General features: G+C 39.6%; 11 protein-coding genes and 1 non-coding gene across 47 annotated transcripts; 8 read left to right on the top strand and 4 right to left on the bottom strand.

The window, feature by feature from the left end:
• Window positions 1–16,485: 16,485 nt before the first annotated feature.
• Window positions 16,486–29,424, top strand: SDR16C5 (short chain dehydrogenase/reductase family 16C member 5). 4 transcript variants are annotated; one of them, XM_003205063.5, is made up of 7 exons: window positions 16,486–16,656; window positions 19,320–19,663; window positions 24,271–24,402; window positions 25,388–25,487; window positions 26,510–26,654; window positions 27,206–27,331; window positions 27,826–29,424. In XM_003205063.5, the coding sequence occupies exons 2-7, from the start codon at window positions 19,343–19,345 to the stop codon at window positions 27,917–27,919; spliced, it is 918 nt and encodes a 305-aa protein (XP_003205111.1). In that variant the 5' UTR covers window positions 16,486–16,656; window positions 19,320–19,342; the 3' UTR covers window positions 27,920–29,424. The 4 variants fall into 4 exon arrangements, with proteins under 4 accessions (XP_003205111.1, XP_085077272.1, XP_010707255.2 ...); XM_085221146.1 differs by lacking the exon at window positions 16,486–16,656 and adding an exon at window positions 16,783–16,967 and having other exon boundaries at window positions 27,804–29,424; XM_010708953.4 differs by lacking the exon at window positions 16,486–16,656 and adding an exon at window positions 16,798–16,967.
• Window positions 29,425–30,332: 908 nt separating this feature from the next.
• On the bottom strand, window positions 30,333–51,781 carry CHCHD7 (coiled-coil-helix-coiled-coil-helix domain containing 7). Of its 7 annotated transcripts, XR_014882514.1 has the most exons (9): window positions 51,521–51,781; window positions 49,221–49,294; window positions 48,565–48,663; window positions 47,518–47,727; window positions 43,674–43,744; window positions 38,633–38,786; window positions 33,518–33,625; window positions 31,767–31,932; window positions 30,333–31,314 (listed from the first exon to the last, which is right to left on the bottom strand). XR_014882514.1 is itself a non-coding variant. In XM_085221147.1 (4 exons), exons 2-4 carry the CDS (start codon window positions 49,272–49,274, stop codon window positions 47,626–47,628), a joined length of 255 nt encoding a protein of 84 aa, XP_085077273.1. In that variant the 5' UTR covers window positions 49,275–49,294; window positions 51,521–51,780; the 3' UTR covers window positions 47,498–47,625. The 7 variants fall into 7 exon arrangements, 1 of the variants encoding a protein (XP_085077273.1); XR_014882513.1 differs by lacking the exon at window positions 43,674–43,744; XR_014882515.1 differs by lacking the exons at window positions 38,633–38,786; window positions 43,674–43,744.
• Window positions 51,782–51,828: 47 nt separating this feature from the next.
• On the top strand, window positions 51,829–107,775 carry PLAG1 (PLAG1 zinc finger). 9 transcript variants are annotated; one of them, XR_014882511.1, is made up of 7 exons: window positions 51,829–52,071; window positions 78,348–78,527; window positions 80,594–80,816; window positions 92,401–92,500; window positions 96,240–96,598; window positions 97,175–101,356; window positions 103,708–107,775. XR_014882511.1 is itself a non-coding variant. In XM_085221141.1 (7 exons), exons 6-7 carry the CDS (start codon window positions 96,357–96,359, stop codon window positions 98,436–98,438), a joined length of 1,506 nt encoding a protein of 501 aa, XP_085077267.1. In that variant the 5' UTR covers window positions 51,829–52,071; window positions 78,348–78,527; window positions 80,594–80,816; window positions 91,907–92,014; window positions 92,401–92,500; window positions 96,240–96,356; the 3' UTR covers window positions 98,439–103,559. The 9 variants fall into 9 exon arrangements, 8 of the variants coding, with proteins under 8 accessions (XP_085077267.1, XP_085077266.1, XP_085077265.1 ...); XM_085221141.1 differs by lacking the exon at window positions 103,708–107,775 and adding an exon at window positions 91,907–92,014 and having other exon boundaries at window positions 97,175–103,559; XM_085221140.1 differs by lacking the exon at window positions 103,708–107,775 and adding an exon at window positions 82,704–82,768 and having other exon boundaries at window positions 97,175–103,559.
• A 4,504-nt stretch (window positions 107,776–112,279) lies between these two features.
• MOS (MOS proto-oncogene, serine/threonine kinase) lies at window positions 112,280–115,353 on the top strand. Its single transcript, XM_085219937.1, has one exon. The coding sequence runs from the start codon at window positions 112,674–112,676 to the stop codon at window positions 113,721–113,723; it is 1,050 nt and encodes a 349-aa protein (XP_085076063.1). The 5' UTR covers window positions 112,280–112,673; the 3' UTR covers window positions 113,724–115,353.
• Window positions 115,354–129,529: 14,176 nt separating this feature from the next.
• RPS20 (ribosomal protein S20) lies at window positions 129,530–132,507 on the top strand. The gene is made up of 4 exons (XM_085221137.1): window positions 129,530–129,687; window positions 131,345–131,444; window positions 131,971–132,044; window positions 132,283–132,507. The coding sequence occupies exons 1-4, from the start codon at window positions 129,685–129,687 to the stop codon at window positions 132,463–132,465; spliced, it is 360 nt and encodes a 119-aa protein (XP_085077263.1). The 5' UTR covers window positions 129,530–129,684; the 3' UTR covers window positions 132,466–132,507.
• LOC116216519 (small nucleolar RNA U54) lies at window positions 131,831–131,897 on the top strand. Its single transcript, XR_004159412.1, has one exon. It is a non-coding gene; the product is annotated as a small nucleolar RNA U54 (small nucleolar RNA).
• A 1,509-nt stretch (window positions 132,508–134,016) lies between the features above and the next one.
• LOC100550690 (kinesin-like protein KIF20A) lies at window positions 134,017–154,302 on the top strand. Of its 5 annotated transcripts, none has more exons than XM_085221131.1 (19): window positions 134,017–134,069; window positions 134,386–134,464; window positions 135,024–135,098; window positions 137,382–137,501; window positions 138,007–138,145; window positions 138,237–138,421; window positions 141,555–141,651; window positions 142,108–142,299; window positions 142,382–142,493; window positions 144,172–144,243; window positions 144,807–144,953; window positions 145,604–145,769; window positions 146,588–146,758; window positions 147,231–147,370; window positions 149,306–149,471; window positions 150,225–150,342; window positions 150,422–150,489; window positions 152,080–152,199; window positions 153,391–154,302. In XM_085221131.1, exons 1-19 carry the CDS (start codon window positions 134,017–134,019, stop codon window positions 153,661–153,663), a joined length of 2,493 nt encoding a protein of 830 aa, XP_085077257.1. In that variant the 3' UTR covers window positions 153,664–154,302. The 5 variants fall into 5 exon arrangements, with proteins under 5 accessions (XP_085077257.1, XP_085077258.1, XP_019469582.2 ...); XM_085221132.1 differs by having other exon boundaries at window positions 142,105–142,299; window positions 150,225–150,330; XM_019614037.3 differs by having other exon boundaries at window positions 142,105–142,299.
• A 1,308-nt stretch (window positions 154,303–155,610) lies between these two features.
• On the bottom strand, window positions 155,611–202,173 carry LYN (LYN proto-oncogene, Src family tyrosine kinase). Of its 2 annotated transcripts, none has more exons than XM_085221136.1 (13): window positions 201,769–202,173; window positions 182,668–182,741; window positions 181,363–181,411; window positions 181,163–181,268; window positions 180,757–180,855; window positions 180,556–180,659; window positions 178,787–178,936; window positions 177,591–177,743; window positions 171,572–171,754; window positions 170,581–170,657; window positions 162,488–162,641; window positions 161,415–161,546; window positions 155,611–157,189 (listed from the first exon to the last, which is right to left on the bottom strand). In XM_085221136.1, exons 2-13 carry the CDS (start codon window positions 182,734–182,736, stop codon window positions 156,987–156,989), a joined length of 1,479 nt encoding a protein of 492 aa, XP_085077262.1. In that variant the 5' UTR covers window positions 182,737–182,741; window positions 201,769–202,173; the 3' UTR covers window positions 155,611–156,986. The 2 variants fall into 2 exon arrangements, with proteins under 2 accessions (XP_085077262.1, XP_010707250.3); XM_010708948.4 differs by having other exon boundaries at window positions 182,605–182,741; window positions 201,769–202,172.
• Window positions 202,174–226,999: 24,826 nt separating this feature from the next.
• TGS1 (trimethylguanosine synthase 1) lies at window positions 227,000–253,076 on the bottom strand. 4 transcript variants are annotated; one of them, XM_085221129.1, is made up of 14 exons: window positions 252,868–253,076; window positions 252,694–252,758; window positions 251,381–251,553; window positions 248,434–249,301; window positions 246,985–247,108; window positions 245,727–245,813; window positions 244,893–245,064; window positions 243,475–243,823; window positions 242,441–242,614; window positions 241,402–241,545; window positions 239,737–239,983; window positions 238,523–238,586; window positions 229,403–229,555; window positions 227,000–228,823 (listed from the first exon to the last, which is right to left on the bottom strand). In XM_085221129.1, the coding sequence occupies exons 1-13, from the start codon at window positions 252,963–252,965 to the stop codon at window positions 229,439–229,441; spliced, it is 2,682 nt and encodes an 893-aa protein (XP_085077255.1). In that variant the 5' UTR covers window positions 252,966–253,076; the 3' UTR covers window positions 227,000–228,823; window positions 229,403–229,438. The 4 variants fall into 4 exon arrangements, with proteins under 4 accessions (XP_085077255.1, XP_085077254.1, XP_085077256.1 ...); XM_085221128.1 differs by having other exon boundaries at window positions 227,000–229,555; XM_085221130.1 differs by having other exon boundaries at window positions 227,000–229,555; window positions 239,754–239,983.
• Window positions 253,077–286,543: 33,467 nt separating this feature from the next.
• Window positions 286,544–305,368, top strand: LOC100549614 (DGAT1/2-independent enzyme synthesizing storage lipids-like). The gene is made up of 7 exons (XM_085221127.1): window positions 286,544–286,955; window positions 291,170–291,498; window positions 293,471–293,635; window positions 295,895–296,088; window positions 302,683–302,743; window positions 303,097–303,236; window positions 304,154–305,368. The coding sequence occupies exons 2-7, from the start codon at window positions 291,213–291,215 to the stop codon at window positions 304,256–304,258; spliced, it is 951 nt and encodes a 316-aa protein (XP_085077253.1). The 5' UTR covers window positions 286,544–286,955; window positions 291,170–291,212; the 3' UTR covers window positions 304,259–305,368.
• Window positions 305,369–308,097: 2,729 nt separating this feature from the next.
• On the top strand, window positions 308,098–351,124 carry LOC100550231 (DGAT1/2-independent enzyme synthesizing storage lipids). 10 transcript variants are annotated; one of them, XR_014882508.1, is made up of 9 exons: window positions 308,099–308,233; window positions 311,645–311,989; window positions 314,341–314,505; window positions 320,673–320,866; window positions 322,937–322,997; window positions 324,778–324,917; window positions 326,608–326,722; window positions 335,281–335,539; window positions 336,429–338,908. XR_014882508.1 is itself a non-coding variant. In XM_085221125.1 (8 exons), the coding sequence occupies exons 3-8, from the start codon at window positions 311,656–311,658 to the stop codon at window positions 326,710–326,712; spliced, it is 999 nt and encodes a 332-aa protein (XP_085077251.1). In that variant the 5' UTR covers window positions 308,098–308,233; window positions 310,497–310,569; window positions 311,645–311,655; the 3' UTR covers window positions 326,713–328,929. The 10 variants fall into 10 exon arrangements, 7 of the variants coding, with proteins under 7 accessions (XP_085077251.1, XP_085077249.1, XP_085077247.1 ...); XM_085221125.1 differs by lacking the exons at window positions 335,281–335,539; window positions 336,429–338,908 and adding an exon at window positions 310,497–310,569 and having other exon boundaries at window positions 308,098–308,233; window positions 326,608–328,929; XR_014882509.1 differs by lacking the exons at window positions 335,281–335,539; window positions 336,429–338,908 and adding an exon at window positions 325,822–325,917 and having other exon boundaries at window positions 326,608–328,929.
• XKR4 (XK related 4) lies at window positions 340,427–571,999 on the bottom strand. 2 transcript variants are annotated; one of them, XR_014882507.1, is made up of 4 exons: window positions 570,586–571,999; window positions 430,816–431,015; window positions 354,864–357,032; window positions 340,427–354,256 (listed from the first exon to the last, which is right to left on the bottom strand). XR_014882507.1 is itself a non-coding variant. In XM_085221118.1 (3 exons), exons 1-3 carry the CDS (start codon window positions 571,443–571,445, stop codon window positions 356,086–356,088), a joined length of 2,007 nt encoding a protein of 668 aa, XP_085077244.1. In that variant the 5' UTR covers window positions 571,446–571,999; the 3' UTR covers window positions 340,427–356,085. The 2 variants fall into 2 exon arrangements, 1 of the variants encoding a protein (XP_085077244.1); XM_085221118.1 differs by having other exon boundaries at window positions 340,427–357,032.
• Window positions 572,000–576,716: the final 4,717 nt, after the last annotated feature.

The following is a 576,716-nucleotide window of genomic DNA, read 5'->3' as shown; positions in this document are numbered from 1 at the left end:
AGTTCCATCCCCCTGCTGTGTTCAGGGCTGCCTCCAACCAGCTCAAGCTGCCCAGGGCCCCACCCAACCTGGCCTTGAGTGCCTCCAGGGATGGGCACCACAGCTTCTCTGTAACCTGTTCCAGTGCCTCATTGCACTCTGAGTAAAAACTTCTTCCTAACATCTAACCTAAATCTCCCTTCCTAGTTTAAAGCCATTCTCCTTTGTCCTATCACTAATAGATCATGTTAAAAGTCAGTCCCCGTCCTGTTTGTAAGGTCCCTTCAAGTACTGGAAGGCTGCAATTAAGTTTCCCCAGAGCTTTCTCTTTGCTACCTCTTGCTCTCCCATCACTTTCAGAGCTCAATTAACTTTTGGGATACAATCAGCTCTCACTTACGAACAAAGGTGTTACCTATACTTGCCATCCTATAAACACACTCCTTTCAATAAAGACAGGTAGGTTCTTTAGATATGAAAAGCGTAAAAAGCATTAACTGACTGAAGATATCAATAACTCTATTTCTTGTTCTTGCGGGAAACACATTTCTTTTTAATTTCTGAGATGGAGTACCAATAGCTGTGATTGCTAGCAAAACATTTTGCAGCTTTTTGTATTTTCCAATACATGTCCGAATTAAATGCAAATATTTAAGACAGTCAAAATCACGTATTATACCTATTATAACAAAATAGGAAATGGTGAGCTCCACCAATTAGTAAAGTCATTTCTATAACATTGTCTTGATGAGACTCCATATTAATTCTACCTTGTCATTCATCATACAAGAAATCCTGTAACATGAGATCAGCTGTCATTTTTACCGTGACCTTTTATACTGAAAGAAGTGCCGGTGTATCTGCGAAGCATAAGTGCCGATGAAGTATATTTGTCTACCACAGATGTCCCAAAAATCCACGACTCTGGTTTTTGAAGATAATTGATGTATAAACTCAGTCTTTGGCCATTGCCAGTAAGCTAATAAGACAGACAGTCTTATAGTTTCCGTACCATAATGAGGCCTGAAACCAATTTGGCTGGGATCAAGGAAATATGAAGCCTCCAAATATTTCTGGAATTGCCTCACTATAAACTTTTTCAAAAAGGCAGATTGAAATGTCTTATAATAGATCTGACTGTTTGCATCAAGAAGAAGATATTTTTAGCTTTAACAAGGGCTTCCTAAGGAGAATTTGGTGCCTAGTCTTATCACATCCTAACAATATTCTCAGCTAAGTTTGGGATCTTCGTTCGTTGCCCAACAATGTAGTCTCAGTACAGTCTTTACTTAATGCTTCATTTACATGGGGACACTAAGGAAAATGTCTAGTCAAGACAAATTAACTAGTCAATGTACATAAGTGAGGCTTTATTATATTCAGAAGAAAGGCAGTTTTATTGCACAGCAAGCTAAGACATAGTTACAATGTTACAGTGCATGAGAGCATCCATATAGAAGTTCAATGCAATCAAGCATATGTGCACTAGTTTATTTCATTTAACATTCCTAAGTATCTCACTGTAGGCAAGTCCTAAGAAAACAGCATTAGATGAAGTAAAAACTTGGGTTTGCATTTGTCCCCTCCATAGCCTGCTCTGCTACCATGGAGACAAACAGCTCTGACAGAATCTAGTAATCTCATCTTCAAAGAAATAAAAACATTCTTGGTGAAAGTGCCTGCAAAGCTCTGTTGGCCCTGAATGTGATCTTGTGCCTTTCATTGAAATCCCACTTTAGCATGAAAGGAAAAAAATTATTCCCTGCCATCCCCGTTTTCCTCCCTCCTCTTTCTGTGAATGGTAACGAGAGTTCCTAATGTATAAATTCTCCCACAGACAGCAGAACCAGTGGGTCCTGCACCATGCCCTATGCTTCCCTAGCAGCACCATCCTGTACCTTCTATCTGTCCTATGTCCCTTCTGTTCCGCCGTGCAACTCTCCCAACTCCTCCCTGCCAACACAGGGCCCTACAAGACCTTCACGGAATCACAGAATGGCCAGGGTTGGAAGGGACTGAAAGGATCATGAATCTCCAACCCCCTCACCACACATAGGGCCACCACCTCCCCACTTAATACCAGACCAGGCTGCCCAGGGCCCCATCCAATCTGGCCTTGAACACCTCCAGGGACAGGGCATCCACAACCTCTCTGGGCAGCCTGTTCCAGCACCTCACCACTCTCTCTGTAAAGAACTTCCCCCTGACATCCAACCTAAATCTTCCCTCCCTCAACTTAAAGCTATTTCTTCAGTCCACTGCTGCATTCCTAGCTCCGGCTGCTTAATTATTGCTTTTATTGTCTCCAGGTCTGTCTCCTCTCCATACCTCCTGCCTGGACCTAACAGCACCTGTCAGACAGTGCGGGAGGTCTGGCTGAGCCTCAGCTTCCCCTGGGAGCAGATAGTGACTCAATTCTTCCTTCATTTCCCTCTTCTCTTCTGCAAGCAACTACAAAAATATGGAAATGTAACCTCCATCTCTGCCAAATATTCCTGAGATCACCCAACAGATTATGGGCAGGGCAGCCAAAAAGATAGCCTGACTGGCAGTGTTTCACTGTGATCAGAAACCAGGCCTGTGAAACGACAGCCCTAGGGATCCAACTCAAACTGAGAACTGGCTTTCCCTGTGCTCCCCACAAAGCCATTTCATCTCACTCCCAGTTTCTTTGTCTACATAATAGAAATGTGAAATAACCTAACTAAAGCTCAGAAAGGTATTTGAGGTTTAAGACACTGGCTGCATAGTGGGAGACTGTTGTTCTTCAGCATTGAATAAAGAACAGGGTAGGTCTTTTAACTCAAGAACTATGCTATGAAGAAATTAAAACAACATTCAAGAGTTTAGGGATATTTTTTGGGTATATTCTGAATACTGAACATAATTTAGAAGAAACTCAAACTATTTTTAAGAAAAAAAAAAGTGACACATGGAAGTTATTTGCATGGTAGCTAGAGAGACATTAAGAGAAATGCAAATTTAACCCTCAGAATGGGAAGGACAAATCTAGAGCACATTCCACTTTCATGAGATTTAAAGAAGCCTCCTCCTTGCCACAGATGTGCAAACAGAGCTTTCATAAGCCATCACAGATCTCAGCTCTGTTCTTGCCAGAAGGTCATGACCTCCCCTCCCCTCCCTTCCCCTCCCTTCCCCTCCCTTCCCCTCCTCCCCTCTCCTCTCCTCCCTCTCCTCTCCTCTCCTCTCCTCTCCTCTCCTCTCCTCTCCTCTCCTCTCCTCTCCTCTCCTCGAGCACTTTAAAACCACATGGTTATAAATGATTTGGGTGACTATAGTGATTACAATCTCTTTGCTAACACACCTCTATCATACATAAATAAGTTGTCACTGGCCTGGGCTCATGTTCCACTCAATGCACGGATCTAACCTGACTGAGGAAGTGGTTTAACCACTGGAATGCAATCTCTGTTTCTTCATTCATATCTCAGTACAAATGCAATAGGCTTAACTCAAGAAGAATCTCATCCTTTACTATTCAAAGACAAACAAACAAGCTAATTACCCCTTCATAAAAATATGTGATCCTGAGGAATGCCTGAGGACAGCTGGGCCCAGATACAACCCATTGGTACTGCAGGTAGCCTGCAACTACTGAACTCAAAGCCAAACTGATATCAGTGGTATGTGTCCAGCAATAGAAGATGTGAGATGGAAAGCACCAGCTTTTACAGACTTAGAACTTCAATGCTTATTCAGTGGGAATTAATGTTAAATGGGTACAGTTTAATGGGAATTAAAGAGAGTGATTTGTGAACGCTACCACACATTGTGCACAATGTATCTTGGACAAACATGAGCACACAAGTGAAAAGGAGAGGGATATCCCCAGTATACTGTCAGGATTTGGCAGAAACAGATCAAGTTTTTTTTTATTTCTCTCACTGACCTAAAATATTATAGCTATTTCAAAGCATGACCATTGTCCCAGTTCCACTGTAGCAACACCAACAGAGAGGGGAAGGATCAGACCAGGATCGTTTACCAACTATACACTGTGCTCTGTGTCACTCACACTTCTGCAGTCAGGCAATATTTTGTTAAGATACACACTAAAATCACCTTAGCTCTGCTTTATTTTAGCATTGTACTTTAATTCACATAAGTATATTTTGACTTTAAAGATTATGCATACTGTTCTAAAATTACGTCTCTGAGTCTGATTCTATCTCATTTCTACATCTATACACATGTTTACATGAGAAATATCAAACCAAAGTGTCCCACACAGTTGTGTACTCAAACATTCAAGCTGGTGCTCAGAAGTAACCCTACCTCTACTAGATTTTACAACCAGATATTTTATTCTCAGCCACATTACTCTTACACAAAGCTATACTTTCACAGGCCCACCAGGAACCCCCACAACCCACTCTTCACTGTAGAACAGCAACTCCTACAAGATCACAGGAGTCCACAGACATACAGCATAATACTTGGCTGTGGCAATTCTGGATTCCTCAGGGAATCATCTCATTTCCCAATAACAGCTCTGTCAGGCTGCCTCAACTAATCCCTCAACCCCTCAAATTAGCATTACCTAACACAGGGGACACAGCTGGATACCAGCAGATAATTCCAAGTGATTATTACCAGTTTCAGGATGCAGAGCTAAGGTTGCATTAGAAAGTACCTTAATTCCTCCTCTCCGGTTCTCAGAGTGTTACTTAACTGCACATCCTGAAAGAGTATGAGACATTACAAAGCAATCTTGACAATGTGTTAACACATTTTTCTGCAGTGAAACCAGTAGGATTATAGAGCTAATGGTCAAGCTTTTCAAATCACAAGATCATCTGCTTCCTCTTCACCTTTCTGCAAGCAAGCCTCTCTTCCTTTGTGCAGCCATTACATTCAGAAAAAAATAAGACAATTTATCTCTCATAAGACTTTAATGCACTGCTGACCCTGTTTTTCTGGTTTAAGAGCATATGCACGGTATTCTTCTTTGCTATAAAGGTAGTATGCCTAACCAGTTTACATTTTCCCTATGTGAATTATTCTGAAGAGAGTAAAATATGTACGTTTCTCCCTATAGAAGCAAAATGAATGTATTAGAAATTGATGTGCAATATTGGAAAATAAACTCCTAGATAAACTTCAGGCACCTTCAGTTCTGACCTGCAACAATTCTAAGTACTATGAAATAGACAAAGTTAAACTTGAGCAGAAAGACATGCAGAAGTGGGAGAAGTTTTAATGGATACCTCTATTATTCATTTTGTGTAAAAGTACTTGTGCTCAGCACTTATACAAGGACCTTGAATCTTCACAAGGAACTCCTCGTAGTGCTTCTTTGTCCTTAACAAAGCACCTGTTCCACTTCACACACATTTACTCATGGTAATCCTGTTTGCTACCTGTCCTCAACAAATGAAAGAATGCATCATTACATCTATGCAGGAGGTGGCAGAGCACACAAGATGAAGTTTACAGGATACATCAATGAAGAAGAAAGAGGAGGAATCAAAGTAAGGAAAAAATTTCTACAAACAAGTACCAGTGATAAAATGTTGAGAACATATAAGCGACTAATGGCTCCACTGGAAAGACTAATTAACAGTCTGGACATTAGAACTGAAAAGTAGACAGCACGGGTTCAGTTGTTTATGATAGACAACTGCTGGCTCAGCTGCTGAGGTAGTACTATGCCCTTCACTGTGTCGGTTCTCTACATGTGATTTCACAGTCATAAGAGGTTTAATTATAATACTTAAAGTATGGAGGAAATTCATCTATGCTACTACAAATAAAACTTTAAAATTAGATTGTTTTGTGAATTACATTATGAAATTTGAAGCCTGTGTAATGCATTGAACTTCAACTGTTTCCAGGTTTAGACCTCTTATGGTCCATTCATACAACAAGGAAATAAGTCTAAATGTATAGACATGAGAAGAAAACTAGACTTTTCAACATAATCCCCATTCCCTGACTTTCACTGTTTGCTGAAGTATTGTTAATGTGCATGAAATGTGATTCATCTGCTGTTTTCTGTGCCTCCATCCAGCACGTGCTGTTGAAAGATAGTCATTTGTGATTTCCAGCAACACCTAATGACTATCACCTCTTCAAACAGCAACTACATCTGAATCACAGCACTCAGAAAGCTATGATTTCTTTTTTCCACTATAGTGCCATTAGGAAATAACATTCAGCATTATAAATGTCACTAGGGAATGTGCTAAAGGCTTCAGAGGAATGTTTAAAAAGACAAGAGCTGGTTTCAAAGTATTTACAGTTCAGTTTTCCACATAGAAAAGCAAGATTGCCAAACACACAGGCAGGTTTCAGGGAGGCAGATGAAATAAAACCTAATGGATTTCCTTTCCTATCACGCACGAACATCATGATGGCCCGAAAAATATGTGGCAGATGAAGAAACACAGATCTGTTTCTCTAAAAGCACAAAGCAAGAAAAGCACTGGGTGAATTGCTCTGCAGTACTTCACCTCCTACTACCCAAATGTCATTCATGGCTTTTTTACACACAGACACAATGCTATGGAAGTGAAATAGAACAGAAATAGAAATAGTGAAGATTTGGACAAAAACAACTAGCAAATTATGTGGAGACAGATTTCAATATTTGAATGTTTGGTAGGATGCATGGAGAGTAGTGTCAGTCCTTAATTGTACAGGTTTAGAAAGAATTCAGCCTGTGGGCAAGGTGCTCCCATAGTTTCTTGTTAGAGGAGCTTCACACTTAACAGTAATCTTTCAGCAAGTTACAGTAACTTAACTAAATGGCTGGCATCTTTCAGGCCCTTTTCCAGTTCTAGTGATAAGAAATCAAGGACTGGTGCCAGTAAAAAGTTGCTGCTACTGTTCTTCTCCTCCCCAGATCCTGTTCAGGCCCACACAGCAGAAAGTTCCCTTGTACTGCAGTCCTGACCTGCGTAATTCAGGTTGGCAAAGAGGGTTTCATTGTGCTTTGTTCTTCCTGCTTTAACTACTGCTGTTTCCCTTCCTTGCTGAGACTTGAAGGGGCTGCATGTGTTCACAGCAGAAGTCCTTCTGTCCGTTTTCCAGTTCTAACAAAAGGAACAAAGAAAGAAGCAGGCCCTGTGGATCGTTAACAAGAGACTCTGGCATATTTTATATCTCTGACACTTAAGAGGTTTTCTGGTTTTGCCCTACTGGAAACTGATCTGCCACCAGCCTTTTCTAATCTCCCACACATTTCCTTCACCTGATACTGAAGTGTCCGTGCAACCTTCTCTACAGAAAGTACTTCTTTAGATTTCTGAAGTTTCAGATGATATTCAGCAAAGCAACTGTCAAGGAAAGTATTGATTTTGAGATTTAAAAGAGGAGAAATCAAAAAGATGAAGAGAATAGTAAGAAATAGAAAAGCAACAGTGAAGTTAACTAACTAGAAAGCGCTGTTAAGCTCTAGGAATGCTAGCGGTGGTAATTCACAACGCGGGAATGGTCAGAAGAGCCGAGAATCTCATCTCCACCACTACGAGCTGCCTTTCCCTGCTCAGTTCAGCAGTTCCTCGCGAACAGGAGCGACACCCGAGGAGTAAACAAACGCGCGCCGTGAGCGCCGCCGGCCGCTCAGCAGGCACGTCCGCGCGCCCCGCGCGCACTGCATTTCCCAGCAGCGCCGGGGCTGAAAGGCGCCGTGTCCGCCGCGGAGGCCGCTGGGAGAGCCGTTAGCGGGGCGCGTCACGGCGGTCACCCGTGAGGGGGGAGGGTGCTTGCCGCTCTGCTGGCGGACTGTGCAGGGTGGGGTGTGCGTTGATGTGTTTTCTAGAGTGTGAAGGTTCTGATATACACCAGACAGAGGGAGGGGAGCGAGTTTTGTAAGGGTGTAACTCAAAAAAAAAAAAACAACAAAAAACACAAGAGTGCTTCTTCAGCCCCCATTCCCAATGAGGGCAGTGCCAAGCAGTAGCTCTGATGAGGAGATTCTCCACAGCTGGCTCCCAGCAGAGGAAGCTCTGGTACAAAAGAGAGAGATTTTTAGAATCATTTCTTAAACTTAGGATGTCTATGACCACCTCACATGCATTTGGGAGAGTAAGAGCTGCTAGAGAATTAGCGTGCCTTCATCCCATGTTTTTGGGCATTTGCTCACAGCAGCCTCAAAGTTGAGCCCCGAGGAGGCAGGCATCATGGCAGTGCACCATTCTCACCATAAATCCTTGTGCAAACCACCTCCTACATTACCTGAGATTTACAGAACATCACACGGCTTTTTATTTCTTGGGTCTCTTTGGTCTTCCATAGGTGAGGCACGGAATATGAGAGCGGTAGCTGGGCCATCTCTTTGACTGCATCTTGACTGCTGTTTTCTCACTCTACGTTGTGCCAAACAAAAAGGCAGGCCACCAAACCTCTATAAAAAGCAAAGCCACACCCAGAAGTACTTGGGAGTGCAAACAAACAAATGTACACAACATGAAAATAAGAACTGAATTTTCAGATCTCAGGTTTGGTTTTGGTTGCTTCTAACTGCAAAGCATTGGGACAAAACTGCACAAGCTGCCCTGTAGAATTTCTTCTCTCTAGATGACTGTTTTCCTTAAATGACCTCTTTATTTAAAAATAATGATAATAAAGATGCCTCTGCTAAATACAGTGGGAAGCTTTTTCCGCCTTCCTCACTGATCTTGCATTCTAAATGCATTTTTTTCCATCTCAGCTTCAGATACCTAGAAACCTTCCATTGAAGCTACATGTGCTACATTTGCTGCAGCAAATTTAAGTCCAGTGAGAAGAAGTTTCCTGTTTTAGTTACCTCTGTCGCACTTACACATAATCCACAGATTACATTATCTGTGGATCACAGTTTGAAATGCGACAAATAGGTTAATTTGAATTGCTTTCCACTTCAGTGGTAACTGCAACAATTAGTCATTTCCTTTGATTGCCACAGTATAAATATGGTGTCTCTATACTGTCATACCTTTAAAAGAGGTAAATAAGATAAACTCTGAGACTTATATGGACACACTTTACGTACAAAAGGTCTTTTTCTCTCCCTTCTCCCCCCCCCAGAAATTCGCACAGTTTATCCAGAACTCAAAAAGCAGAGAACCAGTGTTTCACTGATTATTCAGAAGGTGCTGTGATGTGTGAGCATGTCAGCTGACTTTTCTCCATTTAACCACTGGGACCAATAAGTACAAAACTATTTTCTGTGGTTTCTGAAGTCCCTGAACTGAATGAGTCTGTGTTTACTGAGGAAATATCCCTTATATGTTTTGCCTGTTTTTATACTATTTTTCTAAGTACATGCTGCAGATTACCCAAGAAGTGAAATACTAGGTTAATTAGATATTTGTCTAACACCGAATGGCTGTTCTTCCAAAAAGTATTTTGCAGACAGTACTGTAAAGAATCTGCCATGTCAGATCAACTGTTTTTGGAAGGACATACTTCTTTCTTTAAATGACTGCTTTGAAAAATAAGAATATTCTCCACAATCACTTTATAAAATGACAAATACTCATCCATCAAGTAGCCGATTGCTGAATTTCTGAAAAGAGGTTTCTAGGACTAACCTGCTAAGTGAAAGGGTGATTCCTTCACCTTTGTTTCATTTAAAATGTGAGGATGATGATCACTTATGAAGACTATGTATTTATTGTAATTCATGTCATCCATATCATTGGAGTTTTTATAATTTTCTATCACATTCATCACTTCTCAACTCTCTTTTGAGCTGTTAAAAAAGTCTCATAAGTAAAAAATATGGCATACTTTAACCATCCTTATCAGTCTTCTGTATACCTTTCAAGTTTTTACTAGGTCCTTCCCAAAATGCAGGGTTAGGATGCAGAGAAATTAGCATTTTCTTAGAGTTCAGGACATCCATGCACTATGAATTTAAGACATGGCCTACTTATTGTTTTCTGTTTTGTTACCCATTTCTTCCCTGAAAAACTGCTATTTTACTTCTCACGTTTTTCTTATATTCTTCACAGTGCTCCCAGAGCTATTTCCCTAATGCAGACACTGTTGCTTTGGGTTTCAAAAGTAAGCGATTATGTCAGCCTGACAGATTTTGAAACAAAGTCCAAAGATATGCTGTAAACCAGCAGCGCTATCCAAAATCCTTATATTTTAGCAGGGATCTATAAACAGTCAGTGATCGTGTTTTGTCCAACCACAGTTTTCAAGGAAAAGGAAGCAGGCTGAGGAAAATAACGTTAGTGGAACTATCCTTCAGCTACAGGAAGTTAAATGGGCAACAGTAAAGCTTTTTAAAAATCGTTTAGTTTGGCTTTGAGGAATGGAATTAACACATTATAGATTTCAACTCTAGTACAGAAAAATATTTCAGAAATTAAATGAGCAATATGGAATGTGGCCTTTTGAGAAAATGTAAGGAACACACTTCATATTTGGGTATATGAAAAATACTACAGTGTGTACTAAGATCATATCCTGAATTCAAAAGTAACCAAGAGGGCAAAAATTCCTGCCTCTACTATTGAGCTCATGTGGCAGGATTCTCTCTGGTTGATGTTTCACACTTAGACAAGTGATGTCTGGAAAACAGATCACAAAAATCAAAATCTCCCATGGCTATTCAAAACCAGCTGTGGAAAAATCGTTTCATTTAGCACTGTTTTTTAAGGTTTTCTAGTATAAAATACAATGCAAGAGAAAGGACTACCAAAGCAGCAATGAGTTATTTTCCTTAGGGTTAATGGGCAGTAAAGATCTCCTGGACAAGCTTCATTTCTTCACAGACTTCACTGGTGTAAATGTATTTTAAAATGTGAGATTCTGTATACTGTTGCTCTTTGTTGCTGTGATACCACATGCATCTTTGTCATCTAATGACATGACATTCAGTTGCAGGCATAAAAATTGGGTATAGGCAATAAAGCCAGAAATGAAGTATAAAAACATTGAATATTTTAAATATGAAACTTATATATAATACATGTGAATACACCAACTTAATGCAGGAAAAAATATACTAACAAATCAGTGGATGCATTTCAAACAAATGCAAGCAAACAGATGTAACAAAATAATGTGGAAATATTGTAATTAACATACACTGAAATGTAGTATAACTTATGAAAGGCTTGGGAAATGTGTCTAAAAGAGCTGTGTAGATTTTTTTTCCTGCTTTAATTTAATTTTGTCCTTATGATCAACATAACACTATATAGGTCAGTAGCTGTTAGAAGAGCATAAGTCTTGCATGCAAATCATCCTTTTGGTTTTCATCAGAATTTTACAACATAATAGCACTACTTGCACTGCACTGCACGTAGCATCATGTATACCACGTAGTGTGTGTACCTCCAAGGCACTTTCTGCGTGTGAAATCCACCTGGTGGAAATCAGGCCTGAATTCTTCAGGGTGACTGGACGAGGACAGGCTCTGCTCAGTGATGTGTTCTGATAGAAAGTTAGGGAGGTAGGGGCTGTGACAAGGAGCAGGACAAGAAGTAATGGGCTGAAACTCAAGCATGAGATGTTCCATACTGACATGCAGAAGAACTTCTTTATGGTAAGGGTGATGGAGCATTTGATCAGGCTGCCCAGAGAGGTTGTGGAATCTCCTTCTATGGAGATATTCAAGACTCATCTGGATGCCTACCTTCATGACCTGTGGAGGGGTGCCTGCTTTTGGAGCAGCGTTGGACTTCATGATCTCTTGAGGTCCCTTCCAACCCCTGCGATTCTGTGATTCTGTAACTGCTCCATTCAAATGAACTATTAAGAGGCTACAAAAATCTGAATCTGTAGAAGTGGGAAACTGACATTTGAATTTGAACAAAAACTGGCAAATGCAAGGGTGATTTAAACTCTGCTTCCTCAGAAAACAGGTTTGGTACTCTCCTGAAATAACCAGGGGTGCACTGTGAAACTTCATCTGAGGCAGAATACTCCTGTGAATGTTGTTCAATGTTTGTTGTAATCACTGTTAATGAATTGACATTTTCCCTGACACAGCTTCTACCTGTTGATTTTCTGTTCAGCTGAAGAGCTTAGCAATTACAAAGTGATGGAAAAAAAGAGAAGTTAAAATCCAAAAGCATGAATCCTGCATTTTTCTTCAATTTACAGGCCATCAATTAAGGCAGCGCCCTTTACTCCTCTCAAAACCTTTTGCAGTATTATCTCAACCTTTGGGATACATGCAATCCAAACTTGACCATCAAGATGCACAAGCATATTCTTATTTTCACAACATTTCTTTGAGAGAATGAGAGGGTGCTTTTTATTGAGAGGCAAAAAAACCCTTGATGCTTAGTAATCACCTCAGCTGGTATCTAAGAGATTACTGCATAGAAATTATTTCCTCAAGGCCAATAGAAAAAAAGGAATGGAAGAATGAGAGGAAGGGAAGAAAACGGGAGGGGAGGGGGGCAAAAGGGCAAGTTACCTTTTTAATAGTGGTTAATGGCACAAGTATGGAGTGAGACTGAACACTCAGAGAACTGTGCATATCCACCTGTTATAGAGTGCATTAGAATACGTTAAAAGTTCTGTTCCTCACTGCCTCCAGAACTTTGAAAATTTGGAAAAGCAGAGGAGTAAGGGCTAGGTTTGACACAGAATCATTATAACTTTCATCCTTCATGTTTTCTTCTCCCCTACCATTTGTGCCACACATAGCCCCTACCTCCCTGACTTTCTGAAAAAAAGCCCAGCTGAGGAACTCATCACAGCCTCACCTGGAGTTTTCCTTACAGTATGTGGAGTTTTAAATTAGTTCTTTGAGTGGTTGTAGCCTGCTGCTCCCATTCCAATTTCTCCATCAGTCCCTGCTTATTCCCTTATTAGAACACACTCTCCCACCCACTGCTTTTGTACATACTCAATTAATTAAAAACTTGCTAACTTTTCTTCTTGTTAGCTGGCCATCAACAGCGCTGCTTCATTTCCCAGCATCACTGCAGACCTGATCTCTTTTGCTAATTCTGCTTCCCTGCTGAGCCTCTTGTATTTTCATGTCAGAAACCTTGCATTACTCTTCATCAGGAAAAAACTTTTTCAAGTCTCAAATGGTGGAAAGATGCTTTATTCTATTATATTCTGTTAAACACTCAAAATTAGATTATTATGAATTACTTTTTTTTTTTTTTTTTTGGTCATCATCTCCCTTTAAATCCATTCTGACAGTCTATATTATAAATGATGTTTGGCCCAGACTCCCTAACTAACCACTCATGATCTTTTTTTTTTTTTTTGCAGGGATGAGAGAGGTAAGTCCCTTGTGAGATGCTTCCACTTGGAATGCAGGAAGGTTCTCTTAGAAGCAGAGGTACTATGAGGAACATACAGTGCAGACACATAGGAAAGTTTGAAAAAGCAGTGAGCAGGGGCTACATGGCAGCAATCTCTTTGCATCTGACTATGGCATGCTACTGATATCGCTGTTCTTTGTGTATCAACATTATAGCTTGCGTATTACCAAATAATATCCTAATGGATGGATCAGAAAACATGAAGGTGCTAAATGAGAGCCTGGTTTACAACACTTAGGCACGTACCCAATATTTGAGCTCATGCTTTAATACTTCTGTATCACACTAGAATTACTCACACCTTCTGTTTCTTTCATTTCACGGTTCTAGTGAAAGCGAACCAGCTCTGGAGGCAGAGGGAAGCTCAGCCAATGCTGCTTGCTTACTCAAAGGAGCCTTCAGCTGCCACTCCCAGCAATTGCGTGCAATAACCTCTTTGGCACCAATAATCTGAACACCTGAGTAGTCAGAGAGGACCACAGTGTGCCAATTCCATTGCCAGAGCAGTGAGTTAAATAAAGTACAGCAACCCTGGCTTCAAAGAAGTGACGCTACTGTCATTCATTTCTATAATGTGAAGTGAGGGTGGGCAGCAGCAGGGCTAGGTACATAAGGCAAGAGGAACCCTCTTGTCCCACATCATTCAGGGCTCTGCAGATTTGATAAAGGAATTTTAAAAGGTATTTGGAGCGTTCTCCTGAGAAGGTGGGAAGTGTGGTTTTAAGCCCTTTGCACCATCATTGTCATAACTCTGCATAACGGAGACTGGCACACTTTTCCGTGACTGAGAGACATACAGCACTTCTACCACTCACAAACATCAGCTACTCACAAGAGCTGATTTAGTCACCTACATCCACAGTGAGCAGCTGAACTTTGGCACTGCAGACATACACAGCAGGTATTCCTGTCTGGGTGAAGGTCATATTGCTAGCATATTCCACTACTTCACTTAAACAGCTGCAGTAGGTGGGGAATAATCAATGGTTTAACAGCAAACATTTAACACTTTTTGAGTGCTCTTATAAAAAAAAAAATTAAAAGAATAAGAAGAGTGCTTTTGAAAGAATATGGCTTGAGCAAGTCAGGTTGTTGTTCTGTGCTGAGGCAAGGCTGGGTGTCCTAGTCAGTGTGCAGTTGCATTTATCTAGCTTAGGCCAACCCTTATTCTGTTTACTTAATCCTCATTTATTGTGACATACTGATAATCAAAATTAAAAGGTGAAGTCAACATTAATGTAATAAAGACTACCATAGCTTTGCATGAGGCTTATAAAACAATTAATTGTGCACCTGATTATGTGGCTCCACTAGCAGCACCACTATCTACTCTATAGCAAACACCAAGAGCTTTATGGGAATTCATGTTGGCCAAAATAGAGACACCCTTGAAAACAATTAACAGTTGCAGGACACTTAAGTAGCATGAGTATAGACAAGGCAAACCTCTTACAAAGTCACTCCAACTTATTTCTGTGACCTTGGAATAAACTTGGGATCCTTTGAACACGCACAGAGTGGTGTAACACACCTTGCACCAACCACACCAGTCGAGTACGGCTCTGGAGTTTTGCCAGCATTTGCAATTTGGTCTAGAAATTATGTGTGGCATAAGGGAGGCATCTACATCTGACACAGATGAAAGCAGTTCAATTTCTGGACTTGAATCAAGATTGACAATTCTACTTGGGTCTGCTCCAACCCCAAACCATGGAAAATGGTAATTTGGCAGTCCTGAAAAAGGTAACTTCAAGGCTAAACTTTAACTCTTCATCATGTAGATAAGCAATCTGGAGACATTCAGACATTTCAGTGAGTTTTACTTCAGTGACTTTATTATTTACTTTACAAAACCTGGGAAAGGAGGCAAGAATCCATATTTCTAGCTTTCCACTCCTATCAGAAGGTCAGGCTCAATGTTAAATACTACTAATTTGCAAGCACTACTACAAAGCACATATTTTATTTAAACATTTTTGAAAATTAAATGAATGGTTTTCCACACTTCCTTGTTTCAAATGAACCACTGCAAACAATACAATCCACAAAGAAAGTCGCAGCCAAAACCAAATTTCATCAATGTTACTGTTTGGCTATCATCAGCCTCCTGGATTTACTTTATTATTACAATAAAACATTAACTCAGCAGAATATTCTAATTCAGCAAATACTTTCCCTTCTGTGAGCTGATCCCGGGGGTTCAGCACTGCCTATACCGTAAAAAGGCTGGACCCTGACCCAGCATTACATACCTGAAAGAAAAGAACTTTTGACCCCTTTCAACAGTCCTTCAAGTAGAGCAGGTTGTGAAAGCAGGAAAGGTATTTATTTAAACAGCACAGCAGCTTCCAAACCCCGGCTCTTTGTGACCACAGGGTGCCATTTGTTCCCAGGCGGGCAAGCAAAGCAACCTGTTCGTGCTAGTATGTACCACAGCACTCCCTCCATCCCCTCTTGAAAACAGTCCTTCAAACAGAGCTGTGAACATTTATTTGGAGAACATGGGTCACACCTCAGATTTTCTAAGTTGCCCTGAGACACGTTATTAATAGTAAATACAGCCCAGCAATTAGGCAGTATAACGAACCCAGCGCTTCATAAGGGAGCGACTACCTAACACAGCAGGCAGGAAGCGAAGGCTCAGAAAGCTGCGTGCTCTGCGATTCACAGGAGTGTAACAGCAGCGTAGACGTACCACTCGGGAAGGAGGGACACGAAGGATCCGAGTGCCCAGGAAATGCCTTCAGGGCTATTTTTTTCCGGCGGCACTAAGTACCCTATATTCACAGACCTTCTCTGAAGTTGCGAGCATTCAGAGTTCTCTTGTCTAAGGGCGAGCGCGAGGTGAAAACAAAAGCTGCTCCAAAGCGCTGCTGCTCTGAAGGAAGAGACCACCCAGAGTAAACACAGGGCACCGAGTCAGCAAACTCAGACCATCCTTAACGTTTTTATGAGACAACTACAGCGCGTTTGGGAAGCCCAGGCATCCTCCATTCACTGGAACCCGCCCGGGGAGCTCTCACCCCGGCGCAGCTCACTGATGGTGCCACCTCCTCACGCTCCCCCGTGCCGTCTCCGCGCACCAGCTACCGTCTCACAGAATGCCGCCCCTTCCTCACGCAAACTTCACCTGACGAGCTGCCCCAGATCCCACACAGCCCTACAGCTGTGCACAAGGCACGGAAGACCATCCCTGCCCGGCCTGCCACGGGCTCCGACCCGGCCGGACTCGCTCCCCCCGCCGCCGACCCGCGGCCCTTCCGGCCCGCCCCCCGGTATCCGGTCAGCCCCGCTCCGGGGCGGGCTGCGGTATAAAGGCCGGGCTCGGCCTATAGCCCCGTTCCCTATGTCGCACTTCCTTCGCTGTACGCGGCCTCTCTGGTCCCTCAGGCGGAGTTGCTTTCATTCTTCAGCCCGGCGAGCGGAGGTACCGGGGTTCTGCGGAGGGACGCTGGCGTGTTGCCCCATGGGTGCTGGGCTCCCGGGGGCTGGCGGTGCTCAGCGCTGGGAGGAGGCGGCGAGCCGCTCCCTGCTGCTCCGAGCCGTCTGTGGGCTGGATTCTGATGTTAGAGGGTGGGCTGGGGTGGACGGACGGGAGGGTCAGGGCAGTGCGGCATCTTCCAGGGAAGGCACTGCCTGCCAGTCTCCTCGTCTCGGCTCACGGCACCGCTGCGTGTGCCGGAGTTCGCTGCCCTCTGGATGTAGCGAGCGAATGCGTGCCTGCCGGCATCTGCTCAGGTGATTGTATCATCAGTTTTTTAACGCTTTCTCTATTAGCGGTGTATTAGAGCAACACAGAGTAAAGGCAGCTTTAAAAAAAAAAAAAAAAGAGGCTGATTTTTTTAATGCATTCTGATAGTGATAGGATGGGAGGAATGGCTTTTAATTACAAGAGGGGAAACTCAGGTTAGATAGTAGCAAGAAATCCTTTACACAGTGAGGCCCTGGCACAGCTGCCCTGAGAAGCTGTGGTGTCCCATCCCTGGAGGTACTCAAAGCCAGGTTGGACGGGTTCCTGGGTAGCTGAGCTGGTGGGGAGCAGCCCTGACCACGGCAGGACTGGATGGGCTTTAAGGTCCCTTCCAACTCAAGGTGCTCCATGATAGTAGTCTCAGTTCTGTCCTTGAAGCTTGTGGACACTAGAAGTCTGCAGGGGCTGCTCAGCTGACAGCATCAGAACCTGCATATACAAGTCTGTTTTGGAAACTCTCTGTGGCTGGAAAGCAATCTGACTGATAAGCTGTTGTGAAACCTCTTGAGACTTTGCTACTGCACAGAAGCCCTTCGTACTGATGTGAGAGGGAGGGGGAGAGGTATTAAAAGCAATGTGTGTCACCAGAATGACTGGTGAGGAAATGCAGGAATCTGCTTGTCCTATGTGTGCCAAAGGTATCTGTGGCTCATTCACGTGTAAATCTATTCCCACTCATGTGCTCCTAGTTACGGCTGTCAGGCTGCTGTCAGAGCAGCCCTGTGCTGTGAGTTGGCAGAACAGGGCTGTGGGCCAGGCACGGGTAGGCTAAGGGATGCACAGCAGAGGGAAGTGGTAAGCATCTCAGTGAGGGGTGTGGAGTTTGATAACCCCTATACCTAAACCAATTCTACTTCCCCAAGAGAAAATGAGTCCTCCTCTGAGCTCTAGCATGTCTCTGCCCTGTAAAAGCCTGATACCTGATTATATCACTTACTAAATTGCTGATACACTCGAAACTGGTTTTAGATGAAACAGAATATTATATTCAGAAGGCTGTTACCTCCCTTGTGTTTTCTGTAGGGATTAAGGACTGTTTTGCAGCTCTCTGTAACATTCGTATCTGCTCTGGAGATACCAATCTCCTTTCATGCCAGTAAAGTATGTTACCTTTCACCCTTCTAAATTAACTTAGTGAAGTTAAACTCTGTAGCTGCATCTGCTCTGAAGACTTCCTACTTCTGTTTTAGACACAGCAAATAAATTGTAACAAAAAAAATGTTGGTTTTGGTACATGTGAAGTTTAGTAACTTTAGTAACAATTCTCCCATCTAATTCTACCTTGGCTCAGATCTGTCATAGCTCTGCAGATGTGAGAGTCTACTGCAGGTAAAATCACTGCAGTATCTATGAAAATATTGCACTGTAAGAAATACTTAAATCAGTTTTACTGCCTTTTCTGTGCTAGAACTTCTGTGTATACTTTGCACCATTTGAAAGGGAATTAGGAAGAGAAAGAGGAACTTGTTTCCTGACCTACTTTGCTTTTTGACAAATGTTTTTCTGTTACCAGAATTGGTATGGAAACCAGTCCTAATGCTTGCACTGTAAAGCCTTCTGAACTAACTCGCTCTGATCTTGCAGTTGTCTGTTCCTTCCCAGGTATTGAGATGTTTGCCATGTACCAACATGTAAATTAAAATGCTACATTTTGCGAACTTTGCTCAGAGCTGCAGAGATATAAATAACTTATCTTTAAGCAATTGTCAAACATGAGTATGTACCTAGATACCAGTGTTAACGAAGATGTGATTGAATCAGGCACTTAGTGCTAAAAGCTGAGGTGTAAGCACTGGTAAGCTGTGCCTTTAGCTCAAAAGGAAAATATTAATCTTTTGCACCATAACTAAGTCAAAGATAAAAGCCCACCTTGCCCAAGGGCATGCTTCTTGTGTAGCATTCATATGCTGGGGAATGGACTTAGATGCCTGCTCTGAGTTACTGTGATGAGTATGAATTGTGTAGGTAAACACATACTTGTGACTCAAGCCTGCTGATTTGTAATTGCCATGCATTTTGGCTTCAGATGTTGGAAGGGCAACTGCTGCCTTTTTTAAGGTGTCTATATTCTGTTGGAGCGGAGGTGGAAAGCCATGATGTGAAGGGCGGAGAATTTCCAAAGCAACTATTTCTTCCCTCTCCCGAATGACAAATCTCTTGCATTTCTGGAAGAGAATAGGAACACCCTTGAGACAATATAGAAACAGAATAGGTGAGTCAAGACATGCAGATGTAAGCCCATGTACTCTCTAGGCTGCTTCTGAGTTCAAAATACTTAGAATAGATTGGAAAATGCTTTTCTGTTTGGAAATGTTGATGTTTGCATTCTCTTCAATCAGATATCAGAAAAAAAAGCCTCAAGATGAACTTCTTCCTGGAGCTGCTCAAAGTCATTGGACTTTCAACGTATTACATGTTGGAATCACTGGTGTTTTTGTTTGTGCCTAAACGTAAGAAGAATGTGAGTGGTGAAATAGTATTAATAACAGGAGCAGGAAGTGGAATTGGAAGACTCTTATCCTTAAAATTTGCCAAACTTGGAGCCACACTGGTTCTTTGGGACATTAATCAAGACGGACTCCAGGAGACGTGTAGACTGGCTGAAGAAAATGGAGCCGTAAGAATACATTCTTACATCTGTGACTGCAGCAAAAGGCAGGAAGTCTACAGAGTAGCAGATCAGGTAAAGTATCTCACTTGCAGCTCTGACACTATTCTGAGGTGTTGGTGATGTGTGATACGCTTTAGCCATGTGGAGTCAAGAAAATATTTCATTTGATTTATTGCATATACTACCAGTTTTAAGAATACCGATTTTTAGAGTTGATTTTTGTACCTTTGTCCTTTACAAATAAAAGGAGCTGGTTCTCTTTCAATGACAAATTTCAGCTGAGCGGCTTTGCATTTGTGCAGCACTTGCTGGTGAAGTACACGAAGACATCTTATTGAAATTAAAGCAGTATTTCAAGTTCTAGAAACATTTTACAAAAAGTAAACCCTGAAGATTGTACCTTGTGAAAAGGATTAATGACTTAGATCAATTTAGGTAGATCTCTAGCTGTGAATAGACTTTTGCAGGCGCACATGAATGGAATTAATAAATATAACTTGAAGGCTTCGTTAGTATGCTTTCTAAAGAGCTTTGTAAATACAGCTTGTGGTTAGGTATCTTGGGCAGGACTTGTAGAAGTGCCAAAAGCTAGAATTGCCTAACAGTTTCCATTATAACAACCTGCTCTCATTTGCTTAAAATGTTGCTAAACTTAAATGCAGTTCTAAGGACCTGAGGGCTGACGCTTCAGTACCATGGAGAAAAGCAGCAGAAGAACCTTTCTGGCCAAGCACAGAGGATATGGCTATGTGTGTAGTATAGACTAAGGATGATGAAAATGGGGAGATGGGAGCAAGAAGGTGGTAAAGGAGTCTTGTAACCACACAGTGCAGGATTCCTCACTTTACAATATTCTGTCAGAAGTTTACTAACAGCTGAACCACAGGGAAGAAAACAGACTACCACTACTGTTATGTTAGATATAGCATGTCCTTCTGGCAGCTGATGTAGAACCACACTGAAAGTGTACTTATTAGCAGCAAGACCTTAGTATTAATTGGTCTTGATGCTGCTATTTAGTACTGTGTAATAGATCCTGTCTCAGTGTGCTGCCTCAGTCTTTGCAAAGTGAGACAGAACTGTTCCAGAGTATTTTTTCTCCAGTGGTTCAGCTACACACAGATTAACTTGGAATGGTGCAAGATGATAGTGAACTAAATGCATGTAGGCAGTATGGAATGTTGTTTTGCATGGTCTATTTTCTGGAATCTCGATGTCAAAATGAAATGCAAGTGATCCTTAACTACCTGCTTTGGGTACTTCATCAGCCACACAGAAATCAGAAAACATTTCAGTAGGAAGAAAAACAAAGAGTGCTGGGTGTGTGGTATTCTTATGAATTTCCTATGCCAACAAAGACAGCTTTTGGTGCTGAAAGCTACGGCTTAAGATGTGTTCTAAGTGTCCCTGTTGCATCACCACCCCCGAAAGGAATGTGGCCTTCTCTGACTTAAATCCCTAGCTTAACATTAGGCATTTGGGGTTTTGAAAGAGGGAAGTAACTTTTATGGGTTTTTGATCTCCTATTTGGGAGGAAACAGCCCTTTCCTCATTATCAGATTATGAATTGCATATGGGCTCACACTTGCTTCAAGATCCTCTTGCATGTTACTGCTTTGCTTATGCTCTATTTTGATTTTTGTTGTTACTGATTGCTTGTCAACATGACAGTTTCTACTTTTGTATGAATCTTCTTTGCTTTTGCTCCCCTGCACAGCAGAAGCAAGTTTCTCAGTGATATTTTTGTGCTCACTAATACACATCCAGTGCCACTTTTCCCACCTCGTAGGAAGTTATGGGAGATGGTCTTTGCCCACGTAAGTCAGGCACTCTGGGATGCTCTCTGTGATTCACAGAACTACAGCCAAACTTCTATATGTAAAGTTATAAGTGAAATGCAGCAACAAACAGGAAAGGGTGCTCATGCTTGATAAAGGCGCTTAACCAGGTCAGCCGTTTGCATAATGCTCAGCTTACTTAGGCCTAAAACAAACACCTGGAGTATCCTTTCCTGCTCTGCTTAATGGAGAGGCTTATAATTCTGGAAAGATGACATTCCCTCCCCCATTAATTAGAATACCTCAGTAAAGGTGTTCTGTTCTGAGAGAAGAATATGGAAGCCTGGTCTGAGCGTGTTGGCTCTCTGTCTTACATGGGGTAGCTGTGAGGAGGGAACTAGAACAGCCAGTTGTGTGAGCAAGGAGCTGTCACATCTAGTTAGTAGTTGTTGAACAGCTGAAGTGTATGGGTTGCATCAAGGCACTCGAGTCTGCTTTGAATGCTATCTGAAGTGCGAATGTATTTTGCAAAGCTTGGTAGAGACAGGAATAAAGGAAGAGGTTGCTTAGGATTTTACCCCTAGTAAGAAATTGAATTATTGAGGCTCTGTTATTTGCTGCCTTCTCACAGTATTTTCATCTTCACCTTACGAGGAATGCCCCAGGTCCCACCTTATGAACATCCCCCAGCTCTGTCCATGCTTGTGCATGCGAAAGCAGCATGACTGCTCATTCAGGTATTTATTTGCCCCAAAGCAGGGCAGGCCTGGGGAGAGAGTCTGTGCTTCCAGGTTTGCAAAGATCATCAGATGTGAGGAAGTACTACTGCATCATTTGCCAATGATTCCAGGTTTCCCTGAGTTCCCACAGTTGTTAACATGTGATGGGGCTGTGTGCTCCTGTTAGTGACTGGACCAACTTGTCCAAGGCTGCATGCAGAGGTTATGTAGCACTGCTCCAGGAATACTGAATTATCTGATGGCCCTCTGGGAGGGGTATGACTGAGGTAGAAGGGGGGCTTTGGCTTATAGAGTGAAATAAAAGCTATTCCATATAATTCTAAGAAGACTGTTGCTTTTGTTTTTGTTTTTTAATCCATACCTTTTAACAAACATGGGGAATATTGAAATAAGTTCAGAGACAATGAGGTTGTTAAAGGGATAAGCATCATTTAAACCCTTACTCTTAGGCAAGCTATTCTGTGTGGTCTCCTCGTGCTCTGTTCAGTTGCTGTATTTGTACATAGGGCATAGGGCATCTCATTGAGAAATGAGTTTCCTATGATCTGGAACTTGATGGCCATGGGGCATAAGAAGAAGGTGCTTTTTCTAAGCTACTCACCAGCAGAGTTTTAGCACTTGATCTGGAAGCTACAAATTAAACAAAAATAGGGAACTTGTCTCCTGTTTCCTGGATAGCAGAGAATGAGCTATACTTGAAATACCTTACTAAATATTTTAATTCTCCTTCTATGAAAGCTAGTACAATATCTTGATGATATCAGCTTGCCTGTAGCTGTTCCGTCAGGTTAGTCTATTCTCATTCTGGAGCTGAAATGAGAACTATGCTTCCACTTACTGAGCTAAATTATTTTTTAGCCAACTAATTTTCTGGAGCCATTTCAAAAGGTTTCTGGCTCAGTGTTACAACCAAAGTAAATATTCTAGAAACAAACTGCTTGTCGTGTGCTGCCCCAGAAGGCTCTTGAAGTTTTTGCATTCTGTGAAAGCATGTGTTTTTCACTCTTCCACCTAAACTGTAGATACACAAATTTTAAAAAAACAAAACAAAAACAAACAAACAAAAAACCCCCTTCATTTGGTAAGAGAAACTGCTAAATTCCTGATCCTATGAAGTTGCTTGAAGCAGTCAAGATATTTGAATAAAGGAAAAGGCTGTAATATGGAAAATAATTTTATAAGCTGTCTTTCATGCAGTTTATGCACATGTGGAATACTTCTAATGAAAAATGACTGTTTGCCCATTCTAACCCTGATGTGCTGAGGGAGAGAACTCTGATCCTCAAGAAGGGTGCAAGGAGGCCTGGTTTAACAGGAAAGCTCTTGTGTACACATGAAGGTATGGCTAGTGGAGAAGATGCAATGTAATACTTGCAATTGCATAACGGTGGCAGTCAGAAGAAATGGAACCTGTGGAAAACAGCACAAAGAGCCTTATAATATCTGAAATACCATGATGCTATTAAGTAGCTGCTGTCCTCTATAATGGTAAAGATAAAATCCTAGATTGTTTGGACACAGGCAACTTACGTTACCAGCAGGTAACCCCCTTTTCCTTCTCTTCAGTAGAAGACCAGTGATGTGAAAGCTAGTTTCAGTTCTAAAGCCGTATGGCTTCTGAATACAACTAACTCTGGAATATGTAAGAGGATTTGAGTATAAAGGAAATCTCACAAGTGAGGTTAGTTTTAGCTATTAGTTTAGCTATTATGGCCCTCATGTAGAGTTTGGTGTACTGATTCTGTTTACTTGGCATGAGGATTTGTATACTGTGCCTTGCAACATGGCACAGAAATGGTTCCTAAATACAGAATTGCCTGTTGGTTTTGAGATGGGTCTAATGTAGGAAAGTACTTATATTAGTAAAGGCCTTTGCAGTAGGGATTTATCTGGAACAGTCGCAGTGAGAGCCATAGTTCTCTGAAAGCAGATACCTACTTGGGAGCTGTGAGCTGCTGGGCTCCAAAGTCCAGGAGTGAGCTCAGAACTAAATAGGCATCAAGTGGGAAAGTGTAAGAACCCACAGTATTTGGATCTGTAACGAGCACAATACATTCAGTTTGGTTGAGATGTCACTTCTATTTCTTAAATTCCTATGTATAAAATTTGGAAAGCGTGTTTCATATTTATTGCATAATAATCTCAAGACTTTTTGTTGTAGGTTAAAAAAGAAGTTGGTGATGTCAGCATCCTAGTCAACAATGCTGGCATTGTAACTGGAAGGAGCTTTATTGAATCTCCAGATTCACTTGTGGAAAAAACTATGGAAGTGAACACAATGGCACACTTTTGGGTAATGCTGTACTTGTACATACACACATAAACATCCTCCTAGCATGTTTTCAGAATTAATTTTGCCATTTGGAATTGAGTAAAGTATGCAGAAGTTGAGTCAGAAATGATACAAGAAATTATTTTCTATGCCTTGGAGTATGTGAAATAAAAAAGGGTGAAGAATGGATCCTTTAGGAACTTCTAGGTAGGTAAATGAGAGAAAAACTGCTTAGCATTTAGAAATGCTTTTAAGAACTGAAGTTTGTCATTCTGCTAAATTCTTAACCTAATCAGATACTATATCTCTCGATATTCGCTGATGTCAAACAGGTCCAGTTTAGAAGTTGCTGCTCTAGCAACAGAAGTGTTGAATTCTATTATTGTTCTAGTTACTTTGTGGTTATGATAGTGATAGTAAGGAATACCATATGTCCAGTCAGCGTTCTTATACCAAGTAAGTGGGGCTTTTGTCCAAAATGAGCAACTTAATGTGCTTTTCCTCCTTTCAAGGAAGAAGGGCCATCTATGCTGTGTTCTTACCACAAAGAATTGTAAATGAGACATTAAAACATGCTTCAGTTTCTTCATAAATAAATTTAACCACAAAGGTTAAGTAAACTTAGTTAGAAGGAAGATGTGAAATTCAAATTTTTGCCATTTTGCAAAATTTGTAGGGAGTCTTCAATTTTCATTTGAAACAACATAGTGCTGAGCTTTAAGGTAAAAGCAGGTTTACAGCTAGCTGAAGCTGGGTTTTTTTGCTTTCAGCAAGTTGGCATCTGTCTACAGTGTTGAGAAAATGGGACTGGTTGGACATGGAACATCCCAGCTTAGTTTAGTGTTCAAACAACAAATTCCTATTTTTTTCCCCTCTCTTGTATAATAGTTGGGAAGTTCTCACTGAAAACGCAGACAGAATTTCTCTACAAATAACACCTTTGGAATATTATAGCAAGTATTTCACTTACTAAAATGTTTCATTGCAACTCTGACTTACGTTGCAGACTTATAAAGCCTTCCTTCCAGCAATGATAGCCTCTAACCATGGACACTTGGTTAGCATTGCAAGCTCAGCAGGACTGATTGGAGTCAACCGTCTTGCAGGTAGGGTATTAAAGCTGATGTTTGTTTAGTTAAACCAATTAGTTTGATTTAAACCCAGCAATCTACACTCATGAAAAAAGTCCTAACTTTCAGTCTCTGGGTTGCTGTATATAAGTAAAGCAAATAGTGATATTTTCAAACCAGCTGACCTTAGACATTTTGTTGAAAAAGTTTTCCAGATGCTCAGCAGTGCTGTGAAACAGGCTTTTCTAGCAAGGCAGTAAGAGGATCCAGGAGCTTCATATGGAACTTTGAAAACTGAGAACTTGTGTGTTATTGAAGTTGACCTACAGACACTTGGTGACATACAGGCAACTTTCTTTGCAGATATGTTCTCAAGCTATGCAGTGTCCTGTATGGACTTCCCTAACTCAAACTGTTACTAAAATCCAATTTGGTACAGTGGTAGATGCACAGTATCTCATTTTGCATTCTCTGCCATTCATTGAGGAGAACCTACTTGGTGTTGAGATTGCAGGAATTCCTTCTGAGTTTGCTGTAAAGTGCATGCAAATGAGGAAGTGGTGTAACAGTAGAAGAAATCTAGCTTCAAAACAGTGATAATGAAAACAAATAGAGCTGCAAGCTGAAAGCACTTTAGAAAATCTTGAAATCCTAAGTTTGAGGCTGAAGAAACAGGTTTAATGAAATTATCTTTTCATGCCAGTCCTGTTAGCAGATTAGTGACTAGGAAGGTGATAGCAGAGATGTGATGAGAAACTCTCTTGCTGCCAGTCTATACCAACAGCTGATTTAGAAGAGGGAAAGTAAAAGAATGAGTCACATCAAAAGCAAGCTTTATTAGTAGCCTATGAAATTGCTTCTTACTCAGTTTTATTACGGGATAGTAATTTCCTGGAGGTAGTGCATGTATATCGTATCTATACCATCTGTAGTGCTGCTGTTTATTTACTGAAGCATAGCGTTGTCCCTTTTCTCTGAAAAAACTGGGACTCACTTTTTTAGTAAGGTTTGATAAATTAAAACGTTTAACTGCAATTACTGTTATATTTGTTTTACAGATTACTGCGCAAGTAAGTTTGCGGCCGTTGGTTTTGCAGAGTCCATTAGTTTAGAGATGAAAGTTCTGGGAAAGACTGGTGTTAAAACCACAACTGTGTGTCCTTACTTCATAAACACGGGGATGTTTGATGGCTGCAGTACCAAGTGAGTAAGCTTCTGTGGTGATGTTATGCAATTTGAACATGTGGTCTTGTTTCTTTTATGACACTTAGAAGCTAGACTTTGCCCTGCTTGTGTTGTTTTAGGGCCTCTCAAGGATGATATGCTATCTAGTGACTAGGCAATGTATGTGGCAAAGCTTTCAATACTTTAGTATTCATTTACGCTGAAACATGAAACGTAATTGATGCCCTTTCCCCTATTTCATTCCTTTGTGGAAGTCAAATGCTTCAGTTGTCCTGTCTGGTTTCCTTCATTCACCTCCTGAAGTCACTGGCATAGCTTTGCTCAGTGCACTTATAAAATTACAAAATTCAGAAGCCAAATAAAAGTCTAGAGTGTTTTAATACATGACTCTCTTGTGAGGGAGACAAAGGAAAAATAACAACAACCCCTCTCCCTCTTTAGGGTAACATAAAAAAGGTTTGCTGCTTCTTATGATATTTCTCTTTTAACTATCTGCAAAAATTGATACCTTCTTGAGTAAAATGTCAATCTAAAGAAATCTGTATTAAAATAAACATCTTCCCTTCTAGGTGGCCGCTTCTACTCCCCATTTTAGACCCAGACTACGTGGCTGAAAAAATAATGACTGCTATTCGACGAGACCAAGCAATTTTGGTACTACCACGCAGTTTGTATTTCTTCTTTGCTTTGAAAAAGTAAGTTGTGTTCTTCCTTCCTTACCTCACTCTTTTTTCTATCTAAGCTGAAAATGTTTTGACTAAAAACACAAACCAGACTATTCCTGTATAGTGTGAATGCTCATTCAGTTCTCCACATTTCTGGAGTTTACTTAGTTTCTAGGGGTTGGTTCTACACAAAACAATGTCAGAAATGTGTGACTGGCTTGCTGCCTCTGCTGGGGTGCAGTGTTACTGTGGGCTGTAGAAACTGGGCCTGCTCCTCAGGAAATGCATCACTGGAATCTTTGCCCCAGCATTAGGGCATGTCTGTCTCTTGCAAGCCAGCCTGATGAACTGATCTAAGGCAATGAGTAAGGCAGTAAAATGAGTGTAACCAGTATTTTGTGAGCACTGGTGGAACTATGTAAGAGATTATACTTTCTTTGCAAGTATTAGCCATGTGAAGTGACTTCTGTGATTTCTGTATAAACTACAAAAATCTTCTCAGGTCTGTTTCTTCTACCTTGCAGTATCCTGCCAGTGAAAGTAGGCGTTCTCCTTGCGGACTTTGCTGGAGCCCTCCATTTCATGGATAGCTTCAAAGGCCGCGCGAAGAAGGACTGAAAATTGCACAAAACTCAGCAACTGAAAAGCAGACCTTGTTAAAGGTAGTGCTGGGAAAAGCCTGCTTCTCTAGCAGCTGTGGACTTAAGGTGCCTCTCTTCTACTTAATAACATTTTTAAGGAAATTGATTTTTAATTAGCTCTTAATCAACAGCTTTCACGTGAGCTTTTTTAATCCAACAAACTGTTTTCTTTTTTCCTCATTATGAAAGTAGGAAAATTGAAATACGTTCCTTTGGTAGTATCTGTTATAATGCCTTAAATATCATTCTGCTTCACAAACCAATAATCAGCAGTTTGGGGGGAGATGATCTCAGGAATCACAGATGTGACTATGTGACTATGGATGTCTTGGGGAACAAAAGAATGTAAATGACATTTGTGCTGCTAATTGACTTCTTGTCTAATTTATTTTAAAAGCTAATACTATGCCTGCAACTTTGCAATGAAATCTTTATATCTTATGAGTGCAATATTTTAAGAACAATTTTAACTTTTCATCTCCTATGTAGAGCTTGTAGTTACAAAGCATAATACTACCAGTAGAGATGGGATGTCAAACATCTTGCCAAGCAAGACAACAGAAATACCTTTGCTACTAAAACCAAAGGTATTACATGGTGTAACTGGGGCTCCTCCTGGGACTGTTTCAGAAAGGAATGATGCTGTGTGACTAGTGAATAGGATCACTAGAACTATAGCTTTAGTAACAGCACAGTGTTTTGCTCCTGAATTGGGGAGCAGGCTGTCTTCTATCTACAGAGAATTGTTTTATTTACCTTTGCTCTTAGGACTACCCTCAGGTATGCTGTGGAGGAGGCCTTGTCCTTTTTAACAATGACCACTTACACCCCCTCCTCCCCCCACTTGACTTTCATTAAACCCAAAACATGAAAAGGGAAGATTATATATTATGCTATTTATATATATGCTGGTTAAACCAGTCTCATGTCACAGTATTCCACTGGCAATTGGCAATGCCTACAAACTAAGACTATAACATGCTTTAGCATGAAATTAATCGCAGACAGCACGGAGAAAAGGGTGATGGGGGTTGGACTCAATGATCTCTAAAGGTCCCTTCCAACCCCTACAATTCTGTGATTTAAAAAAAAAAAAAATAAAAAAAAAAAAAATAGAATTGCTTTTCCATGATAGCCTAGAAACTATTGTCATTTTCCTTGCCTATACAATTAATGACGTTTTCACTGATTGAGAAGAGTTTAAGTTAAACTATTTTGTTAATGATGAGCAAGAAACACAGGATCGAACAAGAATGTTAGAAGTAGCTTTACAGTTATGATGGATTGCTGAGAGGTAGAATTCAGACTGATGAAGAAAAAAATTTGTCTCAGTTGTTCTCTCAGATCTTCTTTTTCAGAAATTCTGCTCAGTTTGCAGCTCAATTCAGGAAGTTGAAATTATTAATTAGAAAATATATGCCTATAAATTCCGTCATGTGTACATAGCTCTGTTTGCTAGTAATAAAGTCAATCACCAATTCACCTGTGTGGTGTATGCATGTCTTGCAGGCTCCGTACCTCCTTATATTAACAGGGTCCGTTTTCGCTCTTAATGTGGAGGATCTTTCCTAAGAATGTGTTGGAGAAGAACATCTCCACAAGGACTTTACAGAATCACTGAGTTTGAAAGGTAGCTATACTTAAAGCAAGGTCAATCAGAGTGTTCCTCAGTACTGTCTCCATACTCCAATAGACTTTACAACCACTGTGGGATGGCCTGTTTCAGTATGTGTGACTACACACAGTTTTTTTTTTTAAAAAAAAAAAAAAAAAGCTTATGTGGAATGTGTGTTTTTTTTTTGTTTGTTTTTTTCTTCAGTTTTTGTCCATTACTTCTTGTCCTTTCACTGAATGCCATTAAGAAAAGTCTGGTATAGCTATTTAAAAATTCTGAAGGGAAGAGCCATCTGGAGTGGAGCTGAGGCGGTAGTAAAAATTGTATTGATCACATAAGCAAGATTCATGTCCAGAAATTGAAACTACTTCAGCTGCATGATAGTAATTAATGTTAATTTAGCTACCAAAAAAAATGCATTTTTGAGTGTTTCTTCTCTTTTTTCTGTTCTTGGTCTCTTTAACAAGCAATTTCTTTAAGCAGGATTATTCCTGAGAGCAAATAGACTGAGACAGCGTCCTTGATATGTAGATGTAGGTGTAAACTGCTTTCAAGCCATCTCATACTCTAGGTTCGCATTTTAGAGATGGGGTTCTGACAAATCAGTTCAGTCTGCTTGCTGACATAAAACTAAGTTCCTTATCTGTTTTAAAATAGAAAACGATGGCCCTATTACCTGTTTGTGCAGCTGGAAGAAATGAATGTTGTCATAGTGATCTAGGCAGCTGGAGTTCACCTGTTACATTTCTGAAAAGAGACTTTCATCATCATAGGCTTGAACAGTAGCAAGAAGTAAACAAGCTTTATTGCAAAACAACACAGGATCTTTATTGCTCAAGTGTTTAGAGTACTAGCACAGGTGTGATGGTTGCTTTGTGTGACTGGAAGATAACACCCTGTCCTGTTGGTGATTTGACCTCCATAAATACCAAGCACATCTAATAAAATAGCATGACAGGTATGTAAAGATGTGTCTTGGTGGTCAAGAGAGACTTTTTCCATGTTCAGGAGTAGGTATGAGGTATGTGCTTGGGTCTTCAGCTACCATATGAACTTAAGATCACAGATGGTTCTCTTCCAGCAAGTTCATGATGCCAAGAAGTGCTCTTTCCTCCTGCACCCAGCAAGGAAATTTCTCACAGAAAGATCTCTGTGAGACCCAAGCAAGAAGGTGGAACACAAAATGGAAAAGCATCTTAGTTGTGACAGTGTCATAGCTGACAACAGCATAGAGCTGCCTGTTGATCACCAGGCAACTTCCACAAAGAGTTCACTGTTTCTATGACTACTGTTTGAAACTCTTAATGCTGGAACCCAGTCACTGCATTAGAACAAAGTTGACTGGGATGGCATAGTTGGCTTGACAGTCATTGATATAATGACTCAAAGACAGTTCAGGATGTGGTGTTGTGTTGCCTGCTGTTACTTTCCCATGTGCAAGTTCATATTCCTGTGGTAGAAAAGATCCTACTATTCACTAATGCTCCAAAGCATGGAGAACACCATTTTCGTTGGTGCTGACTTGATCCTGTGAATGAGACTGAGGAGAAAATAAAACAAAAAGCTAACAGCTGAGAATATAGGCTGTGTTATTACTTATTTTGTAAATTTGGTAATCATTTCCAAGAGCAATACACAGCTGTTTGGAAGCTGGTCTTCACAGTCTGTTCTCATTTTAGGAAGGAACCAAGCAGGTACCTTTTTTCTGGTAGCTTCTGGCAGTTGATCTTTGGAAGACAGCCACGTCTATTGTCCTGCTGCAAGGTAGGACAGGAGACCACTGTCAGCAGATACAGCTAGCAGCAACAACCAAGGTTCTTGCAGAGCAAATTTTGTCTGTTGGCACTTTGTCAGCGCTGTTATATGGGTGGTGAAACCTTGGTGACGGTGCAACTCCATTAGGGTGAGTTTGCATTAAGTGCAAACTAAAAGAAGCTTGCTCAGAAATTAACATGGTGAGATGTGATAGCTGAGGCATCTGTTATGTGTCCAGTCTTCGAAGAGTACTGCCTGGAAGTGGGAAATCCTGGTGGAGAGCTAACAAGGTGGGTCTTCCCTAGATTAATTTTAACAAATACTCTTTGCATTACTTACTGATCTGTCTGTATATTTCTGGCATGTTAATGGTTGTCCCTGAGGCAATGCATCATGTACAGTTAAATTGCACATCTGATTCCAGTTATGCTACAGTTATTGTAAAACAGCATACCTGTGTTTTGGGAAGCTCCTAACTAGCAATTTGGGTGAGAGCCGACAGTTCCAAGTAAAGGCTGCGTATCCAGAAGGAACAAATCTCAGCAGAATTGCCAGGTGAGGTGCTTGAATTATTTCCTTCAGGATATAATGTGATTTCTCTGCTCTGGCATCGAGTCAGCCTGTAACAGGATGAGAGTAAGGCACCAAATTGAAATCTTCTGTGTTACAACTCCCTAAAAAATGAACGCCAAGTTAATTTCACACACACAAGAAATTATAAGTACTAAAAAAACACACTGAGCTTCAGGTAATGCACTGTTTTTCAGCCTGAAGTTTTTCTAAGCTGTACTTGTACTTCTTTGGTATAGATAACGCTGTACAGTTAAGGATTTGCTCCACGTATATGTGAATATGATTACACTTGAACTTAAGGCTAAGATTACCTGCATCTGATACAAGGTTATTCATGTGATTCTGTAGTGACAAGAATAGCATCTGCAAGTCGTGGGGAAAAAAAAGTTGGTTTGTATGATATGCTTGAGTGTTAATTCATACTCAGGTGTGATTTATCTGTAGATTTATTAGTAAATTCTTCCTTAAACAATTAAGATAAGCACTTGTTTGGAAAAAAAAAAAAGAGCAAGATTTACGTAGCTGACTGGAAATTGTGATGTCCTGTGTTTTTAGTATGGCTTACATCTCTGAAGATAGAGACAGTTGCCACATGAGTATGTTGTTCTGTAATACAGAGAGTGAATGTAGCACAAATATTACACACTGTAGTGCAAGTACATTGTAATACTTGTGGTGTGTAATACAAGTGGGAGTGTGAAACGAATACTTGAAGCAAGTAGAGCTTGTGTGTAGAAGCTGCACCATCTGCAGCAACAGTCCTGTCCCATGCTTTCTTGTATGCACACTTCTACTGTATTCCAGAAGATAAAATCACAAGCTTTACCATGAATATTTACACGTTCTCCACCTTAGATGGACCTCTGTATTTTCCTCCTTTTGATAGTGTTCTCTTAATACAAAAAGGAGCACTAGAATTACACGTAGATCAAGGGAACAAGCAAGGAGAGGTGTTCAGGAATCACACCATTCCTTGGCTGAGGATTTTGAAGGAGATGTAACAGAACAATGAGCCATGCTTTTATCAACCACATATGAGCTTTCTTCACAACTTTGAAGTATCTGATTCAGCCACTTTGAAATCCAGGAAATGATCCTGAAGAATCCCACACTTACATTCCCAAGTGTGAACCATTAGAGCTTCTGACTGGACTGACTGAAGAAGATCTGCAGCCACCAGGGCTTCATATACATGCTTTCCGTGTAATCTGCTTTATAAGTTACCCTTCACCACAGGACCAGTTTCTAGATGGTAAACATCTACAAATATTTTTAGATAACATTTTCACACCAATAAAACTACAATCACTAAATTGTAAAACAAATGTAACCTAAACCAATGACTTGAGGTGGCAAAGAGACTCAGAAGGGGCAGTACCTTAAATTATTCCTTGCAGAGACAATTTGAGGGCAGAGAACGCTGAAAGGTTAAGTTTGTTTGTAACCGTGGAATTAGCTGCCTTTCTTTCCCCCCTGGGTAGGAAAGCTTTTACTTCTGGTGGGATGCATTGATAACAACTGCTAATCAGAGGCAGAGTTATCCTCTTACTTTACCCCGCATCTAACTTTCTTTATCCTACATATAAGTTCCTTCAACCAACTGTTCATGGCACTGTGTCAGTAATGACTTACTAGCACTTCAAGATTTCTGGAAATTCCTTGGCTCTCCTCCTGTTACCACTCCCAAGTTGGAATACAAGGAAACTTGGCTGGAAAATATTAACAACCTTTGTGTTTTGTCTGCATAGAGAAAAGAATTGCTATAAATCGACTGCTGTTAGCTTAGATATTTTAAAGAAGATTAGCAAAATGAATTGATTTTTAAATTCCCATAAAGAATAAAATCGTTCCAGAAAATAAATTTTCTTAAAGGAAACAAAAACTTGTAAGTCTACATTCATGTATATTGTGCCTAATTTTAAGATGAAGTTAATAGAATGCTAAATGGTTAACTTCATCAGTCTGGAGACTTCTGGCACTCGTGACTGATGGTTTGAAAATGAATTTGAGGTAGAAATAATAATAAAAAAGGCAAATCATAGTCACAGTCAGTACAGTGTTGATAATACTTGTTTGGCTCTTACAATTTGTATCTGCTGTGATCCAATAAAGATCACAACTCAGCAGTGGCTTCCCACTGAGAGACTTCAAGTATACAGGATTATGTACCACTTAGAGACATACACTGTGCCCTTGCTTTTTTCTACATGTATCTGGATATCTGTGTTTTGCATGTGGTGACATTCTGAATATTACCTCTGCAGGTAAGAATTCCAAGAATCATCAAGTCCAATGTCTACTAAAGCAGACAAATACAGTTTAATGTTGAGGACGTGGGATGTTCAAGGAAAAATATGCGAAAGAATGTCTTTGAATAAATCTCAGATCTGTTCTGCAAACAACATGCTTATCAAAAGATGACTTTGAAGGCTTATGAGAGACAGCAAGCATGGTTAGATGAGCAAACCTGGCTTGGAATTGTGCCATGTCCTTGGACCTTCCTACACAAAAATGTTAATAACAATCACACTTCTTCTAAAAACAAGAACAGAGAGAATTGTGCACTTGTTTGTTTGGATTGATCCTGCCAGGTGAAGAACCTTTGCTGCAATAGCATCGCTACAATGAGAAGTTACACAGTCCCATAACTTTGAATAATCCTTTTTGGCATTGTTTTTCTCTGCCCTCCAGGACTGAGAGTTTAGCCAGCAAAGTGCAGCCAGGGGCTTGCTGGAGGATTTTGTCTCAGAAGACACCAGCAGTGAAGATGAGAAAAATCTATTGGGTAAGGGTGAAGAGAGGCTGAGATACTGCTGCTGCTACCCATGTGGGAGTGAGGAGAGCTGAAAATGGGCTTCGCTTGAGGATGGAGCCAGTCCCCCAGAATATACTAAACTATATAACAGAGGCCAAAGTAAACAACATCCAGCAAAAAGTATTTGCAAATGTAGATAAAGCTTAGCTTTTCCCTCTGCATGTAGTAGATTCTGTCCTCTTGAGAGCGATCCACTGAGGGTAATCGCGATGATATTTTCTTCAGGTAGTGAGGGAACCATCACTGGTTGGGCTAAGCAGTACAGATCTGCACCACAGCAGGTGGAGAAGGAAACACATACTGTATATTGTCAAAATTCACAACACTGACTCGGAGATGATCTTTTCTCAGTGTTTGCTTGCTTGTCAGCAGGGCAGCTGCTGATAATGCTGCTGAGAACAGGCTTACACTTTTCTTCTGGCATCTGGACAAAGAAGGTATCAACACTGAAAGGAAGAGTCTAAGAGGCACTTGGACTGCATTAGTTAAAACTACTGTGGTAAACTGGGGCTGGTTTGTATCTCTCAATCTCTCACAAAGTCTGTTTACAAAGGACACTAAGACTTGTCACATCACGGCAATGGGTTCTCTATGCTCTTTTTCTGACAGCTGATTGGACATGTGCAGTCCTTATGAGAAGCAGAGGTTGGTAAGGTTTTCCATATGGCTTGTAGTTGTTTTTCTCCTCTCTTTCTCTACTATCAGCAACCTGGAAAACAGCCATTTGAAACTTCAAGATTACAGAACACTCTTCTAGATGTGACCTCTTCTGGAAGACAGTCTCTCGGGTTAGAAATATTCTATTACTTTCCATGTTACCAACTGGAAAACAGTGAAACATCCTTGAGCAGTATTTTTCTAGACATGCCAGTGAGAAGTCCCCTGTATGGGCAACTTGGCACAAGGAACCATTTATTAAACAAGATCTCAAAACAGATGGTTGAAGTCACAGCAAAATCTGTGCAGATGAAAGCAGCAAGCCTGAATTGCAATGACTCTAAATAGGATGGGAGGGGAATTCTCCTAGCTGCAGAACATTTTCTTGCTGGTCAGCCTTGACAACTCACCATTGCTTGAAGAAGCAGAGCCAATCTATCACTTTTAGCACTTCAGCAGGTGATTAACCAGCAGCTGAGTCATCCCTGGCCAGGGCTAGCACATCCCAAACCAGGGGAGGGGTGGATTGCTGGGGAAAGGAAGCACAACAAATCTTCCTCTGCTAATTCATGCCATCTGGAAGTGACAGCCTGTGGGCCTGCAGCTTTATTTGCAAAATATTGTTTACAATTTTTATTACAAGGACTATAGGGAATAAGACTTAATTATATTTAACAGTTCATCATCATTACACAAACTGTTGTTCAGCATTCAGCTTCAGAAAACAGGAAGCAATACTCATAAGATTGGTTTCTCAGGTTTTTTTTTCTTTTTTTCCAGACTATTGTTGGTAAGATGTCAAACAATTAGATGGGAAAACTGGAATGGAACCCAGTGTCATGCAGTTGGAGTCTTTTGGTGTGAGAGGGCTTTTTGGTGAGCCACAAAGGATATGAGCTGTTGCAGTCTTGACTCATCAATTTTGCTGGTGATAATCCAAGCTTGTTTGGGAGGTCTCTTGGCGCAAGAGTTTGTAATAGAAGGGCAACAAACACAGATGATCCACTGCAAGCAGACACTGTGCGGTGCCTGCAGCTCACGTGTTCCAGCACTTGCACAATCACTTTAAGTGCAAAATTACATAAAACCAGCATTAACCCTACTAGAACTGGTCGTCTTAAGCTGCAGGGTTAGCCGTTCTAATCAAGTGAAGGAGCCCACAAGTGTGAGAAGCAGCATATGCCTGAAGGTGCGTCTATACAAAGGCAAAAGGATTGGTGAAGGGGGCAGGATCTCTACAATTTGGCAACAGGAAGCTGTTCAATAGCTCAGCTGTCTAATTTAGCTCTCAGTACAACACTTTGGTTCCAGATCTCAGCTGCAATTTTATATATATTTAAATGTATATATCATTATCAACTAATGTAAAAGTAAGTTCCTTTCCTTGCAGTACAACCAATAATCAAATACAAAATGCTGCAAGATGAATGTACATAGCGGATTATTCATTAACCCACAGTGCAAGAAAGCCAAATTCACAACGTAACACTTTAGAACACTTGGTTACAGTCAAAACATGTCTTGAAAAATCACTTTGATCTATTGTTTCCACTGTAAGGGACCATCCATTGCAGTTCCACCCTGACATGGGGCTGAGCTGAATTTCTGCCATAAGGACTGGGGTGAGCAAGTGGACAAGTTTCTTTTCTCAAAGGAAAGACAGACTGCAGTTCATCCTCAGAACAAGGGAATTGATGAGAATGAGGCTCCAGGGTTCTGTAAGGGTGCCTGAATGGAGGCAAGATAGTCCCACAGTCGTTCCTTTTTGCCTCTGCTTCCCTAGACAGGAGGAAGAGCTGGGAACTGAGTATGTGATGCAGGTTCTGGAGGAAGCTACATGAAAGCATATAAACATCAGGAGTGTGATATCAACAGGTGAATATAAGGATATGAGAGATCAAACAGCTGTGCATCTCCATACTACAACCACAGCCTGAGATACGCTAAGAGCCCAACACTCATAGGAAAGAAACAATTGCCTAAGAGCACAGCTTTCCATTCTGAGAACCTAATCTGAAGTGCAGCACGTGTGCCTGGAGCTACAAATTCAAAAATCAGTGGCAGCACTGGGGATGCTCCAGGCCTACAAAGAACAGGGCACAGCCTGCACCTTCCCTGTCCACATGCAACAGCTGTGACTGAGACACTGTGACAAGTCTCCATCTGCAGACTTGGGAGCTCTAATACCTTAAGAGCAAGAGAAGTTGTGTTATTCAAAAAAGTGAAGGAGCTTTGGCCTAGATATGCTTTTTTTTTTTTTTAAATAAACTAAAGAATTCTGATTTTAGAGTGGCAATAACATTGTTTTCTGGAAGATTTTTTTTTTTTAAGATAATATTTAATAAAAACAAAATTTTAAAATAAGATATACCATTGTAAAGTCTGCAAATACTCTCAAGCTATTCTATTTTTCCATTCAGTATCCTGTTGGCTTGAATTATCCTTATAAATGATACTAAGCTTAATAACCATCCAAATAGTTTAAACAGGTCTCAAAGAAGAGGGGAAAAAATGCTTCATCTTGAGAACTGAAATGTGATTGCCTTGACAGAGAGGAAACCAGCACACAATCATATGCATTCACTGAACACTGACAAATAAGCGTCTTGAGGGTCTGGTTTTTATAGTACCTGAGGAAGAAGAGTACCCATTATGTAAGCTGCCTGTCAGGAATAGAAAGTTACTACTTTGGTTTCCTATTAGTATCTCTTCTGAATCAAGAAGTACTGCAGCTGTGCTGGAGGGCCAGAGGTGGACGTTTTCACTTAATGGCAAAGCTGACCATTAGAGGCAGAATCATCAAGGCTGGAAAAGACCTCTAAAGATGATCTAGTCTGCTAGCACAATACATTAGAATAGATTACAAGAACAGAGATGCCTTCCAATAAATCCATTACAGATATGATGATTGAGATGTCTCTGTTGGGATACAATAGCGGTAATGCTGCTAGAAGAAATGAAAATTAAAATACAAACACAATTTAAAGAACAGTGAGGTAGCATTTTAATTTATTTTGAAATGCCCAATTCCACACAAAGCCCAGTGCAGGAAGCCTGGAGCCACCCCCCCATCCCTCCCCAACATATCCTCTCTGGGTGGGAAACCCCAAGGCCACAGCTCTGCTCCTGCCCCCAGCACACAGTGTGAACACAGGTCACTCAATAAGTAACCAATTGTACCACGCTAATAAAAATACACTTCTTGGCAAAGCATTTGATTTGGCTCCATCTCACTTGATGAAGAGTGCTTTATTAAATTAGGTCAATTCGCTTACCTGAAGTTTGCTGAAACTGTTCTTGCAATACCACATGTTGAGCATCCTTCTAAAGGCTCACAGAAGAACACCTGCAAGCTGCCTACGTCAGAAGCATCAATCCCTGACTGAACAGCAGGTTCTGTTCCTCTCTCCCAGCAATGTGAATGCTGAGCTGCAGATATATCACAAGGAAATACATATGCATAAAATTCTCCCTGCAAGTGAACACCTTATCTATACCTAATAGAGGATTGCAAAGAAAACCATAAATGAAGACATTGTAACATTTTCAGTTAGCAAATTACTCTGATTTTAGAAAGCAATGTCTGCTTGCCACCATATACATATGCCAAGTTCATAGAATCACAAGGTTGGAAAGGACCTACAAGACCATCTAGTCCAACTGTCCTCCCATTACCACTGCTACCACAAGCACTAAGCCATATCTCACAGCTCCACATCCAGGTGTCTCTTGAACACTGCCAGGGACAGCGACTCCACCACCTCCCTGGGCAGGCCATTCCAGTGCCTGACCACTCTCTGAGAGAAAAAGTTCTTCCTCACGTCTAACCTAAACCTCCTCTGGTACAACTTGTGGCCATTTCCTCAAGTCCTGTTCGTTGGCTGGGAGAAGAGGCCAAACCCCTCTTCATCACAACCTCCCTTCAGGAAGTTGTAGAGTGCAACGAGCCTCCTCTTCTCCAGACTGAACAATCCCAGCTCCCTCAGCCACTCCATATAAGACTAGCAGAAAGTGCCCTCACCAGCACATGGGAACAACCAGCCTGCATTTCCAGACCAGCACAAACCTGTACCATTTAGGTCAAAGAGAATTGCTGTGCCCAAAACAGGGATCACCTGCGGATACCCACAGCTGGCTTCACAACAGCTTGTCCAGGAGCCTGATCTCCTGTGGCTGCCAATTAGGGAAGACAGAGAGATACTGATGCCCCACTAGCTCCTGGCTGGGGATTTCCCCCCCACAACAGATCAAAGGAGCACATTGTGAACTCCTCGTCCCACAGAAGCCCTAAAAGAGCTGAGGTGTTAAGGTATTTATTAACATATTTGATTCTCAGGGTTTTGAGCATTAAAATTTAGGGGGCAGAAAGCTGAAAAATACTTCTAGTGTATGGGTAGATGAACAGCGACTAACTGACTGGCAGCAACGAGGGGTTGAGAGACAGCTGCTGAAGGCCATCACTGCAGATTCTGGCATCACCTAATACCCTGAAAGAAGGAAATTAATGTCCTCCCTCTCATTCCCACATCAGCAGACCTCATAGGCATTTCCCTGGACTGGACCAGCGACAAGCTTACTCTGTAAACACTCATCCCATTTGCACTGCCAGTATGAAAGGATGCAGTGCAACATCATCCTCTGGGCACTTCTGATGCTTCAGATATTAGGAAAAAATTCTCCTCAAATTCTCATCAAATGAGTGGTAAGGCACTGGAATGGGCTGCCCAAGGATGCAGGACGAGTCACTATTGCTGGAGGCTTTCAAGAAGTGCATAGATGTAACACTGAAGGATATGGTTAGTGGGCATGGTATCAGCAGTGAGTTGATGGTTGGACTAGATGACCTTGGATGTCTTTTCCAACCTTAATGATTATGATTCAAAGCATTGGGCACTCACAGGCTCCAGCTGTCTACAGATAACCAATAAGCATGCATGCCCTTAGGAATCTACAGTCTAAATTTAAAGAGTCAAAACACTTCCATTCTGCACAGGAGTAGCCAGCCCAGAATCGTACACTAACCATCATCTTGAATCTACCGAAGGAGCTGCTTTTGCCTATCAAGTAGAAGAGAACTAAAACACAGCATTTTTTGGAGCCAGTAGAGTCTGTTTGAACCCATCAGCCACCAGGAAACTTAGAGCTGAAGTACTGAAGGCTGACACAGCAGGAAATGGCAATTTCACAAAGCACACTACCTAAAGGTCTGCCCCTTTACCCCTTCACTACTTTCCATGCATTGAAGCAAACACTGTGTTACTAGAATACTCCAGTGCAGCAACTTGGTTCAATTCCACTCCACTGGCACAGGTTGCCCAGCGAGGCAGCAGAAGCCCCATCCCTGGGGACATGCAAGGTTAGGCTGGATTGGGATCTGAGCAACCTGATGCAGTGTAGGTGTCCCTACTCACTGCAAGGGAGTTGACCAGATGACCTTTAGAGATCCCTTCCAACTCAAACAATTGTATAATTCCATGATCTAAATCAGCAGAAGATAGCAGAGTTCCTGCCACCCAAGTTCTCATGTGCAGCCTTGTCCATCACTTAAGCAGTTACACACAGCCGAGAGCTGCTCAGTAGTCCACACTGCAAGGAATTCTTTCACAGGCTTATGATCATTCATAAGCTTGAGATATCGACCTATTTCTACTATTAGTCTAATATCATCTTACAAGTGTTATTTCCTTTCAGGACATTTAGTATTTCTTCTCTATCTTGAGCATAAGCTTTCTTGTTTGTCATTAAGGACCTGCTTATTTACTTTGAAATTATGATCTATTTTGGAACTCTGAAGCGTAATTATGTTTTCAATTTACATCTCACTGATGTAACATGGCTTACAGTTATCTGCACATGTAACACTGATATTTGATAGACAATAGTTCAATTTTAAGTATGTGCAACAAAAATCTGATCCTTGACCCACAAGGTTCTGAACTACATAGTTCGGAGGGCTTTCATTTCTTGAACATGAATGTTGGGTGATGTTTAACTGCTTCTACTGAAAAGCAGTTAAAATGTTTTTGTATTCTTCACTTCTAGTAAGAATAAATAGAGCATTGAATTTTGTTATTGATTGGTTGCCTACTTTCTAGTTTAAACTGCTGATCCATAGCATGCACAGAATTGTGTTTTGCAATAATTGAGAGCCATTAATCTTATTTTACAGGACAATGGATGACATCAATATTCCCTGGCACACGGAGCAAGATATTGTGCCAAGGAAGTGCTACACGAAGCATTAAGAAAATAGAATACCATCATCATCCTTGAAGGTACTGAAGTACAGGAATTTAACAGCACTCTCCAAAAATAAAGGTGGAATTGAAAAGTCTTCAAGAAAAAAAAAAATACGAAATATAGTGGAGAAGGTGTAAGTTAAAAATATTAAGTGTTGAGATACAAAACATAGGTAGTAAAAGATGCAGATATTTCTGTGCCACTGAGGCTGCTAGAAACAAGAGTCTCTTCACTAAAAGTTTTTTTTTTTACTGTGTAATGTCATTTCTTCTAAAAGAGAAGGAACTGTGGTAGTGCTCATAAAATGGTAAAAACATTTTACAGATAAAACACAAATTTGTCATCAACTGAAAGCATTTGTTTTAGTAGTAGCTTCAGGAGGTGGACCATAGCTTGTATGCATTGAACTAACTCAAATGAAATAAAAGGAGGCAACATGTTTTTCATACTGAAACCAAGACTAATTACTTGAAAAGTATCAAATATTGAGCAATTAGAGATTTTCATTCTTGTTTCAAGTCTGCAAGCTGCCAATGCACTTAACTGTCAGGAAATGTTTCCAGTGTACAGCTGCTTATCTAAGTAAGGAAAGCAGTAGTCCAAGGGTAGCAGCACTTCAATGTGCAAAGCAATGGCAAAATCTAATTCACCAAGTAGGTCTGAGTTTCAAGTAAATAGCAGATTGTAGAATTCCTGAAATAGATTAAATGGATTAGGATTGGGGCTTCAGATGGAATCTGCTCAAATTGTACACGACATACCTCACCCAGCCCTGAAATAGGCACTGCGAATACAAGTAATCTTTTACAGGCAGTAATGACCTAGCAGTAAATTGGAAGTCAACTTGGCAGAAGTGGAAAACTGTATATAAAGAAATAAAGAAAACAATTCTAAAAATTAATTTTTAAAAGGATGTTTTTAGAAAACAATAGCTGTATGCCTAACTCCAGTGACTACGAATATTTTATTCACTCTAAAAACCACGACCAAAAGAAACCCATCTTATTTATGGAAGACTCACGCTACTCCAACTTCTTTGGTTTTGTAAAATAATGTATAATAAATTGCAATGACTCCCACAGACAGCATAAGGAGAAAGTGTTCCGACTCTATGACCCTTGCGAGTCCCTCTCAGTTCAGGATAGTCTATGTTTCTATGACCGAATGACCTCACATCCCTTCAGAAGACATTTTCTAGGGAAGGAACTGTTAATAACAACTAGGTCAGCCACTGTGTTACTTCAGGATCTGAAAGACACAAGTATCTGTTGTGGTTCTCAGCCTCAGAAGTTTCAGTATTATTTGTTTCTGCAGTGCCACAGCTGCGTGCAGCATTCTACAGACTGCTGCAGAAGGAGCTGACAGCCCAAATTAAACAACGCACCACCATAAAACAAATTAGACTCAAAAAGCACTTGAAGAGCTACCAGAACTTCTAAAAAACCTGACATTTTCACTGCTAACTAAAAAGCTGTTCAGTTAGCATTTCATATAGATAGACATCCCATCTTGGAGTCTGCTGCTGGAGGAAGACTTTCTTTTTAATCCCTGGATGCAAGTTATGGAAGCATGTTTTGGGACTGAAGGGGAAGCTAGTTTTGTAAGAAACAGATAAGCAGGAAAGATGTTCCAGGCAGAGTTAACAGAAATCAGTTGTGAAAGCGAAGACTGGCAAAAGGCAGTCAAGGAAGAAACTGCCATAGAATGATACCTCCACAACAAACTCAACACCACGTACACAGATGTTGATCCTGAAGTTACAAGACAAGCTAAGCAGCAAATCAAGTAATAAAAAGCAAGAAAGCAAGATATAAGTTAGGAGATGAAATAATATTGTACCTGAGGAAAAATCCAAGAACTGAAGTCATAGAAAAATGGGAGTCTAAGGGCAGGATTTGCACTAGTGCAAGGAAAAAGGCTGACATTATTCAATGAGATGCTAAAGGGGAAGGCAGGCTAATTTTAAGAGTTTTAGGTTAGCTGCATTTAGTTCAGCATCAAGTATCAAGTGGGAAGTAATCGTGTGATTTAAAAAACTTAAAAAAAAAAAAAAAACAGGTGTTTTAAAGACTTCACCTGTATTGAAGGTGTTAGAACAGCAGTTGCTCACAAAAGGATTTGGACAAAGAAGGCACCAAGACAGAACCCTAAAGGATGGAGAGAGAATTTATTCAAAATCTGATGAGTCTTAGTTATCTATAGAGACAGATAAAAACATATTGAAGCTTTAACAGTCCATTGCATTTAGTGGATATAAATGTAGTACTTCTGCAGTTTTCTATCCAATAGGTAGCAATAACAATTAAAAAATATCTGAAGTAGTCAGATCTATTACTTTTCATACTTAACTAGTCAGAGAACACCACGAACACCCAGAGTTGCAGCACATGCAACAACCTGCCTATCAAAGCTTCACCTACTGAACCCAAAGAGGTTTTCAGGACTCTGGAGCTAAGTGACTAACACCTACAGGAGCACTAAGTCATACCCACCATGGGAGCAGAAAGCATACAGCAGTCTTGCACTGTAGGATTACAGGAACCACAAGATAGTAAAAGAAAGACACATCTGGACATTCACCTGGGCCTGGCAGAAAGCCCAGAGCTACTGCTGGTTCAGTGCTCAGCTCTGAGCAAGAGACCTCAGTGGAAAAAAGATACTCTGGAGGACCATACTTGAAGGCTTCTCAGGCTACACATAAGCTTCCTATCTCCAGCATTCGAGATTCTCACCTTCCTCTTCTCTTTATAGTATAGAGGCAACATCCAGCCTTCCCTTTTCCTGAATGAATTTCATGTTTTAAATCTGTGGAAGAGGCTTAAAACAAAAAAACCTAGGAAGACAGCAGTGGTTAGCAATGTTGTTTTCATGAAGTCTCTGTTGTACAACAGCACCATCCAGCTGTCAAACAAAAAAATGAAACAGTTCACCACCACAATCCAGATTTAGTTTTGTACCACAAAACACTAAGAGTTAAAACTAGTAAACGAAACCCATAAAAAGTCTTCTCCTTCCCAAATGAACTGCATTGGTCCTTTATGTTTTGTTCCTGTGTTAGTGCAGAAGATTGTGTGCTTGCTTTAGTGAAGCAAGGAGTCCAACCCAATTTATTTCTGCTCACTAAGCCTGGCAGTCTACAACTTACCTCAGTGCTTGATGTGCAGAGTATCCACTCTCAGACACAAAGAAAAGACCATTACCTTTGGCTCACAACCAAAGACAGTTAACCACACTACAAAAATTAACCAAAAAAATTGTTCCATAAATAACAGCTTATGTTTTTGCTGTCGTAATTTACTGCTCCACAGCTTCAGAAGTGAAACTAGGAACAATAACCTGAAGTGAATGGAAGAAAACAAAAGACTCAAACTTCAGTAATGGATTACATTATGACAGAACTTCTTGCTTCCCCAGATTTGTTCTAAAAAGAAGTTTAATAAAGCACATGCAATACACAACTGAATAAGCAACATCCCTCACAACAGATAACTGTTACCTGAATGAAATCTTAATGTCACTGCTTACATTGCTGCCACTTCTTCATCAAAAAAGGTCAGGCTTGCCATAAGGCCTGAAACGAACTTACCTTGTATGTCCACTGATGATCAGGAAGCCTAACACTAGAGAATTGCTCATGCATTACACATGCCTTAAGCTTGCCCCGCAATCCCGTATTTTTGCATTGTGAAATAGCTCCAGCAGGGAATACATCTCTTCCTCTAACTTTCTGAATTCAAGTCCTAGTTCTTTAGACACAGTATAGCTGCTACCTCGAACTGCCACATGTCAACCATCCTTTAAGCGAAGGAAAAGAGCAGAAATTTCCCCAGGAAACATTAGCAGGAAAAAAGTGGAAATGCAAAAACCCACTAGGAGTATGGCTATTCTTACACTCACATCTGAAAGAAAAATTCAGGGTAAGTGAGACAGCTTTAACTTGAAATCTGTTTTCTTTCATGAGTTAAGTGCAAGTCCAGAACCGGAGTGCAGCAAGAAGAAAACAGCAAGCACTAGAATAGTAACTAAAGCCATAGGAGCAAAGACACCATGCCTAAAGATGCAGCAAAGGCGCCAAATGACAAACTTGTGCCAAGTGGGAGAGAAGGTGAGCTCAGACAAGCAAAGCAGCAAGACTAGAAAAGTCTAGAGATGCAATAAAAGACGACAGCCAGCTAGCCAAAACTCAGAGAGCAGGATTAAATAAAGGCATGGCCACTGAGGAAGTAGCACCATTAAGCCTAACTAACAAAAGCAAGGAATTCTCCACTCAGATGGAGAACACAGGATCTTCAGGAAGAAGAGCTGTATCAGAAAGTCACTGCAGAACTAGATCATTAGAGCAGAGAAGAACAAAGTTACTAGAAAAATGTTGGAATTGGAACAGGCTAAAAATGTTCAAACTATTAAACAGAGGAATTTGTGCCAAACTGGAAAAACTCCTAAATAGGAGGGTATTGAAACAATTTAGAAGTGGTGGGCAAGGTAGAGCTTTCAAATCTAGTATGGAAGCTTCTCTTCTGCTCCAAATAAAAACACAATCACTGACAGCAAAGTTTGAATTTTAAGTAGAGACAAAATAATCCAAAATAAAGAATCTCATGATCTTCACTGAAGAAGGTCTACTTCCCTTGCCAGGAACACACAAGAGAACTTATGACATGGTTTGGAGGCCAGACAGCTATTCTCAGAGAACTGCGCACTCAAGAGGCATAGAGTTACACTCTTTCCAGTAACAAAAAGGGCACGATCAACCCGCTTCAAAAACTCAGGTATAAAAGGAGAGCAGCCAGAAAGACAGGAGGAAAAGTAGATCCCATTAGTTACTAGTCGGTCAAATGGCAAGGGGGAAGGTGAAAATAGCATAAAACTGCTGCTAACATGGAAATAGGCCTTGAGTGGAAAGCAATGAGACAAGCCAGACAGAGGGAAAAACAGGAAGCTATGAAGTCTTTCCAAAACAGTCTAAATAGAGAGACAACACTTTTACACCATCCTCCAAGAGGTCAGCCAGAGTTCTGCCAACTTAATCGCAGTATGTCTTAAAAGGTTTTCACATGGAACTTGAGCTCATGACAGTGGTTTTTCCATTTTACCACAGGGTGCGATTTTTTTTCTTTAAGCCAGGACATCAGAAAATACTGAAGGTAAAGAAAACAAGTGTTTCTAGACAGCAATCTGATTACACTTAGTAGTTGCCCAGTTTAGATAAGGAATCAGTCTTACTTAAGACTGGAGTAGCCTATTCAAACCGAGCTTTGTAGTCTTGTATGAGTAAGCATTTCCAAACCCCGGGCTTCAGCTGTCCAGAGTCTTAGATAGATGTACTATAGTTAAACCTGCTATGTCACTCCAAGTGCATGTTTACATGCCTACAAAGTCCCCAACCCCCTCCAACAGCCAAGTATCTATTTACTATCCACCAAAGGTACTATTCAGCTGAGACGAGTTCAGTTCCATCTTCACCAACCTCTCTAACCTTGTACCAAGCAAAGCCTGCACATCTGATTTATAGCAACCTTCTGCTCACACCAATGAAGAGCTGTAAGCTTACTGACGGCTTGTTGGATTTGGGATTTTAGTTCATGAATAGTGTTATTTAAAGAAGGGACACTGAAAACAACTCATGAAAACCGGACTACCCACGATAAGCTTAGAATATTAGTCAGAATGCTACATACAAGAGATTTTGCACATACTAGTCCTTTACTAGTTAGAACTTAGAATTGCAAATTTCAGGAGCCTTTAGCATTTTACAGCATTTAGCACTTCACAGCATGTTAGCTTCTACTTCCAAGGTGTCTGGACAAGCTGTGTTGGTACCCATGTCTTCTAGTGAGACACCAAACACCAGCGAGGAAGAGTACAAATAGAACTAGTCCTATCTTAGAAAGCTCACACACTTCAAAACTTAGGAGCTTACTTTAATCCAAGATATGGCAACAGTGAAGTCCAGTTTACAAGAGGGCAACCTGCTGCTGACAAGTCTTCGTATGTACAGTGAAAACAGTAAAACAATGCAAGTTTGTAGTCAGTATGGCTTCTCTACTGATTCCAAGATTTTCTTTCTCTCTTCTGCTGAGGGCATCTCCGGTTTCACACCATTTCTTTTCCTTTGCATCATAATGTCATGCTGAAAATAGAAGAAAGCAAGCATGAGAACACAGATTTCTCAAAAGTCTCTGCCCCTGACTCCCGCTGAATAAGATCCTTCAACAGAATTACACTTATATACAAGGAGCCAGACACTCTAGATCTGATTAGCTGACAACTAAACGTACTAGTATTTAACTGAAGCTATCTGACAGCTCACCTTGCAGCTTCATATTACAGCATTCCCATGACACAGACGACTATGCAACTGTCTGTAAACAGGTTTTTTTTTTTTTTTGAAGTTTATACAAGTATTTAAAGGCATAAACTGAAAGACTATTACAGTGGCATAAGGACCAAAGATAGCAGAGAACAGTTGAACTGCATGGGATCGTATCACCCATACCCATGTGCACAGAAGTGCCCAGTTCCTCAAGATCCTTTCCCACCACAATACAGGAAAAAAAATAAAAAATCACCACCAAACAGTGAACTCTTCCTGAGCGTTATCTTAGGTTGAAGCAAAGATGAGCCAAAGCAACAAAAACATATCAACTTGTCTTACCTCTTTCTTTACTTACTTTACTTGTCTTACTTTCTTTACGTGCATTTAAAACAACTTACTGACAAAAATGTCTGACTAACTTAGAGGGAAATACACTGCAAGAACATTGACTCTCAATTTCAGCAGGTAAGTTTAAGTCTTCCACCAGCACATACTAAGTATTTAGGAATCTAGCACCTTCATGTGAACATAAGAACAGCAGTAGCAAGCGCTACAGTCCAAAGAGTTCAGAAAACAGTCAGAAATACACTTAAAACAAGATAAGGAGTAAAAATTAGAAAAAATCTATGGTGCTTAAGGAAACCTGCTTACCCAAAATTTTCTGCAGTTTTTGTACTTCAAAAAATAATCAGTACACATATCCTTTTTATAGTTGTTGTCATCCATACATTTTCTAGAGGCATCTGTTTCCTTTAATAGGAAAAACAAGCTTCAGAGCTGAGAGAAGTTACTGTACTCAGTGTCTAAAAATTCTAACAAGCCTCAGAGTATCTACAAAGATAGGAGACAGCTTCTCAGATAAATGAACTATATCAAAGGGAACATCTACCAAAACAGATAATCAGTAATCCTCAAGCCATTACTTCATTTGGAGGTTGTAACAAACATAGTATTCCTTAAATAGTAAGAAGAAAGTCCACAAAATAGTTGTTTACAGAGATCCATGGTATAACCCATAGAAGATATTAAGATTATCCATCAAGCTTGTCTAACTGGGATTTCAGACTGGTTTTAAGGACAGAACAATAAAGCAGTAAGTTGTATTACTCCCATTTGTAAGTAACTACAGACTTATTTCATATGTACTTTACTATGCGTGTTTTTCAGCCCTTCCCACTTTCATGCTCTAAGAAATATTCAGTGCAAGCTACTGATGCAGCAGTGCTCCCAATAACGCAATTTCTAGAGGAATTATTTTTGCATTTTCACCTAGAAACATACAAACAGAAATCCCAATTTGATCTTACCGCTATGCAAGGATTTCTGTCATGATCTCTAAGCTGCTGTGCATACTTGGGCATTCTAGACACTCGTACCCTGGCTAGAAACAGAAAAGAAATGAGTTAAGTATCAGCTTTTAACAGTGATAGAGTAACTAAGTTTGAACTTCAGCATCTAAAAAAGGACTTCAGTAGTGCACACAAAGAGGTTTTGTGGGTTGGTTTCTTCTTACAGGTTTTTTTGTTTGTATTTTTAAGTAAGGTTCTTTTGTGAAATTCCAAAGCACCAACAAGATAGCTCAGGCAAGTTTAGCCTATCACCACGGCTGCTTGCACCTAGGTAAGTTCCATCAGAATGACTGAAGGGAGTCACTCTTCTACTAGACTACCACACTGAGAAAGCAAACCTCCGGGAGAAACAGTTTTGTGGTAACTCTTCAAACCAATACACTTTAAAAACCTCAGCAAATACAGCAGGGGAACAGACTTGTCCCTGCTCCTTAGCTGGATCATCACGCATACCCACATGCACAGAAGTGCCCAGCCTCCTGCTGCACCAGACAATTACCAAAGAAATTACTCCATTGTAAGGAAGACCAGATTTCCCTATGCCATACAGGTCAGCTTGAACCACATTTTTCAGCCATTCACTAGTTTGACACAGGCTCTAGGAACTGTAAGCTGAAGATATTTCAGTGCCAATAACCTACAGTAATCCAAGATGAGGACATCAAGAAGAGCAGCAGACCCTCACTTCCCTTACTGCTCCCTACACACTGCCTCCAGCACAAGTGTGGCTATGCAAGTATTTGTTCCAGATAGAACAGTTCTAAGCAGAAATACAAACTAACTTGATCAAATGCTTACTTGAGCCAGTGCAAGCAGAAATACAAAAGGAAAAAACAGGAAGAAACACCTTTGCAAAAAAACTGAGGTACAGATATCCTTATTCTACCTTATTTAGCCTAGAGACGCTACTGCAGTTCGAGCCTAAGCTTCTTTCTGTTCACATTGGTGACTGAGAAGCACAGGTCTACAGAGAAAATCCACTTCTGCTTGATATCAATTAAAAAAAAAAAACCACCACAAAACAAAACCAACAAACCAAACACTCTCATGAACTCATGTAGTATTTTAGATGAAAGTTCTTACTTGGTGAAGAAGGAAACTATTCCATGTGAGCAAGCCTTAGGTTTCCATCCCCTGTGAAACTATATTCACAAGGTACTTGAATTATTTCCTGTACTCCACATGGCAGTGTTGCTGTTTTAGAAAACAGCATCAGGAGCAGCTTCAGCTTTCCCTAAAGAACTGCCCAAGGTTTGAGGTGCCTTAACAAGCTAGGCAAACGCTAACTTTTGTGAATGCAAAAGGATTCGGGTGAGAAACTTCTGACTGAGATAGAACTGCACACATGTAGAACAGCAGCATCATCCCACTGTGAGCATTACCAAAGCAAGTACGTCCGAAAGTGTTTGGAGCCAGACTGACTTCAGCTTAGAATTCCTCTGAAGAGTAACTGTTAGCCCCAGACACATCAACATCACCGCTCGCTACCCAGACCGCTGTCACCACGTTCGATTTGACCACGCCGCAGGAGTTCATCCCCGCACGGGGCAGAGGAGCGCACCGTAACCCACTTCACAAGCACTCAGGTCGGGCTCCCCGCACGTACGCCTCTCCCCCTCTCCAAAGCGCTCTCAGCCGAGAAGGGCAGGCGGGTCACGCCGGAACGCCGCCTCTGCCCGAAGCGGCAGCCGGGCAGGAAGCCGCCCCACACCGCCATCCTCTGCTATACGCGGGCTGCGGCTCCGAGCACAGCCACCGCCAGCAGCTCCTGCGCCGGGCTCTTACGTTCTAGCACACCGGTAGTCACGAGCCACGGCAGGCAGAAAGCCACTTGTCGCCGGCGCTCCTCAACCCTGAGGGTGTCACAGCCCATAACCCACCGGCGTATTTCCCCACGGGCTCCGCGCTGTTTACTTAAACGCACGCAGAGCAGCTGTTAAGCCGCCAGCCGCGGAGCGAAGCTCGCACGCAAAGCCCGCAGCCCTTACCGCTGTAACAACGGGCGGGAGGCTACGGGGAGCCGCAGGGCCGAGGGCGCGGGCGGCGGCGGGGCCCGAACGGCGGCAGGGCTGCAGGGCCGCAGCGCGGCGCCCCGCTACCCCCGCCTCGCGGGCAGCCCCAGCCCCACCTGCCGCCGGAGCGCCGCGCCCGGCCCCGCCGCTGCCCGTCCGGCCCCGGCACCGCTCGGCCGTCGCCCGCGGAAACGAGCGAGCCCCCGAGGACGGGCGGCGGGCGCCCGGCCCGCCGGCGGCACTCACCTCCGTCCCCGGCCGCGTCCGCGGGAGCCCGAGGCGGGAGGGGGACAGCCCCGTCTCCAATTCGAAAGACGTCAGCGGCTCGGGCAGAGCGCTTAAGTACGGGCGCAGCCTACCCCGCTCCCGGCCTCGCGGCTCCCCCCGGCCCAGCGCCGCCGCCGCCCACGCCCCGGCGGCGCTGAGTGGCGGGGTCGAGCGGCCAATGGCGGCGGCGGCGGGCCCGCCCCGGTCTTGAGCGGCGCCTCCTTCCACCAACGGGGCGGGCGGCGCGGGCCGCAGGCGCCGGCGGCGGGGCGCGGCCGCGGCGCTGAGTGACGGGGGGAGGCGTCCAACCCGCGGTGCGTGTGGGCGGCGGGCGGTGTGGGCGCGGCGTGTGCGGCAGGCTGGGCTGCACCGCAGCGCATACACTACAATGGCTGCTGGAAGGACGGGAAAGCAAACAATTTCCAGGCCCGCCGCGTCCAGCCCGAAATATGGGGAAAAAATTACAGAAAAATCGGAGAACACTGTAAAGGGTGGAAACGGGGCGCAGAGGGGATGCTGAGGCTCCCGCGGTGAGTCTGCTGCGGGTTTGGGGGGCAGGCGCCGGGGTTTAGCAGGGAAATATCAGGGTTATTTAAATTATGAAGGGGGAGGAGGAGAAGGAGGGGGGAGAGGAGCGAGGAGAGGCGAGCGGCGAGGAAAAGTTGGTGTTAATCATCCCCGCGTCCATCCTTCTCCCCCCGCCGCCCTCAGCCCCCACCGCCCAGCGCCGGACCCCCCCCCCCCTCGCCCCGGAGGGGGAAAAAACAGGGGAGGGGAGGCGAGCGCTGCCCCCCGCCCTCCTCCCTCGGAGGGAGAAAGCGATGATTTTCGGCAAAACCTCTCTCAGGAGTTTCCTCCACTCCTCCCCTCCCTCCCCGCGGCGCTCTGGTGGTTCGCGAGAGAGCGGGCGAGGCAGCGCGCTGCCCGGGGCCGGCGGGAGGGAGGGAGGGAGGGCGCGGGGTGCCCGGCGCAGACCCCCGCCGGGGCCGGGGCCGGGGTAGGAGCGGGAGCCGCGCGGCCGCCCCCTCCCCTCCTCGCCAGAGCGAAGCCTGTGCTGCGAAGGCAGTGACAGCGGCGAGAGCGGCGAGAGGGAGCGGAAGACATTAGAGGCGGCGGTGCCGAAAAATGAGGGAAAAAATTAATATAAATTCGCCCCCCGCCTCAAAGCGGCCGAATTTCGCACAGAAATTTCCCCCGCGGACTCGGCTACCCGGAGGGGGTCCCCCGGCCCCGGCGGCCGCCGCTTTGGGGGGGATCCGGAGCGACTTTGGGGCGCTCGCCCCCCCTTCCCCTCGGCTTTTTGGACAAAAGTGGGGTTTTTTTCCGGGGTAAAGCAACGAATTTGCCCGCTCTCCCCCTCCGGGTGGCCCGGGAGCCTTCCCCTGCCCCATCGGCGTGTGTTGGGAGCACAGTGCGGAGCCGAGGAGCGCCGAGCCGGGCTGCGCTGGGGAGGGGGATCGCTAACTGAAAGCAGGAGAGATCCGGAGAGAGAGAGAGAGAGAGCAGGGACAGCTTGTTGTCAGTATCATAAACAACCAAAATGGAGGGAGAACTGAGGCATATAACAAAATAAAAATCAGAAAAAAATGCCAAAAAATACCTAAAAATCGGGGCTGCTCCTCCTTTTCCCCCTCGAGGTGACAGGATAGAACCCGGGGCTTCCCGAGGCCGTTTTCGGGTTTCAGGGAGCAAGGAGTTAATATTTATTATTTTTTTTTTGTTGATGAATTCTTTGGGAAGGCAAAAGCCTCCTCTAACTCGCCACCGACAATGGGGAAATGTGAAAATCCCTTTCGGGAGGCAGAGGTAGGGGGAGATGGGAGTGCAGAAAGTGCACAACTTTGGGGCAATGCGCAGCGATCCCAGATAAGATAAATGCTGCATGTGCTGCTGGATAACTTCCCTTTTTAATGTTTTTCGGGGGTTTGGGGGGGGGTTTGGAGGTGGGAGCACCTCTTCTTTTCTCTGCCTTCTTTTTCTGTCCTTTTTATATTTTTTTTTCGGACCGGAATGCAGTGCCTTTGTAGTGTCACTTTCCTGATCTAATTAGGATGTGTGAGGCAAAGTGTAAACCTTTCCGGTTTATGAAGTGCGTTTTCGTTGCCTTTCAATCTCGAGTTTTCCTGGTGGCTCCCTCCTCTCTTTAAACTGGATCCTGCGGAGCGGTGTGGGGCTGAGGTAATGCTCCACGGGGAAGGCTCCGTGCTCCAGGCAGGCACCCCTCCTGCTCTGCCTGCTGCCCTGCCTGCCACGTCCCTTCACCTGTCTGCGTCCCACCAGGCGGGCGTTCTGCGCTCCCCTCGTTGTGTTTATATGAAATGAGGATGCCTCATCTCGCCTCACGTTGAAGTTAATGCGAAAGTGCTGCTGATGTTGGTTCCACGTGGGATCAGGGCATTTTAAAGAGACAGCTTCTCTTTTCCTATGGTTCTCAGCGCCTCTGCCTATGGCAGACGGATGGTTCGTTGGTTGTTTTTTTTTTTAATGGAAAGGTATCAAATCAGCCCTGGTCTAAAAATTAACCATGGATAACAGGGCGAAATGCTCAGATTCGTTCGGTTCAAAGCGATTCTGTTGTGTGTCACGGGGCTTTTCTTGATGTGTTCATGAGAAGGCTGTGTTTTGGAGAGCTCTTTCTGGAGTGGGTGTTGCAGGAATGGAGTAGTCCAACGTTGTTACATTAAAACCTGACCTTGCTGTGCTACCTGCAAGCTCCCTGGGAGGAGACCCTATGTGCGCAGCGTGGTTTCGTGGCTCTTTTGTAGGAGTTGCAAAGTGCATTATTTTTACTGTAAATAAGTTCAATGTTACTGAGGACACCTGAGTTTGTTGAACAGCATTGCGGCCCTTGTTGTGCGCTTAAACCTTCTGAGCAGCTCCAAAAGGTTTTGAGAATGGTGCAAATAACTGTGGGTTTTAATTGGCCGAACGAGGGGCTTTTTTTACAAGTACACCTTGGCTGTGTAACAACATCACTTGGGAGAATCGCCTCTGGCTTTGTTTAAGAAAAGGAAAAGTCATCCTAACCGAGGTCTAGTTTCATGGTATATGTATGCATCTGTGTGTGCATGCGTACTTTTCGCATCCGTTCGGGCTGATACGGTTTTTCACTTGATTTTTAACTTGAAAATGTTGAACTGTCACGGTGTGAAACGCTCTGCTTCTTTGGATGATCTCCTATGGGTTGCGATTTTGAGGAAAGCAAGCTGTTTTAAGAAAATTAGCATCGCCTGTGAGCATGGCGATTCGATATCTTTGCGAGGAGTTACAGCGTTTCCTTTGCACGTGCTTTGTTTTTGTGGTCTGTGTTTGCTTCCAGGTTAGAAATGGAACGCAGGTATAGGGTTTTGGAGAGGGAAGATGGTGCACTCAGCTTGTAGGGAGGCTGCTGGAGCAAATGTTTGCTTTGAACCTCTGGAATTTGAATATCAGTTGTGGCAGTCCTTTGTGTTTGATAGCATGTGTTCGCAAATGGTCCGTACCTTCCCTGCAAGTGTGACCAAAGAGCTGTTGTACAGTGGCTGTTGACTGGGGCAGCCTTGTGGTCGGAGATTTTGGAAGAAAGCTCCAAGTTTTCCACTGAGTCACACTTGTGAAAATTAAATCACATCAGCTACTCCTAGGCTCTAAAAGGAGCTCATTAGGGAAGGAAGATTAATCAGTTTGTGTAAAGGAATGACACTGAACATATTTCCACAACTGTCTTTTGGGGGTGAGAGATCTTTTTTATTGTTAGCGAGAATTCGTGCTTCAAAATTCCTTCCCAAACTTTTTTTTTTTTTTTTTTTTTACACTGATCTCTTCTTTTTACAGACTACGAAGGTATTTTGTCCTGAAATTTGTAGAAAACTGATAAATTAATAGCACTACACTGCATGTGGGTGTTTGGTTATTTTTAATGTACCAGGGTAGGGAGCAGTGGCTGCACAGAACCAACTGCAGGGAACTAGTTGGTGGTGCTGAGAGCAGTATTTAAGAGCTCTTAAAACAGCACATCTGTGACAGTCAGTGCGAAGCATTAAATATGTTACAGCCCTTTCACCTCCTTCAGAGCTTCTGAATGATCAGTTTGGTGATGCTGAGGATAGGTAGAGGCGCCCATCCTAACAATGGGAAAGAAACACATGTTGTGGGGGATGGCTCTTGACCTACAGCTATGCATTACAAAGTAAATTCAGTGTATCCAACTATAGCAGAAAACTCAGGACATAGGGAGGAGGAAGGAGGAAGGGTGTTCTCACAAAATTTGATGCTCTTCTGAAATGGATTTCCTTTTAAGCTATAATCCAGATGATGGGGACAATAGAAGTAGATAAATGTTACTTAGGATTGTTTTTTACAAATAGAATTACTCTTTTTTTGTAGAAAACTGAATTCTTACAGGGATGATGCGGTGTGTAATAAAAACAGAAATAATTTTCCAAGCTTTCTTACTTCTAAGAGTTGAGCTAATCTTCTCTGTTACACGTTGCTTTGATTATATATGATTTTGCTACATTTTTTTCATGATTTTTTGAAATTAAAACACCCCAAGAAACCAATACTGTGGGGCAGTTCTTGGTAAAACTACTCGAGTTCCTGCTGGTAAAGTGGGGAGTTGGAAGTGTATTGAAGACCTACCGAGATATTTATCAATTCTATTCAGTAATGTTTAAAAGTTAATAACTTCAGTATTCTACAACAGTACAGCAAATACGGGAGTCTGAACTGACACATATTGAGCTTTTCTTGAGTGCTTGGTTCAAGTGTAATTCTTGATGTGTACATTTTACATAGTAATTATCCTTTTTCCAATATAAATGAGTTTTCCAATGTAGAACATTGAGATTTAAATTAAAAAACTTTGTAAGAGTGTGTGGAGTTCCAAAAGCCCCTATATCCCAGGTGCAGCCACTCCTAATGGTCGTCCGTCTGCACACATAGGCAGTCAAAATGGTGCCCTTCAGTCCCCTCCTTTCAGGGCAGTGCATGTGTTTTAAAAGTAAGGGGTTAAAGAGGGCACTACTCCTGCCCTAAATAAACCACTGTTTTTAACTGTTTCAGGTTGTTTTGTTAAAAGGGATGTTTTATTTTGGTCTAAAACAAAGTTTCTGCAATTCGTCAGTAACCTCTGGTGTATTTAAATCTGGTACCTGTGAGCAGGCAAATACCTCTAGGGAGGGTTCTTAAACAAGTTTATCTGTTTGCCTAGGGAAAATATTCTGGAAAATGTGAAGTATGTTGCAGCACTGAGCCCATTCTCAATGTAGTGTAGGGCTAAAAGGAGCTAGCAGCCACCTCCAGCACAGGGACAGAGTGCTTGCTTCAAGGAGGGGGACTCCAGCTACCTGCAACTAGCAAGGCTTTAGCTTGTATGGCACTTGAAGGAAAGGTGCAGGATCTGTCTGCTGAGCTGCTGAGCATCTTTATCCAATTACCAGATGTTTACGTAGCCTTAAAAAACTGTTTAAAAATAATTTGAATATGAGAGCGAGGTAACATTTTCTGTTGAAGAAATGTAAAATGTTTAAATTTCTGAAGTGTCAGGGATTTTTTTCTTGCATTCATCTGAGCATTTTGATGATAAGGAATTGTGTGTCTTTCCTGCGAATCAAAAAATCACATCTAGAATTTAATTAAATTTATATTGATTTTTCTAAATTGTGCAAACTTGTAACTCAAATGTAAAACATATTGATTAGCCCTCGACAGAATCATTTGTGTAGCTGCCTATATTTTATTTTTAATTTTCCAAGGAACATAGTAGCCCACTGCCTGCAATGGAGTAGGTGGCAATTACTAATGAATTTTAGGTGAACCGTTTTCCACCAAACATCAAATGTGAAAAATTCAAAGTGTATGTGGAGTTCTAAGAACCTAAGGGCTGAATACAACTGGTGACCATTATTGTGAGCTGAATTTGATTTAAACAGGCTTGCTGAAGTATTTCTTGTCTACTTCAGTGCCAGTGTTTCCTTGGTGTTGTCTTATAGGGATGAATTAGCCGAAATTAACAGAATTATATTTAAAAGATTTTTTTACAAGGGATAACATGCTTTAGGAGAAAAGTTGTAAGTTATAAGTGATGGGGCCTTCTCACAGAATATACTAAAATTGTTAGTATTAAAATGGACCGTGTGTGTCTTATAAATGGTTATTTTAGGGTCATGGCATTGCAGTATGTGTCAGTGAGTTGAGAGGACAGCATATGTACAGAGTTGAGAGTGAAGAGTGGGAAAGCTGAAATAGTTCTTCTTGTATTGAAGGAATAAATCCATTTATATGCTAGCCTTCTTTGTTGTAACTTCTGTTCCTTTTCTAACTCACTGACTGTTCAGGGTGTAGAGATACTTTGTGAAATACATCAAAAACTATGGCCAGACTGATGGACTCAGTTGCACATGCTCAGCCCTGGCAGCTTTGTAGGCTTGTAAGGGCCAGAAGAGAGCAGAATGTGTCCTGATGTGTAGAATTCCTCTTTCTTTCTTTGTTTAAAGGCAAGAAAATGGGAGAAATAAAATAAAATAAAATAATAAATAAATAAATAAATATATCCAGGACTGAACTAGTGTAAAACCAAAAAGTGAGATAGATAAAACAAATCAGCATAGACAAGTGTGGCTATAATCCACAGGGCAGTAACTCAAAGCTCTGAGTTAAAATAGCTCCAATCAGTTTTGAGGAGCCAAGTGGGAATCAGGAAAGTAAAACCTAAAATTGCAATCAAATGCAATTAAAAAATAATGGTGTAATGGAACTTGGAAAAATGCAAGAAGTGTCTGTTACAGTAAACTGAATTGTTATAATCTTCTTTTGCACTTAATGTGCTAAATTCCTCTCTCAGAGGAAAATATCCCTAGAAATCAGATTAGAAAGTGTTTAAAGGGAATTATTTGTCAAAGTGTTGTTTTTTTTTTTTAATTTACTTTTTTAACTGAAGTTAAGATAGCTAATAATAATCTCCTCCATGCCTCTCTAAAGAGTACTTTATTTCCTATCATTTCACCGTGTGTGTTGCACACAGACTGTATTTTTGCTACATACTGTACAGGTAATTTACCTGCCAGCCTGACACTGGCACTCATTTCACCCTGCAACCTTCTCTGTGGCTGCGGTCGCGTTACACTGCTGAGAGTGCCAAATCTGAAGTATTCCTCCAGAATCAAGGTGTAAGTGGTTGGTTTTGTCTCATGCGCGTATCAAACAGGAAGGAGAATGTCAGAAAGCTTATCTTCCCTCTTCACTCATTGAGTATGTATTTGTATACTACAGGATATCAGATTTACTAGTGCCTGAGTACTTGAAAAAGCCCTGCAAGTCATCTGATTCTGAATTAATGAGATCTCATTACACTAAATGTTTGAACAGCAGAAAAACCCTCTATGCAAATGAGATGTTCCTGGAGCAAGTGCTTGTCGCTTCCCATCAGCCTGTTGTGTGACGTTACATACGTATTTCATATACAGGCGCACATATTTGAAGGAAACATCTGGCTGGAAGTGAGGAATGTCATGTCTTTTGAATCAGTTGTAATGTAGGAATTTTTTATTGAAAAGAGACATTTTCTAAAAGAAACCAGTGATCTTATTACCAAAAAAAAAAAAAAAAAAAAAAAAGACCAGAAGGAAAGATTCTGGCAGCTTACTATTACATTTCAGTCAAGCCTGTATAGTTAGCAATAAAACGTTTACGAGTTTGTAAATGTTAATTTTCTTCAAACTCTTACTGTCATGTGTGGAATTTTCATTTATACTAATTGTCCATTTTGTACAGCTGCCTGCATTCACAGCTTCCCAGTCGGTCTGTATTTGTCACGTTGATGTACAGATGAAATATAAATAAGTAAAACTAGAAATTGCCTGCTATTTTGATGTTTTCATAAAATGATATACTGCAAAGGTGTACATTTCTGGTGTTAACTGTTATCAGTTGCTGGTGCTCTTGCCCTCACAATTATTGTAGCAGAATGAGTATTAAACTGAAATAAAACCAATATAAAATCCTTGTGGGGTTCTGTACTTTGCTTAAAAGCCAAATGTAGACATTGTTCAAGCTTATTTTATTCTCTGGAAGTTATTGTGGCCAATACAAGCATAATTTGTTTCATCTAGGATGCTAAGAAGCTGTGAGCCTCGTAGCTTAGGGAAGAGCCTGGGCATAGCTGATCACAATAGATGCCAGTTAATTTGAATCTAGATTTTTTTTTCCCCTCTGTTACTTGACAGTTTTCTTTGATTCTTCTGAATACTGGGATTGTGTTTAGTCTAAACCACTTCCAATTATACCCCAGCACAAACATATAGCTTATGGCTATATTTTAATCAGTTTCAGAAAAAGTAATAAAAATATTATTGCGTATGCCAAAGGATGGTGTTGCTACATGCTATTTTAAATGGTGTTTAAGTATGGTTATAAGCATACCAGTACAATGAAATCAGTTCCATTCCTAAATAACAAAGTTACATTATTTGTTACTTAAAAAGTTACTGAGAATCATAATAAATTAATTATCCCAATTATTCAGGCTGTTTTTAATATGTGTTGAAATAGCTTTAAAAAGTATATGTGAAATATTTATATCAAACTAGTTTAATTTCTCATTACTTGTAAAATGTATGTTTCCCAGTTGTAACTTTTTAAAGAGATTTTGTCTTACCTATGCAAGCATATCCTTTCCTTTTGGTTTCAAAATCCAGTTCTTTCATTTGTTTTAAACCCTTTCATCATTTTTACATACAAAAATAGTGTTGAGGAGGGCTGCGAAATTAACTTGTGCTGGTGATGCTGCAATTGTAAAAACTGAAGTGTAGACCGACGTGGAAAACTTAATCATAGTGGTATTTGAATGATGAGGGTAGCCTCAGACCAAATGAACGTTAAAGTGACCTGTGAGGAAGAGATGCCCAATTCTGCAGCCTCGTAGCACTAATCAAATTGGTGATGAACGGTATCATAAGAAATGCTCAAACACGCTCCTAGCGTGTTTGCTAGGAGGCGAACAGAAATCTAGATCAAGCTTTCAGAAATGGGAAGCTATGAAGTCAGTTTATTTGAAAAATACTATTTATAGAGGTATCCCCTGTAGTGTAATGTTATTTCACCTTTGAGAACTTGACCAGTTCAGAATATTTGAGGACAAGAAAGTTAAGTCTGCCTTGAGCAATTATTTCAGTTTTTCTAGTACAGTTTTTTATCTGTGCCTCATGTAAAACAAACTTCATATCTTTGCTGTCCTGAAATATTTGTACTGAAAGAAGTGCGTTTAAGAAGCTTTAACTGTGTTGATTAGTGGTTCATTTGTTTGGAGCAGAAGGGTGCTTTGGGTTGGGGAGGTTGAGCATGCATTGTTAATTTCAATTTTTCTGTAGTTGTTAGCCTAGTAAAGATGCTGAATATGAGGATCCTTCCTCAAGCCCCAAGTGAAAAGGGAGATGTAGTCAAGAAGGGGCTCTGATGGCTGGAATTACTGGCCCTCAGTCTCAATAAATATTTGAGTCCTATGAATTCATGGTTTCAGTGGTACAGTCAGGTTGCAGCCTTGAAACTCATAATATGTTTGGCTATCATGAGGTGAATTCCAGAGTTTGTTGTTAGACAGACCCGAAAGGTTTTGTCTCAGGAAGTGCTTCAGTAGTGTGCTGGTTTTACTTTTCCCAGTGTGTGTAAAGTTTTCATCAGGAATGAAGCCTTAGAAAGCCTCCTTTCTCAGAGCAAACTCTCAAAGACTTTGGAGATGTCATGAACCTCTCTTTGGGGCTATTCCTCATATAGTTTTAGTCGTTAAACCGTTCTTGAAGGTAAAATAATCTTTCCTTCTAGGCTTCCAGGCTTTATCAGAGAGGCAGCAGTTTGATATCCTGTGGTGGTTTTATCATAAAGGTTTTTGTAGATAGGTTAACAAAAGACCTTAAAGGTGGCAGAAATTAGCTATCAGTTTGCAAGTACTTTGAAACTGTTGTGTAGTGGTATTTAAATGATACTTGTTTCATTGAGATAGGAAGACTTGTAGTTTGGAGAAGATGGAGCTTAACTCATGCCTTAATTCTTCCCCAAATACAAATAAAAACTTGCCACCATTTTTGCTGCTAATGAAGGTATCTTTGGTACATGTAAAATGTACGTATCCAGCCTTTTTGTAACTTAGGCCTTTGTAAGAAATGTAAGAGGTCTCATGGATGGAGATGATGTTTGCATCCCTCTTATGGATGGTCTGCTGTTTAGGAACTCTGTAAATTTATTATAGGATTTCACGTTTGGGGGAATAGCTGAGAGAGTATGCAAATCCAGATGTAGAGCTTCAGCTGTTCTGCCTCCTTACGGTGGGTGTTCAGACTGGTTCTGTGGAGGCAAAAAATTGTTTTTTTTCTTCCCACCTGTTGCATTCTTCAGTTGTTTAAGAAGTCTGTTTCTTCATGTTTGGTGTTTTTTTTTTTTTGAGAAGTATATATTACAATGGTTACATTAAATGTTATTAAATGACAAATTCTGAACTACACAATTTGAAGATGGAAGAGAGAAACCTTTTTCCTTCTGATTCCGACCAGATTTATTTGCGTGGTTCCTTGGCCTCTTCAGCAGTACTTTGCTATAAATCAAAGTAAATGAAGTTGAACAAAAAGTCCATAAAAACTCATGTCCCAGATTCCTCTGGTGGAGCTTAAAACACAGTTGAATGCTGACAACTCTTCTTCACAGCAGTCTCCCAAGATATTCAACCTCTACTTCACTGTCTCCAAATATCTTGATTTCCATCTGTCTCATTCTAGCTGCATCATTGGTTAACATGCAGTAGAAACTGTACTGTCTGCATAAGCCTGTTTGAGCCCACTGCAGGACAAGAGATTTATGTTAAAGTTGACATGCTTCTCAGGGAGCTAATGGTGTTTTCCCATCATTTTTATTATTATTACAACATGAATTTGAGATTGTTTCAGGTGGCATTCGTGAAAAGGGGTGATCTTTCAGGATGCCAAGAATCAAGCTGTTCAGAATTTTATAGGTTAAAGTTAGTATTTATTTAAGCATCATTTGGAAACCGGTGGTCATTCAGGGTACATTATGGAACAGTAGAGTCATGTGCTTCTCAGCAGGGGATGCTGCTTAATGATGGCACTGCAATGTCCTGCATTTGGGAGGAGCGGACTTGCAATGAAGGAACAGTCTCTTTCTACAGTGTGAACAGGGAAATGCTTTACTCTGGCTTTTACAAATAAATGAATCTCTGGAATAAGATCCTTTGCTTGCTCACACTTTCCTTTTTTCCCCACAGTATCAGAACACTTCAGGATAATTTTTACAAATCTGCTGTCTTGAAAGAGCAAGTATGTGTAACCACATATGAAATTAGAGTGTGTGAAAAGGACAAAAACCCTTCCAATAAAAATCTTGGGAAAGTGTTAACTGTATTGAAAGCAAAGAAAAATAACTACTATAGTAATCTGATGGTATTTTTTAACCAAGGAGATAATGTACAGATGTCATTGGGTTTCATTCAGTGACAGTTTGAAACCCTCAGGAAGAGAATGTGTATTATAATGGTAGATTTATAAAAAATAATATATGACGTATGCATAGAGGAATATTGTTTTCTGTGACAAAACCATCAGAACTTGATAGGAAAAAAGATGTATCTGTATACATCCACAACATTTTTCCAATGTGGAGAGGTTAGACACTGAGATGCACAGGTCTTCAGAGCTCTGCCCTCGTTTGTGGGAGCTGTATAAACACACAGCTGCTCTACACTCAGCTAGCGTATGGTCCTGTGCTTTCTGAGATTCTTGAGTTTCTTGGCTCTAGGTCTTAGAGTACGGAATTAAACGTGAGATGTGACTATATGATACTGACTTCAGTAACACCTGGTATTTTAGTCCAGTGATGAGAGTGTATTTTTCAAAACACGAGCGTAAACGTTACATGGCTTTGGACTTCGCTTTCTAGTGCTGTGGAGTGTTCCTAAGAGTAAGAGCATTTTGTTTTGTCAGAATTACTGTTTCCCTCTGGTTTATTTGCTCGTAATCAAATTCTGCTCTGTAATTTTGTTATTATTATTTGCTCAGAATCGGGCTCATATTTTTCCTTCAAATGAACACATGTCGCCTTGTACTCCTGCTGAGATGATTATGCATAACACCTCTGACTCAGCAGATCAAAAGTTATGTTTGTTGAAAAACAGAATTAATATTTTATATTTTTTTAACAGCTTAAAAATAGCTGTGTCGAAAGAGATTATGCTTTTAACATGCTAATCCACTAAGCCATCATACATCATCCTGCAGGGAGTGTTTTTATGCCAGGCAGCTGTCTCTTACTAGAGTCCATCTGAAAGGTTTCAGGTTATCGCAGAAATACACCCGTAAACCCAAGAGAGGCTTCTTTAATGGAATGTGTGATGTGGGCATAATCGAATTGCAGTCTTTTTTCCAGGAATTGTTTGGCCTATTTTGAGGCGTTCTGGCTATTTTGAGACAAATTGATGTCTCAATTGCGGCACTTGCAAAAAGCTTTTCTCACAGAGGGGGTGTTAACAATTCCTAATTTGAATGTAGAATATTATGTTGTGATAGCCAAATATCTGAGTGGAATGCTTTCCTGATTACATGAAAGATAAAGAACGATGAAAATTTGTGCCAGATGGATTGGAGACTGGGAAATGCATCTGAATTTTGGTTGCTAATCTTGCCCACGTTCTTCTGACCCTTTGTTTTTCGAAGTTGCTTTTTCCTCATTCAATTTTTGTAATTCTATAGTGTCTCTGTGGAGAGAGGTGCACAAAGGTTGGAAACAGCAGTACTGACTTTGTAGAAACATTTGTAAAGCGCACAAAATACAACTGAAAAGTGAACTGTCTTATCTTTTGACTTTAGGAATCCTGGATGTTATACTTGTAAGAACAGTAGGTGGGTGTGTGAGATGGAAATTTGACTGTGGGTTTACTGCTGCTGCAGACACCAGTGACTTCTTTAGTTGTTAAATATTAAGGGAAGGAATTTGCTTCTAGTTAGATATCTAAAATTTGCTGAAACAGCTTAGCAGTGACAATTTCATTTTGCTTTACAAATGCTAAGTCAGAATGGTACAACATAAGATATCAAATAGTAACAACTAACCAAATGATCTGTTCTGGCTGGCTATAGAACTCTATTTGATGTTATCTGTCAGATTAGGGTGCTTGAAAATGTGTTGCTGCCTGACTGGTAAGCTGGGATGTTGCTATGATTTCCTATAGGCAAGTAATCTGTAAAGAGCATTTTCAGACAAGCTTGGCTGTACTTAAAACTAGTAGAGTTAGATAGGGCTTGACACGCTTCTTCCCTAAGCACACTGAAAAGCCTTCTGCAGTTTGGGCCAATATATTTTTAAGCTGGAGAAGTATGTAATGTTATGTAATGTAAAAGATTCCTCATTTCTGATGGGATTAGCTCTGTAACTTAAAGTATGGCTCTGTGGTTGTTGTTTTAGTTGTTGTTACACAAGTAGCCATAGTACAGTGCTCTGTGTTGTACAGCCATTGCAAAGAGCAGTGAGACAAGGAGATATTATTATATGCGAGACAGGATGAATAAGGTGAGACAGGGAGAATATGGGAAAGAAGGTAGCATGTGGTATAGGGTAAATGAGACATCGTAGGGCCTACACCGAGTATGCAGTGACAGCCCAAAGAACTAAGAAACTGGATTGCTGTAAGTCTGTCTACTGTTCGTGTGTGAAAATACTTCCTATAGAGTGTGTATAGTTTGTTGATGATTGTAATGCTTTCAACAAGGACTTTTGTGGTGCTGTACAGAAGGAACTATGCCAGTCTTTATGTAAAGTGTTTTTAAGTAGACTGTTGAAAAGATGATGTTCCAAACAGCCGCAGTTTGAAAACCTGATAAGGAAGGAATCATCGTGAATTGTTTTGTTCCAGAGCTGTATACTTAGTTGTCCTGGCAGATAGTTCTTACTCCTCTAGGGCTGTATTGTTGCAGAACAGTTAGATGCAGTTACCTATCTTTGAGCTGATTCCTGGAGTTAGCCTAAATCGAATGGCTGCAAAACAGGACGTAAATCACTTTGTGGATCTGGGTTGTTAACTGTACTAGTGAAAAACATTCTTTGGGTCACCAGTTTAAATGAAAACAAACAAACAAAACCCTGCCACCACCTAGATATTCTTGTGTGTGATTAGGATAGATATTACTCTGTTCATGCATACGGCCAGAAACGGAGAATGTCTCTAAATTCAGCAAGTGGTGTGTGTTGCTCTAAAGGCAGCAAGTGACTCATGTGACTGTCTTAGCAGCTGGGCTGCAAGATTAGAGAGCTACTATGTACACATTCCCTTAGGGGGGGGTCCAAGCTATTGCTAAATGAAATTGTGTTGCTGCCAACAACTGAATAACGGGCATAAGGAATAGTAAATAAATGTGTCATAAGGTTACCTCAGTGGTCGTTTCAGATGGTCTTTAGAGAGAAGAAAAATTTCTCAAGGTTTCTGTTTAAAAGACTTTTTGTCTTTTTTTTTTTTTTTTTTTCCTAACGTCAACTTCATACGTCATTACATATCTATTGTCCCTTTAAGTTTGCAGATATGTAAAAGTCATCTTGGAATGGCTGTTCCTGACACTGCAGGAAAAAATGAAAATGTTAGCGAGTGAAGAATCTTATTCCAAAGAAATCCTTTATTTGTAAAAGTACTAAAAATATGCTTGTATCTTGAAGTATTTTGATTTGAACTGAAATTGGCAAAGCGTGTACTTCTTGGTCACTTGCTAATTTGAAGACTTATTCATGATGTTATTCCTCATGTATTTCCTAATTGTAAGAATTTGTGAAGTTTGTTCCAAATTGTCTTTAAGTTTTCCTGGCATGCCAATATGGATTAGTGGAATATGTGTTCTTTTTATTTTTATTTTTTTTTCAGGTTTCCCTGATCAAATTCTTTCTTTTTTTTTTTTAAACTCAAATGCTTGCTTTTTGCAAGAAAGTTACAAAACATTTCTGAATGCTTTGTCTTTTATAGATACATATTTACAGTTACACATAGATCTTTAATATATTATTTATGGCTGTAAACTCAAAACTGTTGCCCTGTCAAATACCACTGTAGGACTAAACCTCCCAAGAACTCCTTTCAGTCTTGAGGACCGAAGGACGTGCACTTGATGGTTGCAATCAAGTAAATTGATACAGAAATCAAGAAGACGTGAATGTGAAGCTCCCTAGCACCATTTTTAGCATCAACATTCAGGCCATTATTATGTCTTACAGCTGAGAATTTATTTACCAAAGAGGAATTTCTGTGTTTGAAAAGACCAGGTGGACAAGAGGTCAAGCCCTTGATCAATTCATTATAGTAAAAGAGTACCAGACGTGTGTTCCTAGCTATCATCACTGCATCCTGCTGCCTCTAAAAACTACCAAATGATTGTTTCTTTGGTTTGCTTTGGATTTTCTGTTTTCCCTTTTCCTGCTTAGAAACAACTGGTTTCTTATTTGTTACTCTCTTTCATGTTCATTGCAAGTTCATGTGACTGTTCCTCAACAACAGTTTTGATTTATATCTCTAATAAAAATGTAGAGCATCATATAAAATTGCCTGAAGTTGTCAGTGCATCAGACAGCTACCTTCCCAAGGTGAACCATCCTTTTAATAACAGTGTACAACACCTTGTTGATCTGGTTTTTTTGTCTTTGCATGTGTTGATTTTTCTTTGTAATGAAGTCTCTTAGTGTTTTGAAATCTTTGATTTAGGCATTCTTTTTTGTTTGGTTGGTTGGTTGTTTTTTTGTTTTTTAATTGGTTTTGATGCACCCTCCTCTAAATCTTTGGTTAGTATTTTTTTCATGTACTATTTTCCTCTACCAAAATGCTGTCATCATTTTTTAGTCACACATTACTCATCAGTTGCAAAAGAAAAGTGTGTGTTCTTGTTTCTTTATTGCTTAGTTGGATGGTGCTCTGTGACACTGGAGCATGAGCAAACAGAGGGGTACCTGTCTGTCTGTAAGGAACTTACAGATACCATGCAAGCAGACTGTGGCTGAGGATATACCTGCAGAATACATCAGTCCTCTGAAAAGCAGTAGCTACTTGTATGTGTTCATGGATTCTTGTGTGTGCTTTTCTTGAGGTGAGCCACCAGAAACGTCCATCTTCCAGCAGAGTTTCAGGTTCTGAGCTCTGCTGTCCAGTGCTGCCTACAGTGCCAGTCCCCTGAGCTCTGACCTCTTTCGTGCCAAAGAACTGCTGCAGCACGCAGATTGCACAGGGCTGCTTCCCTGTCCTGCAGCATGCTATGTTTGCTTAGAACACCTTTTGCATCACTGGAAGAATCATGTAAACAGCTGTCCTGAGAGGATATTTGCCTGAACAAGACCTGGGTTGTTTGCTTCTTACACATAGGTGCACAAAATTTGCATGAGACAAATTTTTGCTGCCCCACTGAAACAGAAGGAAGTGCCCTCTCAGAAGGAGGAATTCTCTTAAGCTACTTCTAGCTAGAAATACAATATGTTTTTCATAAATTTTATTTTTAAATGGCCAAGGAGCAAAATCAGTCAAAAGTGTCTCATATCTGTGTTAGATCACCTTCTGTAAAAAGGCATATTTCAAGGAATGTGGGAGTAGGAAAGCATCTTGTTGATATTGTCCTTCTCCCCTCACGCCTTCCTGCCACTCCATGCTTAAGAGCAGAATCATTGTGGTGTTGGATTCTTGGGGCTGTGAGTAAATCGTGGATGCTCTGAAGGAAGTGGAGGTGCTGTTCCTGATGCTATTTCTGTCCTGTGGTGAGAATTTTGCAGTGTTACTGCGGTGGTGTGTGCCACCTACCCAGTATGCTTTCCTTTGACAGGAAGACCTACAACTAAAGAGAAAAAAAATGGTCTGGGGGAAGTTGGTAATGTTTTTTTTTTCTTTTTCTTTTTTTTCTCTCAGCCTGTGCTCAGCATTTCTTAGGGCTGGAGTTGCAGTCTCACACCTTTCGTTGCACCAGCGCAGGCCTGGCAGGTTGGCTGGGAGATTTAAATTGATCACAAGTGACTCCAGCTCTTTGGTTTCAGGTGTGATCTCGGTGATGGACTTTCTAGCGATGAAGAGAATCTCTGTCACTGCTTTCAAAAAGAGTGAAATCATGGCTCTGATACCCTCTGAATAAGGAAGCCTTCTGGGGCAAGCTCAAAAGTAAAGCATGGGAAGAAGAGGAGCTCAGATAGCTGAAACACTCTTCTCCAGTAACTATAGATACTGTGGTCTTTCACAGGAGAACTGTGGACAGGAAGAATGTTTGTTTCTAAGTGCTGATGACCGTGTTAGAATAAATAGAATTGAAGGAGGCTTTAGGAGTTCTGTTGCTTTGTTCATGTGTTTAAAAAAAATATATAGCATCCATTTTTAGGATTCAGTGTACTAGAGGCTGAAAAGAAAAACACAGCAGGAATCTCTCCCTCCCCTGTCAGGCTCAGAGAAGAGTGGAAGGGAAAGAAACAGTTAAAGCACTCACAGTTGTGTATATATGTATACTGTTTAAATTTGTCTGTCAATTTAGCTGACAGTAGGATTTTTAAATCAAATAGTAAAATTGGCTGTCCCCCATTTGCACATAGCAAAGATATACTGCCATGTGCACTCCTGGGCTCCGCTGCGTTTCAGGCCCTATATGTGAAGTCACATACCAGTGGGATGCTAGTTCTCGGAGCTGTATGGATCGCACAGATGGGAGTTCACAAGCCAGTTGGCTGGCTGGAAACTTATACATGGATCTTGACAATGGAACATATTTATACAGTGTTCTGGTATGCTCTCTAGCGCATTTGATGTTTTGCCTCAGGCTCTGGATGCTTTCAGAAATCCTGCCTGCAAGCCTCAGTCTGCACCCTTGCGAATCTGGCTCCTGTGATGCCCAGCCTAGACCATGGGTGTGGACTAGACTTGTAGACTTGTACGGTGGGCAGCTGAATGTCAAAACGAGTCAGCTTGCGATGCATGCCCAGTGTAAAATCCAGAGTGAAAATATAATAAATGGCTTCTGTCACTTTTCTAAGGGTTATTTAATAAGGATCAAGTTTTGTGGCATTTTTCAAGATAGCCCGTTTTGAGATGACTTGGGCTAGTTTTATCTTAATCTTAGTCTTAATCGTTTTAATCATCTCTTGAGAATGTGTCTTTCACTGCCTTCCACTGCAACTGCAGACATTAGGTATTTCTGCAAATCAGCCCTTGGACACACATGGCAGGGACCTGGAAAATTAGTGATTCCTTGTGTAGTGTTCAGTTTAAATGACAGAGATCTCTAGTAGATTCTGAGCTCTGTAGGATAGTGTTCAATTATCTGACTCAAAAGGATTGGTTTCTGAATGACTAAAGGGGTTGTGGAAAAAGTAATGAAGAAACTGGCCAAATTTGGGTAGAGTTCACAGGAACGACAGCTAGACCACTATTTCTGTCTAATTTCACGTCTCTATCCCAAAGGACATGGGTTCAAAACTGTAGGAAAAGGGTAAGTGGGAGAAGTCTGCCAGAACTTTATGATGAAGGAAAAACTTCTTTTCCTTACTTTTTTTAAATGGCTCTTCGGTTTTGAATGAAAAAAAAAAAATACTGAAGTAGACACTAACTTGTAAAATTTCAACCCAAACAATGGTAGTTTGGCAAAGTCGTCTGTTGTGTTATATAGAGAAGTCTGTCTTATAATGGCATGTGTTTGGCAGCATAGTGAAATGTGATACTATGAATTCTGCAATAGTGAAACATGTTGGATTTGAGTCAGCATTTGTACCTACTGACAGCAGTCAGTTCTTGTGTGAATTAACTGAATTGTCTTGCTTCAAATAAGGACGTGATAGATGACCATATCTCAGATCTTACCATCCCAATTAAGGCCCAAGATGAAAAATACAACGTGATAAAATGGCTATCAGATGTTGTTTAGTGAAGATGATTATACTTGTTTGCATATCAAGGCCCTGCATCTGACAGTGGTAAAACCAAATGTGAGGGACAGGCTTGGCAGGAGACATGTCGTGATAGCTCTTCCCATGTATATTAGTTGCCAACAATTCACTGATCACAGGCTTCCTGAGCCAGACATAGTGTTTTTATATTTACTAGACTTTTCCATGAACATTCTCCTGTGACCTCTTCAGCACCTTAAGTGTCTAAACACTCTGCAGAAGTAGTTCCACAGCAAAAACATGAAGAACATGTATGCTTCCTTCTTGAGCCCGTGTACTGGTGATTTCACTTCATGCCTCCAGCTCTTTCCTTGGAAAAGGCACTACCTACCAGCCTGTTCAGATTCCCCTGTCATTCTCTAGCCATTCTCTATCTTCAGTGCAGATATGCCTGTGTGCCATTTCAGTTGCATCTCTCTTACCTGTGTTTACTGATTCCACTTGCTTTGTGGAGCTTGGTTTTCTTGTCCTCCCAGACACTCATTGTTAGCTTAAGCTTCTGCTAGTTTGCTTAATTTAGGCCTTAAGCTTACCCTTCAGAATTATTTCAGTGAATGCTGGGAATTATTAAGAGTGGAATAAAACAGGTGGCAACCTGTGGTGTATTTGTCTTGAATACCAAACAAGAAGTATGTGTGAAAGGGAGAAAATGCAGAAGGTGGTAAATATGAACATAGCAGTGAAAAAGCTTCCACACAAAGAAGGCCTATGTTCTTAGGCCTTAGATTCTTCAACCTAGTAAGAGACTACAACAGAGAGAATGCAGCACAGGTCCCATATCAAAGACAGGGAATCATAAAGGTGTAATGAGTGACACAGAAGCCTAAAATGGCTTAGGTTGAAAGGGACCTTAAAGCCCCTCAGGTTTCAACCCCCTGCCATGGGCAGGGTGGCCTCCCAACAGATCAGGCTGCCCAGAGCCCCATCTGGCGTGCCTTGAACGCCTCCAGAGGTGGGGCATCCCCAGTGTTGATAAAGGATGAGCAAAGTTATTGAGAATTAAGAGAAATAATGGGAGGTTGGTTCAGAACTAGCTAAAAGAAAGCAATTGTTAATAAAAGATGAAATGAAGCTGTAGAAATCCTTGTCATGAGATTTTGAGAGTAAAGAAGTTTACATGGGCACAAAAAGGAACTCCTAACGTAGTGGACAAGTGCTTTGAGGGCTATTAAGTCCTTCCAAATCAGGAAATCCCTAAATCCCAAACAGTAATACTTTCCCCAGATACTCTGCACTTGCCCTTCCTGATAGGCTGTTGTTGGCTGATGCTAGGTGGGCTCTGAGTCTGAATGCTGGGACCACGATTGTGCTGTGCTGAGAGCTCAAGGGAAACTGTCCTACGAGTCATGGCTGGCTGGCTGTGACCCTGTGTAGATCCACTAGTTACATCATCTTTTGACACGTAAGTGGTCATTGTCCTTGGTTTAATTATTAAGACATGTTGTGATTTTGTTTTGGTCAGATATTTTGTTGTGCTACCCCAAACAGATTTTTGTGAATATGTATTACCAAATTTATACAGTGTTTCTAGCAAGAATTTGATTGTCCACTGCAATGGTATCTGTCTGTCTCTTTCTTCCCTGGAAGTAGAGATGCTTTTATGCATAATAGTAGTTTTTTTTCTTCTCCAACAGCTCTCTTTAGTGACTTTTAGTAGCTGCTTGTATGATGGTCATACACAGATGTTTTGCATCTCTGCTACTTCCAAGTAATGAATCACTAGCCTCTAAGTGCGATACTCTGTCCTTTGCTGTTACTTTTCATCCCATTTCTGTCGCAGCTGTCCTTAAGATTTGGCACAGCTTTTCTTGTGAATTGTTTCAGACTGCACAATACTTGTAGTACCTCTTAGGTTTGTATTTTACACAAGTTTTGGTAGTGCTCATATAAAGTTGTAACAAGAAATATAAAGGAAAATGTTGAATCAGGAAAGACAGACAAGCAGTCTTGGCAGAATTCCATGAATAACATCCTTCTACCTTTCAGAAAGAAAACTGTTTTCATCTCCTCTTGATCTTCTGCTTTCCTGCTTTGCAATTCTGGAACTAGCCCTTCTCCTCTCAGCTCAGCAAACTGCTTCTCAGGTGGTGGTATATCAGATATCTGACTGAGTTGGACTTGAGCTGTTGTGCTTCCTTTCTATAAAGAATATTTTGTCATGTTGAAGGAAAGTTGGATGTTTGACATGGTTTCAGCTTTTAAAAATCATGTTATATTTTATTGTTTTTTTTTCTCTTTACCTTCATGTTTTCATTCTTTCTTCCAAAATGTGATCCAAGAAAGAAGCTGTGCTATCATCAGATACAGTGTGGCCAGATAACTTTTTTCCACCTTTCCTCAGTGCTGAAATGAGACAGAAACTTTTTGGATTTAATGCTGTTCTGAGACTCTCCCATCTTATCACGTGGCAGTGTTGCTTCCAGTTAAATCAGATGATAGTCCTGAAATATTGGAGACAGTGCTCTGTTGGTATGCTAGATACTTTCACTTAATTCATCTTTCAGAAGGCCCTGTGCCCGTCTCTGAGGTTGGCATAACCTCTGGAGCGGAGGACTGTAAGTTTCTCTCTTGTTTTCTCTGTAGTGGGAGTAGCAATTTGAAATAGTTGCTGTTGCTTCTCCTTGGTGTTAGTAATGGCTGTGGATGTTTGGCAAGCTTAGTTCTAGCAAAGTTCATTCAGGGAGACGCCTGCAGTGTCAGGGATTTAGCCACTTAGTGCCACTTGTCATCCTTGCTGAGGCCAGGCACCTCACTTGGTCGTGGTGCCCTATCAGCCCTCTGTGCTCCATCTGCTGCCCAGGGGTCACGGCCTTCATGCCTGTGGGGTGGGGATGGTGCCAAAACTGCTCATTTGGCAGGTACTAAAACTTCTGTTGTTCCTGATGTTGAGCTGCTGCACAGAATCTGTAGGTGCAGTTTCGTGGTGATCCACAGCAAGAGCTGCAGGAATCCCAGTCAGAGATGGAATCCTTTACCTGAGAGGCTGTTCGCGTCTCTTCCCTCATACTGGCAGTAAGCCCCCTCCAAAGGCCAAATCTGTATGGAAATGAAATGTTTTTTTCTGCAATTCATTGGACTGCCTTAACTCTCTGTCCCAGTACTCTGAGTGGTCAGACAAGCACCACTTTGAGAAGGGAAGGGAGGTAGGAGGGAGCACCATTGATCTGTTTTGGTGTGCAGGCCTGTTCGAAATTGCAGAGATCTGTCAGCCTGTTCCACTCAGCGGGACAGCTGTACAGACATTTGTTGGCTATTGCTTTGGAAGCAGCACAGAAGCTGTTAGCCTTGTCTTAGGGCTGCTGGAGGTCCCCTGGGCTCAGTGCTGCTGGCTTGTGGTCTCAAGCCCATGGCTGACCTGCAGCATGCACTGGGCAACATGTCCTCTGCCCACAGCTGCCCCAGGGAGCAAGGTGCTCGTTTCCGTGCAGTCACCTAATTCTGCTGCTTGGCTGCTTGGCTTAGGAGACTGAGTCCAGAGAGGGGAAGGTAACTGCTGAGGCTGTTTGCCAAGCCAGATATCAAATCTGGTGAGGAATCAGGACTTGAGGTTAACTGCCAGCAATTATCTCTATCTGAGTGATTCTTCAGTGTCTTGTTTTCAATTGAAAAAAAAGAAAAAGTGAGGTTCACAGTGCTGGCTCCTATGGCCTTGCAATTCAAGGGAAGTAGCAGCTCTCGTCTTTACAAGTTCAGCCTCTTGGATACAAACCCCAAAGTTTTTGCGACAGCTGATGTAATGAGGAGGCTGAAATACAAACCTCTGGTGTTCTCAGCTCCCATTCGGGATGCAGATTCCTCTGAAAGCACTTCCTTGCTTTGATAAGGAAAGCATTTCAAAAAGGGATGTGCTTAAGTCATCAAACCCTTCTGCCTGTTTCTGTCAGCAGTGAGCTGTTCCTTACCTGCTCCTTCCTATAGCCCTTTCTGGCCACTTTGTATTCATCCTGCCAGCAGATGTTGTCCCCCAGCACCCGTCGCAGCCTGGCCAGGCAAGGAGAGCCATGTGCTTGGGATGAAGGAGGAAGATTTTCATCACCAGGGGTCAGAAATAAGCTTCTTGTGTGTGGTCGATAACATGTAGCACGCGTGGTTTAGTAAGATGAGCTTCCAGCTCTCTCTGCAGGAGAAAGGGATGCATACCTTTCATTAACTTCTGCAGATTTCTACGATCTGATAGGAGGCGGAAAAGAAATTTAATTTCTACAGCCAAGTCTCTGTGTGTTACTTTCTCATGTGTTGCTGATGACGGAAAGCTTGGGCGGGTGCCGTGCTGTCAGACTGGATTACCCAGCGCTCGCTGTCAGGAGTCCACACTCCATGCTCGCAAGCGCAGCGTTCCTTTTTCCTGAAGGACTGCAGGTTTGTGTGGACACAAACAGTGGTGGCACGGGCACAAGTCCTCTGGTATTCAGATTTGTGTATGCAGAGCACTGTGAAATTTGTAGTTGTAATGTTATCTGTTAAGAGTAGAGTAAATCCTACTAAAGCAAGTAGTGTAAATTACACCAGCTGTACTTCAGATAAGTCTCCCTACTGTTGTGTGCAATTAGATAGAGCTTTTTAAAGGATTAATAGTTATTATATTATAAGAGATTGGTCTGTGGTAGGAAATGAGGTTTCCACTGAATATTTTCTTTGAGCATCCAAATGCAAAGATCCCTTATTAAAATTTATCTAGCTGTTTAGCTTTTCTTAGCAGAAGGTTCATAGGTCATAGAAACAAGTGCTGTATGAAATTTCAAACGCAATGGTCACCTGCTTTTAAAGAAAAACAGTAGTATTAGCTCATTTCAGAAAGCAACACAGTTATTTAACTTCTGTGTTGTGCTGTCATTATATGACTCTGCTCATTTGCATCCATCTGTATGCTAAACTATTTGGATTATTCTTTTGTTAATTTTATTTTGAGCTGCAGAAGCCAGCATGGGCACCTGAGGATTCCATTGGCTTGCTTTCTGGACACTTTTTTTCTAAGAAAAGATGACCATATCAAGACTGTGAATAGCCCACTCTGTGTTCAGATCTGTCGGACAGTGAGCATTGCCTTGCATTTTAGCTTTGCTTCCTTGCCTCTGCCTCACTTCACTTTGCTTTTTAGGCTCCCCTTTCCTCTTCAGTTATTCACTGTTTGTTTTGTTTCATTTTTTTAACCAACTTGTCATCTGCCAAATAAAGGGTACGGAAGAGATTGTTTCCTTATAATTGTTCCTTATCCACCTATAATTTGCTTTCCCTTCCTTACACTATTTTGTGCCTATCTCCTGATCTTCTCACCTTCATCCCTATCCCTCCTCCCTTCCCAGTCTTTGATTTTGGAAGGAGCTGGGAGACGTGATTGTATGCCAGACAGGCTTGGTTATTACTTACATAGGGAAACTTCATCCTGTCCAACAAGTAAGCTATTCGTAGCCTTGAGGGATATATCTAAAGGGCACAGAGTTTCCACTCAAAATTTAAGTAGATTAGATTGTGTGTACATATTTGTTGTGACTTGGCAGGTATCCCAGCGCCCGAGGTCTTAGAACATATACTTTGCTATACTTGAGGCAAGCTCAACTGCATGTTTCAAGAGACGTTCTGGAGCAGTGGGAGGCTGCAAGGAGTTCACAACGGTGTTATCCTCTCTAGATCTTACGCAACAGGAATCCTGACTACTGTACTGTTTATCTTGGTATTAACTTCTATCAGACACTTCAAGGGGTGGCATAATTGTAAGACAGGGAGGATAAAATCCTCTTTTAACTCTCTGCTGTTTTGGATTCTATTCTGGAAAAAGAGGGCTGCTATTATTTTTTCTGAAGCCCTCTTAAAATCACGATACAATTCTGGATGATCGTATTAGAGATGAGTGTTGTCTGCATAATTGTATGCCACCTACTGGCACTGCATCTCACAGGCTAATTGCTCTTAAAAACAAAGTGCTTGTGCTTATTAGTTTGAAATTTGCTATGCTGTGGTGTTATTGAGTATCTCTCACTGTTGTAAGAACAGCTGAAACTGTGTCACCAAGTTAGTCTACTGCTAATTATTTTAATAGTACTCACTCGTGGTCTTGGTCTGTTGTTGTTGCTGCTGTTTATTTATTTGTTGTTGCTTTTGTTTTACTATTTAAGTGTAGTCCCGAAATTCAGGTGCTGCAGACGCGCTGGAGGGTACTGTGAAGTTAAAGCAGTTGTATTTTATGAAATTGTTTGATATGGCGCTTTTCCTTATAAGGTGCAATGACCAATTGTTTTGATTATTTAGAAGGGAAAAATTCCATGAGAACTATTACTGAAAATGACTGACTTGGCATTAGTAATCTGTCATTCTCTTACAGCATTTGATGCAACACTGAAGTTAATACAGATTGCTGAAATATCAGCAGCTGAAGCGCGAGTGGCTCAGATGTTTTCAAATTCATATTCATTTGTGAACTGCTTATTACATTTTCTTGTAAATCACTAATGTATGTGTAAATAAATACGGTTTTTGTTTGTAGTGGTGCGATCTCAACATCCAGGCCTTTGTAAATAAAGAGTAGCCTGGATATCTAAGAGAAAAGTCAAAACAGTTGTTTCATAGTGCAGGGTGACCTAAAGGCAGCTTGGAGCTGGAGAGGTTCCTAGGTTTTTCTGTTAGAGAGGTGAAATCTCTGCAGAATTATGGTAGCACTGTGCTGGAGAATCTGCAGGAGCCCAGTGGGATTGTCAGGTCAGGCTCCATGGGGAGGGGATCCTTAACAGAGAGGTGGAGTGGATTTATTTAAGTGGTTTTGTTTCTTTATTTAAGCAAGGGTTGGAAGCTAGTAAAAATGCACTAGCTGTTAGGCAGCACATATGGGCCCCTTTTGCTAGAAGTTACAGAGAAGTATGAGGGAGACGGTACTAGGATTTACCTGATTTGAAATGTGCGTCTACTTTACTTGTTCTTTGGGCATCTCAGTGCTTTGGGAAGAAATGCTTAAAAACAGCTGCCTAAACGCATTTCTGCTATCTGTTAGAGCATGCTCTTAGAGGATGAGGAATGATCTGCTTTTACCTTCTGTATGTTGAAATAAAGATTTACCCTAACAAGCAGAAAGTTGCATGAAAAAATTACTGCATTTCTTTTACTTCTGTTAGGCTTTTCTAAGTACAGAAACATAGGATTCACTCAAGCAAATAATGGGTAGAATTGTCCCTTTTGTAAACCTTATAACAGAGGTAGTGAGAAAGCTTTTGTGATCAGCAGTCTAGACACCCTATTTACTATGGTTTTGTCTACAGTAGGCTGCTACTTTGAACGTGTTAGTTCCTCTCAAGGCATCGTGTGTCCGTGCTGAACTGAATTCTGCAAGTTGTGTCAGAAAAGGGCTACTTGCTGCAGTAAGTGCAGTAAATGCACATTGCAGTGAGTTAGATTCCTCTCTAAGGTGTCTTTGAGTTACTGCCTTATAATATGCTAGTTTGTTCTCTGTAATGTATTGCTTCCCACCTGGCTCCCTACCCGTGTCCTTCTTTACTCCAGGACCATCCTGATTAGTGGTAAATGCTCTATATGTGTTGGCACTTATGATAAAGATTATGAAGAGGTTGGTTGTGGTGATCTATTAGTTTCGAAGGGTCTGCATTGTCTCTGGAATTGTGTGGCCTCTGGTTTGTTCATGTCTGACACTACTCAGATGAAAATTATTATGGGACGTACAGATACAGGCCAGTGCCCACAGAAATGAAAGCCAGAGGGCACACCTGGAGCTGGCCTCGGGGATGAATCAACAAAAAAGGCTGTAATGGATCTGTCAAATGACAAGGAAACATAATGAGATTCTTGCTCAGTGCCCTCAGAAATTCTTTGGGCTGGGGTTCTGCCCGTGACATTGCCACCAAATCCAGGAGTGACGTATTTATTTTTTTTCCCGGATGGTGCACAGTGCCACAGCAGAGGCCTGAGGCAGCCAGGTAAAAGCCCAGCAGTAAAGGTCAGTAGCCTCACCTATGCCATACTGTCCAGCCTGGCCTGGGCTTGCTGGAAGCACTGACTCATCAGATGCGAGCAATACCCAAGAAACAACCACAGGATCCTGCAGAGGCTGGAGGAGGAAGCCGATCCAGTAAGTACTGCATGCCCAATTGCACAATAATTTCACAGTAGGGTTTGAACTACTTTTTCTGGAGTGGAGAGCTCTGGCTCAGGTAGCGGCCTTCCATTTGCAGTTGCACTCGGCAGTTCTCAAATGCAGGTCAGGCATGTCTTTATTTATTAGCCGTGGGTTCCTCACCCACACATACGTGCCCTCGCTCACTGGCCCCCTCCAATTTTCTGTGCTCCAGCTGTGATTCCTACATGTCTTTGCTTCTCTTTCCCTCTCACCTGAACAGCTTTACTATTGGTACTCCTTTCCCATCTCAAATTATTTTATGTGAATCACAGTAAATTCCATGCAGCTCTCACTCAGCTCACCTTGCCTGATTACCAGCCCTGGTTTGCTGAAGTACTACTTGGAAACTTTACTGTCGGTTTCCTTGTACCTCCTTCTTCTCCTTCCCCTTGTTACCTTTGCTCCCTACCCTCTGTGTAACAGACCCACCCCATAATGAAGTTCTCTTTGCTGCCCAAGTCTCTGCAGCTCATCCCATAGTTTCCTGCCCTGTTTGGGAAGCCTAGAGAGCTCTAGAAGGACTGGAGAGGTGACCCTTGTCTTGATGCTGATCTCAGGAGCTCATGGCTCTCTCTCTGTTTGCGTAGGGGAGCCGGGATGCTGTGGGGAGGGTTCAGAGCTACATACAGCAAGGAGCAAATACTTCCCCACTGAGCTAGAGCCTTGGCATGGCTCTCCTTCGTGCTCCCTGGCATCTCAGCTCCTCGCCTGGGTGGAAGGAGAGAGGGTTCAGAGACTGGAGGGATGTTTGGGGGAGGCACAGATGCAGTGGATGGATAATGTTACGTGTGACTCTGTGTTTCCCCCTCCTGGCTGCACCCCTCACCTCGGTACTTCTCAGTGTCATCTGTGACAAATCTGCACTGTTGACATGGGATTTATTAGCGTTCTCTCTTTGGTACCAGACATCACAAATAGAAGAGTTCTTGATCACACTTTTTGATGCTTATGCATTTTTCACACTGTGTCGTTTTCTTTCTCTTGCCCCTTCTATCAACAGAAAGAGCATCCCCCTCTTAAATCCGTGTTTAAAGCAGCTCATTTCTTTGCTGTGCCAGGTCCCAGACGTGTGCTGCACTTTTCTGCCTCCTCTCTCAGCTGATCTGATCTCCTCTTGTTTCCTCCTCGCTAATCGCAGCCTTCCCCAGCTTTGGTTATGCTGCCCCCCTGCTCCAGACCTTAGTCATGCTCAGAGTGTTTATAAATCTGAATGCAGCCTCAAATATAAAGCCGTGCTGTCGCTGAACTTCGTTAGCGTGCTCAATCTCTGCTGAGGGCGGAGCACTCAAGGAATTTCAAACTGCTTTGCTTTCCTAAAACTTTATTTAGTGTAGTGGACTTGTGTATATGTAACTACTAGTACAGATATGTCTTAATTTTGCAGCGTGCTTTACAGTAACTTGTAGGAGCCACAATGAATGTGTGGAAGGGAGGTTTAATACAAATGTTGCAAGGTAAAGGAGTTCCTTTTTTTTTTCTTTTCTCCTTTTTTTTTTTTCTTACCCCCTTCCTTCTAGGATATGCACACCTAATAGTCCTGGATGAAGCTTTTTAATAGGCAGCCTTATAGTGTGTTATCTCAGCTTACCTATGTCTGTAGAAATGAAGCCCTTTCATCTCCAAGGGAGTAGTATCCTTCAGCATAAGGACAGCTAGTTGCTCATGTGTGCAATTACAAATGTAATGCCCGCTATTTTTTTTTCTTGTTTGTTTTAATACAACCAAAACCCTTTGTTTTCAAATGCCTATCCAGCAGTCTGATGACTTTGAGTTTGGAAACAGTAGTGACCAGCTTACTCCATCATGTATGTCCCAGAAAAACCTATAGCAGCACATATAGTATGTGGAAGCAATTTGGAAAGCATCTTACAGTTTTGAACAGAACATGGTGAAAAGAAATGCTGGGGGAAAAGAACTTGAATGTGGTTGAGGGAGGAAGCTAGTTAGCATTATTAAAGCAGTTTGTAATGAGTGGGGTGTGTAGTAACTTCTTTTATTTTTTTTCTGATTTCTCTTAGCACATAAAAAGCTGCAGCCCGTATGAAGAGGGGAATTATTAGCTAAAAGATAGCCGTCAGATTTCGGAAGATAAATGAAAGGTGGATCTGAACCTTGAAATTGTCAGCTCAGCAGGAGATTGCAAAGGCAGAGTGGTGAAAGGAGGGTCTCCTGCAGAACTCCCAAGAAGATTGAAATGGATTGTGCAATTCTGGAAGGGGACAAGAAACGGGCAATACAAAGGTGCTAAACATAAACAGTTATAACACAACACTGGTCATGTGCTTCACCTCTACCTCCAACACTCAGCAATACATAGAGATGTTCCATATTAAGACCACTTTGTTAGCTGGTTTAATTAGAAGTATTTTCTGACAGCATTTGGAATCTTGTGTGTGTCATCTAGAGGAACACTCCTTGCAGTACCTACTTTGTTTTTAAGGTCTTTTTTTTTTTTCTTTGAAAAAGCAGCATCATCTATATCAGTAAATAAATCCCTTTTCTGAGTACCTGTCTGAAACATGAACTGAATACATGACCAATGTAAAACGTATCCCTTCACATTTTAAAAATAAAATTAAACTAAAACCTTTTTGATTGCAAATTTTTCTCTAATCTACAGCTACTTTCCCACAGCAGGAAAGGAGCTCAAGCGTCTCGTTGGAGCACATTAAAGGAATGCACTCTCTGGGGCTCACGAAAGCATCTCCATGTTTCCATCTGCCCTCCAGGATTTTTTTCCCATAATGTGCATGAAATATTGCTGCATACCATACAGTCATGAGACTGTTTTTATTCCATCCTTTTTGTCACCATCTTCCTTCCACCTTTCTGGAAGCCTGCCCTGTTGGCAGACTGCAGCTGTTCAAGGCAAAGTCTTGCATATGTTTTTCTCCCATCACTTAATGTAGGTTTGGAAATCAGGGAGGCAGTGTCTAAACTGTGTTGCTTAAAGAAAAAAAACAACAAAAAAAACAAAACTCTGCACTGGTATCTTAGACTGTGGAGAACAAACGTGACACATCTTTCATCGTAGACCACTCAGTATTGATACTGGTGAATGCTTACTGTGATCAGCCATGTCTGGCAGAATGTGAAGGAATGTGCTTGTCTTAAGCCTGTGTGTTTTGAGAGGTGGAGGCAGAGCAGGGCAACAGGTATGTGTCTCACCACCTGCTTCTATGCCAATGAGGAACCCTGTCCCTGTACGTGACCTGCTGTGCATTGACATGACATGGAACAACCTCCTTGTGCTGCTGGGAGCCTTACTGGCTTGGCTGCCCTGCCAGTAATGAGCCAATTATCTAATGATTAATGGTAAAGGCTATGTGCTGATGGCATTTCATCAGGCTGATAGGAGCTCCCAGATTAGTTTGCTGTTGGTGCAGCTCCAGGGTAGACTTTATATGGTCTTGGGGAACTTCTGCCTTTGTTACTTGAAATTTGTAGCTGCTGCCAACCACTTCATTCTAAAAATCACTGTCCAAGCGACTACCCTGGGTACTAACCTGCTTGGCTTCATTTCCTCTCACTGCGTTCAGTGATCTGGGTCTAAGTTATGCTTTTTTTTTTTTTTTTTTTTAATTATTTACTAATCTGACATCAAATCTCAGAATTCTTATCAATTCACATGTGCCCCCAAAATATGCAGCATGACAAACTAAATGTGCTGCTCAGTGCACTGAATAGGAAACAGGAATAAATGCAGAGCTACATCCTTCTCTTATTAACAAGGATTCTCCCTTAACAAAACAGCAGGCAAACATTGAATTCTGCATAAGCAGAGTAAGCTGGTTGTGTATATGCTAGTGTTATTGCTTAGATGAAGCTGGTATGGAGGAACCAAATCAAACTTACCTTCAGTGCCTGAGCTGGACAGGTTCTGAAAGGCTCACTGATGGCAGGTTGCTGTAGGCAACTGAGCAATTTGGAGAGAGATCTGCTTTGTTGCTTCAGATTTTCCCTTGTTCTGTGTTGTCTTAAATCACTCACATGCACATGACAATTGAGTATCGCTTGAGACATAAAGCAGCAGAACTCATCGTATATCTCAGAACATGTTATTTTTACCCTAAGTATTTTGCATCTTCAGTTACTCTTCCTGAAGGCTTTTGTGTTTTATCTCATAAGGTTTTGTGATACGATCATCCAACATCAGAGCTATAGCAGTAATAGCAAGGCCATCTTGACTAAATGTAAGTGACGCTTCATTTAATGTAAAGTTACAGTAATCTATGAAGTTATTTTCTTTTCAGATAGAGCAGTGGTTCCTCGACTGTAAGGTATCTTGGAGGATTTGCTGCAGCTTGGAAATTGCACACTGTTTCTTAGTTTTCATCTTTCTTTGGGGCTGGGATAAAAGAAGCAGAGGAGTCAGGGCATACATGATCAAGGTTTTAATTGAAATAGCACCAATAAATAATACATCTAAGGTTATATTTAAAAAACAAAACAGCAGGAAAAAAAACGCTAACAAAGAAAACTGACAATGCTAAACCTTCTCACAGTTTTCAGCCCCGGGCAATGTTGTTCAGGACAGGGCTTCAGTGTTCTTTGGACTGCTGCATAGTTAACACGTGAATTCAAGATGTGACATAAGCACTAGGAAGACCACTTTTCCTCTCAGTTACTTTATTTATGTTTGTCATTTTGTCTATTTGTCCAAAGTGTAAATTTCCTAACCATCATCATAGGTCTTGAGCTATTGCAGCCACTTTATCGTTTATGTGGCACCAAGATTTTTCACACACTTTCTCCCACAGCTTTGCCCCTCTTATTTGAGCTTGTGTTGGAGAGATGGGTATTGCCTTTTTTCTCCTTCCCACCAGGCAAAAATTATGCCACAGTAGAGGATTTCTCCAAGCCTGAGGGATGAATCAATGATTGGATTATTGAAGTCCTATGTTTTCTTTCCATGATTTTTTTTATAGACTTTGCTATTTAAAACCTGCCCTTGCCTTCTAGCACCCTGTTAATATCTCCAGCGGGGCCAGCTCCTTTGTGCTGTCTGCCAAGCAGACCTTCAGGTGAAATTACTGAACTCTTCCATGAGTTTTACATTTTCAGCTTAAATGATGGGCACAGTACAAAGTAGTGTGAGTAGTAGCTGCTATTTTTCTGTGCTGTTCCAGTGCTGACTATCCCTCTCTGGCTGAACTGCCCAAGATTATGTTGTACAGTAATAAACATGAGTGGAGTTTATTTTCAGTTCACCAATATCCTTGTGAATTCCACCTTGCAGACCAAGCACCAGTAACTTTTTTACATAACAGATTACTGAAATTGTTAAAAATATCGTGTGTTATGTTTCAAGGTAGATGACTGTCTCAAGGAGTAAAGCTTTTAACTTTCTATCTTATCTAGTTGTGTTCTGCAGCTTAATTGTGATGTTGAAATTGCACATCCTGAAGTATGCAGGTTTAGAAAAAAGTTCTGGAATGTAAGTATGTAGAACACGGTTTTGGAGGTGGTCCAGGCAGACCTGCAGCAGGCAAATGTGAGATTTCCATCAGTTAATTTTGGTAAAAGCTGTAATTAAGCATAGAATTGATGGTCACCTGGTGACTGTGATTATCCTGGAAGAGTCAGAGTGATGTTTTCAAGAGGGAATGCCCATAGGTCTTTGCACAGATGAATGATAGATTAGAAGGTGAGATCAAAGGGTAGAAGTGAAAAGAAGATTCTCTATTAAAGGTGTTTCTCAGTTACGTTCCACAGAGGTCTGTGCTGTTCTTTACATTCACAAATGATATAAGTAAGGGATGAGCGAGTGGATTAGCCTGTTTGCTGTGAAGAAGGGAAGCATCTGTGAAGAACAGTAGAAGGAGATTGAAAGTTCTGAAGACTGAAACAAAATGAGAGATGAAATTCAATATAGATAAATGAGGAGCAGATACATGAGTTTGATCTCAGCATTACCACAGAGGTGTAAGACTTGGGGATGATTCTGAATCATTGACTCATTGATCACCAAAGCACAATTCGAATGATAGGAGATATTAAGAAAGAGAGAGTAAAAGGGAGAATGTCATTATGAGAGTGTATAAATTAGTGAGAGCTATTGGTAACAGGTGGATGGTTGGACTGGGTGATCGTGTGGGCTTTTTCCAACCTTAATGATTCTGTAATTCTATGAAATCCATGGTTCAATCGTATCCTGAATGCTGTGTCCACTTTTGCTACCCTCATCTCAGAATTTATTAGAACTGAGAGAGGCTCAGAGAAGGATAATAGGGATGATGAGATGCATGGGGTTGCTATCAAAGGAAGAATTCTTCTGGAAACTGGGTTTGTGGTTTGGGAAAGCAATGACTTGAGGACAACGTCATGAAAATTAGCAAAATCAGATACCTGCAGAGGAAGGAAGAGGACTGGCCACTACCTTTTAGAACAAGAACATACCAAGCTAAGAGAGAAGACAACTTCCAAGCCTTTGAAAATAAGAGGATCTCCATAAAATTGGTAGTGGAGAGACATGTGAGATGATATCTCTCTGTTTAACATCAGTGCAGTGGATATTAAAAATGGATATGGTTTCTAAGGGGAGACAAAGACTGAACTATTGCTTGGAAGGACAACATACTAAAAGTTGCTAAATTAACAGAAATCATGTAATGGTTCAGGAAGCTCTTGGCATCAAGGTAGCTGGAAGTCAGAGGAGTGCTGGTAGGAGATATCACACATTCATTACCTATTTTGGCTATTTCTAGAGACAGAATACTGGAGAAGATGTACCATTAATTTGTCTCACACGCTTACCTCACATGTTAAGAGGTTTGAGTGTCTTGTTTTACTCTTGAGACAAATTAAAATAGCTACTTGTGGATATAAATTAATTGTTAATTGTATTAGTGTAGGATCTCACAGATGTGCTTTGGATATGTGTTTGTGTTTACTTGTACATATACAGGATTTGCTTTTGATTAGAGTTTATTATTAGAATGGCATGGTCCTATATGGAGGCTGGTTACTACACGAAGTTTGCTTTCATCTGTTTAAGAATGAATACAGATTGTTCCTGGTAGGCTCTAGGGTTGTTTTTTTTTGTGTGTGTGTGTGCTTTTTTTTTTTTTTTTTTTTTTTTTAATTCTAAAATATATAGAGGCACTTTTACATGTTTTAAACACTCTAAAACTAATTATATCAACATTGTTTGCATCGCAGCCTTTCCAGAGCTTTTAGAAAAATGTCTGTGCAGTGTTATAGAAATTCTTAAAGCATATAAAAACCATGAGCATCAGATGGGTTATCTCTAGTCAGTTCTTGCTTTCCTTGATTTATTATATCAGCAGGAATCCTTTGGAATATTTAGTAACCAAAACTGAGCTCTCAAGATTTAAAGTGGACGTGAGTAATTTAAAATATGGAAGCCCACAGACAAATGCTGGGTAGTACTGTGATAGTTTTTTTGTTGTTGTTGTTTTGAAATTACAGACTATTAAGTCATGATAAAATAAACTTTGGTAAAATCATGTTTTGCTTTTCCAGAAACTCAAGGGAAAAAAAAAGGCAAACACAACAGGATTTTATGTAATACTCTTTCTAGTGTTGCATAGTATAAGAGTGAGTTATTTTCTAAAATTAAAAAGCTGGTTGTTTACATTTCATGACTGTGGCACAGCTTTTTAGAGTTGCAACTAGTTCTATAATCAAGGAAAAAACTGTTGTATGTAGTAGTCACATTGAGGTAAATACCCATCTTCCTGTAATTGCCATTATCCCAAGCAACTTAGAGAGTTTTTCTCTAGAAAGTTTGCTTTATTAAGTTTAAAACAATAATGCATATATTTCTTAAAAGTGCATCTATCAGATGTTTGCTGGTGAGATCTGTTTGATTACTACTAGAGAAAAAAATAGGCTGGGACATTTGTTCTCCTTGCTTATCCATCTTTCTCACTAATTTGAAAGGATGTGGATATTTTTCAGTGGTCAATTTTATGCAATTTCAGAAAGTTTCTCTGCTTTTTGAATGTGTTTCAAGGGGAAAAAATCTCAAAAAGAATTTGTTAAAGTTGTGAATTGATGAAATATCTAGTTTTTCTATTTTCCTGCCTTTTATGTCACATTCTGTAGCATAATCATTATTGCCTGTATTAGGCATATGTGATATTAGTGATAGGACAAGGGGGAATGGTTTTAAACTCAAGGATGGGAGATTTAGATTAGATTTCAGGGAAATTTTTCACTGAGAGGGTGGTGAGGCGCTGGCACAGCTGCCCAGAGAAGCTGTGATGCCCCATCCCTGGAGGCACTCAAGACCAGGTGGGATGGGTCCCTGGGCAGCCTGAGCTGGTGCTTGATCTAGCAGTTGGCAAAATTGCTTATGGTAGGGCTGTTAGAACTAAGTGATCTTTGAGGTCCCTTCCAACCCAAACCATTCTGTGATAGGCATCAGCAACGTGCTGTCACTGACGGTAGACTAAGGTGATTGTCTCATGTTGGTTTCAGTGCTTATGTTAATTTGTTATGTTTTAGCTGTTAGACTGTTTCCCCCAAGGGTGAAGTCCTGTGCATTATTACTTTAAGTCACTCTTCTGTTTATACCCAAGATCACTCGACAGATAGTTTCGTTGTTTTGCCCACATCATTCCATTCTCCTGCAGTAGCTTTTCTCCTGCTGCGTGCTTGGATTTTGTTTTGTCTTCCTGCAGCCTGCGTGTGCTCTTGCTGCCATGGTTGTTCAGCTATCCTGCACAGGGCAGACTAGAATGTGAATCCAAGCTAAAAGATTCTTCTGAAATTGGCTTCCTGATAATAAGGGAAAGCCCTGAATTTCATGATAAGACAAATACAGCCTTGTATTAAAAACAAAACAAAAACTCAAAACATCATTGTTTCTTTTGTGATTAGTTTGTGTATGTACACATGCTTCTCTTACATGAAATGCTTCTTTAAAGTTGGGCCAGTGTCTACATCTTTGAACATCTATTTACAATGTCTCTTATCCAAAACTGTAGAAGGCCAAGTGGCCACCCACCTCCCAGTGTCATCTCATCAGCCACTGGGACCTCCATGTGTGTTCCTTGGTATCTTTCTTCAGGCTTGTGAGAGAAGAGCAACTTAAAAAACCTTAGCCAGTTCTCTGCTAGTACAAGATAACATACCTGTTAGCTCTCTTCCTCTCACTGCCATCCTGCACAGTGGCCAAAGGCAGTGCTCTGGGCTTTGAAATCCGTCCATCCTGCCGTTTGGCAGTGCCGTGTTTATAGACAGTCGTGCCAGGTGTCTTCTTTGCTTAGGGGTGAAACGTGTGTGTACATGTTGTTTGCTGTTCAAATCTCTTCCAAATTACACAATAAAGCAGACAGAAAATTAAATGAAGTATAATCTTCTGGAACTGCAGACGCGAGCCCTTCTGGGTTAGGTAGGCACCAAGGTTAAACCAACTTCTGGTTATCAATCTCACAAGAACAAACTGAGGAGAATCAGCATCTTCCTACCCTTGTCCTTCTGAACACTGGCAGCAAAGGTGAGCAGGCTGTGCTGTTTCCTTTAAGAAGTGACATGCTGTACAAATGAGTGTGTATTAGATCACCTGCCAAGAAAAAATAGTGATGTAGACATCTGCATCTGTCAGAAGACTGATTTTAATTGAACACTGAGAAAGGTACCCCTGAAGTCATCAATACTTCAGCATCTTTGCCAGTTAAGCATGACAAGCTTTTATTGCAAGCTTGACCATTTTCATTGGTCAACTTTGCAGCTGAGATCTTCCCATAATGCAAGTTCACTGTCAGTAGGAGGTATCTCTGAAAGACCCAGGCTAGACCTTCTGCAGCTACTTTGAGATGTTTCTCCTGCTACAAAACTGCAGCATTTTTCTACAAAGTCAGAGAGACTGAAACCTACCATTTGTCCCGCAGTCAGTACAAGCCGGCAGTGGGCATGGTGGTCCTTGATGATCTGGGGGGATGCCTAAAGGCTGTAGATTCCAGCATGCTTTTGCCTGCCTCTTTCAGCAACTGTCCTATCAGAAGAGTTGGAAGGAAAAAGGTTTAAATCCACACCTCTGGAAACTGAACTGACTACTGACAGAGCAAAGAACATAGGAGCAGGCTAAGTGGTTCTCCTTCTTTGGTTGCCTTAACCCAGTGGTAGATGTGTTCATCTTCAGGAGTCCTGATGACATTTATGCAATTTGGATAGCCCTAGTTGACACACAGACCTGGTGAGGAGTTTTCTCGTTCAGTTCTGCTGCACTGAAGTGAAGGTGCTGCCTGTCTGCCATTTTAGCTCTTCGGTACCAAGGGATGTGGCTATACTGACTGTCTCTTGAGGCTTCCTCCAGATCTGCTGTCCTTGCTGTCACTGACTGGTGCTATCACCCTGGCAGCTCGGTGTGCCAGACTGGGTTTCCTCAGTATTTTTGCTTCTCTGTAGCTACTTATTAGTCCCCTGATATAAAAAAGACAAAAAATGGCTACTTACACTGCAGTAGTTGTGGTTCTTCCATACACTTTTTCCACAGGGACACCGAAAGTGATCTTTTGTCCTTTACTCTGAAAGAATCTTTACTCCTTGGTGGCAAATCTGAGAGAGGTTAGACAGGGCCGTCGTTGGTTTTCTTCATTACTACTGTTAGCAGCAGCAGCAGCTCTTGACTTCCTTGACTGCACATGTCCATCCCCCCCATCATCCCAAACTGAGCTGTCAGTCCATGTTTCAGCTCTCCTGTCCTCACACCATGCTCCCAGCGAGACCATCAACTTCTGCCCATGTACTTCTGTCTCACGCTAGGTGTAGTAGTGATGAGCACAGCACAGCTGTGGAGTTCTTTCCCTTATGCTACTCATGGTAACAGTCGTGAGGATTCACAGGCCCAGCCTGGAGAGATGTCAGTATCTTCAGAGAACTTGATCCTGTTCATGTGAGTACATGCTCACCTGGGATCTGTGTGAACAGCCCTTAAAGAATCACACTATTCACAGGGTAAATAACCCTTTTTTGTTTTGTTTATTTAAAGAAATATTTAAAACCCAAGATGATTCTGTAGTACCCTTAAATCTTTTATTCTGTCATTATCACAACTAATATTTTAGGACCCTTGTTCTGCTCCACAAATTAATTTCAACAATTGAGATTCTATGCACTTTTTGCATACAAGGCGCAATGACACTTCCTGACAGATACTGTGTTGTCAACACTGTGCTCACATTATAACCCTATTTTGAAAGAAAATAACCGTGACGCTGATGATTTCCTTTATTGTTCTTAGACACTCTCAATAAAATAAGAAATGCAAGCTAGGAAGAGGATTATTAGTTGTGTTTGTTTCATGTCTTCATTATCCTTTTAGTTTACACATTGAATTATTTTAAAACATTTCTAAGTGCACCTATTTCTTTGGATTCTGAAGGATGACTATGAATTTTGAAAAAAAAAGAATGACTTTTTATTATCAAAAGCAGGAATAAATTTAGCTTAGTCATGGGGGGCTTTTTTTTTTTCCTTTGACTCTTTAGATGCTGTTCATTCAAATATAGTCTAACTGGCAATGATCTGGATGCCTTTAAGGTTAGCAAAGTAAAGGCCTGACAGATAGCAGAAGATCTGGATAATTCTTAGAATTATAATCTGACAAATTATAGAAGTTCCCACATGGATTTCAGGCATGCACATACAACAGTGCACTTTGCGGTGTGGTGCTTCTCTGCCTCATGTGGACGATAATTTAAACTTTAGTATTGATTAAAAAATTGTTCTTATCTCATCTGATTGAAAGCTTAGTAACTATAGGCAGTTACAAGAAGAATGGTGCATCTTTGTCCAGTATTCTGTGTTGGAGATTTTCTAGCATCAGAAGATTTTGAGGAAGGTAGTCTAAAAATGAGCATTGTAGTGGACAACTTTGGCATTCCATGCATAAGAAAGTCTTTTAGCAGATTGACTGCTGTATAGAATTTAAATATATAGATATATTTTTTCATTTGTTCCTGTCAAATGTGACAGATGTTTTCACAGTTCGTACAATCTCTTCCTCTTTTGTATATATCTCTCTAAGCAATTTGACTAGGCATTGGTCTTGTAGAAACTGAGATCCCTAATTGTAGTAATTGTAGTAGGTACAGAATTGCCCACGTCTGGATTCACTGCATTGCACTTGTGCTTTATTTGTAAGATAATGAACAAGAGTACCTGACTTACCTCCTTCATTCAGTTCAGCATTTCAAGTACATCTGGCATTTACCTTCTTTACTTACTTATTCCAGTTGCTCCAGTTTCACATGCTTTGATAGTCTTCTCATGCCTCTGATGACCTGTCCCTGAAGCCATCTGCTTTTTGCTAGAGCTCCTTCAGATGTGAAAATTCGACACAATAATCGTTTAAGAGTTGAGGGGGCATTATATTGCTGTAGATAGAATTTTAAAAAAAACAAACTGGAAATAGTCTGTAAATACCAACATTGAATGGACTAAGTCCCTTTGGACATGGTTCATTAAATTTTTGTGTCTGTCTGAAATGCTGTCTGCTTATTACGAACTGCTGTAGTAGAAACTTTTGGATAATGAAGCTCTTCTGCTGTGCAGAGTGGGAGACATTGAGGTAGGCATCATAGGGTAACTAGCTTATAATGGTTTTGCTGAGAGAGAGCACAAGAAGTCATCAGCATTTTCTCTCCAGAACAAAGTGATTTTGGTGAGAGTTGTGTCCCTGCACTTTCTTGTTAGTCAAAACAAAGCTCTTTCCATTTGGGTTTGGGTACTGAACCTGTTTCTGTGCCCTACCTGCATGTAAAAAAGCCCCAGATAAACTCCCGTTTAGGCTGCTAGAAAGCCTTGGTGGGTTACTGAAAAGCACTTTCACCTTTGATAGGTTTTCAAGCACACTGGTTCTCTCACATCCACGGTTACCATCAGAGGAAGTTGAGGTGACGCAAAGCTGAACGTGGAACCCAAAAAGAAAACTGTAGTGAAGAGAATGGAAAATGGGACGGGAAAATTGTATACGAGGCAATGTTGCAAGTTGCCATAGCTCCTACCAGATACCTCCGGCCTGATATAACACTAAGTGTATGTGTGCTATATGGAGCTTTTCCCTTACATACCTAGATGAGTTGGAGGGGGTAAGCCTGTCCCTTAGAATGAGGTGCTGAGTGTGTTTCCAGTATATTCCTGTATCATCCAGGAGGCCTTCTAGCAGGAAAAGGGAGATGTACTGCAATTTCATTAAAGGGTAGTGGCAGGGAAAAGGGAGATGTAAGGGAAATTCCAGAAAGGCCCTCTGGATTTGCTCAGGCACACCTAGACTTGCCCTCTATTGGGATTTACCTGTAGCATGTACATCATTAAGATGCTTTATTATTTTTTAAAATTAATTTTATTTTCCTTTGCAGGTCACCTTTTAAGCTGCTATTTCCTGTATAATTAAGCAGAATGAAGGCATTAGGTTCTAGTAGAGTTGGGCCTAATCCAGAAATCTTCTCTTATTCAGTCTTTTCTAAGTAAGAAACTCAGTTCTGGGCCCAGTGTTTTACATGTTTTGCTGTTATTTCTAAATTATTTGTGGTCTGTGGATTTTTTGTTTTTAACTTTATTGGAAACTTCTTTGCTTTTGTCTTATTTTATTTCTTTGTATTAGTGTCCAGCATAGCGTTAGTTGAAATGATGTAAGTATTATGGAAATTGAAGTGCATAATTGCTACTGATAATGCAAGAGCAATTGATTCAGTTTATAATTAACAATACATAATGTTCAGTGCATGGATTGGCTCTATCCCTTTTAACTTTTCTTTCTGATTCTTTCCAACTCCCAGTCTTGTCACATTCCAGCCTTTTTGAATATCCTGGTTTAGCTTGAGTCTAGTCCATTCTTCCTTTTCTTTTTCAGACCAGTAAAAATGGGAAGTACTGGATTCTGGTTTCCTCCAAGAAGAGTCAGCGGAACTGGTTAAGACCAAAATCTGAGGACTTTAGTGGGCAAACATCAGGTGTGCATTGAACAGAAGCTACTTTATTTCTGCTTTAAGTATATGCTTCTTTAAAAATAGTATTACATATGAGCTTTCGTGTAATGTGTTTGTTATATTTGATACTGCATATAATCATTCATCCTGCAGTTGTGAAAGCACCAGTAAGAATGAGGATTTTAAGTGATAATTATGTTGAGACACAAACAGGCAGTATTACTCATAAAATTCTTTCAGCTGGTCTTTGGAAAGTGTAATATTTGAGGATCAGTGTTTTTTTAAGTTGTATCTCCATTGCTCAGTCTATATATCCACAAGAAAAAAAAAAAAAAAAGATGATTATTTACTATTCAGAAATCAATACTGAAGTTCTTGATTGCCTCATCTGTTGAGAAACAATACTGAGATAAAGAGTGCTTACATGTTTTTTGTTTTTTTTTTTAATAAAACACTGTCATTGCCAAAGATTGAATCCATACTATATTTGTTCTAATAATGCATTGTTAAGGACACTTAAACGCAGTTCAAAATCAGCTTAATTAGTTTTGATTATAGAGAAACAAAACTTGAATTCTTCATTCACACAAATGTGCTGAGTTACATCTGGTACAGCAACTACGTTACCCGAGGTTTTGGAGAAGATGGAAGTAACATAATATTGGCCTGAATATAGGATGGCCTCAAGCCTGGGTGTGATCCTTGCAGTTAGAACAGGAGTGAGAAGTTGTCAGCGCTGTTTACATTAAAAATTAAACTTCATGTGCTGTTCTACAACAAGCATGCTTTGCATCAGAATCAGACCCTGCACATCGCCCTTTGCATGACCTAATAATATCCTGAGTCTCTCCAGCTTGATGTGTTTTCAGCTCCCCCCCACTTGCCCCTCAGCATTATCAGATTATTCCATTGTCTTGTCCTTGGATGTTCCCACCCATATGCAGTGCTCCCCACAACTGTCAGTGCCCCATGCCTCAAAATTTTGTCCACTCTCTCCTCTTTTCACCCAGCAGCTAACCTTCCCTGCATCCCACCAGTCCTGCCTGCTTTTTCCCTTGTCACCTGTTGAGCACGGCGGCCACCTGCTGCTTTGTTTCAGCATGGTCAAATTAATCATGCTCCCCTACAGCAAGCAATAGAGGATGTTCCCTTTACTATTTGCACTAATGCTGCCTGCCCTTCTCAGGCTGGGTGAGGATTTTGCAAACGGCGGTGGCCCATATCAAGGCAGCAGATGCTTCAGGACACTCCTGGAGATGCTACTGTGCAGTGAAGCCATGTGGGTGCCCACAGGATGTGAAAACACTATATACAAGCATAGAGTGTGCTGGTATCTTTTTCTTCCACAGAACTTCATTTGCCAGGAGGACTAGGTGATCTCTAGAGGTCTCTTCCAGCCCCTACAATTCTGTGATTCTGTGAAAATGGCTAGAACAAGTTTCATTCTATCTTCAGGCCAATGTACATAGAAGACCAGTGTGTTTGTTTATGGGAAGGCACAATAAATTATGTTACCAGATCATGATTAAAGTGTATATTGAAAAATCTTTCAACCTACAAATTCATCACGTGAATGAGATTCTCTTCTTAATTACATTAGCAGCTCCACTGAAGTCTTTGGAATTGGTCTTCATTTACTCTTGATGCAGAAATACTTTGATCTCAAGTCTCCAAACAACTCTTCAATTTTTTTTCACTTATAAGCTAGAAAATCACTTATGAGACAGAAACTGAAATTAAGCTGATTCTTTGAAGACCTCTGCACATTCCCAGTCATGGAATTGTTGTCCCCAGGCTTCATCCCATGAGTGAGAATGAGTCAGAGGCAAATCTGGAATAAGGGTCCTTAAAGAAACACCTTTACTGTTGCTGGGTATCTTTAAAGAGGTTAGTGGTTCCATGTAAATCTGGGGGGAGGAAAGGTGATCTTAAAAAACTTCTTGCTTTAGGAGTGTGGTACAGCTTAATCTGCTGTTCAGACTATAGAATCGAAAGGTAGCAAATTTCCATCTTGGTCTGCCAGTATTTCTTTCCTTTTACAAAGACAAGGGAGAGGTAATGGGAAGGAGGGAGGAAGAGGCATAGACAAAGATGTTACTCTATATATGTGTTTCAAATGGAAATCTCAAATCTGAGGCATTCATAAAAATACACATGCAGATATTAAAAAGGCACATTCCCTTCTTCTCTACCTCCCTGCTGACACAGCCCTCCTGTCCTGTCACAGCCTGAGGAAAACACAGGCCTTCCTTCCTCCTCGCTTTCTTTCAGCACGGCACTGGGCTGTGGCAGGGGCTTTGGAGCTTACCAGGCCTCTCCTGCTGCTGGCTGGGATGAGTTTGCTTTGCTTATTGGGGAGGTGGCACGAGGCCGGAGCAGCTGCTGCCTGGTGCTCCCTGCCTGACTCCTGGCTGCTCTGCTCCACCTGTCCCAGCAGCTGCTCGCTTCCCTGGCCCTGCTGCAAGCAGGCATGGGGACAGCCGGCCACCAAGCCTCAGCCTCTGCCCACAGCCTTACTGCCGTCTGGCCCAGCCCAGCCTGTTCTTGCACAGCTGTGCTGGTGGAGGCCAGGCTGGATGGCAGCTGCAGGGCTGTGACAGCAGGGTGGGGGGAATTGCCAATGTTGTGGGAGAAAGGCCTAATGTGGGGCTTTTCAGCCCTGCCCACTGTTTGCATTGAGTGTAGCCCTCCTGCTGCCCTCCTCTCTGTCCACACTGCTGCAGACCTTGCATTTGGCCCTTCCCACCATGGATAGAGCTGGTTTGAGTATCTAAAGTAGCAGTTGTGCTCCGATGATTCTGTCAGTGACTTCTGACAGTGGAGGATTGTTGAGTGCCCTGTAGTCGCAGGCACCCAGTTGCTGCTATACATTACCAGATCGTGAATTTAAAATCATCCTTGCCAATAGATCAGATGTGAGCATCACACACCTCCTGTAGCCAAAGGCTGCTGGTTTCATTCACGGTTTGCAGTGCATCAGGAGGGGCTAGGTTCCTCCTGAAAGTCCGAGAGCCTTCATCCCAAGCTAACCTTAACCTCCGCATTATAACCCTTGTACCTTGCAGGGTATTTTGAGGAAAATGCAGGTTTCCCATGCTGGGCTGATAAAAAGCCTAATACATGAAGTTTCTGTTACTGAGACATCACAGCTCCGTTAGCAGAGGAGAATTTCACTTGGCATTGGAAATTATTGTAAATGTTTGCATTTTTCTAGAAAAGACATGCAAACAGTAACCAAAATTAGCTGGTATACCAGAGAGTGTGAGCTTTGCACCCCCCCTAAACTGCCAAAAAGCTCCTTTTCATGTAGATTTTCAAACTCCCAGCATTTCAAGTTGTACAGATTTTCATTTTGATAACCGTGTATGTGCATGTGTGCGTGCATGTGTGTGTATGTCTGTACAAACACCACAGGCACAACTTTAATTCCTTTGAAACCTGAAGCTGCCAAAAGCTTTCTTCATATGTTCTGAAGTGAGTTCTTTGTCTGATGCCTCCTGAAGCCTGACAAACTTTGCTGTTCTCCATCAATGCCTGAGGGGAAGGTTGTGAGGTGTAATTTCAGGGCATATGTGGATCTGTTCATCCTGAGCAATGCATTATAAGAGTTGCAGCAAATAGTGTAAAGAAACCTACAGGTATTACATTAGACCAGCTGAACCTAATTTTATTTTTAACTTTTATTCAGAAGCATCACATAGCAAGTAAACTTCAGAATTTAAGTTTAGTTACAAACTAGTTGTTTCTTATTTTTTTTTTCCAGTCCCCTTTTGCTTTCTTTTACGACCACATGAAACTTGAGAAGCCATCTAAAGCTAAATCATTTAGTGGAGTTGGGCAATTCCCAAGTGTCCAACAAGAAGGCCTGGTTTAGGCTGCGATGGCCACTGTCATTCCTGGTGATTTGTCAGAAGTAAGAGATACCCAGAAAGTCCCTTCAGGGAAACGTAAGCGTGGTGAAACCAAACCAAGAAAAAACTTTCCTTGCCAACTGTGTGACAAGGCCTTTAACAGTGTTGAGAAATTAAAGGTTCACTCATACTCTCACACAGGAGAGAGGCCCTACAAGTGCACACAACAAGACTGCACCAAGGCCTTTGTTTCTAAGTACAAATTACTAAGGTATTAAACTCTATTTATCTTTCAGATTATATTATCTATTTTATGTTGGCCGTGTTAAGCCGTGTAAAAGTATATATTTGTGTACGCCTTCAGCTGATTGCAGAGAGGATGTATTAATTAAAAGTAGCCATTGGATTGTTTCTAGAAATCTAAATTACATAAGTTTGCAAGCTATTGTCTTTGATTTTGTTTCTTAATTTGTTTTCTGTTTTTGTTTTCTGTTTGTTTGTTTTCTTAATGAGAATAGAATTTTCATTTGTATAAGGAATTGTCACAAGAAAAGAGTATGGACTGAAAATTTTTGGCTATGGACTTTGACACAAGTACTTTCATACTTGCCCATATACCCCTGTTACAGTAGCTAAAACCCACCAAAACTAAAGTGTCGATTTAAGAGAAATGGCTCGTGTTTTGCTATATTTTAATTTGTCAAACTGTCTTTGTAGTGTCATGCTTTCAGTTAAAAGGTTCTGTTGAAAAGCAACCTTAGTGTAGAATTTAGCTGCCATTAAAAAAAATGAGCACGTGTGTTTTTTGATCAAAATAATTACTTACAGAATATATCTGTGTTTAAAGGCATATGGCTACTCATTCTCCTGAGAAAACCCACAAGTGTAATTATTGTGAGAAAATGTTTCACCGAAAAGATCACCTAAAGAATCACCTACATACACACAATCCCAACAAAGAGGCCTTTAAGTGTGAAGAATGTGGAAAGAACTACAATACCAAGCTTGGGTTCAAACGTCACCTGGCTTTGCATGCTGCAACAAGCGGTGACCTCACCTGTAAGGTATGTTTGCAGACTTTTGAAAGCACAGGAGTGCTGCTGGAGCACCTAAAAACTCATGCAGGCAAGTCATCGGGTGGAGTGAAGGAGAAAAAACACCAGTGTGAACACTGTGATCGTCGGTTCTACACCCGAAAGGATGTCCGTAGACACATGGTAGTGCACACTGGAAGAAAGGACTTCCTCTGTCAGTACTGTGCACAGAGATTTGGGCGGAAGGATCACCTAACGCGCCACATGAAGAAAAGTCACAACCAAGAACTTTTGAAGGTCAAAACAGAGCCAATGGACCTTCTAGATCCCTTTACCTGCAACGTTTCTGTGCCTATCAAGGATGAGCTGCTTCCAGTGATGTCGTTACCTTCCAGTGAACTGACATCAAAGCCATTTACAAACACTTTGCAATTAAATCTCTACAATACTCAGATTCAGTCCATGCAGAGTTCCGCATCCGCACACCAAATGGTTGCCACATCATTACCATTGGGGATGCCTTGTCCAATAGATATGGAGTCTGTCCACCCTTCGCACCAGCTATCGTTGAAATATCCGCTCAGTTCTACCTCATATGCAGTTTCTATGCCTGAAAAAGAACAGCCTTTGAAAGGGGAAATCGAAAGTTACTTAATGGAGTTGCAAAGTGGTATGCCTTCTTCATCCCAGGATTCTCAAGCATCTTCATCAAAACTAGGGCTGGATCCACAAGTAGGGCCACTAGATGATGGGTCTGGGGAGGTTTCCCTTTCCAAGGGCTCCGTTCCTATTAGTGAACCTCTAAACACCCCATCATTGGACTTTTCTCAGCTGTTCAACTTCATACCCGTCAATGGCCCTCCCTATAATCCTTCTGTTTCAGTGGGAAACCTTGGAATGAGTTATACGCAGGAGGAGGCACATTCTTCTATGACTCAACTTCCACCACAGACACAGGATCCACAAGATCCTAGCAATAGTATAGGTCTTGGGTCTCTGCACTCATTGTCAGCAGCTTTCACGAGCAGTCTAAGCACAACCACCACCCTACCACGATTTCATCAAGCTTTCCAATAGGATGTACAAAGCTGGCTTGTTACTGTCTATTTGTAGAAATGCCTTAGGTGACCATTTTTAACTTAGTGCCTACTATAAGACATTATCAATTCTCTGCTTTTGTACAGTACCAATCTCATGAAGCCAGTAAGAAATTTAAATTAACTTTTTAAAAATGTTTTGAAAGTGTTTATTCTCAGCTGTGTTTACTTCATTGTTTTTGTTTTTTTTAAGGTCTCATTGTATTGTTTTCATTTTCACTGCCAATTGACACATTTAAAATGTCCACTAGAAAGTCATCCCAAGCAAACTTTCAACATGCATCCCTTTTAAAACCTTTTCAACCTTACAGCCACTCTGTCCTATTGATGTGGTGGAGCTATCATTTTTACCTTTTATATATTACAGCATTTGCAAAGGATCCATTTCAAACATGTATCACAAAGGCTCCTGAAGATTGGGGAAAAATTTTCTCCGGTCCCTTTCCAAAAAAAACCTCTTCCCAAATGGTGACATCTGATCTGTTCTATAATGACAAATTTTAATTTTTAAATAAAGATAGAATTCAGATTTTTCTGAAAATTTGGATGTGTATATATAGAAGTCCATATATACACATGTACATATATATAACATTTTGACTTATATTGAAGTCATTATAAAAGGTGTTAAGAATTTTGCCATTTTCTGGCTTAAATTTTTGTGGCTTGTTATAAATATTGGAAGAAAAAGAATACAGTTTAATTTTCTAAAATCGTGGCTGAACAGAACTTCAACAGAGAATCTCTGCTTGCCTAACTGACAAAAGTTTCAAGTTGAATTTGGAACTGTGTTGTGCTTTCATGACTCTGGTAGAGGAAAACAGGCAAATTTAATGGCTGATCTTGAAATATAAAAGTGTTGTAATTTAGTAATGCAGAATATTTTGTTGCAGTTTTTGTTTTAATTCTTAACTTGCTGTTTTTTTCTCTTTAGTAGCATAGAAAGAGTACTGCATAGGAATCTTCCAGTAGTGTACTGACGTATGTAGACATCAGTCTTCTCCCAGCTGCCACCACCAAAGGGTGGATCAAGTCCAGCCAGAAAGTGTGTATCTATTTTCAGTTCAATATTAGTGTGCAGTCAGAGAGTGAATGTAAATTTACAAATACCATTTTTGGGGTTTTTTTTTTTTTGTTTTTTTTTTTTATTGGAATGAACTTTTCAGTTGTGTTACATGGTGTGTTATGTCCTCCTAAGCAACAAGTTAGATGTTAATCATACTTTCTACACCTGGGTACTTGGTTAGGGACTTTTTGCCCACTGCCAAGATTTAAAGACAGGACTCTTAGGAGTGAAGTAAAAGCATATTGCTTACACCACTTTTGCCTAATGCAATATTTTCTATTCCCCAACCCCTAATAACCAAAAGAGGAAAAAAGAAAAAAAAAAAACAAAAACAAACCTGTGATGCATGAAAGCAAACTCGAGTTGCTGTAATTCAACAATAACACGTTTTCCTTGTCATTTTTGTACGAGGAATTAAAATAGAAATTGAGTACATTAGTATCTCTCAAACAATAATGAGGACTCATACAAGGTTTTAAGTGGTTAAACTAAATATACTTCACAGAAACAAAAGTTGCTCCCATTTAAGGAGCTCGTGCTCCAGATGTTTTATCAGTAGCTCCTACTTTTTTTTTTTTAATTCTAGGAGCAATATGCAGGTGTAGTTTTACTATTTTATACATATATGTATTTAAATTTTATTACTGAAAGATAACATTTTTATAAATGTGTTTGTGTTCCAAAGGCATTAAAATAAGGATGTATTAATAAGGAAAATACCTTTTGAAATTCTACAAATTGCTCCTAGATTTTGGGTTTAGGAGCTTGTTATCTCAAAGTGGGCTTTTAGCTCTGCTTCATGACTGCTTCCTCTGGTTTCTATGAAACAGATCGCTTGCTTACTTACATCTTTAGTTGAATGATTTGTTCAATATTGCTTTTTTTTTTTTTTTTTTTCTCATCACCTTTATAAAGGAAACAAAAACACAGGTGTACAGAGCACAAGGTGAACGCCACAGAATGTATTTCTGGTTAAAAATCAGCAACCACAATGCACATAGGGCCAACTTGGCTTTCTTCTGAGTCTTTTCAGACTATTTGGGATGAAGAGCAGCGGCCTCCCTTGCTCCTGTGAGCTCTGTTCCACGTGGAGCAGAGCCCAGCATCTCCCCATGAGCAGAGAGATGCCGTGACGCTCGGTTCTGGCAGCGGCTGTGGAGTGGATGGGCCGCACTCTTCTTCCTGATCACAGGCCTGGGAGCTGCAGCTCTGTGAGCAGTTTTTGGATGGCCTGGAGGGAGTTCTTTGGTTGAGGTCACAAATAAGTTCAGTCTCCTCTGCCGCTGCCAGATACTTGGCCAGACTGCTCGCTGAGGGGAATTGATGTGGCACATCTAACACTCAGCACGGGGCAGTGCCACCTGCTTATCAGTCCCAGCCGCTGATCAGACTCGATTAAAAAAACCCAACAAACACTTGGCCAACACCCAGTTCTTAGTACTTAGCCGGAGTCCTTACTACTTGGTTAGTGCCTTAGCTTCCTGAGAAGGGGTTGACATTTCACTTCAGAGGTAGACATACATTTCAGTGGAGGAGCAGGGACCTCAGACAAGGTATTGAACCTCATTCAGACAGGGCTGCAGCCAGCGGCTGCGCTCGGCCTGTGCCGCTGAGCTAGGATGCAGGACGGTGTGGAAGCAGATATGACACTGTAAGCAATATTAACACATTAGTGCTTTTGGATATTATTTAGGCAGAGTCAGTATTGGCCACTACTAAAATATCATTTTTTTAAACCCTGTTTTCTAGGTTTCAGATTGGTTCTTGGAGGGAGGGGGGAGGGCTGGCTGATCATGCACCACTCTTTGTGCAACTTCGAAACTTCTAGTGAGGTTTGTTGTTTTTTTTTTGTTTGTTTGTTTTGTTTGTTCTGTTTTTTTTTTTAATATATATATTTTTGTGTACTTGTTGCTTGTGCTTAATTTAGTAGTAAATTGTGGAATAGAGTGATTTATTGTTAATTTGGCAGTAGCGGTTTTTTAAAACCATATACTGACTGAAACATGAGCCAGAGCTGATTGCTTTATTAAGCTAATAATGAATGTTAAGAGTACATATTTTCAGGATCATTTGCCTAGTGAGCTAAACATGTATTATAGGCCAATATTTTTTAAAATAAAGCTTGGTCAACCTCTATGTTACACATATTACAAGATATAGCACTTTCAAAAGAAAACCTAAACCTTTTAAGAAAGTTTCTTACAGGTTATGCTTTTTATTATAAAACCTTTTATTATAATTTGTTTCAAGTGCCATTAGATTACATATATGTAGGCCTTTGGTATAATGCTTTGTGTACAAAATGGTAGACATTGTAATTTTAAACAGGTACATTTTTACAGTGTTTTCTTATCAATTTGCTATATTGCACAGAACCAGTGTGTCTTTCTTAAGGGTTTTACAATGGTTTTTACTAGGTTTACATGTTTCAAACTACACTGTCTTCTACTGCCATTTTGAATACCAGTCAAAAAAAAGAAAAAGAAAAGAAAAAGAAAGAGTTTGTCCTCACCAATTGTAAATTGTGTCCTCTGGAGTTCTGGGTGGTAACTATTGCAAAAATATTTAACACGCAGTATTTGATGCAGATTTTTTTATCATATGCTCTCAATGCTATGCTGCTGTCTGAAGTTAACTTAGGGCCTGATCCTGCATCCATAGACGTCAAGGGGAGCAGGGCTGCATCCTTCGTTATGTCTGTCTCATACACTGGTTTAGCAGCTCATCCTGTATTCTTCTCAGTCTATAGATAAGCCTCCGAAATAAATGTACTTACCTGGTATGTAGTAAACTGTATAGACTTAGCTGCCCATTCTGCATCTTCCCAGTGTACAATTAAAACCATAGGCATTAGCATTACACTCAGCGTACAAACAATGCCACAGTAGTTCAAAATGTGTTTGGATAGTCCCAAAGCTTTATGTAATAAGGGTGTCTTACTTTGTTGGAAGGCAGTGTCTTTTGATAACAGTTATCTAGCCCTGGAAGTGACACAGAACTATTGCTAATCATATGTAAACACTTTTCAGTATAAGCTTCAGTGGTACAGTTGAACCAGAGTGAATGTTTATCTCCTCAGAAACACTCCTGCAATATTGTTATATTGGATCATGCTGCTAATGTAACTTGGGATACAACTCCTCTCATGGTGCTACAAACCTCCCTGTCTCATTCAGATGTATTTTTACCCATAGAAAAAAGGACTATACTAGACCTATAGTTGTATGATATATTTTTATACTGTGACTTAATTTGTCATTAATGAACTTTGTACAACACCACAATGTATTCATATGCACTTGCAGAAGTAAAATTTTGGACATGCAAATTTAAACGCTGACAAGTCCAGCTGTTGTTCACAAAAATAGATGATTTAGTTAAAATTAAATGTGGGCTTTTTATATGGTGTGGAGTGAAGAACATACTATATATTACTAAAAGCTTCTGAATTTAGACAAAAACTGGGAAAGAGTATATTGGGGAATGATGACACACCCAAACCTGACTCGGATTGCTGAAATTCTATTTTTTAGCTAGTGGGAAAATTGTTTGGACTCGAATGCTAAAATGTTTTAATGATAAAATTTTTGAGTCAAAAATAGAGAAAAAAGAACACAGAAAACCCTGCATTCCAGACAGAATTTGTGTATGTTTCTTGCATTTAAAATTTGCTATCCTGTGATATGGGAAATTGAGTTGCTTATCATGTATATGTACTTTAAAATGTATTCACAAACTACTGTTGTATTTGTATAAAATATAGACAAAAAGATTGCGTATATATTTTTGTGTATAAGCTCTGTAAAATAGCAATCACATTATGAAGCTGCAGCAGAACTTCATTTTAAACATTCACATCCAAAGAAACAGACTATTTATTGTCCACATACCCTGATTATAAAATATACCTTGCTGCTATTAAACAATAGTGCTGCAGCTTCTTGTGGCCTACAGTGTTATGTTTGCTGTACAAAAATATGTGAACTCCACAAAATATATCAATAAAATTACAGAATGGTTTTAGTTAATGAATAACTTATGCCTGGCATTTCAATAGATAACCTCGGTCTGCATGCTTGGGATTACAATAAGTAATTTTACATGCATCCAGTTTTGCTGGGTGTAGTTATTCTGATTTTGCAAAGGTGTAAATATTTCTGACTGATGACTGGTAAAATGTCAGTTTTTCAGAAAATCTAACACGCATAAGTTTCTGCGTTTCATGATCTTACCAAGGAACAGATTGGATGATGCTACTGTGTCTGTGACAAGACAGATCCTAACTGAAGGAAGCAGTTGCATTTGCCATCAAACTGCCCTTTGAAATGCTGTGAGGAGCTGGAAGGTGAGTTTGGGGGTTTCATGTGGGAGAAATGGGCAAGTGATTCTCTCCAGCACTTCAGATGAATGCAAGTAATTTATCTTTATTTTTATAGTTTGTAGGATAAACTGTGAGACTGTGGCATGTGTTACAGGCACAGTATGTGGGTTGCCTCTCTGATACGCTTCCAGGAGAAACTTCATTGTTTTGATATCACACACCTGTCTGCCTGTGACGTTGCTGAGGAAGCCTTGCTGACAAATCTGACTAATGCACTGAGCGAAGAGGTACCACGAAACCAGCAGCCTACCCACAATTGCAGAAAGTTGCAGAAAGTGTTCTTTTTCCATATAGCCATTTCCCCAGAACGAATTGTTTTCCAGGAAAGTAAAAGACAGCATTTGCTATGAAACTGCTTCAAATTCACATTTCATTGTTCTTCAAAATATATATTACTAACACCCTGCTCTTCCAATTCTTTAATTTTTAGATTTTTTCCTGCTCACCAGTCTGAAAGAAAGGATCTTTCCAGAGTCATTGACTGTGTCATACAGACACTTTTGCTTTCTTGTGACTCCCAGCTGTTTCCTCTGAACTGACTTATCACTTCTGTGTCACAGGTTTCTAAATGAGAGTTGGCCGTGGTGTGGTAAGAATCAACAGCTCTCCAGATGGAGGAAGAGGCAGTTCCTGTCTTCAACTGCTTCTTGTGCAAATTTGCCTGAAAGGTATAGAAGGAAGGTGAAGACATAAACTGTAGTGCAGCACTGAACTATCTAAGATTCTGCGAAGCCCCCATCGCTCCCCTGAGAGAACTCCTCCCTGTCTCACTCTGGTAGATGGTGTCATCCACCATAACAGAATTAAGATGTTCTCCTTTCAAACTGATACCCTCTGTGACAAGTGGGAGGTGGTTATATGGATGGCATCTGTGTTACATTCAGACATCTCTTTGCAAGATTGCTCCAGAGCTTTCCCTGCTAAATTTCAGAACCTCTTCCAAGACTTGAAGGAGTTGGGTGTAAGGTTGAAAATCCTTGACATGACAAGAACCTTTGTTCTTATGCCTCATATAAACTGGCACATCTTCAACAGGGAAGGGGATTTTTGTATTTTTCTTTCAAAATTTTCTTATTTCTTAAAGGAGAGAGTAAATTCTTTCTTCTGTATTAACTAAATAGGTAAAAAGCCCAGGTGTCCCATCTCAATTTCTGGAAGGCTAGAGCTAGGCAAAAGGGCAGAAGTTTGGAGTTTTACCAATATACTGAGGGGCTTTCAAGCTCAGTGAATTCTTTTTCACATCTTGCATCTTCCTTTGGCAAGAAAAGAAATTATGCTTTGTTAAAAGAGACATTTGGAAAAATGACTGGCATTGTACAAAACCACGGCCATTCATCCCTTCCTTCTCTCTGCTGCAGCCATCCCTATCCAAAACATCTGTAAGAACATACAGAAAAATGGTCCTTCAATATCATCTGTATATCTGGTCTCTGCCCTATAGGAATAGAAGAAATAGATTATTATGCTTTCTCCCTTTGCTCTCCCTTTTTTCCTTCCCATCAATAAGTGTGCCCTAACATACAGAATGTTTGGGGCTTTTTTGACAGAGAAATCTAAACCTGTGACCCAGAGCTTCTGTTAGGCTTGCAAGAACTGAGCAGCTACATGCTGTTGGCTTCCCTCCTTTGCAAATCAAAACATGTATTGCGCCGGATTGAAATTTGGGTTTCTGAAGTGGCAGTTGCTGTAGTTGACACAGCAATGGCATGAGATCCCAAACAGGCTGCAAGTAGGCCAGCAAGATAAGCTGGATTATAAAATTTAGTGTGTACTTACAAGTTTGGGAAACGTAATAGAGGATTAACTACTACTTATCATTACTAGCTAGTGCCCTTGGCAAGCAGACAGCAATGTCTTACTTCCATTTTTTGAACATCAGTGAAGATAGTGATGTTGGAAAAGACAGACCACAGTCGTGTGAAGTAACAAGTTCCTGGTCACATGTTATATTCCAGGTATTTCAAAATAAACGTTCTCAACTAATAATAAGCACAGTGTGTAATATCTTGCCCAGTATTTTTACATATACTTGCTTGTTGCAGCGACCAACATGTCTTCAAGGAATCAATGTTTTCTGATTAGTAAGTATTTTTTAAATGTAATTAAAGTTGTGTTTTTTCCATGCCATTGCCATCCCACAACTTTGTCTCCTTCAGGGATGTTTGTGTCATAAAATCACCAGCTACAAAGCTCGTTTGCCACCTGGTGCACCAAAGATACATCGGCTAACAGCAGAACACTGTGGATTCAGGACTGTAATGCATGCTATGATTGGTTTGAAATTCATTTGAATTGGGAGTTTGCCCATGGCACTGCTTTTCACTGTTGCACTGTACAAAGAAGAATGGTACAGTGTAATTTCATATAAATCATCAATGGGTGTAAATAATGCAGAGTACCAAAATAGTGACAGTTTCTGAAAATCAGTATATTGCTTAAACTTTTGTGTATATATATAATATATATATTATATAATATATAATATATAATATAATATATATATATATACATATATATATATCTTCTTCAAAAGCATGTGCGTGTATTGTGTGAATATATGTGCACATGTATACATGCATGGGGAAACCTGGAAAAGTTGAGAAATACATTTTGTTTTACTTCAAAAAATGTAAGCATGGAACTTCAGTGTTTTTCAAGTCCAAAGTGAATCACGCAGTTGGTAAAGGTATCTCCCACTTAACACAACGCTTGGTTTCCCAGACACATTGGAAGAGTTTCTTCCAATTACTCGATTTATCTACGAGAGGCAGCAGTTTATCTGCAGGGTGCACAGCCTTCTGTGAGGAAGGTGTTTGTCAGCTATGCCTGTGTAGCATTAGATAGAAGTTCAGTAGAAGAGTTCTGTGGGCTGTGCCTTTGAAGCCCACCTTTCTGTGGGCTTATTGCCTTTTTATTAAATGGTCGCACACGTGGTCATGGCTACATACTTAAGTTCTCCCACAAGTACACTGAAAATGAAAATAATATATACATTCTGTATGACTGAGGGGACGTAAGATAAAGGAGCAACCTTCAAACTCTAACACAGGAGCAGGAATTATCTAACACTGAGGACAAGAAAGCATAGACTAACTTGCCAAACTCGCTGAAATCTGTCCTGCTGTGGCCTAGTGATCATTATAGTCACGGAGCTGGGTGTTATCAGTGGTCAGGGGTTTTGTGAGATGCTGGGACCCACTGGGATCCTTCCAGATATCACCTGCAACAACAAGGGTTCAGTCCCAAGCACCTGCGCTACATCTGCTGTGCCTGGGAAAGCAGCTATCACTGAGTGGTCACGTAGCACTAACATTGTCCCATAGGCCCTTTGCTGCGGGTGATTCACGTTGCTCACTGAGCACAGAAGCCATTTCCTGGTCCCTAAGTTACAACTCTCGAATTCCACCATTGCTCTTTGTTATCTCCCCACAACCCAGCAAAGCTGTTTGTCAGCAGTGCTACAGGAGCAGGACTGCAAAAGCACTCTTGGGCAATGTGGCTGGAAGCATTGTATGACGTGCCTGCCTTATGACAGCAGTAATCCCACAGGGAGAGTCAGCCATATCTGTGTCACCTGAAAGTGTTCTGCAGTCCATAGTTCCACTTTTGTCATCCTCACACCTGAATTAAGACCATCTCAGCTTGTCTCAAGGTGCTCTTCTGCAACTGTGATATTAACCCACAGCACCACGTTACCAGTTGTTTTCCTTGGTCCATCTGTGGTCAGAGAGGCCACAGCGAATGGGCTATGAAACTCCCCTGCTTTGCTTCAGGTGCCTTCAGGTAACACCTCAGAGCATTGCAGCAGGGAGAGCCTCTGCTTGGTGCTCTGAAACCTTTCTGGGATGAAAATAAAAAATATCAAGCAACTGTTTGGCAGTGTGTGTGTTTGAAACTTGATCTTATTATTTATAAACTAGGATTTAACCTTTTAAAATGTTTATTGCTATGGCTTTATTCTAAAGAAGTGCTGTAAGATCACATCGCAACTCCCACAGATGCGTTTGTTGGCATTTAGATTTGCCTCTCAGCACATTAATGAAAACTTGTCTGCATTTGCTACTACAAGGTGTCATTTGCAAAGTAACCAAACTCTAAAATACAAACTCTATTCACTTCTGGCTCATCCTGGCAGTTAAATAAACAGTTGACTGTGGCCTATTCTCAGAGCAGGCTGTGTGTATGGACTGGCTTCAAATGATGTGCATCGCTTACGCCTGCACAATTGATTTTATCAGAACTGCTCTCATGCAACTCAGAATACCGTTAGAGGCCTATGAGGTGTGACTGGAAGCAACACTTGCACTATGAAAAAAGTGAGAAGGAATGTAAGTTTGTCTTCAAACCCCAAAGTGAGATCACAGAGACTGACAGCAAGTGGAAAAAAAAGAAAGCTTTGATTTAGAAAGGGTAAGGAAACCTCAGAAGTCACAAAGACACAGGCTAAGGAGCCATGTTGTTTTCAGAGTAGAATAAGTACTTAGGAGATAAATGTAGGAATTCAATAGAAACACAGTGCTACCTTAATACTGGAAAGCACTTCTTAGAAGCCACTGAACACTCAGGCCTAAAAGGGGTTGGTGCATTTTTTACCGAGCAGATGCACAAATAATAAAGTAATGGTCATGGAGAAGAATTTAACTATATGCTTTAAGAACAAAGAGGACAGACTCTTCAGCAGGGACTGTTGTGATAGCACAATGGGAAATGGGAAAGACAGAATGAAGAGAGATTTAGACTGGATATAAGGGAAAAGTTTGTTACAATAAAGGTGGTGAGGCACTGGAATAAGTTGACCAGAGAGGTGATGGGTGCCCCATCCCCGGAAACATTCCAGGTCAGGGTGGATGGGGCTCTGAGCAGCCTGATGCAGCTCTAGGTGTGCAGGGGAGTTGGACCAGATGGCCTTTAAAGGTCCCTTCCAGTTCAAACAGTCCTATGATTCTATGAAACTCTTTGAGATAGTTCTGCCCCTAGTTTTTATTCTTTTTATGGTTTAGACAAAAATGTGGCCGTTAGCAAGCATGAGAGCAGTGTGTCTTGATCAAATGCAAACTCCGCTTTATAAGGAAGGACATGGGCATTTGGTACATACCTGCTGTGGTGTGCTGCACCTGTATCTGTGTTAGACTGCAGCCTTTGGTATCAGAGTTGTCCTCTGTTTTGCAGATCTATGAACAGTGGTAGTAACTAGCAGTACTGGCAGATGGAGTTCTTGGAATACAGCTGAATACCCATGGGTAATGCTGTGGTCCTTAGTTTGAAGCATGGCTGAGGCTGAGAAGCTGCTGCAGCATCAAAAGTACATTTTATTGTAGAAGTGTGTCACTGAAGCCTGGAATGTCAGGATCCTGCCACAAGTTATTGGCACTGCCACATACTGCAGCCCTCAGGACACAGGCTGCACGCTTTGCTGTTATTCAAGGCCTTTGACATGGTCCTCCACCGTATCCTTATCTCCAAATTGGAGGGATGTGGATTTGATGGGTGGGCCACTCGATGGATAAGAAACTGGTTGAAAGGCCGCAGACAGAGGGTGGTCATCAATGGCTCTGTGTCCAGGTGGAGGCCAGTAACAAGCAGCATCCCCCAGGGGCCAGTCTTGGGACCGGTGCTCTTTAACATCTTTATCAATGACATCGATGATGGAATCGAGTGCACCCTCAGCAACTTTGCTGGTGACACCAAGCTGAGTGGTGTGGTTGACACGGTAGAAGGAAGGGATGCCATTCAGAGGGACCTCAAGAGGCTGCAAAGGTGGGCCCGGATGAACCTGATGAGGTTCAACACGATGAAGTGCAGAGTTTTGCACTCGGGCCGGAGGAATCCCAGGCATCCATACAGACTGGAAGGAGCGGTCCTTGAGAGCAGCCCTGTGGAGAAGGTCCTGGGGATCTTGATAGATGAAAAGCTTAACGTGAGCCAGCAATGTGCCCTTGCAGCTCGGAAAGCAAATGGTATCCTGGGCTCCATCAGAAGAGCGGTGGCCAGCAGGGACAGGGAGGTGATTGTCCCCCTCTACTCTGCTCTTGTGCGGCTCCATCTGCAGTACTGTGTCCAGGTCTGGAGCCCCCAGTACAAGAAAGACAGGGAGCTGTTGGAGAGGGTCCAGAGGAGGGCCACGAAGATGATCAGGGGACTGGAGGACTCTCCTATGAAGACAGGTGAGGGAGCTGGGCGTGTTCAGCCTGGAGAAAAGAGGGCTGTGGGGTGACCTCATTGCAGCCTTTCAGTACCTAAAGGGAGCCTACAAACAGAAGGGGAATCAACTCTTTGAAAGGGTTGATAACTGCAGGACAAGGGAAATGGTTTTAAGTTGAGGGAGGGGAGATTTAGGTTGTATGTGAGGGGAAGTTTTTTACTATGAGAGTGGTGAAGTGCTGGAACAGGCTGCCCAGAGAGGTTGTGGATGCCCTGTCCCTGTATGTGTTCAAGGTATTCAAGATTGGATGGGGCCCTGGGCAGCCTGGTCTAGTATTAAATGTGGAGATTGGTGGTCCTGCATGTGGCAGGGGGTTGGAGATTCGTGATCCTTGAGATCCCTTCCAACCCTGGCCATTCTGTGATTCTGTTATTCTGATACTTCTAAAAGTTCATATTACATGCTTGTTCTTAATGACGCTTCCAGCAGCCAAAACTCAAGACATGCTGAAGTTCCCTGCTGGTTCACACAGCTTCCTTTTTCCTTACGTTGCTGGAGAAATATCAGCAACTGGGAGGCTGAAGGCCTCCCCGGGTGCGCAGTGTGGGTTCTCCTGGGGAAGGCATTGTGATGAGGGGGGCTGCCAGCCCAGCATCCTGCTTCTGGGCAGGGACAGTGGAGCTGAACGTGGCAAGGACATCCTGCAGTGGTTGTGTCTCAAGAGAAGCAACTGGGCCGTGTTGAGAGAACAAGAAAATATGTTCTAAAAAGGATAAAAGCCTGGTTGGTTTTAAATCAGCTCTAACTGCATTTACAACAAAATGAATTGGATGTCCCCCTGCTCCAGCCCTCAGCAGTTGGCTTGAGACAAGTCGGCTACGTCAGTCTGCTTCAGCCCCAAAATACACCCCTCTTCCTGTTCAAGAGATTCGGTGTGTTCCCAAAGAGTAATACATTCTTGCCACGAGAGGAGAAAAACAGAAAGGTTTTCAGCAGAAAAGGAAAATTACTGAAAAAAGACATGGAGTTTGAAAAAAAAAAAATACAATTGGAAAGTCTGCCATATTATTCTGAACGAGACTGCAGGCAAAGAAATTTGGGAAAAGTCCTAACACTAACCCTCTGGTTTTTGTTACAGTGTTCTGCAACGTTCAAGATCTCATAGAGTTATCCTGCAATTCCTGAGCAGGTCCGCTCACAGACCTTTTGTCCACACCTGGCAGTACTCCACTGACTCCTCTCCCTCACCCAATCTTCCCTGTTAAGCTTCTCTGTGACCTTAACATTGGAGAAAAAGTTGCAATGTGTGTACTTTTTCCACGAGATAGATTAAGTTCTTGGAGAATTCATAGCAGAGATCACTTCTCTGCTGTCTTTATGCACTATATGTCACATAAGACCGTGCCAGAATTAGAGCCTCTACGGTTGTTGCAAAATAAACCTTAAGAAGTCATTTCCGTCTCCAGTATAGGTGGATTTGCTTATTACAGCTTTTTGTCATCATCACAGCTCACCTGCTGAGAATGCATTTCTTGTGAAGATTTTTAAGTGGAGCCATCGTGCAGGCATACAACCCCAGCACTGCTGGGACCTGATGTCTGTACTGGTTGCTTTGCAGCATATTTAAAACTGCAATGAGGTTCCTTCTTGGTGTCCTCCACTGCCCCCAGGTGTCCCAGCACAGCTGATGTCAGAGCAGGGCCCTGTCTCTGTGAGATCCTCTTGCATCCCCAGCTCTCCAACCTCTACTTTGATAACAGCTCCCACCACACGTTAGCACCTATTTATCTAAATCTCCCTTAGCTTATCTGTTTCACATCACTGGGTGATAACCCAAGTTTTGTGTTCTCATTCATCTCTTGTTGACATCCAGATGAAGGACCTGAAGGATAAGGAAGTGGGAAACGGAGACCAAACTTTCCAATTGATTCGTCTGCAAGTATGGAAAGATACTTGCTAGAATGTTCGAAAGCATTTAGCTGTACAAAATGAAACCCCTGTGCATAATGCTCATTGCTATAGCCAATGCACGATATGTGATGCTCATCAGCCAGTCCTTTTGCTACTGTTAGGCTTACCTAACCACCCAGAATGGGTAGACTTGAGCAACCAAACCCCTCCTATCACACATGAGTTGCAGGTCCCTTTAAACTCACTTTTAAATTTAGTTATGCCTGCCATAGGCTTACCAAATGCTAGTGGTTACTATCTCAGCTGTGTCCTCTGAAAATAACCCCGAGTTCTTCAATGCCTTTGACAATTATCACTGTTGTCTATAACTCCAGCAAAATGCACTCAGTTTATTTACTGCCAGCCCATTTTGCTAGAGATATTCATGGAGCAAAGTATCTTTCTCATCTCTTGTGATTAAAAATCACGCAAAATACACGTGAACTAATACATTTCAGTTTGAAATCCATATACCCTTACTTTCTAGAGATTTACTTAAGGGTGGAAAAAGAATGTTCTCAGGTGCACCTGATTATGGGGTCAGCTTATTGAGACAGATGCAGATCATTAGGGGTGGGAGGGGGAAGTTGTGCAGAGAGAATAAAAGAGCCTTTGGAAAATCCCATGAAGAAGCTTTCTAGTCTATTGTTCTAGTAACTTTTTCTGGCATCTTATTATGCCATCACCTATTCCTTTTAATAGCTTTCTTCCTTTGGAGCTCTCCCCATCTGCAGACTTGAGACCTTGCAGCAGCCCTGCAGTTATCCCTGGCAAAGATGGAAAAGCCTTCCTAGGAGGGACTCCCTCTCCCAGGACACGTCGCCTGCCTCCACGCTTGGCCTGGTGCTCCATTGACTGGGATCAGCTCTGCCTCCTGCAGCCCCTGGGCTCTGGGGGTTTTGGGGCTGTCTACAAGGCCACCTACCATGGTGTGACTGTGGCTGTGAAGCAGGTGAAGAAGAGCAGCAAAAACCGGCTGGCATCCCGACAGAGTTTCTGGGCTGAGCTGAACGTAGCCCGACTGCAGCATGATAATGTGGTGCGTGTGATGGCTGCCAGCACGTGTGCTCCTGCCAGCCAGAACAGCCTGGGCACCATCATCATGGAATACGTTGGCAACATCACCCTGCACCATGTCATCTACGGCACTAGAGATGTGTGGAGGCAGGGCGAGGAGGAAGAAGGAGGATGTGGGAGGAAGGGTCTGAGCATGGAGGAGGCTGTGTGCTACTCGTGTGACATTGTGACTGGCTTAGCCTTCCTTCACTCGCAGGGCATCGTGCACCTCGACCTGAAGCCTTCCAATATCCTCATCACTGAGCATGGAGCGTGCAAGATCGGAGACTTCGGCTGCTCCCAGAGACTGGAGGAAGGCTCGTCCCAGAGCCACCATGTTTGTCAGCAAGGGGGCACGTATACCCACCGCGCTCCTGAGCTCCTCAAGGGTGAGAGGGTCACTGCCAAAGCAGACATCTACTCCTTTGCCATCACCCTCTGGCAGATTGTCATGCGGGAGCAGCCCTACCTGGGCGAACGGCAATACGTTCTCTATGCAGTGGTAGCCTACAACTTACGCCCTTCTCTGGAGGCCACCATCTTCCATGAGTCACTGGTGGGCCAAAGGCTTCAGAGAATCATCAGCTGCTGCTGGAAGGCTGATGTAGAGGAGCGCCTCAGTGCAGCCCAGCTGCTCCCCAGCCTCAGGGCCTTGAAGGGAAACTCCTAGGGGAACTCAAAGTTACTCTCAACTTCTTTCCCTCCACTTTTCCTTCAAAAATAATGACTGTAGCCTCTTTGACTTTGATATTTTTATATTTAAAAAAAAGATGTTTTGTTATAAGAAAATAAATAAAGACATTGAATGAATTTGTTTTTTGAACTACAGAGGGGATAGAGAGGTAAGGATCAAGGTGTTGGTGAGAATAGTTTTTTTTTTTTTTTTAATGGTTCCTTTTTTAGTTGATCTCTGGTGTGCTGCCTCAGAGGAAAAACTGGGGACAAAGAAAAATCATTTTCAAGTACAAAAGAGTGCTGTTTCTAGATAGCATTTTGTATATAACATTCTCGGGTATTTCCAAATTTGAGACACATGTAGTTCTTTAGATTAACTAGGCCTGGGCATTTGAGATTTTCTTAGACGAATACAGAGCACCAGTGTTTGTTGTTGTCTATTCCTGTTCTTAGAGGTAAGTACACTGTTTCTGAAGTGGAAAATGTAAAATACCTTATCTCTCTGTTGAAAGGAGGGACCATCTTACATTTAATAGCCTCTGCTTGACAAGAAGATGAATATACTAACAAGCTGTTCTTTTCCAAGTTTCCAGTCTTTTCATGCTACCAGGTGTTTGTTGGAACTCACTAGCTGGTATATTGTAAACTACAGTTATCTGAAGTATTACAAGAGCATCCCGTGTGGAACAGAAAGTTCCTAGATCTTGGAGATAGAGTAAACTAAAAAACAAACAAACAAACAAAAAAAAAACCAGATAATATGAACTGACAGGGAGATGCATGGATGCAGAAGCCTCAAACTGGGGAAGGAGTGCAAGCAATTACTCTCTCTTCTTAATACGTGGGTCAGATACCAAAGAGACTGGAAAGGAAGGTTGCTTAAAGCAGTAGTAATGCATTTGCCTAAAATGTATATTGTTGAACAAACCTCTGCTCATGACTGCACTGTTTCTTATCTAATGTCTTTCCTAATCTGGTTGTAACGTGTCTGGGAGAGGAACTGCTCTAGGCAATGTTAGAGACAGAGAGCTCTGGTTTTTCATTATAGATCTGTCTAGATCTCAGCCCTTATCTGGAACTATAAAGATCTGGCTGCTGTAGCTGTTACTGTCATTCTCAAGAACTACATAAGAGAGTAAGAGTGAAGTTTTGGTCCAATTGTTTTTATTTCCTCCCCCTTTCTTCCATTCTGGAGGGGAAAAAAAATAATCCCAAAGGCCATTTGAGCCATTTTCCTGGTTTCTGACATGCATCTGTTCCTAGCCCCGTGAAATCCTGGAAATGAGCAACTATGTATATTTGAGATGCTTCTATAGGTCTTTATAATGTTCGGGTTGTTCCTCGAAATTCATGCTTTATAAAGCAGAGCTAAGCTTAACTCTTTCTTTCTTTCCTGTCCCTCTGAAGTGGAACTATGCCTGCTGGAACTGAGAAAATGTTGTAATTTTTTTTCTCTGTCAAAATAATTATGCTATAAAACCAGAACTTGTTTTACATGTTGTATAACTTCTCTTGATTGTAAACAGTAACTATCTTACAGGAGTTGTTATAATGAGCCAATTCCTTTTTACAATGATTAGCTAAGGGCACATAAAATAAACTGTCAGATAAAGCCATTGGTGCATCTCACATTAACTTCAAGCTGTAGTGGATTCTCTTTCAGGATAGAGTAAGAACTCTGCATGGTACTTAATATTTAGATACATTGTAAGATGCTGTCATAACAATGTGTTTGCTTTTTTTTTAATAAAGGGCTTTTCCCAGAAAGAACAGAGACCTGTCAGAGCATGTAGAGCTGAGTTTAAAGAAGTAAAAGCCCATCTCAGATTGAATCTGATGAGGGTTGTGAAGAGCAACAAGAAGGTTTTTACAGGTACATCAATAGCAAAAGGAACAGTAGGTTGAATCTGGGCCTACTGATTAATGGGGCAAGAGAACCGGTGACAAAAAAAAAAAAAAGAGGAAAAAAAAAAGGAAAAAAAAAAAAAACACTGGGAGAAGTACAAGGTATTCATTTAATGTTTCTTCACCTCAGCTTTTAATGCGAAGACTTGCATTAAGGAATCTTGGGCACTATTGAGACCAAAGGGAAATATGGAGCAAGGATGACTTGATATAGGAAGGAACAGGTTAGGGAACATTCAGGCAAACATGTCATACACAAGTTCATGGGCCTTGATTGAGTGCATGCATATATGCCAAGGGATCCAACTGATGTCACTGTTAGGACGTTCCAGTCTTGAAAGGCTGTGACAAGTGAGGGAGGCTCTGTCAGACCCACAGAAAGCAGTGTCACTGCTATCTGCAGACCATCAAAAATGAGTGCCTAGCGAACTATAAGACAGTTAACTTCACATCACTCCCTCAAGTAAGTGGTGAAACAACTGATTCTGGAAATGATTCCAAGCACATGAAGAGCAAGAAAGTAATTGGGCATAGTTAGCATGGATTTACGAAGTCCAGCTGGAGGTCAGTCACCAGTGGTGTACCCTGAATGTTAATACTGGGGATAGTACAGTTTAAAATCTCTATTGATAATGTGGATGACTGGACTGTGAGCACCATCAGCAAATTTGCAGGTGATACTGAATTAGTTGGAGTGGTTGATACAGCAGATGGGTTGTGCTGCTATTCAGTGGGACCTTGCCAGGCTGGAGAAATCCGTTGATGGGGATCAGTGAAGGGAAACGTAAAATCCAGCAACTGAGGAAGAAGAGACCCAGACACCATTACAGGCTCAGGGCTGACAGTCCAGGAAACAGCTGTGCAGGAAAGGACCCAGAGTTCCAGACACCACGTTGAACATGAACTAGCAATGCGCCCTTGTGGCAAAGGATGCCAACAGCATCTTGGGCTGCACTGCGAAAGGCATTTCAAGTTCCTCCAGAGCATTAACAGATGAGATTATTCTGCCCCCACCACACCAGGCTGCCCAGGGCCCCATCCAACCTGGCCTTGGGCACCTCCAGGGATGGGGTGCCCATAACCTCTCTATGGGCCAGTGCCAGTGCCTCTCTGAGTAAAGAATTTCTTTATAACATCTAATTTAAATCTCCCCTCTTGTACTTTAAAACCATTTCCCATTGTCCGTTTACTATATGCCCAAGTAAAAGTTTGATCTTCTTCCTGTTTAGAATCTCCTTTTAAGTACCGGAAAGATGCAGTGAGGTCTCCTTGGAGCCTCCTCATCTCCAGACTGAATAAGCCCAGCTCCCTCAGCCTGTCTTCTTAGGAGAGGTGCTCCAATGCTCTGATTCTCTTCATGGTCCTCCTCTGAACCTGCTGCAACAGCTCCATAACCTTCTTGTGCCGGGGGCTCCAGGCCTGGAGGCAGCACTCCCGGTGGGACTAGAGAGGCAGAGTAGAGAGGGACAATCATCCCATGAGGATCATCGAGTCCAACTGCTTGCTTCACACAGGATCACTGGAAATTCAAACTGTGCCTGTGGTTTTAAGTCAGAATAAGTGTAAAGGACTCCTCATCCCTAGTTTATTTTCTGCATTCCTGAAGCTGATTGCCAGCAGCAGATGAACCTAAACATGGGTTCTATTGAAGGCCTGGAGAAAGTGCTACAACCAGGTAATTGTAGTTTATCAACATCTTTCTATAGCTACTGAGCATGATATACTTATGAAACCAGTGCTGATGATCCTTCCGCTTTCAGTGTGGGAGGCAGAGGTCAAAGAAGGTAAGAGAATTTTTTTCTATTTTATCACTGCTTTTGATGGAAGGAGGATGCTGATAGCAGTGTTTGACATGATGCAAAACATAAAAAGGATCATCAGTTTTTTAATCTGTGGTCTAAATGCCTCAGCAGGGTATATATGAAGACACAATGAGCTTGGATGGCTGAACAAGCATTCTTGTCCTGATCAGCTCAGTAGGGCCTTGCGTATTTGGAAGTATGTGGTCCAGTATTGCACAGATTCTGATAATGCAGCATCACTGGTGCTGCAATGCATCCGTGGGCTCTGCCCTTCAGCCATCTGCCAGCCAGTGTGCTCTGTTCAGTGTAAGAATGATACTAAAAGTGGGCCAGACCTTCTCAAGCGAAAGTGGCCACATCATCTGGGCTGTGCTTTTCAGAAGGAACAGAGCCTCATCTGTCCCAGTTGGTAAATGCCAGATCTCTCATGTCTTACCATCAATTCAGTTCCTTAGTTTGATATCTCTATTTTTCTTGGAGGCTGAAGTATTCTTATGTTTATTTAATAGCATAACTTTTGGCACAGCAAAGTGCCATTTCTGGGATCTTGAGATTGCTGTGCCATGCCACAGTGACTATCTTCTTACTGTGAGCTCTTTTTGTTTATGTTCCCGGTTCTAAGCGGGACCCCAGCACAAGCTGCCTTTCTGGCTTCCAGCTCTGCAGCATTGAGTTAACTAGTCCAAACCAATTAGGGTTAGCTGCTGCCTCATAGCAGTCCTGAGTAGCCACAGTCTGCAGGGAAACTTCAGCTAGTTCCCATCAACGCCCTAGTGCCTAACTACCACATCTGGCTGCCTTTACTAATTTCAGACAGCTCCTATTAAAAAGGACACTGTGAAATGCTTGCATTATCTTGCACAGTCATCAACAGCAGTTGCTTTGGACATGTTAATCACGTCAGAGTGTTACATTTTATGCTTCCTTGATTATACAGATAATATTGTCTACTATGGGAAAGCATGAACTAAAAGTTTAAACTCCAGCCTCTTTCTTTTTCAGTAGTAAATGGCATCCAGTCCTTTCCATCAGATTTGCACACTCAGCACTGGTGAGGCCACACCTTGAGTACTGTGCTCAGTTTTGGGCCCCTCTATACAAGAAAGAAATTGAGGCCCTGGAGCATGTCCAGAGAAGGGCAAGGAAGCTGTGAGGGGTCTGGAGCACAAGTCTTATAAGAAACAGCTCAGGGAACTGGGGCTGTTTAGTCTGGAGAAGAGGATGCCCAGGGAGAGCAGAGCCTTGTAGCTCTCTACTGTGACTTGAAAGGAGGTTGTGGTGAGGTAGGGATCAGCCTCTTCACCTTGGTAACAGCAACAGGATAAGAGATAATATCCTCAAGTTGCACCAGGAAAAGTTCAGGCTGGATATTAGGAAATGTTTCTTCACAGAAAGAGCGCTGAGGTATTGGAACAGGCTGCCCAGAGAGTGGTGGAGTCACCGTCCCTGAAGGTGTTCGAGAAACATGGAGATGTGGCACTGAGAGATGTGGTTAGTGGGCACGGTGGGGATGGGTTGGTGGTTGGACTAGATGTTCTGCTTAGTGGTCTTTTCCAACTTGTATGGTTCTATGATTCTATAATTTTATCTAAACATCCAATTTGAACTTAACCTTCAGAACAGCCAGTACTAGGGAGTACTGTAGTGGTTTTAGATCAAAATTAAATACTAGATTAAATAAAAGAAAATAAAAGAAATAGGATGGAAGTAGCACTTTATTTTTTATTTTTTATTTATTTATTTTTTGCAGGAGGAAGCTGGGAGCATTGCTGTTAAGCACATTTGTTAATTAAGCAGCAACTGTTGTTTATTTCACTTTTACACAGCTTGTGGCTTCCCATCAGTGGAGTGCCCCTGAAAAGCCTGCCTCTGGCTTATTAAGTTGTTTGCTTCTCTCTCATTGGAGGCTTCTTCTGAACCTTCTGGACCTTTATGAGGTGAACTGCATTGCATATCACTTATCAGAGAACTCAAATGCAAACGATTTCAGCAATCACGATCCAGTTCCTTTAAACTGTCTATTTTTACCTTCTATGACTATAATATAAACACAGGCATCTAGTTTTATTCTCCGCAGCAAAGAAAATGAAAAAATTGTTTTACAGAACACCACAAATATTTATAAATTCAATAAGGCTTAAGTGGATGCTTCACATTTGTCTGTCTTATTTTTTTCCCACCACTACTTACCTATGTTTACAAATTCCTCCTACTGAGCAAAGACAAAAACAGTGGTAGAAAATGACTATTTTTAAATATTAACTATACTTTGAATATTTTACTTATACTTTATTTTAGCCATTCATCTGCCACAAATATCTTACACAGTGTTCAAAGAGCCTCTTTCTATGCTTCAGTTAGCCCAGCTGCCAAATATTTGTCTGCCTGTCAAATGAGCAGCCTTAAAACCAGTTAAAGAAAGAAAACGGGAACAACAACAAAAAAAAGCCTTCTGGCTTCTGTCCCAGTATGCCATCAGCTCAGGATGCCATGGGACAATTCGATAGCAGAGGCACCATTGGACCTGGACTTCCCAGTGCACAGGGCTGAGCTGCCGTGCTCCCTACCCAGACTGAAGTTCAATAGCCCGAGTGTTCGGCAGAGCAGGGAGGTGACTGCATTTGCCTTTGCAGGGCACCTGGGATAATAGGGTAATTCATAACTTAATAAATATTCTACTGCATATGTGCCAGGCTACAAAGAGTGAAGTAGGCTGAATATTGGAAATGTAAATGTCCCTCTTTTTAAGTTACTCCCCCCAAAAGGGGCGGAAGGAAAGGCAGTTTTATTTTCAAGCCATGTGTTGTTTTCAGCCACCTCAAAAATGGTGAAAGGCTTTTGATTCACGTGCCACCGGTGAAACTGGCCCCAGAGACAAGTACGGAAAGCTGCACCTTAACAGGGGTATTAAAATAGCTGAGTGTAAGTCTGCCAGTTGATACACTGGGCAGACTGCATTTTTTTTTTTAGTGGCAGTTAGTAATATGTATCATGTAATACAGCAAGTATAGGCAGACAGATACCATACACTTTGGCCAACAGTTTCATTAAAATGATTTGCAGACAACACGAAAGCCACACACAAAGCATTCAAAGGAATACATCACAGCTCGGGTCCCTTGAGCTTCTCTTTGCATATAAAGTGACAGAACTTCTCCAGACCTCCAGACACCTACAGCTGTCATTCCCTGTGTACCTCTGGGGAATGAAATGACTGCCAGAAGTTGTTTTCTGACTTAAAAGGGAGAAAATGGATGTTCTTAAAATTTGGTTACTCAGTCCCCTCAAAGGCTGACTTTCGGAGGAAATCCATTTCTTCAGTTGTTTTTGAAATTCTTTTTTAGCTTTGTATATTTAATATTACATTCTTTATTTTAAAAACAAACAGTGTTAGTAAAAGTGCCCTAACGATTAAGATGAGCACAATCAGACAAAAACGATAAGGGCAGTGTGAAAGAGCCATTTGTGCTCGGGAACAAGAGGTGGCTGGAGGAGGCAACAAAACAAAACAAAACAAAAAAAGAAAAAAAGCAATTTCCTACAAGCTACAGTCAGTGAGGTTCTCATTGAAACATTCTTATGGTGGTGTTTGAATTTCTGTCTTGTATCCTCGAGGTGCCTGCCGAATAGACCAGCAGGACCCCATATGACTGGATCTAAGAGACTTCAAGCAGTGTTTAAAATTGGGCAAGACCACAAACTCGGTTCAGACAGGTCACTGGCAACCATGGGCCACAGTAGTTTGGTTCAGCTGAAAGCAGCACAGCCTTCCCCTCACCCCCATACTCCAAAACCCTACTGCCCTAGATCATTAGAACAAAAAAGCGACCAACTGGACTCATTCTGCCTATCAGTACCAAGTCCCAAGCTACCCCAGAGATTTTTTTCTTTCTTTCCTTGATGACTCCACTATGAGCTACTTAGTATGACAAGTTACTGTTATCCTTCAATAACACAAATGGCTTAGCAATGTATACAACCACACCAATAATAGCGGATTCTCCACTGAAAAAGAAATTTCTTTTGTATATAGAAGAGAGTAAGAGAAAAGAGTTCAATTTCTATATCAAAGGTGTGTTTTATTTTTGTTTTTGGTTTTTTTTTTTCCAGGAAACAGAAGCAGTCCCTAGGTATTAGCATATACATTTGTGCCAGCCAGAACAAAGTGACTGGCTTTACCTCACACCAGGAATATTTCACAAGAGTGTATTTGAAGCAGTTTTTCCTCTGAACACATCAGGGACTCTCAAAAAGGAAATATATCTGCTGCAAGTTCATGGAAAGGGGGGCATTGATAGAATGAAGTGGAGGCTGGGTGGTCTCAGAAATATCTTTGAACAGTCATGGTTATAGAAATATTATGTTGTAATATAAGTATTTTATACTTAAAATAAAAACATGAGATCATAACGCTGAAAAAACTGCAGGTATTGATATTTATTTTATGTTTTTCAGGGGGTATGGCTACAAAACTCAAAACCACCTTCTATGTATGGAATAGAATTTAACTTTTGCTGCATAAAAATTGAATATATATGACCATAGCCCTCTGATGTTATGCTATCCAGTTTTCAACAGGTAGGTAATACTGCTTCCCTCATGTTGATCTTTCTGATTGTTACAGGCGTATAGTGAAAAGACAAGGGGAAATGGTTTTAAAGTACAAGATGGGACATTTAAATTAGATGTTATAAGGAGATTCTTTACTCAGAGAGTGGTGAGGCACTGGCACAGGCCCACAGAGAAGCTGTGGATGCCCCATCTCTGGAGGTGCCCAAGGCCAGGTTGGATGGGGCCCTGGCAGTCTGATACGGTGGGATCTTGGCAGTTCTGCCCATAGCAGGCAGATGGAACAAGATGGTCTTTAATGTTCCTTCCAACTCAAACCATTCTATGATTCTGCAGCCATGTGCACCCTAGAGTAGTTGCTCTTAAAACAATTTAAGCACCATTGCAGGGGAAAATATCCTCTTTTACTTTCTAGTATTTTTAATAGTACATTTCCTGGGACACCAACAAAACAATATTCCTTGTAATTATAATGTTTTACAGACCAATACGAAAGGAAATGTACAGCCTACATTTTCATTACAAGGCAATTGGGAACTTCTGCTGTATACTTAGGTCAAAGACACATTTAATAGACTTCTCTTTGGCTACCTTAAGTTCTCAGCAGAACTGACTCTTCTGTGGAACAACATTACAAACTCTACAGTTGTTCCTGCCCCCCAGTCACAACCTCATAATGTCTAAGCAGTAGGCTGCAGCTGCCATTCTACCACATTAGCTTTTTGAGAAGTTAGCAAGCCCTTTGAAAACAAAACTTCTTGGTCTTTGATGCCTCTTGGATCACTTTCATGTTACATTTTGGATCTGACCATCTGTTATGAACAATCACAATGTAACGATTCCCTTAGTAGCTACTAATTCCTATTTCTAAAGGACAACTTCAACACCAAAGTATCCCGTTTTGTTCCAGATCCTAAGTTTTATGTTGTTATTCTTGTTTCCATCAGTTTTTGAATAATTTAACTTTGATAATTCACACAGGGTCAGGCCACAATAGAAGATGAATTACTGAATTGGCTTTTGTTTTCACTTACATGGGAGGGCTGGGAAGGGCATCTCTTCACAAGTCTCACAGAACTCAGCCTGACACTGGAACATAACCTCAATAAAATTGTGAGATGCAACCAATCTGCTGATCTAACAGTCCTGAACCATCAACACGATGATTCCCCCTTGCTTTAAATCTCTTTGTTATCTATAGCAAGGATTTACAATCTTTTCCTAGTGCTTGCAAACGTTCATCATCTGAAGACCAGCTGGCACAAGAATATTGTAGGAAGGAAACTAATCTTGAAGTGATGAGGAAAAAAACTTTGGAGGAAAAAAAAATAACACAAAAAACATGATGCAGCAACGCATTTGATATCAGGAGGCTAGCCCGTCAGTCATAAAGCAGTGTGAGGTCAGAATCATTCCTTACATTATCCCTGCACCATGACAGGGAGGCAGCACAAGAACCGTGAAACAATTCCCTCCTACTCTGTCTCGACACAGAATTAGATTAGATTAAACTGGTCTTTGAGAGAAAAAACTGTAATCGGTGACTTCATAACAGGATTCTAAAACAGAAGACATCACGAGCAAAATGTATGTCTGCTACATATATTGGTAAACATAATTACTACAAAAGCATCAACGTTTTCTTCCTCAAGGACAGACCTCAGCCATGCAAATCCCCTGCCATTGGTAGCTTTCCACAGACTCTGTAGGAGGCAGACACTAGGATGAAAGACAACTCTACAGTCCCTTATTAGCACAAAATGTATTGCGGGAGCTCGTACACACTGCTCATTCCTCACACCTCTGAGTACAGAACCTGTAGAAAAGCCAGTGAGGCAGGCAGCAAACCAACACCTGTGATGGAAGCCACTTCCTATTCAGTTAGAGCAGCTTGTTGAGGTCATGTCAGCCTGAGGTGAATAGGTGCAGTTCTTAATGTCATGCTACAAACCATTGCAGTATTCCTGCACAGTCTGTTTTTTTCAAAGTCACAGATCATGACAAACAATGTCAAATAGTAGAGTCTGAAGTAGCAGAAGCAGAATTGAAAAGAACTGTGTTGTTTGGAATGTTGTTTTTATACTTAATTAACCTTTCTACACATGCAGTTTTCTCTGGTGATTTCTAAAATGAAAACTGGATGCAGAATCAGCAGTTTTGTTTGTGTCCACTAGATCTGCTTTTACTAAACTGGAGCTAGGGGTTTTCTGTACAGGAACTGCATGGCTCCCTGCCTCGTGGTAGCATTGCCTGGATAACAACAGATGGCATGGCAGGAATGCAAGTGTCAATAGCGCGTGTGAACCGAATACCCAAATCTGGCTGTTCTGACAGGTTGTTTGCCCAAAAACTGATAACACTAAGGGGAATCTGACAATAACAAAGTTTGCTTAAGACAATGATCATCCAGATTAAACAGTAACCAGGGGATTAGCAAAAGAAAAGAACTTGAAAGGAGGTATCCTCCCCATTGCACACTGCATGTTGCTGCCAACCCATCCAGCTTGGGGATATGGGTGAGGGGACAGCCAGCATGAAGCCACAGCCAGACCCATGCTTTCGCCAGCATGGTGAAACATGGGCTGGCTGCACAGGAATGCATGCCTGCGTCTCCAGCTAGCACTTAGAAACTTGTTGCTATCTTACTTCCATCCTGAGCGTTCAAAGATATGTTGCGCTGACGTACCACATATTCAGCTTCACCAGAAATGCTAAGTATATTAACTGTTAAGCATTTCTACTGCTATAATTTGTATCCGAAGAATAAGGCAATGCAGGTTGACAGAGAAGCTTTAGGGAAATCAGGTCAATGATACTGGAAGCCAGCTACAATCTTTATCAGCAGTAAAGTACTTATCTGCAAGGTAAGAACTTGCGATAGTTATGAATCTCACACTGCCCATTTGAAAGTTCCATTATCATCACTATTTGTGGCAACATTTATCACCTGAAAAGGACTCCATCAAGCACAATTGCTCTTTTTTCCAAGTCATGGATCTAGTTCATATTCTCCTCCAATAAGAAATTAAAGAAAAGAGTGCCTGATACCGGTAATGTTTTTATGGCAAGCTCTATACCAGAAGTGACCCAAAAACTTAAAAGGGATAGGCTAGGTATGATGTAGAATTCCAGCTTTGGGCTAGTGCTGAAGCATGTAGCTACCCACCTGCACACATCAGTCTTTAGAAAACGAGGTTGTTTTCAGTTCTGGCAGGTCTTCTGGAAGAGTTTCAATAGCTGAAGCAGCTGTAGGCACTGCAAATATAGATATTCAGTCTACAGGGGGATAGTAACAGGATCTACCTAACAGCCAAGCAAAGAACGCATCGACTTCTCAGAAAAGATACAACTAAATAACTTCGAGTCAAGACAAGAGGATCTACAGATATTTGCAAGTAAAACCAAGCAGATGCTGAAGGCTTTCCTAAAGCCCTTGAAAAATGCTTTCACTGGATTGCTGCACTACCTACTGATGATTTCCTGAGAAGCCTCAAGTATGATCCCGTTTCACAGTATTTTATGATCAGAATTTCAAACAAAATCTCCAAGAGTTTGTTCAGTTTCAAAGAACTTGGAGAAGGAAGTCAATCCAACGTGCTGTGACAGTACAGTAAAATGTATGGACAACTAGATATTAGAATTGATTTGATGTTAGAAATGACCTCACAGAAGAGTTAGCTTTTGGTATTGACTTTGTTCTAAATTGGTGAGTACAGCCTCTCCTAAAAATAGTCAGTTTAGGTGATTTTCTAGCCCCGTGAGCTGGAAGATGGACTAGGGAAAAGAGAAAACAGATTAAGCATACAGTAACATGCAACACGAAGTGTTGATGTGAGATGTTGGAGCAGATCCAGAGGAGGCCCACAAAGATGACCAGAGGGCTGGAACACCTCTCCTCTGAGGACAGGCTTAGAGAGTTGGGGCTTTTCAAGAGAAGGCTCCAGGAGGACTTTATAGAGACTTTCCAGCACCTGAAGGAGGCCTAGGGAAAGCTGGGGAGGGTCTTTTTGTAAGGGTATGTAGCAACAGAACAAGGGGAAATGGTTTTAAATTGGAAGAGGGTAGATTTAGACTAGATATTAAGAAGAAATTCTTTACTGTGAGGGTGGTGAGACACTGGAACAGGTTTCCCAGTGAAGTTGTGGATGCCCCCTCCCTGGAAGCATTCAAAGCCAGGCTGGATGGGGCTTTGAGCAGCCTGGCCTAGAGGGAGGTATCCCTGCCTTTAGCAGGGGGTTGGAACTAGATGATCTTAAAGGCCCCTTCCAACCAAAACCATTCTATGATTCTCTATGATTCTATAATTTTGAAAGTAAACAGGAATATATTTTGGCAATGTGTTTATCATCATTGAAAGTAAAGACTACAAGCTTAGGCGGGTGTGATCCAGGCCCTGCTTCCAGTGAGCTGACAGCATTATATCATCACTATGAAATACAACACAGTAAATTTAAGGAAGCTACTGTGCACACTGTCAAAAAGGGCATGAAATTAGAATAAATTTAACCCAAAGGAGCAGCAGAGTTAACAAGCCAATCTGCAGAACCTGCAGAGTAAGTCTGTCCTCTGAACCACGCAAAAGTGCAGTCAGACTTCAGAGATTAGCACTCACCTTTGCTTCAAGAACAGTCACTGTAGTCTTTCAGAGGGTGCTGAGAGCCAGCACGTGCTGCTTGTTCAGTCATGTAGGTGGATGTACACTTGAGCTATGACTACACTGGCTCTGGGTGGGACATACAGGAGGTCTCCTCAAAGATTCTTTCTGCCACATGAGCAAAGGAAGACAGAAGGTCAGCTGACGTCTAGACTAAAGGGATTTAGATTTGTAGAATACTGGGAAATCTTTTTTTTGGATAAAAGTCTATGATTTAGACCCAGTCACCTGGAAAATCTTCCCAGGCAAAACCTGGCAAGATTAAATTCAATGGCAACAATCAGCTAAAAAATAGGATGATCTACTCATCACAAATTAGAGATGTTCAAGCTAAAATTAAGCAGAGGACCACACATGATGACAAGAAACCTACTCCCAACACATACATAGTTAATTAACAGGAGTAACCGAATTATAATTTGGAAGCATGACTTGAATTTAATGGGTTTTATTTACTATAAGAGAAATAGGCATAGTACAACAGGTAAATTAGGATCTAAGAACTGCAGAACATTCAGAAGGTAAGCAAAAAATTATTTTGATAATGGGTGTTTATTTACCTGTGTGAAGAGCAAGGAGGAGTAATTTTTATTCTTTTCTTAAATAATGTATTTCAGAGAAAGCAGAAACTTTATATAAATTGCCGTTCTGTGTGTTGTTTTTTTTGGGGGGGGGTGTTGTTTTTTTTTTTGAGAGAAACAGCAAATATCACAAAGTTCTAACAATAACTAAGGAAAGCTTTAAACATAGGAACTAAAGGAAGACGTTTTTTAAATCAGCAGCTCAATAGCTCGCATCCAAGAGTTTTAAGAGCTGGCAAAGGAGACTTGTGTGCTGTTAATGTGGATTTTCCATAAGCTTTCAGAAATCTGGGGAAGCTCAAGAAAAAAAGTCTAACAGAAAGCTGAGGTTGTGCCAAATACATATATATATATAAAAGCATAAGAAAGGAATAAAATCAGGAACTTACTTTCAACTTTGCAGTACTCCCAGGGGAAAAACAAAACAAAACTAAATAAAAAGAATCCTTGGTATAGAAACAAAAAGAAATGACAAAATTTTATTTAAATTGTACAGCTCAAATTAAATTTAAAGTTGACTGTATTGCTCATGTGATTAGAGCATATGTCTATGGCAATGATATGGCAATAGGAACAGCACTGGTATAACTTATCTGTACATGGATTTATTCAGTACAACAGCAAAGAAGTGGCATAATTGTACACAGATAGCAAGCTGCAAGTAAATAAAAACCAGGGTTACAGGTCTGTGTTGTCAGTGAGGAATTGGTCATATGTCTTTCTAATTGAATCCCACTAGAATTAGTTCTTGGCTCTAAGCTATTTAATATTTTATCAGTTAATCTGGAAATAAAGTTCAGTACTAACATTCATCAAAGCTACAATTAAACAGTATAGCAAGACAGCTGATTGAGAACCATTTGAACTACTGGAAAATTAAGTGTTTCAGCATGGTCGGTGTGTGGTTATGCACTTAACGACAAATATAGAACGCTTGTAGGATGGAAAACTTCCTCAGGAAATTGGAATAGCTGATAATGGAGTAAATGTGGAGTCTTTCATAGAATCATAGAATGGCCTGGGTTGAAAAGGATCATTTAGTTTTAACCCCCCTGCTATGTGCATGGTCGCCAACCACCAGACCAGGCTGCCCAGAGTCACATCCAGCCTGGCTTTGAATGCGTCCATGGAAGGGGCATCCACAGCCTCACTGGGCAACCTGTTCCAGTGTCTTACCACCCTCTGAGTGAAAAACTGCTTCCTTATATCTAACCTAAATCTCCTATCTTAGTTTAAAACCATTTCCCCTTATCCTATCACTATCCGGCCTCGTAAACAGTCACACCCCCTCCTAAGGTCAAAAGGAAGGTCACAAAGAAGGAGCAGAGAGGACAGAAGCCTTTTGAGGATCCTCTTGTAATCCATCAAGGGCTCAAGTGAAATGAAAAATCATAACCAATTTCTTGTTTCTAATATTATCTTTATGCATTATTGAGCTCAAAATTGTTAATATAATTGTTGAAGAGATTGGGAAACAAACAACCAGAATCAAAAGCTGCTTTTGCTGCAGGGAAGAAGAGGAACAGGACTGCTATCCGAGCAGATTTTTGAATAAGGGATCTTCCTTGGCAAAAGATACAGCAGCCCTCTAGGGGTAATGGGATGTTGGCTTCTGTACTCATATTTATTGAAGCTGCTTTATCAGAACGGATAAAAACGGAAAAACGGATATGCATCAAGTTGCAAACCAATACATAAGTAAGCGAGAGACTATGAAGCATAAGTACAGGTGCTGTGACTGCACAACTAGCTCACAATTGAGCACCACAATGCAGCATTGGCATACAAGTTTATCTAAGTTGCAAGACTCAGACCACGTGAAGACCCGAAATATTTGATCAGGGAGAACAGATACATATAAGGGCAGGGTGCCAGATGAAACTAAGTTCGGGTCAAGGTGCCGAGCCGTCTTTCTTCAACAATCACAATCATTACAGAAGAGCCTGAGCAGCCTTGCGGGCAGCAGCAGCAGCAAAACTCGCTTTGTGACTGGCTGCTATCTGCGGCCACAGCAACGAGCGCTCTCAAGAGAAGACGCCGACAGCGCGGAGCGCGAAGACTCCAATAAACAAAACGAATTCAAGTCCCTAAGCCCAGGAATGAACGAAACCAGCGTTCTTCCTTCACGCTGCTCAGGACTCCCGCGTCACAACTCCGGCAGCACAACCAAACAGACTTCAGGACGGGCTACGAAAGCTCCCTCACCCACCAGCCGACCACGGAGCACGGCAGAGCCACACGCCCACAGCCGCCACTTCCGGGCGCCGGCCCCGAGGTGAAAGGTCCCGCGGCGCCCGGATGGAGGCGGTGCCGCCAGCCTTATATAAGCCGCCGGCCGCGGCAGCGCCCTCCTCTCGCCGCCTCCTCCTGGCTCACCGCTGTTCGCTGGGCCTCGCGTCGCGCCCCGCCCGGGAATAAGTCGGCCAGGAAGGCCCCGCTGCCGCCATGGTGAGGCGAGGGGCGACGGATCGGGGGGAGCGGATGGGGGGCGGCGCCGCGTGGTTGCCGCCGGGTCCGGCCGGCCGCGTGCCGCCCGCTCGGCCTGGGTCCGGGCCCGGGCCCGGGCCCGGGCCCGAAGCGCGGCTCTGGGGCGGGGCTGTGCCGCGTGTGCCCGCGGAGCGCTGTGGGGCGGCCGTACGCATCCGGCCCCGAGTAGGCCGCCGTGGGATGAGCTCGGACTCTGCGCTTGCCCTTCGTGTGGGTTCTTAGGCGAGCAGCGTGGTCAGCTAATAGGGCACGTGTTAGCTGCTCGGTCGGAGAAACACCGTGCTTCTAACTTTTATTTTAAAATGCTTCTTTGCTGTGTGTTTCCCGTTCTTTTATTGGTTTGGTGTGTCCACTTTAATACAGTCTTTTTCCCAAACGTTTAATAGCGTGAAGCTCTTCAGATCAGTGCCTGAAGTGGTGCGGTCAGTCTTTCTGGTCTCTTTGCTCAATGTTGTGTTCACTTAGCTGATATCCTCGCTACTGAATTTATGGAGGGGCTGTTAGGGTGGTAGAATTTCACGGGTTTTTGGATACAAGAACAGTCACAGAATCATACAGGGCTTGGAAGAGATCTCTAGAGACCATCTGCCTCAGTGCTCTGTAATCACACAGAATCACAAAATGGCCTGGGTTGGAAGGGACCTCAAGGAATCATGAATTGCAACTCTCCTGACACAAGCAGGGCCAACGGTCTCCACATTCAATACCAGACCAGGCTGCCCAGGGCCTCATCCAGCCTGGCCTTGAACACCTCCAGGGATGGGACATCCACAACCTCTCTGGGCAGCCTGTTCCAGCATCTCCCCACTCTCTCTGTGAAGAACATAAGTATGGTGAAGAACATAAGTATGGCAAAGCTGTAAAGCAAGTTTCCTGAGTAGATCACACAGGAAAGTGTCCAGGTGAGTTTTGAGTCCAGGCAAGGAGGCTCCACAGCCTCACTGGGCAGCCTGTTCTGGTGCTTCATTACTCACATGGTAACAAAGTTCTCTCTCGTGTTTGTATGAAGCTTCCTGTGTTCCAGTTTTTAACCATAGCACCTTGTTCTGTTGCTATATACCACCACGGAGTCATCTGGCCCCCATTAGTTTGGTTCCTGCACTTCAGATATTCATAAACAGTGATGAGATCCTCTCTCAGTCTTCTCCAGGATGAACAGCCCAAGGTCTCTGAGCCTTTCTTCATAAGGGAGGCGCTTCAGGCTTCTAATCGTCTTTGTAGCCTCCCACTAGACTCTCTCCAGTAGCTCCCTGCATTTCTTGAACTGAAGAGCTGGACAGAGTATTCCAGATGGTGGTCTCACCAGGGCAGACTAGTAGGGAAGGAAGAGAATCGGACATGATCAGTGCTTGGACAGGCTGCTTTATACATAGGCAAATCAGACAGAGGTGTTCTCGAAGCTTTCCACCCTGCAAAGCAGTTACTCTTCACAGTGCATCTCATGCCTCTGATCATCCTTTATTCCTTCTGTTTGGACCATGCCATTGTACCTGCCTGATCATGTAATGCAAATAATATAGTCCCAAAGCTGAATTGTTCTTTACATTCCACAAGCCTGTTTTCAGAAGTGTTAGTTGGTGTTGATTGTCATGTTTGATATCTAATTTTCATATTTTAGGCATTTAAAGATACTGGCAAGGCACCTGTGGAGCAAGAGGTAGCAATTCATCGCATTAGAATTACTTTGACCAGTCGCAATGTAAAATCACTTGAGAAGGGTGAGTGACACTTTTTTTTTTTTTTTTTTTTTTTTTAAACTAGAGTAGCAGTAAGAGAGCTTCTATCCCTCTGTTTGTCTGGGGGGTTTAGATGTTACTGTTGGAATGTCTGAGAACTGAAAGGTATTGGTTTCTTGATTGATACTCTGTCATGCTTGTTATTAAGTGGTCAGTTAGAAGTTCAGTGTTCAGTAAGGCATTAGTAAATCTCATTTATGAACCGATGTTGGCAGCATTTTAATCACGTATTGTAAATGTAGAAGCAGTGCTTGTTGCCTGATATTTGGGTTGCTTGTAGCTCAAATATGGGTTAAATGGTAATAACTTTCTGTTGTTGTGATTTTTGCTATCTTACTGTGGGGTAAGAAGTTTTATTTTAATGTAGTTGGCGATGAGGATAAACTCTTAAACCTGAATTGCAGTGATCATTTCATACGCTATTCTGAGCCAACATATCTTTTAAAAGTCTTTGTTCAAAACAACAAACAAAAGATCTACAAGCCTTACAAGCATTCTATGTTTTCAGTCTGTGCTGACTTGATCAGAGGCGCTAAGGAGAAAAACCTGAAAGTGAAAGGACCTGTGCGCATGCCCACCAAGGTATTTAAACTTAATTGAAACCGTGTTGTATTTCTGTAAATAAGCACCTAAAATTTTTTTTTTTTTAAAGACAAGTTGAGATATCAAGCAGTGCTACTAAATTGAGGGTTATGTTATAAAGAGATAATGGTGTACCTTGGTTCTTTTCTTTGATAACTGTTGTGTGACAAATGCTGAAGGTGGAAAGGGCTTCTTGTGTACATCAGCTTGATACCCTGTGTTTATGGTTTTGCTTTAGATTCTGCGAATCACTACCAGGAAGACACCTTGTGGTGAAGGCTCCAAGACCTGGGATCGTTTCCAAATGCGTATCCATAAGCGACTCATTGACTTGCACAGCCCTTCTGAGATTGTGAAGCAGATCACTTCCATCAGCATTGAACCAGGCGTAGAAGTTGAAGTTACTATTGCCGATGCCTAAATCGTAGTCATCTTCTTCGAATAAAGCTGGCTTACAAATTTTCTTTGCTGTCTGTTTCTGTATTTGTGCCAGGAGTCTGTGGTAGTTCTCTGATTTTCTTGAATAAGGGCGTAACCAAAATGCTATCTGGGAAGATCACATTTTCCTGGTGTCATTTTTCAGGAAGAATACATGAATTGTGAATGAGAAGGTGGTACTTGGGCATTATAGTTTGGTTAGAGATTGACTGTATGGACGTGTTGCATGTGAATCCTTTATGGAAAAATCTAACTTGGGGCTATCTGAGTTAATAAGATTACTATTGGTTCTTGTGCACTTAAGTTGATGCCGTTCTGGCTTCTCCAAGCATTGAGTTAACTTCAGTTAAAAAAGCAGAAACAAGGGCGTATGTGTGGAGCCTGATGTTTTGTTGCCTTCACCAAGAAATAAACCAGGGTGAAATCTTGACCCACCTTTAACAAGGGATTTAGGAGTCCCTCATCTGCACACTTGTCCTGATGACATTAAATTTCAAGCTTTAGAAGGACCTATCTATGGGAAATTCCATACTAACATGAGGAAAAACTTTCCTGTGAGGATGCACGGAGCACTGAAAGAAGCTGCCCACAGGGGTGGTGGAGTCTCTCCTGGGGCTATTCAAGACCTGCCTGGATGCTTTCTGTGCTGTAGGCTGCTGTAGGGAGCTGCTTTAGCAGGGGTTGGACTTGATGACTTATATAGATGTCCCTCCCAACTGCTATGATGAGCCACTCTAGATTCATCTTAACAGTCTGAAGAGCTGTAGGAGAGGCGGGAAACCTTGTCGCATTTGTGGATGGCTACACACCAGCTTCTGTTGAGAAGCTGGTAGGAATAGCTGTGCTCTCGACAAAGTGGGGGAAAAAAAAAGGTATCTAAAGATAAGTTTCTGTTAATATGTGAACAGTGAGCTTCCTGACAAGTATTTTTAGTCTTACTTTTAAAATCAGGTGCGTGTTGTTACAGTGCATTGAGAAGCACAGCAAGGACTGTGTTGGCACCTGCCAGAGAGGAGGGTGTGAGCTGGGGCAGACAACAGAGCAGGGACGTATGTGAGGCTGGTTGGCCTTTGCATGTCATCAGCTGTTCGCTCTCACCCATCATCCCCCTGCTTAGCCCGGTGCCTTTCTGACCCAGGGCTCTCCAAAGGAGTTAGAGGGCTGTGACTCTCCCCTGCCTTCCTAATTGCTTTTTTAATGCCTCACAAGCACACCGAATGGTACCAAACAGTTACACAGCGGCCACAGTAACTCTGTACAACTTCTGATGAAAATATTTACGTAGCCCTACCTCTCCCCCAACCCTCCCTCCGGCAGCCCGCCCTTCTTTCGCTCAGCCCCAGCTCTCCCCTCGTCCCGATAGAAGCCCGCCACGTCCCGCCCAGCAGCAGCCCCTCCGACGGCGGCAGCATAGATTCAAGTTTTACGCTGTGCGACAGCACCCCCTTCCGGCCGGAGGGAGCGACGCCGAGCTCAGCGTCCGCCCAGCCCCCTTCCCGTCGGCCAATCAGAGCCCACTTTCCCTCCGCCCAAAATGCTCCCTGCACCGCCCGTGCGGGGGTGTCCTGCAGGTTCGCGCGCGGCGAGGTAGCGGCGGTTGGAGGCTGCTGGGAGCTGCTGGGCAGGGCTCGGTGCGGGCGGGGCAGCACGGAGGTGGGCACGGGCTGTGCCGGCGGATGAGGGCGATGCCCAGCTGGGGCAGTTAGCGTGCTCCTACTGGAAGGTTTCTAAATGCAGCCCAAGCGCCGCTTGTTTCTTAAGCTTCTGTCGCGCTGTCTTGCTTTGAGGACCTTATTTTCTTACGAAGCGGCTGCTGTGCTCTTTGTTTTTGTTTCTGTGCGCTTTCACTTGCTCTGTGAGAGAACGGTGCGCCTTTTTTTTTTTTTCGTGTGCCTTCGCTCAGAGCAATGGATGATGAAGGGAAAAACCGCGTCTCTGTGGAGCTATCCGACGCGTCGGAGTCAGATTCCTTCCTGGACCTGGTGGGTAAATCCTCACCTAGGAGTCTGTAGTTGTCTGGCGAAGAGGAGCAGGAGAGGCGAATCCGTTTTGTAACGCATCTCCTGTGTAAAAGAGCAGGGTGGAAGGGCTCAACTGCGGGGAGTGAGTGAGAGCTCGTCGCAGCTGTTGTGGGAGGAAGGTGCCCGGTGGTGCTGGGGAGCAGGGAGCTCTTGAGGTCAGCCTGTTGGCTCGACGTGCTCCCTGCTAAGTGGAAGTGCACAGCTGTGGAGCAGCAATTAGAAACTAAAGCTTGAATTCAATACTGAGGGAGGCCAGAAGGTGGAAGCAGTGCAGTTTACACCTCCCGTAGCATGCTCTTTTAAAAGCCCCAGTGCTGACATCGTAAAAACCCAAACAAACACAGATTTAGGACATGAGGATGTCAAGAAGCAAATGACAGCTCTGACCTTCACAAGGAGAGAGGGAGGCATTAAGAACAGCAAATAGTGCATCGGAGATGTATTCTGATATCATTTGGGGAGTGTTCTGTTGAAGAAGTAGCTGTTGTAACAACACTTTTTTTTTTTTTTTTGTCAATAGGCCTACCAACCTTTGAAAGTTTTCTTGAGGGTGAGACCCTTTTCTGTAGCAGAACTGGAAAACCATGAAACTCAGGTTGGTTGTAGAATTAAGAAATAAGTTTTTATTCTCTGCCAGAGAACACCTACTATTGTAAGCTGGGACTTTTTGTTTTTATGAGAGTCCTGTAGTTATTTGAAATACTATTAGTGGGTGCTTGTGTGAATATGACTATCGCCATTTTTTCTAATGTGCACAGTACAGACATGCACACCCGTAGCTCTGTGAAACTCCAGTGGTACGTTATTTCAAAGTAGTTGTCACTCTTATATTTGCCCATGGCTCACGAAGCAAAGAAGTTTAAAGAAAGCTATCAAACATCTCTATGAATAATGCCGGTATTTGACCCTTGAGTCGCTTGAGAATGCCTGAAATCCCTGGTCCTGCTTGACTTGCTGCTCTTCTCAACTTTTTCTGCAACTTCTAAAACTTATTCTGTCAATCTTAGACGCTGCGGTGTTTTACACATCCACACACATGTGCACATGCAATCACACAAGAATACTGCTCTTTCTCCACCCCTTTATTGTTAACACTGATGCAAATAATTTGTTAAGCTGTTCCTGGAGGATGAGGTCTCTGCAGTTCTATCTGTCAATCCTGATTTTTGCAAGGCCCTGTGGGTTTCAGTTAGACCTCTTGTTCCTGACCTATTTGAAGAAGGATTTAATATTTGTTCTTCTTTGCTTCTTAAGATGTGCTATTTTATTTTATTGTTGTGTGTGTTCTAGTGTCGAATCTGCTAGAGTTGAAAGTTTTCATTAGGAAAAGCAGTTCCTTTTTGGCTAGTATGTATTGCCACGGTATTTCCAGCCTGGCATCATTCAGCAATCTAAGCTGGCTATAGCATTACACTGATTTACAAAACCCAACTATCTTACAGGTTGGATTATTCTTATTCTCTTATTCTTCTTTGGAATGGGAAAATTTGGAATACTTGACCATAAATGAAACTATTTGTGTGCTCTTACATGCAATGAAGAAAGAAAGTAAATGCTGAAAAATTTTTAAAAGCTGTGAGGCTGGCTGGGGGAAATGATGAGAGTGGTGCGGTACCAGCTGGATTTCAGATCTGCAGATCCAACTACTTTAGGGCTTCTACTCACAAGTTTCTATGACAGTGGAGGCAGCTGATGGATGTGCTGCTGGTGTAGGATTCCTCCTATACCAGTAGTGTAGTTTGTGGAGGGATTTAGTATGCCTAGCCTGCATTCCTGATCCTGGCAATGTGAAGAGGGTGTCAGAGAGAATAAGAGGTCAGAGTCTGATGCAGTAAGTAACTGATCTGAATTCAGTACCAAGCTTCTTAGGAAGGCTAAGCCAGTTGACAAACTGAGTTGTTGATTGAGACTCTAAGGAAAAACAAGCAGTATGGCCTAGGTGTGTGCTACGTGTGTATTATTCGTATGGTCAGCTCTGGCCAACCTCTGAACACAGATTCCAGGTTTAGCCACAACTGATAATCCTTATTGCTGGTACTTCAAAACGCTGGCAAGCTATGTTGATGGTTGGGTGTAAAATCAATTTTCCTATGATATTACATTTTATATTTATCTAGTTAAGTGAGTGCTGGTTAATTGTATCTTGCCTTTACTCAGTTGAGAAAATGCAATCAACTCAGATCTGAAACTAATTCAGATTCCTTCACTACTTGTAACATCATCTACCAGTCAAATTATGTGTTGCAAATTTACTTCATGTATGTTATTTGTAGCTTGTTTCACACTAAAAATGATTTAAGAGGGGAAAATGGTACATTTCTTATATCTTTGTTTCCAGCTGAACAAAGTGCTGCAACTTTCAATTATGAGATATGAGGGTTTGGAAAAGATGAGTTGTGGGTGGGGAAAAAAAAAAAAAAAGACGTGGTGGAGAGGAGAGGGAAGAGAGAAAGGGAAAAGAAAAGAGAGGAAAAGAAGATGAGAGGAGGAGGGAGGAGATGTAGGGAAGGGAGAGAGTGAGAAAGGGGAAGAAAAGAATGTGGAGGGCGAAGAGGGGAAAAAGACAGAAAAAGAAGGAAGAGTAGGAGGAGAGGGGAAAGAGGAGAGAAGGTAGAAGGAGGGAGTTGGAGAAAGGTAGAAGGGAAGAAAGGGGAGAGTGAGAAGAAAGAGTCAGGGAAGTAGAAAGAAATTGCTGGAAAGAATCCAAGTAAAAATTTAAACCTCTTAGAAGACTCTAGGCAATTACCTTAATTTTATTTATGCTCTGGCTTTTATGTGAAGTAAATACATACTTCAAGAGACTATCATCTGTAAAGTTTGCAAGTTTTCATAGCTCTCCAGATAGGCATGTTTTGGTTCATCTTTTCTTGTTTTTAAGGGTTGTGTAACTATTGAAGATCCCCAGACAGTAATTCTTCATGCACCCAAAGAATCTCCTGCAATGAAAAACTGTGAAAGAGGAATTGGTCACTCTGTACATAAATTCACCTTTTCTCGGGTAAGCAGGCTTTTTCTTAATTTTAATTTTATAGTTAGTTGTATTTTTCAACTGAAGAAGACTTCCTATGACATTGTATAATTTGATTTTTCTTCTTTGAATTACACATGATACTTTTTCCTTAGAAAAACAAATGGCTTGCGTTTAGACCATTGTAACTGCTGATTTTCAGCAGTCAGTTGCAGTTGGTACGGAGCAGGAAGGAGTTGTTCACTGCTAGCAGAGCTGTTGAAAGTATCCATTGAACAATATGCTTAATGAGTAGTATTCTGGGCAGATAAGTTTAGAAGTAAGAGAACATTAAAAAATAGTGAAGTGCAGGTTTGAGTACCTCTTAGGATTAAGCAAGCATCCTGTAACATCCCAACAGAAGATGTTGAATTCATTTTTAGGCAGGGCACAAAACTAATCCGTTATCTTCTAGTTACTGCCATTGAGTACTGTGATATGCTGAACTTCTTTGTGTTTATTGTTGTTTTTTCTTTTTTCCATTCCCTTCTCCAAGGTCTTTAGGCCAGAAACCACTCAAAGCGAATTTTTTGAAGGCTCAACAAAAGAGATTGTGAGAGCATATGTTAATGGAGTAAATGGATTGGTATTTACTTATGGCGTTACAAATGCAGGCAAGACATACACTATCCAAGGTATTACTTACATATCAAAAAGCAACTGTAACAACCGAGTCAGGACTCCATGAGAAGCTTGTACAAATACCTAAGTTTTCTTTATTTTAAGGAACTTCAAAAGACTTGGGTATTTTACCTCGCTCACTTGACATGATTTTTAACTACATAAGAGGCAGACAGTATGTGAAGATGAATTTTAAGCCATATTTGAGTAATGATGTTAAGAAATTAGAAGAGGCACAAGTTAAACAAGAAGAAATCATAAAAGCCGCTCTTCTGGCATCACTGAAAGAGGTCAGTGACTATATACTTCCTAATTACTGAATGGAGTTTAAAAAATTCATAATAGAGTAGTTTTGTAAATGTTTCACTGTTGGGTCTTTAGATTTATCTTAATGTACAGCATGGATTCTTTGTCAGCTCTGGAGCAGTAAGGCAACTGGCTGCGTTCAGGACAGAGGGTAAACTGGAAGAACTTTCCACAGAGGGCAGCACCATGTAGTTCAACACAAAAACTGTTGCAAAGCCTGGATTTCTGTAGAGGAGCAGTTGTGACACTGGTGGCACTGGCCTTTGGAAAGTCTCTGAGATATCTGAGGCCAGGCTGGATGTGGCTCGGGGCAGCCTGGGCTGCTGGTTGGTGACCCTGCACATAGCGGGAAGGATTGAAACTAGATGATCGCTGTGGTCCTTTTCAACCCAAGCCATTCTATGATTATATGATTTGACCTTCTAAAACCTGCTTGTTGCAAAGTGGATCTTTTGGGTCACATCTGCAGACTACCAGCGCCAAGCCTGTAGGCAGGACAGAGAAGTCTCTACTATGGCAGCTGTAGTGAGTGTATTTTATTATTTGCAGAATAAGAAACAGCTCTCACCTGAAAAATGGGCACCCTGGTGTGTTTGGTTGTTCTGTACTCCTTATTCCAATCACCAGTTTTCACAGGATGTCTGTTTTGTTTTTTTTCTAATGTCTGATTGCTTACTTCTGGTAAATCAGAAGTATAATTCCATATATTTAATGGCAGAATTCAGTCATTTCAGCTGATTATGATTCAAAGCAAGTCTGAAATGAATTCTGAGAAGTGTAGAAGTAACAATTGCCTGGGTTTTCTTTTTTCAGTGGTTGTTAATACCAGCATCCTTGTAACTCCAGTTATGTCTGAAAGAATATCCTTCTGTGACTCACGTTCATATGTAAAATTCCACTCTAAAGTTGACTGTTTAGATTAAATTCTGCAAACTGAACTTGAGGCAGTCTAGTTAACTTTTGAGATAAGACCTTAGATGAAAAACCTAAAAGATGCTGGAGAATACATATTTATTTCAAGAGTCTTAAAAGTTCACTCATATTCTGTGCGTGTGTTTATGCATTTTTGGAGAGGGTGAGGAAAAACTGACAATACCAGGAGGGTAGTGGGTAAATATTCTGAACATCTTTATGGAATCTACGAGCTTGCGAGAAGGAACAAGCAGGAACTCAAGGTCTAGAACAGGAGGTCAAATACTGTGTTTGAAAGAGAACTTGATACTTCATAAACATTCCTTTCTGTTAAATCACCTTCTGACTTTGCTAATAGTTTAGTTACAGTAGATGATCTAGATGCTGATGCACTACAGTGAAAAGCAAGCAAGACTCCACCATCAAGAAAGAAAGGTAAAAATGCATCAAGAAAATAATGCATGACAAGAACTTGTGTATGTGTTGTGATACGTTGTGATAGCACAGCTGTCCCCCTGCTGAAGGCATGCTGCTTGGTAACTTGTGAATAGCATAGCTGTTTGAATGCTCACTCAAGCTTGTAATCTGAGAGCAGATATGGTTTGGTGAGCTTGGTTTTGGTTTACATGGATTTCAGTAGGCTTTTTTCCCAGGCTCAACTTACATGTCATGCAGAAAGAATCTGCTGTTGCTTTCATTCTCTGTAGAAACTGCTCTGAATTACTGTAACACACTTGTGTTTAATGTTTTCCTCTCTAGGTTCGTTATGCAGTATTGGTGCAAAAACACACTTGGCATACTTCTGACCCTCTTTGCTTCCCTTCCCTTTACTTGTTTTTCTTTTCCACTGGATTAAATATTGCTTTTATTGAATTAAAAACTGCTTTACTTGCACGTCCATTCCCATTCCCTTACTCACTACTAAGTATTAATTTCTGTAATAGGCAAGCACTATCAGTCCATGTTCCTGCCTGTTTTTAGATAGTCTTCACCTTCTTTTCTGGTAGTCTTATGATCTGAAGAATAATATATAATAGAGTGTGTAATTCACTTAATTTTGTTGAAATCTCTTTACGAAAATTTATTAAAGGTCACATCCATAAATATTTTTTTTTACATTCTGTTTTTGACATACATGTATCACACAGCTAAGTCCCGTATCCTGCTATAGAATTTAGTTTGTGCTTGATAAACTGTAAATGATTAGAGTCCCTTCTTCTAATTACTCAAGCAACATAAGCACACTGGCAATGCAAAATTAACTAAAATAAATGGCAATAAAATAGCATATTTATGTTTAAAGTGCAAGATCCTACTTGTCTGTAGATATTCTATGTTAAATATATATACCAAGATGAGTTACGTAGGCATCAATAGGCATTCCATAATAAATTACCCCTGGATTCTGATAGCTAGAACACTGCATTGCTTTTGTGTGTCCATTCCCCTATTCTACTGTAAGGTGAACCTCTATCAAGACTGGATTTTGGGATGTCAGTGTGAATGGTCTACTGAAAGCTTGTACTGGTGTTTAAGATATGGGAGAAGGGATGGGGGGCAGGAAGGAAGGTAATACCTGAAGATACAGGAATCTCTCAGTAGTGGAGATTGCTACTTTGTTTCACCTGTTGTCCTAGAGGCAATTTAATGCCTATGTCTTGATAAACCTCGATGGGTTTTTTAAATGATTTTGTTGTGAAGAAATTCAGCAAGGGTGTATACTCAAACTACACTGATATCTATACAAGATCTTTTTTTTTTTTATGGCCTTTTAATATAGTTAAAGGCTGTGGTTTATGAGATCTGAGTGCTTTATGAAGATCTCGCTTGTGTGAGGTCTTAAAGTAAGTTTGGCTCAAACGCTCACAAACATAATACATGTCTGGTTTATTTATGTTTTTAAGTGACCTCTGCTGCTTCAGTCTGTCCTCTGCCCCATATCCTGCCCTCTGCCCCTTGAAGAGACTTGTTTCTCCAATATGGTTTGTTGGCCGAAATATTGGTCAGACTTAAACAGCAGTTCGTAAAGACATTCTGGGTTGTCAGCACGGTATTTTTAGAAGCATTTCATCTACAGCTTGAGTAAAGTTAGTTTAACAGTTTGTTACATCAATACTTAAAACCTAAATACTAGAATTACTGTCATGTTTCACTTCTGCTAGTCTCATTGTCTGTTTGGTTGTAACCATCTCTTATTTCCTCAAGGAGACTGAAAGCGTCTCAAATACTGTTGCAAATGTGTGTCACGTGGAGCCAACTTCTTCCAAATGCACTTCAAGAAATCTGCCTTCTGATTCACTAGGTAAAGTGGAAAATTGATTCGGAAAAAAACAGTTAGAAACTCTGGAACTTAGAGTGAGTAGTTATAGGTAGATTTAAAAATCTTAATATTAGTTATATCTTTACCAAATTTAAATAGCTGAACTTGGGAGGAGGAATGACTGTGTAGCTTTTCGCCTTTTGTGGGAAGAAGGAGATCTCAATCTGCAAAGCAAATGAACAAAATGCTGGAAGTTTGCAGTAGAGGGAGGACAGCTTAAATCCTGTGCATGTTCTGGGTGCAGGTGGCTGCTTGAACGTTCTTTGAGTACAGTCAGTTATCCTGCACTGCATATCTCATTGTGAAACACATATATAAAAGCCACCTTATTTAAAAAGTTTTTATGTCTCACCTTGGTGTGAGAGACCACTGAAGTTATTAGAGGTTTATCAGTATTGTTGTTTGACCGCTGAACTAGTTTTCCTTTTTGGTTAGCAGAGAATTGTGTTCCAGTTGACGCCTATCAGACCAATATACACCAAAGAACACAAGCAACTGTGTGGGTTTCTTTTTGTGAGATCTATAATGAGTATGTGTATGACCTCTTAAGTGTATTATCTACATTAAAAAATCAGAAGCGTAGAGTGTTAAGAATTTGTGAAGATCAAGGAGGAAACTCTTATATTAAAGGTAACAATACTATTTTATGACCTTGGGCAGTTTCATGGAGTGTCTTTGATCAAAAGTATATGTGAAAGGTCTTTTTTTGCAGACTTGAAGTGGATTAACATTCAGAGCACTGAAGAAGGCTGCAAAATACTAAAAATAGGAAACAAGAACCGAAGCTTTGCTTGTACTAGAATGAATGAGCAATCAAGCAGGAGGTTTGTTCCTCTAATCATAAGCATGCTCTGTCTTTTCTTTTAAGAAGAGGAGGAGGGGGAGGGAGGTGAAAACTTCAGAGTGCCTATTAAATGAGCCAATATTCAATAATATCTTAAGACTTTCCTTGATTGCTCTGGTTCTGTTATGACATTCTGAAACTCAGCTTGGATGAGTGTGGAGGCCTCTCCACAACTCCAGAACTGTAACAGTAGCAGGAGTTGGGTTGCTATTCAATGCCTTTGGACAACCAAAATGATCAAATCACATCTGTTTTGAGTGCCAACAGTACTGTGCTCTTTGGCAAGTGTTAACCCTTCTGAGTGGGAATGGCTATGTGAGGACTTCAGAGGAAAAAGCCGGGTAATTCTTCATACTGGCAGTATAATTCCTGGAGACCTGGAGCCTGTCAGTAGGGAATGTAAGAAGGAATGAGTCTTGCAGTGCCTTTTGGTGCTTCTAGATTATCTAGGTTCTGTTACACTGCATTTTTGTAGTTGAGTTTACTTGATCTCTTAAGAATTAAGACACCAGCTCTTAGCTCTCTGGGAGAGGGGTCAGGGAGAATCTGTTTTAACTGAGTAGGAGGGAATATATGAAAAAAGTGGTATACTTGCTATAGAAACTATCTTCCTACTTATTTTTAAAGTCCTCTTAATATTTGTTCTTTAACTGTAGAAGGGCATGCTGTATATTAGTTACTAGAGACATAGTGCTACTGAGCCTGCTCCTTCTCTAAAAAGAAAATTATACTCTTTTGTATTAAAGACAACTTCCTTCAAATTTCAAGTGGTACTTCCATGTGACTTTCAGTCAAGATTAAAGTAGTGCAGAAAAGAAATGTGTGCTTGTCTGGCAGAGTTTTTGTGTCTGGAATATTATTCTCTTTGCTCCAGGGAGTACCCCAACTTCTGCTTAGCTTGTTCCCAAACTGTGCTGTATGTTCTTCAGGTTTGTGTTGTTTCTTAAGAAACTTCTCTTGAATTGTGGGCTGGTGATGAGGTGTAAAGCACTGCTTTAAATCTGTCCTGGAGAAGTTTGTCTTCTACAGGACGTGTTTCCTGATTTACTGGATAAAATGGGGGACAGGGCTTATAAGGTTGTGGAACTTTCTCTTGGTTTCACATAAGAGGTCTGTTACTCTGTCTTTGTAGCTTGATGTCTAAAACAGAATAACAACTTTTCAATTATTAGAAATCCAATCTTTCTGGAAAATGGAATAATTTTGAAACTCAATGAATAACTGCGTATGTTAAGAACTAAGCAGAATTACAGGACTGTTGAACCTTAACTTACTCCTCAACCTATTCATTTCTTAGAAGTTACTGCTTCAAATTTAATGAGTTCACATACTGTCTACATTTTGTACACTAAGTGGCTGTGTGAGCATTCATTTTCTGATCAGTAAACTACGGGGAATTAGCTTCTTCTTTCTCCAAGACAGCTTGTAGGTTTGATGTGATGTTTTTCCCTCTCCTTTTATTGAAAGAAATGAAAAGCCACAAAATACAACTCGTATTGCTGCTTTTTGCTGTTGGATAAATGGATTGCAAAGGTAACTGATATAAATTAGCGGGGTTGTTTTTGGCACAGAATTTTCTGTAGCATACAAATATTACTTCAGTGTCTGCCTAATTCTTGTAATTCTAGTTTATTAAAATGTCTCCTTTTACATTCCAGTCACAGTATATTTTCAATCCGGCTACTGATTCTAACTGATGAACATCAACCACACGTTCTTGGAGTTTCTGAGTAAGTAAATGCTTCAGCTGACTACTAGGATGCAAGTGTTTTTGAAAAGTTGATAGGGCGTAAGCATGCCAAACTGTAGTATGTCCTTGTTTTTTTTTTTCTTTTCATTTAAAAAATGAAAAAAAATCATCTGAGAGCTGAGAAGGAAATCCAAACTGCCCTGGTTTTATAAAGCTGGCTGGAAACCTGATAGGTACAGGAGTAGAAATATTTCTCTGTATCTTACTCTGAAGTTTAGCTGAAGGAACTTTTATTGGAAGAATGCCTACACAGCTTTAAATGAAGCCTATAAGCAGACTTCTTTGAATGTGCTGAATAGAGCAGCAATCTTATTCAAGAATCTTATATTCACGGGGAAGATAGTTCAGTGCTGTTGTGTTTAATACTCTGCATAGTGCCTTCCAGATGAGATACATAAGTACAGCTCACTCTGTAATCTAGGTAGGCTGAAATAAGTCACGCTTTTACACTTGAGATATCTGAAGGAAAAAGAGGCACAACTCTATTTTCATACTATTTAGAAACATGCTTGTTTATGTGTTTTGGATAATCCTTCCATTCAGGTTGACTTTCTGTGACCTAGCTGGGTCAGAGAGGTGTAATAAGACACAAGCCTTTGGGGACAGACTAAAAGAAGCAGGAAACATAAATAATTCTCTTCATATCCTTGGAAAATGCATTGCAGCACTGAAACAGAATCAAAATCCAAAGTAAGTAACAAGTTGTAAGCGAGATGCTGAGTGTTAGGTTGAAAGCCTAAATATCTCTTTATGCTTCTATGAAGGATTCATGTGGTAAGTGGAAAATGTGAATTTCCAAGATCTTGTAAGCCTTCTTTATTCCAGATATCACTGGAATACCTGAAATTACCACTTTCTTTAAAACTGTGGAAATTGAGGGGAAAAAAGGCAATTAAGTGGAGGAAAAAAAGCCAGTTAGCAGCATAACTACAATCCTTTTTCTTTAGCATTTGCATATGAGCCATACACTTCGTGTACAGAGCTTCTATTTTGTTCTCAACCCCTCAACCTCCATGTTATACAGGTGGAGTCATTAGGCAATTGATAGATCTCTTGTAAAAAGAGGTTGAAGCAAGACAAAAGCTGTTTTCTAACACTAAGTAACAGTGATGCTGACACTTTACATCTCTTACTTTTAAATAATTTAACTTGTTGGAGAGCTTATTAGCTCTAGGAAAGACTTTGCTCTTTGAGGTGAAATAGTTTAGCTTCAAATCCAAGCATCATACTTCAGCTGCTTCCTTAAAGAGAAACAGAATTAAACCAAGCTACAGTATTGCACAGGCCTTTTCACATATTTTATTCTGTTTCACAATTTCATTATTCTTTTTTTCCATGAGGATGAAGCCAAGTTATATTCCATTCAGAGAGAGCAAATTGACTCGCCTGTTTCAGCCATTCTTTTGTGGAAAAGGCAAAGCTTGCATGATTGTAAATATCAATCAGCATGCTAATACATATGATGAAACACTGCATGTAATGAAATTTTCAGCTATAGCCAAACAGGTAAGAGCACACCTGATTTTCCTGCTCTAGAATCATAGAATATCCTCGGTTGGAAGGGATCCACAAGGATCATCGAGTCTAACTCCCAGTTCCATACAGGAGCACCCAGAAATCAAACTGTCTGAGAGCATTGTCCAAATGCTCCTGGAACTCTGGCAGCTTGGTGCCACAACCAATACCCTGGGCAGCCTGCTCCAGAGCCTGGCTGCCTTCTGGTAAAGAAGCTTTTCTAACACCAAGCTTGACCCTTCCCTGACTTTCATGCTGTTTCTTAAGGTCCTGTTGCTGTCACCAGCAAACAGAGCTCCCTGTGAGGAGCTGCAGGCCACTCCTCACAGATGTCTCAGAGATTTTTTTTTTTTGAATAATTTTTAGCTGCAACTTTCATGATAAAATAAGAGCATGCTCTGAGGCTCAAGGTTCTCTACTATGCTGTGACATACGTACTTATGTTTGCTTAACTAGGATGAGTTGCTGGGTGGAGTATTTCAGGAAGCAGTAAATGTTTTGCAGTGTTTGTCTTTAGCTTTTTATCAGTTTTTCAGGAAAATATGCTGAAGCTTGGTGTTATTTTAGTGGGTTAGGAAAACACCTTTCTATGCATTCCCCGCTATATTTTCTAGTAGATCTTTCCCATTTCCACTTTGCTACAATACTGAACTTTTACCTTTTGTATTGATGTTTTTGTCTGCTAAAAGCCATGAGCATTAAATATTGTAATTACAACACTGTATTTCTGCTACTACTTCCTGCTATTCTGACATCTGCAGTATTGATGGCATTGATAAATCAATGTGTTCAACTCTGGGTTTTTCCAGGTTATCCAGACTGTCCTACCAAAAAATTTAGGTGACTTTCCACCAAAGTTAATTGGAGGTGATGGCAAACCTATTGTATGTTTCGATGTGAATAAGTCTCAGGATGACTTTCCTGACAGTAATGAAACCTCTGCAGAAGAAGAAGTGGACATCACCATTCTGAGTCATGAGGTAGACAAACATCTACTAAAAATTGTACCCAAGGCCACTACTATTAGCTCTGATATTAGGAACGTGCTCTAAGAGGTGTACTGGAAGCTGTATCAAATGAAAACTGTCATCTTTTGTGTTTAAGAGACGGCACTATTTAGCTGCTCATGCTTTTCTGAGAACAGCAACAACAAGATGAGATGTGGCATTTTAGGAACAAAGCTATGCAATCTAATGGCAGTAAACTACCAGTTGATATTTGAATGCCAAAATATACCCACAATAATTTTATTTGATAGCATAAAAAGTTAAGATGGAAGGAGGTTGGCTTAGCAGTAGAAGAAATTCAAGTTTGATAATATTTAATCCTTGGTACAGCCTCCCTGGAAAGATGCATGTAGAAAGGCCTCTGTGAATGTCTTGTCTGTATTAATGCCTGCGTATTGAAATGCACATCTAACTTATTTTCTCAACTGAATTTTGTTAAATTTAGGATCTCTTGAAAACTGCAGAGAACTTGAAAGAGAAGCTAGTTGCAGAAAGGCAAAGTAAACTCCTTCTGGAGATGAACATACGTAGAGAGATGGCAGAAGCAATGTTCCGACAGCTGCTGGAAACAGAGGAAGCCTGGAGGCAAGTCGTATTACAGTCCTATTGAAAACTGAAACAATGCCCCATTTATAAATACAGACACTTATGTATACGTGTGTGTGTGTGTGTGTGTGTGTGTGTGTGTGTGTGTGTGTGTGTGTAAGATATGCGTGCTTGTGCTGTTTTGAGAAGTTAGAGCTGGCTGGTTTCAAACCTTCAGTTGAAAAGGGAAGAAGGAACGTTAAACTGTTTTACAGATCAGCCTCTTCCTATGTACAATGAAAAGGTAATGCTGCCTTCTGTTGAACTTCATTTAATTTATAAATACAAAGGTTGTCCTGTCTTGTTGTCCATACTTAATAGATGCAGAAGACTGTTATTTGAACTGGAGGCATGTGATCCCTCTCAAACAGGCACTTGGTCATTGTATGCTAATATATATGTATGTGCTTCAGGTGGTTTGAATTGCAGTTCTTTGAACTTTCCTTCTGATTTCTTGCTCCTGGATGAATTATGAAGTTTTCTTGTTTTAGTATCCTAGTAATGCAGGCAGCCACAGCAATTTGTTACTAACTTGGGGAATTTTTCAAGTGTGTCCAGATTGCTCAAGCTGAATTCACTTCCTCTTTGCTTTTCTCTTCTTGAAATCAGTTTCCTGCTGTTTGAGTTACTAACAAACACTTTCTCAAAGTTAAGTTGCCAACTGCATGCTTTATGATTTAACACCTGCGCTGTCTTCAAAATTATTGGGGTCCTGTGGCCAAACAGACAAAACTATTAGTGATGCTTTTTATCTGTTAAACTGACATTCTGTCTCTGCTGGGCTGGTTTTTTAAATTGTGGCAAGACTAATGTGTGCCTTCTGGAACTTGAAATAACAAAGCACAGTGAACTTGTCATTTATCTTTAATGAAAGAGCAAACCGTGAAAGACATCTTCCCCTCCTGCCCAGCTTCCCTGGAAAAATGCTTCAAATATCAGGCCTAATTAGGTGTAATGATATCTACCATTACATGCTGCTGGATTTTTTTAATTACAATTTCTGTTTCTCAGATCTTCCAAGGCATGACCTAAAGCATCTAGTTTAAAATATTATATGGAGATCTGACTTTCTAGCAGTCATAGAAGCATCAGAAACTCCCAGGAGTAACATAGCTACAAGCACTTGTGCATCTCTGATGTATCAGCAGACCTTAACAGTTTGATTTCAGATTGAGGTTTTTTAATCTTATAAGGGATAAAATCACTTGAGCGTTTGTGTTTCTGACTGCTTGTAGTTTAAAGAAGGAAAAGAGGAGTATGGAGAAAGGGAGCTGTTGGCTGTGTATGTGAGATAAAGTGCTTGTGACTTTTGTGTGAACAAGTTAGTTGACAAAGGTGTCTCGTGATGAAGCACTGCATTCCTCTGCAGGAGCAATTTTCATCCAAGTGTCTGCTTCCCACTGAAATGGGATATTAATACTTAGTATTAAGTTACCAGTTTTTCAGCTGTGAAATACAAAGTTTAGTGTCACTGGAGATTCATACACCCGATTTAAGTGCTTAGGTACAACAGTGTGGCAAACCATTTAAGAACCATGGATGCTTTTACTTTTGGTCTGCTGCTACAATGGCTTTCAGCTTCAAACAAGAGCGATGGAGTTTGTGCTGAGATCTGTGGCTGTGTTTAACAGGCATACTTCTGCTGACACGTTGAAGAGAATAACCACAGAATAACCACATCAGGTTTGAGTTCTGGGATTAAATGCACATTCTCCTATAGCGTGCTTTCTGGTATACTGAAGCATTATACCTTGATGCAAATCTGGTAGGATCTTTAAGTATTAAAATGACAAAAGGCAGAAAAATACTTCTTAATCTCTTATGTTCACTATCTGTAATTAGATAAATAACTGCTACTGCAATTTGGTCATGTGTAGTCAAGTTGTAGTAGCTGGAATGCTCATATGTTAAATAAGACTAACATTTCCTTCTCAGCAACCGCTTGGAAGATATGAAAGACAGTTATGAAGAAAAACTGGAGAGCAAATTTGAAATGTACAAAGAAGCCATCAAAAAGCATGCATACATGTGTGCAATGGAACAAATTGAAGACCATTATGTTCCCATAGAAGAATTTATAGCTGAACAAGAGAAAGTTGAGGTATTGCTTGACTACTGCTAAAAACTGTGTGCTGATAAGCTAACTTTCTAACTTTCCAGAATTGCTCAGGAATTGTACGTTAGCACTGAGCATTCAAAGCAGCTGTAGTGGTTCAGCCTTGCTAATTCTTACCATAGGGACAGAGATTTTGTCTAACATTACCTGTAGTGTATATCTAAAATTCCCAATCTTTGAGGGCAAAGATTCAATTAAAGCCAAGTTGTATTTATCTCTGTAATGCAATGATTACAACGCCTTGAGGGCTATTGTGCACAATAGTCTGGCTATGTGAATATTCTTGGAATTGGAGGGTGTAGAGTAAAAAACTGGTCTGAAAGGGCTGGTGGGCAATTTAGTACAGGATAGCTATTTTATTTATAGTGGTCTCTGGTTCCAAAAGGAGTTCATGTGATAAGAAACAATGATGAGAAATTAATTTTTTGCACAAGAGCACTTAACCTGAATATACTCACACCTAGGACTATCCAGTAGCTGGTGTCAATAAATTGCTATTCTTTTGCACAGCATAATAAGTGTGCAGATCCTCAGAACTGAGCGAGTATCCTGTGTGAATAATTTCCTCCTGTGATCAGAGCAACATTCCTTAACAGTGATTTCTCAGCCACAGTCATCAAAACTTCCACCCAAAATGATTTGTAAACTGCATATGTAGTATAATTAGAGGACAGGGTGTAATGCATGGGGTTGAGTGGAAATTTAGACAAATTCTGCCATGTCCTCTTCTTTTTTCAGGATAGAGAGAGTAAAATATTGCAGTTGGAAAGGCAACTTCATGAACAGTCAGGAAGGCTGTTGACTCTGGGAAGTCCACATTCAGATATACCGACTACTGAAAATGGTATGGAACCAGGTGGGAATCTAACCTGGCTATTTGTAATTCAAATTACTTTTTATTTTCTGTATGAAAATCAAACTGCTTTTGTCTGCAGATCTTACAGACAAGATGATGTTGAAAGCCAATGAAGGACTGCAGAAACAATGCATGGAGAAAGATGAGGTAGCTCTTGCTTACTGTTTAGCAAATCTGGGAGTAGCAGTCCTAAACTCTGGCATGGTTTCCATACTTAAAGAACTGCACTGTAAGGGGGGAGAAAAAAAAAAAGCATGGAAATTCTTGCAAGCGGGTGTCAAGTTTACAAAAGAACCCATTATTCGATTGTGGATGTTTCATGCCAGAGACTGGCTGTTCTGACTTCACTTTGTTAGAGGTATCTACTACTATGCTAAGTCATGTGGCAATCATAATGTAAGGTTGGAGGAGGGGAAGATGGGGACTTATGTTGGAATGCATTGTAAAAATTGCCACGGCATCAGTGCTCTCATTTTGGAAATGCTGCCTTCTCACACACAGGGGAGCAGCTGAAGAATCCGGTGGCAGTTTAGATCTAGAGCCAAAATACTGCCTTAAACCAATGTGGAATTCCACCATCCACTTAAGTTTAGATAATGAGTGAGGTCTCTCTTTAAAACAAACAAGATCCCTACAGCTCTGAATAGCATATAGACACTGAAGTTGTGGGCTTCAGTCTGTGTTATGGAAAACTACTGTTTTTAGAAAGGTATTTCTAGTCTACACATCACACAACTTTTTTGCAAGGCTATAGCTAGTTTCCCACGTTTAAAGAAGATGGAGGGAAGGGAAATGATGAGGCCTGCTCCTTTCACTAATAACAAATAAGAGTAGGATTTAGAGAAACAGTTCCAGCTGGTTCTAATATACCATGTAAATGGAAAGGGAACTTAAATCCATTCCTATTGAAAAAGTATAGTCCAAAAATAACTTTTCCTTACTGAATTTAATGTCTCGTTTTACGGCCCCGGCATTTATTTTCCACTCCTGGTCTTGATAGCTCTACAACATTTTCCATTTCCTATGTCAGTTTCAAATTTTGATGCCAGAAAGCAAATCTGGCTTCAGTGCTTGATAAGAGCATTCAGTATTGATTCTTTTCAATAACTGGAGTGAGCATAGATTAAAGCAGCTACTTTGATTAGTGCCCTTCCACTGTTTTACCTCACAGTATCTGTGCATGTGTGAGTGATTGACTACTTTTTTTTCCCTCCCACTCACCTCGGTCTGTGTTTAACAGATTTTATTTAGCAATCTAGAAGTTTTTCCTACAACTGTGTTGATATAAATCCATATAATATTTCTGGGTTGGAGTTTTTTTTCCCCTCTGAAGACAATCTGTCAATATTAAAATCCATCTTCCCATCAGAAAGTGAGGTTTTCTGTTGTAACTGCACTCCAGAATATGAGATGAGAGAGAATTCTTCTAAATACCCTTACGGAAAAGGAGCAGATTGTTCTAGAAGTCTGTACTGATGTTCTTTGGTTGCCAGGTCTGTGCAATCCATTAGCTTTAGCACAATGGCCCTTGAATACTCTGGCTATGTGTCTTGCTAGAAATTATGGGTTTGGACATTAGGATTTGGAAGAAGCAGTCTTCATCTTGGTTGCTTTGATCTTAGTTTGCACTGTTCAGTATTAATCAGAAAGGCTTTCAGTGTATGTATCAGTTCTAGTCATGAACTAAGCTCATATGAAATATGGTGTCTTGAAACTTGAATGTGGTTCTATTTTCAGCTTATAAAATCCTTGAAGCTTAAAATACAGAAATTAAATGAAACACTGCTGGAAGCTAATGAAGGCTACAGAAAAATGGTAGAAGAGAACAGCAGGCTGAAGCATACAATCATGCTTAAGGTTTGTCAGCCTTTTCAAAACAACTTTAATATGGCTTGTTTCTGTACTTATATTGGCTGTTTCTACATGTTTTTACATGTGCAAACAATGTTCAGTCTTAGTAATTGTTTTTGAGCATACAGCCCTCAGATTTCACACCTTGGCTTTGTGTCTGGTGTTATAAAACTCTTTTCCTCTCCTTTGTTGTAAGATTCCTTTATTATTAAGTGATGGATGTAGTCAATAGGGAAACTGACTGTGCTGACAATTCTTGCTGACCTAAAGATGCCCTAACCTGTTGTCAAGCACAGAAAATACAACTTGGAACTCTTGCAGAATTCTCTCAAATCACAATGTGTTTTGCTGAAGACAGGCAAACTGTTGGTACACTAGCGTTAATGCAACAAAACCCTGCGGGTTTTGGCTTGAAACCTGTCCTACCCCTCTTGCAGAGGTGGCTGAGCTGGCTGATAGCTTTGGGCAGGTAAAATTCAAAAGCTTTGTGAAGGGGACAGCACCTGACCTCTGGCAACTAATGGCTGCCAAAGTGACAACTGAAAAAATGGCTTCTTGATGTATATAGGTATATATTGCATGTATGCCTCATTTGTAAACTGCAAATGAAACCATGTAAAAGGCTGTCATGTTGTTCTTCTCCATGGATATTAAATTACATTCTGCATTTAAGTCCCAAGTCTCAGTTTGAAAGTTAATTATATTCAACTTAATTTTTCTTAAAATGAACACAACACTTAGGAAGGTGTTGTCTTGTTAACTATGAAGTCTAGAGAATGTCTTTAAGACTGTGTTCTGCTCACTCAAAGAAAGTAATTCAGTTCTGGTTAGCAGACTTTGTAACTATGATATGAATTTTGATTTGACCAGTTTTGTTTCAATAGTAAGCTTGCAGCTGGATACTGGAAAGACTTCTTTATTTGGTTCCTAGAACAAATGAAATTGTTCACATGATGTGGCTGAGCATTTTAGTGTCAGTTTATTAAGTCAGACCCTAAGTAGATCTGTTGGCCCAATAGTTTGCCATTCTCTTAATCATATAAAAGTAATCCAGAAGAAATGGCTGCTGAATAGCAACTTGATATAGTAATCATAGGGTTGTTTACCAAAAACAATAAAATTGTCTGAAATAGGAAGTCACTTGTATGAAAAAGACTTCAGAGTGTTCATGCAGCTAATGCAGCCTTATGCTCACAGGATCAAGAAATGAATAGTCTCCAGAACTGGGCTAAACGTGTTCTTGAGCTTGAAGAAACAGTGTCTTCCCTGCAAAAAGAACTTGATGGACACAAAAAGCATTTCTCTATTGAGGACTCGAAACAGCAGAAACCCAGAAGAGGTTTGTTGGCTAACCTGAAATCCACAGTAGCAGGTACTGCTGGCACACCTCTTGGCAGAGGCTGGGGGAAGCATGAAGAGGCTTCAACCTCAAGAAAACACGTATTGTTCACTCATAAAGCAAAGGAATAATATTTGATTAACAAAATTAGCAATTACTGGACTGCTTTATCAATCTCATACTGTTGTTAGATGCTTCTTTTTCTACTCTTAGATGCCCTCTTCATTATTATGTTAAATGTTTTATTAAACGTTTGTCAGTTAAGTTGTATTAGGTTTAGAGCTACGTAAGTACAGACCCGAACTTCTGCTTTTATGGTTGATATGGGGATGTTATTTGAGATGGATCAATATTAAAAATCAGTGTATTTTATACATCTTAAATTCTTAAGTAACTGCTATCAAGGTCTCTTGTACTTGCATCAATTTACACAATGTGGAATATTCTTCATCCGTTGCTTGATGCCTTTATAAATTAAGTATTTTTCTTTTGTTGTTGATTCCTAGAAATGAGATGGCTTGTAACAAGTGGCTAAAATAGCTCGCTTCTTCAAAAATACTGTAACTTTGACCTGAGAACTACCCTCCTGGGACTAAACTGACCAAATAAGACCTCATAAAAGAAACAAAATGAGGTCTTATCTATCTTCTTGCTATTTTTTTCAGCTAACTTGTTTTGTAAAGGAACTTGTTTTAATATCATATAAATTTCCACTAAGTGTATATGTTAAACTTTGAAAAATTTATTATAAATAAAATTTTCAATTATTATATTAAGCTTTGTTCATTTTATAAAAGTTATATTCAGTAAAGCCGAAGATTAGGGAAGGTCATAAACTGAGGCTGAACTGCCATAGTGATTGACATGAGATGGTCTTGAGTTTAAAGAAATGTAGCTCTGGTGAGCAAGACTGGAGCATGGTAAATCTGAAAATAGTTTTCTTACAGCCATTTCAGTCTGTGAGAGTGAAGTGTTTTCCACTACTGGGAAAGTACTGTGCCTATGGGAGTTGAAGAACTGCTCTAAAACAAAGCAGAACTTTTTTAATGTAATTTGGAATGAACAGTTTGTGCTGTTTCTCATGATGGAAGGAAACTCAGTTTGGAGTGAGAACCTTTGCTTCATGCTGAAGTCACTAGGTGGTGCAGCTTTCCTGCGTGACACTGCAACAGCCCTTCGCTGGTGTGAACGCTCCTGCAGGTTCTTTGGGGCAGGCTGTTCAAATACGGATGAACAATCGCTCTGGTGAGTCTTCAGTCTGTCTGAAGAGGTGGGACTGGAGCCAGTGCTGGTATTGTGTGTTGAACAGTTTCTGTTAAATATAGGTTATCTGGCACCAGTAGTTCTAAAGGCCTACATTCTCTAATTCATAGAATTTCTAAAATATTCTTTGACACAAACTATTCCAACTACTGAAAAATATTTTGGTGGTACACTACAATACACTGAGTGCTGATCCCTTGAATGAGAAGGTTAAGTACAAATTGCTCTGGGACAATAACAGTCAAACAGTAGGCTAAAGCCATAGTATTTCAAATGACCTCTTGCTGTGCTTTGACACACTTGTCACTGGTCTGAGCTTTTATGTGAGCAGGCTTGCGTAATATTAGCAATAATCTTTTATTCTCTGAGCAAGGGCTGTTTCCATGCATGCTCTGACTTCCCAGAATACCTTTGTTGACCTCAGGCAATGGTTTGAAAAACTAGGTTGTGGTGTCTATCTTTTTTTCCCTTTCCTTAAATTAAAACAAAACCTGTAGTGAAGTTGTTACCAATTTTCATCTGTATCTTTTCCACAGTGTTTAAAGGATGTTACGTTAAAGGACATGGAGGTGCTGTTTTAAAGGACAGCTGAAGAATACATCTCTTCCTCCCCTCCAAAAAGAAACTCAGAGGTGCAGAAATGGCTGGCTGCTTTGGTGGCTTCAGGCTGAACTGATATAAAGCAAGCAGCATCCATTAATGTTTACCATTGTAAAATAAACTCGTTAATGGTAATGAGCAGATGTTCCATGTGAACCTACTGCTACAGATAGAATATAAGGCTTTTTTTTTGTCCCAAATTACTACTGTACAACTTGTTTCAGGCTAAGTGTTTATTAAAATTAAAAATCACCATATAATAGAAACAATATTTACATATTTAACTGATAGTCTGCTTAAACAGCACAGTTTGACTGAAGGAAGCCAATGGAGAAAAAGCAATGATTGTTGATGCTGCTGAACTTTAGCTGCAGGCACACCAAAGCTTAATGAAAAGAGTCTGAAGCTTCTGCAAAGTACCGTTTGCCTGAATAACTGGGTAAGGTGAGAGGTGGCAAAGATGTCCTGGGTTTCAGTGGTGAGAGCCAGTGTAACCACAAGAAAAAACAAACATCTATTCTGTAGGTGCACTGTAATTGCACTAGCTCATCAGTTTGGTCACTTTGATAAAAACAATTTGATATATAGAGCATAGCAAACTGCATTTCCTTTTAGAACTACAGGTTTATATATGAGGAAAGTTATAGTGTCCTGTTGCATCTCTCCACAAATTGGTTTGGGCTGTGCTTGAGCTAGTTTGAGCTTTAGAACAGCTTTAGGGTTAGTTGATTGAAGCAGCAAAAATGAAGAAATATTCTCGAATAATCACAGATGATTAAAAAATAATCTTAAAATATTTTCATGGGTAGCAGTGACTGCAATGAATGTATGAACTTCCTTCACCATCCTGTGCTTTCCCATTGACTTCAGATGATGACTTTAGGCCTTGTGGGAAACTGGAGGCTGAACACAGAGCTGGGCATGCTGCTGAGTCTACCTTCATGGATGCTCTTCTGCATCACATGGCTGTTGCATTGCTTTGAAAAGGATTTTAAATTTCACGAGTAACAGTAAAACAATTGTTGTCAATGTAAAGAACTACATCCATAGCATAGCCCTTCCTTAAAAGAAATCATTACACCATTTAGAAAGTCTGACAAGAGATGATGGTATTCCAACTACTAGTGTGAAATAACAAGGATACAGAAACAATTTTAATAATATGCTGCATTTGTGATGACTTTGTCATGAAGAACACCTTAAACATGTAAGACGGGGTTGTTCCTTTTTCTTTTGAAAGCTGCTGTTTGGGTATGCCTTTTATAAAGGGATCCTTGCAATGCATTCCATGATTTTGAGCCTAAGAAGGCTTTGAAAAATGGCACAGGTGAATAAGCTTTCCTTCTGCCTCCCTTCCCAATCCAAAAGGTCTGCTCGGTTTGGGATGTTTCTGCAGCTGTATTTAAAGAGAACTTCTTTGACCACAAAAAAAGCATGATTATTTTGCTGCAGAATTACTCTTTCCTTCACCACTCCAGCTTCCACACTCGGTTAAGATGTCCAAACTCAAAGTAATTGGTTACAGCAGTCTGTCCAAGTAATAGTCTGTGCCAATGATTTATGTCAATAGGAAAAAAAAACAGTCTTTTTTCTATGGCTGCTGTTGATATTGCCCTTCTGTCGCTGTGTAGAAATCATCAAGTACACTCTGTAGGTAATCAAAGGTTGGCCTTTCTTCTGCTTTGTCTTTCCAGCATGTTTTCATGATATCATAAAGCTCAGCCGGACAGGTTTCCATACGTGGCATTCTGTACCCACGCTGAAGAGCGACCATAACGTCTGAATTGCTCATACCTTTAAAAAAAAAAAACAAAAAACAAGTCTTGATGAACTGATCCATCCTGCCACTGTTTCCTCTGCTTTGGTGAGAGCCACAGCCAGATGCCCACCCTGGCCACCTGTGTCATTGTTTCCTTTGTGTCTCTAGGTGCAGAGGTTCTAACCTGCTTGCTATGTGCCAACAGGGAGCAGCATAACTCTCTCACCACATGACCAGTCCCTCATGTTAATGCAACCTTGCTGTATTAAGAAGCTTTCAGATTTTTTTTTCCTACATTGTCTTTTGCGTAACTTGCTGATTGCAAGATAATGGACATCACTGATACTGTTACATGTAACAGGCAATTTCCTCTCTCCTCTTCCTCGTACTATTTGCACTGTGCAAAAACATCAGCTCTGCTGAGTTTTGTTTTGTTTCCCAATTATTGTTCTCTATTCCTTTTCTCAGAAAAAGAACTACCAGCAGTGCAGCTTCTATCTCATTTGCCTCTCAAGGACCAGTCCTGTGAGAGTGGCCTGCTATCAACTGTACACTCCTCCTCTTGTTTCCTTCTTATTTTCCTCCTTTCAGGTCCTTGAGAACTTGATTCAGAGTGATTTGATCACTTATGCTTAGAAGGCAATCCTTCACATGCCCGGGCCAACAAGAGAACTGCTTCCTACCTTTCAGCTGCCCCTTCCTCTGTACAGTTTGTGCAACCCAATGAATAATTATGCCAGGACCATCTTTTCCAAAACACAAGACTCTAAGCTTTCTACATTTCAGGGAATGCCATTTCTTCCCCTGATGACACCTGTGGGAAGCACCTGTGTTTCAGCCTGGATCTTTGCCTCTATCAGTGAGAACTTTATCTATACTGAGAAGGGTATTCCAGCTGCTGGCTGTTCCTCAGCCTGAATGCTGCATGCAGGCAGTTCTGCCCAAGACTCCTGCTCTCCAGCAGGGGCATGGGATATTTTCACAGAATACAGAGTTACTGCAATATAGACAAAGCAAAGCCAAAATAAATACAGAAAGCAAGAAGTTTAGAATGTACTCACTGAAATAGTTGGTCATATTATGCAAAGCCTTAGCTAGCTACAGCACATGGGGACTGCTGCTCCTAGGCTTTTGTGTTGAACAGGACCAATGCTGGGAGTTAAAATAACTTTTTGGCTTGTGCTTAGATCTACTGTCTTTAAGGAATAATCACTACATGCTGAATGCCAAGGACAAGTAATGCTTTAGTTAACTTACTTAGGCAGTTAGTTATTTAACAAATATTTTTTCTTCAAGTTCAAAAGACAAAACTGAAAAGCCTTTTGTCACTATTTCATACTAAATACACAATGAACATCCTTGAACATGTGTTTTCTTAGAAACAAAACAAGAAAACCCAACCAAAACAGCTTACCTATCTACCCTAAACTCCTTGTAGTACTCTCAAACTAGCCACTCGTACAACTTTTCCATTTCTTTTTTCCAGCAAGAATTACCAAAACTACATCCTAGTCAGTAAATGACACACATTTGTTGCATTTGTGTTATGCTTACACACTTATATGCTATAGTGGACCAACTCTAGATTTTGTATAGGTCTGTTTTAATTTACACTGTGGTTCCTGCTAAGCTTCATACATAGAGACAAGATTTCAGATGATAGAGCCCAGGAAATGACGTGAACACAGCAGTATGGAGGAAGAATCCCAGTGCATAGAAAGTAAATAGTGCATCTTGTGAAGAACAGCTGACATAATTGGAATGCAAATGTGTCTGTTTCCAATATTTGACATACTGTATAATCACCTGAAAATTAATTTTTAACAACCAATTCAACTTCCTTGCCTACAGATCTGTGCCATATTTCAGAGGTAGTTCCTGAACCTATCGCCCCATTACCTCCTTTGAGTTTCTCTGGAAGAAAAACAGCTGTAGGAATTTAGGAACAAAGATCACAAAAGCTCCATCTTTTTTGTCTGGAAATGCTTCCTACCCAGTTGTCTGATTAGATTTTCTTTGCTAGCATAAATCACACCCTTTCAAATGCAGCTTTATGCTGAAAGCTTGCTAGTTGCTGGAGGTACTTCAGAATATTATTTTCAATTATTGAGTGTTCCCATTAGAATTGAAAAATCCATTTACTGTTTCTGCCCCAGTGGTTGCTAGTTACATCCTATAACTTACTCTTGCCATGCTGGGGTAGTTTGCCCAAACTGGTCACATTTCTTCATGTGAAATAAATCGGTCATCCACTTATTTTGCTGTCCTAATGGTTCTTCAATGTTAACTTTCTGTCTATTAGGTGACTTGGTTTACTCTTTTGTTTCAAATAGACATGTATCCCTCTGGCAGCTTAATGCAAACAAGGCCTGAGAATTACTGAAAACATTCAGTATGCAGTCTAGAGGCTTCTCCACCAAATTGCTGTCTGACAAATGAATCCACAATGTACAGCTTATTTATCATACTCATAAAAATGTTTCCATACTTTAAAAAAAAAAAAAAAAAATACTGCCCAGACTTCCCCTAGAAGAAGAATTTTCCCACGGTAGTACAGCAGTACAGTGTTGTACCAATTGATTTTGTTCTTAAACTAAAAATATGATAGATTTTACAGAGCTGAAGAGACAGCAGGCTTAGCTGCAGGTTTAAGTACTGGTTTGGGTTTTGTGTTTTCGTAATGTTGGTTTCCAGGTGAGCTTGTAGCTTTGCTCAGGGAAGGATAAACTTCAAGGCATTCAGAAATAAACTTAGGAAGCCATCTCAGCATGGGCCAGTGTCTGGATACATGGGCATGTGCTAATGGGAAGTAAAGTATTCCAGCTGTGGGAAGAATCACACCTTACCTTGGTGCATACAGCTTCCATCTGATCTTTCCTTGGGGACATGAGCATTTTTCTAGAGTAGGTCTGGGAGGACCTGCTACTTAGGCCATATTTTATATCCCTTGCCTAAAAAATTACCCTGAGCATATGTTTAAACATTTAGTTGTGTAAGCATCACCTCTTGTAGTTGAGGAGGTTGCTCTTGAATTTAAGTGCTTCTCTGGACTGGAGCCTTGCAGATCCATCAGATTGTCTGTTTTGGCTCTACCTCTTGCATGGAAAGCTGATATGTTCTTCCCTCGCATAACGTAAAGATGGCTGCCATCACCTTTTCCCCTGCTGCTTGAGTCTCATGTGAGGACCTGCATCACCATGCCCAGAAGTGTTAAGTCTTCTCAGTCACTAAGTTCTATCCCCTTGACGTCTCCCTTCACTGCCTGCCAACTGCAGGATTCTAAGGCTTCTCAGAAGTTACTCCGTCTACTAAGTGGAGGTGAGCATTACAGGTGAATACAGCTGTAATTGCTCCCTTTGTCCACAAGATAGGAGAATTCAGGTTAATTTTTTATAATGTCAGTAAGCTTGAGTGCAGTCTGCTTTCTCCTAGCTAATCAGCTGTGCCTGAGATGCAACAGTTTTCTATGCACAAATATCCTTTACCCAAGCTGTTTCTCTGTGTTGGAAACATTAGTAGATATTTTGTTTAACAGAAAGAAAAATGAAACAAAGCACCAAACCATTTCCCGGCTACATAATGTAGCCATTATCAATGTCCTCACTGGGACCTTGTATCTGAACCATAGGAAACAAGTGTAACTACTCCTAGTGGTCTATCAACACCTTGCTTTAGGCTCACTTTTCTTATTTGTTTAAATTAGCTAACGCTGACAAAATATTCGAGCCTATTCGCTTGTGAAAGCACACTTTCTTAGTACTTTCCAATATTACATAAAACAAAACAAAACAAAACAAAACAAACAAACAAAAAAAAACAGCGGCTTATGTAGCAGCTCAGTGGTAACTACTGATCATCAAGTCCAACCACAACCTAACCATAGTACCCTAACTCCCTCCACTACCCTACTCTAAATCATGTCCCTGAGCACCACATCCAAACAGTTTTTAAACACATCCAGGGATGGTGACTCAACCACCTCCCTGGGGAGCCAATTCCAGTGCTTAAGAACCCTTTCAGTAAAGAAGTGTTTCCTGATATCCAACCTGAACTTACCCTGGAACAATTTGAGGCCATTTCCCTCGTCCTGTCACCTGTCACCAGTGAGAAGAGACCAACCCCCGCTCTATGCTGGAAGTACCTTTCAGATTTTGGAAGAGAGCAATAAAGTTTCCCGTCAGCCTCCTTTCCCTGGGTATTTTATTCACCTTTTAACATTGAAGTTTAAATACAGAGAAACAGTATCAACATACTCCATACCTGGATAAGGAATCTTTCCATATGTAACTATTTCATACAGAAGAATCCCAAATGACCATACATCAGACTTAATAGTGAAAGATCCATAGTTAATCGCCTCTGGTGCCGTCCACTTAATAGGGAACTTTGCACCTAAAAAACAATGCAGTTTCAATCAGTCAAAGGCAATTTCTTTTTCCACATGGAGGAATTCAATGACACATTTGCTTTATTCCATACTTTCACATCATGTGCCATTTTGTCAGGATGTCCTGCTGCTGTCTGTTACACAACAAATGTAATGGAACACTGGCAGGAAGGTTCAGCCCCTACTGCCATGTCACCAACATAATGAAACGGGAGGCATTATTTTTGGATCACCCCTCATACGTGGCACTTTTTGCCTCTCCAGCATTGTGACTTTTTGCTACAATGGCAGTATGCATTCTCCTTTCTGCCCAGTTGTCAGGGAAAAAAAAAAAAATCATCTTACGATTCCCATCAGGTGGAACTTCACAAGACTTTAACTAACTTTTACCATTTTAAAGAAAGCCAGTCTAGCTTCAGTGTGCATTTTAACTTATTTCAATGTGTATTTTAACATATTTTACATTCAGTTATTTCTAAACAGCCACTGCTTAAAAAGATAACCAGTTTTGCAAAAGGTTCTCGCAACAACTGCAACTGCTTCCTTTCTGTAGAGGAAAGCTGGTGCATATGGCACTTAGAATGTGAAGAAAAAGTAATTCATAGTTTTTCAGCATTTAATTCAGTGGGATGGAAGCTGTATAATATATATAATATATAATATAACATATAATCAATTTGTTCAATTTAGAAAGAAGAAATGTGTGCATTTCCTAACTTCCTTTAAAAGGAGGAAACTCCATATATATATTTTGTAAATTAAGTTTTCCACAAGCCTGGGAAGCACAGAAAGATTATTTGTTTCCTTATTCTTTTTAAAAGTTTAAAATACTGCCTCTAGGAAGTTGTTATGGCATTTTCTGTCCTTGGTGACCATATTATTTTTAGGTACAGGCCCACTGCCTTCCAGAGGTTGAAGTTTTAATGGCAAACATAAAAGTACGTACCTTCTCTTGCTGTATATTCATTGTCTTCAATGACTCTAGCTAGTCCAAAATCAGCAATTTTGCACATCAGTAAGTCTGAAACCAGAACATTAGCTGCTCTCAAGTCTCGATGGATGTAATTTTTTCTTTCTATGTATGCCATCCCTTCTGCAATCTGTTTCAAAAGGAACAAATATTTTGGTATTACAACACTATACAGTACCATCAACAGCCTGGCCCCTCTGTTTTTTCAATTACTCAGCAAAGTCACATTCATTTATTCACTGCCAGTAGAGAGACAGATGTTCTTTTAAGGTTTGATTAAGCAACAATGCAAATAGTTAAAAAACGAAAACAAGCAAACAAAAACCCCCACCAACTTTCTAATCATCTGCTTTCAGCCTGGGCAATTACGAAACAGTTACTAAGACAAGTCAAATAACTTACGTTTATCTTCCCTTGCAGCATCACCTACTTGCTCATACATGAGGAACATTTGGCATCAGCAAGCATTCAGATACTATCATAGGTAAATTTCATTCGCGTTTCACCAACCCAAGTTATTTTCCAAATCAAATTAAAGGTGATAAATGACCTCAGAATATACATTGGGGTGATTATTTCAGTGCTTGTCCAGACTGCTCTTTTTAAATCCACTGAAGAAAAATGTGTTGCTTTTCAACGCATTTTTGAATGAAAGAAAAGAAACTGAAACAAATAGTTTCTCAGCTCAGAGCAGTAGGTCTTACATGTGGTTAGTATGCTGTCCAAAAGCTTAATAGGAAAAAAAAAAAATAGTGTTTGGGAACTGTCAGTATTTCTCTTCCTTGTGAGATTGCTGGTAGGTTGTTCTCAAGCAAGGCCTGCAACCTAACCTTTGCTACAGATCCTACCCCAGAATGACTAGAGGCAACAGGTCTTTGCCATCCACATGGCTTGGGGAACACAGAATCACAGAATCGTAGGGGTTGGAAGGGACCTCCAGAGATCCCCGCCAAAGCAGGTTCCCTACACCAGGTAAGCACAAACACAAAAGCTCTCAAGAATCATAGAATGGTTTGGGTTGGAAGGAACCTTTAAGATCATCCAGTTCCAACCCCCTGCTAAAGGTAGGGATATCTCCCTCTAGGCCAGGCTGCTCAAAGCCCCATCCAGCCTGGCTTTGAATGCTTCCAGGGAGGGGGCATCCACAACTTCACTGGGCAACCTGTTCCAGTGTCTCACCACCCTCACAGTAAAGAATTTCTTCCTAATATCTAATCTAAATCTACCCTCTTCCCGTTTAAAGCCACTTCCCCTCATCCTGTTGCTATCTGCCCTAATAAAAAGTCCCTCTCCAGCTTTCCTGTAGACCCCCTTCAAGTACTTCATCACTCTTTCATCACTTTGTTAATGAAGCAGAAGCAAAGCAAAAGTCCTTTTCCAGTCCTGGTCCCTACTGTACTCAGACATGAGCTCCTTCCTCTCCATCACAGCAGAACTCAGGTACATGGGTGCCTCTCATTGCCAGAGCAGCACGTTTCAGCTGTACAGAAGAGCAGGCACGAGCACCCGACCAAATTTTAAACAAACATGAACACCACTTCTGCTCATGCATTTCTCAAAAGTCCCCGAGGGGTACAACATACATACACACCACTACCACTTACAGCACTGAAACCGCACTGCCTTCATTCCTCTTTTTCAGTTGAAGCAATGGAAAATACAGCTACTTTCCTTCTCACCTTCCACTGCAATGGTTTTCTTACAAGCTGACAGACAGCCACTTCTGCAGGGCAGTCTTTAATTTCACTTACAGAACACAAAGGGGTGCTCACGCTAAACCAGGAAGAAACTGATGATGAAGAGAGTGAAGAAAATCTGCATTTCATATTTTCTAGATATAAGTCAAAGGTATTTTATGATGAAGAAAGAAACTACTTATGAATAACTGCTGCAGACTGTCCTGCTAGAGACTCAAAGACATGTCACAAAATGGAAGAGTAGTATTTGGTTTTCTCCTCCAAATACAATTATTTGGGTCTGGGGAGGAAGGAGACGTGAAAGTAAAGGTTTTGCATTAAGATCTATGCTGAAATTGGACAGACCAGCTTGGCAGGTAGAACTGTAATGCAGACAAGTGCACCAATGTCAATGTGAAAATACAGCAACCATCATGAAGGAATTGACTTTCCTTGCACAGATGCGACATTTAGACTGGCTGCTGACTGGGGTGTAAAGAACCACCTCAGGAAAGAGAAGGTGGTGATGATGGCATTTAGTTTCCACACCCAGCCAAGCAAAGCCATCGGAAAGCCTGGAGTTTTATTTTTCTTCTTTGTGCCAGAACAATTGAAGACTTCATCTGATTAGTCACAGATTAAGAATGTGATAGCAAACAATTCATTACATTTTCAGCGAATACAAATTGCGCTCCCGTGAAATTCCAGGACAACAGTTTTTAGTGCATCCAATCAAAGGAATGCAATGAAGCCATGGATGTACAAACATTGGAGCAGACAAATAATAATAATAATAATAATAATAATAATAATAATAATCCCAAATAGGAAAAGAAATAACATGCAGGGAGTTTTGAATGACAGAAGAAGGGGAAGCACAGCATTCAACAGCTGAATACAAGCATCCAGGTCATGTTAAGCCTTTCCAAGTGACAAATGAACAATAAAACAACAAAACCCAAAGCACAGCAAAAAGACCCACACTCAAGAGGATTTTTTGATGAAGGAGATGTGTGCTGGAGCCCACGTGATAACTCCTCACAGTAACAGTTGGGTTTTAACTGCCAGATTATATGCTAAAATGTAGAGAAATTTATGGGAACCAAAGGAAAAGAAAGTGCTCTTTCATCCTCTTTTAGCAATCATTGTTACTTGTCCAGGCTATCGGGCTCTGTGTAGTTACTGCTCAGCAGCAGCACAGGAAAACTAACTCGGGCTTGCAGGATATCTTTTGTAGCCTTTAGGAGAGGATTCTGCCTCCATTGCACTACTGCTACTATTAAATATTAAATAGTAGGAAAAGCAAGCAGTAAACAATGGTACTAAAGCATTCCATGCATCCTGCCCACTCTTTCAAGCCCTCTGAAGTGGTTGGGGCAATCAGCAAAAGCAGCAGAGGACTATGAAGGAGGGGGGAGAACCCAACAAAGCAGTGGATCAGGAGAGGACAGTGCTTTCATTCCATTTTCTGAAATGCACTTGCTCACAACCCACGGACTTCCTTGGTGAAAGACCACAGCTGAGGTTAAACAGTGCATACAGGGATAGGCAATGTTTATTAATGCAGCACAAGAATTACAGTAATACCTGGAACAGATTCCACGTATAAAATCTTCATTCCATGTGTAAAATGTGGACAGTCAAAAAAAGCAATGAATTAGTATTCATTCGTGATGGAGCACTGGAACAGGCTGCCCAGAGAGGCGTGGAGTCTCCTTCTATGGATTAATGACCCATCTGGATGCCTACCTGTGCAGCCTGATGTAGGGGGCCTGCTTTGCAGGGGGATTGGACTCAATGACCTCTAGAGGTCCCCTCCAACCCCTACAATTCTGTGATTCTGTAATTCAAATTCAAAGTTGTGCCTAGCTTGTGTTTGGTTGCAAATGAAGTCAATCCCAGGAGAAAAAAACAACAAACAACCAACACAAAGGGCATGACCCACAGTTAGTAAACTACTAAGAAACACTAGGATAAAAGCATTGCGACATTCCCCAGCTCTATTTCATCCATGGTTTTAAAACAGAACTCATCTAGATTCCTCTGAGATGCCTTGGGTAGACTTTTAAAAGGCTTCACTTTATACTGACAGATGAGGCTTTTTAATCTTCTCAGAACCTGTACATGTGACAGCCCAGGTGGAAGCACACCCAGCAGAAGCCAGGGAGCTGTGAATAAATGCTGCTTCAAAATACCTTCCATGCTGCTGCTGCCTGCCAGCAGAAATGAAGCGTGCTTGAATTGAGAGATTGGGGTGTTAAGGAATCCAAAACTTCTTCAGTTTAGTAGCAAAAAAAAAAAAAAATAAAATAAAAAATAAAATAATGGGCTTTCACTTTTTGGTAAAGAAGAGCAGAACATAACTTAGTTCAAAAGGTTCATTGAATTTGCATCATATTGTCTTAGCTGACCTCATAAAACAGAGACGAATGTGATTTCAGTAACTATGAAACAAAGAACTGGAAGTTCTGTGGGCAAGTTAGCTTTGAGACAAGACAGAAAATAGTGAAATCCAGTGTGGCAGTACCTCTGGTGATGCAATCGCCTGGCTACTGCCAGTAAATGAGAGGAATGAGAGCAGCCTGCATGCTCTGGCTGCTGCATTAGCAAGATTTGGAAGTGTAGATTGTGGACAAAGTGGTGAAATCCACATATGCTCAAGCTCAGAACTGGGAAGCAGCAGCTAAGAGCAGCCCCATGTTTCCTCAGCCCGCTTGCTGAGCTGAGAGGCAGAAGCAGCAGGAAGTGGAAGTGCCTGTGGCTTGTGTCAGCTCGTGGCTGGCTGGCAGAGGAAGTTGCAAGGGCAGCCCATGAGGCCGCTGTGCTGCTCAGCTGCCCACATGGGAGGGAGGCTCACAAGTGGTTCCTGGCTTTGGTTCTGGCATATACTGCAGATTTACAGTTCTGCTGAATTCTGCAGGTGATCCCATAGCCCTGTTCTGCATTAATGCAGGCGGTGCATGCTGAAAGTTTGCCGAACTCAGCTTTATTAAAAACATGACGGAGACTGCTGCATTCATCTCTAGGGGCCAAATGTATTTATGCCAGGGCAGGGCCGACACTAGATTTCCCCAGCCTCTACTCACACATACTATTTAAAACACAAAAGAGAAACTTCAGCTCTTTTAGGGGACAGATTTAGAAACCAAGCTGGACCACCTTCCTAGCAAGGACTTTGTTGCAACGTTTTCCATAGACCTGATCTCATAAACAGTGTCTGCTTGCACAGCAAAGAATAGAAATTAAAAAAAAAAATTCAAGTCCAAAGCCATACTGAAAGATAAGAACCAGATTTAAGTCTACCTCAGTACTCATCTGCTAGTATTGAAAATGGCATCAGTGCCTGTGTATGGTCAGCAAACAGCAAAATCAGGGTAGTGGTGTACAATGTATTCATGGACTTGCTTGAAAAAGATGCTTACTATTCTCTGTGGGAGAAATCTTTGCTTGTTTTTTGAAAAACCAAAATATTTTATCCCTTGCAAATGCAGATTTCTTTCAAGATTTCTCCAGGCAAAGGTTCTGTGAATTCAGGGAGCAGAGCACTGACCAGCTGCTTGGCAATGGAACACCAGCCCACTGCAGCCTTCAGCACAGTGACGAATCAGCTCCAGAACTGAGTTCACGTTTAAGGGCACCACATTGTTCGGCTGTCTGTTAGTCACACAGCCACATCCTCCTCTTATCCTCAATCCTTCCTTATCCAACAAGGCCACTGTAAGGTGACAAATGCCATTCCTCTAGATAAAAAGGCAACATATTAAGTGGAAGCATATCCTGTCCCTTTTTATTCTGCTGACTCACAAGCCCATTGCTAACGTATTGCTCTGCAACGAGTAACATTCTTTCAGAATTTTTTCTTGCAACAAGATTCTCATGCGCACATATGAGGATGCAAGCAAGCCAGCTGTGTAGTGTGGCTGTGAGCAAGTCAGTCTTGTGCAATACCACAGACTTATAAGATGAGAAAACACAATCCTCTGCTACCACTTGTTATGTTTTCAGTCTCCCCAAGAAGCTTGGATAGGCTGGTAAACTGCTTTACTGGAAAAGCACGGTCAGAGAGGCACGTGCAGCTCATGTGTGTGCCACCAAGGAAAAACATATTCCTGATCTCATTTTAGTTCACTGTGGTTTCCTTCCATGCCTCTTCTGAAGCACAGCTCACAGAATTTCTTTCCCCGTAGGCTGTTCAGAGAGTTTAACATCATTGCTGTAAGAATAAACTAATGATCCTTTTAGACAAGCCAAAGTGCTACCAAAACTAACCAAACACAGATTATGCTCTCATTTATGTAATACAGCCTACATTCTTGTAGTGTGATCTATAAGTAGTCTGCTGTAAAATCACCATTATCTTAGTAATAGGCCAACATAGCTTGAAAGTACGTTAGTCTGATTTTTGTCCTACAGAACAGGCAATTGAAAAGCCAGAATTAGACAGGACTAATGGAACATCTTTGTCGTTCAAAGTGAAATCCCTGACCTGAGAACCAAATGCAGCCTGCAAATGTATCCCATACAGTCCTGTTTTCAGTTGACGATGTTCAAAGCCTCTAACAAACGTGCTCAAGAAACCCACAAATTCTTTCCATAGGAAAAATCCCTGTTCCAGTTGGATTTTGTTCCAAAGTTTTGTTTGGGTTACAGTTGGAAATCCTCAGAAAGTGTTTCCTGAACATCCCTTTAAAATAATTCTGCAACCGAGTGCACGTCTTGATCTCAGATGTTTCTCTGAATAGTCTACATCTTACGTGAAGAAAGGGACTTCACATACCTCCTGTGCTGCCTAAGGTCCTGCCCTCTGAGGCCAAGTGCAGGAAAAGGCTCTCGAGGTTACTGGCAGATTAGGACGATCAGTCACCTCCATTTCAAATGACCCACCATTCAAAGCTTTTTAAATTACAATCACTTACCCCTGTCATAGTGAAAATTATTTACCCAGGTTTTATGCAGTTGCCTTTTTTCATTCTCCAATTCGTTAAGCTTTTTTAAGTTTGAAATTTCTGAAAATGCTAAACTCTTTTAAACAACACAACATCTTTAGCTCTAATAAAAAGGCCTACTGCACAACCACACGTGCTCGCTGACCTTCAGTCTCCCTCCATATCACTCACTGACCACAGATATTCTTCTCTCCCTTCTATTTTGCCCACTATTTTCAAAGCTACCAAATATTAATGCCTTATTTTATTTTTTTTTCAATCTTTTACAGTCAGTGTTGCTCATCCCTCCAAACCATGCCTTGGAATCAAACGGCTTTTTCACATCTACAAAGCTTTTATCTCCACTAAATTCTCAAGGACGAATTACCTAAATAGTTCAGAATACTTGACCTGTAGCTACACTGAATTGATAGTTACAGTAAAAACAGCTCATGTATTGAATCTGTTATAAAAAAATCTGTATTTGTGATACTGAACACTACATAAAAATGTTTCAATATACAATGTATTCAGCAGTTGTGTAATGATCTCATATCAAATGTTTATGTATAAATCACATTTTATTAAATCTTTTTAGGGCTTTCTCATCTTTCCCCATGACTTATAGCAAGTTAGTAAAACAGACTATAACCATCTGCAAACTATAATGCATTAAAAACATGTTGGAGAAAGGAAAACCTACCAGAAATGCTTTCATTACATATTAGTAACATGAGCTACAACTTTATGTAAATTGTAATTGTGCAAACCCACAATTCTCACCCTATTTTCTATGTGCTCTCTGGACATCTGAAGTTTGTAACTGTCAGAGGCAGAACACCAGACTATAGGCATCTGACACAGACTTTGACATACAAGTAACTCTGGGCTATGATAGATAGTTATGGGATAACTCGTGCTTTTTGAAACAATCACTTGTTCGTAAGTCAGCCACTGGCACCCGAAACACTATTTGATTAGATTTTACTAATTTCACTGTAATTTACATAAGATTTTGAAACCAACAATACTCTGCAGAAATTAACAGAGAAATTTGACTAATTGACCTAATTTATGAGGACTATCCTCCTATTAACAAATCTCATAAGTGCTGATTTTGTAGAACTTGCACTTAAACTTCCACCTCACAGCTGCTCTAAGTGAAAACAGCCTTCCCACAAGGGAAGTGACTGTGTACCACTGCCATCTAAGCAGCTCACTGGCACTACTGAAGAGGGATGCCTACCTTCACATATTCACTTTGAAACACTTTTTTCCTCTATTTCCCTATTCCTCTATTTTCCAAGAAGATTGAAAAGTAACCCAGCCTATTCAGACCAAAATATATTTGAAAACTACATTCTCGTTTCATGAAAAAGAAAAATAAATGGCAAAGTTTTCCATCATGAATTTCAGTCTTGGAGAGAAATAGTACCCCTCAATTTTTAGCATGTTTCTTAAGTCTTACCTGAGCGGAGAAGTCAATTAGCTTTGGAAGCATCAATTTACTTCCTTCATCACTCTTCAGAAAATCCAGCAAGCTTCCTGTTACAACAGAGAACAATTAAGTCAGTGTAGCTTACTATCACAATAAAGTTCCCAATGGGTACCCAATTTCTTGGGTCACAGATTTTTTGTAGTGAATAGTTTTGATTTATTTTCAAGTTGATTGCAGTAAGATCATCTCTTTACATAATCTAATCACAGTAATGCTCAGGTCAGAATGTCAGGTATCCAAGTTTTGCAGTTTTCCTGAGTGTTGAAAACTAATCAGAGTATACCTTCATTCAGTGGTGAATTTGATAATGACCCTATTCTACGGGCTATCAAAAAAGCACTCGAGGAGAATCACACTTATTAATTCTTTCAAAGTCATAAAGAATAAGTTCCTGAATTCTGAATTCTAGCTGGTGTTTATGAAGTCATCATCATTACTGCTTGAAACAGAATGAAACAAATAAATTAAAAACCACTACTAAGATAATCTGTGAAGGAAATCACACTTTCTTGTGTCATGGTGCTCTGCTACAGGTTGTCTTTTTCTAGTAGTGCAGCAATCCTTGCACACATCACTCACTTTATTCCCCAACACTTATCAATTCAAGGGCTACACAAGGCAATCTCTAACATTTTCATTATTGAGTGCCTCATTAGAACACCAGACAAAAAAATTAGATATTGGAACTCAGAGGAAGCAGATTAATTTGAGCGTTATATGCTCTGCATCTAAAACAACTCAAGAACGATACATTTAGGAAATCTGTAGAAATAGCTATCTTAAAAATGCAACAAGGAATCATAAATTTAAATATTTCTCTCTTTGAAGACAGATGCCTTATTTTGGAGTATACAATAGTGCTAAAACCCCAAGTTTTCCTTTTCTGTTCCTTGCTTCTTAAAGGAAGTGCATTGACTTATGGGAAACATTTACTGAGATGCCGATCCTATGTCATTCTCACCTTTTGCCATGAATTCTGTTATTATATAAATAGGTTCTTCTTTGGTCACTACAGCATAAAGCCTAACTAACTTGTCATGCTGAAGCGTCTTCATGAGGTTGGCTTCCTCCAGAAAGGCTTGCACAGACATCGTTCCAGGCTTCAGAGTCTTCACAGCCACTTTTGTACTATTATGATAGTAACCTGAAAAGAGGAAACATGTTCAGTCACCCTGCTTAGCACAGCATCTTTACCTGTAGGAATACACAGTGCGGGTGAGGTTAGATTCCATTAACAGCCACGAACTCATGAGCTTATGATCAGGTGTAGCACAAGTATTTACATTAAAATTGCCTTTTGTTTTGCCATCTCATTTAGTAAAAACTAATCAATTTTCTACTTTATTTTGAATGACTTATCTCAAAAAAACATCTAAAGAAAGAAAAATATCTTACTTTGTGCCAAGCTTGCGTTTATAAGTAGCCCATGAGAAAATATCAAAACAGTCAAGAGATGTTTTAATGAATGTTCACATAAATCATCTCTAACTCTAACAGAGGCAATGGAGTGCTTACAGGATCACGGAATGTCTTTAAATACCATGATTAGATCCATTTTATGCCTGCCTGTCTCATGCTTTTAATCTTTTCTTAAACCCTCGGTACTCAAAACGGAACATTTCAGTAAAGTGCAATCAAAAGAGCATTCTCGTGACCAACAAAGATATGTTGGCAGGACTGCAGCCCTGCAGAGTTCACAGCAAGATTCAAAACACAGTAATTCCTTTCCAGCAAAGCACATGCCAAGAGCAGAAATGACTGTGACTGCTTCATTTTTCTGTTTAACTTTCTGATGTAATGTTCTACTAATATGCGATGTAAGCAATAGTAAATAAGAAAGTAGTGAATTATTTTCTGAGCCAAATATTTATTAAATGTTAAAATAGCATTTAAAATCAATAGGATTGGAAGAATTTATCCTAAAGTTTATCTTGTAAAGCGTTTTACTGTGGGTAAAGAAAGTAAAGAAGAAAAAAACAGAGAGACAGAGAGAAGTATAAATATAACTTCTTCCTGATGTTCCAGATTTACAGAAAGCTTCAGCAGTATCAAACCACAGCCTTTTGTCCCCTACTATACACATTTCAACATTGCAAAAATGCATCTAGGAAGAGGCAAAGCTTCCATGACTTCCATGAATCCGGACAGTATTACCACAATGGATGTACCTCTGCATTTGAGCCCACCAGTTCTTTACACTACATTTCTTTATATTCTTTGTTGCCTAAGCAAAGCAAGGAATTAACTCCAAGATCCTAAGTCATTGCTCTACCCAATACATATTTTATCACCTTTGGAAAAGAGAGATCATTGTCTGACAAAAGCAACTTTATCTGACAAAACATTTACCTGCACGATTTTTAAATGTATTTTTTCCAAGCATAGTAAGATCAAAGCATAATACAGACATGCCTCCATATGATCTAATAATTAGAAATGACAACGACAGGTCAAATTCTGCCACTGAAGCTCAGATATATAATTTCCACCCACCAAAAAAAGAAGTTAAATCTCTTTCTGCTTACGAAGTATAAAGCATCTTTATACAGCTTATAATGTTCTATTCCATACCCTGAGTGAGAGCATTAGTTCCACTCTACTTTTGTGGAATAATCTGCTAAACATACTAATTAATACCATTACTTCTGAAGTGATCTATACTCTTGACATTAACTACATAAAAGCATAAAAGTATTTCACACTCACTAAAGAGGTACACCAGATGATGTTGGTGCTTACAGAAACTTTACGTTACTAACAACAAAAGCTTCACCCAACACTGATGTTTTCTGCAGGAAAACAGTCTGTCCTGCTCCTATGGGGGCAACAGAAATCAAAGTAGCACGAGGGCATTAGAGACATTTGATCCTGATCTGTCTCTCATTCATTTATTTCATCAGGAAATCATATTGGGACACACACACACACACACACACACAGATTCCAAAGTGATAGGTAAGCAATTACATTCTTACTCACAACTAATATATCCGACATGAAATTCAGATTATTTGCCAAGTAATATTCAGATCCTGTGTATGCTGTAAAAATACACTTGTGATGCTGATGAGATGTACCCGCTGGTTTTCCCAGTTCATTTTATATGCCTTTGTGTTAATAACACTATTTCTGCAGTATGGCTTACTCTGATTACTGATATCTCAAAATTTTTATTACTTATATTCTAATTTGGAGTTTAAAAAATAAAGGTTTTACAACTGAGATGCAAGCAAAATGCGCCTCATTAATAAAATACACTATAATGGCTCCATGTGTGTTGTTAACTTTTCTCTTACTCCTACTTAAGAATTCTATGCATGGATTATTAATGCCACAGAGCATTATGGTTCACATCATATCAGTACACGCTAGGACCAAAAATACACACAGCATAGACTCTACTCTTACAGTGCTACTCTAGTTTGTCACTGCACTAAGGGAGCTGCCCAAATGCATTAACCTCCACAGCTGAAAAGCCTTCCATACCAATGGCAGGAAGCAAGTCTTTCAGCAGTTTAGGCTTTTTTAAAACACTGTATGTGATGCAAGCAATAACATACAAGTCCTGGACGGCCAGGTTGTCTCCAGATTCTTGCATGGGCTTAATCAGACCAAGTTGTGATATGAATCCATAACAGACAGTAATAAAGCATTTCTGACCGCATCTCCAGGACTGAAGATGAACAAATCATCTTATGAACAAGATGCAGCATTCTCCTTCTTTTGCCTTCACAGTGTATAAGGTTACACCGTGAACAACCTGAGCTACAGAAATATACACTGTTAGAAGGCAGATAATGTCTCAGGCCATCACAGCTGCAAGAGGTACAGTTTATCCAGGATGCTGGCTGAGAAACAGCAGCTTCTTCACATCCTATTGCAGTTTGACTCATCACTCCTTCCTCTCCTATAGGCACAGAATCATAGTATCATTTGGGTTGGAAAGGACTTGACGGACCACCCAGTTCCAACCCCCCTGCCGTGGGCAGGGACACCTCCCACTAGACCAAATTGCTCAAACCCCCACCCAACCTGGCCTTGAACACTTCTCTGGGCAATCTCTTCCACTGTCTCTTTGAGTAAAGAATTTCTTATCTCTAACATCAGACTACCCTCTTTTACTTTAAAGCTTGACCTATCACTACAGGCCCTGGTAAAAAGCCTTACTCCATCTTTCTTATAAGCACCTCTTAAATATTTTAAGGCCACAGTAAGGTCACCCTGAAGCCTCCTCCCAGGCTAAACAACCTCAACTCTTACAGTATTTCCTCATAGCGCAGTCATTTTGTAGTCCTGCTCTAACAGTTCCATGTCTCTCTTGTGCTGGGGACCCCAGAAGGATATGCAGGGCTGAAGATGGGGTTTCACAAGAGCAGAGTAGAGGGGGAGAATCACATTCCTCACTCTGATGGTCACGTTTCTTTTGACACAACCCTGGACACAATTGGCTTTCTGGTCTACAAGTGCTCGTTGCTGGCTTGCATCCAATTTTTCATCTATTAATATCTCTAAGTCCTCTTCAGGTCTTCTCTCAATCCCCCCATCTCTACTGACACCAGTGATTACTCTGACTCAGCTGCAGGACCTTGCACCTGACCTTGCTGAACTTAATGAGATGTATATAGGCCCACCTCTCAAGCCTGTGAAGGCCACACTGAATGGTACTTGCCTTGTAGAATATCAACTGCACAACTCAGATTGGCACAAATTTGCTGAAAGTCCACCCAATTCTGCTGTATTTTTTCATAGCAATATTAAACAGCGTAGGTTGGAAGGGCTATTGGGCCCAACCCTCTCTGCAGCACGGACACCAGCGCAGGGGGCCAGGCCCACGTCCAGGTGATTGCTGAACGTCCCTAAGGAGACCCCCACACACAGACTGTGCCAGTGCTCTGTCACCTTCACAGCACTTAAGTGCTCCTGGCATTCTGAGGCAACCTCCTCTGTTCCAGTTTGTGACCACTGCCTCCCATCCTGGCACCGGGCACCACTGGAAGGAGCCTGGTTCTCTCTTTTTTGTACCCTCCCTTCCGGTATTTATGGACATTGATAAGATTGCCCCCAACACTCCAGGCTGAACAGTCTCAGTTCTCTGAGTCTTTCCTCACGGAAGTCATGCTCCAGTCCTTTCATCAACTTGGTGGCCCTTTGTTGGAATCTCACCAGTAGTTCCGTGTCTCTCTTGTACTGGGAAGCCTAGAACTAGATACAGTTCCTCTGAACTGGATGCTCTTCCCTCTGAAACCAAAATTCTAGGTACCCTTGAGCAAGTTGAAATATCTTTAGTAATTAAGATATGGAGTAGTATTTCTCATTCATACTGTGGCCAAAGAATCATTTTGCTTCAGATGAAGTATATAACTGGGAGAGTGTAACAAGATTTCTCCATACTTCCACATAATGCCAAATGCCTCTATGTTGGTCATCATCACAATTTGTTTCTTGGCATCCTGCACAGATAATATAGTCTTTTTTCTTCTCGAATTTCTAAAATTCATCTCCTGATTTGAAAAGGTCTGCACCAAGCAAATCATCTTCTCTTGCTTCAGAAAGGAAGCAGAGAAGAGGAAACACAATGAATCATTTCACAGTACATTAATTTTTCCCACAGCGCAGCAATTCAGATACAAGGGTTAGACCCAACTGAGATGTCAAAATAAGGACACAAACAAGAGGAAGCATCTTGAAAGAGAAACACCCTTTCAAAGTTTAATGCCTTTGTGTGTGCATGCAGAAGTAGTCACTTCCCATAATGATCTACATTTTCAAGCAGGTGATAACGTTCGGCCATGAAGTTTTTCACAGCACTTCAGCATCAGTTCACTATTTCTTGCCCTGATTTATTAGGCAGAGAAAAATGGTACAATGGCAAACACTTGTCTCAACTAGCACAGAAATTGTCATTCAAGCCAGAGGCTTTCTTAAGCCTTTTCTTACAAAGGCAGATAAAAGGCTGAATCTGGTTATGTCACATCATAGAGATGTGTTGCTGGCATTTTTACATGATTTATACAGGGAGATTGCACCTACGATTGAATTAGACCTTTCTGATTGATGTAAACATGTGTGAATTTGCCACTCAAACAGAACCACTCTGTGCTTTACTTTTACCTAAGGAAGGTATCGTTTATCTTGATTAAGTCAAGTAAGATAGTACCAGTAACCAGTGTGTAAGTAAAGAATAGCACACAGAACATGTAATATGAAACCAAAAGAACACTCAGATGCCTGAATAGGCAGCATTTCAAAAGAAGAGAATTGAATCATGATCAGACTGTGATTAGACAATGGTTGTAACTCTTTGCTAAAGGAAGTCAGTGAAGCTGAGAAAATGTTTTTAAACAACCAAGGCTAATTATGATTATAACTAACACTATAATTGTGTTAGCATTGACTACTACAATCTTGTGATGCTTTCATTACTGGATACCTGCATGATAGCCTCCATATCAATCTCTAACCTTCTACCTATGTAAGTCACCTACCTTTCTGAGCAACAAGCTCAGACAATAATCTTGGATTAAACAACCCATTTTTTTCATGCAGTATGATAGCCCCATACACTATACTTCACTCTTTACCAAAGGATGATAAAAACTACACATAATTCACTAAAAGACAATTACTTTATATTTCAGATTTTCTACCACAATCTGATTTGACTTAAAGTTTTGAGATGCCAACCAATTTTGAGAACTGGGAGTCAAATCTTAGTAAAACCTTCTATTTTCCCCACAAAGCACAACAACAACAACAACAAAACCAGTTGTATTAGACATCTTAAATTACAGTGCTTGCTCCTAAGAATTTGTCTGTGCCAGATACCTTACCCTTCACAAATCCTCTTTCCTATTACTCTTCCTCATGGGAAGTATATTCTGAGTATATTAAATCAGGCCTTTATATCTACTGTTATTCGGATTAATTCTTAAACACTACTACTTTCAGCTGATGTATTCTTTTCAAAGAAATAAGCTTACCCATCCAGACTTCTCCAAACTGACCAGCTCCAAGCTTCTTCACTAATTTAATTGATTCTCGTGGAATTTCCCATGCATCTTTATCCCACGGTTTTTGAGGCTTTGGACTAATACAAGCTTTTTCCAGTTTTCTGCATAATCCATCTGATTGTTCTGTTTTCCAAAAGAAACACAAACTATAAAATCCATTACATTTTAATGTCTTACATTCTTTTAGACAAAGGCTACTTAATTTAAGCGTGCATTAACCAGTTCAAAGCTGATTCAAAGTAGTTCAGTTCCTTGATAAAAGCATAGCCTTTTCACACTTAATAGAGAACTGTCACATGCATCTGGTTACCATCATTGTTGTTGTTTTTTTTTGTTTGTTTGTTTTTTATTAATTACAATTTATAACAAATAAATTTAAGATTTGATCGATAACAGTACGTAGATGAAGATGCACATTTGTGTTGAGCTTGAAAGCTGTATTTGGATTCGTCATCAGGTATTCTTATTGTACGTTTCAGATGTACACACACATAGGAATGCAAGCACAAGTAGGTCACAACTATTTTTTTCTCCAGCCACATATCAGCTATAACTTCAACACAAATGTAAAGTAAGTATCAGGTTTACAAGCTGTGCAGAAAAATTACCACATATCTAAAAACTTAGAGAAACATCATGGACAAGAACTTAGCATGGCTTTGAAAAATTGATGTGATTTACATCTTTCTTCTTCTCTGTCTTCCCAATGGCAAGACAAAAATATATATGTTTTTGAGTTACTGTACAAGAGGTTGTGCAAAATAAAAAGTCACTTTTGTAGCTAAAGTATAGGTGGAAATTTGATCCTACCCCTCTTCCTGTTTGTAATAAAAGTAGGTGTAATATACTCTCAAAACAGAATTTATCTGTTTACAGTGCAGTCAGTCTTGTCTATTGTCTCACATCATCATCACTATGATGAGATGTTTAATAAAGCTGTTCTGTATTTTACAATTGCATGCAACTGAGCGTGTATTAGCCCTCATTGTAAAGCAGCCTTAGTAGGGTTTCAATCATTTTTACTTTACCTTTAATAACATGCATGTCCGAGTTACTTAGAATTAAGAGATGAAAAGTTTTGAAACAAAACAAGAAATTATTTATTTTCCTTCACAGGAAATAATGGCTGTATTCTATTCCATAATCCACTAACATATTTAACTTACTTTGATAATGCTTGATCATATCATTGATGCTGGGAAAAGTTATTCTTGGAGAGATGTAAAATCCTCCATTGTCTAGACTCCTAATTTTGTAGTGCTTAATGACATCACCATGTTGGGGATCATAGTCTCTTATGGACAGAGAATAGCTGCCTGAGAATAAAGAAAGAATGATTATTAACAGATAGCAAGTCTGGGCTGCTCACACACACAGTCAATCAACAAAAATACCTAATTTATTTTATTTTTATTTCTCTTCTTCCTCAAAAAAGCCCATAAGGAATTCAGTCAATAGTTAGCTCTGAATTGGTCACCGAAGTGCTTACAGTCAGACTTTCTCTTTCGTTCTTATTCAGTAGGTTTAAGAGTTCCATAATCCAGTCATCCGTAACTAATGTGCACTTCTGCATAAAGTCACACTGACTTGAGTAGAAACATCTGGGAAAGCAACTCTAGGGTTGTCAAACCAGTGAGATAGAAACTAAAATTTGAAGATCAGCATGTTAAAAAAGGAACAGACTAGAGGTCTTGGCCAGCTAGAAAAGGGATTGTTTGGAAATGGCCTGAGGCATGCAAGAGGGCAAGAAGATATTTCAATATTTGGGATTCTAACCTCAGTTAGGAATTAAGATGAGGCAACATATTATCGATCCTAAACTACAGAATTCTTGATTTCTTTCACTTACATAAATCTCATAATCCATTTTCAAAGGAGAAGAAATCACCTTGGTTCCTTCTCTTTCTCTCCACATGCACATCCAGTGACAGGAGACAGAAGGAAATATTTAGTGGGTACTTTGCCTTACTTCTACAAGCCTCTGTTAAATTTAGATCACTGTCTTCGTTTGAGAGCACAGAGACAGTGATGTGGGCTAGTTACAGAAAGCTTTCTAAGCAACAATCATAGAATCATTTAAGTTGGATCATCAGGTCCAACCACGAACCTAACCTACTGAGTCCCATCACTAAACCATATCCCTTAATGCCATGTCCACATGCCTCTTAAATACTTCCAGAAATGGTGGCTCCACCACTTCCCTAAGCACCCAGTTCCGATATTTGGCCATCTGCAATGTTAGGGCCAAAAAAACCTACTCCTATGGAGAGGACAGACATATGATCCACTGAAGGGATTAGCATGTTTTCCATCTGGAGGATAAAATGTATCCAATTGGAGCATTCAATTAGGTCACTGTTAGAGTTGAGATATTGGAGCAGAACCATCTTATGCTCTTCTATAAATCTCAGTTGAAACACCTGGAGAACTTACTAAACAGTTTCCTACAAAGAGCTGTATCTAGATCAGGAATCTTTACCAAACTGTTTCTTCGTTTGTGTTTTAAGTGATGCTACAACACAGAAGTGTAGACTCCTTATATGTATTAACTGTACTTTAAAACTTGTAATGATGGATATAGATACAAAAATGGAAGACAATAAAATACAACTTCTACTATTTACAACTAAAATTGTCCTTTAACAAAGGAATCACGAATGCTATGAAGGAAAAAGATATTTTCATTCATTGCTGCTTCTTGCCAGTGTAATAATCCACATGTACACATATCCCCCCTCTGCTTCAACTTAAGAATTTGTAGCTTTCACCTCTTTCCCTGATAATTTTCTCATATTTCTTACTCCTAAGTAGCTGCAGTAATTTCAAAATGGACAGACTGGTATAATTCCATAGCACTTGATGCAAACTTTTGTGAAGACAGCTTGCATATTTTAACTGTAATATCAATTTCAAAATCACCCATCCAAAAGTCTACCTTTCAATGTTTCACTTTCTCTGATAAGGAATGCTCCAGGGCCATTTCCAGGAGCCAGGAGTTGCCTTTCAGCATCTTTTCGAGTTATGTCTTTGAAGAACCACCTGAAAAATATTTCAGAGGGTTAGAACTTTCCCCCCCCCCACAAAAGATACAACACGAGGTTTAAAATGAAGTCTGGCAGTAGTTAGAAGAACTTACTCTTCTGTTTCCAAGGTATTTACTTTTGCTACGTAATTGCTGGGAATGAAACCTTCTTTCTTTGTTGTGAGAGATTTAGCTTTCCACCAGTCTCCCAGCCTGAAAAACAGACACGTAGGAAAGGAAAGTCATAAGTGATTGTTCAGGTTCTGTTGTGCCAAGGAGAGAAAAAATGCCTTTTCTCTGCACTCAGGCTCCGCTTAGAAGCCATTGGTGCCATCAGAGCAAAGCCTGGTTATCATTACAGCTGCCAAGCTTTACCCACATTCATATTTTCACATACAGGGGATCTTCCTTAACATTTGTACACTTGTGTTACAAGTGGCACATAAAAAATTATAAAAAAAAATTTAGAAGTCAAAAAAAAAAAGAAAAATTACAATACAATTTGAACTATCATACTCACTCCTCAATAACTTTCAATTTTTCTCCTTTTTTGAAGGACAAGTCATCTTCATGAAGGCCATCATAAGGATACAGAGCTACTACAATGTCTCCATGCTCTTCTGGTTCTACAAATATAGAAAGGCAAAGGAATATTCTCATTATTTCACAAGCTGATGAGGACATAGCATATAGGCAGCAAGATTCCTTTGGAAAACTTACCTTCATTGGCAAATATCTGTCCCGGTAGAAGGTGTGCATCTGTATTTCCCTACAACAAAATATGTCTTTAATTAAGCAGTTTTATATCTTTGAGACAACACTACATTACAGTTACATATTATTCACTTGCTTTGTTATTATCTTATATGTCTTATGAAGCATTTTGCAATCATTTTTGACCTCTCATCAAAAGCAAATTACAACAAAGAAAATACAGTAAAACCCAACTAGATTTTGAACTGAGCAGCTCAGACCCCAGGCAGCTGTTCAACAAGTGAAAGTTCACATTTTGCAACTTCTGCTGAACAGGCTTTACATACGATAGTTTAACTGGATGGCTAGTATCACATTGCTGGTGTGAGGAACTGTCATGCTAAAGAACTACAAGCACAGCTAAAAAAAAAAAAAACCTAATTAAAAACAATGCAAACAGTAATTGTGATTTGTGTACGTTGATACAGAGAATACTGTGACAGCTGAGGACAAACAACAGAAGGGTGCAATCAACATCCCCAGAGCATGCAGTCCCTGAGTAAGGACAGCTAAAAAACACTCTTTCTTCAGAAGAAAAGGGAGTGGGGAAAAGAGGTATGAGTAAATCTGCAAAGTAGCAAGCCTATTTACTAACCAGTGGGATTTCCTTTCCCAGCACCCCTTCTTTTTTGCTAGATAGCACACAAGGAACTTCCCTTAGCTTCTTCCTCTTTCACCACAGTACCGCCTGCTTCAGAACTGCACCCATTCTGCTCCTCTCCTGCTCGCTTACATACACACCTTATATAAGGTCAAATATTGGCCTTCAGTGAATAAAAGAAGGTTGACTACAATTGGTAAAGACTCTAACCTCAACCGTTTTAAACAGAAGTAATCACCACCTGGATCCCACAGCTATTAATATCCAACACCGATGTCTCTAAAGTTACCTAGCATTCTTCTACAGACATACCTACATTTAGGTCAAAAGTCTCCCAAGGAGAGAGTAGAGAGTCTCCCAGTGTTCCATGCAGAAAACAATGTAAATTACAACACATAAAACAATGTAATTCATCAATCAATAACTTTTTTTTTTTTTTTTTTGTAGTACATATTCTTTAAGTGGGAACTGCACAACACTAAAAGCCAAATTGCAGATTAATGATCAATTTGAATTTCTTCATGCATGTGTTTTGGACTGAAATTTAAGCTATGCCAGTCATGCTTTGATCTTGCTAGTGGAATTCTCCCCTGAGACTATCTACTTACTGGCCTTTGCTGTTTATTGGACGTTGGATCCCTCACATAAATAGTTCGTTCAGTTTTACGTACTGGTTGATTCTTCAAATCTAGCCCATCTCCATGCAGATTCTCTTTCCTTTTTGATTTTATACATCCCATATTTCCTGTTGGAATAAAAAAGGTATTAAACAAAACATTATGCCATAAACCAAGCAGTTTCCCATAGAGTCATCTGGTTTATGTAGCAAACATTTACTTCCTTTTCATATACAGTAGTTCATTGGAAGAACAACTTAATGTTAGGAACACATACTATAAGATTTTTTCTGAAGCAAAGGAAAAAAAGAATGATTTATTGTCTCAATCCACAAATGAAGTAAATATGTCAAAATATTTATTTCCCATTTCAACATTTTCTGATTTATCATCTTTTCTCCTCAACCACCCTTCTCCATCTTTCTGATTATTCTGTGAGCTTCAAAATAAATAGAAGTGCAAATATAATTACTGTAGCGAAAACCCGTTTTGGTGTTTTAGAGAAGGCTGCTCTTAAGCTGTAAGAAATACTGCAGAGGCTTTAGTGTAGCAGATCTTCAGGAAACAAAGAAATAATCCACTCTGAATGACGAGAACTGCAGCCGCAGTTAGCCATGCCTGTATCTCCCCACTTTATTTTGCATCTGCCAATCTAGCAGGGAGCTCAGCTGGATTCAAATCCCTGTCTCACACCAGGCTGATGATCTGTGCAGTCCCAGCTCCAGGGCAGATACGCTGCTACTGTGACCTTCAGCAATGAATCTCCTTGTCCAGATAAGCCTGTTACAACAGTTTAAAACAGACAGTAGGTGTATCAGTGATGACAAACCACCACAAGTATTTCTTCTCCAACACAAATAAGAAGGATAATCCTTCCCACAGAATGTGTATCCATGCTCAGTCAGATGCGATACAGCTGCTAGCATCTGCGTGGCTGGAACCTGACTGCTAATCCCATGATATAATTACAGAGCACTTCAGCAAACACATATACAACGTTATCTCTATATTCCTCCCTCGGAGGATAGCAATTTTACTTACTCTTGAAAGAATCCACTAGGAAGGCTTTTCAAACCTCTTCTTCCTTCCTCTCTCCCTCCTTTCAGGTCAGTGCTCTAATGCTAGGTTCACAGTCATATTTTCTCTTGCAGGCACATATTCTCACTCCCCCTGCCCTAATTAATCTTTAAAGCCAGTTCTTTGAAGAACAGTGTAAAACAAAATAAGAGCTCATGGAGGGCTCAAGTAAGCCAGCTGTGAATAAAACACAGCTGGAGAAGCTAGATTGTAGCACCCTACACTACATCTTTCACCTCCATCTCTCTGAAGAAGAGGTTCTCCATCTTGTGCGCCAACATTTCCATGTCCCACTCCTGCACAAAGACACTCGGAGGCACCGTCAGCCAGGATCTTCCCTTAGAGGCATACATCTGTAATGCCTAATATTAGTTTGTGACAAAGTTCACCGGAAGATTTTCCAAATGTTCACTTCTGCTTGGGTTATGTGCTAGTTGCTTTGGAGGGGGGGAAATAAAGAAGAGGATTTTTATTTTTAATAATTGTGAATGTATGAATGATTCTTGTTCTATTGTAAAATGGTCTACAGGGAAATTTTGTACACCCGTAAGCAAGTTGCTGTTTGCAAGTTCACACTAGACTACTGGAAGCCCAGTGTTTAATTACTTGCTGTATCTGCAAGATCGGGTATTTAGCCACCTAAGCGCTAACCTTTTTGCTCTTGAGTATTTCTGCTTCTACAGAACAAACTGCTGAAGTTGAGGACATAAGATAATTTGATCCAAACTCCTCTGTCTATTGCTGTAAGAAACCTGAAGATATCTTGGGAGACTGCAGTTCACCCAGTGCCAATGTAAAGTCACAGAAAAGCATTTTTACTAAGGTGTTTTTGTTGTTGTTGTTGTTGGATTTTCTTTTTTGGCGGCTTAAAGCACATGAGTAGTGAGCCTATTGTGGTGTCCTGCTGCAAGCTCAAGGTTAACATTTGTTCGTGACAATAACAATGGAACAGTAATATCAATGTGCAGGTGCTATCTAATCCTACAGCAGTATACTCAACGTCATGTAAAACTGCACAAATACAGTGTGTGAAACAGTTTGTGTGACGGCACCAAAAAGAAGATCCTGCACCTCATCACAAAGAACTCCTTTTTTCCCCTGAGAGATGAAAACTCCTAGCCCTCAGTGAATATAGCTACATCTACATTAGGAGGAAGTTTTTCACACAGAGGGTGGTGTCACATTTGAACAGGTTACCCAAGGAGGTTGTGGATGCCCTATTCCTGGAGGCATTCAAGGCCAGGCTGGATGTGGCTCTGGGTAGCCTGGTCTGGTGATTGGTGACCCTGCACATAGCAGAGGGGTTGAAACTCAAGGATCATTGTGGTCTTTTTCAAGCCAGGCCATTCTACGATTCTATGGAAATTGGAGTTGAGCTCCAATTACCAAATAGTCCCAAGCTGGTACTGAAGACAGTACATGCTTCAATGGGGAGTTACTGTCCCCTTCCCTCCAGTACTTTTGTTTTCAAAAGCCTCTGCTCAGTGACTGAGTGTAGCATGTGCACTGAAGGGTTTATACTCAGTACATTTCACCTGCATTGTCAGTTTTATAACCCACAGCATTATATTGAAATCTAAAGTTCCTTCCCAAGGTTTTGAGAGTGGTGTTTACATAAAAATTTGTAGAGCTAGTATAAATAGCAGGCACTGAAAGGAGAGCTTCAATCAAAGCACATTAAATAATGGATTTCAAAATAATATGTTATATAATTACCAGAGTTAATAACGAACTTTAAGTCCTAGCATATTACCCATTCAACAGAATAGATTTGAAATGTAAGAAGTGTATGCAGAGAGCTTCTTTTGTAGTCTACACAGTACTCATAAGGAAAATCTGAAGGGGGAAAGTTAATTCATGCATAAATAAAATATTTTACTTAGTATCAAGTGTTTATTTGCATAGCTCTCCCTTCCTGTATCACAATGAGTATCAAGGAAGTGTTTTGAGAAGATATAAAAGAAAAGCAAAAAAACCAAACCAAACCAAAACAAAAAACAATGCAGGAGCACAGTATAATTACATACGACACTACATTATTGTTCTTCAGAGATAAAAATAATATAGACACCAGAGGAAATACTGTCAGTCCCCACTCAGGCATTTTCCACCCAAAAGTTGTTCAGTACAGAAAGTATCACTATTCATCCACGCTTTTGATGCACTTTGCTGTCCACACAGAGCCTCCTCACTGTTGTTTTGATGTCTACAGAGACATTTGCTTTAAATTTTCCCACTGAATCCCTTGTTATCTTCTGTTTCATCTTGCTATGGCAGCACGTGGGTCTTAATTTCAAAGCAGATTTCCGGAGTATCAGAAAGCAGCACAATACTTGAAGGTCAAAAGCTGCTCTCTATCCTAGAAGTGCTGTTGCACTATCAGCCTTTTGCTGCTTCCAGCAGTCAGGGACTGTGTGATCACTGTCTGTCCATCTGCCACTGTTAGCATTTGAGGTTTTATTTCCCCCCATTGCTTAAAAGCTGATCTTACTTTTCTCTTTGCTCACGGTTGCAACTATTGCCATCACACAGTATTTACAGTGCAAACTGGAAACCCTTTCCTGAAAAATCACCCTGATACATCTGGACCTTTCTGGAGTTAAGTCATGTATTAATGTAAGCGATTCTCAAATCTTCACAGATTTTTCAATTCTTTAGAGCAGTTTTATATTAATCTTTACCTATGACAATAATTTTTAGAAAGCAACTAAAATAGACACTTCGTTGGCTTGGTTTTATTTCTTCCAATAGTAAAGTATTTTTTCAAGAACTTCAACTGTGATGGTGGGTATATGCATAATTCAATTTTATTCAATAAATATTTGTTTATCCAAAGAACAGCAATCAAGAATGTAAACATCATTTCTGTGGGTAGCTTCAGCTTTTAGCACTTATATACATATGTGCTTAAACTGACACATAAAGAAAGTGAATTTGTATTCAATTATAAGGTTCATCAGCATTAAACTTTTCACCACCAACTCCATTATGCATATATACAGAAGTGTGCCTTTGCAGTACAGATAAGATAGAGATGGTCCATTGAGAAGAAATAAATGAAGACCCTCAAATTATTCTGATCTTTAGCACAGCTTTCTGTCTTCAGAATTCCAAGTGAAAGAACTGAAAGCAATTATTTTCACTATACAAAAACATTTTTAAAGCTAGGACTTTAAAATAGCTTGGAAAACAGACGGGTAAATTCCTTCGTCTTTTAAACACGTTTTTCAAAAAATGGAAAATTAGATCCTTTCCTCCTTCTGTTTTTCTCTAGTTTAATTCCATTTTATCTTAGTGTAGCCATTAATGCCTGCCTTTTTTTTTTTTTTCCTATTATTTCACAAGTTCCAAAGTCAGAAGGTAAGAACTGTGATGCTCTCATCACATCTACTGAATAATAAAGCTTGTGAGACTGTTCAAGGTCAAGGGCAAGGCAGAAGAGTTTTGAGGAAAGAAACAAACTCACTAAGGGTCTGAAAAACAAATAAACTTGGATCTAAAACCACTCAGGAGAAAGAATTGTGAGCCAGCCTTGTCCAAGGACACCAACACCTGCTTTCTCAATACCATCACCTAACTTTATTCTTTACTTTCTTCAACTGCTTCAGTTTCTCATTCTAGAAAATACAGAAATAAATGCAATCTTCAAGTTTAAGGAATTAAACCTTATCTTAAACTTCATTGCTGACTTGTTATTGTAAGTCTCAGCTGCCTGGTAATTCTCATTAAATTAGACTATTCAGAGCAGAGAAATCCTGGGTCAGCTTTTATCTTTGGGCCTGTTTCACTTCCTACATCTTGTTTTTGCAGCAGAGACCAGCTAGGGGAACTTCAGCAGTTTGTTCTTCCCTCGCCTTTCCGCTGAAATGGTTATGCACGTCTCAGTCGCTCCTCAACTCATGTATTTTAAATCTCTTTGTAATTCAGTATTTTTCTACTGGACCACATTACATCATCTTCGTGTCTCTCAAACTGAATCAGTCCCTTAGGTGGCACAGAGACACGAATCATGACGTGAGCCCTGAATATAAGAAAGAACAAGAATAGCTCCATCTACCCAGTGTTTACTATGACGGATGTGCCCAGGACTCCACTTGTAACTGTAATGTAAGAAACTGTATTCCAGATGGCAGCATTTCTAAAAACAAGAGAAAAAAAAAAAACAGGGAGTCCTTAAACTTCTTTCTTCTCTTTCTGGGAAAGGGTGAGACAAAGCTAAAATAATATTTTGACATGCACATATATAAAGAGGCAAAGACGACAAACTGTTTAACCATCAGGGTAACCTTCAAAGAACAAATATCACTGACTGTATGCAGCAGGCTATGAGATATCCTCAAACACATAAGCTGAACCATAAAACTTTCCAAGAGTTCACTAGAGCTATCTACTTTACCACTGGGCTAACAATTACTTTCTGGAAAAGGCAGTACAATTGCATTATATGAGCTTTGAAACAAGGTTATAAAGCTCTGTTTATACAGAGGTTACTGCACGGTGGTGGGGAAGAACAAAATGTGAAAGGTTTCAGATCCACACCACACTTGGCTTTGAGGCCATCTCACAACTCCCAGTCTTAAACACTCTTTGGGGCCAATAACAGCTTTGAGCCTAACTGGCTCTTCACCTTCTCAAGTAATCAGGAAGAAGTGGCATCTCACTCTCTTCTCTAGGTTTTAAGGACCAAGCCTTCTCAGTCTTTTCTATTTCCACCAGCCATCCAGGAGCCCATAACCTCATCTCTGCATCCGCTTGAACTCATCCCTCCTAAGTGTAGGAGCTGATCACGTGATGACTTTCAGCAATGCCTTGCAACAAACAGCACTTCTGTTTCTTCCAAAGGTAGAAATAGGTTCCCCAGTGAATTTACTGTTTTCAAACTTTCATCACACTGGCCTTTTGTAATCATCTTGTGATCAGTTAGAACTGATCCATTGTCTCATTTTTCATAATGACAAACTCTCATGAGAGCAGACTTTCATATCTCCAGTAGCATTCTTTGCACCCTGCTATTAAATTTCTCCATGTTATTTTGCCAGACTGTTCTTTCTGCACAGTATTCTCAACTGCCCGTGTGTTTCTAATGCTTCCTAGTATCTCAGTTGTTCTACTACTTTTTCTATTGCTAATGAAAATATTAAAAAAAAAAGTCTCAGTGCAACAGGAACGCGTAGCTAGACAGGAGTTTGGGGAAGTGCAGCAGACAGGCACCACAATCCTATTCATCGTCTTTCACAATTCCTTCCTAAGCCATTATGAGCAAGAAAACTCGACTTTGTCCATGTTATCTCGTTTTTATTTTTATTTTTTATCATTTTCCTTTCTCAGTATCAAGTATCACTCTATCACCTTAATTTTTTCCAACATTTGCACTCCTGTTACAGTTCCAGATTCATCACGTTTACTTCTGCAATATTTGTTTTTTCGGTCCCACACCAGTATTTCTGCTCCTCCCCTTCAGAACCCAATTCCCAACATGAGTACACAAATATCTCATTCTGACCACACCAATCTGGGCTGACAAAATACTTTATTGAACTCATTACATTTCTGACACCCACTGTTCCACCCTTTGGCATTGTTTTTTTTTTTTTTTTTCCCATATTGGTTTGTATATTGAAATCAGCTGAAGGACTACATAACGTTTCTAATTTAAGTCAGCTTCTTAAAGATGCTTTTAAATCAAATTTCAAGTTAGAATGGGGAAAAGAAGTAAACATGCTGCTATTTGACTACAGTGAAAGTGTACTGTGTGTCAGACCAAACAGAAAACAATCCCCCAGAGAGCCGATATAAGAACAGGAAACCTCTGGTGTGATAAAATACCTGCAGTTGCTGTACTGATGTGTTTTGTTGCACACAGAGGAGAAACCTTTTCTTCTATATCCCTCCCCCTTTCTTTATTTTTTTAATTTAATTTATTTTTAACTTAAAAATACAGCATTCTAGCTATGCAGTGCCTAATATTAACTAAGACACTGCTTTAACAAACAGAAAGCAGGAGAGGTTAAGTTACCACACCTCAAACTTCCAAGAATTAAATAGTCAAATATGGCTAAATAGAAATTATGTGTGGTCAGACAAAGTTTGCACTTCCCTCCACAACCACTGCAATAGCATTTATAGAGTACTTTGGCAAAACTAACTGTATCAGTTCACGTAAAGAGTTTCCTATATTCAACTGATACTAATCCAAAGTCCAATCTTCTGTTGTTTAGCCTCTAAATTCCAGGGTTAAGATAACTTTATTCAGTGCTCAGCTTCCTTGATCTTTACGGGAACTTATGAATAACAGGGTAACAAATATGCTGATAACCGTTATAACTGATGACATGAGAGCGGTAGCTCTAGCACAGATAGCAGATGGGGAGGGGACCAAGCAATGAGCAAGAAAGAAGTGTTCTCTCTTTTTTATGAATCCACCATAGCTTTCTCCTAAATTTCTTGGTTTCATGTAATAAATTTGCCCACAGTTAAAAATAAAGAAATAAGAGAACTCAAGAAGAAACACTAAAAATATCTAATGCCATCGTGGTAGCACAACAGTGTTACTACACTTGTAAAAGGATAAGAATAAAATTCTGAAGTCAAACACCACTTTGAATACGATGTACAAACTACCGTTTCTTTTCCTTGTTTATTCAATTGAATAAAAATACCGAAGCACAAGAAAGTTAATCCACACTAGACTGTAATTTTGTTAACATTGCATAATAGACTTCATGTATTACGAAAACGTTCCAGATTCATGTAGTCAGTACCTTTGGCACTGATTTTAAATTGAGTCTTATATTAAACTAACATCTGGTTTCTGACCTTACAACACTTGCTTCATTTTATTACGGTCATTTGCCTCAACTGCATCCTCGAGACTTTTGAATCATAATCAACAGTGAATTAATTCATTTTGCCAGCCCTCAGGCAACCACATCTCCCATTTCCTCAACTTCTCTTCCACTATATTTACCTTTTGAAGATAGGGGAAAAGGTCAAATAACATCTTAATTTGTCATAACAGAATAAATACTTTCATCAAATTATCCAAAAGGATCATATGAAATAGAACAGGGAAAGAAGCGTGCCAAAATGTTAACCATCTTAAAGGGAAGGTTCCCAAGTACTTTACAAACTTAAGTGTTGAGCAAACTATACATAAAAATATCATTTTCTTCACTAGTAAAGAACTTCTACTAATGAGAAACAGCAACGTCGTGTAAGCAAACCTCCATTTCCAAATGAAAATTTGGCCAAACCACTATACCAAGGAGAATCAAAAATTTTCCTAAGTATTCGGAAGCGTTACACTCCTTTGAGCAAACTCAAAAGATCACGTCCACATCGCAGTCTGAGTATATCTATAATTCACATACATTTTGTGCATCTTTAAATTCACCGCTTTGGCCGATAATGTGAATGTGCCACAGGTTCAGTAGTCCAGTATTTGCCCCGAGCTTTACAGATGTCAGTGATTACAAATAGCAGTAGGATCCTTCTCCTCTCCATTGTAAATGACTGGTAGAATCACCTTGGTACAGGAAAATGGGACACCACCCACAAAAATGATAAGGTTCTGGGACAAAGTCCAGGGGTAGCCTCTACACGACAGCATAGAAATCCATGGATACAAAGACAGAAAACTGAAGGACAGAGGACAAACTTTTACTAATTTATTTAAAGAACACTTTTTGAACAGTTGCAGCACACTTGACAACTCTGCAGCTCTCTGTCACTGTTGCCAGTCTTGCCAATTTACAAACCTACATCCTATCCTTCACACCAGAACTACTCACCCACCTCCTTGCTCTCTCTTCCCTCACCTATCTACACTTTGCCTCCCACACGTGTAGTTTGAGGTGTACAACAAACATTTCTACATCAGTCCAGAACGCCTTGTTCATACACACAGCGGTTTTACTCTGATACTGTTGATTTGAACACACCTGTCAATTTACTTGAAGATAAAGCTGTAGCCACACAAATTACACCGAGCAACCAGTTATGAGCTATTATATGAGCTATTTTGCACTACCAAATGTCTGCATTTACTATGTAATACATGAAAGAGAAATTAGTGAGCTTCTACCAGTTTCACCAAGTTTCAGAAGACAACACAGTACAAAGTGAGCAGCTTTCTAGCATATAGTAAAGTGCGTCAAACAGTCTGTCTGCATCCTCCAGAAGCTGTATTGGAAGATATATTTGCCTTCCTTCATCCCATCTGAATCAGGTAGTCCTTATTTCTCAGCCTCAACATGCTTGAAAAACATATGAACAAGGTATTGGTTAGGGAGAATCACCAATAGCTGCCATGACTAAGGGAAGAAGATGGTTACTAACAAACATGGCCTTCAATCAGTTAAGGATGTTGTTGGCAGTAAAAAGTCCTTTGCAGAAAAGATGACTTGCTTTGAGATGTACCTGTAACACAAATTTACTGCCGTATTGTAAACAGAGAACTCAAAGACAATGGAATTATCACAATATGTCCTTGAAAACAGTCAAAAAAATCCATGGTGAAGGTTTTGAGGGTGGCCTAATAGAAAGTATACCACTTCTTCTCTGAGTTTATCTTCTGCTTTCAGTGTGTCGTACTGAGGGAAAGGGGAGCAGATTCATCAGTGTGTATCAGCTTTTGTTCTCCCAAATTCAGGTAACTTTAACTCTACGGAATAAATCAAGTTAGTTGAACTCTTATAACTCATTTTCAACACTAATTAAGTTAGTTGCAATTAAATTACTGATGAGTGATTTCTATATCAATGGATCTTAACTCTCTACTAGCCTGGTCATTTTCCATCCCATATTACTTTGCATCATGCTGGTTTTATTGTGCTCCTCCATTGGTCAGAGGTCTTAATCTGGCACCACCTCCATGTTCAAATGCTGACACATACTCACAAACAAACTTGCCATTGAAACATAGCAATCTCATTACAATAGTATCGCACTGTGACTTGGGTGCCTCTCTGAAGCACTGATTTTCACAACTCACAAAACAGGTATTTTTTTCATCCCCCTTAAAAGCCAACATATAATTCAGCTGCAAAAAAGATCTACTTCTCTAGCAGACTATTTTGTATTTCATTAGCTGCACTGCCCTTGGCGTGTCATATACTCAGAGAAACCCTTCCCAAAAACAGAACACTGTACTGAGATATGTAATTTAGTTTTAAGAGTGAGTTCTGAGCTTGGATGAAAACCTGGGGTTAAATCAGTTGTGCTGATGCGTACTAACACTCTCGCCGTGACTGCAGTTCCTCTTGGAACTTTGCAAACCCTGGGCAAGTTTTCTTCAGTTGCAAAAGGAAGTTGCAATAGTTCTATAAAAATTAGTGTCGAATCCGGTGTCAGTAAATTACAGTAGCAGAAACGATGTCTTGTGCTATTCAGACTTTACAGTAATACTAGGAGAACATTTAGCACTAACTGTGTAAGCATTCATGACAGGAATCACCCAACCTTTTTCTCACTGATGTAATTAGCAGAACAACCTTTAACTTCAAAGGTATAATCCACATTCTGGCACTGGTCCATTTATAATTCATCCATTTAACTTAAACTCTATGTCAATTCTATTCCTCTGGGAGCACTGAATCTAAAATGCGTACATTCTAGGTCACTTTCCTACCTCAGTGAACAGTTCCAAGCAAATGCCATAGTTTGGGGTGCACATGGATGTGTCAGAGGATATTGTCTGAGCAACAGTTTGCTACAAATATTGAAAATAAAACTAGAAAAGCTACAGCGTAAGCAATTTCTGGAGTTTTTTTAGCTGACGTCATTGAGATCAGGACTTTGTGAAGAGATACAGGCAGATGTAAATGCACCAAACAATCCAGAAGGAATGCAATGTAGATCAGGTCTGAAAGCCTGGCACAGGAAGGCAGAAGTACACTTTACTAAAATCTTGTGAAACAACGCACTCAAGCTGAGGTGACAGTAAAGAGGAACACATGCCACTGAACAAACACGGAGTAAGAACCAACACTCAAGTTTCTAAGCATTCTTTTCACATTTGTTGCACGCATGAGCACGAATAAGTAGTTTCTCCAAAGTTAACCAAAATTAAATATTGTACATTCTTCCATCTTTCAGAGAGGAATGAGAACGGGAATTTGGAAACTCTTGAGAAAGGACTGTGAAGCACTGGCATGCCTCAAGTTGGCTGTCCCTAGTTCAAACATCCTAAGGAATAACTGCGCACCTTGGATTGCAAATGTGTGCATCCTTGCAGGGGACCTTTCTCAAGAGCAAAAATAAGAAAGTGGAGGGGGGGGGAAATAAAATTCTCCAAATCTTGTAACAGCAGCTATGCAAGAACATTAACTTGATTTGAATCCTTTTACATCTGGGATAAGTTGTGCTACACTAAGCACTAAGTTCTAAGCGAGGACAACTTTCGTTTTATTCAGACTTGAAGAATCACGCAGCATTTGCTTAACATTTCCATTTCTTTCATTTTCACAAATTCTTTAATACTTTGATCACTGCTAATATTTTGGCTGTGCCTGGACATTTTGTTTTCTCTCTCTAAAATCAACAGTGATCCCTTCACAAAGTATCAAGACTGACTGTATAGCATTTAACGTTTTCTGTTGTTCCTAGCCCTGCTTAATGCTCAGAAGCCTAGTAGTTGATAGTTGGCATCTGCCAACCTATCAGTTATGACCAGAGCCACTTCCACTGAATCATGCTCTGATCCTGTAATTGACATCTCAGAGAAGCTCAGGCCAGGACTTTTTAAACCAAGTGCAGGACGCAGACCTTAAAGAGCACAAAAACAGATGATAATTTTAGCAGATTTAGACTTGTGGTAAATGAGAGGTCCCTAAGAGGAACTGTTTTCACATTCATACTACAGATTGCAATTTTACAGCTCTCTTATTACAACTGTACTGGCTGCTCATTAAAATTTATAACCTTTGTAATTTCAGATATGAAATACAGAGCTCACAGGCAAGCTGCATGGTTATACCTTAGTGAGCAAAAACCACAGGCAGTGCAAAAGCTCCATTGTTTATATACAGCTTTTGCAGCTGCAATGTCTTCAGCATTCAGCTAACTTTCCAAGCAAGAACTAGGAATAAATCAGTATTTGTTCACAATTATCTAAGACTTGCTCAGGAAAACTGTAATGACTCCACAATGAACTTACATTTGAATATCATAGAAGTAAGACCCGTGCAATGAAGACACTTTAATATTGTGGGAATGCACAGGAAGTTCTCAGGGCTATACAAATCGTATGAGAAAAGGTGAAGGGGAAATCCCTGGAGGTCAGAAATGAGGTTGATACTGGGAAATAAGTGAAGAGGGAAGTTTGGAGAAACAAAGAGATAAAAGGAGAAAAAACTATCAACAGCAAAGAATAACTAATAGGGTAGAGAACTTCAGACTCTAGGAAAACACATTTTCTCAGTGGATATGACAAGTCATTGATCAATGGAGCAATGACTTTTCTGTGTCATACCATACCAAACATCTTGATATTTTTATTTTTGCCAATGAAGCAAGGAAATCATATCAGGAAAAGACAAATTGCAAATAATTAAATCCGTTACAAAAAAAAAAAAGCAATATTCACATCTCCAATTCAAAAAAGGTATTCAAAAGCTGAATATCCTATTTTCTGACACATGAATCCAATACACCCAGACTTGCCTAAATGTTCCACCTAAAACAGAAATACCTCACTTGAAGGACCTTTTTCCTGCACTTCACCACTCCCTCAGACAAACCACTTTCCTGCTGGTGCTTGCTCCACGTAAGTTGGTTTTTCAAAGCTTGTACTACTCTCTCTATGCTAACTCCATTTCATTTCACTATCCAAGGGGACAGGGTACCTGGGGCACGTTGCCACCAGAGCACAGCCCAGAAGTCCTAGAGCTTGAGCTGTTGCTATAGCACCACACTCTCCGTGTGAAGCCTTTGTTTCTTCTTCCAGGTCAGCATGCATGTTAAAAAATCCATGCTGCTGCAATGAAACCAGGTGGGTTTATGAGGAGGTAAACACTAGCTGCAAAAGCCTTCATACACAGCACAGAAAATCTTCCTGCATACAAGAGAAACAAAACCTGATCCAAGAGAGCTAGAAACAGCATCACAGACAGGTTACATTTAAGAAGGAAATTAGCCTAGTTCAAGTAAAGCTAAGAATGCTTTTAAATCAAACATGACTAAGAGCTGACTCTAAAGATAATTGCATCTATACATAATACCAATTCTAGATAAAGGACTCTTCCTGGCCATGTATAGAACAACAGAGCTGCCCTATAAGGACGCATAGGTTTCTGAAAACATTGTGAAGACCATATCAGCACTGCTGAGCCAGACACTCTGGGACTTCAGAGCAAGAGGCTGGAGGTACATATTTCTGGGCACTTACTCCCTAATAAGGCAGCACATGTAGATTACAAAAGACAACTAGATTATGCAAGGCACAGAGGTTTATATTGTGACAGGGGAAAAAGAAAAAGTTACTGCACAGAGATCCAAATCAAGAGATGAAATAAATGACCTGTACCACTAACAGTCTCAAAAACAAAGCAGGACAGAAACAGAATGACACCGCTGAAATAAAATGATGTGGGAATTGAAAAGGAAACAGCAGTAGGAAGAGAGCACTGTTATGGCAGGAAAAAGATTGAAATACTGCTTTTTTCCAGGAAATAAGGGAGAAAAAAAAGGAGGAGGACAGCACATTGTTATTAACAGTATCATTCAAAGCATTGTGACTCTAATGCTTTTCTATCACTCTGGTGAGCGGTAGAGGGAAGGGAACTGCTACCAAGCAAATTAAGAGGGGGATTTTCAAAGGAAGTAAGCTCTCCTAGTCAGGCCCAGTTGCAGCACTGCTGTCTGTAGCCAATCGACCAGGTCATCTAAGTGTCAAGAGAAACGGGCTTACCATTCACCTTAATATGGGACAGTGCTTCTTCACTGACACCAGGATAGCTGCTTTAGTATCTCGCTCAGCCAGCGTGAGCACAGCTGGCAAGCGGCAGCAGCACAGAGACCTTGCAGGACAGAGAAAGGAATACAAAGTGCCACGCTAGCAATCAAGCAGGAGAGTTGCTTAAAGGGCAAGTTCTTCTATACCCCTACAGGGCTGTAACACTGCTCCTCAGCCTTCGTATAGGTTAGCAGACCTTTGGCAATGTAAAAATGTCCTTTAAATCCCACTTGCATGCTTTGCTACCCCACAACTACATGTTCAAATGCCTTTTGGAGAACCTTTTGAACAAACTGAACACAGAACATCCAACATCGGATTTCCTCTTTCTCCTGCCCATCCCCTTCCTGTGTGTTTGCCAAAAACTTTCACTTCCTCAGTGGCACTGACACCAGTACTGACCATCACTTCAATTGTGTTCTCCAGCTGCCATCTGTCTGGACCTAAAACATAGTCACACTAGGGCAGTCAGCACCGACTGAAGAGGTTCAGATATCACATGAAAACACATGGCAGGGATGGAATTGCCCTGGAGAAAAAGAGCTTCCGTCCACTGAATCTAATGAATAAAAGACTCATGATGCTGGAACTGGCAATTTCAATAAATGCAATAGATGAACTACTACTTAGAATATTCCCCATTCCAATGACAAAACTGGGAAATATTTTCATTATCAAGATAGATAGAGTAAAACTCAGTCACAGGTCAGACCTACTAACTTAGATTAGCATAACACAGGAATTGACTTCTAATGTTAATATTGTTGCAAGAACCTAGTATAGACACATATGGAAAGAACAAATCTGCTTATCAGCCAAATATTCTTACCTTTGCACTAACTTCTGTAATAACTTCTTGTTTCAGTTTATGCCCAAGAAGCAGCTTGAATATAAAATGCCATCAAAAAGAAAACAAATAAACTAACAAAGCAGTCTCTATGTACTTATCTGTACAAACTAAAGAAGCAAACATAAAATAAGGCAAAATGTTAGTGCTGATGTAAATCCACTTAACAGGCAGTGAATTTGGTGATGACCTTCCTGGAACTTGCTGTTAGCTGAACTTGCTAAAACAAAGAAAACTCCAAAAGCTATAATTCCAGAAGAAAAGATGTATCCTATACTATCCATATGGTGAGCTACCTAATTTTTTAGTTTTAACATCTCGCAGTTTGCTATTACAGGAACTTTTATATGACCTTCGTATGGCTTGGTCAAATGAATGTATAAAGTAAAAAGCAAGCCTTTGCATTTCAAGTAACACATTCTTCAACGCATCAACCACAATTTAGACAGGAAGAACTAGCCCGTCCTCATGCAACATAGACCATAAAGGAAGAAGGTCACACTGTACAGACTATCTATCTTTTCAGTACTTTGAGCTGATCATAACATTGTGCAAAGATAGGAATCAATTGTAGATACTTAAGATGCCAGCACTTTGAAACAGACAGGCGATGCTCTCCTAAAGTAAAAGAGACGTTGGCCTGAGTAGTGTTCGTTTTTCATTTTTCCCCACATAGAAATGAGATCTACTCATACACTCTTCACCTTTCCTACATGTCCTCTTCCTCTCTCCAGAAGTGTTTGTCAGGATATCTTCTCTCTTCTGATGCTCAGCTGACAAAAACAACTAATTACTCTCCCCACTGAATAGTTCTTCAGGGTATGCTATGAACACAAGTATTTCTTAAGTACTTGGAGCAAATACTTCTAGCACAAGATGCAGTTCTGCCTTTACATTTTGTACCACGAACCCATATCTTCAGAAAAGATGCTGAACACCACGGTGGGTGATTCAGCCTCAGAAATTACACCATTTGATGACCACATCAACAGGAAACGTATTTGCATCACACAAAAATAAATAAGAAAGCACAAACCTTTACATCCTTCCCTGAAGGACAATTACCATTTAAATTTAAGCTAGGAATATACACAACATGGACAGTTACGTAGTATTTGCTTTCTGTTAGTAGAAGCTAATTTCTTTGGGAAGGTATTGTTGCTGTTTGTAGTAGGGCAGTCTCCTCCTACTTGTTTGCTTCACTACAGGCTGTTGGCCATTTTCATTTCAATGTAATTTTATATTGCTTATCTACACAGTTTCCTGCAGCATGGCTTGGTAAGTTCGGAAGTCTTTCTCTCTTAAGCGCTCCTACATTCATATGAAAGAGATCACACAAATAAATGAGAGAAATAAAGCAGCAGGTAACTAACAGAAGTGGGAATATAGCCTGCAAGAAAAACTAGGCAATGCTTATTCTAAAGAATGAAGCTGCTACTCATAGAGACAGAAATGCTCTAAGGATGAAATAACAGACTGTTTAACAGATATGCATGATTTTGTGCAATTTATATTTATAAACTCAGCTCCACTGCTCCATGAGGAAGTATCACCAGCTCCACACCAAGCTTACACAGCCCCAAGGATTCCCAGTCAGTGGATTCTCCTCTCATCCCCAGCATTATCACACAACATCTTGCATTCTTTGGGGATCACTGATGTTGATCAATGCAACTCTGCGTATGGATGTGCTGCCACAAGCAGAGTGCAAGGAATCCTACTCCATGTTTACTGTCCCTTCACCTTTTTTTTTTTTTTTTTTTTTAAACCTTCATGCTGTTCCTCATCTGCTTGTTTTCTGTGTTCATCTAGTTTTGCAAAGACCTGCCTTTACAAAGAACTCTGTGAACCCCAAGAGTAAAATTGGCTCTACAGTTCCCTGAACACGAGAAATAAAGTCACAGCTGCCCTTTGCTCAGAACACGCATGTATGAAGAAGAAAGTCCTTGCTCCCTTCTCAGATCTCCCGGCCCATCAACAAAAACAAAAATTGGCTCATGGCCACTAGGTTTCCTCTCAAAAACCTCAGAGATGTTCATTAAGATTCCAAACAACATGCAAAATACAGATAGAAAAATGTCTCCTTTTCAAGACGGAAATGGAATCACATCTCAGATTAAATGCTGCAGTTCTTAAGTGCTCCTGAATAGCTATAGATAGGTCAAGCACCTCTATCTGACATGCAATACAAGGAAGGCCAGCCATTGTATCTCTGGTCTTGTGAGTCACCACACCACAGCTCCTAGGGCCTTGGACTGTCTGCACTGAGTGGTTTAAGAATTCCTTCCCAGAATACCTGCTGCTGCCTGATACTATTTACAAGAGCCAACAAAGTCAAGGAAGGGAGCTTACTTCAATTACACAGATAAAACAGAGGAAAACAGTACATGAGAGACCTGCTTATGCATTCCCAAATGCATGCAAGAGAAAACATCATATTTATGGAAGTACACTTGAAAGGGTAACATTAAAAGTGAAGAATATTAAACATCTGAAAGGCAATTGGGTTTTACTTCATATGTAAAAGTTTTGTAATTCATTGCACTGTCAGTAAAAGTCATTGCGCAATTCTGCTGGTCAAAGGCACTTACAAGGCTTCAGCCTTTCCTTTATACAGAAACAAATGTGTATTTATATATATATATATATACATACACTTATGTATGTATATACATATATATGTAAACAACCTCAACCTTATTTATTCAACAAACTGCAGGAGAAAAGCAGAATAACTTCAAGTCAGACAACTACTGTACTGACAAGAAAGTTCATTCTATACCATTATGGTTAAAAATATGTCAACAGCATACGACTAAAATAGAACTCCATGTAATTTAATCAATTTATTTGTAGCTAGTCTATAGCTCACAAAGCTGAAAAGGAGAGAGAAAAACACCACAAATCTCGGAAGGGAGAAACAGAATGAGAAATCTGTTGATCACAGAATTCATTAATTTTTAATCCTTGCCCAAGACTTTATAACAACCTATTTAACAGCATCAAAGTGATTCCTGCTGCAGCCTGTTGCTGCTTTTTCAGAGAAAGCTATGATTTTTCTCACACACCCTTCCAGGGTTGGTGGTGGTACCTATTGTAAAGACATGAAGTCCTACCACAAAACATAAGCAATGCCTTCTCTGCATTCAGCACTTGGTTTGAAACAAGTCCCATGATGTGATTCTCTTTATTAAAACTGAGCTGTTTTACCAACGTAGCTTAGCCATTTCCCAACAACAACAACAACAAATACTTTTTTAATAAGGAAAAAAATAAGTCTTTAGTAGTACTACGATCAGCACAGAATTACCCACCCATTCATATCTGCAACTAACACTAAGCTGTCTAGATTACAAAACTCTTTCAGGTCGTTTCCAATTGGCATTAGGTTGTGCTAAAATGGGACTGGTCAGACTGAGATTTTTTCAAAGGTGTGAATGAAGGGCAAGGGATGAGGTACTGATCAGGGGGTTAAGGTGAAACAATAGAATAAGAACCTTCGTGCTCCCTATACATAGGGAGGGAAATCATATCCATATGTGGATATATGGGATATCCCCTGTACAGATGAGTACACATGTAGGTAAGCAAGTTTTAAGTATTAATCTCTTCAGTTTCTCGCGCCAACTGAGGTCAGTGGAGCAGGAGGACGAGTTCTTGTGAATGCATTCACTGCCAACATGCAGAAGATGCAATTTCAGCAGAAATGCCAAATGCAAAACTACACAGACCTAACCTGACCCTCCATTTTGATCCAAAATCAAAATCAGGAGAAAGCCCCCAGCGACCACTCTTTGGGCACACAGCATCATCACGGCAGCAGCCAGCAGGAAACACCACATAAGAAACACCACAATGCCGTTTTCTTTTAAGCCAAGGTACGTCTGAGCGCACAGCGAAGAGGAAGCAGCTTTAAGCTGGGCGACGCTCCAGAAACTATTCCTCCTGGAAAAAGCAATTGAGGAGGAATGCCCGGGGGCCACCTCCCCTCCGGAGGCTGCTGTTCTGCCTTCAGACACCCGGCTACCCGGCTCCGAGCAGCCTGACACAGCAAGCAGGACAAGAGGCAAAACGTTCTTCTAAGACCCCAGCTGCCCCAAGACCCTCCGGGCTCCGCTGTCCTTCCGCCCTCCCCGAGCCCATGGAGCACCCCGGGCAGGAGCTCCTCGGGCCGGCCGGCCGGCCGGCTGCCCCCTCCTCCTCCTTCTCCTCCTCCTCCCGCCTCCTCCAGCTTCCACTCCCGCCCGCAAAGCGGCCCCTGGGCGGCGGAGGCACTTACTTTCCCGGTGCGAAAGTTGGGAAGCAGCGAGGAAACTCCACTGTTCCCGGGGGCTGCCGGGCGTGAGCTGCGGAGCGCGGCGCTGCTGCCCCGCCGGCCGGGAGACGGGCGCAGCCGGCGGAGGAACTTCGCTCCGCTTCAGGCGGTTGGTTGGGAGGTTCTCAGCCTACTTCCTGGTGCGGGGCTGCAATTTGCATGCGGATGGGCTGGGGGAAAGCGCTCTCGGTAGGAAGGTGTGGGCCACGGCTGCTGGCCACCGCTTCGAGGCCGGGCTGTCTGTCCCCTGCCAGCTCGGAGAGCCGTCGGCCGGGGGTTGTTCTGGGGTGAACAGGACGCGCTGGCACAGCCCTTTGTTGGAGTGGAGCTGCCCCGAGGCAAGGAAGCTCCTGGAGAAGCGGCGAAGTGCCGTGTGGAGAGGAGCAAGGTGTGGCAGGAGCTGTGAAAGAGACCGCTGCCTGGCACCAACCGGAGTATGGCGGCTGTGGCTGGGAGATAATTGTATGGCCTTCGTTGTGTGTTATAACAGGGTGCGACAGTGCTAGCCCGAGAGAGAAAACTGAAGAGGTTAATCGTTCCACCAAAAGCCTTAAAAATCATGAGCAACTTTTCCAGTGCTTGGTTACAGTAGCCTCTAAGATCCATGGGGGCTGGAAGGCCAACTGTATTCTGGGCTGCATCACAAGAGGGGTGGCCGGCAGGGAGAGGGAGGGGATTGTCCCCCTCTGCTCTGCCCTTGTGAGGCCCCATTTGCAATACTGTCCAGATCTGAAGTCCCCAGCACGAGAAGGACATGGAGCCGTTGGAGTGGGTTCAGAAGATAATCATAGGGCTGGAGAACCTCTCCTGTGAAGAAAGGTTGAGGGAGGTGGGCTTGTTTAGCTTGGAAAAGAGGGGGCTGCAGGGAGACCTTGTTGCAGACTTCCAGTATTTGATTGAAAGGAGCTTATAAGCAGAAGGGGAGACCAACTTCTTACTTGGGCAGATAGTGGTAGGACAAGGGGAAATGAATTTAAACTAAAATAGGGGAGGTTTAGGATAGATGTTAGGATAAAATTCTTTACTCAGTGGGCAGTGAAGCCCTGGCATAAGCTGTGGATGCTCCATCCTGGAGAATGTTCAAGTCTAGGTTGGATGGTGCCCTGGGCAATCTAGTAGTGACTGGCAACCCTGCCCATGGGAAGGAGATTGGAACTAGCTAATCTTTAAGGTCCTTTCCAACGTAAGCCATTCTGTGATTCTATGAAGACCATAAAAGCTGGAAAGCTGGCTTGGAAGAAAACAAAGAACAAGTAAATAAAGTCATTTTCATTTATATTTAAAGAATGGCTTACTAGCCTGTTGAAAAGTGAAATAAAATCACATAGATCAACAAAACTCCAAACAGGAAATAAGAGTGTGTAGACATACTGCCTAGAGGATGCAGCTGACCAGCACAACAAGAACTGGAATCAGGACATCATGTGTATCCTGCCAGGCCACCTGGGCAAGTTCAAGTCACGGGGATTTCAAAGGCAGAAATTCAAAAGAAAAGCATTTATGCTTTCCACATAAAGCATTGAAGAGTATGGAACAAGTTTGGAGAACAATAAAAATGGCAGTAGCCACAAGATGCTCTAAAATATCTCTGCATCCTTTTTATTAAGGCCACCAATAAGGCCCAACTAGGAGTAGAGCTGGTGCGGCCTTCCATCAGAGCATCTCAATTACTGAAAATATCCCAGTGCAGCTTATACCTTGTGAGTTTGATAGAAGAACCTAAATTGTTCCCAGGAAAGCAAACTGATAATGGAACATACAGATCTCGGGCACTGATCTGAAGGTCTGCCACACACAGTGATGTGCAGTTGGCACAATCACTCAACTAGAATGCGCTGCAGTCCTCTCTCTAGGCTCTGGCTTGAGCACCACTACCTTGATCCCACAGAAAACTATTTGTAGAAGCAGTCAGAATGTGATTTGTCTCATTTCTAAATCAGTTCCACATGTCCATGCTAGTGCCTCATGCTTCCCTTTTCCTTTACAGGATAAGTTCCTTGGTCTTGTATCTTGAAGAGAAGTGGTGAACAGAGCCCACATTGGTCTTCTCTTCTTTCCCGTTTCCTCTCTCTGCTTGCTTTAAAATTCACATTCTCCCACGGAAGCATTAGTGCAAATAAAACAGAACTGAGTTTTATATATATATATAGTATAAAATATATATATAAATGTATAATCTAGAGTCTAGAGATCTAGTAAAATATGGTCTCGCCTATAGCGTGAATAATTCAAAAGAATCAAAAAACTTCGGAACTGTCCTCAGTGGGCTGCTATCCAGTATTAGATTCAGCAGGCATAGCAGAAACTAATCCGTTCTGCCCTGAAAGAGCTAATATATAGAAGAATTGAAGTAGAATAAATATATTGTACTTTCTAAGATGAAAAAGACAGGTTGTTGGTATCATTTGAAATAAGTCACCTTTTTATGCACCTTAATTCCCTCTGATAAGACAGATATGCACCAAGTCTACCTTGCACAGCATAAGCAGGAAAGGAACTCTCTCTAATTATATACTCATCAAGAGGGAAAAATAAAGACTTGCTACAGCCTCCCTACATCTTTGTATCTACTGCTAGTCATGTATTTTAAAATGTCTTTGTGTTTAGATCAGGAAAGTTGGTGGGTATGGGGAACGTAAAATGGAATGTGAAAGAAACTTCAAGCCTATCACTGCAGTGAAAGTCCTCGTAGAAAAGTCTTGAGTTCTGTTAGCCAGCTGGAGTTTATACTTGGCAAGTTATTTTCTGCTTTGGGCAGGCTTGATTCCCAGACTATGTTGCTACTGCTGAATCAAACATGGCTGCAAGACAATTCTGTGCCAAGGCCAGCTGGCCTTGTAACAGCCCATGGTGTCCGCGCTGTTAAACTCTCTTGGCATCTCAAATAAGGGGACTACATGCAAACTCCTGTTTGAATAGTCTCTGGCCCATGTTAACTTTCAGATCAGCTCTGGACATTTTTGGAGAGTGATAACTGGGACCAGGGCCAGGAATCAAGCTAATCTGTATTCTTGGTCCAGCAATGTTTCCTCAGGCACTGTTAATTACTGTCATACACATAAGCCTATAGAGTCTTTAACAATCCTATTATTCACTCATGTAGGTGGCTACTGAACCAGTCATCATTGGGTTGTGTCTGGGAGAATGTGTTAGCACTAAATGTAGGGCACAATGTCTCTGACAGTAAATTAGATTTTATCACAGGCAATGCAAACAGCAGGCTTCAAAAGAAATGTGTCTCTCTCTGTTTTTGTATACACCCTGCTTCCACACCTTCTGATTACTTTTTATGCTGTGCTTGAACACGAAAGCAGAGCAGTGATAGAAGAATGCTAGTTAGTCATGAAACCATAACTGCAGCATCCAGAGCAGTCATTTGAGAGATCTCAAGGAACGCTCAGGTTCAATCAATGCAAAAAAGCACGGAAAAGATCACTTTGTTCAAAAATAGGTTTACAGAGATTTAAATTCTTTGTCAAATGACAGGAAGAGAGATCAAAGATGCATGCAAAGCTAAAACAATAAATAATCTGGCTTTCTACACTGAAGCAGCTTTGGAGCCTTGTTCTCATTTCATTGACAGCGTAATATATTTTCTTCAGAAATTCCAGCCTTTACACAGTCACTGCTTGCATTGTTTTACTGTATTTTATTTCTTCCTCGAGAGATTATCATTAAATAGTTAGAGTCCAAATTGTTACCCCTCTTTTGAACAAAGTAGTGATTTTTAAAGAAGAAGTGAAAAGTGAATTATAAAAAATTGAGCTCCAATTCACATGGGTCTTCGTAAAACTTTGGGGAACAAAAAACAAACAAAATAGAAGCAGTATGTTTTCCAATGCCTCCTTCCTTATTGTACCTTGTGTTTGTAGGGGAAGATACACTGAACATTGCAAGAAGAGTATTTTCAAATTTTGTTCTAAGAATTGTGCTTCTCTTGATGAAGACTTTTCAAAGAAAGTTAATGCACTCATATTTCTGGATATTATTCCACAAGTTCCTCTTCTCATTTACAGTTTGAAGCCTGGTGGAAAAAAAAATGAAAACAAAAAAACTTCCTAGTTTCAATTTCAGTTCCACTGCGATTATTTGAAATGTGACCTGTCTTATTTTATGATCAGATTTGCATGCTGAATTTTCTGGATGATTTAAAAACACTTTAGATAATGGGTAGATCCCTATTCCGCTTGTCCTGCATTTGACCTGTCATTGAAGCTAACATGACACCTACTCAGTAGATTCAAAGAGAGGAATCTTTCCTGTGTTTAAATGCACAGCCCGCTATGTTTTATTACACTGACATTTTCGGGTCATTAGTCCTAAGGGCGCCCTTTTTTTATTTCATCTAGTTTATTCAAATTCCCATGAATGAGCCACAGTAATACAGCACGTAGGAAAAGTTCTTACCTTGTGATACTCTAATTCTTGAAGTTAAGAAAAAGCTCCTTCTTCAGCGTCTTTGCTGATCTTAGATATTTGATTCACCCACCATTACCTTTTTATTTAAATACACAAGAATCCTTCCCCTCTCTCCCCCCTCCCCCCCAACTTGTTTCATGGCTGTGAGCAGAAAGAAATGCTCATTAGGGGACCAAAGCATGTTCAGCAGCTAGCAAGTTTGAGAACTGGTCGCAATGAGCTTAGTTGTGTTTGTGGCACAGCACTCAAGAGCATCCTGATGGAGACTGAAAATGGCCTATGTGTATTCTGTGAACTGTTCAGATTGCCTTCCTTCAAGAGGTGACAGATCAAGTGAAAGATCTTCATTCTCATGAATATCATCTTGTTCACAGAGCCAAGAAAAGCAGCCAAACTTCACAGCTCATTCATCTAGGCAACAATAAGGGTGAGCTGGCAAAGAAGTGGTTCCATGAGACCTTCACTTTCAAAGATTTGCAGATTCCTTTATTGGTCTGACGAGGCTGCCCACACTATCAAAGCATGAATTTTGTTTAACACACAGTTCTGTGTCACTAATATTAAATTACCCCCCCCCCAAAAAAAAACAGCTTTGAGCTAATTGAAGAGCAGGTGTGTGGTCATTTCAAATTAGAAAGATTACACAGTAGAGACATTTTTGTTAGAATGGATTTTTTTTTCAACTTTGAGCAGTGGACCGTATGCCTGATCTCAGCAGCCTGATCGGGCATCCAGCCTGCATCTTCCTTGCCCTCTGTCACATGAAATGTTAGTGCAGAGGCAATGTGGTACTTCTGGAGGTGGCTTCCAGAGCGAGCTACTGCAGAAGTATATCTTTCCAAGATCAACCAGTTTTCATGAAAAACTTTCTCACCAGAGTGTATCAGGCCACCATTGGCATTTCTGCTGTGCAAAACACAGTGTTTAAGCCACTCTTGAACAGCTGCAGTAGGAAAGCAGTCTTTTTTCCCGGCCACAGCCATGCAGTGATATGAAGCATCCCTTCACAGTGCAGCTTTTGTTTTCCTCTGGAGTAGCAGAGAGCATCAAGCAACATATGTGGACATGGAATTAATGAAGTCACTTGGTAGCACTGCTGAAAACATTTGGTACTGATCAAAATTGTCATCCCTGCCTCCTTGTTCCCCAGGGTTTGTGAGAGCAGCTCTTGTCTGGGACAGAAAACAGAGTGCCACTGAGCATCAGGAAGATTGTCTTTGTTATTTGAAACCTAAATACGCTAATTTTTGCTTGTGCATTGCCAACCAGCCTTGGGCTTGGGAAGGTGACAGCTTCCTGTGTGAACTAGGAGGTGTCACCTATGAAGGTCTCAGCCTGCACATTCTGTGGCCAAAGAAGACATGTGGGAAAGCTGTTCATCTGTGGCAGTGGCTGTTCAGCTGTTCAGCAGTGGCAACACACTGTGGGGGAGGGTGATTTCTTTATTCCTTGTCTCCTGACCTGGCAAACCTTTCATCAGGAGGACGGATGAAATGAGTTATGATGACTTTACTGCTGTCCATTTGAGCTGGCTGATTTGGCAAAGAATATGGCACTCACATCTTCCATATCTCCTGCTCATCTGATGATATGTGGCCATGTAGAGTACAAACCTGCTGCTGGGCCTGTTTAGAGCAATGGAGTTGCTCAATCACCCTAAGATGGTATGAATCCACTTCTTGCATTTAGCAGCAACCCAGCTGTTGCACTGCCACTTCAGGACAAGGCTTCAGCAAGGCTGTGCAGTGTGACTAAGAGGAAGCTGGAGGGTTGCTAAGCTGTCCTTCCAAACCAGGCTCCGCTTTTCACACTACTTCCTTCACAGAAGAGAGTCAAAATTGCAGATGGTGACAGGGAAAAAGTGCAACAAGTGAAACTACAGCCAGTCCCCTCACCAGCTGCAGCTTGTTCCTGTCCTGTCCTGTGAAAACTGGGAGGGTCATGTTGTCAGGGACAACTTAACTAATTGGTTTCTGCTGAGTGCTTGACAGCTGTTTGCTGTAACTTGAAATCATGCATGTGTTGGACATGAGTTGTAAATCATCTTTTCTCTGATTTTCCTGTTCCCAGTTGCTGTTTCCCCCTGAAGCCCTTTGAATCCCATTCTTGGAGCCAGGCCCTGCTGACTCTGAATTCCCAGCCGTACTGTCCCATGCAGCTCTTTGCCACAGGGTTTCAAATGCTTGAGATGTCAATCCTTAATAACTCTGATTCTATCCATCCCTGCTGCAAAAGCCCCCAGATAAAGCTCTCAGCTGGAAACAAGAGGAAGTTATTGAAAAACAAATACAAAAATAAAACCAAATCTTGAACAAAAGGGGACATGGCAGCTATTTCCAGACATACTTGAATTGTAGATGTGGAAGATGGGCACTTCCCAAGTTCTTGTCCAGGATCAGCTGCCAGAATGTTTGAGATTTGTCTTTTGCTCTTAATTTTCCCAGGTCCCTTTGATGGCCCCACTGAGGCATCTGTGGGAAATGGTGAACTGTATCTTTATGTGTATTGCCCACAAATGGCTGCAGCAGTATGTAAGGAATGGGGTTGGGATGGACTATTTCTGAGGAACAACAGCTATTTTTATGGCTTGCATAGTTTTAGAGCTTGATTTGTCTCAGTGACAGTCCTGCACCGGCACACGTGTGTGAATGCCAAGGCAAAGGCAAGGTATCTGTTGCGAGGCAGGAATATAGGCTGAGATCTATGATAAAGAAGCCTAACTATTGTGAGTGTCCACATACACTGGAGATGGCTAATGCATGTAAGACTGTAGACTTGCAGGTGGCATATAAGGATCTTTATCTTTGAATAGGATGAGCTGAGCGGAGGCAAGAGGGCAATGGGGCAAACTCTTGGGGTGGGTCTGACTGTGGGAGAGACACTGAATTTCTGCTGCAGCAAAGCCAGCTTAAAATCTATTGATACAAAGTTAATCCACGAAAACTTTCTACTGTATGTTTCAGGTCAGTGCACTGTATTATGGGGCCAGTACATGGATTTTCTTTGTGTTGAACTTTACAACTAATAGTTCTAGAAGCTACATCTGCAACTCAGTTCCACAACTGTATGCACCCTGCTCTCACCAAGCAAGCCCTCTTCCAGCCCTCTTGCTCACAAAGGGTTAAATTTGTTAGCTCGTACACATAGCTAAGCCAAGTTTGTTTCCAAAAATAAACAGATGTGCACTATGTAGAGCTCCAGCAGACACAAATGCATACATTGCACTCAGTATGCAAATTGCATAATGGTAAGTGTGGCTAATTTGTTGCTCGCATCAGCATTTCTTCAGCCTGTGAAATGTGCAATCTCAGAGATAAAATAAATAAACCCATCTTTAACATTTTTAACCAAAATATGAAAAACACATTCTATTCTAATTCTAATCTGCTACCTGAACAACTGGACAGATGTATTTTCCTGCCTTGCAGTTTGTGTTAAATAGTTCTGGTGAAAGGTGATAGGAAAAATGATATTGTTTTGTGCCTGAAAATTTGTTGAATGCTGAGAAATTGAAAAAGTAGTATGTCTTTTCCAAGTTTTTTACCTCTTATAAGGAATGCCACTAAATGAGAAGATACAAGGATAATGGAGGGTATCAGAACCATCCTGCACCTGGTGAGGAAGTACGCACACCTAGGATATCCTCACTGAAGTTACTCAACTGGATTCCATTTCTTTCAGGCTTTTAAACAGTCTCAGATGGGATGCAGCTAACCAGATAAAGTGACTCTGCATGTTTCCTATCTTCTCTTATGACTTCTGATTTTCTCTTTTGTTCGGGATTTAGACTTAGGAGTGTACAGTACTGTGAAGTTTTCACCTCTTTCTGTAAACGTTATGCTTTCTATTAGTAACTCCATTCTTTCAGTATAAATCTCAGGTTTTTTTAACAGTTAGCATTGTTTTTTCATATGATTAAGCAGGCTGATTAGTCGTAAAAAAGACAGAAAAAAGTCTACCCATGGCAAGAGAGGTATGTGCTTCATAATCTTCAGATGCAGATCAAAATGCAAAATATCTACTTGACTGAGCAATATCCTGAATGAGAGAAGAACTGTAACACAATCGTTATAACCATATAGTGGATTAGATTTATAGATGAGTACAAAAATGTTTTCCCTAAAAAGGCAAATGTGTCTTTTCTAGGACGAGCACTACTCAAGGTAGTAGCTGTTGTCCCATGGCTCAGTGACATTACTCAAAATGTCGCTCTGCTTTGCCATCACCTTTGCACGCGTGTAGTGCCTTGTCAAAGACTGACTTTACCAGGCCTCCAAAGTGGCTTCATGCCCTGGTGTGTCAAGTTGATATCTGCCAAGCATGGTGATGGGGTCACTGAACAACAGCCAGTTGATCTGTCAAGCTCACAATCAGAAGGACTATTCACAGCAGTCCCAACACTGTAGAAGAATTCTCTTCCTACCAGCGACAGCTACAGCCCTGACAAACACTTCAAGCAAAAACTGCCAAGTGACACCTATTCTGCTAAGCTGGAGAGTACTTTCCAGAAAGTCAGAATGCTTCAGAACAAGTGGGGAAGTGGTGCATAGCAAGCTCATGGCCATGCCTGCCACAAAGAAGAAAATCAAGGAATCAGAGCAAAGATATCAGTAGCTGCCACTCCCACATTTGTACCTCAAACTTGTCTTAGATATCTGTGTTTGTAAAAGATCAAGTTGAATGAAAACAAACAAACAAACAAAAAGCAACAACAACAACAACAAAAACCCACAACAGTATCACTGACTTCTTTTGAAACTATCTTATGTATCTAACCTCCCATTTAATACCCTCCTCAACTTATGCACACTACTGCAAAATTAATTAGATTTGTAGTAAGCCAGTTTTGAAATAAATGCATCTTGACACTCATCTTTAAAGTGAAGCAGTGGAACAACAGATCTCTCAGATAAAAGTATTTTGAGCCAGATTCTTGAGGTGCTCTAGTAACACAACTACTAAAGGTCACAGCTGGAATTATGTGGCCTGTTTCCTCATGTTGTTTTTTCACCTTCCTGTCTTTCGCTTTCTTTTGCATACACTGTTCTAGTTTCTCTTGGCTTTACTTTTTGTAGGTTTTCTTCCACATTTTCTTTTGCCCATACCTTTTCTCCTATTATTTTTCACCTCTTCCTCACCAGGGATTGAGATGCAAATTGGAGCAGGCACAGCAGAGTGCTACAAGAATGATTAAGAAAAAGGACTGCATGATGTTTGAGGTGTAGCTGAGACTCATGTTCATAATGGAGAAGAGTTGGCTTGGTAGACGTCTAATTATATTTTTCAACTACTTGAAAATGTGTTATTGAGAAGGTGTCAGATTCTTGGAGGTGCAAAGTGAAATGATAAAAGGCAATAGACAAATAACGGCAATAAAAACTCCAGCTGGGTCTGGGGAGAAGTATTCTTGGCATGAGAATGGCTAAACCTGGAACAGGTTCACAGAGAGCCTGCAAGATCTCCATCCCTTGAGAAACTCAAGACTACTAGATAGGGCTCTCAGCTATCTGGTCTGACTTGATATGGCTTGATATGGCTATCTGAGCCATGATATGAGTGGGCAGTTGGAGTCTAACCTGCATTATTCTGTTTTTCTGTCTTCCGTTCTTTTTGGTATGCTAGCCTCAGTTTTCTTAAGACTTTCTTTTCAAATAAATTCCTAAAAGGAATTTAGCTCACTCCCACTCAACCCATGTGCTATCTGGTCTTCAGCCAGCAACACTGGCCTCAAAGTGAGATCACACTTTTGGTTGATGCACACCCTTTCCTCTCTGCAGTTCTTCATCCTGCTCTCCCCAGTGTCCAGTTGTCTTTGAAATGGAAGAAGTTTCTTCAGCTTTCAGGTAGCATTACTTGCTCTGCAGCTAGCAGCTAGAAGAAATCTACTGAACAGGAAAAAATCTGCTGAGAGTCAGAACCAGCTTGTTGTGTACCAGGTTGAGCCCACCAACCAGATTGTATCCAGATACTGTATCCTGTGTTCTCATAGAATACCACTATGTGCAGACATTTCACTGCTTAGTATTTGAAAGCTGGATATAGAAATACAGTTCTTTACATTCAATTTAGTAATATATCAAGAATAGCAAAATTGTAATTAAAAATAAACAACAAAAATGTGACAAAGATGTTAAGATACACCTGTTATCATCATATTGGTCTTCCAGTATTTAAAGGGAGTTTATAAACATGGAGGAATGATTTTAAACTAAAGGATGGGAGATTTAGATTAAATGGGAGAATAGTGGGAAGTTTTTTACTGAGGGAGTGGTGAGGTGCTGGAACAGGTTGCCCAGAAAGGTTGTGGATGCCTGTCCCTGGAGGTGTTTAAGGGTAGATTGGATGGGGCCCAATCTAGTACTTGATCTAGCAGCTGGAAGTCCTGTCTGTGGCAGGGAGGTTGGATCTTGATGATCCTTTGATGATCCTTGAGGTCCCTTCCAACTTAAGCCAATCTATGGTTCTGTGGTTCTGTGATTCATATAAGTTTGCCACTAGGGGAAAGTGGATGAGAAAAACAAAGTTTCTATTAATGGCATAGATTGAACCTTGCCTGCCACAGCAAAATTTCTGTGCTCCATGTAGAAGCTGAATGGCACTTAACAGTCAAAGTAACAAATATTTGAGAACTACATTGTTGCTATAGTCTGTATTAGACTGGCTCTTGAAAAGCAAGTTACAAATATCTTTGGCAAGAGTCTGGTTTGGTCTGACAGCAATGAAATTAACTTGCTATTACAACACATGGCAGTGCTAAGGCTATTTGCTAACTGTAAACAGGCTGTGAAACCTAGTAATCTGATCCTTCCTCATAATATTAACTCTGAATAAATAGTAGTTAGAATGATGAAAATATTAAAATATTACATTATTGCACTTAGAAACAATATTGGCCAAGCAGAAGCCTCAGGCATGTCAGGTAAAATCTTATTCAATGACTTCAAATCTTCAGAAGTCCCCCATTTAATTTTCTTGACTTTCCCCTTATGTATACAGTGGAGGATATGAATGAAAATGAACAGGAGCCAGTGAGGGCTACTTTTTTAGGAAGAGAAACACCAAAAATCAATCAGAAGTAGTTCCATGGGACTCCCACTGCTCAAAGAAACCATCACATTGACTGAGACATCCAGAGGAAAGAGGGACTTGGCATAGAGGACTTCACTTAGTGACCCCTTCCAGGCTCCTTGGCAAGCACACCTTGCTGGTATCTGCCAGAATATTGCTTTCAGGAAGCTCCTGAGACATTGAGGACCTTCAGATGGAGAGTGTGTGGATGAGATCTGAGGGCAAAATAACAGTCCTACTAGGAGAGTATCTTCTGCTGCAGATAGCTTTGGCCAGCATCCCAGGCCTGGATCTCACACTCACGATGGGAACATGTCTACCACAGTGTACTATGGGAGGACACCAAGGCAAAGAAAGGCACAGGTAGATATTCTTGAGGCACAAGAAGGTCTACAGGACAGGCTGCTGATTACTATTCATTTGGCTATGCTGTGAATGGGAGGCTGCACAGAGGAGGCTGTTTGTACAAGAGGACTGTTACGCCCTGCTTGAGCTCCAAGGCCACCAGGAAACACCTGCACAAGACAGCCACAGTGAGCACCTACTCCTGTCAGCAGCTATCTAGAGATTTCTGAGGCTGAAAGCATTGGCTGAGATCAAACTCCTTTGCAACGAGCCATGTGGATCTGCCAGAGCTTTGAGCAACCAAAACCTGGGGCAGGCACAGCACATCTTTTGGGAAGTGGCTCCGTGTCACCTCTTGGGCACTGTAACTCTGAGCTGTCTCACTGAGGCTGCCCAGCCCCAAGATTCAGGAATGAAGCCTAGACATGAAAGACCAGGTTCCTCAGTATAGCCTGTGAAGAGCAGTGCGAACAGTGAGGATATGCTGTACTTCAAGAAGGGAACAGTGATGCCATCTATACCAGTTCTCTGACAGTGATGCTTTTCAGCTAGACTGATATAGGCTAGCCATGGTCAACTCATTCAGAATTACACACTTTCATGCAAAACCAAAATGCAACTTCTGAATGCATTTCTGCTTCTGCATATGCTTTGTGAGTATTGCGTATAACTCACTTTGTGAGTACAGCAGCACAACAAACTCTTTCCCCTCCCAGCTTCACTATTTGTTTTTTTTTTTTTTTGTATCAATTCAAAAAACCTTTTCAACTGAATACTTGGAGTAAGCACCTATTTTATGAACTGGCTCAACTGTGTCAGTCATCAAAGATAAAAACAAGTACAACCCTAAGCTGGTTTGCTAGGTATGCTCTGAGGTCCAAAGACATTACACCAGACTAGTTGATGAGAACATGACAGAAAAATGATATTACTGTCATCAACAGCAAACACTGAAAGCAGCTTAGTAAGTAATGAGAGTTCCCAGCCATTGTACAAATAAAAATATCATCAGGAACAAAGCAACGCTTTCTTTCCTGTGACATTTTTTCATAGCGTACTTTAGTAAGCCAACTATATCAGAAGGTTTAGAGAACAATTGTGTGAGAACAAACAGGAGAGGAAGGTAAGTTTCAGGTAATGTTTGAAGAAAAGCAGGGAAAAACAAGTTGTTCTGGAAGGCTGTTTCAAATAAAAGGGAGGGAAAGAAAAGGCTTTGCACTAATAGCATAGAACAACAGGGGCTGCAGTGCCCAAAGCTGGATTAAAAAGGGCCCAGGGGCTGATGAGAGCCATGAACTCACAGACTCCTTTACCTTTTGGGCAAGGCTAGAAAATAGTGCTTTGAGCAGCTACTGGAATTAAAAGGTTAAAGTTTTATCACCTACATCAGCATTACTGTAAAAGGGCTTTGAGGTTTAGAGCTGGGGCTTTTTGAGGATAAGTAAACATTCACACATAGATCCAGAGCCAGTGTCTGCCCCAGAGACTTCCCGGTCTACACTTAGGGCAAGAATCCAGAGGTGGAATGCAGACAGTGAGTGGCAGAAATTTTATTGACAGAATAAGTTGTGAAATAGATAGCACCATGATAGGAGGACTGGTGATTGAAAAGTGGAAAAAAAAGTTTGCCAATATAAAGAACAAAATGTTTGCTTCCCATGTACCTGTGACCAGATCAGGAACAGAGTAAAAAGAATAAGGGAGTGGAAGAAGTGCACGTCAGATGTGTATAAGAGAGCTATAGAGCTTGTTGATGTGAATAGCAAATAAAAGCAAAGAAAGAGCCACATCATTATTGTTCTGCCTACTGAGTTTGGGTACATATGGAAGAGGAATTACAGTGCCAGAATCAAATGTACATAATAATAGTAGTTAGACTCTGGCTTGCCCTCATCTCACCATCAGTTCATAAAGTTGTGAGACATATTTCTTGACAGATTTGATTTGAGGTCATTATTAATGGGGTTTATTATGATTACAACTGGATACCACAGTGCTACGTACTGTGTGAACAAAGGCATTTCCTGATACTAAGTAAAGAGATTATATGATGAGTGGAATAAAATCTTCTGTGTCTCAGTGACACATCACCATTCCAGTTTCATCAGCTAGCTACTTTTAGATGTTGCAGCAGAGATAAATCCTGGAAAGGGATTTCAAGGAGAAAGATGTCAAGAGATTCCAGTTATTTTAGGTGTGGAGTTGTGCCTCCAAAATTCTATCAGAAATATGGCAGAATGTTAGGCTTTACTCATTTGTAACCTCCTCACTAATTCCCTTTCACTTAACCTGTAGTTTAAAGCTGTTCATTTTTGGTGATTATATATGTATATACAAACACATACACATAAACCACTCACTCCAAGATTACTGACTACATGTTTATCTACCTGATAGAAGATATCTTTTTCCAAGGCCTTTGGGTAATAACAGACTGACATTTGGTGGATCTGAAGTTCAAAGCTCTGTTTGTACTTGCAGATAGAATGGAATGAGGAAAACATCTTATTTATTTTCATTTTTACCAGTGTTTTTCTTCTGTCTCTGTTGATTTTAAATAAATCAAGTGTATGAGCAGAATTATATTTTGTTTTGCTGGGAGAAGAATTTGACTTCAGACGTGGCATTCTTACTGGTATTCTGATCTGCTGTGTCTGTTTATCAGCGTCCAAAAGAAAGAATAGAAATCTCCTAGAAATTCTTCTAGTGCCATGCAAGAGCTAAATGAATGTCTGAGAGAGGTGAGAGAAAAGACCTCTGGCACAAATGCTTCAGCTCTTCTACAGGAAAGCTCTGGTGAAGGCTCAGTGCTATTCTCTCCCTCTGATGCTGGTAATATCTGAAACTTTTTCAGGAGACAAAAACCTCAGAAAAATATCATCAGCTTCTCTAACCTTCCTCAGGAAGCTTTACCCTTGAATTCCCTGCTGCTTGTCCCACAAGAGACCATGGCCCATCTCTGTATTTTCACACCAAGGTGGGTAGTTGCCCCAGAAATTCCCCTTTATGTTGTGGGAGAGAATCCAAACGTAGGGGAGAGTACAGCTTCGTGGACAGGACTTCACTGCACTTTCTTCCCTACTTCACAATTTATGTCATAGGGAAAAAAATAGAAGTTAAAGTAACTGCACAACGGCTACAGGATGTCCTGTTGCATTTATCAAGCTATGCAGGCAAATGACTCACTCAAAATATTTGATGATCGGAAACTATTATGTTTTTCTTTCTTTTTCACATTTCTCCCTGAGGCAAGCATTTCAACCCTGCAACATGCTTAATGGTAGATGTTTTAAAGTGTGTGAATACAAAGAAAGGCTGAGGAAACTAAGTCTGTCTCTGAAAGCTTATCGGAGGCCAGAAAAAATATCACAGGACAAAAATACATCTGCCCACATTTGAAAGCTATGTGATGCAGCAGCAAACAGCATCATCCAGATCGCTGGGAAAAATCCTGCCCAAACCATATTCTTTGGTGTGGATTATATACTGCATTTATTATTCTGATATATATATATTTTTTTTTAATAAAGAGCTGTCCATCAGTGGCTACTCACGCCAACCGCAGTTCACACCATCCCTATCACCGCAGCATTAACAGCTGTGGGCTGTCCCCCAGTCAGCACTATGCGGAAGCCATGCAAGGCTCCCATCTCACAGCAGCCAGGCTGTGGGTAGCCAGCACGTGTCCAGCACATTGGTGTAGGGATGCCTGCTGCCCGCTTCTTCCTTTGCCACATTTCTTCCTAATCTGCATGGGAGAGGGAGCAGCCCGAGCCCCATTCCCTGCTCTCAGGGCCATGTATAATGAATAGAGACCATTTATAAAGCCTGTGGTTGTGTTATGGCCTTCTATGTGCTGTGCTGAGAAAAAAATCTCTATCCAAAAGAGCAGAGACTGTTACAGGATGTTTCACTACAAACCATGTTTTGTGTGGTCGTGTATAAGAAACAAAACAAAACAAAACAAAAAAACCAAAAATGCTAGACATTTTAACCCAGGAGGAGTGAACAAAGGGTCGGAATGATGGTGAGATGATTTTATTTACCTTCAGGACTTAAGATTTCTTTCATCATGTTTTCTCAGCAACCACAGACCTAGAAATTTTAGTGATTTTTATAAGTTTGCTGAAGTAATCAAGATTTTCATGTGGTTCCTCGATTGTTATCAGCTGGAGAATGAAGAAAACATTGAATCCCATGACATTCATGAGATTGTGAGTTTTGATAGGGCTGACTCAAAGCACACAGAATTATCTTGATATGCTAATGCTTATTTTTGGCGGAGAGTGGTCAGCTGTTTCTGGGTAAACTTTTTCCCTCTCTCTTTTGGCTATAAGAAGAAGTTTTTCAGTGTTGTGCAATAGGGAAACAGATCGGAAATGGTAGTTCCTGCCCCAAGGGCAAGGCTGAAAGAAGGTGGGAGGCGGAGGAACTATTTAAGCAGCTCAGTGGCTTGACCAGACACCCAGCTCTGTTTTGTCTTTCAATTGGAGTTTTGGGTCTCAACAGCATTTGCACAGAAGACTGCTGGGTTCTGCAGAGCAAGGCATAAGTCACGGCTGTGTGAGAATAGCATATGTAAGACACACGAAGCCCAGATTTTAGAAAGGCCATTTATGGGCCCTTTCCAAAATAATAGCTATCTCAGGCACAAATGCCTCATATCCAAATAAAGATTTGGTTTAATTCATGAAGAGGCTGATTTGTCTGCTAGATTGTTTCCCATGGATCAGTCCATTCACAAGCACAATATATACAGGCATCTAGTTGGGTGTTACTGCTGCTTATTTCAAGGCAATAAACAGTTTAATACAGTGCAAAATTCAAAATTTTTATTCCACAGAGCAATGAAAGCAGGAATTTTTCCCTACTGGTTCACTGCCAGAATAAATATTACCTACTATACATTCTCCCATTCAGAGATTTCATCAGATCAAAGTACAACCACTGATATTATCAAACTTCATACTGTATTAAAAAAAGGATTCATGAATGACTGAAAAACATTTTAATTTCATTTTCAAACATGTTACTCATCGCATCTTAATGAGGTGCAATCTCTCTTCACAGTGGTGTACAAGGGGCTGGTACAGTTCTTCTGAATGCTGGGGTTTGGTCTGGGATAAAGCCTTCATTGGAAGATGGAAATGGCATCTGTGGAACCTCTGGCACCCTAAAACAGGTGTCCCTAGCACATAAAGAACAAGTGAATACTGCTCTCAGACATAGGCTTTGCTTTTTGAGTGGTCCTGCCCATGCAGGAGATAGGAGTTGAACTCAATGATCCTTGTGCATCCTTCCAGTTCAGGATGTTCTAAGATTTTATGATTCAGGCTGCTCCACAGGGCAGTTATCTACAATGTCCCCTCCCAGGGCAGTGGGATGTTTGCACCGTTGTAGGAAACTCAACAGTGGCCCACAAGAAGCTAATATAGAAGCTGTTCATTAGAACTGGTAAGGGCAAATGTGCTCCACAACAATTTGCCAAGAGATGGTAATTGCTTAGGAATGGCATTTTTATTTCAGTTACTAAAAAAAGAAGAAAAAAAAATCAAGAAAATCTGGTGCATTCCTTTTCAAGACATATAATTTGGTGGGAGAGAAACTAAAGGAATGACAGGGATGAGGAACAGAAAACATGGAGGTAGGAAGGGGGGATCTTTGGGACACCAGGAGTTAAAATGAGGAGGTTGTAATCTATTTTTAGAAATGTGGTAACCAGCCCCAGCTCTTAAAGCAATTGAGGTGGCAGAATCAAGCTCAGAATGTTAATTACTGTAACTAAAGAATGAGTATACTTATCATCTGATACAAAGCAATTTCAGAAACACCCACATTTTTTAAATAATAGTAATAACAGTAATTGGAAACATGAACTGACAAGTCATTTGCAGCTCATTATATCGCAGCAGAGTGGAAAAGCTCATACCTTTACAAAGCGCCCTTCTTATCAACCCAGACCCCCAACAAATACACACACCCAAAGGAGGTCTAAAGAGCTACTGCACAGAAGATATACCACAGACATGGAACCCAAATCATAGTGATTCTCCTAGGTCTTATTTTTAGGATAGGGTAGAACTCAAACTCCATACCAGTAGTTGGCTTCAGAAACACTGGTTTGTCCAAACAGGTGTGCCCTTCAGTGTAAATCCAGTCAGCTACCTGCTTTCACTTGGATTTGCAAGAAGCTGAGAAAGACTTCATCAGGTAAGAGGAAGAGGCTTTTGTCTGCCTGGCTTCCAGGAGTGCTCCCACTGTCCTGTGGCAGTACGCTAATTAGATGCCAGTCCCTGTCTTAATGTTGGATTATTTAATGTTAATTTCAGTTTGGATATTAGGAAAAAAATATTCTCAGAAAGAATGCAGAGGTGTTGGAACAGGCTGCCCAGGGAGGTGCTAGAGTCACCGTCCCTGGATATTCTCAAGAAATATGTAGATGTGGCACTGAGGCACATGATTTGGTGGGCATGGTGGTGATGGGTTGACTGTTGGACTAGAAGATCTTAGAGGTATTTTCCAACTTTGATGATTCTGTTATTCTATGTATCTTGAAAATTGATATCCAGGCCTCTCAGACCTCTCTTATTTGGGCTCATATGGGTTAAGAATAAAACTTCAAGATGCCAGAGAAGAGAATCCTGTCCTTATGTGCTACACGGAGGAGTGTGCCATAATCCTTGAGCCTGAAGTGACTGAAGAGCAACTTCTGCCTTGCTTATCCTTGCCCTCCTGTGTCCTGAGCAAAGGCAGATGAAGACATAGAAGTAGACATGGGCATGAGCCTCATGTTGCTGTGTTGCAGACTGCCTTGGAAGGGAAAAAGACAAATAGTTTTGCAAAGTAGCAAGAAACAGTCAAATGCAGCCTGAATGCTGGAGGAAAAAAAAAAAAAGCCTTTATTTTCTTCTAGCTATTCTAGTCTTCGCTTTATGGAATTCAAGCCTAGAATAATTTTTGTTTGCACAATGCAACCACAAAAAGAACTACACAGAAATGCCCTCTCCCCAGCCCACATCAGCATTCAGTAGCTCCAGGACACCTTATCCTGTGGCTGCCCATGGAAGGTGGCAACCAAAGGAGGAGGGAACCGGGATCATATTTGCACTCCTCATGATATTGAAATTCCCATCCAGTGTAATGTGCAGGGTGATCCAGGGCTTAGTTAGCCTCAGAGCTAATGAGCAGTAGGAGTAGTGTGAAGTTAGTTTTGACATCCCTCATCCCTCTTGTGTGCCCTACACAGCCAGCAGCTCAGCCACATTGAGGCCTGCAGTTTTCTCTGGCTTTGTGCACCATGGATGAGATCCACCTGGACCCTCGCCCCAGTCTTTCAGTTGCTCAGAGGAGGCTCGGGAACTTGGTTCTGACTTTGTCAGCATTTTCCTGTGAGCTCGCACTGGGACTGTGATTTGCAGATTCCCATCTGTGGCCAGGCTCAGCCCGCTGATTTCCATGCACAATGTGGTTACGCTTTGCTCTCTCCTTGTGTCTTTCCGGATGTCTGCCATCTGGCAGGCCCTACTCCCTTTGCAGTCCTCTCCAATGAGGGTGACGGATTTGCTTGCCACCAGCCACACAAACACACACATTGTGTGCCTGTGTGCCTCTGGCTGTGTGCCTGGCTTCTCCCAGCTATAGCATAGCCCACCCATTCTGTACAATTCTGTACATTTCACCCTGATGCGTAATCAACTTAATATACAATAATAATTCCTTCCTATTTCAAAACAATCTTGCCCTTCTTGCTACCACTTCATTAATTTCTTTGGCTGAGTTGCACAATGGCTTCTCTGAGCTGCACACAGCAGCCCTATTCTCCCTGGGTATCTCTAAACTGGTGGTTCAATTAGGATCAAGAATACATTTTTTTTAACATATTTTGTGGTTGCACCCCTTACATTGCAACATAGGCTTGGAGCGTGCAAGGTGGGATCCTGCCATGTGATACTTACGAAGAGAATCTCCACAGCCACTGATATGCACTCATAAAAGCCCCAGTGATGGGTACTCCATAGGGGCACTGACTCTGCCTCTATCAGCCTTCTCATGGTTCTGCAATTCTTGTCCATCCAGACAAAACTGCAGTAACCTCTCCTGCATGCACTGATTTGAGGGTTGGAATCTGGCTTGTTGTGGTACGAATGCAACATGACAGAAAGAAAACTAGGAATCTCCTTGGCGAAGAGGAAAAGATCTGAGGCTCACTCCGTCCACAGCATGAAGCAAATGCTCAACTAGAATTAAGAGTTGAGTTATAACCAGAAACTTCAAAACTTTCAAAACTATCTTTTACACACATTACTTCTTCAGTGCTTTGTGTTAAACTATAATAGTCTCAGAAAACACATTTTATGGTACAAGCAGCAAACTGCAGTATTCTTATTTTCTCTCATGACGAGTTCTGGGCCCCTCACTGCAAGAAAGACATTGAGGCCCTGGAATGTGTTCAAAGGAGGGCAACAAAGCTGGTGAGGGGTTTGGAACGCAGGCCATATGAGGAGAGGCTGAAGGAGCTGGGAATGTTCAGCCTGGAGAAGAGGAGGCTTAGGGGAGACCTCATTGCTCTCTGTAACTTCCTGAAGGGAGGTTGTAGTGAGCTGGGGGTCGGCCTCTTCTCTCGTGTCGTTAGTGATAGGACCAGAGGGAATGGTTTCAAGCTACGGCAGGGGAGATCCAAGCTGGACATTAGGAAGTATTACTTTCCAGAAAGGGTGATCAGGCACTGGAATGGACTGCCCAGGGAGGTGGTGCAGTCGCCGACCCTGGGGGTGTTCAAGGAAAGACTGGATGTTGTGTTGAGGGACATGGTTTAGTGGGAGCTATTGGTAATAGGTGAACGGTTAGACTGGATGATCTTTTAGGTCTTTTCCAAACTTGGTGATTCTATGATTCTGTGATTCTATGACCAGAAAGCTAACAGTTACCACACCTCTGGTCACTGAGGTTCTGTTTTTGTTCTGCTTTTAATGAAAAACTGAACAGGAAAGGACAGTGGTGGCCTGAATAGGTAGATGTTGGTTGCTTGCTGCTCTGCCTCTTTCCCACAGCTCTCTTTGGACACTCATACAGCACTCAAAGCATTTCAGGGGCTGTGAGGAGGGCTCCTGAAATCCCCCTGCCCATTCAGGACACATTAGTTATTTCTTACCCCCATCACAAGATTCTAGGCCTACCCACTGAATCAGCTCTGGTATTTTTCTCTAACTGCAGTTTTTCTGGTGTGCTCTGTGCTCCTGTGCTTCAGAGCCCTACCGTGGCTGGCACAGAGCAGCTTTTTTATTTACTGCCTTCACAATAGGCTATGGGAAACGATCTGTTGGTGGTGATTCTGGCCCAGCCACTTAGTGTGTGCTCTCAAAAACGCAACCAGGCACTGTCATCAAGGTCATCTGGTCACACTTTCAGCGAAAATGACAAATAAACCTCCCTGTGTTGACCAAAAGGCATTGCAAAAGTCACACTGCAGAAGAAAAGCAGAAAGAAACAGGCAGTGTTTGCCTGACACAGCCTGGAATCCAGCAGAAATTTGATCTTTTCTTAATAATACTTCATGTAAGTCACTACAAGCTGCCATGGACATCACTCCATCATTGCTCACTGTAGTCCTGCTGCACAAGGCTGCAGCTTCTTCAGCACCAGCAGATCCATGGCTGCTGACAGCCATACCACCAAACACCAGCACAGGGCTGGGCACCACGTTCTTCTCTCTTCAGACTATCTGGACAAACTGGTACCTATAAACTGTGATCTACAAATTCTGGCTTCTTTTGTTTCTCTCCAAAGCTGGGTCCATTCTCACTGTTAAGCTGTTTTCTGTTGTTCCTTGGAATTCATTCTCAAGGCATTTTTACAATTTCCATAATTCCCCATCACTGACCATGTCTGTGAGCAGCCCAAACCCTTGGATTTATTTATTTTTAGGTTACTGGCCGTCAAACAGCTGCTCACCACTGGTTCCTCCTCTGGGCTACATTGAGATTATGAACCTTTAAGAGTACTCTGAGCCTTCTATACCAGCACAGCTTGTTTTTCAGCTAACTGGGCTGTCAAATGGGCTAAACTGGATTTCTTCTTGGCAGACCTTGATTCTGCAGCCACTGCATCTACTTGCATCCACATTTCTATTTACAAATAAATGAAATGATTTCCCCACTTTGAGTGTTTATAACAGCAGTAATTTTGGATTAGGTGATTGTTCGTATTAATAGTGAAATGAATGTTCTTTTCTTGAACACTTTCAGGGATGGTGAATCTTTATGTTCCCAGGCAGCCTGTTGCAAAGCCTCACCACCTTCTGAGAAGAATTTTTTCCTAATATCCAGCCTGAACCTCCCCTGGTGCAACTTAAGGCCATTCCCTCATCCTGTCGCTGTTACCTGGAAGAAGAGACCAACCCTCACCTCACCACAAACTCCTTTCAGGGAGTTGTGGAGAGTGCTAAGGTCTCCCCTGAGCCTTCTCCAGACTGCACAGTCCCATCTCCCTCAGCTGCTCCCATTAAGACTTGTGCTCCAGACCCCTCACAGCTTCGCTGACCTTCTCTGTATACACTCCAGGACCTCAATGTTTCCTGTAGCGAGTGGCCCAAAACTGAACACAGTACCCTAGGTGCAGCCTCACCAGTGCTGAATACAGAAGAACAATCATCTTCCTGCTCCTGCTGGCTGTACTGTTTCTGATACAAGCAAAGATTGGAGCTAGAGAAACCCACAAAGCCCACAAAGAAACTTGGTGGCTTTAGGAAGTCAGCCACCAGGCCGAGCTTGTTTGTGCTCTTGGGCTGTACCTGTACATGCTCAGCCCTCCTATGCAGCCTTTCAGATTAAGCTCCTGTATGCCAGTCAAGAAAAGTGTACAATTTGCTCCTATTCAGCATAATCATAGGCTGTCCCTGTGCCTGGAACAATTTAATGAATACCTTGGGACCTGTGCTGCTGTCAGATCACAATACCACCTTTCACAAAAGCTCTCACCACTGTTGCCACTGCTGGTTGTAACACTGTAAAGAACCTCCTGAGCTCCAGACAGGTATGATATCAGGTGTCCTGATATCATAAATGTATTTATTCAAACTGCTCCAACCTGCAAAAACCAAACGGAGAGATATCCTCTCTGATAGTGTTATTTCTCAGATGCATTTTTAGGATAAAAGACTAGGAAAAGGTATTTTGTTATTTCCCATACGACAAAGGGTGAGCCTTTTCTCATGTCTGTGTGGTGTTAATGGCTCTGGTGAAGCCATTGTACTGCCCTACCAAACCACAGTAGTTTCACAAGAAGGTTGCAGTGCAGTTTTGTGAAGGAGGAAGAAAATAGCTGGAGCCATACAGAGACAGGAAGGACTGTGTTGTCATCAAGGCAGACTGCCTTCAGCAGCACTTCTCCTAAGTCTGAGGAACCACAAAACCAGAGCAATTTCAGCAGGTTTTCAATGAAGCCTGCGCTACTGGGAAGTACACTGAGACTCTTTGGTTTTGGAACAAGGGAAGTGATGGGCCAAAACTCCACAGGGAGACTTCAGATAAGTCATTTGCATGAGATTTAAGGAGGGGCACAGGAGTGGACAGTGTCACTACTACGCCCCAAAACCCTGAGGTGTTCTTGCAGGGACATATCCCAAGGGTTCCTTGGGATATATCCCCTGGCTCTTCCCATGCAGAAATTCAGGGCTTGGAAGGAACATCCTGAGTACATGATGAATCTGTGCTGTAGATTGCAGGGTTGCACTGCACAGCTTCATGCACATTCTGATGAGGAATTCCCCACACAGGGAAACCCTTGTGCAGTGACCAGATGCTGCTCACATCGTCAGGTGCTAACTGCATCTCACATACCTTCAGGGGACACCACAGGGCCAGACTTCATGCTCAGAGGCTGTGCTGACTGGAGATGGAAACACAGCCCTGCAGAGCATGAGGCCCTGTTTGCAGAGTAGGTCCTTCCTCCTGCCTGCTCCCCACGTGGCTGCAGTGAATGTGCTCACTGCTTGGGCATATCTCCAGCACGCAGCATTTAACAGCCCATCTGGTTCTGGCCATTCCTCTAGCTTCTTTCCAGCCAGCAGTCCCTTCTGTAGTCTCTCGAGTAACAAATCTTGTATTATCATCCTTATTATTACTGTGGTAGTGGTTACTGTTGTTATTATTATTTGGTATGACTCTGGGGGCATTTTTGGGACTTCAGTGAACGGAACCAGCAAAGCATCTCCACAGGGCACGTGCCTGGGAAACATTCCTTACTGACTCAGTGGGCTGGAGTGCTCAGCAGCTTCTCCTTCTGGCAGCTGTAACAGCAAAGTTAGTTCTGCATCAGTTTCAAGCCCGGTTTTGCAGCATTTATTCTGCTGCTGCTTCCTCCTCCCCACCTTCTTTTTGGCAATGAAATAAAAAACAAACAAAACCAGTGTGCTGTAGGCTTACTTCACTCGAATACACTTGCCCAAATAGCTTTGTCCTGGTTTCATACAGCAACCCATAACTTCCTTGACACTGAAAATCAACTTTCAGTGCTCTGAACCCCAACAAGACACTCCAGGGGCAGGGATGCTGTTTCCAGTGCTGGAAAGGCTGAACCAGCGCCAATCAATCAATCAATCAATCAATTCATATGCTGGGTCAGGACTGCCCTCATTGTTATTCAGGGTGGGCAGATTCAGGTGCAGAGAGCCAACCAAATGAATATGACACAATTTTTACTGATTTGCTCAGTGAGTTACTGCAAGTAAGTTTTCTTTGCGCTATTTATGGGGTTTCCCTCTTCTAAATGTTACCAAGGTCACACTAATTTGTTTGTGTAACCCCTGAGCAGTGCATACAGAGCCAGATGTTATTTCAGAAACTACACTTGGGGAAGGTTTTCTAAAACCTGTACGTTAAAACGTCACGGCACAGTGATTCTTGCCATAACACGAACGCGGCTGCCTCAGTGGCACTGAGCTTCTTGCCATGAAAGGAGAATTGGGCTGCCCCAAAGCCCTGCTCCCATCCCATTAGATCCACCGCTGCTCTGCACCTTGCAGTCTGATTGCTGGAGCTGTGTTTTTCGTCACTCCATGCCAGCAGAAACAAAGGAACTAGTGGGCTTGGTTTAATGACTGATTTAATTAAGATAAACTTGAGAAATCAGAACCTTGGGAGCATGGCAGAAAGTGAAAAAGTACACGTTTTATGGTAGTTACTACAAATAGTAGTCTGCCTCCAAAAAATACTCCGCATTTTTCTCATAGCTTCTTTGGCAGATTAAAGTCAGTACAAGCCTAAATCTCTATGAATATTTACTTCGCACTGGCATTGTAACTTCTTGCTAGCCTAACACCAATTTGCTATGTGATATGCAAAATACTACTGGACTCAACACAATATTAAAACACCGGAAATTTAATTCTGTTTCATCACGTTACATTTTTTTTTCCAAAATACAAAGCAGAACAACACCTTACAGAAACTCATATAACGACTGATGCTGTCCTCTATGAAGAGTTTGTTGGTTGAAACTACTGACATCCATGAAGTGAATGCTCTTAGAGGTATGTAAGGCTTAAGGTTTTATTAGGGTCAGTCCATTAGGTTTAATTGAGTGACTCTCCACCACGGGAAACTGCACTGAGCACAAAACCGGCAGCAACCATCCCAGCAGAGTCCATTCTGACTTCAAGTGATATGCAAAACAAATTAACCAATCAGCTAACACAGCTCTTTTGCACTTCTTGGTTAACACAGAAGAACAGGCATGAACAAGGTTATTCTTCCATTTTTGACTCTTAACATGCTTGCCAGGCTCAGGAAAAGCCCTTAACTAGACTTCCATTTTTATCATTAAGTTCACTAAATTGGAAGCAATCATTGGAACAGTAAGTGTTGTACTTTGTATGTCATATTTCAGCTTCTACTTCCTGAAAACTGGACGCTGAACAAAATCAGACCACTTGTCTTATAAAACAAGCGGTAAAACAAGGTGAAACGAGTGGTGTTAGTGAGATCTCAAAATGCTTCTAAAGTTATTCTTAACTATGGGAAAGAAGAAGGACCAAAAAATAAGATGACAACTTAAGCAGCTGCAGGCCCAATGTGGTCAAATTTCAGTGTACAGAAAACTATAACATACTGAGTATACATTTATTTTTCATTTGGCCTTGTAATTTTTTTTTTTTTTTTTTTTAAATTAGCTCAGAGTGGAATTTTAATAACATCACTACATTTACATGCTACTGCTGCAGTAGGCTTGGACCTGTAATATCAGCACTTGCCCCTCTCCTCTTCCTCCTCATAGCAAAAGGATTGTCTGCAAATCCAACACATTTCTGAGGAAGAAGTAGGTGTACAGTACACAATCCCCCTTGCCATTCTTTAGGAAACACTGCAGAGCAGGTAGTTTCCCCTCTTTCTACCTCCTTTTAAATACTGGCATGGGGGCCTGCACCATCACAGCAGTTCTTCAGCACAGTGGAAATAATGCAGTGATGCAAGTTAAATAGTCAAAACATTACACCTCATGTGAAGGTAGGAAATGCTCATTTAACACTTCAGAAGTTGTCTGGTACTGGAAGGACAATACATTTTGGAAAATTATTTCCTAGGTGCTTCTCTACTGCATTTTGACACTTGCAATGAGTCAAGTTGCACATATATTTTTAACAACCCGCATACATGAACCCTAGTCTCTTAACTGATTTAAAGATTTAAATATATCTTTATTATCTTTAAAGAAAATTCCTCTCATTTCGTTGTTCCATGCTGTCATTCTACAAAGCTTTGCTCATCAGCACAGATCCATGGTTCAGCGCTTAGCCTTTGCTGCCTTCAACATCATGATTTGCTGCACTCCAAGTAGAGGAGAATCTTTTCATCTTCAAAATGGTACTCCTACACTCTTACCTCATAAGCACTATCAAGATTAATCTCATATACTTTCTGTAAGCGTGTTTCAGCGAGAAGTTCATGTCTGTACCCTACAGACACTTCTCTTCTTGTCTGAGTCCTTTTCTGCTTGAAGAAATGTCTGAAGGCAACTGTTCTCCCTCAAAACCCAGACTGGGAGTGGATTATTCCCACTGGGGATTAGTGCTCCCTCTGCTGCTCCATGCTGCTTGCATGAGGAGCAGGTGTCCAAAAGAGGATGAAACCTGCGCGTAACTCTTCCAGTAAAGCTACTGGGACCAACCTCCAGTCAGGTTTCTCCTCAGTATCTGTAAGAGGGGGAAAAAGAATAAATAGCAAAGGAGAGGGTACAGCCCTGTTGCCAGCCACAAACACACCCTATTCTCTCTGTAAGTTGCAGCAAGCTGCAGAACTCACTATAGCAAATGTGTAGGCCATTATACCATGAAGAAACCTGAGAAGGTTTCCAGGCAAGCAGGGAGCCTGAGAAGCCAGATGTCAGCGGCACCTGGCAGCGTGTATCATACCACATAGGTCCATGTTATGTTCAGGTGCTCATGTTTTGTCAGCACAGACAGTTCTTGACACTTGGTGTCTTTCAAACTATTCAACACCCTGAACATCCACAATGGAGTAAGTACCGCAGCAGCACACATCAGAGTTGCAATGAAGTCCCCAGGTCCCTTTCAACTGGCTGATCTTGCAAGACTGTGTTAGAAAGTTTCTTCTACGTTCACAGCTGCTCTAGTTTTAGAAATTTGCCAGAATTCTTATAAAACATTTATTGGCAATGAACATAACATTTTTCGGAACAGAAATTAAAGCAGAAAACAGCTTTACGTCATTTTGGACAAGCCAGTTGTACAAAGGTTTATGAAGTAAAGTACCCAAGGAGGTTGTGTCTGGAAGAATGTACGTGAAATTCAGGAGAGGTCAGGCCTTATCAGATCCCCAAAATAAGCTGTTATTGTCTTCAGTTTGTTATTGAGAAAATTTTGTTCTATTTCAACTTTCCCTCCTGGCCCTGCCAAGGAAGCGATCTGAAAAACAAAAGAACAAGAAATAGGTCAATCAATGTGCAGGTAAAGAGGAAAATCCCCAAACTTCTGTTCATGTCACGTAAACATCTTTGCTCTGATATCACTGGTGCCTAATGCCTCCGGTCCTCTGTGTGTTTCCTATTTTATCCACAGAAGCGAGTCTGTGGCTTTCTTGGGACCTGGAATTCATCCCTATCCACTCAGCCAAGAAAACAGGAGAACTTGAAAACTAAAGATAAAGAATCATTACACTTCTCACACTATGCTGAGACATACTACAGCCTGGTTTGCAGAGCACCGGGAGTGCAAGCATCCCTGATGCTTGCCTGGTAATGGTGACAGCAAAAAGCAAGCCAAAATCCTGAATGTCAAAACATCAAAACAAAAATTTACATGTCAAGATGCAAAGTTTTGTGGGCAGAGTAAAAACAAATCCTGAAACTGGGAAGCATAAAGGTTGTGCTGAAGAGTTGGGGAAGGAAATAAAGCAACCAACCAAAACAAAAACATCACAACAAAAAAATATGCAGCCCCCAAACCAAACAGCTTTCAAAAATACTATCTTTTTTGTTCTTTTTTTTTCCATGTTGCAACAATAAAAGAAAAGTTGCTGCTGCATGCAGGTGAATCTCAGACGTTGTTGACGGTAAGGCAGCCGGGAGCTGAGCAACCACTGAAGAATGAGGTAAAGCGCCTGTGGGGCAGCGCAGGGCCTGTCTGCAGCCACTCGAGTGAGACCGTTCACACTCTGTTGACAGAGCCCAGTGAGCACCTTCGGTGCTTAATGATTACAACTGACAACTGCAAAGGAAACACTGTTGTGGACTTTGTCTTTTGGACTCGAGCACACAACCCTCTCTGTCCCCTTCTGCTCATATTTACCGCGCCCAGCAGCGCTCTGGCAGACGGTAGATGACTGACTGCTCCCTGCTGCAGGCCGCGCAGTCGGGAGGCAGCTGCCATGGTGCGCTGCTCCTGAGCGGGCCTGCTCCCCGCAGCCCTCCTCCTGACTGCTACTGCAAAGCTGTTCTGCAGTCTGATGCTGGAAAACTTTCCACATCAACAAAATAAAAAACAGAAGGGCTGCAGGCCCGCAGTAGGCTTGCGCTGATCTTTAAACCAAGATGTCTGTGATATTGTCAGCTAAAACGTGAAGTTCGGCTTGCGTTATTGCCACTTCTGAACTCCTCTGAGACTTCACTCAGTAGCACAGGTTTAAATATAAACATGCTGAGCTTCCTCTATTTTACTGCAAGTAAAAAAGCAGCCTACCATCAAGAGGAAATAACAAATTAATCTAAATTATACCTTGAACCTTTATTGACTTGCCCAGAAAGATCACACTTATCTAAAACAGACATTTACTTTCCTTTCCTCCCCTCCCCCCCCCCTTTTTTTTTTCTTTTTCTTTCTTTATCTGCAGATAAAAACAAAAGTCTGAGCAGTTTTATTCATCCTTCACTATAATGGTGATAGGAAAAAAAAAAATTCCACATTCTTGTCAAAGAGGAACCTGCCACTTAAGTAAAAAAGCAGAAGCAGGCCAATTTATAAATAGTACGAGAGTCTGAACTGGCAAGTGATCAAGAATGTTAATTTTATGACTTATCTTTTCCTTCTTGAAATTCTAAAAGCAGTTAATACTGCAAGGCAACCCATTTATTTTTTTTTTTTCCTAGGAAGATGTTAATTCTGTCCTATTTTATTGTAAATGACTCTTGCAAAAAGTGTAAGAGAATACCTTTTGAAGCTATAGCTGCTTAACTCCTCAGAAACATTGACTGGATTGGTCAACTTAATATATCAACACTGAAATTACGTTGGATTACCCAATCCCAAGTTTGGAGCACAGTTTATATAACTAGGCACATATAAGTACAACTTGCTCATTCATATAAAACTGAACTATTTACTAAATATTTCTCTTAGAAGTCCAAACAGAATACTTATTCAGTAATGGAGGTGAATGTCACTCCCTCTGCTAACAAGTGGCATTTGCTGAAGGATACCTGAGAGCACAATATCCACATGCTACATGTATAAATATATATATATACACACACATACATACACACACATACACATATATATAAATAACTTTAAAGCATTAAATCCAGGATTAATAAGAGTAATTTCAATTGACTCCTTAAAAAAATATATTTGAAAACCCAAAGGTGACAAAATTCTAATGGGCACATAGGCATAAATTCCAGAGGCAGAGTCAGGACAGAAATCTCCAGATTGCAAAAATCCATGACTGCACTCCTCAGAATACATCTGTCAACACTGCAGCGTCTCATGTTAATGGGAGGTGCAGGGAAGCAAAGGGAGCCCAGCAAGGAGGCAATGACTGCTCAGATGGAACCACCAACATTCAGAGGAGAAAAACACAAATTCTCCATCACCATGCTTGTTTGTAAACTGCTGGAGGCTGCAAATTTAATTATGTGCAAGCTGCTAGTGCAAGCTTTCCTTGGAAGGGCTCAGTGAAGCCTGACAGATTAACAAGGACAAAATGCCATACAAAATCTCTAAAATGTATTATTATGGAATCACAGAATGGCTCGGGTTGGAAGGACCCTAAAAAGACTACACAGGTGGTCTTTCAAAACGTGAAGCATAATAAACATCTTACCATCTAGGCACAAGATTTGCAGACAAAATCAAAGTTTCATTTTCAATCTTGATTTTCCAAAAATGGAGTATCATATTGAGGAAACAAAGGCAAGAAAAGAAAAAGGATCTGCACAATGTGCATTCTTTTCATCGCTATCAGAGTCAAGAGCATTTTGCTTGATTTTAGGACCAGCAAATCATTCTAAGCACTAGATACAGACCAAACAGTAATAACATCTGAAACATAACCAGATATGTGAAACCACCATTTAGGATAGCAAAATGTCCTGCGACTGAGAAGTGATTTCATTTAATTAGGCATAGCTGAAGTCCCAAACCCAGGTGTCAGTTTCCAATATAGAAACAGGAAGAAGTCTGAAAAGCGACCACGTTAAAAAGCAAACGAACACGCAACACAACTCTACGTAACAACAAATGTAATCTTCTGCTTGTCTCCTACACCACCTATTTTTTGAAAACACAGTACACAGTGAATAAATGCTGTCTGTAAGACTTTCCCAGCAGGACTATGTTACACATCAATACAAAATCAGGCAGACTGCTGGCAGGTCAGCTCATGATTGATGGAGTCACAATGGGCTGCTAACAATTAATTCACTAATAGCTTAAGCGGAGAGAGGTTGCTGATCACAGTTACGATGCCAACATACTTACTTCCCATTAACTAGTAGTAATCACGTGGGAGAACATGATAAATAGCATAGATGGAAGATTATGTACCTATGAACACCTTGCTAAGGCACTATGTTTATCACTTCCCATCAGGTCTCTCTCCTGCTCAGCTATAAAATGCAGCACCATGCCCAACCCAGCTGCTCTCACACAGTGCATCTTCCCAGAAATGCCAGTACTGCATCCAGACACATCATCTCCACTGTCCCATGCTCCACTCTCTCCTCAGTGCTGCATGACCACTCCTTCTCGCAAGGTTCAAAGAAGGCAGACATTGACCAGAGGAATGGATGAGGCCATAAAGAATGCTGGTTGAAACCACAGCCTTGACTACATTTGGGAAAAAAAAAAACCAAACAAACAGCCTTTACTGAAAGTTAAGAGACAGAACCTGGTTTTAATCTTGCACAGGCTGAGACCCTGGAGGTATTCTCTAGTCCTAAGGACAGGCAAAAACTCCTCCTGCTTCTTTTCCCTATGAGGACAAGCTGAGAGACCTGAGGCCGTTCAGCCTGGAGAAGAGAAGGCTCCAGGAAGAGCTGATAGCAACCTTTCAGTATCTAAATGGGGGCTATAAGAAGGAAGGGGACAAACTCTTTAGCAGGGGCTGTTGTGAAAGGACAAGGGGAAATGATTTCAAATTAGAACAGGAGAAACTTAAATTGCATAGAAGGAAAAAGGAAAAAGTTCTTTTTACAGTAATGGTAGTAAGGCACTGGAATAGGTTTGCCCAGAGATGTGGTGGATGCCCCTGTCCCTGGAGACACTAAGTGTCAGGCTAGGGAGAATTCTGAGTGACCTGATGTAGCTGACCCTGGTAACTGCAAGGGAGTTGAACCAGATGACCTTTAAAGGAAATATATTACCAAAAAAGCAGTATTCTTCCTCTTCCTCTGTTATGCCATTCTACTTTTATGTCCAAAAATTGCTGGCTGAAAATGGGGAAATTTTGCAGAAGTTTAATAGCAACTCTAAGAGGAAAATACATTTTCAATAAATAAAACAGTTCCTGTTTATGAAACTGCAACTATACTCAAATTGAATGTGAAATTGCCTTGAATTTTGAAGGGCTGGTGTTTTTTTTTGTTTGTTTGTTTTTTGTTTTTAAGTTAGCCCATTTTAGAAAAATTCCTGATACTTCCTTTATTAATTATTTTTAATTTATTAGACCTTTTCTTCTACCCTATCCCATACTGACCTGAAGTCTGCCAGTACAAAACCCGTGTAGTACGCTAGCAAGGTCTGTGACATGACTTCACAACATTGTGGCTGTAACCCACAGCACAGAGCCAACACTACCACTTCCCTCCTGAAGAGATCATTTCAACCAATCTACCCATGGAGAAAGGCTTTCAAACATTGCCAAATCTCTTTATAGAGCTACAGTGCTTTTCTTATGTCACAGGCCGGACTTTGGATAGACCAAAACATATTTTCTATCCCAAAAAGACAGCTTGAGCTGAGCAACAATTGATAATGGGCAGGGTGAGCAACAATCCACAATGTTCGCCACTGCTCCAGCTGCTGTGCTTGGCTAGGCTGGTAGAGATGCTGATGTGCTAATGTCTTATACCATCAGCATATATGTCACAGCAGTTTTTCAGAAGGCATCACACAGCTTGACCCTGTCCTGACAACCAGTAGCAGGACAAACACCTCAGCAACAGCACCCATGTCATCTAGAACAGTCTGCAGCATCACTGCATTAGTGTGTGAATATCTAGGAGGATTCTATATGTTTTGGTGCCCTACACAACAACAGTATGCCTTCTCTAATGAGGTGAAACCACTACAAAGAAGCTCCTACAATAAATCCCAGATTCTTCCATCTTTGCTGCAAATATTAAGATACAGAAGAGAAGAAAACAGGCAGTGCAACAAATCAGGATACTTAGGATAAATGCCAGTCCCTGAGGTGAGTACACAGTGAGGCTTAGCACAGCTTCCTGAATGTAGACATTATTTAATCAGTCTCAACCAGCTTGCTTCTCCAATCACTCATGCAAGTCTTGATTAGGCTTAGCTGAGGTTTGAAGATACAAACATAGTATCTCTTGCAGGTATCTCCTTTCTTTCCCTTGATGTGATGGAAATGAACCAGCTGAGAACAAGGATGTTGGGAAAGGTTGGACATTCCCTGACTTCAGGTTTCCTGCTGCTCATGGAGCCTATTAACCACAGAGCAAGGGTAGGAAATGTATCTTCATCAGAATTTTGCCAAGGCACAGATATCCTCATTTATTTATTTTTAACTACTATCAGCTTAAATTAGTACTATTAATTCTTCTCATAGAAGGTAAAAACAGTTTTCAACTACCCAAACGTTTACCAAACGTTTTCACTTACGTTTGCTACAGCATAATTTTGATTTGAATGTACATGTCTATTTGAGATAGTGATCTCAAGTTCTTTCCTACCTTGAAAGAATTCTTAGCTGGTCAAACTTTTTATTCCATTTTCCAAAAATACTGCTGGCAGCCAAATAAAAGCTTATTTTCACCCAGAACTGCAGTAGTATTAAAACACTCTCAACTGGTAATATCTATAAATCTCACAATTCTGCCCTTCAAGCCAATTCTCCCTAAAACTATTTTTTTTTTTTTTAATAGGGATACAAAGAATGTTTAAAAAAAAGAAAAGAAGACTTAAAGGTAAAGATGCTGCAAAGAAACAGGTATCGGCAAGGATGAGCTGCAAATATGAACTATATCTTCATGCACACACGCATATATATAATGGTTCCTGAATATTCCCTAATCAGAAAGAACATTTCTGAAAGACTGATTAAGCTAAAAATGGACCTATGCATTATATATTTTGAATCAAGCACATGCTTATAAACCAGAAGATTGGATGCAACCAAGAGAAAAGTTTCCTATTGCTTGTAAACACACCAAGTGTGTTTCACTGGTTCGATGCTCCCTCTTGAGGCAGAAGTACAGAAGATTGCTCTTCCACATAAATTCACTGAATTTTCTAAGAGGATTCAGCCAAAGAAATCCTCTCTCCTCTCTGCAAGACCAAATTGACTCAGAAAAGTCGTAGTACTATGCAGGCATAGTACACATCACTTTTGGAATAAAGCCATACAGAACAAGGTTGCAGGTCTGATCTACCAGGAAGGCAATGAACGCAGTGCCCTCAGAAACAGAGCAGTTGAGGTCAACAACCACCTGCTTTCACAGCAAGAAGTCACACTATCCAACATATCTAATGCTTAAAAAAAAAAAAAAAAAAAAAAAGAAGCATGTTTTCCAATAAATTTGCACCCTCTTAATCAAAGGAAAAGCAGGATTTTAGCTCTAAGGTTGATTCCAATTGCTGGGCATCTATTTCTACAAACCTGAGATCTACTGTCAGACAAGCCAACTTGCACTGCTACACTGACTTACAGTCAGTATAAACATCTGCATGGAGTTTTGCAACAACAATTAAATCAGCTTCCAAATCAATTTTAACTGGCAAAGCACACTCCGGTTGTAGATTCAGGCAGTCAGTAAAAAACAAGAGGCAGAGTATTGAAGATTTAACAACTGCCACCTTCCGTGCTAAACATGCCAGACTGCCTCTTCTGGGAGCTCAGAGATACATGAAAGCCTAAAGTATTTGCATGTATACAAAAAGAGAACTTTTAAGGACACAGAACAGGCAAATCTGATAAGCCTCTGCAATGCTATCATAAATGAAACTTAAGAACCTTGCAAGTTTCAAATCTAAGTCATCAGGTAATCTCTCAGCAAATACTGCCTTATCGAAGTTATTTAGATCTCAGGTTTTAATCTCCTGCAAAAAATGTTAAATATTTTCTTCATCAAACCTTTCTAGGCCCCTGGTGCTTACGGATTACATTTACAAGCACAGCTATACCACGGTACACTAGCAGTGGTGTTCTGCACCCTTGCCAAGGTTGTCAGGACAGGAGCTATTCTTTTCAATCCGTCAGATAAGTAAAATGGATCAGAACTGTGGGCAAAACCTTATAGAAACTAAGAAGAAAAACTGTTCACGCCTACCATTAAGGAACCTTGAAGATATATCTTCCTTTCCTCTAGAGATTCACAGTCCTGAAATTTCAGTAGTGGTACATTCAGAAATGTCACTCAGATACAACCAGAGATTAAGATAGCCAAATCTGTAACCTTTGCATAGTCTTCTGTGGACCAGAGAATCCACTACGATCATAGTTAGGAAGGTCAAGTACAACCCACCACTGTCCAAGCAAGTACTAACACTAAATTTCCCACAACACTAAGTTAGATTCACATTCTCTCTCCACACTGTCAGATAATCAATCTTTAGACCTTTTTTTCCGTAAACTGGCACAGTATCTAGAGAAAGCATAAGGAGTTGCTTTCTTTCTGTGAGAACATCCTATAGATGGGAAAACTGAGCTGAATCCAAGCATCTCCTTTTACAACTAAGCTGTGACCACATAGCCACAATTCTGAGCGAAAGCACTTACTCTTCAGCAATTTGTGTAAAGGAGAACTTGTGGATGTACACCAAGGAACATCCAGAGCATGTGAACAACAATCAGAAGCAACTGGACCAAGAGGTAGGGGCAGCAAAACATCTAACGCAACCACATACAGGTGCTACACAGGTAGAGCATGCTAACAGCTACGCCATGAGAATTTCAGCCCATTTCTCATACTGTCCATTTGCCATAAACCATGTCTGCAGGCACTGGCTGAAGACCTCACCTGCTCTATGTTAGACAAAGCTTTTGGAAAAGTGGAAATAAACCTGTGAAGTTCTGTGGCATAAGGCAAGTGAGGAGAACATCTCACTGCTCCGTCTTAGCTTAAAATCTACAAGACATAATTAGCATAGAAAATATACAGAGGAAACTAAACCAGACACCCAGGGGAAGTGTTACAGTCATCTAATTACTTCCAAAATAAAAAAAGTACTAGACTGACATATTTAATTTCAAACACTGAAGAAGAAACTGTATTTGACATTCCATGTCAACAATCACAACAACCAAACAGTTACAGTACTTTTCTAATGAACATTTCTAGCACCAAAACAAAAACAAACAAAAAAAACTACCCTGAACTGGTAAAATAAACTGTGTATTTAACAAGTCAGTACTACATCTAAGTAATCCAATCACTGCTGTGCAAGCAGCCCCTAGGTAACTACACACCTGTATGGCAGCATGACAGATGTCTCCTGCTTGAGACTGTACTAACATGCTAATGAGAACGACAGCAATGGCATTAATGATACCAGGCTGTACAGTGATCTCCTGCAACTCCTTCATGAATGGAAAACCAGAAAGGTTTAGGACTCAGAATTTATGAGATGGTATGAGCTGGTTAAAATACCTTTTTCCTTTTATATGACTGTATCGGTCTGGCACACAAATACACTATATTTGGATTGTCTGTAAGTATCTCCAGTCTGCTGCTCTATGAAGGAATAGTATCAAAATAATGAAAATCATCTACTATCCCCCATTTCTAAATATGCCAGAAGTGCCAGAAACACAGAAACCACTTAACGTAAGGTTCAAATTTTAAACAAAACAAACCAAACAACCAAACACGTTCAGTTGAACAGACTTAAAAACCTTAACTCTGTGCTTATACTACCTGTGTTTTAAGCAAGTTGAGGTTTTGGTAGTTACCAAGCCATTTTCCAGTCACATACCTGGTTAACGTCAGCGTTCCGAGGTAGAAAATACACAATGTTGTTTGTGATCTTCTTGGAGAGCCTGAAAATTTCAAATGTAGAAGCCAGTAAAGGAAAAAAAAAAAAAAAAAAAGTTCAGGGAGGGAGAAACTATTATATATTTATTCATTTTGAAAGCTTATTATGCAATAATGTAATGGCTATGTAATTAGATATTGTTCTGAAATGCAGAAATTAGTACGAAAGGCAGAAACACCATTATTGCACCATTATTGGTTTTGTTTTTTTTTTTTTAAAACCAACAACCTCAAACAACCCCAACCAACTCACTCATTTTACCTAGAAAATTTAACTGAATTGCAAAAAAGAATTTGAGAAGCTGAACTGCAGTTTATAGTCAGTACACTGGTTTGATACCTGCTTTCTCAATCATTTTGCATAATACTGCCTCTCACACAGCCATAGATTTCTTTACCCTTAGAAGTATAGCTACCATTTAGAGATTATTTGACAAAAAAAAACACCACTGTTTTGTAGTTGATGAGACTGTTATGCTCATGCCTTCCTAAATGAATGGCTGCTCACTACCAATGTAAATAAACTAACATGAAATATTATACATTAATTAAATGAGTTGATATTTTGCTTGTATTCTTCTGTTTTCCCACATCATGAGCAGGAGTTATAATAATGATATAAGTATTTTAAGCAAGGCTAGCTTTCATTAAAAAAAATAAATTTATAGCTCACATAACTAATGATTGCCTACGCACATACCATGTGAGTTGATTACTTCAGGGTTGTTTCTTTAAATAAAATCACATAACAAAAATAATGAATACTTTAAATTAGAAGATACGAACATTTTCTGAAGTTTCTTCTTCAAGAATAACTTTATGACAACTATTCCTTTAAATAAAAAATAATAGAAGCATTTAATTTTAGGTTGTCAATTGTTTATAGTTGAGGCTGGGGGGAGAATTAAAAAAAATGTGAGACAACTGTGACGTCAGCTGAATTTCACATCATAGAATCACAAGGTTGGAAAGGACATACAAGATCATCTAGTCCAACTGTTCTCCTATCATCATTACTATCATTAAGTTACTAAACCATATCTTGTAGCACCTCATACAGATGCCATCACTTTCAGTCAGCCAGCTGGACATGGCAAAGCCCACCTCAAGAAAAGCAGGGAAGAAAAAAAAAACATAAAAGACTGAAAATCACACCCATGATGACACGCAACTTTGAAAGGATATCCATCTGGGCAAATCATAGTTTGGATGTCGAAGATTTCAGCAGTGGCATAGTCAGGCCCACCCCAAGGAGGGCTGAGGAACACAACATCTGCTTTCAGGTCAGCAGCCAGCACCATGAAGTCACCACACACAAATTCAATCTGGTTGGCCACGCCGTACACCTCGGCATTGCTGCGTGCAAGGCTGAGTTTCTCAGGATCTATATCAACAGCGATCACTGCAAGGGAACAAGGGAGGAAATGCACAGGTAATGTGGGCTGCAAAATGCACAAAGCATCTGACTGATGGATGCCACCCAGTTACCAAACAGAAGTTTCACAATGCTCTCTTGCAGCAACTAGATACATCTCACATCCATAATTTCATTTTAAGTGCTAAGCAATGACTTCATTTTCTAGGTAGCGGAAGACATGAAGCTCCAGCTCCTCAGAGGGAAAGGAAGGTCCTTTACTTTACAGCAGAAGTTCCATGCATTCACACCAAAGTGACAGCAACACCATAGCCAAGACTGTGGGAAGCCTCAGCATGCTGTTAAAAGTTTTGGGAATCACACATCTACTAAAATACTCCCCAGCTGAAGCATAGGACAGGCAAGGCTGTCTGCCTAAGGAAGGAAGTCTTCCTATCTCCTCTCCTGGCAGGAGCCTAACAGCTTACACAGAGCCAAACTGCAAACCCATTCTTCTCCCTTTGTCAAAGATTAATGTTTACCTTGTGCCTGATCACGTTAGACTGAAAATTGAGTTTGAAAAACACCCAACGTAGTACAAGAATTATGATACAATGGCAGTATATAATCATATAAATATTTCCTAAATTTCACATAGTTTATAGAACGCATCATAGCCTACCAAACTTAATGCAGCACAAACTACCATTTTTCTTGCTCAGAAATTACTTGGAAGTGTTCGATGAGCTGGTATTTTACCAGAGTGTTTCATAACTAGAGGAGGATTAAGAAGTCAATGTTTTTACACAAAGCACTCTCATGATTCACTGCAATTTCATTACCTGGAAACAAGAACTTACACTAATATCAAGTTATCACTGCTTTTCTGTATTAGGTCCTGCTGCACCCACAGGTGATCCTATTCCAATGTTTTAAGTACAGTTCACATGAAACATGTTTTCGAGTACTTAGCCTTAACATACTATTGAGAAAAGCAGCAGCTTTCTGGTGTCACTGCAGGTTGGCACTGCAAACAGAATTTAACCTTTAACAACAATCTTCAGAGCATCCTATGGACTGGCTACTATGCCAAGTAAAACTAACACTGATTATGTACAATGTAAATCCAACTTTGACTTTAAATTGGAAAGCAGTTTTTCTCCAATTTTCATAGAATGAAATGACCTAGGTTGAAATGGACCACAACAATCCTCTAGTTTCAACCCCCCTGCTATGTGCAGGTTCACCAACTACCAGACCAGGCTGCCCAGAGCCACATCCAGCCTGGCCTTGAAAGACTCCAGGGATGGGGCATCCACAACCTCCTTGGGCAACCTGTTCCAGTGTGTCACCACCCTCTGAGCAGAAAACTTCCTCCTAAAAAACTTCCTCTTAACTTTCTTCCCTTATTTTAGGGAAAAAGGTTGAAGAAATTAAACAATGTGCTGCACACAATGCCTACTTACCCCTTTTTGAGGTCAAAGCAAACTGAATAGCATTTCCTCCAACCCCACAGAAGGCATCCACTATTGTATTACAGTTGAATGATTGAGCCACACGGACTGCAATATGCTCTGCTATTTTCTCAGGAGTAACAGAAAACCAGCCCTCTGCAAAGGGAAGAGAAGAAAAGTATTTTTACCACTTATTTCATCTAAATTAAAAACAAACAACTGAAGGTTTAGCATTAATCCCAGCAATTTTGGCTTAACACATTCGACCAGGAAATACAGGCTTTCAAGATTATAAACTCTAATAAATCCAGTGATTTGCTAAGCAAACAAAGTCTCACTGATGTGAATAGATACGCCTGATTCTCAATGAAGGCTTTGTTGAACTTGGTGCTTATCAAGGACAAGTACATAAATACATCTGCAAAAAATCTTATACATGTCGTAACTATGCTCTGCCACAAATAAAAACAGAAATATATCCTCTCACATCCTACACGTTATTTTCCTTACAGTCATGCTTGGCCTGCCAAACAATCTGTGTGTTTATATGGGAAAGTATTAGAAATGAAAGGCTTAGAAAAATCTTACCAAAAAGGGCGGTGATACTAACTCCTTATTTACCTATGAACTGATGATCTGGAAGTGGTTTCCACATAACATGGAAAAATGTAACCTTGAAAATGACTGCTGAAAGACTGTGTATGTTAGGAGAACAAAATTACATTCATTACTGCACTTTAAAGTTAAAAAACTAAAAAAAAAAAAATTATGGAGAAAAAAAGTCATTGAGTTTCTGAGAAAGTCCTGACCAAGCACTGTTTGAGGACACTACAATCCTTAGCAAGCATCACGACTAGCACAAAGAGTGGTGTGCCATGCTAGAAGCTGGGGAACAAAAGTCCCAAAGCTTTTTTGTTTGTCGGTGCGTTGACTGTGCACTCAGTATTGCTCCTTTCAACAAAAGAATTAGTAATAAGCTGTAAGAAAGGTCACAGGCTTGAGTACCCCTTATGCCACCGAAGTCAGAACCCTGTGTACTATGTACACCTACCTCTATCTAGTTTAATCCCCTCATCAAAGCGGGAGAACAGCCTGTAGCGTTGAGCCCAGTACTTGATCAGCTCAGGATCCGCAGCAATCTCAGGAGGTATTTCTCCCAATGCAATCTTGTGCTTTCTCCTCCTTTTTCTCTCTTTCTTCTTTGCAGTATTTTTTTCATCTACAACTGGAAGATGCTGCAAAAGTTAACTAACTGTCTTCATAGGCTATGAATATAACTGGCTGGTAGATAAGAGTCAAGATACGAAATGCTCGAGTTAAGCAACACTGCTAAATGACCTTTAATACTGTCTGCCAGATTATGCAGATTAGTAGTTTAAGTTAAAAAAGGACATTCTATATAGCAAAGGAATAAAGTAATCTATCAAACATCTGTCACAGTTATAAAATGATAATATTTCAGGCTAAACATGACTTTCAGCTGATAGAAATAAGCTCTAAATGGTGAGCAAATGTGGATCAGACACCAATTTAATGCTTATGTACTAAATAGGAATAAGAATCAATCTAGATGAGAATTTTACATAATTATAACACAACTGGATTACTGTGGAAAGGATTAACTATGCAGAAAGCCAAATAATCTTATTTTCTGTTTTTCAGAGGGTTAAATAAGTAAGTTCACACTATAACTGGCTTTTTTTTTTTTTTTTTTAAAACAACATACATTTCCTAAATCTGTGAATATATGTGAATCCAAAAGTGGACATTCCTTGCCTCTACCTGACATAATAGCTCTCACAGGGGAAAAAGAGGTGTTAATCAGAGACATGACCTACTAGGTCATACGTTAGATCAACAGTCACTATTCACCTATACAGAATTACTGTCTAAAGCAAAGGCAAGGCCTGGGATTTTGGTGCTCCAGGAACAAACTACTTTCACTAGTACAGCTATAAATTATTCAAAGAGACCTTCTTGGTCCAAGTGGTAAACCATAGATAAATGCCACACAACACAGTAATTTGGGAGAGGAGCAGCAGGCCCACTACTAAGTCATGTTCAGTTTGTAGGAAACAGGCGTACCTGGGCTCACATCCTCCATTTCTGCCTGGAGATAATCTGGTATGTCCAGAGGAACCAGCACCCTTCCAGAGCCACACTCGGGCTTTTCCCTTCCCTGGCATCCAGCACTGTTTGCTGTTGCATCCATCACCTCTTCCAGCTTACTCATCCCAGGTTTACCACCAACCACGCTGGAAGGCAGCAGCTCAGGAGTTTCCATACTGAATCTCACACTCCGTGCAGTGGTGACACTTTCCTGATCCTCCGAGTCACTGCTTGTTGATGACTCCTCGACTTTACCCAGAGGAGAGACTTTCTGGTACATGGTTTCCTCTACAGGCTCATTAACCTGCTTCAGGAACGCTTCCACCTGGAATGGAAATGTATCACAGACTGTTAGATGAATTGGAAACCAGGTGCAAATAGGACAGTTTAAAAGCACTGCAGTTCAAAAGCACCTGCCATGGATACATTCTCCACCACGTGCATTTTGAAAAAAGGAAAACATCCACAAATAAGCACACAAAAAAACATCCAGTTATAACATATGAGTCCTTAGCTCTGCTCCCTTTGCACATTTTTTCATAACAAGTTGTCTTGGGAACCAGATACCACCTAGGTGCAAAGGAGAGATTGAGTTGCCTCACCTCCAGGCTGCACCAAATGGTACATGCATCAAATCTGCTGCACAGTAGGTAACTCTACACTGCATCTCGATCAATGGACAGGTGTCAGTTTCTCTCTTCAAAGGTATATGCAGATGCTTAGTTTTAACATTACAGTTACTCTGGGTGGCACTAGGCCTAGTGCAGTTGCTTGCCAGAAAGACTGAGGAAATTTATAACTTCTTTTCTCCTTCACATAATTACAGCTCTTCTCACTGGCTTCGGGTACAAGGAAGCAATGGCCAAATTCCTGATCCCAAATTATAGCAATGGGATGAGAGTTCAATACAACATTCTTCATCGTCACCAGAAAACAGTGTTTTACAGTGAAGTATTAGGGAATGCCAAGCATCCCAGTATATGTTGATTATATACCCTACCCCCCCCACCACAGAAATTCCAGCACTAACAAATGTACTCATACTTATTTTAAGATCAGAAATACTTTTAGTAAGTACAGAAACCTACACATATCTTTAAAGGAATGATGCACCTATATCGTACATAGTTCCATGTATGATATTAAGCTCACATTTCTTTTATTAGACTGCTAGGCATCCACCAATGCCTTTTTATACCCACCCTAACAATAACTATTCTTCACCTAAACAGGAGGAAGAGGAGAGGAAAGGAAAAAAAAAAAGAATATTAGCATCAGACTGAAAATGAAAAAGAAATCACCTGTGTGTGCAAAATTTCTTTTGCATAATATAACAACAGCTAAGGGAGCACAGACACCTATGCAATTCATCAACACTTAACAAGTATGCCCACCTTCTTTAGAGTTTTATTTTTTTTGCAAGATGTTTCTGGCTCTTCTGTAAAGAAGATGTGTGTGTTTTTGCTCTTCCTTGGTTTACGCATGTCCAAAAATTTGGACTTGAGTTTTGCTTTTTTCTCCAGGTACTGAACACTTCGGTGAGTGAAATCTGGAATTCCACCATACCTGAAATAAAAGAAAGTAAAAAAAATTTAGTTGGGAAATTTACAATTTTGAAGATTTAAAATTAACATACATGTAGCGACAGAGTCAACTACAAGACATACTCCTCTTTGAATCTTATGTATGTAATAAATGTGTCACCTGAGCCCTATACCTAAGCTACAGTCCACCTGTGCTCTATGATGTTGCTTCTAAGGCACTGATAACCAACATTTAGGATATGCTACTGAAAATGCAAATTCACTGAACCTGAATAACCTGGCAATACTTCATTAACATAGTTAATGTAAAGCAACCTCATTTCAACATGAAACATCTACAAATTACGATCTAAGCTCACAGGACTCTAAACTGAGAGGACCATCAATGTTTTGAGCCCTTAAGCATCTCAAATTTAACTAGCTAACCAAGATTTCAGTTCTCTACTCAGTTGTTTGCAGTTATGTAACTGCAAGTACCCTATGAGTTATGCTTATCTTTTAAAGCACTTTTCTTGTTGTCTAACTCTGCATTTCTACTGCTAAAGCTTACTGCAGAAAAATTAACTTCACCAATTATCTTCCAAAAGTTCAACAAAATTGGAATGGAAATGAATGGCATACTAAAATAGTATCAACAGAGCTGACTTGCTGTGAAGAAACCCTGAGTTCCTCATAAGCAATTACTTTTGTCCTGCACCACACTTGAAGCCCAAAATAGAACAGGTTTCCTCGGGATCTTCCACTGGATTCTCATCCACATCCAGTTCATGGCTAGGAGAAAACACAGATGACAACAAGTTAAGTTGGGGGTTATTTTTTTTTTCCCCCTCCAAACAATCAAATAATAAATTACAAAAACCAAAACAACCACAAAACCTACCCACTCTTAAAGAAATGCCATTAAAACTCCTGCACTGAAACCATTTAGAAATGCATTTCAATAACTCCCCCATGGCTGCTGATATCAAACAAGGCAGATAACACCAACCTATTTATATATATATATTTATATGCATGAACAGATCCTTCTTCTTACCCAACTCAGTATGCCCCTGAGTTACGATATTCCAAATATTTGTAATGATTTCTCAAAACATTTAATACCAAGCCCTATGCGGAACTGATGAAGACAAAATGTCCGTTCACCCTATTTCTAAATTACTTTCATCACCTATGATGCTACCTATGTTATCCATCACTAATGCTACAGCAATATCAAAATGTTACAGCAAAAGCAGTATCATTAGCAGATAATTGCATTCATCCCTTCATCTGTGTGTTTTTGGATTTATTAGAGAGGGAACGAAAAGCCTCCCATCCTCTCTGTGGTTGCAGATTTACTACAAGGAAAGAAAAAGACTGTGACAAGGCAGAGATTAACTGTTCTGTGAATGTCACAGTACCGAGCACTTTATTAGCAACACATTAGCTAAGCAATACAAGTTATTAAGTAGTACCTTTTACACTAACTGAACCAGAATAAATGAGTCATCACACCCAATTTAATAATCTCTTAATATAATAATCTCTAATAATATACTTCAGTGACACAAGGTATTGTCACCTTGCACAACTTGGCATCCAGGTCACATATTCTTTATAAAGCAAAGAAATATCCTTCACTTACTACCAGGTAAAGTGATAGGCAGCAATGGAAGATTATCGTAGAATCATAAAATGGCCTGGGTTGAAAAGGACCACAAAGATCATCTAGTTTCAACCCCCTGCTGTATGCAGGGTCACCAACCACCAGACCAGGCTGCCCAGAGCCACATCCAGCCTGGCCTTGAAAGCCTCCAGGGATGGGGCATCCACAACTCCTTGGGCAACCTGTTCAAATGTGACACCACCATCTGGGTGAAAAACTTCTAACTCAATCTCAATCAAACAGATGTTATAAATAACAATTTGAGGAAAAAAGAAAAAAAAATTCACTACTTACCTTCTCTTGACTTTGGCACACCTGTTTTCAGGGGGCTCTTCTTCTCCTTCATCTTCATTTTGATCACAAAGCGGCAACTGTTCTTTGTCATTTAAGCTACATGAGTTACCTGACTCCTGGGAACCTAAAAAGATACAACTTATTTTAAATCTTTTTGCATGTTAAATTTCAGAACTTCCCATCCTTAAAGTGCATCTGCAGCAACAGTTCAGTTGTTTCACATATCCTCATCTGACAAATAAGGCAAAGGTGTTAAACCACACATTCCTTTACCTGCCTTTGGGGGACAACGTGCCAACACAAGCCTCCAGTATTAGTTACACTACAGTGTTAATTTTAAGCAGGACTAATAAAATGCTTGTGGGATACAAATTTCAAAGTTTCTTCTTTCTTCTTAAGCTTTGTCTCCAGCGCAAGAAAGATTTTCCTCTCGTATCTCTCATTTCAACTCTAATGTAAGATCAAGATGGGGGCACACCTGCTTCTTCCTTCCTTAGGAGGTCACAAGCAATGGACTTAGAGACCTCATCAAACTGAATTCCCAAGCTGCTGACTCTTCACTCATATTTCACATCATCTTTCATCTTCAGCAGGAGAAACCATACATCTGACAGGAAAGCTGTCACACTGCTAATTATTGGCAATTCTGGCAGGAAAAATCTGTGGTCAAACAGGATAGCCACCTCCTTTCCCTGCACACAGAACTGGTCCATTTTTTTCATCTCCCTCATAGAAACCCTTCCAGCACCATAAGGCACAACACTGCCTCTCAACATACTCCTTTGTGAACTGGCATTTTCACTTGATGTGGGTACACTAATTTGGGGTTGTAAAGATAACTGTAGCTCAGTACCTAATTGACAATGTAATGCTGAAAAGGACCTCTGGAAGTCGGCTGGTCCACAATAACACCATACACAGAACAAGAGTTTAATTTTAAGTATTACATTATTAAATAGAAGAACAAAACAGAACCACCAAAAACAATCAAACCCAAACTGTGAAAATGCTTTTTTGGGGATATTTCTAAAAAAACCCTGTCCTTATATTTGTCAGATTCATGAAAACATCAAATTGAGTTTTCATTAATCTTAGACTATCAGTAAAAAAAAGAAACAGAGGTTGAATGATACAGCTGCAATACTAAAACTAATTAATAAACCAGTAAAGCACCAACTGTGCTCTTTTATCACTTTTTGTGGTACACTTGGGAGATGTATAAAGTGTGTATTGTGTTAAAATCACTTGTGGATGAAGAATACATTTAATATACAGCCTAGAGAAGAGAGATGTTCCAGAGAATCAGAGGGAAGAAAAAGGAATTAATTATGCTATCTTTCCACAAAATACTCAGTCTATGTTTAAAAACAATGTGATAAATATAAGGTCTTGGTTTTTATATATAACCACTTATAGTAGAAGAATTAATGTTAGCTGATTGCCTATTACCTGACTGGTTAATACTTCTATTTTCACAAGATGCTCTCCTTTTCCTGGTTCCTCCATCACATGGTTCCTTCTGGCTTGAAACACAGGGACTCTGGCTTTCACTGTTACATGAACTGTGTTCTTGAAGATCTTCATTGGTTACTGTTAAAAGTGCACTGCTCTGCTCCAACGCATCCAAATTTAGGTTTAAATTACAAATCCCAGAGATTATCTCATCATGGGCCTCAACACTTGAAGTGAGTGTTTCCTCACTTCTGGTGTGAGAAGGAGACAGCTCCAAGATCAGCACTTTGCTGCCTTCAGCCTCTGGGCTGACCAGGTTCATTTCTTGCAAAAGATCAGTCTCCTGCATAACCCCATTCAGCTGAACACTGTCAGCATGTGAGCTCTCCGTCGTCCACCCCTGATTTGTCCAGTACTGAAACTGGTCCCAGTAATACCAGTACAGTTCACTATAATGCTGCTCCCACTCCTCCTTGGTGTCTGGACTGTTCCAAGGCTCAGATGCTGTCATGGCTTCAGGTGATGAGACATCTTTATGCTTCTCCAGCCAGCTTTGCCAAAGAAGGCCCTCTCCATACTCGTTCCAGTACTTCTCCCATTTCTGTTCAATGGGTAAGGCTTCATTAACGAGACTCTCTGAAATTCCACAGTTCCCTTCACCTGCAATCTGAGATTGGCTGTTTTTTGCACTTTGCTCTGTAGCTGAGGCTGGCTCATCTGAGATGGACTGCTTATGATCACCACAAGTGTGATCCTGGCATCTCTGCTCCATTTTATCCTGGTGTTTTTGCTGTAACTCTTTTCTCTTCTTCTTTTTCTTTTTCATAAACTTCATGTTACTTCTCTTTCTATATTTTTCTTTTGCCTATAATATAAAGGATAAACATATTCAGAAATCCACAACATGCAGGCAGTCCCTTCTTTCCCTCCCTGTAATCACATTTCTGCTTGTTGCAACCCTCCCTCACTCTGCAACTCCACTCTTAGCTTTCTCCCCACAAAAGGGGCCAAGGGTTATACAGGTCTGATAGGACCCTGTCATTTTGCCAGAGAATTCTAAGAAAGCTGTGAATAACAGCTGTGAGCACATCTGCAAAAAGGACCAGGAAAAGGTAGAATTCCAGTTGGGAAGTTGTTCATAATTGTTCAGTGATTTAAGAGGAAAGACATCAGTGTGAAATACCATAAAATGCTATGGGAAGATTAGTCAGGAACTATAGAGTCACTGAGTTTAGCTCAAGAGTATTATTCAATAACACCAAGGACTTCTTTGGGGTGCCACAGAGGTGAACCCTTACCATTGCTGGCCAGGCAGGTGTCAAGCGAACACTGCTCAAGTGATTTATTAGGGTAGTTAGCACATAATATGTTTTTATTTGCAAGTTCTGTAAATCTTGCTTACAGAATCAACTTATGCCTGGCTAAAGATGACTGATGAAATATTCCTTCCATCCCACAGTGATCGCTGAGAGAGTTCAGAGAAACACAGGAAAAAGATTCCTATCCAAACAGGTGTCTCTTTCTGCAATTAATCCATTTCATTTGTTACCATGTACTCAAACTACTACAGCTGTCCAATGAAACAGAAGACAAAAATCTTCTCCTGTGCTTGTAAGCAAAACACGCCGAGCAACAAAGTGTTACAGAAGATAAATCTGCCAAGTTTCTGAATAAACTGTCCAATTAAATTTCACAGGTAAAAGCGTGATGGTGGTGGTGAGAGAATACAACTCACATGGCTGCAACCCCTTGCACTGACAAATGCATAAGGCAACCTGTCAAGGAGCTGGCATAAGGGAATGGGCATTAAAGTTCCAGTCACACTTCTCACAACGTCACCTTAATGTATGTGGTGCAAAGCACAACACTTAGCAGTAATCTAGAAATACACATTATCTTCTCACTTGACTTATTTGCACTATTACTATATAGCCGCACAAATCATATATGCATACTACGAGCATCAATTCTGATGTCTGGAAGGTCTATTTACATGTCATCATGTAAAACAATTTACAAGCTCCTCCTATTTATTGAGAAATTAATCAGGCTAGAATCACAGAGCGCTCTGCATAAAGGCACTCTCACCTCTAGGGAGGCCTGTACTCTGTGAAGCAGGTACTGAATACCTCACTGCCTTTTTCCCACTGACGCACAACTTCAGCCTATCCATAAAGCCCAGCTGCTTGCTGCAGGAAGCAGAGGACCCAAGCTCAAGCCCTGTCCTTTGGAACAGACTGGCTTGATCAGCTACAAGGGGAATGTAAGAACTAACTTTTTCTATTACTCCCTACACCTAGACGGTTGAAGCAGATACACGCTCAGTTTGCAGTATATTAGTTGTCCTGCAGCACAGCACGAGCATTACTGCTTTAAACCAGCTCCTCCTAGCAGCAGTAGCAATACAGACACAGAAGCACAAAGCACAGCCTGACCCTGCCAAGCCCAAGCAGCAAGCAATTTTTACAGACTGCACGGACCAAGGAGTCAGAACAATCACAGCACAGAAGATGCTGCATGACAGAGAGCAACGTATTTTTCCAGTTCAACTGAGTTTTCCACTCATTTGCCTTTTCCAATCAAGTCCAAAGTAACTCATTCCTCTTTTCATATACACTCATTTTGTACAGAATTTTCTGGTTCCCCTCTTCCTTTTGTCCCAATCGTTTTTAAGCTATTAAACAAGCAGCCACTCTTCTGCTCAGGTGAAGTGTCAGAGTGACAGCCCTGGAAAAGGAAACCTTTCAATCAGCAGAAAAAGGTGCAGCACAGGCAACAGCAATGCACGTGAATGCACGGACAGCACGTAATGCTGGAAAACCTGAGTGAGGCAACACAGATACATTTCCACAAACTGCAGTCTCAAAAGTAACTAAGGAGTAGGCATGCCCCTACATTCTGAAACAGGAAGTAAACAGAAAAAATAAAGCACAGTGATTTTTACCACAAAGTCCCTGTGAGCTGAGTGCCCACCAAAGTGAAGAGGTAACCCCATGCTCTTCATAAGCTCAGCCTCCGAGTCCAGTTCAGCTTCTTCCAGGTCCAGAGCACAATCAATGTCCACTCCCAATGTCACACTGGGACAACCATTTTCCCGCTCAGATCCTTGTTCCTCTCCTGTGAACAAATGACATCGAGTGAATACAATCTTCCAGTTCTGTAATCATCTAGTCCACCTCCTCTGCAATGAACAGAGACACCTACAGCTACATCAACTAGCTCAGAGTCCCCTCCAGCTTGACCCTGAGTGTCCCAAGTACAGGGCACCCACCATATCTCTGGGCAACCTGTTCCAGTGCCTCAGCATCCCCACTGTGAAAGACTTCCTTATAGCCAACCTAATTCTCACCTGTTTCAGTTTGAAACCATTTCCCCATGTCCTATCACCTTATAAAAAGTGTTCCCTTCTTTCTTGTAGCACCCCTATAACTCAATGCATCAGCAAATCCTGTAACAAATACTACCTCTCCAGCTTCCTTTCCCATTTAAAGATTACAAGTACCTGAAAACTATTAATAGATTGAGCATTTCTCATCTTTTGCACTAGTTCACTGAACCAACATTAACATAAATACAAAGTTTTATACATTATATATATATACTATATACATATACTATATGTATATATACTTTTAAAAATAACCCAATATTAACACTTCCATGAATTCCAAACTTTTTAATTGTGTCATTATTTAGCTGTATTAATGTATCTTTTTCAGGACCATGCTGCATTTACCACCCTATAAAAGCAGCAGGGATACATTTTCACATCAGGCCTTAGTTGCAGAACGGCTCTGCTCTCAGGCTCTTTTTACACAAGTACTTCTTTAGCAAAAAGAGGGAGTAAAAACAAGTGGAGAACAAGAGTGCAAGACAACAGCAAAAGTAAAAATAAGGCTTCAACAGCCCAAACATCAGACTGGGTCGCAGTTAACTCCCCTCCCAGCAGTCCGGACAGCACTGAGTTTGGACTGGCGGCTGTGCTGATAACACAGCTGTGTTTTGGCTGTAGCTGAGCAGCAGAGCCCAAGGCTCTCTCCTTTCCCTACTCGGTGCTCCCCAGCCATCCCACCAGTTGTGGAATCCCTGCCTGCACAGCTAGCAATTGTTCAAGCACCACCAGACGTGCGCATAACGACAAATGCCACAGGTAAGTTAGAAGCAGACACACGTGAAAGCGATGCGGCCCTGCCGCACCCAATACCCACACACAGCTCACTCCACGCATCACCACACCATACCGTACAATTATCTTACCCGTACTCTCATCGTCATCTCTGATATAAAATCCTTTCAATCCCAGCTTATATAACTTCCGATCCCTGTAAAAACAAACACCGATGCTGACGGCCACCGGACAAAGAACGGCAGCACTACAAAGCCCGCTGGAGAGACGCTCAGCCCCCTATCCCGCCGCCCCCGGCCACTCACTCCACGAAGGCGCGGGAGCAGAGGCACACGATACCACCCGCCGCCCCCGCCCGCAGCAGCAGCTCGGCCACCAGCTGTCCCCGCGGGTCCTGCACCATCCCGAGCCCACGCCGCAACACGGCCCTGCCGTCTTCCTTCCGCCGGAACTGCCGCCAGCGCCGGGCCCACCCCGAGCTCCGCGCCGTACCGGGCTGGGCTGGCTTATGCCGCCGGGCGGGGGCGCCCTTGTGCTCGTAGGGCCGTCCTTGCGCGCAGGGGAGGGGGGGGCGGGTCCGCTGAGGCGCTGCAGAGCCGGGGCTGGCCCCGCCTGGCGGGAGATTGTGGTGGCTGTGCTTGGGCCGCTTGCTGGGCTTGCGGTGCTGCCGAATGGGAATACTGCGAGTGCCGGGAAGCGGCACAAAGGAGGGGCAGGAGAGAGACTGGGGAAGGGGGAAAATTCGGATAATGGGAGCGGGACAGAGAGGCACCTGCACCCCCGTAAAGCTGCCACTGTCACAGAATCACACAACTGGAGGGGTTGGAACGGACCATCGAGTCCAACCCTCCTGCTAAAGCACGTTCCCTGCAGCAGTCGCACGGGAGTGTCCAGGAGGGCTTTGTATATCTCCAGAGAAGGAGAATCCACAGTGTCTCTGGGCAGCCTGTTTCAGTGCTGTGTCACCCCTATCGTAAAGAAGGCTTGTATTAGTATGGAACTCTCTGTGTTCCAGTTTTGCCTGTTACTCCTTGTTCTGTTGTTGCTCACCACTCAAAAGAGTCCACCTCACCCATCTGACTGCTGCCCTTCAGTTATTTATAAACATTAATGAGAGCCTCTCTCAGCCATCTTTTCTGCAGGATGAACCTTGTCTATAAAATCCAGGAAATTCAAATCTCTTGGAGAGCTATTACAAAGCCTCTCCATCACTGTGACAGGATTTCCTGGTCAATAAAGTAACAAATCTCTGCTCTTTTCTTACCTGCTAGCCATTGCCCATTGGCAGTTTAGAAACAAGTGTATCATCCTTGAATACTCCGTTTTCAACCCCTGTGCACAGCTTTATGTCAGCACACGCTCTGCTCTTTGTCTGCTGCCCTTTTTCTGTTTGTCTGCATCAGTACATTCTGGGCTACAAGTTTATAAAGCCTCATGTGAAAGCAAAATATCCTCAATGTTAGGTAGGAAATATGCAATGGGAAATCTGGAGGCAGAAGGACTGTTCAGATGGCATTAGGACAACCACTGTCCAACAACAAATTTCATCTCCTTGCAAACAAAAATAATAACGCTAATTGTATCCTCAGTCCTGCACAAATCCTGTGTCCCAGCAGAGTTATTCCCTTTGGCCCAGCACTGCACAAAGGTGTGAGTCAGGCAGGGCAATGCACCCTGAGTACGATTTTTACCAGACAGGTATCGAATGTTTTGCTTTAACCTGCAAAAAGGTGCTAAGCCACCCTTAAAAAATCCTGCCTGCTGATACAGATTTTAACCTGGTGTCCATAATGAAGCTGGTTTAAGTCTGTGCTTAACCTTGGTGACCCACCTTTTCCTGCCTTCCTTCTTCTAACTGTAGTACATCACGCTCTGGCCCATTCCCTTGTCCCCAGTTCCCTGACTCTCGCTCCCTTTCTCTGCTCTTGCAAATCATTTGGCCTCAGCATCAAAGCCTTCATGGACCTTATTGTTGTTATTTTCTTGTGATAGTGAAAAGCTGGTGACCCTGGCTTTGTCACTTTTATCTGTGCTTTTCAGAGCATGACCTTGCCTCCTGGCTGGCTTTAAAGTTGTTCATTTTTTTCCCCTTCTGTTGAAATCCCATATCAAGACTGACTTCCATGGGAGCTACTGACCAAATAATGATAAGTTCAGGAGTGCTGAGAACACTGATCTTAGCTTTTGAAAACAAGACAAAAGCAAATATATGCACTGTGTGTAAAACAGAAGATGTTCCCAGAGTAACTCTTAACTGCTCCTGTAATTCTGAGCTGGACCCCTACAGGCTGGAGTTTATTATATGTTGTATCAGAACTCTTAGAAAAGAAAGAACCTTTACTCTTCTTATGGAGGAAGTTATCAGATTATATGCATAGCAAAGTATAACCAAACTACAAGTCACTTATCAAAGGCTTGGTTTATAAGCAGATCTAAGCAGAGCAAAATTTTCTAAGTCATGAATCACAAAAGAAACAGTTGTTCTATCATCTTTCTGCAGTGCATGAACTCAGAGAAATATCTGTGAGCATTTGATTCAGTGCTGTATTTTCTCTTTGCAGGAAGTGAGAATGTAGCCCAAATCCTTTACAGGAGAGTCTCTAATCTATTCTGTTTATATACAGAAAAATGGATTCAGCTGAAGTATCTGTAAAGACTTGCTGCATTGTGTTTACTGCTTGATCTAAATTCCAATTATATGTTTGTATCTTATGTTTTTCTGCCTGGTGTTCTCTATGTTTTCAGTCTTTTTCTTCAAATCTGCAAGAAAAAGAATGGCTTAAAGGAGAATTATTCCAGTGAATTGTGGGACTGAGGAAAGCAAATAGCAATATAACTGTGGACTGTATATGTAAAATTATGGCATGAACCTAAATTTGGTATTTTCTTTAAATGTTTGATGAGCCAAATTAATGTTTAAAAGGTCATCAACAGAGTTTGATATCCAAGCATGTTATCTAGGTCTGCTAATTACTATATTGTGCATTCTTTATCTCCTGTTTGACTTCCTAAATACACCTTGTTTCACCCTTGTAGTGATGGGTAGACTCTTAGTCTGCTGTAGCCGTACTCAGATTATGTCATTAGACAAAACTATGGAAGATGCAGAGTCTTGTAATCATTGTAGTTGCCTTATCTACGGTGGTTGGTTTGGTGTTTGCAATTGCAGTAAAACAATAATGCTGCTAAGCTGTAATTACTTGGCTTTCACAGAAGGAAAGCAAAAGTGTTTAAGAGAAAGCCTATTGAAAAAAAAATGACCAACAACAAGAAATAAAAGGGTGCTTAGGCTACAGCCCCATGTCCTTTGATTTTAGGTCAAAATGTGAAACTTAATAGCTCATATTTTTATACAGTGAATGATTGTGTTGGTGTAGGTTTTGGTGGGCGGGTGGTGGTTGACTTTTTTTTTTTTTTTTTTTGGCAATGGAATGTCTCTTTTTTTCCTTTTTTTTTTTTTTTGAATAAACTGTGCCAAATAACCTTGTGTAACATTCATCAGAGAGGAGAAATTCCCAGAGAATAGATAACTGGTTTGTTGCAGCACCAGGGAGTCCCATCAGTTATTGGTAGCAGCTTTAATTCCTACATAAAGAATCCTTTATCTCCTGCTGGGAGACAAAAGCTGAAGGACTAGAGGGATAACAGATAACTTTGGTAATGCCTGAATCACGATTGTGATTGTTCCATCGTTCCGTACGTCTTCACAGTGCCAAAACGAATAATGTCAGTGCCTGCTGTCTTCAAAGCAACTCTGAATCCTGGCCGAACATTAATTAATTAGAGTAGTACCTGCTTGGTCTTGTGAACTGCCAGAGTCTGTTAGCCTTATACTTCTATTACCAGTTTTAGTCTCTGGTTTAATGCAGTTAAATCACATTCAGTCCCATAGTCCTGAATAATGGACCAGGCCATTTATTTTACAAGTGGCCACTGCTCATTCGCATTATTGAAAGTGCTGCTGATGTAATTGAAGTCAGAGGAGACCACATCTTGAGACTGTGGACGCTCTGGGGGCACCTAAAAAAATTAAAGATGTGTAGCTTTAATTCTTTCCTTTAGAAAGTACATTTTTCTTTGAATTTGAATGGTTCTCATGTTCTTCTGTGACTGTGCCTATGCAGAAGTTTTGTTACAATTCTATTTCCAGGGTAGCTCTGAAAAGAATAGCTTTATTTTTCTCTGTTCCTTATTATTATTTTTTTTGCAAATTCAGGCACTTTCTGGCATTGTATGTGAGCCCTAGTCAGAGACCACTGTGCTAAATACTGTGTGCATACTGAGTGCTTCTAACCTAAAAAACAGAGAGCAACTCTACGTAAAGAATGCATGATTTTTGTGGAGATTTATTAAGCTTTAAAACAGGCCAAAAATGGATGTTAGAGACAAATCAAAGGATGTGGCTGTAGGCAAGGAACTACAGAAATAATTAGTTTTTCACCTCAAGAACTACTTCTGACCACAAAACAAGATGATACTGGTTGTAATCACTGCAGGGTAACAAAACGAATCTAGTGGATCCAGTCTCCCAAGAAAGTGGGTGGCAAATTAGGGACATGCCCTCGCCTATATGCAGTTAAGCAACTTAATGTTAGAGATTCAGTAATAAAAAGGAGATATTTCGTGTGGTCACCACACTTGTTCCTGCTGAGGTCCTGACTTGCAGATGCAAAGATGCCCTTACGCAAAGTGTAATGCCCAAAGCCTGGCAAGATATAGCTGTAATGGGCTGGCCACTTGCTACAGCTTCTTATATTAGAAAGCTGAAAGACCAGGAATTTTAATATTTTATTTCTGTATATGTGCATTTCTATCATGCTATGTTTGAACTATATGAATTTAAACTGCTGTGTTTAACTATTAGTATTTTCAGTAAGGTTTTGGGGATACATTTCTGGAATGAGTCACTGAACCATCTTTCTTGTCAGTTCATGTTTGAGGGCCCAAAAACTTTAGCTGTGTTTTTCTTTTTACACCCAAGTGAGGCACTTTTGTTTCTTTCTCTCCTTCTGTACTCTCAAAGCGTATCAAGTACTTTTAATTTCCTTAGTTTCTCATAGTCTTATGTTTTGACTAGAAGATTTAATCATTTGGGAAACAGCTCCCAAAATTCAGCAGTTTGGTTTCAAATAGCACTGAAATATTTGAGGAGAGTCTGCATGTTGAAATACTGTTTACGAACATGAAATTACTGCAAGTTCAGGGAAGACTTGCTCAGCTCTCACACTTTGACTCAGATCAGATCAAAGTGGTTTATTGATTTATCAATGAGAAGTTATCTGGCAAACGGTGAACTTCACACAGTGGATAGATATCAGCAGTCCAGCAGTCAAACCAGACCACAAGACACTTGCAGAATGCTGACAAGCACCTACAGCTTCCTAAAAGCTTTCTATAGCCAGCCCCAAAGTTCCAGTCCCCTATGTGCCCATTCACATGTGAGCATCCCTCTTTTGCAGGAAGGGGGTGACAATGCTTCAGGGATGTGTGCCTCCCTCTTTAGGTTTTCTTTCTTTCTCTAGACTGCCTCCTAGTATTTCATGTTCTCTGCATTTACAGTGCCTCCTAATTCTTTATTTGTTATTTCTTGCTGCTTTTACAGGGAACTGTTCTCCTACGTAACTATCACTGAGAATGAACTAAGTGCAAACATCCATTCTACTTGGGCACTGTGTGGGAGGAATTCAGCTGTTGTCAAACATAAGGAAACGTATCATTAGCTAGAAGTGAAATTCTTCTACCGAGTTTTCTGAGATCTTGGTGCAGGGTTCCTCCCTACAACCTTTGCCAGTATAAGTGCATTTCCATGGATTAAAAAATAAACCCTGGAACCTTTTGGGTGATGTATTTTCCCTGCGTATGCCATGAATAGAAAGACTAAACTTCCTGAACTACCAAATATATTGTTTTTCCTTTTTAAATTTCTTAGCAGGCAAAAATTACTGCCCAGACTATCAGAGACAGACACCAAAAAATCACTAGGAAACATGCTGTAATCTTTATCAGAATGAGTTCTCGAGCATCAGAACGTTGATTAATATGTTGTAATATGCTGAAATATTTTATGCTAAGAAGTCTTCAGAACTTAATGAATTATAAAATTCTAAGGGAGAAGTTTTAATTCTTTAATGGATTTATTTAAGGATATCTGTCTTTTAAAGGAAAAGCAACTATACCCATAGTTGATTTTGTTCTTTCTGTAGGACACTGTAGGTACATTCTCTATTCTGCATAAGCTCATGCCTTCCTTGACCTCTGATTATCACAGGTGTTAAATAGCAGGTGCAAACATTTGGCCTAGGTCTTGAGAAATTATATTTGTCACTGTCTCTTTTTTTTTTTTTCTTGAGCTTTGTCTTAGGATGCTTCTGGATAGACCAAGAGATGAGATGACCTTTCCGTGAGCTCGTGAATACAGCTTTTGTTGAACTGCTTTTCCATTTAATGTTACATGGGCTTAATGCATAGACAGTTTCCATCTGTTTTAGCTAAGTATCAAAATACATTCCCTCTCTTTTCCAAACAAGTGATATGAGAAACATATGAGATATGTTATGAGATAATCTGAATCACAAAGGTGTTTATCACTGAGCTGTGTTTACTGCCTATTTCAGGAAAAAAAAAAAAAAAAAAGGTTTAGAAAGAGTGTGTGGCAGCATTTGGAAGGGCTATTACTCTCATCCCCATATTTTCCAATTAATGTATTTTAATGTCTGTTATTACAACATTTTTGATTTTGTTTTCAGCATTTTAACCTTCATATGTGTTTATATTTTATAATGTGAAGCTATAAGGGGTGTGGAGCACAAGTCTCATGGGGAACGGCTGAGGGAGCTGAGATTGTTCAGCGTGGAGAAGAAGAGGCTGAGGGGAGACATTATCGCCCTCTACAACTCCTTGAAAGGAGGTTGTACTGAGTTGGCGATTTGCCTCTTCTCCCTCTTAATAGCAATAGAATGAGAAGTAATGGCTTAATGTTGCAAGTTGGATATTAGGAAAAATTTCTTCTCAGAAAGAGTGGTGAGGTAGTGGAGTCACCATCCTAGTGGTATTCAAGAATTGTGTAAATGTGGCACTGAGGGATATAGGATAGTGGGCATGACAGGAATGAGTAGGCAGTTGGACAGGATGATCTTGGTGGTCTTTTCCAACCTTAATGGTTCTATGATTCCATGAACAGTTTGGGGCAGGTGAACATAAGCAATGCTTCGCAAGAATGCTTTGTGGCTCTTATATAAGCATTGGATCACTGAATGTGGACTTGTGAAAGGGATGTAATTTTGCAGCAATTTCACAAGGACGAGCTTAAAACAGTAGCTAAGATATGATTGCAGGTGATTAGCAGAGAGCCAGTGTCATTAAGAGCATTAATAAACTGATGACAGAGTATGTAACATCATATTCCACTTGATCCTTGACTAACATAAGAAAGCTATTGCCATCCTCATATAAGCTGTTTGCTTGATGTGCATTAAGTTTGGGATTAGCTTGGTTAGCCATGACACAACAAAACATCCACATCGTCACTGACATTTATCTTTACTGGCAGCCTCAGGCACAGGGAAAGCAAACAGGACGGAGAAGGGCCAGGTACTCACACTCAGTCATCAGTTTTGCCTAAACAGGCATGTTTGCTGGAACAGTTTTGGCCCAAGATGCTCTGATGGCTCCTTGGGGACAGCCTTTACCAGCCACTGTTTCCAATAGGAGGAGTGGTGAGGGAGGAGAGGTTCTGGGGGGCAGAAGAAGCAACAGTCTTATCACGTAGGAACTTACAGCTTGAGAAAAGGGAAAAAAAAGGTTTGATTTTCAAGGTGTCTATCCCAATCCCACACATAATGAAGAACATGTAGATACCTTATTGAAATTGATAAAGAAGATCCACACGTGTGTGTGTGTTTTACATATATATATACATACACATATATATGTTTGTGAAGTTCATGGATATTGGCATAGATTTTCAAAAGGAAACAGCACAAGCTGTAAGTATGGATTACTTTTTCCCCTACAAGGTGAAACCCTTGCTTGCTAAAACAATTTTGTCATCAGAGTAACTAAGAAAGAAGAATAAATAAGACTGATATATAATAAACAGAAGTAGCACAGTTAGTGCAGATAAAAGAATTTGCAGCCAAATGTTAATACCATTCCTGATAATAAAATATAAATATAGAAAAATGAAGTACTTTAATGCTTGAAATTAGACAGTTGTATTAGATAATCAATACAATTAGATAACATCTGGAGGTGACAGTCACAGATCAGAGAAGACATATCTGAAACACCTTCCTTTCTTCATGCTTGGGAAGAAATATCAGAAGAAAGCTCTGGAAGAAAACCCATTAAAGAAAAAAGAAGAACATAAATCAATTTAGTGATGGTTTACAGTGACAATGCAAACAAATCAGTTTTGTACCTCTGATGTGCTAAATATACAGAAAATAGCATAACCGTGAATAATACAAATTCAACCAGCCTCTGCTGTCATACTCAGATCTCTGTGGGTAGTGGATGTGGATATGAGCCACCCAATAAAAAAGGCGTATGCCTAACTACAGAGATTTTATCTTGTCTATATTAAATCTCTTTTCAGCTTGAAGTCCAAGGCTCCAAGATGATGTGTGCTGCATCCTGATAGGGGCTCCTGGATGGTGCGTGATGGGCTCTGGGCAGCTTCACTTGATCCTCACCTTTGGGAGAACCTAGTGCCACCACTGCCATGGGACTCTTTGCTGGCAGGGGGGTACTTGGTGGGATGTGTAGAATACAGAATGTAGTCCTTAGGAAAATAGAAAAAGAACATAACTAAGAAAGAATGACAGTCATTTTCAGAGAAATTTCAAGTCATTTTTGAAGAGACTAGGAGAGTTTATGAGTAGGAGATACTAAATACAGAGTTATGAAACTAAGCCAGGAACTACAGGCTGCTCACTTTTAAACCAATTTGTCAACAACACCTTAAAGAAATCTGTTTAAAAATGTGCACCCCTTTCTTTCAGGGAAGATGATATAGGAAAACAAAAGAATCAGCGGGTGGTACATTTTTAGGTAATCAAAGCATTTATCATCAAGGCACTGGAAATGAAAGGAAATCCATTGCCTGCACTGATGTTTCAGTTCATGGCTGGGAAGGAAACAAAATAGTGAAGAGCTGAATTTAGAAGATGGGACAATAAAATATAAAAGCTGGGCTTGCTGAGCACACAAACTGCTCAGAGGCCTTCTGGCCAATCTCTCCTTTCTAGAGCTTGATTTGAGAGGATGAGGCAGCTCTAACACGGTGATGAGCATGAGGGAATTTTCTGTTGGTTGAGTAGTAAAGGAGTAGCATGTGGAAAAAGAGGGGCCATGGCACTTGTTCACACAGCAGACTTTTTAAAGGCATAAATAAGGGACTACAGAGAAAAGAAAAGATCTGAGATGAAAGCAGGACCTTTACACGGTGTGCAAGTATGATGGGATGCTCTGGGCAAGCTATCATCTGTGGTATCAGATAAAAAGAGTGGCATCTTTATGAACTTGGGAAATGTCAGCTGTAGCATTAGCTAATATAAAAGCCTGAAAGTGACATACTGCTGATCTTCAGGGATTCCTATGTAAGTGATGAGAGATTAGGCTAGCAAACTGGCTTAATTTAAATTGAAAATAAATCAGACATGAGCAGACTATTCTGCTATAACCTCCTTATGGCATTTCAACAGACTTTATAAGAAATCATGTAGAGTCCTGGCCAGAATATGAGGAACTATAATGCCAGACATTTGATGAACAGCGTAGCAGTTCACAGATTTACTTTTCCCTTTAAAGCTTCCCTGTACATGAAGGTTTTTCCTCTTCTGCACTTTATAAAAACTCCCATTACGGTTTTATTTCTACAGATACCCCTTTCTGGAGCAGCAGGGGTGCCTTGTGAGTCCCTCCTAGTATAGGACATTCTGTCAGTGACTTTCAAAGACTTTTACTGTTAGCAATGTAATACTGATTTTTACTGCAGTGTTCACAGGAAATTATTATAGTTTCTACTGCTTATCAGTTCCCAGTAGGATTCATCTATCTCAACTTCTTTTACCTGTCAAAGCCTTAGCCTTGCTCTTTTATTACCTCTTACTTTCTTTTCTTTTTCATCTAACATATCTTCATCCCCACTCCTTAGCACAGCAAATCCTACAATTTACTAATGACATGCTTCATTGTCATCTCCATTGGCAGTTGTTGATTCCTTCCCAGGCTCTTTGCACTCTCACTCATTTTGAAAAAGCACTTGTAGAACTGTAGGCTTTCAACCTCCACTTAGTAAGTCAGAAAAACAAATCGCTGAGCGTGTACTGTACTGTTGGCTGATCTGTGTCCATGAGAAAATGCTCCAGCATATCTCCTTGGTTCAGTTTGTACATTGCTTTCCAGGTAATTTTGACCTGAAATTTTCCAAAGAATGTTTTTTGCAGGTTTATTATTACATATTTATTTTGCTACTTGTTTTAAACCAGACCTGGTCAGAAAATAGGCTTTCACAGCATCATAGATTCATTAGGATTGGAAAAGACCTCTAAGATCATCTAGTCCAACTGTCCACTTATCACCAATATTGCCTACTAAACCACATCCCTAAGAACATCTGCATGTTCCTTGGACACCTCCAGGGACGGTGACTTCACCACCTCCCTGGTCAGCCTGTTTCAATGCCTGACCACTTTTTCAGAGAAGAAGCTTTTCCTAAAATCCAGGCTGAATCTCCCTTGAAACCTACCCTCTCATTTTAATTCATTTCTATTTCTGTTTCATTTATTCTATATGTTTTCTTTCTTGTAATGTGAGGACAAATATTTTAAAATTACAGTCTTTTACTGAAGGAGAAGACTATGGTATGTCTCTTTTAAAAGTTATATAAAACAATGCTTGGTGGGAACAAAGAGGCCAGACCAATTTCTTCTAAAATACTCTTACATTTCCAAGAAAATGCTCTTTTAGAAACTGCATTTTCTGAAGAGGAGCATCAGAAATGTTCTTCCCTTTGAGCTCTGTATAAAATGTTAAGTCGTTTGGAATGAGAAGCTACATAGAATCATAGAATCAGAGAATCACAAGGTCGGAAAGGACCTGCAAGATCATCCTGTCCAACTGTCCTCCCTTACCATTGCTACCACAAGACTCTAAACCACATCTCACAGCTCCTATCCAGATGCCTCTTGAACATCGCCAAGGACAGCAACTCCACCACTCTCTGGGCAGGCCATTCCAGTGCCTGACCACTCTCTGAGAGAAAAAGTTCTTCCTTATGTCTAATCTAAACCTCCTCTGGTACAACTTGTGGCCATTTTCTTGGGTCCTGTTTGTTTTCTGGGAGAAGAGGCCAAATCCCCCCTCTTCACAGCCTCCCTTCAGGAAGTTGTAGAGTGCAATGAGGTCTCCTCCGATTCTCCTCTTCTCCAGACTAAACAATCCCAGCTTCCTCAACCACTCCTTATAACACTTGTGCTCCAGACCCCTCTCCAGTTTCATTGCCTTCTCTGGACACGTTTCAGGGCTTCAATGTCTTTCTCGTAGTGAGGGGCCCAAAACTGAACACAATACTTGAGGAGTGGCCTCACCAGTGCTGAGTAGAGGGGGATGATCACCTCCCTGCTCCTGCTGGCCACACTATTTCTAATGCAAGCCAGGGTGCCGTTGGCCCTCTTGGCCACCTGGGCACACTGTCAGCTCATGTTCAGCCAAGTGTCAACTAGCACCCCCAGATCCCTTTCCTCTTCACAGTCAAACAACTTCTTTTGAAACAATTGTGATTATTCAAAATTAAAAATATTTTCAGATCCTCACTCTGTGTTACTCATGGTAAACCATGAACTAAGTGTGAAGAGATGTTCTCTGGCAGTAGATGTTTTCATACAAAAGGAACTGTCCAGTACCATCTAGTTGTCCTATGTTCTTCCAAGGGACACATAGCCTCTAGAGATGATATTTCTTTGAGCTGAAAGAAGTCTACGTATCTGCTGAGTTTTGATAAAATGCTGCCAAATATAAGAGAATATAAAGCCTGTATCTCTTCAGATTTCTTCCTTGTACATTTCAAAAGGTACTGTAAGCATGAGGGACTGTGCAGATGTCTACAACACTAGGAAAACTTCCAGATAATCAAAGATTTAAAAGGTTATGCTTTGGTTCCAGCAGGGACTCCTCATGGGTGATGTGATTGGCAGCAGGGCCTGCAGCAAACACTATGGAGAAGACAAGCTATGTGTTTCCTTTCTCTCAGTCTGCCTAGTACAAGGGATTTGAGAATATGTACTCAAAAGTGAAAAATAACACATTTACGGCTGGTTTAAGAACTTGTAACATACTTAGTTCTTTAGTAGGAGTAACTAATGATGCACTGCTAAGAAACATCACTGAAAAAAAATAATACCGAAAAAAACCTAAAATTTATTTACTGTTTATTTAAAATTTATATTAATATTTTAAAATACAGTTTTTTACGGTACTTACTACTTTAATCAAATACCTCCAGTTACATTAGTTTGAAAGTACTGAGGATGTTCAGAGTGCAAGGCAACTTCTGACATCCTCAACAAGAGGACTCTTCCCCTAACAGCAGACACAAAGCATCTCTTAAAGCTGGCTGCTAACACAGGATACCACTGCTGGCCTGTGTAAAGTGACAATATAATCTCAGGTGAAGATTTATTAAGCAGCGTCTTTGAAAAGTCAAATGAAATGTACAATCATAAAAAAGGATTAATTTTCATTGTTAGGACAATCTCCTGTGATTAATCATGACAATTTAATTATTGTCAGTTTTCTAACTTCAGAAGTATTTTAACTTCCTTCACATACTTATTTATTTTGGAGTTATTTTTATGTATAAACTTACATTCCAAATGATAATATCTTCCATACATTCATACACTCCAGAGTTATACAAACTGGTGCTGAAAAGTTGTTTTTGAAGTGATTTGTAATAATTAAAGCAGTGCAACATAAGCAATATCAACAAATTTTAGATCTCTGCATCAAAATGAACGAAATGCAAGCAAAACATGCCATGTGCTATGCTCTTTGTTTGTCTTCCCAGCATGTTGACCACAATGGCATTTTGAAATATTTGCCAAGATTCAATGACCAGTGCTGAAATATTTAGTTCTTGGCTGCCACTGAATATTGACTCGTGTAGTTTCATTTGTTGTTTCTCCTCAGCATGTTGTAAGGAGCTGAATTGTAGGATGACTTTCATGAAGCTAGTATTGGACATATTACATTCTGAGCACTTGCCTGTTTGTGAACAGAATGATTCAGAAAATAGACTGGAAGAACCTAGGCTTATTGTTTATTACCACAGTGCTGTTCTTACAGATCACAGCTGATTTCTGTATTAACACAAGCTGGTTCTGCCACTCAGCAACTAATCACTTTACCAGCAGGATACCTGGTAAATACCTCAGTGGTAAATAAAATGTTTAGAATGGAAATGTGTAATCTAAATTCAGACACAGCCCTCCATACCACAATATGCAGAATGGATTTTCCATTCTTCTCTTCAGTATTTCCTTCATACTTGCTTCACAGCCACTGAGAGCCTGGAGAATTAATTCCTTAATTGTTTTTATTAGCATTGATGTCAGAGTGGCAAGAACAGGTATGAACCATTTGAAATAGCTTGTTACATCAGCTTAGCAATTGGATTTCATATACAGGAATTAAAGCATGCCTCATTACTCTGTAGCCAAGCAGAAAAGACAAACAGAACTGTGTGAAAGAAGAAGGAGACAGCATAGTTTTGGCTGAAGGAAGAAGAGTCAAGAGCCAATATACTCAGAGAATGGCCCAGACATGGGACTCAGTCCAGGGACTCAGATTCAGCTCTCTGTGATCCGTGCTCCAGTTTGGTCCATGAAATTGGTAGTTTGCAACTTCAGAATTTTTTTTTTCGAGCATGAGCTAAAACCACACAAAATAAGAAAAGTAAAAACAAAGGAAAAAAGGGTTTTCTGAGGTGGTAACTGTTAACAACTGAAAGAGAAACAACAGCAAGAAAAAACAGGCAGTGGTGAAGATGTTGATGCTTGACTGGGTAGCATATTAATCCTGGCTATCTATTCTTTGTATTAGCCAATAAATAATGCTGAGTACTCTTATGCTGTGTACATACTGGTCATAAAACCTCTAACTGAGTGATGAAATATACCACATGTGATGAAATGTAGGGTGAGAGTTCCTGGGGGTCTCAGTGTGATATACATTCAGGTGGCTGGATCAGGCAGCAGGCTGACTGGGTTCTGGCTTCAGCTGTGTGTCTTGCTCAGGAAAGTAAAATAGCATTGCTCTTTTATAGCAGGTAGTTTCCCATGAATTTGCCTAATTTCCTTTTGAACCTGTTGACACTGTCTGCCTTTATGATCTTTGGTAGCAAATTCCAGAAGTTCACTCTCTGCCGTATAATGAAGTATTTCTTTTTGTCTTTATTTAAACCCATTAGTTTAACAGAATGTACCTTCATTCTAGCTGTGAGGTTAGACAGATTTACTCCATTAGCCTTTTCTGTGCCTTCATGACACGATAAACCCCAACAATATTCCTCTCAGCCTTATCCTCTTGAAATGGAGGAGCCTCAGGCTGTGTGTGTCTCCTCAGAAGACATCTATTTGATTCTCTAGATCATGTTAGCTGCCATTCTCTATATGCCTCCTAACTTGACAATGCCCTTTTGAGAAGTGGCTTTCCAGACTATACAAATTACTCAAGACACGGATGCACCAGACTTTTGTGTGATGATAGATTGTCTTGTGCTTCGACCGACACTAAATACTCAGCTAGTGGTTCCAAACTACTGATAACTCTAGGATTTCTTTTGTTAGGGTTGTAACTTAAATGTCACTTTCTTCGGAAAACTCTTTTTCAACTAATTACAGACATATATCTTTTCACCATTGCAATTTATCATTAAAATGAGCTGTGTGGTTAATTGGGCTCTGGGAATTATTCAAGGGACCAGCTCTAGAACTGATTTTGAAATACTTTTATTGAAAATATTGATCACAATACAGAGAAGAAATAAAAAGATTCAAATGATGCATGGAAGAAATATATTTCCCTATTTATGTTCCAAAATTTACTTGGCAGATAGGAATCTTTATACTGAAAGTTTAGACAGTGTGTTATTATGAAATGTATACAGGAGGACAGTATCTTAGGGGTAAACATTGCCTAACTTCAAGACATTAGGTGCAAAGTGAAGATCTCATTGCAGCTCTAGGTGGGAGTGTCACGGTAAACATATACTTAGCACCAGGCGCGAGTGCCTCGGAGATACATCCACCCTTAATAATAATCTTACTACTGAGACCAAACTGTGCTAAAAGCAAGGAAGGTAGAAATAGCGAAGACTCCATACTCTGCCTTGGTGATCAGATCTAACTGAACTTATTTTTACGACTCTGTGCTTATCTAAGCCTTATCTAATGTTACACCCACTAGTCAGTTCCAGCAGCTAAAGTTGAATTCACAACATCCACACTTCTTTACAGCCATTTCCTTAGGCTTTCTTCCTTTAATGTTTTTTTTTTTTTGGCCTAATTTAGAAAATTATTATATAATACATAATTTGGCTTACTAAAAGATATGTCTGTTATTACTCCTCCCATTGCTTTCTCTGAGAAAGCCTTTGCTTCCTCTCTGGAGTAGGTGAAGACCATTTTGCCTTTACCTAGTGCTTTGCATAAGTGGATTCTCAGTCCCATGATTTTAGCTACTACTCAGGTTTTTACGAGGGGATAAAACTGACTCTGAAGAAGGAAAAGAGGGAGAAGTAGGGTAGGACACACAATTGTCAAATAGGATTGTCAAATAGGATTGTATATGCACTAGAGGAGTTGCTGGGAAGGGATCAGATGAGATTTCATTTTGCTTTCAAGAAAAGTATTCTAATAAAATACAGAACAAGCTGTGTCAATATCTGCCCCAAGTTATATAGACAGTGACAATAAGAATATAGTAGTGGCATATAGGATGAAGGGGATGTTGCAACCAGTTGCAATATGCTGGTTGTTACCAGAAATGATGAGATCAAAACAGAAGGAGGGGATGAAGAACTGAATTAGTCTGCTTAAAGTATGTGTCCTTTTTGACCTAAATGGTAGATCAAATAAGCAAGGAGAAAGGGGAACAGGGAATTAACCACAACTGCAGGCAGAGTAAATGTGAAGAGCTGTAAAAAGACAATACTGGCACAATTTCAAATGGTATTTCTAAATACTAAATAGAAGTGAACTAAAGAGTATATCTAAAGACCAAGGTCTGAAATAATGTTCTAAATAGATTACTGAGTGTGAAAAACAAAGGGTTTTTAAACTGACTTTGTAAAATTTTTTGAATGATCATGGTGAAAATCCTTAGAGAGAAAAGTAAGTTCTTGCATATTGCAGTCTATTATCTCCAAAGGTACCTCGCCTTTATTTACATTTGTATAATATAATCCAAGCATTACATTGATTCTATGTGGTAGTGCTTCTGGTGTTTATCTTTAAAGGAGGTTAGGAGGCTTTTTTCAACTTCTTTCCTAACCCTGGGCTTGCAGGACAAAAGATCTTCATGTTTTTATTGACATTAATATTGCCAAAATGTATTTACGGTGTGTCCTGCTTATGTGCTCATACTGTGTGCCAGATTCATAGTCAATAGTGACCTTTTCCCTAAGTCAGTTTTGCAGGGACAACAGGTTTTTCCCATCTGCTCTTAGCACTGGGCAGGAATTATGTTATCATCTGGGAGTTTTCTGTAGCAAATTCTTCTTGTTGCAAGTATCTGTCATAGACAACTCCCTTAATCTGTCCTGTTTTCCATCTGTGATACTTAATTACTATGGCTCTTGACCTCTTATTAAAATTCTTATCATTGGTGATATGGAAGCACTGTGTGTCATTGCAAGTGGAATAAATATTCTGCGGGCTTCATCAGTAGCCACCTGGCTATACCTCAGGCTTCTAGAGGCTTGGTTTGTCCCCATTTATTCTTTTCAGCTCTGTGTTTTTATATCACAAATAGAAGTTCAGTAGCTTGCTTCTATTAGTTTTTTTTTTTTTATCATTGAAAGTTCAATTATTTTTCTTAGGAAGTACAAATTTCAGCTCTGCTGAACGCAGCAGGAATGAGACAAGAAGGTTTAAATATTTTTCTCACTTAATTTCACGTTTAGATTTGTTTGATCAGCTCTCCTTGATAAAACAGCCTGAGGGAAATTAACCATTGAGAGGGTTTGAGAAAAAGTTGTTGCACCAGATCAAGTCTAATTTGGACATGCAAACTAGGTTTTGAACATCTTGTTTTTCTCAAGATGTCACCTTGTGAACCACTTGGGATTGGTTACTGACTTATGTCCTGTATCTCCTGCTTGAATTAGTTATTGGAATCCACAAGATTGTGAACCATTATTCTGAGACCTTCAAATGTCTGGGACAAACAAAAGAGAGGTTTCTGAAAAAAGAATTAGGAGCAGAGTACTTTATTGACTTGGTACATAGAAATAGATATATTTTAAAAGGAGGTTGAACTAAATAATATTTGAGAGTAAGAGGAGATGAAATTACGGTGTTACCATTGTGCATAATTAACCACAGTAGCATTTAAACTCTCCATAAGATAAAATTCTGAGAAATTCCCAAAAGTTTTACATGGCTTGGCTAATATTCAGAGTTTGACAAGCTAGTGTACAGCATTAGTATTGCGAGTGGCCGAAGAAACAGCCATTCTGGACTAGCTACAGATTTTTCTCTCACCTGAATACGACTCCTAAGAATCAAACATTCCTCCTGTTGCTTGGGTCAAGTAAGACAATGTCATCACTTCAGGTTCATTGTGCTTCCTGCTGAGGGTGGTCATAGGACCCCAGGAACTAGAAGCATAGGGCTTTGAAGCAGCTCTGAGGAATCAAGAAACAACAGGCAGCCTCTTATCTCTTGTAGGTATCTTTACAGAGAGGTATTTGTAAAGTACAAAAAGGAAACGCCTGAGAAACCACAACTTGTTTTACATATATTCTTGGAAGATAAATTATCATCAGTGAGATCAAACTTCCTGACAAATTTTAAAAAACAAACAAACAAGATTTTTACAATGAAAAGTATTCCTGTTGCTTTTTTTCTGGTTGGGTTTTTTTCATTCAAAACTATGATGTGGTCCATTCATCTGGCAAACAAAGTGTCTCCTATCTCTACTCAGTAAGTTGTCAGTGATTGCTTTTACTGAGCAAATAATTTTTCACATCATTTGCTGGGAAGAAAAAAAGACAATAATAAATATTTCTATTCATTATATTACAAAGAAGAGAGAATTTACAAATCAAAACAGTGGTCTAGCAGGAAAGCAAAATAAAGTGGAGCTGTGTTTGAAAACCTCATGTTGTGACATATTGTTTTGAAGTTATGATTACAGAACTTAAAATATATTTTGAATACAAATTATCTTATTCCTGACCACAACTACTGAAGAAAAATCATAGTGTGAGCAGTGAGGGTGTGAATTTGTAGAAGATTAAAAAAAAGTTCTGGGCTCTCGTTTCATCAAAAAACAGGAAACGATGCAATTTAGATTCAGTATATGAAAACTGAGGGAACAGAGTTTTCATACTTTCACAAAAAAATTATGTGTTGGAGAATAAATGTCTGTGTACAATGTGCCTATTCAATTGGATTTTTAGCAAAGCTGTTAGATGAGCTCAATGGTTGCTCTTTATCAAGAACCTTAACTGAGAAGTTGATATGATCTCAGGGTGACCAAAAAAAAAAAATGTAATCATAGTCATTTCAAAATACATTTGGAGATCTACGCTCTTTAGGGGTATATGAAGTCCCTTTTCTAGAGGGTAATGCCTCTGATCTTCCAGAGCAACTGTTACTTTCCAGGAATGCAAAGACTGAGACCAGTATCCTGCCACTTAATGCAGTGCTGCCTGAAGGCCTGTTCCTGCTCTACCACACATATCAAGAACTGAACACTGTCTGTATGAGGCACTGTGACTAAGAGTTGCAGAACACAGTGACGCACTGAGAACAAGTATGCCACATCATCAATCAGAACAAGACATAGCAAGTTACATGGTGTTTCAAAGACCAAAATGTATCTGCAATACTGCATTGAAAATGGATAATCAGTGACATTGCAGACCAGTGAAAACTAGGAATCTGAGATTCTTTACTTTACTTTATTAAAGTAAAGAAACTAAATGTTTCTTATGCATGTGCACGTGGCCAGAGGAATGGATTTTAGAAATAAACTAAAAACACAAATAACTTTTCTCAGTTTCTACAAAAATCTTAAGGAAAATAAAAATACATCGTATTGTCATGTCAGAGGATTCTAGACATAATGTACAAAGAGATGGAAGCAAAACCTCTCTTTATATGATGCCCACTTATGGCTTTGCAATTAATTAGAAAATTAGAGACATATTGAAATTCAATTATTAGAAAAAATCTGTGAACCTATCACAGAAGTGGAGGCTGAAGAACAATTGTAGCTGTGCACTTTTTACTATTACAAGCCTAAATATATTTAGACAGGTAAGATTTTGCCAGGGAAGATGCAGAAGTTGCCTGAAGAACTAAAGACGCTGCAAGCAAGAAATTATGAAAGACAAGAAATTGGAAGGAAGCATTCCCAGAAAATGGGTTTTAGTGGTAGACTTTGCATCTTAAAGAGGGAAGTTATGGGACTGAGCTCTCTCTGGAGAAAAGGCTGCCCACCTTTTCATTTAAAAGGTAACATATCTGTCAGTCAGGGATAAGCAGAAGTAATTGAACTTTCTTTAGAGCCGAGATGGATAAGATAACCTCTCAGGGTCTCTGCACTGTAATTTTATGATTCTACACTGTATTTCAGTTTCTCACAGATTTTCCACTGAATGTTGCATGAGCCTGCTTAGAATTTGGAAATGGTGGAAAATAATTTGTGTGGATGATAATAAGGTGGATATTATGAGATCAGGAGACTACAATTCTCTGTAGTCAATGCTTCTTATACGTCTCGGATCATTCTCATGACACCTAGTTGTTTTTTTTTTCAAAATGTTAACAACTCTTTTGTTGTCATTTGCCATACAACAACGGAGATGAAAAAGACATTGTATACTCCAAACCTGAGATATATATATACATATATATATACACATATTTTGGCATAACTGGGAAATGCCTGAGGCACTTCTTTACACTTTACCCAGTTGTAATAGCACGTCAACAGGACAGGAATATTCGATCTACCAGATGCTCAGTTGGTTTACCCTGATTATTTTTTTATCAGAAACTGTCTCGGACTTCCCGCAAAGTCCCCATTTACGCTGGGAGTAATCATCTTGCTTTCAGCAGCTTTAAACATAAGGCAGGCTATCAGTTCTACGTGTCAGACCTTTAACACAAGGTAATTATTGTCCCTTTCAAATGACTGGGAATAATTTTTTGTAATATAAGGAAAAGAAAATATTCATTACCCTGTCAGAGGAGTATAATGTGAAATGGTAACCTTTCATTAAATTAAATCTAGTCTCGTGGGATATCAACGGATTACACCAATGGATGATGCAACTCCCACTATTACCTGGAGGGAGACACATTGGTCATACAGCTCTCCAGCTGATATATGTTGAATACTTACTTATGTGCTCTAAAAATCCCCCGAGTAAGAAATAGAAGATTTTGTCCTATTATATTTTTCAGAAGCCTGTTTTATATGTTATGTGTGTAAAATTCTTATGACCTTAGCTTTTTATCTTTTACAGGTATTTTATACAAAGAAGTATTAAGTAGAAATGACATTAAGATTTGCTGAAGTGAAGTCACAAATAACCAATCCTAGTCCAGCTATTGCAAAATTAGCTGCTCTCTTTCATAAATAAACACAACGAAATTTTCCCTCTATTGGCACATACATTAGTTGGTGCAAATGGGTGCAGATACACTATATAAGGCACATACTCACTATTTGTCTTGCTATTCATGTCTTCTACTCTGCAGAAGCCACTTCTATAAATATTTCTCTCCTTTTCAACCTAACTTGAGCTTTCAGACCCTGATGTGAGAGGGAGTGAAGTCAGTTCCAGAATGAGAAAATGTGCTGAGTGAACTTCAAAGCAAAAGACTTTTTAATAAGAATTTATGCTGAACTAACATTGAAACATGAAAAGTTAAGAGATCTTCAGTTCAAAAACTCAGAAAAAATATCACAGTATATATCTACATCTATATTTACTTTAAACAAGCCAAATAATTCAAGCATTCACCAAACAACTAAAAACAAGTCTAGATACTCTATACAATTTATTTATTCAAACCAATGAAAAAATACTTTTACTTTTAACATTGATGTTGTTATTCTAAAAATTTATTGTGAAGTAGGATGGGTTTATGGAACTCTTTTTAGAAAAGTAGCAAAACCCAAAACTTCAGTCTGTAACAAGATATACTTAAATACATTTTAAAAAATACAAATATTGGTGAAAAAAAGACTCTACTCTATGGTAACTGTTATGCAATGTTATTTACGGGCATTGCTCTCACCCTGATGATTAATAAGATTATTTCCACACCTGGGTGGTGTTAATAGAGGAGTTAATTATTTGCTATAACTTTGATTAAGCTGTTTACAAAGTATGACTTTAATATCAGCTCTACAACTTAGAGCACTTGGGTAAATGGCAATCCTATTAGTTTCAAAGATGGTCTTGACCCACAGATGTGAAATCTCTCACTTTTACTTTAATGACCTAGGTAACTTCTGACCAGGAGGCAAAAGGAGCTTGAATCTTGAGGAAGTCTGTGATTTTTAGCAGCTTCCCAGGCTGGCCACATTTGTGATGGTCAGCAGGGGCTTTTTCATTGAGGCATCATGACACTGAACCACATAACTGAGGAGGAAAATTAAGAAAATAAAAATCTACTCTTTTATTTTTTTTTCTTATTGACTACTCACAGCTGCAAATATAGCAGAATGGTGAATAATGTTTAGTGAATAACTCAGAAGAAAAGATACTGTTCTGACAACCCTACAGGGTATAACAGACAAAAGATATTTTTATGGATCTTTGGTCTATATTACTATAAAGCAGAACTTCTGAAACTTATGTTAACTAAGTAGTCTATCTATCTATCAATCTCTCTACACCTCGTGATGTTGTAGTGAATTGTAATGACTGCTGCACTTAAATGTAGATGCTTCTCAGCAAATACCCTGTATTTTTAAGAGTACTCTCCAAAATGCATTTTAGGAATAGAAAGAAAATGAGTAAGAGCATAAGAAGAGGTATTTTAATGTATTTATCTTGAGTCAGGATATTAAAAAGGACATTTTTTTTCATGCATTTTTTCATTCATTGATTCATTGTATATAATATATACAAGTGGTAAAACTGTAATTTGCTTCCAACCTGAATCATAGAAAGGCTTGGGTTGGAAGGGACCTCAAAGATCATATAGTTCCAACCCCCCCTGCTGTGGACAGGTTCCCAACACTAAATCAGGCACTAGATCAGGTTGCCCAGAGCTCTATTCAGCTTGGCCTTCTATACCTTCAGGAATGTGGCAGCCTGAGGATGATGGGAGTAGGAAAAGATAGAAGAAACAATGGTATTTTCTTTGCAATTTCAATTGTTAGGTTTGGAGTAACGTGGAGAACTAGTATCAGATAGTCAGAAAATAAGAATGATCTCAGCTGTGAGTCTGAGTCACAGGAGAGACAGGCAGTTACAAGGCCTAGGGAAGCTATTGAAAGAGGACGTTAATTCAAGATGAAATCTGTAATAACGTGACCAAATCACCAGGGAGTGCACTATTTAGCACTCTTTCTTTACCTAACAATTACAGATAATAATAGAGCATATACGAACATATAGGTATTTCTGTCATATTCATCTAGAATTATTTCACTCCTTAGGGATTAACAAACTTTTCCCTGTCCGTTTTAGACTAGAAAACAAGGACCGTTGCTGACATGAGACACTTCTGAACCCTCTGTATTCTGTATCAAAGATGCTACTGTGTTAAGAACTAGGCAGATTATTCCAGCTCTAGGTATTCTCCTTAGCAAAGCAAATGAAGCTCTTCAAGGTACACTATCCATACATAGATTTGCAGTATGGTGTTTTTAGAGCTTGAAGAATTTTCAGCCTTCCAGTAAAGAGGTAGGTTATGATCCTTCTTGTCTGTGTCTGACACCTAAGTACACCAGGACAAAAAACTGTCTGACAGCAGTCAGACCCTTGCCCAAAGTCAGAATCCCAGAATTTGTATTTGTAGTAGATTTTGAAGGACAGAGGAAGAATAGCAAGAAGCAAACTTCCATAAAGGCAATTACTTCAGAGGACTCCATTTTGAGGAATTCATGTTCTTTTTTACCTTTAAATGTCTGTTTATAATCTTGTTAACTTTATGGGTGACCCTAAGGAGCTGTTCACAGCTACTGACCAAACTTGGAAGTCTTTACAGCCGGTAGAATTCACCCTAGGGCCTCAGTAGTGGCACAGTAGTTGAGAGTAGTATGATATTATAGATAGGACATATGCAGAAGAAAGGCAGCATACATCTATCTGAATGGCCAGGGTTGGAAGGGAACTCAAGGATCATGAATCTCCAACCCCCCTGCCGAATGCAGGACCACCAACCTCCCCATTTCATACCAGACCAGGCTGCCCAGGGCCCCATCCAACCTTGAACACCTTGAACACCTCCAGGGATGGGGCATCCACAACCTCTTTGGGCAGCCTGTTCCAGCACCTCACCACTCTCATAGTAAAGAACTTCCCCCTGACATACAACCTAAATCTTCCCTCCCTCCACTTAAAACCATTTCCCCTTGTCCTGCTGTTATCAACCCTTTCAAAGAGTTGATTCCCCTCCTGTTTGTAGGCTCCCTTTAGGTACTGAAAGGCTGCAATGAGGTCATCTTGCAGTCTTCTTTTCTCCAGGCTGAACACACCCAACTCCCTCAGCCTGTCTGCTTAGGAGAGGTGCTCCAGTCCCCTGATCATCTTCGTGGCTCTCCTCTGGACCGTCTCCAATAGCTCCCTGTCTTTCTTGTACTGGGGGCTCCAGACCTGGACTCAGTACTCCAGATGGAGCCGCACAAGAGCAGAGTAGAAGCGGACAATCACCTCCCTGTCCCTGCTGGCCACCCCTCTTGATGGAGCCCAGGATACCATTTGCTTTCCAAGCTGCAAGGGCACACTGCTGGCTCATGTTAAGCTTTTCATCTATCAAGACCCGCAGGTCTTTCTCTGCAGGGCTGCTCTCAAGGACCCTCCTTCCAGTCTGTATGGATGCCTGGGATTCCTCCGGCCCAAGTGCAAAACTCTGCACTTCGCCATGTTGAACCTCATCAGGTTCACCTGGGCCCACCTGCTGAGGTCCCTCTGAATGGCATCCCTTCCTTCTACCATGTCAACCACACCACTCAGCTTGGTATCACCAGCAAATTTGCTGAGGGTGCACTCGATTCCGTCATCGATGTCATTGATAAAGATGTTAAAGAGCACCGGTCCCAAGACAGACCTCTGGGGGATGCTGCTCATTATTGGCCTCCACCTGGACACAGAGCCATTGATGACCATCCTCTGTCTGCGGCCTTTCAACCAGTTTCTTATCCATCGAGTGGCCCACCCATCAAATCCACATCCCTCCAATTTGGAGATAAGGATGCAGTGGGGGACCATATCAAAGGCTTTGCTCAAGTCCAGGTAAATGACATCGGTGGCCTTCCCCTTGTCCACCAATGCCATCACTCCATCATAGAAGGCCACCAGACCGGTTAAGCATGACCTTCCCCCGGTTAAGCCGTGCTGGCTGTCTCAGATCACATGCTCATTCCTCATGTGATCAAGCATGTTGTCCAGAAGGATCTGTTCCATGATCTTCCCAGGCACAGAGGTGAGACTCACTGGCCTGTAGTTCCCTGGGTCCTCCTTGCTCCCTTTCTTGTAAATGGGAGTGACGTGATCCTTCCTCCAGTCATCCAGGACCTCACCTGACAGCCATGACTTTTTAAATATGATGGAGAGCGGCTCAGCAACCACCTCAGCCAGCTCCTTCAGAACCCTGGGATGCACGCCATCCGGCCCCATAGACTTGTACACATTCAGTCTCATGAGGCAGTCTCGGACTTGCTCTGCCCTTACAGTGGAGGTGGGATTTACCGCCCTGGTTCCCACCTAGAGGTTTAGGGATGCAGGGCTCAGGGATGTGAGAGATACTAGAATCCTGGCCACCATTGAAGACTGAGGCAAAGAACTCATTCAGTACCTCAGCCTTCTCTTCGTCCATTGAAGCTAGTTCTCCTTTTACATTTACCAAAGGAGGAACACTTGCTTTGGCCTGTCTATTCTGGCCAATGTATCTGTAGAATGTCTTCCCATTGTTTTTCACGTTCGTCACCAAGTTCAGTTCTGCCTCCGCCTTGGCTTTTTTGATCCCATGTCTGCAAGTCTGGACGGCATCCCTATATTCTTCCCAGGTGACACACCCTTGTTTCCAGAGCTTGTACACATCTTTCTTTGCCCTCAGCCTGCCCAGTAGGTCCTTACCGAGCCATGCCAGTTTCCTACCCTCCTCTGCCCGTTTAATTATTCAGAAGGATGGAGAGTTCTTCTGCTCTCAGGAAGGCATCCTTGAAGAGTAGCCAGCTTTCTTCAATGTCTTTGTTTTTAAAGACAGAGTCCCAGGGGATCTTGGCCAACAGTCCATTGAGCAACTTAAAGTTCGCTCTTCCAAAGCTCAGGGTCCTGATGCTGCTCTTTGCAGGCCCACATCCCTCAAGATCATGAAATCGACCAGGGTGTGGTCACTGCAGTACAGGCTGCCTCCAACCTTAACACATCTCTTTCTTACATAGGTCACAAATGGAGTTTGAACTGTCATGAACCGTGACGACAGAGGATACAAATCCATCCACTTCAGCAGTGTCATAATAAGCCTTTCGACAACCTGTTCTGTAGTTACACTTCCTTGATTTGGAGATGGCTATAACTCTGGATTTCTTGGCTGCTAATGTAATCAGCTTACCAGATCATCTGGAAAAAAAAACAGTGCTGTGGAGGTGAAAAGAGATGGCTCTTGATATCTGCCTCAGAATTGTGAGGTTTAGAAAGCAGAATAGTTAATTTAATCCTCAGATTAACCTTTAGCATTGCTTCTGGGAATTAATTGTGTCAGAAGTACTCAATCAAAAGAATATTACATTTGAAGAAGAAGCCGCATTGTCCTTGATTTTTTCCCAGTTTGTAGTGTTGGAAAAAACACCTTTCTGAATACATATAACAATAAACACATTTCCAGGCGCTTGAAAAGTAGATTCAGAAAGTTTGTGAATGTCAAAATCAGACCTTACTAAGTGATGTGCTTTTACAGATAGCAACAAATTGAACAGTGCCTTAAAAAAGTTGTATACATCTGGGTACAGAAATATTAAAATATTGAAAAATATATATATTTGCAGACATAATGAAAAACTGGAATGCCACACATTGACCTAAGTTAGCTACCATATGAGCTACCAGATTACTAAATTCTTGATTGAAATAAAAAATAAAAATAAAAGAATAGGCTCCTTCAATTCAACAATAGAGAGTTCAGGATGGTTAAAAAAGCTAAGCAGATGGAAAGGTTCAACAACATATCACGATCTGGTGCACTCTGTCAAATGAACTTTGCAGATATTTACTTAATTATTCTTCCTGTTGAATCAGGAATAAAATCTTTGGGAATAGGCATGTTACTTTACCAAATACGATTTTAGCCACAATGTACAATAATACATTGGATTGGCCAACATCCCATAACCTTCTCAAAGGCAAAGCTGGAAATCAGTGATGAAAATACTCCTGGCCAGTGGTTGTTACCTCCTATATATCTTCCTGCAACAAGAGAGACAGAATGACATCAAAGACTGGAAACACCACTTTAGCTCATGCTGGTTGATGACTTCTCTGTGGCTCAGACTCCTTATCCATGAATATCTTACTGGAAATCACTTCATGGCTGCCTGGAAAAAAACTCTCTAGACATCCAAACAGGAAAAGGACATTGATTCAATTCTCAAATGAGTGGAAACAACCCTTACTACAAAATATCACCAGGAAAAAAATTTATATGAAAAGGATTTTTTCTAATTCAAGTTACTTGAGCTTCAGTATCTGAGCACAGGCCTGCTTAGAGTGTGGGTATAGGAATGAACAATACATGTGAAAATACAATATGTATTTTAAAAATGAAAGTAGTTACATAAAATTTATATATACATACTCCATCTTTTTGTAAAATTCCACTTACACACCCTTCCCTAATGTTACAAAGAAGCCCTGGAGATACATGGATAGTAAGCAGATTTTCAAGTGTATTCACACTGCCAGAGAAGTATAAAATGTCCTCAAACGTGAATAAGAATCAAGGATGCAGCTCTCTTGAATCTGCTTTGATATTACAAAGATCTTTGGTACAGTGAATGAAGTAAAATAAATGTTTTCTAGTTCAATACATTGCAGTGTCTACTAAATTCAGGCTCTATTCTGAAACATAGCTGTGCAAAAAAAATGGTACTTCTTTCATGGGAAGTTCTTGTTTTACAAACATATTGAGTTAATTTTTAATTTTTAAATAGTTTTTATTAGTAGATATTACAGCCATAAATATAATCTGAGCTACCAGAAAATTTCAGCAGGAATAAAATCACTATAATGTAAATCAACAACTTAATACCTTACTAGTCAGCGAGGCCTCGAAAATCCTGGCTTTGATTAGGTATGAAGTGTGGCTTATCACTGAAAATCTAAAACTTAACACAAAAGAAATGCAACACCTTAATTCAAGGAGCACTTCAGTACTTTTTCTTAAAGGAAGCAGGGACAGAAAGACACACAGGACAGAAAAATGGTTTTAAATCAGTCTAATTAAGGAAGTGTGATGGTTTGGATTCACTTTTTTATTCAAACATATACTTAATTTTTTCCCTGTTTTTCAGAATTTTTTTCAGGTGATAGCATTGCTTTTCAGAAATTATTTTTTTAAGTACGGTTTATTATTGTTTTATTGCAAATATTACTTCATTTTATATACTCCTAAAGAGCTCATACATATATTTTTTCACGCGGCATGAACTAAACATCTGAAATTGCCATGAGGAAAATAGCATGTGCAGCTGTGGTTGCTTCTAATTTTAATGCAATGCTATGATGCTTTAACTCACCGTCTTTCATATCCCTCCCAAAGGACCTCCCAAACTCTCCATCTTCTGAAACCCTTGTTTGCTTTACAGAAGAGTCATAACAAAATAATAATCAGCTTGTAGTGTAGAGGGGTAATCTTCACCCCTGGATTATTTTTAGACTGAGTTAGACAAACATCTATGAAGACACAGAATCAGTGCCTCGGGCAAAGGGATGAACCTGATCACCTATTGAGATCCCTGTTAGTCCTTCCCTTGTGATTCTGTGACAAATGCATATCTGCTCTGGCCATAAAGGGTTGTTCCCCATTTCCTTGGGCACAAGGATCGTGCAGCATTTGTGTCTGTGGAGAAATAGTGGAGATGATTGCCACTGCCCTCTAATTCCTTCAACTGTGTTTGAATTCAGTTGAATTTGTGCTAAGAGGGCTCAAGATAGAAAAGCCCAGCTGGGGATAGTAAATACTGACCTCAAATACATAAAAATATAAAATAGTTAAAATATCTTGCAATTATTTATGTGAAAGGATAACTTAGTAAACAACCTGTTCAAATGCCTCAGTGACACTGAATCAAGCGTGTAATGCAGGCATTTATCTGTTGTATTTTATATCATAGAAAAAACTATCCGAGGAAGAAATTTGACTATAGTGCCTGACTTCTCATCAATTTGTATGTGAGGTTTGCCACATTTCTGGTTGGGTTTTCTGGTTTTAGCTATGAATGGCACATTCCTGTAACCCGAAATGAAGTTGAAATATATTCCCCTATAAAAATAAATGTGTTCCTTAATGTTTGTTCCAATTCTCAACAAACTCAAACAGATTTTATCCTTTTATTTCTGCTGTTGTTCAGTTAAGATTCTAATTCATATGTTTTTTTCTTGATGATGAAGAGAAAGATGTTTCATTAAAAAAAATATATTTTCCATTTTAGGCAGTTTCATTAATGTTGAAATGAAGAAGAAAGATGTTTCATTAAAAAATATATATTTTCCATTTTAGGCAGTTTCATTAATGTTGAAATGAAGATTATTTTTGATAGTACACTAGAAGATATTAGGAAACAAAATAAGAAAAAACAAAACAAAACAACAACAAACATACCCCACATCCTGAAATAAAAAGCATCCTAAATGGATCCATTCAGGAAAACCCATATTCCTGTAAGATCTGTAAGCTTCAACCTTGTTTCGTGAGTACATTCTGCGTGGGCAAGCTGCAAGGGTGTATAAAGGAGGCATGTCACCCACACTTGATATTACAGCTTATCTACTTCATTTTCATTTGTGCACATTCTACCTACTCACGCAATTGCTACATAAACTCCCACTCAACAACTTGCAATAGAAAGAATGCTGTTATTACAGTATTTAACTAAATAGCTAGGGCTGCCTAACCTCTTGACAATCAAGACCTGAATTATATCACAAAACTTATATTGGGATTTAAGTGTGTATAAGGTTTATAATGCTTGCAGTGATGCAAAATTATTCAAGAGCCCTTCAGGGGATCATTGGTGGGAATGCTCGAAAGTGGAGACCACAGTCCTGACTGCAGTCCAGCCACAACATGAGCTGTATAGCATTGTGTGCAGGCAAAATAACTGATTCGATAAAGCCATATTTTATTGCGTCTATATGTGCGTGAGCTTAGAAAATAACTGTGTATTTAGGTACACATAATAGTTAATAGACCTGCAATTTGCATAGGTGTCCATCAGCAACATCACCGCAGGGCAAATGCACTAAATATGCTTCATTTTTTCGTCTTTTAACAGTGTGCCTGTTAAAAGAGGCACACTTAAGGCCATCACTATTATTGTGACTACTCATGCCAGCACTGGGCTTGGCTCTTTTTGCCTTGAATAGTGATGAGTTATCAGAGAAAATACGTATACATGTCTTTGCTGATGTACCACAAACGCAATCCAGAAAACAGGATGCAACTACTGCAACATTCCTTAACCTCTGTGTGTATTTGGGATGAATCTTTTTTTTCCTACCTCTTTGATGGCAGGTTGGGATATGATTGTCATGATCTAGAGGCCAGAAAAAATAAATATTTATATTCTGCAGGCTAGGCTCAGCTCTTGGCTGACCTTATTAAATGCTTATTGAGCTTTCAGCCGTTTATATGAAGAATAAACTCTTGTTCTGTAGTGAAGCTGGAGTGAATTCAGGGAAATTAGTGGATATATTTCTGACCTGTGTCTACTTTGACCTACTCTGAAACTTTAAAAACGTGATGTGCTTCTGTTCAAAAAGAGGGTCAGTTTTTAATATTTAAATATCTGTAAAGATTCTATCCTCTTAAATACTGTAATTTTTCCACAATATATAGTATTGATCAGACTACATCTAAGCAGAACAAATCCTAGTTCCTCTACCTCTAGGCACAAGAATAGTTCAAGATTATCAACTGAGGCAATTAAATTTGATGGCAGCCACTGAATTCCATGAGACCAGAGGGAGAGAGGAGTACAAGGAACTAATGGATGTTGTAGGAAGGAAGGCTGGAGTACTGGGAAACATCAGTGGGGTTTAAAAGATATGATGATGGACAAGGACGCTGGAGAATAGCTTTTATAAAAGGTTTCATAGTGCATAAAAGAGGTTGGAATAGACACCAGCATTTCTAGAAAATGAAACTCTGGAAATCCAATAGCTTTGGGGGTCCTGAGAAAGAGGAGAGCAAAGCTTTCATTGTTGACATTGTGATGAACTGAGCAAAGAAACCAGGAACAAGGTGACAAGGCAGAGATTGTTCAAGTGAGATGGATTAATGCTGAGAACAGAAAGACAGAGATGTGGAAATGACAGACTCTCAATTTAAGGACTAGTGATGGAAACAGGGAGTAAAAATAATGCAGATCGAGATTAAATAAAAAGGCTACAGAGGGAAGGAAGCTGATCTGAACATCAGTAGAATGGAGATATATTGGAAAAGAATGCAGAGGAAACTTGGAATATATTAATACATACGTAAATAACATATAGATAGAATAATTCCAGCTAGAGACTATGTTTATTTGCAAATAGGAAGAGATCCCCAAATTCCTGATTGTCTACATGTTTCTTGAATACTGTTTTGCCAATGGATGGGATCAGCACAAAGGTCACAGACATCAAGTTAAAGAACTGAGTTTATCTTTACATACATAAAGCAGTGACATAATAAGTGAAAAGACAGAGCAAAAATAAAACAGAACAAAGTAATAAGCCTAATCATTACAACACAAGATTAACTATAGTGATTAAAACATACACCAATTGCCTTAATACTTTACCATCATCCAGACCTGCAGTCTCTGGGGAACCCTGGTTGCAGTGACGATTTGGAGAGCCTTTCCAGTATTTGGGAAGTCCTACACAGTGTGTTCACTTGTAGGTGAGGTCTCCAGCTTTTCTGCAAGAGGGTCCAGCATTCATATTGTTGAATTAAAAAGTTTACATAACTTCAAGGGGGGAAACAGCTGGTTTCATTCCCTTTTTTGGATGCCACCACAAGCCTGGCCAGGGCTCCATAGAATTTGTGTATTAGGCCTTGATACCATGTTTCGAAACAAGGAAACGTTAACACATTCTCATAATGTTTTGTCTAAGCTATATCTCTTGCAAATGAGACATTTTGTCCAATGTATATATTTCACTAATGATCATACATATCTCGCTAATGATGAGATATTAATGTAATGTATAATACATGGTTGTGAGGTTCTTCTAGAGGTCAACTTTGGTTCAAGGCCTGTTGTTCAGGCCTTAGTACTTCAAACACCGCCAGGGATGGTGACTCCATCACTTGTTCTGATACTTCACCACTGAGAAGACATTCTTCCTAATATCCAACCTGAACCTCCCCTGGTGCATCTTAAGGCCATTATTTCTCGTCCTAGTAGTTCTAGTTCTTTCATGCCTATGTAGATTCGTTGCATGACAGTGTAGTCATGCAAGTACAAGGAAACAAACAATGTAAACAAAACAAAATAATTCATTTCAGGTCAATAAGCATTATGTACTTTTTTTTTTTCTACCTGCACTGATCTCATAAAAATACTTTCATCATTTTTAACACTTTATTTCCGCATTTTGTTAAACTCATACTAGCAAATGTTTTTTCCAATAATTTTACTGCTTTATGCAAGGCACAAAACATCAAGCCTTTTCTAAATGTTTTCCCTCATGAGAAAAGCTATTTCTGAATGAGTCTGTCTTGATCCATGCAAGCCATCAGAAAAGCATCACCACTGAATGACTTTACACAGGTTTGTGATTGCTTCCACTGAACCAAAGCTATAGATAAGGTATGGGCAGGAAGAAATGTATAGCAGTTATACTTCTTTTATCTCATGGGACGTGAGTAGAGGCAGCAGCAGTTCCTGTCTCCGCATAGGAATGAATGTGGCTGTATGAGGAGATGCTTGGAGGAGTGGAGGAGCACTGCTTGCTGTCCTCCACGTCATCTTGTGTCAGCTGAACCAAGACTCAAAAGTTTGGAAGGAGTGTCTGCGTAAGATTCCTCTTTGGGAGTAAACCCTCCTGGGCAACCATTCCAAATCCTTTTTACAATGTTACTGAATACATTCAGTTCTCTGATCATTTACAGGTCTGGATGGAACTTTCTGAAAGTGCTACAGCAGTGTCACTCAGTAATCAGCAGCTGACAGATAATTATGCCTCCATCAGGAACTATGCCATGAATCAGTAACATGGAAAAGACAAATTCTGGAATCTCTCCTAGTAGCCTTTTCATTCATTATTTGAATCTATTCATACATACACTTTTCTAGTGTTCGTTTGAGAAACTAGATTCTAGAATCTCCCATATTCATTTACAAACCACTGCTATTCCTCAATTTCTTGCTTAGTATCAAAGCAAACAAAGGAATCTGTCCCAAATGGGTCTGTACTCAGCACCGGTGAGGCTGCACCTTAATTACTATGTTCAGTTATGTGCTCCTCACTACAAGAAAGACAGTGAGACCCTGGAGTGTGTCTGGAGAAGGGCAACAAAGCTGTGAGGGTTCTGGAGCACAAGTCTTAAGGGAAATGGTTGAGGGGACTGGGATTGTCTAGTTCGGAGAAGAGGAGGCTCAAGTGAAGACCTCATTGCTCTCTGCAATGACCTGAAAGAGGGTATAGTGATGTGGATGTCAACCTTTTCTCCCAGGTAGCAGTGATAGAATGAGAGGGAATAGCTCTAAGTTGTGCCGAGGGGATTCAGGTTGGATATTAGGAAAAAGTTATTCTCAGAGTGGTGAAGCATTAGAAGAGGCTGCCCAGGGAGGTGGTGCAGTCAACTGTTCCTGAAGGTGTTCAAGAATTGTGTAGACGTGGCACTGAGAAACAACTGTTCATGGTGCATGGTGGTTGACAGCTGGACCAGATGATCCTATTAGAGGCCTTTTCCAATCTTAATGATTTAATGATTCTATGATTATTCCCTTTTTAGCACACTTAAAAATTAGTACCTGTTGATCTTATCTGCCTAAAATACATCTCTGTCCTGTCAGTCGTACAGTGAGTAGTAGTAATGGATAAGAGTATTTAGGTTTCCCCTATCATGTATCTGTAATATCATGGCTTAGCCTTTTCCGTTTCAGTCACACCCACAGTCTGTCTGGCACCCTGTTCTGCCAAGCTTTTAAAGATTCCTTCCTCTGCAAAAGCATTACACATTCTCAGCTTAACAGTCAGTGCCGCTGCCTGCACGTTTCCACATTCGACGTGAAATGCGCACTGCCCGGGTACTGCCTCCTTATGACCGCTAACAGAGCCCGTGTGACCAACCCCGAAACCCGCTCCCTGCAGCGGTAGCGGTTTTAAATCCCCTCCGCCCGCGGTGCACGTTGGCGGAACGCTGCGGTTTCGCAGCCCCGCGGGCAGACAGCCGTCAACCATCGTTGTTCGCCCCGCAGCGAGGGACTGAGAGGGTCGTGGGAGCGGGGAGAGGGAGGACTGAGGGCTGCTGGCGGGACGGGCAGCCGTAGAAGGCTCAGAGTGTGTGCCGCGTTCCCCCCAGCCCCCCGCTCCGCCGCTATCTCCAGCGCCCGTCCAGACTTTTCACCTCGGACACGGTAAAAATGGAGGTTTGGGTGCGGAATCCAGAGGCCCAGCCCCGCCTCCCAGAGTTGCAGGCGGGGGCGGCACGGCGCTTATCCCGGGCCGGGACCCGCTCGGCGTGGCGCTCCGTACTGCTGCGGGCAGGTGAGGAGGGCGGCGGGCGGCGGGCGGCGGGCAGCGGGCGGCGGGCGGGCGGGAGGGGATCGCCGCGCCGCGGGGACGACGGGCCCTGACGGGCCCTGCGGAGCTGTGCGAATGGGCTTGTGCGAGGAGCCTTCCTCGGGGCAAGTGTATGAGAAACGCTCCTCTGGATTGAGTGCCCTATGTGTGCATGCAAAAGGCGGATTGCGCGCTGAAAGCAGGGTGATGGGTTCAGTCATTTCTTGCCGGGTGGCAGTTCTGCTTCGGAGGGATGGATCCGTCAAGTTTTGGGGCGGATGTGCTCATAATTCAAAGGAAAGCTGTAGAAACACAGCAGTATACAAGGTGTTTGGATTTATGGGGAGAGGAATAGTGGGCAGTGTCTGTATGGGAACAGCAGGAGTTATTTTCTGTGGAACTGTCATAAAAATTCTGGGAAATATAAAAATGGGACTTATTTTATGTCTAAAGGCAAGATGTAGAGTTGAACTGTTACATCGCTTCTATTGTGAAATAGAGCACTTAGCCTTGACAGAATAGAAAGAAAAAAAAAAAGAAAAAAAAAAAAAAAAAAAAAAAGCAGGTGTCAAGAAGTTCTGTCCAGAAGCCACGAGTTTCAAACTGCTTAATACTGCGCTCTTCCCACTGTGCTCTGCTAAGCCTGCAGACAAGAGCAAAGTGCTGGGCAGCAAGACCAAGATTATCCATTATTCAGTTGAGGCTGGAAGCCAACTGTGAGGTTTTAATTTTGCTGCCACAGGTCTCTTGTGGCAGTTTCATTGTTGCTTTTCTGTCTTTTCTGTTCCCTGGAATTATTGTGTTAGCTGATATGTCTGTCCTTATTGACAAATGCTCCTTCAGTATGAGCCGAGGATCTGAATGACTTGGACTATATGGGTATTTTGTTGGAAGGGGAGCTCCCTTTAAGAAAGGAGATGTTACTTCTGTCTCCCAGTGACATCATTTGCAATCTCATATTGTATATAGGGTTATTACTCTGGAATTTGGTATGCTTTATAGGTGGAGCCAAAACAAACATCTTGCATGACAACATAGATGATGTTTTCTGGAAGAGCAATGGAATTATTCAGATCAGTAACATTTCATATCCATCCTTAGCTGAGATGAGAAAAATATGGTTTCTTGACTTAAGGAAAGTCCATTCAGAAGATGTTATGCCTGTTTGTTAGGCTTTTATGGCATGCTCAATATTAAAGAATATGGGAGCTGCTCTTGGCTCAGATTTTAGAAGAGCAGAAGAAGAATTTATCCCTAAAATTCTGAGCAATACAGCAGTTATGAGCAAGCATATTTTGGTAACTCTCACATTGTCCTGCTGTGCATAATCAAGTGGGTCTTTAGGAAATGATTTGTAACAGGCATTGGATAGATGTGTAATAATTTCTCTGTACAATGATTGATAAAAAGGATGCTGCAAAGTTGTGTTGGTCTCAACAAGGGGCTGGTGAGAGCTATCCAGCAGGACATGGCAAACATGCAAGTCCTATCCTGCTGTGGTCTTTTTTACACTGGCAGTACAGAGAGATGCATTTAGCGTGTTGGACTCAAACTCACATCATATGCTTGAAACCCTGGTCAGGGTTCATTCTTTCCTTATGAAAAGTTGGAGGTAGTGTACAACTTAAGTATGGGACCTAGAACTGAAACTTGATTGAGTGTCCTAACTACAAGGAAAAGTCATGCTCCTAGTTGTTTTTTGTTTTGTTTTTCTTTGTTAATAATTTATGCTTTTCCTGCTCTGGCAAGCTAGAATGCTGTAGAATTGGCTTGTGACCTGCCAGTCACTTCCCACCCAGGTGTAAAGTTAACTCACTCTGTGTGTGGCAAACTACTTTCATGTATCCTCAGTAAAATTTGTACTGGCATTAGTAATGTACTTTAATAATCTGTTCCCATGAGTGGCTTTGCTTGTCCCAGTGCTTCTTCAGTCATCCTGTTAGCAAGGGGCTGGCTGCTCCTGCTGGGCACTGAGCGGGGGGTGCCCACACTGCGGTGCAGTGAGAGGTGAAGGGTACCGGGAAGTGATTTCTGCCTCTGTGCAGGTGTGTGGTTTATGGTGACCCTTCAACAAGCCCTCAGCGAGACCTGTACAAGAGTAAAACCTCTCATTTCCCCACAAAGTGTAGGTGCATTTGTTTAAAAGGTTGCTTTCCCATAAAATAGTATTGAGTGCCATCACTTATGCTCATTGCATGCCAGCCTTTCAATGACCTTGCTGGTGACTTACCTGGCTGCTGAGATTGTGTTATTTGTGTTGGACTTTGGAATAATGTTAATTTTTTTCCCAGTCTTCTGGATTTCCCCGATGTTTCCAGAGTTACTGAGAATGAGTATGGTGAGGCCAGAATGATTTTCAGTTTGGCTTTCTGTTTTATTTCCTTTATTCACTCATTTACTGATTTTGAACATGTTAACTACAAGAAGACACCTAAATGTGCTATATGTTAATCTTAGTATTTTAGTAGATTATACAATCTCTCAATCCCTAGGTTCCAGTCAGTGTTTAGAATATTCTAAATATCTATATCATAGCTATTATCTATTATCAGTATATTTACTACATGCTTAGAAATTTTGTGTGTGATTTTAAGAAATTCTAAGTTTAGCTACTGGCTGTAGTAGATCCCAGTCTGAAGACTCCATAACAAAGTGGAATCTTCCCTTTCTTCCTTACCCAGTTGCAGGCTGAATGAATTATTGGCAGCAGCGTTCACAGCCTCTGATTGAGTAGCCTGGGACAAGCCCTCAGCACTGCCTTTTCCTAAGGCCTTTCAGCAGAGCGTGCTTCGAAGGCAGGGAGGATTTGTAGTCCTTACTCTGTCAGCAACTTAAACCAATTAGTTACATCCTTGCTATAGAGTAGCACCACTATATCAGCCTTATCCTTCTTAAGCACCTTCTAAGCAGAGTTTTTAATATCCAAATTATTCAGACTACTCCTTTTATTTCTTTCATTTTACCAATAGAGTTTCTCACTGGTGAGAATTTCTAGATCTTGTTATATTTTAGCCAGGCACCTATCACCAGTATATAAACAACTCCATACCAATTTTGTGTTGCTCTTTGCCTGGTTGGTTTCATTTGTGACATGCTGAGCATGATACAAAACAGCGCTTGCTTCCTCTGTGCTCCTAGCTTATTGTCCTTCCAGCTACTGCAGTTGATGTCTTTGGGTTGGTTACAACCATGTCCTGAGGAGCTGAGCCAGTGTTCGTGGTACTGAGGCTGTGCTTTACACCAGTTCACTTCAGTATTTTACCCAGGGCTTCCAAGAAAGAAAACAGTAATATAAGAATTGGAGTCAGTGCTTCTCTGTAAGTATTCAGCTGAAGACACAATGTCAGAGCTAAGTCTGGGCTTGCTGTACTCTATGATCTTGGCACTGACTGTAGCAACTGTAATTTGTTTCTTGTTGGTGCTTGTTCTGGTGTTGGGCCAGAAGAATTTACTTGTTAAACAAGCAGGAACCTGATTGAGGCTGAATTCAGTTATGGATCACTGACTTTGTAATGTTTTAATCTCTGGTTAATGCTTAAGACACCTAAAACAAGCAAGAGATGCTGTGATGCTGTTGCACTCCAGAAAGACTGTTACTTGCTGTAATGCAAATGGAGTCAGGTGCAGGAACAGACCATTTAATAGCTGTGTTTGGGACAAAGATATCACTAGGCCCATGGAGCTTTTGCCAGGCCTGGTAAGTCTGAAAGAAGAGTGTATTGGCATCGTTGTGTGGATGGGAAAGAGATGCAAAGAGCTTCTTTTCATAGTGCTGCCAGCAATTAGCAAATGCTGCCCCAGACTCCTCAAGCTCTGCAGAAGGAGCCAGCTGTTCAGGCTTTTCCTAATGGAAAAATTGTCTTGAAGGTCTGCTGGGAAGAAAGGTATTCCTAAGGTACACACCTGACTTGCCTCGTTCTCTGGCTGTACTCTGAACTCCAGCCCTTGTACTCAGAATCTTGTTGTCTAGCAGTGTAGGAAAGGCACTTAAGTACATATGATAATCTCATCATCCTTTACAGGCAACAGTGGTAGCAAGTTACCAGCAGTTATCTTAACATGACAGAGAGAGGAAACATGTTTGACTCTGAGCTATGACAAAATAGCTATCAGATATATCTATGGTAAAAATTTGCTTTTAAATTGAGAAGCTTGCATGATCAATTGGATTATTATTATTATTTTTGTCTTTCATGCAGGACATGATAGAGAGAAGAGAATCCTGCATCAGGACAGATACCTATGACCTACCTAAGCTATTTTGCTTACATGCTGGAAGAATGGATTGCTGTGGAGTGCTTGAAGAAATATTTTTTCCACATAGTCATCGTATCAGTGACAATTAGTGCAATATTAGTTTTTTTTATAGTTCCTTTAACAATCCTCTTTTTCATTTACCTTACTAACCTGTTGCTTATAATATATCAGAGGAATGGCGAGGTAAAAGCAGATCCCTTGAGTGATGTTTGGGATAGTGCAAGGAAAACTGTGGCAAGCTTCTGGGATATATATGCAAGAATATGGCATGGTAAGTATGACATGACTTACCTGACGCTTTGAATTACAATCAGTAGTAAGTACGCCTAGGTTTTAATTTTAGATATCTTCCAAATGTACGCAAGTGATTATATATACATAAAAAGTTATATATATGAAGTTATACTTTTGTTTGGCATCTAACCAAAATTTCTCCCTCAAAGACTGATTGCAATTCAGAGTATACAGACTATAAGGGAGCAATGAGATTGTGTACAGAATATATTTTTCTAGGTGAATAGGCAGATGCACTTCTTTTTATATGATATCAGAATGAGGTACAGTATTAATGTTAGTTTTACTGAATTAAGAGCAAGGGAGATACATAATTTTATTTCTGCTTTTGTAGCTGGTTACAAACAGCTAGAAAACAAAACAGCTTAATATGGGATTAAAAACAAAATAACTTATTGGAAATGTAATTGCTGTATTTTTGGCTGAGGAAAACTTATTGTGTCATGATAATATAATTTCAAGAACTGTATGGAAAAATAAAAAAGATACCATGTTTAAGTTTGTACTGTAGCAGAACTTAAAAGTAACCTGATTTTTAGTTTAATTATGCTTAACCTTCAGACATTTTTTCACCACGCCCTAGTCCCTAGGGAAATCCTCAGCCACAAGCTAGGCACCTGTTCTTTGCACAGATGTAGTTTAAGTCTATTAGCAAGACTTAACTTGGTGCTCTAAGGATAAAGAATAATAGGTTGTTATCGGTTACTTGCTGCTCTTCTTCACAGCTTTTCCTCTTAATCTTTAAATATCCTGCAACTTGGAACTTCCTTAACCTATTTTTAGAACTCTGCCTGCACTGTCCTTGTCTTTTTCTCCCCAGATGGCTTGTTTATGGAGCTATATCAGGGATGGAGATAAAGGCAGGCCAGGTGGAATAAAGTTTTTATTTAGTAGAAGCTGTGGCTTTTGCAAGCCTCCTATTTTGGTTCCACCTAAGGCCTAGATCAAATATAGGAAAAATCAGGAAAAAGATTCATAGAAGTCCATGTCTATGAGGAAGTTCCCTTCCCCCATGAAGGAATGGTTTTAACTCGCATGGGGTGAATTTGTATTTTGTGGATTCTTTTCTGGACATAAGTACATAAATTACAGCAACTTTGTATTATGTAAAATCAGAATGAAAAGTTCCCCAGCTTTTCAGTACCTAAAGGCAACCTATAAACAGGAGGGGAGTCAACTCTTTGAAAGGATAGATAACAGCAGGACAAGGGGAAATAATTTTAAGTTGAAGGAGGGAAGGTTTGGGTTGGATGTCAGGGGAAAGTTCTTTGCAGAGAGATGGTGAGGTGCTGGAGCAGGCTGCCCAGAGAGGTTGTGGATGCCCCGTCCCTGGAGGTGTTCAAGGCCAGGTTGGATGGGGCCCTGGGCAGCCTGGTCTGGTATGAAATGGGGAGGTTGGTGGCCCTGTATGTAGCAGGGTGTTGAAGATTCATGATCCTTAAATTCCCTTTCAACCCAGGCCATTCTGTGTGTGTGTGCATCCCCTCCTTCTCCCAAACTGTTCATTCTGTCACAAAATAGAGATTTGTATTTCCATATTTCAGAAAAGCCTCATAGTTGTTTGCCTCCCCTTCTGATGAAGCTATTTCATACCTGTACAATACTGTGGGTTTTTGCTTGTTTGTTTTTTTCACAGGAGCCTGAAGAAAGTTCCAAATGGGCAAAATTTTGCAGTGATGTGATTAAACTCATGTGGGAAAATGCCTGGTTCAAGTCTAATCTGAGGATTAAGTTGCTCAACAAATTAAACCACTAAGTAGGATAATTTGTGTTGTTTGAGGGGCTTTCTCTTTGCTGTTAATCATAAGTTCCATACATAACTTAACTCTTTTCAAGCTACTGCACAGGTGTTTACAACTATCTGGAAGTCATTTAATAAAGGACAGTAAAAAGTTTGCTTTAAATTGCCACGCTATCATTGTTGGTGTACCGCTTTATATCCCAAACAGGCTATGAACTTCATGGTGTGGAAAACCTACCAGAAGGACCAGGCATTGTTGTTTATTACCATGGAGCTATTCCGATAGACTACCTCTACTTTTTATCTAGGCTGTTTCTCTGGAAGAAGAGACTTTGTCTGTCAGTAGCTGATCATTTTGTCTTTCGTTTGCCAGGTGAGAGCATGTTCGCTTGTATAGGCATCCTGAATACACTCAAGCTGTTGCTGATCTTGGTGAAAATAACATTTATTGCAATTGGAAGGCTTTTAAGAGGATATCAGAAATAAGATGAAGGTTACCAGATTGCTGCAAAAGAGATTTCTTTTTCAAGGGATAAGTGGCAGAGTAGTATTTCAAATTGAAGAGTCAAATATTTTTGTTATAAATACATAGTAATTTTAAACAAACAAACAACCACCACCAACCAGAAAACCCACAAATAATAGGAGCCAGGCCTCTCTAATTGCTGTATTAGTAGAAAATATAGTTGAAAGTAATAGACTGAATAAAACTGTTTTTCATGCATCCTCTCTTGTGCTACTAATCTGCTTTTTAGCAGAAAAATTACATTTCGTAGATCCATTCTTTGAAAGATGGATCTCATGAGGATATGCTGTGCCAAAGTCTCCAAAAGACTTCTGACCAGGTTCTTCACAAAAGTCTGTTAGATAATTACACAGGTACAGGATAAGTCTTGTGAATTAGTAACTGGTTAAAAAGTGGGAAAGAAAGGGTAGAAATAAACAGTTCATTTACGTTACAGAGAAGTAGTAGTTATTGGCATACCAATGAAAATCTGTGCTGGCACCTATATTGTTTGAAATGCTCATAATCTAGATCTGAAGTGAGGTAACAAAACTTTATCCTGGCCATTGTTTTCAAAGCAGTAAAAATTCACATTACAGTTATCTAACCATAATGAATCGCTAATATTAAATGATAGATGAAACTCAATATTAAATGTAATGCGCTGCAAGGAAAAAAAAAAGACAACTTTAAATAGGCAAATAATAAACACATAATTAGGCTTTAAATTCTGTAGATGACTTTAGGAAAATATGTCAGCTCAACTCTCAGCAATTACTGAAAGGCAAGTAGAATTTAAGGATTATCATGGAAAGAGAAGAAACAAAAAACTGCACGAAGGTGCTCATAATGCACATGGCGTCCACATCTTGAGTGCTGAGTGAAATTCCGTTCTCCAGGTGTAAGTAAAGCTACAAAGTAATTAATACACACACCAAAAAACAAACAAAAAAAAACAAAAACAAACAAACAACAAAAAAAAAGAAACATGGATGGTCAGAGGCCTGGAATGGCTTTGTCTGAGGAGCCAGGTAAAAGGAACAGGAACAGAAGTCTTACATCACTAAGGAATATAAAAATGGTTGTCAGGTGAAGTTCCTGGGGACTGAAAAAAGGGAAATATTGCTCCCATTTACAAGAAAGGGAGAAAGGAAGAGCCAGGGAACTACAGGCCAGTGGGCCTCACCTCTGTGCCTGGATGATCATGGAACAGATCCTCCTGGAAGACATGTTAAGGCACATGAGGGACAAGGGGGTTATCTGAGACAGCCAGCATGGCTTCACCAAGGGAGGTCATGCCTGACCAATCTGGTGGCCTGCTATGATGGAGTTATGGCATTGGTGGACAAAGGGAACCGATGTCATCTACGTGGACTTCTGCAAGGCCTCTGACATGGTCCCTCACCACATCCTTATTTCTAAATTGGAGTGAGAAGGATTTGAAGGGTGGACTATTTGGTGCGTAAGGAATTGGCAGGAAGGTTGCGGTTGTCAATTCTGCCTGTGGCAGGAAGGTTGGAACTTGATGATCGTTGAGGTCCTTTCCAACCCAAGGCATTCTATGATTCACTGCTTCTCCATCTATGTTTTGGGCACATCCCAGAGAAGAGACTCATTTAATGGTTTGTGCAGTGTTGAGACTGTTTTAAATCGGTACAGCAGCCCAACTTAACCACAGAATACTCAATTTAACAGTTTAAAAATCAGTATTTAAAATGTTAAAAATCACGTCTTAAAAGAATTCTAAAAATATATGCTTGTTGAGTATTTGTATAGCGAGCCATATCCAACTGAAAAAGAAAATTTACATTTATTCTGCATTAAAATCTATTTGAAAGGAACTGGCAGGAATAGATACTTTCAGATTTCTAGCTGTGTGGCACAAATCTCAGTTGTGTGACTGCTGTTTTGATAAGTACGAAGAATAGCGTGTGTAAGCCTTGACTTACTGAGGTGCACTTGATAAGCCGGTTCATCTTTATAACATCTGAGCAAAACCACTGCCAACCGATATTCACTCTGTATGTATTTTATTTACTTGGTACACCTTGCTTTAATCTACATTCATGAGCATTAGATTTTAATTTGGCTGTAATCTTGTTCTTACATGCTGCTTATTTATTGCAGGGCTCAAATTATTACTAGAAGTGACTGGTGTTATGCCAGGTACAAGGGAAGAGTGTCTCAGTGCACTGAAGAATGGGCACTTGGTGTCCATTTCACCAGGTGGAGTTAGAGAAGCCCTGTTCAGTGATGAAAGTTACCAACTTATGTGGGGAAATCGGAAAGGCTTTGCTCAGGTTGCTCTAGATGCAAAAGTGGTGAGTATTATATGTTGTCAATCCCAGTTTATGCTTAATGCATATGTGTTTCATTTTAAAAAGCACTTTAGATGCATTGGAAAGCCTTCCAGACAGAAGAAAAGTTTTTGAGAGTAAAAGATTTCTTTTTCTAACCTCCTTCTTCAAGCATGGTAGTTTTATGGAACTGTATAACTTTCGTTCTGGGTGCCTTGTAACAGTTCCATTTCTATAAGTCCATCATGCAGACATTTAATTTCTTGTACTGACTGTATTTCAGAAATCTACACTGTGGTCTTTCACAATACTGATGTAATGTTTTATGTTTTGGGTTTTTTGTTTGTTTGTTTGTTTTTCCTCATCATACTAGATTGAGAAGTTACTTTACTTTTATACTTCTATGTGCCCAGTCATTTCCTTATGTCTTTTAATGTATTCATGTAATCCTTTTTTTTTTTTTTTCTTATATTGTACATTTTTTATTTTTTCTTATATTCTGAGGGGGATCCAGGATTTTGTTCTTACCATTTATCTTTTCTTCATGTTTGTGAAAGATTGTATCAGCCCACATAAGATGATGCATCTGCATTAGCATTTGAGTTTGACTGAAGCAGTTTTTCTATCTTCCTCACTCATTATGCTTTCATTTGCACCATGGAACGATGTCTGAGTACATGAGCTGCATTCCTTTTGGCAGAAACTAAAAAAAAAAAAAGGAATCTAATATCCTCCAGCTTCACATGGGCATTCAGTCAATGGTACCAGATAAGAATTAGTTCTAAGTAAATGCAGGGCACTGAAATATATTCAGTGTTGATGTCAGATCCCCAGCGTCAGCTGTTTTCCTCCAGAAGAGTGTTCCTGTTAGTTCACACTGTGCTAATGTACATATGGGCACAATTTCAGTTATATTTTCCATATGAATTATGACCTTCAAATACGAACGTCCACCACTGTGTCTGATATCTTCCACGAAACTTGAATTTCTTACCATTTTCTTTCTTTCTTTTTCTTTTTTTCTTTTTTTCCTTTTTTTTGTATAGCTGTATTTTTACCCCATTTGTTGCTTCTCACGCTCTTAGTTGCTTTTGCCAAAACACACTGGGTTGTGAAATGTGTCCTTTTGTTTAATATTTCTTCATTGTTCTATCTGCCTTTGAAATCTTGTGGGAAGGAAACTAAACACTAGAATAAATTTAGAGAAATTTAATTACTCACTGGAAAAAGTATTTGTAGCCCAGGACTCATGCCTCTTTGTTGTATGGCCTTTTAAAAATTACACTTTTGTGTTTCTGTTTCCTCTCTCTTTTTCCCAAAAAGTAAAGGGCTTTTAAATGGTAGCCAAAATACTCCATATATTGTAGGGGCTCGTACATCACCACTGCTAAGAAAATATCAGAATCTGGATAGGATAAACTCAATCAAACTCATGTTAGCATTCCTTTACAGTATTTTTTCTCAAGTATTAAGTTAATAATATACTTGAAAAGTCAGAGAGTTGTCAGTTTAACAACTTGAAGTGATTTCCAATCACTTGTTTTCATATCTGTCTTTCAAGCTTCTCCAAACATTAGAATGTTTTGCCAGATATTTTCACTTCACTTGCAACCTTATAGTGTTACTCTAACATGTAATATCAATACCTTTCGAATAAAAATTGAATTAAAAAATAATATTGTGTGACCTTTATCAAAAACTTCACAGAAATCCTTGCCATGAATCCTTGTAATCTTTTCACTTTTCTATAATTTAGAAGTAGGGAGAGCTGAATAGTGAGTGATAGCTAACATTCAAAAGCATCCTCTGTTGACAAGTGTTTTTTCTTCTAAGTTAGTGAACTGGGTATCCCTTGAGGATAAAGTTCTTGCAGCATGGAAAATTCTTGTGGTCATTTGTATAACGTATCTGGTAAAACAGACCAATGTAGGATTATCAGATATCTAGTGAGCACAAGGAGTATTACTCTCCCTTGACACCTACTAGCCTGAACTCACCTTACAGTGCTGCTTGCTGTTTTATGTTGTTATTGTGTGAGTGCAATCATTCAAAGTTTTCTTTTGTTTGTTTTTTCTCCTTATGATCCGGACTGGTTTTCAGTATTGTGAGCATCACTGCAATTAACTTGTAGGCTCCATTGAATTTTGGGCATCTTTGCTATTTCTCTGGAAGTCTTTGACCAGAATTAACTGAGATGATTTAAAAAAAAAAAAAAAAAAAAAAAAAAAAAAGAAAAAAAAAAGTTAAGTGCTATGCACTTAATAATGTTGCCCACTTTACTACTCATATATACCATTTCTCATATAAAGTTAGGCCAACATTAGTAACTGGACTCTGTCTTTTGACAAATTTTGACTTTGATTTCTGTTTATACTTCTGTTTATACTTGCTACATTCTTTTCAATACTGGTCAAACCAGTCTCAGACTTTGACTCAAGGCTGTGGATAAACTCATCTAAACTGACAGAACTTGCTCTGTAAGGTAGCAATTCATGTGCTTTGCTAATACTTACTCAGATCCTGGATAAAGGCAAGAGAAGACTAGTAGTCCTTTGTTTTGAATTTATTCATTATACAGTGTAGCCATCAGCCAAAGAAACACATTTTACTGTACCCATAATGACTACATGGCAGATCCAAATCTGCCACAGGTGACTTTAATGGGGATTTAAAACTGAAATAACTTTATATATCTGAACAGACATTGCTGTTCTTTGTATAATGTTACAGAAGTCCAACAGTTCTTGCACTGAAAAACTTGAGGAAAAACAAACAAGAAATGTAGTTTTATCCTCTGTTCTTGCTTGCAGAATTCCACATGCTGTTTCCACTTCATCTTGTATAATTACTCTCAAGTGGGGACTGGGAATAGTGTTACTATTTAATGTAATATTATGAATCAGTGAACCTCCTGGACATGCATCTGTATCAATTTCATTTAGGTAGGCCAGTGACCTGACCTTCAGAAACACCCTCTGTCTATGCCTGGAGTTTGACAGGCTAATGGAGACAAGTCATTTCTGAAGACTGCTACATCATTTTATCTATTTGTATCTTTTACCTAACTAGATACACAGGTGCTATAGTTTTTAAATTTCTTATAAAAAGTAGTGCTTCAGACATTTTGATTTTCTTTCTTTTCTGTAATTTAAAATATACACATCTGAAGATCAAGAATGTTAGAATAATAGTGCCTGTCACTTTGGTTGGAGGCTACAAAGATGCAGCAATGTCCTGAAACTGGTGATGGTAGGCTATAGTATTCTGAGAAAAAACTGGGAGATCAATTACAACCAGGCATTAAGAAGGGAGGGAATCAACAGTCAGGTAAGGAAGTGGTAGACAGGCTTAGTAAGCATAGGGTCAAAGGTGAGGTGAACAGCAGGGATGTTGTCTGCCTTCACTTTGGTAGGGCTTTTGATTGGTCTGCCACAACCTTCTTGTAGACAGGCTGACAAAATCTGGGATAGATAAGTGGGCAGCAAGATGGATTGAGAAGTGGCTGGACTGCTGGGCTGAGAGGGTGGTGATCCGCAGCACAATGTCAAGCTGGAATCCTTTGTTAATTATCTGAATGATGGGATAGAGTGTATCCTCAGAAAGTTTGATAATAATTAAAAAAAAAAAGAAAAAAGAGAAAATTGGCCAAAACACCAGAGGGTTGTGCTGCCATACAGAGTACCTGGAGCAGAGAGTAGTCAGAAATACTACTTTTCTGAAAGAGTGGTCAAGCACTGGAATGGGCTACCCAGGGAGCTGTGGGGTCACTGATCCTGGAGGTGTTCAAGGAACATTTGGATTTTGTGTTGAGGGACATGGTTTAGTGAGTACTGTTGGTGATAGGTGGATGGTTGTACTGGATGATCTTAAAGGTCTTTTCCAACGTTGGTGATTCTGTGATTCTCTGTGATTCTGTGAAATGCCTTTAAGTTCAGCAAAAGGAAATGCCAAGCCCTGACTATTGGGAAGAATAATCTTATGCACCAGTACGTGGGACAATGGCACCAGTATAGAGGCCAACTGCTATTAACAGGGAGGCTGGAGTAGGTGATCTCCAGAGCTTCCTCCTAATTTCAACTATTCTGCAGTTCTGTGATTTCATTTATTTATTTATCTATTTATTTATTTGAGTTGGCTGGGTATGATCCAGCTCAGTTTCAACATGGTGAATCTAAATCTATGGATTATAATTTTTCACTCAGAGAGTGAACAATGCACTGGAACAGGTTGCGTTGTGGTTGCCTCATCCCTGGAGGCATTCAAGGCCAAGCTGGATGTGGCTCTGGGCAGCCTGGTCTGGTTGTTGGTGACCTGCACATAGCAGGGGGGGCTGAAACTAGATGATCATTGTGGTCCTTTTCAACCCAGGCTATTAGATGATTCTATGATTGTAGTGTCTCAGCCTATCAGACCTAGGGTATGGATGTGTTGCTTTACAGACACAAACTTATATATTATTAGTATGTACAACTTTTTATCAGCCTAGGGACTAAATGCTGCTACTTTCTCTTTAACTCATCAGTTGATCACTGTAGGCAAGTACATTTTGCTTGCTAGATAGTGAAAAGATTATTCTCTTGCACTCTTCCTAAAATTTAAAAGCTTTATGTATGTTCAGTATTTTTGCAATGTGAAGGATTGGTTTTTTTTTTATTAAATGGTCATCATTTCTGTTCTGTGGTAGTGATTCTTAACAATATGATGGTGTTCTTTGCTTCCTTTCTTGAAAAGTAATTTCAACAACATGTTCAAAATACAGTTCCATAAAATGTAAAGGGACAGTACAGGTGAAAAAATCTTTGTATGTACTGATCCCATCACTGTTATTTTGTCTGCAAAATGTAAAATCTCATTGCTGACTGTAAGATATGACTTCCAAGTTCACATATCTCATGTATCTTTAGCTACAATAAAGAAGTGAATTTGCTTTCTTATTCTGTAATTGCCGAAGGACATGCACTTCAGAGGGAGTGTAATACAGGTCAGTGAGGAGATACAGTTACCTTATTTGTCCAAGGAATTTGCTGAAGTTTCTTCCAATGGCCTTATTATCCAAATATTGTTTTAGTGACACCTTTCCTTGAGAAATACATTACTTTGAGGTGAGCCAAATGTGAATGTCTACTTGCTTTCTGCATGACTTCATGAACTGATTGCTTTTTTATTCACAGCATACAAGTTTAACGTTAGACAGAGAAATTGTAAAAACTTTATTTTTTGATTCTGCAAACAATACTGCAATAAATGCATAACATACATGTAATTTCTCGTAGAATTCCAGTTAAGTTTTAGAATGTTCAAAGGGAAGGATATAAACCTTTCATACATTAACACTTATTTTCCTCACAAGTGGTGACTTTAAAACAGTAATGTTTGTGGGAGCTGAGAAATATGATTTGGTTTCTATATTGGAGTTTATTTGATTCACTGATTTGCTGACTTTTACTCAAATAATAAGATGTTTATGTATTTCACTGTCCATTTAAGCTTTTACTGTAATATCAGTTAACATATATTATTCAAGAGAAGCTGTGTACAACTGCACTTCGGAGGCACAGGAAGAAAAAACAGACCTAATCAGGATGCAAGTCCGTATCAAAAAACCCAACAAGGTGGACTAACAATAACTTTGAGAAAAAAGAACCAGCAGCTTTTGAAATGGCTAAGAGGTCACCAAATAACCACTAGGCTATCTCTGTCTGCCTGCCCCTTATACCTTGCTGAAAACAGCTGTTGAAGTTCTGTATCTTTTTGTTAGCACAATCACAGCAGGACTAATGCATTCAGAAAAATAGAAGCTGCTCTTCTAATTTTCTGTTTTGCTATGAGAGAGTTTATGCAGTCATCACCCTTTAAAACACCAGAGATTAAAAATGTGATTCTGATCTTGCGTTACTCGAATAATCCTTGAATCAAACATAAGGATTTGATTATCTGTCTGCTTACAGATAAGTACCATATTGCATCACAGTATGGTGAAACCAGGGCACTTGACTCTCACAGCCAAGAGTCCCAAAAGGGCATTGCATCTTATGTTGCATACGTGCAACTCTTTCTGAAAAGTTTCATTGGTATAGTTTTTAGTTAAGATTCCTGACGTCCAGGATAGGCTTTCAAAATGAGACCTGGGACACAAAACTCAAAATCAATTGCTCATAAAGGCACTTAATGCCAGTATAAGGAAGCTTGCTGATTTATCATCTTGCTTAGGCAAAACAGAAGTTTAAGCCTTTGTTACAATCACCAAAGAAGATGGGAAGACTATTCAGTAGACTATTGGCTACTGGGATATGATGCACTGTCTCTCCCTTCCTGACTTCCTAAGAAAAATATTTAGCATGTGTCTATGTCTCAAACTGAAAAATTAATATAAATAAATGATCAGAATTTTGGAACTTCTGGATCTTAAGATAAGCTCTAAATATAATGAATTACCATTGCAAGATACACTGCAACCTTCAGTGTATTGATGATATCAAAATTCCATGTTTTCTACCTGACCAACTGATGATCATCTTTTGTATTCAAGTAATTTTCTTTGCTGTATTAACAGACATTAAAACATAGATTCAAACGTCTTATAACATTTTGACCTTTTTGTTTTTCATGGTTCCATAGCCCATCATTCCAATGTATACTCAAAATGTCCGGGAGGGATACAGGATGTTTAAAGAACGAAGTAAGAACTTTAAAATGTACTTCAAACATTTGGAATGTTTCATCCACTTTCCTCCTAGATTTTGCTTTTCAGATTTCTGCTTACTTTAGATTCTTTAACATGCTTGTTGCAGGTCACAGATATCTCAAATATTAACCGATTGGTGTTGCGTGATTTCATTCTCTAACGCAGTCTTATTTCAGTGATCTATTAATTCTATCAAGCTTTGCATTGGTAAACAGCTGCCTAAATCCTGTCATTTATTCTTGATTGCCAAGTGAGGTGTGTATTTTTAAGGAATCTTCAAAATCCATCAGATTTCAAGCTTGAATTGTGTTGTCTATGTCTATAACTTGCTTTTTCCTTCTCTCCAGGATTTTTCAGACAATTGTATGAAAGTACTCGATTGCCATTCACTCCTCCATATGGAGGACTTCCAGTTAAATTTCGCACATATATAGGGGAGCCAATACCTTATGATCCAAATACAACTACAGATGAATTGGTTGAAAAGGTAAGTTAGCTTTCCTTGCAATCATAGATAGGGTTTGTTCCTAGCAGTTTAGGAGGCTGCATGCAAAACTCATACTAAGACTTTATTTGTGCTTATTCTTGGCTTTTAGAAGAATGCCATTTTGTTTACCTGTATAAGTGAAATTTAAAGTTCCCATGGAACTGACTTACTTATCTCAGTCAGGTACTTCACCTCTTTAGACTTGAGGTTGAGATGAGAGCAGTGGTCTAGTTGATCTCTGTCTGATGTTGCCTTGGAAAGAGCCAGGAAAAGTTTAGTTACCTTTTAGTTACATTAGCATGATACACTGCCGTTGCTCTGGAGTAGATCACTGTAGTATTTGGCTCTCTTGAGTTTAAATAGTTAAGAAAAACAAGGAGAGATTATTTTCTATCCCTAGCAGAAATACATAATTTGCCTTATCTATGAGTTTATGCATTCTCATCAGAAATCTGCATTTGAACCTTATGTAAATATTAAAAGAGTTTAGATATTAATTGTCTTATTGTGTGCATGCTGAATATGATAAACTTACAGAAGAATTCATGTTGGGAAGGATGTATGGAGTTCCCAAGCCTGGTTGCAACACTGCCAGCTATGAAATCAGACTAGGTTAGTGAGTCTGGAAGTTGCGTAAGTTTAATATCTGTATGTATTAAAGGCTACTTGAACTTAGTAACTCTCAGGTTTCATGTGTCTCAGTAATTTGAGCCTAACCAAACTGCAATCAATGTTTTTATTCCTTTCATTTCAAAATAAACCACTGTTAGGATAGCTAACTAATATAAAAGACAACTTTTTTCTTAAATTAGATCTATATGTGGATTTCTCAATACCTCAAAACTGACAAGAAGCCAGTGATTGTACTGTTCTTTATCAGTGGATATGTAAAGGTCAACTTTCTCCTCTCTTTTCAGACGAAGACTGCAGTCCAGGCTCTAATAAAGAAGCACCAAACAATCCCAGGCAGCATATGGAAGGCTTTATTGGACAGATTTGATAAACATTGTAAAACTGATTAGAATACTTAAGTTTATTTTACTGTTTTTACAGCATGCAGTAAAAGACAATGTCCTACAGCAACGATGACTAATTGATGTTTAACCAGTTTAATTTACAAGTTTCTATAGTCAACAGAAGAAAACAAAGAACCTCTTGAAGATTCCCCTATTTAAGCTCTTTTGCTCTTCGACAATATTCTTGAAGTCAGGAAGAGTGGGCCTTTCAATAAGAAAACTTACATATAATGGGCAATGCAAGTACTAAATTTCCCAAACGGAGATCATGTAGCCAGTATGTGACAGGTTCCTTAGACAAATATTTACATGCATCCGATGGGCTCAAAAGGTTTGCCTCGTTCTGTGGGTTTTAAGAGTTGTGTTTTTAAGCCAGGTATTAGACTCATACAACACAGCTTAATGGCTCAGTATCCTTAAACGTAAGAATCCTGCATCCAATATTTTGCTCTCATGGAGAGAAGTCTTCTATCCCCTTGGTACAGTGGAGGGAGAGGTCCCCCTCCCTTTTTATAAGATGAAAAAATCTTGCTTACTCTGGAGAAGAAATAACAGTGACAGAAATTCCTGATTCAGATTCTAACTACAGTTTGAGGAAAAAATTAAAGTTTTATACTCTCAAATCAGAAAAAAGAGCTTCAATTAAGTGTAGCGCTATGCAAATACCCGTAGTAGTACTTTCAAGTCTGTGTTGGTACATTCATGCACTATTGCACCGTGCAGTACAGATACAGTGCTGCTTGGAAAGTGGATGTGCCAGCAGTGTCATTCTCCTAATACAGCTTTCAGAATACTGAATCTTGTTGTAAAACAGAATGTGTTTTTACAAGCTAGTGGATGTTGCTATTATTGGGAGTGGGAGAGCTTTGTGTAATTCATTAGAATTAATTCATTAGAATTAATTCATTAAAAGCAACCAAGTCTGCTAACTTTGGACATGAAGGAACGTCATTTTTTGTGCTTCAGTATTTTTTCTTGTGCTTTTAATACCTATATAATCTTTTCCTTCAACATCCTAAAATTTTATGTAGCATCTAAGAAAATGTATATATCAGCCTACTGTCACTAGAAATCTAAATGTACTCTTTGGATTAAAATAAACTTCTCCTCTTCCTATATTCCTTCTCCATAAATATTTCTTGCACATCAGAAGAAGGGAGCAAAATGGATAGATGAGCATACCTTGAAGAATAATCCTGTCCTGAAAAAAACTCAGTTCTGTTGAAAGACAAGAATGTTTACTTGAACACCTTAACTATACTTGCAGTATGCAAGCAGAAGGATTTTTCTCTCAGCAGAGACAAAACTCGAGCAAATTGAGATGCTGACTAGTATGCCTGGACATGAATAGGAGTTCAGACCATTAAGTCTCATGTAACTTACACCAACAGCGTAAGCTAAAATTCTAAGCCTTAGCTTAACGTAAATGAGAAAAGCAACTAAAAGAAAGGATTAGAAAATACTAAAGTGAATACAGATGATGAAGCAACAATAATGAGGAGTAAATGGATCTGAAAGCATTCCTTGTGTCACAGAAACTTCGCAGAAGGATGAGGCAGCATCATTCTCTGACTGGCCTATTCCATTCTCCAAGCACGTTAGCATGATCAGTTGATACACTTCCGTCACCTGTATTTTGGAAGTTACACAACCTTTCAGTCTCCACATGCACTGGCACCTGACAACTGACTGGCAACTTGGAATAAAGCACTACTAGCCTTGGAGAGAGGATATGTGATCCAAAACAGTGGTTATCTTTCAAAGAAGGGATTTGAGCCTGGGTCTTCTGTATCAGACAGCTCTTAACAGTTTGTTCAGAAAGTTCAAGGCTTTTCTGGGCTACTTCATCTTATAACTGCATCCCGATATTATTTGCATCTGATCTGAAATGTGTGAAACTTAATTTCTATAGGTTTTCTTCTAACACAATTGTCTTGAGAGTATTTACTGGATTCTCAAGGTGATGGACAAATATGTTATTTAGAGATGTAAGTGGTTTTGAATAAAGAATAAGACACTGATTTTTCTCATATGACAAAAGAATTTAAACCATTTTTCCTCAGAAATATGTTAGAATACTTCATCAGTAAAGAATTCTAATATAGAACTGCACTAATACAGAAACTAGAACTTGAAGCTGATATTATAGGAACTAGCAGAAACGGGAGCTTCTTTTCATACAATTTAATTGCCTATCAAATTACTTCCCTATAATGCAAATTACCTTGTCTGTAATACATTAAAAAGAAAAATAGTAAATGCAGGTGATCTTTGCTTGCCTTAAAACCTAAGACATATTTATGACTCATTTGGTATAGTTTAAACCATGCAAGGAAATCCTGTTTGTGAACATTTTATACTCAATCTACAAGATGCTACACTGGGGACAAACACAATACTGCAAACTCTGAAAAAAATATTTGACAGTAAAGTTATAAAAATGCACAACTGCAGAACCCCAGCTCAGAATTTCAATAAATTACATACATGTAAAAGGCAGTCAAAAAAGCATGACAAAAAACTGCAGTTTGCAGCCAAATGATATTACCTAAAGTTGATGCCAAACAGTGCAGTTTTGAAAATTATTAAATTTCAGTCCAGCTGGTACAGTAGCTAAATGAGTATGTCTGGAACCAAGCCTGGTGTAACTTCAATATCCCCTTATTTGTTAGATTTATTTGTTTTGTTTCTTTTTTTAACATGCAAGTTAGATCCAGAAATCATATCCAAGGCCGCAAGACACTGAGGTCTTTGTTAACAATGCTGAAAACATCATGTCCAAACTGCAGTTTCAGGAATACTAAATTCAGTCAGATACTGCACAGAATCACGTGCGTGACTTCAGATGCAGAGTATCAGAACTAAAGCTGTTTGGCCCCAGCTATGCTTAAAGGCAAAGCTATTTCATGGATATATGGTTGGACTGCACTATGTAAGGCTGTGGTTTGAATTCCTACTCCTGTCCTGCCTTGGCATATTATGTAGCAGGCATACATTGATTATATATATATATACTTTTTTTTTTTCCTGGTTCATTTTGGACATTACAATGGGTACCTGTGGGGACTTGTATGCTTTTGGGTAGTTGACTCCAAGGGAGCATGAAGGCTGTGTCAACTGAAGGGGTTTTCATAGAGAAACACTGTCTCCAAGCTTTGGTGGGGAGAGGCAGCTCTGCATCCGGAGCACTGCATCCAGGCCTGGGGCTCCCAGCATAAGAAAGGTGTGGAGCTGTTGCAGCAGGTCCAGAGAAGGGCCATGAAGATGATCAGAGGGCTGGAGCACCTCTCCTATGAAGACAGGCTGAGGGAGCTGGGTTTGTTCAGTCTGGAGAAGGCTTCAGGGAGATCTCATCGTGACCTTCCAGTACTTGAGGGGAGTTTATAAACAGCCGGCAAAAGCCAAGGTACTGTTGTATAACGAAGGAAACATCACAACTTTGAGGACAACGATGCCACAGAGGACTCAATTTTCCAAACTGCAATGAGACACGAAACCCCATAGCAAGTCGCCGGAGGCCCACTTCCTTCCGCTGGCTTACAAAGCTCAGAAACAAAAGCACAAAGTGAGGCGCCGCAGCTCGGCGCCCGCGCAGCGCAGCACCGCAGCCACAGCCAGGCGCACGGCACACACGCGACGCAGGGCCGATAGCACGGGCTGGAGATTACGGTGCCCCCTAGCGGTGGCGACGGCCTCTCCGCCGGAAGCGCGGCGCGCTGTTGCCGGACAGCGGTCCGGGCGGCTCCCGCCTCCCCGGCGGCGCGGAGTTCCTCCCTTTTCGCCTCCCGCCACCTTCGTTATCTCCTCGCCCCCGCTCCCGCCGGGGGCGCGGTGCCCCTCCCGTCTCCGCCCCGCGGGGAGCCGCCCGAGCCTGGCCGCCCCGCGGGCATCCGGCCTCCGCGGGGGCGGTGGGCGAAGGAGTAAAAGCTGGCCCCGAGAGGGACCGGGGGTTGGAGCCGGAGCTGCGGCCGCTGGGGGAAGGTGAGCGGCGGTTGCGGGGCCGGGCCGGGCAGTGTGGTGTGATGGGTGCGGCCCGGGGCAACTCCGGCCGCCGATGTGCATCGAGGGGGGCTGGGAGCGGGTGGGCGGGCAGGCGAGAAGTGGTCGCTTTGGCTGCTGAGCGCGGTTCCTGCAGTTTCTTTTGGGAGAAAACGTGATTCTTCTCCAGCTCTCTGCTGAAGGAGTCACTGATAGGGCTGCCGCCGCCACGAGAAGCAAGGCCACTTCGTGTTTCCAAGCAAGAACAAAAAGCTCTGCTAAATTCCAGCCTCCTTTTAGGTCGCGGGTGCCGTTAGCAGCGTTTCTGGGCTCTTATGTTGCTGTTGTTTTTTACGGCAGCTTTGCTCGCTCTGGTGCAGATGCTCCTGTGAGTGGCTGGCTGGGCAGGAGGCAGCTTTAATACGGGCTTGTCTGAGTGACGCCCTAGGAGTCAATGGAAAGAACTGTTAGCCTGGTCTGTGCAACACCTTAAGCATAAGTCTGTGTGCTGTAGCGTTGGTCAGAGATGTGCCCCTCTCATCTAGTCAGAATCCATAAGCAGCTCTATTAAGAAGTTATCACTGAAATTAGTGTTTGGTTCACACTGCTTGGCAGGAAACCTGTTAGGGATGTCAGCTAATGCAAGACCTCTAAGGGTATGATTGTATTACAGAAAGGTTCTGCTGCTGATTTGGCAGAGGTTGGGCTTTGTAGTTCTGCACCCCCTTGTGTTTTTACATTTGGGTGGTGACAGCTGTCAGAAGGCATCAGACAAGGAGGGCAGGTTGAGCTGTTTGCTTCTAGGAGGACCTAATCAGAGGATGTCGCTGGTGATTCAAGAAAGCAGCATACTTGATTTTGTAATTTTAACTGGGCTGACACTAAGCAGTTCTAAAGTGGGACAGACTAAAATGACTCTATTAGTCGCACATAAGAACTGCCTTGGGCCTTTATCCATGATTGGCATACCAGTACTTTTTTGAGTGCTGAGACAGTGCAAACCATCCCTTTTTCAGTGCCAGTACCTCTGGTAGAGTGTTAGGCGTAACAATAACATAACACTTAGACTGGAGACAAAATATTTATATGGAGCTCGGAACATATGCTGGACTTCTTATAGGAAGAGCAAGTTTACAGCCGGGAGAATACCTTTGTCTGTTGGATGCTAAGTCAAATAGGAGTGGGATGGCTGTCTGCATGCTCGCTATGTAAGCAAGGCTGTGGCATTAGATCAGGGAAGTGTTTGTTGCCTCTTTTCATCACTCACAAAACCACACATCCAGTTTAGAGCCCTACTGCGCAAGAAAGGTGCTGGCAGCCTGGAGGAGGTCCAGAGAAGGGCCAGCAGTGGCGTTAGGTGATCAGATCAAATGGTGTCTATGGACAGGTGGAAGGAGCTGCCTTCATTTAGCTTACAGAACTTAACGGGAATCTTGCTGCTCTTCATCATAAGTAGTTATTGTTGGGGCTAGATGCTTTTCAGCCAAGAGATACAAGGCAACAGGTACAAGTTGCAGCGAGGGAAATCCTGACTAGAATAAAAAAAAAAAAAAAAGCATTTTCACTATGAGGGTGATCAAGTGCTGGATTGGTGGCTGAGGGATCTCTGTCTGTGAAGGTGTTACAGATTGGACTGGACATGACCCTGAGCAACCTAATCTAACTCACTGGCAGACAAACGTTGGGCTAGCGCTGCCAGGAATTCTTTCCAGTCTAAATGATTTCATGATTCTTTCAGAATTAGGAAGCTGGATTTTCAGAGTAGGATTCACTGTCCCTAAGGGAAAGAAGTACAGTAGATACTACCTGCGTGTTTGGCAACAGATGATTTTTATTGTGCTACCAGTTAGTGCATACATTTGCAAGCAAACTTATAAAACTGCAGTGATTGCATTTGAGGTATTGCATTTAACATTGCATGCAGAAAGCCAAGTCATGTTTTGCAAGGCTGGCATGTGTGGACAGGACTTCAAACTTACTTGATGAGGACTTGGTGTTTGGAGAAAGCTGGAAACAATTAAAAATGTAATAGGAAGGAATGCATAGCTTTGAATTATATTTCAAGATGTATAATCGCCTCTGAGTTTTAAAAAGGTGTTTCTGTGGCAGAATTAATTTCTCCATATTATTTTCTAGCTAGTAGGTGGGATGCTGGGAGAAGTCCATAACAATCTGGCAAACATCACAGCACTGAATCTAACTCTTCAGTACTGCTAAGTCTCACAAGTTGTATTTCTTGTACTTGGCTGTGTTTGCTGTCTGCCAGGTTCTGGAGTTCATATCTGACAACTGGAATGAGAATTGTGTAAGCCTGGATTGGTGGAACAGGCATGGATCATGTGAGCCAAATCCTTTCATTTTTTTTCTCTTAAATAAGGAGTTTTCTCGAGCAATATAGGTAGAGGTCAATTCCAAAACGGAAGGAAAAGGAACATCCTTGCTATATCAAAATAGGAGAAAAAAATGAGATTGGAAAGTAAATGAGATGGTTTCTGCTTCTGCATCTCTTTAACGTGAAATAAAATCGATCTGATTCTTTCTAGTTGTTGATATTGAAATTCTGATAGATTGAGTCAAATGATCTCTCATCAGTCCCTTGATGCTTGTAAAACAGAGCAAGAACAAAGAAGTGAAGGATACACACCTCTCTGTGCATAGGAACTCTGCAGTCATATGTTGTATGTCACATTTTAATATGAAAATAAACTTGGACTTTTTCAGAAGTTTTTAATTGTTTAATTATTTTTTTTATTATTATTTTTTTAATTGTTAATTGTTTTTAATCTCTCTAACAAGTCTGCATTATAGTTGCAAAATGCTTTTCTTCTTTGACCTGATTAGCAGTTACTCCAGGTTTTGACCAAAACTTTACTAAGCTCAGGAGTTTGTTTTTTTTTTTTTCCAAGGTGCTACTCCTCTTGTTGTAGAACTCCAGCTAAGATACAGCCAAGCATACAGATTGTCTCGGGTTTGTAAGATGATATGATTACAGAAGTAGAACCAGAACCATGGAATATCAGCCCAGAGAGATGTATCTCAAAACTGCCATAGGAGAAGACGACTCTTATGCATAGACAGAATTAAACCAGAGACCTTAAGTCTTCTAGAGAACTTTTTTTGATTCATCTTCTTCCTCCTTTATGCTGCCTCTGTGTGCTGTGGGATTTGTATTTCATTCTCTGTCCACATACAGGTGCATTTGAAGGTCTCTACATGAGTGAGGCCATGCTCTTACTGAGTCATGTCTGCTGTTAGTGGAAGTGTTTGGTGTTTTTTTTTTTTAATAGCACTCAATTTGAGATTGTACTGATTCCTGTGTGGTAAATGGTATATGAATCAGAGAGGTTTTTTGTGTGATTAAACAGGTTTGTCTGTTTTCTTTAAGGATTTATTCATTTTCTTCTTTTCTTTTAGATAAGAAGAAGATGATAGGTAGCAATGAATCCTCTACTGAAGGACCAGTGCCTACGTCCTACTTAACCTTCCTGGCTTACTTACTGGGACAATGGACTGGTGTAGAACACACTGAAGATTATCTGAGTTATGGAGTCTACCTTTCATGGGTGCTTTTTCCACTTGCAATAGCTTTTATACTTCCAGTAGCTATCTTCTTCTTCTGCCTCAACACTTCCCTTCTCCTTCTTCATATTCATAAAAGGAGGAAGACTGGATTTAATGAAGGACATTCTGGTGATGTTTGGTATGGTGCAAAAGAAATGTTGGCTAACCTGTGGGATGGACATGGGAGAATATGGCATGGTAAGCAAAATCTGATTTCTCTCTAAAAAGTGCTGACACTCAGTTTATGGCTTTGTCTGTGAGGATTATCAGTTTACATCTAATTGCTATTGCTGTTTATTGACTGCCAGTGGTTCTTCAATTGTTGTAGGCCTGGGGAAAAAAAAAAAAAGAAAGAATTGAGACTCTTTTGGTTGTACAGTTTTGTCTTATGCTTTTATTCCTTTGCTGCTACTGCTTTCATTTAGCCAAATAAATGCAATTTAAAAAAAATAATAATCTTTTTCTTTTTAACTGTTAATAACTACTCCTGGATTTTCTTTTTCCAGGAGGACCTGAAGTGATAGCTATGTTAAAAATTAAATTAATTTCCTTTGTCTCAGGAATTACTTAGCAAGCCAAACAAAACAAAAAAAAAAATCTGCTCTTTCAGATTGAATATGTAAACACTGAGAGCTAAATACTAGTTCCCTAATAGCTAATATCTCTACATTTGTTCGTGTAATTTAAGTGCATATAACTGACATCATGCCGAATGTTGTCTGAAAGGGGTACTTGGTATTGGTTTTGCCCACTAGTTACTACTTTAACACTTTTGGGCTCTCAAGTCAATTCACAGAGGGTCTACTTTTTGTATTTTCTTTCTTTGTATTTTTGACAACTGCGTTCTCTAGTAGAAGAACTCAAAACTAAGGGCTCTGCTCCTTGTCCCTCTGCTGCTATATCTTTTCTAAAGATAGACTTAATAAATGATTTGGCTTCTTTCTAAGGAAATCATAAGCTTCTTTCAGAACCATTCATTCTAGATGCAGCTAAAGGAGAAAGAGATGTTTAAGAGCAATTTACATAAAGAACAAATCCATCTTGAAAATCATCTCTATTTGTTCTCCAGTCAAAGGAAAGAGGGCTGTCAAGGCATTTATAACCAGATGGTGCAGCGGCTGTATCAGATTGGCTTTGTAAGACTAAGATCTAACTTTTGAATCTGAGAAAGTACACTAGATCAAAATCAACAGCTACATCAAAGAGCTTAAAATTCTCACTTCGTAATGAAAAGCTATTACTTTTCTCATATGAAATTTTTTTAAGGCCTTGGCTTTTTTCATCTATAGTAACTTTTTCTCTTTTATAAGGTCTGACTTTTTATTTGCACAGAAAAGATTCTTATCCAGTTCCTCATCTACTGTTATGACTTTTCTTTCTGCCATGTCAACTGCTTCCACTTCTTTTAGTAAATTATGAAATGCTTTGTGATTTTTTTTTTTTTTATTTTTTTTCCCACTTGGTTAATCAGTATGTTGCAGGAAGAACTTCCTGAAATCTCAAAACACTGAAGGGCGGTGGGGGGAAAAAAACAAAACAAAAACAAACAAAAAAACAACCCCAAACAAAAGCCCAACCTTGTATGTGATACCTGTAACTTTTTAATGCAAATGCTAGCCACAGCTATCACTCTGGTTATGCTCAGCTAGCATGGAGCACAGTTAGTGATCGCCTACAGATGGTAGGTAGATGTATGTCTGTAATAGGCATTGAAAATAGGACAGTGGGAGAGAAGCCGAAAGTACAGACAGAAGTTTAAAAAGGGGGTGGAGGGGGGTGGGGAGTACTTCAGAAGGAGTGGGATTTAGAAAAGAACAACAACATTGTAACAGAACTGTTCAGTGTAAACTAAATGTATAAATAAATATGTTCTGAACTGGTTCATTTTATTGTTTTGTGCTAGCTGAATATTCTCTTCACCATTAACTAAATGAGAAACGTAAGTTCAACACTTGTATGTGTTCATGTGTGTTTCAGTTAAGCATATAAAGTCCCAAACAGCTTTTAGTGCTTAGTGATGGAAAAGTAGTCTAAGTATAACTCTGAGAGAGATAACAAAGATGAGTCTCAGACCTTGGGATTAAAAAAGACACATAAATGGATGTTGTCATGTTAAACTGCCTTAAACAGTTGCTTGCAGCAGTGAATTTGACTTTGAAAGATAGGTAATAGCTTGACACAGTAGTGTTTCAACACTCCTATTCAGTCCTTATTTTGATTTATCTTGAATGATTGATTCAGAGAACCACAGCCTTGAAGGCAGTGAACTGAAAAACTAAGATAAAATTATGCAATAGTTGAAGAGAGCGAGGCTGTTCTGTTGTTTTCGTTCTCTCTTTAAATAGAGCTTTAAATAAGGCTTGTAAACATGAAGCTGTGAAAGCAACTTAGTAAATGCTGCAAGACAGCTCTTGACATTTTAGCAGTCACTTTGCTCTAACACTTCTCAGTAGATACTGCCTTCAACTTGCCAACTTGATGCAAATTAGTTTATTTAGGATAGAGTTGTATCGTACTTTGATATCCTTTATGCCTTTAACTCCTGACAGGTTATGAACTTCATGGGGATGAAAATATTCCGGAAGGACCAGCACTTATTGTGTTTTATCATGGAGCTAGTCCTGTTGACTATCTCTATTTCATGGCTAGACTTCTTATACGAAGGAAGAGATATTGCCACGTAGTAGCGGATCATTTCGTCTTTAGATTACCAGGTAATATACTTCAGTATAAACAATCAGTCTGAGAATTCTATAAACTTTTTTTTTTAAGATTGAAATTATTAAAATTTGCTGTACAAAGCTTTCAGAACAAACTTTGAGACAAATATCGTTAGTCTGTTGGAACATCTGTTCTTAGTGAAGAGCGTGTTCTTATCAAACAAGAACAAATTTGTGCAACTGGCATCTCCTGCAACTGTGGAGATGGTTTGCAGTCCAGTCTGGGCAACGCTTTTAATAACTTTAGAGTGTTCAGAAACAAAGAGAAGGAGATAATGGGAGGAAGATTTGTCTCTGTATTAATCGGTAGCTGATACTCCATAATATGCTTATTAATATTTAGGCATGATTGTTAATCAAAGGTGAGTTGGAGTGTACTCTCAGTTGACGCTGTGAGGTTAGAGCTAGTATTCAGAGTGACTTCCCAGAAAGGAACTGGTAGAAACATCATGAAGTTCAGCAAAAGTGAATATGAAGCTTTGAATTTTGGATGAAATAATGCCATGTGACAGGACAGATGGGAGCTTGGGTAGAAAGTAACCTAGTCAGAAAGGACTTCAGCATTCTAGTGGACAACAAAGTGAACTTGATCATCTTTGTTGCAAAGGCACACTGTGAACTCAACTGTGTGCTGGCCTTTTTCAGCCTGAGTGTAGCCAACAGGTTAAAGGGAGTGATTCTTTCCCTTGATTTGGCACCTGTGAGAGCACATTCAATGGTACTGTGTCCTGTTTTGTACTTCCTAGGGATATTGTCTGGAGGCTGAAGCACACATTATTTATTTGGTCTGTAACAAATAAAGGTGGAGGAAGATATTACTGCTGTCTTTGATTACTTCACTGTGATGTGCAGAGAAGATGGGGTCTGACTCTTCTGTAAGGTACTCAACAATAGGATGATAGGCAACAGAGGCAAGCTGCAGTACCTAAACTGCCAGATTGTCCAGAGTAGCTGGGGAATTTCCATCCCTGGAGATTTTCAAAACTGCTGACTGAGGCCCTGAATAGGTTGGTCCAGTTGGACAGCCTGGAAGGGTGTTCAGGGAGGATAAGACCATGGGGCCCAGGTAATTGTTTCGGATTGTCTTGAAGTCTGCACAATAATCTGTGGCTGGCAGCCTAGATAGGTAGAGCTTCTTTTGTGAATCAAAACAGAAAGATGGCCGTCCTTTTGTACTGGTACTTATACTTTCTGATCTTGAAGCTTCAGATAAACTGAATGCCTTTCCAGAAGATGTTTTAATTAACCAAAATTTGCTAGACTTGATCTAAGAGAAATGGAGGGAAGGGATACTTGGATTAGATGATTTAATGATCATTCTGTTGTTAATATTCGTAAATATGTTATGAATAGCTGTGAGGGAATAGCTTGCCACATGAACCTGAGTCTCATATGTGCCAGTTTGCAGTTGTTAATATGTAGTCTCACTGCCTCCTCCTCATCAGGCACTTTTGTACCAATTTAACTCTGATTAACTGGATTGTATTTGTAGCATGTTGCTGTGCCTCTTGAGGGATGCATGGGCCTGTAAGGGGTCAAAGAAGCTTCAGTCTTGATAGATACAGCTTGATAACTTATGTAAGGGAATTTAAACTAATAGAAAAACTCTTGTAGATACCCGGAATTTCCTGTTGAACACTGGAGTTAAATCCAGCTGACAGCTGGTTGTGAGTGGTGTTCCCAGGTGTTGGTACTGGGGCCTGTCCTGTTCAGTTTCTTTATTGATGACCTGGGATTGAGTGCACCCTCAGTAAATTTGCACGTGACACCAGGTTGAGAGGAAGTATGTATCTGAGGATAGAAAGGCCCTTCAGAGGGATTCTGGACAGGCTGGATAGCTGGGCTGAGGTCGATGGGATGAAGTTCAGGACCCAGCACTTGGTCTTGTTGCACTTTGGCCACAACAACCCCATGCAGTGCTACAGGCTTGGGGCAGGGCGGCTGGAAGACTGTGTAAAGGAAATGGACCTGGGGGTGTTGGTTGACGCTCAGTTGAACTTGAGGCTACAGTGTGCCCAGGGTGCCAAGGGCAGTGGCATCCTAACTTGTGTCAGGAAAAGCGTGGCCAGGAGGCGCAGGGAAGTGATGGTCCTCCATACTCAGCCCTGCTGAGGCCGTGCCTCAAGTACTGAGTTCAGTTTTGGGCCCCTCACTACAAGAAATACGTCAAGGCCCTGGAGCATGTCCAGGCAAGGGCAGCAAAGCTGGTGATGGATCTAAAGTACAAGTCTTATGAGAAGCGGCTGAGGGCTCTGGGGTTGTTCAGTCTGGAGAGGAGGAGGCTTGGGAGCTCTCTACAACTGCCTAAAAAAGGAGGTTGTGCTGAGGTAAGAGTCAGCCTCTTTTCATGTGCAACTAGTGATAGGACTCGAGGGAATGGCTTCAAGTTGCGCCAGAGGAGATTGGATATTGGAAAAATTTCTTCTACAAAAGAGTGGTCAGATGCTGGAATAGGCTGCACAGGGAGGTGGTGGAGTTGTCATCCCTACAGGTGTTCAAGAAATGTTTGGATGTTGTACTAAGGGACGTGGTTTAGTGGGAATGTTATTGCTGATAGGTAGATGGTTGGAGTGGATGATCTTGGAGGCTTTTCCAGCCTTGGTGATTCTATGACTGTATGATTGTCTAATGTGTCTGTCTTTCATGTAGATGCAGAAGAAAATTGTTTGCTTGTCTTAATCTATATTAAATCAATACTATGTATGTTTCTGTTGCTTATATTTTAGGGGCAGAAAGATATGAAATACAGTCCTTGGGCTTATTTTTTTCTTCTGTGTTTTTCTTTTAATATTAGAGGTTAGTCACAGGGAAACAAACAAACAAACAACTGTGGTGCTTTTTGGTCTTTTTAGATTATCAACTGTGTAATGCCCAGGATTACTTTGATTTCTCAAAGTTTAAATTAAAAGAAAATCTTTTGCTGAAGAATGCAGTGAGGACAGAGCTTTTGCTTGTATTCTACTCCCTTAGCCTCTCTAGGACCTGCTTCCTAGAGTCATCTAGGAGTCCTCTTTAAAAGGTCGCCAGCTGTTTTAGAGGTCTAAGTCTCTGTCCTGTTGTGTCCCATGGGAAAGGAGCTGTGGCTTCCTTTCTGTTACTTAGACAGGGTACTCTAAAGTTTGTTGTAGCTTGTGGACTAGTTGTTCTGCAAATATACACACACAGTTACACACAGTTGTGGAAAGTTGGGTTTAGTGACCTGGATGATTCCTCTCTGTGTTCCTCAAGATGGTCTGCAGGAAAATCTTGAGTGATTTCCTTGCTGTCTTGCTACCAGAGAACTGATAGACCCTATGTCACTGGAGATAAGTTACAGAAATGTATGTAATGCATAATTGTTTCAAGGTAAGTGTTAAGTAATTTAGTAGGTATACTCTAAAGGCTTTTCAGACTACTGTGAGAGGATGGTGTTGGGTGAGTAGAAGAGTGTGGTAGCGCAAGGGGCACTGTCTAGATTGAACTGCTGAATAAAACTAATTTTGGATTTCTTGATGTTTGGAAAAATTGGTGTACCGTGATATTCTGGCTTTGTGATAATTTTTGTTGTTTAAAGTGGAAAAAATAGATTCCTGGTGACTTTCATGTTATAGGCAGGTACTATCCTGGTGCTTTTTATCACTCTGTGATGACCCTTACCTTGGCATAGAGTTGCCCTGGTTGTTTCATCAAGGCCACAGGATTAATTCCTATCTCTTTGCTGCTCTAACTTGCCATATTCTGCTGCTGGAGGAGAAGTATTAATATTAATGATTTGCTGGCTGGGCTGTATGATACAAAGCCTTATATTCTGAGCTGTACTAAAAGTCAAGGGGGAAATATGACTGAGAAATGTTGTAGAGACTTGAAACGTCACCACTGTTCTCTGTTACAAAATAAGGTCTATATTCTGTTCATATTCTTCTCCTATTTTTTTTTTTTTATGACCTGTGAACTGTAAAGAGTCGTTACTCTTGTCACCCCTGCCCCTCCTTTCCACTGTGGAAAGGAAAACTATTTTCACATCTTCTGCTTCCTTGGAGTCTCTCTTCCTTCATCTCTACCCTTACTAATACTGCTTTGTATCTCTCTTGAATGCACAGTTAGAAAATACATGAGAGACAAGCAGCTTCATACCACCAGTTACATTTCAAAGAGCTTCAATGAGTTTGGGAATGTAAAGCCTTGTAAAAATCAGCTATTTAAAATCCCAAAAGGAAAGCACCTAAGAGAAATGAAATCATTTGAGGAAAAACTAGTTCAGGAGTCCTTTGTGCAGATGCTACTGGCTGAGGTCTGCTGATGTTACGTGTAGTATGCAATGCAGTTAAAACAAATGGAGAGCTACAACAGAGCTTGTGTTCTGGTGTCATGCTTACCAATAAATGCTGACTGCATATGGATATAAATCATTGCATTACTATCACATCTCCTACAAAGACTAGCTAGAGATTGGAGTTTACCTAAGAGCAGTGATATGCTGCCTCATGATCTCCTGCTTGAGTCCTTATTTTATGTGATCAGTAAGACAAGACAGATCTTTGTCGTCTTAACTATATTTGGACTCTTTTTTGGTCTATGTGTGTACATATGTATTCATTCCTCTGTACTCAGCATTGGTGAGGCCACACCTTGAGTACTGTGTTCAGTTTCGGGCCCCTCACTACAAAAAAGACATTGAGGCCCTGGGATGTGTCCAGAGAAGGGCAGTGAAACTGGTGAGGGGTCTGGAGCACAGGTCTTATAAGGAGCAGCTGAGGGAGCTGGGATTGTTTAGTCTGGAGAAGAGGAGGCTCGGAGGAGACCTCATTGCACTCTACAACTTCCTGAAGGGAGGCTGTGAAGAGGGGGGATTTGGCCTCTTCTCCCAGGCAACAAACAGGACCCAGGGAAATGGCCACAAGTTGTACCAGAGGAGGTTTAGGTTAGACATAAGGAAGAACTTTCTCTCTCAGAGAGTGGTCAGGCACTGGAATGGCCTGCCCAGGGAGGTGGTGGAGTCGACGTCCCTGGCAGAGTTCAAGAGGTGTCTGGATGAAGAGCTACAAGATATGGCTTAGTGCTTGTGGTAGCAGTGGTAATGGGAGGATGGTTGGACTAGATGATCTTGCAGGTTGCTTCCAACCTTGTGATTCTATGATTCTATAACAAATGTGTGTTCATAATAATAAATATTTGTTTGCTAACCTGAGGGTAAAAACACCTGATAATCTGTTTTTGAGATTTAAACTTGGCTAGATCAGTTCTGTACCTTTGTTTGTGGCTGACTGAGTTAATTTTGGCTCTGTGGGAAACTTTAAGAAAGAGAAGTAATCTTTCCCATGTTGCTCAGTGACCTGAAGTTCCCATTTCAGTATGCAATGTGCACAAATACTACATAAGTTTAAAATACATTAAAGTGAACATAACTGTTTTCTTGCAATTCTTCTTCATTATACTAGTTGCCTAAATTGAGCTGGTTGTCTAAATGTGTCTGTCTGATACCTGTAAGCAATTTTTGATGTTCTGCTGCTCCTTGACGAGCGGAGTAAGTATCACATCTCACATTTAAGATATGAGTTTATGTAACATTGCAGTTTTAAACTTCAGTAAATGTAAGCTCTTCATCTAATTGCATGTGTGCAATTCAGGCTCCCCAGGTTCCTCTGGATGCTCACAGGCTGAAATTCAGCAATCTGGAACACAGAGAAAGCTATGTTTCATTTATCATTCTCCTTGTGCACGGACTGCTCCTTGTGTGCTAAAGTAAACAAAACAAAAAAACCCATAATTTGCGGATGTTTTCTTTTATTGAACTCTATTAGGAGTGTATCACTTTGCTTGAAAAGTAAAGCTTGGGCAAAAAGAAGGTACACAACAGAAGACTTAATAACTCTGAATGTGGCATGCAGTACTTGACTGTTTTTTATTTTTTTTCTTCCAGTGTTTTGCTGATTTTTTTTTTTTTTTGAGGTAGCATCTGACTTTGTGACAGAAAACCTAAATTTTCAACTTCTTAAATTGAAATTTACAAGCAAAACTTTGTGTCAGTCCTTCTAGAAATATCTAGAAATATCTAAATATCTGGGATATTAGGAATAGCCTAATAGAGACAAGTTTTAGCCACTCTGTTCTGTCTTGGGAATTTGTGCTCAATGGTAGTATGAATTAACATTTTCTGTATTAATATTGATCTTACCTTGCAGGTTTAAAAACGTTTATTGAAGTACTTGGCGTTATGCATGGACCAAAAGAAGTATGTGTCAGTGCTCTGAAGAAAGGCTACCTGTTAGCTATTTCTCCAGGTGGAGTTCGAGAAGCTCTCTTTAGTGATGAAACATATGCTATTATGTGGGGTAATCGAAAGGGCTTTGCCCAGGTGGCCATCGATGCAAAAGTGGTAAGTATGATGTATCATGGAAGAGAAGCAAAAAATGCTAACTTCTTGTGGTTCTTTCTTCTAGGGGAAGCTGTTTTGATTATCAAACATTTGGTGTTAGATTGCTGAGTGACGTGAACACAGTCTACTTGCTCTTGTAACTAAATTTCATGACTTGTCTGATTTGATAAGAATGTTTTGGAGTCATCTAAGAATACTGTGGTTAAGAAATCCAGAGTTTGAAAGAGTAAGAGGTGAAATTGAGGACAGTGTCTAGATTATGAACTTGTTTTATGCCTGCCTCGTTGGGGTTGTTCCAGCTCAGCCTCTTACCAGAATGACTGGAAAGCAGCCGCACACTGCATTTCTATTTCTCTTACTGTTGAAATAGGCTGTAAATCAGCAGACCTGCCTCTGCTGTTGTTGTACTCATACAAGAAGCACTGGTGTTATGTACTGCATTGGTATTTTTGTGCTGGTGAGGGATCTTTAGGGCATACAGCAGCAGCGAAAGATGCTGTTTATTAGTATGAACTGTTTTCTCTTCAGTTCTTTCTCATATGAAGCACTGTCTGTGATCACTAGGCATGATTATTGGTATGGGACCAACTATAGAATTCACATAAACACATAATATATTTGAATTGTAGCTGTTTCAATAATACTTTCCATTCTCTCTCATTCTATATTTATACTTGAAAGATGTATGCATATGTCCGTAGGTCTGCATATACCTAATTTGAACTGGTATCACTCCACGAGTTTTGTGCTTAAACACTGCCAAAGACAGACTACTTAAATCTCTGGATTTTATACCCAAGTAGAATATTTTTAAGACCTAATTTTAAATGGATTTCACTTATAACCAGGGGGAATGTAACACATTTTAAGCAGGATATTTTCAACAGATTCAGATTTTACTAATACTTTGTAATAGCATACAAAACTCCATACCATAATCTAGCAAATTCAACTATGCTTGTACTGCTTACAGTTATTTAACTGAATGTACGTTCAGTTTCCTTTCTGCAATCATAAAGATCATGCAGCTTCACTTTCCCCTACATCATAGAGATGCAGAATAATATTGGAAGTAGAATGAAATTGATGGGAAAAAAAAAAAAAATTAAAGAGGAACTTTAAGTCACCTTTAATCACGAGTATAACTATTCATGGAAAGAAGAATGTCTGAACATCAGAAGTGGGACCTTCAACTTCCTCAGATTGTCTAATTTCTGCAATTTGTTTACCAGAAATATTGTCATCTAAACCAACTTCTAAGTAAGATGTTCTAAAGATGATGGTTCTGGAATAAGGAATTTTATTACTGTTTGGTTTAGGCAGTTGCACTTCTGTAATTCACTACAGCTGCACTGGATTATTTACTTTTACTTCTTTTTTAAAACATCTTGATGCCTGTATGAAAAGTCTCATTTCTGTATGTTTTTATTAAGAAAGCTTAAAAGAGTGTGGATGCATGAAAATCTTAGCATTCTATGTTTTGATCATTTGTTATAAATTGATGTTGAAAAAAATACATGTAGTATAACCTTCCCCTTTATCTCATTCTTGCAAATCTTGACAGCTGTTTGCAGGTTCAAAAACAGTAATAAAAGGTTGAAATAATAACACTGTTCCAAATGTTCATCAGCAGAAATGAATCATGAACCTGTCCTGAATATGACACATCATGTACAAAGCAATAGTCAGCGCAGTAGAGATGAATCAGACAAGTTTAGGGTCCCAGGCTTGTGAATTCTTTAAGCATAACTACAAATTAGGCAAAATATCTAACCACTGGATTCACAAATGTGCAAGTACTTCTAGACAAGAGGAGGCTTAAATACTCCATAAGTTCTGAAGTCCTGTACTGCTTTAAGAATATGGACATGCTGAAACCTTACAGTGTTCTCAGGCTGAAACTTCATGGCAGAAGGTGGCAGAAGAACTTAATGAATCCTTGTTTTGCTCTCTGTATGTCCTTGTCTGACAAACACTTGAAATGAATTTGTGTGTTCGGTTTAAGTGAGGTAGCAGTTTTTTAGATAGTGTTATCTTCATTAAATTCTTAATATGTTTTTTCCCTCCTAGCCCATCATTCCTATGTTTACACAAAATGTTCGAGAAGGCATTAGGACATTAGGAGGAATAAGTAAGATATTTTATATATATTTTTTTGTAGTTTATTTTTCCATATGTGTTTAGCCTATCTTTGTAGAAATAATCCCATATCGATTTGAGAATTGACAAAGCCTTATTTCTTGAGGTTTACTTGCTAATGCAATTCAGGGACATGACTAGGATTTAGTGTCAGCATTAAGTGTGGTATTAGTTCATCTCAGTCACTCTCAGTGTGACAATGTGCTTTCCCAAGAAAGTAGAAGAAAGGAAAAAAAAGTAGCCAGAAAAAGGCAGATAGGTTTAAAATATTGTTTTGCTCTGCTGATAAATGCTAGATATACTCTAAGTTTTCTGCTGTTCAGAAGCAACGGTTTGCAGTTGACATTTCCTTTAAATAACCTCTTGAAGCTCTGTGCTTACACTTGAACTTTGTAATGTTTGAAACCTATTTCTTCCATAGTTGTTATACAGTGCAGCACTAAGTCTGTAGTTCTGCACGAGCTTGGGTTTGCTTGCTCTTTCCTCATCTTTTTTGGGAGTTCTGGTACACGAATAGATGGGTATATGTCTGAAGAGCCCACCTCTGGGATGATTATGTCTGCATCTCTGCTGATCTGACAGTGCTAGCTCTTCCCTTGCCTCCATTCTATTTTGTCTGTGTGTGTCTTCCAGCTTGCTATCAAGAAAGAGCCTGAATAGTCTCCTCCATACAGCATGTTCTGTTTCAAATTATGCCATCATCATTTTCATCAAAGATCTGCAGGACAAAACAATTGCATTTCTCACCCTCTCTAATTAAAAGCTGAATATTGGGTGGAGAAAGCTCAGACATCAAATATAGGCACGCAGAATGATTCACACATTCTTTATGATGTTCTACAAAAATTAAGAGCATCGTTACTGTTTTCAGGATAATCTTTCCAAACTGGAAGAGGCTTAAGCCAGAAAGATAGATGCTACTTTTATTCTCTAGCAGAGGTGCTAGAGGGATTTACTTCTGTCGATTGCTGGAGATGTTACTTTGGTTTCAATAATTTTGGAATATTCTTTTTTTTTTTTTTTTTAGGTTGTATACAAAATAATTGACATTTCAATCACTAAGATCTTATCTTTTTAATATAAGGGAAAATTAGCACCCATTTTATAAGAATGCTGTTCTGGTAGTGTTTAGGATAGATGCTTAGGAAGTGACCTGAGGAAGAACTACCCTCATAAAGCTGATGGAAATACCAGTTTTTCTTCTGTTTGTTTTCTTCTCCTCTTTTCGTAGTGTTTCACTCTAACCAGTGCGTGATCTCAAAGAGCAATTCAGTATTTAGCATGACTGCCTTTTTGGTACATAAGACTTTTTCTGATCCTTTAGACCTCAGTGGGACTGAACAAAACAGTCTTGTACTAATAACAGTTTGGTGGGCTAACCTGTAAAATTAGCTAAATGGTAACATGTATTGGGTAGTATTCCCAGTTACATCCCTATAGAGCTACTGAGTTATCCTCTGCTTTAATCTCTTTGCAGCTATTCTTTGGGGGAGATGTTTCACTCTAAGTGAGTTTGGAAGCAAGTCTTTTGTTAGTGTTAATGCAGCCTTTGGGAAATGAAAGCCAAGAGTAGAACAGTACTTTAGATGACATGCTTGAGATTCTGGGTCATGGGCTGGATTACTCAACAAGCCAGTTTCAGTTTTAAAACATGATGAAAAAATATTGCAGAGTAATCTCAGTCTCTTTTTCCCCTTCCTTTCCTTTATTTCTCCCCTACTCCTTTTGTTCTCTTTTCCGTCCCGTCCTCCCTATTTTTTTTTTAACCTTAGAAATACTTAGGAAGCTGTATGAACGTATTAGATTGCCAGTTGTTCCTATGTATGGCTGGTTTCCAGTCAAGCTTCGTACGTTTATTGGAGAACCCATTCCGTATGATCCAAATATAACTGCTGAGGAACTGACTGCGAAGGTAAGATAGATATACATGTAAATATATTTCTAAAATATTGACTATTCTGATCAAAAACACTAAAATATTCTTGTCTGGATAATGATTTCTGCCATGAAGGTAGTTGAAATTGATAGAATTGTGCTAAACTTTGGACCTGCTTAACTTCCAGTGCCCCTCTTCAATGCTGTCTTTTATTACTACATCTTGCAAATGTTCCTGGCCTTTTAATGTCAATCCTGTGCTCTTTATTTGCTTCAAGAAACATCTTGCTTTAGAGATTAAGGAAGTTCAGTCACCCCAGAGTACCCTGGGGTGGTTTAAAAAAACACATCATGTTCAGTTCACCCAAGGAAAGTGTTTCTAGATAATTTAAAAAGTTACCAGTGAACTCTTTCAACTATAGCAAATCTGTGGCCACAGTCTGATATTCCATAAAAAAACCCAAAAACAATAAAAGCCATGTAATTTCATGGTTTTGAAAGTCTATTTCAATTTCCGTTTCCTCCAACTTCTCTCCCAAGAAATTTATTTTAGAATATTAACTTCCTTCAGATTTAGGTGGTTTGTTAATTGTGAGGTCCTCATATTCATTCAGCTTATCAGCAGATTTCACAGCACAGAGATACAAGTCAGGTAAGTGTGGGTGTGGAGCAGTCAGACTGAGGCAGCCAAAACAGCCGTGTTTGAAAGCTTCACAGGGGATCATTTTTTTCATTCTGAAAGCTTCGCCCAACAGAAAGGGATTTTTATTTTTGACCACGCAAGTATCGATTCAATTGTCTGTCATCACCTGCTTATCTTCTGATTAGATCTCTGCAAAATGAAATCTTTAAATGTCTGCATTGCCTTGTTTGTGGAGAACTGAGTGCATCTTTTGGGAGTTCAGTCTGACAGAGCCTCTTAAAGAAGTGCTGGTTTGCAGGAGGAAGGTGTTTGAATCACTTGCTGCCGTGCTTTACTTTTGAACCTGTACCAAGGATCACTTTTCTCCTTGTTGAACGCTGGTTTTCCAAAGCAAGTAGGTCGCTGTTCTGTCTCTGGCCTTAAGAGTCTAACAGTCTGTGCTCCTGTAGGCAAAACAGAAAAGTTACTGTTACTTGATCCTAACTTTTACTTACTGCTATGTTTTTCAGTGTTCCTCACTGAGCTATTATATAACAGAATGGCTGCTATTAACTTCTTGGCCTGCAACATTTCTGAGTGAAAGTACTGTCGATAGGCAGTATTTTAGCTGTGATCTAAGCAGACTTTACTGGACCAGCTACTTCAGGGGACTTACATGCAGCCAAGACACAGTTGTGTTTCCAGTGCTGCTTCTGAGTTAGCATAGAAGCAAGGTTCCTACATACTGAAAGAGTATTACTGATGCAAACTTGGGCATAGACAGTAGTTTCAGGGTTGTAGTAGTATACAGATACTGACATACATTATAGATTTAGATCTCTTTGGTAGTTTACTTCATCATCATTTTACTATTGCGTGTCACTAATAGAGCTTGTGAACACAGCTACCAGAGATAAAAGTTAATTGTTTTCTGGTTTGTTTCCTAGCAATAATCCCACAGACACATCACGTGGGCTGAAATAACACTGAAAACTGTGTTGTCTATTTGCAGAAGTTCTCCAATGTAAAGATGAAAAGATCCTAGAAATTATGTTAATGCATGAACAACGTAAAGATGACCCCAAACTTTTCTCTTTCCTTGCAGACAAAAGCAGCACTCCAGGCTCTAATAGCCAAACATCAGAAAATACCAGGAAATATACTGAGGGCTTTAATGGAACGATTTCAAACACGACAGAAAGAAGACTAAGGTCTTCTGAGTAAGCTACTATTTAGTTATGATATTCTTAAAGTCATATTAATAACTTATTAATTTTTCCAATAATAGTTTTTAAATACTGTCCTAATGATGCTGTTGTATATTTTAAGATGAGACACTTTTCCCCTGTCCAGTACCAGGCTTGGAAAGCACAAACTTTAAGTATTTCCTAATGAGGTAAACTTAACTCTTGACAAGTGCATTCCTACATTGAAAATGTTTATGCAAAAATGACGCTGCACGTCTTTATATGTTCATTTTCTTGTATTTCTTTTTTCCTTCTATTTCTTTTCACACCCCTCCCCCCAGTCCCATAGTTGCTGCTTAACCTGGATGTTAGATCCGCTATAGAGCTAAAGTCTCACTTTTAATCATTACCACTGCAACTAGCTTTTGTAGGCCAGGTTAACTGCAACTGTTTTCATCAGTAAAATCTTTCTTCAGGTTGTTACTTCCATGCTGCTCAAAAATCTGTTGCTGACAGAAGCAGTTAACTTTCAGTGGCCTGCAGAACCACTATCTATGCCTGTAAAACCTCAGATGGAAAATGTTCCATTTTACTGGGTTTGCTCAGAAAGTATTTGCATGAGTAGAGAGTGAAAGAACTGCAGTGAACAAAGCAGATCTGTTACAGAAACCACTCTGGAGTCTAGAGTGAATCACCACCCTGCAGCTTGGCCACTGTTTCAAGCTGATCCATAATGGATATTTACCCTCATGTATAGTGCTGTCAGTGATTGAATAATCAGTGATTCTAAATCTGCAGGTTCTCCTTTGAACAAATGAACCAAGCACTTACATTTTAAGAAATGGAAATAAGATTAGTATTTAGTAACACAAGCTCAGAATGCTTTATTGTAAAGGAAACTAAGAATGAATACAATGCTCCTTTAAAAAGCGATAATTCTTTGAAAAACAAGGTGCACATATATATATGTGTGTGTATATATATGTGTGTGTGTGTATATATATATATATAGTTAACTGTTAAACCTCCATATTTTTCAAACATAGTTTTTATATAAGTTGTTAAATCAGACTTGAGAGGGAAACTGTATACTTTAAGTATAAACAATTGAATGAACAGGAACGAGTTGTAGAGTTGGGCTTTTGTGCACTTACAGTAAATTATTTTTTTTTTCCTTGAACTAAAACCTGCATTTTTACTGTCAAGATAAAAAATGTCTGAAATGTTTCCTCTGATTGGCAGCAAGCATAACCTACAGTCCTTAAATTAGTAACTGAGAATGCTTTATTTTTGGGATGATGATTTATTCCTTAAAGAAAGCCAAAAAAGGTTTTTCTTTTATTTTGTGATTTCTTTTCAATAGTGTTGGGTTTTGACTTTTTCTTAAAAAAAACAAATGAACAAAAAACCCAACTTTAAAAAAAAAAAAAAAAAAAAAAAGTAGTTGTATTCAAATTAGTATCTATTTCCCTAAACTCTTGAGCACATGCTCTGGTTTACTCTCCTTAAACTGAACAACAGTGGGATTACATAACTGCATGTGGATGATAGCCTACATTAGAATAACATCACAGTATGAAGTGATATTCTTAGAGTCTATGGCTTAAGAAACCCCAAAAGATTACTTGTTTTATAATGTTACTTAATACCAAAAGCCTTTTGTGTGGTGCTGAATTAAGTTTTTTGAAGCTTGGGTAAGAATCATGTTATATTAAAGCAAATGCCCATTCTGAAGCTCTGAAAATGATTTAGATTTTATTTAAAGGCAAGATTATCCTTCAACTTCAGAACACTTTATTTCAAAAACATAGTGTTAACATTGTGTATCATTAAAACTGATAATGCCAAGACACTGCATTGGAGTGAAACATAGGTATGACTTTATTTTTAATGTCTGTCGTGAGGAAAATGTTCTTCTGTGTTGTGAAATTCTCAAAGGCAGCTGAACAAAACTAAACATTGAAGTTGTGTGTATGTAAAAGAAAACTCAGACAAAAAGATTCCAGTATGAATGAATGTACCTTTTGTGATCAGAGACTTTGTAAAAAATTTGTTTTGCTAAATGTTGGATGTTTGATGCAATTTTTCTCCCTTTAAGTATTGGAAGATGAGTATGACAAATGAAGGACAGTATTGGTACTCTTTAAGTGTTCATATTTGTATAGGCCTTTCATATTTATTTCTATATATAAAATTGGTTAGAAGACACTTTTCAAATAAAATTGACAGTTGGAACAGGCTCTGAGGTTTCATGTTGTGTTTGAACTAAACAAAATTATTCATGGCCTGCACTGTTGAACCTTTAGGGGTTTTGAGGTATTTGTAATATCCTTGGAAAGCCATTCCTGCCTAGTATCTGAATAAGGGGTGGAAGAATCCAAGCCCACGAAGGAATGAATTAAAGAAATTAGTAATTCAGACAACAATGGAAAATGGGACAAAAGTCGTGTAAGAAATAAGGTCTGAATTCTAATAGTTGTATTCAATTCTGCAGGAGGCCTTACGAGGCACTGCAATACCACTGTGGTTACATTTAAGGTCCCATAAGTCATGAGTAAGTCATAAATACTGACCAATAAGATTTATTTGTACATATTGAGTGTTTAAATGATTATCTACAATTTTTCATTGGAAAAGGGAGGCAGATCTGTAGACTTGTACAAATAGATTGGAGTCTTTTTAGCTGATTTAGTTTACTGTGTGTTAGGCATAATTATTTAAAAGAAATTTTCAAAGCATTAGACTAGAGCACTAATTAACCGATTAGCCTTTGGATAGACTGAAGACTTTCCAGGTTTCTCTCTGGAAACAGCACAACCAGGATGTACTTTTTTAAAAGATTGTTTGGAAGCAGAGATGGAACAACTATGGTATTTGTCATTATTTCTCAGCAAGATAACAAGCCTCCTACCGGCCAGTTTACTGTCCTGTTGTGTAATAGCAGAGCTCAGCCTGAACATCTATTATTAGGATGCTTTCCTATGAAATTAATCACTGCAAATACAAAGAGAGCACTTAATCAGCGTTGTCAGCACAGTTGTGTGGTTCATCTTGTATACTCGTACGGCAAATCCAATATCACTATGTTACACTCTGAAGAGAAAGATACAACTGTGGTGACACTTCAGTCAGCTCTGCAGTGCTTAATCCCTATTAAATCTGTCATAAACACTAACTTGGCTTTTTTTATATTATTTTTGCACAAAAAAAGAGTATCAAAAGTAATTGTGCATGGAATTGCTGTATCAGCATTACCACAGAAAACAAGGTAAGAAAGGTAATCACCGAAACATTTCTGCTGTAACTTCATGAAGCTGTCTGATGTCACTTATATTCTCAGTTCTGTTGACTTTGTGACTACAAAGGTCTTCAACAATACAGATCAGTGATGCTAGTACTTTTTTCATTATTTTTTTTTTACCCAAAAAATGAGTGGTCTCAAAGCAAATTACTCTTCTCATCAAATAACTGGGTTATTTGCAGTATTTGCTTGCCTGCTTTTATTAAATAGTTTTGTTTTGCACAGACTACTAGTATCTTGACTTTTGGTCACTACATCCATTGAGCTCATGTCACATGTTCCTTCCTAAAACCTCTTTAAATTCTTGTAGTGATCTCTCCATGTCAGAAAATTGATCAATTAAAACATGTAATAGACTTCCAAATTGTAGGATGTATTTGTTTTTAAACAGACTTTACTATACTTTGTCTCCTTTCTGTGTGTGAAACATTTCATGTAGTTGGGATGCCATTTGGAATTAACATCAGGCTGCACATACAAGGTAAAGGCAGTATTTTTCTCCCCTTCTATGAAGCTGAATCAGCTGCTATAGAGCAGAACCTATTCTATCAGGTTTTGTGTTATAGTCACCACACTTAAACAAGACCATTTAATTTCACTTAGGTATTTCTGTCTAACACACACAGTAAACCGTGTCTAGTATCCTAGACTGAGTTTTTCTTTCTTACTTTTTTGCTAATATTGGTTTCAGGTGTTGAGTCTTTGCTTGTGCTCAGAGTAGCTCCAGACTTTCTTCGGCTACTACTTACACAGGAACAAAAATATAAAACCCAATAGGCATTTGTTAGTTCTCTTTTTGATCTATTTGAAGTCTACCAAAAATACCTAGAAGTGTTTCTGAGCTTCTGTTGCAACCTTTGTAATAGAACTGCCAGCTCTGTGGGTGTTTCTTTAATGGTCAGATTTCCTTAGAGTATGAAAACTACCTTTCTAATGGATCAACCAGAATTTGGAAGTGCTCTGTCCCTTCTGAAATGGATTAGTTTTCTGTTGTCTATTGTAGACTGGATTAATTTTCTAAGCAGGCTAGCACAGCAGTCAAAGGCTTGCTTGGCTGATTTTTTTTTTTTTTTTTTTTTTTTTTTCCCCCCTTCTTTTGGCTGCAGATTTTCACATTCCAGACAAACTTGTTGGCATGTTGATCTTGCTTTGTGAGAACAAACTTGAGAGAAGAGGCTTCTTGTAATTTGGCCCAGTCTCTGGAGGCAGTAATGAAAAATGTAAAATGACCCACAAATGAAAAAATTACACTCTGACTCCAAACTAATTCTGGAATGCTAATTCTGGACAATCTTGAGTCAGATTTCATAGAAATAAAACTGCCTTGCCCTTTTTAATCCTTGCAAAGACCTGCTGCTGGCAGCTCTGGTGTTTCCAAGGCTAATCTTGCCATCTGAGTTGAGCAATCGTGGGGAACTTTTGGATGAAGCATTCTCAGGAGAGGTGTTCAACAGTCCTGAAGCCTGTTGGGAGCATGCTACAAAACAATAAACTGTAGTGGAAGATGGCTAGTAGTCAGTCCCATACAGTAGATTTATTCATCTGGCAATAGGACATCAAGGATAGCTGTAGCCCACTGAAATCCAGCAATCAAGCATGCTTTCTACCAAATTCCTCTCTCCACCAGTAGTGTTCAGTGGCTCAAGTATCCTCAGCTATCTTCCTTAGATACAGCTTAACGGACACTAGAAATTATGCTGGGGAGCTGATTCAGTCAATTTCCAGTCTTTGTGCACATCTTACCACTACACTTAATGATTCTCCTAAGAGCAAACCCTACAAGGGAAGCCTTCTGACAATTAAAAAAGCTTTATATAAAAGAGCCTCTAGTACTTTGTGTTATATGTATGGTATCCACAAATACTATTTTTGGGAGGTGATAAGGTTTCTGCATTGCAGCTATGATAGATGAACTAGCAGAGCTCTTAACACTGTGCAAGTTATTCAACCCTTCTGGTGGAACATTTGGGTTGGTTGGGACCTGAAGTTGTGCTGACCTCACCACTTTCAGCTTGCTTTGGTTACTCTGTGCCCAGTGCCTCTAAATTTCCTTAGCTCTGCAGAGCTTTCCTTGTGTTACTGGATGTATGGTTTGGCAAACCATTGGAAGTTTGCTTTTGTTGCTGTCTGCTGAAAGGTACAGAGAACTCAGCATGTAGGCAGCTAAGCACCTACCAGTGTGCAGCAATGCGTGTAACAGAGCAGTGGGAGGAGAGAGATGACCTAAAAGAGCAGATAGAAAATCACAGCCAGCAGAGTGCATTAATCTCTCTCTTTTTTAAAAATTAATTTTTTGTTTTGTTTTGTTTTATTTGTTTCTTGCTTCTTAACTTCTTCTGACCATTAGTGGCTACATGACCAGCTACTAGCTAATCTTACTACTTACTCAGCACCGTGTCTATGTTTGTGTGTGCATGATCCCATTTCTTCTGTGTAAACAGGAACCTGGAACTTCAGCTGCTGTTGCAAGAGAAACAGCAGGCCATTATTATTCTATCTACCTGCTGCTTTGAGAATGTCAAGATGATATCTTTCATTCTTGCTTTGTCATTATTCTGCTTAATCATTTTTTATCAGTCTATGGACTAAGTAGTTTCTGTAGATGTGCTGATTTTTAATAGAACTTCTCTTCAAATCAGGCAGCAAAACATGAGGTGTACCATGACAGCAAAAAAATAGGTGGTTCCTAGAGCCCAAGTTTCAGATGTTCACACAGATTTCCTACAGTGTGGGAGCTAACTGTATAGAATTTTTTTTTTTTTTTTTTTTGTCAGCTGGAAGTTACACCTCTGGAGGATTTGGGCCCCATTTTCAATTTCTAAAATGGACAGCATCCACATTAGCAGCGTACTCGCACTCAGACAAATGAAGCCTGGAATGCTCAGGACCCAAAGCAGCATTGCCACTTCAACAAATATTTCCAATACTGATTATCCTGAGCTCCAGAGTAACACACAAAGGAACAGCAGGTTTGACAATGGGGGAAACACACATACTCACAAAACACACAAATATAGGGGATTGTGAGCTACCAATTTCACCCGGAGAAAGGGGAGACCACTTTAAAAAGACCAATACTCTTTTTTGGGGTTGTTCTTCAGAAGGAGTTTTGTCTTCTTGGCAAGCTGTCCTGTTTCACCAATTGCTCGTGCTTTCCAGGCAGTGTGCCAAATAAGAGATGACAGAGGAGACATGAAGAAGGGAAACATACAAACCTGTAGTATCAGCTTTTTGTGGCAAGATGAGGATGTGCTACCTCCAATTCAATCAGATTTGATAATAAGTTACTGGGAACAGTAGCTCCTCTTTTGCAGCTGGGGAGAGTAAAAGACTTTTGGCTGTACATCAGTAGGCTGCATCAAGAGAAGGTGGAAGTGATTCATCCAATGTAAATGCGCTGCTGCTGGGGTGGAGTGAAATCAATTTGAAGAAGTTCAGCAGGTGGTGGCAGCTCGTTGAAGTAAATAAATCAAGTGAAGGAAACGTGACTATTCCCAGATAATTCATATGCTGGTAATCAAAGTTTCTCTTTCTGAGATCCCGTACTGCTCTGTGCATGTGCTGGATTTACCTTTTCTTGAAGTGGAAAAAGCTTAAAGTTGATTACTGCCAACAATTCACTGGCCTTACAAGAACCCATGAGAAATGAAAACTTGATCCCACATGGGGCTGAGTTATTTTCTTTGCTTTTTGTCCTTTCATTTTTGTCCTTACAATTTGCACCTTTGCTTAGCAAGCAGTGTTGTCCCTCACCAATTTCTGCTGCCCCCGGCACTGAAATGGATTAATATTCAGCAGCAATTCTTAAGTTTGAAAAGCTGTAAAATGCAAGATGGCTTAGTGTTGCTCAGATATTGCAGTTGTTCCTGTTTTTAAGATGAAAAAAAAACAAACAAACTTGTTTTATACTCCCAATCTGCAAAGACCTTTGCCTTCTGGATGCTTGTTTCACACTTATCAATACAAAACCAATAACTGCTAGCATGGAATGAAAACCAATACTGCATTGCCTTTGCAGGCATCTAAGGACAAACAAAGGAAGGATCTTTGCATGGGGAAGTTTACAGTGTGAACATTTTGCCTTTTTTTTTTTTTGACTTTTATTTTTCCCTCAGGCATATTGGCTGAAAGTTTGCAGCCAGTGTTTCTGATGTCAGAAACAATGAGGGCATAAGAATTTAAAAGCGTTGTTGCCTTGGCGTGAATGGAAAACTGCTGAAGCAGAGGTTATTCCTCTGAATACTTCAGCTGAGCTTCTCTGGGCTTTAATACCAAATTCTGTTTTTGCATTCTGACAGGGCTCAGGAGAAGCTCCAGTTGGGGCTGCATACCAGTTAGAACAGCAGCGATGTGAAGTGGCACATAGGGAGCAAGTTATTCACACAGCTTGATATGGACTGAAAAAGGGGGGGACCTTTGCTGCCGAATAACTTAAATCTGGACATTTGGAGCCTGGAAATAACCAGGAGACAGCACACTGCCTCTCTATTTGTGGGCAACAGCTGGTGGTGTCCAGCTCCATTTCTCACTTTCCCCATCATGCCAAACAGGCTGCGTCTCTTCTCTGGCTGTCCTTTCTTCTGCGTGACTGGACCTGGACGCTTGCAACTTCACCTCTGGGCACCATGTCTTTGTGTATTTGTCCCTATATCAGGCAATTGTAAGAGAAATAACAAAGAGATCTTGAAACCAGAAGCTTCTCTTTTCTTCCTGCTGCACCAGGTGCCTGGTAAAGTAAACAAGTAAATCATCTATCAAGAGATCTGGCTTCCTGTGTGAATTCAAATGGCACCTCTTCAGAACTGCTTTTGAATTGAGATAGTAGATAATGCAGAGCAAATTATTGCTTCTGATAACTCAGGTTTCAGAGAAATGTCAGATGAATTCTTCAAGGCAAACTGTAATGAACAGAAGGCTTTTATGTTCTTCCAAGATTTTTTGTTTTTCTCTAAGGCTGCCCTGTTTTTTCTTCTTCATCCCTTAGAAAATAGGAGAGCTATGATCTCAAAATATGTTGCATGTGTGCACAGAAGAAAAAGTACTCTGAAAGATGAAAGTGCTACTGCACACTTCCCTTCCTACTTCAATTCTGCTTCAGGCAGAAATAGAAAGAGAGCACATTATCTCTGTGCACAGGAAGAAGCATCCTGTGGCATAGAATGCTGGTGAAATGAATTATCTATGCAAGAAAAGTTAATTAAAGAAGAGGTTTTGTGACATCTGTATTCTAAACAATATTAAAATAAGTTAAAGTTCAACTTTCTCATGTCCCACTTGTATGCTCTGCCAGGGGAATTCATACCGGACTGGAAATACATTGCAGTGACTTCTCAGCCAAAGCTCAGGGAGGGGTGTGTCATACCCAGATCATCAGCCCATTTCACCATGTAAACCAAGGCACACACTGGTTTGGACTGCTTCAGATCATGGATAAACATTCCCACAGCGCAACGTGCCTTTGTACAGTTCCATTGGGTTGAGTGGCAGGTAATGAATGAAGACCATCACCAGTGCTAATGTGCTCAGCAGGAGACACAAGAAACTTTCAGGTGGGCAGAAGCCACAGGTGACATCACATAGGTGATTGGGTAGCTGGATGGGACAGCAGCAGAAGCTTTCCTTTTGGTACCCTGCTTTGCAGCCCACATTTTAAGCTCGTAACATGATGAAGAGGAAAAGAAGGCAGCATGTCAGAGGTCCATCTGAGCTCTGAAAATGAATCTGGACAGCACTCTTTGGATCTTTCCAAGAACATTTCTTATTCAGTTGCAAATGTTGTGAAGATGTCTGATTCTAGTAATCTCTACAGGGAAGCCAAAGATGGAAATTTTGCTTTGTAATTCTTTCTGTAACAGAGCCTCATGGAGGTGCAAGGCAAGATAAATTACTTCATATGCTAGATTAATGCACCACTTCAATGAAATCCTGTTAGGGTGTTGATAAGAAACTTGGGAGATGCATCACCCAGCACAATCTATTAGTTATAGATTGGGATAAGGTGATGAGTCCAGACGTAAAAAACTACTAACAGTAGATAAATGGAATCGGATAGCTCTAACTTGAAAGATTTGGTAGGTCAGATATTAAAACAAAAGCCAACCTAGAGGCTAAACTTGACTAATTGGCTACAAGTCACGCATAGGAATTCATGTCACTTTAAAGGACAGGACCAAAAAGCACATTTATTCCAAATTGCCAGCACTGTGATGCCTGCTGTTGGCTGGGGCAGAGCTGCAACCCCTCGTTGAGCAGTAGAGCTTCTCACAGGAAACAAACCAGCCCATTCCCCTCCATCATACCCCAACACTGAACTTAAACTTCAACCTCGTTTTTCCCTTACAAGCTCATGAAACGTTGTGCTGTGTATACTGCTCACATGAAATTTCCTCATTTTTCATATATATTTTTAAATGCTATATTTTATTTCATTTTTTTTAGATATGATGATAAGTGAAGTGACATATCAAAGTCTGAGAATTTGCATGTCAGCACAAAAGACCCTGAGATGAAGCTGGGGGCAAACGCTGACACAGGATACCTACCAGACCACTCTGACCAACCAGAGGAACTGATCTGTGGGCAAGTTTCCTGCTGCTATCAAGACGTTGGTAGGACACTCCTGAGACCTCTAGCCAAATGCCACATAGGCACAAGGTAACCTCGTGGCATCTTTCCCACACTGCGCCGGCATGGAGGGCTGGAATCAAAATCACTGTGAGAAGCTGACAGCATTTGAAGTGAAGTCTCAGATGTAACAGATGGCAAGCACAGCCCCAAGCAAAAACAGATTCCCAAAGGAAAGCACAAAAACAAATACCAAACGGGCCTTTAAAGTAAATGAATAAACAAACAAACAAACAAAAAGAGAAAACCTTAAAGGGAAATTCTTGGAAAAGTTACAAAATCATCTGAGAGAAAAGAAAGATGGGTAGGAACAAATGTGCAATAAGGAAAGTGTGCTTTGCGTAATGCTGCCCACTCCATCTGAAGGAGCCTCCAGATGTTCCGTGTTATTCTCATGTGACTGCGAGTTGTGAAATAGCTGGTGTGCTGCAAAGTGAGAAAATCAACGCTGTGTTCTAGGCAGCCTCTGATATCAGGGGAACAGCAGAATTACTTATTTGGTAAAATCTGCTTCAGAGCAAGTTTCAGAATTAGCTCATCACTCACAACAACACCTTTTACAAGTCGATGTGAGTTGTCTCCTCGGGAAAAAGCAGCTGGCAGATGCAGCAGTCAAAACCTATTTTTCCAAAAGCAGCCTCTAATCTGAACATAGAGACACTGTGAGTATTCAGTCTGAAAAACAAGGGCTGCATTTTTCAGAGCTGCTGAGCATTGCTGGGTGCTGTCTAAGAGTGCTGGAACTGCAAGCCCTGACCACCCTCCAGAATGATGCCAGAGCAAGCTCCAGCTGAACCACTCATACCCCACAGACATCATTGCCCAGTGACTTTTTGTTGCTGACTGCAGGTGGAAACAAGCATCCCTCCTGTGCACGTTGCAAGCCCAAAGCCTCAATGACAATCTAAGTCAGAAATAGATGGAGACAACCAACAGGAAACGCAGATGCTTCTGGCACCAGGCCCATGCTCAGACAACCTTCCCCTTAATTTTATTGAGACTTTTTTTTTTTTTTGGTGCAGCAGTGGAATTGATCAAATTCCAAGTCTGTACTAACTTTAGAGATACCAAAAATTTAAAATCAATATAAGGTTAGCTTGCTTAAAACTTTGGGACTGCTTGGAGAAGAATCGCGGGATTCCATATATCAGTAATAATCCGTTTGCTCACTTTCCTTATTTATAATAATAGAGTACATAAGCTTATCCTTCCACGTTTTGAGACAATATTGTTGAATTGCTGTCTCTCTCTGAGCTGATCTGCTTGGTTAACAATGCACATATGGCAGTAGCACAATGGTTGGTAACACTTACTGTGCTTATTGGTGTGCTCAGGGCAGTACAGCTTATGCTCACAGCACTTAATTAGAACCTGACTGAAAAGAAATGGCTTGATTGCTGGAAGACCCACTAGGTATAAGTCTTCAGTTTTGTATATAGTATCCTATGAATGAGAAATCTTTCCAAGTGGGAAAAATTGAGTGCTTAAGAATGAATGCAAAGTCTACAATATGCATGAGCAGGTGTGTCTGACCACAGGTCTGAACTGCTGCCACAGCAAACAAACTGTACAATATAGCACTTTCCTATTTTTCTGTCTCATTTCTACAGCACAGAATTTAGTGAAGAGATGTGTTTTATAACTGTGCAGTACACAGGAAAAGAACTGTCCATCTCTGTTCAGCCTGTCCAAGATTCCCATTGCGGTGGTAGGAAGATACAGCTCCCTCCCATACAAACGGGTCTGTGTGTACTTTCTGAGCTATGTTAACTGAGTGAATGTAGTGTTAATTACATATGAACTAAGTAGGGAAAAAACATACTTGGATAATTTTGCCAAGGCACTTGGGGCTTTTATTACCAAGTCTCTATATTTAGTTTATCAGCATGTTTTTCTACAGGAACCACAGCCATTTTTCTCTCTCTCTCTTTTTTTTTTTTAAAGTCAGGGGAGGTGAGAACTGCTCTGAATTAGCACTGTTCAAGCAGCCTGTAAAAAATTCTCTACTTCTTTCCTTTGTTAAGAATCTATTTAAAATGTCTGCTATCATTGTTTAGCTTAAAAAGAAACTGCTTTGCTTCTTACATCTCACAAGCTTACATTAAAAGCATCCAGGAGAAGGCTTTTGCATCAGTGGTCAATAATGTGCCTAAAAAATATGTCAATTCAATCCCTTTTACCCCAGGGTATGTAGTCCCACACCATGGCAGCTACTCACCCACTTAATGCTCCTTTACCTTTACCACCAATTATAAAATTATGGGATATCATCAAATGAACTTTCCAGTATCCAAGATTGTGGCTTTGATGTCTTCTGTGCCTGATTCACATGATTGGTTAAGAAAGTTATTTATGAGCGTGTTTCTTTCTGGTGGTTTGTGTGTGTGTGTGTGTGTGTGTGTGTGTGTGTGTGTGTGGTTTTGTTTGTTTCTTTGATGGGGATTTGCAGGGTTACAGAGACTGAGGATTTATAACTTTTGTGAATAACTCTTGTGAAATAGGGCAGTTACCAGTTATGTTGCTGGAGTGCTCCTCCTTCCATTGCACTTTGCCAATCTACAATAACAAACTGCTTTATCTTTAGCCATACTACAAGATATGTAGTCAACAAATGCAAATTCAGTTACCCGTGGTATATCTCTGTCTAGGTAGATAGTAGATAGATCTTTCCTTTCTCTGAACTCACAGTACTTATTTAGTGCTTGATGGATTGTTTTCCCTGGTCTCTCTTTCTTGGTCACCTCAGATAGGCCACGAAGAACCATATAAGAAGGAGTGGGGGCATGGCTAAGGGACAGAAGGGTTGATGGGTTTGGGTACTGTCCTTCCTTGCACAAACTCCTGGTGCTGTTTGGGGTGGCATTACATGCCCAAATGTAGCAATGAAGTCCTGGAGGGGTATTAAGACCATTGGAAGAGCTGCCAAAATCAGAATAACTTGTGTAATAACCTAATAATTAAAGCACTTGTCCAAGAGGCAGGTGGAGAAGAAACTAAGCCCTCCTCAATCCCAGGGGATTTGAACACAGGAAGATCAAGGAAGCTCATCTTCCCTGGAGTTTCTCCTAGCTATTGTGTTCAGGATGAGGCTGGATGGGGCCCATCACTCCCTTGCCCTCTATTGCATGGGGATCACTGCTTGGTAGGTGGTGATGCTTTCAGTAGACAGAAGAGAGGATGAAAACAGCAGCGCACTGTCTCCTGTTCCCTGTGAACTGTTTCAGGTGCTGGAGGAGTTCTGGGTTTCTGCACTCCTCACTCTGTATTCCTTGTGGCTGAAATGCTTCAAGAGCCATGAGAACCACAGTCCAGAAATCTCCCCCTTTCCTAGGGAGCATCCTTACTACCTGGAAGAACGGACTGTGCCCTCCACAGGGCTCAGCAGTATGGGCCCGCTCCATGGGCAGCTTTCTGGGAGGCCTTCCTTCCAAACATCACTCAGGGCTCTGACCTGGGTGCCCAGAGCACCCTGCTCTACTGCGCTTGGGGTGAAGTGCCCGTGGGCTGTCTGGTGGCTTCCTCGGGGTCCTTGCTGTGACACCACTGGTAAAGTTGTTCACATCCTATAGGGATCTATCAAATCTTCTACAGAAGTGGCTTAGGAACTGCTCACACCACTCCTGTGCTCGAACACAGAGCTCCTTTGATGATATTATTGACTGTATTGTATAATAATTAGAGGTGGGAAGGCTCTTTGGAGATCATCAGGCCAATTCTTTGTCAAAACAAGGCCATCTTCAGTCTTGTTCAGTAATAATGTTGAATGATCCACCATTTTAAGACAGTTTTTAAAGAAGACTCTAGAGCCATGGTAAAATGACCACAGTGTACTTTATTTAATGATTTTGGTACCTTGTGTTGCAATAAAATAAAAAAAATCTACAAAATCCAAATATATAAAATTTTCAAGTTTTCCTTTTAAGTTTTACAAGAAAAATCAAGTTGTAACCAAGGAAATTTGTTAGTATGAAGCACTACTTTCAACTTCATTTCATCACAAATTGCAACTTACTTAACAGACCAAAAGAACTATGGTACTGCAGTACATCAAATACTTCACACACTGTGTTCTTTACTATAGCACATGTAACCTCTGCCAGGGAGACAGCAGTCTCTAGCCGATAAAGACACTCTTCACTATCTGAACTCTAAAGGAATGTTTGTATACATGGAATCGGAATATATATATTTACAGGAAGATTCTTTTTTTAGTAACTATTTTGATTCTTCATTTCAAATAAAATACCAAATACATTTTTACAATGTTTACAAGTCAAAGCACAAGTTCTGCAATGATTATCATTCACCTCAAGTCACTGTGCTTGTACTGGGGGGATATCTACACTGCTCCATAAACACAAATGTGATCTTCCGTAACTTTATTTCCGCAATGGTGACAAAGGAGTATAAGCACAGTAACAATTATTTTAGCACAATCAGTGTATAATGCAACAGTTTGCAACAGAGAACTGAGAAACTATTGGTCCATTCTGTTCAATTTGCTGTTTATCTGCCAACTGTTACGTTTGTTGTTGTCACATAAATTGTGTACAAGATAAGAGTTAAATAACACAACTTGAATAGGAAAGAGCACACATTTTTAAGGCAAATTAATAAGCAGCTTATGGTGTCTTTTGTCAAACTATACCCCAACGGAACCTAAAAATAAAATGTATGTTCTACAGCTGTCAATAATTAGGTTTTCTTGTTCTCCTTTATAAATTGATCAACATGGCTTTAAACCTGGTTATTCAAAATGGAAAGAACTCCTCCCCCCAATCCCCACATTTAGAAAGTGCATGACTTTTTATGCGCCAAAACAAAATAAAAGGCAGCTGAGGTAGTTAGATGTAAAATGTATTTACGAAAAATAACTGAAAAACTAAATCCAGGACATACACAGTAAAAAACCACCCATTTGGAATTGATTCTATATCATGCAATAACTTAACGCTAAGCAAGAGACTCCATGATTCCTGAACAAAAGAAGAAAGTGATTTTAGTAATAATAACAAAGGAATGAACACGGAATACACGATTGGAATTTGAATTTCAAGTATTTGAATCTATCTGCATGTGCACTTTTTTTTTTTTACAGGCTTTTTGTAGCATTAGGAAGTAATTTACTTTTCATCAGGTGTTAAGAACTGATCTAACTCTGGGACTGCAGCTCCTGAAAGGCAGAAATACATCACAATGGCCTGAAGACGCACAACTGCCTGTTCATGCCACCTCAGCTTGAGTGGAATTCTATGCACCCGTCCTCTGCTGAGGCCACCTGAGAGTCACAGGCCCATGGGTTCCATGCCTGTGTCTCATGGGGACCTGATGTGCTGGGGGCATGCCTGAGGTGTTCCCATGTCTGGATCTTTGCACCACAGAGCCCTATTTCTTCTTGACCTCGCAGCATAGAGCCCTATCTCCTGGACCTCCCCTTCCTCAGCCAGCGCTGCTGCAGATCAGGTGACATGGCAGCCTTTCCTCATTTGGCGAGAGGGACTGTGTCCCATGCCTACAGACAGGAGACTCCCCAATGGAGCGATGGCTTCAATCTGCTCAGGATAAGGAGGGGTTTGGGCCTGGAGTTCTGGCCTTAGCACAGGGGCAGGCCCGGCATTCCCTCTAAATCCTGCCTGGAATCCCTACCTAAATGCAAAATCTGTGCGTGCAGGCACAAGAGGAGACTTCAGGGTCTGGAAAGGAGTTTTGTGAATAAAGTACTTCTAGAAGATGTCAAAGTTGGATGTATGTTCCTCTCCTCAGCAGTGACCACCTAATTCATCCTGTTACTGAATGTGCGTTGTGCTGGCTGTTCTGCACCCTGCTGTCAGACCTCACTGCTGATACCTGCAACATCACTGCTACATGCAATTTGGGGTCATGAGTTCTGCACTTGGCACCTAATTCTAAAAAGTCACACTAGAGACCGTTGCAAACCTATTGATTTTTTTTTTTTTTTTTTTTTTGTGATAGTGAAAACACAGAGTTTGTACTTCTGAAATGTGTGCATGTGGTTTACACATAACTTAGTAAAAGAGGACAATATATTAGTGCCTTCTTTAATATTTGCGATCTGTTAAACAAAGAAATGCTGAAACTCTTATTTATTTTTGCTTAATGTTATATTCCTCAGCTTCCCATATTATGATTATGATTTTCAGATTGATGTGTCATTTTGCCCAGCTTCAGTTGCAGCAGGCCAAAACGAGGAATTGCTGATGCCGAACCTACAAACTACAGTGGCAGAGCAGAGCTGCTGCTAATTGCCAGTAACCTTTGCACAGCCTGCACATTAAGGCCTGCAATTTTTTTCTGCTTTTACCACAGAACTATGTGGAAAACTTGAACACTGAGGTGCAGGATTTCTTGAAGCAGTGTGGTACTGCAGTGTTCCCCAAAATGTTTGTCAGTTTTCTGTTCTTTTTTTTTTTTTTTTTTAGGCGGTGGGGAGATGGGAAAGAGTGGAATTGTGAGAATCTCAGTTTCTCAAAGAAGCCAAAGCTTTATGACTTGTATGTAATGTATGGAAAAAAAAAAAAAAAAAAGTTTTTGTAAGGGAGAGAAATATATTTCAGGTCTTCATAAAACCCAAAGATGCTAAAAGGCACACCTCTGAAACAGCTGTGAAAATGTTTTACTTCCTGCGAAACAGCAGTAAAGGCAATCCTTTGTTTTTCCCTCTGCATACCGATTTGCAAAATACAGAAAGCTGCAGACGGCATCTTTTAGGACTGCATTGCAGCAGCTAATAAACTTGTTTCCATTCCTGGCACCAACCTCTAAGGGCTAGGAATCCAGCTTGATGGTTCAGTGCTTTGGCACTGTGGTGTGTCTAACATCACTGCTTCCTAAATTTTATTTGCTGCCTTTCCTTTCCAAAGAGAGGATACAAACACCAGCCCCATGTCCCAGCACTCAGCATCTGCCCCATGAAGAAGCAGCCCTTGTCCTCATCACCCATTCAGCTGTGCCAGTAGAGAATCTGGAATAAAAGGATCTACCTTTCTCTTTGTGACCCTAGCCTGTTGTCTCTGAGGTTCCTGCATCCCTGATCTGTGCCCTAGTACTGAAGACTGGGATGAGCTTGGTCAAGATCCAAACCCTAGATCCTTTTTCAAGGGTTTAAGCAGTTAAATAGTGACAAGCAAGGGCTGGAGCAGCAGGCTGATGGGGACACCAGGAGACTCTTGCTGAGCTTAAGTGAAAATTTCACCTCCTCAAATTGCCATTTTTTCCCTTGCTACACCAAAACCCAATGACTTAGAATTTATATAAAGATATGCATTCTTCTTGAAGTTGAAATATGTAGCTTGAAGGATTTTTTTTCATGGAAAATATTAAAATATTATTAATATCTCAGTTTTCTGAACATTTAAACAGATATTTAAATTTATTCTGGAACCCAGGAAGGTGTCTTTGACTCATTCAGTGACTCACAGAAATGGAAGACCTAGAAGTGCTTTATATAATTTCCAGAGGACTATTTTTTCAATACAAAGACTGATGTTCCTTCCCCAGAGATTTTCTTTTGCCTAATCAGTATTGGATGCGCAAGGACTGGCAGTTCACTGATAGTAAAGTTCAAGTGTGCTGTAAAATAGTGACTAAAGAGATTCCATAAAAATAAATTTCATCTGGAGAGGCATTGTGAAATTTAATAGCAAAATGACACTTGCCTACTCTCACAGCTTACTGGACTCTGGTAAAGTCAAAAGAAAGTCATCCATTGCTATGGAGGTCCTTCAGGCAAGCCCTTTAAGATTATAAGCTGCCTATAGTCAAGGCAAATCCCAGTACAATAATTGCTCCTTTTCAGAGTGCTGGTGTAAGTATTACTTATCACTGTGTTCACCGGGCAAAATTTCTCAATCAGTCCTTAGACAGTGTCTTTTTTTCTTTGTAGACCATGCAAGAAGGTTTTGCAAGCACAGTAAGTCTGAATCTTTTAGGATCATCGGTCTCACATGAAATTGCTTTGAAAGCTCACCGGTTTTACTAATGTCTAGAAACACTTGTGCACATATTTTCTCCAAACAATCAAATTCACCAGTCAACCTGAAAAAGAAACTTTGAGCTGTGCATCATAAGAGATGAAAGACAGAAGCATGCACAAGTTACCTAGCCTTATCTGAGTGTACATTTTGCTATAATGACCGGAGAATATGTTCATTTTAATTACTACAGGGTTTATTATTAATAGTTTTTGTAGGAATCCATTTGGAAAATGTACATTGGAAGGGCTGTTCCAATGCGAATTAACTGGCATGCTCCTCAGACAGCAAATTTCATGAGAACAGTGTGCAACAAGGAAGAACAATGAAAGTTTGGATTTGTGTGTGCGGCTTTTTGCTTTGTTGAATTTTTTTTTTTAGTAAGTAAAGACTGCAGAGAACTGAACAAAGTTTTAAAGCCCAGCTGTACCCTGCAAAATTACTGTCAAATCAGCATGATAAGGAACTGTGTTTATTGCATCTCAGTGGGTTCTGCATCCAGTGCTTGCAGTGAGAAGATAATCCTATTTGCTAATGCCCTGGATCAAATCCAAAAGTCATACTGGGTTTGGCATGGACCTGCAACGTGACAAATAATGATTGTTAAGTTGGCATTTGTGTAAAGATGCAGGTAAGCGAGTGTGGGAACAAGAGCAGAGACAGCTTGCACTGGTGAGACAGCCTTATACATGGAAGGGCACTTGAAAGAAAATGCAGTGATGCTCACTTACTAGAATAACACATAACTCAAAGAATAGACAGCAGAATATCTGTCCCAATGTATAGAACAAATTATGCAGAAGAGATTTTCTGCCTTTGAGAATAAATGGTAACTGATTTAAAGGAACTGCAGTTCATTTGAAGAATTGAACTTGCGAGGGGATCTGCCTGCTGATCCAGAGGGTCCCAGGTTAGTGGCTCTTCTGCCAGCGTCTCCAAAACAAAGGATATATGTGGATGCCCCATCTCTGGAGATGTCCAAGGCCAGGTTGCGTGAAGCCCTGGGCAGCGTAAGCTGTTGGGTGGCATCCCTGCCCATGCCATACATGGAGGTTGGGATGATCTTTAAGGTCTCTTCCAACCCAAGCCATTCTGTGATTTTATGATTCTATGATACTCACTTCAGGTTATTATGGGCATGGGCATCTTCTCTCAGCACTGTCACTCCTCAACATAGGAAGGAAATGGAAGCAAGGAAAAAAAATCATAACAATGTCTAATACATCCTGCAAACTTGTTTGAGTGAATGTTTGAAGAAAACACAACTGTTACGATGTGCTACACTTACAGATCACGCATGAAGGTTATGGACACCTGCACAGTGATTTCCTTTGCAACCCAGGGTGCTACTGTTCCCACTTATAAAGAAGCAAAAATTGACAACTTATAATATGCTTAAAAGTCCTTCAGTGGTGATGTGCACGAGAAGCTGAGTGAAGAATACCTGAGCATGAAGAAATACCATGAGGGCTCATCTGCTCCATGTATTCACAACTTTCTCTAGTTGTAAGAAGGCTTTTCCCACATCATCTATTATCTCCATCTTTATTTTCAGCTCATGATGTGTAGATGAGCAAGATGATGCCAGGACTACCTGCACTAAGGAAAGATGAACTTGTGAATCCACTACTTGTTTATTCTCACATGTACTGCATGAGAAACCAAGTGAAAAAGCGCACAAAGCACTTGAACTACACTGAGCCTCTCCTATTCCATATAAAGAAAAGCCCACTTTATGAGTCTAACTTAAGTGATATGTTTTTGTACAAGCCATCTGACATTTATCCTCTGTAAAGAAAAATATGCATTAAAAAGTCATTTTTTTCCTACAAGCTATTACGAAGATCTACAATTCCTAGATTTAACAATCATTGACACAACAGCCACACCAAATCCTTGCCTCATGTGCTCTAGTTTGAGACACCTCTGTATATTATTGCTAATAAACAATTGCCAATAGCAATGCAGGTATATCTGTGAAGTGGATTAATCTGTCTCCCTGTATGTTCCAGTGAGCTCATAACAGGTCTGGAATGTTCTCAGCTAACATCTTTAGTTGCAAAGAGAGTAACTGCAACACAATACTGTATTGGTGTTAAGGTTGTGCAAATGTGTTTTTTTCTTTTCTGATAAGACTGCTCCTCCCCTTATTCACTGAAACAACTAGGGCAGATTTCCAAGTGTTTCACAAACCCTTCTGATCCTGTCCAGAGGAATCCTTTACTTCCTAGTTTTTAAGAGTTTTTGATCTCTGGCCTCCCTGCTGAGCGTACCAGTGGGTGCACTTCCATAATAAAAGGTACACACTGATCAGTTGTTGACATGGACATGTACATTCTGGGGAAACATTCCATTTTTTTCCCTTCTGTTTCACATCAAAGAAGCTAAAATCTACCTGTAAACTAAAAGCAATAAAGGAATATAGTTTTTTCCATTCATTCACTTGGCTTCTAGTGTTGCTAAATGTGTTTACGTGTTTTGGGACACAGCTGGTTCTCCAGGAAAATGCTCCACCATCAGCATGGCCATCTCAGAAATGAAACTGGGTTGACTCTGTGGGTGGTGAGGAACCACTGGCAGCACCTAAACCTTCTTCAGCTCAGCACTCCCTCCCTTTCCCCCCCCACAAATACAACCTCTGGCTCTGCCAAACAAATCCAGTGGATGAACGACTCAAAAGACGAATGATGAGGGTTTAGCTGGGATGAATTTACTAATGTTGCATTCCTTGTGAATGTACCTTTGCAGTCCAGGCACCACACTGCATGCAGCTGGCAGTGCTTTTCTTCCCTCTCTCACTGATTAATGTTCGCTCGCGGGAGCCTGATTACTGTATTACAAGTCGCAAATTTGCAAGATTAAAAATGCCTATTGAATTAATTAGCTGCAAATCAACCTGAGCAAAGCTTGACAAGCTCCAGGTTGTTCCAATGGAATAAAGAAAGAAGGAATCAATAGCAGCTACAGAAACACGACAGTGTGCTGGCACACAACATATAGCAGCGCTTTCCCTTTCTGCTGATAACAGAAGATTTGTTGTCCATACAGTGCTGCCTGAAGAACTTAACCCTGTCCGAACTGACATGCCGTCTCATGGAGCACCCCACTTTTCCTTCCCCTGCAGTGCTCACACTGGGACACACCACAGCATGGGCTCCTGTGTCCCAAAACAGGGATGTGGAAGTGACATTTGGAGGGGCTGGGGGCCACTTTTGAGCTTGTTTGAGCCAGCCACGGTGGTTAGTTTTAATCTCTCTTATAAAGCAGATCCTGTGGGAAAGTTATGACATTTCCCAAACGCAGAGCTGAATGCTGTACGATGGCTGGGTCAGGAACTCTGTCTTACACCTGAACATCAGCACAGCCAAGGCTTTCATAAAGGTTGTTGAACTGTTCTTGTTTTTAGCAAGGGGTTTACAGAACTGGGACTTTACAGCTTTTTAAAGCTTAAGAAAAAGTGTATCACATAACTGAAAACAAAAGCCTTCAGTTAACCGGCTCATAATCTTTTCCTCAGCTTTATAAAATTTAAAATTAGTTCGTATCAAGCGCTGGCAAAGAAACAATCTGGGATACACGGATAATAAAGCAGAATGCATACTCAGAAAAGCAATAGTAATTAAAATTTCAGAAATAGCTCCTGTATATTCACGGTACTTCTAAATTGGCAGAGGTAGTTTCATCTACAGATACATGCATTTGAAATTTATCATCAGGACATAATCCATGAATTATCAAAACCTTTTTTCTGACACACGTGCTGGCCAACAAACACTTCTTTTGTGCTTTTCACTCAAATGTCAGGTAAACCAGTTGCTGTATTAGAGGTTATTTCCAATATAACCTATTGACATTAATAACACTGATATTCGGTGAAACAAATATAGCCAACACTAAATGAGGCAAAGGGCGAACTAATCACTTTGCTGTCTGCCTAAATGATTTTTTTCCTCAACTAACTATGATTAATGAAATGTAGCACTAAACATTCTTCCTCCACAACTTTTCATTAAGTTACTGACACAATGCATCTCAAAGCTGTCTCCAATAATGACTAGAATGTATTTTTCAATCGTGGTTTTCCTTTTGCAGTTATCACTTGATTACCCTTAACGATGATGACATTCCTGATGCTTTTTCTTTAGTTACAGAATTTAAATGAACTATAAGATTAAATCCTAATAGAATCTCAGGACTAAGCGTATACACAAGGAGTGCACTGTGGGCTCAGAAAGCTGTGGGTATGGCTGTGTGGTGCAGCTCTGGTGCACCTGAGCTCGCTGACTGAGCTCTCACAGCAAATCAAGCAGACGTGGCCAGCGTAGCACACTGCACTAACAGACCAAACTGAAGGCAGCGTGCAGAGATTCAGGCTTTGTCACAGTGCTAAACATGTTCATACAGCTTTTGGTCTGGTTGGTTTTGCATCTGCCCCAGATTTTTACAGTAGACATTACTCTGGTTGGACACGTGCAATAGCACTGGATACATGTGGCAACCTTAGAGTCCTCCTCACTAAGGGGACGCAGTGCATCAAAAATATGTCTACACTTTACAGCATAATCTTGTAGTCTTTCACAACAAGGGACAAAAATCTCAAAACGAGAGAGCAAGCATGTCCTCCTCCTCAGTAGTGTGCAGCCCTATAGCCTTCCCCTGAGAGGTAGTAGCTAAAGATATGGATCACTGTTAGCTGAAGAGAGAACTGAGCCAGGCTCTCCCTGCGGTCTCTGCTTGCCAGAAGTCTCATGCAGAAGAATCAGTCATGGGTATTTCTGTGCAAGGCTCTGTCTGATAGCACCCAGAGGACCCTGCCCTTCAGATAGGATTGACAGAGGAATACCAGCTTGGGGGATCTTGGCAAGTGTAGACAGGAGTTGCGCTGCTATGCGCTATGAAGACTGAGGTGCTCCTGACCAAGGCCAGAAACAAAGTGTTAGGTGCCTGAACCTTTCATATAAAAAATGCAGGAGCTCCCGGTTTGTACAGCTTGGAAGATCACAACATTAGCCAGAGCTCCTTGGTGTACCTCGTTGACCCTTCGGTGTACTCCACGTGGTTCTCCTCTGGGCAGGCTCTTTGGCACCTAGGGTGAGCAGGGATTGGTGCACCACATCCAGCCCCTGCCCCAGTGGGCTTGTGGAACATAACTCCGGCTGCATCTTGCCTTGGCACCGCACTACCTCTGCAAGCTCTTCTGCACGTTCAACAAGCAGCTTCTCTACAGTTGGGAAATTGCTTAGGGGTGAACAGTATGTGGCCTCGCCTATACAACTACTGATTCCACTTGTAGAAAAGCTGCTGGCATGTCTAGTACTACAGCATACACAGAAGTGAGGTCTAGAAGCAACTGCTTCCAAAGATTCATGAAATATGAGAGTGCAATCTACAGATAGAAGAATGTTTATATCCATAGCAGTCATATCTATGTTTCTATGAATGTAGCATCTTGTTACATTGAAAAATCCAATTCAATTTTTAAGCTTCTCCCAGCTATTCCTGGATGGAAATGAGAGTTTTGAGTTGGTTTTAAAGTGTTTTGTTGCTTTTTTTTTTTTTTTTTTACAGTGCTTTGCATGTAGAGTTTTAGATTTGATCTTAATATTAGTTGGCCACATCTCACAATTAATTGGAAATGTCTACCAATTCATACAGCATATAGCTCTGCTGTAATCATATGCAAGCTTCTCTCTTCCATGTCTAACTCATGCAAATAACCCCCTAAATGTGCTGAAGAGATTTTTTTCCCTGCATCTGGCTTATCGGCCCTTTCTGTTCCAGGATTCAGAGTAGGGACGTGGCTTACTAATGAGTATATATGACTCTCTGCATAAGAATTAGATGCAAAGTGTTCAGAACAGAATATAAGTGCTGGAGCCAAGCTGTTTAAGAAAGGCTCCTTTTAGTGAAGGTACTGGTCAGCAGTTGGTTTGTATAGGGATCACTGGAAACAAGTGGGGTTTTATGGACATATTTCTAAGTATTCTTAAAATGATCCCAAAATAGCAGCTCAGTCAAAATAGATATGTTAATCAATGCTTTAACTAAGGAAGAAAAAAATGATTTGATTCACGCAATGTAGCACTAAGCTCAGAGTACCTGAAATTATTCACTCAAGGGTTTTGTGAAGAAATCCTACCAAACACCTGCAGTGAGGTCACTGTGGTAAAGCAACCTTACAAACAACCTCAGTGGACAGCTCACATGCTAAAAGAGTTTTGAAAGTGATCCGTGAACCAGTGACACATTTCTCTAACCTGGTGCAAGCAGGGCTTTGTGAGGTCATCTCCATCTTTCCTGTAATGAAATCATCTACTCATATGAGATGTGAGAAATCTTCTTGGATACAGATCACTCAGTAATCTGCAGCAAAGTGAAAAGGATGGATAAATGTGTTTCAAAAAATCACTATCATTGAATTGCAGTAATCTACTGCATTTTTTTTTAATTCACAGATTTAAACAATCTGTAATCATTTTGCACTTTATCTGTTTTATCAGAATGAAGAGGAATGGATTCAATGCAGTAATGAAGAGACCTAACTCTAGAAACAGTCAAGGGAGAGCTTCACAGCGTAATATCCCTGCCATACAAATGACTGTGTGCCACTACTCCATTTGGCTTTCTGCTGAGAGCATGGGCTTCAGGAGAGCTAGCCTAATTGCTACAATTAGCAAAATTAAATGGCTTATTGTTTATTTAGACAATTCTTCCCACATTCGGCATTGTTATGCTGCAGAACTAGTAATTAGTGTTGAGCTTGTAAATTTGGGGACATGTGTTGTGATTATTTTCACTACGCACCCTCGTATGAACTCAACCTAAAAAAAGCCTTTATAGCTGGATGCACAAATGTGATTCACTCCACTTCCCACCATGCACAGGAGCAAGAGAGGCAGCAATAGGACCCCAGTACTCTGCTGAGGGCTTTTCCTTGGCATTATGCAGGCAGTGCAGGGGTGCAGAGTAAACCACAGCATCTCAGCTGCTCTGGGCTGTGTGATGTTATGGGCTGAGCAGAGAAAGGACGGTGGCTTTGGGAGCTGGATCACTGGCAGAGTTAACTAAAACTGAGAACAGTGCCATTTTTAAGGCTTTTATGGAATCGGATGTTCAATTCAGAAATATTTCTAATTACTGGATGAAGGGTTATACAACAGGCTAGTTGTGAATACTTGCAGGCCAATCTAAAGTAAATGAATATGTTGGCTTTTAGGTAGACTGGGAGTCCCTTTCCAAAAATAGCACCAGTCATGCTTTTAATACCACTCATGAATTGCTCTTTTGGGGAGATCGTGGTATATTGATGAGATTACCATATATCTTTTAAAAAATGGGTTGATTAGTTGTTCACCATGTATTAAAAACTGCAACTCCAAAAATTTTTAGATTTTCTTCCTCTGCTTAAAAGTTTACAAAATCAGACCGCTAAAGTCTAGCATTTATGTTTGGAAGGACTATTTTCCCTAATCTCAATGCTACATAAATTAATTAATACAAAATTTGTTAATTTGCCAATGAAAATAGCATTTATATGCCACCAAGCCCAAATAACCCAAGCACAGAAACACTACTCTAACACAAGAAGCATATTTTAGCTGACACAAAGAGAAGTGGAAATGTTTTTTTCATTATTAAAACTGCATTAAAAAAAAGTATTGCACGTTTTTTCAAATATTATTATAAGACTATCTTACTATAGAATAAATAACACTTCTTTTCAAATAAAACAAACAGTTTATCTTACATTTTCTTACTTTTTTTTTGAATGAGCATGGGTATGCATTCTTTTCATTTAGCAGTGAATACTGCTTAAATTGCCTTTTCTGTAGCACACAAATCCATAGCTCTCAAATTGTAGGACCAAGATAAAAGTTACCTTGAAATTTGCTGGCAAATTTGTTTGGTTTGTTAGGACAATGCTCACATTACACTTCCTTCTAACAGAGATGTGATTACTTTCTTCACCAGAATGTAATTATGAACATTTTAATTTTCCTGTTATTCTGCAATAGAATTTAAAAGACCTGATTTTTTTCATTATTTTAAAAACAGAAGATTTTTTTGCTATTGCTGTCTTCATTGAACTTTATTGATAGACCTTAAAACAGTTTGCATTAAAAAGAATAGTGCATATTGATTATTAACTGTCCGTAAGGCCATCATGGGATTGAAATGCGGAATATATTTAATTTTGACATGTTGTATAAAAAATTCTAACAGCTTTTATGGTGACTGTTCACAGCACAGCAGACTAACGAAACAGTCCATGTAGTCATCTGAGCGTTAAGGTTTCAATGGCCGTTCTGTTCTCAGCGCAAATATCACTGACGTTACAAACATAGCAGAGCAAGGTTGCGGAGAGCAAATTTTGACTCAGAATAAAATGACTTCTCCTTATTCCTGAAACACCCAGCCCGAATTCAGAAGGCAGTGGAGTACGCGTACTGCCTCTGTGTGTATGTAATGTCAAGTATGGCACTGTGCACTCAGAACCTGCAATAGTTTGCTTGAAATGAATTTACAAGCTCTACTAAAAACATACTAAAAATGATGAGAGGGTAAGCAAATTAACTGGTAGATACTAACAATGGAAAAAATAACATCTCCGTATCCTTTCTTCCAAAACCAGAGAGAAAATCAAACACACCCACTGCTCGCCTTCTCCAGAAACCTTGCAATGCAAGCACTGGTTCAGACCATAACCCTTTGCAATCTGCACTGTTTCTTCAGTGCTGTCAGCCCTTACCAAAGGGCTCCCAGCTCCCAGGAATAGCAATGTGGCATGAGAAGGCCATCAAAAGAGGGCCAGGGCTGCTGATACCTGGGATGTTGTCCTTCTCTCCAGGAGAGCCCATGCGGTTGGAGAGCACTGCCCGCTGTGCCCCGCTCACACTGTTTCTGAGTTACCGAAGAAGCACCAAACATACAGAATGGTTTCAGAAAGAAACCCTCACATCTTGGATTACAAAGCTTACACTTGTTTGTAAAGGCAAATTTCCTTTTGATATCAAATGTTGGATTCTGGAGCGAAGGCTCTTATTGAATTCATCCAGACAAAGGGCTTTGTCCCCAAATCTCTTTTAGCAGTTTTTACAGTGATGTATTTTTGACATAACATGAGAGATCATCTCTTCATAGACATCTATGGCTGCATGGAGAGAAGGGTAATCACTCTGTACAAAGCTTTGGGTTTGGACTATCAAAGAACTTTTTTATTTAAAAACAATTATCGAGGCAGCTGGCCACTGCTTAATTTGAAAATACCTAAGAAACCCTTCAAGCATGGGTGTTTTCTGATCTGTGCAAAATTCCTTCTGGATTGCAGGTTCCTGCACTTCCACAGATAGATATTTTGTTTCGAGGAACTTGCCCCAGCAAAGATCAACAGATACTGAACATTTCTCTAATAAAAAAAGTCAACTTTAAAAATGGCTAATTGAACACATACAAACAAACAAAGATGTGTAACCTCTGCCATTTCGTAGTACAAATATTAATAACAGGAAAGACTGAAATTTACCCAGCAGCATATACAGCAGTGACTGCACTGAATATACCTGACATGAAGATTAAAATACCAGTCATCAGGTCTTTTCCATCCTGACAATGCCATTTAAAAAAGTAACTCTTCAGTTCCGCTTCACTCTCCTAGAACGGATGGAAATAGTTTTAGCAAATTGTTTCTTATGGAATCGCTTGGTCTCTTTACAAACCACTTATACTTGAAGCAGGATCCGCAGTTTATGGTGTATTCTAAAAGTACCCATGTAGGCTTTCATATCGCATTACACTGCAAAAACAAACCCATAATGTGTGAAAACCAGGTTTGTATCAACCTGCAGAATCTAGCTGATAAAATTCATGGACCAATTCTTAAAATCTAAGCTATAAAGAGAATGAAATGTATTAAAAGATTTGAGGTTTATAAAAAGTAACCTTTTTATACCATATTTTTACTTTACAAAAATATTGAAATAATTCATGAGTTTTTCACTCTGCACCGGCTTTAAAAAAAATACTATCAAATTTTGACTTGCACCTTTAATGCATCTGAAAGCACCATCAGGGGATACTTTTAACATAAAGAAGGATACCGTTGACTAGATTTAGGGAGGTATTTCAAACCCAAAAGCTTGTAGCAAAAGCACTCTGTATTACAGCGTAATTTTTAGATATATCTGGAAGAAGTCTTGAACAGGCAGAAGAGGGTCTTCCACACAGCTTGGTTATATCACACTTCACTGAATATACTTACTCAGAGGTGGCTGAAAGTCTTTAAAAGACATCACTTTCACCTTGGGTGGGAAAAATCAGAGCTGTCTCGACACGTTGAGAACTGGGTTGGTCTTTCCTGCTTCTTGGTCTCGTAGGGCTCATGCCACTCGTGATCTGTCCCTTGGGCAACATCAATCTTGCAGTTACACAATGTTTGGCACTAGAAGGGTATGGCATGTCACAGTCTCTTGTCACCCCTGCATACATTCACACTGAATCATGCATTCCCAGTTCTGAAACAGAGAGAAGTTTCAGTGCGTTCATCTCCTTGTAGTTCCTTCTGAAACATCTGAATGGGGTCCTCCAAAAAACTTTAGAATATGAAAACTATACTTCCTTGTTCTTTTACATACATATTTATATATTTTTTGCAAATTGAACACTGAATCATGATTATCATTTAATTTACATCACTACGTGCTGGAGCTCCTTATTTCTCCTGAAAACCAGAAGTGAGCTGCATAGGATTTCTGTTGAAAGCAACATAAAGGACTTAAATTGCAATTGAAAAGACTTTGAAATTCCCAGAAAACAAACAGTTCTGGCGGTGTCAATGTTTGTGAGCTATATAATCAGAGTTATTTTCCATTTATAATCTTGCTAACACGATGATGCATCTTTTTAATTAAGAACTATTTTGAACACCTAGTCTAACCTGAATGATCTATTTATGGGGCGTCAAAGACTACTATGCTCCTATTTTCCCCCAGAAACCAGTTTTAATAATGGCAACATTGTGTGCTACAGTTTTATTATTTTTGAGAGGATTTTTCTTTGCTTGCTCTCGCCATTGATTATGCAAATATCAATTATTCATTTCTAAAATAAAATGCACTACTGGCTAAAGTTGAAAGCTCTGGTCAGAGCCCCCCTGTTGGTTTGCTTGTGAGTACCGCGCAGTCCGAGTTTCATAGCAGCAAGGAGTCATGGGTGAGTTTTCCCAGTAACTGATCAGTATGTGTGAGTTGGTTGTAGGTTTTTTGTTTATTTTTTGAGGCTTTCAGGTGATGTTGCTGTATCAGTGTCCTGCAGATGGACTGCACACAGTGGATCAAATGATAATCATGATGGTCGCCAGACTAAGAACACTACAGCTTGCTGCTCTAATGGTAGTACACAGTTTGTTATTCCTACAGCCCTCCCATCAATCCTTAACTTGGACTGTAATGGCAGAGCTTCTCCAAGCTGCGTTTTCGCTTTGTCTATAATGTGGTTTCGTATTCCAAGCGCTCCTGGATGAGGGCATCATCTTTATACTGTAGCCGTGGAGGAGCAGGGGAACATTCAAACGCTAGGATCGCCTTCCTCAGGCTCCTGTCCAACACGTGTCTCTCCCAGGCTGGGTACCTGTTCCTGAACAGATCGATCTTAATGACCGACTCCTCAATCCGGGGTGGGCGGGATGAAGGTGTGGATGGAGCAGTGGGCCTCACCTGGAACACAGGCACACAGCCATCCCGCTCTGCGAATTTTTGATCCCGCTCACTCGTCACACTCCGGTTGTTGGAGATGGACCGGAGAGTGTTTGTTGCCACTTCTGTGGGTAGGGTAAAGGCAGCTGCAGGTTCCTCACAAGCACAGCTTGGCGACTGCCCAAACCTTGGTCCGTTGGGATGAAAGAAGGCATAGTACATCAGCATAAAAACAATGCCTGTCAGAAAGCTGCTGAACACCACACACAGTGCTGGTATGGCAAATGCATCGGAGATTGGTGGGGCCTTGTATAGATACCAGAGAACACTCAAGGCGGTGTTTTCCAAAAGGATCACAAAATAGTAAATGAAAAGCCTACAGCGTGTCCTTCCTTCCTTGACGTTAAACCAGCTGAAGATATAGATTATTCCAACAACCATGTCAAAAACTATCTCCTCCCATTTGGTGATGCAAAACTCTGTCTCGCAGTGGACGATCCAGAAGGTCATGATGCACCAGTGGAGCACAATGAAGATCCCAAAGTACAGCTGGAAAACCGAGGCAAAGAGAGCAAAAGTAATGACCCTTGCTGCAATGGTGAAGAAATGCCAGCAAAACTGGATTATAACAGCCATATAACTGATGGGTTTCTTGTCATCACGGGAGTCACGGAGGGCCTTCTGGTAGGAAGCCAGAGCCCAAGCTAGAGATACGAGAGATGCTGCTGCAGTAAGACCTAGGAGAAAACAGGAGATGCAGTTAGGGCATAGTTGGGATATCAGCGCTTCGTTGAAACCGGTGAGATCCTTGCTGCTTTAAATGCACTCCTCCATTTGGATAGTAAGATCTCTTTCTTCACCTTTAGCTCAGTCAGTAAGGAGAAACCAACCTCTATAGTTGAAATTTTGCTGCCAGTACAAGCGCACTGTATGTTAGATACACACAAACAAGAGTGGCTAATAAACTACACTCTGAGGCACTCATTTGGCAGTTTTATGTTTGAAACCAGTTCAGTCTTTCGCAGCTTAAAGGAATTCAGTAATACGTGTCTCTGCCGTCTGTGATTTAGCAGGATCTGCTCTGGTTATTCTATTAAAGAATATGATTTTTCTGATTTTGATAAGTTATTAAAAAAGTTCAGTATAAAGCAAACAAGCCTTTCTAACTAATTACTAATTACAAATGCTTTCAAATTACATTCTCACGTGCAGTTTACTAAATCAATAGAAATGTAAGAATACGTCCCCATTTTTGAACGAAATTAAACTCCTGTCCTATCAAAATTTAACTCTTGCCTTACTCTTGCTGGGGGAAAAAAATGGCACCCATTTTGATAATCCCACCATACTTTAAAAGAATAATAGTTGAAAAATATCAAAACTTCATTTTATTGCAATTAGAGGTTTAATTTTAGAAATGCTGGAATTTTCTAGGGAATTAAAATTCTGAGTATAGATAAAGTTATGAATACATTTTCATGGAGCCTCATACATGTCCCATATACCACGGAATTACCTATGTAGAAGCCCTTAATAATAGCATTTCTGAAGTACATATCAAATATTTTTCATTAAAGAGTGCAATACAAAATCATTTCTCATGAGATTATTTCTGTGAAAATAATTCTCATTCACTCGAAAATGTAAAAACAGTAAAAACTGTTTTCACAAAAACCTTTCCATACTTATTTTGAGTGCGTATTATTCATTTTATTTAAAGTGAGTTTGACCGCTCTTGGATGGTAAACTTAAAAAAGTTGCTTTGCAATTGAATCACATTTTTAAATTCATCTATTACTTCCATTCTCTATCAGACAGATAGCTTACATTCCCATTTAATCAGTGCTATTGTTTAAAATATTTATTTGAATATTTTAACACTTACAGAGCATTCTGCTAGAAATACATTATAATTTTTCTTTGTTAGATGATTAATTTTTATTTACTTATGACTTGCATCAAGCTGCTTTGGATGGAAATGGGAATTCAACAGAAAGGCAGAAACCTTCCACAGGAAAAATGTATCAAACATTTCATACATAAAACTGATCAACTGAGCAAATTTTACATGCAGGTAATGAATAGAGTTGTAGACCACAGGAAGATAATAACATTTCAGCTTGTTCAATATCTAAAGAGTTGATTAACTTTGAGCAAGTTATTGAAGAAAATGAAGCTGAAAGGAGGAAAACATTTCCTTTGTCTGCTGTTAAAAGCTGTTTAATCTTTTCAACAAACTTCAGATGTGGATGCACAAATAACATACAACAGCTTTCTTTAGCACCAAACCATCAAGAATAGATTACTTAAATACAAATTCTAAGTATATTTTCTAAACACAGAGTGGTAAATCTAAGCCAAAGCACACGTCGCCATTTCTTTTTAGGAAAAAAAAGAAAAAAGTTTATATTAAAACAGAAAAATGTAGGTTATGGAAATAATATCTCATTCTATTTAAGCTTAACACACTAAGATTTTTCTCTTGAGTAGTATGCAGGGCTTCATCGCTTTCAGAATGGATTGTTTTTGCCAATGTTTCTCCTACATCACGGGCAAGGAGCAAATTACGTTGTGAGCTCTGACGAACCCATGAATTTAAAAAGCCTTTTTTAAAAAAAGAATATAAAATAAACAAGAAGCAGAAATATAAAGCAGACTTAGGATTCCGGGGAAAATTTTTGAATAAAACATCATAATTCTTCTTATACATCTCATACTTAAATGCCTGGGTGTCAGAACACTAACATTACTTCTTCATGCACAGAATAAATGATCAGCCAGTAAGACAGGAAGGAGACATGGTATAAATTGGTATTTTCATTTCTGACATGCATATTTGCTCTTCACGCCGGGCTGCCTTTCAGTGACCGTAATCTCTGGAGATGACACTTAACAACTCAAAATGTAGCTTCTCGTGTTCCTGCAGGAATGTTTTATCTGTTCCTGAAAAAAACATAGATCATTTCTCTTATGAAATTAAAAAAAAAAATTAAAAAAAAAGGAAAAAGTAGAAAATAGGACAAAGGATAAGAGAATCTTTTAATACAAATGAGCCAATCTGAGCAAGTGCTCAAAAATAGCATTATCAGCACAGGGAAGAATAACACAAGAGAAAAACCCATATATTTCCATTGCAAATCTAACTTTAATGACCTCACACACTCCCCCAGCTGTTTGCAGAGATATCATCAGATTTGCATTAGGAGGTGTAAAATCATTCATTAACGCGCACAGAATGTTCCAGATAAAATTCATAGGAATTTCCAGTGCTCTAATGCTAATTAATTCATAGTCATTTTCTGTGACAGAAAGAACCAAGCACAATAGCAAGGTTAGTCACTTATTTAAATAGTCATTAAGAGGGAAACATTCTTGTGCTTTTACAGAATAAAATCAGGAATGACAGCTTACAGGGAGGAAAAAGGCATCAAGGGAATGCACGGAAAGGAAGAGCTACCTGTTAAGGCACTGTGTCTCTAATCTCGCACTATTGGCAACAGTGTTAGGGATACAGACTTCAGATAAGGCTAAATGCTTCATGGACACCATCCATTTTTCTTTATTGGTGAACAATTACTAAAAATAATGTAAGTGACAATAAATGGCGGTTTGCTACTAACTAAATGCTACAACATAAATAAATCGCTGGGAATAGTTATCAATGAAGTGAATTAATATGGAACTGAATGGCTAATTGATTAATTAGAACATATGAATGCATTTCTGAGCACGTGGTCATAGAAAATTATTTATCCATATTTCAAAAGAGAATTAAAATATATTTCTATTATTACCAAAACAAAACTTTAAATGGCACTAGGAAAGAAAAGGACAGGATGTCCTAAAGTCCTAAGGGAAGACAAAAAAAAAAAACAAAACTGTAGCAAAAGAGGTAGTTTAACTTTGACATGGGAATGCTTAGTTTCCATTCCAAAATGAGGTGACAGATTTGTGGAGCCCCAGTAAACAGAGAACAAACACTGGTTTTCCTGCCAGCTTCAGCTTCTGCACCTACTTCAGGCACTACTGCAACTTTCTGGCATATTTCATAGCCATATATTTCAGAGTTTTGTGTTTAGAGTCTTGATCTTAGAAATTAACTAACCATTCCCAAGGAGTATATACTCCAAAAACTAGATACTGAACCATTACAGACTACTGAAGTCCAGGAAAGCACAAGTTCCTAAACAAGTCTTGGGAAACACAAATATATGTTCCTATTCCTTCCTTTCTAAGAGTGAATCCTCAGTGTGTTTTGCAGCATGTGATCTGGTCTCTTTAGAGACTCCAACTTATTGGGAGTTTTCCTACCTACCACAAGCCACCTTAGCCGAGCCCCTTTAAAGTAGTCTCAATAGTGAGAACAGTCAGAAATACATTGTACTGGGACAACTTTCTGTTAAAACTATGCATGTTTTGAGTGAAAAAGACAATATTTTTTGTTCTGTTAAGGATTTAGCATTACTTAATTACGTTAACTGTATAAAGGATCAACAACTTTGTAATTACAAGTGAGTTTCAGATGTCCCTGAGATAATGCACTTTCTACTTGAAAATATAGAGCAGAATTGCCTTGACTGAATAGCATTAACATATTTCCCTGGAAATTAGTCATTTCTGTAGATATGAGAGATGCTTTTCATGTGAGAATGTGGCATACATGTATCGGCACTGTAAATATAAGACATAATAAACCGCAAAATGCTGCAGCTCATTATAGAAAAACATAAAAAAAGCCACTAAAATAAATGAAAGAAAACAAAGGGAAAAGAGAATGTATGCGAAGATGGACATGTTTACAAATGTAGAATTACTTCAGGGAAGCGAACTCAAATAGCTACAGGAGTGCTAATGAAGTTCTTTTCAACAGCAGTTGTGAGTAATCTGACTGAGATGTTTTGCTCATGAGTAATCCAAATGGAATCACGCACAACAGATAGGGGCTTTCCATATCACACTTCTGCTTGACAGTCACCACTTAATCGTATCCTGCCGGCACCTCTGTTTTTCCATTTTGATTCTTCCAAACATGTATAATTTATTTAACTTTGAGGAAAGCAATTCAATATCTAAGCAGCATATTTGTTCTACTGGTTTGTACTTTTCTTCTGCTCCCGCAATATAATCTTTAGAATTGAATGTAACTGAAAAAATCTTTGTCTCGTTCTCACGCCAATTTTATCTTCTCCCTGATTCATACTTATTTGAATGTACATGAAAGCGTACTCAGATCCACAAACTACTTTTCTGTTCTAATCACATTGGTCCATGAAACTGCTATACAATAAGTTCAGGACACCTCAGGTCAGCTGAAACCCCTACAAATTAATGAATTTATAAGATAAAATGCTCCTTGGCAGACATGATTTCAGAAACACAACTCCTGCCAAGGCTGTTCTCTCTCTGCTGCATCCTCCCTTTTAAACTTGCACTCATCTCACTGTTTCCAGGAGTAAATTCGTGCTAAAAGCAGGAATAAGAAGCAGAGCAGGACATGTGGGAGCGATAACTTTGCCTAGGATCTGGAACTAGGAAACATTTTAAGAAAACCTATTTTTATGAGCTTCTTACTTGGTTGAAAAAGTGACAATAAATACATCCGAGCTTCCAGGTGCTTCACTGCAGCCAAGAATCTCTTAACGCTCAGCCCCCTTTCAGGCCAGAATCCTGTAGGAAACAGTATATCACTGCTCCAGCTTCAAAAAATGACTTGGTATATTAACACAGCCTTCACCATGCTGCTCTGTGAAATGTTCAGGACAGTGATCTTATGCAGGACTGCATCTGTCTGTGTTCTTGTTACAGATTCTCCGTAAGTGTGTTGCCAGGATAATCCTATTACTTTCCCATAGTCTTATATTAACTGTCCTCACTTATAGTCAAACACCTTCGGCAGTTGAAACAAATTTGTTGAGGTCAGAAAGGGATTTTTTTCTTCTTTCTTACTTGCCAGTAGATCTGATTGTTCCCAGATAAAAAAGGCACCTTACTGAAATATCCATTCCTGTAGATCTGATTTAGACTGTTCACCACCCACAAACATGGGGATTGAAAGTTTTTGAGGATGAGCCCCTAGTAGTTCGTAATTCCAATGTTTTTCACATTCACAACTGCTTACATTCACAACTGGAGATGAGTAACATGGATGGTTTTATCAACTTACAGCATATGGTTTAATTTTTCCTGCTGCATACTGGGTGGGATAATGCAGCGTGGAAGATGACAGGGACACTTCCTCATTGAAATGTAAATGGGATTTATGCCTGATATTACCTCTCTTAGAGAGCTCCATAAAGTTTAGAGAGAACATGCAAGCATATATAAGAATAGCTTCTCCCATGATTTATTTCAGCTGCTATGCTATGCTCAGAGATTTCCTGATGAGAGAATTTCCATCTTTCTTTAATTTGGCTGCCCATGGAAAGTCATCTGTGTCCTGGAAGCCTAGAAACACATATATTAGATCAGTTACAATCAGTCTTACTCATTTAACAGACTTCTAATTTTTTCCAGTGGTGGTTTGCATTCAGTGTAGAGGACAAAAGGTTGGCTTACTGCGCACCCCAGTAGCAGACTCTGGGTTTGTACCAGACACCTGCTCAACGATTTGGCTGTGACTGTACTCAAGGTCATGTCCATCTTAGCAAATCTAACTGCTAGATAAACTGTTAAGACACCTCTGCTGAACAGCCATCCTGATTGTAGCTTTAAACAGGCCCAAAGAAACAACTGAATAATAGTCGTAATTTGAAGTCAACAGAAACAACAGCTTCTCTTTGTTATTTTCTCAATTCTGAACCGTGTTTTTTATACAAATGTTATTATTTCAGAAGCTATCTTAGAAACTATGAATAAAATATACTGATGAATGAATGAATAAAAAACAGTCAACTTAGCATGCAGAGATGAGAAGGACCATTCAAGCTGGATCTCTCCTGCCTTTCGAGAAACCATAGTTAGTAATTCAAGTTTTTCTTTCTTTGTAGGCAGCTAACGATGAAAGGGTTTTGGCCACAACACCCAAAACTCTGCTATCATCTCATCAGTCTGTAAAAGTAATTGACACCCAGCCAGAGTATGCTAGCAAAGGCCTGCTACTAGCTGAGTGAACTGAGTGATTTTTGTTATTTTTTTATTCTACTAAAACCCTCTTATAAGTTAAAATACAGGAGTCCTTATTAGCCACTAGTCAAGTCCAGCCCTTTGCAGGCAGTGGGGGCTCATATTCGTCATGCAGTCTGCACACTGTCAGGCTCAGAAAGACAGCTTGAAATAATGTGGTGTGTTGGGAAGCTAAACTTAGATTTCTGTACACTCACAGCTAGACTCATTCTTGCCTGTTAGGTAATTTGGTATCTTTATATTCCAGTGAAGTGTGTGCAGCACAAACGTATCCACTGAGCCTAGGCTCATTTCCATGATTAGTACATTTCTTAGGCAAAAAGTGCTTTTGACATCTCTAGTCTGCTGCAAGTAGCTGATAGAAGTCAGTGCATAGTCTGGAGAGTGCAGCAACTCCAAGCAGAACAGAACCCTTGTAATCACCTCTTGAAGGTAAACCACAACATGATAACGTATTGCTATGTAAAGACAAGGCACCAAATATGGGAGAAGGCCCCCATCTGCGCTGCCTGGTCCAGTATGCTGCACATCTGGACATCTTCAAGAAAGTAAATGGCAGAAACAGTAACACCTCTGCCTGGTATATAGTAGGGGAAAGAGGAAAAGATGTAGTCTACATAGAAAAAATCTCTTAAAACATAACAAAATTTATAGATACTTTCATATTCCTAAAGAAAATATATTTCAAAAGAACATTCTACTTATCTACAATAGAGCACGAACACTGAAATGAAATGAGTTAAATTAAAAATCAGGTGATAACAGAAACAGTATTGTTTTCCTAATCAGTTCTTTGTAAAACTGTTTCCCAGTGTATTGGGAGCAAGGAGCGGGGAGAGGCTGCAGGGGTGGCCTCTGAGAAAGTTGTAGAATCATAGAGGTCATCTAGTCCAACTCTAGTTAAAGGTATAAGAGGTGGCCCTATGCCAGACACAGCTAGGTTTAGCCAGTTCTACCAGAGCAAAAGCAGGATGCAGCTGAGTCTACCACCAAAGCTATATGTGTCCCTGTGAAAACATATTTAACAAATGTCAGATAGGCAGATGAGGGGGAAGAAAAAAGGGTATATATCCTTTTAAAAATGCAATTATTATCCAGCCTTTCTTTATCTACCTTTGGTTTTCAGCCACTGATTTGGGTGATGTTCTGTAGAGGTCTCACAACATAAGCATGAAATTTCATGGACCTTCAGAATTTTAAGAGCTAAGGTTTCCAGGGCATACATTTCTTTACTTTCTCACTTAGAAACTGTCAATACCTTTGAAATAACACAATGTCTTTAATTTTTTCCTTTTTTAAAATTGATTTATGTATTTATTTATGTATGTATGTATTTATTTATTTTAGGAAAGAATCTACAAAAGCTGTTATGACCATACTGGCTTCAGTGTGGTAGCACAGACATGAGTATCATCTGGCTGATACAAATTTTACATCTCTTCAAAGTGTCTTTTTTTTTTTTTTTTTTTTTCCAAGAGATGCTGAATATCATAAAATACACATATCACACTGGCCCTAAAAAAATTTATTAAAATTTTAGGAAAGGAAGGGATAAATCAATATATCAAATGTAGAAGAATTTTTCTTTTGTTCAGATATTGCACTACCAGCAGCCTCTATCTAACACAGAGAAGACTAGATAACAAGACATGTCTTGCTGTGGAAAATATCTGAAATACCTTGCACGAGGTCTTATCACAAGTCAATAGCCTGGGACCAGATTACTGATAATGAAACACTGATTCCATGCAGAAGTATAGCACATTAATCCCCTCAAATCTCCCGAAGCTATAAGTTAAGGATTGGTTTTCAGTGGTTCATAGGTTTGTATTGCCTTTCTACAAGGGGATACATTTCTCTCTCATTAAGCAACTGATATTTCTGCCACCTGACCATTAAAAGCAGTCTGAAGTTAGTACATTATATAATACAATTTGTATAATAAATATTATATATGTAACATTTTTTTGTGCCATATTAAGCTTCTCTAAGCTTTTCTGTTCTGAAGGGGTGATGAGGATAATGTCTGCTATGGTGCTTTGGGACAAAAGGCAATTATCATCACTCTGAGAAGGAAATCAATTTAGCATTTGTGCAATCCTTCTTAGCAAAGGGAAAACTGGAACTGCTATCTTTATTTGGTACATGGCAGTATTTAAGTTTCCCTGGATCAAACTGAGATATTACAATTCTCACTCTTCATTATGTTTTTTTCACTTTGACAGGCTTCAAATATTTTTTTCACAGTAATTCATTAAACAGACTGTTTTTCTTTCCTGTTAGCAAAATAACAAACACTAACCTTTTCACCTTCCTCCCAAAAGAAAATCTGTACATTCACCTACTGTGCAGGTAATGCAAAAGGAAGCAAAGTCGAACTGATCTGAAGAATATTCTGTGTATTCTGAGGAGTATAGAGATTAATTCTTGTTCCAGCTCATGCCCAGTTTTGGATTACTTTAGATATCATGTCTATAAATCAGTTATCAGTAGAAAAGGACTCCAGATATATTTTAACCTATCTCTGATATATCTGAATATGCCCAATGATATACATTGGTAAAATGTTATTTATTATGTGTACATTTTATATGTGTAGTATATTTAGAGGAATGGTTCACAATCCCAAACTGCTTTTTTCTTGTAGAAGCACCCATAGATGCTAATTTGACCTTTTCTAGCATTCGCAGCCGATCAGTCCCACAATGTCTTAATATTCCAATGACTGACCAGGATATTAACAGCCTCTGGAATCACTTTGTTCCCAATTTTGAACTTTCTTCAGTGGCTCTGTTCTCCAGGAGGTCTGAGCCACAGAACAAAGCACAGGCTTTTAATAGTGGCCTTATTGATGGTTTTCACACTGGTATGATCACTTCAGTGTGATTGCTGTCACAATCCTTCCCTTACACCAAAAGAAGGCTCAAAGCCACAACTTGACAGTGAGATCTCATAATGAAGCTATTACTATGCAATCTTCTGAACCACTGTTCTTTAAGAGAGACTCTCCCATTCTGTAGGTATACTCTGTGTTCCTGATTCTGGAGTACACTTTTTCAATATCAAAACTTATTAGTTGGATGTGATAATTTTGACCCAATTATTCAGATCAACGTGTGATTGTAATCTGTCCTAACCCCTTTGCTATTCTCACATCTCTTTTATGTATCATGTGGGCGAAGACTGAGCAAACTTAGCCAGCCACTGGAAACCCAGATAGCTAATATCACGTCATCATTCATAAAGTTCCTAATGCTCTCAGACACAACAAGGACAAGGACAAATGTGTGGAAAGCGCTGCTAAGTGCTTCCTCACTCATTTTTCCCTAATTTTCATATTCATTGCAGATACAGCTCTTAATTAACTTAATGTGAACCCCATTCATTGCTACTTCAAAACAAGATCTCATGATCTGAAGTTCCATGAACATGAACTTAATAAACAAATACATAAATGACTCATTATAGTTGCTGTCATCATTCTAACCTATAACTTTGTCAGTGAAAGAAAAGAGGTCTAGGGAACAAGACCTAAGCTTCAAAAAATGATTGCTTGCAGAATTCTACTACTGCCTCCAACTCTTTTTTACCTGAGTATCCAATTAACATTTATATTATGTTAAATTGTATTGATGCCAGCCTAATAATCTATAGTTATTTTTATCCCTCTGCACTTTTTCTTCTACCATTTCCAGACTACTTTCTTTAGACATTTGGAGATCAGTGTGCTCTAGAGTAATTTTTAAAAGTGATAAACTGATTTTAAAAAAAATTTAACACAGGAATAGAGGTCTCATACTAAGTTCTGTTAAGGACTTTGAAAAACAAGGACAAGAGAGAGGTTCAAAGAAGTGCTTCCACTTCAGGAGAGGAAAGCAGACTTTACTTATTTCTATGCCTGAATTTTGAATATTTTGGTGTCTTCAGGCAGTTTTACTCCCAGAGAAGAGGACTAATTAGAAAGCAAATGCATGCCTGGCAGCATCAAATCCACATGGATATGTCTTTGAACTAATATCAGCAGACATTGTCTCTTACCCAGCCAAACTCAGAATTATGATAAAGAACTGGGAACAAGGCAGAGAAGGAAATGTATAGTGTGGAGTCCAGGAGCAATGAGGGAAAAATGCAGATAATTTGAGGACAGTGGTTAAGGACAGGGTGATGTAAGAGATACAGTGCAAGAAGACTATGAAGACATTGTGTGTTTATTACTACAGCCGGGATAGATAGAAATCAGTAGGAAATGTGCCTTCATTTCATTATTTTTGCTGTTTGAAGAATCTACAGTATTATATTAATAGGCACACTGCTCTTCTGGAATTCACCTGCTTTTGTTAACAATGAATGCTTCTATGTATAACTGAAATAGAGTCCTAGAAGCTGGAGACAGTATAACTCAGGAAACAGAGAACAAAGAGAGCCCTGTAACTAACTGAAACTCAGAGACCCTCAGCCAATTAAAAATCTAGCTATTCCTTAGGAAGCAAGGTTCACAGAAAGCCTTCTGGGACATGCCACAAACATGCTGCCAAACAAAGCGCCAGAACCAATGCCATGACAGTCAAACATAACTTTTCAAGATTTGAAAAGTAATATGGAAACATAGTTTGCATTCAGCTTACAGACTGTCTATAAAAATACCGAAATAAACAACATTTTGAGATATTGCTATTTAATTTGAAAAGTAAGCACTTCATGGTCTGATTATATCCTAATAAATTTATCATTGTTCTGTCTCTATTGCTGGTTACTTTGGAACATGTTATGGACAATGACAATGACTTAAGAATAAATGCAGCGGTTTTGCAATAAACTAGTCTATCTAAATTATTGTGATTTATTTTCAATTTTAACTTGATCTGGCAGGCCGGAGACAGAGACAATTATGTTTAGAAAAAGGGCACCTTATGAACACAAGCTTAGATTTGGTTCTTTATTCTGTTTCTGAAAAGTAATGTCTATCAAAGTGCTGTAGTGCAAGACAATTTTTGCTTTCTAAGGTACCCAATGTCTCTTCCTTTTCCAGCAGTATAACTCCATTTTGTTGATGCAGCTTTTCCTTCAAGTCTTTCTGCTCCTAAAATTCTTCAATATCACCTACCTCCCAAATGTTGCTTGAGACACCTCCCTTTCTTGTCACCTTACCTATCAGACTTTTCATCACCCTTTTCCCAACATTCCTCATATTTCTTGCTTTTTCAGTTCTTCCATCTCCTTAGACTTATTTTCAGTAGACATGCTCAAGACATACAGGCTCATCTCTTCCCTTTGTGAGCCCAACAGTTGGTGTCACCATGACTGTTTTAGGACAAGGTGCTCAGGCTCATGCTTTCAGATGCAACCTCTTGATGGTCATTTTGGGATCAGCAATGTGTCATAGGTCACCATAAATCCTAGACATAGATCACCTCATTCACATTTCTCTCATCAGCAGGCTCTCCCAGCAACTCACTGCTCTGGTTTCCTGTCTGGATCTAGACATTGACAGATCGCACCTTTTTGCTTTTCATCAGGCAATCCTTTCAATCAGTTCATTGGCTTACCTTTATCATAACCAAAATCCTCTCAAAATCCTGTTAAACAACCTCTTCTTTTTAAAAAGATTCTCCTACAACTCCATAGGAAATTAATATTCTTGTTAATTTTAAAGGAAATGTTAGTTTTATTAACTGCTTCATATTTTAACAGGAAGTGTTCTACTGAAGAAAAAAGATTGCTTGTGTGAGTAACTAACAAATGATTATGGGTATTCACTGCTTCTTACTTTTTTCCAAAGCATTTCTAATTATCTAGTGCATTTCAATTCATGTTCTTCTCTTCTGACCAATGTTCCTACTTGCTGAATTTTGCCATCAGAATAACCTCTGCCCTGTGCCTCTATTCCTTTTTAATATCTCTCTTTCTCACGATGAGGTGATAAAAACCTGAATGCAATAGTCGAGTAACACTTAATTGCTGTCAGATTTATTTTTATATGAAAAATAATAATAATTTACAGTATTCACACAGTACCTGGATCCATGAATTAATAATAACCTAGCATTGAAATAGATAGGTATACACATGATCTCAATACACCTTATTATCAGTGAAATTATAACAGTTCATAAGCTACTTCTCTCAAAGGCTTGTAGGATGTGTCAGCAATGTTTGTGTGTGCCAACATCCAGATAGTAAAATGCATTATTCCTGTTCCAAGTATAATCCCTATCGGTGCTGAAAAGGTGACGAAACTTCCCCACATAGCTCCATTGTATTCCTGTAAGCTCTTCCAAATGAGCAACATATTATCTCTCAGAATGTGCATATTCCTGTGAATGGGACATTTTAACAATGCGGGTCTAACACTTTTTGTCAAAATATTTTAGTATTCTTTATAGTCATTGCATTATTCTCAAAATAGCTCATGAGGCATGTCAGTATGACATACATTTCACTGCTGGATGAACAAAGGAAAGAAAAACGGAATGATCTGTCTGAAATATCAATGTACAAAGCCTTTTGAGGAGGGGGAACCCAGGAGTTCTAAAGCAGAATCTACTACCCTAACCACAAGGGTCATGCTTCAGGGGCACCTCACTACCATTTTGCAGCAGATTCCTTGCCCAAACTTTCAGACAACAAATGAGCTGTCTTCTTTGGTATGATGCTTATCAGGAGAGTTGAACACTATTGTCCATGAACCAGCAGAACAATCTGCGCTCGCACCGCAAAAGCTAGTTTATCAGCATAGATTTGGATCTTCGGAAGCCTGTTTCCTGAGCAATTAGGCTACAAAAGAGATAAGCAGTTTGTTTCCTAGGAAGATGTTGCCAGCTGAGTTCCACTCAGTCTATCAAAAGAAAGTGGTCATCAAAAATAAGTCAAAGCAAAAAGGAGAAAATGTTTTCAAATTAGCCTTCAGCAGTACTGGGCAATAACAGAGATTTTATTCTTAGAAGCCTAATTCCCCTGGGTAGAACAATTACAACTCAGAAAGACAACAACCAGCTATTCTCAGGAGCTATATAAATAAAATCATTTTGTCAGATTATCAGCTTTCCATGACCTGTATTAGAAAGTTTGTTACTTAGCACCTTACACGTGCCTCTGCTCACTTGAGGCAGTGTTCAGCCACTACTTCTGAAGATGTTGAGAAGGCCTATCCCAAACATAGGCTCATGTTTGGGTAGAGAGGGACTTTTGGGTGAGTAGAATACAGCTTTTCCAAACTTAGATGCCTTTCATGAGATTATTAAAGTGGTGATAGATTTGGTCAAGACTTCACATTTCTGCAAACGGACCTCTTGGTGGTTTTCATGTTACTTCCCAGGCAATAACTGTTAGATGAACAAATTCCTTTCAGTTTGGTTTTACTGAATTCCTTTTAGTTTGGTGTGAAATTTCAGTAGTTTTTTGGATCTAAAACAAAATTCTGGATCAAAGTATATATGAGCATAAATTCTATGGACTATTTATGGAATATAGTTTAATAAATCCTCATGGATCCTTTGCAAATGTCTTCTCTGACATAGCTAGAGTGACTTGAATTTATTACTTCTGGTCAATAGCACATTCTACCATAGTCACATGTGGTACTTGTGTGCTTGTTGCCACGGGGTATACATATTGCCATGCTGTATAAATATCAGTTTAATAGCAGTACTGACTAAATGAGGATATTGGCTTATTTTATATTTATATTTTTATTTTTATATTTTTATATTTTTATATTTTATATTTATATTTTCTGAAATATTTAACAGGAAGGTGGGCAGTGATTAGCTATTCATCCTTAAAAACTTCTCTTGCATTTTTAGAATGGAAATCAGGCTGCAATTTTATAAATATATTTGTATGTAGAATATTAATAAATTTCCCGAACTCTATCACAGCTAATGTACACTAGGTATCACCAACCTGAACAGAATTATTGCTGTATGGTAATCAGGTCCTCAAAATAGAAGTCTAAAACGTGAGCACTTAGGTGCATGTAATGAATGTCAGACTATCATACAATTCTTTCTCTGCACTGTGTATAATCACAGAAACTGGAGAATATTCTGGGCTTACAGTTTCTCTTTTGTTGGACTGTTCAGTAAGTTTGACTGGCAGCTTCTCTGTTGAATTTTTTTAGCCAACAGGGAATCAAGCTATGCAGTCACTTTGAGTGACAGCTATAGAAAACTGACTAATAAGCTAACACCCTTCACTGCAATTTAAAAATGCAAACGTCATCCAGAAAAAGAAATGAAAGTAGCCAATTTGTATAATAGATGAATTTATGAGTCATGTGTGATAACAGAACTGAGGAGGAACGGGATGCCAATCTAGGTGAGCTGCACTCAGCAGGTATCCACTGAACAGCACAGGATGCTTTTATATCTCCAAAGGCAAACATTGCATATCCTGGCTAAAATGCTGATCAATTATTTAAATTGTTAATACAATTGGTTTTCATATTTTTGGTTTCCCAAGATGAAGTTAATTAAAGCACCCTTTGCACCTTTGAAGGCAAATGCTTTAATAATTAAATATATTTGTCACAGGTACATGGCCCACAAGGCTTCTGGAGAGAGCAACAAGGGAGTTTGCCAATACCTCAACCTGGTATAAATTAAAGCAGTTTCAAGGCGGCTGTCATTTGCCTTTGCTGCTACCAGTTTTAAAGGAATATTGATTCAGCTGATGAGCTCAGGAAGAGCAGAGCCATGTTGCTTTTCCCCTGGCCATGCTTTCGGCGCTGCGAGGAACAGCTCTCTGTTTACTGCAGCATCAGGGGATTGGTACACACTTGAAAGCTCTCTGAGGTCCCCAGCTGCGAATTAAGGGCTGCTCTGTGGTGGGAGTGATTGCGTGTGTATGGGAAGCAGGTCAGCCTGATAAGAAATCCAAGGGTCTTCCTTTGGTTACAAAGCATCAAAGCCACAGAAAACCACCTTACATAAATGTGTGAGAGAGGAGAGGGCGAGGAGGGAATGATGAAAGGTGAGCAAAGGTTTAATAGCATTTATGCAACTAGAAAACGCCCACGATCTTCTGTATCAGGAAAAAATAGGCTCTCCAGAACTGCTTTCAGTACACATATTTACAAAGGAGGAAAACGTATAGAAGGAACATAAGAGCTGCTTCTTAATGCAAGTTTCTTTCTTGTACTAGTTGTACTCGCCAGTACTTCACCTTAGTAAAAATGTTTACTTTTGTTTGCTGAATGGTGACCAATGGTACACAACAGGGTGCAAAGTGAACACATAGCACAGTAGGATTTGAGTCGAACTGAATCAATCAGAAGAAAGATTTCAGTTGAAATTTATGGCAAGTCCTGGTTCCAGTTTCAAAAGTAACTTTAACTCAGATCTTTAGTGATACTTAGTTAAGCACCTGGTGCCAGAGGGAATTGGATATTAAAGTATTGTAGATTAAATCCTATGCACCAAGATCTCCACATCTAAAATAGCATTGACATTAAGTTTGCTATAAGACCCTTACTACATCTTAGAATAAACCCTTATGTTGAATCCTTGGTGCCAGTTCCAGTTTGGAAGCTTTTTTGAACTTCTGAGTATCACATCAACCACTACCAGTAGCTCTCCTTCTTCCCTGCAATGTGAGTAAGGATTACACAGATCTCAGTCAGGCTCGGGATGTCCAGAATTAACAGTCTCACAGCTCTTCTTTTTTTTTAATTATCCAAGTCTTTATACTTTGTGGAGGAGATCTGCACTGCAAACATGAAGCACCCGTAAAACCCGCTTGATACATAATAAGTGGAAAAGGCTACCTTACATTACTTAGGCTGGTTAGAGGTTGGATCATGGTTGCCACTATCAGGGTTAGATAATTTTCTAGAATTTTAATTCTGACATATTTTAATTTCCTAATTTACCTATGATTTAGATTGTTCTCATTGGTTTTAACATTAATCTCACAGTAGTTTTAAAGGCTAAGCTTATCTAAGGCTAGTTATCTACCAAGAATTTCCTAACGTAACATTAATTTCTGTCCTTGCTTTATACCTCATCACAAAATATATTAGCAATGGGCACTTCTTTAGATGCAGATTTGTCTGTGGCTTGCACAGAGACAACCAGATTCACTGTCACAAACATTTCCTGCAAAGAAGACTGACTACAGTTTTTGAACTGGGAAAACTAAATAAGTCACCTTGAGGGCATATGCACCGCTCTGGGAAAAATTACACTTTTTCAATGACAGTTTTCTTCTGCTGACTTTTAAATGTTTGGACTTGCTTTGCAGCTTTCATGGAGAAGATGAAAAGGCTCTGTCTAGCTAAGACATATCCTTTTCTGCTTTCAGTCAATTAGGCATACATGAACTTGCATTTCATTTGTGCAGATTTAAAAAAAAAGTAGAAAGAAATGAAAATTTTAAGGTAAGGTAAAAGCATCATTGGGACAACCTTCCAGGAGAGAAAACTCATTCCGAGTCCACTGAATTTCTAGTCCTCTGACAAATCACCAATTCCTTGCAAAAGCCTATGGATTTCGCTAAGTCTTGCAAAGTGAGTGTGAATGGAGGTAAGGACCCTTTCCAACAACCAAATACCTGAGCACAGTCAAAAAAGATTTTTCTCTTCTTGCCATCAAGAGCACAAGCACTACACACTAACTAGCCATAGGCATATGACTATTGCCTTGCCCATAGGCATATGGCTATTGTGTGAAATAGCCATAGGCACATGGCTATTGCCTACCAGGAAATCCAGACCAATACAAGAGGGCTCATTTGCTGTGTATTCAGGTACAGTGTAAGTCTCATTCTGGCACATCCTCCCAGGGTCATTTTGCCCAAATCACAGCATAATTTCTTAAACAAACAGGTATAGTACTGGAACAGATGTAAGTATTGAAAAAAACAAGTAGGCATGGCCAGCTTTTCATCTTGATTAACTGAGTATAGAGAAGAAAAGAAGAAATATATAAACTGCTTCACTAATTTGCAGCCAGTTGAAACATCAAATGGCAAATCCAGAAAACGTTACACAATCCTATCATTTGGACAGAGATTAAATTACTATTTTTTCACTTACTGTTTGTGATTATGTTCTGCAATCCAAAGTAACACCATGCCATAAATTTCTTTCTTTCTTTCTTCCTTTTTTTTTTTTTTTTTTTTTAAATTTTGGTTTTAACTCAGAAAAAAATACAACAGATGTAAAGCATACTTCAGAAATTTTCAAGGTTAATTGTCAAATCTTACATGACACTATGTCAACTTCTTTATGGTAAGTATAGCCTTCTGATCAGCAGACTGTCAACTGTATTTATTTATAAACCAGTGTTCCTAAAGACACATCTGAAGGCTATAATTAGAGGTTGTTCCACAATACTGCAGTGGTGGAAAAACTGGTCACATATGGAGGGAGATAAGCAGTTTTGAGAGGCTAAACCTCCTCTGCTATGATGTGCTCTGATGCTCCGTGGATGCCAATTGGCTGCAGACAATCAAGCAGTACCAGTGAGGAAGAGCTGTGGGTATGTTCGGAGACAGCTGTTTGCCTAGATGAACATTACAACTTAGAATTCTAGGATGAAAAATCTACTGGGTATTGTAGGAAGGTCAATGAGATGGATGTTGAGACCTGGAAAAGGCTCAAAACGGACTTATCCTGAGTTAATTTTATGGCTCAGATCATCAATATTTATTCTAAGCCATCAATTATTTATGTTTGATAGTGTGTAAATACATCTATCATAAATAAATTTAAAGTGCAGTTCTTGGTTAAATATGTAAGATATGTAGTACAGTCACCCCAAACATGCAGACAAAATCTCTCCAAAAGATTTTCAAGGTCTAATTTAGTGCAGACTTAAATTAAATATGTTTCACAGTCATCTGTCCTGAGAGAATATCCTGAGCAAATATGAGCTGAGTGTCAGTAAATCCAGCTTGTATTGTACTCTTCTTCCAGATAATAAAGCCCACACTACCCTCAAACAACCCTTTCAGAGAAAATCTCGTCTGTATTTATGGTTGAGCCTCGAACATCCCTATAAGTATTATTATGTCTCTGCTCTCATTTTCTAAATTAAATACTGAGGCATAGGTAGACTTCTTTAAGAAATGCAGCTTCTTTTAGCAATTTCTATGATACTGAATGCACTGATGAACCATCAGTTCAACCCATTCTCTACGTGTAGCCCAGGTTAGATGTTTTTAGAAATGAAATGCAATCTGATTCAAGTCTTTCTGCTCAGCATAGGATATCTAGGTAAAACTGAAAGGGTAGTGATATACAGGAAGTTGGACTTAATTTCAACAAAATGACGGTTGTCCAAACCAATATAATGACTTTTGGGGAAAGCTACAAGATGAATCCATTTTCTTTCCTTTACTATTTTCTCCTACTAGCAAGGACTTACAATTGTAGGATCAAGAATATATTACAGAAAGCGTCGTACTTTTCTCCTCAAACCCATCAAAAAATCTTCAAATGTATGCAGTGGTCTATTTCAGAAAATGTGTTCTGTGAAGACCGGAGGATAAGTAAAAAATAAATGAAACAAAACAAGCTGCCCATACATTCTAACTGGTACTACCAGTCATGTGTAGTCCAAGACAAAAACACAGTTTTGTTAATCTTCAGTGGATGAGAAGAAAACCTATAGGGCAGAGTTTACATGTTCTTATTTATGGTAGGTAGCATTGCCGTTTTCCCACAGTAGCAGCATAACTCAGGATCATTGTATGGATACCAGATGTTCTCCTTAATGGCATTTATTATACTTGAGGGTATACAATACTCTTTTCCACAGAAATGTGTTGTGTGGTTACAATACTGCAATTCAAAGAGGCAAATAACCTGTCCATGGTATGTTAGCTCTGTGCAGAACCAGATTTTTCAGCTTACTTGTTATTTGGGTGTGATGGTAATAGTATCTGATCATTGAAGACTAATGGAAAAAAAAATGCCATTCACTCACATTTTAAACCACATACTTTTTTCATTGAGGAATGTTTTTTAAACAGTCTAAAAATGAAAAGTCTTGTCAAAAAGAAGCCTTGACAGAAAATATTGCCATTAATGGCTAAGAAAAGAGAAATTAATACAAAAACATTCTGCCTTATGCAAGCCAGAACAAAGGGAACAGCTACTTGCATATAGAAAGATGCAGGCTTCCCAGTGGAGCTGGTAAATCTTTAGTTTAAATCACTGACTATGGTTTATGCTCCTAAATTGCAGGCTATGACTGAGGCTGTGAGTTCTGCAGCATCATTTCCCAGTGTTTGTGCCCCCTCGAGCCTCTCTCCTGGTCAACTGGCTCAGCTGACTTTACATGAGTGTGACTGACTCCATGGTAATGGAGGGGGCATCTTCAGAGATAATGGTCCTGACAAGGTTGTTAAGATTAGGAAAAGTTTCAGAAGACAGCAATTTCTGTGAGAGTCCACTCCAGCCTCTAGGCAGGAGAATTAGTGATGGAAACACAGGCCTTAATGTTGAGAGATGATAAGCACTGTAGCACTGGATTTTTGCTTATCCAGTTAACAGAAGTATTAGAAAATGTATAATACTTTAGTAGCTGATTTAACAGACAAGATCTTATGATAATTTTTCTGTTTGTCAGTCTTAAAAATACCTGATTACTTGCAAAGAAGTAGTGATGACTCGTTTTTTACCAAAAGTAAATCAAAAGAAAAACTGCTCTTGTACATAAATATAAACGAAGAAAGGTTAGAAATGCAGTAGCTACAACACTGGCTCAGGCAAAGGTTCGTGAAACCTCATCACTCTGGCACTAGCCCAGATCAGTCACCTAGGGAAAAGTACACAAGCATGACAGCTGTGCTCCCCTCTTTCCCAAAGTGTGGATAAATGCTTAAGCAACCTTCAAGACTTCTCTTCCATGACTGCATCTAACATCCCTTTGGACTTGTGTAACATTTATCACCAAGAATGTCCTCCAGCAAGGAGCTTGGCACCTTAAATGTACTCTCTAGGAAAAGCTGCATCTGTTTATTCGTTATGAACCTACCACCTGGTAACTTTCCTTCTAAGCCATCAGTCGTACTGAAAGAAACTTCAAAACTCTGGTCACTCCTCTCTGCATTCACAAGTTCCTATTTGATACGATTTCCAATTCTGGTTTTCAGAAAAGGCTGAAAATATGATTTAAATGTCTTCAGTGCAATAAAATATCTGTTTTTGCCCTCCACAGAAGAAAAAAGGAGCCTCCACTAGGAGAAAAAAAGACTGCAGAGCCAAATCTGGCACTGTAATGTTGTTTCTTCTCTGTGGACAATGGACCAATATTAATGCATAGACTTTCCTCCTGTGTAGTAGGCTGTCTCTGTCAGAAAGATGAGAGAGGAAATAATGCAGCTGTCCAGTGAACTTTTTAAGGATGTGACCATACAAAAATGTCTTTATGTTTACAATATAATAATTTTTGTAATATGCTGAAATCAGTGGTGAAATCCTTAACATTGATCTCAAGTTCAATAGCTGTCACTAAACGCCTGACAAAATACTGACACAAAGGAGATAATTCAGATAATTCACAGTGCTCAGCATCATTATTTAGACTTCAGTCAAACACAGGCACACACTACTTTCTTGATCTGGAGCTGTTAAAATTCACATTATAATTACGAGAATTGGAAACTTTGTAAGTAACAAAACTGAGATTCTGGAGAACAGAATGTCCTCTAACAAGAGCAAATTGATTTTCAACTCAACTTTGTTCAGCTTCTGGTAGGAGTGGTAGAAATCTTCATGTGAGATTTTTCTTATTTTACTCTTAGTTTGAGTCTGTACCATTCTCACAATATACACAAGCATATAGGATATGAACTGTTGATGAAGGAAGATACTGGAAGAAAATGAAGTCCCTTTAAGTCAGTAGACCCTCATTTATTTCTTACAGGTGAAAGAAATAAAATAATAAAATGGAAGCAACATATCAGTTGGTTGGTATTGCTCAATATCTCTGCTTATGAGCCAATGAATTTTAAACCATCTGGCCTTCTGATGTCATTTATAGAAAGAATCAAAGAAGTTAAGAAAATAGTTAAAAAGAAATGTGATTTGAACATGTGCTTTCGCAAAAAGCTTTCGCAAAAAGCATATAAAATGCATAAATAGCAAAATAAGCTATTAAACCTGCCTACCAGAAACTATTTTGCTACTTCATCATGTTTTCCTTCCCCCTCCAGAAAATAACAAGAATGGAGAACTGAAACCTTCTTATAAAAGGAACTATCATGTTGAATTGTCTGAAGAATGTGGTGAAGTCAACGGAATGTGTACAGGACTGCTGACCTCAAAATCTTTAAATGCTGTCTACTTAGACAATTGTCCTAGAGTCATTTCTGGCAATTAGTTCTTTTTTTTTATTAAGTGTAGGCCCAAGGGCTGTTACAGTTACGCATTCTGAACCAGCAGCTCTAAACAGCTTTGGATTACACTGACAATGTGTACTTTAACATTATGCCCCAAGCAATTAATTTTTCAGTTTCATGTACATATTTTTATAGACTGTATTAGAAATTGATTGCAGAGTGGTTATTTACATATATGTCACAGAGACTGAAATTGTCACTGATTTCTTGGCAGTGATTGCCAGCTAGTGCCTTTCTTCCATTGTTTTGCAGAACTTCATCATAAGTGACATCCTACAGAAGGACAAATGTACATGGTTGCACGCTGTACTATGCATTACCTATTGAAAATACATACATGGAGAATATATATATTCAGTACATAGTAACGAGCACTGAAAAAAAATCTTTATCTCAATAAACTTTGTCTGTAATTCAAAAACACAACAAAGCAAATAAACAAAACCCCACAAAAACTCAGCCTGGAAGAATCTATATAACTAATTTCCTTTTCCTTTCTATGGAGTCTGAATGGTTTGCTACTTGAACAGAATACAACATTTCCTTCAGTTATGGTAGCTACTTGTCCAACACATTAACTTTATTCTTATATAAAATATTTAGCTGAGGAAGCAGCATATTTCTGATTTACTTTCACTGACTGAATGACAATTCTGTGATTCTGTGATTCTGTGATTCTGTGACATAGTATGTGATGTAGCAGAAGTTTTCTTTCTCTTTATGGTGACTGAGTAGGGGGCAACCGGCCATTCATATGAAGGTAGGTTTAGATTATTTATCAGACAAGTCCTGACACATTTCGATATATTTTTGATGGAGGTATCCCAGATAAGGTTATTTCTGCTCACATTCCTTATTTTCCAATAGCAGATGGCTTGTCCAGCTCTGATTTGTGGGTCACAAAGATATCTTTCAGTCAGCTGCTAGGACTTATTTATACCAAAAACATATGTAGGATGTATTGCTTTATTATGGAGAATTATTAATTAATTAGATTCATAGCACAAATAATTTTCTGCCTTATTCTCTGGGCATTTTCATGTCATTTAATTTCACAATCAATCTAATCCCATCTCAACAACAAATGCTCTGAAAAATGAGTAACTAAATAAAACCCCACGCATAACATCTAGCTCTCTCTAGAAATACCTTATATTAAAGAAGAGCTGTACCAGAGAGTTTGGAAGTTGACTAATACAGGCCTTAATGGACCAAGCAGAACAAATAGTCTAGAGCTCAGTAGTTAATCATGAAGTGCTTTTGGCCAACTACATGTACTCATGTCAGTGGAGCTGTAGTGCTTTGGCAATACTAATTGCAACAGTAAGAAATAGGTTGTTTGCACACCTAGACACCAAACTATGCAGATTAGAAATGATAACTACTGTTGTTCTGGCATGTTATTTAAACAGAAGAACATGGTGAAGTCTTATTTCTTGAACTATTTTGCTTTTCATGACTGCTATGTGGTGTGCAAGAAGGTGAGACTGAACTCTGCAATGACAGCAAGAGGTTGTGCTTTTGAGGCCACCTAAAAGCAAGGGAAATTGAATTTGGTTACAGGTAGCCAGAGCAGAAGGAGACCAGTATATTCATCTGTGATACAGATCATGTCACCCTTGTTTGTTAATATCAAAATGATCCCGTGCCATCTCTGCAAGCTCTTCCCTGTTTATCACCATTTAATCAAGATTGATTCATACATTCCTCCTACAAAACACCGCAGAGCTGGGAGTAGATCATATCTACTTGTAATCTGCACTAAACAGATCTCATGACAGGAAAGCAATTACCCACAGCTACTCATTAGGTCCTGCAACAGAACAAAAACAGAATAATGTAAGAACCATATCACCTCCTCTGTAAGGATCTACAATTAATCTTTTCATAATAATATCTGACAGCTTCTCACAGGTTGAGAAGAATAAGAGTTGGTAACTTGGTCCCTCTGCTGCCAGGAAGGGGTGAACATGTCATGAAATTTTTCAACAACATTCAGATTCTAATCAGAGAAACTGATGAAAACAAAAAAACAGAATTACCTTGGCAACTCATTTAAAAAATACTCCACTAAAAATGTAGGAAGATAAATTTAGAGAAAAGACTTTCACCATGAAGTGTCAAGAGTTTTTAAGCAAAGATGAAGAGCTTGATCTGTTCCCTTTCATGAGAAACATTACACTCTCCATCTACCATGGGTATGTGTCCTTCACAGTTTGATAGTTCAAAGAGGTTCTGGAACATTAGGATTCTCAAAAGTTGAATCAGTGAATGGTTTCTTTCCAGTGCTATTTTCAGGACAATATAGACCTCAGTACAGAAAGGACATTGAAGTGCTGGAGCAGGTCCAAAGAAGGGCAACAAAGCTTGTGAAGGGCTTGGAGAACATGCCTTATGAGGAGAGACTGAAGGAACTGGGGCTGTTCAGTCTCGGGAAAAGGAGGCTGAGGCCACCTAAAAGCACCTAAAAGAGGGGAGACCTTATTGCTCTATTCCAATATCTGAAAGGTGCTTACAGCGAGGGCAGGATTGGTCTCTTCTCACTGGTGGCAGGTGAAAGGACGAGGGGAAATGGTCTTAAGTTGCACCAGGGTAAGTTTAGCTTGGATATCAGGAAACACTTCTTTACATAAAGGGTTGTTAAGCATTGGAATAAGCTCCCCAGGGAGGTGTTTGAGTCATCATGTCTGGATGTGTTTAAAAACCATTTGGATCTGGTGCTCAGGGACATGATTTAGAGTAGGGTTGATAGTTAGGGTAGTATGGTTAGGTCATGGTTGGACTCTATGATCTTTAAGGTCTTTTCCAACTTGAGCAATTCTATGATTCTATGGTTCTATGATTTAAATAAGGAAAAAACAGCTAGTGATCACTAGGAGCAATCTTCTATGTAAGAGTATCTCTTTGAGCTGCAAAACAAGCCATTCCTGATGTTGCAAAATACCAATGCACATGATATTTCCTTTGACTATTCATCTGCAAGTCTATGAAGAAGAGTAAAAGAGCATAACAAATAGTAAGAATACTCAAGATAACATCAAACTGTCTACTACAGAAGCCATAAAGAAAAACTTCCCATTCATCATTGTTATCATTTGCCAAGAATAAGACTTTGATAAAGAGATAAGCCTTGCAAGGCTGCTTCATGGCCAGTGAACTTGGAATTTCCTGAGTTAATTAAATTACAGAAAAAAGATGATTGTCTCAGAGAAATCTCTGCCTCTGGTTGCCTGGGATACTACGTTTGGCTTTGGCACTAGAAGCATTATAGTGTATCTTGACTGTAAACATTACTCATAAAGAGTACTAAATAGAAAATTGAGCTGATATTCACCCTATCTAAAAGTGTCAAAGCTACATTAGTGAAGAAAAGTACTGAAGTGTCAGTTTATATTATCTTTCTCTGTAATGGATTAATAAAGTCTTGTAGTCTTTGCAAATGTTACTAGCCAAATGACTCCTTAGATAAAAAGAGTTAAATGTGCCAGGGGAGTTCCAGGTTGGATATTTGGAAAAATTTCTTCTCTGACAGAGCAGTCAGGCACTGCAATGGGCTGCCCCTGGGGGTGGTGGAGTCACTGTCCCTGGAGATGTTCAAGAAATGTAGATGTGGCATATATGGAACATGGTTTACTTAGCAATATTGGTGATAGGTGTATTGTTAGACTGGATCTTGGAGGTCTTTCCCAACCTTGGTGATTCTAAGATTCAAAAAGAGTAATAAACATGCAGTAACTTTAGAACTTCTTGTGAACAGCTGTTGAATTTCTAATTCTAGTGTTTCTTTTATTCACAAATCCCCAAGAGTTCTCTGGCAACTAAATAAGTATTTAAAAGAAGTAATATAGCATTTATACGATATGGATGATCTCTAATACATTTACCTAATTAAAGAGTTAAGTTTAGAGAGCTCAAAGCACAAAACACTGTTTGATTTTAGTCCTGGCTATCAGATTGTCATCGGAATCTGGAAAAAATATACTTAAACAAATACCTTATTTTACTGAGATGGTAGGCATATCAGTTGTAAGGTATATTCAGTGAGAGGCCCTAGAGTCTGAAAACTCATTTTCTTGGTGAGTAGAATTAGAAATAATTCACTTAAGGGTTTTCTGATAGGTTTGTGCATGGATCCTGCTTACATTTTTATGCTGAATATAGTTTCACAAGTGCAAGCTGTGCATATTATAGTGAGAAAATTTTATTTAATATTTATCACTGAAGTAATACCTGAAGTCTTTTAATACTACCACATAAGAATAGTTATGGTAGCTAAAATTGAAAGGTTAAACTGGGGACCTCTTTAGCTAAAAAAAATTCAATACACTTAAACCTGAGCTTAAGAAAATGTAGAGTTGCTAGATAACACTGTAATAAGTTAGACACAGATGCAATGCATTTCTTAACAGGTTGCACAACATGTTATTGATTCAAGTCTTAAGTAAAACCAATTGATACCTTAGACACATATTATTATTGCAAAGGATTCCAGGACTATCAGTCTTCATATAGGGATACTTATATTTTCCTTTTAAATAGGAAATATAAATGTTGATCATATTACTTATATTTGCCAGTGTAAAATGATGTCATGACTATAAATAATTTTTCTTGAAAATTATTAATTCATTGGCTACTTAGAGATTAAATCTTTCTCTTTCTTGCCTCTGAGAACTGTGTTAAGGATGGAGGGCCAAACAAGGCCAGCTCTGGGAGCAGTTCAAAGGTGCTGAGAAAAGTATGACAAGCTACTTGAATGCATCACTGCTAAAGTTTTGTTCTCACTTTTATCGAAGTATTTCAATTGAGCTGAAATATGAGTCTATAAAGAGACTTCAAAAGTGCTTTTCTTAATTCATGAAAGCTTACTAAAAAAAAAATGCAAGCATGATATTTCTCTACATATATAAAACTACTGTTAATATTATGCAGTAATAATATCATTCAGTGTAACTTCCAACAAGTGTCTGCAGGCTCCTCTTGAAAGTCCAGACAAACTGATTGTGAAATGATGAGGGCTGCTTCAAAAGTAATGCCTCATATTTCATTATCTTGGCGCACAACGTCAGAGGTGGATGTTGGTGATATGGCAGTAGAGGTTGAACCTTTTTGACAATATCCCCTTACATTCTGTTGCTGTGCAACAGATGGCAGTAGACGGGCAGTTGGAGAAAATGCCATCTGATGTGGAAGTTCATAGGAAGCTAAGGCGTGTCACTGAATTCCTCCATGTGGAAAAAATGGCATACATTGATATTCATTGACGCTTGCTGAATGCAGAATGCTTTCTGGAGACCAAACAGTGTCTGTTAGCACTGCAAAAACTGGACTGCATGGGCAATGTTTTCCTACCAATGACACCATCATTGGTAGCTGTGAAACAGTGGGTCACATCCATTGGTGCAGATTTGTATAAGTGCAGCATGCAGGCTCTTGTTCATTGCTGGCAAAAATGCATAGCTAATGGTGGTGAATATGTTGAAAAAGAGTGTTTTGTAGCTGAGAATTTGCTTTATCAAGTAGTATCATTGTGCTCTTTGTATCAGTTGTAGTTTCTGTGGAAATAAATAAGAGGCATTGCATTTGGAGCAACCAACGTAGCTAGGGATACAGTGGCCACATAGTAGATTTTGTCTCAGAAACTTGAAAAATACTTGATTAACAACATGCTCATTGACCATTTTCCTTTCTCTATAAAAAAGACAGCACGAAATTGCTTTCCCTTGCCTTGAAACCATTGTCTGGTTATCTGTAGCCCACTACAGTGAGGTAATGCACTCAGTGGCTGGAGTTGCCTTTGGGCCGTCACTCAACATCAGAAAGTCCTTTTATTAGCAAGCCTCTATATTAAAGTCAAACCAGATATTAAATTGGTACAAAAGCATATTACTCAGAAGTGATCTCAGTCAAAAGGGCTCATCAGGAGATCAGTCCCTTTTACCATGCTTCTGTGTGCATACTGACTAGTACTCCTTCTTCCCATTCCTCTGCACATTGCCTGCTGTGGGTTAGCAACGCCATTTCACAGGAAAGATTTTTCTAGGCTCTGGAAAGGCGACATGAGGATCTGCCTGAATTTTTTCAGACCACAGTGATGCAAACACAGTTAAGAAGAGTACTACGTATGGACGTGAGGCAGTTTAAATGCATTTGTTGAGAGTAGATGAGATAAGTGTGTCATGCATTGATTTACTGCTGCTGTTGCAGCTGCTAAGAGGAATTATACAGCCAAGTGATATTCTTGGAATTGCTAAATAAAAGGTACATCACTCACAGGTAGTGCACTATCACTGTAATGCATTTTTAAAAGGAATGTCAGACTCATTTCTCAGAATTTCTTTGATAGTGCTGATAATTCCGTGATTAAACAGGCTTTTTACAAACTGTAGTCCGCAGTCACACAGGGGTCACCACACATACTAGGAGTTTTTTATAAAAGTGGAGGTGAGGGATTCATTTATGCCAACAAGTTACTCATCTAAGGCTATGCCATTTACATTTGTTAGAGCTTACAGTCATCTTCACATCTAAATACATTTGAAATGTTGATTTCTTGATATTTTTCACAGTTCAAGAAATTTTTTGTTATTACTTTCATTGGGCTACAACATTGGAAAGACTAATTGTGTCCTTCTGAAGCCAGTACAGTCCTTTTCTTTTTTCTTGCCTTGCCTTGCCTTGCCATCCTTACACATATCATTTTTAGGAATGAACAGACAGCTTACTAGTGCTCCCAAACATTCAAGAGTACAGAAATCTTTTGAAGAAAAGCTGAGGACAAAAAACAGGAACATGCTGAAATTTAACATAGGATAAAGAATAACCATATAACTATCAGTGCTGTTATTGTCCCAATTTAGAAATACATTAAGCAATCATGAAAAAAACAGAGGGAAAGACTGGTGACCATTTTAACCTGACAACTAAAATTTGCTTACACAGGCTAGCATCACTAGTACAGGTTGTCTCTCATGACACCTTTTTAATAAATCAGCTCCAGACCTGTAGCTCCAGGGATTTCGGCAGGTTTATAAGATTGTGCTTCAGTATCAGTAAATCTGGGTCTGAGGTGCCTCATACTATGTGGCTCAAAGTGCTGAGGCATCTTTCAGTACAGATCTCCTTAATTCTTTCAAGGTTCCTCTCAGGTTTCTTTGGGATCATGGCTATTTCAGTAACAGAGTAGTGCAGAGCTGAAACATTTACAATTTTCCTTCCCCTGCATACCCCTAGAATCTCAGCAAATGGTATTTGAATGAAATAAAATAGGACCTGAGAGATATTCTAGGTAATGTAGACATCACTAACCCAGGAATTAGGAGTCTTGAGTCTTAGATTATTCAGTACATGAAAGTGGGTCATTCACTTCATTTAGCTGAAATCATCTTCCCTGAATATAAAAAAGGTGATAATAAGAAGCTATGCATACTTACTGTGAGTGAAAAGCAAATACAGAAAGAGTTCATTGCTAAAATGAAGCAAATGAAGATATTATCATGGATTATGAGTATGGTGTCTGGGGAACACATGATTTATGCCAGTGGTTTAAAGCCTAAATAGATAGATAAACTCTCAAAAAGCGGAGGCAGGTCAGTGCTGTAACAGTAGCAGCATTGTCTGCTCTGGGAGTGAGTGAAGCAGGTGTCTTGCCTGGATAAAGAAGCTGTAAGGCTCATGATTTAAGCAGGTCTACGCCCCATTTGTTTAGTTTTGTTAGAAACTGGTTGGAACGCGTGGTTTTCTATACTACATTGCTAGCTTCATCCTCAGTCACCAAGACAGCCTCTGTGATGCTGCATGCTGCAGTGTGATTCCCAGTGCTAGTGTAGGTGCTGGGCAATGGGAAGCACAAAAGGAAGTGAAGCAGGTGCTTAAAGAGGGATCCCCTAAAGCTAGCATGCTGTCCAATCAAACCATGCTGAGCTTCAAAACCACTGGGCATAGATGCTTTGGAGAGACTGTTATTTGCAGCCAAGGAAAGCTGAGGCCAGTCTCTGCGGTTGGGACTGCAAGGCTGGGGATGTCATGCTTTGCTAAGCATGGCTGGTTCGGAGGACTTTCCTTTGTGTTTTCCTGAACTGACCTTCTAGAGTAAGTTGCCTATGTTGTGCCTTACAGCTTAACAAATCATTTTAACCTTTGAGGGGCTGTAGAGTACAAGTAATCCTTGCAGAGCCTCTGTTAAGTGTGTTCTGTTGCTCAGTCCCTACTGAGATGAATGCACTGTGTAGATTTTGGTAAGGAAATTGACTGCCTTTATTTTATCCAAGGTAAGAATGAGGTTAATAAAATGAGGTAAGAATAAGGTTAGCACAAGGTCTTTCAGTATGGCTGAGGCCACAGTGAAAATTAAAAATTTCTGTATTCTCATGCTTAAATCTTTAGATTATTCTGTTTGTTAGCTAATCACTCAAAATGTGACTTTAGTAAAAAGAGAGCAAAGTAAAACATCTGGGTTTAGATTTTAAATGTTTAAGCCCAGTGAAGTTAAATCATTAGCCGTTAAACCTAAAATAAAGACAGAACCCTGTTTAGAGCAGATCGAGGGTTAGTCTTAATTATCAAGTCATCAAATTAAATAGCTTTAGCTTAACCAGTAAAAGCTTGCTTTTTATTAATGAATAGCCCACACTGTAAATTATGCATATGAATTTTACATTAAAAGCCAATTTTTTCTTCTATGAAAGGAATGAGAAAATAATAATACAAGTAATGGTTTGATTTATTTCAGCATCTCCTCTACTCAGTTTAGATACCAGAAGCATAAAACTCCTGTCGTGATCTTGCAAAGAGCTGTTGCTGAAGATAGAATCTTCCTTCTGTTTTTCATGACCGTAAAATGGGCCGAACCATCTCTAAGACATAAGCATTTGGATTCACTCCTTCAGATGCCTTCAAATACTCTCACAGTATTTTTATGTTTGACCTTCTCTAAGTGAACCCCCAATTTAACCAACAGTTTTCTGATTAAACAAGACTTTTTGGGTGGATAAGTGGGAGTTTCTCCTCCAGGAAATCAGAACTGAGGTCTCCCAACCCACTTCTCTTGCCTGCAGGGCTCCCAGGCTCCTACTCCATTCTGTTCACTCTCTCGCATTTCTCATGCCAGCATGAGCATTTCTGCAGCTCTGCAGTTGGTGGTTTGTCAACAGGATCCAGCTGAAAAGTAATGCATTTTGTTTGTGCATAGGGTTAGTTTCAGTTGGATCTATGTGACCTTGGAAGACCTACTACTAGCACAGCAGAAAAGCAGGAAAGACTGACAAGAAATTGGTGCAAAGGCCTTGTGATACTAGCCCTAAAACTGAATTTCAGGTAAAAACTGCTTTTATACTTGGAGCCAATACTAAATAGAAAAATACTTTCAAAATAATTAATGTATTGCTGTCACTGGACCTCAGTGTGAAGCACCTTCTAGGGCTTCAGCCATTTCATTTCGGGGATCAGAAGCCATTGCTTTCTGAAAGAGGTACATATGTTTTGGCAGGGCTAAAGCTTCTGAATAGCTATCATGATAAAAAAAAAAAGCCCTTTGTACAAGAAAAAATGAGATCTTTCTTCCATAAGATGTATTTAAAACTTTTTATCAGCTATATATTTATATATATATTATATATATTTTTGTATATATATATTTCTAGCAGAGGATTCACAACAATGATGTTGGACTCAGTGATCCTTGTGGGTCCTTTCCAAAATATGACATTCTATGATTCTGTGATTCTATAAGTCCTCTCCAGACTTATGTGAATGACTAACTTCAAACATTACAAAAAAGACATCTTAGTTTAGAGAAACATTCAATAAAACCACTTAAAATACCTGAAGCCATACTGGGTTAAGGTTTTTTGATGAACTATAGTCTTAAGATGAAATTTAGATTTGAAAGATCAATACATCACAGTCATCTGCAAAGAACTGACCATTAAGGCATGTGATCTTTGCCCTTCTTTAATCAGTTTATATTTTCCAAACTTGTGATTTTAAAGGCTGAAGGGTCTCACATCCTTTTTTCTCAGTACCAGGCTTGGCTTGAAAAGTTACTATCCTCTTACTCCCTATACATCCCCACTTTCCTTAAGCTTCAACTTATCTCCAGAAGCATCTATGCTAGTATTAAGGCTTTTAAGAATAACAGGAGTTTAAAGTTTTTGATCCATTTTAGGAAGTAATGTCATAAACAGCTGCAGCGGCACAAGTATGAACAGTTAACTTCAGGAACAAACAGGTTGCTTTGAAACTTGTGACTGAATTTGAATGATAAGACTGTTTTTTGTGCCAAGTAGTCATCATCATCATTTAATAGGTATAAGAAGTTGTGGGTGCACTTCTACTGCTTGGGTGTACAAATGATTAGTTTACATGTAAATAAAAAGCTGGCTGTGGGTTCCCTTAAAAATAATGCTGTAGGCTTGATTCTGTGCTGAAAAGTTGCTGGAAGAACAATATTAGAAATATGGAGTAGAGTTTATTCCTTTTAAATCTCATTTATTTTACATACTAAAAGGTGCGTTGCTTTTGTTGCCAGTAATACAAATGCAGGATATAAGACTAAAATAAGCACTCATATATTCCTTCAGCTTCTAAGAGAGTAGTGCAGATGAAATCGAGGGCTAAGTTCTAATTCGTAGAAAGGTCTCTTGGTGCTCCTTTTAAGGACTAGTTAAGAAGCTGAAACTTCCCATGGCTGACACTTCACTGGCTGGCTGAGAACTATGACCGTTGTACTCCAACACCCATTCAGTTTCAGTGGCAAAATAGTTCTCCCAGTTGATTTGCATAATGTCTTACAAAAAAATGACATAAGGAAAGTGGAAAATGATAGTTGTTTCAAAAGATCCACAGAAAACCTCATATGGTTAAAAAAATCAGAATAGTTATACTTGGTTATTTTATGTTCATAAACAACCTTGTGATCTTGACAAAAAACTAGCAGGGAGAAAAGAAGCAATTAAAACTGTATGAAGATCGGAAAATATAAAGCTAGTTATAGGTTTTGTAGAGGTTGCTATTTTCTTCTTTTTGAGGAAGGGTTGAGCTCAGCTGTGAGTGTTGTCATTATCTACAATTCTTTCAACAGCAGCAAGGAGAAAAGCTGCCAAAGCATTTAAAATTAATTCAATCAGGCTAAGATGAATATGTCAAACTGACTTCTTTGCCTGCAAATTACAAAATTATCTGTAGTTAAAATTAGCTTCTAACCATCTTGAAGAGGGAATAGATGAGCTCCTAATGCTGCCGTACACTGTGATGAGGGTGTGATGTAGGATAGGCCCATAAAGACTATTTGTAGCATCAGTTGTTTTTGGTAGAACAGCTGAGGTTCATATGTTGTGTATATATAATAACCGCTAGAAGACTTGGGCTTGTGTAGCTTGGAGAAGAGAAAAACCCAGGGAGATTTCATTGCAGCCTTCCAATACTTGAAGGGAACTTATAAACAGGAGGGGGACCAACATTTTACGTGATTTGATAATGATAGGATAAGGGGGAATGGCTTTAAACTAAAATTTAGTTTAGATTAGATATAGTTTAGAAATTTAGGCTAGATGTTAGGTGGAAATTCTTTACTCAGAGGGTGGTGAGGCACTGGCAGAGGTTGTTCAGAGAGGTTGTGGGTGCCTCATCCCTGCAGGCATTCAAGGCCAAGTTGGATGGGGCCCTAGGCAGCCTGATGCAGTGGTGGCAACCAGCCCATGGCAGAAAGTTGGAACTGGATGGTCTTTAAGATCCTTTCCAACCTAAGCCATTCTATGAGGAAAAAAAATGTAGACAATAACATTATTTGTAAATTGCAAATTGTAGGCTATTACACTGAGAAAGAAAATAATCACTGAATTTCACGCCCTTCACTTTTTTTTCTTTTCCAAATCAGGATAGCATAGCTTAGTTAACTTGCATATGCTAGAATTAATTTTTGACTTACTACTACTAGCTAGAAATGTCAATAAAATTTCTATCAGCAAATTTGGTTTCAGTCACATTTATCTTCTGATTACTGTCCTTCAGCAGGGAGACCATTACAGTCAATTACAATGTTATCTGACTTAAACATGTGGACAGCTCAGTCAGTGACTTTAATTACTTTCTCATCAAAGCCATGTTGGACAGTCTCTGAAATTTCTCCTTTGCCTCCTATGACATCTTAAAGGACAAACGATTTTTGCTTCCCGTTCATCAAGTATGACAAGAAATCTTTTAGTTTAGTCATCTTGAGTCAAGTTCTACAAAAACACGTATGTATGCCTCGGACTGGCAATAGGCTACTATCCTTTGAGATCTGACAGGCATTATACTCCGTTAGCTTCTTGTACTATTTTCAGAAACAATAGGCAGAAATGTAAATCTTTGCTTACTGATTCTGAAATCAATACATCAACAGAATCCCTTTGTTAAATTAGTTTCTGTACAATGTAAAAATGTTTTCAAATTGTCTTCACTGGAATTGAGATCCACACTCTGGATGATTAACTGCATATTTCAGTCTTGCCAGAACTTCTGTCTGGGGTACATATGTTCTTATCAGACGGAGTAGAATTTTTGATCCTAGCTGCAACCTTCCAAGACACCAGTCCCAGTCTGCAGGGTTAATTTCTAGTTTGCTCTAGAAATATAAAGTGCCAAACCCAAAAAAATATAGTTCAAAGTGTTTGAAAATTATTTTGAATGTGCAACAAGCACTGTAAATCACGTATGTAGTTGTTACTAAAGTTCATGGCCACTTGAATAAAGAGACAAACAGGATGCAATTACTGGATGTTCACATCATCAACAGAGAGAGGTTACGTTGTTATTGTTGAAAGCAGAGCAGATACCTACAGCACATTGCACCTCTTATAAAATATATCTCAGATAAACTCAATTGCTCTGTGGCACTCTAAATAAAACTTTTCTACCAAGCATACTTCTTTTCAGAGAAGAAGGTGTACTGCAAGTGTCACTGACTGCCAGATTTCTTTTTGATAGCTACAGCTGTCCATCCACGCACTGAAGTGAGGGGTAGGGCATTTGAGTCAATGTTTGAATAAAAACCATCATGGCTTTAGACAGAGTTATAATTCTATGAAACTATATACTCTGAATACTGTTGCCTTTAGAACAGACAAAACTGCAGCTGTTCATTTCATGAAGAACAGATTTAGACATATAAAATCAGGGTGAGAACTGATCAGAGATGTGATAGTTCTGATTGCAGAACGGACAATTACTCCTCTACAGTTTCTAGAACCAATGAACCACTCAGCTTGGAGAGACCTAAGTCACCCAGTCAAACTCCTGCTCAGAGCAGGATCAAAACTGAATAATATTCAGGCTGTTCACATCTTCTGGATATCTCTATGGACAAAGGGTTCACGGCTCTCTGAACAACCTGTTCCATGATCACTTTTTTGTTGGTTATTTTAATATTTTTTTTATACACAGTCAGAATATCTCCTGTTTCAATTTTTTTTTTTTTAATCACTATTCTTCATATTCCAGATGTGCAATACAAAATAAGAACCTGGAAGAGGTGAGACACTGCCAGAAATAAATTGTGGTCTAGCAGAACCTTTAGTTTGATCAAATGCAGTGCCTCATGTTCCTATGGCAGAACCTCCGTAACTTTTCTGTATTGACCATTGAATAGTAATTACTAGTTCCCTCTCTTTTCATTTTTTCTGCTCGGCAATGACTGATGAACAGAGACATTCAACAATAAAGTGTCTGATGTACAAAGAGTGAGATTATGAAAATTAAGACATTAACTTGTATATTGTGATTCAGAAAATTCAATCTTGGGAAAACAACACATAGGAAACATTAGTTAGCAAAAGGAGCTGGTGAGTTATGGATCAGAGCTCAGGAACAGAAAATGAATTTGAAAAGAGCAGGCAAAAAATGCACAGGTGATAAGTGTGCATTTATTGGTAAGTATGTCACCATTTTTTCCAAAGTAGAAAGTATCACATCCCACTGCTCTAACTCCCTTGCATCTCTGCTCTTATATAAATAAGAACAAACTGGTAGCAGCGGGATGGAGGTGGGGAAACATGATGATAACCACCCCCACTCCACAGAAGGAATGCACGCATTGCTGTAGAAACAACAGGTGCAGGCCTGTAGGAGTGCAGCATGGAGGTGATGTCAAAGCTGTTGAAACTAGTGACTCAACTGGTTTGTTAACATGAGCTGTAAGCCTGTGTGCCATCAGGGTATATGGGGAGTGCAATAGAGTACTATCACATAGCAAGGAGACTGGCTCAATGAGGCTTACTCAAACAGAATTGCCATCAGGGATTAAAAAGGGCTGATATTAAGCTTATGATCTCAATGCACTCTTGGTTGCTTCACACAGAATTTACAGACACTAGCAGAATGCACTCAACTGTAACATTTAACTGTGTCAAATCCTTTTTGGAGCTTTTGCATGGAGGCAAATGGAGCACTGGGATTTCTTAACTAAATACAGAAGTCTTCCCCTGCCTGTTGTCCACAATTCCTTTGTAACTGAAAGTTCTGTAAAACCTACTTATCTAAAGTATCTTATCACAACCTTACTTATCTAAAGAAAACAATTCACTTTAGGGGAAGTTTGCGGGGAGAAGCAATATCTATTACTATAACAACCAGTATACTTATATCCTTGAAGCATTATGGTTTACTTAGAATAGGGAAAACTGGGTTGCATGACATTCTTGGAACAGAGGTCCTTGTCTGCTCTTGGCGGCAATGATGAACAGTGATTGTGATGCACAACGCAGACGGAGAAAGAACAGGAATGACTAAAGTCAACTCATACAGCAGTGTTCGATTGGCATTTTAAAAAGAAAGAGATTTGAAGTAAATGTCATGCAAAAAAAAAGTTGCTGGAATTTTTGCTCAAATTCAGAGAATGACCACATGCACTCCTATGTTACTGTTTCTTAGAAGCATGAAGTGGTAAAGATGCTCCAGAAGCATAAAGTAATCATGGCAGATCTTTCTATCTTTTTAATTCTTTAATTCTTAAATTTTAATTTGCTCTGTAACACAAACAGTTTTCGGAGAGGTTTTTTTTTTTTTTTTTCAATTATAAAAGAGGTGTAACCATTAAGGCACTGGAAATTTTCACATATTTCATAGTTGTGTGCTGGGTTTTGTCTGTTGACATTTCATATTCATTTCAGAAGAGACTCTAACCTACCATACAAATGCAGACTACAACATGGACCAAGATATTAACAAAATAAAAATACTACTTTGTTTACGGTAATGGCATGCACTACCCAGGCAAGGGACAAATTATTTGCTATAAACATGTCATCTTCCCATTGAACGTGCAAAAATTTTGTGTAGGAAGCTGCAGTAAACTTTTACAGAGACACAGACAAACAAACTTCATACGCATACATGTTGTTTAAGGGATATCAAGATTTAACTTCTAATATATGCAGTACTGGAGGCACTCAGACTGGTTTAATCAGCCACCACCTCCCTGCCCTGAGCTGATTCCCACCCCTTACCTCCCCCACTGTTGCGGCACATGTAAAAAACGGCTCTGCAGCAAATTAGATCACAGATGTCACCTAGCTGAAAATAAAACTATTTCTGCCCAGATTATTGTTCAGCAGAATCACTTCTGCACAAACACAGATAGGTTTTTTATTATTTATTTATTTTTCCCATAGAACAGTGATGTGACTGCTTTTGGAGTATGTTTGTGGGCACGTGGAGAAGGTGATTGGGAACAGTCTGTTTGGACTGACTGAAGGTGCTTCCTTTGCTAGATGACAAAACTCAGGTGTACCAGAGAGAGCAGTGGATGTCATCTACTTTGATTCTACAAGGCTTTCAGCTCTGTCTCCCTCAATATATTTCTATTCAAGACAAGCTATTATAATTTGAGGTAGAAAACCAGATGGATAAAGAAATTGTTTGGATGGTTGGGCTCAGGAAGTGGTGGCTAAGGGGTTGTGCTCAAACTGGAGGCAAGTGACAGCACAATGGGGACACTCTGGTTGCAGAGCACCACATAGGGCCTGTGAACTGTCATGCTTTACATTTTTGTCACTAATCTGGAGGAAATGACAGTGCACTCAGAAAGGCAGATAGCACCAGACTTTGGGGACCGGGCAATATGCTCTAAGGCAGAGCTGCCATCTAGAGGGACTTGAATAGGATGGAGGAATGGGCTGAAAGGAAAATCATGAAATTCAATAAGAAAAACTGCAAAATCCTGACACTGGGAAAGAAAAAAGACTGGCAGTGTTAGGGCTGGGGATGGACTGGTGGGGAAGCAGCTCTAATGAAGAGGCCATGGCAGAGAGCAAGCTGCTTATTAGTGCAGCATGTGCTGGTGGAATGAAAGCCAATGACATACTTGATGGTACCAGAAGCATAACTTGTAGGCCAAGGGAACTGATAGCCCATTTTATGCAGCATTCATTTGGCCACCTGTAAATACTGCATCTAGCTTTGAGCCCCAGTATAAGAAGTACTTTTAGAGTATTTCTGTAATCAGAGGATGCTTTAACTGGGTCTGCTGGTGTCCAAACATAGATTAAAATGTGTTATTTATTTCTGGGATAAAGCAGTTGGGATATATTATGTCAGCAAATGGAATAGAGTATGTTCAGGCCACATGGTATCAGACCCTATGCATTAACAACAACTGGGTAATCAGTTACCAGAATAGGTGTTTATCTCTCTGCCTCTATATGGTGTCTGTTGAGTATGCAAAAATATGAGTACTTGAGAGGTTTACCCCAAGCAAGAACAACTCTGTTTACAGTTTCTGTTACTGTATTTCATAGATTTCTTAGCTGCTTCAATGGTGTGGAGAATTAAATATTTAGTGAGATCTTAGAAAAACTAAGTTTAGGAGAAAAATAAATATCTACTTCACAATTCAGATGGATTCTCGCATAATACTTAAGGCATAGATTACCAGTGTTCATTTCACAGTATTTTTCAAGGCAGACATGTGTGATCCTTGCCTTTTCACATTAAGAAACAGATGTATTGCGATTGCCCAGGACTGCATGTTAAAGCCATGATGGAATCACCAAGATAACCCACATATCAATTACAGCATTCCTTGTGCCTTTCTAAGCCTCTCCTTCATCAAATTTTGCTATTAAACTAGTACGTTAATGGGTCAGAGAACCTGTTTTATTATTTGTCTATCATGGAATAGAAAAGGAAAATGGCTTTACAGTTCTGGTCATAATTTTCAGTTGTATTAGAAAAATGAAAACATGAAAAGCAAAGATTAATATTAATAGTCAAGGCAGGCCTTACACAGTCCAGCGTGATCTGCATGCACACTTTCTGGAGATAAACTTGTGTTTGGTAAAACAAATGTGGCAAAGTTCTTCATAGTTTACATAGTATTTTCTGAGACAAAGCCAGAACAAACTGCACTCAAAGTACTGTATTGCATCATAGGAAAGTGAATCAAGGAAAAGCTTTATGATACTTTTTTTGCTAATCTCCTGCAAAATGCCTTTTTCAGAAGATACAGCAATTTTTACCTGCTGGACTAGCATATTATTGCTACTAACATTTACTTAATTAAATCCATATACCACTTTTTAAAATGCCATAAATAATTCGGAGATTAAAATATTTATAACTCCATGTTTTCAGCTTAACACAGAAATGGGAACATTAATAACAATGAAGAAAGAAGTCTGACATTTTCTTTTCCATATTCCCACAAAATCTAAGCAAATGAATCTACATTGCATCATGTAGGAATACTTCTGTATCCAGCTGGAAGTGAAGTATTTGCACTAAAAGAAAATTCAAATCTACTTGGCAGAATTTTTTAAAATAGACATATTGAACAGAATCCATTACTTGATGGTATTAAAAAATACCAGCTCAAAATCTGGCAAATTAGAGAGATTAGTCAATCAAGAAAAAATGTGAAAGTTGAATTTAATAGGAAAAGATAACTTAATGTAATTATCTCTTTCTTGGCTTTGATTTCTGTTACAAATATACTTTTGCTCATTCTCACTCTGTCATTTAAGGGCTGTAAAGCCAGTTCAGTTTTGCCTTTCTGCAAAAGTCTCTTACATACTTTTAAGAAAAGAACAAGGGTTAGAATCATATATCTTCATCCATGTTCAGAGAGTGGGTGGGCACTGTGTGTCCTTGCCTTAGGTTTAGTATTTCACACATACATACTCCATCTCTAACTATTCCCACTTACAAGTATTGACCACTTTCATACTTCTGGGTGAAGCACTGCCTCTCTTCTCACAAGGGCAAGGTCACTGACATTGATTCTCATTGAGCTTTAATTTAAAGAAGACAAAATAATGGAAACATTATGTGCATACTTGTCTACTCTCAGCTCCTCAATTTATCATAATCATAGAGCATTCCATGATTATTTTCAACTGATTGTGCCCCTTCTTGGGGTATGGGACAAAAATGACAATTTTTCTTTTAGGTTTGTACCAGATGATGAAAAATCCCTCACAGTTATTTCTCAGATAGGTCCTAGGCCCATTTTCACTTGGGTTAGCTCTATTCTACCTTCACCCAGGCACAAGTAAAATTCATTTTTAACTTGCTCATAGTTTTGAAGGGACTTATGTGTATGTATCAGGAAAAAAAGGGAGGATTTCCTTCCTAGACACTGTCACTGAGGGTTCAAGAAGAAAAATGGAAGAGGAAATGTTATCACAGATCAGCACATGTTGTTTTCAAGGCTTAAAATTAAAAAAAAACCACCATGCTACTTATTTTGAAAAGCAGTCTAAAAACAAGACAACTGAACTTGGGCCTCAGCTTACTTTAAGCACTTAAAAATCAAAGCCAGTTTGGTTTAAGCCAAAAACAAATGAACAAATAACTGTTGCTGATTTTATTAATATTGTTCTGATTTTTCAAAAGTTATCACATCACATATAATTCTGAAGCCAGAAAGTTTGAACATTTTTTCTTAGCTGGAGTACATAGAACTAAAGAAATGCAGTTTAAAAGTTAATGCGCATCCACAGTCTGCACCATTTTCTCATTATAGAGGTGGGAAAAGTGGATGACACTTTGATGCCTATGTATGCAGGAGGTTGCATGTTCGGGAATCATAGAATCACAGAATCATAGAATGGTTTGGGGTGGAAGGGACCTTTAAAGGACCTCATCTAGTTCCAACCCCCTGCTAAAGGCAGGGACACCTCCCTCTAGACCAGGGGGGTGTTCAAAGCATCCATGGCCTTGAATGCATCCATGGAAGGGGCATCCACAGCCTTGCTGGGCAATCTGTTCCAGTGTCTTACCACCCTCACAATAAAGAATTTTTTCCTGATATCTAGTCTAAATCTACCCTCTTCCAGTTTAAAACCATTTCCTTTCATTCTGTCACTAGCTGTCCTTATAAAAATCCCTCCCCAGCTTTCCTGTAGGCTCCCTTCAGGTACTGGAAGGCCACTACAATGTCTCCTCAGAGCCTTCTTTTCTCCAAGCTGAAAAGCCACACCTCTCTCAGCCTGTCCTCATAGGAGAGGTGCTCCAGCCCTCTGATCATCTTAATGGCTCTCCTCTCGACGTGCTCCAACAACTCCATATCAAATCATGAGATTGGATAAAAATAGATTTATTTAGTAATTAGTATAATTAAACCTGTATACATGTAAGATAGATAGATAAACCTCTTGGAAATTGAAAAATACCAGTGGGCATATACAAATAGTTTTGTATGTATACACACAATCAGAAATAAACATACCTGATTGTCCACGAAACACTTCACAGAATCATCACAGTAACTAAATGCTGTTTGAGTTTCCCTGCTGTCTCCATAGGCAGTGCAACACAGTGGGATCAGTGAACTACTGGCATGAACTGACCCCACACAGACACCTAGAGTCCTGTTCAGGCTCCATCACAGCACCTATATGAGTCAGTACAAACCTGCCTATTGCCATTTCCCCTTACTTTTCCTCTAGTTAAAACAATCTGTATGTAGCTATCCAACACTGGTGCCACCAGAGCAAGGTGGTGGTACACTGCGTGGGGTTCTGCAGAGATGTCACATCCCAGACTGCCCCCTGTGAGGTGTGTATGGGTATCCAGGTGACAAGATGAGCTGCTCCCTTACAGAAAGGTGCCTGTTGGCAAATGATACTAGATTAGCAGTGTCACCATCTCCTCTGATTTTATCATGATATATATTTAATCTGTCCATCTTAGTTACAGAGAACATTCACATTTCAGTCTTGCAAAACGGCCTTTTCTGGAATAGTCCTCACTCAGATGAGGCAAGGCACGGGCATTGCTGACTGTGTGTGCTGCTTCCCTAGTAAAATGAGCATCAGTTTCTACTGTTTCCACGGAGACAGATGGCCCTTAGAGAAGATTTATTTGGGGGTTACACAATATAATTGTAAAAAGATGAGACTGAGTGTCACAATGGGGTAAAAAAAGCAGATAGCAAGAATGATGGTGGATGTAAGGCAATGACACAGGGCAGAAAAATGTCTAGACTGGTAAGTAAAATGGGCTAGGAGTAGCTTGCTATAATCTCCTTTCTTCTCCACCTCAATTTCTTCCAAAACCTCAAATCAGACAAGTGGGGCAGTCTCATCCAAACTGCCCTCTGGAAATAGACCCTGGATGTGTAGTAATTCACCAGGTATGGCTAATCATTTCCTGGGAGAGCACTGGGGATGTTGTACATCCAACCATGCCACACTTTGTACATTTCCTGTACTTGGGTAGATAGACCAGATGAAAAGGTAGATCAATAGATAGATAGACAGATATGTACATTAGAAACAGATGATAGATTCAGATACAGATATAGCTGTAGATGTAGATATAGATAGAAGTATGGATGTAGAGAATATGAAAACTGACAAAAGAGGAGGGAGATGCAAAACGCAAATAAATACAGAGGACCATGGATGCCAGAACCAATGGAAAAGTATGAAAAAAGCATTATTTTGGCAGCATTCTGTTTAGGCAAATTGCTGTGGGAATGCACTGAGGTAGCAAGACATCTCCCCACATAAGCAAAGGAAAACAAAGCAGCCTTAAATCAATGGACAGGGAAAACACTAAATGTCTACTTATTGTTGAATTATGAAACTAAGATAATCACAGGTAAATATGAAGTTGTCAGCTGCACTCTAAAAATGGATTTATAAAAAGATAAGAAAAAACAATACCATTAATATACAGCATCAAGGTCCTTTTTTTTTTTTTTTTTTTTTTCCTTCCCCTCATTCTACTCCTTCCTTCCATTAGACTAGGGGTGGATAAGAATTTGAAAGGGGACATGGCTGAGATAACTGACCTGGACTGACTAATATATATTTTTTCTCTTTCTTTCACTTATTGAACTGTCTTTTTCTCAATCTATTCCTTCCTGTTTTCTCCCTGTCTCTCTGGGAAAGAGAGAGTGAACAAGCAGTTGAGTGGGTGCTTGGCTGCTGGCCGGGCTCAACCCACAGCAGTAGGTTTTTATCACAGTCTTGTAAAACTTCTACCAACGCTGAAGAAATCTGTTATGCCTATTTTTCTGTCATGCACAGAAACATATTAAATATCTATTTAAATTATTATTTTGTTATTAGAATAAAAGAATAAAAAGAGAGATGATTTATTGGCCAACTTGATGGCAAATTTAATGCTGTAATATAACTTCCAAATTATACTCCAAGATCTAAAACACCTCAGAATAGCTACATTTTCTAACCAACCTTATACCTTTATGTCAGTAATACCAATCAACAGTCAAGTTATTTTGGAGACTGCATAGCAAAATTTTGCAGCAGCCCATCTGAAATAATTTTTTTCAAAGGCGATTAAAACCTTTGGATATCTAAAAGCAGAGATAAATTTTCCCTCCAGTTGCTACTTGTTATTAAGGCTCAGGCATAGAAAGAAAAAATGAATGTCCTTCCTTATCTGAAAATTTTACTTCTAAAAATGAGTATATTTATTGGACCGAACATAGCATCTTTATCTTTTAATAATCTTTGTGAACTTAAGTTGTATATACTATAACTTTTACTCAGTTATGTCTTTAACCTATAGTGATTCTATTAAAATTATTTTCAACTTCTGAAGCTCCATCCTAGCAATGATTTCTGGAATTAGAATGGATTAATGCCCCTATCCAGGGTGCTGAGGTTGCCCAAGCTATGTTAGAACAAACAGGCAAAGTCTGCAAAAATTTAGGAAAGCTTAAAAAACTTAGAAAAAGTAATATTTTTTTTCTCTATTAATGTAAGGCAATATCGTCGTGACCTGTGATTTTTTTCTTTTTTTCTTAAACAAGCTGTAGTGTATAGACACTCATCATCCTTTTTTTTTTTTTTTTTTTAGTTCAGGAAAAATTACATGGAAAAGTTGAAAGGAAATGTCACATTGCACAAACTCCCAGGCACTGTCTGACAGTCATTATGACAGTAAACAGTCTGCAGTCCTTTAGTTTCAAAATTACTTATGAAATTAATTCATGGTCGTCACCTGCACAGAAATCTCTTTAAATGCAATGCTTTCTTTTGAATATGCCCTTCCATGGAGAACTTTCTTTCCTTGGCATAGTAAGTACCAGTCATGGTATTGGCTTAGAGGCTCAGGGGAAATGAACTGCCTGGGCACCTACTCATCCAGTACTGTTCTAGCAGTCCTGCTGCTCTCTGTCTGCAGTACTAGTGAACCCAGCCTTGATGTCTTAGGGGCTATTGGGTTTGAGCATGAAAATGCTTGTTGGACAGAGCATGAGGTGTTACTGGTTCAAAACCAGACTTCACTTGGTGCTGGGTAACCAGCTGTAGGCTGATTGCTCTGTTTTGAGTGAAGGGTTTGGAATAGGTGACTGCCAAAGATCTCCTCCAATCCCAGCTAGCCTGTGATTCTGTGTTTTCCTGTTGGTTTCTTCTCCTAACCATTTTTAAAAGGAATTTTGGACACATCTTTTTTAAGATTGCTTTTGCACTCAGTTATTCAAGATGATCAAATCTCCAAACACTGAGTTACAAAACCAGTAAGATTTTCATGCACACTTCTGCAAAGCCAGATCTGATCATGTTCCTCTGCTCAGTTCTGCATCCTTTTCTCCTGTCCTGTCTGTTGCACTGTAAACACTGCAATATATCTAAGCATCAGTCACCAAAACTGTCCAAATACCCCTGTTCATCTGACTCGTGTTAAGCCACTTCTTTCCACTCCTTGGAAGAAGTTTTGTCTCTATATGACAGCTGTCAATAGGGATCCCCTACCAACTTGTAGATCCAGTAGTTCATCATGGGCAGCTTGCCCCCACTGCAAGAAATGTAATGAAGGTCTTTGGCAATCAATGTTCTAGCCTCCTGTCTCTGTCCAGATGTGCTTCCTGTGAGCTTTGCAAGATGGTGCCTGGTCCTAACAGAGCTGGGCCAGCCACAGTTGAACAACAATGCCTTTTGATCTCATACTCAATAGATCTTTCTATGTGCACATTCTTCCTCTGATCAGCCTCCAGCTTTTCAGGCCTTTCATTTTGGATGGCTCACCATTACATCCTGCAAAGCCTTAAAAAATCTCCTTAGGGTTTTCTTCTTCTAAATCCTCATCTGTCATTTGCTTCTCTGTCACTATGACAGCTTAAAGCTAATCTTTAATGTTTCTGTCCCATTCACATCCTGCTTCCCAGACATGAACAAGTCTTGCTGTTGCTTTCTGTTGTTTGCTAGCTGTCAAATCCTGGCTCTCAAAAAACAAATCACTTGGTGATATTTTAGTCATTTCTTCATTCAGCATTCACATTATCTGACTTTCTCCATGGGTGCATGGGTGATTCCTATTTGTGCATGTTTTTGTTTCGCACTATGTTTTTGTCATTTCTGAGCATCATCCCCATCTTTTCAATGCTTTCCATATCACACTCAAACATGGTTATTCTGCTCCATTCATCTCTTCTAACTCTTCCCACTCATCTGTCATTGCACCACACTCAGCATAAATGAGGCACACTTTCACATGTTGCCCCTGTTCCGTCCACAATTAGTGCACAAAAATAGCTCCCAGTACCAGTAGCCTTCTGTACAGGTTTAGTAGATGGCACTAGGCTCATGCCCGTGTTCGTATTACAGAATCACAGAATAGCCTGCGTTGAAAATGACTTCAAAGATCATCTAGTTCCAACCTCCCACAGGTGAGACACTTCAGGGTACTTGGCTTGCACTCTACAGTCCTCACAGTTCTGAGCCTCTAAGAGGCTCTTCGCTTTTGTTCATTTACCCAGAGCCCATTAAGCTATGGCTGAGGGGTCAGCAATGCCAGCCAGATCTACCCACCAGACAAGAGAGCAGATAGTAACACAGCTTGATGTCCTTCTCAGGAAGCCAATGTAATTATTACTTATATTAACATCAGGTTCAAAACAGATTACCTACAAAATGAAAATAACCTGCTCCTACCCCACTGTTCTTCTAGTTGGGGTTAACCTGTCAACATTCCGCCTCATCATGATTATCTCATCTCTGCCTCTGCTTTGCCAAAAATACAGCTTTCTATTGTCCACCAGCCCACATCTGTTTGATGCTCTTTTCAAGTCTGCCTTTTTCTGGTCTCTTTTACTCACAGCAAGAACTTCAATAAAATACCTGAATTCAGAACTAAACTATCCTCTTTTTCATTCTTCCTCAAATCTCATTCCCATGAGGTGGTCAAGGCAGCTTGCAAACTATTAATCTGTTTATTGTATTCAGAGGCAGAACCAGACTGTTTATCTGCCCTTTCCTTTATTTTATGCTTCTACCTTGTCCTCCAAACTTTTAACATAATTGAATGATCACTTTCAGTGTACGCACAGATGGTGCACACCACAGTTCGACAAAGTTAACAACTGCTTATAAATACTGCCTCAATGCAAAATACTAGTTAAAGAAAGTTCTATATTCCTATGATGAAGAATCGTGCTTACTGAAATGTCTTTCAGCTCTGTAGAGGTTTCCCATAAAGACTGTTATGGTGCAGCCTCAGATTCCAATTTCTCATCTTTATGTTCTCAAGGTTACACTCTGAATTTCAGCTTTAAGAGACAAAATATCATGTAAGAGACAAAGCTGAAACTACAGCTGTGGTAGAACATTCGTGAGAAGAAAACAGGATGCTCTCATGTTTTGGCTTGTTTGACACAAATGTTCTGCTCAGTTCTAAATTCATACATTTTTAATCAAACCAAGAAACTAGAATTTTGATTTAACTGTGTAGTGAAATTTCCAAAAATTATGAACAGTATTGATCTTTTAGATGAATGGTGCTTGAGTCTGGAAAGTAATCATTGTTTGAGTCTGAGTTTGTTATGCAACCAATAGGGTCTCAGGCAGCTTGAATTTTAAAGTGAACAATTTGCATCATGCTGTAACCACTTTGTCACTGCTAGCATAATGTCCATGCGTATACTGCTCTCCTTACTGGAAGCCTGAGTTGTCATTGCTTTGTATCTTTTGAAGTGGTTTATGGGTATGTAAAGTTGGTATTGGAAAATTACCATTTGGATTTAATCACTTTGAATACCCACTTTGCACAGGGTGAAGAGATCAGACTCTGTACAACACTCTAACTGTCCATTATCTTGATCTCTTGACTTACTAAATCTGTTGTATTTGGAAGCATGAAAAATATTTTTCCCTCATGTCCATTTCAGTGGCTTGATGGTTTAAATGGGAATGGTTTAAGCTATTAACTTGCTTGATTCTTGCCCCCTCATCTCCTTTTCCCCACGTGAGCATCATAATGGGAATATAATGAAGTTTAAATAGGCCAGATGGCACCTCTGGGGCTGAGGATATACCCTGCTGGTGTGTTCACAGATCCCTAACTCAGCTTCTTATGCAGATTCTGAAGGTTCCTATATTCCAAAATGGGTAAATACGGCAGACTTCAGCTGAGGCACTGATTAAGGAAGGCAGAAAATACAGGAGATACTAGCTCTTGGTCTACAAAATTATGAACTCACTGAATACCTTTTCATTTTTGCAGTATCTGGACCAGTAAAAGCTAGGGCAAGATTTAAACAAATAAATAAATTTAATCAGAGCTTTGTGAAGTGTGTTAATTATCTACAGGATACAAGATGCCACAATGAAAGACTATAAGTTTGAACTCCCTTTTCTGAGACTCCAGAGCTTGCATTTGTTCAGAGTGAGCAGTACATTGGGTTAAGGAGTGTGGGGTAAACATAGAGTGGATGTGTTTTGTGATCACTGGACTGTGTAGTGAAATACTGATGCAATATATTTCCCTTTTTTTCTGCAGGGGAGTCCCTCTGGGTTTGGACGTAGCTCCATTTGATATAAAAATTTTAAAGCTAGCAGTAAATGTGTGCATATCTCTTCCTAAAAACAGGTATGAATTGTGGTGCCCTGTCTGAATATTTATTATTTGTGGAGTTGTTTTTTCCAAGCAATATCACAAGTCTGCTCTGATTTCATTTATCAGTTTGGGACTGCATTATATGCACATCACATTAGCATCCCCAGCAAGAAAGTTAGGGAAGCTGGCAGGGAAGAACAAAGCTCTCAGACAACATAAGCACTCTGTTGCTGTCTCCTGTTGCTCATTCTCTGCATCCGGTTGCTTTCAGTCTATTCTTCACCTGTTTGTACTACTGGTCTCAGTGATGGTTTCAGGTGGTACTTTTACCTTCATAGACATGAAGTACATAGTTTGACCAGAATTCTCACTTGATTTTTGGATTTGCAGTCTCTATCATATACACAGTAGCATCTTCCCAGCCCTCAGCCACTGCCACTAAAGCCACCGTAAGGCTTTTAAGTCCCTGCTTTCACGGCACTGTGACATCTGCGATGAGCTTGCTGCCATTCCATCGAAGGGAATTCCATCCAAAGCACTGATCCCACGAAGGGGGATCTCCTAAAAATCTCCTTGCAGGGTGCTTATCGCTGCGTGACCGGGAGCTGGAGGGACACAAGTAAAGCAGGGCCAGGTGCGGTCATTAATTAGAAACGGAGAGCACCGAGTTGTTCCCAATGTGGGTAGCTCCAGGCCAGGCTCTCACTAGATGGCACTGCAGTGCTGCTTTGGGGTTCAGCCCCGGAGCAGCCCGGCTCCCTTAAGCTTCGTTTCACAAGGCTAAGCGAGGCATGGAGGGTTTTCAGTACATTTTGACAGTGAAGGAAAAATGGGATGTGACGGCTGAACGGTCTCTTTCCCACTCCATACGGTGCATAAGGCACCTAGAAGGAATTTTCTGGGCTGTTCCTTCTAACGGGCAGGTGGAAGCTGGTGGCTTCTCATAAAGGTTTTGGTGTGCCTCACAGCTCCCTTGCTTTGACTTTGACTTGTGCAACACAGTTAATGTATTTTTAGCCAATCCTTGTGCTCTAAGGCAATTTGAACCTTTTTAAATTACTCAAAATAGAGCTGATGCTCCAGAAACCTCTGCAGATAGTTCCTCCCAGCCAGGATATGCAGCAGCTGATGAGCAACGTCCCTGATCTAAGAAAGAGGCTGAAATTTGAGGATTCCACACACGACTCAGCCAGCTGGGCACCAACTACTCATCGCAGACTGTGTCAGAGAAGTGACATGAAAGGCAGGGACTGGAGACAGATGAGATGCCACTTTCATTGCAATGGAATCGCCTTTGGATAAAATGGGGCACAAAGATGCAAGGCAAGCAGTGGTGCTAAAGGCAGTATCAATCTTTTCACATTCCACTTCTCAAGAGTGAAGAAATAAAAATGCATTGAGTCCTCTGATCAGTATAAATTAAGTCAGCATTCAAGCATTAGAAAAATATATGGGCTAAATTATAAATGTGATCCAAGATCCTACGCCTAGAAGCAGTCCTCGCCTTAATGAAACAAGGCTGGAAAAGCCTTTGTTGTGAGAACTAAGAAATGCTATCTGAGTATGATGGGAAAACAGTTCGATAGCAGAGGGAGATCATATTCTGGCTAAGATTTTACTTCTATTGACCTATTTGGCAAAGACTAAGGAACAGTGTATTTAAATCTTTACTGCATAGGAAATTTAAACTGCCATTATGGCAATTTTTTAGGATGTTCCACCTAATTATGGAGCTCCAAGGAAAATCAGAATTACTTGAAGCAGGTGGCCATTCCATAAGCTTGTCAGAACCAGAACATTTATAATATGGCAAAAAGCCAGTTTTAAAACTTTATTTCAGTGCACTGTGTAATCACACATTCTCCTGGACAGAACACAGAACTGGAGAATTACAAGGCATCACTCCCCAGAACCCCTTCTAATATCAGGCTGACGAGTTTGTATTTATATGCACACACATGCACAGATGCACGGGGATTTGTGGATCTGTGCTGGTATCACGTTCTTGATTCAAGTGTGAGTTTTTAGGGAATCTAGTCACGGTAGACATCTATTTTGAGGTAACGTGGCGAAGAGAAAATGTCTTTGAAAAAAGTATGTTAATCTCCAGCAAGCTGTGAGCTACCAGGAGTTTCTGTAAGGAGTACAGAACATTTCTTGTGATGAGGAAATGATGTTGTGCTTCCTCACTACAAGGCAGACTTTTAGCCACTTCTAGAAAGGTCTCACTGTTTCCTGACCTCTGCTTATTTATCACACCTGTCACTTCTATTAAGGCAAGTTTTTCCGTAAGCTCTCATTATGTAGTCACCTCGACAAATGGCTAAAGAAAGCAATCCCAGGCAACTTTTACAAATGTATTCTTCTCTGCAGCTTTTGTGTCATTGTCATCCTGATCAATACCTGAATAATTGAAATCCTCCAAGATCAAAGTAGTGACCTTCTGACTGCCCTCTTTCCTGATCTACTTTCTCTAACTCCTGTAGAGGAGGACAGCAACATCCAGAGTTAGATAACTGTCTTTGTTGTCCTAAATGCTAACCAGTCTGCCACTGCTGTGTCAGCCAAAATATATCCCCTCTTTACAAATTCAACATCATCCCTTCATTTTCTGCTTCTGAAATCTCTGCATCATTTATTTATTAAGAATATATATGTATCTACTGATGCTTCTACACACAAGATGAATTTGCTCCTTTTATCATAATTCAAGCACACTTTTTAGGATCAACAGCTATTCTAATTATTTTGGGAAAAATAAAAGCGTGTTTTTACACATCTCATTTCTCATCCCATTCTTTATCTGATTTTGTTTCCCGTGGAAGTGAAATTCTGGCCACACTGTTAGCAATGACAAACTCCAGTCATTGAACTGAATGACCCATGAGTCTTCCTTGTGATTTTTTTATACAATTCCCAATGAAATTTAATTATTTTAAAGAGCTGATTCCGCTACTTACAGGAATTATTTTTTGACTTTGAACATAGTAAAATATAAACTTTCAAACCTGATGTAGTTCATTAACAAATTGTTAGAAATCTACAATAAAATCAGTGGTTTTGTCAAGCATTTTGTCAACATTTTCTTCCAGTGTTGAAGACTTTGATGTTCACAGGACAAAAATATTCCCAGTAATGAGAACTTGAGACTTCAAGCTTTAGTCCTGTAGTGGGATTGCAGCACTCAGATCCCTGACTCTGCCTGGATCACAAATGAAATCAGCAAGTTCTGCATGGTGCAGGAATCTACACAAATTTTATTTCTGAACTCACTATATGGTAGTGATGAAAAAGTGAAAAAAAAGTGGCATTGGACAATAATAACCTGAATAGGCTAAAGGGGATGGTAGTAAATAAAACTTTTTACATGTATTTTTAATTGTGGGGTTTTGTTTTTGTTTTGTTTTATTTTGGTTGATTGGTTGTTTTAGTTCTTAAATAGAAAATAAAACATTTACTTTTTCTGTTTGTAAGTTATGTATCTTTTACAGTGTATTTCTGTGCATGTAAGGCCTCGTGTAAGATTGTCATGCACTAAGAAGGAACTGAAAATAATGCAAATTAACACTAAAAAATGCATATTAACTCTAAAAAAAAAAAAAAAAAGATAAAGTACCTATTGCTAGAAAAGCATTTCACTCAGTTTTAGGAATTAAAAAGAATTCTTACCATCAGAACTTCTTTTCCAAGACAAATCCTAGGTATTCTTTTTTTTTTCCCCTGTTTTGTGTTTAAATTTTTCTTAGTAGTGGAAAAATATGATCTTTTGATTAATCAACTTTCAAAATTACTTAATGAAGGCTTATCCATTATTTGTGTCACTTGCATAATGTCTCTCAGTAACAATGATATCGGTCAGAAACATAAAAGATTCAGCAAGCAGAACTAGTTAGACATAATCCAGGCTTCCTGGCAGCATGTACCTTCAATTTACTGATTATTTCTATCCAATATACTTCTGAAACAACTTCACAGCTCAGGTCTCCTTGGCCCTATTAGCCTTCTTTTTATTTGATTTGAAATCACTCTAAAGGTAAGAAATCACGCTAGCTGCTAGATACTATCTGTTAATTGCTCCTGCAGATAACGAGCACCCTACGGGACAAAAAAGGTTACAAGGCCTGTAGGGACACATCAGAGATGCATAATTTATGCTTCTTGCAGCAGTTAATGTAGCCATGTTTCTGTGTGCACACTGTATCTTATGCTGCTCAGCGTCCAGCTTCTCAGAGATTTCATTTTGGATGGTTCACCATTAAACAAACTTGTGAAACCTCCAAACGTTTCCTAAGGGCTTTCTGCCTCCTAAATCCTCTTCTGTCATATGCTTCTCTTACTTGATGGCGAAGGAATTTCATTTCCCCGCTTTTGTTCCTCTCCTCACTTCCCCACTTGCAGTCCAAAATAAGTGCCAAGTGGTGGAAAGTGCTTAAAATAATTAATTTGGCATCACGTACTGCTTGATTGCAAAGCAGGAATTATTAGTACAAATGAGCAATGCCTGTAGGACCTTTGATATAATTGTGGTTTTGTTTATGCTGACACAGTGTAATGTTTGTATTTTGTTATTCACTCTTTATTAAGATCTCTGAGGCAATGAAGATACGTCTTCAGTATACAAAAGGCATTTATAATTACTAGAGGAAGAACTACAGAACATAGCGTACGATCTGCGCACACCTGTCTGTGAGAACCAGGTAAAGCAGGCTCAAAGAATGGACCAGGAACTTCATATTCCACTCCCAGAAAACCTTTCCAAAGCAGAAATGATGCAGTGTTTGCAAAAGAGGCACTTGCAACCAAGCGGCCTTAACCACCCTCTGACTTTTTTTCCTCCATAACAACTCTCTGAAGTAGCTCATGGAGGCTGGTAGTGACTGTGTTATTCTATCCAAATGGTTTGGCTGATGAAATCTCATGTATCTTCTGATTCACTGAATTCAGATTGTGTCTGCCAGCGTGTATTAGACAAATCAGTTGTACAAGGATGCTCCCGAAGTATCATATCGAACCACCTTCTATGTAAGACTGCAAGGCAGATCTTGTTGCAGGTGGAACAAGCTGTTCCTACCATGGCATTCTGTCATTTTTAAGGGCAGCTTAGATATTACAGATCACTACATGACCTGTGGCAGTGTTAAGTCACAAACACTTGCAGTCTCTCATTGCTCAACTGCCGTGAGTTCAACCGTGAACTTTTGAAGTGCAACATTGTACTTTAATATTCATGCTAATCAAACATTGAGCTTAGTCTTGGATGATAATGCAGGAAAATGTTTAAAAGTGGAGAGATTCAAGATTTCACAGATTCTAAAGCAGTGCAAACTCCTGGCATGCACATGAAGAACAAGAAAGTTTTGTAGATGCAGATTTTCCAACCAGCTACCTTGCAGAGGAAGATGTAGAAAAGCTGAGCATATGTCCGTTCCCTGAGTTTTAGTCATCTTAAAGCCAGTCACTGAATCTAAACTAATTATCTGGGTGAGAGAAGTGACAGGTCTAAAGGAAGAGCCACTTCAGAAAGGTTAGAACCTCTTTAGGTGCCTCTTTCTCTTAACTGACTACAAAAATACCTTAAACAGGACTTCTAAACAGAATTAGAGTTCTATAAACTAGAGTTCCCTTAAAATACAGTTTGCTTAGTATCATCGTTACAGCCCAGCAAAGTATTTATACACATGCCATCTTTCCACAGTTGAATAACTCAAACCACATAGACCAGTTTAAGTATCTTGTTATACCAGGATTGTGATTTGTTTAAGTAAAGGCTTAACATTGTCTGGCTGCCTCTTTTCAACTTCCATCTGCTTGTTTATGACACTAATTCTCTTTAGATTTCTTGAGCAATTCCGTCACTTTTTTAGAGAGTAAATGAAAAAAGCTGTTCTAATTTCTTGGTATTTTCGAAAGAAATACATGGCATCATTTACTGCCACGCTCTGTGCTACATGTCTGACTAAGCGTTTGAATTATTTCTGCTTTCCTTTGCCTAAACCTTTTAAATTTATTTATTCTCTGTTGTTATTTACTGAGACTCTTTTATCTGTCTCTGTAAAGTGTTCTGGGACACAGATGGTATGAAAAGCTCTGCACACAATAAAGACTTATTGTTCAGGCAGCTCCCATGGCAGTAGATGGTAGGGATAACAACACTGAGCCATAAATTGTATTAGAATTGTGTGAGCAGGATACTGTTGACACTTGATTACCAATTAAAAAAATACAAAAATCCTTGTCACTTTTTTGAGTAGCTTGCAGTGTTTCCTTCACATGTGAAACCAGGGAGCATATGCAGACAACTGATACTTCTCCATTTGTTCTAACACTCTGTTTTCAGGAAAACTTTTCTTCCATACTTGGCTGAGGGACAGCTAGTTTAAGACAAAGTTTTCCTCTCTTCCTGACCTATCCATACATGCTCTTATACAAAACTCTCACTTATGACAAGAAGAGTTGGTTATGCAGAAGATATGGAGTTGGTTGCAAGAAAGTATAGATTAAAAGCTGACTGGAATCTGTGGGATAACATCAAGCAAAAAGAAAGAAGAATGTTGCTAAAACAAGCTCATTGGAAATAGCTTGACTACTGGCAGAAAACACAGCAAGCCAAAACAAACATAATCTCATTTAATATACGAGTCAGAAGAGGCATCTGAGCTGCATGATCAATGATGTTTGAACGCATTGGCATGTTCCAACAGCATGCATTTGACATAATCATTCACATTAACCATGTGGAGGTGGATGATGCCTGAGATTCATAATTCAAAATCATTTGAGTCAAACTGAACCTGAACACAAGCCAAAAGCAGTTCAAATCATTGAAATCATTCAAATCAAGAACCAAAGCTGAACCCAAACTGCCGATATGAGCTCTCTGTAGAGATCCTTTGCCCCTGCTCAGTACCTGGTGCTAACATTAGGGGCCCAGTGCCCTAGATCTTGCTTTAAAAGCCTTAGCCAGGCTGGGGAAGCGACATCCTTCTAAGCAAACTCAAGGCTGTTCTCCTGCAGTATGCAGATCTGCTCATCAAGGCCCACATCAGCTTTGCCAATGACATATGTGGTAAGAGAGGCTGTCCACGATATCAACAGGTCTTAGGAGTTCAACTGGAGGTGAACCGTGCAGATGGGACAGCATTCTTACAGGCAGTGCTGAGCAAGGTTGAAGGCCAAACTCCTACAGGCTATCGTCAGGGCGCTGCTGCTGCAATCATTCCAGAAAGCTATCTTGTTTGGAAAGCAAAATACAGGCTGTGTGTCTTTCTTCAACATGAGGTTGAAGAAGGACTTGGTTGCATGTCTCAGAACAGCTTTGATTGAAGCTTGTACAAAGGTAAGTATCAAACCACAATGTTCAAGTTTGATGGATCAATTATGAGCTAGCACTCTGTTGGCCAGTACCCTTACTTGTTGACCTCTTTCTTCTCCTCTGAAAACAATATATTTCTGCTATTTTAGATCTTGCTATTTAGCATCCTTGGGTTACAGAACTCCATGGCAATAAGATGGTATAATTTTAGCATATTTTATCTTTTATGCCATGCTTTCTTGATATGCTTCCTTTCCTCCTTTTGTACTTTTTCTCCAAAGTAGAAATGCAACAGAGACCAAAGTGCGAAGAAAATGAATGCTGCTCCCTGACAACAAAATACAGAGCCAAATGTTGCAGTCAGTTTTAATTTGTATTCCCTGGTGAAGCTCTGAAGCTCACTGGGACATGGAAACACTCTGGCTAGAGCAATTTCTAATTATGAACTTAACTTCTTTTTCCTTGTAATTGTTTAAAGGAAATACAGAGTCTGCACAGATGCATACTTCTGCCAAGTCTGAATAGCTTTTAGGACACATTCTGTGATCTAGTAAGTTCTACACATAAATACAGAAGACAGAAGGTGATTACTTGGCCCCCAAAATATCACTCTAAGCATTGTCACTGAGTGAAATTCAATCAGAGTTGCACCCAGAATGTAACAGCCTTGGCTGCAGGAACAGCTGAAAATGAAAATGAAAACTAATTGGTTTTATTAGACTTATGGATAGTTGAAGCTGAACTGACACCACAGGAACTGTAGTGTGCCCATGGCACTGGGGTTTGTTAGGACTGCAGGCAGAGATGCGACTGCAGCACATGGGGTACTAGTCTGGGTTTGGTTGTCAACATCCTGAAGACTTGCCCAGAGGCTTATGTTGCACCACCGATATTCTGTGTACTAACCAAACTGAAATGAAGCCAGTATTCCTTCTTAACAACTCAGTTGTACATCCACTTACGAGATATTCACTCTGAAGTCCTCAGAGACCCATGGTCCTGGAACAGGTGAGCACCTGCATTGTAAATGCTCATGCCCCAGCTGAAGGACATTCAGCACCTGCTTATCCAGAAGTCTCTGGACTCAGTCACGGTCCCTCCGTGTATGAATACATAGAATCATAGAATCATTAAGGTTGGAAAAGACCTCAAAGTTGAATCACCAACCCATCACTACCATGCCCACTAACCATATCCATCAGTGCCACGTCTACATATTTCTTGAACACCTCCAGAGATGATGACTCCACCACTTCTCTGGTCAGCCTGTTCTGGTACCTCACCACTCTCTCTGAGAAGACATGTTTCCTAATATCCAACCTGAACGTCTTCTAGTACAACTTAAGGTCATTACCTTTTATTCTATCACTGCTTCCTGGAAGAAGAAACCAACCCCTACCTTGCTACAGCCTCGTTTCTGGGAGTTGTAGAGTGATAAGGTCTCTCCTAAACCTCCTCTTCTCCAGACTGAACAAGCCCAGCTCCCTCAGTTGCTCGTCTCAATTGCCCTTCTCTGAACAAAGCCCAGCATCTTGATGTCTCTCTTGTAGTGAGGGGTCCAAAACTGAATACAGAACTCAAGATGTGACCTCACCTGAGCACAAAGGGATGATCATCACCCTGTTTCCTGCCAGCTGCACTATTTCTGATACAAACCAGGATGCCATTGGCCTACATGTACCACTCTGAGCAGTTTGCCTATTCTTTCCTCACTTTGGACACAATCAGATAGCATATTTTGAATTTTTGTTGATTATTGCTTTGTGTTCTGTAGCGTGATATTCTTTCACTCGTTTCTTTGTGTTTTGTTACAGGATAATGGGATGGATGACCTTGATAGATCCCTTCTAGTCCAACACCCAAAATTTCCTTAACTGTTTTGAGAGGCCATGAAAAAAATTCACTGTGATTTGTGGCATGGCAGCCTTTGTAATGTCTTTAGAGGGCTCAATATATTTTGATTGTATGCAAAGATACTCAGCAGCTAAAGCACTGATTTTTGACAACAGAAATACTATTTGAAAGGGTCACCTCCTTTTTCTTCCAAATTTATTACACTGCCTTTAAAACCAGCATCTTCAGCAAAAGACAAGGAGGGAAAAGCGTGTCTGGGAGGAGGATTGGAAGGGAGGACAGGAAGGAGGAAATAAGATTTGTCACCGTGGATTAATAAACTACAGAATGAATGTTTGGATAGCAGTGCTTAACTGGAATCTGCATCAAACAGTCATTGTGAAAAACTAATAAACAGTTTAGCATACACCAGTGAGGTGCTAATGAACTTGTATGTATGTTTTTACATCCATATGGGGGAAGCAATCAAAAACTAAATATTAGTTAGTTAATTAATACTACCCCTAAGGAAAAATTTTGTTCTACTTGGCCATCTTATCAAGCAGCAAAAAGGCAGACCTACTTACATGGAAGTTAACAGTCTGATGGGGACAATAAACTCAATAAAAAAGTGAAAAATAAAGAAAATCTTTCTTCCAGACAACTCTATTAAAAAAAAAAAAAAAGTATTAATACTTATTCAAATTCTAGTAATGATTTTATGACACTTATTAATAGAGTCAAGACAGCATTAAAAGTCACAAAACATCCTAAATTGAATTATTATCAATCACAATATTACAAAATATTGTTTATAGGATATCATGAAAAGACGCAAATTTGTTTTTGTGGCTTTCAAAGTTAGATGATTTCAGTTCCCCCAATGGGGCAAGCTATAATATGAGTTAATTATCAGCTACTTAGGCAATTCCTCTACAGTCACAAAATACATAGGTTGCTCAGAAAGTAACACCTCATATTTATTTCCACGGAAATTAAAATAGATACAAAGAGCGCAATTGCACTATTTGATAGAGCAAATTCTCAGCTACAAAAGACTATTTTTTAATGTGTGCACCACTATTAGCTATGCATTTTTGCCAGTGATAAACAGAAGCGTGCACATTTGTAAATATCTGTACCAGTGAAGGTGACACACTGTTGCCACTGCTGAAACACACCACCCATCACCATACTGTGTTCACATCCACTGTCTGGTCTCCATAAACATTCAGCAAGCATCAGTGAATGTCAGTGGGTGCCATTTTTTCTGACATTGTGGATCAATATAATTAAATAGAAGGCATTACTTTTAGAATTGCCTTTACATATACAAGCACAAAGTGGTGAGGATTTTTGAAGGTTACGAGTGCTTATTCATTTGAGAAGCACATTATCTATCTATGCGCTTGACTATGGATCCCTCCCCTTTTTTTTTTTTTTTTTTAGATACCCAATTTTAAAAGTCAAAATAACAGGTTATTGGTATACTACTAGAAGAAACACATATAGCATCCCAAAAGACTTGATCTAAAAATCTGATGTTCTCTTCATTACATTTGAGCTTTCCCCAGACTTCAGATCTTTATCTTCTCCATTCTATGCTTGGCAGTGAAGACATTTGGCAAAGTTTTCTATACAGTTCCCAGGATGAGGAATTTTGTATCTGAGAACAATCTTCCTGCAGTCTTGCCAGCAAGGGTATTTTACTTCATGGCAGGTACATATAGAAAAATGTGTGAAAGTCTTGAACTGGAGCTGTCTCATAACTGAGGACTCTGTTCTGCGAGTTACTTGTGTTAGGATAGTTGTCTAACCATCTTCTACAATACCTTACAATTTTACTTTTAACATGCAGCGATCTGTCTCTTCTGCTTTAAGCTGTATAAATAACTCTATAGTTAGCATCAAATCTGGAAAGCAGTTCACAGTGTGTACAGATATCACATAGTTGAAATGGGAGATATTTTTAAGAGTCTGATCTTCCTAGTTCATTCTGCGCAGCTAGTTTAAATACTTATGATTGTATAATTTGGAAGACTTGGTCTTTGTGACTATTCTGTATTCATTACACTTGAAGTAGTAGAAAAAAGCTACAAAGCAGAAGATTTCCCTAAATGTAGTACAAGATGAACACAAGTCATGTGTATTGGACCTTATTTCATTTGAATTATCTATAAAAGAAATTTCACTGAAAGGTTTTAAGAAATTCTGCAATAAACAGCTCAGGAGTACCCCGCCATGAAGAAAAAGGTCTTTTTCTTTCTTTTTTTTTTTTTTTCTACTAGAAATTTAGGTCACTGAAAGATGTAATCATGGAAATACCTCCAGAATTGCTAGATTTAGAGCTTTAACTGTTACGTTACATTCTGATTATTATTTGAGATTATTTTTCAGTCCTTGGTCGTTCTTAATGGTTGCCTGGCCTCAGTGATACTTTGTGATATGGGGATACCTGATATAGGATAATGGTTTAATGGGAGAACTTTCTCAAAACATAGTTTTGACTGTGTCACCATATGGAAGCCCAGTCCTTGGAGACATTCAAGGTCAGGCTGAACAAGGCTCTGAGCACCCTGATGTAGTTTTAAGCATCTCTGTTCATTGCAAGGGAGTTGGACTATATGACCTGTAAGAGTCCCTTCCAGCTCAAATGATTCTATGATTCTCTGACTCAATTCACTTGTAGCCCAGCCCTTCAGCTTTCACGTTAGGTGAGGTATGGCCAGTGTGCTTTCCTAGAGCTCCTTTGCTGCTCCGTATATTTTATTGAGCTGATCTTCTCAGGATGACTTTTTCAATGCTCCACTCATTGCCTCACTCATGTCTCAGCTTCAGGAACAATCACAGGAACAATCTACTGGAGAAGGGCTTTGCTACACTCCAACATTAAAGGTTTGTTTTCATGCTAGAAAGGTGAATTGGGATCTCTCTTTGGAATGCTCTGGGACTTTGCCTATATCTTTGCTCAAGCCTCAGCTAAGTGATTTTTAACAGCTGCTTGAAGTCATTGAGAATTGAAATTTAGAAGTGAAATGCTGACACCACCTTCCTCATTACAGCATTTAGACGCTTCTGCCATGCTGCAATCAGCCTTCTATTGTAAATGCCTGTGTTGTAAGCATCGCTGATCTAAACATTTGTTAGCTTAAAATATCAATGCAATTGCAATCCATTATGATCTGCTCAGAACACCCATCTGGCTCCAATTCTGCTGCTGCACGATGCGCTGCTGCAAAGCCAAAGGCCTCATTCTGCCTATGCTTACGCCTCCTCAACTCTGAAAGAATGGCACTGCAGTAGCTGAAAGCACAGCACCCCAACCAGGTGTGGGGAAAAAGTGAGCTATGCATATGTCTACATAATGTGCTCTTTCCAGCTTGTTTTTCCAGCTTTACCGCTCTCTGCATTATTACGGAAGTGTAATTCAAAGTCTGAAGAAAACACATCAGAAATAGAAAACACTTTGGACTTTTTCTTGAGGAGATGATTGTAGCCCCATTTTTTTCCTGCTGATTCACCATTCCAGACACTGGTGTTTCTGAGACAGCTCTTTAAAACAAAACTGACTCCATAGGAAAACTGAAATGATACTTTTTGAAGGAAATGCCGACAAAAAGATATGAAATATTCATCACCTAGAAGAATCACTTTTTACTGCAAACCATTTTAGTACCTATTGTGTTTGGATGTGAAAACATCTGATTAAAAACCTTTAGTACCAGTCTCATGGTGTGCCTACGAGATGTGCTGGAACTTCAGTAGATCTGAAAAAAGACATGGGAAGCCATTTTCAGTTTGCTACTGCCTTGGACTCACATTGCTGAGCAAAACTAGCAAAGAACTCAGTTACTGAGGGAAGAATTTATGATTTATGCTGTAAGTAAGGAGCAAGACAAGCTGCTACAAGCACCCAGGCAGTAAGCATGACTGTGCCACTTAGGTTCAAGTTCCAGATCACCAGAGCTCAGGTTTTTTTTATGGCTTTGGGGCATCTTGCTTATTAAGCTTCATCACCAAGAGTGATGAATCTAGTGGTTCAAAATGAGCCCTGGATGTCTTTTCATGGCACAATGGACCTGGGAGAGATCTGACTTAAGCAACATGGTATATGAACACCCCTTTGCTATCCCAGGTTTCCAGTCACAATAAACCACTCAGTACATCTTTCCACAGAGCAGTAAAGAGATACAGGAGCATTGACGGCACTTGTTAAAAGCTGAAAACAGCCTGAAGTTGCATAAGTTTTGTTGCAGGGGTGGCAGCAGATGGCTGAATGAGGCCTACACCCAGCCCTCTGCTTGCCCCTGTGACGAGGACAGCAGCACCACTCACGAAGCAGCCCCTCAGCTATCACAGATTTCAGCATGCCAATAGACAGCTCAAACTAGGGCTAGCTTATTTAATTTCACAGACTGAAAACTGCAGCAAATCAGGAAGTTTCTTTGTGAGTCATCCGGTTGTCCCCACCACCAGAACATGACAGCTACTTTGCTCAGAGCTACACAGCAGCCAGCAGAGGGGCCTTGCTACTGCTTCACCACTGTGCCTCATGCACCCAAAAAACCTGTGGCCCAGCACCTGTAGGATGCCCCCAGTCAGTCCCCTTGGACACACCCCTCTGCTGGGGTTGTTGGATCCAGGAGGGGCTTTGCAGGCCTTTGGAGCTCCTGCAAGATGCCATGGAAGATGCCTACTGGAAGGTGAAATGCCACTGCCAGGACAGCTACACCACGACAGGATTCAGTTCACGCTTTTGAGTCTCTTATATGAGAATGAAAGAATTCCTCTGCACCTTTAACTGTCTGTAGGATGGTAAGAAGTATGCAGATGCAGTGTCCATTAAATGTAATGGACTGAGATCAATAGTGATTCAGGAGTCTCTTATCACAGGATTCTTCCTGTCTAGGGTATTTAACTCACGAGAGCATACTGGCCACCCATGCAGAAATGACATGGCAAATGCCTCAGTCAGAACTAAATCCAGAAATTCTCTCTCCTCTTGTAGCACAAAACCCATTAATGATTGTTTTTAAACTGTATCCATTATAGGGAGAGAACGGAATGCAGTTTACTACTTTATTAACTGACACAGTATGAAAAATAACACTCATAGGAAAAGAAAATAAGATTTGAAATTTATTGTCATTATAATTTAGTTTGGAAAACCAAAAACTAATAAAGTATATTTAATGGGTTTTTATCCCCATTAGGTTGGGTGTACTGTCAAGCCTAACACAAAAGACAGCTATTTAATAATGTTTTGTAAAACAATGGTCCTGTAAAGCCCAGTTGAGGGGGTAGTCTTTATTCCTGAAAGAAGTTTTACTGAGTCCTATGAGAAGGCTCCTGAAGGGATGATCCTTCTGCGCCAGACCGGGCCTTTTTCACTTTTGCACAGGATATTATTCTCTGATACTCGAGTAACTCTTAGCAAAGAACAAGAATGCAGTGGGGTATGCTTGTATACACAGTTCATTATTCATCTAGTGTATGCATGACCAAAAATACTAATGTTCATAAAATAATTAACAGACACTAATTTCCGCAGATGACTTCCTCACCTCTGTTCTATCGTGTATACACCTAGACTTAAACTTCATACAAGACACATTTTAATGTGTGCAGTCCTACTTGACATGGAACTTTTAGTTAAAATCACTCTCAACAGAAAGGATTACTCTTTCAAAGTGTTGGCAAAATGAGGAAATTTGCAGGTAGGTCAAAATGTACAAAATAAATAAGAAAGAGAGTTGTCATGGACCAGCAGGGAAATAGCTGGGAAAATGATGGATCTGTGTATTGGAGTAAAGCTAGAAGAGCGCACTGCCTCCCTGAAAGAACCTTTAAAGGCCTCTACATGATGAAGAATTCAAGTGAATTCTTTGCAGCATTGTGCAGTCTTTGGGTAAGAAACAATCATGACTGAAAGTTCTCACTGCTATATTAGACACAAGAAAGCTTTTTCTGTGCCAAGTATGCCTCACTTCTTTCCTCACCCATGAACAAAAGTACAAGTCATAGAAAATATAGTAACTCAAAGCATGAAACTCTGAATTTGTTTCTTGGCAAATGTTCTTTTAGCACAAAATAAAGGGAGCAGAAGGATATGCCACTAACTTTCTGACATTCCCTAACAGATAAAATTCAATGTGTAGGCAATATATCACGCTTGCAGAAACCGAATGCACTACTTGGGCTATCTTGGGCTGTCTTTATCACTCTGTATCTTAGCAGATGTGTGGAGCCACTACTAAAATTAAAACCTGTAGATGATGTGAAAGTTATTCTCCCCCCACCCCACCCCCCATTCCTCCCAGTTGTCCCACAAATAATTTATCTTCATGTTACCTCCAGGTTCATAATTACCTTTTAACCTGGACTCACCAGAAGGGAACAGTTGATGGGATGTGCTGCAGGGCAGGCCTGCCCTCCAGGGGAAATTCAGCAGGCTGACTGGAGCCTCACAAAGATCCACAAAGCTCACAACAAACTGGTGCAGTCACGCCAGTGGGACTTTCCTTCCAGACTGGCATAATGATTTTAAGTTATTACAAAACATGTGCACAAAGTTGATCTCACAATATTTAAAAATATGATATATTTTTTAACTTAAGTGAAGATGACATAGAATCATAGAATCATAGAATGGCCTGGGTTGAAGAGGACCTCAAATATAATCTAGTTTCAACCCCTCCTGCTATGTGCAGGGTCACCAACCACTAGACCCAGCTGCCCAGAGCCACATCCAGCCTGGCTATGAATGCCTCCAGGGACGGGGCATCCACACCTTCCTTGGGCAACCTGTTCCAGTGTGTCATCACCCTCTGTGTGAAAAACTTCCTAATATCTAACCTATATCTCTCCTGAGTTTAAACCATTCTCCTTTGTCCTATTACCATCCACCCTCGTAAACAGTCATTACATCCACCTAATATCTTTGCTAATCAGTTGATTAATTGAAGCCTTTCAAAAGGATTGTGAAACTAACCTGGAGACATCTGTATCTGCAAATTTTGCTAGGATAGAAGAAGGGAGATCAAAAGAGTTGCACTGAAACATATACTGTCTTCCTAATACTGTTTTTAATGTTTCTATTAAAATAACACATGCAGATTTCATGCTGGCATGTTATGATGCCTTACTGCCACTGATTCAGAATGACCTACATGATATACTCTTCATTTTTCCTGTGATTATTCAGAATGACCTACATGATATGCTCTTCATTTTTCCTGTGATTTAAAGAATGGTAAAAATGATTAATAGGCAGTGAAGCTCCGCAAATATTGTTTTCTGCATCACATCACAAACTCATACTGGTATGCCAGTATTATGTGACCCCATGGTCTTTTTATGATTGCTTAATAGGAACTAAACAGAATCACCGCAATAAAAATACAGACCTAAATGTAGTAAGAGAGTCACCAAGAACTACAATTAAAAACAAAAATGTTAGAGGCAGATCTTCTCTTATTTGTGATGTAGATAGAGAAATACTTTTAGTATCCTAGAATTCCAGAGGTAAATTTGGATATGGATAGAGATATTCAAATCGTTATTACAGGGAGAAATTCTGCAGACAACTGACTCACTATGGGAGACTTCAGTTCTGAGGTACAAGCTGGAGACCAAATGCTACTGGAGACAGCCCAGATATTCTGGAGTGTGACAACTGACAGATTTTCTGACAGAAAGCAGAGATGTTTTTTTCTAAACTTAGCCACAGAAAGATTTGAGGTTGTTACAGGACAGCTAATTGTAAAAAATTTTTGCTAGGATAGAAGAATTTGTCATTGGTTTAGACAAATGCTAGTCCAATTTAAACAAAACGGAGAGATAAACAAAAATAGGTCTATAAGTCAGCCTATGTATAAGACATTTAAGGAAATGAGTGAAGGCCAAAGAAATTATTTGTTTAAGGACTTCTCTGTGGAGGAGGTTTGACTTTCCTTTAAGGCAAAATTCAGAAGAATTTCTAGAGCTTCAAATCCTGCCAAGGGAACACTTCTGGAAAAATTCTCTTAACCAGGTAGGTTTGTATGCAAACTCATCTCAAAAATGATGCCTAGATAGAAATGGTAAAAGAATGATCAGCAATAAAAGTGGTGCCTTATAGGTCAATTTTCAATAAGAGCACTTGAAACAGTGGATTGAAGACAGAACTGTCAACTAGGAAAAGATAGCTGAAAGCTAATTTGTGTTACTGCAGAAATTCCAAGCTTCATGTTATCACTTAGTAGAACTAGAAAATCTCTGTTCTGTGATCCCAAAAGAGCCGTAATATGAAATACTTCTTCTGGTGAGAAGCATCTTCAATAAATCAACCCACTCAAAACTGGTACCATGTGACAGGAAATGTGGTGCATTACACAAGTTCTGGGCTAAAACAGACCTATAATGTGAACTTTAATACAAAATATCATAGCTTTAGAGCAGCTTTTAAAGAAAAAAATAATTGAAGATGAAGGTAAATGTATATTTACAGAAACAAGGTAAATCACAAGGCCATGGAAAGTAACTTGATATCTTTATCTTACAACTCCTATCTCAACAAATAAAATGTAGCAGAACTAATCTATCAAATATTTGGCAGAATAGAGATTACCAAATTTGTGGGAAACTACTGGCAGAATGTGAGGAGAGGAGATTCGAATTAGTAGAAAATAGCTGGGGCAGGTAAATGAACTAGATAAAGAAAGACACTGCAGAATTGTGTTGAAATGCTTTTGAAAAACTCTTTGAATAGAATAAGATTACTATTAATTTGTTCAGTACTGATTACACTTGAAACCAATCTTGTCTGAATAATTTCTCTTAATGACCTCAGTTATAAAAAGTAATATACTAATAAGGTTTTGGGAGACATCATAAACATAGAAAATGAAAATGATATGTGGAAAAATCAGAAGTACCTTGCAGACTGGAAAAATAAAAAAAAGAGATGAAATTGCATTATATGTAATTGTTTAGTTGCCAACAAAATTTTTTAATGCAATTAAAGACTCATCAGAGTGACACGAACACTAGAAGAGCCCATGTATTTCAAAGAATCATGAAGTAACTTGAATTAATCTGTGCAATGTCTGAGTTAACGTGGAATTACAATTCTAGCATTGCCAGTAGAATTGCTAGTAGAAAGATGAGAGGCACTGGCAAAATACAGTCTGGAGTTCTCTGTACAGTCTTGGTCAGTCATATTCCCCAATGATGAATTCAATCTGGTACTCACGAAGGCAGTCTGTGAAGATAATCAAGAAAATGAGTCTCCTATTCCCTAGTTTGGTCTGTCTATCACAGTAGTCTCACTGGGTAGGAGAGAGCAGGGCAATGGCTCGTCTGGAAAGGATGCTTGTTTGGACTGGCTGGTGCCAAACAAAATGAGGAATAGCAGAAGTCTGACTACTTTTCCCTCTGTGGAGGCTTTCATTTGTCTTTTTTTCCTCTTTAACTTGACTGTTTTTTTCCCCACAACATTTAAAGAAAAATAATTATCCTTGAGAAGTCTGCTGTTCTTTTATATTTGATTGGAATAGTCCAGTGGCTCAGATATTCTTAAAAGTTAGGACTGAAGATCAAATGGACTATATAATCACAAAAGCATCATTTCTGTAGGAAATGTATAAAATCAAGGATAATTTAAGAACAAATAGGGACAGACTACTGATGAAATTAGAAAGTCAAGAAAGCAGCAGTAGGTCTCTATCAGAGAACTACACTTCCAAGTGGCATTCTGGGGACAAAAGATATAACTAGATAGAAGTAGTTTTAAGATTCTAATCCGGTTATGAAACCGGATCAACTGCCTTCAGGAAGTCCTCTCTTGTTCTATCGGAAACATGGATGAGTTAATATACTGGCTCTACCCTAATGAGTGCAATAAAACACTTTAAGATTTGCAAGGGGAGTGTATACAGATCAGTTTAAGTCATTTGCCAATGATTCTTTTACTCCAAGTATACCATGCTTGTTCATCTTTGTCACTGAAAATCTGTTTTGCCAAGCTGCAAGCAGATTCTGTGACTATTGCTTGCTCTGCTTTTCTTTCTCTTTGGGAAGTTCGGAAGCTGGATTGCAGTGGCGCAGAACCTTGACAGCAGAGAGAAAAGTAGTGGCAGCCTGCCCAGAACTCAAGAGCTAAACCTTATTTCCATACAAATATATATCAAATTGGATAAGAATTTCCATCAACTTTTTTTTTTTTTTTTTTTTAAATCCAAAAAACACTGAAAATATACACAGCACATTACGCAGTAATCCAGAATTGCTGTAAAGGTCACAAAAAAGGAGAAGCTATGCAAAATGTAGTGCTGGCCTCACAAAGCAAAACAACAAAACAAAACAAAACCACACCAAAAACAAACAAAAAACCCCTCCAAAACCTAAATGACTTTCAGTTCATTGCACTGATGTGAAAAGAGTTTGAATTTCTGACGCACAAGGGTGAGTTTTCCCAGAGGATTTTATAATGAGCGACGTAACACATTATTTCTTTCAAAAAGACAAAGCTAGGACTTATCAACCATGTCACAAACTACCAGTGAGATCCCAAAATTCTGTTCAGCTGAGGCAGTAGCAGCAACCTGTCTGGAGTAGAAAGACTGGAGAGTAATTCTTGGTAACACTGTGGATTTTTGTATGCACTACCAGTGTATGAACAGCGCTGGGTTTCCAGCAGAGCTGGTAGAAACTGGGAAAACAGTTGGCCAGTGAGATCTCGTGGAAACAAAATTTCAGCAGAATTCAGTGGCTCTGTGATTGTGTGGTAACTTTAACAAAATTTGATTAATTTATTAATTGTTCTCATTTTGCTTGCACACTACTGTCTATTTTAAGAACTTTGATTAGACTTTGATTAAACTTTGATAGAGACTTTGATTAATAGAACTGTATGGAAAAGCCAGAACAAACCCCTAGGGGCTGATGGAGAAAAAAAAAAAACAGTTAAGTGCTGACTAGTGAGCATAATTTGCAGTAATATGCAGTAAACAGGAATGAGAAACTAATCTATAATTTAAACAATGCTTTAATTAATACAGCATAAATAAAGAAGTCTGTGGTAAATGCAGGGAGGAATCTTGTCTATCTGCTCATCTATGAGTAGCTAGAACATCTTGAATATCCTTGAATAAGACATTAAGACATAACTGCTAACACATAGGAGTCCCAACCAGGCAGTCGCCAGGCTTGTATGTTTGCTTATTTTCACAAATTTTAAGACAGGGAGTCTTTCTAAAATCAAGTGGCATAATAGGGAAACCCAAGGAAATAAAAGGAAAAGGCCCAATGATGTTTGCCAGTTTGAGGGAGAGATTCCAAAATGAGGTGACACGGGAAGGGACTGGATCACATGACAGTGTGTAACCTCTATGAGCTGAATGGCACATTTCTGCCCCGAGAGTCCAACTGCATCTTGCTGTGACCCAATCAAGCAAACAATGAAGAAAAGTGCCTGAGTGGGGTCCACCAGTGTGCCGCCATGAGAATGCCAGTGATATGATCACACAACTTGTGTGAGATGCCAGGCGGGACTTTCCATCATTAAACTGAAGATTTATAATTGTGGCCTGCAGGCAGGTTGGCCTAAAGTTGTGGTGGAATAGCTCCCTAAGCCAGTTTGCTAATCCAGGTCTGTCAATTTTTCTGTCAACGCATGGACCTGTCAAGCCAGTCCAGCAAATGTAGTTGTGTGGGTCATTATGATGGATGACCAGAGATCCAAACAAAGAAAAGTGTGATGGCCTTTAGACTGATCTCACCCTGTAGACAGTCTGTAGCAGTTTACTGTGGAGCATGAAGATACTGGTTATTTATTAAGTAGCTGGAAAGGTAGGGGCATTTTAAAGGGAATTATGTATAGTCTAATGAATTTATTGGGTAGTTCTATAGTCCAAACACTTTCAACTTTGGTATTCCAGCTGTGACTTGAATAACCAAAGGTGCAGTGAAGAACCTGGCTGTCCAGCCCTGGGAGCAGAACTGAAAACATGGAGCAAAGGACCCAGATCTACATGGAATCTCAGGTGATCAGCACAGGCTTGCAGTGAGATTGTTTAGCTCCTCCTGATCTCTGGGATATTAGTGTTAGACTAGTAGCTGATCTAGTAGCTGAGCTATCTCATTTGCAAGCAACTTTAGACACTTCTGTCCACATACACTTATGCAAATTGATGTAGGATGAGCATCAGTTGTTTCAGTGAACTTTCTGCCACCACCCCCCACACATGCAGAGCTGCCTCATTCCTCACCAAGAATAAGGCTGGTGCAGCTACTGACTCCCACCATGAAGCTTCTTAGATTACTTTTCTATAGAATAATTAAGAGAGAGAGAAGAAAAACAAAAAAAGCAATGCAGTTTGGAGGTGCTGCTGGCTCAGCAGAGAAACTGCTGTGGGAGTAATGTGCACAGAGCACATGAAGAAAAAGGTAGGGGAACAGACTCTACAAGGAAAAGACTGAGAAATTACTTATTTTGTAGGCACTTCTTCTAGACAGTAGATATTTCTTCAAACACAAAGGACCAGAGTGGAAAAGATCGAAGCAATAGGTAAAATGAAGGAGAGGAGATTAGCAGAGCTCCAATATCATAATTAAATTATCTTTCTTGAAAAATTAGTGCTAAGAAATCATCTGTTTCCCACATAATGCATTTTACTCCTTCCTCTGTGGGACAGATCTGATTGCTGATTGCAGGCAGAATAAGACAGACCATTGCCTCTAATTTTGAAAGTTTTAAGAAAATCTTAAAGAATCAGATTTGAAATAATAAGTGTGAGAACATGACTTGAACCATTTTTTCAATACTCAGATTTCTCTGGATACCAATGCAAAAGAGAGAAGCCATTCCTTCGTGACTGTTTACAGCCTTTGGTCTAAGCAATACATTGCTGCAGCAGTCACGGTGAACAGTAGTACACAGCAAGTTTTTTTTTTATTCATGTTTAGTGTGCCTGTGCTAGTGCACCTCATGATGCATCCTCCGGGCTTTTGAAATGGCCCTCACTGCAATGTATGAAAAACTAAAGAGGGAGAGTTTCACATGCACTGCACAGTGTTCTTCTTGATCTTCATAAAATCAAGGGCCACTAAGATGATAAGAGGGCTGGAGCACCTCTCCTATGAGGAAAGGTTGAGGGAACTGGGCTTGTTTTGTGTGAAGAAGAGGTTTTGTGGAGACCTCACTGTGACCTTCCAGCACTTGAAGGGAGCATATGAGCAGGAAGGTGAACAACTGTTTACATGGGTCGATAGTGATAGAACAAGGGGGAATGGTTTTTAACTAACACAGGGGAGGTTTAGGTTAGATATTAGGATGAAATTTTTCACACAGTGGGTGGTGACACACTGGAACAGGTTGCCCAAGGAGTTTGTGGATGTCCCATCCCTGGAGGCATTCAAGACCAGGCTGGATGTGGCTCTGGGCAGCCTGGTCTGGTGGTTGATGAGCCTGCACATAGCGGGGGGGTTGAAACCAGATGATCATTGTGGTCCTTTTCAATACAGGCCATTCTATGATTCTATGACTTATGCACATATCTGTATTTATTTATTTATTTATTTTTTTTGATTAGCAGGGCTTCATGACTGACAGAAGTAGTCAAAGACACCCATCGATCACTCTTAACAAAAGAGGGAAATCTGCAGCCATCTTGTATTGTCCTTCTGAAAATTATGCTATTTTTGTGCATTCTGAAGGGAATAAATGCAATTTCATAAATAAAATATTTAACAGTTTCTCTTGTGGTCATTAATGGCTTGATATTAAAAAAAAATCCTGCTTAGACAGTAAGGTATTTCCAGTATCATTCACTCCCTGTGCCAAATTTGTGGTTTGTGATGGAAGCATACTTTCAAGAAGGTGAACCAGTGATCTTGGCACATACCAATTATCATGATAATTCATTTTTGTGAGTGAGAAGGAGCAATAACAAAAAGCAAACACCGTTCTCTCAACAAAGAAAACCGATCCAAACCTCTCTTTATTGATCCATTTTAGGAATCTCTGTATCAGGCTCAGTGAGTGGACAAGGAGCTGAAGTGTGTATGGTGTAGATAGGTGTTTTTAAACACGTAGTTGAAGCAAGAGAGAATTTATCCTCTCCTTATGCAACCTCACGGCAAATCTGCCATCCAATTGTACAGTGCATTATCTTCAACATTCCTTCAAAAGAAGCACAGAAAATAAAGGATTTTCACAGCTGGCAATGTACTAAAATATATTAACTTTCACCAGGAGAATATAATGGAACTGCTGTTTAAGAAAATACTACAAACTTGTTTAATTTTCTTAGTTTTTTAAAGTGGAAACTTTCTCCTTAGATGATGGAAGAGAATGGGGGAAAAGAGAATCAGTAAATATTTTCACCCTTCTCAGCTGAAATAAATAATTATAGTTTTATCCCTTTCAGGTTTCCGATATACAGATTTCAGAGTTGATTACAGCCTTCAGGAACAATCTTTGCCTTCTAAATTGAAGTATTCCAGGTTTTCTTTAATTAACAACTACTTATATAGTACATCACAGGCTTAGTGCCTACTCACAAGCCACATTTCTCATAGATCTGTTATTGCACAAAAATGAGTGTAAGAGGCCTTCTGTATTAATAGTTTATGAAGATACCTCAATTACAGCTGACCATACAGTATTCTTGCTATGTTCTTCTCCCAAGCCTCTCTCTGGAGTCTCTTTTTCTGGAGGGCCAAAGCTTCCTGAAGTGATAATACAATCTCCTGAACAATAACAATTTGGACTTGGTGTGGGGCAGCATCATTTTGAGAAATAGCTGTAAGAAGTGCTTAGGCAACCCAATTTGTACAGAGCATCAACTAATTAAAGTAGAAACTCTGGCTTTCTTTTCCCCTTAAGGTAACAAAGTTTTAGATCTAAAGAAACAAAACAAACAAACAAAACAGCAACAAAAACACACACAGGAAGGATAGCCTGTATTAGACATCAGTTCAAAGAGGAATAAATGAAAAAAAGTCTGATTTATCCACAGGAAACTGCCCAGGATCAAGGTTTTCCGTCACCTACTTTATTCCCATTTTCTTTTCTCCTAATCAGTCTCACTGCATGTTACTGACAATGAACTAACAAGATGAACTTCCTGGAGCAAGGTGCTGCTACAGTTCAGTCCAGTACAGAAGCACTTTCCTTCCTCTGTCCTTCCTCCTTTCTTCTCTTCAGTCTCATGATATTTGTGTTACCTTCTGAATCCCAAGTTCTTACTCACTTGCCAATAATTTCTGCCCACATGCAGCCATAAGACAAAACATTAGTGCAATATGAAAGAACAAGCTGTCAGATAACCCAAGGTAGAATCAAAAAAGAAGCAGAGAAGGAGGTATTTCTATATCTGTATAGCTGATTGACAAGTCCTGTGGAAGGACATGTGCATGCCTTTACCATTTTAAAAAAGTAATCATGCTTGCTGAAAGCATCAGCCTTAGGAAGAATCATAGAATCACAAGGTTGGAAATTACCTGCAAGATCATCTAGTCCAACTGTCCTCCCATTACCACTGCTACCACAAGCACTAAGCCATATCTCGCAGCTCCTTGTACAGACACCTCTTGAACACTGCCAGGGCCGGTGACTCCACCACCTCCCTGGGCAGGCCATTCCAGTGCCTGACCACTCTATGAGAGAAAAAGTTCTTCCTTATGTCTAACCTAAACCTCCTCTGGTACAACTTGTGGCCATTTCCTCGGGTCCTGTTTGTTGCCTGGGAGAAGAAGCTAAACCCCTCCTCATCACAACCTCCCTTCAGGAAGTTGTAGAGTGCAATAAGGTCTCCCCTGAGCCTCCTGTTCTCCAGACTAAACAATCCCAGCTCCCTCAGCCACTCCTCATAAGACTTGTGCTCCAGACCCCTCACCAGTTTCGTTGCCCTTCTCTAGACATGTTCCAAAGCCTCAATGTCTTTCTTGTAGTGAGGGGCCCAAAATGAACACAATACTCAAAGTGCTGGCCTCACCAGTACTGAGTACAGAGGGATGATTACCTCCCTGCTCCTGCTGGCCACACTATTTCTAATGTAGAAACCCATAACTTGAAGGAATTAGTGCTCTTGTAATGCTCAGCAGCTGACTTGTATTATTTTAGATAAAAATGGCTGAGAACTGATGGATACTTATTCCATAGACACCAGCATTTTCTTCACAGAATATCTGCTTTCTTCTGTACTATCTTCTGTTTTGCATAATACCATATGAAAGTCATTTCTAGAGTTTGGAGCTTTTTGAAGGTTCACAAGAAAAAGCAGAGGGAGAAGAGCTGTGCCCTGGGCGATGCAGTTTTAACATTGTCCTAGTGGATAATCACAAGAGGTCTTCTATTACAAGACTGCATAGAAAGAAAGCACTGTAAATCCTACCCACAACCCAGGACAATAAGAAACGTTAAAAAAAAACAACAACAACAAAACAACAATAACAGTACAGGCTTTCCTGACAAAGTCATAGTTAACAGCTTAATGGAAGCTAGTAGACAAGATTTGCTCTTTATGAAAGGAGTATGAGGCACACAGCAGTTTGAAATGTGCATAAATTAGCTCCTCCTATCTTGCAGGAAGAACTGCATCTTCCTAAAATGCTAAAAGCAAGTAGATTAAATGAACTCCTACCTTGGAGAGCCTGGAGTGTACGAGTCTGTACAACAATACAGAGCTGCAGGACCAGCTGTGGAGCACTTTCCAGAAACGTGGCTAGCAAATGCAGCATACTCACATCTGCATACTCATACACCATTTTCCAATAAAACCGCCATCTGTCATTCTCTCCACTCTGTCGACTCCGGATACCCAAGTATATAGTGTGGAAATACCTGGAAATAAAAGAGATAAATTATAGAAACGCAGAATGATATTTTACAGGTAACAGTTTTCTCAAAAATAACCTATATTTAGTTATTTTACTCAAAAATAACCTATATTTTCCCAATGTTCTTCAATCTTCTGAACATTGATTTAAAAGGAATATCATACTGTAATTTGTAATAGTTGATGTGATCATAGTAAACTAAACTGAGGACAAGATTTGCCTTTATAAAACTGTTTAAAAAGCTTAGCATTATATACATACATTTGTTAAATAGTACCCTTTTCACGGACCCAATTTTCTGAACAGAAATGTAGGGGAGATAAATTGATTATCTGGTCTCCCTTGGAGCTTTTTCAAATAATAGTGGGAAAAAAACCTGATTTTGTGATGTCCTCTACTCAGAAACTGCAAAGAACTTAGTCCAGGTCTGTGGAGCTCTATGTGGTCTTGGAAGACCACCAAGGCCAAGCCTTACTATGGATGAGCTCCTGATTCTCCACATGTCTAGAGTCTACTATACTATGTTACAGATACAGCCAAATGCATAGTGATTTTTCTCATAGATTGAGTATTGTAGAAAGACAGATCTATCAGTGAGTTCCTATTTTAGGAGGAGTGTAGATCTGGCTGAGTAGCCTTGGTGATGGAAACTAACTCACTATGACTGCTTCTGTGCAGCAGCGGGGAGCACCAGCAGGAGCCAGGTGCCCAACGGGCTCATGGCTGTAATTGACAGATAAGGGAATTAATAAATTATATTTATTATATAATTATATATAATTAATAATAGAACCATAGAATCCTAAAATTATAGAATGCCATGGACAGGGTTGCCAATGACTGGATCAGGCTGGTCAGGGCCCCATCCAACCTGGCTGTGAACACCTCCAGGCATGGAACATTCATAACTTCTCTGGGGAGTCTCTGCCAATGCCTCACCAGCCTCCGAGTAATGAATTTCCTCCTAACATCTAACCTTAATCTCCTCTCTTTTAGTTTAAAGCCATTCCCCTTTATCCTACCACTATCAGATGGTGTAAAAGTTAGACTCTCTCAGGTTTATAAGCTCCCTTCAAATACTGACAGGCCACAATGAGGTCTTCACAAAGCCTTTTCTTCTCCAAGCTGAAAAGGCCCAACTCCCTCAGCCTTTCTTCATAGGAGAGGTGTTCCAGCTCTCTAATGGGCAAAAAGTATGTGTCTGCTCCGATGGCCTGTGCAAGCAAGTGGAGAATATCTGGCCATCAGCCAACAACATAGATTTCAGTGGATGCCAGAGTAATGTCTGCTTTAGAAAGCAAGGGATATCCTATGACAGCAAAGCCACCTGACTGCTGGGATGCTTTCCATGACCCTTGAAGAACCTGCAGTGTTCTCCTGTGACATGGGCCATAGCACAATAATCACTCTGCATGGCCTCTGGTCTGCTCTACTCTCACCTGCCAGGTGTGGGGTAGGAGCTGAAGGAAAGAGAAAATCTGCATCATAGGAAGCTTTTTATCTTGGTGTTCTGTCAGAAAATCTGGACTCCCACTCTGCTCCTACAAACATAGTTTGTAATAATAATTGAGGCTAGCTCAATAATAATTGAAAAAACAGTCTAACTTGATGAAAAGTTTTCAAGATTAAGATACTGTCTTGAATCAGGGCATCTTGCATCCTATCCTACTGGTGTGCCCTGTTGGGCTACTAAATGAACTGGATCTCTCATTCTCTTTCTCTCTCTGAATCTGTCACATCATGGACCTGAAGTAATTTCTTATGAGCACAGTGAATTGTGAGGACTATATGTATCAGCTGCATGTAACCTTTTGTTCTAATCAGTTCTAACTCCAGAAGTACCTGGGTATTCTGACTGACAGAAGAGCCTAGGGTTCAGCTGCCTCTGAAGAAAATGACCTCTGTATTTGCACCCAACATACCCTCATACCCAATGTACACATTGGAGCAACAGCTTCACTCAGGAACATACATCGAACAAAACCAGGGAGCAGCACAGAGCTCATATCTTAGCCAGCAACACTTCTTCTACTGACAACACAGATCACAGCAACAGAAAAGCAAGAAACATTAAAATCACATTTAAATTAAAACTGCATCAGGTGGCTCTGAATTATAGGAGTATCTTTTTTTTTTTTTTTTTTTTTTTAATATATTTTGCTAGCTGAGTCCTTTCAACACCTAAGTTTTTGGTTGCAATTGATTTAGTTATTCTTAGGTCTTTAGAGTCCTGCATCACAACAGGGACAGGCAAGATTTGCATGCTGTTCTGCAGTTTGTGTTTTGTGGGTTGTTTGTTTTGTTTTGGCCTGATTCATGTGTCCTTCCAAGGGGCACACCTGGGAATAGTGCACTTAGTGGGGCAGACAGCCTCTTCAGCATCCTTCTTTTGAGATATCCCTGACCCTTGCTATAAATATCTAAAGTAGCTTTGTCTGCTGAAGGTTGTGCCAGGAAGCTCTAACCCTGCCAATGGAGCCATCTGCAACTTCAGTTTTACAGCATTTGTGCAAAAAATACTTTTCCTATTAGGAAAATGACATGCTGTGCCAGGCAACATCCCTTAGGGTTCTTCACCTGCTCTGCAGAGTGGTTGTGCATGGCAAATACGTTGTGATTAATGAACCCTTATGGAAATATTTCCTCTCCCATTGCACTTTATTGTGAAACATTGGCAGTGAGTTATTGGGGACTGGGGAGTCATTGCTCTTTGTCTACTTTATTCTCTGCAATTTAGACAAGAGGCAGAGGAAGAAGATACTTTCTCTTTTTGCACACTAGGGACCAAATTTCAGCCCAGGGTGTTTATTTCTGTCCCATCAATTTTGGCCAAATTAATTGCTGGCTAAAATGAGCATTTACACACATAATTACTGTCACTGATTTATAGGCACAATCAGGTGATTAGACAGCTAAACATCCTCATCTGCATCCACAATTAATTGCACCAGCAATTGATGTTATGTGTGCAAATTAGCAGTTATTAAAACAAAAAGATTGTTTCATAAAATGCTTCATATATCAAAGACACTTCATACCCACGGTTAAATTTTAACAAAGAAGAGAAAGTTCTTTCCTTGTTGGGGTTTCCAAATATAGTTTAGCACTGCAATAATGACACATTCTATTATATATATATGCATTATGTAATTGCATCTTAGACACTGTTACTGAAGTCCTATTGTCAGCAAATGCTATAAATGCTATGCAGACACACTCAAAGGCAGTTCCCGCCCTGAAGAGTTGTTCTCATTCTGGTCGTCTGGTATCATTCTAGTGGAGCTCACATTTCTCCTGAGTTCAAGCTGTGGCCCTTAAGTACAATCACATTCAAGCAAGATATAAGAAGGACTCATGACAGCTCTGGCTTTGAAACTATCTTAGGTTCATTGTGGAGCACACTGCTCAAACATGAAGTTTCAGATGCGTTATTATTTGAGTAGTGATTGTATCTTAAGACCTAAACTTTGGCAGTATGCAGTTCCCTACAAATAGACAAAAACTGCCTACTCATTTCCCCAAAAAGCATTTCATTGACACGAAAATAAATGACAAGAAATGGTTAAATGAGAGTTTGGGCACTAGAGGCGGAAAGGAAGAATGGGAACTATGGCAACAATACTGCCATCTAGGAAAGCAACTACTTCATCTAGTAAGATTGTTATGTTTGCAGAGAAAATCTTAAGTAACAGAGTTTCCTAAAGCTAGAAAAAGTTAGAAGACTAAAAAATTACTACCAGAAAGTGACATCAGATATTTTAAATTATTTTACTTCCTCTGAAGCCAGAGCACTGCTTAGCTTGTCAACAATGATATAAGCAAGCTTACTACTCAGCATGAAGAGAAGGGAGTAGGAAGTAATACTTCCTATATTCCTAATAATCAGATAGCAAGGTATATATTGCTCTTTGAGAACTGATGCCTTGTTTACTCTCAGGAGGAAACAGAGAATGCTTCAGCATGTAATTGCTTTAATTTATTTCAGTATATCACAAGACATGGTATACATTCCATTGACTTCAGGGTTATGATTTATATCTGGGACAAGATCTTGAATGACATTCTTTTTCCATTATATTAATGAAGGAAGGCAGTAAAGTCAAAAGCAAACAAAAAAGCAGGTTAATCCCTGTGCTGCCTACAAAGTGTTCATGATGTAAGCCAAACAGAAGGAAAAAGTCACCTATATTTGTAACAGTGAGAAAAATTATGTGCTATGGTAGATCCATTCATTCTCATGAGAAGATGGCTCTCCAGAGTTTCAAAAATCAAGAATTCTCATTTTGCTCCAGGTTTCCATCCTAAACTTGAGGAGAGGTCAGCTTTGAGTGAGATATCTACATCTAAAATACATCTGGTGACATTTTAATTGCATAATTAAAGCATGCCCAATTGTGCATTTAATTGAGATGTGGTAGTGTAATTATATAATTATAATTTGGTATTATAATACCAAATATTTATAAGAGTTCTTTCCAAGTTTAAAGGGCTTTACAAACAGTAGTTGATTAACTGGGATGCATGTAAATAGTCTTACAGGATTCACAGCCCAGGAATTGGCAGCTAACCAACCTAAAACCTTCCTGTGAGAGCAAGGTATAGCATTCACTCAAACTCAAAACCAGGTGTGGTTCTCTAAGCCAGTAATGGAAATGAATTGTCCTTATCTGGTTTGCAAAAAAATTTTCCCTTCTTTCTCCCTTGTTTTAAGGAATGTGTTTGTCTTGAATACTCCTGTCCAGATAGTACTCCCTCAGCTCTTACTCCAGTACAAGGCAGACAAAGAAACCTCCCAAATACTTTGCAAACAGGAGGCAATTCCTCAGATCTCAGATATTCTAGAAGAGAGAACTGAGTAGGACATGAAAACCAAATCCTGATTGCTTGTGGACCTGTTCCCTTGAGTGCAGAACTGATCTCATTACCCATGATTCGGCTTCATCAAGGTCTTTCAGTCTGCTGAGCTTCTCTGGGATTCCTATCCCAAATTTTGCCATTTGTCCTCACCTCCTTTCTTCCAGCTGCGCATTTTATTGTACATCTTTAGCTAGAAATTGAGATTAAGAACAGTTACATTCAGTACCTCTTTGTTTAGACAGTGTGGGCAAGTATGGGCATGCACAATCATAGAGCCACATGCAAGCCCAGTCTGGTTATGGCTCTGAGCATTTCTTGCTACAGATTTTCATGTTAATGAAACCATCCATCTGATGGTAATACACGCAGCTCTGGAAAAAAGCCTTCAGTTTAGAAGTGTCAAAGATTATATTGCTACCATGTGCTTCATCTAAAAAGTCCTTAGGATGATACACATGAATGAGAAGCCATTTGCATTCTTTGGAAAAAATGGAAATGTTCTGATTTCATGCCTCATGTAGTCCATATTTATTACAATTGCCTAAATCAGTAGAGGACATTTGCTTATGTTACATAATCTACTGAAACATTTGCGAGAAGATCAAAAACCATTAATGGCTAGCTGCAGCAATCCGAGATGCTTATTCTGATGTCTAATTCGCCCTGGCATCAAACAGTGCATTAAACAATTTAGCCATACCATGAACAATTGCTCCTTTTGTGTTTGAGGTGAGGAGAATAAAAATCACAATTGAAGAGCTAAAAAAAAGTAGAATAAACAGCAATTCAGATAAATGGTATTTTCTTCTGTTGCCTAGTTACCAGAAAAACTTAACTGTATTTGTATCTCAACAGTATTTGTTGTGTTAAATAACAACAGATTGTTCTGTTTTGCTTCTTATTAGGTAAGCATGGGTTTGCTTTCTTATTAGTTAAGCATGAATACATAAAAAAAAAAAGTTTATTTAGCAGGAATTTTTACTTTCTTATCAGAACATTCTAATGATTATTCTGTTTGCTCTGAAGAAAGGGATAAATCAGTTCAGTTTTAATTCCCTTTTCCAGGAAGGTACAAGCTGTAACAGCCAATTCTTAATTTTCCAATCAAATTATTTTTTGATGGGAGCATTAAGGTTTAATGTGCAAAGGGAAACCACAACACATCCTGTAGCACAGCAGTGACCAAAGCTTGTCCAACCAAGCATGGCTCTGGCAATTTACCAGCAGCTAAATGTATGGGCTTAATTTACTTTAAATTATGAGTGCAATGTCTTCACCTGTGTCACTGAGATGAGGTCCACATGAGGACAGATCCCAATGGGGAATATTTCATCATAAAAACTTTTAAAAGCCTTATTTCCAGAACATACCTACTTATCAAAACTAAAACCAAGCCCCCACTTCTTGTATTTAATTTCCCCTTAAAGTGTTAAGATTTCAGTGAAATATCTCCTTTAATACAAAGCAAAACACTTTATAAGCGTAAACAAAGTGATTACATCCGTTTCATTGCAACCACTAAAGCGTTCTACAGCATATTCCATGACTGGGTGATCCCTCCCAAATGGCCATGACTGATAGCAGCATTTTATGGCCATCTGAATTTTCATGGCTAGCTGAATTAATCAAATGTGACCAGTCAACCCCAGCACTCCTCCTTATCTGACAAGGCCAAACTGTGGACATGCAGTATGTGAAGTGCTGGTGTAGGGAGATGGTAGAAGCAGGTGTGATGAAGTGCGAGTTTAATAAGGAACAGACAAGATGGCCAAAGGAAACCCAGCATTCATGCATTTTCTTCATACCATAGGCCAGAATAAAAAATGAAAATGAAGAAACAAAATGAGAAAAATGTACAGCCTGCTATACATCTCACAGCATTTCTTCAGACCAGTTGTTGCCACTGATGCTGTGTAACATCCACTTTTTCTATTTTAATCAGAGACTAGCATTTAGATATTTAGCACAGCTAACAGCTTCTACTCATGTTTCCTGTATTACATCACACACCTGTGTGCTCTTTAACCACAATGTCTGCTTCATCAAAAGCCGATGAAATTGCTGTGAGCCCCAGAGGCCTCTTGGTTTCCACTGCTGGGAAATACAGGAATTTCCTACATGTTACTAAGGCTGCAGCCCTGGAATCAGTTGCCTGTGTGAGAGCAGACCCCTAGGGACAAGAGGCTTCCTAAATGAACACAAAGCGATACCAGAGAGAGCAGAGATCCATGTTCTATATTCCCTGAGAAGCCAAAGGCTGTCCCGCTGTGTCAGAAGGGTCCATACAGGCTTCCTACATCAGCAACCCTTACTCGAATTTATTAGGAAAACATGGCTTTGTTGGTTAATGCTGGGGCAGTCTGAAGAGCTAAATCCAGTTCCTGACTCCTCTTCAGCCTCCTTCTGAGCTTCTTCAGTTTCTACAGACTAAAAGGCTTTTCAGGAGTTTCTATGTAGAAACCTGTCTTTGCCTTCTGAAAAACTTGATTTCTCTGACCAATAGTGGTTGTACAGAATTTCTTTTACCTCTGCTCCTACCTTCCTCCTCATTACCATATTTGCATTCACTTCTATCCGTATCTGCATGTTATTAATCTCAAAACATCCTGGGAAACAACAGATACCAAGAAGAATCAAGGAGCAGAAAATCAGACTTTACGGAGCTTCAGGCATTCCCTGGAAAGGCAGTCAGTCATGGCTAGATATCCTTACCACTCAGCTGCCCCAGAAATATAACCACTATTGTCAGCATCCTCAGTTCACCAGCCTCAAGGGCTGCAGCAAAAACCTAGCTATTGGAAACAGTCCCAATGCTCTCCTTGTGAGACCAGCAGGGAAGATGAACCTGTCTCATGGCTACTTGTTTGACTACACTTGAAGAAATAAACACTTGTAAAGAAGTGGGCATAGCTGAACAGCAGTGCCTCTGACTTCTTCTAGGCACTGGCTAGCAAGTGTATTTTCCAGTCCTCCAGAGAAGCAGCTGTGCAGCATCCCAACGCCAAATTAGGATGAGACTAGAATAAGGCAAAGAGTTCTTGGTGCCTTTCTTAGCCCCTTAGTAGTTTCCATAGGAGCAAAGTACACAGCAGCACACTGCAAATCAAGGTCTCAAGGCTGGAGACATTGCAGCCTGGGGGCAAGCTCACCTCCTGGGTAACAGTGTTTGTTATTCACACTGCACACATGGAGATGCTCAGGCCCCTCTGGGAAGCTGAGTTCTCTCCCAGCATCCATCTTTCAAACCATTTCCAGAGGGACATGGGCTATTTATTGCTCTGAACCATCCGCAGAGGAGGGCTCAACATGGAGATGAAGCTCAGGAGCAGATAGCAGGATAAATACCCTTGAGCATTCCTGTATCAGTTCACGGCCAGCTTTGCTAGGGAACCCTTCAGTGGCAAGCTGGTGAACATCTGGTCAAACTCACCATCTAGAAGAAGCAATAGCTATGCTTTGTTATTTATAAGAACCCATGTTGTCTGTTACTTTCTTTGGTGTCTTTGATAAATTAAATAGATGAAGCTGCCTGCAGAACAGGCAGTTTTCCAGTGTCAACTTCCACAGGACAAGAGCTGACAGCTGCAACCTCCTTGGTCCAAAAAAGGAAAAAAATGTACGTTTTTAAAGCAGTGGAGATGCCTGAAGTACTTTTTGTGGAAGTCAAAGGAATCAATAGTAGTGCAAATACTACAGAATCAGAACGCATAGGGTACAGGCTACATATTATCCTCAAAGACAAAATAAGGCTATATTTTATCCCCACTGACAAAATATTTATATGGAAGGAAACATATTATATCTTTTTTACAAGACTACTGGTGTGTGCCAGGATAAATTTAGTTTGAGTCACTCTTGGAGTCCAGCATGTGAAACAGAAGAAGCTAGCTGCCTCCACTAACCACTAAAAATTAACTATTGGCAACTTTCTCTTCCCCCAAAAACCTTCCGAAATTCTTATATGAGTTTTGTTAGAACTTGCCCGCACTTTCTAGCTTAGAGGAAACATACAGCGGAGAATTCTGTTTGGAAATAACTATGCTGTAAATAACTATTTTTTCAGCCTACTTATACAGAGTCTGTATTTCAGGTTTTCCTTTTGAAGTACTCAGGAAAAGCTTTCAGCAAATCCTCTGATACAGAACACCTAATAAGTTGAACACTCATTGTTTGGATGGAGCAATCTTTAAGATTCAGGAAGGAATGTGGGATTAATCACTCATTAAGATACGAACAGACAGTACTTTTGTGATTTTTATTGATATTCAAATGACTGTCAGTATTATTTAACAGTTCAAGCTAAATTCCAGTTGGTGCTCAGAAGTGGTCCTGACTAATGGAGAATGCATTTTAATTGTTGCCTGCTTGAAGAACTTTATAGAAGATTCAATTCAAAACAAATCTGCCAGCTAATAGTATTAGCAGTGCTGAACAGCATCTCACAAAGTAATGATCTTGAATATTAAGTTGAACACCACACCACGAACTCTATCCACGTGCTTTGCAAATACAAATGCAGCATTCAGAAATCTTTGGAATAACATTTCTGGCTTGTGTTTTGCATAGGGGGAAAAGTCTAGGGCAAATGGCAGCATTTTCATTTCAGCCTTTCATCAGTTCCCATAGGCCAAATCTAAAAAGCTTCAGTGAGAAAAAGACCCTTAGGAATCTAATGGGAACTTTACCCATTTGCACACGTCCTGGTTTGATCTCTTGCCAATATTACAATGTATAGCAGGGTTTTTTTTACTTAAGAGGTGACATGCTCGCAGTAGCACACAAGCCAAAGGAAAAAATAGCACGAGCTGGCAAGACAGCAGTCACATTTATACTTGAAAGCAAATGCTGGTCATTAGAGAACTACAATTTTTAGTTTAATGGAAATTCTCTTTTTCATTATTAGTTGCATCTTATTATACAGGTTTTGAGCTATATAATAAAAAGAGCACCAAGAATAGTAAAATGCCTATAAGAATACATGCCTCAAGGAATAGCTGGTATCAAAGGACATGAATTTATAAGGAATCCTTAAACTCCCTGTGAATTCAATAGCCATTTTGTTTGTAAAGATATTCAGAGAAGAAGGCAAAGAGAACACAGAGACACCACGAGAATGAAGAACAATTTTTCCTTTTTTTAATTGTGACAGGAATCCCCTAGACAAACAGGAGAAAAGAGAGCTGACTACATCAATCTCTTTTATAGCATATTTTGAGAAGGACAACCTAAGGGAAATATAAACACAATGGTCATTGAAAGGGGCATCACATAATAGGCAGGGACTTCAGAGCCTCATAAACATCACATGCTACTTATTAGCTCAGAAAGTATGCATTCCTGATCAGGAGAAGCTCAAATGAAAAGACTATTTAAGAGAAAAAAATTGCATCAGAGAAAATATGTATTATCAGTAAGTGTTGGTCTACGCAGTTACATCCATTTCATTGAAAATATGAATTTAAAATGGTTGATTCAAGCACTTAAACTCCCAACTAGATATTTTCTTTACAAGTGACTTGCTTTGCTGGAAGATTGATTAAGAGTCAGTCTAAGGTAAAGTGGAAGGCTGAATTAAGTCAGTAATGCTGAATTAGTCTCCACCTGAAGGCCTGAAAAAAATAGCTAAGGTTTGGCATATGAACATTTTTAATACTATTTTTAGTAGGGGTAAAAATCTGTAAAGTTCTGCAACACAAACACAATCATTTTTGCATACAGATTCATATGTATAAACCTGTCATTCCCTTTCAATACAGGAATTTTTATTCCAGTAAAGACAGTTATAACAACCAATACAAGGTCTGTAAAACTTAGGAAGCTGTATGGTTAAAAGGTAATTAATATACAAATGTACATTACAAATATTCAGCTATTACTAAACAGAACAAAATCTGTGTGCAGATAAGTTTCAAGTAGTTACACATCTAAAAACAACACTTTCAGTATCAAGTCTGAATTCACTGGCACAAAAGTTGCACTGAAAATTAGTACAATTAATAGCCTAATGTAGCACTGGAGAACTTTTGAGAGGGTAGAACTGGACAGAGGATTGCCAGGAGCCATTGGGCCATCTACTCTTAACTAGAGCAAGGGGGAAAACACTGGAGCCAGAAGGCTCATCTGGGATGTGTGGAGGTGCTGGTCTTCTGAAGCAATGAAATTGCTTCTGAAAAATTCTTTGTGATACCAGGCAGAACACCATTAAGGATTTCAGTAACCATATACAGAAAAAAGTTAACTCATCCAAGTGATGATAGTGTCTCTATCTACAGAGCACTCCTCAGAAAGTAGCCTTCATCCAAGAGATATTCTCTCTTGGGAGGCTAGACCTTAAATGAGCCTGGGGAGGGGTGGATGCAGGGTCCACTACTTCTGGTCACTGAATTGCTTGCATCTGTGCTTCCTGGACCAGCAATACTCCTTCATCAGGCACTCAATCATCAGTTCAGACCATGACATAACAGTTTCCTTACTGGAGGGAACACTGATTTCCTGCTTAGCATCAGGCAATGCTAGCCCTTTGCACATGAGAAGGGAACTGTCCCCAGTGATGGATTCTAAAACACAGTGCAGGTTAGAAATGCTCTGAAGGGTATCTCCAAACCTTGATTTGGCTCTAGTACATCCACTAAGACTGGTGAACTTAGAGTTTACCCTTCCATTACAAACTTAATCACAGCATCACAGTGTGGTTGAGGTTTTAAGGCACCTTTGGGTCCACGTGGCCCAGCTTTTGCTCAAGCAGGGACATGCAGAGCAGGATGGCCAGGCCTACATCCAGGTGGCTTTTGAAGATCTCCGAGGAGGAGGCTCCACAGCCTCTGGGCAACCTGTGCCTGTGCCCCATTACCTGCACAACACATAAGTGCTGCCTGGTGTTCTGAGGGAACCTCCTGTGCTCCAGTTTGTGCCTATTGCCTCTTGTCCTCACACCGAAAGGAGCGTGCCTCCATCCTCTTTGCATCCCAACTTCAGATACTTATACACATTGATAAGATCACCCTGAGCCTCCTCTTCTCCAGGAAGAACAGTCCAAGCTCCCTCAGTCCTCCCTTACAGGAGAGGTGCTCCAGTCCCTGAAGGAATATCCTGAGACTGGGCCTTTTGTCTTGGAAGGTTAATACTGAAACTACGAAGATATTGGTATGGTAGATTTTATGGTCAGTTTTATACATATAGCAGTAGTAAACAAATGAAAGCTTACAAGCAAATTGAATATAAAAAAATGAAATTCTAACATCTGTAGAGCAAGCAGGCAGTTCTTTAACCACCAGTCCCTGCCACTGAAAATCCCTCAAACATATACCAGATGCCAGAGCTTGAATTCCTTGTTCAGATTGAGACCCCACCTCAAATTATCTCCTAACTCCAAGGCTGATTCTTGGCCTATATTACAGTTTATGACTTCTTCAAGGCAAATATGATACATGCCTTTGTAGTGAATTAAAAAACCTCTCTGCTTCGCAAGTGAAACTGAAGTTCTACATAATGTTAACAGTATGGCTGCTAAATAATAAGACTATTTGCATTATTTGCTTAAATTGAAGGCCACTTATATTAACCTAGGCAGCAAATTGCATGAACTTCCTTTAACCTTTGGAAATCATTATGAAATTCAGTATTTTTTGGCTAATTACAGTTACCATTTATGGGGCCTGCATCCTTTCTATGTTAGCTAGGAAAAATACCAGTGTCCCCATTATAGTTCCCATGGATGACCTAAGAGCAGAACAAGATTTTCCATGCATGCAGCAGCTCAGAATTTAAGTAGTATTAGAGGCGAAGATGGAAAGGCATGTAAATATTCCTGACAAAGAACGTAATAAAAGCTATGAAGTGCTCTTAGCTTTTGGTGGGTGCAGCCAAGAACTTGCTCTCTCTGCCGGCATAGCTGACAGCTGACATTAAGAAGAGCGTGGGGAAGCAGGAAAAGTTACTTCTAAAAGTTATTCTTTTCCTATGGAGAATATTATAAAGATAAGGTGCCCTTTTTTAGGTCCACCAGTTTCCTTTCTAACAGCAATTTGTTTGCTTACAACTGGCTCCCAAGTCACAGGTGCCCATAGTGTCCAGTGGAAATTTAGAAAAGGAAAATAACTTGAAAGGCTGCTACAGAACACAGAAATGTGAACGTATAGGAAAGGCAATGCAAATACACAGGGATAAACTGAGCAGCAACTCTTGCATTTTCCAAAGAAAAAGAGGGACTTGTGATAGGTTTAGAGGGAGGGAGACTACTCAGACAGGCTCCAAAAGTGCACAGCCATCGTTGCTCCCCATTTGCCCCTTGCAATACGCCAGACTGTGAATTTTCAGCCTTTCACGCTCTGCTGAGAAATAAATTGTTTGGGTCTAGGAGGTCTAAAGCTAGCTCTACTAAAGGCCTATGTATTAGTGTTCAAAGATGCATATCATTTCCTACAACTAGAGGCAGCCATTTAGATTTGGCAGATGTTATTTTATTTGTTCAGGCTGAAAGGTCACTATAATTCTGCCAGCTTTATTTTTCGTATTTAAAATGTCACCCCAAACAGGTAGCTAAGGTAACGCATTTGCTTTCTACATATCTTCTACCATTTTCCATGTCAGAGAAGGTCTTTTATGTCTCAGGAATGCTAATTGAGTTTGAGAACTGGTCTTTGAAAAAAAAAAAACAACACTTGAAGGAATTGAAGCACCTTTTTGAGATGATTGTCTCAGCTGCAAGGGTGTTTGATTCTATTGTTTTTCAGAGGGTCTTGACATGTTTGCTTCTGGCAGCATTTCTTTTCTCTCTCATAGTATCTCTTCATGCAAGAAGAAAATTAGAATGATCTGAAAGGTTTCCTGCTACTGTCCTCCATTTCTGTGCCCATTTTTACTTGTCTCTGCAATTTGCACCTACATAGATAGAAGACGAATTTGACCCTATGCCTTGAAGGCTCTTTCAAAAAAAGCAATTGAAGTCATGACTGTAGGGACATTGTGTGGCAAAAAAAGGCAATGACAGTGCCTTCTGCTAGGGTACAAGCACTGTGGAGCTACAGAAGATGGCAAAGAAGAAAAATTATCTCACTCTTCCAACAAGACTTCAGCAGTTCTAAGTATGCTGGTTTGCCTTGCCAGATTTCTCCATGGAATACTTTGATTCTTTTTCTAATTAGGACGCTTTTACCCTTTGCTGACATTTGTGATTCAAGTATATATAATGCATTTCAACTGTTGTGCTGGTCAAATACATTTAACTATACCCCTAAGAATCCTGTTTGCTTATTAACTAACTTATATCAGGCACATAATGGCATAAGGATCTCTCTTTACAGTATTTAATTCATGCGCTGTGCATTTTTTTTTTAAGAGTGAAAGCTCTTGTTTAGTGTTATAAATTACTTGAAGAAAAAAACATTCTGGTACTGAGGTATAACTCTGAATGGTTTTCTTAGTACATTCTGTTTTTCCATCTTGTGCTTGTCAAGATAGACATGAAAGCTAAAAGACCAAAAAAAATCTCTAAAAGAAAAATGCTTATTTTCCCTGTAAAATACATTAATGATCAACTCTGTCTCTAAGGATCTCTGGTTCTTTCTTCCTTATTGTTGTGCATCATGTTCTACAGAAAACTGCAGACTGGCATGAAATACTTGTGAAGCACTAAAACTCTAGGTCAAGATAAAGACCATCATTCACTCTTTTAATTTGCTTTTGAAATTAAGTTTGAAAAAGTCTGCAGAAAAATCTGTTCCTATGCCAAGAGCTTCGTTTTATAGTGACTATTTAAGTATTTTCACAAATGTGTTTTTATCTTTTTATCTTTTTTTTTTTTTTCCTTCCTGACCACATGGTTTGAACATACAAGTCAATGTGACCTTACAACTTCCTAGGGGAAAATTAGTTGCAGAGAGATGGCACACAAAGAAAGAGACACAAAAAAATCAGTGGGTTTTCTGCAAAATACATTTAGCATTTCTTGGCAGTCTCTGCCCTCAACTCCCACCTTTGCTTTAATAGCATCTGCTTTGATTTTCTTATTTTGCACTGAATGGTCCAACAAGAATTTCATTATTTGAAAAGTGCATTCCATTCACTAATGTATATCTGATTAAGCTTGGCTCCAGATTACTCTATGTTAGAAACACTTTATAGGTACAACTTCACAGAACACTGAAACATCCACTTATCAGAAAGCACTGGCAGAAGACCAACTCTGATTGAAATCAAAGGTACTGAGCCTTCTAGTCTCCTTCAAAAATTAAGTCTGATTGAAAAAATGGGATAGGTTGAGGATTTTGTGTGTATGCACATGAAGATATGCATGCACACGTGCTCCATATATATATGCACTCACATACTATATCATTCTCTTATACATCTGTTGAACACCCTACAGGAGACTACATGCTTGCAATCTAACTTTTTTCTACAGACAGAGATTCATTAAAAATTCTGGGAAAGTTAAGGCAAAGAAATGAGGCAATATTGCCTGAATTTATCCCAGGTAATTGACCAAAATGTTATCCTCCAGTAGGTTCCGCCAAAGTCAAAGAACAAGCTTAGCCACAAGCACCTTCTTCAGCCCACTTCACAGGATACAGTTCCCCTTACAGTTCCCAGGCTTGTATGCTAATTCAGTGGACTGAATACAGAACGTAATACCTTTCTCTTACTATAATTTGCTTTCCAGCTGTAAATGCTTCTACAACAGCTTATTCGCCCATACAGGTTAATCTGGTACTTAAACTGCCGTAGCTACACTTACATCAGTTTGTCTAAAAGAAGAGCAGATTAAAAATAAGTTAACCTGATCTTTGCCATTCAAAATTAAACTCAAACAAATAAATAAACCAAACCAACCAATCAATCAACCAAAAACCTGAATGAACCAGTCTAAAGTTCATTATTTAGCTGGCTTCCAATAATGCTTTTTTTCATGCTCTCAGATTTCAGTATTTCAAGTTGGCCTGGAAGCAGATTTCAGTCTGGAACCAAATTTCAGCCTTCTGGGAATTTGGCCTATGTTTGCAAAGGGTGGACCTTAACCAGGAACAGTGAATGCCAGAAATCATAAGGAAGACAAATTCTCCTGAGACCTCCAAATTAATTTTAATGCACCTCAGGAATTTGACTAAGCTCAAGTTAAGCTCTTCACATTTGAAATTGCTGTTCGGGGCAAACCTGTGGGGTTTCATCCATCACTGTCTTCTTGGCTTGATTTGAACTGTATCCTGGCAGTGAGGGGAAACACTTCAAGCAGAAGGGAGGAAATGCTCTAAATGATTAGCACAAGGAGCGAAGAAAATTCAGTCCTAATTCTCATGCAGTATATCCCACATAAACTTGCAGAATCACTTGAATGATGATGGAGAGGCTAACAACATGCTCAGTATAAAAAGATCGGACACAGATCTGCAACAACGAGTATGCACACAGAGCTGAAACAACTGAATTTAAGTATTATAGTCAAAAGCCTAATGAAAGTTTTGACTTCTTGTTAGAGTAGCCAAAAACATGTAATGTCTCCAATTTCATTCATGAGGAATGTTGGAATGATGGCAATCTCCAATCTCCAGAGCTCCCACCACACTGGCCTAGCGGAATGACCTTTCATCTACTCTCTGTTGTTGTCCATAGGGGATGTACCAACAGTCATATACCTACCACTTAGATATGTTCTCAATCCAGACTATAATCTCAATCACCCTTTCACATAAGTGGCTCCTAAATCTCTTATTCTGTTTTTCTGGCCCAAGCAACTTGTAACTATCAAGAGAAGAATGTGTTCTTATTACAAGCCTTTTCTGTGGCCTTCTGGCTAAGTAATTTCCAAGAGACAGAGAGTTGGGATGTGCAAACCACAGGCTGGGAGGATGTGCAGGAGATTCAAGCATTACCTTAGCAGAGCTTGACACACCAAACTGTAGGGCCATGCTGTTACAGGTTCTATAGTTTTTAGCATTAAGACCAAGAACCAGTGGCTAACTTTCAGCATCTAACCAAAAGCAGATGAAGTTTCAGATGTCTCCTGTCTCCTCAGTGTTGCTTCCTAAATATTATTCTGTGCTGAAGGTAAAATGAGACGGGACATTAATTCTAATGCAAAATAGTAATTTTACATTCTTTATCTCCTTGCATATGTCTATTTGAGATGGCACTATTCAGTAACATTGTGGGTATATTTGGAGGCTAATTAAATTAAGACCTGTTAAATAGTAGCTCCCTGGGATGGCAGGTGCTATATGAAAGAGATTATGTCACGCTAAGGGCTTTTTTTTTGTTTGTTTTCTTCAGAAGATTATCTCAGAAATCCTCCATGTGTTTTAAAGCTGAAGTTTCATTAACAAGTTGTCAACACCAGCCCCTCCTCCCAGAACCCCCTCTGTTCCCTCCTACGCTTTTCCCAGAACACTAGCTATCTCGAAGTATCTAAAATGGCAAAGGAAAACCTGGCTTTTTTAAATGAGGAAAAGAAAGTAAGAAACTGGAGAAGTTTATTTCTTTTCAGGGCTACAAATACTTCCCTGTCTCACACACACACGGTTACCACATACGCAAACAGAGATAGGAACATACTTGCAGAATGCATATGTACTTCTAACAGCTAATTTTTCACACATAAATATAATTACATTTTAAATGAAACAATATATTGCTTTTATATCAAAGAAGAAATGAGTAGAACATTTTTACGCATCTCATTCCTTCAAATTCTTTTTTAAGCTTCATTTCTGCAATAATATTCAATTCTGCTATATAAATTAGTAAGTTAGCACAGCACCGATTCCAGTTTCTAAAATGGCTAGATGAGAGTAAGGGCTCTATCATTCAATTTCAACCAGGAAAATAATTGCTTCATAGTAGACACTGGTTATAAATCAAAACTCAATATTCCTCTCACATTTCAGGAAATAACAGCACTCTTTCCATTTCTTAAAAGTCATGGCAATCCCAGGTACTTCCTAATGAAGACTGCTATCCTCCATCTGTGTCACATCAGACACTATTTTCTCCCTGCTCTCCTCTTTTACATCATGGTTTCCAATGGTTATTAAATGCATCCTGGCCAGCCTTTTTAAATTAGCATCCCCATAAGATGCAATATCCTCCTGAATTCCCCCAAGAACCTTTCCAGCTATAATCTGCACTTAATATTGAATTTGCACCAGAGAAATTTGTTAGCTATGAACAGTATAAAACTTCCTTTGTACATCCTTTCACTTCATTCATCCAAAACCACCATTGCCCTTGGCTGCAGCAAATTTGGCCTCTTCCCAGTAAAATCAATTGTTAACACACATTCTGAACAAAAGTTCCATGCATTCAAAAAGGATTAGTTACACCTCGGACACAGAAATCATTGTGCACTGTCCTGTTGAATATCTTTTTACGCTTTGGCAATAGCTTAAAATAAATAAATACCCTGTTTGTAATATACATAAGTTGCTCCAAAAGTGATGCGTCCTATTTGTTTCCATGGAAACTACAAAGATACAAAGAGCATGATATTACGATTTGATGGAGAAAATTCTCATACAAAACACCATTTTTTCAGCATAGTCAACACCTCTAGGTATGCATTTTTACCAATGATTAATAAGATCCTGCATGTTGCACTCATAGAAATCTGCACCATCAGAAGTGACAGACTGCCATGGGTCACTACTGCTGAAACACATCACCCACTGCCTCACCATGGTCACCTCAACTGTTTGGTTTATATAAATGTTCAGCAAGCATCAATGAATGTCATTGGGTGCAATTTTTTCTGTATGGAGGAATTCCATGATACACCATTGTTTCATACGCGCTTCCATGTCAGACGTTATTTAGTCAGGGTGCCCCTAGGCTGCCATCTGTCACACAGCAAGAAAATATAATGAAGCATTGGTGGGAAGGTTCAACCTCTACTGCTATCCCACCAATATCTGCCTCTGACATTGTGGGCCAATATAGTAAAATGGGAGGCATTACTTGCTGAGCAGCCCTTGTACATACCACTTCTTTTCCTCACAAAAAGTGGGGATATTACACAGAACTGACATAACAGTGTTAGGTGGGGTTATGGATTAAAGTTCTAAAGTCTACCTACGTAGATATTTGACAGATCGCAAATATTTAAATATTCCTTCTTCCAATAATACGAATAGGTGGAAGCAGACCTGTTATGGGTTTATATACATATAACAGAGAATAGTAATCCCTCTCTATATACACATGATATACATACATAGAAAAATAAAAACACACAAATATTCTTACTGCTTTTTGCAATTTTGTTTTAACAATTCAGGTTATGACACAGTATCCAGTAAAAGCTGGAAAACTAGTACTACACCCTTTAAGAATCTTGTCTAATTGTATTCCATTATGTTCTCTTTATGATCCCAACAAGTAAAAGAGCATGAAAAATAATTCTTGAAAATCATAAATTAGGAAGCAGACAAAGGTAGACTGCCTTAAGCAATGTAGCATGTATGAACTATATCATTTGTCACTATATGTCTTAAATGTAATGAAATCTTCAGAATTGCCTTATACCTTTAAAGCTTTTTCCAATAAGGATTGCAACTACATACAGTATAATTGTAGCAACATGAGTATATACAGAAATTCTACTGGCCTTGATTTTAAAGGACACACAAATCCTGCAGTGGTATACTTTTCAAGAAGGACTGTGCATTAATAGAAACACTGAAAGCAACGATCATGGCAGTCTAGGATTCTCGGTAGTTAAATTAAAGTTCCCAAAACAGATGGGATAGAATGCTTCAGCACTTGCTTTTGTGTATTTTGGAGTGAATAGACATAGAAAAATATATAGATTCCTCTGAATATTAAAAATGCTTATTTAAAACTGACTTATTAATTTGTATAGGCAGATTACTACACTTTTCCATGAATGTAGTTTTTCTTGCTTTTTAATTATATTTTATTAAATCTTTTCTTAATATCAGACAAAATGAAGGACAGAACCATGCAGAGCAAGACTTTGCTAAAACAGAATTGCTCTTGAAATTTAAGAGAATTCAACAGCATATGTGAAATACAGAGCACATGTATCATGGGCTTGAAAGAGCTACATCTCCACTGTCCTTTTTTGTCCTTAGCATGGTTTCTCCTGGACATAATGCTGGACTCAAACTTGGGCTGCATTAATGCATTATTTCATTGTATAACTACTGTCTTTCAGAGAAAAAGCAGCCTTAAGCTTCAGTTACTGGGAGCTAAGGGAGCTCAGTATCTCTTTTAAACCATTTTTGTTCAAATGCTTCTACTTGAAAAATTTGGGTACGGATATACAGGGAGATATATATACAAAGAATATAAATTGGATACAGATATATATATACAAAAAGTATCAGACAAAAGGCCTGAATTATTTCTCATGACTGTCAGCTTGTCTCTTCATCTTCTTCATACTTTCTGTATCACCAGATCCTAAGAGGACATTACTTAGACCAAATTAAGCTAAAGCTGCATTCTGGCAATCACTACCATATATTCAGCATCTTTTTATCTCATCAGGAGAAATAATTGTGACCTTTTAAGGTATGTATTCCTAGTTTGTAACCACTTAAAATCCTGAATTATCATTCAAATGCAAGTAAAAATGATGCAACTTCTCTATAGCGTATCTGATTACTTTTCCAGTTCACGTTAATGTCTACTATGGACAATAGGTTTGATGGATATAAAGAATTTAAAATGGATCATTCAAAAGACAAAATTCAATATTACATTTTTCAGTTTTTAATTGAAATATTTTGGCTATATGGACAGAGGATTAAGGGCATTATTGGAATAGTGTTCCCTTGCACTTCTCACCCTCCTCCAAGCAATGTAAATTCAAACTGATATTTTAACAGCAATAACAAAAATATTGTTTGAACTAGTATACCTCTATTTTGTTTTGTTATAGCCCTGGAGCTTATGCACTTCACCTGCGAGCTGGAAATACAGTAAAGGGATGGGTTTAGCAGCTGCCTTCTCTGTTTAAAATGTCAGCTTCATATTTTCAACCATTGCCATCAATTCTAAGGCACCAGTTAAGCTATTTTTACTTCATCGGCTTTTGAAAATCATATCAAGGTCAATTTTCCATGTTTGTTTTCTAGGAAGAGCATGAGAACTCTTGCCATGGTTTGCCTGCATATGTTCCTGTGTATGTTCAGATTACAGTGATTCTAACAATTGGCTTTACAATTCAAATTCACCAATTAAGTCACCAATTTCTTAAATTCTTTCTAGTCTATAATTTCAGGTACTTTTCCTCAGGAAAAAAAAAAAAAAGAGGTTCAGTTATTTTTACTAGCTTGCTGGTGTTTTAATTTATTATTGAAAGTTTGATTTGCCATGCATGTTCTGGACAGAAAAGCTTGTGTGAGTGTAATTGTAACTGAACCCAATTTTATTAAAATATTGTTTGCTTTGGATTACGTGCACGAGGTTTTCATTTTAATGATGAACATTTTGGTTTCTTGTTTCATTTCTCTTTGTTATGCAAATATTTAAACTGCTGGAATTCACAGCTGTTGCATATAGAGTGTATACCAAAGACTCCTGCTGGTTAGACTAATCTGACCACCTTGATGAGAATCCAGTGATAAACTCTTCCCACTTCAGAGAAAAATTCACATATGCAGACAAGATCAAGGTAGTAGCTTTCTACAGAGCATTTGTGATCATCCTGACACACTCTAAATCTCCAGCAGGCTCAAGATTTTCTTTTCCTGCTCCCTCTGTGTGAGAACATGAGAAAAAAACAAAGGCCATCACATTCATGACGTTATTTAGAAAACCTTTAGAAAAAGGTCCTTCAAGAGGGAAATATCAAGACTATATTCTGTATGTATTTCATTCTTCATGTTTCTGGAACAAAAAGGCCCAGTTCTGCAGGGCTTTATATGCCAGCTTGTCTCTACAGACTGTTGCTCGCACATACTGACCTCTCACAGCTTTTCAGATTTTTTTTCAACTTTAACTCTCCATTGGCAAAACAAGATTTTCAGCATCTTGCCACACTGAAATGGCAGCTGCTCTTTGCAACACATACCAAGATGATGTCATCTGAGAAGCTGCTATGATGTAGTCAGTATGGGTTTGAGACTGATATATTCAGGCAGGAAAAAGTATTCCTAGCGCTAGATCTGTGTTCCATTGTTCTTATACTTGCGGTCTACCTTCAGTTAAAAATGAAAAGAGCTTTCAACTTATTTGTTTGGGATTAATCTAAATAACACATCAGTCCTGGTAGAACAGTGAAGAAAATTGGTAATTAACCTACCATACCTCCATACCGATGATAAGATATCTATAGCTCCTCTTGGCTTCCCTCACCCAGTTTATACTCTTTAACACTGTCTCATTTTAGGCCTGCCTACCATCACTTCCTTAAAAGAAGGGATAAAGGAAAAAAAGGGAAATATCACTGCCATATTCGTGAAAGCGAGAAAAAAAGACCTGGGGAACTACAGGCCAGCAAGCCTCATGTCCATGCCTGGGAAGATCATGGGACAGATTATCCTGGAAGACATGTTAAGGCACATAAAGAACGAGGAAGTGATCTGAGATAACCAGCACAGCTTCACTGAAAACAGATTCTGCATGATGAATCTGGTGACCTTCAATGATGGAATGACAGAATTGGTGGACAAAGGAAGGGCATCTGATGTTGTCTACCTTGACTTGTGCAAAGCCTTTGACATAGTCCCATACTAAGTCTCTGAATTGGAGAGAGATGGATTTGAAGGCTGAACTGTTAGGTGGATAAAGAATTGGTTGGATGGTAATAGCCAACAGCTCTATGTCCAGGTGGAGGCCAGTCATAAGTCGTGTCCCCCAGGTGCATCTTGGGACAACACCTTTATTAACAACATTGTTGTGGAACAAGTGGAAACAAACATACCCTCAGCAAGGTTGTTGATGACAGCAAGCTGAGTGGTGCATTTGATGAAACAGAAAGAAGGGATGCCATCCAGAGGTATCTGGACAATCTCAGAAAATGGGCACACATGAATATAAATTAGATTTAACAAGGCCAAGAGCAAGGTGTTGCACTTGCGTTGAGGCAGTCTCAGATGTAAGTACTGACTGGGAGAAAAACAGCTTGGCCAACAAGACCAGCAACATTCTGGGATGCATTAAAGAGTGTGGTTAGCAGATCGAAGGAGGTGATCGTCTGCCTCTGCCATGCCCCGTCGAAGCCACAGAGAAAGCTCTGAGGAGACCTCATTGTGGTTTTCCAGTGCCTGAAGGGATCTAGTAAACAGGAGGGGAGCCAACGTTTTACATAGTCTGATAGTGCTATTGTTACGGGACAAGAAGAGATGGCTTTAAACTAAAAGAGGAAAGATTTAGGCTAGATGTTAGGAAGAAATTTTTTACACAGCGTGTACAGAAGCGTGAGGAGCTGTAACAGATTGCCCAGAGTGATTATGGATGCGTCATTTCTGGAGGCATTCAAAGCCAGGCTGGATAGGATCCTGGGCAGCCTGATCCAGTGGTTGGCAACCCTGTCCATGGCAGAGGGGTTGGAACTCGTTGATATCTAAGGTCCTCTCCTATCTAAGCAGATCTATGATTATAAATACCCCTTCAAAATCATAATCAAGATCACAGAGGCATAGCAGAATTTTTCCTTTCTTGCTGCAGTAACTCTGATGATTCCTAAGAAGTCTGAAAAGTCTTAAAAACCTATGGGTTTTTAAGGTCTGTAGAGAGGAACAAAATCAGGAAAAATGTTAATTCGCGTTATAAGACATGCATGTGTTAGGAAAGACCTAACATGGGTTTTAGGTAGGTATGTGAAGGACTTCTGGCTTCTCCTCAACATGCACTCTCTGCAGGTTTCTTGCTTATTTCTCTGGCAGTGCTTACCTTCATCCTACCCAAAGAAACTGCTGATATTCCTCTGCTGCCTCCATCCTGACACTGAAGCAAAGAGTTCTGCTCTGTTCTCCTGTCCAGTATCCCCAGCCATTCCTTGTGCCTCACACCATGCCAGGGGCTGGGAAGAGGAACTGCAAAGGAAGGCACCTTTTACTGGAAGAGTTGAAATAGGCTGTCTTTTTATTGTAGAAAAAGTCATCTGCTGCTCCAAAGCCTCCTGCCCTAGACACCTCCTACTATAACAAATGGCAGACACAGCATCCTGCAAGACTCCTGGCAAAGCCATTTAAAAAAAATATTCAGATGACGAACTGACTTTCTGCTATTTTAGTGACAGATTTAAAGTCTAGAAGATAAGATAAGTTTTTTTCTTCATAGAATCTGAACTAATTTCCATCTTTTATTTCATGTTTAGTTTAATGATTTATATCTTGCTTTTTTTTTTTTTTTTTTTTTTTTTTTTGCTAATACTCTCAATCCTAATTTAAGGTCAGTGTTTTATACTTCTCAGAATCACACCTTATATAAATTTTTTAAGAGTATTTGTCACACTCCAGGACTGTAGGTACAGATTCTGGTACGAGGCTACATTTTTATTAGCACCTCTGCCACTTCCTTCTCAAATATCTCTGTTGATCCTATCTGAATGGTAGCTAGCCGTTTTATTCTACTGCTCCATTTTTTAACATCTCATCTCCTGTTATGCCTTGTTCCCACTCACAGAAACAAGTGTTACAGTGGGATTGTATATATCATCTTCTATGATGGCTACTAACGCATAATTATTATCAAGATTCTTTGAAATTCCACTTCAGGCCTGACTTCCTCTGACTCAGGACTTTCACTGGCTGCCTGCAGGAACTAAAGAAGAAAGGACCATGCTATTTTCCTCTCTGCTCTGGATGCATGCAGTTATCCTTTGAAGACTGCCACAGCTGAGGCTAGAGATTGGGGTTTTGGGGCAGGAAGAGGTTTCCTCATAGAACCAGGAAAGCTCTGTTTCCTGGTTTGTATGACTTGTCCTTGTGATTACAGGTAAAACACTTGAGGCCAGATATGAAAGCAGAAGAAATGAAGGTCAGACTGTGGAACACTGCACCTTGATGGGCAGTGAGAGCAGAAAAAAAAACCCCACCTCCTGTAGCACAGTCCCAGTCTGCTCTATGGGAATAGCATGGCACTTCTGCAAAGCCCATTGCATTGTGGAAATCCAGGACAAACATGTAATGCTCTCTTCTCATGACACTGCAATTCTCAGAGGCTTTTGTCTTACATACAGAAATGCTGGGAAAGAAAGCATTTTGTGGTGGCTGGTGCAGCAAGAGACAGGCTGGATTTTCCTGTGGTTGCTTCTGGACTATTACATCAATTACATGGTTGTCTGTGTTTGCAGGAATCAGACTCAATGATCCATGAACTGTCATCCACTCCTGTGGGGAATAATTGAGGATAGCAGGAACTGCTATTTTATAGAATTTGGGATTCTTGTTCTGTTTCCCCTGCGTGCTAAGAGTTGCTGTGAGTTCCTTAGTTTATCCCAAGCTTTCAGAGGTGTTAAAAGGTTTGTCAGACTTGCAGATCTGACTGGAACTCAGAATTATTAGAAAACAGTAGCAGAAAGCCTAGATGAAAGAACAATGGGCTGCAAGCCAGAAGGTCATTTAACAATACTTTGCATAGATATAGTATCAGGAATTTGTACTTCGGCCTCTGAAGTAGATACACAACATTTATACTGTTTTACAAAGGGGGAAATAGAATTAAAATGGTACATTCAGTGCCTACAATGTTGCTAAACGTATGAGTAATGCCAAGAATTTTTACACATAGATTAGGTAGAAAAGGTATTAGAAGCTGTAATAGAGATGTTTAGAATAAACTGAGTTCAAAGAAAGCATAAATATTTCTCAGCAGAAATTTTCATTTCTGCCCATGCTCCAAACAGGCATTAGCTTCTTTTGTCCATGCTACAAGACAAAAAGAACAAACAAGTCCATTAATATATTACCCAGGGCTTGGAATTAAGCTTCCTTAAATCTTACTGTGTAGGTCCAAACAAGGGACCAATGCGTGTGAATTATTTTCCCCTTTTCTAATTATCTAGACAGAGTATGCTGACATCTGCCCGAAAACACCAACATCTTTAATCTTCAATCTGCATCTTTTGCATAGTGATCTCTCCCAGTAGACTCCAGAGTTTCATTCTCTTTTGGGTAGTGAATGTGATTTTGAAAGCATAAAGACCAACACCTTTAAAGAAGCACTCAGTAAGACAGCTGACCAAGAAGAAAGCAAAGTGTCTAAATCCAAAATATTCTTCACTTTAGCTCCTTTGTGTTCAATATGATTTGTCTCTCAGCATTCAAGTACAATTTGATGCTTCAATAATGATTTAGGGCAGTGTTTCTGAACCAAAGAAGGACAATGCAGAAGGACAGTGAAAAGAAATAGGTGATGTGAAATACTGTAAATTTTATTATATTGTAAAGAGTCCCTTTTTTCCAGTTCCTTACACATACCCTTGCCATTCAAGGTCGAATATAATCCGTTAATCTCTTCAAACAGATACATGAATGTAAGAGTATATATCTTTCTAGTGAGTACAGACATATTCTTTGTTCTTACATTTACAGTAAGTGGAAAAAAGTCAAAATTGATTAAGAAATTGCCAAATTGAAAAGCTTGGAAGGAACACTGTTGTAATTCATATTTTAAGAACAAAAAAAAGCAACTCAGGAAGCATCTAATCTGGAAACTGCTGCTGAAAGTGGAGAGTTAACAGAAAAGACTTATTCTTTGAGAAAACAAGCTTAACGTTTGAGAGAAAAATTGTACATAACAATATATAAAAAATATAAAATTAATGACCATTTCTAAGATGTAGCTTGACAATAGCTATGCTTTAAGCACTGTATATATGTAAAATCATCAGTAGGTATGCTATGTAACTCATTTTCACAGTAGCAGGTACCTCCTAAATACTTGTCCTGATTTCAGCTGGGATAGAATTAATTTTCTTCCTAGTATCTGGTATGGTCTGCGTTTTGGATTTAGAATGAGGAAAAAAAATGGTGAAAACACACTGATTATTGCTGAGCAGTGCTTAACACAAAGCCAAGGACTTTTCTGCTTCTCAAGCTTTCCTGCCCAAGGAGTTGGGGGGAGAGGAAACCAGGACAGCTGACCCAAACTGGCCAAAGTTTACTGACAAATGGAACCTCGTACCATATGCTGTCATGTGGAACAATAGAAGTGGGGAAGTTGGCCAGGGAGGCCACCTCTGCTGGAGGACTGGATGGGCATCAGTTGACTGGTGGTGAGCAATGATAATAAAGAATATACAATTATTATTTTCCCTTCATTTTCTCTCCTATTAAACTGTATCTCAAACCACAGTTTTTTTTTTTTTCTTCCTCTCCCCACTGGAAAGGAGCGAGCAAACAAAAAGCTCTGCTATATGATTAGGAACGAGGTATTAGGAGCAAAGAGGTAAACCTCTCATCATATTATCATAAATAATGCTCTTTTGCTGCTGAATCAGAGGAAATGCTCTGGGTGTGCAGTGGCAGGATGGCTTTGTTTAACACAAACTACTTAGGATTATACACAGAAAAATACGGTATCATGTAGAGTTTGGCATCTGTTTTTGCAGCTGTCACACCAGCCCTGCAAGGGAGCATTTGGAGCAGCAAAAGAGGCCAAAGGGGACTATATTCTACACAATCATCACCAGGAAAACAGGGAGCCAAGTGGGTATTTGAGTCAAATTTATAAGCCAACGTGCTTTAGAGCGGTGCTTCTATTTTTAACTTGCAGCAATGAGCCAAGAAACACTGGAGTCATGCATTGCAGATTAGAGACACAGAATTAGCTTAAGTTTCTCCCTCGTGCTCTTAAATATTTGAGCTTGGAGCCTATGTTCAGCTTTGAGGTAAGTAACTGCAGCTTCATTTAGGAAGAAGAATAAAATGGAAATTGCCTACAACAATTCCATATTAGTGCTTTCTTAAAAAAAAAAAAAAAGAAAAAAAAAAGTACCATTCCCTGTCAGAGACTGCTTAGCCATTTATAAATTATTTTGGCAGGCAGTTATGATTAAATGATCCAGATCTTCACTTGAATAAAATGAGCCCTGCATTTAGTTCAGTGTTTCATTGTGCAAACTCACAAGATATTGCCAAAATTATGTTTTCTTGCCCAAGACAAAGCAAAACCTGACTCATGTCCTACAGGAATCTGTTGAATAAATTTTCAAATTTATTTTAAATAGAAAAATAACAGCTAAACTTTCAAAGATTCCTTTTTTAGATATTCAGTATTTTTTTTAATCCCAGATACATGAAAAGTAGTAGAATTATCTAGTTTTATGATTTTTTTTGGCTTCTGAATCAGAAATTAGAATGATTAGAAATTCTTAATTGCATTCATAGTCATATATACAGAGCCATTAGTATCACCAATATAACCAGCCTTTATTTAATGAGTTTCTTTAGATACTAAACTTTTTACACTGTGGATTTTTATTGCATTTTCAATAAAATGTGTCCAGAACACTATCATGTAACAGTGAAAGAAATAAAATACATTTGCATGTAGTTATTATGTTATTAAGCCCTATTTGTGAAGTTTTGATCAGCCCTTCCATTTATGACTTTATCCAAAGTTCTAAGAAAACTGTGCACATAAAGCTGCAACATCAGTGGAATATCTTCACATGGAGAGAGCAGCTAACTTCCTAGTGCCATTTACCTGAGTTACTGATTGTTGTTTATCAGGACTTCCGGAAAATCAGGTTAATCAATTCTTTCTTTCTCATAACAGAACTTTTGAATTGGTGCAAATGATGGGCACAAGCAATCACAACATTCTTGCACAGTAATTCATATTAAAATGAAGCTGGAAACTAGCATCCTTTGGTCTGACTTAAATACCATCATGGCATTCATGCTGCATGTTATACCAGGTTAAAATAGTGCCTAAAGCCTATTCTGACTTCTGTTTAAGCTGTTAAATCCCCAGCCTCAACCCTTACTCTCTTGATCCTTGGTTTTTCAAGCACCCTGCTCTTCCAAGGTCACATCAAGTTCATACAAATACATCAGCAAGGCGAAGGAACTTGGTTTGGTCTTTACACTCTGAAAACAGGCTTGCCTTCAGCAATTCTATTTCAAGTATCCTCATTCCCAGGTCAGTACAGCCTATTTTTGTTGTGAATTTTCCCTGCCACACATATTTACCCTTGGACAACACCTAGTTCTCAACCTCACCAGTATTCATCTGCTACTTCGCAAGTTGTCAAATGACTACTCAGGCGCTAAAAAAACCAACCAAGTCTCTCTAGAGTCTTAATTTAAGTGTTAGCAGGGAGCTGAAAATTAGCAGTAACGTTCCTGCCTGCAGCTATGAAAAAATAGCAAGAACTGACACTTTAATGATTGCTAAGAAAGGCTGGATAGCAAGTTTGTTAGTTGCTCTCCATTCCACCTTCACTGCCAATGCTGGATGCGTAAGAATTGAACCTACATTCCTGCAGTCTCTCTCTCGAGGGTAGGAATCTGAGCTACAAATGCAATTGTGGACAATAAATGGCCGTGTCAAGTAAGTCAGTGAGGGCCAGCAATCTGTTCCGGAAGCAGTCTAGAATACTCCCCACACTGCTCATTACCGTGGAAACTTTTACACACTGCTGTTCCTGAGTGCACTTGTCCACAAAGCTGGTTCTTGGAAATTTCAGCTCAGTTATCTTCAGGGCTCAGTTACAGCACCCACTGTTTGTAATTTCTGCTTCCACAATCTATCTGAAAGTAGACTATATGTTTCCCAAGGCTGATGACTTCTGCTTGGGCACTGTGTTCTCAGGTCTTTGACAACTTATCGCCACTGGGATACTGACTTCGCAGATGTATTAAACCAGTTGTGCATGCTTTTCACTTTCAAATAATCTTCCCTCACACTTGAAAGACGACTACTTCCCTGTCAGGCTAACATCCAGTTCACAGCCTGCAGACAGTGCCTTCTAACATTCATCTGGATAAGGCTTCTGTGACCACTTGATAAAATTGGCTGCACCAAAAAATAAATAAATAAATAAATAAATAAAAAAAATACCAGAAATGCTTCTAGTGTCACATTCGTTAATAGAGCAGTTCAGTTGAAAGGGACTTCCAGAGATCATTCAGTCCAACTGCTTGACTACTTCAGAGCTAAACGAATTTTAAAGTATGTTATAGAAGGCATTGTCCAAAAGCCTCTGGAACACAGACAAGCACTGGGCATCAACCATCTCACTAGGAAGCCTGTTCCAGTTTACTACACTGCTGAGGGATCTAACACTTGCACTTCACCAACATTTGCCTTGTCTGCAGTCAGCCCTAACACCAGCCAAGAGCAGCTTTTGTTATACTCAAGGTGCAGCTGTTTGCAACTATGTTTCCCAGAGACCTCAACTTGAATCCTACCTCTGTGCTGTCACCACTGAGCAACACCGTTCTGCTGCACATTCACCATGAAGATTAATCTGCTTGAAGACCTACATCCCACAGCTCGCTGTTGTAGCTTTCTTCTCCCTGTTTCCAAGTCATCTCAAATCTCAGGATCCTTGGTACTATGGCATAACTTATTAGTGGCACAGCAGCATCTTGCCACAGGTCCCAGTCTCCTTTTGTGTTGAAAACCTATCATTGAGATAACAGATTTTGATACATTGCATTACTGCCAGTCTCTCCTAAACTGCTGCTGGCAATGCCCAGTACTCAGCCAGCACCCACAGCTGGCTTCCAGGACCATCTGTGTTGGCTGTGTTACAATTAAGTGCACAGGGAATGATCTGCTGACCATAGAGGCTACGAACATGTTGAACATTGTCGTGATTGTCATGGCTTGGTTCAGCTGGTTATGCACAGGCTAAAAATAAAATGACAGCAGTAGACATCGGGAAAAAGCACTTCACTTGAGACAAAAATCCCTAGTGACAAGCATTAAAATCTCATGTCAAAAAAAGTAGCTTAGGACATCACAGGTCCAGCCGAACTCCGAGCCCAGGAGCGTGTTCTGGCTCATGGCTCTGGTGATGCACCTGGGCTGCATGTCAGTCCACAGCCCGGGGCACAGGCATGACAGACAGTCATGGTGTGCCCCTGCAGGTTTGCAGGGCTGAGGGCTCAGGCTTGGGACAGGACAGGGCAATGAACATAACCCTCCTGCAGTTTGGGCAGAGTGAGACATAGAACAGACTGCAGGAAGCAAGGAGAGCTGAAGAATTTGCATCTTCCATATAAACAGCTTTCTCTACATGAACTTGGACATTTTTAAGTATGGTGTGAAGTTGACAACAGAAGAAGTGCCAGAGATACTTAGGAGATACTAGAGAGCTACTAAGTTTGGTGGAAAAAATGGGCAAGTTCAGAGCTAAAAATGAGCAACAACCCTCAAAATGAGGCATTTGAGAGGTATTGAATTAAGTGCCTAAAGCAGTTTATGAACAGAGTCAGAGATGATGGTTCACAGTTCACCTGGAAAAAAGATTAATTTCATAGAACATCTTAGAAGTGTTCTGTTCTACTGTGAGATTCTTTCAAAAGAAAAAGGTATTTGTATCGCCTAATACAAATGTATCAGGGCAAAAAAATATTTTTCTGGAATGAGTAATCACTATATAGAGTTTAGCTGTGTAATCTTTCCTTTAATTGACTGTTCCCTACTGCTGACTGTTTCAGCAATTCAAGAACAAATATCAAAGAATAAATAAAGTAAAAGACTTCTTAATATATGACTAAACTGCACTTCATAGATATCTCAGACAATTCAATAGTTACATAGCCAAGAGGCTCACAGTAATTCTGAAATCGCTTTAGACAGAGGTTTTCTCTCCTATGCCTAATTCTGACTTAAGCTATAGCACCTCACTGGTAACATAACAGGCATTGATAGTCTCTTAAATACAAAGAGCTTCCTCTCCGAAGCACTGCAAAACTGAGTCTAGTAATGCCTGTCTTTCAAATATGCAAATAGATTTCAAAAAAGAAATCACTACAGTGTCTAAAGAAAACAAATTATGCCCTCTTTCTTGTGCACAGCTTCCAGGAAAGCCATAGGATTCTGGCTACAAATACATCTAACTCATATTCTTCCCTCCACATATCATATAGTGTCTGAACACACCGAGCATAAAGGAATGGCTACAAGTACACACTCATTCAAAGCAGGAGTCTTCTATTTATTGTGATATGCCATGTGCCATTTCTGTGTGCACTTTAGTGCATGTATTTAAGGGACCCTATTTCCACCACAATTTATACCTAGCTATTGATAAATAATTTAAGAATAAAACCTAGAATTTAACAGTCTTTAAAAGCCACAAACTGCTCATTAACCTAGCTATAGACATATTTTTTACAACCTCTGTTTTCAATTAATTTGATCTTCTGAATAAGAGAAGCTAAGAGAGTTTCATCCAGCAATCAACTGAGACACTTCCATTTTTACCTCTGGGAGCTGTTTTCCTCTTGTATGTAAGCACAGATATTGAACTCATATTGAATTCAGATTTCATAGTATTTTACAAATTACAGCTCTCACAGTGCCTCATCTTTAACAGATGACGGACATGAAGACCACAGTTTGTCTACTATTAAGCAATAAGACAGCAGTACAGATGGTAGGAGAGCTCAGTATCCTGTATCATCCCTAAACTACATCCTAAAACTACCTGAAATAATAGCTCATAATCAAGAGCCCATTTATGGAAGGTAACATTCAGAAGTGAGTAGATGTATCAGATAGAGTTCGAAAAACAGAATCGCTTACGGTAGAATATAGCAAAAACTGAAAGCAAAAGACTGAAGTGTCAGCATACAGACAGTAAAATATATTAAGGATTAAAGATAAAGGATAAAATAAATACACTATTATTATCGTTGGTAAAAAACGGAAGAAATATTACTTTCATACCACTGGGAATTTTTAGGTATGGCACTAAAGAACATGGCTTAGTGGAAGGACTTTGTAGGTCAGGTTAGTTTTGATGATTTTAAAGTTCTTCTGAATCTTAGAAGGCAATATGATTCTATATCTAGACCAGTACAGGTTTGATCTGAGGATACAGATGCCATATAGAATGAGCTTTAAGAGGGCTCAGAGTATTGATACAAAGAAAAGATGGACAATAAAAGCCTTCTTAGTTGCTAAAGAGCACATTTTGTTATTAGTGCTCTAATTACACTCTTAATTTGATTTATGTACAAGTGAAACTCGGAGTCACGCTCTCATTAAAGAGCACGTATTCCTACACTCTTTAGGTAAATAGCCAGTTTTAAATGGCTAGAAAATAGATTAATTGGATTAATTTTAATAACATTTCATTGAGAATGCTAAGAGAAAAATAAATGAGATCAGTTAATTAGATAATGGTGTAACCATTTTCTACACTCACTGCTACGTTACAGAGCTCCAGTGGAATTTATTCAACTCCCCTTCTAAAAAGATTGCATGGCATGGACTACAACCACATGTAGCAAGAGAAAAGGAAAGCTTCCTTCCTGCAGTGACCCAGCCACAAGGCAGTGCCATTGGCCCAGTGGACTGCTGTCTGATCAGCACTGAGGCTCCTTTTTTCTGTTCTCACACATACCTAGAGCTGACCAATTACACAAATTGAGCTCATTGGTGCTATTTTCTTCTCTAATAACATTAATTTTAAAATTAAAATTCTTGATTTTTTTTTGGCCCACTTCAAGCTGGATCTTTACATTTTAGAATATTTACTTTGCATACAGGTTATTTATTTTGACAAAAAGTGAAAGCCATCTTATAGTTTTTTTTATTATTTTGGTTCAGAAAATTTTCTGGATTTCTAATCTTTCAAAGTTTATTTTATTGAACATTTTTCTTGTTGTTTATACCTTGCTTCAGGACACAAAATGGATTCACAACATAAACAAGATGTGCTGTAATCAAAAACCAAAGACAGATACGCAGTGTAAGGTAGTACATCTTAACAGTTTTCATGTTAAGCACTTAAAAAAAAATTTAAGCTTGCTGGATGAAACTCTCTTTAGCTTCTCTTATTCAGGAGATCAAATTAGATGAGGACAAAGGTTGTAAAATATAGGTAGGAAAGTTGTTTTCTTGTAAAATATAAACTGAAAGATTTTATTATATATCAAATCAAGGACATAAATGCTTCCTCGAGCTGAATGTCCTGGATCTGTTTAAGCAGTTTCTGTAGCTCTGGATATCTATTTTGACCATCTATTTTGACTCTCTTGATTGTAATGTCAATTACAATCACATTTTCAAATAGGGCACAGAAAGAGAAGGTATAAGTTTCGGCCAGTCTTGCTCACTATGACACCACAGTTCTTATGTTAAAACTAATTCCTCTGGCTTCTGCCTAACAGGATCAGTTTAAGAAGCAAGTCAAATATGCTCTCAGTTGCCTCAATAAAACCTTTCCATCCTAACTATATTTTTCCTCTCATGGAGGTTGCACATTGAGTATTGCAATGATTCCCCCGCAGTTATTTAATTAAAACTTAATCTTACCTTCTCACATAGCAAGGCTTTCTGCCCAGGTAGTCATAAACAGTGGCCAACTACTGGCAACAGTGCTGTCTGAGCAGTTTTGCCATCCACTTCCTCACACCTTTTCTGCCATTGCCTCCTTGATATACCACTGTCAGCTGCCCAGCAGATGTGTGACAAAACTAGGCTGTGAGGTGACCCCAACCATGGACAACAGCCACAGCAAGGAGGGGGGCACAGGTAGGTGCTGGCACTGCAGCACACATCAAAACACCTGACTTGGTGTCAGGTTTTTTTTTTGTTTATTTTTGTTTTTGTTTTTTTTAATCATGAGCCAGGAAAGGAGAATACAGCCAAGAACAATTACTTTCAGAAAGTTAATGTTAACTCCAAGACACTGAGGCTATTAAGTGTTCATCTGGAACAAGTCTCCATTGAAAGTGTTTGGCCAGGTAGCTCTTTCTGTCATCAACCTGCTCAAGTTAAACATGTTTCACACTTCCAAAACTAAGAAAAAAAGAGTGAAGTCCAGACACTTCCCTGTGATTTTCTTTCAAAGCATTCAGTGGAACCAGAATCCACGCATGAAGTTCAGAATAGACTATATTGCTGATAAACAAGCTTAGAGTTACATTTAATTAAAAAAAAGCTACTCTGTAAAATTACTCTTCTACTTAGAAGGGAAAAGTACCCTGAGAGAGATCCCTTCGAGTATCTACAAGGCTCCCTCTAGCACACAGGACAAATACATACTTTTCCTCACCATCTTTGTGATTTACAGTTTTGCTTCTGTTACATTTTTAAAAAGGCAAATTGTGTCCATTAATGTAACATCAATCTTCCTTAGCATCTTTTAGGCTTCAAATTCATTCTGCAAATCCTAAAAGGTATGCTGGATATTTTACTGGATCTGAAGTGCTCATATTTCCTTGGGATTTTGCCTACTTCTCCTTGTTGGGAGCATGTGTGCAAGATGTGTAATAGCTAGAGGGGGATCTAAGTAAAAGCTAATACAGACACAGAATATATATTATCTCTTTCCATTATGAATACACTGAAAGTGTCTTCCTGTAAACAATATTCATAGGAACATTTTCAAATATAAAACTACATGTCAAGTCCATGTTTACAGACATCTCTGGAAACAAGGTAGAATTATCAGTCAACATTTTGTACTGATGCAACACAGAAGTTGTAGCAAAGTGAAGCAGTCTTCCATCACTCTATCACTGTCATCTGATTTCTGCTAGTAGGTGGAGATTTGAGTATCATATGTATGAAAAGAAATATGATCTATATTACTGATTTGAGATAGATGAGCTGTAATCAGACAATGCACTCACATGTCATACTGGAGCACTTTCTGTCTGAAACCCACAGACTGTCTGGCAAGCCCTATCGAATTATTAGATTGGAGATAGAGTCCCAGCTGCAGCTAAAATGAAAAATAATGTGGAAAGATTAATGATCTTAGGGAGGATCGGAGCAATAAGGGCACAACCATTTCAATGAAAGAGACTGTTAGGGTTCGTAAGTACTATATATAACTAAGTTAAGGAATACAGTTGGGATTTGGGCCAGAACCTGTTATTTATGGAAATTTAAGTGGTAAAGAGAGTCCCAAAAGGGGGCACAGTCAATATAAGCATGGATAGCAGCAATGAGATCTTGAGGCCAGCAGAAAGCAAGATAAAGATGAAGCAGTCAGTGGTGTTAAGAAGCAGATCAGAGCAGATTTCGAAGCAGTCTACATGTTCCTAGAGCATCTTTTACACATATGAGCTCACTGTCTGTAACACAAAGCTTCGGGCACTGCCTCTCCAGAGAGCTCAGAAATTAATAACCTGGAGAGTGATTGCCATCAGCTAAGCAATAGCTAATTACAGAGACCATTCAAGGCATTCATTGGCATATGTACCAAAGTTATTATTATTATTTTTTTTTTTTAAAGTTGCTTGTAACAGCTTTACAGTTTTCCCAGACCAATCCTAAATCTTTTGAAATTCCAAAAAGGACAGACACAGAACATCGCAACTTCCCCAAATTCTGTTACTCCCAGAAGAACAAGTATAGTTTTGTCTCATTTCAATCAGCAATTCTGTAATTTTAATACTCATGCTTCATTGTATAATCCATTTATGAGTCAGCACAGCTCTGAACGACCTCTAATGACAAACTGAGTAAATATCTGATTTAAGTTTCTACAAAGAAAGCAATGCAAGCATCCTCCTGTACTATTTTTCATACATAACCGGGAATTGATTCTATCATATCCCTAGAACCTAGTGCAAACTTTTGTACATGATCTCTTAGGATCAAATACCCTGGACAGGAATAACCTGGTGCTGAGCCATATTTCCTAGAACTCTAAATTGGTTGCAACAAACATTTATAAGCAACACTTAAAATACAACATGAAAATGATAAACTGAAAAAAAGTCTTCTCTTTTGTAAAATACTAAATAAAGCTTGTAGGAGAATCGATGCATTGATCTTCCCATCATTTTTTCTGACATGTATATATTTTTCATTTTCTCCAGAATTCTTTTTTAACTCATATTTGTAACTTTTACCTCAGTAACAATGTGGTGATACCAGACAGACTGACATCCCCTTTCCTTACACAATGATTTTTTTAATCTCCTCATTTAGCTTGGAGAGAAGAAAAGATGACAAACTATTTTCTGATCAAGTATTGTCTACTTACAGTAGCATTTTTGAGTCTGGAAACCTGTACCCTCAGCTGAGCCAGTTTTGCATCCTCATGCTGCTTGGTGTGCCAGGTTTATTCAGAGCACTCTACTTCTGAAAGAAGCCAACAGGTTCTCTGAGTGTGACTGCTCACAAGCACTCACATGTTCTGCACTGCATACCCCTAAGCATATGCTTAACCAACTAAAGGACAACCTACGACTCAGATTTAAAAACAAACACCATCACTATAATCTCTGTGGAAGGCTTTATGACTTTCATGCTATGGTTGTGCTGGACTTTTGTTTTCCATACTCTCAGTCCACTGCTTAGTCATGTACAACACCAACGTTCCAGCAACGTTCTGTTTTAACCCCTATTGTAACCCCTATTTTTGAACTTACAACCACCTGTGGAATGTAGCAGGCTTTGGGTTGTAACTTAGATTCCCATTCTCTGTGTAATGTGGGTAGGACTGCTCGCGTGGTCCCCAGCTTCTGCTACAGAAAATTGTAAGTACTTCACTACTCTGGAGGCTGGAAGAGAAAGAGGTCTTTACTAATGGGAATATATTAAAAAAATTGAAGTTGGTAAATCCAACTGTGAATCCAAGAAATCGGTATTTCCTTGACAAGTCACAGAAAAGACACTAATTCAGAACAAAGTTTTCCCAGTACATTGGTACAAGTGCTTCTGCATGAGCTATCCTCACTCCCTAGGCAACTTCTCAGATTTTGTGTTTCACATCTTATGGGACACCACCTTCCAAATCCGCAGTTACCAATGAATCAAACATAAGTCACATAAATACATTTCACACTGAGGAGGGAAAAAAAAAAAAAAAAAAAAAGAGTTCCTTTCTACAGTAACTATTTCCTGATCATATTTTATTTCTGTGGTTAATAATGACTTCCTATAGACTTGTCCTTCTCAGGAACAGGGTGCTTCTTCACTTGCGTTTTAAAACAAAATTTTCACTTCTTGTAACAGAGTTTGACCAGGAAAAATCTCATTTTAAGAAGTTAACCTGACCAGAAAACATCTCTCTTACAAAAGAACTATTGTCTCCTCTCAGCTGGAAGGCAGACAGACACATTTAGAAAAAACCTCTATTTTGGTGGGGGGTGTTAAGTGGTGAAGAATAAGGAAGAAAACGGCTATACAAAACCAAAATGAAAACTACTGCAGTCCTGAAACATTTAGCAAACTGGAGAATCAGCTTCCTCACAAGTTACTTTAAAACAGATTCAATGGAAACATCTAAAGAATGCATTATGCCACTTTAATTACAGGGGTTGCTCTATAAAGTATATATCCATCCATTGTAATAGAACGCCATCTTTCAATATTGATCTAGTGCTGCAAGGCAAATTTGAATATGAGGTTTGAGATTTTCTGTTCTACGTTGTATGAATATCCTCTTATACTGCCAGAATCTGGGATGCATTTTATCAGTTCCTCAAAAATATAATAAAATTATCCTCCAAATCAATTTGTGTAAAACAGAAAATAGCGCCAAGAGAAAATGATTCAACAGCTTGTCATCAGATCATACGGATGACAGGGTTAGGATAGGCCACTGGTCTCTGAAATACCAGTCCAGGCTGGTATCTTCTGACTTCTCATGCTACATTTATTTACACCACTTCTCACTCTGCTTATTAACTGAGTCACAGAATCCATATCAACAGCTGAGACTCACAAATGGGATATATATTTTTAATAAGAAACATTGATAGTCTTTATTTTAGTTTCCTGTGATCACACAGCTTGCACTAGCGTGTTGTTCTTTCTGATCATGAGTTTTCATGAATTGCTCTCATTCATTAAGTTACCAATCACTTATCTAAGGCTAGAGAAGTCAATGAGGCACTCATGATAACAAAAAAAGATATAATAAAATCAATAGAGTTAAAAATATGTTCCACTACAGTGCCTAACAATTCTAAGTCATTCATTAGCTAGAAACATACAATGCCAGTCAAGGAAAAACAATCTTCTACATTGGTTCACTGGTTTCTTCATCTTTTCTGTAGTTGTACCCATCACTTGCTACTTACAGGTCAGAAAAGAGAATTGTATGGACTCCCTAAAGCCAATGAACGCATTGCCATTCATAATATACATGATGATTTTATCTTAACCCTTCTGTTTACTCAGCAATTAGTGTATTTCCACCCAGCTACAGAAACTTCTGTCCGTTTTCTGTTCCACATTTTGGATCAAACCCCTTTTTCAAACCTCAAGTTTTCTAAAAGACTCCAGAAAGAAAAGTCATTTTAATAAATTCCAGACATTTCACCCCATGGAAGGACAGTCATAGCGTTCAGGCCACATGTAATTCACATCTCTACTATCAGAAGAAACACCAGAACATGAAAGGACAAGATCCCCCCAGAAGGGGCTTTGGGAATTAAAACTGGTGCTCAAAATGTGCTAAAACAGAGTCTTTGAATTTGAACTCTTTTAGAAATGCAGTTAGCAGAACGGGAATTAAACAATCTCACTTGTGTTTCTCTAGGTACTGGCCACAGACTGCACTTTCCATTTTCCCTTGCGTAGAGCAAAACGCACTACAGGGTAGTGAAAGAGTGCATCAATAGACAGGATAAGAAAGGAAAAGGTATGGCATTTTGAGGTCTTCCAAACCTCAAAAAAACCTTCCAAAGAAACACTGTAAGCCATTTCTTAACTCATTTCATATATTCAGCTAATTTGATCAAGAAGCAGAAGCTTGAAAAGCTTCCACAGACGTTAGTATGGAATAATGCCTAATTGTCAAAATACATGTATTCTGGGTTAAATTGATATGACTTGTTCTTCCTGCAGTATGAGTTTATAGCTCAAATATTTTTGCAGAACAAGCTGGAATTTATGGGGTTCAATAAACGTAGCAAAAAAGTGTGAGGTACTAGAAACCTTGATAAATTTGATGTGTTTCTCAGAAGACTATGAAAGAGCTGGATTTGATTGTTTGCCAAAAAGCAGAGGAAAAGATCTCTAAGCTAAATCTTACTGGATCATAGATGACATCTGACCAATGGGAAACAAATCCTTCACAGTTTAGCAAGTACCAAAACCTAGATAGCTTCACCAGAGCACCATATATTAACACACATTTGACAACTTTGCTGACAGGAGCTTTAACTGCTCAATCATAGAGTAATTTTGAGCTTAGCCTCCCAGGTAGGCATATAAATATTTTCTGAGAAGAAAGAAAACCTAAAACTTCTAAGCAGAGTGCATATATAATTTGTTTCCCCCATCTCTCTCTACAGGCAGTAAGAAGTAAAGAGATCTGAACATAGCCGAGTAATTTCAGTCTGAGACTGTACACACAAACACAGCTTTCACACACGAAGCACAGACCACCAGTATTAATTTAAGCCTGAAGTTCTCAGTGTTCATGGTTGCCTCAACTTCATCTAGAGTCAAAGGGCTCAACATTCTGACATAAATAAGCATTTAAATCAGGCCATGATGGCCAATCCACCTAGTACTAAAACAAACAGCAGATACTTGCCCAGCGTAGCTGGCCACACTTAATTTCCTAACGGGGGGCTCATTTTGGGGGTCGGTAAAGGAGAAAGCCTTAACGTGAAGAATACTGTAGTCCTAGCTACCTGCAAAAGCTTTGACATCAGAACCCAGGTGCCCTGTTAAGTGGCACTGACTTTATAAGAGCTGATAAGAATATTCATAGAATCGAGAATCTCTCAATGATTCATGCTGCCGATCCTCAATTACCCATTTTCAGCACCACTACTACATTAAAATATGTGAAAATGTATGCTCCTCATTACCTTCAGTACTGTCCTTTATCCTATTTAAAAGCAAAAATCTGAATCTTACCACTTAAGAATTTCTGGGAAGATATGTCATAAATTTAGTCACAAAAACCTTGATCAGAGTTTAGAAAAAAGTAAGCAGTTTGTCTTACTGGAAAAATCATTCTGTAGCAAGCAAGAAAGTTGAAAAACTGCTGTAAGTTTATAAAAATCAACTTTTCTTCTAAGAACCAGCATGAAGCAGTATCTAGCACCCCAAATCTAGAATCAGGAGACAGTGTAGTAACAGACATTCTTGGGCAAGTTTCATCATAGGCACCACCCTAATGCAACAAAATGTAAAGTATGCACCATTTCACAATTTCTCTCAGACATTAGTACACATGGCAGCGCGTTTCACTTACTTCAGAATTACCAAGTTGAAATTGCTGAGCCATACTTATGCCTTGAAAATTGCTCCACTGTGGCTTCAGTTTGAGTGATACAGCCTGTGATTACTAAACGGTATGCCTGGCAGGATGGCTGCCAGATAACAAACATTTGATTATTGTGGCACTAAATTGCAGCATAGACCTGCACTACAGGCAAGCTTTGGAGACTGACACTACACTCCAGGAACACTTATGTCTCTGCATCTCCTTCCAAAAGTCCCTCGATCTTTCTTCTAGCTTGGCAATTGTTTTAAAGAACAAAAAAAATTGTGAAGATTCAGGAAAAACTTCTGCTAAAAGTTACATTTTGTAATCAATTTTGGTGGTGGAATCACTCAGTACAAGAAGAGGGAGGTGAGAACTGGAAAATGTTAGAGGAAAAGTGACAATAAAATAAAATAGCAAATGAGAGACAAAAGTGATTATGAATATTCACAGACTCTGAGTCTGTGAATATCACTGTGTCCAATATACAAAAATTCATATTGCAGTATGTTTGGAGGTTGTCTTGGGGATATCTACAGAATAATCAAGAGCTAACTGCAGCTTTTGTTTGTACAACACAAAAGTTAATGTCTGCAACTAGCCTGAAGAGCTAATTCTCTGATGTCCCAGAATATGACTTCTCAAAGACTTTCAATGTAGAGTGGTGGCATGAACATTGTAGTAATTAAGCCATGATAACTTTTTGGTAGGTTTGGACTCACATACAAGTTTGAAAAGCACTTAGCAAGCTCAGGATCAGATGATCTTTAAAGGCCACTTAAAAGAGGATCCAGATACATTAAAGTCTAACTCTGAAAAAAAAAAAATAAATACTAGGCTTAGGAAAAACCAACAAATATTTCAGCTTTGCCTTTCTGACCCATTTGTTCCTGCTTGTTACAGTCTAATGGGAAAAAATACATTTTTTGAAGAGGCTGCTCTCTATGACTGCATTTTCATGGAAATCATGTCTGAGAAAATCTATAACTAAAATCCTCTTCAGTAATATAGCTGCTAAAGAGGGGAAACCATTATCTATCGATCCAGCTAAAGAACAGAGTGACTCATGGGTTTCCACTCTGTTAGAAGCGTGGGTCAGGCCAATAATCCGGAAAGAGGTATTCATAGGAGAAAATCAAAGACACTGCACTCATCACATTACAGTCAGCTCCGTATCATTGCTGCACAGCATGAGGGCATGGTTGAGTGGTCACGCTGCACTGGCTGGTCTGGAAACATTTCCTTGCTTCATTTCAGGGAAACTATGTCTACAGCTGTACTATCAAATAATGTGATCCAAAACATTGTAAGTCACAGAATCACAGGGGTTGGAAGGGACCTCAAGAGATTGAGTCCAAGCCCTCTGCTAAAGCAGGTGCCATACAGTACATGACACAGGTAGGTGTCCAGATTCGTCTTGAATATCTCCATAGAAGGAGACTTCACAACCCCTCTGAGCTGCCTGTTCCAGTGCTCTGTCACCTTTACTGTGAAGAGTTCTTCCACATGTTTGTATGGAACTTCCTATGTTCAAGTTTTATGCCATCACTCCTTGTCATATCACAGTGCACCATCAAGAAGAGCCTGACCTCATCCATTTACATCCCATCTCCCTTTAGATATTTATGAACATTAATCAGATCCCTTCTCAGTCTTTTTCTCAGGCTGAACAGTCCCAGGTTACTCAGCCTTTCCTCATACAGGAACATAGAAGGGTAATGAGATAACAAGAAGGGTAATGAGGCACTGGGATGGGTTGCCCAGATATGTGGATATCTTGTCCCTGGAGGCATTCAAGATCATGCTGGACAGGGCACTAAGTAACCTTATCCAGCCATAGGCACCCCTATTCATTTAAGGGAACTTGGAAAAGATGACCTTTAAAGATTCTTTCCAACTCAAATGATTCTATAATTCTACATACACAGTCAATGAGTGGCTTGCTATCCAGGTCCTGATGTCTCCCAAGGACATACCATTGATGTTTTAAAGCGTTGGTCACTTGCCGTCCAGCTTCCCAAACACCTAAGTCCAGGCTCCTTGCATTAAAATTTCCACCACTGATCAGCTGAAAAAGCATTTAAACCGTAGCTCCCATAGCCCTTCCCTACATCCTGAGACACACTGTGCCAGGCAGACTTCACAGGAAACCCTGGTTCAACTGAGGAAAGAGGTATCTCAGCACCCAGTCCTGCGGACATGCCCTGAAGATACCAAACACACTCTTAGCCTAAATTAGGCATGTTACTACTGGGAGGAGAGGTGGGAAGCTTGCAGTTCAAATCAGAACAGGGAGCACAGATAAATACAAGTAACCAAAAAGATCAAACTGAAACAATTTCAGCAGTACAGCATGGGCTATTTAAATACTTGATCTGACCTATCAGGTGCCCAACTCTAGTACTTTTCAACGCTTTGCAATACAGCGAAGATGGACGTGGCATTTGTCATGGATTGGTCAGGTACAGGGATTCATCCTTCTTTTGTACACACCTCACACAATTGTCTTCTGACTAATTTACAGGGCTTCTCACTCAACTGGTCATTTTCTGCAGATCTTTCCTTGAAATTCCTCCTGTGTATCATGTATGGTGCCCCAGCATTTGGCACAACGTTGAAAAATCTACTGTATGCAAGCTAATACAAATGAGTTATTACAACAGAGAGTGTAATAATGATTAGATATGGACTATTGGAACCTGCAAGAATACATGCAAGCAGTGTGCACAACAGTGCCCAGATGGACGTTCAAACAATTGCACATAACACACACTGAAGTGCTCACTGCACTGTGAAAATATAAATGGGTGACACTCAGACTATCCTCATGGTTAATACAGATGCAACCACTAACAAAAAGTAAAACTGTAATCAGGGCTACTTAATTTAGTAATGAACTCTGATTTTCTCTGAGAGCTGCATTCAGCAATTTTCAATTTGACGATATTCATACATAGATGTTCCTACCATTAACCCAGTTCCAGCATAAGTGATGTTTAATGAAAAATGAGTGATGAGCAGTAAACATTGAACGTGCACTGGAAAGGAAGGAGGACTACAAAATAAAATTTATCAGAAGGGGAAAGCAAATATCAATTTTTATTTGATTTTTTATCAATTTTTTTCTGATTTTTTTTCTCCTGTGTGTTCAGTGAGAGGAAAATCAGTAAAAGACCATAAGATAAACGAGAAGCTTGAAAGTCTGTGTGGAAAGGCTCAAGAGTCACCGCCACCCTCCCAGCTCACGGAAGCATTTTGATAATATCATGCAATCTGGAAGCACTTCAGTGCCACAGAACAATGGAACTGCTCAGGTATAATGCTTCAGTATATTCTCCTTAAAATTAAAGCTACTATTGCATTTATTCTTCTTGAAGTTCTTTACTTTGACTGTGATTATGAGTGAGTAACTTTAGGGATTAATTTAGCCCATGGTTTCCTTGCAAAATATCTGCAGGCAGATCACAATTCCCTTCACTTTAAAATCTAAAAGGATTTGGTGCTTTTTTCCTCCAGTGAATTAATCTTGAAGTTATTTGCTGTACTTGATATCTGGACTGTGCCATTCCACTGCCTCAGCCCAGCAAATATCACAGTCATTTTTACTCCACAGTCTGTATGGTAATGCAAGACCTAAGATAGTGCTAAACTAAAACCCTACATCTATTTAGGTGTATTATTTCAGAGCAATGCTTCTGAAGAGTTACATGGGTAAAACTTCACTGCTTGGATGTGGGAAAGGGGCAAAGGAAGAAGACAAGGCTGACGTACTTCCTGCAAAGCTGTAATAAATTTTGGGTGAAATATGAACTGAACTCAAAAGAGAAGTTCTACATATTTGGGCACCTTAGTAAGAAAAAACTTTATGAACGATCCCACACGGCTGCCTTCTCAAATGGTAACAGCAAGGCACCCCAGGCACTGCAGGTCACAGACCTCTCTTGGAGGAAGGTTTGCACCTGAGCACATGTGTGCCACAGATGCCTCTTGTTCTGGCTACGTGACTCAGTACACTCATCAACAGCATTCAAACTACCTCGAGAAAAAAAAAAAAAAAATCTACCCTCTTCTGTAGTGCTTTTTTGTTTGATTGTTTGCTTTAGGTTTGCAGATCTTAGTGTGCTTCCTCCTAACAGCATGAATTTTTCCCCTCTGCTGCATCTCTAAGCTTCCCTCTCTCTGTGCTCCTGTGAGGAGAGTGGCACTAAGGGAGCAAAGGCACCAAGAGATATAGCTGTGCCGTTGGGTCTGCTGGTGCCATCCCTAAGGATCCCTAAGGTAATCAATCTGGCTCAATGCAAAGACTCATTAGCTAGCATGTTTGCTTCTTTACAGCTATACCGTTTGCAAAATCAGAGCAAGCATCTGCTTGTGTTACGCTCAGTGATCAGAGACCTCACAGAAATAGGACAGGAAAACACATACTGGGCAAAGTTTCTACCTGGTCAGTGAATGTACAGGAAAGACCACAGTAGCAGAATGCCATTGCTAGGTAGGATAAAGTATCACTATGCACTAGAGAAACTGAAGAGTCCAGAAAAAAGGACAAGGGGAAGTGCTTTCAAATTAAAAGAGGGGAGAGACTGGATATAAAGCAGAAGCCTTTTACAATAAGGGGTGGTAAAGCATTGGAACAGGTTGCCAAGAGGGGTAGTGGATGCTCCATCTCTGGAAGCTTTCAAGATCAGACTGGATGGGGGCTCTGAGCAACCTGATATAGTCGTAGGTGTCCCTGTTCATAGCAGGGGACTTGGACCAGATGACATTTCAGTGTTCCCTCTAATTCAAACAACTCTATGAATCACTGAAATTTGACCCTAGACAAACCACAGGTGTTTTTAACTTGGAAGACGTTTTGTCAGACTAGGCAATAGAATTTGTCATTACTACTCTAGAATTCTTGACAACCACCCAGTTCAGAGAATATTACTGTGGCATTAAGAAAGCCTAACAGTAAGTTTCTCTTGACAGCTAAAAAGAAAAAAATGCAAGCATAAGTTAATTTAATTCTCCTGTTTAATACTGAATTTTCCTCCATCCATCTGTGATAGAGCCCTTAGTACAAATGTGTATTTGGCACCTGTTGAGTACTATTGAGTATTTTTTCATTTGGACACTTCTATGCCTGGATCTGTACAAGTAAATCTTCTGCTGAGTAAAATAGGCTGGCACTAGGCACAGAAATTATGCACTGAAAGGCAGAGCATTACCTATGCTTAAAAAACAAAGGACTTCTTATTACATATCTTATTTTTCATTCTCTGCCACATAAAAATTGGTGATTCTCTTTCTTGGAGGGAGTGATTTTAAAGTCACTTAGCATCACACTATAGAACAAGGATTCAACATTTCAGAGTGCATCCCATCTCCCACTTCCTCAGATGCATTCCATTCAAGTGCAACCCATCTGGTCCTTCTGAGGAAGAAAGCATTGTCCACATCCTAGTGCCATCCCATTAAGAAATTCTTATTTATTCACTTCTTATTTGAACTGCTACATAGTCCCATACATTCTTCTCTCAGTTCAGAGTTTTGTAGAAAGTAGGAGCTCCTTAGTCCTGAGCTTGTGAACTACTAGTGGTAGACAAGATATTTTTGCTTTCTCTCTGTTTATGATTACATGACAAAAGCTTTTTTTTTTTTTTTTTTCTTTACTGTGAGTACTTAATGCACCATAACCTACTCCTTTACATAAATTTCTTTCATAGATAAATTCTGGGTAAAGCAGTTGCAGGAAGATTCAAGGAGACAGTGCAAACAGATACATTTTCACAGGCACCATTCACATGAAGGAAACTACTTATTTGCTATCTGGTAGCAATGACAGGGCTTGTTAATACCCCACCAAATGCAGGGAAGTGTCTACTCATATTTATTGGGTAATAGATACCTACCCTTAGAATCACCTACCCATATTTATTTATTTTTTTTTTATTAATTAGAATCAAAGATTGGGCATATTAACAAAAATCTGCCATCAAATACAACACACATCACCAAGCAATACCACTTACAGGAATACAGCATTTGAAGAGTGGAAAGCTGGCTCTTAACTACAAAGAAGGTATTTGATATGACTGAGAAATACAGCTTTCCTTTAAAAAAAAATAAAATTGAACTACCATATTTTTTCTATTTTGTGAAGTTATGTTGATTGGCAGATTGATCTCCGCTGGAAGAAAGTCAGGAGTCAAACCTTGATAGTACTTCAGTCATGCTTTTCAAGTTATTGACTTTTAATACTAACTGTCTATAACTGGCATTATTTTAAAGTCTCATGTAGGATGTAACATTAATGAAAAAAACAAAACCATCAAAACTTTTGTTGGAAATAATCAGTGGGAAGGGAAAGGAATGTGTATTTCACACACACAACATGACAGAAAGAGCAGCAATAACAGCAGAAAAGCAAGGTTCTAAGCTACAACACGTAAGGATTTGCTCAAACACAATAGCTGTAGACAGAAAAACAAAAGAAAGAAACTACTTACCTTTAGAAAGCCTACAGGTTCAAAGGGATCTTTAGCAAGATACCCTTGCCTCCACTGCCAACCTTTGAATGAGGTCTGGGAAGGGGTGGATCCTGGCTCCACCCTTTCCAGTCCCTCAGGTGCATTGTGTGCACCTGAGCTCCCCTGGGTTGGTCCTGCCTTCCCACCAGGTGCTCAGTCACTGATTCAGACTGTCACTTAGCAATGCCACTACAACAGAAAACCGAAATTTGTTTTTTTTTTTCCTTTTCCATTTTTCATTAGCATAAATCTATCAACAACCTACACTCCAAATGTTGAAATTATGCATAGATTCAAAATATCTATTTCTTATAAGTTCTGGTTTCTATTACTGCATCAGTCAAAGCCTTTCATTAGATGGTTGCTGTTTGTTCTGAGAAAGCTTAAAGAAATAAGCTGGTTCTTTCGCATGTTGACAGGTAGACTTGAAAGGTAAGCCTCATGTTGAATTTCCCTTTGGGACTGCCTTGCAGCCAAATCGCTTTACATCCAAAGACAGCCATCTCCAACCCGTGAACTGAAGAGCTGGTGAACAAACAGGACTGCTTGATGGTAGAAGAATTTTGTGGTGGTGGTGGTTGTTCTGAGTCTCCTTTTGGTCAAAATAGGGACAAAATAAAAACAAAAGTTTCAATATTTCCAGACAGCAGGAATGCCCTTGAGCCTTTCACCTACTTGATGAGAGTGATTTTTCATCAGGCTCACTGCTGATACTATCAGGGGAAGTGCTGCTCCTCTTCTGAACTTTGCTTTGGTTCTGCAGAAGAATTTATCAGACAGAGCCCATTTCGAATAAGAGAGTTCTTCTTCCAGGAAGAAGCATGTTAGGATGAAACTTTAACATTTCCTATATGCATTTCCTATACGTGGTACTCAGAAACAACCAGCTATTGCTCTATCAGATAAATCGGAAGATTATTCAGTCAACAGATCTCAAATTAAGTATTTGCACATTGTAGGCAAATTAAACTGAGGCATTAATTCTTTCCTGTATTTATTATTGGGGTGTCCTGCTGTTTTCTTCATGATAAATTTTTAATCTCATCTGGTCACTTTTTAATAAATTATACTGCTTTTGCAGCATAATTATGTACTGTATTTGCCAGTTGATTTGATCCTGAAATACTATCAATTCTAAAAAAATGCATAAGTAGATGGCAGTCAGTTTAAAATGTGAGCTTGCAAAGATGAAACCATTTTCTATCATCGTTTCACTCTAACACATGCTGTGATACTCACTAGTAGAAAAATTTCCTTTGCTATCAATGCACTCTTTGACAAGATATGTATGCATGACAGTGGCTTTGACAAGAACATTTTTACTCATAACCTGTGGTCAGTTAAAGTAGATATGTTTCCTGCAATAAGGTGCATTCACTTGTAATAGCTTACATTGTCATAGGATCCTTAAATACCACAGTCTCCAGAAACCAGCAAGCTGCCACTGACTGTCACCTAATCCAAACCCCCAAATTTAGCTCATTCTTAATCAGGGCTTCTCAATTTATTAAGTATTATGTGGTCTTACTGACTTCATGTAGTAATGTGGAAGTGTTTATGATTAGCAAGGAGTACATCTGCATTGCATGAAGAGCTCTGCTCTTCAGAGCGATTACACTGCATGGGCCTATGCAGCAAGGGGCTGCATTTCTGCAGTGCCCTTCCATAGCAAGGGCTAGACAGCATTTAATAACCTGAAAGTTAAGGGTTGACACCCAGGTTAGATTACATTTGTTAAATGAAGAGTTTTAGTAAAATCCTGAAAATGTAGGTAGACACAACAAGACCTGTAGAGAGGGGCAGTAAAGAAAATGTTGCACTCTTTATGGTTCCTAGTTTAGAAGTTAAAATCAAGTTTATGGAGTTCAAAAAGTGATTTGTTCTGACATTTATCCGTCACTTGTATTTAAGCCAGCAGTACATTAGTGTGGGAAACAATGAAAACAAGAATGATACTTATCACTCATTTTATTTCTTTTTACCTCCTTTGCTAGTATAATGCTACCAAACTCTGCGTTGGCAGTATGTTGAAGGAAGTGCCCGTCCTTTGGCAATTTAAGATAGAAAATATTCCCTGGGGATTTGTGGGGAAAGCAAACATGGAACAGATCTTTGATTCTGTATATTTCTTCCATCATAAACATAAATCAGATTAATAGTTCCTGGAGTGCAAAATGAGGATGAGAGTACTGTGTTCACTCAGACTGGACTATATCCAAAGACCCTATAGAATGTTTGGAATAAAGCACTTTTGGCCAGTCCACATTAGCACTGTTTTTTGCAGGGAACTGCTTTCTGGGATAAACTTTTCTGGTGGGTGTATATGAACTTAGTTGTGCATCTCTCTAACGCAGCAACATTGATTAGGTATGTCAACAGAACAGTCACAGAAAAGCCTCCCATAGAGTTTATTCTCCTCCCTGAAAGCACTGGAGATGATTTTCTTTACAGAGCTTTTGCATAAGTAGAGCAATTGAGAGAAGCATCACACAAGTTGGGCTCTTGCACTGCGAAGGGGTTTTAAGAAATATCTAGAAAAGAAAATGATGATCCCCTCTAAAGCACAATCAGTTTCTCATGCTTTTATTCCTTTTATGATTGTAGGAATCTGCAGAGATAGATACAGTTTTAAGAATAAGAAATTCTATCCATTCTGTGTGATGATTTAGAATAAGAAGTAAAGTTAATGTTGCGTGTGCTTTAGAATCTCTTCTAAGCTACTAAATTACACATAGGACTTGCAGAAGAATAATGTTAGCAGTTTTGCCTTTAACAAAACTTCACTTATAAAGCTTTGCTTCTGAAATCAAAACAGAGTGGAAGGAAAAGAAAGAAAGAAAAAAAAAAGAAGAACAAAAGAGAGAAAATCAACTTAGATTTATTTAAATTAGACTGAGGTGAAGATCTGGTTAAATTAAATTCTGAATCTCCCATCATTCTTTAGACATACATGAGCATGACGTAAACTAACCATCATTTGCAATTGAAAATCACATTATTAATGAAAGCACCTATACTCTTGTTGAAGAGCCTTTTGTTTTAACAGCTATCCAATTCATTTCAATAGGACCTTGACAGGAATACAGTACATACTGTATGTTACTGCACATGTGAAGGCGAAAAATACAAGAAATGTATGATTTCTTATGAAGACTTTATTGAGTCCGTAGGGTCACTGTGGGAATACAGATAGAAAACTTCAATTGCTTCATTTTTATAATTTGCTCAGGTATTTGACTCTATCTATGAAAAATGCATATGCTCTTATCTCAGCTCCTATACAAGACTGGACTTATTAGCTGAATTAAATATGCTTTTCTCATTTAACTATAAAAACTGAAAAACATATACTTTTCTATTAAGAAGCAATACATTATGCTCACCACATCATTTTGTTAACTCTGTGATAGTAGCTAGCTGATGCCTAAGTTATTTAGCATAAGCAATCACAATCTACCCATTATGCTAAATGAATAATGATATCTTCTGAGATACGAAGTGACAGAAATTCATAGTTTCATAGACTTTGGACATATTTTTGCTGATACAGCAATATGAAGTTCCACAGTTGAATGGACATTAATCTCTAAGTGAACACTAAAACAGAAAATGTAAATGTTTGTCTCCTCCTTCTTTCCCTTCAGGACAAAATGGAATTAAAACAGCAGTCAAAATAATTTCCTGCCAAAATAAAAATGATTGTATAGCCATGCACACACTGTATATTTGAAACAATAAGTAAAATATCTTCTACCTAAGACTAGACAAATATTATCCATGTGATCTAGGGTGTGTTTCTTCACAGAAGGGCCAAATTCCCCCTTCTATCAGGGACAAGCTTGATTGCAATTCTTCATCTAGCTGAAGAAGCTTTTGTGAATACAGTATTAAACCTGTCAATTCAATGATATGATAGAGATGTTGTCATATTTCATTATCCTTGATTTTACACTCCTCTAACAGTTTCCACAGTGGCACCAGGAGGTGTCTACTGCCATTAACATTTTGAGACTGGTCCCCTCAGTGGTACAAAAAATTCTCAAGTACGTAGGACTGTAAGAAGCTGAATGGGAACTCTGAACAGACCAGCTGTTCCTGATATGTAAAATGAAATTCAATAACCCCATTAGGGTTCATTTGTAGTAGCTGTTGATAACAGCTACTCTGTATTTAATGAGTGTTGGCTTCTTTTAAAACATTAATCAAAATCTAGTGAGTCACCCCAGGCAGGAAAATAATGTCAAGTAGCAGCTTTGTAGAGTTACATGTACCAAGACGAGGTCTTTTGAGGTACACACCTTATCTTACTGCCCACAAACCGCAACATAAATAAGAATGGTTATGTACAAAACATTTAAAATATTTTCCCTATATTTAGAGATACAGAAAAGAAATTTAGTCACAGCTTGAGTTTGCAGTATTACAAACTGAAGGGCAATTAAACCATTTATGTGCAATTTTGATTCTGCTTACAGAAGCTAAGAAGCACAGCTGGAGCCATGTCTCTGCAATTCTTCCACAGGATGACTACATTACATTAAAGAGAGAAAAAAAAAAACCCTGAATTTCTCAGACTAACACAGAACAGCAAATGCTCTTTCTTCCAAGAAGGCACTTAGTAATTTAAAGCCAATGACAGGGCAAATAAATTAAGTTGATCAAGATTATCAGTGGAGACGTTCAGAACTTACAATTCCCATACTGTTCGTGAAGTCAATATTTAAAAAGAAGTTTCACTTCAAATGAAAGACAGATGTTTCAGGATAGGATATTTTCCCACAGTGCATATCAGGGGAGGGAGAAAGAATGATACATGTTAGTCATATTTCTCCAGATGATGATAAAAAAGAGACCCCAGTTATGAAGTGCTGTAAACAATCAATAAATCCTGCAAATTTGTCGTTATAGCTCCTTATACAGACTTGTTATTTTAATGTAGCACATGAAGCACTCATCCTAGTAAAAAAAAAAAAAAAAATGCTAAAAATCAAGCCTGTACCAGGCTAACATTGCTTGTCCTTCTGCAGCCAGCATGAAACTGACTTAAGGCTATGAAGCTGGCCTCAATTGCATATCACGTAGTTCTGCCTTATTTAACACATTTGCTCTGCCTCCTGACCCAGCACTGCACAACCCAGGTGCACAGAACCCAGATTGAAAGGGCTCAGTGCAGCCCTAATTCCCAGATACCTCAAGGGTTTGGCAAAACCCTGCTCCCCTGAGAGACTCTAAGGCTCTGTGTAGTCCTCATGCCCAGACCACCTCTGAGCAGAAGACCTGAGAAGCGATAGGAAGGGTTTCAGCCAAATAAATCAAGAGGAAGGAACCAGGCCCAGCTGCGGTGAAAGCTTGTTTGCAGTTGGTGGGATGGATGATCTTCAAAACCAACTGACACATCTCTTGAAAAAACTAGGCTTCAGGTTAGGCTTTCCCTTTCTGTTATGCCTCATCTTCAATAGCAAGCAGCATGTTATTGGAAAATCTCTCACATCTGAGAGATGAGTGCAAAGAGGAGTTGGCTTTCCCACAAACTTTTAACATGATCCCTCTCTGTCTGTCAATTTTTTTTATAGAATAAATTAAAAGGTTAAGGATTAAGTGAAATCATTAAGACAATTATTTCAGGGCTTTTAGCAACATCATCAGTTCTTTTTTTTTAAAAAAAAAGAAGTCAAAAAGCAGCAAAATATTCTTTTAATATCTAGAAAAATTATTATTTTTATCAGTAATCAGAAGTTAATGTTAACATAATGTTAACAGAGTTAACAGTAGATGTTAAAATCTTCAAGACTCGTAAAGTTCAGTCTTGGGCTATATAATCCGCCCAATTTTATGTTAACAAATGATCAGGAGCAAACAGGAATGTGAAACACTTTATGATAGAAAAGTGCTTTGAAAACACTGTGGCAAAACATCTAAGTCAATATCCATGGGGAAAAAAAAAGTGAATATAAGAGTGATATTTAATAAAAGTTGAAGTTTCTGCACAGATTCTTCATAATGTTATATCAAGGCTAAAATCTCAAAGACGACACAGGAACTCCTTGTTAAAGGTTAGAAAAATCAGTCTCCAAAATAAAAGGTATGGACAGATAATGAGTAGTTTTATCATTTATTCTGATTGGAAAATATTCTCACTATAATGGCTTTTTAAGTGTTAGTGTTTATTATATGTTGTAAAGTATAATTAACTTGCACGTCCCTTTTAAGGAATAAAAAATATTGCAGTACAGAGTTAAAGGGATTACAAAAACATGCTCACATGGTTTGGAATATCATTGTTCAAAGAAACAGGCTAAAGTCAGAATACACATGCATGTATACAAGAGGGCAGTTACTATTTGGATAAATGTGGACAAAAAAGATGAATATTTTTAACAGCACTGAGCAATATGTAGATAAAATGAATTCCTATCCTCATCTCCAAGGGACCAAGCTTCTCCTTGGGCTAAGGAAGGTCATCGTATTTAATAATTTAAGTGTGATTTGAACAAAAGTAAAATGGTATCTGTAAGCTGAACCCAAGGCAGTACATTTGTTGACCCTGGCAAATATCGAAGGATTCCAAAGGAATCTAAACAGGCTTCATTCAGTAGGTCATGATATGCTTTCAGCGAACACTCCTCTGCGAAGAGGCATTTTGTAAAGTCCATGTGGAATTTTTCAAATAGGTCAAATGGAATAAGATTTATACAACTCAATCTCATTGACTTGCTTGGTTCATTAAAATGGAAACAAGTTGGATGCTCGCTGGGGAAAAACAAAACATTCCCCCACCTCCCAAACACAAACAACTACTCCTTTCTCCTTTTTTCCAAACATCTCCTAAATATTCAGAGCCCTCCTGTGTGTGAGAAGTTCATGTTTTTAAGGAAGTTCTCTCTATCTCAGGTGAGATGTTACACATTTATGTTATATATATATATATATAATGTTTTACAATTCATTTAGCAGAAATCAAAACAACACCACTGCCCTGTGGAGGTGGTGCGATATCTCAAAACATGGCAGATACAGGTCTTTTGCTGTTTGTCCTTGAATGCCGTGATAAACTAGCGACAGAAAAATACAGAAATTGATATTATCAAGATAATCTCCTCTCGAGCTGCACAGCTGAGACAGAACAATACAATAAGATCATGAAAAGAAGGAATAAGTATGCTGCTGCACCTTCTGGATGAAGGAGTTCATGGAGTGTCGGAGAAAAGGTTATACATGTAACTCCTCCGTCCAGCAATAAAGTTAATTACACAGAATTTCTGCTTGGCAAGGGCAACATGAAATTTTGCCATTCATTTTGCAGTATTCATACTGCAGGAGACTCATGCCATTTTCGTCAACCATCTGGCCACTGAACATTGTTTTTCAAGGTGTTATCCAGTCTGCTCAATTTAGATATTGCATCACCTTGGTCATATGTGTTTGGGAGACAAGGTAGTTTAGTTTGCCCAGTTTCTCTTCAAATCAATGGAGAGAGTCAGGTACCTTTGAAGATTTACAAAGCTATATCCATTCTTACTTGCTTACGTATTTCATTCTCTATCCTGCCTATATGTGGTCTACAGACATTTCCAGATGATGTCAATCCAATCTGTTTAAATGAGGAGTTCATCTTATTCACAGAGAACACAGGAAACAAGAAAATTTTGGATGGCTCCACTTACTCAGCCTCAGCTACCAACTTCATTTTGATGACAGGTGCCCAATAAAGCCACAGAATGGTGGCACTGGATCAAAATGCCACGGTATTAAAAATGTATGAAAGAAGTGAATGACAGACTGTTTTCAACCTGATCAGAGCTGAGGCCATGCCTGAGGAGGGTGCCCCAGTGAATATTCTACTCAAGGCATCTCTAGACATAAGAATGGAAAGAATTACTGGAAGAATTCAAGCTCAGTTTATTAGTTAAAACATTCAATTGTGAGAGGACTTGCTTATTTACCTGTAGAATCATAAAATCACTCAGGTTGGGAAAAGACCTCTAAGATCATCTAGTTAACAGCCAGCCCACCGACACCATGCCCACTAACCATGTCCCTCAGTGCCACATCTACATGTCTCTTGAACACTTCCAGATGCAGTGACCACCACATCCCTGAGCAGTCTTTTCTGATGCCTCACCACTCTTTCTGAGAACTTTTTCCTAATATCCAATTTGAACCTCCACTGGCACAACATGAGGCCATTACCTCTTATGACTCATTTACATTAATGCATTTCCTTGTCAAACTGCTTATCACCCGGGACAGAAACTTAGGTCCCATCCCTGTCTCCCTTGTGCCATTTTCATATAAGGTGAACCCAGACACAGACTGCACATTCTAACAACAAGGGCTTCATAAAGGCTCAGCTGCCTAAACTTAGATTGCAATACACCTTTTGGGGCACCATTCTCAAGAAGGAAATGTTCCTCTGTACATACAGATGGGCAAAATGTTAGAGCCTACAGAACATTCAGATTACACTGGGGGGGAGCAGCTAATGAATTTCAGTGCCTTGTGGATTTAACAGCCTTAGTATGTAAGAAGACTGGATCAGTGTCTAGGACTCAGCAGGGTTTAAAGCCTTCTAATTCCATTGTAGGCAGGATTTAGGCAGTCTGCCTCATAACCTCACTTCTTAACATCTTTAAAACAAGGAGAAGAAACAAATGCTACAAATTGCAGTTCACAAAGGTACTGTAACATTTCAAAGCTACAAGCTTCATCAGAAGCCAAGTTTCTGACTCCTCATGCATACTTATTTGCTAAATTAACAGTAGTCAGTAGAAATCTGATGTAAACTCCGCATAAAATAACCTGACAAGTTTTTAAGGGTTAAGAGGCTCCAGAGCTATCAAACACGAGTAACATGCTCCCAAACCTCTAGTTGTGCTACAGAGCTTGTTTGCCATGGTTAGAAACTTGTATATCAAAAGTATGAAAACAAATGAAAAATTCACCCTATGAAGGCAAGACAGTGGTTATCCAATTGCCTGAGACACAGCGCTTGAGCAGTTAAGCTTTTATAGCATGGAAGGATAAATGTAACAGATCTATACATGAAGGTGTATCATTCTAGCAAAAATCTGTGATATTATGCCTTGCTCACACTCGTAAAAACAAATGATATTTACAAAGGCATACTGCACTTACTGCTGATCCCATCCTCCCAGAACAAAAGCTGCTGATGTAAATGTCTTTGCTGTACACGGCACTGAAGATCTGATCTTGAATTTCTTTCAGTCTATAAGCTCACCCCAAGGAAATGAAGACAATAAGCTTCATATCTAAGTGGTGTGCGCTTTTAAGAGATCAGAAATGCAGCTTGACCTATAACTGTGTCAGTCTCACCTGCAGTATTGTAAGCAGAGCTTGTTACTCCTTTCAAAGAGGATATTGCTAAACTAATAGAGATGGCCGAGGAAAAGTAATGAGAATGCTTTTCAGAAGAGAAAAAAAAAGCCTTATGTCCACAAATATAATTGGAAAATGCTGGTGTTGTCAGCTCAGTATAAGTAATGGGAATGACACCAGTACAGAATATGTAAGCAATGGATGATTTGTTTAGCTTGCCAAAGGGCTATGTTCATGAGGCTTAAGAAACAAGTAAGGAGATATAATTTCAGTTAATTCCCCAATTTCTGCTATTGATACAAACAGCAGAATTCAATTCCTACACTGTTCCTTTCCTTCTCAGTACATGTCAAGCTGAGTTTTACAGGAAAGTGTAAAAATTTCCAAGAAGAAAGGCCGAGTTAGGCTTTCCATGTCATGGTGGGTAAAGTGTTCTTATCCAAAGGTAGGAGGAATGGGTTCGAATCCTTACAGAAATACTGAAATTTGAGCCCAGGCATTCAAGTCTGATAACTGTACTGCTCTCATCTACTGCATAATATGATCCCACTGTTTTGCAAAATATTGATAAATTAAGCAAAATAATTTTGCAATGGCCCATTTTTTCAGTTCATTTCAATGAATACCCATGGAAATAAGGGTATTAAGAAGAAAAGGTGGAGTATGAAAATGTATGTTAACAATCATAAGTATGATGCCAAAAGGTACGCAATGAAACAGAAAGAGTAATATTATTCAATACTGAAAAGAGTTTTATGAAAATGCATTTTTGGCATGTTGTGCAGTGAAACTATAGAATTCATTTCAATTGTGAATTCTTAAGGTCAGGAATTAGTCAAGGATAAACATTTATATAGATAATAATTTCTGTTAATGGCTTCTTTTGTACAAGCAGCAAAACTACAATCACAGCTCTGTTTTAGTTTGGAGCCAAGTTCTCTCTTTTGTGACCATTAGTTAAAAAGAAAGAAGAAAGAAAGAAAGTAAAAGATATGACCATTAGGAAGAATGAATAGTTTTCAGGAGAATCTCATGGGAATGTGGTTTTTCAGAAGCACGCCGGAAAGATTATCCTGGAAAGACTGAAACATTTATTCACGATAGAATAGTCCTCCTCTTTATTCCAGCCGTTGAAAACCTGAAATAGATTTGTAGTCAGCACATCGCAAAACACTTAGGACTGTAGTCAAATTTGCTTTTATCAGGTAAGCATATGATCTTGTTTAGCACTTGTTATTCCACAAAAGTGAATTCAGGTTTCAGTCACAACTTTGGCTTGCTACATATATCAAATAGCCTATTCTGTTTCTGTTTTCAAGCTTGACTGCTATCATGTTGTTTTGCTTTTTACTGGTGTCCCTAAGAGGAGACAGTAATGCTTTCCTATCTTACAAATATGTTCCAAGAGTAAACATCAATACATTTAAATCCCCAAATGCCACCAATCGTAAGGAAGCAACACATTTTTCTAAAACAAGAGATTTGGAGAGCAGTATTTTTTAAACAGAATGAATTTTCATTCTATGAAAATCTACTGAACCAAATATAATTAGATGCATGGGAATATACAGATTGTGGCAAGTCAAGATAGGTAGAGGCTGGATACAATGAAAAGCACTGGAAAAAGTTTGATTATACACAACTGCTGCACATTGGTAACTTGAAATTTTACAAATTTTAGCATTTTCTCCATAAGGCTCTTCAAAGCTAGACACACACTGTAGCTCATGATCTTATAGTCCTCCAAATGGAAAAAGATTGTATGGATCTGTGGTAGACATAATGTTTATGTGTATCTGTCACAGCCCCCAGTAGACACTCACCCTGTCTGGCTGAATCTGCTCTTTAAGTGCAAAAAGTTAAGGAACATGACCTTTAACTGGATAGACAAGATCAAGTGACATTAGAGGACTATAAAGCAGTCTGACATTCCAGTAATCAGAGGGAATTTTTTCTTGTAATGGAGAAATCTACGTTATTCAGAGTAGAAAACTGGAAGATACTCTAGCACAGAACATTTTCTTCTGATGAGTAAAAGCAAATAGTGCTTTGTTCTACAGTTGCTGTACAGTTACTCAATAACTGCTTGCTGGAGGTGTTCAGTGCATGTCTCAAAAAAGAAATTCACAATGACTAAAATGGGAAACCTCAAAAAAACCACAACCACCCATATTTAATCATGATTTTGATTTTAAAACAAAAAACCTCTATTTGGACATAAATATCTCAATAATAATAATAATAATAATAACAAATTATCATTATTATCAAACACTGGATTAATAAAAACTGAGGGGAAAAAATAACCCTACAATAACTTTGGATTTGAAAGGGGAAAAAAAAGCCAAAAAAACCTTCCTGCATCAGAGGGACAAACCTGTAAAAACAAGGAAAATGTGTTCATGAAATGCTCTGGTGCTGCTGAATCTGCAGTTCCTTGCTTAATGCTTGGCACCCAAATCAAGTGTAACTGGAAAAGAATCCCATATTTTATTTCACTTGGAAGAATGAATCTCTGAGGTACAATGAGGTGAAAATATCAGGTAAGGTTAACACTGCTTCTATAAGGTATGTATAGGAAAAAAAGGAAGAAAAACAAATCAACTTCCCACACCAATCCCAGTGGTGGGTCAGCAGGGCTTTGAAGCACATGTGAGCATGCTAGGATAGACATATAAAGTAAAGCTCAGCTGTAGTCCCCTGAATGATCACAGCCTTCAGGTGCCTATCTTGCAGGTCTGCCTGGAACAATACCTGGCATAGGACTGGGAAAGAGCTGTGGTGCATCTCAGTGCAGAGAGCCATGGAAACAAAAGGGCCAGAAGAGAAATAGGCTCTGCTGTGGGAGCCTCACAGTCCCCTCTAGAGAGCAAATTCATAACTCAACACAGTCACTTACAGAGCATGGCAGCCTCCAAACAAAGAGAAATATAACCCCTCCTTCCTCAAGCAGCCAACTCTCTGGGGAAGCCAAAGAGCCATTTGAGGAAGGACTGCAAGGAACATTTCTCAGCAGATTTGAATATTAAACAAGCAATTTTATTCTGCTATTCCCCGCAGACTATCAAGAAAATTGTTATGTTACTCAGAGTTGTCCTACAAACATTATTCCTCACATGCTAAATTTAACCTGAAGTTCAGGTTGTTGAAACAATTAATACAAGCCTATCTTAAATACAAAAAATACAGCCTTAGTAAAACAAACAAACTTACCTACAACTCCAAAACTGAAAATGATCAGGAATGCTATTGCAGCATTTTTATTCCATTTTTACTTGAAGCAATTTTACTTTAAATGCAGAGCTCTGCCTTTGTGTTTTTTAAATAACAAGGGAGAACTACCAAAAGAGCAGTCCCTGTGCTCCTGCTTACAGTCAATAATAACGCATTTCAGAGTTGGGCAATGTCAGACATAAGGATGCCTGAGCAAAATTAACCCAGCCCTTTGGGTATAAACATTACGATACAGTCTTGTAATTACACGTTCACACACTGTTTTTCCCCTCAGGATCATTGTTGCATTCAGCTCACCGTAGGAACAGCTCTGCAAAAAAATCAGCTGGTCAAGCTTCTGCTTCTCTTTTGTTTCCTCTTCAATAGTTGGGATGTAGCCCTGTGCCTCCTATCCAACCTTGCCCCAAAACAGAATTAGCTGCTTTCTGGGCTTTCCAGCAGTGCTTGTCACCATCATACATCAGTGGTCCAAATATGAAAAGATCTATTTTCAGAACTCTCCTCTGACTGAGATAGTACTGCAGCTGTTTTTGTTTGGCACATGAGAAATTTCCACTCATTTTGAGAGCACACAACCCAAAAAAGTTAAAGAACTCAGCTGAGCACTCAGAAAAAGCACATATAATCAGTGACCATTTGTAAAGGTCTCTTTTGAACGATTTATAGAATCACAAAATCATATTTATCTACTGAATCTATATTTATCTGTAATCTATATTTATCTTTTAGCAGGTATGAAATATATTTTCATGAAGGTAAATTAAACTGCCTTGAACCTGAGACCCCCTGTCTGAGCTCCCTTGAGCCATTCAGAAATTTCTGACTTTCTCAAAAGACTGAAAGGCATTTTGGAGAAAAATGAGCTCCATTACTGCATAGTCCAGCTTCATTCCCTTTCCTTCACTCACTGCAGAAGTTCCAACTGTTGGTAGTCTGCTCATCCTGCATCACTGCTTTTACTCAATTTCTTTCTTTCTTACTCTTGCTTCTTCCCTATCTCTGGATCCACATCACAGACCTGGCTTCAAGTTTTCCCAGTTTCTCCAAAAAACAGCTTATCCTGGATTCATCCTCTCTGCGTAACCTGCTCCCATACATTCTGTACTTTTTGGGTCCTATCATTTATTTTTTCACCAGAGTCCCAGCACTGCAGTTCATCCTATGTCCACTTGTTCCTTTTCTTTGTTTGCCAAATCCGTCTCAGCCTGAATTTGTTTTTCAGAGTCAGCCTCTTCCCAAATCCCTTTCAATTTTAATCTCCTCCGCTACCACACTTTTGATAATTTTATTCCAAATGTGATCAAAAGCCTATTAAAATTCCAGAAAGACGTGATATCTATTCACACTGACTCTCAGGAATACTGAATTCCTGCTGATAACTATAGAGTTTTGTATCTGCACAGATAACATAATTTTAACAGAAATTACATCATTTTAGCGTAAATCAATCTTTTTACTTAATGACACACAAATGAGGAAGAAGCATCATCCTTTTTGGTCCAAAGATCCTTTGAAATAACACTTCTATCTGGGAACAGTCTGATGCCAATATGTCTTGGGTTATGATGAAACAATATACTGGCCTGCGCACCTCTACAGTGAGGGACATCTGTTCAATTTTCTTACATAAATCATATCCGTTCGTGATTTTCAAAGTGTGAATAGCAATGAAGTTGCATTTATGATGCTTAATTTGATTTTTAATTTGGCCTCTGTGGGTCAGTGCCTCAGAGAACTGCTGCTGCTGATAGGCATCATCATGTGAAGAAATCTGCATTCAGGCCAGCTGTGTTTATGTATCACTCACACTGGTACCATACAATGGAGAAAATCACAAATTTGACTCTAATTGTGGCAGCTGTGTTCAGTGAAGTGTCCAAATTAGAAGCGACCTATAAAAGACTGGATTATTTGTAAAAGGAATATGCTCTGGGGAATTTCCAGCACAATGGAATATTTTGGGAGCAAGCTTTCAAAACAAATAGGAGATTATGCATGAATAAAAACCATGAATGATGCGTGTAATCATGAATGAACTTTCTGAACGTATCATTGTGCCCTTTGATAGAAAATTTCTCAAAAGACTGAAAACATTTGAGTTTCAAGTCCCATTAAAAGAAACTGAAGAAGGAACTGACCCTTCCCCTGCCACAAAAAAATAATTAAACACCATTTTACAAAACAAGAGTACAAATATTCTGCAAGCATTAGCTTTGCAAGCGAAGATAAAGCTCTGCATACACTGAAAGCAAAAATGTAATTTCTGCTGCAGACATTGTGAGAGGATAAAGCATTACCTCATCGAGTGATCTGAATCCAGGAATTCCAGCCAATTTGCTAGTCTACCTGGTGATTTTGTCAGCTGAATGCTGGATTTATTTATAAATTACATCTAAATAGTTCAGTTACACCACACAGAGATCACTGACAGAAGGATTTACTGAACAATGTTGTGCTGCAATCAGTGAAACTCACCTTGTAAAATATAAAACAAGACAATAAAATCTGCATATGTTTTCATACAAACTTATTTATTTTCTGCTCTTTTTTTTTTATACAAAACATTGGCTTTCCACAAGTTCCATTGTTTTCTATATGCTTAAGAAAGTAGATATGTGGAGATTTTGGCATTCAATACTTTTTCTATTTTAGTACAGTCTGTACCACAATAATAACCTGGTGCTTGCTTTTCCGCCTGCCTAAAATACTTACAGAAGAAAATAAATTTAAAATGACTCAAACCTCTCTCCACTTCCAAAATGATAAAAAATGTTTTTAAATTTCTGAGTGAATCAGACTTTGACGAGGTTTAGAATATGAATGACGAGGGTCTGGGTTACAGCAGATTGGTTGCAGCAAGATTTAAATAGAACACTCAATTTGTGGCTGAGTACTGCAGCACTTCGGACTTCTTTTTCTAACTCCCCAAAACACAACTGAATTCTCCATCTCCTAAGCATAAATTCCATTCTTAAGTAAGTCATTAAGGTTAGCTTTTTGTAAAGGTACCCATAAGGTAAAGAAGGCTAAACTATATCCCCATAGACTTAGAAAACATGGTCCATATGAAATCTCCATCAAAAAGCACCTTTCTGCTTGAAACAAGCTCCCTCAAAAACTTCTAAAAAATGTTGTTCAGTCAAAATTGTCCTCTAAGAATAGCTTTGTGTGGTTTTCCTGAGTCTCATCTCAGTTTCTTCCAATGGATGATGGAACAGAAAGAACTGAAGGTGCTCCATAAGAAGGATCAAAACATGGTGACACTGATAATTTCAAGCCCAAATTCAATGCCATGAACTACAATATGTACAAACATGTTTGGATTTAAATATATATATGTATATACATATAGTAATTACATTAATATATGAGTAACAACAGGAATAAAAGTAGGAACAACAGCAGAATACCAGTGAACAGGAATCAACAGCATACATATTCAGAAGCAAACCTTCTTCTGATGTGCTTAATGATGACACAGATAGAATATTGTGTCTGCTGTTGCCCACGTATGGCAAAACTGTGGCAAGCAGATTAGGGAGCATCCAGAAGACAGCACCAGAAATGGCTGACGGAGATGTTTGGACACACAGAATGATGAGGAAAAGGAGTAAAACTTGTATTGGTTCAACATGGACTATGGACAGATAGGACATGTGCATAGAAAAGCATGTATAAAGATAATTGTTATGAAGAAGGCAGGGAGAGCATTTTAATAAAGGATGGGGAAAGAAAAACTATTTCAACACAGTCACTATTAGGGTGTAGTTTCATCAGTATGAAACTTACAAATAACACTTTTTTTTTTTTTAAAACAACAATCCTCTCCTCATGACTGAACTTTTGCACAGTTTAATCATTATAACATTGTTGAGGTCTACTCCATAACATATTAATATTAACATATTAAACATACATGTAGTAGTTGGATTACGGGTACTCACCAGTATAGAATTTAGGACTTCCAACAAATTGTTTTTTTCCATACACAGGTTAAAGGCCCAACCACAAAAATCTGGGACTCTGAAATAACTTATTTACCACATGGATAGGAACACAATTTATATATACAGCCCTGAGAAGGTTTTCTGAGTTTAAGAGCAACCCTCAGTGTCTGCAAGAGGAAGATGTGCATGCCTAAAAGATGTAGGTGCTGAGTGAGTTGAGGCCCATGAATGCACACTGTATTCAGTCACAGCTTGGGCTGCTGAAGGAGAAAACCATAACTCTGCTAATGTCTCATATCAACAATTCGGCATGTAGTGGAGCATCAGTTCTCTGTCAGGAAGAGCCTTGTTTCTGGGGCAGGTAACCATCACATCCTTATATACATTCCCATCAGTTGCACAACTAAAACCCTGCAGCTAATATGGCACAATTCAGGGAAAATCACCTTAAGCGTATTTCTGTAACCTTTCTATTCAAGATGGGACAGGCTTCCATCATGTCTACTATACTGTTTGAGGTAACCTCTGCAGGCAGGAAGATCGTGTTTCAGTTTCTGGTGAAGACCTGAGGTACATCCTCCACTGGGATTTTGCAGAGAACAAACTGTGGCTGCAATCCCTCTCAAGAGGGAGATCAGCTGTGTCACATCCTACTACTGACTTCTGGTAATAAGGACTCCATCACATAAATGATGAACCCTACAGAGAATAAAAGGATAATAGGATCTCCTGTGCATGAATAAGAGGCTGGAGCTTTTATTCACATTTTAACTTGCTTCATTAAAATATCCTCATTACTTCTCGAGTGTGGTCCTGGCTCCCTAGGGACAAATATGGAACGAGAACAAAATTCATTGTCACCATGATTCTGTTATCACAAAAGATGTCTCGGGTTTTTTTTTTTTTGCACCTTGTTTCAATGGGAAAACAGCTTGAGGAGCAAATGCTAAAAATGCAAGCAGTTTAAATCCAAGAGAAAGTAAGTCTCTGTACTGAAAAATAGTAAAAAAAAAAATCGATTTGTGAGAATATATAATATTATATAATATAACTTGATTGGAATGGTTGCAAAATGTTTACAGTATGTTCATATGTTTGAAGAAAGGCTGTATTGTGCTGAAATCCTGAAGTGATTGCAGCTTCCTCATGCCTGACAAAAGACAGAGATTTTTTTCTTTTTCACTTGCAATGCTGTCATTAGAATAACAATTTTGGGAAAAAATAAAAAAGAGAATAGAAATAAAAAGCCTGTAAATTAGAGAGAAACTAAGAAATCGATAGGTATACTTTTAACTTCCCTCTTTCAAATCTACAGCAACATCTATTTTTCAAAAACAACTAGCTATTTATTGCCTTAATTATATGTATAATTATAAAGTACTATTTTGAATTTAGCCTCCACTACGTGCACTGTAGTTGGTTTAGTACAGAGTTGGTTTTCATGCTGAAATATTACTTTACACCTCCCTTGACAAACACAATCTTCTCGGACTCTTTTTCGCTGCCATGTAATCATACACCATTCAATCTTTTTAGACTGCTATCTACTTCTCAATCTGTTCAGTAACTCTAATGGAAGACCCTTGTCCTAAGTTCATTCATTCTAACTTCATGACATATTGCACCCAATAATATGCGTTTCCATCTGACTAGCAGTAAGCAGCAGAGAAGCAATACAGATGTTTGTAGTGCACTCAGCTCACCCACAGCAGTGCAGTTGATCTGATACAATTCTACCTGACATGCATTTATGTGTATTTTGCAATTTGTAGTTGATTTCTGTTTACAAAATTTGTTGCAAAATATGTTTGCACTTTCTTTTTTACCAGATTGTTGGAAAATCACAGGTAAAATAAAAAAATGTAAAAAGTTTATATATGTGTACATAGCAATAAAAGGTTTTTTCCACAGGTTTTGTTTCCTTTTGAGGTGAAGCAGGGACAAAAAGAAATGTCTTCATATTCGCATAACAGTAAGTCAACATTCACACATTTCAATTCCAACACAACAATGGAGGTTTATAAAAAAAACAAACAAACAAATAACAAAGCCGGGATGTTCTCTCATGAAAAATCTTGATAAACCAAAACAAAACTTGTAGTTACATAACTTAAATCTTTGGAATCATTTATGCATTCAAATATGTGCAGAAGGCACTTGAATTCAACAAATCAGCAAAAAAATCACAGCAACTCACTAAATGCATTATGAAGGAGGGAAAAAAAAATGCTTGCATCACTTCAATATTTACACTATATGTGAAAATTACATCATGTACAATTCAATTTGTGTGGGTGTATAGTTTTAAAGTACCCAAGGCTGACATAGATGAAGGTACCAGGTAACTGAACAAAAACAGTCTTTTCACTGAACAACACCTGGAGCTATTAATTGGAGAATACTGCTACTTGACTATATCTATTCTTGCTAGTACTTTCTTTCCAGGCCTCTGCTTTGAAAACAGGCATTGAAATATGAAAGGCTGGAGATGAAGATGAATGGAGCTATCATCAGAAGCTTGAGAGAGAGTTATAAAAGGAAAAATCAAAACATCTGTGGTTTGTGGGGTGTTCGTGAAAGTAACTAAGCTGAACAGCATTTCCCAAAGCTTGGGAGAAAAGATTAAAATTTACGTAAGAGAAAAGATAGGCTTGGAAGCTTTATTACTTTTTACCATTTGCTTTTTTGACCCTTAAGCAAGCAACTAAATAGCCTGTTTTGGATAAATTACTTCTGAATTGCTTTAATTCACTTGGAGGTCTGAAAAACAAGACCAAGACATCTGAAGTGGAGCACTGAGGTGAAATATGCATATATCTGAGGTTAAGTCCTTCAAAAGTCAGGTGGAAAAAAGATTTTACTCTTCTTTTAGACCCTATCCAAAGTGACCGAAGCATGTCTAAACTATAGAAGAGCCTTCTTAAAGACTGCAAGAGGCAACAGTAATAACAAAAATGGCACTCTGCCTGCACTCACCATCACCATTTAGCACACATGAATGCATAGCTTCTATTAGCATTACAGGAGAAATACATCTATGTTTGATACTCTCCAGTGCACTGTGCAAAGGCCTCAATCACATAACTGTTCTGCAGTCTCTCCACTCAATAGCCAATATAAAAATGCAGTATTCAGAAGCCAGCATTAAGGATCCAGGTTTCACAAGCAGTGCGTAATACAAGGCAAAACATCTCAATGCAATGGTTCAAAATCCCAATACCTTTAAACAACAAAGTGCCCGGAGCTTGCTCACCAGTAATGCTTAGCTCAGAGGTGGATGTGACATCCCATTTCTCTTCCAAGCAAAAGTAGCTGACTCAGTGCTTACAGACAAACATCTCAGGCCACTGAGGATGGAGAGATTCATTCTTTGACTGAGAAAAACTGTTTCAAAATCATCCCTCCCTCCCCTCCAAAAGATTCTTTTTCAAATAAGAGAGTAAGATTTATGGTTTGACTTTAAACACAGCTGTGATTCATTCTCTGCTGAGGCCAATCTGTAAGATAAAAACCTTGTGAATAGAATAATACTCAGGACATGGGAGACAGCAGATTTTTTTCTTCCACGTGAGGCATTTCAGAACCAAGAGTATGCTGCAACCACCCATTTAAAAGGGATTCAAAATCAACCTCTTCTTACTGAAGTTGAGACTATTGAACTGCAATGAATCCACTGGGATTTCACAGAAATAAGGATAAAGACCCTAGCACTCCCTCCGGTCAGCGTGGCTTCTGCTTAAAGCACTCGGATGTTACAGAAAAGGCAGGTATGCCATTACTTTTTCCGATGGGTCCATTTAAAAGAGTGCCTATCCTGTCTCCTGTGAAGGGCTTGAATCCATTATTAATTTAATATGTATCCTAGCATACTAATAGTATGTGGTAAAAGTACTCCAGATATATTACCACTTTGCAACCCTTGACTATTCCTTGGAACCTTCTGAAAAGTACTTCTGACATAATAGGAGTCATTAAAATGTCCTGCTTCTTCATTAAGATGACCTGCTTCTGATATTCATTCTCTGAGAGAGTTTAAAGTTGAACTCTGAATATAATCATTTTGAATGGTTCCAATGGTAAAATTGATCTTAAACTTTGTCAATGCTCAATGTGAAAAGAAATAATATCAGAGCCAAATGTTGCTGGTCCTTCCATCAGTCCCTCCAACTGACCTGCTGACGCAGCCTATAATCGTTCCCTCAGTTGTATTTTGCCTGTAGAGGGAAGGCAATATCTAAGCAAATCAGTATAGACTTGGACTTGCTGCTGCTGTAATTCCTCTTCCCTGTTCCAAGTCACTATCTCTATGGGTTGCCTCTAAAGTCAAGTAATCTCACCCAGCTGCAAAACGGAATTTGTAGGCACAGACTGAAAATTCTTTGTTTTTACCATGGAAAGATGCTTTGGGGGGGGGGGAAGAGGGAGGGAAAAAAAGGGAAAAAAAAAGGCTTATTGCATATATTTTGGAGACTTAAAAAAATGCAATACTCAATTCTTTTGGAAGACACTTAATTGTCATGCCTCTTATGTTATCACACTTCAATACAAAATTTACAATCCTCCCCAGAAGGACGAATATTTTCATCCTTCTCATTGAGATTTGTGTTTACTGACATCTACTGGCTGTTCTAATTCATATCTTCATTTATTCATGGAAATAGAAACGAGTCAGTTTCACATTGCTGTAACTCCAATGACTTCAGCATCACATAAGGGAAAACTGCTACTTCCTGTGTCTGTGTATAATACAGAAAATTTAATTCACATGTATTACTTCTACAATTATCTTAATAAATTAAGTATGATACATTAATAGGCTACACATTAAAATACCTCAAGTTAAAGGACACAGTGAAACACAATTGCCAAATTGAAAATCATCCTTCTTAAATACATTTCATTTTTGTGAAATCCAATAAGAGCTCCTTTAATGCAGCAAAATATGCTTTCCAGAAAAAAAACAGTACTTGTAGAATACAGCTAATAAAATCATCTATTAACTATTTAGAAAAAGAATACTTTCCTACAGATAGCACTCTATAAAAAAAATAATAATAAAAAAAAATTAGGCATGCTGAAAATGAACAACATTCACTGAGAAATGGCAGATGACATCTTGATTAAATGTTGAAGATATCAAAGGAATTCTTCCAATTGAAATGGTTTTATCACTCACATGAAATACATCAGTTTTAGAAAATTTTCACTGCACATCCTTCTAATATGTTTGAGCATTGCTTAAATATAATCTGAGAAACATGAACACCTCTTGACCCAAAATGAACAAATGCTGCCTGAAACACTGTCTGAAGGGATTCGGGGTAGCTCTTTGAGTAAGCATAGCTGGTCAATACAAATGGGAAAACTTGATTCACTTTTCAAGAACTTCAGAATCACAAATTCTCTTTGTCATAGCAAATTCTGCTAGGATTTTTATTAACCTTCCAACAGAAATATTTAGAAACTTCTCATTTTATACTAAATTAGATGAAGAATTCACAAAAGCGTTGCATGGGAATTTACAGGAAACAGTTTGTGTCCGAGATGAACCTGAGAAAAGCCAACAGCCTATCTAGGCTATGTCATATAGGATATTTCCCTACCAGAACCAACTACTCTCCTGAAATCAGCAATGCTGTCTGATGCCATCAAAAGCTGAGCAAGTAGCAAGGCTTGTAACCAAATGTCACTCCCCCACTAGTAGTGAGAAAAGAATTTCAGTTTCCTGAAATTTCAGCTTTTCCTTTCTCTTTCAAAATGAAATCTGTCAATGAAAGTATCATACATTCATGCATTCAAAGTATTTGTCACCATTGCTGTTCTTTGGTAGCTTTTAGAACACAAACATAGAGTATTGAAAATGTTTGATTTAAATTAATAACACTTTCATGAGATGAATCCCTCAGTAGAAGTAATTCAGATACCTGGATTATTATTGTCAATTTGCTAAATTTTAAAGAGGAGCTGGAAAGACCTACTGATATCCTGTGAGTGAAGAGATAAAATAAAATGTTCATTTCTGAAGATCAATCCAAAAGAAATACACATGTACCTGAAGGCAGAACATGGGATTTCAGGAAAATAGTCTTGCAGAAACCCAGGAGAGAAAAAGAGAAGAACAAAGAATACTTGAATTTAGGAGTTGGACAATTCATACAACTTCAGTTCATACATTCATTGTCTGGAGATGAATCAGAAAAATTCAAGTTAATAAGCCAATAAACTAAGAAGTATGTGTACAGGCTTAGGTATATTCTGCACCGTATGCTGAGAAGGGGTTTCCAAAATTCTGTTATCACTCTTCTCAGAATATATAGAAAAAACTTTTACAGTGTGAGACAGTACTGAATGCCAGAAAGCTCATGTGGTTCTTTACGTTCAATTCTGATAGGTGCTACCAAAGTAGGCAAGAGCAAATTAAGAAGCTTAGTAAAATCACAGTTAAATGCTCACTTTAAATATGGAAATGCATTCCTCAGTTCCCAAAATAAATTCTCAGATGAACACACATTATCCTGTGAAGTTTAATGAATGGATTCTTTAGAAAGAAAGAAAGAAAAAAAAGCAAATAGCCTTTTTGAAATAGTATATAGAAGCTTCTTTAGTTGACCGCTAATATGTTCAAGGTCTAATTTTCCCCCCTTTGAAAAAGGCACAGTATTTTCTGAAAACTTCAGTGATCAAATCCTTTAGAATGAGACTGGGATCAAACTATAAACCATTTATTTTCATGAATATATTATTGGCACATAACCGTGCTAATAGAATAAGTGGTAATCCACTAACACAACCAGAGAATCAAGCATCTTGTATTTATATAAGTACATATCCTAGCATTTAGAAGTAACTTTAATTCTTTCATTTAATCCTGTAGTCGTACTGCTAAAACAAAACTGTTGTCCAGAATATCAAAATTTTATCTGTAAGGGCAAAATGCTGAGATGAGAAGGCTTTTGTCACAATAACTTAGATCAGCTGCTATTCTTATTTATTGATGGAGAGAGAGAGAGACCAATGGCTTGACTACATTCTTTCTTGTGCAGAATCTTAGGACTCCAGTACATGAGAAAAGTGCAAATCAGAACTGTAAAGTCTGGCACCTAGATTACAAGCAGCAAAGCATTCATATTTTAAAATGAGAAGCATATTTTTAGCACAATGAACAATGCATGATTACAAACATTATAAATGAAATGACTATAACAGAACTCCACTCACAGTAATAACTTTCTGCTTTCCAATTTTCTACAAATTGACCTAAAGCCATCCTCAGAAACAAGGCAGTAAAGCAGAAAGGCTGCATACCTTGAAGATCACCAACATCTTGAAAACGTGTCTATCAACTAGGAAGGAAAGACATTCTGAAATCAAAGGCCACTACAAATCCCATCTGTAGTGGATCAACACTATCTGAAAACCCAGTCAACATGGCTACTAAATTTCAGCTATAAATTACAAAAAATCACTGCAGATCAGGAGGTACTAGATGATTTCCTAAGGTCCCTTCCAACCTCTACCATTGTAATTCTGTGTGGTTTTCCAATAAGCTGCTTAAAGAAACACGTTAAGACAAAACTTCATGAGGTAAAATGAAAATGTATTACTGTAAATGTATATAAGAACTAAACCTAAATTTACTTACTAGATACCAGAAACAATATAACATTAACATGGCACACTGCATTGATTAAAATGCCTGCAAGGAGAGCTACTCTGAGTTCCTAACAAAGAATCTTTTCTATTGGGAAAAACCTACTTTAAAGACCCAGACTATATCTTTGCATGATTTTATAGACAACTTTTTTTTTTTTTTGTAAGCAGATGAAATATATATCTTTAAGCAGAAAAAATCATTTCATATGGTTCTAAGAGTTTCATTAAACAGAAGTAGAAAAATTAGCCATTTTTAATCCAGTGATTCTTATATTCTTCAAAATTGGAGACCTGCAGAAAATGTCAGCTAATGCTGAGAAGAAAATGGAGTGATATGTTTGTCCATTATAAGAATAGAATACTCAGCTACCTACCAGTGCTATAATGTTTACCCATCTGCAAATCTGAACAGCGTTAGACACAGTCAGACCAAAAATCCAAGTAGTAACAGGTTCATCACAGATTTCTTACGACAGAGTGCCTTTGGGAATTACTAGACTAATTACATGTAAAATTACAGATTATGTTGCTTCCTTACCAATTCACACCAATATCCCTATTGTTTACTGCTATTATTAAGAAATGTAACCTTGCTTAAGAGCACTTCTCTGTTCCAGCATTGTTAACTCTTCCTTTCTGAAGACACTGAAGCACAGGAGAAAGTGATTTCTCTGGTAGTAAAGGAGAAAGAGGAAGGGAAAGGAAGAAAGAAAAAAGATTAAGAATGCTAGTTGGAAATGTCAGAAAGTAGAGGAGTATTAAAGATGCTATCCAAGTAGCAAGATTTTTTACTTCAATGTCCAAATTGCACTTTATTCATTTATCCTTAGCAGAAGTCTTCTTAGATTTCTTGAAGGAACAAAGAATGCTCTGTCAGATACCAATCTAAAACCACGAAGAACCTGTTAGAACATGTCTGCATTACTTTGACAGGACCAGGAATGACATCTAGCCTTTTAGCAGTAAGCATATTAAATTCAAAATTGAGCATCAATAATTTAAGAAGAGTTTATTAGCCTAGTTTGTTTCTAGCAGTACATGCAACACCTTAGTGGAAACCAATATTATCCCATCACCTGAAGAACTTACAAAATTACAAAAGACAATTACAAACTTACAAAAAAAACCACAAATATTTGTTTCATACTTTTAAAATCTCATTCTGTTTCATAAGATGCTTCTTGCCCCACGTACATTGCTTCTCAATCATCATAGATAAGAATATCAAAGAAAGCCAGCTTTTATTATTAGTCCTGCAAACAAAGTCTAGAGTTTGAAAAACAAGTTGTGCTCTTTATGATCTTTTATCTCCAAGAATTTGACATTCACAACTTCATTAAATAGCTTTGCTGACAACACACAACAGGGCAATGTTCCTGTTATTTTGCAAAGTATTATTGCTATCAGCACCACTAAAAGGAAAAAAGGGTTTTTAAAAAATGACTCTTTATTAAATTGAAGAATCTGCAGTTAATTCTGAATATATACATGGAGTAGATTGATGAAGAAAAGTTCATTTTAAAAAGTGCAAAAAAAACCCTATCACCAGTCTGAGCCTCATTTAAAGACATTATTTAACCTTACTCCTAATGTAAATAATATCACGAAACTCTCTATATAGCTTTTTTAGGATTTTATTTCCACTCCAAAGAATTTACAACCTAATGTAGACCAAAGAATCTCATGAAGAAAAGTTACTGTATTAACTAAAAATAATGAAATATATGACTTTCATATCTCATATATTATTAGATGTAAAATGAAGTGACAGTCAAAAAGCAAAACTAAAATTTTTGTTGGAATATTTTGAGATGGACAAAGTGAGAAGATCTTTTTAGGGCAAGGGAACTGCAGCACTTTATAGCAAAAAAATTTACATTCACTCTTTGATACTGACTAACTGTCATCAGAATAGGTAACCAAAACCTCAAAAAAGCAGATAACCTACGGCAAGAATCTAATAAAAACTTGTGAATTATTTCAGTTTATGTATACTCAGATATACAAGAGATTGTTAAAAAACTAGTAACACTATGGTCTTCAGAAAATATATAATTTTTGAAAGGCTGGTAGCATATTGGAGCACCTTCATAAGAGAATTCCACATGCATTCATAAAATTATAGAATTCCCCCTGTCAAATAGATCTTAAATCCATTTTGAAAGTACTTATCTAATCTGAAGGATACTATATCATTTTTTTTCCAGGTTCAGACATCATATTGGATCACTGAATTTATTTCCAAACACAACATGGAAAATACAATGCAATGACATGACTAATATCTGGATTTAGTACAAATACCTTTTGAGATCAGATTGCTGCTCCTCTTCTCAACTTCAAAAAAAGAAAGGTATACTCTTTGTGCTCAGATGCGCAGTTGCTACTCCTAATGAGCTTCAGAGGTCTTTAAATATGAATCAGTGGGAGCTATGTGATTTAAAGAAGTAAGGATATCTGTGCATAACCCTTCTCCACCCAAATTATTAGTGAAATGTAAGAACATTTAGATTTAACTTTTCAGGGAACACTGAAAAAAATGACCATCTCTACTGTGACTAACAGGCTGAGCTTCTCTGCAAGTTTTGTCTCTTCCCTGTTCGCGGAGCTCATCTAAACATTTTAACTGGAGGTAAGCACTTATTCTGTAACCTTTTAGTGTTTCTTCAGAGTGACTGAACTAAATATTTAGGAACACTTTTGTATGAAATACAGCCAAGTTTTACACAATCTGCATTTAGTGTGAGACTCCATCTCTAGTCTTCTGTTTTTCATTGTGGTATTAGCTACCCAGACTGGCATGCTGAACATGGCATGTTACTTGTGCCTAGAGCCTGATACTAATACCTAATACCTAGTTCTAATATCTAATTCTTCCTTGGCTCACTGAAGGAACGTATATGCACAACAAAAATTTTCAGTGAATTTCACACTCCACAGTACATGTTTTCAAGGGCTGCATGTGCTTGGCAGATGGTTCTGCCATGCTCCAGGAGAGAGGTGTGATGATGTGCTGAAGCAAAGCACAGTGCTCACTTGCCAGGCTGTGTGCTTAGACAAAAACAATAAGAGTAGGTGAGGGAAGAAGGGAAGGAGAAGGGAAGGATTCAGATTTTCCTCAGCTGGTCCTTCTTCATCAAGTGACCTTGCATACATGAACATCATGGAACTACAGTTGAGTGGTATATTTCCACATACATGAGGTCTTGCATGTTGAAAAAGAAGAGGAGATAGATGCTGAAATTCATAAATTCTTTTAAGAAAATTAAAAATCATGGAACTGTATTAAATGTTCGCAAGCAAGGACTAAGTGGAGGTCAACTGCTTTCCCCATGGGGACAAAAATTTATATCAATTTACCCAGAGCCTTGTTCAGTTACTCTTTGAATGTCTCCAAGACTGGAGATCTCACAAGCTCTCTGTGTAATCTGCCTCCAGATTTGATTACCTTCATGTTGAAGAATTTGTTCCTTACGCCTAGGTATCACTTGTGTCCAGTTTGTCATTTTCTCACTGAGCGCCTCCAAGTCTGTCCTCCTCTATCTTCTGTCATGAGGTAGTTGGGGTCTTACAGAACAAGTTGCAATTAGATTTTCCCTCCTCCTTCTCCATCTCTTTTCATGCATCGTATCTTTCAGTACTCAAATGTACATCAGACATATAAAATAAAACGGTTATAACTGCTGATTCTGTTTCTATTATTGGCTCTTGTGGCCTCTGTGATACAGCTAGAGATTTAGTACAATAAAAGTAAAGGTGTTTTGACAACGCAAATTTAACTGAGGTAACTATGCATTCCTGCTAGTATATCTGTACCACAGAATAAATGTGACCATTGGTGCTCATATTGGCACTATATTCATTCAAAGAATTGAGATTTTTTGGTAAGCTGTGTGAATTATTTTCTATTGACTTACAGAACAAGTTGCCTTTCCTTCCTGTACATCCATGGAGTCACAGGAAGACAACCGAAAATGACTAGTAATGGAGTGGAATTAAATGATGTGCACTTCACAGAGGAGTATGTTAATGAGCACCAAACACTTCAGCCTAGAGTTTCTGCCTATACTTCCTTATATGCTCATTACCTTAAATTAGGAAGAAGACAGAGGACATTCAGCTCAAGGGGTTTCACCTATGGATGTAACTCTCATGTTAACAGACCCAGATATTAATTTGAAGAAAAGCAAACAATACACACACATAAATAAGAGTATCCAAAACTAAACCAAAAGGCTGTGCATATTAATCTTAGCAGTTCTGCTTTCTGGAAACAGTCAGGGATGAGATCTGATTCTCAGAATAGATTTTCAGACTTACAACTCCCAAGTTTGGTCAGAACAGTTAATTTAGAATCCCCTAGTGTCTAAAATGTAATCTGCAGCTTTCATTTTACAAATTGTTACACAGATTGAATGCTACAATTATTTTTCTTTACAATATATGCTGCTGGCAAGTGAATTCCTTTCTTTAATTGTGCAGAACTTGAGAATTGGAATGCTAAAAGACATTTTTAAACCATTCTAAATTAAAAATCCACCATTTCAGCCCCATGTAACATCACAGGCACTTAGTACATAGTACTAAGGTTCACAGCAGCTGTATTACAATGCATATCTCAGCTTACTACTGCTAGAGAGGGTACCTACAATATCCTCAGTATTTAATCTCAACATAGAATTACTGCTTCATGAATAAAACAGATATTGTGAGATTTAGGGGATGGGAATATCCAAGAACAGGATAAAAGTTGCTTTTTTTTTTTTTTTCAGACCCACTCCTCAGCTGAAACCCTCCAAACTCTTGAGGCATATTTGTGATGCTGTTCCTAACAACGTAATGTTAAATTACAAAAGAGGATCATCAGCACCGGCAGCAAACAGGTGAATGTGTTTTGTTGGATGAAAGAAGTAACTCCATCACACTTTGAATTTGGGTTCTCTCTGCAGTCTAGAGATAGGAGCAGGATACAAGGCACACGCCAATATGAATTTAATATAATTTGCTTTGTTCTAATAGGGAAGCTGGCATGGGTAATTTTCAGATCAATTTTCTTTCCAAAACAATTTAGGTACAATCATTCCATTTCAATAACAGGCATTGCACTTGTGGAGAATGGCTGCTTTTAGAGAGGACTCGTTATACATTCTTCAGTCCCCTCAGCTGGGTCACAAGTGCAAGCCAGAATGTCCGACAGAAAGCCTATAGGGTGTCAAGGCTTTTCCCTTAAGAAACAGCTTGGAAAATATATTCCAGAAGGGTCAAGTGACAAGGGGAAAAAGATAAGAAGAAAAGCATATATATATAAACTGAACGTTAAAATCTTTTTCCTCCTGGAAATATAACATGACAGTTTGTGTGAATGGCTCTCACATGATGTTGTCACCCTTCATTCTGTAACTCTGGCTGAACGACGTCTAACAGAAAGCTCTTCTCACCTAACCTTCAGGGATTAGACTTTTGGATCAGACTGAGGTAACTTCTAATAGAAGGATGTTAAAGACATCACAATCCTTAATGCAAGGAAGATTCTTACTGACAAACGTTTACTGGTTTATTTTCTATATTGCTAATGCCATATAGAAGTAACTGCGTGACTATAAAACCTCGTTGTGTCAATATGCAATAGATCATTGTCCTTTCTTACTAGTGAGAAAATGTAGAAATGAAATGAGAGGCGTGATCTATTAAAGGAATTGAGGAAGTAGGTAACTACATAGATATTATAAACACAACAAAAAAGTGCTTGTACATCATACCAAATTACAAGTCATGACATTTTGTACATTTCAGTTTTTCTCTCTTAGTGATTACGTTATCTGATATTCCATCATTTTCAGTACTACTCACAGCCCACCCCTAACACATATGAGTACCGTTAAGCATCCTCCCCAGTACAGTTGTTATGACTAGGTTCTATATGGTAAGCTCTTTGATGAAGGACAGTGTTACAGGTACAGTGTTGCACTGTATAATACAGCTATAGCTGTTTAAAGCCAACAAATAATAGTGCGTTGAATAATATACCTATTATCATTTGCTTGAAGCTCCATTCATTTAAAAAGTAATTTTGCTTATATCTTGTCTCGTACTACATTAAAAAAAGCCCTACAAATCATAACTGTTCAGTGCATGCTAGGTCAACTTCTTGTTACATATTACAACCACATCAGGTAGATGCGTTGCTCTGTGCTATTCAGAGATATGTCAGAAAGGCAGAGCTAGACAACACACCACTACAAAGATATACCAGGCTAAGTGATCTAAACCTGAGTTGACTCTATGCAGCCTAATTACATTCACCTGGTGCAATTTTATCCTAAAAAACCTACAGCTTGCACAGCTGCTGTGCTTTTTGTAGTACCTGGGCTATTCTCTCTATATGCTACAGAGTAATTTTTCACCTGAGGAATTCATGGCCTGGAAAAACAAAGCCATAAATGGAAAATAAGAAGAGAATAAGAGAAAAATACTTGATTTCTCCAGTATGTAGCCTATCGTGAGCACATCTGCATGTATTAGTTCATCAGAATTAGTAACAGGAGGAAAACAAGCAAAGTAACAGCAGGCACAGATATTGCTAGGCTCATGCAGTTGTGCTTTTGTGCTTTGTGATTACTTTCTAAACAACTTAATAGGCAAAGGACATTTATGGAGATGACAGTGGTTGTTAGAACATTCGAAAATATCTTCAGTTAATTATGACTAAGAAGTACCATCATATGATTTTCAAAGTTTTCTGTGTCTTGTAGATACAACTGTTCTGCAGATATTTATTGCATGCTAACCTGATTGTTCAGTAAAAAATATCATTTTTTTTCTACTGTATGAAAAGCATAAGTTTTAGGTGGGTGTTTGGACAGTCCTCCAAAAGGTTAGGCAAGAGTCAAGGCCCATACATTAGATAGGAGGATATGTAATTGTATTAGTTAGTTGATGTAAACAAAGCAGTAGCTCAGAACAATTGATTAAATCTCAGTGTGTAAATACTACAAGTATAATTTCTAAAGCAAACATTCAAGCACCTCAGTTGAACTAGCCTTTGTACTTGCCACGAGTAAGAGCAGTATGTTATAGAAAATACTCGCATATATGCCAGGAGACACAGTCTAAAATTAAAAACAAGTTTTGTTTGCTTTGTTTTCTTATTTATTTGTTTCTGCACAAGTATCTGTACACATTCTGTAGCTATTTTGTGACTAAATTACTCAGTCTCTTATAACAAAATTGGTGGATTATCCTAAAATGTGATAGCTGGTAAAAAAGCTTTGCAGAGGTCTTGCTTGGAATTTTACTATGACAAATCTGGGATGATGAAAATCTTGTAAGTGGAGCTTTTCTAAAAGGCCAGGTGTAGAGGAATATATCAAGTACATGAGAAAGGTCCTTTTTCCAGACAATACAGCACAGTAAGACTGAAACCCTAATTTATCACTCACATTAATTCTGCAGATCAGCATGCTATGCGGTATACATTTCTCAGAAACAGAAAGTCACTGCAAATTGTCAAAACAGCTATTCAGATAAGGCAGCTAATTCACACAGACGCAAGTATATGTGATCAGAGGAGGACAAATCCCTTCTGAGCAGGATGCTGGACTTGGGAAGAAGGAGCACAGGCGAGACAGAAGGATGATCTTACCGAACCAAGCAGGTCTCCCTAGGGGCAGAGAGAAGGTCACAGTGCTGGAGTGCTCTGGCTCTGATGTCTATCATCAGAGCTGGTGAAGGCTGTGGAGCAGGAAGGCTCCTTACCACAGAAAGAACAGCAGAGGAGGGGTGGTGGGCAGCCCTGTTCAGTATTGTGCAAGTGGAAACGGGAGAAGATAGAAGAAATAAGTGCGTGAAAAGCTCTTGGCAATTATAATGCTTCACACCGATACCCAGTGCCAATGGAAATCCCCTATCTTTGCTTACATAGGTATTTTTGCACAGTGTTGGCAGTAATGCAGAGACAAACACCTCTAAACAATACAAACCTATTTACATAGTGTGCTACCCATGTATATAATAGTACTAGTTATCTGTCAAATACATACAACTTAGTTTTTCCCACTTCCAAGCAAAACTTTTAATAAGAATAAAAAGGCATTCTTCTAGGTTCAGTAAAGTAAAACATTGCATGAGTACAAAAATATAGTGGAAGCATCCAATGAATGCTTGAGATTTAATGAAAATAAGAGAATTTACTGTGAGTGAATAAATCATTTTAACCTGGATTAGTTTCATGTACATCTAATGTTCAGATTTTGGGAAATGATTCCCTGAAGAAATTTTGTATGGATCATTATCTAGTACTACTATTCATTCCATTAAAAACGGTATACTTTTGTCCAACAAGGAGATTTGAACTTGTCTACTGGATTTACCTTACATTTGCCTCTGAAAGCTTTGTCTTGTAATCTGATCCGAGCTAATGACGTTTAGGCTTTCATAATCCTGCTGCTGTGCTAGTGCTGCACATGAGCAGGGAGGCTTTTCTCTGCATTAAATTGCATGATCGAGATACCCAACATTTAAGCTTATACTTCAGGAAGGGGTCTGAGACTGGCATAACCACTACTGACTCACTGTAACCTTAGGCAAATCACCTCACCCTTTAATGTCTCGTTTTAGTCTTCTGTTAAACATGAATAATAATACTGGAGAGTGCTTTAATGTCTTTGGATGAAAGACTTAATATAGTGCAAAGTATTTTTATTTAATATCAGAATATAGCTTTCAAAGTAACATCTTATGTGGAGTGGAAAATTATGATCTTATATAATCTGTTGTATACGGGCACTGACAGTTTATCCTTGAGGGTCTGGCAAGAAATAACTATGAGAAGGTAATGGCTGTGAAGAATATTTTTCTCTAGCCATGACACATCCCCTAGGACACAAAGGTATTAGCAATTAGGTTTGTTCCCTTTTGAGAAAAATATATTAAGCAAAAGGGAAATCCTCCACTCACTTGGGGCAAATGCACCTAAAGCCCAATTACTGTTCTTTCTGGGCAGATTTTTTTCTGATTCCAGACCTTGAATGGACATATTAGCTCCTAATAGCATAGACATAATGAATGAGAAAGTACGTAGGCACTATTTTGCATAAATTTCCCCACAGACACAGAGAATTAAATCTGGTTGTATTTTAACCACAACCCAAGCAATACCTCAAACCCAAACTTAGTATTTCTATGTCAAATTTACAGGAGTTGCAGGCAGTCTACTCCTATTCATAGGCCCAAGGCAAACTCTTGGATATTGCTAGACTGGGAGCTTCAGTCTCTCCATGTAGACTGGAGGAGCCTGCTGAGCCCGGCCCATACACTTCTGCATATTATGTGGTTGTGCAGGAACATTGCAGGTCTCATTATTCCACCAAAACAGAAGGGTTTTACAGCACTTGAGCTTTGATGATGATTTAAAAGCGTGTTTGCCACCAGCATATCAACAGCCTCCTTCATTAAACATTTGTGGTCCAGAACTATACTATGCCCTAAACTGTGGGCCTTATATAAAATAAGGCCAAACTCCTATCAGCATGGGAACATGTTGAATGGAATTCAGGCTGGAGATATCAACTGAGAAATGGTGAACTTTACTACTGGAAGACCAAGAGGGCAACTCACAGGTAGGTATCAAGTAAATATTTGCAATTGGGAGCTTTAATTACTTGTTTTGTTCAAGTTGTTTTAGAAAATGTCTCTGAAGAGAAGACAGTTTGTACCACAAAGTACCAGAATATTCTCTTGGAATCAGAGGTATTAATAACAGACCTGAAGACAGCAAAAAGCATAAAGAAAGTACAAGAAAGTGTAAAACCTTCTAAACTAATTGCACTTAGAAAACTTTCAAGTTGAGGCTGGGCTCTTCCTGTGTATTTCTAGAAACCCTGAAGAGTCCCAGTAAGGGGAAAAAAAAAAAAAAAAAAAAAAAAAAAAAGCATTTAAAACTAAAATAACCTTTCTGAAAGCATTTTTCTCTACTATTATAATCAGAAATTGAGCTAGATGAATGGAAAACGATTTCAGAGAGAACTGTTAATTTCAGGAAGAGAATCTTAGAAATACCATTCTATCTTTATTTTATTGGTGCTTTTTTGTTGTATTTTGGTTACTCACTTTTCACCACCAGCTGGCCAAGCTAATAAACTGCATGGGTCACACATGGGAAAGTGGTCTGATAAATGAAGAATTAGAGGGATTTAAATTTAATGCCAGCTTCTCCATTAAAGAAATATTCAAATGATGGGAACAGAAGTGCTAAATCAGAAGTACAGTGACACAGCTGTTGTTCCACAAATAAATAACTGAAGGAAATTTGTATCTACTCAAATGGAGAAGAGATAGTAAATAAATATTATCTGGAAATAAATTCTGGCAAATCCTTTTGTAAAACAAACAAATTTTTTCCAACCTAGTAAATGCAAACATTTATTTGCATGCTGAGGAAACCAAAAATCTTGAATAATTTTGGCTATTACAGGTTACTTACTTAGCATCTGTTATAGAAAGCTAATACTCTGTTCTCCCTTGGAGTCTTATTAGAAGATAAAATGCCAAAGAATAAAATAAACACAAATTAAGTGGTGGTAGGAATTTGAAGAAAAGAGTAATTCAGTTTACAATTTTGGGGGGTTATTCAGTGGGTGAAATGCCTTGTGCTTTGCATTATAAGCCATTTTCACCTTCTTCAGGAATGAAACCAACAGGCTACAATGGCATATATATAGAATCAAAGGTTTCATAGGATCTGCACTGACCATACGTCAATTGGCCAAAGAATTCCAAGCATGTTAATAACTATGGTTATTAACAGAAAAACAACACAAAACAGATTGCTTCTTATACGTTTATAGCTCATCTGAATACCTCTTGCCCATTATTTACTCAAACACCAGTCTCCATGCAAGAAATTTTTTTTTAGTAAATTGCTCTTATGCAAAAAAAAGTAAAGGAATTTAAATCAAGCTTGTCCATAACTGATCACCCTACCTCAGATACACACATACGCTAAAGTTTTGGTTTTCAGAAATTATGGTATAATAAGCCTCGAAAATCCTCCAAAGGATTTTATATTTGGGACTGTTTTTTCTAACTAGTGCTCTTCACTTATATGCTGCTGAGATGTCCTGCTGTCCTTCTAGCATGTGGATAGTCCTCCATTCCTGTACACTTTTATGAGAATTTTCTTCCCCTCCGTCTGATCTACTTTCCTTTATTTCAAATGATCCTGATGTTGAAAGGAAAAGATGAGGGCAAATGGCTGAACATGGGCACCATCTCTTTGAATTCACTTCTGAGCGCTAGAAACTGCAAGTGTTTCCTCCTGCAAATCAAGTTGTTTGAATGTTCATTAAAAATAGTCCAAGGTAAGATCAAATGAAAATCACTATGAATAGCATTTGTAAACATTTTTCAACTTTTTATGTAGCTCCACCTTCTATTAGTGAGAAGTAGGTAGGTAGCAAATGGCAGTTTTCCAAGACATGGTCCTGTTTTCTCTCTTAACTTCAGTCACAACTGATTCCTTACATTTTAGGATAAGGCTTCACTGCTGTTAAGGTAAACTTTCAAAAGTACCAAATACCAACAGCAAACCATAGGTTCTTTTATTAAATATCAAACAAACCACAACATATGACTGCAAGAGGTAGAAGGGAGAAAGGTGAAGCTATTTCATTGTGTAGTAGCTTAGGTGACAAACCATCACTAACAGTGGCAGAAGAGGCTTTGTTATTCAAAAGGGGATTATTCTTGAAACATCTGTGAATTTTAGTATTTTAGTTTGAGCTGGACCTATTTTATTCAGTGCATATATGACCAATAGCATATAGGTCAAAGAAAACAAATGTTATTAGATCTTGAGCGCCTAACTCTAACTTTTAGAGAAATGTTATAACCAAGGATTGTTTAGAAAAAGATCCATCCTCTGCCACAATGGTAGATCTTATAAAAAGATTTTGTCTTCAGTCTTTTTCTTGATTATTGTTATTCAGAACAAAACTATTGTTAGATAGTGGGACTTAATCATGTGAGTACTCACAAATATCATGAGTCATCCCACTAATGACAATGAAGTTAAATAAATCTAAGTCACAGGTATTACACTAAAAACAAAGCTTGTGACAAGGTAAAACTGCTTTGTTCATGGAATCTGTCACAGCTCACCTCTCATAGCCTCCCAGAGATCAGGGAACAAAAGCATGGAGTAAGCCTTCAGGAACTGAGGTTACTACAGTAAATTATGTTTTTTTTTGTTTTGTTTTGTTTTCTCTCTGCTATTCTTGCAACTTTTTTTTTCTTCTTTTTTTCTTCTTCTTCTTTTTAAATTAATCATCCAGCTCTATGGCCTTGCTAATTCTGATTGGTTTATACACAAATCAGTTTTGACAACTTTTGCTGATCTCAGACGTTAAAAACAAGCAAGACAAACACACTCCACACCCCTGAGAAGTATTTGTTTTGTTAAATACTGTCTAAATCGATTAAAAATATATATACATGAATACTGCAGTGTATTAAATTCCATTGCCCTTTAACCACAGAAGAATTCTTTTTATGCCAAAGCAATATTTGTGGTTTCACTGGCACTATGAAGAGATGGTAATGTTTATGCTAATTTGCAATGCACAGGTCTTTTGATCAGAGCTTTTTATTTTCATCACTTTGATTGACTGTCAGCTACTCTAATTATCGTAGAACTACTGATCATTTCTTTACTCCTAAATAGGATATGCTGACATGTTTTCCGTGGCATTACTTAGCCTGCTGATATAAGAAGAAATGGTGTTAGACCTAATAGGCAAAATTTTCGTGCCCAAATCTTTCAAGGGATGCACTTTGTGTATTTAAGAAAAAAATAAAGTTTAACTGGACGAAGTTACTGAAAACAACATATTTTAAGTTAAAGAAATGGAACTGTGGGCAGTATTGAAAGGCTTCCCATTTACTTGCATGCATATTCTTTTAATACCTTTATTTCTGAAATCCATTCCACATCAAATAAAAGTCCTGAAATAAATAACTCAAACATTTGATTTCCCCTAAAAGTATTTGTAACTAAGAATAAACTCCAAGTTCAGCATAATTTTTTCTAATGGCATTTGTAGACATTACTCTGAAGTCCACTTTGCCTTAAAAAATACATCTTAACCAAAAAAGTAAGTTTTTATCCTTTATCAGCCAATCCTACATATCAGAAAAAATAATAAAAAAAAATGTATAACTAACGCTTCAGAAAAGGAGCTAGAAACAATGTTAATCCACAGTTTCAGTGGAAAGACTGTAGACTGTGAAGATGTGTGTACTATAGTAGTGATAAATTTATCCTTATATCTCTTGATTTGTCTGTAAAAAGTTTGGGTAATGGGACAGAAACAACATGATAAAGCCCTATTTACTTCTTTGGCAACATCTTTCTTAAGATCAATTTAAAAACATTACACAGACTGACTATCTAGTTATTTTAAATCCACTTAAAATTCCCCAGGCTACTATTCCTGTACTATTTTCTGCAGTAAACCCCCAAACCTGTGAAGTGCAAAAGGCATTGTGAGCAGAAGATTAAGAAGAAGAGAAAATCTGCCATGTCTCTCTTCTACACTGCCATTCCAAGAAGGTTCTACAAGCATTTCCACTGCCTGCAGTATAAATACTCTTTCACCAGGGAATTAGCATCTAGAACGCTGTAACTTCTGGAGTTGTAGCAAGCATGATGCAGGGAAGAAAAAAAATCATAAAGATGGAAGCCCATATGTTGCTTTTGTATGGACAAACCACAGAACAGGGAGCAAACCTTGCTATCCCACGCAGGACCAACACAGATCAAACTTGTAAATGTGCTTTTGAACAGTGGTAATCAAGTAAGATGTACTCTAACAATAATGTTAATGACATCTTGGTAGTTACTTAAGCACTATTACATTGTGTTATAACTGAGTACTGTAGGTAACAGCAGAACTTCCAAAGTTCCTCTGAATTTGGGGTGCTGATGATACATATTGGCTTCTGCAGTACTGAGCAAACACAGTAGTGTTTGTTATATAATTTTCTGTATTTGAACGATGGAATATTTTGGCTACAAACCCAGATCCCTGCAGATAGTATTTTCTTCCCTCCTGGAAGTTCCACTTTTCCTTGCATTGGGTAGACAAGAAGCATTAATAAGCCCCAAAGGTACCCAAACTAGAAAGTTCCTTTGACTTACATAGATCTCTCAATAATAGAAAATGATCACAAGACCTCTCTTCCCTCAGCTCGTATGTTCTTAAGAGCAACAATGGAAGCTGGATTGCTGTTGTGTAGCAACAGAAGTAGGATGAGGAGAAAACAGACATTTTTCTAACTACAAGAATGGCTGTCTTGTCCCAGGAATAACGTCTACAAAAAGGATGTAGCCATCTTTGCTTCATGGCTATGAAATATAGTATACACAATGCAGATACACCTCTGTATGCAGATCATTGATCAAACATTTGTCAGCTTTCAAGATAAGACAGAAATACATGTTAAACTCGCCTTATTGATATGAGCTGCCTTACATTGAGCTGATGCTTTGCTGATCACCACATATTACAGTGAGGAAGACATATTTCTGAACTAAAATTTTAACGCCTAGATACTACAGATCAGTATCAACAAAACACAAAAACCCAGATCAATCACATCAATAAAAATTCACTGCGGTGGGATATTTAAAAATGATAATGAGGTTTAGTACTTAAACTAATCACACCACTTCCAGTGAGCATCATTAGTGCTGAATCTCAAAGAACTGTAATCTCAGAAAAAGTTTGAGAGGTGCTGATGATGTGCAATACTTATACAGGAAAGAACTTTGTTATTCCAAGAATAAAATTTAATCTCTGATAAATTCTGTAGAAGGATCTGAGAAACTGTATAGTCTCCTAGTCCTGTTAGAATTTTTGGTAATTTTCAAATATTCATTGCATGCCAGGTAGGTCTCTTTTGACCTCTACATATTACCTGAAGACAAAGAGGGTTTGTGTGCATGCTAAGAAAGAAAGCAGGAAAGGCATTGCAAGAAGAAACAGCAATCTAAATTATAGGCCTCAGGGACTCTTTCCAGTATCTCCAACTCAAACCAAAATTATTGCTTTGAACCCATGGTTGAGAGCAGGAGGGAAAAGTGATATGAGTTCACACTTTAGAGGATCCCTAACTTCACATGGTCTTTATTTCCAGAAAAAATTCTGAATAATAAGTTTTCTATTTCTGGAAATACACACGTATTACAGGCCAAAAGGGGCAAACACTTCTATGATGAACGCCACAGCTCATGCTTCCATTCAAAGTTGCAGAAGTTTGAGAACCACCACAACTGTGTTCCTGTTTGCTTAGCAGCCTCAGCTCTCCTATCGTGATAGGACAAGGGGAAATGGTTTCAAACTAATAAAGGAAAGATCTAGGAAAAAGGGTGATAAAGCACTGGCACAGGCTGCCCAGAGTGATGGTGGATTCCCTATTCCTCAAGACACTCAAGGTCAGGCCAAACTAGACTCTAAGTAACCTGATACACTTGTAGGCATCACACTTTGCTGGGAGTCAGACTAGATGGCCTTTAAGTGTCGCTTCTAACTCAAAGGATTCTATGTTTCTATGATTCCTTACTGATAATTCAAGGAGATAAGATAGATGCTAATTTTCAGTTGCATACTGTAATCTGATTTTAACAATATTCATGGAAAGAATTTGTATTACCAGCATGTTTTATGCCTCACAGAAAAGCAGTTTTTTTCTGATATCTTTGAAAACAGCATTAAAGATGATTCATTCTGATTACTGTCAACACTGAAATATCTCTTGTGGTTAGACAACTACAATACCTTTGAAATCTGGAATTCTTTTTAAATTCCTCCTACTCCTTTAAAAAAAAAATTCTTCAAAAACATTATAAATTTTGTTGAAGGCAAGGGGAAGAATGATATTTTTTTCTCCTTCCTACATTTTAGAATCCCTTAATTTTCCTAGGCCAAAAGCCTCATGGAGTCGTGCAATTAACCTGAGACAGCTATCACTTTTATTGTATATTTAATAGGGAAAGGGCTATTTCTTTCCTTTTAATGGATGACAGTCTTAAAAACCTACCAACACCAGAGATGCATAACAGAATTTGTTATGTGCTAGGTTTGAGGTATCTAGCCCTTTGAAATGCAAGATTGAAAAAAATAAAAAGAAGAAAAAAGAACTTTAAAAACATTTGTAAAGATCAACAAATGTAGCAGACTTTGAATAACAATATATCTGCTACTTTCTACAAACCAAATTCTGGCCTTGTTACAAGATTTGGCTTGATGCTGCATGCAAGTCTGAATGTACAAATTGTTGAAAAAATGGTTTAACGTTTGTAGCAGCTGCCAAGCTGTATCTGCCAGTGGCCTGTATTATTATATTAAATCTCCAGAAACCTTGTGGTTCAGCCAAGGAAGTTGGGGGATGGGATGAAGCAAACAGGCAAAAAAAAAGTTATGTAAATTAAACCTGTAAAAATGCCACATTCTTAGCCAACGTCTTATTAAACCACTAGATTTTGAATTACAAATGACTATTTTGATAGAATAAATTGCATGTGTGAAGACTTATGCCGCTATTACCAAAAATGAGTGCTAAATGAGGGGCAGCATCCTATAGCACTTCTCTGTGTGTATAGACATGGCCAAAACCAGTTTACATGTCAATCAGTTTATCATATGTTCTGTTAACTGACACACAGGAAAGGGGATATTGTCACTACTTTAGTAATAACTGCAGGGCAGTGGGAGATTGTTGAGGTTTCACATGGGCAGATATAGGACTATGTCCCAGCATATATTCTTTTGTATCACTCAATTCTTTAAACTGCAAACCATTTTTTAGTCTTCTTTGTACTGACAGACTGACTAGAGCAGTGAAATGGGAGCCCAGCTTTCTATAATACATACAAATATACTGCTATTAGTAATATACACATTAGCAGAATTAACACATTTCTTTTACTTTATCATCAGAGCCTGTTTATGCTGCTACAAATAAATAAAAAGAAGGGCAAATTTTTCTTAAGAAACTTTGTTTTACAGAGTTTTACAATAAGAAATTTCTTTAAAGGTGATTAGACAGCACACCTGTATATAGTGACCTGTACTTGGGGTAATAAGTTAAAACATTTAATTGTAAAACGACCAAAATTCATCTAGAAGTCACTGACTGACAGCAGCTATAATGGTGTTCTGTGTAATTTCATTTAGATTTTATTGTAGGCAGGGATTTTAAGGGCAAGGTTATTATTATGAACAGTTAAAACCTATTCTTGTTGAGATGGCTAAATGAAGCAGAAGTTGTTCATGAACTTTGGACAGAATTACATTGTTGCACCAAGCCATAATGACATCTAGACAGATGTCATAGTAGCAATGAAATTCTGCATGTAGGAATAGTGTAGAAAATTGGATTTAAGATACTTAAATAATATTTCTATCTTTATTTTGTTGGGTTTTTTGGCCACAGTTTGTGAGAAATCCAATCCTCACAGATTAACTTGATGGCTTCAGAAGGGACTTCGCAAATAATTTTCTGGACAATTTCACCACTACAGACATAACGTTTCCCCATCTTTAAGTCTGTCTAACAGCTAAAATATGCAATATTCTTTTATACTCTTATATTTTTTCTAACATTAAGATATCTGAATAGGCTGCTGAATCCCTTCAGGATCCTTCAGATAAGCTTTGGTGTTGCATCTGAAGAAATTATATTTTGTATAATACAGCTTTACTCACATAGAAAGAAAAGCATAGTGAACTTGCAGTGTTCACCATTGCAGTCACTAACCCAGTCCCTCTTGTAGATTACCCACTCTTTTCCTTTCTTACTCTGTCTGTAAGATTGCACAGAACACCAATAGGGACCCGGCGCCCTAATGGTTCTCAGAGAATTTTTACAAATTAAATGAAAAAAGAAAGATGCAAAAAAGTATGTCTGTGTGTGTATGTAAAAGACATATATATATCTACTTTAACTCTCTAATGGATAGAAGGAGATAGTGTTGTCCTATATGCTGATGTAACATTTGATAATCAGGGAAGAAAAGAAAAAAATTGAGAAGAACACAGTTCACCTCCTAGACAGTGCAGACAAGCCCTGCAGTTTAACTGGCTACGCTTACTGTACACTTGACAGGGCAAGAAAAGGTAGAGATATGGCATGCTGCATAAGCCATCTGCCTTTCAAGAACACAACTTTATTGTAGATGGCTTGCGGGCAGCTTAAGACTCCCAAACCACTGCTGGCATAGATATGTTAAATCCTCTCTCTTGGTCAAAAGTTTTAAGTGGGTATAAGTCAACTGACTTGTTGCTGTTTTGGATTTGTCTAAGAAGGAGTATCAGCCTGAATTGAGAAAGTATGGGATGGAAATGATTAACTGTAAAATGTTGTAACTCTCACTTGATTTTTCCAATAAAATTAACATTCATTGATGGTTAAGATCAATTTTCTGACTGAGCTGTGACCAACCCCCAAATTAATTTTTCCACCAGATGCTACAACACCTTATATAATGCTACATAAGACTGATAAGCTAGACATTTGTGAATTCTGATTAAAGTTTAACATTTGTGAGTACTTTTCAAGGTCAACTTTCCCCACCCTCCCTTGTGTACAATGTCATTATCTATTTGCATCACACCGTCTCCAAGAAATACAGCCAAAACCAAGGCTCCCTAAAGGTGGCTCATATATGAAAACACAGTGAAATTATTTCTGCTCAAGGAAGTTCAGATTGAGCCAATAAAATGGAGTGTGCAATCAGGTGGAGGGCAGAAAACACGTAAATAGGCAGTCAAAGACATCCCCTTGTCTTGATTCTTTGTACCGCGCACATACAAAAATCAACATTTCAACGCAGGCATTTCATTTTTCAGTCTGAAAACAGTTTAAGGAGTGATCTCTACCCATAGCTCATTTCTTGCTTTTGTGACAGTTTGTCACCTGCCGAGTTTTACTATTACAGCTGTGTATGGTCAACTCCATAAAAGGGTCACAAAACTCAACTGGAGTTAAAAACAATCTTGTTTCAACAACTGCAGCAAGGATATTGCTCAGGAGAAATGTTTAAAGTTGCAAATGAAACATCTAAACAAACTCAGACTAGCAATGAGAGAGCTTCTAGAAGACACCACAATATACTTTGTGATTATGCTGTATATGGATAAAGTTCTGTTCAAGTTATTAAAGTTTCTGACGCTGATTATTTAACTCTTGTGATTTTCAGAACCTGGATGACACAAAAACTTCTCAGGCACCATTAAAAAGGTGGAAATCTCTCTTCCCAAAGTTTTGAAGTTGGTGAACATTTTTATAAAACAGAACAACCGGCAGATTCATTTCTCATGCAGCCCAATTCCACTACTGTGTTTATATCTCATTTGATCTAACTCTCTCCATTACTTTAGATTTATATACAGCCTCCATAATAATGTAACTCCTATCAAAATGCATGTATTCTGAAGATTATAGGTGACTGACATTGAGAATCTGATAAAAAGTACCAAAGGGAACTCTTCCATGGACTAAGAAGAAAAGATAAATGAGACAGCCCATTAACAGAAATTTAAACTGTAAAAATATTTTCGCCTTGCAAACTCATTCTCCAAGAATTAAGTGCTCATTTGCACCACTCATGACAGTACATTTTATTCAGGGTTTTGTTACACTACTTTTCTTCAGTTAATTTTTTTTTCTTTCAGAATCCAACTGCTAACATGATGAAGGAAATTTGATTAGTAATAACTAAGCTACCTGCTATTTCACCACAATGTAGTATTAATGGGAATAACAAAGGATAATGGAATTAAGAACTTAGTAACAGCTAAAACAACATCCCTTTACATCAGACTAATTCCAGTGTGTTTCTGTAGTAATTTGTTCTGCACCACTCCAGTGTGCTTATGCAATCAGAGCAAAGAGCTGTTACCAAGGAAACCAATCAAGCCAAGACCCCTTGTGTGCGAAAAATGCAGATATTTAACACCAAAAATCCCATACAAAATAACTTGAAATAGGAAACCAGGGTGGACCTACCCCTCATGCAAATCTGGCAATTGATATTCTGACCTTTCAAGTTAAGTCATTTTGCAACATGAACTGAATAAGCAAATTTCTGTTAAAAAAAATATATATATATGCAGGTTGTTCTGACTCCTAATATTCTTAAGGTAAAAATTCAAACAACAAAATGAGTCCCATAAATAACTTTTAAATTTCTTTAGTTTGTAGTGAAGAACAAAACAAAACAAAACAAAACAAACCTACGTCTGCTCTTGATGTTGGCCACAGTAACAGTAGTCTTATTGCATAGAATGAACTGATAGAAACCCTTGTTATCTATCAATGGACAAGCTGATAATCAAACAATTCTTCATACCTTATGCTAAGAAGCTTTCTTTTTTTTTTTTTCCAAAGCAGCTAAGTACATTTAGCTAGCTAGCAGGTGGTAACGACAGAATTCCTGTAAATGACTATAGGACTGCATATTGGATCAAGTGCATTCTCCATTAATGTACAGACCTGGATTCTACACAGGAAGAAGATAAGGAGCAAAACCTCTTCTTTGAGGGGCACACACCTAAGCAATGAGTCTAGCAGCTGTGCAGAGACATACACCCCCATGTTGGTGCAGGAGATGGGCTGCCTTTATTGTTCCACAGCTGCTTTGGGATTGAAGAGTTGGCACTGGTGGGCCCCAACAGAGACACCTCCATTTCTCTTATCACAAACAAAGAAGTGTAAAAAATAGCTTCAAGTTGTGTCAGGGGAGGTTCAGGTTGGATATTAGGAAAGACTTCTCATAAAGAGTGGTGAAGCATTGGAACAGGCTGCCCAGGGAGGTGGTGGAGTCACCATCTCTGAAGGTATTAAAGAAACATGGAGATGTGGCACTGAGAAATATGGTTAGTGGGCATGGTGGGGATGGGTTTTTGGTTGGACTAGTAGATCTTAGAGAACATTTCCAACCTTAATGACTCTATGAATTATCAGGATTTGAGCTCTTAAAATTAACAAGTAATATTAATGTGGCTGACTCCAAATATTCAGCAATAGTGAACCTGAGTCTATATGCAAATAAATTAAATTTGAATGTATCCTGTTAATTTTAAGTTTTCTTCTATAATGCTTAAGATTTAGTTTTGGAGATATCATCTGCAACTCTGAAGACTACAGTCAAAGCAAATGTTTTCTATGCTATATAGCTCACATAACTGGAGCTTTAAGAAGAGTTATTTTGTAAGACAGAAAAATTCCAACCCATTTGAGTGTTCTCAAATGACAATCAAATCCTCCAGGTGTAATTTAGGAAAACACAGGAATATTACATACGGTATATGTGCAGATTGCACAAAGCTACTTTTTGTTGAAGTAAGTGCCATTAGCTTTGTGGCGCATGATCTTGAAAAGAGTCTGTATTTTAATACAAATAGCACAACTTGCTTTCTTCTAATGATCATTGATACTGTTTTGTACCTGCAAAACACACGGCAGATAGAAAGATTAAATTGGAAATTAATTCCTTACTGAACAACAGACGGTCTAACATGGAAAGATTTTGAGCATATGGAACTAGCAAATACTAATCAAGCTTAGCAAAAATGTGTATGCTTCAGGGGATTTAACAATAGCTCTAAATCATTTGTGTTACTAAATATGCACATACTGCTTTACAGAAATCAAACCTATCAGTTAACTTCATTTGTTCTAATAAAAGTCACAAAAGACATGACTGTCCCGTTCCACTTGCAGAAAGCAACATCAGAATAATAAGCCAGTTAGGAAATACCCAAGGTCTCTTTCTTCAGTGTAGCAGCAAATTAGTCTTTAAAAATGTATCTGTCACGTTTGAGAGAAATATGTCATATGTTTGGAAACTGATCCATGTTACCTGAACTGTTTAAACAGCTTGATATAAATCAACGTTGTATGTGGTAATCTTGTGTTATTGCAAAATTTAGTGTAAATAAATATCAATAAAGAGCCTGTCTTAAGGCTTCCTTGAAGAGACACTGGCCTCAAATGATTTTAATCTACTGTTTTCATCAACTCAGAAAGCTGAAGTGGATATCTAGCAACAAAAGATAAACAAATGCATTCAAAGGGCCAAAGTTGCTTTTAACTCTTTTTCTTGCACAGCATGTTTTACTTATATATATCATGTAGAAAACTCTGAAATAGATTAGCATGAAATGCTACTTGTTATAGATTTCTCTCAAAGCCACAGCCTAGCTCTCCTTCCAGAGATGCTCTGACAAAATGTTTCTTTTCTGCTCTCACCAACACATGACACAGCACTCTTCTTCTCTTCTTCTGAAAGGTGTTCAGACCAAACCAGAAGGAAGCTACCTCGTCTGGGTTTGCATCAACTGAATGAATTCCTAACATTAGGAAAGCAGATCTGCCATGGGGCAGAAAGATGGAAATTCATGAGCTGGTGACAATGGCAGGGGCTACTGTGTGGCAGTTTCACTGACTGGGGACTGGAGGGCTGTTTTGTTTTAAGTCAGTGTCAATGCCCATGGGGAAAGTAAGGTGAGTAAGAAGTAAGTGTGGCCTTCTGTTCTCTTTTTCTTTCTATTTTAAGCCAAGTTAGTTAACGCAGCTCAAGAACTTGCAAGAACTGAAACACAGAGTAGCTATCTGTACCTGTAGTTAACAAGGCTGTTAATACTACTTCAGCTAGCACGCAATCCAATATGCTCCTTTATAGTTTAGAGTCCTTCCATGCTAGAAAAACTGTAGGTTTCTTTCAGTAAAGGAAATAGGTGAGGCCTGTCAGCATCTCAACTAGCAAGTGTATTAATTCATCTTTTATAACATTTTGTGCTTTGTGTGTTTTGTTTGTTTTCTTCAAAGGAAAAGGCAAAGTCCAAATCACTGTACAAGACGTCACACAGAAATGATTCAGCAAAACCTATCTTTCTTGCCTGTTTGCTCTAATAAACCCACGAATTTAGAGAGTGTCCTCCAGAGCCATTGCATTTTTTCCTCTCTTCGATCTCCTCACTGCAAATAGGAACAGATTCCTATCAAGAACCAAAATCTGGGAACCTGTCATGCTCTGCAGTACCTTATTACACAGAAAAAAAGATAACTACTTAAGTGTGAAGATATTATCAAAAAAGCATGCCCCTCTTTTAGTAAGGATATAATCAGTGCCGACCCAAGTTCAATGAAGGTGTTAATGGAAGATAAAACTACAAGTTTTTTGAGCTACAAGCTTTTTGAGCTCACTATGTTAATAGTGCTCACATTTTGGCCCATTAGGAGAAGAAGAGTATTAGCTTCCAGCGTGCTGCAAAGGAAATTCCAAAGGGTGAAATTCAACACTTTCCACAAAAACACGCTTTCTGCAATCAAAAAGTTAATCAAAGTATTTTTGTTAATCTAAGTTATCCAAGTGATTTCAAAGAACCTAAATTAAGTGCTAATGACTATTCATTCACGAAACCTAGTTTAAGAAACTATCGTTTACTAAAAATGAAAGAAGAGGAAGTTTGAAATAAAATCAAAGTCCTGCACATTCATTCTTCTGTGACCAACAGGATTATTATGTGCATTGAAATCATTAAGTAATTTGAAAATTCAGGGATAAGGCTTTTGAAAATAGACTTGGACAGCCAATAAAGCTCAAGTTGAAATATTGGATTAGACAACATACATAAAGAAATTTTATACAATAAATACTCTTGATACAATGAGAGATCGATTCAAAAGAAAAAGTTTGGAAGTATTATTTACTTGCTATCACTTAAGGCCAGTATTTAAGGTTCGTATGTGGGAATCAAGCAGCTAAATAGCACTGAGTTCAAGTCACTGACCACTATCGAGCTGATAAAACTCATTTAGTTAGAGTTGAATTCAGATGTGTAAATGTTCGCAGTGCCTACTGAATTACAGACCTAAAAATGACCAAATCATTGAAAGACTGTCATCAGAGCAAGACCTGATTTTTACATGAAATAACAGTAATTGCCATAATATGTACTAGGCCTCTATCAAAGAACCTTGTTTATTTTAATAGCTGTATTTGAAAACTGATTCATACTTGCAGCTCAATATCTTTAGTAAATAATGCTCCCTGGTAATGTTTAAAATATAAAAATCTTAGTCTTAAAAATGAATTGAGATTTAGCACAGAAAATCAACAGCAACTAGAGACAGATAATAAAATTCCTGTGTAGTTGAAGGAGGACTTTTAATACACATCTGTTCATTACAAGAACTAAAGATGGCTCTGGTAACACAGAGGAAAACAAGACATATTATGACAATAAATATTTTTGTTGGGATTTGAAAGAGACTGTGTGAAATAACTTAAACAATAAAAATGATTTACGTCAACCTCTGTGTCAGTCTATTTGGAATCAGCAAGTAGATATGCTTGCTAATAGCATTTTCAGATCTATTTTAAGTATCCACTCAGGAATTTGCATTTTGATTCTTAACACATTCAAGGAGAGCTTTCTTCAGCATTAGTCCAATTTTTACACTGCATTGCTTCAAAATGTTAAGTCAGATTCATTAAAAAAAATACATTCAGAATATTTTGTCCATATAGATTTTCCACTCTCATATCAAGGTATGCAATCTTTATGCAATTTACGTAAGCCAAATTTCTAGTCTTATTTGGCAAAGACAAATCTCTACAAGCTTTAAAAATCATGAACTGTATTTTCAAGAAGACAAGACCCAGTTTGCTTCATGTTGGTATTGTCTTTGCAAATCAATTGTAGGGGCATTTCTGGAGTTAAATCCTAGGATTATTATATAACTTGCACAAATTACTTAATATGAACCCTGCCTTATACAACAGCCACTTTAGTTAACACTGTGATGTTGAGGGCAGCTCTGAAAGTACTATCTCCTTTGTTATTATATTGGTCTATAATGTCAGAGGTGGATGTAGGTGGTATGGCAGTAGAAGCTGAACCCTCCTACCAATATCCCATTACATTTTGTTGCTGTATGACAGAGCAGAGGAGCAGTCTGACAAAACTGAGTCTGACAGTGCCTATCAAGCAAAGGTGTGTCACTGAATTCCATGGAGTGGCAACAGCAATATGAAAGACAAACCATATTCCAGACGGCCATGCAGATTTTTGTGAGCTCAGCATGCAGGCTCTTCTTCATCACCACTGAAAATACACAGCTAATGGTGGTGACTATGTTGAAAAACTGTTTTGTAGCTGAGAATTTGCTCTATCAAATACTGCTATTGCACTCTTTGTGTGTATTGTAGTTTCAGTGGAAGTAAATTGGAGGCATTATTTTTGGCGAGGTACTCGGCTGTGCCAGGTTGTACTGAGGGACACGGTTTAGTGGGAAATATTGGTGATAGGCGGATGGTTGGACTGGATTATCTTAGAGGTCTTTTCCAGCCCTGGTAATTCTGTGATTTTTGGAGTGACCTATCTAAAATATTATAGAGATTTGGTATATAAATGTACACTCATACTCACACACATATATAGATATAGACATAGAAATAAATACATTTCTATGCGCAAATACATCTGAAAAGATATTGAAAGTCTTGAGCAATCGGGTACAAATAAAAGATGCATCCCAATTCTCTAAAGCTTTTTCTGGCTTAGAAACATGTAGAAATTTGTTCTTAGCAAGGCCTTTTTTGAATTAAAAATGCATTTACAGTACTTAACATGCTGCTGCCTCTTCCAATTCAGGTCTTTGTTTTGACCAGGAAATGAGGAGCTGAAGCATTGCTGGAGTCAGCAAGAGACTGCAGAAACAGCAATCAAATGACTCAGCACTTGATAATAGATGACTGCTAAGGCATTGCTTATCTAAATCAGAACATGAGTTATTCCCTTATGAGAAATAGGAACATTCCTCTAGCAGTGGATGAAACTGTTCCTTTTGATACAATCCTAGGTGCAATTATCTAATACAAAGTGGAGAAATCACAATAAGACTTGTTCAGTTTTTATGAGAAGGAAATAAACGCTGCTCACCCCCTCTTTATAATATGTAAATATAAAGGTGGCTGTCTTGAAAGCACATAACTGCACTAGCAAAAAATGTAATTAAGCCATAATATTAGGGTAACACATACAAAGGCACTAGAACTTTCTTTACAATATCACTATTTTGCTTTCACCGCTGACCATGAGCAATCTCTGCCTGGGGTCATAGGTCTGCCTAGCGCTTGTGCTTTTTTCATCTTTGGCTTCTTTGTAACACCACTAATAATTCCTGCACTGTCAATTGCTACAGTCACCTGTCTATTTACAGCTCTACTGAGAATATTGGGTTCATTTCATAAGCAATTACTAATTCAACATATAGTAATGATTCTGGCTACTGTCAACCTGAGTGGCTTCAAATCACCAACCAAAATAACGTAAAAACTTTGACCTGCTTTCATTATATAGGGCCGCCAAATTAAACTTAATCTGTCATCAGTGGAGCTACTTGGCAGCTGCTGGGAGAACATCCAAGTTTTACAAGTCTTGGAAGTATGACAGAATCAGAAGGCAGCAAGAAGCAGAGTTCTATGCTCATAACTCGCATCCTGACTGCAGCATATTCCGTGATGGCAAGTTAGAATTTCCTGCACATTTACTTCCATAAAAAGGAGAGTAATTTCAGGGGAGAAGGAAAAAAGAAAAAGAGAGTGGCATTTCTGCATTTCTTTAATATGCAGAAACTACTCCATCTCCACGGCATACAACTGCCCAACAAAGAGAAGGAGATAAAAGGGTAAATTTTCATTGTGGTACATAGGGATTTCATTATACGATTCCCATAAATGTTAATGGAAATCACATTATCCCATCCTTGAACAGCGCAATTAAAATTCACCCATGAGTATCAATCATTCCTCAGACCAGAAAAGGTAGTCTAACATAGATGAATGCTGAAATGAAAAAAGGCAAACAGCAGAGAAAAGCATTGCAAGTGAAGGCTGGTTTGAGAATAAACACAGGAGAATACAAAAAAAATAAAACTCTGTCATAATCTGTAAAGGTATGATATGAGGACAAAAGGATACAATAGATTGTTTACAGATAAAGCCAAGTACAGTCTCCACAGAAATAAATTAAATCTGGTTTAAGAATATAATAGTTACAGTAGTTAGGGTGAAATTAGCAAAGATTCTGAAAACTGTAGTAGAAGAAACTCATTTTCCAAATGTAAATATGGGTGTTCTGAGTGAAAAACATATCTTGTACTCTGAATGCTAACAGGCAGTCAGTAATTGAGCCTGTATGTATGAGGGGATAGATGTCCATAACTGAACTTTCAAATTCTGAAGCAGAAGCCAGCTACGCATCGGCTGCAACCGATTCAAGCTAGGAACAATTTTTAATAATACACAGAACAAAGAAAAGTGATATGCTCTGAATCGTCTTGTTAATGAGGAGACCTGAGGCAGGGCCACCAATTGGGAGGCTTGGAAAGATTGAAAAGACTTCTAAGATCACAGAATTCGGGGGTTGGAAGAGATAAGTCTAACCCCCCTGCTAAAGCAGGCACCCTACAATAGGTTGCACACGTAGGTGTCCAGACAGGTCTTGAATATCTCCACAGAAGGAAAGAGACTGGATAGCCTGTCCCAGTGCTCTGTCACCTTTATTGAAGAAGTTCTTCTGCATGTTAGTACTGAAATTCATATGTACAAATTTTAGGCCATCACTCCTTTTCTTACTGCTACACACCACCAGAAAGAGTCCAGCCTCATCCATTTGCTTCCCACTTCCCCCTTTAGATATTTATGAACATTTATCAGATCACACCTCAGTCTTCTTTTCCTCAGGCTGAACAGTCCAGGTTTCTCAGCCTTTCCTCATACAGTAGATGCATAGGGATCTCGACTGATGAGATTTGAGATGGATGACTGTGAGCAGCAACACATCATGAACCAACATGACCTGTCTTTCTAACCTTTCCAGCATTAGCAGCTACTCTTCTTGGGGGAAGTCAGGGAGCAGTGAGTGTAAGGCCACAAGGAAAGGGAATGAGCAAGTGGGCCACCATGTGAGCTAACTGGGTTGACTAAATGCTCTGTTCTCAGTGGCTTTTGAATCTGCCATAGTATCCAGATCTGCCATGGGCTGCTGTTTATTCTGTCTTACCCATGAGAATTGGCTACTACATATTTGGATTCCCATGTTAACAAAATGTCAGTTCTGCTTCAGTTATACTGCCCTCTAGCATTCATTGTAAAAGAAAACTACTATTACACATCGATAGAAATTCTATTTGACTGGAAGTGATAGATGCATGGTTAAAAAAAAAAGTTCTTTAATTTTATTCCTGCTTATGACCCAAAAGTCCAAGATCCAACTGTGTACTGCCTGGAAGAAACAAATCATTAGAGCCAAACCACCGTGAAATCAAAGAGAGCAAGATCTTTGAGGAGAGACGCTAAAGCAGCAATACAATGAAAATATTTGTTATTACTTACCTCAAAGGGATAAAGCTAAAACTTTTGGTGAATTAGATAAAGACCTCAGAGACAGCAGGTGTAAAAAATATAAAGTACAATCTTAAAATTCATTATTAAATGTTAGCTTCTCAGTTGTGAGCCTGTGGAAAAAAAGAGGCATTAAAGGGATGAACTCTGAAATAAGCTTACTTACTATAGTTTTTATTGTGATTCTGTAAAAAAAAAAAAATACACATTGAAATATGCACATTTTCACAATCTTCTTAAAAAAAAAAATAGCTGAAAACAGGAGTCAAAAAATGCAAGGTTTCAGAAATTATATTTACTCCATATCTGTACACAATGAAAGCTTTGAAAAATAAAAGCTGAGGCAGAAGAGTTGTAAAAGAGAGACGGCACACATGGTAAGTGGTTAGGAATCTCCTTGGAGCTCGACTTCTTATCAAATAACCTCTCTTAGTTACTCTTGTTGGAATCATTTTATTTTATGTTGATGAAAGATTTTCAATTGGCCAAAAAGTACCTCAACAAATCTGGAACTCACTTCCCTAATTTCCCCAGCGTTACAACCATTTGTTTATATAAAGGAAGAGAGCACTCCAGTGGGGTTAAAAACACGTGGTGACTCACTCTATGGTATGTCTGTGAGGGAGACCCACATTCATGCCTACACTCTACTCAGATCCTCTCTGATTGAGAAAAAGTATATAAATGCCTCTGTATATAACTCAAGGCAGTCCTACAGAGTGATCCTGGATCACCTTGCTATTACCATTACTATCCTTTCTTGAACATGAATTTATTTCCGAAGTTTATAAAAAGGCCCTAAAAGTTGTTTTGTTTTGTTTTTAAATAAACAGGTTGAGACATTCTACATTTTAAAAAGACAGTATTTCACAAGAAGATATTTTTAAGAACTGTTTCTTAAACAGATCAAAATAAACAAACAAAGCAAAAACTACATAACAGAATAGAAGATAATACATACCAAGGAAACAAAACACAGCTTTTTTTTTTTTTTTTCTTCCCCTTTTACAGCTGTTAGCTGACTTTGTGATAGAAGAAGGGAAATTGAGAAGGGAAATTGGGATCGTAAGATCTTGCTGCAGTTATTCTCTCTTCTGCCCCTTTCATAGCAGTCAAGGAACTCCTAACTTTCAATTGTGCTGCATGACTGACTGTTGTTTTCCCTGGAGTGCCAGAACTTAACCAGAATTTTAAGGAATTAAACACAGTCAAAGCAAGGGCAAATTCAAAACTCAAAGCAGAACTCAACCAGAAACAAAACAAAAACAAATACATCTATACAAATAAATGAAACCAACCAAACAAAAATAACCACCTATGCAATTTGATCAGTGCTGAGATTTTCTGTAAGATATTCTTTATTTCTACAACGTTGATCAGAAGGTGATGAAAAATTTGGTGATGCACAGAAGAAAGGTTCATGAGCTACTAAGTTCCACAGAGAGAGGAGTAGCATTTCATCCAACAATAACTTACACTAAGCAAAATGCAAAACTTGATATGGTGCTTTTGTGAACTGGTGCTGAAAGTCAATGCGAACATGAACGCTAACTATTTGCGATGCTCAACTTTTCTAAGTGTCTGTCCTTCACTCAATGAAAAAAGAAAAAAAAAAGAAAAAAGAAAAAAAAAAAGAAAAAAGAAAAAAACACTCAAGCATATGAAAACCTAAAACTATGGGCACAATCCAACCACAAAGTCTCCAACTTCAGTTTTCAGTATAGGGAAAGTGTCTTGATGATTCCAGATCACTACTTCTCTTCGGATCATGAACTGTTATAGGTAGAATTTAATTATTCAACCAGAAAGAGCATTAGTGTGATTAACAGAAACAGATGAGAATACAAAAGAAGAATGGAATACAAGAAAAGAATGCAAAAGCTGCCAAACCATTATAAATTATATTATACTACCATTAAATCTTATTTTGTGGGGTAAAAGGGACAGCTTGTCTCCTAAACACACTGCTACTTCATCCCCAGACTACGCAGAGAATAGCAGGGTGGCATTCCACCAGAATCAGAAATTTTATAAGTTTATGAAGCTCAGAATGAAGACTAAGTTTCTAATATATTTACATGTTTACTTCAGATGTTCAGATATTGTAACAGACATTAGGAAGCACTTTTCTTCCCCTGCCTTATTTTATCACCTCTGGACAGCATGTGAAGATTCCTGAAGTGCCCTTAAATGTGCTCTTTAAACTTTCAAGCAATGATCAAGTTTTGCAAATATAGCTAAGGATAAGAGAAGTATTTTGACACATATTTACTCCAAAGCATTATGTATTTCCTATTTTCTTCATATAAAGAAAATATTTTTAGAAGCACTAAGCATGAGGAGGAAAAAAAATAGCAGAATATTTACTGATACAGATGTTGCATATTTTTTGTGAAGGTTGTGTAATAGAATTGAAACCACTTTAAAATAGTTTGTGCATTGATTAGCTGTTTTCTAACCTTGCCTTCCTTCAAAGAGATTCATTAATACACCCCCAGAACTGTCATTACACCAATATTCAGAAGGTTTCTTTTTAAAATAATTTGTATTCTAATTCCAAATGAAATGCATTCGGCAACTACTGTTTCTTCAGCAGAAAAGGGACTGCAGGTGTAAATATATTTTTTCATAAATATTTTGCTGTAAAAGTTGCCTGTAATAAGATCTTCTCTTTAGCCTTCTTGCCTGAATGCTGTAATTATTTCACAGTAGAACTGACTCAAAGAAAATCAAACCAAATAATCCAATTCTTCAACAGTGTTCTCCAGCTCCCAAACCTCTTCCCTAGCTGAAAATAACAGCATGAAGGAGATTTGAGGTTGCTTCTTGGACAAGGCAGTCTTACCCAGACAATCATTCCTTCCTTCTTCCAGGCTGGAAGTCTTTCCCAGCATACATCTGAGCTTTAAAATCTCAACCACCAAGAGGGCCAAGAAAACTAGTGGTTACCGTGTCTCTTAAAATAATTGTTTTGAAGACAGCTGTTGGTTTTCTCTTTCCTTTACATTGACAACTTTCCTGAATACTTGTGTGATATAAACATTGAAGTAAAATAGTAAATGTGGTAATATTAGCATGTCTACTAAATGACAACACCGGCAAATTTTATTGTTTCAGCATAAATAACCTCATGACTACAATTTCATACTATCCCCACCTTCCCAACCTCTCATGTGTTTTCACACTCTCTTGAAAGTATCCAAGAATTGGAAGCTGTAATAAAAACAAAACAAAGGTAAACACAAAAACAAAACACACCAAGCTTCAGTGCTAACAATGCTGTGGTTTTCCAAGGCCTATCTCTAGTCTCACAGTAAAACTTTTGTTGAATGGACAAGGAAGACAACTCAAGAATGATTTTTGTTTTCAGAGAGCTCATCCTGAATTATAACCTTTCAAATGATAAACTGTATTAATTAAATTGTAACTGACCATTTTAATCAAGATTGAATTAGGAAAGCTTTCTGAGCGTGCTTGCGATCTCAATGTAAACCTGCAGTATTACCAATTAAAATTACAAGAGTTACTTTGAATTTACAAGGGGGTAAATGCCATCTGAATTTGGTCTCTTACACACCACTGCTTTATTCCTTCTAAAACTTGAACAATATATCCATAAAGGCAACAAAACACAGCATATTCTGAAGCCCTAAAACTTTTGTTTTACAATCTAAATTCAAACTCAACACATAAAATTAATTTTAAAATATTTTCTCCAGACCTGGTAAGGAAATTTATGTAGTAGCGCCTAGCTTCAGAGCTATGAATGTTATCCTCAGAAGATAACTTGTAGTTTCTTTCTAGAAAGACATCTGCAAATATTTGTAAAACATGAAGTAAACCTGAAGAATTAACCCAGTTCTCTTCTGTCTGCTCCATATCTGTTATTTTCATCACTTCCCCTAGATCCACATTAGAAAGAGAACACAGTGTCACATTATTCTCTATGAGCTTTTATGAAAATTAAAGATACTTAAAATATCAGCAGTCAAAGAAGGGGTTTCCTCAAACTATCTTCCCTAGAATAAGGAATTAGCACAGCACATTATTCCCTTCTGTGCTGTGATATTAGCATGTGATGCACCACACCATTATACTACTTCAGAGTTGCCAACTCATGCAAATCTCACAATAATTGGTATTTTCCCTAAGGCTGGTGTAATGAGATTACATGGAAATAATACATCTTTAAAAAGTAATACGATTCTGAGGCATATGCTTTAGAACGATCCTGAAGTAATCTTGTCCTTGATCTTAAAAGCCAAACACAAGTAGAATGAAACAAATTTTGAAATCCGTTATAGTTTAAATTTGACTTTTACTAAGCAAATGGAGATCATCTAAAGAAAAACTGGCAACACCTCAAGAATACCAGCATAGTCATGATCCTGTGCCCAAGCCACAACTCTTGTATGCATTTTTTGCATACCTCTCCATCACGTATTATGTGAGGCTTTCTGGATCAGAACCTTGTTACAGAAAATATTTTTAGTAAGTAATTTTAGGGGGAAAAAGAACATGTTATATAATTTTATCATCAATGGGAAACTGCTGTTGCCTAGGCCCCCATACAGGTTTGTATGCCAGTTCCCTCTGTGGTGGCACAGCAAGGATAGCTGGAGAAAGGTTCACACCATGCATGAGCTGGGGGCAACCCTGCTGCCAGCAGATAGTGACTACTGGGTTTGCTTTCAGGTTCCACCAAATATTGCTAGCGGCAGTCCTGCTTGTGTGCTGCAAGTTCACTACATAGGATTATTTACTTTTCCCAAAACTGCTATACACATAACTACCTGTGTATATCACTGTCCTCATTCCCTAAACAATTACAACAAGCAGAGTAAGGGATGCTGTTAATCTCCTAGAACCCTTTTGACATGGCTGCCCACTTAATTTAAAAACAAAGAACAGCGAATAACTTATTCTATTTATGTGGAGTTGTAATGTACTGTGCCTCAAAATTTTTTAGCAACAAAAGCCAGTAAAGCATGGACTTGCCTATAACACACACACTGCACATACTCATATAAAATCCGGACACTAAAGAGGTTACTGAAAGGCAGAAGGAAAATTATGTATAAAGGTGTGTACAGGTGGTAAGATATCGAGGTTGATATAAAACTGTTTTGTCTCTCTAACTAGAGAATTGACTTCTCCAAATGAATGACTCAGTGTCAGCAGCTGACAGCCTGAATCTGAAAGCGCATCTTTTTATGAGCTGTACCCTCAGGACCATCTTTCTGTGTGGCTCTGGTTTTCACTATTCTAGTCAACAGCCCTGCTCTACTGAACCCAGGGCATGCTGCAGGATATTGCTCCTCTTCTCTGAGCTCACTGGAAGGAGAATTCAGAAATGGCTATATGCTTTGATCCTGGTTATCTCCTTATACTCTGGTAGGCTTTGGTGTGTTACAGTCAGTCCACTCTAATATATAAATTACATGTACTTCAATTCATCAACAAGTTAGATTAAAAGACGAGATGAGGATGAGAAATGAATATTCCTCTTATATTTACATTTTACAGGTAGCCTGTAAGACTTAGGGACATGCAGAGCTTCTATTACACATTTTCTAGTGCTAGTCAAGTTGCAGCACAGAAGTAGGCGTACAGAACCTGATGTACTGATGATAATTTACCTGTAGCATCAGGAATTTTCATGGCATTCATATCATTTACTAAGGTAAGCTCAGCAAGATGCATTGCAAAATGAGTCCTATGGATTAATTCTAGATGTTTGCTTCATCTCCCATTTGTCCGTCATGCTATTTAATTTCTAGTGGTACAGCTGCATGAAGTTGGCCATTCTTCTGTGCTATTTGATGCAAAAAAGAAACTTTTAAGGAAAAAAAATATACATACACACACACACACCTACAATTATTTTCAATAATATCACATGCAACAAAATATCTCCAAATCAATTTGTTGTTTTTCATTACTATGTATTTGGAATTGAGTTTTGTCACAAAATTTACCTCCTCGAAAGAATGTATTATTGTATCTAAATGCCCATAGTTATTAAATACATAATTTATGATTAAATAGCACAATGTAAAAAGAATTAGCATGAGATTTTAACTATCTTTTACTACAAAGTAATTAAAAACCATGGCACGATATTTCCTTGTTGTCAGAAGTTGTCTTTCTTTAAACATTTTCCCATTCATTTACACAACTTATGTGTTCCAGTCAGACCCGCAGCAGAGGCTCACTTTCTTTGTACATGGCTGTTAAAAAAACAATTGAAGGTCATCATACATATATCGTCTTCAGTGAAAAGGCTCTCCCTCAGGTTTCCCACACCCTGGAGGTTAGTGAAAGGGTCTGGGAAATGGGAGACTTCCCTTTAGTCAGAAAAGAGGACGTGCGTGAGCGCCTAGGCAGTATTAAGGTCCACAAGTCCATGGGACCTGATGGGTGCATCCATGTGTGCTGAGGGAGCTGGCGGAGGTCACCGCTCTCCATCATTTTTGAGAAGTCTTGGATAACAGGGGAGGTCCCTGAAAACTGGAGGATAGCCAGTGTTACTCCGGTCTTCAAAAAGGGCAAGAAGGAAGATCCGGGTAATTATAGGCCTGTCAGCCTCACCTCTGTCCCTGGAAAGGTGATGGAACAGCTTGTGCTGGATACCATCTCCAGACAACTGGGAGAAAAGGAGGTTATCAGGAGTAGTCAGCATGGGTTCACCAAGGGGAGGTCGTGCTCGACGAACCTGGTGGCCTTCTATGATGCTGTCACATGCTGGGCGGATGGGGGAAGAGAGGTAGATGTAGTCTACCTTGATTTTAGAAAGGCATTTGATACTGTCTCCCACGACATCCTTATAACAAAGCTGAGGAAGTGTGGGATAGACGAGTGGACAGTGAGGTGGGTTGAGAACTGGCTGACTGGCAGAGTGCAGAGGGTCGTCGTTGGTGGTGCAGAGTCTGGCTGGAGACCTGTGATCAGTGGTGTCCCCCAGGGGTCTGTGCTGGGTCCAGTCTTGTTCAACATTTCATCAATGACCTTGATGAGGGGATAGAGGCCACCCTCAGCAAGTTTGCTGATGATACGAAGTTGGAAGGATTGGCTGACACGCCTGAAGGCTGTGCTGCCATTCAGCGAGACCTGGACAGGCTGGAGAGCTGGGCAGTAAGAAACCGGATGAGGTTCCACAAAAGCAAGTGTAGGATCTTACACCTAGGGAGGAATAATTGCATGCACCAATACAGGCTGGGGGATGAGCTGCTGGAGAGGAGCTCTGCAGAGAGGGACCTGGGCGTCCTGGTGGACGACAGGTTGGCCATGAGCCAGCAGTGTACCCTCGTGGCCAAAAAGGCCAATGGCATTCTGGGGTGCATTAAGAAGAGCGTGTCCAGCAGGTCGAGGGAGGTGATCCTCCCCCTCTACTCCGTCCTGATAAGGCCTCATCTGGAGTATTGTGTTCAGTTCTGGGCTCCCCAGTTCAAAAAAGACAGGGATCTCTTGGAAAGAGTCCAGCGCAGGGCCACAAAGATCTCCCCTATGAAGAAAGGCTAAGTGAAGTGGGTCTGTTTTGCCTTGAGAAAAGAAGACTGAGAGGGGACCTGATCCAGGTTTATAAATATCTGAGATGTGGCAGCCATAGTGGTGAGGCCAGTCTCTTTTCAGTGGTACATGGAGACAGGACGAGGGAAACGGACATAAGCTGCAGCATAGGAAGTTTCGCACGAATGTGCGTAAGAACTTCTTGACGGTGAGGGTGACGGAGCACTGGAACAGGCTGCCCAGGGAGGTTGTGGAGTCTCCTTCTCTGGAGATATTTAAGTCTCGCCAGGACCTGTGCGACCTGGTGTACGGAACCTGCTTTGGCAGGGGGGTTGGTCTCAATGATCTCTAGAGGTCCCTTTCAACCCCTACAATTCTGTGATTCTGTGATATATGTTTATTTATGAACTATATACATGTACTAAAGTACTAATGTTATGGAGGTTTAAAATATATACAAAAAATAAATATTAAAAAGGATGAGATAAAGAGGAAATAAACAGCATTTTTAAAATATGATGCTATTTTATGTATGAATACTAAATATTTTCCTCCCAGAACCCAGAGGATTGTCTTTAGCACCCCTTTTGAGGTGCATGTACTCTACTTTGGAGATCACTGATCTGGACCCCCAAACTGTTTCTAAAGCGCAGAATAAATGCACACCGCAACACTCCTGAATCCTTGGCCTGTCTTATCGAGACCAAAGGATTTGCTGGAGTGTGTTCTGCCTCTCTTTTTGCTCATAAACCCAGGTTTCTTTTCAGAGACACTGGGGTATATGCCATGCCCAGGTTTCATCACAGTGTGATATTAGAATGTGCTCCAAAGGTGTGTACCTAAACAAGACAGAACTCCTAGATTCATCAGTCTTCACTGTATGTCAGCGTCCTTTTTCAGTAGATCCTAATGAGTTTGACATCTGCAAGAGGCATCTTCATGGAATCACAGCTGGGTAATAAATACAGTAACTCAGAACAGCTTCTTCAGAAGCCACGGGAAAAAGCAACCTGAGAAAACACTGACACAAAAGCCAGGTTGCATCTTCTCTTACCTAGTTTTAGCATTTTCCCCGTAGGCTCTTGTCTGCTCCTTCTGAATCTGGCCAGTATTGTCCTTCTCCCTCCCCCAGGCAGCAGGAATGGAAAGTCATGATTGCTTTCACCATTAGCCAGCTCCCTACTTTTTCTTAAATGCCAGCACAAGTGTTGTCTAAAGCCATTTCTGCATGCCTCTATGTGCAAACTGTCTCAGGTAGAAATTAATTCTTTAAAATAAGGCACAGTTCAATAGTCAAAGCAGCTAAGACGTGATGGTCATGGGACCTGCACAACTCTTAAACAATTTTAACTGTCTCTTGGCTGTGACTGGGATTGAGAACACAAGATCTCCAGGAGCTGCAAATCCATCTTGTCCAGGATATATAAAAATTCTGGATTCCGGCTCAGTTCTCTAAGTTGATTCACATTTTACTTTAAATACCCTTGCAAAATATCAGCTAATCTTTCAAATGAGTACATTACAGTCTTGCAACTGGAAAAACATTAGCAAGAAAGTTGCTGTTTCTAAGTATTAAAAAAAGATTATGAATACATAACAACTCAGATATGGTGTATTTGCTCAAAAGCCATCTCATTAGAAATGCTGTGTAAAGCTCTTCATTCCTGGAACGCTTCAGAAAGAACACATTATAAAATGTTTTATAATCAAGGATTGCATTTAAGCAGTTTTAATCACAGCAAACATTCTACAGAACTTTCTTAAATTACACAGCATCACGATGCCTGAATTTTCCAGGTTACTTCAAGTTCCTCCAAACTCTTCAGCATTTCTCAGCGCACTTCTCTCATTATTACGTCCCAGGCCCTCTCTTTGCTCCAGGGAGAGCTGTGCAGCTATAAAAAAACTGCTCCCCCTGCCTAAAACCCCTCCTTTCACTATCATTTAGCATTGGGCAACTGATTATTCAGCAGTTCAGACCACGATGGGCAATGCACAATCTTAGCAGTATTGTAACTATCACGTTTTCCAGTGATAGAGGATATGTTTTCTGATAACAATATATTATTGATTCATCTGCAGTCTCCTATCTAGAGGTATAGTTATGTAAAGAAAAGACTATAAGAATACACTTGAGTGGCCAGAGTTCTCTTTGCTTGCTTAAGAGCAACCTTTCCATACCAACAGTAGGCAATCAGCAGACTAACCATGCCAGAAATTCCCTTCACAGGCTCTAAGTAAAAAGCTGTGGATGAGACTTTTTCCTCTGCTCTGTAAACAGATTTCACATACAAATACAAATTTCACATGCAAATCCCTTATATTAGGTCTTCAGATGTGGTCATGTCATTTTCACCTGTGAATCTTTTGGCTTCTGGATTCAGGAATGGAAGGGGCTGAACTGAGATCTTCACTTAAGGATGTCTCATTTTGGACTTTGATGCCTTTTGGATGCTCAAGCTAATTCTGTTGCCCATACTGACAAATTTTCAAGACTTATTCATACCTACCTACATATGCCTGCATGTCCCAAATACCAATTAAATAAACTGCTTGAAATTGAGACAGGTGTGCTCTGAAAACAGTTTCATCTCCATGCTTTCATTTATCTTGGGTATAAAAGCAAAAGGATGTAGAGCTTGTGCTCTTTTGTTCCTGTTGGTGCACTCTGATCTGTAAGTCATTCTCATTCTGCTACAGTACTCACACAATCTTTTGAGAAAGCCGCTTTCTGATTATTGTGAATATATCTAACAGATACGTAGAGTCAAAAAAGACCTCACAACATTCAGGTCTTAGATCAACTAGTCTTTAAAGGGGAGTATAAACTGAGGAAATACTCAGTTTAAAGAGTCAATAGGTCTTCTTCAAGGATTAGTACTTGAATCTCCATTTAGAAAATACTTGGGTAAGAAGATACTGTCTGTGATCTGGATCAGAGTCTTTGAGTAGGATGATATTTGTATATTCAAGCCTCTAAGATTAACTGTGTAGATGACCATTTGTATGTTTTCATCTGTGTTTGATTCAGAAAGTGATAAGCTGTTCATGCAGCAGCATTTACTTCTGCCTTGAATGGGTACTCAAGATGGGAAGAGAGCAGTTATATACTAGTATGCAAGTTCTTCCAAATTATAGATATCTAAAAGATAAAAGCTCAGATTTACCCTACAATGCACAAAGAGCCATCTGTAAAGCTGCCAACATAATTGCTCAAAGAGCTCCCCAAAGAGCCAGATGCCACCACTTGAACACAATCCCAACTTAGTCATCTGAGTACTGAAGGCAAGAGGGAATAGCAGGAAGTTGAAGGGTCAATGGAATGCCATTTATATTCTGAAAAGATGAAACGGATTTCTGGAGAAAATTAAACTGAAAGGACGTCATGCCAAATAGAATGTGCTTTAGCAGCACAATTTAGTACTAGAAATAAATGCGTGTGTCATTCTGGAGTTTTTAGAATATGAAAGGCATGAAAATTGTGCTCTGATAATAATACAGAACAAAAACGTGGCAAAATTTCCTTGTAATTAAAAAATGTAGCGAAGACACTCATGAAACTTGTTTTTGATTCTCTGCATTTTTCCAATCAAAGCTTTGTTTCCAGAGCTTATCCTTGCAGTTAAATTAAAGGAGGCATTTAAAATCTCACTTTCTAATGCACCTGTTTCTCTGTTAGTAGCATTAGCTGCTGTAATTTCTTAAGTGCGTGAAGCTGATATCTGATCTTAAATGTTCTTGTAATGGACATAGTGTAACAAAAGTATGTTAAAAGAAGGACAAATTATCAAAGCTTGTTTAAAGCATATGTCTGATATTTGCTGAACTCTGTAGCTACCCTGTATCACATTAACCATTACATAACACTAAGTCCTGAAGTCTTAAAAAATGGCCCAAAATTACTTATCACAACAACAGTAATAAAATACCAATCAAGAAAAAAGGTACTGATCAAGTTAAGTATGTTAACTACTGGGTTGATAGAGAAAATTCTATTTCTGCCAAACAGCAGATCAGTCCTTACCCTTCATCCCTGATATCCTTCCCATCTCATTCCAATGGGTTGCATTTCCTTCTGTCCTTTCCTTGGTATTAATTTGGAATCATATGAACTGACTCCTCCTTATATGTTACCCTTTATATTCCACTAAAGGAAGAGGAAACATCCCCCTCTGCTTCTCCTTAGTTGAGACAGAATAAACAACTTCCAGTTGTGTCAGCTGTGCCAGGAAGCATGAGACAGATTAACATGGTGGCACCAGGAAGGTGCTCTGAGTACGGGTTAGCTTTGTAACCCTTCACCTCAGCTTTGACCTTGCCAGGTCCAACTTGGGCCTCACACTTCATCCAAGAGGCATATGGCCCAAGTGGTGTAGAACCAGCACTCAAATGTTTTGCACAGAAATCCCCTCCTTTTCTCTCTTCTTCTCCATTGCCCTGTCCGTTGTTATACAAATCCAAAGTCACAGACACTTTCTCTTCTCCTCCCCTTGACTGACAGTTATTGTAACCATTCTTCACTCACAATATTTTACCATGCAAAGCTACTGATGGATTTGTCTCCCTCATTGCAGTGATTCCTTTCCCACATCAACTGTGGAGTAAGTCTGTGGCGGTCTATTATCTTTTTCCAAATAAAATTATTAAAAAATTAACTGGACTTCTCTCTTCTGTTCACTGCTTGAGAAATACTGTGATTTTGTTCTATTCTGGTAGTACTGGAAGTACATGGGATCTCCCTGCTCTGACATTCAAAATTGTAACTTATATAGCAATTTCCTGTGCCAAAAACAAAAGCATCATCAAGTGCATTTTATTTTTAAGGCTGCCTGGCTAATTCCCCTTATATATATATATATATATGTACATATATATTTCTGAATATAATTCCTGGCCCAAGTAATAAAGCTGCTTTTTGATTCTACAAAGCTCCAAGGCAAAACGCAATTCTGACTTACAAACCATGATTGCAGTCTTCATTTTGAGCACTACCTTTTCAGCATTTCTCATTTCAACCTTTTAACAAGTTACTGAGGATTTGTCAATGCAAGGGTCACACGAGAGTTAATCTGAATTAATTTTTAAAGTGGATTAGTCAAAACATATTAAACCTCAGTGTAGACACTTTCATTCAGAATTCCAGCACACTTAATCTAACTAATTTGCCCTGAAAATTAAGGTAAATTGAATCAAGACACTTTTAATTCTGATTCAGAGTATCCACATGAGAGTTTAATGTCATTTAATTAATCCACTGTGGATTCACACTTCTGTTTAATTTGGATTACCTTTTTGGAGGAGTTCAGTACACAAAGAATTCTGACTATGGATTTGGGCCAGAACTTTCAGAAAACAACCTTACACTTCAAAAATAATACCTGGGATATGGGATTTAGAGTCTCATGACTGAAAGCTATTCTCATTTGATTTCCTTCTGTAATTTGCAAAATATTAAGCTTGATTACTTAAAACAATAGTAATCATTTCATAGACATTCTCACTGGATAAGCATTTTCTTCCTAAATATTATATTTAAAAATTGAAATTCAATTGACATTCTAATCATAGAATTACAGATTTTCTGGGGTTGGAAGGGGCCTTAAAGCCCACTGAGTTCCAACCTTCTGTCATGGTCAGGGCTGTCCCCCACCAGCTCAGGTTGCTCAGGGCCCCACCCAACATGGCCCTTAAACATCCAGGGATGAGGCACTCACAGTTTCTCTGGGCAGCCTCTGGCAGCACCTCACTGCACTCCGAGTGAAAAATTAGTCTATTTGTTACTAATATCAGCAATAACCTATGCCATTAACAGAGCTAGATAAGATTAAACAGTTTTTTCCTCCCTCCTTTTCTTGATCGTTCATCTTTTTGTCTCATCATTTTTAACCATGTTATTGGGGGTTCAGGTTATCATTTGAAATTTTTTTTTATGATGGAAGTATTCAGAGAACCTAGTGAACATGTCAATGAACTGTACAAGCCACCAGCAGAGGCCACACATCTTCCTGCTCCAAAGATAGGTCCCAGTGAGTTTTTGTACCAAACAGCAGGAGGAAAGATCAAGTTTATCTGCAGGAGGTGTTGCTCAGCTTGATGGCCTTAAGAGGTGTTGTACACTGCATTCCGGGACTACAAACATATATACCACACCTTTTACTATACATTCAAACAGGATTATAAGGTTCAATAGAATCATAGAATCACCAAGGTTGGAAAAGAACCCCAGGATCACCCAATCTAACCATCTATCCACCACCAATAGCTCTCACTAAACCATGTCCCTCAACACAACATCCAAACGTTCCTTGAACACCACCAGGATCGGTGACTCCACCACCTCCCTGGGCAGCCCATTCCAGTGCCTGGCCACTTTTTCAGAGAAGTAGTATTTCCTAATGTCCAGCCTGAATCTCCCCTAGCACAGCTTGAAGCATTCCTTCTCATCCTATCACCTGTTACATGAGAGAAGAAGCCAACCCCCAGCTCACTACAACCTCCCTCCAGGTAGTTGTAGAGAGCAATAAGGTTCATGCTGAGACTTTCCAATATCCATTTCATCAACAGAAAGGACATACAATTTTAATAAATTCTTGTCTTCTTTGCCGTTGTTGCTGGAAAACTGTATGTAGGTCTTAAGTCATCACTAGGTCAAAATCTATACCAGTAATGAATTGGTTCAAGTATAAAGGAACAGCATTAGAGATGGTGTCTGAAAGTGAGTCGTTGTGAAGCACCAGACAAGTACCATACATGAGGAAGAGAAAATAATGGATCCAAATATAGCTAATACTGTCATTTGTATGTCTGTGGACAAATCCTTATGTTTATGCAACCTCTGACTCCAATCAAATAGTTTGCAAGAATACAGATGTGTAGACTGCCTTTCTACAAAACCTTGTTGGGGATTCTTTTTAATCTGGCTAAAATTATCCCTATATATATATATATATATAGGGATAATTTTATATATGTAAAATTTACATTGCTGTCAAAAACAGAAGTAGTATTGCCTATTGGCATTATTCAAATGTCCCTTATAAGGAAAAATTTTGCCCTGACAGCAGTAAAGTTCAAGTAATGCAAGAAAGCACTGACAGAAGAGATTTAAAGGATGCAGAGGAAAAGAAACAAAACAAAACCCCACAACTATTTTAATCAGAGGCTATTACAAAATTCTACTGCATTTAGCTGAATGGCTTTAAAAATGAATTTTCCTTCAAGTAGGGCTATTAAAGATTTTTTCATGTTTTCTAACTACTGCAATAAAAATTGTTTCAAGATGAAAATTTAATCATTAATGTCACTTCCTAGCAACAAAAATATAATAAGTATTAAAAAAAACATGGCCAGTCTCAGCAAATGTAGCAGTTTACAATTTTAGATGTACAGACTGCAGCAGAATACTTTTTTTATCTGTCAATAAGAAAATGGATTCTTAATTTTAGTTAAGTTACAATTATGCTCTTTCTGACTTCAGCATATGAAAGAAAAATTTTTTCAGGAAACTGTCACTTCTGCTTTTTTAGCACTGGCAGCACAGCTGATATAAAATAAATAAATTGTTCAACTAACACTGTCACTTGCCTGCAGTTTTGCCAACTGACCAGAAAGAAAAAGTGTCTATTTTCCCTTATGAATGAAGCGTGTGTACAAAAAGGCAAACCTGACTCCCAGATTCACTATACCTTCCCTTCAGAAATTGCATAGGGAGGACTGCTACATGCATCATATCTTACACACTTAACACTCACCCCTGCATCCCTGCAGTACCTTCAGCCCTTGGCTATGTTTCAGGTCATTGTCAGTTCACAGCCACTAACTCACTCCCATGCAGCCATCATGATTCTGCCTTGGAAATTAATGTGGTAGTGCTGCTTTAGGCACAATGGCTTCAGGATAAAAGGGAAGGCAGCCTGGTTGAAGGGAAAATCTCTCTTATAAATCTTGCTGATACAGCTACGAAAAGCATCCAGTCAAGAGGATATGCTGTCCCTTCACCAGACCTCACAGAATTCTCATGCAAAAGGGAGATCTGACAAGAGAAACGGGCATCTCTCCTACTGGGGCAGAGATGCTCTACATGAATGCATCAGTTTCTTGAAGATCCCCTCATTAGATACTGCTGTTATTTTCTCATTCCAGACATATTAGCCATTATTGCTGAGGTACAAATTCTATAAGCACTTTAGTTATGGTCGGTGCTTGAGGACATTTACAGGTTAAAGGTCCAGCCCTACTCAGTAGGCTTTCAAATGGGGGTACTTAGCGTAATTACTCGCAGAAACATGCGATAAGGTCAGGCTCTTAAAGTAAATGGCATAAAGGAAGAAAATTTGCTGAGAAGGGCTAAATTTCAAATATAATGGAAGCTGTCAACACACTGCTCTGCCTTATGTATTTGATACAAAATACCAGGATTTTGTTTGTGTACCAAGCTTTATTATACAGTAGTAAATTCATCTGACCAACACAGAGACCCTAAACACTTTAGAATGGATTGGCTTCAGAATTAATATGTAGAGGGTAAGAAATATTCAGTGAGTTGTGATCACTGTGAGAGTTCAATCAACTTACATCTTGTTTACTGAGTTAAAAAACCTATTTCACCAAAATCTTCAATTGTATATATGAAAGAAACATAAATAGGAGCTAAATAACTTTTTGCTTAACAAAGAACAGACAATAATTGTGTCTGGCTGTAGACTGACAGGTTTCAACTATGACCTAATATTAATATCCATGTATTCAGAACACTACATTAGCTATGAAAATAAAAAAAAATCTAATTAGATGTTCTGGAAAGAAAAAACCTTCATTGATACTGTAGTTTATATTTATGAAGCCTACCAATTAATTGGTATAAAAGGCATTTATCTCTGTACAGGCTAATGAGATATCACGTCAAATTTTTTTTCGACTTTGCAGAAAGAGAACAATGACTTCTGCAAAAAGGCTTAAATATTTCACTTACCACTGAAAATTGTATGTTCTAGGAAAAAAAAAAAAAAAAGAATCCTTGTCATCTTCTGCAAAACCAAAAAACTACCTATAATGCAGAACAAATATTCTTCTTGACAAAAATATCATAGGCAAACAGATATAAGCATCAGAGACAGGCCAGTGCTATGCAGGAGACATTTCTGAACAGAATAGGTAGTGTTCCTTCCCAAGACCCAGACCAAGAGCAAGAACAATGGGGTAGGCAGGAGTAATATCAGTGAAAGTGGAACGTGTTCAGCAAGCACAGTTCAGGGCTGTGAAGATAGAAACACGTAGAACAGGAGAGAAAGCCACTTGGGAACATGTCTACAGGGGCTAACTTCTTCCTAGGCTGGCTAGGGTCCATACTCTATGTTCATAAAATCATTTGAGTTGGAAGGAACCTTTAAAGGTCATCTAGCCCAACTCCCCTTCAATGAACAGGGACATCTACAGCTCTTCTACGCTGATAATTCAGAGTATCAAGCAGCTGTCACCAGTCTTCTGCTGTCAACTCCCCTTCCGAGAGTAACTCCCTCCTTTAAGCTGAATGCAAGAGTAGATTTCCTAGGATAAATTTGTTTTTTGTGAAACCCCATACTGAAGATTTTCAAAAATGTCAATCTGCTAATTCTCTTTTGAAAGGCTCTAGTAAAAATTTTCACTGGCTTTTGTGACAATATAGTTTGGTTGATGCTGGTACCCACAAACATCCTATCCTAAGTCCTTCTGTGAACGGAGAGAAAAGACAATCACAGGATGATCAGCATGAGGCTGTACAAAGCCAAGAGGTACTGTGTAGGTATGCTAGCACCAGACCTGAAAGCAACACAATATCTGAGCTAATAAATCCAGTTTCTGAAACTTTGACCCCAGATATATTCATCAGCAGACTTAGAGATTGCCTGCCTCCATGCATCTTCACAATCCGTGCAGAATGCAGTGTTTGGATCCCAGGTGCAGACAGGTCTGACACGGACAACAACTTGACCACCTATATTAACATTATATTCCACATATCAGAAGCAGTTTGTAACCTACATAAAAATGCACAGTCTAAACTTTGGTGCTTAAGGATCTGAACATTTCCAGACTGGAACAGCGGCTTAACTGAATTTCAGTTTCTGGGTGCAGATATTCATTTCCTATCATACATGGATTATTTATGTGTTTGTTTGTTTACTAGGGTGGTTGTATTGTGCATTTTATTCAATATCTTAGTTCTTCCTCTAGCAAATCAAGAATTATCTAATGATGGTTTATGTCCTTCAGAGTGATGTTGTAACCACAAGATTACTCCTCCTTGTCTGGGAGATCATGAGATAATATATTGCTCTAATAATGTTCTGAGAATTGTAGTTAGACTGCAGTTTCTAAGAAAATAACACTTACTGATATAGCTAATATATGTTACTACATCCGACTCATGGGGTCCTGGTACTGTCAGAGGTTTTGTATTCTACAGAGTGAATATAGCATGCAACTCACTACTCTCTAACCCCAAAAAAGTACAATGGGACAGTTTGGAACAGTGTTTGCCCTAGGTCATACCATACCATATATCAGTTGTTTATTCTACCAAATACCAGATGCATAGATCTGCTTATATTTTTCTGTCAGACTCCAGTACTGTACATTTTATTGTATAATAATTTTCCTTTTTTTTTTTTTTTTTTTTTGGTATGTGCGTGTAATTCTCTCATAGATCTTTTAAATTTCCCCAGACTATCTGCATAAGTTGTTTTGTTTTTTTTTTTTCCTAAAAATAAAGAAATGAAAGAACATTCTTGGAGATCTTATTGCCCTCTAATGTTTACAGACACTACTGGCTTTCCTGCTTTCCCAGACAATTTCTAACTGTGAAGAATATAGCTCTATTAACCTTGCTATATCAGCCAGAATGTCAAAATCTGTGCTATAAATCTTCATCTTAATCATTTATGATTAAATATTCAGATGAGATTATGTGCAACCTAATTCTACACATCCATCTCTACTTCCCTAATTAACAACAGACAGCAACAGAGCGAGGAAAAACACAATGTTCTTGAAGCAACTAAGAAAAAGCAAGCTTCTGTGGACAACTTTCATTTCTTTTTTGATCACAACTTAAGAAAAAGAAAACAAGATTAATGAAGTGTCATATATCGCACTATATTTAGACTATTGCTTTACTATAGGTTGCTAAATTTCATCAGTGTTAATCCCAGTAGCCCCAAACCTCTTATTTCTGTGAAGCCTCACCAATGTCAAATCTTCCACATCTGTCAGGGAATTTGACATGCATGCAGTGGAAGTTACATAGGATGCAACTTTCCAGGGTTTGGCAGGTGAAGTTCACCCTCATGCCAAAGAGCAATCTAAGATTTATGAACCAAAGACCTTCTTAGTCTTTGTTCCAGTTCCGTTCAGAACTGCTGCAGCTTTAACTGGAGCAACTTAGAGCCCAATCATGACAGTCTGAGCCACTGTATCTCATACTGAAACTGAGGTCACTGATACAGATCACCAAGTTTTTCAGCAAAATCAAACCTGAAAGCTCTAAAAGGTAGCGCTTCCACCAAGTCAACCAACTTAACTTGTAAATAAGGAACTTTAAATAAAAGAGATCTCACAGGAGAAGACAGTCTGTCCTTCTGTCAGCCCCAAACCAATTTTTCAGTGTATTTTCTAGACCTATGCAAGTAATAGACCCTGTGCTTTAGGAAGGGGAAAAAAAGAAAACAATTTTAGCTCAATTAAATCACAAGCTGGTGGAAAGACAGAAGCAGGAAAAGGAAATACAGTTACACATTTTTGCATTAACCTGGAACAAGCACAAGCCAATTCTTAAATGAAAAATACCAACACAAAATGACTAGTCACTTTTTTTTTTTAAATGAAATGTAATGTCTCCAAATTTGCCCCTCTTCAGCTAAAACTACTTTCTAAATGCAACCTGAATCTGTTATTATTTCCCCAAATGACATTTTGTCAAGCTTATTTGTGGGGGGGCAAGAAGGAGGGAAGGGAAAATTGCCTGGCTCCATCCTCCAATGCTTTCTCTAATTGCATTTAAATGATCCGTGCAACTGGTCTCCTACAACTTCCTTGAGGGGTAATATTTCACAGTCTAGCTAATCTCACTATTGAAATGTGTCCTGTTTTTCAGCAAAAAAGAATTTCACTAGCATCAAACACAATCAGAATCACTTTTGCTGAGTTCTAAAAAAAATTTAAGAGTTTTCATACCAAGAAGTATGCAAAAGATGCAAATGCAGAATATCATCAGAATATACAACTCCTGAATGCTTTAGCAGTGCAAATTAATCTGCCATCCAAGGTGTCTCATGTCTGTTCCTGAGTCCAAATTGGTAGCTGAAATTGAAACAATCTTGTGGCCTCAAAACATTTGATTTGAATGATGTAGTTACCAACTTTTTTTTCTTTTTCTTTAAAACAGAGAGGAAGCTCTGTTCTTGATTCTTCAGCAACTTATATATGTAATGAAGGTGTTGTGGTGTTTGCAGGATCAGAGCTCTCTGTGTATTTCCATAGGTAGTGGACGTAGTGAAATTTTTGGTCTGGACCCCGACACAGCTGTTACTGCATCCAGATGTAGTGTAGTCCTCAGGAGACATGAAGCTGCTGGAGCTCATCCAGAGGAGGGACACAGAAATGATCTAAGGGATGGAGAACCTCCCCTACAAGCATATGACTCTGCCCCTTGGTCATGCCAGCTACAAAGCCTGGTACACACATATGGCCTTGACTTTCCCTGCACATACAGCTTTTTTTCTTGCTATGATGGCCACCACTCAAGAAGCACTCACCAAATAAAAATTCCAACTCTATGAAAAGAAAGGTGCTGCTGCTCGCAACAAATGGGTAATCCACTGTGCAACTATTAGCAAACTTATAGTACCACCTAATGGGGCCTGATTCTGCCATTTTTGCCCATGACGAGTAAGATACTACTAATTTTGTGAACTGATGAACTGCACAATCAGTGGCTGATTAAAGGAGCTGTGATTAAGCTGTGAGGACAGCTCATGGACCAAGGGATGGGTTCTGCCCATACCCCTCGCATCAGCACATGCGGTAACCTACCCAGTTACCTCCTGCACTGCAAACTGCTTTAACATTCTTTTCAATCACACAGCATTATTCCTAACCTCTGTTTCACCCCAGCCTCTGTTAAGCACAATTTCCTTGGCTGGGGCTGTAGTACTCTGAACAAGGTGTTCCAGACTCTGCTCAAAACATGATTTATTTTTTTCATCAAACTAACTCTGTTTCTGAAGTGCTTAGACATATGAAAGGCCAGGGAGAAGAATCACTTCCATGTCTGAGGTCAGAAAAACTCTAGTATGAACTGACAACAAAACTACTGAACACACGCTAAGATAAACTCTTCAACAAAACTTAAAATATACCTATGGAATTGCCATTTTGGAAAAGGAACACATAATCCAGCTCAGTGAAGCTGTACTGCTCTTTATCTCAATCACTCATTTTCTGGGTCCTATCTTCATTTTGCAACAGGTAAAAATATTTAAAGTACGAAACTGTTTTCACAAAAACGTGATAATATTTGGGATACTAAGGGACATATACAAAAAGCAGAAAGTCTTACCAAGGACATGGGCTTGTGCAAAAACCAAGATAGCTTGGATAGTTTTGAGTAAATAATCTCTACAATTCAGAACTAAATCATAAGAAGTTATTACAGTTTTCATCAGTAACAATTGGATTTTTTCTGTCACTTTGCAAGCACCTAAGCAAATAACTGAAGGCTCATGACTGCTAAGCAGCCAGTAAACTCCCATAATACTGAAGCTTGCACCTTTAGAAAAACTTGGTCTCACGTATATTTTACAATAGCAAAGCTTAAGTACAATTTTATGGCATGCTGCAACATATGGAGAGTTCTAATTTAACTGTGGTCTCAGGGTATGCCACAGACACAGATGCTTGGATCCTATTTGAGAAGATATTTAGCGGAAGCTTAAATCATTGACTCTGAAGTTTTTAAGCACTCTGATTTCATAGCATGTGACAATACATCTCTGTGGAGCAAAATCAAAATGTAGAAAGGCTCGATTTGTTTTGACTGTATTTCTACCAGCATTTTTTATTTTTTTCCTGTTCAGATCATGCCTGGAGAATAAACAAAATCCCTATATGCTCACACTAGGTATGAAATGCAAGCTTCTATCTGATATAAAGCTCAGAATTTTGAAAGCAAAAGGAGCTGTATGTTGGAAATGCACGCAAAATGCCAATGCAGTTGTTTGAGCACAGGACTCCTGAACGGTAAGAAAGAGGGATGTAAACTCTCAGTGCACCACGAGTTTGGGTCACTCATTGAAATGGCAGTTATGGCTGCACAGATTCCCTGTTATAATTCAGAAAATATTGCATGTGCTGCACTTCAATACACTCACTAGTAAGTTAGTTTCTTTACTACCTTATAGCCTCTTGATAAGTCCCTTTCTGACCATCTCTTCTGAAAACTTTTACAGTATGGTAGTTGTTCTCCACTGCCAGGCAGAGTATGCGCAACACACTTACCTCATCTATAAAATTCAATACAGTACTGAAAAAGCTGACAAGCTAGACTATTTAGTCTATTTAGTAAATCTGCTTGCACTTCATTCCGCATGCTCCTTTAATTGTATGTCTTCAGAAAAGTTTTACAAAGGAAAAGATACCTAAAGCTTCACTCTCATAAATCTATAGTTGCTGAATAATTTCATTTCTCAACTTCCTAAATATGCCCCTGCATTTACTATGTCCTCCAGCTGTATGGTACTATCTCTGTCTTGACAGATTCAACTTGTGATGTAATTCACCATTCCTTTCAGTACCCTGGAATGGAAATTGTTCATTCCTCCTGACTTTACTAAGATCTACTCATTGACTGCTGCTTAAACTGCAGCTGTGGTAATTTCTAATTTAATACCTTCATATACATTATCTATCCTCCCTTTGCCTCCATACTGACATTATCATCTTTACTGAAAAATGAGGGAAAGCACTGAGCTATCTCTAGATTATCTTTAATATCCATCCTTACTAGATACCAGCTCTCTTTGATCATTTTCTGTCCCTACTATGGAGCTGAAGAATGCTTTGCCATTTGTTATTTCTTTTGCAAAGCCCAGCTCTGCTTGCCTTTGGGAATTCTCACTTTCTCTCCAAACCTCTTGACCTCTGAGACTCAGTTTTAGTTGCTGATAAGCTAGCTGGGAAGGAAGGCAGGGAGAGGAGAAGGTCTCTCTTGTTTATTCCTATGGTGCCACAAAGTTTTAATACAGTCACCTTATTCTAGAGCTAAATGCTATAAATCTTTTTCTTCTTCTTATATTCAGATTCCCTGCATTGTTCACATTATTAATTTCAAAAACATTTATGATGTCTTTATATATTTATATCTGCAGGTTTCTCCTTCTAATGAGGTTCCCTCAGTTATGAAATTTTGTTCTTCTGAAATAAGGAATTTTTTTTATTCTTTTTTTTAATTTCCTCAGGAAAGAAACTGAAAATAACTGTGACCACACTGCTGAAGCTTATTTGGTGTTCCCACCCTCTCTGATAGTGTTCTCATCATTCACTGAGAAAATCTAGAACTACATCTGCATATGAAACAAACACTGTAACACATCTTATTGATACATCAGCTACTTGATGAAGACTGTCAGCTTCCACACACAAACATCTAGAATGATTACTAATAGGCTGTGTTTTCCAGCACCCATTTAATTTTAAGTCCTCCATGATGATAAGATTTCAACACATTGCCGTAATGTCTACTCTTCTCACAATAGGACTTCAGCAATTCATTACGATTAACTACTTCTGCAGCTCTTTAAAAAAAAAAAAAAAAAAAAATCGAGAACATATTAACCACTCTTTCAAGTTATTACATCATTAATGCCCAGTAGTGTACCAGGCAGTTCTCTATTTTTCTCTCCTCTCTTTCTTTGGTAGCATAAAACTTTCAAACACTACTTCCAAGCATCAGTTCACCTGATTCAAATTCTGCACAGATGCTCTTCTCCTCTTTTCTTACACAGATTTTAGCAGGTATGTTTGCATATTTCAGCTTTTTCTGACAGACATCACCCCACTACTTAAACAGATCAAGCACAGTCCTGACAGCAGTGTGCCCTTTTCTACTTCCCTTGTAGCTCATAATTCTCTTTTCCTTTGCTATTCAAATCATGATTTGCATTTACATTTCCACGCTTTTACTCATCTTGCACCATTTTTTGCTTACATACAGAAATTTAGAAGAGATTTAGGTTTCCCCCAGTCTTCTCCAAATTCCCCATTTGAAATCCTTCCACATGTATCAACTTCAACTTGAGGCCAGTCAGACAAGAACAGTGCATCTACAGATATCTCTTTCATCCAACTGCATTTGATAGCTGGTGCTCCAAAACTCATCCTTCATAGCTACAATCACCATTGTTCCATCAAGAATCCACACACTTATATCCATTGGAATATAAATGAAATTTCCAAATATCCTAAAGACATTTTAAAATCAAAGACACACATCTACCACTGATCAAACGTTCTCTGGTTTCACGTGGATGATATGATCAGCAGACTACTTACAAAATGAAAATTGCTGGCATATTCCAACAAACGACAGCATTCTTTTACAAAAAGGCAAATCTTGAGGCATTCCATTTCTCCAAGCGAGCACAGGTTAACGTGATGAGGGGATGGCTCCCCCTGCATCCTACCTTAAATTCATCTTGTACTGAAACTATATTCTGGAAAAAGAATTACTCAGCTACAGCCTCCTCTTCAGGGGAACACGTTTGTGTGAGAAGCTTTGTTACCTTTTTCCCTTATCAGCCAGATAAATTGGAGAATGCTACAGAAGTTGAGAGAGCAATTATTTCCTTCTAAGAAGGAAAGAATGGAAAAAAACATGTTACTTCTCAACTGCAATCTGCTCTTCTCCTGGAGAAGTACAACCCTGGGGTGCATCTTATTACCACGGCAATTACAGGTACCTATGTTTGATTTCATTATATATCTTCAAGATAAACACTGTTATGGTTAGAAGACTTCCTAACGATAGGCTCATTAGAATGAAACAGACCCTGGAAAACACAAAGGACAAACTCAGGAAGTTAAGCACTGCACTTAACATCCATTGGCAGTAGGCATCCCTTGCTTTCAATGCAAAACCACTTCCATGGATGCGAACCAGAGATAAATTGCCATGGTTCAATTGATTATGTAGCCACTTCACAGGGATGTTTATTCTCAATCAGAGTCTAGACCGATTTTGCACGTGTAGAGCCAAAGAAGAAGAAAGTTAATGCCATATTGGTGATGCACCAAGCACAAAACAGCCCAAATACAGATGAAGTACTCTAAATAAAGTGATGTGAAGAATGAAAGAAATCCTAACTTGAATGCTGCTATAATACACCTGTAGCCTTATTCTATCTGTGGCCTATGCCATAGATACTCAGCTCTGTACTTTCCTCCCATAAGGAAAGTGTACTAGAGTTAGAAGAAATCTATTTTTAATCGTAACTATTTAAGACAGAAAGAAACACAAACCTTCCCAGCTGACATCCATGTGGTTTAAGATGTTGGCCTAGGTGACAAAGGAAGACAAAAAATAGTACACTGACTGTACAGAACAGCAAGATATGTTAACATTTCCAGAAAGCAGATTGTCCTCTTCAGATGAGTAACTCTAGAAGGCCAGACCTTCAGCCACAAGATAAAGCAAAAATAGTTAATATAGTGAAGCTGTGCTTCAAAAGAATAGTTCAAGCTAAAAAAAGAAACGTAATTGTGAGATACTAGTTAAGAAAGGCAGAGAAAATATTCACATGCTCTAAAGCTAGTCCTGGGCAATGTTTTGGATTCAGAACACAAATTCAGAACACAGGCAAACTGATTCAGCATGCAATTAAGAAATCCTCCCTGAATTATGCAACTTCATTCACTTCTTCAGAAGATATGAGAATGCTGCAATCACTTGCCAAGTTTGATCCCAACATGCCATAGGGCAAATGGAGACCCTAAACTGTCATATTCCATTTAAATCATACATAAGCAAAGGGAGTGGGATTGCTCAGTATATTAAATTACTACTAGTGTGTTGATATTTCCTCATGAACAATCTATGGCCCTGAATTATTTATTGAGAAGGAAGCGGCTTTTGAAGTGAACATTATTTCTCTCTCAGAGCTCGAATATGATAAAAATAGTTGCCAAGAAAAAATATTCAATTAAAAAAAAAAAAAAGACTTCCACGGTTCACAATTCCCAGATTTCATCTGACTCCTTCATGCATTTCTTTTCTCTGTGAATACTATATAATAAAATAATGTTCACCTATATATATATTTAGGTGAACATTATTATATAGTCTTCAAAGAGAAAAGAATGTGTGTGTATATATATATATACACATACACACACATATACACACACACTTTTTTTGGGGGGGGGGGGGAGGGAAAGGGGGCTCGTCTTGTGTCAGGAAATTGCTTGCAACAAATAACATTTACATACACATTCAGTGATGGAAATCAGTAGGATTCCCAGACTGTTCCCATAGTTTTTCCTCCCTTTTCCACAGAATCCAATACTACTCATAGACACAAAGTTTGAGGGAGCCACAAAGCTGCCTTCTTCTAGCATCAAGAGTGGTACCTCACAGAACTAAAGAGCTTTGTGTTGTAATGGAGCTGACAGACACTAAACTGAGCATGCAGTGTCAGTAGGAACAGGGAAGAGGACCAAATTCTTCCACCGGTCCTTCAAACTCTCAAACGTTTTTCAAATATTTGCCACTCCAAAAGGAGCCTTCATGAGTTGCTGAGGCTGAAGAATTGAAAACATCAGTGAAGTAGCAGCACTTTCACATGGTAATGTAAATCCATTCTACATTATGACTAGATGTGTATTTATTTGGCCTAGGAGATATTTGGTGAGAATCAAGTGCATAAATCAGTGACAGATGCAGTATTTGAACCCAAGATAATTAGACAAAATGTATATAAATAATGCTTCTATCTTCCTTTCATCTTCCTCACAACTCTTAAGGTGCCATCCAGGAAGAATTCATCAAAGGATGATTTACGGCATGACATAAGACATATTTCTACCATATTTCTACTGTTTATAAATTTGCAAATAGTTTATATACACTTGACATGCATTAAATCTTCCCATAAATTTCCTGTGAACAGATTTGAACGTTATATTTATTGTTAATTCAAGGTTATTCTTAGTATTCAAGGTGCCCAAGTTAATTTATTTAATAACCAATCCCTTGTGTCTGCTAATTAGAAATAACAAAAACAATTTGATATTTAAATCATGTGTCATCACTTCTGGTCCTTGATTGGATGAGTAATGAAATTAAGACTCATATGATTTGTGAATATTAGTACTGAATATGTAATTAAATTTTTTATTAATATTCTGGAACTCAGGCTTAAAATATACCTTCCATAAGAATTTGCACTAATAAAGCTCAAGAAATCAGTACAAGTCATTAACAAAGTCAAACTGAATTTGTAAGTGAACTTCAAAAGAAAATTTGTTAAGATTTTTTTTTTTTTTTTAATGAAGATGATTATGAACAACATCCTTTTAAGTTGGACTTCCATACTAATGTTAGCTGTCTTATAAGGCTGCTGGCCATCTCTCCTGCTTATGTGTTAGTATAAAATCAAATTAAGGACATAGATTTTGCTGAGGTATAGAAAACATCCTACATTACTACAAGCTGGTAATTTAAATCCCAATTATTTCAAAGTCCAATTAATTAGTTTACAGAAATTTAAAATCCTTTAAGAATTAACATTAGACACAAAACAAATAATTACTAGAAGAATATAATGTTTAATGGCTATTCCTTACTCAGAGTATCCTTTAGGAACACTTTCCTGTAATTACTGAAATATTCTTAATCATAACTCAGATGACAGTCACCATTTTCCTGTGTTCATCACAGAATCATCACAGAAAGGCCTGGCTGAAAAGAACCTCAAAGACCATCTATTTTCAATCCCCCTGCTATGTGCAGGGTCACCAACCACCAGACCAGGCTGTCCAGAGCCACATCCAGCTTGGACTTGAATGCCTCCAGGGATGGGGCATCCACAACCTCCTTGGGCAACCTGTTCCAGTGTGTCACCACCCTCTGTGTGAAAAATTTCCTCCTAATATCTAACCTAAAACTCCCGTCTTATTTTAAAACTATTCCGCCTTGTCATATCACTATCCACCCATGTTCTTCTCATCCAATACTTTCTGTACTTAAGTGAAGTCAGTCAGATCACACGATATTTAATGAATATAAAGATGTGCATGCATCACTTCCTTTTTTTGTTACATAAATACTCATTTGTAATACGCTGCAAATAATATCAGTAATAACAATATTAACATGAAGTCCACAACAGCAGGATGTACTACAAGTCTGGTATCTGTCCTATTAAAAAAAATGTTAACCCTATAGAAAAGGGGCTGGCTCCCTTGGGAGAGCCCACAGAGTGTATAAGAAATGGATGAGAAGTGGAGGATTAGACAGACTCAAAAAGAGGGATTGAGTCCACCTCTGAAATTGACTGTGAGTAGAGTTAGGAAACGCCTCTCTATTTTGAACATTCTCTTAAACCACAAGTAGTAGCAACTGCTCATTATTTATATTATGGAATGATCTCCAAAATTCCAAATAGCATCAGCCTCCTGCTGCACTAGGAAGGTTTTTGAAGGAAGGGAAGCATGAAGAACTTCCCACAGCCCAAATTCCAGCTCAGTCACAAGACCAGTTCTCTCCAGCTGGAGGGGCTACACTTCTACTTTCATGAGATTAAAAGCACCACTCACTGACAAAACAAACCCAAATTCACACATTCCCGGATACCACCTGCACAACAGCTTCTATTTTGCAAAGGGATGGGTCCACTTAATCCTGAGTTTCTCTGATCTTCTCAGCTCCTCAGCTTTCATGTTTTTTTTGCTGATCTCCTCAGAGAGGAACCTAGGAACCAATGGTGGGGTGGCTTCTCTTGAAACCCATGCTAGTTTTTCCAGCAGCCCTCCACAGTAGCCATACAGGCAAAAATCCAACAGCTAATTAGTTCCCTCAGTCAATTGGGGGCATATCTTTGCCACAGAAATGACCTTTACAGAATGAAAGGATGCTACAGAAAAAAAAAAAAGCCATACCTACAGAATTTATTAATTTAGGTACAGGAAAAGTATTGAATGACATACTCAGGACCAAGATAATCTTCACAGACTGTCATCATGTGTTCTTAATTAACCTACGTGGTTAAAAAAAAAAAAAATCCTAACAAATGGTTGTTGATTGTAAATGCAATCCCTCCTTCTGACACATGCATTAATGCACTATTGTAAAAGTTCAAAGCCATTATTATTGAATTATCTCAGCCACATTAATTATCCTCTGTGCTGTATTTGGCTTCACTTGGATAAATCCTCTTTAATTGCCCAGTCTTTACTTACAGAATATCTTTCCTTAATATACTACGAACTCCATATACATTCATGCTTTTCCCAATAATTCTGTGCTAAATGTTGTTTCCACCATTATTACAGTAAATGATAATGAGATCCACACTTGGTTCATTTGTCTGCTATCACCATACACATCACTGCTTTTGAAGCAGAAACATCCAGGATTTAGAAACTTTGGGCTGACCTTGGTCCTAGCATCCTCATTACATTCAAAAAGAACTCCCAGCACTTCTTATCCAGACCATTTTTAACACAGCACGCTGGATTCAGTTTCCAGAGCAAATGAACAGAAAATGAAAACAGTGCGAGAGAGGAGGTGATGAGCTAACTTAGAGCAGCATAGAATATGTAAGCAAAGGAAAGAGTGTGAAGAACAGAAGTTTAAGTCATTTAGCATATTATGGATTTAATAAACACAAAACTTTTGAGGAAATAAATCCTTAAAATGTTTTCATTTACATGTACCAGTGATGTCCATTACAGTGAGATGTTCATGTTTTGAATGTTTTTAACTTAAAGCATATTCTGACAGGCACATTGAAATAATAATTTAGCTCGAGTGCCCATCTAAACAAATTTCCACAAGTAACTCAACATACTGTAGATAAATTAAGCTTCATAATACGTATATAGTACTTATATTTTTGGTATGTAATAAGTGACTAAATAATAATATTTTCAGAAGTATAGACTACTTCTGTCTGCCTTATTTGAGGCATTTTAAATTTCCTTCTTCGAGAAAATTAAAATGATAATAAGCCCAACCCCAATTAAAGTAAAGGAGAGATACAGTTGTTCATTCTATAAATGAAAATGAAATTCAGACTTGAAAAACAGCAACCAAAGTGATGCATACTGAAAATGTGGGCTCTGTGTGCAGTGGGGCTTGATAGGAAAGGAGGCATGCTTGGCCCCCAGCCCACTCCTTGTGGTGAGCCGGGAGACAAAGTTGGGAAGTGAAGATACAGAATTGCTCAGGTTTTTTTTCCTGTCATAAAATTGTGCTTCTTACATTGATAAAGATCACCTACCAAAAAAAAAAAAAAAAAAAAAAAAAAATCAATCTTCAAGAAACTCAGCAAGAGCTGGGCACTCAAGCATTTTTAAATTTCTCATTTCCTTTTGCACAAGACAGCAGTGGAAAAGAGTGAAGCAACTAGAGTGACACATCAAAAATGCCTTTTTTCTATAGTCAACTATGTGACAGAGAAAGAGCTTAATGAAAAAAAGTGAGTACCTATCCTTCTGCTTCTGCCAATTCCAATTGCCTCACTCTACTCCTATAAGCTCATCAGGTATTTTTCATTTGGATATATACAATAAGTTTTGTGGCTACACTATACATACAGAATGAATGTTCACTGTAGCAATTGGACAGACCAATATGATAGGAAAAAGTGTTTCACCAGAGGTATGATGACAGAAGAATCAGCACAACAGAAAGGTACTATAAGGGAAGGGAAGAAGATTGCTTATCCATATCAGAAGATTCCAGGTTCACAGGTGAAAGCTACACCAGGGAGGAATCTCCAGAAGGAGATCCTTCCCCAGCAGCAATCAGCCCTTAAATGAAGTCTAAGCGAGGTGCAGCCAGGCTCCACCCCTTCTGGTCACACAGCTGAATTGCCTTCACCTGTACTCCTAGGGCTGACCAGGTCCTTTCCCCAGGTGCTCAATCAGTTGTTCAAGCTGTGACTCAACAGTTACCATACATTCACAAACAGAAATACTGGCAGCACAGACCTTTAGGATAAGACAGAGAAGGTTAAAAGGTGGGCAATTAAAATCAATTAAGCAGTACAAGAAAGATGAGGAAATCTGTATTTGAGGACCATAAGTATTTGGTCAAAGAACTGTGCTCTTCTTGTCTGGTCTCATGAACATGACATCTCTGACAGCGTGATGACGCAGCTCCAGCAGGAAGAAGAGTAAATATCTCAGTCCAAACCCTCCTAAGCTCCTACTCTGGGGCACAGGATCTGAGCCCTAACAGCTGGAAAGGGCAATGGACTCAAGTCTCCTAAATCCCAAATGATTACTCTGCTCACAAAGGGATTCTGGTGCCACTCAGCCTAGTTCCTGCTTTGCAGTGGGCTTGAAGGAGAAATACGAACTCAGTGTGTGCTGGGGCAATCTGAGCATAGCCAAAATGCAGAAACGCAAGCCTCAAAGGCACTTTCAAGACATTTAAGGCCTGTTATGTCTTAGTTCTTCAAAGAACTTCTTAACAATTGGGCTCCTGAGCCCAATTCTCTAGAGCACATTTTTCAGACCCATCGCATCTGAAGAACACCTAAATTCTGCTTTGTAAAGCCAAATTCTCTTTTAGATCTGCCTCACAGAAAAATTTCCATATAAAGTGAGAATATTAAGTTTAGAATTGAAGAAAAATAAGAAGGAACATAACTCCACTCGTACCCCTCTTTAAGATAAAAAATGACAACACGACTGTAATGACAAAGCTCAAAATTTCACACTAATAAATATTAAACCATGAGAATACGAGCACAGTGGTTTTCCATCCTTTTCTATGGAAGTATGCTTGAACACTGTCAGTGTGAGGTATAGATGTTCCTACAGAACAGAAGTCTAGTGCTCACTGTCACAGAGTGCTTTACTTGGACCTGCAGGACCTGAGCTACTGATCCCAAGTGGTGCCGCACACTGAAAAACATGACTGAAAGAATTTGGCAGATTAGATTACACGAAAACATCCCATTAAAGTGAATAATGCAGCAAACTGCGGCACCGCTAGCCTTCATCCTTAAGGACAGAAATCAATCTGATAGATAGCAGCTATAAGAGATAAGGAAAACTGTTCTTTCATCTGTAGGTTAATTTACATTTTGTTCATATTAGAACATCTGCATCTTTCTCTGAAGCAGCTGGTACTGGTCCTTGGTACGTTAGTCTTGCCTAAGTCATACTTTCCACTTTTAGAAGAACACAAAGCTACTTTTGTTGTCACATCACTGACTGCCAGACTTCCTCTGAAAACACTCACAAAACAGTCTCATCCCATTTTCTCCAACCAGTGATACCAAATCATTTGTAACTGATAGCACTAACCATCCCCACTGATTAACTCTGTCAGTCAAGAAGATTCATATAGCTCACCATACGAATCTTATACCATGTGTGTGTTGAATAGCACAAGCACATCATAACAAAGGAAAAGTAATGGAAATAGTATAGTATAGGAAATATTTTATTTGGAAAAAAAAGTCTCACATTATTACTCTTCAGCCATTGAGGGAAGAAACAAGAGTGAGGGTAAGAGCGATAAGGAAACACTTGAGCAATCAGAGATCACCAGGAGATGCTAATTCAGGTTATGACTGCTAGGAAATGGAAGTAAAATCTCTTAGAAAAATATATACTCAAGGCCTATTTATTTATTTATTAATTCTACATTTTACAAAAACATACTTAAGAGTGCTCTCTTCCAAGTAAATTGATGCCAAACTGATACCACTGATACCTCAGATTTGTATTTACCATTTTTCAAATGACAACTTGCCACAGTCAGAGTTAAAATTGCATCTAACATTCTCTGTGAGTCTGTCCAGACATATAAACCCTTCTCTTTCCTGCCTCCTTCCCCAGTCTCTCCAGCAGTTAGTTTTAGCATTATTCAGATACTCTCTCTCTTTGGTCAGATTGAAGGGAAACAAGCTGGAGTCAGGTACAATGACTAATTGGTATTCCTGTGTCACTCTATAATTCATCTTCTTGCCCAAGGAGGCGGTAGATGCCCCATTCCTGGATGCAGCTCTGGGCAGCCTGGTCTAGTGGTTGGTGGTCCTGCACATGGCAGGGGGATAAAACTAGATGATCATTGTAGTCCTTTTCAACCCAGGCTATTCTATGATTGTATGAATTCTCCTTCATATTCTCTTTCTTATAAACCTCCTTGCATTTAAAAAAAAAAATCAAAACAGATCTTTTTATACCCCATTTGCCTCCTATATCTTTCTGACATGATGTCCACAACCAATAGTCGTGCTAAAATGGACAGGAACGGCACCACTTCAGCAACACAAGTGTCTACTGTACCTTGAAATGTAAGCAAAAGAACTATTGATTTTGCCTGTGCCTGATAAATCCCTACCAAACAACCTGTTTACTGAAACTGTAAGTTACTGTTGTGTTTAACCCACTGTGTATGAAAAGCTACTTAATGGGAAAATAGAGGTTGGAGAACAAGCTAATCCTGCTATGTGACAAAAGTATTGATTTCATTTTAATTTTACAAGAACTTCTGTATCTTTGTAGTTGTCAGTCCTTGTGGACAAATATTAAGGACTAAGCCAGCCAACTCTTCCAGACAAGGAGTGCTCTGATGTAAATAACCTGAAGATAGGGAGCAGAATAAGTGATCACTCCATGATGTTACTCTTTCTTGCTTTCCCAGGGGGATTTGGACATTGACCTTTTAGAGGTACATTCTTTCCCTAGTGTGACTTAAAAAGAAGGAAATTTTATCCAGAAAAACTCAACTAGTTGGACAAATCCTTTGCAAGACTGCAACATTGAGAAACCAGCTACAGAATGAAGCATTTCTTTGAATTCATAGCATGTATGTATAGTCATTCCTGAATTTCAATGGGATAACTCCACAGATAATATCTGCACATTGTGACATTACATCCTCGGAAGCCTGAAAATCTAAGACTTTCCACTTATTTGGCTTTTGTCCAAAAATGAATCCCCCCCACATGTAAGTTGCTAGAAAGCATTCTGTATGTAAAATAGGAGTTCACCTACTAAGCCAACTGAGCAATCAGAGATTTTAGTGCCTAAGCAGTCCTTTGAAAATCTGAAAACTTATGTAAGTGATAGATATTCTCTACAGAGAGAACCCTTGTTAATTATTAAAGTACAGCATCTTTTTCTAAAGTAGATCAGCATCTTTTATATGTAGCTTAGGTTATTAGAATAAACTGAATACCAAATCTGATTTGTATGCAGACTTGTAAGAGATTTTTAAGAACATAGTAAAGCTTCACATTTGTGTTCCAAAAAAAAAAAAAAAAAAAAAAAAATTATGAAAGGCACAGTCTTCATCTGCATATCACTGTCTTAAGGAAAAAAAGAATGGAATATTTATTCTGATGAATGTATTAGTGGAAGTTCAAATGTAGTTAGGCCACCTACACAGCAGTCAGTCCCTTGTAGTCTTGGCATCAGGAAAAACAAAAGTTACAAGCACTTTAATACCTATTTCCGGCAGTCCATCACTTCTCCTGAATCCTAAGGATACAGCAAGCAAAACGGGTGGTCGACAGGACTTGAAGTCAAGAACTGCAGTAACTCAAAAGAAATACTGATGCCCCATCCCTAGAGGTGTTCAAGGCCAGGCTGGGTGGGACCCTAGGCAGTCTGATACGGTGTGGGGTAACCCTGCCATGGCTGGGGGTTGGAGTGGATGGGCTTTAAGTTCCCTTCCAACTCAAACCATTTTGTGGTTCTTTCAAATACGGTATTGCTGAGTGGTAGCATTTTGGTTTACTAAGAGACAGATAGAAGGATATGCAATAATCTTGTCTAGGAAATGCCTATGACTCATAAATTTGGACTCAACGTGACAAGTTATCTGACAGATTTCAAAACAGTGAGAAAAACTGGTGTCAGATTGAGATATTATCACATCTCACTGTGAAGTCCAACGGCAGCTGGAATTATTGACCACCTAACTAAACTGAGCTCTTACATTACTCTGAACAGAAGTGTCAAAACTGCTTTTGTAGAGCAAAGAGCATGAACACCATAAGTCTATTTAAGGATGGATGTGGGCTAATGATATATTTCTTCATTTGAACTACCTGTTCAAAATTTCAGCTTAAGGGTTTGGCGTGCTTTATAGGGGGCACCTGAGAAAGTTGCATGACCTTCTCATGCATCACATAGCCACTGTTACCCCTTTTATTTTGAAATTTTAGGAGCATCAGATGATTGCAGAGGTGAAGCTTATGAGAGCAAGTGATGAAGTTCCTTTGGCAGATGACTCCACTCTGTGAAAAATGCCTTCACATGGTACCAGAGGGACCACAACCCACACCACTTCCAGAATCCTGGTTCACTTCCAGAACCCTTCTGCAACCTTTTATTTCCCCCAGATAAGAAACAGGAAGGAGGAGGAAGATAATGATTTCTTAAAATAACACATAAATAAAAACAGCTGTAGATGAAAATAGTGCCAATATTTAGGCAGAACTGAGAGCAATGGAGGACGTGCACTGTAGGGCAACTTCAAGGGAACCAGGCTTATTTTGGAACCAACATCTGCCCTGTGGATGAGCGACACCTGGAAGGGCCAGCATTGAAGCTGGCTCCACCTCCTCCTCCTCCAGGTGGGTTCCCACACAGCTGGCAGAGCTCAGCCCAGGCCCCTCACACTGGCACCCTTGCCACCCTGCACCTATCTTCTGTTCACTCAGAACAAAAAGCTTTCCAGGAAATCCAGCAGCTCCACAGGTGCCAAATGAAGGCTATTATCTCCAACATCCAGCCACACGGCCCGTTATCCGCTGCAAGATCTGAAAGCCAGGGCCAAGCCTGGGAAGCTCAGCATATCAAAGGGATGCTCAAGGGCAGTGTCTACATACTTTCATGCCATGCTCAAAGGCCAATAGTTTATCTGAAACCTGCTGGCCTTTATACCTCTGCACAATCCTTACAGACTATAAATTGGGGAGGGACATTAAAGAATTCACTCCCTTCTTTCCTTACAATGCAGTACAAAGACCTAGTGTGTTACATCCTCTTTGTACTCCCCAGAGCCTGCTAATAAAAGGCCACATCTCTCACAGCACATTTTTGGGAGAACTGGCTCCACAGTGTGGCTTTCATGTCCGTGTATTGGTAAAATACAGAACACACATAGGAATGTACCCATACTCTGAAGGCACAATGCCTCTTCAAAAACCAGCACATTTCATTGTGATCATATTTTAACATGAAATTAGCTGCCAACAAAGGCCCCGTGGCTGCACTCAGATGTGGCAAACACCTCCTCAGAAACTCCAATGGAATTGAACTGAGCAACAGTGTCTTCAGGAAATCTGTGCATGTGCCCATCCCCTCACCCCCCACAAATAAGAGACATTTACATCCTTATCCTTCAAAATGGAAGAATTCAGTCCTCTATATCTTGGGGGGAAAAAAGTATGACACCAATTTCAAAAGAAAGACGCACTTCTGTTCAGAATGGATGGGCAGCTCCTGCAGCTCCCCTTCCTCACATTCCAACGAAAATTTGTTTTAATAATTTTAGATTGCCTACTACAGCATTGTTCTATGCCACATTAAAGACTTCATTCATTTTTCCATTAGCACATTTTAGTTAGAAATAACACACAATCATTTTCCATGATCTGGTTTTCAATACATTTGTAAACAAAAATTAATCTTAAACGCGGAATGAAGAAAAGCTTTGACATTATTAAAAGTCAGCCTATAGAACTACTCAGGATCACTCAAACCACTCTTCTCACTCTTTTAATCCAGAAGTATGGATTGCCAGGTGTACCCAGGATGGTCTCCTTAAATAAGCAGTCGCCACAACTCCTCCCCTGAAACCTTTGGCAATGAAACAAATGAAGAGAAACTGAAAACTTCAGGAATCAATTCAGCATTTAATGAGGAGACAAAGGATGATAAATACCAAATGAAACCAAAGCAAGCACCAGTCTCGGTATAATCCCAACCAGGCACAAGTAAACCTCTCTCCTCATACACTGATAGCAAACATCCAAAGCTCCTTTCTCATAGAACCAGAGAACATCCCAAGTTGGAAGGGACCCATGAGGATCATCGAGTCCAACTCCTGGCTCCACACAACTACCTAAAACCTAAGCCCTATGTTATACAAACACTCCCTGAACTCCATCAACTCGGGGCTGTGCCCACTGCACTGGGCAGCCTGCTCTATGCCCACTGCCCTCTGGTGCAGATCCTGTCTCTAACCTCCAGCTGTCCCTTCCCTGACACAGTCTAGGGTTCCTTCTCAACAAAGGATAGAAATACCACTGTCACTTTTGCTGGCGGGAGATTCAATTCAAAAAGTGCTAGAAAACTTTAATACAGGCATAGGAGAGATTTAACCAGGGCCCAAAGGAAAAAAAAAAAAAAAAAGAGAGAAAGAGGAACTATTGAAAACTGAGTTAAGACAAGAAGTGGACACAGAACTAAGAGTAGCAGCACCTGCTCACCTGTGGGGACAGGGACAGTGCACCTGTGGTGCTGACACATACAGTCAAACACCCATCAGATCTTTCAGCCTAAATGCTCAGGAGGCTGTTGGCTCAGGCCAGTGCAGATGTTACACTTCAGAGAAGTTTTGGACTGCTCCTTGTCAGCATTTCATTTCCCAGAAAATAGCACTCATTTTCCAAGGATGACGCTTGTTCCGAGTCTCTGTTTGTTTACACACAAAGCTTTTCAGGGGTTGACAGGGCCTCTCCTTCCTGATGCTGATTATTAGTTTCAGATGACTGCTAAGGATCTCCCTTATGAGGGATGTACCCAGGGAATTAAAATGAAGTCACTTTAATTAATTATGAAGCGTTGATATGCAAGACTGCATTCAATTGACCGTATAATTCATACATTTGTGGATAACCGCTAGTACTGCTAAGTTACTGATAAACAATTCCATGGCTCCATTTCACTGGGGAAAAAGAAAAAGGAGAGGGGGGCATAACAAGCTAAAACATAAATAATGCCCTAGCACTCCTTGCCATTTAATATTCTGGTACTCTTACACTCCTAAAACATGAAGAGAAGCTATTCCTGACCAGAAGAGGCTCAGCCAGCTGTACAGAGGACCAGGTATCCCCACAGGGAGCAGATTTTGTGCCAAAAGAAATTGTGCTCCTTGTGCAAACCAGTAGCTGAGAGCACCACACACTCCTTGGGTAGAGCTGCACTTTGAGTGACTGCACCCTGCTCCAACCAAACCTTCTCTCTGTGTTTCCCAGTACAGAGTTGGGAAACTCTCTTCCATCTCACTCAGCGTGCCACATTCAGCTTCTGTACAGCTGGATATTGGTGTGAATTTCTACATGGAAATCATTGTACATACACATCTACAGGAACCGCGCTACACGTTGCATAGAAGCCTGATCATTCAGAAAGCCCCACATTTATATACAGAGGTAGAGCACACACAAGATGATACAAGATCTACAACAAAGTACTGCTTTTCCTTCCAAAATCAGATTTGCTCTCAAGCTGTGCTGTAGATACTAAAGAAGGAACCAATGACACCAGGAACTGAGAATTCTCCCCACTTGTGAACATACTCCATTTGTTGCAGTAAATCTAAGGATCCAGAAAGTGAGTGATACTTTGTTATGGCATCCCAGGGTCTCATCCCCTTGCAGCGCTGCTGTGTTCCCTGAGGCTTGAAGGCCACAGGCAGAAACGGAGCCACGCTGCTACTGCACTGGCACACAGCAATAGCCTGTCCATGACCAAAATGAAAATTAGGAATGAAATTAAGACTTCCAAAGAGAAGTTTGGAGTAACATCGCATTACGTTCTCTGATGTAACAATTCCAAAACAATAGTTTCCCGAAGAGAAACCTGAAAGCATACCATTCCACCCAGCAGGTAAGAAACCCCAGAAGCATTTTCAGCCGTTGCTGTAGCACACAGCACAACACGATTCCAGATGGAAACGTTAATCTCTGAAACACTCTGCGGGCTGAACTCTGCCCCATTCGAGCAGCACTAAATGTATTTACAGCGCATTTAGCCCTCAGAGAAATCCCTCCTGGAAACGCGCTCCGAACTTGGGGAAACGCGACTTGTGCAAACTATGATGTCATCCATCTGCCTCTCAGGGAGAGCCTTCCCCCTGCGCCCACCTCGGCACAGCCTCTCCGCACGGCACGGCACAGCCCACCGCCTCCCGATCTGTCTGACAGCAGCCACTCCAAACTTTGATTCCTTCACCGCATCGCATCGTACAGAAAGCGCGCTCTGAGGGCAAGGAGCGGGGCGTTACACGCGGAGAGCACCGACACAGCGCCGGGAGGCTGCGTGCGTTCCCACCTCCTCGAAAAGTTCCCGGCGGGCAGCACCACCGTCCCGTCCGCGCGTCGGGACCCCGGCACGCACGCACGCACCGACGGCACGTTTTCAGAACACTCTCTTTTTCTCTCCTCTTATCCATTTGTTCCCCCCGACTCCTCGCACGCTTTCCCAACAGCTCAGCCCAGTTCCCGGCACACGCGGCTCAGGCTCTCCCCGCACCCAGCCCGGCCCCCGCTCACCTCCAAACCTGCCCCAGCTGCAGGATGTGGACGAGGGACTGCAGGAGCCAGATGCAGAAGGCGCACGACGCCGACCTGCCGCTGCCGGCGCGGCTGCCGCTGGAGGGGCCGCCTCCGGCGGGGCCGCTGCTGCCGCTGCTGCTGCTGTTGGCGTTGCCCTTGCTGGCAGTGGACGCCTGCCGCTGCGGCGTGCAGGGCCGAGCGGAGTCGATGTCCGCGGCCGCCGAGCTGCTGCTCACCAGCAGTTTGCTCTCGGCAGCGGGGCACTGACCGGAGGCGGCGGCGGCGGCCGCGGCCGCGCCGTCCTCCGCGCCGAAGTCGTGCGCGAACCAGCGGAAGCTGAACACCTGCACGGAGAGGGAGCCCAGCAGCACGAAGAAGAGGGTGAGCCCGAACCACCAGCGCTGGCCCCGCAGGTAATAGTCGACCGCCAGCCAGATGTCGGTGCCCACGTCCGCGAAGTACACGGCCAGCGCGGCCAGGATCCAGAGGCAGTCCCACAGCGAGTAGCGCCGCTGCTCCCTGCCCAGCCGCAGGCAGAGCGAGGACGAGCCCCCGCCCGAGCCCCGCGAGCCCCCGCCGCCGCCCCCTCCTTCTCCTCCTCTACCGCCGCCGCAGCAGCAGCAGCAGCAGCAGCAGCAGCAGCAGCGGGAGCCGCCGCCCGAGCCGTCCCCGCCGCCGCTGCAGCACCCGCCCCCGGGTGCCTCGTCGTCGTCGCTGCCGCCGCCCGGCCCGGCGCCCGCGGGCAGCCCCGGGGCCAGCGCCTGCACGGAGCCCGAGTGTTCGGAGTTCTGCAGCGGCGTGAACGCCACCTCGCCGCCCTTCTTCATCTTCCGCCGCCCGTCCGACTTCGCGGCCATGATGCTTCACTCAGCCCCGCCGGAGAGCGAGCGGCAGCGGCGAGCGCTCCTTTATCCCGCGCCTCCCCCTGCTCCTCCTCCTCCGCCGCCCGCCTCCCGCCCTCTGCAGCCGCCGCGGACCGCCGCTCCCCGCGTCCCCGCTCCGCGCCCGCGGGCGGCTCCTCCGCGGCGGCCGCGGCCGCAGCGCCGCCTGCCTGCCTGTTCGCTTGCGGGAGCCGCGCTCAGCCCAGCTCCGCTCAGCCCGCCCGCCCCGCGCCCGCCGCCTCCTCCTCCACGGGGGCCGCCGGGGCCGCCGCGCTCTGCCCGAGCCGGGAGCGGGCAGGGCAGCGCCGCCCGGAGCAGCGCATCCCGCGCACGCCTCCGCCCGCGCCCGCCGCCGCCACCACCCAGCTGACTGACGCCGGCAAAGAGGATGACCTCATCCCTCCTCCCTCCCTGCCGCCGCCCCCCGCCCCGCACCGGCACCGGCGCTGGCGCAGGGGCGGGGAAGGGGGCGCTCGGCCCCGCGGCTGCCGGGAGGTGCGGGCGCGGCGGCACCGGAGGGCGGTGGCGGCGGGGCGGGGGCCGGGGCCGCGCCGCGTCCCGGCGGGAGGGGCGCTCCGCCGGCTCTGCCGCCGCCCCCCGCTGCCGTCGGCGCGGCCCTGGGGGAGCGCGGGGGGCCGGCGGCGGGCGGGGGGACCGGGAGCGGAGGGACCGCCCCTCCTGAGCCACCCCCCTCGAGTTGGGCGCCCCGCAGCCGCCCGTTGCCCATCCCGCTGGAAACGCCGCTCTAGTTGCCGTAACTTTGTGAAACGCAGCCGGGAGAGGTGTCATTCCCGAACGATGCCGTGACTCGCACTTTCTTAACAGGCGTCTGTGGGAAGGTGGGGACGCACCGTTTTAGTCCGCCAACCCGAAGAAATGGCATTTTAAGCGTTTCCTTCGGCAGGCGAACTCACGGTGCGTTCCCCTGCCTCCCTCCCTCCGCCCCAGCCTCTTCCCCGCAGCCCGGGAGCTCCCGGAGCCCTTTAAACCTCAGCGCGGTGCTTCGGTGCCCGCAGCTCTCCTTGGCCGCCTGCCCTCTTGCCCTTCTGCCTCCTCTCGCCCCCCGCATACCCAACGCGTGCAGGGTGAGTCGCTGATGGCCTCTTTGGCTCTCTATTTTACGCCTGTGGAACATGCTCAAAGCATGCCCTCTCCCTTCCTAAAACAGAGCAGTGAAGAGTTCAAGCTCGTTGCTGGAATATCGTAATGGGAATGCCAGGGTGGCTGTGATAGGGCACTGTTACATTAAGATAGGTGACTAAACATAGCCCCTTCCAATTCATTAATGAAAGAAAAAGAGTTATACAGGCGCCTGAAAATCATGCCTTCTAACCCTTCAATCTGCATGGTCAGTATGAAGTTGCCTTTCGGACACAGCCTTTTAATTCAGATTTCAAGAAAAGAAGACAGAGTGCATTGCTGGGTTATTCCGAGGGTGTTAAGAACTCAGAACTCAGCCTTTGGAAAGCAGTGAGCACGCAGAAACCTCATTTTGCTTGTTCTTTTGCATGTTATCACACATTACAAGAGTCTTTAATTACATCATTGCATAATAGTTCTTAAATAATATACATTTCCTCTGCAATCTCTCTTGCAGTGCTGGAGCTGCACTTTTATTTCTGTTCCTTTTTTTAACCCCACATTAATTTCATTCTCATTACGGTCCATATGATCTCCATTGCCTCAGACTTTTAATGCAAATTGCTTCTTTCTCCAGGTATCTTTTAATAATTCACTCAGCCCCTATATATAATACAATATATGCACCTAAGCTCCCCTTGTCAGCAGAGAAGGTGCTTAATAAAAGAGCTAATTTAGCTGCAAGTTCGTGGCTTACGTATCTCAACAAGTTCCCGAGTCGTTCTATTTATAGTTAAGTCTTCAAGAAAATGGTTTAGTGTGCATTTTAAGTTACTTCAGTTGATACTTTGTGACATATGCAGGTCAAACAGTGCTACGGATTTCTACTAGAGGTTATGGGGGTGATATGGGGTTGTGTGGGGGTGCAACTGCTGTGCTTCTGGAGCTGAAAGTCTCACCTAAACTATTTGGGGTGGGGGAGAGGAGAACGAATGGAAGCTGTCGGATTCAGAGTGAGGATAGTAAGGTGGAGATTGGGGTCCCATGGACTAAAAGGGCAGAAGATACCTATGAGCAATGCAGCAGATATTTAGGAACAGAGATGGTATCAGGCTGGCTGTGCTCCATGGCAGCACGTTATTACCAATCAGCTTGGAGGCGGTGAGCGCTGGGGCCACGTGTCCTTGGTGTCCTGCCCTCCCTGCTCCAGATGTGGGGCACTTTTTCAGCTATATTCACCCTCAGCCACATCTCTTGAGGACAGAATTTGACCAGAAGAGATCCACCCACCACACAGAAGGTCTCCGGCTCACCTCAGCAGGTTTTAGATCAGACCCATCCATCTGAAATATGTTTGGCTTTTCATTACAATGGGGAGGGTTTTGCACTTTCCTCCCTGTATTTCTCTTTTTCTCCAAGGCCAGGCTGGATGTGGCTCTGGGCAGCCTGGTCTGGTGGTTGGTGACTCTGCCCATAGCAGGGGTGTTGAAACTAGCTATCACTGTGCTCCTTTTCAACCCAGGCCATTCTATGGTTCTATGATTTGCTAGGTTTGTTTTCCTCTTTTTGGATTCAACTTCTGTGGCATTTGTGAGAGCACTCATATGGTCTGTTAACTGATACTCTTTCTCTGTTAAATGAAGGCAGATGAACACTTAAACCTAAATTAAACGTACGGCTGTTGGACACTTCCAGGGGAACATCTTCTGTTTTGTTTTATCACTTAAGAGATAATCAATGGAAAGAGCCCCAAATAATAAGTAAGTATTGCAGAAACTGCTTCCAAGAAACAGAACCAAATTTCACTTTGTTACTCTGGCTTAGCTCCTATGGAGCTATATCAAGGCCAAAGGAGTTTGTATACACACAGTGTACAAACCAGCATGCATTCAGCAAGCCAATATTGTTACTAAACCTCAGAAATTATTAATTATGAAATATAATTGAAGGGCAAAAATGCAATCGCAGACGTCGATACATATTTCATAAACCAAAGTACAGACACTCTCATTTCTCATGTAAATGTGCTCTGAAGCACATTGTATTCATGGCATTTTTTTCCCCCCTTTTCTTTGAAGAAAGCATTTTTATGAGTGTCACAAGAACTGCTTTTGCCTTCTTCTGAATTGCAACTGCTGTTTGCTTTTTTTTTTTTTTTTACCTTTTTACCTTTAAAATATCAAACCAGTCTTTGTCTACACTAAGAATATTTTCTATTTTGTTTGTCTTTCTGCTTTTCATTGCAGACTATTATGCGTTTCTTTCTTTTTTTTTTTTTTTCAGATTCTCAACCATGATCTTTTTCACAATCTTCTTTAGCTCTCTAGCATAGATGGCCCTACAAAAATATACTAATCCTCTGTTGTCCTTTCATTTCACCATCAGAATACTCTACCAGCACGCACTGGAACAGGTTGCCCAAGGAGTTGTGGATGCCCCATCCCTGGAGGCATTCAAGGCCAGGCTGGATGTGGCTCTGAGCAGCCTGGTCTGGTGGTTGGCGAGCCTGCACATAGCAGGGGGGTTGAAACTAGATGATCTTTGTGGTCCTTTTCAATCCAGGCCATTCTATGATTCTGATTCTATGATTCAATTTTTGCATGCATTCATTCCAAACTGTTCTCAAATCTATTTTTCTTTGTAAACTTTTCTGCATTTTCTTCTACCTCAAAATAACTGAAACAGAATGATGCCCCATGGTAGTATTTTGGCACAAAATCCTAGATTTCTCACCAGATTCAACCTTTGGAGAGCAGCTTTGGCAGTTCTGTGTCATTAAATGATGTGCAGAACTTCACTGCTCCAGCAAGACTTGGGGTGGGCCCCCTCTGGAATAAGGAAGTGCTATATCATAAGGAGCTCTTTGGTGATTCCTTTACCTGATCATTCTGCCAGCAGGTTTGTTCCATTTCCTCCTTCCTTCGTTTCCCTTTCGCTTCTAGCTACCTTCCTGTACCCGCTTTATTTCTCTCCCAAAGTCACACTGTGCATTATTCTGCACTGTGCTGCTTCTCTCTTTCTTGCTGTGCATGATAACAGAAAGCCTGCTTAACTTCCATTTTCTTTACTCATTCCCTCTGAAGTAGCCTCACTACTGAGTAAGGTTTTCACAAGTTTTGGATGTGAACAGTAGATTTGTATTTAGGTTACACAGTTACCAGTGGAAGTTTGTGGGAATACAAGAAAAACTGCTCAGGGCAGAAGCTGTGCAGCAAGATAAACAGCAGAAATTGATATAGAAGGTCTCTTTAATATTTACATACTGCAGTGCCAAACTGCCCTTGTGCCCAAACAGTTGCATTCACAACACACACGTGCCAGTGGATGTTCTGATAACTTAAACACCTCATTGAGAACGCATTTCCTTTCAGTAAAGCCAACACTTTAGCAAGTGAATAGAAGCACAAATGAAAAGTAAGCTATTTAAAATATTGTATTGTATTGTAAAATATTTACAAAATTAATACTAAATTACCTTCTATTTTTAAAATATGTTGAGTATAAGCAATTATTGCTTGCTTGCTTTACCTTGAGATTATTTTATTTATAGACCTATATGTTGATTCACACAGAGAAATTTTTTGGACTATAAAATTGCCTTTAAAATTGAGAATCATAGAATCATAGAATCATAGAATTGCTCAGGTTGGAAAAGAACTTAAAGATCATCAAGTCCAACCACAACCTAACCAAATTACCCTAACTCTAACAACCTTCTGGTAAATCATGTCCCCGAGCACCACATCCAAACAGTTTTTAAACACATCCAGGGATGGTGAAATGTGTGAATCAAGTATTTCAACGTTAGCTCACTTTTACAATTGCAAAGAATACTCTGAAATGTTCCCTGGTTTGTGAAATTAATTCATTTATATCATCCTGGTAATGCTGTATGTATTTATTTTGCAGAGACCTCTTTTCTGCAGTGCATCACACATGAAAATGCCAGCCCATATGCACCTACCTCATAAGATCTGCAAAAGAAGATACTCAATGTAGCAGAGCTCTTAGGTGAACACCTAACTTTACTCTAGACTATAATTCAATCTTAGTGGGTTAATTTATATATCTATGATTTAGGAGTATATTTTCATCTTTGACATATACTTACATTTCATGGTAAATTAGGAACTCTGGTTTCTTGTGTTACATTTATTTCCAGAATGT

This window comes from Meleagris gallopavo, chromosome 3 (assembly GCF_905368555.1).
Source record: "Meleagris gallopavo chromosome 3, MGAL_WU_HG_1.1, whole genome shotgun sequence".
Lineage (NCBI taxonomy): Eukaryota > Metazoa > Chordata > Aves > Galliformes > Phasianidae > Meleagris > Meleagris gallopavo.
The sequence above is the reverse complement of the archived record's forward strand: the minus strand, read 5'-3'. Positions and strand labels throughout refer to the sequence as shown.

Excerpts from the sequence above, each read along its gene's own strand:
- SDR16C5 (XM_085221146.1), top strand. The coding sequence starts at position 16,793 with ATGTTAGAGGGTGGGCTGGGGTGGACGGACGGGAGGGTCAGGGCAGTG. Across the intron at positions 16,968-19,319 it reads GCCTGCCGGCATCTGCTCAG|ATATCAGAAAAAAAAGCCTC; the intron begins GTGATTGTATCA and ends CTCTTCAATCAG. Across the intron at positions 25,488-26,509 it reads TGGAGTCAACCGTCTTGCAG|ATTACTGCGCAAGTAAGTTT; the intron begins GTAGGGTATTAA and ends TTTGTTTTACAG.
- CHCHD7 (XM_085221147.1), bottom strand. The coding sequence starts at position 49,274 with ATGCCCAAGTATGCACAGCAGCTTAGAGATCATGACAGAAATCCTTGC. Across the intron at positions 48,664-49,220 it reads ACAGAAATCCTTGCATAGCG|GAAACAGATGCCTCTAGAAA; the intron begins GTAAGATCAAAT and ends TTCCTATTAAAG. Across the intron at positions 47,728-48,564 it reads AAAACTGCAGAAAATTTTGG|CATGACATTATGATGCAAAG; the intron begins GTAAGCAGGTTT and ends TTCTATTTTCAG.
- PLAG1 (XM_085221142.1), top strand. The coding sequence starts at position 96,357 with ATGGCCACTGTCATTCCTGGTGATTTGTCAGAAGTAAGAGATACCCAG. Across the intron at positions 96,599-97,174 it reads TCTAAGTACAAATTACTAAG|GCATATGGCTACTCATTCTC; the intron begins GTATTAAACTCT and ends CTGTGTTTAAAG.
- MOS (XM_085219937.1), top strand. The coding sequence starts at position 112,674 with ATGCCATCACCTATTCCTTTTAATAGCTTTCTTCCTTTGGAGCTCTCC.
- RPS20 (XM_085221137.1), top strand. Across the intron at positions 131,445-131,970 it reads TGTAAAATCACTTGAGAAGG|TCTGTGCTGACTTGATCAGA; the intron begins GTGAGTGACACT and ends CTATGTTTTCAG. Across the intron at positions 132,045-132,282 it reads CTGTGCGCATGCCCACCAAG|ATTCTGCGAATCACTACCAG; the intron begins GTATTTAAACTT and ends GTTTTGCTTTAG.
- LOC100550690 (XM_019614037.3), top strand. The coding sequence starts at position 134,017 with ATGCTCCCTGCACCGCCCGTGCGGGGGTGTCCTGCAGGTTCGCGCGCG. Across the intron at positions 134,070-134,385 it reads GCAGGTTCGCGCGCGGCGAG|AGCAATGGATGATGAAGGGA; the intron begins GTAGCGGCGGTT and ends GCCTTCGCTCAG. Across the intron at positions 150,343-150,421 it reads TGAAAATGGTATGGAACCAG|ATCTTACAGACAAGATGATG; the intron begins GTGGGAATCTAA and ends TTTTGTCTGCAG.
- LYN (XM_010708948.4), bottom strand. The coding sequence starts at position 182,736 with ATGGGATGTATAAAATCAAAAAGGAAAGAGAATCTGCATGGAGATGGG. Across the intron at positions 181,412-182,604 it reads CCAATAAACAGCAAAGGCCA|GGAAATACAGATGCACACCT; the intron begins GTAAGTAGATAG and ends ATTTTGTTGTAG. Across the intron at positions 180,856-181,162 it reads AAATTGAAAGTTATTGAGGA|GCTGGGAGACTGGTGGAAAG; the intron begins GTGAGTATGATA and ends TCTGTTTTTCAG.
- TGS1 (XM_085221128.1), bottom strand. The coding sequence starts at position 252,965 with ATGGTGCAGGACCCGCGGGGACAGCTGGTGGCCGAGCTGCTGCTGCGG. Across the intron at positions 239,984-241,401 it reads TGCTTTGACCTCAAAAAGGG|TGATCGCTGTTGATATAGAT; the intron begins GTAAGTAGGCAT and ends GTTCCCTTGCAG. Across the intron at positions 229,556-238,522 it reads GGAACGCTGACGTTAACCAG|ATCGCTTCCTTGGCAGGGCC; the intron begins GTATGTGACTGG and ends TTTGTTTTTCAG.
- LOC100549614 (XM_085221127.1), top strand. The coding sequence starts at position 291,213 with ATGACCTACCTAAGCTATTTTGCTTACATGCTGGAAGAATGGATTGCT. Across the intron at positions 291,499-293,470 it reads ATATGCAAGAATATGGCATG|GCTATGAACTTCATGGTGTG; the intron begins GTAAGTATGACA and ends TATCCCAAACAG. Across the intron at positions 293,636-295,894 it reads TTTTGTCTTTCGTTTGCCAG|GGCTCAAATTATTACTAGAA; the intron begins GTGAGAGCATGT and ends TATTTATTGCAG.
- LOC100550231 (XM_085221123.1), top strand. The coding sequence starts at position 311,656 with ATGATAGGTAGCAATGAATCCTCTACTGAAGGACCAGTGCCTACGTCC. Across the intron at positions 320,867-322,936 it reads TGGCCATCGATGCAAAAGTG|CCCATCATTCCTATGTTTAC; the intron begins GTAAGTATGATG and ends TTTCCCTCCTAG. Across the intron at positions 324,918-326,607 it reads CTGAGGAACTGACTGCGAAG|ACAAAAGCAGCACTCCAGGC; the intron begins GTAAGATAGATA and ends CTTTCCTTGCAG.
- XKR4 (XM_085221118.1), bottom strand. The coding sequence starts at position 571,445 with ATGGCCGCGAAGTCGGACGGGCGGCGGAAGATGAAGAAGGGCGGCGAG. Across the intron at positions 431,016-570,585 it reads CAGCTGGGGCAGGTTTGGAG|GTATTTCCACACTATATACT; the intron begins GTGAGCGGGGGC and ends TTTTATTTCCAG. Across the intron at positions 357,033-430,815 it reads TACACTCCAGGCTCTCCAAG|GTCTTACTGCAGCAGCATCT; the intron begins GTAGGAGTTCAT and ends GTTTTCTCCTAG.